This window comes from Microcaecilia unicolor, chromosome 1, assembly GCF_901765095.1.
Source record: "Microcaecilia unicolor chromosome 1, aMicUni1.1, whole genome shotgun sequence".
NCBI lineage: Eukaryota > Metazoa > Chordata > Amphibia > Gymnophiona > Siphonopidae > Microcaecilia > Microcaecilia unicolor.
This window is the reverse complement of record NC_044031.1, coordinates 111,740,567-112,273,879: the sequence shown is the minus strand read 5'-3', so window position 1 is coordinate 112,273,879 and position 533,313 is coordinate 111,740,567. Positions and strand designations below refer to the sequence as shown.

Genomic DNA, 533,313 nt, shown 5'->3' with positions numbered 1-533,313 from the left:
GGGAGTTAATCACCTGCGCCCTCCTCTGCACTCAGTGGTGCCTGCGTGGAATCTCAACCTGGTGCTAAGAGCATTGCAGAAGCCGCCTTTTGAACCCTTGTCGAGGGCATCTCTGAAAGACCTGACGTTGAAAGCAGTCTTTTTGGTGGCTATCACTTCAGCCAGAAGAGTTTCCGAGCTCCAGGCGCTCTCTTGTCGAGAGCCTTTTCTGCAGTTCACTGAGGCAGGAGTGACTATTCGCACAGTGCCTTCCTTCCTGCCCAAGATTGTTTCTCGATTCCATGTGAATCAGCAGCTCTGTCTCCCTTCCTTTCGTAGGGAGGACTACCCAGAGGAGTACTCTGCTCTTAAATATCTGGATGTGAGACGAGTCATCATCAAATACTTGGAAGTGACCAATGATTTCCGGAAGTCAGATCATCTGTTTGTCCTGTGTGCAGGTCCTCGTAAGGGTCTGCAGGCTGCTAAGCCTACAGTGGCAAGATGGGTCAAGGAAGCCATTGCAGCGGCTTATGTGGCCGCGGGGAAGGTGCCGCCTATCCAGCTGAAGGCTCACTCCACAAGAGCTCAGGCGGCCTCGATGGCAGAGGCCGGATCCGTCTCCTTGGAAGAGATATGCAAGGCGGCAACTTGGGCTTCGGCTCATACATTCTCCAAGCATTACCGTTTGACTGTGGCTGCACGGGCGGAGGCCCGGTTTGGAGCTTCAGTGTTGAGGTCAGGGATTTCAATGTCCCGCCCTGGGTGAGTACTGCTTCGGTACATCCCACCAGTCTATGGATTGATCAGCTTGATGATATGGAAGGTAAAATTATGTATAATCATACCTGATAATTTTCTTTCCATTAATCATAGCTGATCAATCCATAGCCCCTCCCAGATATCTGTATTGTTTATATTCTGGTTGCATTTCAGGTTCAAGTTTAGTCTTCAGTTACTTCAGAAAGACTTCGTGTTCAAGTTTTTTCACTTGGATTCTTCAAGAGTTAAGACGAGTTTGTGTTACAGTGAGCTGCTGCATTCCTCTCCCCTCCGTTTTCGGGGCTGGATTGAGACTTAAAATTCTGCCGGCACTCCCTCCCGCTTCGTGTGGCTGTAGGGCAGCTTTGTACCCTTCCCGCTGCGGCGGTGTTAGGGTCAGTCAGCTCCTCCCGCGGTTGCGGTTGCAGGATAAGCCAGATCCCCCCGCATCGGCGGGTGTGGTGTCCCTCCCCCGCTCCGCGGGGATGAGCTGGACGGATTCCCCTCCCCCACTTGTGTGGGGATGAGCTGGGTTAATTCCCCTCCCCCGTTTCGGCGGTGGTGAGCTGGGCAGAGTGTCCCTTCGTGGGTGTAATTCTCTAAGTGCTGAGTCCTGCGGATGGAGCTTTGATATCGACATACTGAGGAGTTTCCGGCAGCACATGACCACATATAGGGAGGCAAAAGTTTGCTCTCTATCTCCACCTGCTGGTAGATGGACACAACCCACCAGTCTATGGATTGATCAGCTATGATTAATGGAAAGAAAATTATCAGGTATGATTATACATAATTTTACCTTCTAATCCAGTATCCTGCTTCCAACAGTGGCCACAAATACCTGGCAGAATCCCAAATAGTAGCAACATTCCATGCTACCAATCTCAGAGCAAGCAGTGGCTTCCCCCCATGCCTATCTCAATAGCATACTATGGACTTTTCCTCCAGGAACTTGTCCAAACCTTTTTTAAAACCCAGATACGCTAACCATGTTACCACATCCTCTGGCAACGAGTTCCAGTGCTTAACTATTTTTTGAGTGAAAAATAATTCCTCCTATTTGTTTTAAGAGTATCACCAAGAAATCCTGGTCTTTGTACTTTTTGAAAGAGTGAAAAATCAATTCACTTTTACCCGTTCTACACCACTCATGATTTTGTAGTCGTCAGCCATCTCTTTTCCAAGCTCTTTAGCCTTTCCTCTCAGTGTTCAATATGATGGGCTATGGCGTTATATGAAGTGCTGCGTACTGTTCAATCTCCCACTGTGTGTACCGTGCTCCCACAACATAAATTTCAAATATATTTATTTAAAAAAATACAAATGCAATCACTATGAGAACTCTTGAATCAAAATTTTCTTTAATGCAGTAATCAAATAAGGAAAAATGACATACAGGTCAGATGTGCTGGATAAGAATTTTTGCCTTGCAAACTGGGAGTCGGTTCTTAACCAACTCTCTCCCTGCAAGAGAGATGCTGCTGAGTAGTAACGCTATTTATACTTTTACACAGGTTGCTTGAAGGGGATCATACAGCAGAATATAACATATGCAGTTTCAGTTCACAGAGGAGATGTGCTGCAGACTAACTCTTACAGACCTGATGAAGAGAGGAAGGGGGGAGGCAACTATTCATGGAGAAAAATGTGGTTCTAGTGAATGTTGTGAGAAGTGCAGAGCATGAGAAAAATTAAATTCACTCGGAGTGAATTATGAGTGAATTTCAGCCCCTGAAGGGAAATGGGACTTGACCACCTTTCTGAGGTTTTTACAACTACATTCAAAGCAGTTTACATATATTGAGGTACTTATTGAAACAGGCCCCCTTGAACAGTATTAAGATAAGTGTGTGTTCTATACGAATATATGAAAATACTGTTCTACTACTACTTATCATTTCTTTAGCGCTACTAGATGTATGCAGCGCTTTACACTTGAACATGAAAAGACATAAATAGAGACATTTTTCAAACAATTTTTGAGGCTTTTTATCAACCGATAAAGAAAGCAGATTGAATTTATAACCTGCAGTCATGGCATCTGAGGTCTTTCCCCCTAAATTCACATGAGATGAGTAAGATTTAGATTGTCTTTTACAAACACTGTTTAGGATAGATCTCATTTGGTAGAATTCAGTATTTGGTCTATCTACATTCAATTTTTGATTGGGGGGGGGGGGGGGGGCAACTAGCCCTGCATGCACAAAGAACAAGGCAAGCCAATAGAAAGAGGCCCAAAAGAAATAGGGAGCTGGGCATGTGCTCTGAAACAGCCTGTCACAGGGAACTATAGGATTACAAGGGTTTGTAGTTCAAGGGCACAACTTTATTTAAAGATACAGGCAATGTAATCTGTTACAGACAATGCTTACCATATATACATAAACAAACAGGCTGCCTCCATGCAAAAAGGGGCAGAACAGCCCTGCTGTACATTCATGCTTTCAGTATTTGCTAGCTTGTTTGTTTGTTTTGAAAATCTTAAATAATTTTCGTCAAATCAAATGTCCACAGGAAACAAGTTAAACATTTTTGGTCCATAAACTCAAAAGCCCATTGACACCTACACTGAACACCAGCTCCTGCAGACAATTGCAAATATATCTTTTGGGATGACTAAAGTAGCATAGCTAGTATACAAAAAGACAGGGTCCAATACTCAGATGGTGGCAGTGATTTTTAAGGTGCTCACTGCTACAGGCTGAATTTGACCCCAATAGTCAATGTCTGGCCTAATTTGGGCAGCAGCACTGAATATCTGGGTTTTGCCTGGCCATTGGAAAGAATCTGGATACCAGGAAAATTCAGCTCCAATACCAGGATAAATATCTGAATAAGTTAGGACAGCTGTTTCTGAGGTCCTACTTGCCCAGTTTGCTATCTGGTCACTGGCACTGAATATTGGTGGTGCCTCGATGACTTCTGGATCCGCCTCCCAGAATGCTCTGGACTAGCCACATAGTGCCATGTCAGTCTTCCTAGATTTTGAATGGCATTATCCAATTATGTGTTGCTGAAAATCTGATTAGCGGGAGATAATTAGGTAGTAGCCTCTCCTATCCAATCATCTTCCACGCTGAATATCAGACCCTCAGTTTCTTCCTAAGGTAGGCAGGAGAGTCCTGATTTAAGGCCAAAATATTAAACAATATCAATTCTACACAATGGACAACTTGCAGCCAATGAAGATCCTTCAGCAATAGAGTCACATGATCACACTCTTCTTTTGTAATAACATAGGGCCCAATATTCAGCTGGTGGTGATCAGCGTTTTGCTGACTGCCGCCAGTGGTAAACCCAGAAATTCAATGCCGGGCCATGTCCGGGCTTTGGAATTGAATTTCCAGGTTTGTGGAGCCTGCTAACATATAGCCAGTTAAGTCCTATATTCAGCACTTAACCGGCTAGATGTTACTGCATAAAGATTGGACTGACTTTTATGCAGTCCTATTTATGCAGTTAACCTCAGTATCCTACTTCCAACAGTGGCCAATCCAGGTCACAAGTACCTGGCAGAAACCCAATTAGTAACACTATTCCATGCTACCAATCCCAGCGCAAACAGTGGCTTCCCCATGTCCATCTCAATAACAGACTATGGACTTTTCCTCCAGGAACTTGTCCAAATCTTTTAAAACCCAGATATGCTACCCACCATTACCACATCCTCCATTAACAAGTTCCAGAGCTTAACTATTCTTTGAGTGAAAAAAATATTTCCTAGTTGTTTTAAAAGTATTTCCAAGCAGATTGCAGATTCATTAAGTGTCCCCTGGTCTTTGTACTTTTTGAATGAATGAAAAATCGATTCACCGCCACCTGATCCATACCACTCAGGATTTTATAGACCTCAATCATATACCCCCTCAGCTGTCTCATCCAAGCTGAAGAACCCTAACCTCTTTAGCCTTTCCTCATACGAGGAGTTCCATCTTTGGTCACTCTTTGAACCTTTTCTGATTCCGCTATATCTTTTTTGAGATATAGCAACCAAAATTGAATACAGTACTCAATGTGAGGTTGCACCTTGGAGAGATACAGAGGTGTTATAAAGTTCCGGTCTGCATCCCTCTCCTAATAATTCCTAGCATCCTGTTTGCTTTTTTGGCCGCTGCCACACACTGGACAGAAGATTTCAGTATATTGTCTACAGTGATACCTAGGTCTTTTTGTTGAGTGCTGACTCCTAAAGTGGACCCTATCATTAGATAACTAAGATTTGGATTATTCTTCCCAATGTGCATCACCTTGCAGTTGTCTACATTAAATTTCATCTGCCATTTGGATTCCCAGTTTCCTAAGGTCTTCCTTCAATTTTTTACAACCTGCATGTGATTTTACAACTTTGAATAGTTTTGTTTCATCTTCAAATTTAATCATCTCACTCATTGTTCTGTTTTCCAGATCATTTATAAATATGTTAAATTGCACCAGTACCAATACAGATCCTTGTGGCACTCCATTGTTCACCCTCCTCCATTGAGAAAAATGGCCATTTAACCCTACCCTCTGTTTTCTGTCCAATAATCAACTCTTAATCCACAGAAGGACATTGCCTCCTATCCCATGACTCCTGAATTTGCTCAGGAGTCTCTCATGGGGTACTTTGGCCAGTTAAGTGTTGAATATCAGTACTTAACCGGCCAAGTGCTGATGCTGTACCCAGAACACCCCCAAAATAGCTTGTTCAGCACTAACTGGTTATTTTCAATGGCATTAACCCATGGTTAGCATATCTGGGTTTAAAAAAGGTTTGGACAAGTTCCTGGAGGAAATGTCCATAGTTTGCTATTGAGACAGACATGGGGAGGGAGCTGCTTTTCCCAGGATTGGTAGCATGGAATGTTGCAAATAATTGGGTTTCTGCCAGGTACTTGTGACCTGGCTTGGCCACTGTTTAGAAACAGGACACTGGGCTAGATGGACCATTGGTCTGACCCAGTATGGCTATTCTTATATTCTTATGTATGTGCTGCTAAAAATTAGCTGTGAGCCCCAAACAGGCAATTTAACAAGCCAGGAGCCATTTCTGACTGATTAAATTGCATTGAGTATCAACCCAATAGAAAATGATGGTAGATAAAGACCATATGGCCTATCAGTTTTGCCCAGCCATACCAACTACTAAGTTCTATAATCCCTTTCTCTCAGAGATCCTCTGTGCTCGGTCCATGCTTTCTTGAACTTAGGTACAGTCCTCACCTTCACCACTTCCTCTGGGAGACCATGCCACACATCCACCACTCTTTCTATAAAGAAAGATTTCTATAGATTACTATTGAGTCTACCATCTTTCACCTTCATCTTATACACCCTTGTATCAGAGCTCCATTTTCATTGAAAGAGGCCTGATTCCTGTGCATTTATGCCATGGAGGTATTTTAAGGTCTCTATTATATCTCTTCTCTCCTTCCTTTAAATCTGTCCCATATGCTTTATGATGAAGACCACTGACCATTTTAATAGAGTCCTTCTGAATCCACTCCATCCTACTTATATCATTTTTAAAATGTGTGCGGGGGGGGGGGGGGGGTCCTCCAGAATTGTACACACAGTACTCCAAATGAAGCTGCTGGCCATTCCTCTATGCTTCCAAGGATCCTTCTGGCTTTTGCTGTTGACTTTCTTCCACCCCCAGGTCCTGCTCTTCATTCATTCACAAAAGTACTATAATATACTTATCTCATGTTTTGCAGCCCAAACACATGACCATGCATTTTTTTTGCATTAAATCTTAGCAGCCAAATGCAGGACCATTCTTCTAGCTTCATTAGATCATTCCTCAAGTTGTCCACACAGTCTATTGCAGATTTTGATATCATCCAAAACGAGGTAAACCTTTCCCAACAGCTCCCCCCCCCCCCCCCCCATCATCCAGTTTCTAACCCAGTCTGTCATTTCAGAGCTCATACTTAGACACTCATGCCCCGATGCTCAGAAGCAAACACGGATGCTAAAGGGAAAAATGAGCATGTCAAAGATTAGCACAAATAGCATGCTAAAGTAGTCAAATGCATGTTAATGAGCTCATTTCCTATTTCCTCCCAATGCTCAGAGAACAGTGCACAAAACAAAGCTGCCTTACTGCTGTAAAAAAAAAATAATGCCAGCTCAGAGCAGGCGTTAGGGGGTTTGAAGAGAGGATTTCATGATTCTTTTGCTATACAATTTGGCAGTGCCGTAGCGAGGGCAGCTGACACCTGGGGCGGTTCGCCACTGCGCACCCCCCCTGGGTGCAGTACGGCATACCCCCCCCTTGGCACGCACGCACACACCCCCCGGAGCGCATTCTTACCAAAGAGGTGTAGGAAGGGGGGGGGGGGCAGTGGGGCGGTCTGCCCCGAGTGCACGTCGCTGGGAGCTGCATTAGTTCCGCTGGTTCCCTGCTCGCTCTGCCCCGGAACAGGAAGTAACCTGTTCCGGAGCAGAGAAAGCAGTGAACCAGCGGAGCCGACACCCCCCAGCAGCGTGCACCCGGGGCAGACCGCCCCACTACCCCCCCCTTCCTACGCCACTGCAATTTGGACACAGAAGGAAGCTCATGCAAGCCCCTAAGCACCAGTAATGAAAGGCAAGTGTGCATGAGTCCGAGGAAATCTGAAAGTGAAAGCACACATTGGCGTCTGTTACCGGCGATTAAATATAAGCCTTCCAAGTTAAAAAAAAAAAAACAACAACAACAACTTGAAAAGCTTATGTAAAGGTGCAGAAAACAGATGTCAATGTATGCTTTGTTTGTGTTTGATGCATGCACATAGGAGCTGAGCTTACCGTGCTAGCTCTTCTGCACATGCACCAAGCACGTTCCCCCTCCTTGCCTTCTCTTTAATAGCATGCATATAATTTGCATATCATTTCCTTTGAGCATTGGCAAGCTAATTTCCTGCACTGTTACGGCGGTATTTTTTCAGCACTGTTGGCTTACCATGGGAGTTCACAGCATCACGGCATCAGTTAATTTATAAATGACTTATGAGGAACCATGTCAGAGGTTTTATTGAAATCTAAGTACACTGCATCTCATGTTCTCCTTTAATCCAACTTTCTGGTCACCTAGTCAAAGAAATTAAATTAATATGACAAGACCTACCTCTAGTACAACCATGCTGCCTGAGATCTTGCAATCCACTGGATCCCAGAAGCTATCATATTATCTTCATTTTAGCAGTGTTTTCAGGAATTTATTCACCACAAAGGTCACACCAACTGGCTGTAGTTCCCAACATCATCCTTCTGCATTTGTGGAGAGGAACCATGTCTGCTGTTCTCCAGTTCTCGGAGATATTCTGAACCAACTGTAATAGCTACAATTGTCTTTTTGGCAGCCCACAATACAGACCGTTACAATAATCCAATCAAGTAGTAATAAATGCATAAATTAAAGTAACCAATTCCTTTGTAGACACCACTGCCTAGAAACTGATATTGTTCAAAACTGACAATTCCCTACGAACTTTAACCATACCACAACATCTTCATCTTTTCTTGGTTTAACCTTAATCTGTTTTCCTTTATGAATTTTCAGGGGCTCCTTGTTGAGAGCTGATGCCTTGTTGAAAGGAAAGGGGACTTGATATATTGCTTTTCTGTGGTTACAATCAAAGCAGTTTTACTTATTATATATAGGTACTTATTTTGTACCTGGGGGAATAGAGAGTTAAGTGACTTGCCCAGACTCACAAGGAGCTGCAGTGGGAATCAAACCCAATTCCCCAGGTCACTGCACTAACCATTAAGTTACTCCTCCAATCCAAAGGTGGGATTTGAATCCTCAAAAACCTCATTTCTCTGCCTTGGTTCATAGGCAGCTATCCTAACCATTAGTCTACAGCTCCATGAAGAATAGATGTACACTGTTATTCTGTGGCATGTTATCCTGATTTTTTAGTTCAAAAATTTCTCTCTTTTTTTAAATATATAGGTGCCCTTTTACTAAGCAGTGCTTAGAAAATGGCCTGTGCTATCCTCAGCATGGGTCTTTCCTGAACATTAAGGCCACGTATAGTGTTGCCGAGAAATGGCCAATTTTTCTATTTCAGCAATAATGGCCAAATGCTAATTTTCCCAATAGTGTGGCTTCTATGCCTCCCTACAATGATGAAGACGCATATGTCTGAAATGGTGCAGTAACTATCAGTTCTCACTTTGGGTGTCACTAATCTGCATTCCACGCTGGGGGCAAATCCAAGAGAGCTGTATGAGATAGGAGGTGAGAGACTGATAAGCACAGTTCTAGAGAGGGATCTTGGAGATGAACTCAAGGTGGTGAAACAATGTGGCAAGGTGGTAGCCATAGCCAGAAGGATGCTAAGCTGCATAGAGAGAGGTATAGGCATTGGAACATGGGAGCCACGGGTGTCATGGCACCCCCCAAATTAATGTGCCTCACTGGAACTTGCCCCACTCCATTCCTGCTTCAGCAGTGTCATCATCCTTGTAGCTGTTGCTGCTTTTCCAGACCAGCAGCAGCAGCAGCAAAAGAAAATACCAGGGACCTACTGATCATAGTTGAACTGCCCTCCAACATAATTTCCTCTTCGGGGGCAGAGCCAGCAGCTGCAAATATATGATCAGTGTGGCCCCACATTCACTTAGACTTTCTTTTGTTCTGGAGAAGCAGCAGTAGCAGCAACAACAATGGCGTTGGTGTTGTGGGGCGGGGGAGAGAAGAGAGGATCAGTTCCGGAATGTATGGGTAAAAGGGAGGGCAGACACTGGATGGATGAGGGGGTAAGAGAGGGGGCAGACATTGGATGGAAGGGGTAGAGGGCAGGCAGATGCTGGATGGATGAGAGGGGAGCAGACACTGGGTAGAAGGGGAAGAGAGCAGGTAGAAACTTGATGGCTGAGGGGACAAAAGGAGACATCCACTAGATAGAAGGGGATAGGGGGCAGACACTGGATAAGGGGGCAGAAGCTGGATGGAAGGGGGAGAGAGTTGGCAGACACGGAATGGAACGGGAAGAGTGGGCATATGCTAGATGGAAGGAGGAGAGAGTAGGCAGACGCTGAATGGAAGATAGGAGAGGAGCAGAAGCTGGATGGAAGGGGAGAAAAAGGGCACACACTAGATGGAAGGGAGCAGAGAAAGAGGGTAGACACTAGATCAGAGAGGGGGCAGAGGGTGGGCAGACACTGGATGGGAGGAGAGAGTGGGCAGATACTGAATGGAAGGGGGAGAGAGTGGGCACACGCTGGATGAAAGGGAGCAGAGAAAGTGGGCAAGTGATGGATGGAGGGGAGAGTGGGCAGGTGCTGGATGGAAAGGAGCAGAGAAAGTGTAGACACTGGATGGGAGAGGGGGGGCAGATGCTGGATGGAGGGAGGGAGGGAGGGAGGGAGGGAGGGAGAAAGAGGATAGAGTTACCAAGAGACTGGGGAATAAGAGGAAGTGAAATAGGAAAGCCAGAGTGAGGGAAAGAAATGACAAACTGTAGGTACACACAGTAAAAAAGAGAAATTGAAGAATGTATAATAAGAAAGAACTAATTCTGGACAGAGGCAGAAAAATAAATTGAAGAATGCTGGCAAGAGAGTTAAGGAGAAGACGAGAAAAGCAGAAACCAGAGCGTGGAACCAACACAATTAGAAAAAGCAAAATCACAGGCTATATTGTAATGATGGGCTACATCTTTCAGTGACAGGAAAAAGAATCCTTGGGGAGAAATTCAGACAGTATGTTTCTAGACATTTAAGTTAGAGGGTGGGGGTGACAATAGGAAGAAAGGAAATTCAGAGAGTGACCCCCCCAGCAAAAACATGACAGCAGTGGGGAAGGTAGCGAATGATACATACCTGTAGCAGGTGTTCTCCGAGGACAGCAGGCTGATTGTTCTCATGACTGGGTTGACGTCCACGGCAGCCCCCTCCAACCGGAACAAAAACTTCGCGGACGGTCCCGCACGCAGGGCACGCCCACCGCGCATGCACAGCTGCCTTCCCGCCCGTGCGCAACCGTTCCCGCTCAGTTGAATGACAAGCAAAGGAATGAGGAAAAACGCAACTCCAAAGGGGAGGAGGGAGGGTAAGTGAGAACAATCAGCCTGCTGTCCTCGGAGAACACCTGCTACAGGTATGTATCATTCGCTTTCTCTGAGGACAAGCAGGCTGCTTGTTCTCACGACTGGGGTATCCCTAGCTCTCAGGCTCACTCAAAACAAGAACACAGGTCAATTGAACCTTGCAACGGCGAGGGCATAACAGAAATTGACCTACGAAGAACAACTAACTGAGAGTGCAGCCTGACCAGAATAAATTCGGGTCCTGGAGGGTGGAGTTGGATTCAAACCCCAAACAGATTCTGCAGCACCGACTGCCCGAACCGACTGTCGTGTCGGGTATCCTGCTGGAGGCAGTAATGTGATGTGAATGTGTGTACGTCGCAGCCTTGCAAATCTCTTCAATAGTGGCTGACTTCAAGTGGGCCACTGACGCTGCCATGGCTCTAACACTATGAGCCGTGACATGACCCTCAAGAGCCAGCCCAGCCTGGGCATAAGTGAAGGAAATGCAATCTGCTAGCCAATTGGAGATGGTGCGTTTCCCGACAGCGACCCCTTTCCTATTGGGGTCGAAAGAAACAAACAAATGGAGCGTTGAAGCGCAGCAGCCAATATCTGAGCGCCACATAAAACAATCGCTGAAAGGGTTATCGGGGATAGTGCATAGTGCAGAACTCCAAGAATACCAGTTCAGGACAGTACACAGAGCCTATTTCTCTCCCAGAAGGGCATTTCAAGCAAAAGTCATAGAATCTGACCACTGCCTAAAATGTAAGCAGGGAGGTGCTACATTGACACACTGTATGTGGCAATGCAGGCGTATTAGATCTTTCTGGGGGGGACTAAGTAACTACTTAAGTGGGGTATTAGGGTATCAAATTGATATCACCTTTGATAAAATGCTATTCGGTAACCTGGGACAGTGGGGGGTGGGGACACAAGGAGAACGACTGTTTCTAAGTAAATCTTGCATAGTGGGGAAAAAGTGTATCCTTAATCATTGGGTAATGGACATGCCTCCCTCTCATTGGTACTGGAGAAATAAACTCCATCAGCTTATGCTCTGGGTTGCGAGAGGGGCAAGACTGACACCAAGAAGGCAGGTCCGGTTTCTGAGTATTTGGCAGAAATATATAAATACGATATCTCCACGAGCACGCAGTCAAGTACTTAATGGGCTACCTTGGGGTAGACGAGGAGATTAGAATTGATAAGTTATGAGATATGGAACAGGACAAGGAGGGGAGGGGGGATGAGGGGAGGGGGGGAAAGAATGCATACGACCAGATAGCGAAGGCCTGAATGGTGGAGCTTTTAATTGACAAGCATTGTTGAAGTTAAAGGTACACTTTAGTGAAGTTGTAATATCAGGGTACAACATTGACAGAATAAGCAATTGGCTACCAGAGGAAAATGGGAGAGGGGGGGAAGGGAGGAATTGGGAAGGGTAGACTGTAATATTACATGTTATAAAAATTGATGCCTGTTAGTTAGCAATTATTGCACAACCGCATTGAGATCTGATGTTTGATCTGTGCAGAGTTTGTATGAAAATGTTTATTGTGTTGCAGCATCAATAAAAAAATGTTTAAAACCTAAGAAACAAACAATTGGGCGGACTGTCTGTGGGGCTGTGTCCGCTCCAGATAGAAGGCCAATGCTCGCTTGCAGTCCAATGTGTGCAACTGACGTTCAGCAGGGCGGGTATGTGGTCTGGGAAAGAACGTTGGCAAGACAATTGACTGGTTAAGATGGAACTCCGACACCACCTTTGGCAGAAACTTAGGGTGAGTGCGGAGGACTACTCTGTTATGATGAAATTTGGTATACGGAGTATGAGCTACCAGGGCCTGCAGCTCATTGACTCTATAAGCTGAAGTAACTGCCACCAAGAAAATGACCTTCCAGGTCAAGTACTTCGGATGGCATGAATTCAGTGGCTCAAAAGAAGGTTTCATCAGCTGGGTGAGGATGACGTTGAGATCCCATGACACTGCAGAAGGCTTGACAGGGGGCCTTGACAAAAGCAAGCCTCTCATGAATCGAACTACTAAAGGCTCTCCAGAGATGGCTTTACCCTCTACACGATGATGGTAAGCACTAATCGCACTAAGGTGGTTCCTTACTGAGTTGGTCTTGAGACCAGACTCTGATAAGTGCAGAAGGTATTCAAGCAGGTTCTGTGCAGGGCAAGAACGAGGTTCTAGGGCCTTGCTCTCACACCAGACGACAAACCTCCTCCACTTGAAAAAGTAACTCTTTTTAGTGGAATCCTTTCTAGAGGCAAGCAAGAACCGGGAGACACCCTCAGACAAGCCCAACAAAGCAAAATCTACACCCTCAACATCCAGGCTGTGAGAGCCAGAAGGTTGGGGTGCAGAAGCGCTCCGTCGTTCTGCGAAATGAGAGTCGGAAAACACTCCAATCTCCACGGTTCTTCGGAGGACAATTCCAGAAGTAGAGGGAACCAGATCTGATGGGGCCAAAAAGGCGCTATCAGAATCATGGTGCCGTGGTCTTGCTTGAACTTCAGTAAGGTCTTCCCCACCAAAGGTATGGGAGGATAAGCATACAGGAGGCCGGTCCCCCAATGGAGGAGAAAGGCATCCGACGCCAGTTTGCCGTGTGCCTGTAGCCTGGAACAGAACAGAGGCAGCTTGTGGTTGGTCTGAGAGGCGAAAAGGTCCACCGAGGGAGTGCCCCACTCTTGGAAGATCTTGCGTACCACTCTGGAATGGAGCGACCACTCGTGCGGTTGCATGACTCTGCTCAGTCTGTCGGCCAGACTGTTGTTTATGCCTGCCAGGTATGTGGCTTAGAGAAGCATGCCAAACTGGCAGGCCCAACGCCACATCCCGACGGCTTCCTGACACAGGGGGCGAGATCCGGTGCCCCTCTACTTGTTGATGTAATACATTGCAACCTGATTGTCTGTCCGAATTTGGATAATTTGGTAGGACAGCCGATCTCTGAAGGCCTTCAGTGCATTCCAGATCGCTCGGAGCTCCAGGAGGTTGATCTGAAGATCCTGTTCCTGGAGGGACCACAGTCCCTGGGTGTGAAGCCCATCGATATGAGCTCCCCACCCCAGGTGAGATGCATCCGTCGTCAGCACCTTCGTGGGCTGCGGAATTTGGAATGGACGTCCCAGGGTCAAATTGGTCCGAAGTGTCCACCAGTGCAGCGAATTGCGGCAACTGAGGGACAGGCGGATGACATCTTCTAGATTCCCGGTGGCTTGGCACCACTGGGAAGCTAGGGTCCATTGAGCAGATCTCATGTGAAGACGAGCCATGGGAGTCACATGAACTGTAGAGGCTATATGACCCAGGAGTCTCAACATCTGCCGAGCTGTGACCTGCTGAGACGCTCTGGTCTGGGAAGCGAGGGACAGGAGGTTGTGGGCCCTCGCTTCGGGAAGAAAGGCCTGAGCCATCTGTGAATTCAGCAGAGCTCCTATGAATTCCAGAGATTGGACTGGCTGGAGATGGGACTTTGGGTAATTTATCACAAACCCCAGCAGCTCCAGGAGGTGAATAGTGCACTGCATGGACCGGAGAGCTCCTGCCTCTGAGGTGTTCTTGACCAGCCAATCGTCGAGATACGGGAACACGTGCACTCCCAGCTTGCGTAGATACACCGCGACCACCACGAAGGCACTTCGTGAACACCCGTGGGGCAGAGGCGAGCCCAAAGGGCAGCACACAATACTGAAAGTGCCGTGTCCCCAGGCGGAATCTGAGATACTGCCTGTGGGCCGGCAGTATCAGGATGTGAGTGTAAGCATCCTTTAAATCCAGGGAACATAGCCAATCATCTTTCTGAATCATTGGTAGAAGGGTGCCCAGGGAAAGCATCCTGAACTTTTCTTTGACCAGGTATTTGTTCAGGCCTCTCAGGTCTAGGATGGGACACATCCCCCCTGTTTTCTTTTCCACAAGGAAGTATCTGGAATAGAATCCCTGCCCTTCCTGCCCGGGTGGTACGGGCTCGACCACATTGGCGCTGAGAAGGGCGGAGAGTTCCTCTGCAAGTACCTGCTTGTGATGAGAGCTGAAGGATTGGGCTCCCGGCGGGCAATTTGGTGGAGTGAAGGCCAAATTCAGGGTGTATCCGCACCGCACTATTTGGAGAACCCACTGGTCGGAGGTTATCAGAGGCCACCTTTGGTGAAAAACTTTCAACCTCCCTCCAACTGGCAGGTCATCCGGTACAGACACTTTGATGGCGGCTATGTTCCCATGGATCCTGTCAAAAGCCCCTCCCCGGCTTTTGCTGTGGAGGCGCAGGGGGCTGCTTAGGCGCACGCTGTTGATGGGAACGAGTGCGCTGGGACTGTCCCTGTGCCTGAGGAGGCCTTCGGGCCAGCTGGGTGTACCTACGATTGTTGTAGGCGTAGGGCGCAGCCTGCCTGGCCCGGGAAAAACGTCCACCTGCTGAGGTGGATGCTGAAGGCGCCCGGTGGGAGAGCTTGTCGAGGGCGGTTTCCCGTTGGTGTAGTTGGTCCACCAACTGCTTTTCCTTCTCGCCGAAAATGTTATCCGCCCGGCAAGGGACATCCGCCAGCCGTTGCTGGGTGCGGTTGTCCAGGTCAGAGGCACGCAGCCATGAGAGTCTGCGCATAACTATACCTTGGGCGGCAGCTCGAGATGCCACATCACAGGTGTCATAGATACCCCTGGACAGGAACTTTCTGCACGCCTTCAGCTGCCTGACCACCTCCTGAAAGGGCCTGGACTGCTCCGGAGGGAGCTTGTCAACCAGGTCCGCCAGTTGCCTCACATTGTTCCGCATGTGAATGCTCGTGTAGAGCTGGTATGACTGAATGCGGGTCACGAGCATGGAAGATTGGTAGGCCTTCCTCCCAAACGAGTCCAGAGTGCAAGACTCCCGCCCCGGGGGCGCCGAGGCGGTATCCCTCGAACTCCGTGCTCTCTTGAGAGCAGAGTCCACGACTGCCGAGTCATGAGGCAATTGAGGCCGCATCAACTCTGGGTCAGAGTGGATCCTGTATTGGGACTCCGCTTTCTTGGGGATGGTGGGGTTAGATAATGGCTTCAGCCAGTTCCGAAGCAGTGTCTCTTTGAGGACATTGTGCAACAGCACCGTGGAAGACTCTCTAGGTGGTGATGGATAGTCGAGGACCTCGAGCATCTCAGCCCTCGGCTCATCCACAGAGACCACGGGAAAGGGAATACATATAGACATATCCCTCACGAAGGAGGCAAAGGAGAGGCTCTCAGGGGGCGAGAGCTTCCTCTCTGGTGAAGGAGTGGGGTCGGAGGGAAGGCCCTCAGACTCCTCTGAGGAGAAATATCTGGGGTCCTCCTCCTCCCCCCACGAGGCCTCTTCCTCGGTGTCGGACATGTGCTCTTGCAGCTCAGACCTCAACCGGGCCCGTCTCGACTGCGAGGAACCAAGTCCCCGGTCATGGCGTCGAGCGGTGGACTCCCGCGCCGGCGGGGATGAAGCTCCCTCCATCGACGTTGACGGGGACTCCACCAGCGTGGCGGTCGACACCGGTACCGCAAGCGGCGTCGGCGTCGGGGGCCACGGCATCGGGCTAGAGCACACCGGCGCCTCCATCAACGGCGCTGGGCCCCGGTGCCGGCAGAGCCTGGTGCATCAGCCCTTCCAGAATCCCCGGAAGGATGGCTCAGAGGCACTCGTCAAGGCCCGCTGTCGAGAAAGGCAGGGGGGCCGGTGTGGGTGTCAGTGCTGGAAGCTGCTTGGGTCCAGGAGACAGTACCGAAGCACCCATGGACTGACGCAGCGACACCTCTTCAACCGAGGGGGAACGCTCCTCTCGGCACTGCCGCTTCCTCGGCGTCGAATCCTCTCTGGAGGCGCCGGAGCTGGTAGTCCCGTGCGCCATGGGCGACCGATGACGGTGCTTTTTGGTTTTCTTTCGGTGCCCGTCATCGGCAGAGATGACGAGGAGGTAGAACCCCCCCCAGCCTCAAGGGATTGGGTCTGACAGGGTTCGGTCCCGATGGCCCTGGGTAGAGGGAGTGGCCGGGGCAGACTGCCCACATGGCCGCTCACCCCCGCCAGGCCGGCGGGCCAACGGTACCTGTACTCCTGGGGTCGGTGCCATCGTCAGTGCCGATTTCGTCGACATCGGTACCAGTACCGAAGATCCGACCGTCGACACCGATGCCGTCAACATCGAGGGGCCGGCGCAAGTTCCAAAAAGATGGTCCCGAAGAACTTGCCTCACCACCTGTGTCCGCTTCCGCAAGCCGAGACATAAGGTGCACGTCTTGATATTATGCTCCAGCCCAAGGCACTGGAGGCACCAAGCGAGGGTATCGGTTTGCGAGATCTGCCGGCCGCACCGACCACACTTCTTGAATCTGCTCGGGACCTTCGAGGACATCGATGGAAAAATTGCGTCGGCGACGTCAAAGTCGTCGATGGTGGCGGTGAAAAGCACACCCGAAAAAAAAACGACCGCGCAGCCACAGGGCCGCAACGAGGCGCCCCCGCGGCTAAAGACAATGAGGGGACAAACTTCTTTTTTTTTTTTTTCAACAGAAAAAAGGAGAGAAGCGCGAACGCATACAAAAAGAGAAAAACTCGCGGATCCAGTTTCCGGGGCTGACAGAGAGAGAGACGATAACACGTCTCTCTCCAGCGCAGAATCGAAAAAAACTGAGTGGGAACGGTCGCGCATGGGCGGGAAGGCGGCCGCGCATGCGCGGTGGGCGTGCCCTGCGTGCGGGACCGCCCGCAAAGTTTTTGTTCCGGTTGGAGGGGGCTGTCGTGGACGTCAACCCAGTCGTGAGAACAAGCAGCCTGCTTGTCCTCGGAGAAAATGTTAATACAGAAAACCCATCTAAAGTCACTTAGCACATGGAAAGCAATGAACACAAAGGTTCTTAGCCTAAGTGAAAAGGTTCAAGATCTGCAAGCCCTGATGTTTGAAGAAGACTTGGATATTGTTGCTATTACAGAGACATGGTTCAATGACTCTCATGAATGGGATACTATCACACCAGGTTATAATCTTTTTTAGGAAGGATAGGGTGGGCCAAAGAGCTAGAGGAGTGGTGCTGTATGTGAAAAATAATATCAGAGCAGCTAAAATGCAGGGGACCTGGGGAAAGAAAGAAACTATATGGGTCACTCTGGAAAGAGAAAATGGAACCTGTATCCACATGGGTGTTATCTACAGACCTCCAGTACAAATGAAAAAGCTGGACAAGGGTGTGATAGATGATATCCATAAGCTTGATATGACAGGGGAAGCACTGTTGCTGGGAGATTTCAACTTGCTTGATGGGGATTGGAATATTCCGTTGGCAGAATCGGAAAGAAGTAGAGAGATTGTGGATGCGTGTCAAAGTGCCTTGTTCAGACAAATGGTGACAGAACCCATGAGGGAAGGGCGATGCAGGCTCTAGTGCTCACAAATGGAGGCAGTGCTTCCAATGTCCGGGTGGGGGCCCACCTAGTCAATAGCAACCAAACAATATGGTTTGATATAAGAGCAAAAATGAAGTGTAGCCACACAAAACTCAAAGCAATGGATTTCAGACATGCTGATTTTGGTAATATGGGGGAAGGAGAAACTGATGGCATGGGTGAAGTGAAAGCTGCTATACATATGGCAACTGATCTAACATAAGGACAGTAAGTAAAAGCAAGAGAAACAGGAAGCCTATATAGTTCTCCAAACAGGTGGCTGAAAAAATAAGGGCAAAAGAGGCTTCATTCAAGAACTACAGAAGAACATAACAGGAGGAACACGGAAGAGATTATCGGCTTAAACTCAAAGAAGCCAAGAGGGAAATATAGCTAGCGAAAGAACAGGCAGAAGAAAAAAATGGCTAAAGATATAAAGAGAGGTGACAGGACCTTTTTCAGATATATTGGGGAAAGGAGAAAAGATAGGAATGAGATTGTTAGACTGAAAGATGCTGGGAATGGCTTTGTGGAGAGTGATGAGGACAAAGCAAATGTGCTGAACAAATACTTCTCTTCCATCTCCATAGATATACCGAAGATATGTCTGGGAATGGAGTGGATATTGCACCATTCATGGAAGAAAGCATTTATAATCAGCTTGAAAATCTGGCAGTGGACAAAGCTATGGGGCCGGATGGGATACATTCCAGGATACTGAGGGAGCTCAGAGAAGTCCTGGTAGGACCTCTTAAGGATTTATTTAATAGATCCTTAGAGACGGGAGAAGTTCTCTAGACTAGAGATGAGCTGATATGGTCCCTCTTCACAAAAGCAGGGACAGAGAAGAAGTGGGAAACTACAGGCCGGTAAGCCTCACGTTGGTGATAGGAAAAATAATGGAATTGCTGCTGAAGGAAAAGGATAGTTAATTTTCTAGAAGCCAGTGGATTGCAGGATCCAAGGCAACATAGCTTTATTAAAGGAAAATCCTGCCAAATGAACCGGATTTACTTCTTTATTTAGATTTTGCTCACACCTGTTTTCAGTAGTAGCTCAAGGTGAGTTACATTCAGGACGGTACACTGGATATTTCTCTGTCCCAGGAGGGCTCACAATCTAAGTTTGTGCCTGAGGCAATGGAGGGTTAAGTGACTTGCCCAAGATCACAAGGAGCAGCAGTGGGATTTGAACCAGCCACCTCTGGATTTCAAGATCGGTGCTCTAACCACACCTCCACTCTTTGACTGGGTGACCAAAGAACTGGATAAAGGACATGTGCTAGATGTAATCTACTTGGATTTCAGCAAAGCCTTTGATACGGTCCCTCACAGAAGACTCGTGAATAAGCTGAGATGGATGAAAGTGGTGAAATGGATTGGAAACTGGTTGACCGACAGGCAACAGAGGGTGGTGGTAAATGGAATCTATTCAGAAGAAAGGAAAGTGAGCAGTGGAGTGCCTCAGGGGTTGGTGCTGGGGCTGATTCTGTTTAATATTTGTGAGAGACATTGCTAAAGGGTTAGAAGGTAAAGTTTGCCTTTTTGCAGATGACACAAAGATTGCCAATAGAGTGGATACACTGGAGGGTGTAGAAATCATGAGAAGGGATCTCCAAATGTTGAAAGAATGGTCAAGGGTCTGGCAGTTAAAATTTGATGCTAAGAAGTGCAGAGTGATGCGGTGCAAAAATCCAAAAGTGATGTACCATATAGGAGGGGAGAGATTGGTAGGCTTGGCTCAGTAGAGGGACCTTGGGGTGATGGTGTCTGAGGATCTCAAGGTAGCAGAACAATGCAACAAGGCAATGGCTGCGGCCAGAAGGATGCTAGGCTGCATACAGCAGGGTATAACCAGCAGAAGAAAGGAGGTGTTGATGCCCCTGTACAAGTCATTGATGAGGCCTCACTTGGAGTATTGTGTTCAGTTTTGTAAGGCTGGAAGCTGTTCAAAGAAAAGCAACAAAAATGGTAAGCAATTTGCATAGCAAGATGTACCAGGAGAGACTTGATGACTTGAACATGTATACCCTGGAGGAAAGGAGAACCAGGTTAATTTACAAACAAACCTCTTCCAGAAATGGGAAGGCGGTAGAACTAGAGGACATGAATTGAGGTTGAAGGAGGGGGCCGACTAAGGAATAATGTCAGGAAGCATTTTTTTCACCTAGACGGTGATGGATCCTTGGAATGCTCTCCTGCGGCAGGTATTGGAGATAAAACCCATAATGGAATTAAAAAATGCGTGGGATAAACATGCAGGAATCCTGTTTAGGAGGAATCGATCCAAAGAAGCTTAGCGGAAACTAGGTGGCAATACTGGTAATTGGGAAGCAAAGCCAGCCCTAGGCAGACTTCTACAGTCTGTGCCCTGATCATGGCCTGGATAGAAATGGATGGACTGGACTGGAGCTTTTCAAGGGCTTCGATTACATCCTCAGAAGTAAAGCAAGGACCATGCCAGCAGACCTCTATGGTCTATGCCCTGAAAATGGAATGAACAAATCAAGATCAGGTATGCACATGTTGTATCACATCATACCTTTATGAAATGATTTATCTAATCAGGCAGTCTAGGGACCGTACAGGTCTTTATCTGCCGTCATCTACTATGTTACTATGTTTTGGAAGCTGTATGTCGCCTAAAGACATTAAAAGACTTGAAGTAGTTCAGAAAAAAGCAACAAAAATGGAATGAGGTTTGCATCAAAAGATGTTTGAGAAGAGACTTGATTACCCAAATGTATGTACCCTAGAGGAAAGGTGGGATGAGGAGGTGTGATACAGACATTTACATATTTGAAAAGTATTAATATGCAAACAAATATTTTCCAGAGAGGTCGCCACCGCCACTGCTCCCTTCTCCACCCCCCCCTGAGGTCGCCGCCGCTCCCCCCTCCGTCCGCCACCGGGCCGGGCCCCCTGCATTGAAATCACAGTGTCTCTCACCTCCGTGTTAAAGTACTGCAGGCAGCAGATCACCTCCCTTCGGCCCTCCTTCCCTACTTGTGTCTCGCCCTCACGGAAGTTACGTCAGACAAGGGCGGGACACAGGGAAGGAAGGAGGCCTGAAGGGAGGCGATCTGCTGCTCTGCTGCCTGCAGCGCTTTCACAAGGAGGTGAGAGGCGCTGTGATTTCAATGCAGGGGTCCCGGCCCGGTGGCAGACGGTTGACAACGGAGAGTGGGTGAGACTGCAGCGCCAGGCCCCTCTTGGAGGCCTGGGCACAGGGAATTTTGTCACCCCTGCCCCCCCTCTTGGCGGCCCTGCATCTACTATGTTACTATGTATATCCCTGGTTAGGAAATCTTGGAGGTCATGTTTGCCACAAAGACAGAAAGAGCAGTCCTCTCTGCTATCTGCCATTAGGAAGTGCTGAAGTCATATTGGATGCTCAGATGTGAATGAATGGACACAAAATACATCATACTAGGATTCTTGGACCATTGGCTTTCTACAACTGCATTGCTACCATGTTTCTTTAGGGGTATGTGACTATTTATCTTTTTTTACATAAAAGATAAATGGCCCTTCCAATAACCATCAAACACAGACCTCCAAGGGCTGAACTATTGGGACTGAAAGCTAATGATTGTTCGGAGAGTTGTTTATGTCTATTTTAAAAAATGTGATATATTGCCAAAGTTGAAGCAATTTACAAAATAAAAATCAATAAAATTAACAGAACAGAAAAAGAACGCCATAATAATATAGGATAGAGCACAAACTCACAAGAATATAGATCAGTGATGGCAAACCTGTGCCACGCGTGCCAGAGAGGGCACGCAGAGCCCTCTCTGTTGGCACGCATGTCGTTGCCAGGGGCGGGCCTGGACGGGCCCAGGCCCAGCCACTTTTCCTCCAGGCCCGCCCACCCAACATCCCCTCGCATGTACTCCCCACCGGCGCTGATTACCTCCGTTGAAGCGGCCGCGTCTTTGAAAGCCCTTCCTGTCTCTAGCCTTCACTTCGTGAGTTCGTTCCCTCAGAGTCAGTCCCACCTTCTGACATTTCTGCGAGGGCGGGACTGACTCTGAGGGAACAAACTCATGAAGGGAAGGCTAGAGATGGGCAGGGCTTTCAAAGATGCGGCCACTTTGACTGAGGTAATAAAAAAGATTTACATGCAGGGCATGGTTGGGAGCGGGAGCGGAGGGCAGGAGAGAGGAGGGTTGCTGGACATGGATGGATGAGGGGAGGGGATGGCAATTGTTGGACGGATGGAGGGGAGGGAAGGGCAGGAGAGAGGAGGGTTGCTGGACATGGATGGATGGAGGGGAGGGCAATTGTTGGATGAGGGGAGGGGAGGGAAGGGAAGACAGGAAGGAGATGCACATGGATGGAGGGGAAGGGAGTTATTAGCATGCATGCAACAGCAAAAATTACATTAATTATTCAAAAGCATGCCAAATGCTTTTAAAGTTCTGTTATTCAGGTTAAATTGCTCTGTTGGCACTTCGCGATAAATAATTAGATTTTGGGTTGCTGTTTGGGCACTCGGTCTCTGAAAGGTTCGCCATCACTGATACAGATCCAACCAACCCATATTGTACCAGGATTCTCAAAAACTGTCCATGTTACCAAATTATGTTATCGTGCTTGCTGCTGCTATCCGTCTACAAACTCTAACAATAGTGAACAGGCATGTTGTTAAATGAGTTCTGAAGTTTTTATAAGATGTCTCTGAACGAAGAGACAATGGTAGATTATTCCATAAGTAAAAGGCTAGAAAAAAAAAAGCATTGTTTCTTGTAGATTCCTAGTGGGCTCATGCAGGGTGAAGAAGCACCAGTCTGTGATCGTAGGCAGTGTATGGGAAGGAAAGTATAGTATTGTCAAGGAGAATAGATAAATTGGGATGCCATCATGGTGAGTTTTAAAAGCTAAAACTAATATCTTGAAGCAAATACTGAACTGAATTGGGAGCAAATGTAACTGTAGAACGAGGGAAGTTACATGATTACAGTATTCAGCTCTGCAAAGAAAATGAGCAGCTGTATTGTGCAATATAAGAACATAAGAATAACCATACTGGGTCATACCAGTGGTCCATCTAGCCTAGTATCCAGTTTCCAACAGTGGCCAATCCAGGTCACAAGTACCTGACAGAATCCCAAACAGTAGCAACATTCCATGCTACCGATCCCAGGGCAAACAGTGGCTTTCTCTATTTCTATTTCAAAAGCAGACTATGGACTTTTCCTGCAGGAACTTGTCCAAACCTTTTTTAAACACAGATACATCAGACATCACATCCTCCAGCAACAAGTTCCAGAGCTTAACTATTTGTTGAATGAAACAATATTTCCTCCTATTTGTTTTAAAAGTATTTCCCTAGAGTGCCCTAGTAGTCTTTGTACTTTTTGAAAGAGTAAAAAATTGCTTCACTTTTACCTGTTCTACACCACTCAGGATTTTGTAGATCTCAATCATATCCCCCCTCAGCCTTCTCTTTTCCAAGCTGAAGAACCCTAAACTCTTTAGTCTTTCCTCATATGGGAGTTCCATTGCCTTTATCATTTTGGTCACCTTTCTTTGAACCTTGTCTAATTCCACTATATCTTTTCTGAGATATGGTGACCAGAATTGAATACAATACTCAAGGTGATATCATACCATAGAATGATAGAGAAGCATTATATTATTCTTGATCTTATTTACCATCCCTTTCCTCATAATTCCTAGCATCCTGTTTGCTTTTTTGGCCACTGCCACACATTGGGCAGAAGATTTCAGCACATTATCTTCAATGACACCTAAATCTTGGGTGCGGACTCCCAAGGTGGACCCTAGCATCAGGTAACTATGATTTGGATTATTCTGTCCAATGTGGATCACTTTGTATTTGTCCACATTAAATTTCATGTGGCCATTTGGATGCCCAGTCTTCCCAATTTTCTAAGGGCTTCCTACAATTTTTCACAGTCCGCATGTGTTCTAACAACTTTGAATAGTTTTGTGTCATCTGCAAATTTAATCACCTCGCGTGTTCTGATTTCCAGATCATTTATAAATCCCTGTGGCACTCCACTGTTCACCCTCCTACATTGAGAAAAATGGCCATTTAACTCTACCCTCTGTTTTCTGTCCAATAACCGATTCCTAATTCACAACAGAACATTGCCTCCTATCCCATGACTCTTTAATTTTCTCAGGAGTCTCTCATGAGGAACGTTGGCAAAAGCTTTCTCAAAGTCTATATATAGGACATCAACTGGCTCACCTTTATTGACAATGATTGTAGTTTTGTTAACTTCATCTGGGATATACTAGCATAGTTGGATGCTGAGGCATCAGCATATAAGCTGGGAAAGGACTATGGAAAGGCGCACGGCTTGAGTCATCATATATCACACGAAGCTCTCACATACTCTGAATATTGCTTGTCAGTTTAATTTCTTGTCACTATCTCTAGAAGACCTTATAGAGGTGGTAGAGGGGAAGAGGTGGAAAGGGGGCCAGGGCATGAGGCCTAAGGGCACAGGCTCATATCTAGTAGCCTGTTCAGAGCTCTATGCAAGGGGTAGGATACCTAACAAGCTGTATGGATCCTCATGGAATGCCTAGGGAGTATCATGTCTATGCCTTCATGGCAAGATATGCAGTTGGATGATTTTTCTGGGATAGCATGTGCACACATAGAACTGTAGTGCTCCATGTTGCTTTTAGTAGGATACATCTTAAAGCATGTGAAGGAATCACTGACACGGTAGGGCATGGACCTCCACACCTATTCTCTCTTTCATGTTGTGGCAATGGTGACACCACTTTCAGAGCATATGTGTTCAGTATGCAAGAGTGTCTATCCCATGGGCTGTTTGGGGAAAGGCCTGCTTCTCTGGCATTGCTCTGGCTCACCAGATGGCAGATGATTTCCTATTCAATCATTTTTCCAATTTTCCAAATTTATATCCCACTTTAAACCAAAGCGGGTTACAGTCAAACATACATAATTTAAAATCATGAGCCACGGTTTGGGGGGGGGGGGGGGGCTGTTGTGAGGGTGAAAACATACATATCTGCTCACTGTAATACTTATCTGTGGCAAATCTATTCTTTTTGTGTTTCTTGATATTTACCCATGTAATGGATTGTTCCCCTAATAGTTATCTCATCTTGGAAACCGCTTTTATTCTTGCGTGTCCATAGGTTGGGAATGGAGGGTAGGGTCTTCTGTGACAGTGTGCTGTGAGATTTACCTGGGACATGCATATCCATATTGGAGGTCAGGGTATATAAGTACATATGTATTTCTCTTCCAGAATTGGTCATCACCATTGTGGAAAATGTAAGCCACATTGAGCCTGCAAATGGGTGGGAAAATGTGGGATACAAATGCTACAAATAAATACATAAATAAATAAGTATTGCCATACTGGGAAAGACCAAAGGTCCATCAAGCCCAGCATCCTGTTTCCAACAGTGGCCAATCCAGGTCACAAATACCTGGCAAGATCCCAAAAAGTACAAAACATGTTATACTGCTTATCCCAGAAATAGTGGGTTTTCCCCAATTCTATTTAATAATGGTCTATGGACTTTTCCTTTAGGAAGCTGTCCAAACCTTTTTTAAACTCTGCTAAGCTAACCGGCTTTACCACATTCTCTGACAACGAATTCCAGAGTATAATTACACGTTGAGTGAAGAAAGATTTTCTCAGATTCGTTTTGTATTTACTACATTGTAGCTTCATCGCATGCCCCCTAGTTCTAGTATTTTTGGAAAGCGTAAACAGACGCTTCACATCTATCCGTTCAACTCCACACATTGTTTTATAGACCTCTATCATATCTCCCCTCAGCCGCCTTTTCTCCAAGCTGAAGAGCCCTAGCTGCTTTAGCCTTTCCTCATAGGGAAGTTGTCCCATCCCCTTTATCATTTTCGTCGCCCTTCTCTGCACCTTTTCTAATTCCACTTTATCTTTTTTGAGATGCGGCGACCAGAATTGAACACAATATTCGAGGTGCGGTCGCACCATGGAGCGATACAAAGGCATTATAACATCCTCATTTTTGTTTTATTTTTATTTTTTATTTGGTGCATTTGTATCCCACATTTTCCCATCTATTTGCAGGCTCAATGTGGCTTACAATATTCCGTTATGGCATTCGCTATTCCAGAGTAAAAGATACAATTGATGTTACATGGAGTACATGGATGACAATCTAGAATTAAGCTTACAATGTTCCGTTATGGCATTCGCCATTCCAGAGTAAAATACAATTGGTGTTACATGGAGTACATGGATAACAATATAGAATTAAGCAAACAGATATAGTGAGAAAATATTCAGAGTATAGTTGAAGTGTTGTTGTGTTATAATTAAATTATTGCTCGTTGTGATATGCCTTGTTGAATAGATAGGTCTTCAGAGATTTACGGAAATTGATTAGCTCGTAATTTGTTTTTAAGTGGCAATGCATTCCATAATTGCGTGCTCATAAAGGAAAAGCTGCACGCATGTGTTAGACTATATTTTAGTCCTTTACAGCTGGGGAAGTGTAGATTAAGGAAAGTGCGGGCTGATCTTTTAGCATTCCTGGGTGGCAAGTCAACAAGGTCTAGCATGTAGGCCGGGGCATCTCCGTGAATGATTTTATGAACTAGAGTGCAGACCTTGAATGCGATACGCTCTTTAAGTGGAAGCCAGTGTAGCTTTTCTCTTAGGGGTTTTGCACTTTCCAAATGTGAGTCTGACTGCCGTGTTCTGGGCTGTTTGAAGTTTCTTGATAATATGCTCTTTACAGCCAGCATAGAGTGCATTACAGTAGTCTAGGTGACACAGCACCATTGACTGCACCAGGTTGCGAAAAATTACCCTTGGGAAGAAAGGTTTTACTCTTTTAAGTTTCCACATTGAATGGAACATCTTCTGAGTTGTATTCTTCACTTGACTTTCAAGTGTAAGATTGCGATCAATGGTAACTCCAAGAATTTTCAGAGTGTCTGCAACGGGAAGGGAAAAGTTTGGTTTGGTTAAAGTGGTGAATTTATTTGTGTTATGTTGTGAAGTAAGTATAAGACATTGTGTTTTTTCTGCATTAAGTTTCAGTTTTCCATTCTTTTCCTAATAATACCTAACATTCTATTTGCTTTCTTAGTCGCAGCAGCACACTGAGCAGAAGGTTTCATCGTATCATCAACGACAACACCTAGATCCCTTTCTTGGTCCGTGACTCCTAACGTGGAACCTTGCATGACATAGCTATAAATTCGGGTTCCTCTTTCCCACATGCATCACTTTACACTTGCTCACATTAAACGTCATCTGCCATTTAGACAGTACAGATATATATGCAGTCATTTCCAGTGTCATATGTTGCTGCCATTACACAATGTAGTTCTGCTCATAATTTTGGGACTGTACCCACCATGTCTGCTGATGGAGATAGGCACCACATGGTTCATATGTCAGAGAGCTAAGGGCAAGAGCAAGGGCATTTGCAGGGCACTACTTGCACCAGAGAGGGAACAAATGTCTAAATTCTGTCACCCTTCCTAAGCACTGGTTCATGTGAATGAGAGCAGAGATAAGTGTGAGCTGAAGGTTAGCCTACAGAAGTGTTCTTCAATGCAAGGCTCGGGGGGGGGGGGGGGGCAGTGGCAGCCCCCAAAGACCTCTGGGGTGGCTACGATTGTCTTTCTGGCTTCTTCTGCTATTTTTGCCTCTCTACCCAGGGTCAGGACAGAAAGAGGCAAGTGTGTGGGGGGGGGGGGGGGGGGGGAGGGGGAGGAAGTACTGCATGCTTGAAGGACAAGGCATTTCTCAATAAACAAAAGGAGAATGCATTTGGAAATTCTCTTAACTTTGAGGATATCTCCAATGAAGCTTGAAAGTAGGCTGGTGGGGATGGATGTCATTGACACAAACTGGTCGGCAGTGTTGTTACCCTACATGGGAGGAGATTTGGCAGTTCTCCTTCAGTTCATTAGAATCCAAAGTGGCCCCAGCTTAAAAATGAATGAAGATCACTGGCCTATAAGGTTGGTATGACCACATTATAGAGGGCTCATATACAGCACATTTGTATTGCCTCAGGTCCCATAGGACTTTTTCCTTCAGATATGCAATGAAAAAGGGTCTGTGTTCCAGTGGGAGTGCATGCAGACAAGACAGAGAGAATAGGGAACCATGTACCAGCAAAGTGAGATATAAAATTGAAAAACAATTATTTAAGATATTAAATACATTTTTATTTTTTTTGGGGGGGGGGGGGGTGGAGTGGAAACTGAGTGAGGGAGACCACCCCAGGGAGAGGAAGAGGACAGGTATCAGGAGGTGTCAGGGCTAAAGGACACCATGAGAGGGCATGTGAAGGATGCCAGATCATCTACAGGTGAAAGTTATGAGCACAACCATTTCTCACAGTCCTCTCATCCATGACCCTCAGTCTTTGGTCCATGCCATCTAGCCTACTGGGCCACATGCTGTACTGCAGCAGCTAGTGCCCTGTTTCCTGCAGTAATTGGGATTGCAGCTGGAGTTTCACCTCCAGATGCCACAGGGGATATTGCATTGGCTGCTTAAGAAGCAGTTGATGGCAGTAACTGGATGTCAGGGACCTCTTCACTATCTGATACCATCACTATATCCTGAGCATCATCCTTCTAGGGGTAGAAGGTGGGGATGGGCAGGGAGGGGTGGTTAGGAGGGAGGGGTGGAGGAAGAAGTGGGAGTGTTAAGGGGCAGTTGGGAGGATGCAGTTCATGGGCCCTAGCTTGCTCCTGCTCATCCTGGTGTGCACCTGTATTGCCTGGTGGAGGTCAGTAGTTTTCTGCTGTGCTGTTTGTAGAAAACAAAAACAGATGTTGGATGTTTATTCATGGTGGGCAGTACAGAGATTATTGCCACATTGTCTATCCTTGATCAGCCTGCTGCTCTGGGGTTGCTCTGGCTCATCAGATGGCATACTGTCCCCTTTTCAATCATGACCCATAGGTTGTGTAGCAATGACATAGGCATGAATGGGGCTGTTGTGGTGGTGAAAAAATATGTGCTTACTGTAACATTTTGCAACCACATTAACAAGAGCTCGATTCAATGACAGAAGTTGGCATAGCAAAGTTATTCTTTCTATGCATCATCCTAGCAGGCAGGATGTAAATATAAGGACACCAACATAAGGATTTGTGGTGTTGTGGGCTGTGCTGTGTTGTGTGCTGGATAGATTTGCACAGATAACTAATGGTGGCTGGACATAGGTGAAATAGGAAAGGGCTTTGACATTGTAAAAATAGTATAAGTGGAAGGTGTGGTCCTTGGGCAATGGAATTAGATGTTATGAGATCTGTCTTGCAGAGAAATTGAGCTGTGTGATTAGGTGCTGGGTATGGGTTTCCAGAGGTGATTGCTTGGTAGAAGCAGAGTGGAGAGTGAGGGCTAGGCCTGGAATTGAGTAGGCCTCAGGAACCAAGGATCAACCTATATTTTGACAAACAGCATCAGCAAAACTAGAGAAATTTGGGGCAAGGCAGGGGATTGGTTTGCATGACTCTCCCAATGATGTTCCCCAGCCCCTGGAATGGGGAGAGAGAAACAGTGTTGTGAATATCTTAGAAGAGGTTCAGAGATTTTAGATGAGGTGGCTGGAACAGGGCACCAGTGCTGGTATGCTCATTGTCCTTTCAGCGATCATACGAGAGAAGTGAGTGCAAATTAAAGCAGGTTGGTGCTAAATGTGTTGCTAGCTGCTGAGGAAAGGGCCTCACCAGCTGTGGTAAATCATTCATGTGGCAATTCCATGATTGTGGCAGCATATGTGAGCACTTGTTATTATATCATCCTCCAGCCAGTCCCATTTATGCAGATGCAGAAACCTGGCCCTCTTCTACAATTCCTTAATCTATTGGGGGGGGGGGGGGGGAGAAGAGTGAGATACACTGTTAAATTAAAGAGGTCTGGAACCTTGGCACGGACATTCGTAAAGTGGCGGCAGACAGGGATTCGCTATCTTTACCAACTGTTGAACGAAGAAGGGCATTAAAGCCTTTCGAGGAGCTACAACTTGAGCACGGATGGCCCGCGTCTGATTTTTATGCCTACTTGCAGACCAGGCATTATGCCAGTTCCCTGGGCGCAGAAAACCTAAGTGAGGATGTGCAGGATATTTTGTCTTCAGCGCTCACGCTGGGTTCACAGAATGTGGTTCACTTACGCTATCACCACAGAAGCCTTTTAGACACAACAGAGGACATTGATTACTGAAAAATAGCCAAGAGCTGGGCACAGGAACTGGGAATTGAGTTTACAGAGGACATGCTGCAGTGCTTTGTGCTCACCATTTTACACAGGTCGCCCTTTGTACGAGATTGGGAACAACAATATAAATTTGCATTGAGGGCCTATATTGCACCAGCAAGAGCGAAAAAAGCTGGTTTCGGTTCCGGGGACTGCCTGAAATGTGGAATTGACCCAGCCACATTGGGCCATATATTCTGGACTTGCTCTCACATTCGTCAGCTTTGGGTGTCAATTCTGGCAGAGGTTAAACGATGCTAAGGGCGACAATTGTATGATAACCCATTGATTTTGTTTGATATATATAACATTACGGGACCTTCCCCACCGGGACTCTTGAGTTTTCTGCGGAAGGCCACTTTGATCGGTAAGAAAGTAATTCTGCTCAACTGGAGAGAGACATATGCACCATCCAAAGACTTGTGGAGATCAAAGATGATAGAACTATTATGAATGGAGTTATGCGGGGTGGAGAACTCCAAGGGTAAAAACGCTAACTCCTTTAAGAAATCCTGGGAGCCGTTTTTGAACACTTTACAAACAAGAACTAAAAAGAAAATCCTCCAAAGGTTACTGTGGAGTAACAGCAAACCCAGACAGCTTGTGGGCCCCAGGCATAACTGTCACTTAATTTCCTTTCACCAGCTCTACTGAGATTTTCTTCTTAGTATGCTTTGGTGTTTTGTCTGTGGGTCACTTGGCTATCACTTGCCCATAGACTTTTTGATAGCATGGAGATACTCAACCACATCTGATCTCAGCCACATCTGAAGCATAGTTCAGCTTCTCAAATCTGTCTCCCACCACCACCACCACCACCACCACCATTCATCATTGGCACTTACCTCTCTGAGGAAGAAGACTCGCTTATTGAAGCATCTAGCCAGCTTTTCCCAGGCTCTGCTCAGAGTCCATAACAGGTGTGGGGGGGGGGGGGATGGACCTAGGTCCGCCTGCCTGAAGTGCACTGCACCCACTAAAACTGCTCCAGGGATCTGCATACTGCTGTCATGGAGCTGGGTATGATATTTGAGGCTGGAATAGAGGCTGACAAAATATATTAAAATTTTTTTTTTGAGGATGGGAGGGGGTTAGTGACCACTGGGGGAGTAAGGGGAGGTCATTCCCGATTCCCTCTGGTGGTCATCTGGTCAGTTCGAGCACCTTTTTGTGGCTTGGTCATAAGAAAAACACGACCAGGTAAAGTCATCCAAGTGTTTGTCAGGGATGCCTTTTTTTTCCATTATGGGTCGAGGACACGCATGTGTTAGGCATGCCCAAGTCCAGCCTTCACTATGCCTCAGAAATGCCCCCGGGAACTTTGGCCATCCCCACGATGGAAAGCAGTTGGGGACGCCCCAAATCGGCTTTCCATTATACCAATTTCGGCGACCCTGTGAGAAGGACGCCCATCTTGCAATTTGTGTCGAAAGATGGGCATCCTTCTCTTTCGAAAATAATACTGAAAATCTATTTCACCAACCCACGTTTCTGTCAAACAAAAGATGTTCAACCCATGTTTCAAAATCACATCTTTAGCTATTTCTGGTTTTGCAATTGCGGAACGCATATTTAATGAACTGACAGTACACTAACAACTTGAGCAAAAGTCCTCTTTACTAGCGGCACAAGGATAGGCCCTCTTCAGTCTGTCCTGTATCTATCTACCATCCCTCTTACTTCCCCATATCTTCAGCCTCCTCCCGTCAAATCTACCATACTCCATCTAATCTCATATACCTCTAATAACATTCTTCTCCACAAAACACATCATTCAGATTAACCAACCACCACTCAACAAATAGCATAAAAAGTAATATAAACTCTCCAAGAAAACTTACCAAATTATAAATGGTAATAATAAAATAGCAATAACACTTTCATTAATGCCAAATAAAATGGTGCACTAAGCTATGTTGGTTTCACTAAGCGGACTGAAGTTGAAACCAACATAGCTTAGTTTGAATAAAGTGCCCGACTGGAAAGCCGGGATGAGAGACTAAACTGGAGATTGGAACAGCAATCCAAAGACTTATAATCCTGTAATAACTGCGAATGATAATGTTTTATATATATTTAAGTGGGTTTGCATTGATGGGTATTTTAGTCAGGTACTGAGTGTGACTGGTGAATGAATGGGTGTATCGTGGATTGTAGTTAGGATAAGTGCTGATTGTTAAAGGCACACTTTTTCAATAAAGATATTTTGTAAACTTTAAATGTGCTGGAGTTTGGGTGTAAATTAATGAATGTTGGTTGACTCTATTGGGTTTAGCTTGTCCCTATTTAATAGCATTGCTATATATTACAGTGCCAAAATCTATGTAGGCAAGATAATATGTCCAGCATTTATCAGAATGAATGAAGACAGATTTAACATCCTGCATCAAAAAGAGATTGCCCCGCTAGTATCCCACTGCATAGCTGCAAAACATTCATTTGATGACTTTACCTGTATTATTATAGATCAGTCACCTCCTAGTATTAGAGGTGGCAATGTAGATAAAAGACTGACGCAACGAGAACACTGTTGGATATATCGTTTAAATGCAGTGGTTCCTCAGGGTCTAAACAATATGGTAGAATGGTCAGTATTTCTTTAAATGGTTAATTGGCTGCTGTGCAGACACTAACATTGTGATAAACCCAGCGCCATTTTTTTTTATTTTTGCAGAGCAAAATGAATGGATTGTCTAACCTGCTGGTGAATATCCACGCCTGGTATTTCAATCCAACATATGAGTAAGTAGTTTTCAGTGGACTGATTCTATATTTTCTTTTTGTTTTAGAGTATGAGACCAATAGAGGACTTCCCCTGAAGAAGAGGTAGTGAAAGGGGCTCCCGTAGGAATTGTCCGATTAAAAAGATAAGTCTCTCTCAGTCGCTCTTACGCTTAATGTTTGAAAAATATAAGGATTTTTAACAGAAATACTTAGATCTGTTCAGGAAAGGAGGACTTTTTCTTTTTATTATGATTATCAAAAATTAAAAGAAAAAACGTATACAATTGATTTGGAGGTTTTTTGAGCCAATGATTGAATACAGCTGAGTAGAGAATGCTATGATATATAGTTCTTATGAATGCCGTTAAGGTTTCAGCAACAACTGAGGCTCTTTTCCTTCCATTAATGGATTACAAATTAAAGAAAAATTAAGGATAGTTTGATAAAAATTCCCTGAACAGACAAGATTGTTTTTGGTGATCACTTTTTATTGATTTAGTTTGCTCTGCAATGTAGGCACTTTTTAAGTAGGTCAATCATTCAGTGGTGCCTTTTGATGATATCATTGGGGCACCCAAAGGACAGCATGCTAGAAATGAATAAAAAAGTTTCTTGAGGGCAGCTCTAAACTATGCATAAATGACAGCTAGATTAGGAAACAATTTGGTCCCACAGCACACAGCAATTCACTCCACTGGAACCACAATGCTGGCAGATTTTAAGGCCAGTCAGTCAATCAATGGTAAAAGTCTTAATTCTTAGCATCTATTTGATGATCTACAACAATCCTTGTTCCAACCCTTCCACTTTACTTGAATTAACCATGACCATTATCCAGCTCCTCCAGTCTCAGCTCAATATGTGCCATTTGTTCAGCATGTTCTTGCAACTTACCTGTAGTTTGAAAACTTTTACCAGTAACCTCCTGCAATCTGGAGACCAAGCTCTCAATGGTTTAAGTTCAGATATCATATTTTATGAATTCTCCAGCATCTATCATTGATATTTCAGAGCCAGTCTCCTTGTCTGATATTTAGCCTTTGTTGGCCCTGATATATCTTTTTTTTCCCCAGCTCTTGATATACCACAAATGATCCCTGAGGCGACTAAACGGTTTACAATTTCTATTACAGGTACTTTGCCTTCCACCTGAACCTTTTAGCTTTAGGCATTTGCTCAGTCTATAAGGCTAATAGGGACCTTTCACTCACCTCATTTGCCATTTTAGTGACAAGATGTCCTTTATTACTGTAAAGGCCAGATAGCAAAGAACAGTGGTCTCAACGCTATAGATTGAGCGCTATCTAATCTCTCCTACATTCTACCATTGTTCAGTCCTAAAACAGGGGGTGAAGAGTCACCAACATGCACCTGAGGTACTTCTCAGTCACAGCTATGGCAATTCAAATGTGCAAGGTGCTCATATATCTATCTATTCACTCAGCAGCACATCCTACAATATAATAGCAATCCATGGAACTATATAGGTATTGTGTCAAGGACTCTCAGATCAGCTACTTCATAACACCGAGGGGAAATGAGCGCTTCTATCCCAGCAACATATATGGCAGGTTAGCAAGGCCTTGTCTGTCCTGGCAACATCAACTCACACTGTGTAGGTGGCCATGTGGCATCACGCCATCCTTGGTCCCTCAACCCATCCAGTTGCAACACAGTTCCAGGTATCCTCACATAGGAAGAGGTTATTCTATGAGGCAAATTGCATTCTAGCTCAAAATGAAGACAAAGCATATATATCGGCTTGTTGTCAACAAAAACTTGTCTGTTGGTGTTCTATTTTTTCCCCATTGTTTTAATCTGTAGTTGGAGGTTCTCATGTGCATAAGCACATAAGTAAACAAGTATTGCCATACTGGGACAGACCAAAGGTCCATCAAGCCCAGCATCCTGTTTCCAAACAGTGGCCAATGCAGGTCACAAATACCCGGCAAGATCCCAAGACAGTACAATACATTTTATGCTGCTTATTCTAGAAATAAGCAGTGTATTTTCCTCATCCATTTTAATAATGGTCTATGAACTTTTCCCTTAGGAAGCCATCCAAACCTTTTTTAAACCCCACTAAGCTAACTCCTTTTACTACATTCTCTGGCAATGAATTCCAGCTTTTAATTACACATTGCGTGAAGAAAACTTTCTCCGATTTGTTTGAAATGTACTACTTTGTAGCCTCATTGCGTGCCCCCTAGTCCTAGTATTTTTGGAAAGAGTAAACAAGCGATTCATGTCCTGCTTGTTCTAGGGAAAAACAAAGTTTCTTACCTATAATAGTTTTCTAAGGATAGCAGGATATCATAAAATTTCCCAGTTGCACTAGACTCTGCCTGCACAATAATGCTAGCATGGGAAGATCTGGAGATGCAAAGTACACTGTTCTAGAAAGCTCTTAGATTAAAAATTTTTTTTTAATTGTTCTCTGACATGGATTCGCACAGTTGGTGTCACTCATATGTGAAAACTGATATCCTGCTGTGCTCAGAGAACACTTGTTAGAAATAAGCAACTTTACTTTAAGTGTTTGGGGAAGAAAGTATGAGGGTCTGGGGACATCATAAACCATGTCACAGACCATATACTACTTATATTATGGCATTGTTCTTGCCCTGAGACATGACCCCCCCCCCCCCCCCCCCCCCAGTGTGATAGAAACAGCATGTGGTAAGACAATAAATTGATTTATTTTGAAAGTTAAATATGGGTGATATATTTATGGGACAACTCTGGCAGTAGCTGTAGTGCCACTCCAAGTACATGGTTTATAATTATAATTCAGTGTGTGGTTTTCCAATGATGAATCACCAGATTAGCACATAGTAACTGTCAAAAGGAGTGAGGGCTTGGAGTAAGGCCAGATAACCTAAATCAGTTTTAAACACTAACACGCTGAGCCAGACAGTGACGAAACAAATGCAGGCTGGTGGTTGCAAGCTCTGGGTGGTAGCAGTGGCTCAGTTAGCTGAGCGATAGGCAACTGGTTCAACAAGCAAAAATGAGGGTATCTGGTTCAGACAATAGGCAGTACAATTAAGTCATTTTATTCTGTTATTCCTCAGCAGGGGTGGACTGACAGTGATCTGGGCTCTCAGGCAAAAAGGGTCAAAAGTGATTAAATTAGATAGAAGTTAGGGCACAGTGGGCCCCCTACCGTTGTAGGCCCTCCGGCACTGCTCCTGTTCTCACTGACTTGTGTTACACCAGGCACTTGACTGTTCCTATGCCACTGATCAGCACAACCCCACTGTGGCAGCTCTAGAAAGAGTCCTGTATTAGAATACAGAGCGAGTTGACTAAAGTGCATAAGTACGTAAGTGTTGCCATACTGGGACAGACCGAAGGTCCATCAAGCCCAGTATCCTGTTTCCAGCAGTGGCCAATCCAAGTCACAATTACCCAGCAGTGGATTTTCCCAAGTCCATTTTAATAATGGCTTATGGACTTTTCTTTTAGGAAACTATCCAAACCTTTTTCAAACCCTGCTAAGCTAACTGCTTTTACCACATTCTCTGGCAACAAATTCTAGAGTTTAATTACACATTGAGTGAAGAAATATTTTCTCTGATTCGTTTTAAAGTTACTACTTTCTAGCTTCATTCTAGTATTTTTGGAAAGAGTAAACAAGCGATTCATGTCTACCTGTTTCACTTCACTCATTATTTTATAGACCTCTATCATATCTCTCCTCAGCCATCCTTTCTCCAAGCTGAAGAGCCCTAGCCATTTCAGCCTTTCCTCATAGGGAAGTCATCTCATCCCCTTTATCATCACTGTTCTCTGTACATAAGTACATATTTATTGCCATACTGGGAAAGACCAAAGGCCCATCGAGCCCAGCATCCTGTTTCCAACAGTGGCCAATCCAGGTCACAAATACCCGGCAAGATCCTCTTGCAATTTAACAACTTTGAATAAATTTGTATGGTCGGCAAATTTTATTTATTTATTTATTTTTATTTGCTACACTTGTATCCCACATTTTCCCCACCTATTTGCAGGCTCAATGTGGCTTACAAAATGTTACAATGGCATTCACATTAATAGAATAAGAATTTCAGAATATAAAGCATATAAGGTGCATAAGAATATCATAGCAATCATCTTAACGGAATAATAATTTCAGAATTATTACAAATAAAGGTGCATAGGTATATCATGTAGGATTTGACGTGGATAAACAGATAGAACATAACATAATGATATCAGGACAAGATGGAGTGGCCTAGTGGTTAGGGTGGTGGACTTTGGTCCTGAGGAACTGAGTTCAATTCCCACTTCAGGCACAGGCAGCTCCTTGTGACTCTGGGCAAGCCACTTAACCCTCCATTGCCCCATGTAAGCTGCATTGAGCCTGGGGAAAGCACGGGGTACAAATGTAACAAAAAAAAAAATAGATGTAATGAGGATGTAATAAAATAAACAAATTAGAAGATTTCCATAATAGTTGTTTTTGGAGTAATTTGAGAGTGAAAACATTATGGGGAATCTTTTTTTGTATGTCTTTGTGAATAAGTCTTCAGTAATTTTCGGGAAGGTTGTCAAGTCGTGTGTTGTTTTTATGTTGATCGGTAATTCATTCCACAGTTGTGTGCAGATGTATGAGATTACCTCACTAGTTATTCCCATATCTAGATCATTTATAAATTTGTTAAAAAGCAGCGGTCCCAGCACAGTGTCAGTCATTTGCTGTACTCTGTGTAATCCCAGGATGACCTGCAGAAAGAGCAGCTCTAGCAGCAAAGGATTGATGCATCCTGCTACCAGGAAAGAAATGTAACCTGACCAGGGACAACACAGACCAGCACCAGAACCTAGGAATTAGCCTTGGTATTTTGCCCTTTCTGTAAATTATTTCATTATTAGTTTTATATTTTAAACCCTTTCCAGGCTTATGTACGGAAATGCATTAAGAACATCATTTAGGGCAGTGGTGGGCAACCACAGTTTGAGGGCCACAACCCAGGCAGATGTTCAAGATTTGCACAATGACTATGCATGAGATCGATTTGCATGTATTGCTTCTATGTAATGCAAATCGATCTCATGCATAGTCATTATGGAAATCTTGAACACCTGACTGGGTTATGGCCCTCAAGGACCACGGTTGCCCACCCCTGATTTAGAGGGTGATTCTATAAAGAAGGCACTAAACATGCATCAAATACGTATATTAGTGACCTGAATCCCAGTATATAGGCACATAAATAACAACAGTCTGGCTACACATGTTCTTGCAGCAGCTAGGCCCAAGCATTTACACCAACTGTACAAATAGCATAAGTGCCTGCACCTAACTGCAGATGTGGGTACACATTCCCTGATAGAAAAGGTGCCCAGTAGGTGTCTTTTCATAGACTTGCCCTCTTAATGTACATTATTAACATGTTTTCCTCAAACTGCATAGTAGCATAGTAAATAATGGCAGATAAAGACCTGTCTGCCGAACAGTCACACTTATTATCAATTAATGATTAAACCAACAATGAATGTGATATAAAATACTTGATCATTGGTATTTCTGGGGCATAGACCGTAGAAGTTCGCCTGGCCCTGCCCTTAGGTTCCAACTACTGAACTTGCCATCGAAGCCCACTCCAGCCTATACAAATCAGTATTGTCAATTGTGGGGCACAGACCGTAAATGTCTGCCCGGCACTGACCTCACATTCTAAATTACTGGAGTTTGTCGATGCCCTCTCCAGCCCATCCTAAACCAGATTGGCATATAAGGGACTAGACTGTACAAGCCTGCCCAGCGCCGGCCTTAGCTCTTCTCAGCTGGAGTCACCATCTAAGCACCACTCAACATGCAAACACACTTAAAACCATTTAAGATTTCTTTTTATATACCATTAAGTTTCTAATTAGAGATCCTCTGTATTCATCCCATGTCTTTTTGAATTCTGTCACCATTTTGTTCTCCTCCACCTCTCTCGGGAGGACATTCCAGTCATCAACCACCCTCTCCGTGAAAAAGAATTACCAGCCATTAAAGGTTCATGGAGCCAGCATTAAGTTTGCACATATTCAGAAGCGCACATTGTAGCCATTAATAGCTTGCGCACCACTCAGCCCGTCACTTTAAAAGAATTGCGGTCTTTTCCGGGATTTTGTGGTTACTTTTGTGGTTTGTAAAAGATTATTCAAAAATTGTGAACCCCTTGCTAGGACTGCTGCATGAGTATCCACCCACAAATCAGAAACAAGGATGAATGAAAGTGGGAAATAAAGTATTTTGGTACCAGATGGACTTCTGAATGTGAGAATGCATTTAGGAGCATCATAAACTGTGTAATGCTCTTATACTTGCATTCATCGACCCAGGTAAGCCCTATGAACTACATATAGATGCTTACCTGGAAGGGCTAGGAGCAGTGTTGTATCAGCTGTACTCTGAAGGACTGAGGCCAGTGGGTTATGCAAGTTGGAATCTATCTAAGACTGAGAAAAACTATCCAGCACACTAGCTAGAGTTTTTAGCTCTCAAGTGGGCAGTAGTGAACAAGTTTAGAGACTACTTGTATGGAGTGGAATTCAGAGTGAAAACAGACAATAACACTTTAGAGAGAGAGAGAGAAAAGACCCCAGCCCACATCTATCCAAGCAGATTCATGGAACTTCCAAGTCACCAGATATCTGAGATAGGAAAGATTTTGTGTCAGACACTGTATCATAAAATCTTGTCTGGTCTTTGTAGTGAACACGGAACTTCACTGGAGCACAAACTTAATTTGTTTTCCATGAAGCACTGTGCAAATAGGTAAGAAAGCTTTATTGTGGACTTGCTTGTGTGGAGAATATCCATGGAATAGTCAGTATCCTCCCAGCTCTAATAGACTATGAGTTGCTTATATGCAAAGTTGAAAGTGCAAAGAAGCACTGCTCATGGGCGTACTTCATTCATCCTAAGGGTTCCCTGTCTATGAGCTATCTCCCCCTGAAAGGCTCAAAATTAATTTCCTAGCTGCATAGTTTGCAGGAGCCAGCTCACAAGAAATCCTCTCAGATCTTTCTCCAGCAGAGATTCCGGGAGACCCACAAACCATAAATTATTGTGGTGCGAACAGTTACCCTGGTCATCCACCTTGTGTTCGAGCTCCATCTCCTGCTGCAGAAGCTGCCCTTGGGTCTGTGTTAACGTCTGGGTTTGATCTTCAAGAATGCCCATTCACTGAAGGTATCAAACTCCAAACCCAGGCTGTCTAGATACTCATTTGCCTCTTCAGTTCAGTCATACAACTGCTGCAAAGCAGTCTCAACCTCAGCAGTGGTCTCTGAAGTGCAGGATGAACTGATAGTGGGACTCAGCGGGGAGTACCAGTCCGCTATCTTGGTGTCCACCTCACATTGTTTGTCCCAATCTTTCTTAAGTGATTTGGAAGCCATCACTTGGTCCAATCATCATCAAAACATTTCCAAAGCAAGCTCAAAATGATCACAGCAAGTTTGTTTGAACAAGTTAAGATGAACCACGAGAAAGTAGTAGCTTAATAACAGAAAAGAGGGGCATAGGAGGAATTTCACTAATCAGCATCCACTCATAGGCGCCTAGTAGAAGAGGCTTGGGGAGACTAAACCTTCCCCACCAGAAGCCCCTGAAACTCACGCCAAGTACCAGGCTGTCTATATCAGGGCTGCTTCAGGTGCTGGCATCTCTCTCACCCCCCCCCCCCCCATTGTAGCATCTATCCCTCTAGAATGAGGGGGGGCAGAAAAGAGGAGAGATACTGGATCTGAGGGAGGGACACACACACACACACACACACAGACTGACTAGACTGGAGAAGAGGAAGAGACATTGGAGAGGGATATAGAGGAAAGGGGAAGTGAGAGACAGAGTGACTGGACCGGAGGAAAAGAAGAGAAGGGAAAGTCACTGGAGGGAGAAGGTGGAGGGAAGTGAGAGAGACAGACAGACTAGATTGGAAGAGAGGAGGAAATATACTAGACCATCTGGGGGGGGGGGGGGTCAGGAAGGAAGAGTGGAGGAGAGATACTGGCCCCACAGATTTGGAGGAAGGGGACAGGGAGACAGAGAAGAGATGCTGGCATGGAGGGAACACAGCGACAGAGACACAGAGGAGCAATACTGGACAGAGAGGGAATAGGGACACACAGGGGTAATGTTGGACACAGGGAGGATAGAGACACAGAGGGGCAATGCAGATCATAGGGGAAGGGATATGGATACAGAGTGGAAATGCAGGACAGGTCAACCTTAAGGAGGATAGGGATGCTGAGAGAGCAGATGCTCAACATGGAGAAAAGGAGGGACAGGGACACAGAGGGAAGATGGGTGGAGGACATTGTGAGAGAAGAAATGTGAAATGGACAGGAGACCCTGAAAAGACAAGGTAAAAACAGAGAAAAGAAGAAAAGAGACATCAGGACCAAAGCAAATATTTAAAAAAAACAATCAGACAACAAAGGTAGAGAAAAGTATTCTATTTTGAATTTATTAATTGGAATGTATCAGCTTTTAGAAATGCATATCTCTGGTATTTTGCACTTGAGATTCTATTTTTCTGTTAGTGCTGTGTGCAGAGTTAGACTTTGAGGTTTCTAGTTCTGTTTTTTGCCTTCATAATTCATCTCTATTACTGATGTGTGATCCCTTGTTTCACGTTTGCGGAGGGTCTCTATGTGTTTTGTGTGTGTGACCAAAGTATGATATTCTGCTAGCATGTAGAGGGAGAGAAGTGATGCACATGAAGGGAAGGGAAAGGTAGAGGAAGAGACATGATATGCAGAAATGTCACTGACTTCCCCCCCCCACTATACCTAATTGGCCCCCCTGTTGCCTCTCCAAATATTGCTGTCTAGAGACACTACTGCTTGTTAATTCAATGCAGCAAACAAACAAGATACTAGGCATACCTAGGAAATCTTCTAAATGCTTCCGTCCTCTTCATTTTGGATCACCAGGCAAGACTCCTCTCCAGGTAGCCATCAGATTCATTGCATCTTACAAATAAATGTAGAAAATCAAAAATGACAAATTAAAACAATAAAACATACAATCCCAATAATTCATTAAAAGTATCTCTATCACTAGAGTTTTAAACCCTACAAAGTAAAAATCTAGGATAAATACTGTATATAACATGTGCAAATGACTGGCTAAGTTTGGGCCCCTTCTACTAAAGAGGGTCAGGCACTTAATACATGGTTAATGCACAAAAATAGGCTAATGAGCAACCGCGTTAAGATGTTTTATGCTACTTTGCCTGCACGTTATCATGAGGTAAATCACACATTAACAAATTTCTCAATTTTTCTCTCAGGTGTGTGGCATGGGTGGGGAATGGGTGTGGAAGCATTAGCCAGCTAGCATATTATATTTAACTAGGAAAAAAGGCCTGTTTCTGACATAGTAATATAGTAGATGACGGCAGAAAACGACCTGCACGGTCCACCCAGTCTGCCCAACAAGATAAACTCACATGTGCCATTTTTTGTGTATGCCTTACCCTGATTTGTACCTGTCTTTATCAGGGCACAGACCGTATAGGTCTGGGCCTCCCAACCACCAGCCCCTCTTCACACCACCGGCTCTGGCACAGACCGTATAAGTCTGCCCAGCACTATCCCCTCCTCCTAACGACCAGCCCCTCCTCCCACCACCGGCTCTGGCACAGACCGTATAAGTCTGCCCAGCACTAACCCCGCCCCCCCAACCACCAGCCCCGCCTCCCCTGACAGAAATGAAACGGGCGCTAGCAAGGTTTACCTCAGAGTGTGTGTGTTTTACAGAGTGTGTGAGAGTGAGTGTGTGATACAGTGAATGTGTGAGTGTGTGTGACAGAGCGAGAGTGAATGTGTGAGTGTGTGTGGCAGAGTAAGACTGTGTGCGAGAGAGCGTGCGTGTGTGTGTGTGAGAATGAGAGTGTGTGCCAGGGGCCCCCTCCCTCCCAGTTTCAGGGTCACCCCCCCCCCCGCCAAGGTCCAGTGTCCGCTCTCCCTCCCTCCCACCCACCCAGTTCCAGGGTCGTTTCCCCCCCTCTCCCCCAGTTTATGGGTCCCCCCTCCCTCCCAGTTTCTGGGTCCACCTGGCCCCCCTCCAAGTTCCAGGGTCGGCCCCCCTCCAAGTTCCAGGGTCTGCCCCCCTCCAAGTTCCAGTGTCCGCTGTCCCTCCCTCCCACCCATCCTGTTCCAGGGTCGTTTCCCCCGCTCTCCCTCCCAGTTTCTGGGTCCCCCCTCCCTCCCTCCATCCCAGTTTCGGTGTCCGTCTGGCCCCCCCTCCAAGTTAGTTCCAGCATCGTTGCCCTCCCTCTCTCCCCCCCTGTTCCAGGGTAGTTGCCCCTTCTCTTTCCCTCCCCTCCAGCCACCCACCTGCAACGTGGTGAAGCTGACTCCGTGGCTGAAGGGTTTTTTTTTCTTCATGTTCGTCACTCTGTAACCATCTGTTGGCCCCGCCCTCGTGCCTCTGATAGGTCCGCTGCCCTCGACGTCAAAACGTGATAACATCGAGGGCGGCGGACCTATCAGAGGCGCGAGGGCAGGACCAAGAGAGATGGTGACAGAGCTACGAACCTAACCCTCCTTTCACCTACCCACACCCATCCTGTTAGAATATCAATGAAATGCTTTGATGTCCCCCATGCATACCTCCTACCCACCCCACCCTCCCACCCTGTCAGACTGTCAAAGTAATGCTTGGATGTTTCACTTATATATACTATCTGCTACCACATTTGCTTATTTCCGATCTGACGAAGAAGGGCAACCTTTGAAAGCTAATCAAGAAATGTATTAAGTTATGTCCAATAAAAAAGGTATCATCTTATTTTCTTTTCCATGTTTTATTTTGTTTGATTTCTGTTGATAACCTCATCAGCTATATAAATAGACTGAGGGGCTCAGTGATGTGGCAACTGTGCAGGCAGTCCTAACTGACTGAAGTCCCCTTCTTATTCATTCTGAGCTCAAGGAAACCCACTCCATGTCAGTGAAGATAATGTCACCTATTAGTGTGTTAAATTTATCCTGCTGTCTACAGAGAACCCTCATTAAAGATAAGCAACTGTGCTTTATACTCAGTACAGTTATTGACCTTTTCACCTTCTATAACTTTTACATTCATAAAACTATATGTTTGGATTGATATTCCCAAGCTATTCCTGTGCCTAAAAATATACCCCAACCTTCAGTCAGTGGAATAGGGTGGGCAATCAGGGCCATGACCCAACTAACATATTGCCTCATACATCAGCAGGAACCAGAGAACCTGGAGTGGGATAAGGGGTTGATTTCCTTAAGTACACCTGCCCCAAACTGTTATGACTGCTAGCATTGTCTGGAGAACCAAAAATAAGAACTAACTGTCTGCAAATAGCAATGATGTGATATAATCTTATACTTGTATCAGGGAACCCTCGGAAGATACCACTTAAAAAGACAATGTCATAAAATCTTTTGCCTAGTGGCATAGCATCTCTTCATTGGGCTATCCCTTGATTCGTTTTTTTGTAAGTGCTATTGCAAACACATAAAAGTGCTCAAACTATATGTGCTCTAAATAATAAACTTATCTTATCTTTGAAGCCGTGTCCATGTCTCTTAATGCTTAATGTCTCTTAATGCTAAAATCCACTTGGGCTTCCCCTGATTGCGCAATCAGGGGAAGCCCAAGTGGATTTTAGCATTAAGAGACATTAAGCATTAAGAGACATGGACACGGCTTCAAAGATAAGATAAGTTTATTATTTAGAGCACATATAGTTTGAGCACTTTTATGTGTTTGCAATAGCACTTACAAAAAAACGAATCAAGGGATAGCCCAATGAAGAGATGCTATGCCACTAGGCAAAAGATTTTATGACATTGTCTTTTTAAGTGGTATCTTCCGAGGGTTCCCTGATACAAGTATAAGATTATATCACATCATTGCTATTTGCAGACAGTTAGTTCTTATTTTTGGTTTTGTAGTGTATTTGGTTGTGTTTACCAAAAAACATTCCATTAGGGAGATTATGTGTGGTTTCTAGCATTGTCTGGGAGCATTTTCAGATGGATCTAGGTGTTCAAATAGATATAGCGGAATTAGAAAAGGCGACCAAAATGATAAAGGGGATGGAACTCCTCTTGTATGAGAAAAGGATAAAGAGGTTAGGGCTCTTCAGCTTGGAAAAGAGTGGATGAGGGGAGATATGATTGAGGTCTACAAAATCCTGAGTGGGTGTAGAACGAGTAGAAGTAAATAGACTTTTTACTCGTTCCAAAAGTACAAAGACTAGGGAACACTCAAGGAAGTTACACGGAAATACTTTTAAAACAAATAGGAGAAAATATTTGTTCACTCAACGAATAGTTAAGCTCTGGAACTCTTTGCCAGAGGATGTGGTAACAGAGGTTAGCATATCTGGGCTTAAAAAAGGTTCGGACAAGTTCCTGGACGAAAAGTCCATAGTCTGCTATTGAAACAGACATTGGGAAGCTACTGCTTGCCCTGGTATTGGTAGCATGGAATGTTGCCACAATTTAGGTTTCTGCCAGGTACTTGTGACCTGGATTGGCCACCGATGGAAACAGGATACTGGGCTAGATGGACCATTGGTCTGACCCTACTCTTATGTTCTTATATATACTGCCTTGAGTAAAGTTTACTCAGAAGGGTGAGAAATAAATTGTAATAAAATAAATAAATTCAATGCAGTAAAGATTTGGGAAATATGAACTTTTGTTTTTATATGCAAGCTCTCCACTTTGAAGTCATTTCTGCCTTGACTGGTCAGAAACATGCATTCTGGCAACAAACTAATGGATCTGTAACTTGATTTTAGAGTTATTCTGCCCAACACAGAGCCCTGTTACAAAAAAAGATGGTTACATATCTCTGTCATATAGAAATCAACACATCATACACTTAACCGCCTGCTCACAATGAATGTATGCTTTCTGAAACAAACCTTGGCAAGCAGATGCTTGTAAATTAGATTCTTTTTTAAACCATGAGGCATATTTCAGTAATAGTGATATTCAGTAGTTATTACAGCAAACCAGCTTGTAGCTTTTTACAGCTCTGCAAGGTGCAAGCAATAACTCTCATAATCAAAATCTGAGTCACGAGTAAAAATGGTACATATCATTTTCCTCCCAAAAATGCTATAAAAAAAAAAAAAAAAAAACCAAAAACCCCAAAATAAAAAAAAAAGCTCAAGGATTTCAAAATAGCGGGTCAAATAGTATAAGACAATTTCTTCAGTTAAATGGAGTTTAGTGGAGATAATTCTGCTTCCAAATTGGTTTTGCAGCATCCAAAATTTGACAGAAAATGGATATAAATTATTCATTCCTTTCCATGCTGTATTTAACTTCAATAAGAGGATAATTTTCATTTTACATGATAAAAAAGATGAATACAGTGTTCAGTCTTTATAGTTGAAGAAAAAAATGTGTGTGTGTGTGTGTATGTGTATATATATATATATATATATATATATATATATATATATATATATATACACACACACACACACAAAATCAGACAATTGTAGTGTGAACTGGAGAGTAGTCCAGGTACAGGTTAACAATTTGTATTCCTACCAGTTACGAAGGCAACAAGTTTGTGTTGGAGGAAACTGGAAAACTGTGACATGCAATGTTCATTGTATTTACACAGTGACAGCAGGTGGAATATAGTCAGGTTCTGAGGCCGTTTCCAACTGTAATACACACGTTTGTAGGGGTCAAGTTTGGTCTTATTTAAAATGGAAAGATAACCGTTGCATCCTGAATTAGATTGTAGGTTTGAACATTAAATACAGGGCCTTTATTTCCAAGGATATTTGCACAATAAGGCTTTCACATCCATCAGCTATAAAATTCCAGTTAGCAATAACCACACTGAGATTACTCCAGGGTCAAATCTTCCAGAGTAGCAGACCAAACACAATAGACAAAGAACTTAGTTTCAAGAGTTCATGAATCTCACCAGATTCACCCACACACAGCTGAACAGCCCTCAAATTTCCCAGAACAAAGTGCTACTCCCTGTAATCCTTTTTGTAAGCCATGACAATCTGAATCCTCAGGGTCAGGCCTGCAGGTCTTACCTCAGACTCTACACAAACCCATTCTGGTTTGTCTTAGCTTTGATATATCTGAGTTGCCCAGTGACTTGAGGGCACAGTTCCAGCCTCCTGCCTCAGCCAACTGCCAGCTCAAGGCCAGACTGAACAATTTTGCTCTTACAAGTTCTGGATATAATCGATGGCTTAGGTTTATAAAAACCGAACAATGGGTAGGGGAAAACTAGATGGGTCCCCTGACCCTTGCCCACTATGAGAATCTAGGTTTCTGTGATCCTAAAAGTAGCCCTCCACTCCATACATTCACTTATTGCTATGCTGTCTGTACAACTGGATGTGCACACAAAACTTCAATGGAAATTCAGTTTTACTAATGTACAGACCCTACAAGGTTTTTGCTAGACCTAGCCAATGTCACAGTCTTTACAAAAAGAAGAATATGCTCCATTGTCTGTGACTAGAGAGCTTTTTACTTAATACATCACCATGTGCCTAAGGTAGTTATGCACAGCACAAAGCATTCTCTTAAACTGGCTTCATGCTGAATTAATTTTATGTACTGAACTGAATTATAGCACATGGAAAACTTTCTACGTCATTCAGGAGGCGGCAGCATATAGTATATATGGTTATTCCTCCATGTAAGTCTACATACATGGAGGGATAGCAGCATTTTATTTGCTTAAGCCCTGATTTCTGATTAACCACAGCACGACTGGGATCTCCTGTCAGCACACATCATGAAATTACACTGCTCAAACTGGATCCTCTACGTTTATAAAACTCTTACTTTAAGAACCTGCATTTATGTTTCAACGTTTTTATTGAAAACAACACAACTTTTGCACAATCACCATGAGATATACATAAAACCAATAAATATACTGTATCCCGTGATGCGCAATTATCACATCATCACTAGACTTTTATCGTTTTTATCCCTCCCCCTTACCGAATTTGTATTTCAACAACTTCCTTAATTTTTACAGATACTATTCAAAGCAGACATAACATCAAACTATCCCACCCTTATCTCCCATTCCCCTCCCCTCCCTTTTCTAGTACTACACCATGTGATCTTTAGTACAAAAGGACATATCATCCTCAGTCACTCATAACTTATTAAGAATAAGACTTCTACCTCTCTGTGTGAGACTACTTAGAAAAGGACCCCACACCTTAAAGAAAGTGTGCTTTGCTTACATGAACCTCTGGCCTCTTGTGCTTCCCAGCTTAATAGCTGATGTACTTGGTTGCACCAATGCCAAAATTCAGGGGATTCCGGAAAGGTCTAAGAACCTGCATTTAAACAGAGACTGGATAGTGGCCAGGACAGACATGTTAAAATCTTTCTTCCTCTACACAGCAGCCATCAGGGACAACTTAACCAATATAGGCAGTTGCCTAAGGTGGCAGTTTCTGCGGCTTGCAAAGAGGTTAGCCTTTGTGTCCCGACAGCCACACTGACTTAAAGAACCTTCAGCAGTACACCTTTATGAACCCACCCCCACTCCTGAAGAGTGGACAAACTCTACTTTACCATGTAGTCATGACCAATTATCTCAAGCTTGTTCCTGTTCAGTGAGAGGGGCTCAGATTGAGTCACGAACCAAGTACACCTGAATCAGGTGTAGGAAATATAAGCTAAATTACAGGATTTAACCAGAATGAGCCAGACACCAGTTTTGTTTAAAAGTGTAAATGTTTAGTCAAAAGTCTGAATTGCAAAAACAGGATATTCACATAAAACAATGTTTTACTATTATCAAATTTGTCTTTCAGGTAACTTTCAGTAAATAACTTTTGATAAGAAAGCAGGCACCTCAAACCTATATCCAGGCTATCAGATAAGTACAAGTAGCAATGTCTTTATTTCTTTGTCCTTCTAAATCTTTGACCTTATTTTCCTTTAGCAAGAAATTATTCTTTGTGTCAACTTGTTGTTTTGCAGGCTCCCCGGACCCACTTTGAAACCCGGGTTCACATTTTCAGGTAAGTACAACTTTAATATTTCACTCTGTTCTCTCCCCCTACTCCCAATAGTCCCACTGTATATGCATGCAGACATTTCCACTTAGCTGTGATCTGACTTGACTTAGGCTTTGATCTTTCTTGGTCATCGGGGCCCTTTCAACATCCAGCGCTGTCCACGCCACCACATGAAGCTACTAACAAACTTTAAGAACTCAAATGAGAAAAACCCTACCTTCCTGTTCTTATTAGAGGAGAACGCCTAGCACTGGGTCACATTAAATTTATATTTGGGCACTCTAATTAAATGAAATACATAAACAATTCCTTTTCTTCCAGGCCTTTAGTTGTAACTGAGCCTTCTGCAAAAGAAGGGCACCAGATTATCGGATAATGTAACTTTGCATTCACTTGCAAAAGTATTCACACCCAGTCTTAGTCTCCGACAAACTCTTAAGCACAAACCCACTGCCTGGATCTAATATAAAGAGGTTTCACACATTATTTTAAAATTTAATACATCTCTGCCTAACACACTCCTTTCTAAGTTTCAGCATTCACCCACTTTAGATCACCAGCACATTACTAAACTCTAAGCCACAGCTTAAAGCTTTAAATAATTTTTTTTCCAAAACTTGACAGGAAAAGATTTACACCATATATGGGACACACTAATTTGCCATTCCCTTCTCATTCAGAGGCCTCTCAGCACCTTTCTTCTGTACAAATCTCTTTCCACACACAGGAGAAATTCAGACCACGGGCGTAGCCAGACCTGACATTATGGGGAGACCCAGAGTTGACATGGGGAGTGGGGGCACTAGGCATGTAGGTGTGAGCAGTACATGGTATACTCCTAAATAATGCCTTAGAGTGCACATGATAATGGATTTCTAAATAAACAGTCTGTCCTGCATCAACATAAACTACATTCACACTTATGGAAACCTTGGCAACACTAACCTTTTTAAATGAAGTTGCATTATCCCATAACTTAAACTTTGCCATTATAGTAGACTTGAGTCTGGTCAACCTCTCAACATGCATCACAGTATCCTGGAAAATAATTACGGCAGTGGCACATATCCCTCAACTTTACTTTATAACAAATATAACATGCCTTATTGAGCTGTATTAATAAAGTAAGTCTTCTTGTCCCTTTCTCTGGTTCTACTGCTTTCTCTCCCTGAAATTCAGTGTTCCTTCCACCCCCTTCTCCCTTACATGAAGAATTGTGACATTGAATAAATAAGTATATGTTTTTGTTCCTAGTCATGCACCCAAAGGTCATATAATCCTTCCAAGAAAGCCAGTTAATTGTTTAACTTATTAGTGGAACATAACCACAGAGGCATGGTATGGTGGCATTTTCAATATGGTAATACTAGTGGTCACTAACCCCCTCCCATCCTCAAAAAATATTTTGTGCCAGCCTCTATGCCAGCCTCAGATGTCATACTCAGGTCCATCACAGCAGTATGCACGTCCCTGGAGCAGTTTTAGTGGGTGCAGTACACTTCAGACAGGCGGACCCAGGCCCATAACCCCCCTACGTGTTACATTTGTGGAGGAAATAGCTAGCCCTCCAAAACCCACCACAAACCCACTGTACCCACATCTAAGTGCCCCCCTTCACCAGTAAGGGCTATTGTAGTGGTGTAGGTAGTGGGTTTTGGGGGGGCTCAGCACACAAGGTAAGGGAGCTATGTACCTGGGAGCAATTTATGAAGTCCACTGCAGTGCCCCCTAGGGTACTCGGTTGGTGTCCTGGCATGTCAGGGGGACCAGTGCACTACAAATGCTGGCTCCTCCCATGACCAAATGGCTTGCATTTGGTTGTTTCTGAGATGGATGTCCTTGGTTTTGATTATCGCCGAAAATCAGAAATGACCAAATCTAGGGTCGACCAAATTTCAGGATTTGGACGTCCCTGACTGTATTATTGAAACGAAAGATAGACATCCATCTTTTTTGGAAAATACGGGTTTCCCCGCCCCTGGATTGGGACGTTTTGCGAGGACGTCTAAATCGAAACGAGGACGTCCCTTTCGAAAATGCCCCTCTAGTGTTTTTGCCTCCAACGCAATCTTTTTTTCAAAGTCCCTCTTTGCCCTCCTTATCAGCATTTTGCATTTGACTTCCCATTCCTTATGCTGTTTCTTATTATTTCCAGTCAGATCCTCCTTCCATTTTCTGAAGGATTTTCTTTAAGCTGTACTAGCTTCCTTCACCTCACTTTTTAACCATGCTGGCTGTTGTTGGGCTTTTCCAGGATGATATTTTTGAACAGCATCCATGCCTCACGAAAGGTTTTGACCTTCGCGGCTGCGTCTCTCACCGTTCTTCTCATTTTATCATAGTCTCCTTTTTGAAAGTTAATGCTAAAATTGGCAAGATAACTATTAGTGCATATGGAATAGTCATTGGGTTTCTTGAGAAGATATGTCTTAGATCATTTCTTAAATGAAAAGCTGTGTTACAGTTAGAGGTTGTGTTGTATATTGTTGTTCCAGATTGATTAGTGCATATTTTACTCATAGAATTTCCTGAAGGAGGGAATGCCCCTGTGTATGCATGCAAGGAATTATCCGAGAACAGGCTCATCACTATCTTAACACTGCCCCTAAAGGTAGGACACAGTAAGTCCCTGAGTAGTATCCAACCATCCAGTGACAAAATTCCAAGTGTTTCCTTGAAGATGCATAGACAGGACACAGTTTACAACAAGGTGGGGTCCACCATTCAGACTTTCTGTCCAGGACTGCCTTCCTGAGGAAGGGCGGGAGCTGCTTGAATTCATTTAATTTAATTTATTCATTCGTATATTCCACATTATCTAAAAGCTAGTTTCAGTTCAATGTGGCTTAAAATTACAGTATGAATTACAATTTACAATAATTGCAGAACACGTTTAGCTGAAAAGTTTCCTAAAAAGATAAGTCTTTAAAACCTCTATAGAATTGCAGAAAAATTACTAAAACCTCTTATTTCCTTAGTAATAGAATTCCAACATTTCGACCCCTGATAGCTAAATTCTGCCATATGAGTGGACTTATAGACCACATTTTTACAGTTGGGAAGATGAAAAAGCATATAATCTCTAGATCCAGCATATAGCTTGGCGCCATTCCAAACAGTATCTTAAAAATTAGAGTACCGGGTTTAAACATTAATCATGCTCTGATTAAAAGCTAGTGCAATACATGAAGCAATAGAGTTGCACTCTCATACTTTGGTAACCTAACGATCAGACGAGTTGCTGCATTCTGAGCTGTCTGGATCTTAATCACAGATTATTTTTTCCCCACATAAGACTACATCCATCTCCGATAAGACCAATGTTTGCACCAGTATCCTGAAAGACTGTTTAGGAAAATAGATTCTAATCATCTTTAGTTTTCATAGTATCCAAAATACTATCACCAGAGACACTTGATGTTCAAATGACAAATGCTCATCAAAAGCTACGGGTTTCAATCGGATATACAGTTTGATCAATCTTGAAATTTGAAACTAAAGTATGGCAATGTGAACTAGAGATAACTAAAATTTTCATTTTATCCCTATTCAGCTTAAGTTTAAAATGTATTTGTCCAAGACTCCATCACAAGCAAACCTATTTTAACTGTATCCAATATCTCTGAAATATCATTACTAAAAGGAATATATATAGTAATGTCATCTGCATATATAAAAGGATTAAATCCCCATCTTCCTAGTGAGGCCATCATAACATTGAACAGGATAGGGGAGACAGGAGAACCCTGGGATACTCTCCAAGGCCCAAGGGGATGAGAACACTGAACATCTTAACCTGATACGATCTATTCTTAGAAAACCTCTAAATCATGTAGACACAGCTCCACTAACCTCAATGTTATCTAACAAGCACAACAGTACATCATGATCCACATCATCAAATGCGCTGCACATGTCAAATTGTAACAACATTATTTTCTGTTCCTTACTGATTATTCTTCTAAATTTTGTAACAAATGTAGCTAGTACTGTCTCAGTGCTGAATAGTGGTCTGAAACCTGATTGAGATTGATGCAAAATTGAGTAATGAGCCAGATATTCCATTAGCTGTTCTGCTACCACACCTTCTATAATCTTAGTCAAGAGAGGAATCAAAGCAACTAGTCTATAGTTGGTAACCTCACTTCTCTTGGTCAAAGCATTCTTGGGAATAGGCGCGAGTATATTACCCTTGTCTACTGGAAAATAGCCATTAGACCAACAGTAGTAGTGGCAAATAAAATACAACCACCTTGAGGCCATGCTGTGCAAACCTGCAGCTGTCGATACTGTCCCCTCTGATATCACTTCTGGGGCAGAGCTGGCAGCCGTGGATTTGCACAGTGTGGCCCTGCAATGGCTGTATTTTGTTTGCCACTGCTGTTGGTCTGGGGAAGTAGCTGCAGTAGTGGTGGGGGACAGGACACTGGATGGAGAGGACATCGAATCAAATGTGAACTCCTATACATATATCCAGTACTGTCTTATAATATTTGCTTGTCAAACTACTACCATGTTCTATCATTATCACGCTACCCAAGATCCTTCTGTTATACTAAATGTATATTTTCTTATGTATCTTCACTACTCATGATGTATTGTAAGCCACATTGAGCCTGCAAAGAGGTGGGAAAATGTGGGATACAAATGCAATAAATAAATAAATAAATAAATGGAAGCTGAGAGAGAGAGAGAGAGAGAGAGAGGGGGGGGGGGGGGCAGATGCTGGATGGAAAGGAAGACAGAGAGAGGGCAGATGTTGGATGAAAAGGGGGGGAGAGAGGGCAGATGCTGGATAGAAGAGGAGGGACATGGGGAAGATACTTGACATTCCACTTTTCCATGTTACAATCAAAACGGTTTACATATTATATACACAGGTACTTTTTCTTTCCCTAGTGGGCTCAGAAAATAATTGTCTTTGTGCCTGAGGCAATAGAGGGCCCGTGCTGGATGGAAGACAGGAGAGAAAGAACAGATGCTAGATGGAAGGAAATAAAGAAAGAGGACAGATACTGAAAGGGGAGAGAGAAAGAGGGCATATGCTAGATGGGGGGAAATGAGTGAGTTAGTGAGAGACTGAGGAATAAGAGGAAAGGAAATAGAGCCAGGGTAAGGGGAAAAGGTGGCAAGTAAACACAGTAAAAAGAGGGAAACTGAAGACTGGATAGTAAGAAAGATTTAAATCTGGATGAAGACAATAAATAAATTAAAGAAAGCTGAAAGAAAAAAGGAGGATAGAAAAATGATAAATGAACAGGAAATCCTGGCAAGAAAGTTGAGAAGATGAGGCCACAAATCCTCACAAGGATCAGGGAGAGGGGAGAGCAAGAAATAAGGCTATAGCCCTCAGCATCCCCCAGACTCAGTCTATGCTCCACTAGGGTGAAGAACATCTGTACATTAAGATGAGCAGGAATTGAGAGTGATTGTATCTGATGATCTTAAGGTGGCCAAACAGGTATAAAATGTGATGGCAAAGGCCAGAAAGATGTATGGGTATATAGGGAGAGAAATGGCTAGCGGCAAAAATGAGGTGATAGTGCTTCTGTAGAAGTCTCTGGTGAGACCCCATCTAGAGTACTGTGTGTAGTTCTGCTATGCTGTGTCTTGTAGCCCGCCAACATCTTCACAGTTCAAGGCAGATAACAATAACAAGAAGCTAGAAACAATATATCTAGGAAGTAAAATGCAAATTAAAATTTAAGTAACAAATTTACCAGAAATCAATACTATCCAAAGTAGATGGTATAATTATCTAAAGTTACTACCATCTAAACATCTTCATGCTCAAAAAGAAAAGCTTTCAATTTTTTTTTATTTTTGTTACATTTGTACCCTGCGCTTTCCCACTCATGGCAGGCTCAATGTGGCTTACATGGGGCAATGGAGGGTTAAGTGACTTGCCCAGAGTCACAAGGAGCTGCCTCTGCCGGGAATTGAACTCAGTTCCTCAGGACCAAAGTCCACCACCCTAACCACCAGGCCACTCCTCCACTCCACTTTTTCTGAACAAAAAGTGATATTGGCAGTATTGTAAAAATAACAGTAAAGAATTCCACAATTTTGGCATTTGATAACTGATAGTAAATTAAAATCAGTCAAACATTTGTCTTGTTCTAACAGATGGAAACTCAGAAAACATTGATTTCTTTGTAGTTGAACTAAACAATAAAGAAATCAATTCGATCATACAAAGTGGAGCATTACCTGACAAGATTTTAAACACAGTCACGCATACTTTAAAATGTATGCTTTTCTTAAAAGACAGTCAATGTAACAATTGATAATTTTTGACCGAATCATACTGTTTCAGGCCAAACATTAGTCTAACAGCCATATTTTGCAAGGTTTGAATCTGATTAAGGGAAGTTTTTGAACAGTTGATCAAAGCAAGACTACAATAATCGAATCTAGATAGAATGAGGGACTGAACTAGAATTCTAAATAATTCTAATGAAAAAAATGTCTTCACTGATCTTAATTTCCTTAATATAACATAAGATTTCTTGAGACTAGAAGAGACTAGCTGTTCCACAGTTAATAAACTGTCTAGTTCAACACCCAATATCTTACACTGCAAATCAATGGTAAAGCTATTCTCTTCAAGAACAAAGGATGGAATCTATCTAGGATCCTCACTTTACAAATCCAAAGAAATTTAGTTCTGGAGACTGCAACTGCAAAAATATATAAACAGGAAGGAGTCTGTCCCAAAGCAGCTACTAAAATGGTCAGTGGTCATTTATTTATTGTTCACTTATATCCCACATTTTCCCACTCATGCAGGCACAATGTGGCTTACAAACATTAAATAAAATACAGAATAGGAAAACTTAGAAGAGTATACAAGGAGTATGCAGGGGGAGAAGCATCTAACAGGGTGAACTAGCAGGGTAGGAGCCAGGGAGGGTGCATCAAGCAGCGGTATAAAGTGAGGAGTAGGTCTTGGCAAAGAAGTAGGTCTTCAACAACTTCTTGAAGAGGGCGTGGTCCGCTTGAGTTTTAAGGTGTTGCGGGAGAGCATGCCAGTGCTTAGAACTCCAATAGCGGAAAGATGAGGCGAAGATCCTCTAGTACTTGACACCCTTAGTTTGGAAAGTGAAGGTGGAGGAAGGAACGTGCAGCAGGGCTGGCATTCCTGGGTGGGAGGTCGATCAAGGGGTGCATATACTCCAGGGCAAACCCATAGTCATTGTCTTAAAGAGTATATGACCTTCAGTCTTTCCCAGTATGACAATGCTTATGTTTTAAAATATGTATACTTTTGAAAGAAAGGCACGAAAGGGAACATTTACACCTTCATGGCATAAATGCACAGGAAGCAAATCTCTTTCAATTGAAAGGAAGCTCTGGAATGAGGGGGCATAGGATGAAGGTGAAAAAGGATTGACTTAGGAAGAAATGCTATACAGAAAGGGTGATGGATGTGTGAAACAGCTTACCAGCAGAGGTGGAAACAGACTATCTGAATTCAAGAAAACATGGGACAAGCACAAAGGATCTCTAAGAGCAAGGAAGGGATAGTAGATATGAAAGGACAGGCTTGATAAGCCATATGATCTAGATGTCATCATTTTTTATGTTTCTAGGGAGGTGCCTACTCCTACCCACTGCACCAGGCTCTATGTGTCTCTGTTTATTTAAAACTTGATATACCACTGTTTCCGACTCACAGATCATGGAAGGGTGCATAAAACCAAAATACCTAAAAAAAGAAATGGAAGAGAACGCCAGTAAATTGATAGGACAGGAAGCATTGCGTATGTCTAGTAGCACTATAGAAATAAGTAGTAGTAGTAAATGGTCACAACTCATTTCAATCTAAGAGAAAATAGTAAATATAATATTCATAATCCAACCTCTTGGCTGGTGCGGACATTGTCATCACGAGTGGGACATCCATCCCTGTACATATTCATATTCAGGAGGCCTAAGGCCAATTAAAATAAATGTTTTGAGAGGTTTTAAATTTAGGAAATATTTCTGATCTAATTGGGGGAGGGCAGGTACAGGTTATTCCAAAGCTTGAGGGCTAAGAAGAAAAGGGCAGAATTTATGGTAGATTCAAAACAGGCTTTTTTAAGGAGGAGTAAGAACAAGCCAGTGTACATCAATGGATCTGAGTGAGTGGCTAGTTGTGTAGGGAATAGTCAGGGAGGAGAGATAAGATGGGCTACCTAGATGGATTGATTTATGGGAGATGGTGGATACTATAAATATGTAAATACCTTAGCCATACTGGGTCAGACCAACGGTCCATCTAGCCCTATATCCTGTTTTCCAAACAGTGGCAAAGTCAGGTCACAAGTACCTGGAAGAAACCCAAATCATGGCAACACTACACACATAAATCCCAGGGCAAGCAGTTGATTGTCACGTCTGTCTCAATAGCAGACTATGGACTTTTACTCCAGGAATTTGTTCAAATCTTTTTAAAACCCAGATACTTTAACTGCTGTTACCATCTCCTCTGGCAGAGACAATTTAGTAGTTGGAACTTTCACTAAAAGTATTGGACTGGCACTAAAACCTCTTTCAGCAAAGTGCACTGTTTGTTAAAGAAAAGTATGAAGCTTTGATATCTGCCTGTTGCAGCGTTCCAGTAAAGTTCCATCTCTACTGCCGTCAACTGGAAGTGCTGTCTGTAAATCCCGGTGTTGTGGACCCTGAAGCAGCATGGCAAAACGCTGGCCACCGGTTGGTCCTGGGGGATCCTGCTGTTGTTGGCGAAGCTAGTTTGCAATCCACTTGCCATGTGCAAGTGAAAGCAGGAAGCAGGTGAAAGCTTGGCTCTTCAACCAGGACTTTAATGGAAGAAGTAACTAACTTGCTAGTCTCACTCACACAAGGAGTGACTCGAGCTGCATACACTGCAGCAGGACATGTTTATCTACTCCTACCCTGAGATAATATTTAACCATCTTTCCGTACTCATGTGCAACTTTCTTCAAATCAGTCATCTTACTTTCTAACTCTTCCTACTGTTTTACCTATCTATATGTTACATCTTTGCTTTACCCCTCACTATCAATTACAATGTCAACACAATATGTAATTAATAGAGCATTATAAGTAGTATACCATACCATACTTTCTATTGTTTGAATATTTTTACTGCTGTAATTGCCTATTGCTCATGTTTGACCTATTCTTACTGTACACCACCTTGAGTGAATTCCTTCAAAAAGGCAGTAAATAAATTCTAATAAATGTGCAGATTTTTGAAAGTTGTGAATATTTGCACTATTTTCTTTTGAACACTGTTCTGATGAAATACCTGCACATGAACGGAAAGTTTTTGCCAAGGATGGAAAGTAGATCTTTGCTGATCACATATAGCTCTATAAATTATTGGACTGGGAGCTCTTTGAGGCTTTTCCTTCCTTTTTCTTTTTGAATAGTGGAACATATTATTTTGTAAGTGTATTGTCTTTGTTTCCAAACCCCTATTTTGATTTTGTAGCTGTTCACTGAGAAAGGTCACAATAGTAGTCTCAGTGCTGTGGTGTGCAAAAGCCAATTTGGCAAGGGTGAGGTATAGATAGCTGATCAGAATGAGACAATTGATCAAACACTACACTACCATTTTGGTTAGTTTAGAAATAGGCCACTAATTTTCTGCAAGGGATGGGTCAAGGGAAGGTTTTTTCAAGAATGAGTTTGACAACTATTTTTTTTTCTAGGAGATGGGAATGAAACCAGTGAGGAGACTTTGGGAGGTCATCTGTAAACACAGAGGTAGGAGTCCATGGGAGGGTAGACTGAGCAAGCAGGTAGTAATACGCATGGACTTCAGCAGCCCCATCAACTGAGTGAGGGTTGGAATAGAGAATCAATTCCAAGTTGTCAGGAAAATAGAGTCTATAGAAGAGTCTAAAGAAAGTGAATTAGCTATTTCTGCTGAATTCTGTTGAAGCCAGAGAAATGTTGAGGAGCTGAAGGCAGCACCAGCTCCCTATATGTGGACTGAAATCAGTTCTAATCTATTTTACTTTGGCTCCATCTGCTGGCAGGGAGACATAACCTACAGTGGTGGAAATAAGTATTTGATCCCTTGCTGATTTTGTAAGTTTGCCCACTGACAAAGACATGAGCAGCCCATAATTGAAGGGTAGGTTATTGGTAACAGTGAGAGATAGCACATCACAAATTAAATCCGGAAAATCACATTGTGGAAAGTATATGAATTTATTTGCATTCTGCAGAGGGAAATAAGTATTTAATCCCTCTGGCAAACAAGACCTAATACTTGGTGGCAAAACCCTTGTTGGCAAGCACAGCGGTCAGACGTCTTCTGTAGTTGATGATGAGGTTTGCACACATGTCAGGAGGAATTTTGGTCCACTCCTCTTTGCAGATCATCTCTAAATCATTAAGAGTTCTGGGCTGTCGCTTGGCAACTCGCAGCTTCAGCTCCCTCCATAAGTTTTCAATGGGATTAAGGTCTGGTGACTGGCTAGGCCACTCCATGACCCTAATGTGCTTCTTCCTGAGCCACTCCTTTGTTGCCTTGGCTGTATGTTTTGGGTCATTGTCGTGCTGGAAGACCCAGCCACGACCCATTTTTAAGGCCCTGGCGGAGGGAAGGAGGTTGTCACTCAGAATTGTACGGTACATGGCCCCATCCATTCTCCCATTGATGCGGTGAAGTAGTCCTGTGCCCTTAGCAGAGAAACACCCCCAAAACATAACATTTCCACCTCCATGCTTGACAGTGGGGACGGTGTTCTTTGGGTCATAGGCAGCATTTCTCTTCCTCCAAACACGGCGAGTTGAGTTCATGCCAAAGAGCTCAATTTTTGTCTCATCTGACCACAGCACCTTCTCCCAATCACTCTCGGCATCATCCAGGTGTTCACTGGCAAACTTCAGACGGGCCGTCACATGTGCCTTCCGGAGCAGGGGGACCTTGCGGGCACTGCAGGATTGCAATCCGTTATGTCGTAATGTGTTACCAATGGTTTTCGTGGTGACAGTGGTCCCAGCTGCCTTGAGATCATTGACAAGTTCCCCCCTTGTAGTTGTAGGCTGATTTCTAACCTTCCTCATGATCAAGGATACCCCACGAGGTGAGATTTTGCGTGGAGCCCCAGATCTTTGTCGATTGACAGTCATTTTGTACTTCTTCCATTTTCTTACTATGGCACCAACAGTTGTCTCCTTCTCGCCCAGCGTCTTACTGACGGTTTTGTAGCCCATTCCAGCCTTGTGCAGGTGTATGATCTTGTCCCTGACATCCTTAGACAGCTCCTTGCTCTTGGCCATTTTGTAGAGGTTAGAGTCTGACTGATTCACTGAGTCTGTGGACAGGTGTCTTTCATACAGGTGACCATTGCCGACAGCTGTCTGTCATGCAGGTAACGAGTTGATTTGGAGCATCTACCTGGTCTGTAGGGGCCAGATCTCTTACTGGTTGGTGGGGGATCAAATACTTATTTCCCTCTGCAGAATGCAAATAAATTCATATACTTTCCACAATGTGATTTTCCGGATTTAATTTGTGATGTGCTATCTCTCACTGTTACCAATAACCTACCCTTCAATTATAGGCTGCTCATGTCTTTGTCAGTGGGCAAACTTACAAAATCAGCAAGGGATCAAATACTTATTTCCACCACTGTACAAATCTGGACTGATCTGGTATGTATGTTAAGGATGAATTTTTTTTGTCATATGTGTGGTTCTGAACAAGTATAGAAAAAGCACTAGTGTGGGCCTAATTTCTCATACTATCTCCCCCATTCTGCACAAAGGAATGTGTTTGACCAATAAGGTCCAAAGCAGTAGGCAACTTTCATAAGGCCCAGTAAAGACCCATAGGCTACCCAATGGTATGGTTGCCTAGTGCTGGGGGGCCTTCACTTGTGGGATCAACATTTAAGAGGCAGCAGTGCTGTACTGGGACATCAGTACAAGACACACTGTACTTCCTTAGTGTTATGGCACTGTTTCTGATCCTTCTAGTTTCATGATGTAACCAGGCAGCACCTTCTCTCCTACTGAAACAGAAGCCATGTCAGATCATCAGCATTTTATTGTGTCTGTTGGTAGGAATAAAGATCGCTGGTTCCATAAAGTATTTCCACCTCCTCACAATGTTTGGTGTTCTTGATCATGAGGTTTTGGTCATTCTCTGCTGTTTGCTTGTCATAATAATATCTGCAAAAACCTTACATTTCATGCTGTGAGACTTGGGTCCACAGAAGGAAGGCCTTGCCATATCTGGCAACTGAAAGACATGAGTAGAAGCAACATGACATTAAATGCATATTACAGACTGGAGCTTCACACACTTTTACCTTGGCAGAACAGCAGAAGATATAAAATGTGTTAAATCTTTTTCCTTTTATTTATGCATTTTTGTATCCCACTGTTATCCAAAAACAAACTAGTCCTGGATCGCACTGAGCTATGGATACTACAGAGGCAGTATTCACAACTCCAGAAGCCTCATCATGCACATGCTGACACCCAGTGGCAAGCTATAAGGCCCATGACAGCACAGTTCCAGAAGCTGCCTGGTATATGGGGACTTTGCTATAATGACTGCACTAAGTGAAATAGGAAAGGAATATAGGAGAAGAAAGAATATCATAATATGCCTCTATCAGTCCATGGAGAGCTCACTCTGAGTACTGTATGCAATTCCAGTCCCTGCATCTGAAAAAATATATAGTGGAATTAGAAAAGGTATGGAGAAGAGCAACCAAAATAAAGGCAATAGAATGACTCTCATATGAGAAAAGTAGGATTTCAACCTGGAGAAGAGCGGCTGAGGAGAAATATGATAAAGGTCTACAAAATCCTATGTAGAGTGAAATGGGTAAATGCAAATTGATAGCTTACTTTTTCAAAAACGTACAAAGATTAAGGGACACTCAATAAAGATACATAGTAATACATTAAAAAACAAACAGGAGAAAATATGCTTTCACTCAAAGCATAGTTAAGCTCTGGAACTCATTGCTGGAGCAAATGGTAAAAGCAGTGAATGTAGCTATGTTTAAAAAAAGGTTTGGACAAATTCCTGGAGGAAAAGTCCATAAACCATTATTAAGGCAGAACTAGGAAAAAAGCTACTGCTTATCCCTGAGCTACAGTAGCATGGAATCTTGCTACTTTTTGGAATTCTATCAGGTACTTGTGACCTAGATTGGCCACTGTTAGAAACACAATGCTAGGCTAGATGGACCTTTCGTCTGATCCTTTAGGCCAACTCATGTTCATACGGAAGGGGATATAAGATGGTGCAAAACCCATCACCCTTGGGTAGTTCCAAATTAATGCTCATAGTATAAAATCCCAGGATTTGTTCTATCTAAAATGAAAGCCCAAAAGAGCAGAAATAAACTGCTAAGTATATATCCTTCCCCTATTCACCTCCAAACCACACAAACACTTCATAGTTACTTTACAATTCAGATGAAACACATGCAAAGGCCCATATAAGCACATACTTGTAAGCAACAAAATGTTAAGAAGTAACAGGCAGAACACCAGGTAACGTATAATCACCATATTTATTCAATGGAAATAACGTGTGATGGAAATGTCATTATCTTGAAGAAAAATCACTTTGGTAATATTTTTGGGAAAATTAAAAGACTTCCTTGGGTGCACTAAGAACAGGATGGTTTTTCAGAGCAAGATATATGGATTCCCCATCTGTTTGACTCTTGCTGAAAATAGACTGACACCGTAATCAACCCCATATTCTTTGTATGTAAAAATACTAAGGTAAGCATTTAAAAAAGTAATTATGTTTCATCAAGGATCTAAAAATTACTAAAGCAGTTGAACCATATACAGGGTGTATTTATAAATACTTCAATACAAAAATACATTTTGCATTTTAAACTGTAAAATGTTTAAGCAAGATGGCCTATTTTATTGACAATTTCTTTTACTAAGGCACAGGACATGAAGAAAGAAATACTGTGGTACAAACTGCACAATGCAGCATATTACATTTAAAATAATATCCCATGCTCTAAAATGGAAAACCCATTCTTCTGCCCAGAATTTTCAGCTTTTTGCTTGTTTCTTCTTTTGTACAAGTTCAACCAGCAACTTGTATCTTGTCATGCACTCTTCCTGTAGAAGAAAGAAGAAAAAATAGTTCCAATTAGCAATTAGGAATGCCATCAGAAACAGAGATTGTTATCCGTTAAGAATCAGTGAACTGGCGCTGAGCTGATACAAACACTAAATTGGATTAATATTTGATCTTTTTCCTAACTCTCACATAGAAACATGACGGCAGTTAAAGGCCATAGGACCTATCCAGTCTACCCATCCTCTCAACTCTTTTTCTTTAATGGGCTTTGTTAAGGTTTTTCAAAATCTATAGATTTTATTAAATCTAAGTAGTCCTGACAAAGGAAACACAGTCGACCCTCGTTATAATGGACTCTGATTTAACTTATTTTGGAAACAATGTATCAAAGATTTACAGATTTAAATATTCATTTTTATCTTAAATCAGTTACACACAGTAGTAGTAGTAATTTACAGGTTTTTTTTCTTATGATTTTTATATTAAAACTACAGACAATTTGCAATTACGTATTCCTTCTCCTCCCTATTAGTCCCTTGAACTAAGGGTTGACTGTATATCCCTGAACCTCAGAGACAGTCTGAACTGCAATACCTGTTAATCAAAATCTGGATAGTGGTACCTTCAAAATTTTTAGTGGCTGACACTTTCACCCATTAAGAGAGTAATTCATTATAGATCACCTAAAGTTAGGCACCAGGATATTAGAGATTGTAATGGTCAGTTAACCATGTTAAATCAGGTTAAAGTGGTTAAAAGTTCGTTCCTTCTTTTATGGAAATTGAGAGCATTTCATAGAAACTTTGAATTATCCTGCTTTAGACTCATAATACAATCTTTGCTACTTTCCCTCGCTGTGTCCCGCCCTTGAGGAAATAGGAAGTTACATCAGAAGAGGGCGGGACACAGCGAGGGAAGGCCCGACGCCAGCGACGCGATTTTCTTCTTCACAGCACATGCAGGGCAGACGCGAGGCGTTGCCTGCGTCACTGCATAGATTAAAAAAAAAAGGCAGGGTGGTGGCAGGAGACGACAGAGCACCCCCCCCACCCGTTGACACCCGGGGCGGACCGTCCCCACCGCCCCTGCTACGCCACTGGCTTGGAGTCTAGTAGTCCTAAGATTTCTCTCAGTGGTTTCAGTTAAATTTAAAAGACAACTGACTTCATGTTTATCGTACAGAGCTGTCTCAGTATGGAATTCACTCCCTACCCATTAGATCATTAAAGGTGCATCTGCCTTTTAGAAAACAGCTGAAAACTTTCCTATTTAAAAAATATGGTTGCTGAGTAATTTTAGCTTTATAATTGTAAATTCCCAAATTGTCTCTGTCTTTAGTTTTTTTATTATCGGCACTGAACTGAGAAAGCTTTGTAAAACAAGATTGTTGTGTAATGTAATGTAATATTGGAAAATTTGTGTGTGTAATTGCCATTATAGAATATTAATGTAAGTCCGCATTTAGGCACATATCTTTAGGCATGAGTATTTCCACTAGCTCAACGGCTGGTTTAAATAATTGCACCTAAATGGAGTGGAGGACTGGCCTAGTGATTAGGGTGGTGGACTTTGGTCCTGGGGAACTGAGGAACCGAGTTTGATTCCCACTTCAGGCACAGGCAGCTCCTTGTGACTCTGGGCAAGTCACTTAACCCTCCATTGTCCCATGTAAGCCGCATTGAGCTTGCCCTGAGTGGGAAAACGCGGGGTACAAATGTAACAAAAAAAAATGCAGAATCATACACTTGGGCTACAAAATCCTGAGGGAAAAGTACAGTGTAGGGGGTGAAGAACTTTTGTGCACGAAAGGTGAGATCGTATGCGATGGTGAAAGCTAGAAGGATGCTTGGGTGTATAGGGAGAAGAATGGCCAATAAGAAAAAGGAGGTGATGATGTGCCTGTATAAGACTCTGGTGAGACATTTAGAATACTGTGTACAATTCTGGAGACTGCACCTTCAAAAAGATATAAACAGGATGGAGTTGGTCCTGAGGGCAGCTACTAAAATGGTCAGGGTCTTTGTCATAAAGAGTATGGGGACAAACAAAGATTTTAATATGCATACTTTGGAAGAAATGTGGAAGAGGGAAGCTATAACGTAACAATATTAACTTATATTCCGCCTATGCCTCGTGGTTCAAGGCAGATCACAAGAAGCTGGTCATATCCAGGCATCTACATTAAAAAAAGAAAAGAAATACTCCTACTTAAATATTAGACTGATTAACAAATTTCTGAAACAAGTTAAGTTTTTAAAGTTTTTCGGAACTGTAAATAATTTGTTGCAGAGAGTAGTAAGGTATGATAGAGACGTTTAAATATCTATGTGGCATAAACGCACAGGAGGTAAGTCTCTTTCAATTGAAAGGAAGCTCTGGAATGAGAGGGCATAGGATAAAGTTGAAAGGGGATAGATTCAGTGGCAAGTTCGTTGCACGGCTTCCTGGTGGGAGATGAAAAATATCTGAACTCAAGAAAGCTTGAGACAAGTACATAGGATCTCTAAGGGAGTTAAAGGGTGAGTAGATATGGTCAAATTATCATATTTTCAAACAACGGTTTATTAAAAGATCAAACATTTTTGAGTGGGATAAGACATTTTCAGATTCACTGTTTACAAATAAATGCACAATTTGTTTGAAGATACACAGCCTAGGGCTTCCCAAACAGTGAGTCGTGACTCTGAATGGGTTCAAAACCTGGGTGGGCAGGCTATCCATTGAAACGTCAGTCTGCACCTTTGAGGGTTGTGTGCTTTCTGTAGCAGTAACAATGGGGCCATAGCCACAGAAAGTTTGACAAGCAGTAGCCTAGGGCCTCATGCCACATCATAAGTTTTATATCTGCAAATGTGTCCTATATTATTCCTTAAGCAACAAAGTTTTTTCTCACCTTACTTTTTCCAGGGACACATTTTGCGATTTTGTCCCATCGTTCAGATGTTCCCTTTGGATACTGCTGTAAAGCCATTTCAAGGAGTTTTTGCTGATTTTGAGTCCAGAATTCTTCAGAAAGACGGGTTTTTGTCTTTTTTGTAATATCATCACCATTATCCTCTTCTTCCTCTTCATTTTGTTCAGTGCTACCAAAATCCTTCTGGCGTCTCCCTCTGTATTTGGTTTCCACATCCTCTTGCTCCCCCAAAGTGGTATCTAAGACTTTGGCTGATTTCCGTTTCCGATGTCTGGTTTCAGTACTTATCTCACCCTGATTTATCAAAATATTTCCCTCATCTGGGTCATGACTGCCCTCCTCTTCTCGTTGTGTGAGTATGTTATCTGACAGATTTACAGTTGCCTTTGTATTCTTCAAATTCTGAACTGTCGCTTTTAATTCAGAGAGTCTAGTAATACCTGTTGGAAAATATACATTGTGACTAGGAGACTCTAACAGTACTGATGAAGAATTATATAAGCAAATGAGGACAATTTTGTATTCACACATCACAAATGGGCTAGTTTTCAGGATAACAGAGTATATTTAAATATATCTATATATTTATATAAAACTCTCTTGATATATACATATACACATATACACACACACACATATATATATATATATATATATATATATATATATATATATATACACACACACATACACACTTTCCCCCTATAATCTTAGCGCCTAAATGTAAGCACCATTTGCATGCTAAGATTATAAAATGCTAGCACTTTTGTGCATGAATGTAACATACATGTGCGTATGTGCTTGGCATGCACACAGTGGAATTCTAAAACTTTAGCGCACAAGCTACATAGTGCATAGATACAAGGGGAATGTACAGAGTGAGGCGCATGGGCATGTCAAACATTTACAGGTATTTCTTATAAATGGATGCATTAGATCTTACCTGATAATTTTCTTTACAGTAGTCCTTTCCACTATTCCAGAACCTGTGGGACAGTTGTGTCCATCAACCAGCAGATGGAGATAGAGAACTGAAAACTGAGCTTAGACATATCTCTTGCCATCCAGTCCAGCTCTTCAGTATTTATGTGGACAAGCAGTAAGGAGAAACTCAGAATAAACACAAAAAACTAACCAAACACTAACTAGACTAGCAAACATGTGTGGACCTCTCTCATCTCTGGACAACTTGTACAGAACAAGAGATATGCAGGAAGCACCATGCAAGGCAACAGTCGTTAATTGACTTATTACTTTGCACTGACTAAACATCTCAGAAACCTTGGGCGGGCTTCTGGAATAGTGTGAAGGACTAATGGAAATAAAATTATTTGGAAAGACCTAATTTCTCCTTCAATTAGGTAGGTTCCCACTATTCCATAACCTGTGGGAACGGGTAGGGACAGCAAGACAGTCTATGGCAGCCACCGGTTCTGAACAAAAAAAACAGCACCACGGGCCTTTAAAAATGGAACACAGTTCTTTAATGAATGAGCCTTGACAAAAAGACCAGACACGGGCCGTGTTTCGGTGACTAGCACCTGCGTCAGGGGTCACAGTGATGACGTGGAAAACTTGGGGAATAACTCGAATATATTCCTCTACAATATATTATTCCTTACCCCACGTCTCATGTAGTAAAAGCTACAAAGCACCAAGGCACTTTCACTTTCTGTATCAAAAAGAAATTTGCAAAATAAATACATCTTAAACTGCATACAAAAAGTGCTGTAAGAGGATAATTGCCTAATATACAAAGGCAGAGAATTCCAGGTGAGAGCTGCCTGAGAGGTGAAAGAAGTTTCCAAAACTCACTTAGGGGTCCTTTTACCGAGGTGCGCTGAAAAACGGCTTCAATAGTGTAAGTGTGGGTTTTGGACGTGCGGCAATCCATTTTTCAGCATGTCTGTAAAAAAGGCCTTTTTTTATTTTTGCCAAAAATGGACATTAGCAAATTCAAAATTGCTGTGTGTCCATTTTGGGTCTGCAACCTTACCGCCAGCCATTGACTTTGTGGTAAAATCTCATGCAGTAACCGGGCGGTAATGACCTATGCACGTCAAATGCCACTTGCTGTGCATCCAATACACGCGTTCAAAAATAGAAATTATTTTTCAGCCATGCGTATCAGACGCGTTCCAAAATATGAAATTACTGCAAGAGCCATGCGGTAGCCTGGTGGTAACTCTAGTTTGGTGTTTGTTCGGCGCGCATGGACCCTTACGCGGCTTAGTAAAAGAGCCCCTTAGATTTCACTCCTCTAGCAATAGGAAAATTAAGGAATACATGATCTTTAGAACTGTGAGCAAATAGTAGTTCAATATGTTGAGAGTTCTATTTTTTAAATGTTGTGTGGTGACACTTCTAAACAACAAGTGGCATTTGACGTGCGTAGGTCATTACCGCCCAGTTATTGCATGAGATTTTACCACAAAGTCAATGGCTGGTGGTAAGGTTGCAGACCCAAAATGGACACAGCAATTTTGAATTTGCTAATGTCCATTTTTGGCAAAAATAAAAAAAGGCCTTTTTTACAGACATGCTGAAAAATGGATTGCCGCACGTCCAAAACCCACACTTACACTATTGAAGCCGTTTTTCAGCGCACCTCGGTAAAAGGACCCCTAAGTGAGTTTTGGAAACTTCTTTCACCTCTCAGGCAGCTCTCACCTGGAATTCTCTGCCTTTGTATATTAGGCAATTATCCTCTTACAGCACTTTTTGTATGCAGTTTAAGATGTATTTATTTTGCAAATTTCTTACTCAAGGTTTACAATTGTTATAATTGAAGTTGTGATACTGATTTTAATTTTTTCCCCAGTGTGTATCTGGTCTCTTCCTTGTAATCCACTCTGGACCTCGACGGGAAAAGTTGGAATAGAAATGTATAAGATAAGATAAACCCAGAAAACAAACAAACAAAAAAAAAAAACCACTGATACGCACATGGTCCGTTTCTCTACAGGAGACATCTTGCTTGGAAAGATACATTTTTTTGGCTGAAAAGCTCATTAAATAGGAGCCAAAATTTATTTTGATTCATCCAATGTTTATTTTCCCAAAGTTTTCATCACCATCTTTTTACAGTTAAATTTATTCTTTAAAACACACACCTGGAGTACATGTTACTGCATCCTTCATCTGCTTGGCTTTTGTTGTAACCTGTTACAGAATAAAACATGCATATATCTTTAAAAGCATATTACAATTCCAATTTGTTAATTTATTTTCTACAGAATACATTAACTACATAGTTGGAAGTAAGAGACCTATTTACTAAAACTGTAATTTCGGCTGTATTGTTGTGGCAAGAAAGTACATGCATTTCAGGCTGTGGTAAGGGGTAATTACGACTCAAGGCCACCCCTCTATGAAAAGCCTTCACCCACAGATGCCAAAAAGCACACTTCCTGCACCAAATAACCCTAAGCACACTTCTCCCCTGTGGTGGCCAACCATGGCTGTAAACTGCACCACCACCTGGTGTCTCCCTCCTCCTTTACCCACTGAAGCCCTAATTGCTCCTGTTCTGCTGCCACTATAATCTAAAATAGTTCTGACTGATATCCATGAGAATAGGCTTCACTATCACCAGTAGGTCCATTAGCCTGATGATGTTCTTGGTACAAGTTAACTACAGTGCTTTACATGTTAACATCACAAGGCTTATGACTGGTGGTAAGCTTTTAAAATTTTTTTATCATCTATTTGCTTTGCATGTATTTGCATAATGATGCAATTCGTCAATATATTTCTTAATTTGAACTTGCTTTAAACACAGAATTTGGTGTTTAACTTGTGCTAACACTGAGGCTAAGCAAATAGACCCCTTTTATCCAATATGATGGAACAGTATTTGAACCCATGAAAATTCATACAACTCTAGATCTGTGCTATTTTGTTGTCATTGTCTGCTCTACAACCACTTCCTCTTCCAATTCTTCCAAAGCAGAAAAGCAGCAGAGGAAGAAATAAATGACAACTTCAACAGTAGTCAATACAGGGCCTGTATGTGCTTAGAACTGCTCCCTATCACAAGAAGCCTTAACAAGGAAGGGGTGCGACCTGTGAATGCTCATTCACTACCAGGCCCCTGTGCTAACTACCCTTAACTTGTTTCTGGCACCTGATCCGCTCAGTTTGATCCCCCTTTGAAATCATGGACCACAGTCTGGGAACCACAGCTTTAGGATAACTGGACTACTTAATATATTACAGCACAAGGGTCATTCCATGCCAAGTGGTCTAAACCTTCCCACCATCATGTCTCCAATTTTGTTCAAATTTTATCTGTTGCGCGAGTCAGGTGTTAAACGAAGTTTCCCAAAATTTGAGGTCTCTAACTGCAATAGTTGCAGATCTAGACCCCCTTTTCTGAAAGGTTGTCAGTCCATGAGCGCGCAACATTTCCCAAATGCCATTTTGGGGGGGTCTAATAAAATCCGAACACATTTATAAGAATGGCTAAAAAATTCAAATCCTGTACAGTTTTTGATGCTAATTCCGATGAAATACATTTTACCATTATGGATGCAAAATCCAGTCAAACAAGTTGACTCAAAGTGTGCATCAAAATTGGTTGCGACTCATCGGAACATATTTGGACCAATATTCAGACCGCAACAACTTCCATGCAAAGATACGGACTTGAAATTTTGAACAAGCATTATGCTTGTGCTGGACATAATACTGCCAGATTTGCAACTAACCAGCATCTATAACCGCCCTGCAGGATCTCTTCAAAGTTGACACTGTCAGCGCAAATGGTAAAATGTACCAAAGTTTAAAGCCAATTATTAAAAAAGAAAGAGTCTGCCTGAATCAGCTTGTGAACAGTATCATCTGAAAGAGAAAATTGTGCTCTACAACACTGATATGTTTTTGTTTTGCAATGCCACCATTAAGTAGCCATTTACTCAGGCCAAAGTATGTTATATTTTGTGTGCGTGATGTATTGCGTTGGTCCATGATGGCTGAACCATTACTGGTTATCACATTGAAACCAGCATCCCCATCGCCATAGGGGCCACGCCCGATAGCCATGCAGTAACAGCCACAGGTGGGTATCTTTACTGCAAGATCCCAAGCCTGATTGTGGGTTTCTTTACTGTAGGATCCCAAGCCTGCCTTCTTCAGTTACTTCACTGCAGGTCCCCAAGCCTGCCTTCTTCAGTTACTTCATCATTCTGAAAGCATCGTTGACCTGCAAGAGAACGGTTTCAAGGAAACTATATTGCTGACCAGATGATGTCACTGATGGAGCTGGAATGACAGCAATGATAAGTTGTTCTGGGATCCAGCAAGTATCGCGTCTTACCGGCCAATAAAATGAAGTAGCGGGACCATGAGGATGCGTAAAGCTTATGAAAGCATCTTTCTGTTCAACTGACGTTTCACAAATGTTTCCAATCCACCATTTATTTTCATAAATGCAAGCAACATACTTAGGAAAAGGGATTCATGGTGAAAGCAAATGACGGAATCTTCATCAAGTTTTGCTTCTGAACGCATAAGAAGCAATTTCTGGTCACATTCTGTGAAATCCCCAAAAGGTTTGAATCCTGCCTTCTTAGAATAGAAGATTACGTGGCACTTTGAAGTACCAGCATTTTTCCCAATTGAACAGGGAGCCAAGGATTCTTCATTTTTCTTGTCTTCTGACATCTATAATTAAATGGTACAACAGATGATAAACACACTTTTAAAAAGATTTTATTAAGCTGGAATATTCACCTGAGATGGAACAAACTGATAACAGCGCACAATAAATGATTGGACAATCAACAAATAAAATACGAATGAATAATTATATCAATACTTTTAAGCGACTATTAAGACTCAATTTCCTAGAAATGAAGAAAAATTAGCACATCAAGCGTACTAAATATAACATACTTTGACCTGAGTAAATGGCTACTTAATGGTGGCATTGCAAAACAAAAAAGTGTTGTAGAGCACAATTTTCTCTTTCAGATGATACTGTTCACAAGCTGATTCAGGCAGACTCTTTTTTAATAATTGGCTTTGAACTTTCCGTAGGTGCGGTCTCCAGAACTGCACACAGTACTCCAAATGAGGTCTCACCAGAGACTTATACAATGGCACTATCACTTCCTTTTTCCTGCTGGTCATGCCTCTCTTTATGCACCCGAGCATCCTTCTGGCTTTGGCCGTCGCTTTTTCTACCTGTTTGAAAGCTTTAAGGTCGTCAGTCACAATCACCCCCAAGTCCCGCTCTTCCTTCGCACACTGAAGCACTACACCCCCTATATTGTACCGTTCCCTCGGATTTTTGCGACCCAAGTGCATGACCCTGCATTTTTTGGGATTAAACCTTAGTTGCCAAATATCGGTCTATTCCTCTAGCTTCGCTAGGTCCTTCCTCATGTCATTCATACCCTCCAGGGTGTCCACCCTGTTGCAGAGTTTAGTATCATCTGCAAATAGACAAACCTTACCAGACAGCCCTTCCGCAATATCGCTCACAAAGACGTTAAAAAGAGCCGGCCCTAGGACCGATCCCTGCGGTACTCCGACGACCTCCTTTTCTTCAGAGCAAGCTCCATTTACCAGCACCCTCTGTCTCCTACCATTCAACCAATTTTTTACCCAATCAGTTACAACGAGGCCTATTTTAGCTGGGATCATTAACATGGAAGTAGACCAAATTTTCAGTACGTAATTCTTGGACTGCTATCATCCCCTCTCCTGGGTTCAAGTGCAACAGTTAGCTACCTCTCCCTAACTTCAAACAAGGCACAGTTCCTTCCCTCCACCCACCTAGGAAAAAAGGTCTAGCCTTAAAGCCTGTTTCCTGGGCTTCCACTTTCAAATGAAAGGGTCTCTGAGCCTGTCTCTTGGGAAGAGCTAACATGGCAGAGGGGACACAGATTTTTTTTTGTCACATTTGTACCCCGCGCTTTCCCACTCATGGCAGGCTCAATGCGGCTTACATATTGTATACAGGTACTTATTTGTACCTGGGGCAATGGAGGGTTAAGTGACTTGCCCAGAGTCACAAGGAGCTGCCTGTGCCTGAAGTGGGAATCGAACTCAGTTCTTCAGTTCCCCAGGACCAAAGTCCACCACCCTAACCACTAGGCCACTCCTTCATCTAACTTCCCCTGTAAAAGTATACCACACCTAATATTTTCCCCCAATCCAACTCTATGGTAACCATGTCAAAGAAACTGATCAGTTTCATATGACAGAACCTATACTGCCTGAGATCCTGTGATTAACTGGATTCCAGAAGGTGCACTATCCTCTGTTTTAACAGTTCCATTAATTTACTTCCCTACTTATGCTTTTGCGTAGAAGAACCACATCCACCCTTCTCCAGTCCTTTGGGACCACTCCTAACTCTAGAGAAACATTGAATAGGTCAGATATTTCCCATCTGCCCCATCACTTTGCCTACTTCTAGTTTAACTAGCCCTTCAAAAATACAGCCTTCTGAAAATATTTTGAGGTCTACCTCACTTTCATTTCTATTTATGTTTGCTTTCTGAGGTACTCCTCCTGATTGTTTATCGGTAAATACAGAACAGAAATATACTTATGCAATTCAACTTTATCATCACTAGCCTTTATATATTACTAGTAAAAAAGGCCCGTTTCTGGAATGAATGAAACGGGCGCTAGCAAGGTTTTCCTGGGAGTGTGTATGTTTGAGAGAGAGAGCCAGAGTGAATGTGCAGGTGTGTGACAGAGTGAGACTGTCTGTGTGACAGTGTGTGTGAGAATGAGAGTGTGTGGCAGGGCCCCCTCCCCTGTTCCTAATGCCCCTCACCCCGTTCCCTCCCCTCCTTTTCCTCCTCCTTCCCACACTTTGGGTTCCTTAAGGCTTTCAAAAGTCTATGTACCCCCGTGGCCCTAACGCCCAGTATTCGGATACCACACCGCTTTCCTCCTCACCCCTCCCCCAAGATGTAACACTTTCACGTCCTTCATTTTTTTTTTTTTTTTTTAAGTGTCCTATCTACCCTGTGTCCAAATGCCCGGCATTCAGACTGTGTTCCTCTCGTAAATTTTCATTTCTTTCATTCATTCAGAACTTGCCCCCCCCCCCCCCCCCCCGAACACTTTCGGTTCCTTCAGTCTTTTAAAACTCTCCTATGTACCCTGTGTGCTAATGGCCAGCATTGAGATTGTTTTCCTGTCCCAAATTTGCATGTCTTTCAGTCATTCACAACTCCCCCCCCCTTCTCCAGTTTAACACTTTCATTTCCTTCAGTCTTTTAAAACTCTCCTATCTACCCTGTGTCCTAATGGCCAGCATTCAGATTGTTTTCCTTTCCCAAATGTTCATGTCTTTCAGTCGTTCAGAACTCCCCCCTCCCCCCATTTAACACTTTCAGTTCCTTCAGTCTTTTAAAACTCTATCAACCCTGTGTCCTAATGGCCAGCACTCAGATTGTTTTGCTTTGCCAAATTGTCTGTCACTGACGTCAGTGCGTGACTGCCTAGCAGACCACTTCCGGCAGGCATGGTCCCAGGCACATCCTGTTGGAGGTGAGAATTATTATATAGGATGGCCCTTCAATTGTGAATCTCACAATGCCACTTTTACATTTCCTCCTGTCATTATCTACAAAAAAAAAGTCTAGTCTCCCCCAATATACTGTAGTATTTTTTCTTCTATTTGAACTGTTGCCTTGACTACTGTACTAACTTCCCTTCATCATATATTGTCTTCCTCTTTCTGCAACTTCTTGCAGTTTCTAAAGGCTAGCCTTTTTCCTTACCTTTCAACTATGTCTCTTGAAAAGCAAACAAAAAGGTTTGTGGCTCTTAAAAAACCTCATTTCAATTTTGCCTACTGCTTTTTTTTTTTTTTAACTGTAGATGTTTCCATCATCTTTAAGAAGTTAGTTTTCCTGAAGTCTAATATCCCTGCTTTTGAATGAGCCATTTCTGCCTATCTCCTAATACTGAACTGACTTGGCATGGATGGCAGACACAGGTTTGGTTTGTTGTCCGGTAGTGCCATACGACATATCTTATTTCAAAGTGCATTACAGTGTATCGATCTGCATTGTTACAATACTGTTTCTGTGGTTAATAAGGCTCCTGACGAAGGCACACTAGCAGAAACACGGTCTTGTCGAGCCTTTTGACTACTGGTTCAAAGTACTTTGGAAGCAATAAAGACTATCATTGGATTTAGCTTTGACTTCCTCCTCTTTTGTTTCCTCACTTTTGGTTGTTGGCTTAACACCAGGACTTTCATATGCTTGATGTCAACAAATGTTTCAGCAATCCTCCTATCCAATGCCACTTCAAATGGTGCCGAAAGCACCAAGGTCAGCTTTGTAGGGGAGTGAACGTCCTACTACTACTACTACTATTATTTAGCATTTCTATAGCGCTACAAGGCGTACACAGCGCTGCACAAACATAGAAGAAAGACAGTCCCTGCTCAAAGAGCTTACAATCTAATAGACAAAAAATAAAGTAATCAAATCAATTAATGTGAACGGGAAGGAAGAGAGGAGGGTAGGTGGAGGCGAGTGGTTACAAGTGGTTATGAGTCAAAAGCAATGTTAAAGAGGTGGGCTTTCAGTCTAGATTTAAAGGTGGCCAAGGATAGGGCAAGACGTAGGGGCTCAGGAAGTTTATTCCAGGCGTAGGGTGCAGCGAGACAGAAGGCGCGAAGTCTGGAGTTGGCAGTAGTGGAGAAGGGAACAGATAAGAAGGATTTATCCATGGAGCGGAGTGCATGGGAAGGGGTGTAGGGAAGGACGAGTGTGGAGAGATACTGGGGAGCAGCAGAGTGAGTACATTTATAGGTTAGTAGAAGTTTGAACAGGATGCGAAAATGGATAGGAAGCCAGTGAAGGGTCTTGAGGAGAGGGGTAGTATGAGTAAAGCGACCCTGGCGGAAGACGAGACGGGCAGCAGAGTTTTGAACCGACTGGAGAGGGGAGAGGTGACTAAGTGGGAGGCCAGCAAGAAGCAGATTGCAGTAGTCTAAACGAGAGGTGACAAGGGTGTGGATGAGGGTTTTGGTAGAGTGCTCGGAAAGAAAGGGGCGGATTTTACGGATGTTGTAAAGAAAGAAACGACAGGTCTTGGCAATCTGCTGGATATGAGTAGAGAAAGAGAGAGAAGAGTCAAAGATGACCCCAAGGTTTCGAGCTGAGGAGACAGGGAGAATGAGAGAGCCATCAACAGAAATAGAAAACGGGGGGAGCGGGGAGGTGGGTTTGGGGGGGAAAATGAGAAGCTCGGTTTTGGTCATATTTAATTTCAGGTGGCGTTGAGACATCCAGACAGCAATGTCAGACAAGCACGCTGAAACTTTGGTTTGGATGCAAGGTGAGATATCAGGGGTAGAAAGGTAGATTTGGGAGTCATCAGCATAGAGATGATAGGAAAAGCAATGGGATGAGATTAATGAACCAAGGGAAGAAGTGTAGATAGAAAAGAGGAGGGGACCAAGAACAGAACCCTGAGGTACGCCAACAGGCAGAGGGACAGAAGTTGAAGAGGATCCACCAGAGTGAACACTAAAGGTGCGGAGGGAGAGGTAGGAAGAGAACCAGGAAAGGACAGAGCCCTGGAATCCAAGTGAGGACAGGGTATCGAGAAGTATGCTGTGATCGACAGTGTCAAAAGCAGCGGAAAGATCAAGAAGAATGAGGATGGAATAGAGACCTCTGGATTTAGCCAGTAATAGGTCATTGGAGACTTTAGTAAGCGCAGTTTCAGTTGAGTGGAGAGGGCGAAAACCAGATTGTAGTGGGTCAAGAATAGCATGTGAGGAGAGAAAATCAAGGCAGCGGCAGTGAACAGCACGCTCAAGTAATTTGGAGAGAAAAGGAAGGAGGGAGATGGGTCGGTAATTAGAGGGACAAGTAGGGTCGAGTGAAGGCTTCTTAAGGAGAGGTGTGACCACAGCATGTTTAAAGGCAGCAGGGACAGTCGCAGTGGAAAGTGAGAGGTTGAGAATGTGACAGATAAAAGGAATAAGAGCAGGAGAGATGGCATTAAGAAGGTGGGTGGGAATGGGATCAGAAGAACAGGTGGTACATTTTGAGGAAGAAAGGAGAAGTGTAGTTTCCTCAATAGTAACTTCAGGAAAGGAGGAAAGGGAATGAGGGGAAGGTCAATCTCAAAAGTTTTGGACAAGACCTCTAGAAAGTGACGCAGTGGCAACTGAGCTTGAAATTCTACACTTGTCTTTTAGATTGTGCACTTGTCTCTAGATTGTACACCTGTCTTTTAGATTGTACACTTGTCTTTTAGATTGTAAGCTCCTTGAGCAGGGACTGTCCTTCCATGTTAAATAGTACAGCGCTGCGTAACCTTAGTAGCGCTTTAGAAATGTTAAGTAGTAGTAGAAAGGCAGAACATCCCTTTATATGCAACTGCTTTGAAGACATACATTGAAGAAACACACTGATATTTCACACAGCCATTGCTTAATGTGTTAGACAAACTCTTTGGATATGCACTCAAAAGGACAATTCTCCAAGAGAAGTACAACAGATTCAGAGCCTCTTTGGTAGAGCCTGGTCACCAATGGCCAGCTCTGTGGCTTTCATGCCATGCCTTTAAAGCCAGTTCTGAAAATCCTATATCTGAACCACTCTGTGACATCCTTATGCAGATGCCACAGCCCAAATCACTGTTACCTTATTTTAGATATGTGCAGCAAGCCTACCAATGGTCTGCGATGGAGTCTACTTGAGACCAAAGATGAAGTTACTAGTTTTTCAGACAGGTGATGAAAACGTTATTGTATTTTATCATGCTCTCTTGCTTAGCTTTCCTCTCTCCAAGCTCTCCCCATCATCACTCTAATTAGATTTTATAACAATTGAAGCTTTTCCTTTGTTTTGCTGAGCCAGCCTGTAAGGTATGGTTTTTTAAAAACAATTTTTTTTTACTATGGCTGCACCCACAGTCCACTTGGTCTAATTTTTTTTCCTCTTTAGCTAGCTTGGCGTAGAGGAAAATTTAGTTGATTTGGTTTTGCTTCATTGTTTTGTTTTTGAGTTGTACAGGAGCCTCTGAATGAAAGAATGTATCCTATTGGTCTTGACGAACACAACTGAACCAAGGGGAGCCATGGGGCTGCAATTGATCAGGAACAACCACCCATGGGTCAAAAAAGGTCTTTATGCCTCTGAATGGCTGCCTCCAGATAAATTAGGGAAATAAATATTACCATAGTTTGTATTTCTGGAATTCTGGCACTTAAGAGCTTATTTCTCAATTTACATGTCTGAATGTCTAAAATAATTGACCCCATAACACCAAAAAAAAAACTGGGAAATGTTCCACAAACTAATGTGCAAACAAAATCAACACCATTGTGGAAACTAACTTTCACTTATAGTTAATAATTCAGTTTGTGAACTACACACACTCATTTTCCTATAAGTCAAAAATCAAAAAATGTGGAGGTAAAGATCTCAGAAGACTATGCAGTTATTTATATAAATTAAATCAACTTGACTGCCTAAAATGGGCTGCTTACAATCATTGGTCAGAGAACCCTCCACATGTAATATTTTTAACTAGTAAAAAAGCCCCGTTTCTGATGCAAATGAAACGGGGGCTAGCAAGGTTTTCTTCTGTGTGCATGTGGGAGTGTGTGTGTCCCTGCCCTCTGCCCTCTCTCCCTTCCCCTGTGCTGTCTGTCCCCTCTGCTCTCTGTCCCCTCCCCCCTCGGAGTCGAGTCCTTCAGTGTTAAGTTTCCTGCTGTGCTGTGTTTGTGTTACAGAGATCGTGAGGGCTTCTGCCCTCTCTCCCCTCCCCCCTCTGAGTCCTTCACTGTTAGAGAGAGAGCGATTTGATTTCGTGCTTTGCTATGTTTTCCTTCACTGTTGTGTTACAGAGAGAGCGAAGACAGGGCAGACACTCATGGGGAAACCGGATATCTCTCCCCCTTCACACTTCCGGCTGGAGGCTTCATTTAGAACGTTGGTGGTGCCTTTTATATATAGAGATATTGCACTTTACAAATTACTTATTTTGTAAAGTAAATGACCTCCATTAGGTTTTTCCCAGACTTACACACAATTTGAGAGTCCACTATTACAGAAGCTTTAACATTTTTATTACTGAAAAGCTGTTTGTATGTAGTGTGATTGGAGAAAAAAAAAAAGCCATTAGAACAGTTAATAATGCATCAATACAGGCCTGAAATGCAGCTCCTACATAAGTCTCTATGAATAGATATATAGCTATTTCACTCTGACATCCAAAAAACTATTTACTAACAAAACCCCAAAATTCTAAATACATACATGTTACAAATTAGCAAATCTATGATATTAAGCTAGATCAGCGTTTCCCAAGTCTGGTCGTGGAGTACCCTTGCCAGTCAGGTTTTCAGGATATCCACAATGAATATGCATGAAAGATTTGCATATAATGGAGGCAGTGTATGCAAATCAAGATCATGCATATCTATAGTGGATATCCTGAAAACCTGACTGGCAAGGGTACTCCAGGACTGGACTTTGAAAACACTGACCTAGATGGTCAATTAATTATTCCCTCATCTTTTCTGCAAACATATGGAACAACATATCTAATTCTAACTTATCTAACTGTATACCTCTTATATCACACTGTTCAGGCACCATGCTAATTAGAAAGGTCTGCCTAAATCTATCCACCTGTCTGTTTTGCTACCTACCTGAGCTTTTCTTTTTCCATGAATGCAAATCCCCTACCAGCCTGCTACTGCAGCTTCTATATAGGAGATTAGTAACCACAGAAGGTAGTAGAATCAGTTTACATCCTCTCAGGCAAGTGAACGAAATCAAAATCTCTCTGTCTTCAATTTAGAAAACCTGCACTTAGTAATTGCATTATAGTCTGTTGTGCATGCCAGATATATTGTCCTATATACTAGACACCTTTCTTTGTTTTTAAAATTTACCTATTTTTTATTTTTTGGCAGTTACTAAAACAGCTGAAAGGTAAAGATTTTAATTATTTTACTTTCATTAAAGGTAGAGTCTGTGTGGTTAATAGATGACCAGTGTAGAAAACTAAAAATATTCTCGAGTCTTGATGTAAAACAGGGGATGGGAAAGAGGATGGGATTAGATATACTGCCTTTCTGTGGTTTCAATCAAAGCGGTTTACATATTATATACATGTACTGATTGTGCACCTGGGGAGACTTGCACAGAGTCACAAGGAGCTGCAGTGGGACTGAAACCCAGTTCTACTGGTTCTCAGGCCATTGTACTAATCATTAAGCTACTCATCCATAATAACTTGCAATTTACTATTAAGTGTTTCCATTTCCCAAAGATTTTTGCACAGAGACTTTGTTAATTTGACAAAAAAAAAAGTTTACAACTAAATGTATAAACTGTGCATTTCAGAAAAAACAGATATGAATTTTTGTTTGTTTGTTTTTGCTTGTAAAACAAATAAAAGGTCAATTGTTTCAGTGTGCATTCAGCACAGGAATGAGAACTAAGCCTGAAGCTACAAATTCAGCATGGGAAATATAGGTCAAGGAACAGATGTGCCAAGGCTGACATGGAGTAGTATACAGGTAACCAGGTCACCAGCCATGAACTCTGATTACTGCAAATTGAACTGGTTTTCTTTCACAACCAAATATTTGATTGTCAGCTAGCTTACACAAACGACAAAGTTTTTCAGTTACACACTTAGTCTAAAATTCATGCTATATAGTCTGCAGATTCATATTTATTGTAGTTGAAGGCACATTCATTACTACTAAAATCCTTCAAATGCCCAACCACATGGAAAAAAATATGAATGGCATACACTGTTTAATTTTGGTAAATTTATATTGAATAGTTAAGCATGCAATACGAAAAGAGGTAATTTGTTGTGTGGATATTTTCCATAATTTTATAAATGTGTGCATATATAGATTGTACACATACTTTTCCTCAGTCAGGCACTGGTCAATTTTCAAAACAAATTTTGTAATTGTGAAGTTTTAAAAATTACTCAGGAAACCTGTGTACTTACTGCTTTTTACCATGCATAAATTTGCTGGTGAGACAGCCGGGGGGGGGGGGGGGGGGGGGGGGGGGGGGGGGGGGGGGGGGGAAGGGGGGAGGGGAGAGAGGCAATTATGTGCCAAATACATGCATAAATCATTAAATACTGGCATATACACATGTTACACGTGCACATACATGCACATATGCCAAAATTACACCTAAGCACTGTTGCTCCTTGTGATCTTGGGCAAGTCACAACCCTCTATTGCCTCAGGTATAAACTTAGGGCTCTGTTTACTAAGGTGAGCTAGCATTTTTAGTGCCCGCTAATGGTAGACACCCCCAATTAGCATGCGCTAAAAATGTTAGTGCGCCTACAGCTGCAGGTAAAAAGTGGGATGTTTGACCACGGAAATACAAATCCTGGAGACAATATCTTAAAAACTTCTTTATTGATGAAAAGACTCTAAAAGCTTCTTTATTTGATGAAAAGAATCGACACAACTGTTGTGTTTCGGCCTACAGGCCTGCATCAGGAGTCGCTATGTCGTAATGGGTATGAATCTGAAGTGCCTGAAACACGATTTGGTCCGTGTGGCGAACCAAACGTGATTTGATTGGCTGTATGCAAAAGTGGTCTTGAAAAAGACCTTTCGTGGTGAGCTTGTCCGTAGCGGGTCACTAGGAGCGCAGCGCAGTAGTAAACAGGACCCTTAGATTTTGAGCCCTCCAGGGAAATACCCAGTGTACCTGAATGTAACTCACCTGAAAAAGGTGTGACCAAAATCCAAACAAATAAATATTCTGTAAATATGTGTATCTCTTACATAATGCAAATTTTACAGGTAGGTGTACAGATAGGCAAAATCTGGTGCGAGTCCAGGCATGTATTTTTGCTGTTACACTAGTATCCCTTAAAGGAAAGAAGGCACCTACGTTCCTTTATAGAATGTTCTCTTACCAGGCACCTATTTATAGACTGTTATAGAATTACCCTCCCAAGGAATGCCTCTTCTCAGTTTGAGTAAAGTTATGCACAAATGTTTATGTGCATATGATAAAAGCTATTTTATAGGCAAATATTTCTGCACATAACATACTGCATTATGTGCTAGAATGGTTTTAAAAATTGCCTTCTTGGTGCTTAGCTGTTTTTCCCTGCTCTTGGATTCAAAATCAAACAGAATCTACCCCGATGAGTATATAATAGATGTAAACTGCTTTGGTTGTATCACAGAAAGGTGGTATACCAAATCCATGACCCTTTATACCAGCACTGCAGCTACACAGGATTTTCATCCCAATTTTATTTCCTCCTCTTTAGTATTCAACCATCATAACAACATAGTTAATGTATAACAGTCAGATCCAGAAAATCAACCAAGGTCTTCTGCATGGGAATGAGCAAGGCTGCCACTGTACAAACCAGGGGCGTAGCCAGCCTTCCGTGGGAGAGGGGTCCAGAGCCCGGGGGGAGGGGGCACATTTTAGCCCTCCCCCCGGCGCCGCCCCCCCACCGCCGACATTGCCGCCCCCCCCCTCCCGCCGCGAACCCGCCGCCGCTGCAGCCTACCTTTACTTTTGCTGGCGGGGGATCCCACTCCCCGCCAGCCGACGTCTTCTTCTTAGTCGCTTCCTGCTCTTCAATTTGTTTGCTGACGTCCTGCACGTTGTACGTGCAGGACGTCAGACTCAGAGAACAGAACTGGGCAACACAATAATAATGGGGGACACAATAATAATGGGGGATTTCAATTACCCGCATATAGACTGGGTTAATGTAACATCTGTACACGCAAGGGACATAAGATTTCTTGATGAAATCAAGGACAGCTTCATGGAACAGCTAGTTCAGGAGCCGACAAGAGAAGGAAAAATACTAGACTTAGTCCTTAGTGGTGCTCATGATCTAGTGCATGGGGGTAACGATACGAGGGCCGCTTGATAACAGTGATCATAATATGATCGGTTTTGATATTGGCATTGAAGGAAGTGAAACTAGGAAATCAAGTACGCTAGCGTTTAACTATAGAAAAGGTGATTACGACAAAATGAGAAAAATGGTGAAAAAAAGACTGAAAGGAGCAGCTCGCAGAGTAAAAAACTTGCATCAGGCGTGGATGCTGTTTAAAAACACCATCCTGGAGGTTCAGGACAAATATATTCCACGTATTAGAAAAAAGGGAAAAAAGACTAAACGTCAGCCGGCGTGGCTAAACAGTAAGATAAAGGAAATCATTAGAGCCAAAAAACAATCCTTCAGAAAGTGGAGAAGAGAACCAACTGAAAGTAACAGGATAGATCATAAGGAATGCCAAGCCAAATGCAAAGCGGAGATAAGGAGGGCAAAAAAGGACTTTGAGAAGAAATTAGCGTTGGAAGCAAAAATACATAGTAAAAATTTTTTTAGATACATTAAAAGCAGGAAACCGGCCAAAGAGTCAGTTGGGCCGCTGGACGAAAATGGTGTTAAAGGGGCGATCAAGGAGGACAAAGCCGTAGCGGAGAAATTAAATGAATTCTTTGCTTCGGTCTTCACCGAGGAGGATTTGGGGGGGACACCGGTGCCGGAAAGAATATTTGAAGCGGGGGAGTCGGAGAAACTAAACAAATTCTCTGTAACCTTGGAGGATGTAATGGGTCAGTTCAGCAAGCTGAAGAGTAGTAAATCACCGGGACCTGATGGTATTCATCCCAGAGTATTAATAGAACTAAAAAATGAACTTGCGGAGCTACTGTTAGAAATATGCAATCTGTCCCTAAAATCGAGTGTAATACCGGAAGACTGGAGGGTAGCCAATGTTACTCCGATTTTTAAGAAAGGTTCCAGAGGAGATCCGGGAAATTATAGACCGGTGAGTCTGACGTCGGTGCCGGGCAAGATGGTGGAGGCTATTATTAAGAATAAAATTGCAGAGCATATACAAAAACATGGACTGATGAGACAAAGTCAGCACGGATTTAGTGAAGGGAAGTCTTGCCTCACCAATCTAATGCATTTTTTTGAGGGGGTAAGCAAACATGTGGACAATGGGGAGCCGGTTGATATTGTATATCTGGATTTTCAGAAGGCGTTTGACAAAGTGCCGCACGAAAGACTCCTGAAGAAATTGCAGAGTCATGGAATCGGAGGTAGGGTATTATTATGGATTAAGAACTGGTTGAAAGATAGGAAGCAGAGAGTAGGATTGCGTGGCCAATATTCTCAGTGGAGGAGGGTAGTTAGTGGGGTCCCGCAGGGGTCTGTGCTGGGTCCGTTGCTTTTTAATGTATTTATAAATGACCTAGAGATGGGAATAACTAGTGAGGTAATTAAATTCGCCGATGACACAAAATTATTCAGGGTCGTCAAGTCGCAGGAGGAATGTGAACGATTACAGGAGGACCTTGCGAGACTGGGAGAATGGGCGTGCAAGTGGCAGATGAAGTTCAATGTTGACAAGTGCAAAGTGATGCATGTGGGTAAGAGGAACCCGAATTATAGCTACGTCTTGCAAGGTTCCGCGTTAGGAGTTACGGATCAAGAAAGGGATCTGGGTGTCGTCGTCGATGATACGCTGAAACCTTCTGCTCAGTGTGCTGCTGCGGCTAGGAAAGCGAATAGAATGTTGGGTGTTATTAGGAAGGGTATGGAGTCCAGGTGTGCGGATGTTATAATGCCGTTGTATCGCTCCATGGTGCGACCGCACCTGGAGTATTGTGTTCAGTACTGGTCTCCGTATCTCAAAAAAGATATAGTAGAATTGGAAAAGGTACAGCGAAGGGCGACGAAAATGATAGTGGGGATGGGACGACTTTCCTATGAAGAGAGGCTGAGAAGGCTAGGGCTTTTCAGCTTGGAGAAGAGACGGCTGAGGGGAGATATGATAGAAGTGTATAAAATAATGAGTGGAATGGATCGGGTGGATGTGAAGCGACTGTTCACGCTATCCAAAAATACTAGGACTAGAGGGCATGAGTTGAAGCTACAGTGTGGTAAATTTAAAACGAATCGGAGAAAATTTTTCTTCACCCAACGTGTAATTAGACTCTGGAATTCATTGCCGGAGAACGTGGTACGGGCGGTTAGCTTGACGGAGTTTAAAAAGGGGTTAGATAGATTCCTAAAGGACAAGTCCATAGACCGCTATTAAATGGACTGGAAAAATTCCTCATTTTTAGGTATAACTTGTCTGGAATGTTTTTACGTTTGGGGAGCGTGCCAGGTGCCCTTGACCTGGATTGGCCACTGTCGGTGACAGGATGCTGGGCTAGATGGACCTTTGGTCTTTCCCAGTATGGCACTACTTATGTACTTATGTACTTATGTACGTACAATTACGTGCAGGACGTCAGCAAACAAATTGAAGAGCAGGAAGGACTGAGAAGACGTCAGCTGGCGGGGAGTGGGATCCCCCGCCAGCAAAAGTAAAGGTAGGCGGCGGCGGGTTCGCCGGGAGGGGGGTCCTGGGGTGAATCTGCGGGGGCCCCGGCCCCCTCAGGCCCCACGTAGCTACGCCACTGGTACAAACAGATTGTTATATGTAGGATATTTTTGTCTCAAATTAAAAAAATAACGGCCATAGCAATGTTCACAGCCTTATACATCCTCCCAACCAATCTGTACAAAAAGTACCTCAAACAGGAGCTCTACTGAACTTTGCTACCCAGAAGGGAATACAATAAGCTGCTAGACCTTGAAATGGGGGTAGGGGAGACGGAATGCACAGGCTAACAGATAAAGAGGGTCATGTAAAGATTAAAAAAAAAAAGGACCTATGTACCAGTTTTCTATTCTGTCTCTTTAGTAGTCACCACCGTCCTCACATTAAGACTTTCTTAGCTTTACTTGGGCCACCTGATGACATCTAATCTTTTAATCTCTCTGCTCCAAATAGATATTGAGATACATAACAAGGAAGGAAAAAAAAAGGTCAAATTTGATGTTTGAATATTTTTCAGTGCACATATTGTGATTTCCAGTGCTGTCAAAAATTGCTATGAAAATAGATTGCATCTCTTTGATTTTTCTCTATGAAAACCTAGTGCTATTAAACACCTCTGCTGTCTTTCCAAATAAGGAATAAAGCCAGGCAGTATATAGATGAGTAAAGACATGACACTAAAGCTTTAAATTCATTGCCTTTGGACATACTGTATTAATGGAAAGGGCTTTTCAACTACCCAGAGCAGATAAACCATGAATTCTAATGCTGCAGACAAGGAAGGAAAATTCAACATTCATTTATTTATACAATGGCAACTAGGATTCAAAATGGCAAGGCCTATAACATTTTAAATTAAAACCTTGTTTAGCATGTGTTTCATCTGTGTAAACTTTCAGCCAAAGAATGGTTATTAACCATTTCATGGTGTCTATTTCAGTTAATTAAAATAAACTTGCAAAATGTCTGGTAAATTGAGGTTAATTGACCATATAAATTTTAAAATAAAATTTTCTTACAAGAAGTTGAATATATACATTTAAGAATAAATGGTTTTATATTTTAAATCCTAAATTACATAGAAATGCCTTCTTTAACTATGACTAAACACCCTTACAAGTGTTCTTGTTACAAACACAAACCAGTATTGTTTTTCTGTGATCAGGTTACAGTAGCTCCAGAATATAAGAACCTGAATCCCCCATACAGCTGATCAATTACAGCTGTTAATTGTGGAACAGGAGACTGGCTCATATCTGCCTCTTACTTAGTTGGTTAATGGTTTACTTCCAGCCTCTAAAAGGACTATAGCAGCTCTCAGAAGACCATGATGAACCCATTTCTATGTCTGCCTTTCACATTGCCTATCTTGTTCTGGCTTGTCATTCGCCACACAATGCAAATTTGAGTGAACTCACATCTGCCACTGATCGACCCAACTCGTGAGCAATCTTTTCCCATCGACCTGGGGTCCCTCCTGGGAACTTAACCATACTTCTTGTCAGCAGACTAAGGTCCTCTTCTGTCCATCCAGGTGCCTGCAAAACATCACAAATTATTATCTTAGTGTAAAAACAATAATGCTGTATTAAAATCGTATAGTTTACACAATAAATCTTTAAATTCAATACTTGAAACTTCACATTTATTGAGAAGGGTTCTTATTTTTCATTTTGTGATAGCAAACTGCTACATAGCTAACTGAAGGTAAGAAGCTGTTAGAAAGAGATGTTAAAATATAATTTGTTAACCCATATAGATGCAATATGAGGCGCAAACATATAGTGAATCAATTCATTGGAGATTTTTGCCATTAGCCCAAAAGGCAAGAATAGTCATGAAAATCTAAAAAACAAAATCTATAATTTAACCATAAAATGTGTATACCTTGAAAAAATGGGCAACATAATATATCCCCAACTGTTAATACCACAAGATCTACCCACATACAAGTACCTATAAACAAACAATCCAAGCCCCATATAAATCAAACTGTAGTCCTAGGAACCTGAAGCAATATATTGCTTTGTCTGTTCCTTTTCTGAATAATGTGGAAGAAGGAATTAAAAAGTTGCTTTGATAATACACTTGTGCTGGTAACAGAAAAAAACAATCTAGGTAAAATAAAATGCTTTTGTTATTATTTAAAAAGGACTTTAACATTATTTAACATGCAGCCATATCTACTATACCATCAGGCGGTAAATAAAAAGTATAATAATCACTACAGATTTTCCATTTAAGCGAAATTTTTTTTAAAGATAAATACCTCACCTAATCATCATTTCCGATAATGAACAGGCATGCATCAAGCAGTTTGCATTACAGAGTCATCAGCACAGAACAACAGTCAGGGGTGAGTGACCCCAGAGACCATCTCCACAGCTACTGCAAAGCTTCTCTCTGACACTAATCCTCCCTGTCATTCTCCCACTGTGTTCTAACCATACTGACATCCGCCTGCCGTACTGCAAGCTTAACAGGGCCCTTCCTGACTTCGTCTACTGTCTCCTCTAATCAATGGTTCAAGCGTGCTCTTTTCACCATGTCCAAATGGCAGCTTCACTCATAATCAAAGTGCACTGCCCCTGTTAAAGGGCTTCCCGAAAGGCTGTATCATTTGCATTCATTTGCAAAGCAAACTACTTTTATTCACTTTGTTCTGCTATCAAGAATGTTCCGTGAAGCAGATAAATTGGCATAAATACAACCTGCCACTTAAGAGTCAGTAAATAATAGCCAGAGAATTTTATCAATCTTTCTATTTTGCATCCAAGTATATTCTTTGTTCACCAGATCCTGAAAACCTGAAATGCGTTCATAATTATGGAGCTGATTTCAATATAAATATCTCCTGTGAAAAAAATGACCTAAAATTGTGATGTCTAAAACAGAAAAGAAATCCCCGTTTTTGATAAAGGTAGAGCTCTAACTGTATGTAGGTTTCAATTAAAAACATTTTTGAAATGTCTAGTCCTTTGGATGCTTGAGTTAAATTCTTTGAAATGCTAATAATCAACTTCTTAAATGTTAATTCACACAGTCAAAATATGGGAAAATACACTAAGGGTCTTATTCTATAAAGGTTATGCTCCTAAATTTACGCTCATAGATTTAGGAGCTTTATGCTCCAAAGTGTATGCTTAAATCTATGAGCGTAATAGGCCCTTCAGTAGAAGCATAAATTTAGAAGCATAGATTACACTCGTAATTTAGGCACGTATATTTAAGAGCGTAAATTTAAGAGCATAATCTTTACAGAATAATGCCCTAAGAATCCTGTTTACTAAGCCGCGCTATACGCGAGCTAGCGTTCTTAGCACAAGCTAAAAATTAGTGTGTGCTAATGCTAGAGACACCCATAGGAATATATGGTTGTCTCTAGCATTTTGCATGCACTAAAAACGCTAGTGCACCTTAGTAAACAAGAACTTAAGTGTGCATTTTCTTTTTATAGTTAAAATTTACCATTACAATGCAGATATACTTCTACAATTCCATAATTTAGCAAAACATCCAAAGCAGTTTATTTATTTATTTTAAACACTTTAAATCTGCCTATCCACTAAACAGTTTCCATAAAAACACATATTAAAATACAAAATAAAAATAACAAAAACAAATTTTCATTAACATACATAATAAAGTGCTGCCTTCACAAACTCTCCAACCCTATACTGCCCATCAGAAAAAATGTTTATACAAAAAGCTGTGTTTTTAACATTTTCTTAAATTGCTAAGTACTAGTACTTAAACGCAACTGGCCAGGCAAAGCATTTCACATAAGCGTTCCTGCAGTTGAAAAGGCTGATGCTCAAGTAGTAGCATAATGTACAGAAGACACCAGGGGAGAGATTCTATATACGGCACCTAAAAAACTGGTGCTGAAATCTGTGCCAACTAAATGTATTCTATAATTGGTGTCTAGATTTAGGCGATGATCATAGAATACACTTAGTTTATATTTCAGCGCCTAAATCTACGTGCATCCATTTACACCAACAAAAATGTGGGGTAAATCCCAACACGTAGCTTTAGGTGCACTGGGCTCTATTCTATAACTAGGCGTGTAAATTTTGGAACGTCCATTTCCCCGCCCATTTCACCTGCGAGTGTTAGAAGTTCAGCGCACATCATTACAGAATACACTTAGCAAGTTGTGCGCCTAAAATCTAAAGGGTGCCAATTAGTGCTCATTATTGTTTGTTAAGTGCTGTTATCAGCGCTCATTAGTTTGTTAAGCTTGTTAAGTTACGCGTATTCTTATAGAATCCATGCCGATTCTGGCGCCAATCTCTAGGCGCACTATATAGAATCCAGGGGCAAATGCAAATCCAAACGTTTAAAGAATTCAGATCTTAAAGAACACCTTACCAAAATACCAAGGCATTTTATCATGAACCACTTGGTAAATAAGAGCTAAAACTTTTTACTGCACTCTATATTCCACAGGCAACCAGTGAAGTTGTTTCAACACTCGTGTTACATGTTCAAATTTGGAGATACCAGCAACCAATCTAGCAGCTGCATTCTGTACTATTTGTAATACTTTATGCCTATACTCTAACATCCAAATAAAGGGAATTGCAGTAATCAATTTTTGACAAAACCATCGCCTGAATAACACTCCTAAAATCAACTGGGCATAACTACTACTACTACTTAGCATTTCTATAGCGCTGCCAGGGTTACGCAGCGCTGTACAAGTTTAGACAAGGGGAAGGACAGTCCCTGCTCAAGCGAGCTTACAATCTAAAGGTAATAAGCTATGTAGTCATAACACAGGTTTTAAATGAAACAGCATCCATATTTGATGAAAGACTGACCAAACCACATGCACATTTTGATCTTTCATCGTAAGTTGAGAATCAAAATCCCACCCAACTGCTTTATCTCCGTCTACACTAGTACATCAATTTCACTCAAATAGCTAAGGGCCAACAATTATCCCTCACTCTTCCTGAAATGATATATCACAGACCAACTTTCTAAACAAGTACATACATAGTTAAGAATCACACAGTGCAGACGTAAAGAGGGATGAACTTACAGCACCTGAGAACAAAAAAAAAATAAACTTATATCCTGCATTTATGAACCATAGATGTACAAACTAATTGTTTTGCTAGTAAGTGTGTGTTAATGTGAAATATCAAAAAGGGAACCGATTGAAATAAAAATGTAAAATTACAAATTTTGACTTAGAAATTGTATATATTCATATCCATCTAACTAAATAAATCTATTTATATATATATATATATATATATATATATATATATATATGTATGTAATATGCTTGAAAAGGCTAAGACCTGAAGTATGATTCTTAGTGTGTGTGTATATATATATATATATATATATATATATATATATATATATATATATATATATATATATATATATATGTAAGCAGCATATAAAAACTACTAACATACAAAGCTTATTTATTCATTTTTGAAACTATATTAACTGGCAGAACGTGCCTAGCATTTTTCTCTTTTGTAATGCAGAAAATTCTTAAATGATATAGCTGTGAATTTGCAATTCCTCAGCAGTAGTTAATTGTATCTTTAGATGCAACATAGCTTACTGTGATCCAGAAACCACAGAAGCCAGGAGGGTGGCCCTGGTGTGAATGTATTCTCCCTGCTCTAATCTGGAGCCAACTGTAGCTGTGAGAGTCAAATGAATGCACAAGCATACTGCTTTGCCACTTATAACCATGTGCATCCAATATTACTGAAACACTGGGCCAAAAATTCATCTCCGCAGTTAAGTAATGGAAGATACCACATGGTGAGGAAACAGCTGTTGTGACTGCACAAGCATTTAGATTTTGTCTGTTAAGTCCTGTTCTGAATTAACTCTCTATATACAATACAAAGGTATAACAAAGGTATTACAAATTTTAAATTAACCATTTAATATGAAAATACAAGCCACCCCCTTACAAATGTAGATAAAAAAATTCTTGCATGTGCAAATGATTGTTCTTTAAAGATGCAGATTACCGCATAATGCTGGCAATTTCAAGGCTTAACTGTACAAAAACACTCATCTACCATTAAAATGCTTTATTCTGTACTGCTAAGTTACATTCCCCTTTATCCCTTCAATACCTCATAGAACATTAAATTTAAAGTGAAAATAGTATTCATGAAAACTAAACAAATTATACAAAATGTACTATAGTTAGAACTGCCTCGCTTTACAGAAAGACAAACCTACACTTCTCATTCCTTTTTTTTTTTTACACTTGACTTAAGACATATACAAATAGCTTCTTAAATGTTGAAAATAGTTTAAACAATAAGAGGAAAAATCTAAGCAATATCTTACACTATCAGTCCCATTTTAGAAAGAATGTAGAAACTGGAACTGAAATGCCCAGGTTGGAAGCTATGTATTTCTGGTAGTATTTTAGAACAAAATCAGCCAACGTAGAGCCTGCTCTCAAATACATACAGGAATGCATGTACACGTACCAGCTATGTGTGGTGGATTTTACATACGTCAACGTCTAAAACATCAGAGGCAATTCGACAATATGCATGTTTAATTGTCGGCACTTACATAGCATGTTAGTATTTCAGAACCCAGATGTGTTAAGTGCAGATATTTAGATGTATATGTCTGCCATTTTGAAAACTTACATGTCTACAAGCTCCCAAGCCGCAGAAACAAAAGGGGTTCGAAGTTTCCACAAAAGTCCAACAAAAAAGAAAAAAGTATTTCAAATTGAATCTGTTGGTACGAGGTAGTACACTTTATTCTATTCAGAGACGACATTTCATGTGCTCCATTGTCAATCAGTATATATTTTGTGCATCCACTGATCGACCCCTGATGAAGGCTTTTTTAAAAGCCGAAACACGGACCGTGTAGGGTCCCTAATAAAGCTTTCCTGGAGCATCTCACCCCTTGTCTCGGATTGATCTCTTGAAGTTGTGTTTTTCCACTTTTTTCTTTTTTACAAGCTCCCAAGAACAGGGATCGCAGACATTCAGCACTACCAATTTTAGGGGGAAAAACTGCAGAGCTAAGGGAGTAACCTCCTCTAACCTCTCCTGTACAGTGCTGCCCATAACCAGTCTTTTTGGAACACTGGTATGTACCTAGGAGAAGCTGTAAATCCCAACACTGATCATTGTGATCAAAGACGTAACATCCCCTTCTGTCCTGTGGAATACAAGTATATATTTTTGTCTTGTCTTAGTCCCCCCAATTGATGCCCCCTTGCTCTATGCATGTAGCTCAAATTTACAAATTTAAATCTCAGTTTTGTAAAATTAGGCTTTCCACATTTATTGGGATGTGTGTTTAAATGTTGATATTTACACATGTAAATCACAAATGGGACTTCTAATGAAAGGGCCTGTATGCGTCAAAGTAAAAAAAAAAAAAAGAAAAAAAAAAAAAGAAAAAAAAAAAAAAAGAGTGCTACTTTCCCAAAAGGATTTTACGAATTTGCATTCAATAACTGAGCCCAAAAGAAATGAATACCAAAGCAATGAAAGGAGACGAATAATCTACATACTGTATATAAATCATATCATCCTGTCCTTTAGCAAACCTGTTGTATTCACATGGTATTAAAAAAAAGTGAGAAGAACATGAACTTTTCTAAATTCAATTCAATAGATGAGGCTGTTTTCTGAAACAAGTTCCATTTGCTTTAATATATGCAGCCTTCTAAGAGCCTCCCTCCATACTATTATCTGGAAGTAAAGCTTATATAAACACAACACAATGGAGAAGAATGCCTGGCTATATAAGGAGGAAGCTCAAGACATAATTGAGAGGCTGTGTTGTTCATGGCTCTTTAAAGTGATACATACAGGTTATGAGGTGGTTTTCCCTATTTAAGTGGCTAGCGGTTTGCCAGGACTGTCCTTCATATTGTCCCTTAAAAGCGGTTGTAGACTGTCTCACCACCAGAAGCCAATATTTTTATGCACCCTTATAAAACCATGTCCCCTTTATCCAAACAATAATAAGTCAGGTCAGCCCCTTTAGTACAAAGTGCAATAAACCCTTTCTTCTATAAAGCTATGTGAACTTAATAAGGGGAAAAAAATTCATTCTTCTATAAAGCTATGTGAACTTAATAAGGGGGAAAAATTCATTCTTCTATAAGAAAAATTTGGATTTACCCACAGGGGTTAAAAATCTAAGAGGAAGTTACTCATCCGTTCTAATTTTACAAATTACATTTTGTTCTTTATCATAGATGTAAACAGACGGCAAAGAAGTACATAAAGGTTGCCATACTGGGAGAGACTGAAGATCCATCAAGCCCAGCATCCTGTTTTCAACAGTGGCCAATCCAGGTCACACGTACCTGGCAAGATCACAAAACAGTTCAATACATTTTATGCTGCTTATCCTAGAAATAAGCAGTGAATTGTCCCCAAGTCCATCTTAATAATGACTTAGTTATTTATTTGTTGCATTGGTATCCCACATTTTCCCACCTATTTGCAGGCTCAATGTGGCTTACATGGTACGGTGAGGTGATCGTCTTTCCGGTATGACAAATACAGAGTGATATTATGGTATAATAAAGTGCACGTGTGACAGACACATAAGGGAATGGAAAGGAGGAAGCATTAAGTTATGTCCAGTTCGAGTATTAGTATCGTTGTGTTGCAGGATTTAGGTATTTACATTGGATCGTTAGGGTATGCTTTTTTGAACAAGATAGTCTTTAGTGATTTCTGGAAGTTTGGTAGGTCATACGTTGTTTTCACTGTAATTGGTAGTGCGTTCCAAAGTTGTGTGCTTATACAGGAGAAGCTGGATGCATAGGTTGATTTGTATTTGAGTCCTTTGCAGCTTGGGTGGTGAAGGTTTAGGTATGAGCTTGTTGATCTTCTTGTGTTTCTGGTTGGTAGGTCTATGAGGTTAAACATGTATCCCGGGGCTTCGCCGTAGATGATTTTATGAACCAGAGTGTAGATTTTGAACGTAATACACTCTTTGATTGGGAGCCAATGCAGTTTTTCTCGTAGGGGTCTGGCGCTTTCAAATTTCGTTGTCCAAATACGAGCCTGGCTGCAGTGTTTTGAGCAGTTTGGAGTTTCTTTATGATTATTTCTTTGCATCCCGCATAGATTCCATTACAGTAGTCTAGGTGGCTCAGTACCATTGATTGTACCAAGTTGCGAAATATTTCCCTTGGGAAGAAAGGTTTTACTCGTTTGAGTTTCCACATTGAGTGGAACATTTTGTTTGTTACAGATTTCGCTTGGTTTTCTAGCATGAGGTTTCGGTCTATTGTGACTCCAAGAATTTTCAGGCTGTCTGACACAGGAAGGGTGTAGTCTGGGGTGATTATGTTAGTGGGCTTGTATGTGTATTGGGATGAGAGGATGAGACAGTGTGTTTTTTCTGCGTTGAGTTTTAGTTGAAATGCATTCGCCCATGAGATCATGATGTTAAAGCGGAGTTTGATTTCATTGTTGATTTCTGTTAGATCATGTTTGTAGGGGATGTATATCGTCCGCGTAAATGTACGGGTTCAGGCCTTGGGTGGATAAGGACTTAGCTAGTGGGGTCATCATTAGGTTGAAAAGGATCGGTGATAGTAGTGATCCTTGGGGTACTCCACAGTCTGGTTTCCATGGTGGTGATATGTTCGAATTTGATTTCACTTGATATGTTCTAGTAGTTAGAAAACCCTTAATCCAACTAAGTACATTTCCACCGATTCCGAAGTATTAAGTACATAAGTATATAAGCATCGCCATGCTGGGACAGACCAAGGGTCCATCGAGCCCAGCACCCTGTCACCGACAGTGGCAAAAAGAACAAGCAATTTATCCCGCCCATCCTAGAAATACTGTATTCCCTCGCCCATTCAATAACATTCTATGGCTTTTTCCTCCAGGAAGCTGTCCAACCCTTTTTTGAAGTCCACTAAGTTAACCGCCTTAACCACCTTTTCCGGCAGCAAATTCCAGAGTTTAACTACGCGTCGAGTGAAGAAAAACGTCCTCCGATTCGCTTTAAATTTACCACACTGCAACTTCATCGCATGCCCCCTTGTCCGAGTATTTTTGGAAAGCGTAAACAGACGCTCCACATCGACCCGTTCCATTCCACTCATTTATCTTATAGACCTCTATCATATTTCCCCTCAGCTGCCTCTTCTCCAAGCTGAAGAGCCCCAGCCTCTTCAGCCTATCCTGATAGGAAAGCCGTCCCATCCCCTGTATCATCTTTGTCGCCCTTCTCTGCACCTTTTCCAATTCCACTTTGTCTTTTTTGAGGTGCGGCGATCAGAATTGAACACAACACTCGAGGTGCGGCAGAATAATAATATCCTTATTTTTGTTTTCCATCCCTTTCCTAATGATACTCAACATTCTATTTGCTTTCCTAGCCGCAGCAGCACATTGAGCAGAAGTTTTCAACTTATCATTTTTTTTTTTTGTTCAATCATTTTTATTAATTTTTAAATAACAAAAAGAAAGGAAATTAAGTACCAGAGACTTAATAATAGTTTAACAAGTTTGATTATGTACACTGACTTGTAGAAGAATTATAGACATTGTTTACATCAACTCTAGGATCCCTGATTCTGTTTCATTACAGGTATTGTATATCTATAGGAATAAGCATATTACTAAATGTTAGAGGTGGAGATAAGAAATTATATATATATATGTAATTAGTACCCATTTATATTTGCATAGATTATAATAATTAATATTAACGACGACACCTAGATCCCTTTCTCGGCCCGTGACACCCAACGCTGAACCTTGCATGATGTAGTTATAGTTTGGGTTCATCTTTCCCACATGCATCACTTTGCACTTGTTCACATTAAACGTCATCTGCCATTTAGACGCCCAATCTCCCAGTCTCGTAAGGTCCTCTTGTAGTTTTTCCACAATCTTCCCGCGATTTGACTACTTTGAATAACTTTGTGTCGACAAATTTATTTACCTCACTAGTTACCCCCATCTCTAGGTCATTTATGAATATGTTAAAAAGCAGAGGTCCCAGCACCGATCCCTGAGGGACCCCGGTAACTACCCTTCTCCATTGCGAATATTGACCTTTTAGTCCTACTCTTTGTTTCCTATCTTTCAACCAGTTTTTAATCCACAGTAAGACACTACCTCCGATCCCATGTCCCTCTAATTTCCTCTGTAGTCTTTCATGAGGGACCTTATCAAACGCCTTCTGAAAATCTAGATACACAATATCAACCGGCTCACCTTTGTCCACATGTTTGTTTACCCCTTTAAAGAAATGCAGCGATTGTTGAGGCAAGACTTCCCTTCACTAAATCCATGTTGACTTTGTCTCATTAATCCATGCTTTTGAATGTGCTCTGTAATTTTGTTTTTGATTATAGTCTCTACCATTTTGCCCGGCACCGACATCAGACTCACCGGTCTATAATTTCCCGGGTCTCCTCTGGAACCTTTTTAAAAAAATTGGCATTACATTGGCCACCCTCCAATCTTCCGGTACCACGCTCGATTTTAAGGATAAATTACAAATCAATAACAGTAGCTCCGCCTGCTCATTGGTGTGGGTTGGGCCTCTATGGGTTTCAGTGTGCTCTCTGTGTTTCAGGGTGCTGCCTGGGTCTAGGGAGTGTGACATCATCAGGGAGGGCCTTGATAAGGAAGTGGTGTTCTTTCCTTCAGAGCCTTTGCAACGGTTGTGTTTGCTTTAAGTAGGGTGGTGCAGTGTGCACTTCTGACTTTGTGTCTAGTTTCCCTGCTTGCTTTTGCTAAGGTCCAGGTTAGTGTTAGTGCAGTGTGCACTGGTGTCTGTGTGTTTAGCTTTCCTGCTTTTCCCTTGTGGTTCCCCTGCTTTTCCCTCTTGGTTTTGGAAGCACTGCGTTGTGTCTGGCTTGCTAGAGTAGGGCTTAGGAAGCACCTTGTTAGTTTTGTATCTAGCTTGCCAGAGTAGTGCTTAGGAAGCACCTTGTTAGTTTTGTGTCTAGCTTGCTAGGGTAGTGCTTAGGAAGCACCTTGTTAGTTTTGTGTCTAGCTTGCTAGGGTAGTGCTTAGGAAGCACCTTGTTAGTTTTGTGTCTAGCTTGCTAGGGTAGTGCTTAGGAAGCACCTTGCTAGTTTTGTATCTAGCTTGCTAGAGTAGTGCTTAGGAAGCTTGTTAGTTTTGTGTTTAGCTTGTTAGTATAGGGCTTAGTAAGTCCTTTTGTTAGTGTAGGCCTAGGAGTGCCCTGGTTAGTCCAGTTCCTTGGAGCACTGCTGTCTGTTTCCAGTCCTGGTCCTTGTGTCATCCGGTATCCGGTAAGTCCTGCCAGCCACTCGAACCCAAGGGCTCAACCCTTGGGGGGGGGGGGGGGGAAGTGGCCAAGTGCAGGTGAAGTTGTACGGACCAGTCCAGTGTGTTCCGGTCCAGTGTGTGTTCCAGTCTGGTGCGCTCCAGTCCAGTGTGTTCCGGTCCGATGTGTGTTCCAGTCCTGTGTCCTGCCTGTCTCTCCTCACTCGTAACTCCATCCAAGTCAATTCTGCTTCTTTCGCCTTCTTTTTATGTACCGAATACGAGATAATATATCCCCTCAAGACTGCCTTTGCCGCTTCCCAAAAAAGTACCGGGTCACTTCTATAACTGTCCTTATTGAACTCCACATATTCTCCCCTTCTTGCCTGTATGAACAGAAGAAATTTGGGATCATAATATAACTCTCTGGGGAATTTCCAACAAAAACCTGCCCCCTCTTCTCTACTCCAGTCTATAGCGACCCAGATCATGGCATGATCAGACACTTTGGTGGCACCTATCTCTGCTTGCATTAGTCGAGATGAGTTACTTTTTGACACCAATAGGTAATCTATGTGCGATTGCGTGCCATGTGCTCGGGATAAATGAGTAAAGTCTAGATCATTAGGGTGCAGCAGACGCCATGAGTCCACTAACTCCAATGCTGAGCACAACCAAGGTACTCCTCTAGAGTAGTTCACCGGACACACCCATGTGGGCCCAGTACTATCAGGGGATCTGCTACCAAATTAAAGTCTCCCCCTATTATCACTGGAGTCTGTTCAAAGGCATGTATATATTTAAGAATTTCCTGAAAGAAACATTTATCATACTGATTTGGCGCATACAGGTTTACCAGCAGTAACGGTTTATTTTTCAGAGTAATGTGTTGAATTATATACCGACCTTTGGGGTCTACCACTCCACTATTCAGCACATATTGCGTCCCTTTTCGGAATATAACAACCCCCGCCCTCTTATTTTGTGTAGGACTATCCACCATCCATCCTACCCACCACCTACATAATTTCTGATGTTCAGCCGTATTTAAATGTGTTTCTTACAACAGAACTATTTGCGCTTTTTGTCTATTCAATACCTGCAGGATCATAGCGCGTTTAATCGGTGAAGAAATGCCTCCTACATTCCACGATATTATTTTAACCATAGTGTCTCTCCATTCTGCTCATTCGATTTTTTCTTAGCTAAGCATGCATTCTCAGCGGAAGGAGTGTCCCAGCTCACCCCTCCCTTCGTTTCCATAAAAGTCAGCCAACTCCTCCCCCAACTCCCACTAAGGTCACCTTGCCCGCCCGCTTGGAATGCCTCCCCCCCCTCCCCTATCCCTCCCCAACCTCCCCTGCCCTCCCTTATCTACCATACCCCTACCTCCTCCCAATATCCCCATTGAGCTCCTATTCGAGCTCGTCACGTTTAGGCACCCCACTACCTCCCACATGATTACCAACAAGATAGTTACTAAAGTGAAGTAATATAGCTCTGCCCTCATTTCCCTTATGTTGTTATCAATAATACATATCACCGATCTCCTTTCACTGTTACATTTATATTCCATATCAAGAAAACAAATAAAAAAAAAAAAAAAAAAAAAAAACACACTTTAGGCTGATAAAGAAACACATAGGTATACATCCCCCTCTATATTCAGCCCTACATTCTAACAGCCAAGCAAGCCATACTACTAATTAAAGTCCCCCCCAGAATATCTGCCTTCGCTTAATAAGTTCTTATAACTGCTAATACTTCAACATTAACTTAACAGCGTTGCTCCGAATAGAGCGGAACACTATATTATAACCTCCCACCCTTCAAGCTTAAGCATCAACATAACATCCTGGCCAGCAACCATTCATTAACTCTGATTAATGGCTGAGCATCCCGACACATTATCCGGGTGGGCAATAAAATCTTTTAACAGCTCAACCATTCTCATCCGGTCCATCATCCCAGCTCGCTAGTCAGTTATTTTAATGGTTACCACCGCGTTACCTCTCTGCCTCTCGTTTCCACGACAGTCCATTTGAGAACCCAGCCTTTCAGCTAGTCCCCTCAAGTTGGTACTTTAGGTGGTTAAATTGTTCAATAGCGTTTAATAACTGAGTCCAGCTATTACGGTTAATCTCTAACAAAGCCCAGGCAATCCCAGTACCTTATCCGTCTCTTCCCTCCTTCATGGATCGGTTAGTAGCCCAGCTTGCCCGCTAGCCTCTCACTCCGCGTCTCTAGGTGGCAAAGTCTGAATAAAGTCTTTAGCAGTTTCCACCGTCTCCAAAGTCTTCTCTGTGCCATCTTGGAAAACTTTTAGTTTTGTTGGATATATCAACGCAAATTTTAGTTTCCGTTCATAAAGCTCAGTGCAAATGGGCACGAAAGCTTGTCTCGCAGCCACCACTTTCTGAAAGCACAGAATTCTCTTGCCTTCATGTTGCAGCTGTTGTCCGTATCGAATCGCTCTCAAAATTGCTTGGTTTTGTCCATAATGTAAGATTCTCATAATCACAGCTCTCGGTCGATCCCCTGCTGTTCTTCTCGGGTCTATCCGATGCGCTCTCTCGATCCTCAAGGGCCCTTGTACATTGTTGAGTTGTAGCGCCTTTGGGAGCCAGTGCTCCAAGTAATTCACAAAGTCAGGATCTTTAAGATGTTCGGGAAGACCAAGAGGGGCATAATCAAACGCGAATGTCCATCTCCATGGGCGTCTATGTCTGAGAACGGGTACGTGAAGGGGCGGGACAGACTGTATTTTCGAAAAAAATGGGCGCTCATCTTTTTTTTTTTTTTTTTTTTTTTTAGATAATACGGTTTGTGCCCAGCAAATGCATCAGATTTGAGCAGATTTGAGCTGTGCGGTTTTGTTTTTCAGCGATAATGGAAACCGAAGGCGCCCAGCTCAAAAACAAACAAATCCAAGGCATTTGGTCTTGGGAGGGGCCAGGATTCGTAGTGCACTGGTTCCTCTCGCATACCAGGACACCAACCGGGCACTCTAAGGGGCACTTGTAACAATTAAAAAAAAAGTTAAATACCTCCCAAGTCCATAGCTCCCATCCCTTGGGTGCTGAGCCCCTCAAATCCCCCCCCCCCCAAAACCCACTGCCCACAACTCTACACCATTACCATAGCACTTATGGCTGAAGGGGGGCACCTACATGTGGGTACAGTGGGTTTTGGGGGCGAGTTGGAGGGCTCCCATTTACCTCCACAAGAGTAACAGGTGGGGGGGGGGGATGGGCCTGGGTCCACCTGGGTGAAGTCCACTGCACCCACTAACAACTGCTCCAGGGACCTGCATACTGCTGTGATGGACCTGGGTATGGCATTTGAGGCTGGCATACAGGCTGGAAAAAAAAAGTTCTTAAAGTTCTTTTTTTTTTTGTGGGAGGGGGTTAGTGACCACTGGGGGAGCCAGGGGTGGTCATCCGGTCACTTAGGGCACTTTTTTTGGGACTTGTTCGTGAAAAAAAAAGGTCCAGAAAGTGTGACCCAAATTTGCGCTAAAAACGCCTTTTTTTTTTTGATTATCGGCCGAAGGCGCCCATCTCTCCTCGGCCAATAAACACGCCCCAGTCCCGCCTTCACCACGCCTCTGACATGCCTCCGTCAACTTTGCCCGTTTCCACGACAGATTGCAGTTGAAGACGCCCAAAATTGGCTTTCGGTTATACCGATTTGGGCGCCTTTGCGAGATGGGTGCCCATCTCCCGATTTGGGTCGAAATATGGGCACCCATCACTTTCGAAAATAAGGCTGCAATTAGTCTTAAATTGTTACGTCGCGATCTATTCTCCAGATCGTCTATTTTCTGTTCCAACTCAATCACTTTTTTGTGCATTGCCCCTATTGGCCCCGCGGCCTCCGTCATACGATCCTCAGTATCACTTATCCTCTGCTGCATATGATCTAAATCCAGGTGAAATCCATCTAGTCTTTCATGCGCTGCTTCTTCTCTATCAAACAGAGCCTGTAGTTTTTTGTCCATAGCGGCCTCCACTGCAGCTGTAACTTCTGCTGTGATTTCAGCCGTCCATGCCGAGCATACCGAGGTACATTGCTGACCTGAAGCGTCCGCCATTTTGGATTCAGCCCCCTTGCTCTTCTCCTCCTATTTTTTTTTGCGTTTTCGTTACCATTTTATAGTGCTCTGGCACTTCAAGTTCTTTTCCTCTCTCTGACACCCTTCACTAGTATTTCTCAGTTCTCCTCTGTCGAAAACACTTCACTTTAGATTTGTTTAGCGAGGTTAATGAGTAGGAAGTGTAGCAGCTCCGCTTTTCAGCGACTCATCTCCTTCATGGCACCACGTGACCCGGAAGATGATATTTTAAAATATCCACACCAGTTGTAAAACTTTTGACCTTTGCAGCTGCTTTTAGTATTTTCCTAATCATTTCTCTCATTTTAACATACCTACTTTTTGAAAGTTAAGCACTAGCGCAGTAGTTTTCCTTAATGTCCTTAAAATTTGATCATGTTATGATCTTTATTGCCAGGTAGCACCAACACTTCTACCTTTTGCACCAAGTCCTGTGTTCTACTACAAACTAGGTCTAATCCAGCTCACCTAGTTATCAGTTCCTGGACTAGTTGCATCTAGAAGGGACTGTTGAAAGCATTTTTCCCTAGAACCAACATATAGAGTAAAGGTTCCGAGTAACCTGTTCTGAAGGTGTTCTGACAGATGAGAACATCTCTCTGGGAAAGTGAACAATATTTTGCTCGGTGCTTTGATGACTTAGGATAGAAAAGAATTTGTAGGCTGATAGATAAAAACAGTTTGAATTGCAAACCTTATTAATTTGTTTAAAAAGCCTAAAAATCTATAGTTTAAAACTTAACTGTTCCAAGATTGTAAATTATCCCTGTCAACTTCTAAGCAACTTGTAGAAACAAACAAAAAGCACAATTTGAAATATCTGTATACAAATGCTAGAAGCCTAAAACAATAAGATTGGGGGGGGGGGGGGGGGGGGAAGAGAGAGAGAGAGAGAGAGAGTGTACAGTAATAAATGAATAGGTAGATGTAACAGTCATCTCAGGGACTTGGTAGAAGGAGGACAACTAATGAAACTCTTACCTGGGTACAAATTACATCACATTGATAGGGTGGATCAGATTGGAGGGAGGGGGTGGTGCCATACGTTAAAGAGAATTTGAGTTTAACAGGCCTTTGGCATAAGTTTGCTGTCTTGATTGCTGGTCATCTGTTAGTCTGGCCCCTTCCTGTCCTTCCCTGACCGTTGCTCTTCCCTTCATATATTTGTATTAGTCTTTCTTGGAGCGAATACTGAACTCTTTCCTATCATGAATTTGTAGTTCCTTTCACAACTTTGTGTTATTGGTTTTACTCTGTAAACTGCTTGGATCTGCCAGTTAGGCAAGACAGTATAAGTCTAAATAAACAATCAGGATGCAGAGAGCATTGTAGAATCCTTATGGATAGAAATTCCATGTTTGAAGGGAAAGAATACTGGTAGGGCTATACTAATGTCTGCCAAGCCAGATTGAACAGATGATGAAATGTTAACAGAAATTAAAGAAGCTAGCAGATTTGGCAACAGTATAATAGGTGATTTGAATTATCGATTCAGTCTTGGGAAAAATCCTTTTATGGCACAGAGAAAAAAAGACCTCAGCAAACAGATGCTCATAAACCAAACATGTGTTCAGTACACAAAGGGCAAGGGTACATTCAATCATGAAAGAAAAAACGGCACTTCCAAAATGAAAACTAGAACTTAAATATTCAAAAACCATTATAGAAAACTAAACTGCAGAAATCTACACTTTTCCCAATCAGATTAAAAAAAAAAAAAACAGTTTGCTTAGGTCCTCATATTAAATTATCAAATTTCAAATATGTTCCCAGTTCCAAAAACATTTGTTACCAATTATGACAATGTACATAAGAATGTGCCATACTGGGTCAGACCAATGGTCCATCTAGCCCAGTATCCTGCTTCAAGCACTGGCCAATTATCTGGCAGAAACCCAATTAGTAGCACCATTCCATGCTACCAATACCAGGGCAAGCAGTGGCTTCCCCCATGTCCATCTCAATAACAGACTATGGACATTTCCTCCAGGAATCTGTCCAAACCTTTTTTTTTTTTTTTTTTTTTTAATATATCAATTTTTTATTGATAACACTTGAACACAATACATCAAATAATTCGAACAATACATAAGAGATGTCATCAAGCTTATAGGTTTTCCTCCCTCTTCCCCCCCTCTCCATCCCCACCCTCAACTCTTTCCCTCTACCGGTTCTATTAACAGTTCAATATCCTGCTTCTCACAACAGTCCAAACCTTTTTTAAACCCAGATACACTAACCACTGTTACTATATCCTCTTGCAACGAGCTCCAGAGCTTAACTATTCTTTGAGTAAAAAAAAATATTTCTTCCTATTTGTTTTAAAAGTATTTCCATGCAATTTCATTGAGTGTGCCCTGGTTGTACTTTTTGAATGAGTGAAAAATTGATTCACCTCCACCCGCTCCACACCATTCAGGATTTTGTAGACCTCAACCATATCCACTCATCAGCAGTCTCTTTTCCCAGCTGAAGAGATGTTATGCTACTTAGCCCAGTAATAAGCAGATTTTCCCAAGCCCATCTTAACAATGGCTTATGGACTTTTCTTTTAGGAATTTGTCCAAACCTTTTTCAAGCACTGCTAAACTGCTTTTGCTACATACTATGGCAACAAATTCCAGCGTTTAATTGTACTTTGAGTGAAGCAATAGTTTCTCCAATTTGATTTAAATTTACTGCTTAGTAGCTTCATTGCATGCCCCCTAATCCTTGTATTTTTGTAAACAGTAAACCAGCGATTCACGACTACCTGTTCCACTCCACTCAGTATTTTATAGACCCTATATCTCCCCCTCAGCTGTCTCTTCTCCAAGCTGAATAGCCCCAGTCTCTTCAGCCCTTCCTCATAGGGAAGTTTTCATCACCCTTCTCTATACCTTTTCTAATTCCACTATCAGGGGAATTTTCGAAAGAGAAGGGCGCCCATCTTCCGACACAAATTGGGAGATGGGCGTCCTTCTCTCAGGGTCGCCCAAATCAGCATAATCGAAAACCGATTTTGGGCATCCTCAACTGCAGTCTGTAACGGGGATGACCAAAGTTCACGGGGGCGTGTCGGAGGCGTAGCGAAGGCAGGATTGGGGCATGCTTAACACAGGGGCATCCTCGGTGGATAATGGAAAAAAGAAGGGCGTCCCTGACAAGCATTTGGTCGACTTTACTTGGTCCATTTGTTTTCATGACCAAGCCTCAAAAAGGTGCCCAAAGTGACCAGATGATCAGCGGAGGGAATCGGGAATGACCTCCCCTTATTCCCCCAGTGGTCACCAACCCTCTCCCACCCTAAAAAAAAAAATTATTTTTTTTTTCGTCAGCCTCAAATGCCATACCCAGCTCCATCACAGCAGTACGCAGGTCCCTGGAGCAGTTTTAGTGGGTGCAGTGCACTTCAGGCAGGCGGACCCAGGCCCATCCCCCCTCTACCTGTTACACTTGTGCTGGTAAATGTGAGCCCTTCAAAACCCACCCAAAACCCACTGTACCCACATGTAGGCTTCACCCCTTAGGGCTATGGTAGTGTACAGTTTTGGGGAGTGGGTTTTGGTGGGAGGGAGTTGGGGGCTCAGCACCGAAGGTAAGGGAGCTATGCACCTGGGAGCAACTTGTGAAGTTCACTGCAGTGCCCCCTAGGGTGCCCGGTTGGTGTCCTGCAATGTGAGGGGGACCAGTGCACTACGAATGCTGGCTCCTCCCACGACTAAATGCCTTGGATATGGTCGTTTTTGAGATGGGCATCCTCGGTTTCCATTATGAAGGCATTATAACATTCTCAGTTTTGGAACATTCTATTTGCTTTCCTAGCCACCGCTGGATACCGATGAGAGTTTCAATATATCAGCAACGATGACACCTAAATCCTTTTCCTGGGTGACAACTCCTAATGTGGAACCTTGCATCATGTAACTATAGTTTGAGTTCCTCTTCCCTACATGCAACACTGTGCTTGCTCACATTAAATGTCATCTGCCATTTGGATGTCCAGTCTCCTAGTCTTATGAGCTTCTTTTGCAATTTTTCACAATTCTCCTGTGATTTAACAACTTTGAATAACTGTGTTATCAGCAAATTTAATTACCTCACTAGTTATTCCCATTTTCAGAACATTTATAAATAAGTGAAAAAGCAGTGGTGGTCCCAGCACAAGACCGCTGGAAGCCCACTATTTACCCTTCTCCATAGAGAATATTAACCATTTAACCCTACTCTGTTTTCTATCTTTTAATCAGTTCTTAAATCCATAATAGGACACTGTATCCTATCCCAAGACTTTCAAGAATCATTCATCATTCTTACTGTACACCGCCTTGAATGAATTCCTTCAAAAAGGCGGTAAATAAATCCTAATAAATAAATAAATAAATAAATTAGGTACTTTGACAAATGCCTTCTGAAAATTGAAATACACAACATCTACTGGCTCACCTTTACCTACATGTTTATTCACCCCTTCAAAAAAAAAAAAAAGTAGCAGATTGGTGAGGCAATATTTCCCTTGGCTAAAACCATGTTGGCTTGGTCCCATTAATCCAAGTTTATGTATACTCTCAGGAATTTTAACTTTTTTTTTTTTTTTTTAAATAAGATGTTAGATTTATTGGTCTATACTTTATGTCACCTCTGGAACACTTTTTATATATGGTATTATATTGGCCACACTCCAATCTTCCGGCACCATGCTTCATTTTAAAGATAAATTACTTATTACTAATAATTGCTCTGCAAGTTCATTTTTTAAAGTTCCATCAGTACTCTGCGATGTATACCATTTGATTCAGGTGATTTGCTACTCTTTAGTGTGTCAAATTGACCCATTACATCTTCCAAGTTTAGAGTTAGTTTTAGATTATATTCTGTTTGCTGGATTCTCTTCTAGGTTCTAGTTTACTATTTTTTTTCCACAAACACAAAAAATAGGAAAAAGTAAATCAGGCACCTAAATGATTGATTTTTTCCCCATTTGGCTGTTGGTTTTTGATTTACTGTATGTGTTTATAGTCTATTCAAATGATTTTTTTTTTTGTTGATTACGTATATTTTATTATTGATGCATATTATTATTTTGATGTATTTTACTACATTTGTTTAAAACATTTACCTGTCCTTGGCCCAAAATGCTTTCCAAAAGTCCCTGAATGGCCTAATACCACCGAGACTAAGCTCCACTGGACTTGTTTCATAGAAATGTACCCTGAGATGACACAAATTGTTGATGCTACGAGGCCCAATATTCTCAGTGTTGTAAATGGACATATGTCTGCTAGACCTGACTGAATTAGATCCTTGACAGCGGATATTAATTCAGTTTGCCTGCTGGTAGAGAGAAAGGTTTTTGCTCGAGTCATATCTAATAAAGCCCCTATTAACTCTAACTGAAGTGATGAATAAGTTGGACTTCAGGTGATATATAATGTAACTCAGCAACTCTTAGCACTCAAAAGCTGACATGCATTGTCTTAGTTCAATTTGCTAAAAGGTATGCTTTTGATTTTTAGAGAGCAATGACATTATAGACCCTCACCCATTTGGTTTCAGAAGAGAACATGATACTGAGACCCTTTTGACTAGATCAAGTGTTGACTTGTTTTGATCAGGGTAGATTTTTTGTTAGTTTCATTAGACATTTCAGCTGCAATTGACACAATTAATCATTAGATCTTTCTTTGTTGGTCAAGACCTATTGGCCTGAGCGATTGGGTGTTATGCTAGTTTCACTCTTTTTTGGAAGATAGAAAATTTTGTGCGATCAAAGCAGATCTGAAATTTTCTAAAGTATGCTGTATGGCATGGGTCCCTCAAGGTAGCACTCTATTGTTTTACTTAATGTGTTTCTGCTGCCTCTCTGCTGTTTGTTGAACTGCCTCGACTTACAATGTAAATTATATGCTGATGATATTCAGTTTCTTATCTCAATTGATTGTGGAGTAGATTTTGCTCTCCAGAAACTTTCTCTGAGTTTGACTACTATCCAGCAATCGATGAATGATAACCCATTGAAATTAAATATGAATAAAACACACATTCTTTTTCTGTCGAGCTATTCCTTGAATGATATTCCTGAATGTTAAAATTTTGGTGATGATTCTATTCCAATTCTTAGCAAAGCTCATAACCTCGGTGTCATTCTTGACTCTTCTTTGGGTATGAAATATAAGATTAAGAAAATCATTCAGTTTTTTGTAAATTGAGAAGGTTTCAAAGACTGAAGGATTTATTAACTGCTTCTAATTTTCAGACAGTAGTTCAGAGTTTGATAATCCCTCACTTCGATTATTGCAATGGCCTGCTAGTAGGATTGCCAAAACACACTTTGAAGGCATTACAAGTAGCACAAAATTCTGAAGCCAGAGTTTTATCAGGGTGTTCCCATTATGATTATATCATATCTCCTGTGCTACACAGCAGATTCATTGGCTGCCCACTGAACAAAGGGTCAAGTACAAAGATATATATATATATATATATATTTTTTTTTTTAAGTCAATGCATCTTTACTGAAAAATATAAAAAGAGTACAAAAACCATATATATGAGACTTATGAGATACATTCAATACAGGATGACACAGGCTACCATTTATCTTTAAATTTGGACATACAATTGTTTTTCTTAGTAATATAAGCCTCAAACTTATAAGTATTACAACCAAGTTCCACCAGTTATTAGAACATTTATTAGATAGGTGCCTCAATGAGCCCAATATTAACTTCAAAGCAATAGCTAAGAGTATCCAGTAAAGAACATTCATGGGAAGAAACTTTGTTGGAAACATATAGAACTCAGAATAATATACTTAAACTGAAGATTGGAAGAAATAGGTAAGATCTTACAGATATATGATCATAATCCAGAAAGGTTGGATACAGGAACAAATAGCATATGTTTAAGCCAAGATTTTTGTTACACCACCAGCATAAAGGGAATACATTAGGGTTGATGCAATATGCTTTGGTGGGTGCCCAGTAAGATCTGCGTGCTAGCATAAATAGAGATTGAGTAATATTAGCCAACCCGGTGGAGGAAAAGTATTAGATCAAAACATTTCCAATTCTCTTGGAATACATAATCAATATCCTCTTGGCATGCATTTTTTAAGCCTGATAAGCTGTTGGTTTTAAGAGATTTCAATAGCTTATAAAAAAGTGAAGCTGAATGTCCTAAGGCATGGAATTGTTTCCAGTAGGTAACAGGAATCTGACTGGATAAAGCATTTCGAGAGAAAACAGATTTTTGAATAGCTCAGAGCAGTTGAAGCCATTGATAAAAGTGTATAACAGGCAGAGCAAAATTGGACTGGAGATCAGTAGACGATTTCTAAGAGGAAGGATTTGGCACAAAGAGAAGCAAAATCCCATATACCTTCCTGTTGCCAAAGTGACCGTAATAATTTTTTTCTGATCAATATGTATTTGTGGGTTATACCACATACTACAGTACTGAGACTGGTCTCGGGGAATATCCAATGTTTTGTCCAAATCTCATATGACAAGAAAGGATGTCTTGATTAAAGGGTTGGAAAGTAATTTAGGCGGTAAAGACAAGCCTGGGACTTTACATAATAAAGGAGGAAGTAAGGATTCCTCTTTAAGAAGCTATCTGGGAGAAAGGAAGTTTCATGAGAGATGACCCATACTGCACCATGACATAATATTCTCATACATCTGTAAGCCATCAATGCAAGGCCCGTCTGGCAATGGCGGTCCTCACTGTCATTCTGGGTTTTTTTTTTCCTTTGCAGCTCGATGTGGGTCACAAGCCTTGCACTAAGAACACTACATTACATCTTCAACAGTTCACTTCCTCCACTGCCTATGGACCTACAGCCTCGTTTCCCGTTGGGATACCCCCCATTATGAGACATCTACATTATAAGCTAAGTACCACCGCTATTATTATCCAACACAACAGTGACTGTATTGAACATTGTGTTTTTTAACCGGTAGGAAGGGAGGGCTGTGCTATGATGGTGGGTCCCAATGTTATGTTTTAAGCTGGTTACGGCTGTGTAGCATGCATGGGCATTCTGAGCACATTCACTATTATACTACACGTGATTGTTTTAGTTAAGTTTAATGGTTAGGTTTCTAGTATTGGCTGGGCACTTCCTCCACTGGCCACTCATACTACAAGAGCAGCAGGTGGGGACATAGGCCTCTACTCCGCCTGTAAAAAAGGTAGGTCATGTATGTGTACACTGCATGCTGCACAGGTATAGCCTTCTCTTTTGCTTGGAGAATGTGGAATCCAAGCCGTAGAAAGTGGGCAGAAGGTGGAGCTGCACAGCTCGATACCTTGTCTACTGTTCAGGATCACATTGCGGCTACTGAAGAAGAAACTATCTCCTCCTTAATTGTATTGGTGATGCCTGCATTTCAAGTTTTATAGCACCAGGGGTTGATTCAGGATAGTGAGGATCCACATGATGCCAAGGCTCAGGCAAGTCTCACACTTAACGATGAAACTGGGGAGCTGGACTTAGGGGAAAATGACAAGCCACCAAGCCAAAGGCATTAAGCCCCCTCCCTCTATCTCATGTCAAGGAGTCCTCCTTTCTCCTTTCAGGCACTCTCTTTTTTCAATCTTTATTTTTTATTAAATTATCAAATATAGGGGGGGGGGGCTGCTTAGGAGTTGAGCTCCGCGAGCATTTCATCACAAATAACTTCTTACCTGGATCAGGTGTGTGTAATTTCATTGTATAAGCACTTATTCCGATATCTGAAAATGTCCCCGCAAAGACAAGCAAAGCTTGATTCATCTTTTCAAGTGGATTCAGTCTCCAAACACCAGAAATCAGATCCGCCCTCGCCCAGCAAGAGTGTGGCCATTAACAAAAGTGCGTCAGCTGCTGGAGATGTGGTTACACAGTTGGATCATATCGTGTCACTACTTACTGAAAATAACTCAGCTGTAAAAATTATTCAACATGATATATCTCAACTTAAGGATCACTTTACTCACTTTGAAAATCGCCTAGATGAAGCAGAGACTAGAATCGGTATTCTAGGTCAGCCGCATGCTGTCCCACGAGGTCCACAAAATGGCGTCAGAACTAAAGACAGCGCTGGAAGAGGCTAATAACAGGAACCGACGGAATAATATCCGCATAATGGGTGTTCCAGAATGTAGTGAGGGTCCAAATCCTGTTAAATTTATTGAACATCTTATTCCATCTATCTTTAACATCGTGTTTGAGAAACCATTTGAATTGGAAAGAGAACATCATGTTCCTTCACACAGGCCTTAGAAAATGACCAGTCCGAGACCCATTATTATTAAGATCCTCAGACTTCCACAAGTACAGATGATCTTACATGCTGCAAAAACTATTCACCCTCTTAAGTGGCAAGAAAACTGTATTGCGTTAAGTGCTGATTTTACCAAAGATACTGCTAAAGTAAAATAAGATGATACCTTTTTTATTGGACATAATACATTTCTTGATTAGCTTATGTCCAATAAAAAAGGTATCATCTTATTTTCTTTTCCATGTTTTATTTTGTTTGATTTCTATTGATAACCTTAAGAGTGGACTAACACGGCTACCACACTCCTCTACTTATGATATTGAAGGTATTGAAATAGCGAATATAAATGTCAAATTGTCAGCTTATGCAGATTATGGTTTTACTGTATATTTTATCACCTGAATCCTCTGTTTCTAAGCTATTTCAGTTAAAAGAAAAATTCAGCACTATCAGGATACACTATTAACTGGTCAAAAACTGAGGTCTTACCATTGAATGTTTTCTGTGTTCAAGTAGATTTTCCATCTCTTTATGCTGGTGCCGATTAGTTCTTAAATATCTTTTACTGCATCCATTTCAGACACTATAGATGTTAATGTTTCCAATATTAATAAAAAAGATACAAGGATCATGTAATACCTGGGCTCCTTTCCACCTCTCATGTTGGGGGCGATTAGAAAGTATTAAAATGGTATTAGCCCCTCAACTATTACACATTATTTCTATACTTCCTTATGTAAAAAAGCTTTTTTCAAAAAGTTGATAAAATCCTATCTGCATTTCTGTGGAATAATAAAACACCAAGAATAGCATTATCCAAACTGAAACTAGCTAAACAATTTGGTGGAGTAAATTTTCCCAATTTTGAACGCTATAATTATGCCTTTTTAGTACGTGCTACAGTGTGGTGGGCAGCAGGGTTTTCACTTAATTCTTACCCTACCTGGTTACCAATAGAAGTTACTATGTCCAACCCTATTCCTTTACAAAAGAGATTTGGTTCTCTGTTTAAAACCCCTCCACCACTTGGCCATCATATTTATCATAGTACCCAACTTGCAATTCTGAAATTAGATGCCATCATGAAAGTTTCAATTCAAAATTCTCTTACTCTTCCTTTATGGAATAACCCCTTTTATATGTATTGACAACCAACCCATTATTTGGTCAGTTTGGGTTAAAAAAAAAAAAAAGGCATCCATGTTTTGCAAGATTTACTTAATGACAATCAAGTAGTTTCTTTCCAATATTTGCAAAACCTATGACCCTCCCTCTTTGTAATTCTTTCAATATCTCCAATTGAAATCTTGCCTTGTATCAGCAAAGATTTCTTTTTCCACTTTACACAGTACTGTTGTTATTTTTCAGAATTTATTAGAAAAGTTAATATTGGGTAAAATTGCATCCAAGTTTTATAAAAAGGTTATTCTCTCTCAGTGTATGCCTTTAACAGTATTACAATCTTTATGGAATATTGATACTAATGTAACTTTATATGAAAAACAATGGACAATTTTCTGGATGAATGTTAATAGACCTCTTGCTTCTGCAGCCATTTCTCAGTCTTTATTTTTCCTCATGCATAAAGCGTTGTGGACTCCAGTAAGACAGCACAGGGTTGATGCTAAATCATCTAATAAATGCTGGTTGTTATGATTCTGCTAGACAGGCAGGGGAATGTTTGGGACTCGCTTCTGATTGGCATGCCAGGGGTTGAGCTGACATCTGAAGCAGCAGACGTCAGAAGCCTGATCTAGTTAAGCTTACCTCTTCCTACAGGCCATGCTTTAGCGTTTGATTCCTGTCAGCTGAAGCCTGCTCCCCTTTCTCTCAGAATGTGCTGTTCCACACTGTGCGTTTGTTGGACTTTGTCTATTCTCCTCGTAGCTTGTAGCTTCTATGTTTGCTGGGTGTTCCCAGCGTGAGCTTGATTGTTTCACTCCCCTGCACCTGAGTCTGTTCCCTGCTTGCTGGTGTAGCGTTGTCTGTGGTAAGCTTGTCCCTTGTATCGTTCCAGTTTGTTTGTTTTAGTTTCTCTTTCCTCAGTGTAACCCTTTATGTGCTGAACTTAGTATTTGCCTTTTGTAGTCCTGCCTCTGTTGGCAGTCTCCCTGTCCTTGTAATTGCTCCTGTTCGTTTAAGTTTTCCTTTGTTTGCCTTACCTTTGTCTGCCGTGTTTGCCCTGCTTCCTGCTGTTTGGTGTCCCAGAAGCAGCCTTCCCTTTAGCCTGTTTTTTTCCCTTTGCTTGCCGAGTCTGTCTCCTGATTATGGTGAGCATTGCTCCTTGTCTGATCTGTGTTTGTTAAGGCAACTTTCTCTGTTTGCTTCCCTTTACCCTTGTGCGCTGTGTGGCACAGCATTGTGTATGCCTATAAGCAGCTTCCCTTTACCCTTGTGTGCTGTGGGGCCAGCCTTGTGCATCCTTGTGTGTGGATTCCCTTTACCCTTGTGCGCTGTGTGGCAGTCTTGTGTATTCCTATAGGTGGTTTACCTTTGAATGCTGTATTGTACAGCCTAGAATATGCCTTGACTGCCGTGTGGCACAGCCTTGTGTATTCCTATAGTAGCTTCTGTCTGTCGCCCTTTCCCTGGTGTCTCTAGCTTGCGCTGTGTGCGTTGCTTGTGCTCCAGTTCCTTGGGAGACCCCTCGTTGTTCTTTCTCCCTTCCCAGTGTATGACTCTGTTCCTGTTCGGCCATGAGGCCTGCATGCTTGGACTCTGTATGAGTGGGTTCCCGTTCGGCCTGCCTGGGTGGTCTATCTCCCTTTTTCTGGTGGGTTCACGTAAAAGACATTAGAATCTTCCTGGACTTTTGTTTTGCTTTACTTTTATTTTAGCATTAATCTTATTTATACTAGAAAAGTCTAAGGTAATTATCATCATGTATCTTTTCATACTGCTACTCCCGATGGGACTATAACCAAAGCTTTGTTTAGCTGATGAACTTGCTGAAAATTCTAGTACTGACACCACTTGAACTGGATGGTTAGAAGGCATCTTTGGAAAATTGAAGGACTTCATACTCTCAGGTTTAACCACTATGGTCATTGTTGTTGCTGTACTTATACTTCTTGATTGCTGTATAATACCTTGTGTTAGGGGTTTGGTGTTACGCTTGATTAAAATTCCTTTACCCAAGAAAGATCCTATAGCGTAAGTATATGCGCTGTATGAAGAACTACAAGTTTATGAAAATGATGATATGTATACTCAACTCCAGGGTCCATATATGTTAATGCACATCCCAACCCATATGCTAACTATGCTAAGGCTTATGCAACCTGTCTAGACCCTCACCGTACCACATTCCACAGTCACCATTCTCGGGAATTGTACAGATAAAATAGCTACTGTTCCACGCCCTGTGTCTACCCACTTGCTTCCTCGCTATTCCATGGCACACAGCCTGTTTCCCCTTTTGGTAACATACCCCCACGACTTCCCTTTATTGCTGAAGTGATACTGCCTTCTCTTTATGGTGAACCCACTCTGCACTGTCCACCTCTTAATGCTCACGAGGCCATACGGCCATGATGGGTAAGACAGGGACATGGGTCCCATCCTGCCAAGGGACTCTAGGGACCTGCAACCTAAGTCCTCCCTTCGTGAGGCCTTCAAGAGGGGACATGTATATTATGAACCATTCTCTACACTTTGGTTCAGGGTATGAAAAAGACAGTAGAACTGACAGGCCAAGTCTGAAGGGACACTAACTTGAACTCCAGCAATGGAAAGAGTTGAGACACCCTTGCGGTGATGAGAATGAGGAAGGGGGGTTGAAGGTGCAAGGCCTGCAAGTATAAATTAGCATTGTGTGGCAACCTGTTGGTGCAGGTGTTTCGGAGAAATGCAGAAATGGAAAATTCCCCTGAAAGATGACTATGCTTACTAGGAACAGTAAAGCTAATTTAGACTCTCTCTTGGGTATTTTTACACACATTAGGAAATATTCTGATTTTAACATCTAGGAATTCAACATTATGAAAGCAGAAATACAAATGCATTACAGAGTCCTTTATCCTGAGCAAAACACAAATGATGCAACCAAAGTTGCTTTCCCAGTCACAAAATCCTCAGACGTGTCTAAAAGTCCAGTAATATCTAATGTGAATTCAACATGTGATTGCCTCTCTTGATTCAAACCAGATGGCAACATATAATGTATATTATTTAATGGACTTAAATTAAATGTCACCAAATAGCACACTGTGGGGACTAATCATCCAAGCAAGTAGTTAATGTCCCAAACAGTTATATCTAAAGCAGGAATTCACAGCATAACATCTAGTGCATGGGGATAATCAGACTAACTGCTTACCACAACCATATGAACAATATTGTTCCCTCGCACAGGCGAATTGGTGTGGAGCAAATCCTCATATACATCCCCTTACTTCTGTTTCTTTTTATCGATATTCTTCCATCTTTTATATATCAAAACTGTGCAAATTCACATCAATCAATATTTACATTCTTTTTAAACAATCACTTATCTGTAAAAGGCAGCGATTTAACAGTAACAGGGAACCCCCGCCGACATGGCCAAGTTTCGCATAAAGCTTTATCAAGGAAGAGGCTTTCTGATACACAGGGATATATGCAGGATGAAACGGTAATAAGTTTATTTTAAAGTAGAATAAGTGATGGTTGCTTTTGTTTTACTGTAAGCAGTAATATGCATTTGGTTTGTGTTGCAGAGAGCCTCTTCCTTGATAAAGCTTTATGCGAAACTTGGCCATGTCGGCGGGGGTTCCCTGTTACTGTTAAATCGCTGCCTTTTACAGATAAGTGATTGTTTAAAAAGAATGTAAATATTGATTGATGTGAATTTGCACAGTTTTGATATATAAAAGATGGAAGAATATCGATAAAAAGAAACAGAAGTAAGGGGATGTATATGAGGATTTGCTCCACACCAATTCGCCTGTGCGAGGGAACAATATTGTTCATATGGTTGTGGTAAGCAGTTAGTCTGATTATCCCCATGCACTAGATGTTATGCTGTGAATTCCTGCTTTAGATATAACTGTTTGGGATATTATTTAATGGAGGCATGCATATTTTCAAAGAACTTAGCCTTCCAAAGTTACATAGGTTTCTATGGAACTTTGGAAGGCTAAGTGCTTTGAAAATATGCCTCATAGTATTTTCCAGAAAGTTTAAAACATGTTTCAAGGTTTGTAAAAAAACAAACAAAAAAACCCTCCAAACTCTTAGATGACAGAAAAATTTGTGGTCAAAATGCGGATCTAGGAGCTTTCTAGAATATACAGTTAGCTTTCTTATGAATGGGATATATGGGGAGTGGGGAGGGTGTACATCTCCCACTGCTTCATTTGTACCGCCTCAAGGATCCTGTGCACGTACAATGTCACAGCTTCCTTTGGTGGGGCAGCAACATCAAGATGACCAACATCTCAGCCCTGGGCTCAATCTTTATATCCAAATGAAATGGGATGGACTTGGCCATCTCCTGTACAAAGTTAGTAAAGAAGAGCTAGCTTCTCAGGGGGATTTTTTTTTCCTTTCATGGGACAGAGAGGGACCTGAAGGGATGTCAAGAGACCCCCTCCTCTACAAGGATAGAGTTTAAAAATTCTCTGCCTTGTTTTTTTTAAAGCTTTTAGACTAAAGGCCCTTGGTTATATTGCTGCCCTTATTAACAGGTATGTTCCTTCAAGGCAGCTATGATCTTCCCAACACTATTTTGGAACTTTGTCCCTTGTCTTTGGTTAAATTGACCACTACCATGAAGGGTGCCATTTTGGTCCTGCTCTTTGGAATCAGTTATCTGACAATCTGAGGAATACAAAGCAGTGTTTCACAAGTCAGTACACCCTTGGCCAGTCAGGTTTTCATGATATCCACAATGAATATGCATGAAAGATTTGCAAACAACGGAGGCAGTGTATGCAAATCTATCTCGTGTATATTCTGAAACCTGACTGGCAAGGGGGTACAATCCAGGACTGACTTGGGAAACACTGATATAGAGGACTATTCACGGTTTCACAAAATTTTGAAGACCAAACTTTTCATGTCTTCCTTCTGTTAACTTATGATTTAGCTATTGTTCATTATTTAGCTGCCCGGTGTTTTTTTTTCTTTACCTTGCATTGTTAATTTAAATTGAACTACTTTAATGTATTGTTTGTTTTTTTTAGTGATCAGCTAATATTTTGGTGCATCCTAGAGCATTTAAATCGGACGTAGCGCAGCATGTACTGTTTTTGATGTGTAACGCTGTGAGCCCGAAGCTGGGTGTAAGTGCTTGATGTAAGCACTTGATGTATCTTTGTCCAGTAAGTTTTTACTGCTTATTTCATATAGTTTTATGTTTTGCCAGCGATGCTCATTTGGCCATACAATTTGTGTTGTCTTGTAATACTGTATCTGCCTTTTAGTCTTATGTATTAAACATTAGCATATATTTGGCTGTAATTAAATTGCTGTACTGAGGTCTATGTAGTTTCACTTCTATATTTCAGCACTACCTGCATCAGCTCTTAAGTTCATTTTGCTTTTTTGCTTTTATAGCCTGTTACAGCATTTCACTATTTTTCCTACCTTTGATTCTTTGCTATTTGTTTTCATCATGCAAATATTGCAGACTGCTCGATAAGTTTGTTCTGGTATTATTTTTAGTGTTGTCTATTTTTTTTGTTACATTTGTACCCCGCACTTTTCCCACTCGTGGCAGGCTCAATGCGGCTTACATGGGGCAATGGAGGGTTAAGTGACCTGCCCAGAGTCACAAGGAGCTGCCCGTGCCTGAAGTGGGAATCAAACTCAGTTCCTCAATTCCCCAGGCCCAAAGTCCACCACCCTAACCACTAGGCCACTCCTCCACTCTACAGTGTTTTCAGTTGTTTTCAGTAGCCATCTTTTTGGTTTTTGGACTTCAATATCTCTATTTGACAGCTATTCTCTCCACACTTTCAAATTTGGATATCAGCTGTTTTTTATAATGTTCAGAGCATTTAATTTTATGTAATGCAGCAATACTGTTCTACATATGTAACGTTGCGAGTCAGATGATGGGTGTTGCTGTTCTATAAGACTTAGTATAGCAAGTTTTTTTCTTGTTTGAAATACATACATGAATTGATCTTTTGCTAGCAATACCATACTTGAACATTTGGTTTGTGTTTCCAGGTCTTGTATACACTTTTTAATCATTCTCTTTGGTTATTCATATCATTTACATTCAATTCATATGAGTGTTTGTCATGTAAACGTATTATTTTTTGGCCATTGCTGTTTTGTTGTAGTATTTTGCTTGTGACTATTTAATGAGCAATGTGGCATAGCACTTCTATTTTCCTTATGTAAATATAGCACATGTTTTGAGAACACTGTTTTTAGAGCTTTCTTGGTTATTTTTAGTATGGATTACAATGCACTTCTGTTCAATTCTAAATATCTTCACATGTGATTTATTACGTTTTGTATTTCATACACAAATGTACATCATCTTCAGGTTTGTTGTTAATACACTCATTTTCTACTTTGGTGTATGCTACATATTCATTTATATATTCCTCATGGATTACTATATATGTTATAGTTTTTTGGATGTCTATGTCATTAGATCTGTTTCATCTTTCTGTTTTTATTCATAGATGTATACTATATTTCTCCTCCTTTCCACACTTTTGTTTATGTGCTCCATTGAGGTAGACACTAATGCCCTTGATGCCTTAGCATCACATCAGGCAAGAAGGCTCCTCATTGCCTCTTGGAGCATGGTCCATACCCGCTCCATGATGTCCGGCATCAGTAAATGGGACCCAGCCAGTACTGACACATGAGCGCTACCAACTATTGATATTGAGGCAGAGGAGACCTCCTTGATGCCTGTGTGCCCCTCCAGTGTCCAATGCAGCTCTGTGAGCCGTAGGGACCCATGCATCCAATTTCGATGGACCAGTTTTGTCTGCACCAAAACCACTTTTGAGCTGATGTTCAATCCATAATGCTTCTTGTTGAAAGCTGTGAACACAGTTTACAAGAAAGATTATGGTAAGGTCTGAAAGTGTGCATAAGTTACATTGTCCTGCCATTATCTGGTACACATTTTAAAACCACTGGGAATTTTTTGGGGCATGCTGGGGAAAACAGCCGAAGCAATATCAAATGGCTCAATAATTACAAAAAAGGAAAGACTTACCCGACCAGGGTGCACAAGGCCTATGAGGGCCTAAGGAGCCATGGAAAAATAAGGAAAAACTTAGAGCCAAAAACTGAGTCTACTGAGAGAGGGCGAACCTGGTCCCTCCTGAGGAAATAACCCCAAAATGGGCAATTTAATGAAAAAAAAACAGGCAAACTCACCTTGAAAACAAAAAAATAAGATGGTGCATGTTGAGGGGAGATCAAGCGACATCTTTTCTCCTTCACAGAAGGCTAAGGATGCCCTACTCTGGCACAGTGGCAATAGTAGGTGGGAAGATTCTGGAAATAGAATGCTGGGGAGTGTCTCCACAGCAGGCTCCATCAGATGACATCACCCAGATGTTATATGCTGCCTTGCTTATTCTTGTTCTTGGAGAACCACCGCTCCTACCCCTACCCTGCTTATTCTTGGAGAACCACTGTTCCTACCCCTGCCCTCCAGCCAGCAATGTCCCCTGGTCCAGAAGCAGCAGCAGCAGAACTGGGACAAAACCTGCCCCCTCCTCCAACTCAAATGATCTTTTGCCTGCAGGAACACTGTCCACACAGAATATTGTGCCAGATTTGAGCTCTCCTCCTCTACAGGGGCCAGTGTATGCACACACAATAATTCAAGATCTGCTTACCAAAGGCTAGGCTATTGCACACTGGAGAGACGAGGCTCAAAAAAATGGGGCAACAAAAGTAGAAGCAATGGTGGTTTTCATTACTGTCCCGGTTGTGTCCAGGTTCCTGGCTCGCAGTCACCTCGGTCTCCGGGGGGTTAGACCCGAGGAATGCTGCGAATTGATGGTTTACCTGTTTCCCATGTTCCAGGAGATATGCTGGTCCGGTCCGGATTTCCAGCCCTCCAGATTGTTTTGGGAGTTTTTTGGAACTAAGCAGTACCCGTACCTGGTGAACTCCCTTGTGGGCTGCCTTTATTAACCACCTGAGAAGGTCCCTAGTTGTCTTGCAACAGAGGTCCTCAGAGGAGTTTCCTTTGGTGTAAGTCGTTTGCAGTGCTGCTGAGTTTTTCCTGATTTAGGTTTTGACCCTGCTTGTTTACTGACTTACTCTACTGTTTGCTGCCTGTCCAGACCCGGCTTGGTTCCTGGCTTACTCTGCTGCCAGCTGCCTGCCCTGCTCCAGCTGGGTTCCTGGTTCCCTTATCCTGCTGGTCCCTGCAGTTCTGCTTTCCTGCCCTGTCCGGTAAGTCCTGCCGACCGCCCGCACTCTGGGGCTCAACCCCTGAGGAACGGTGGTTAGGTGCAGGTGAAGTTTGGGCTATTTCCGGTCCAGTAGTTGCCCGCCTGAGCTGCCTCGGCGGCAGCCTTTGCCTAATAGTTCCGGCCCGGGGTGCCGGGAAGTCTGTTCTGCCTGTCCTGTGTTTGGGTGATTCTCCTGCCGCTGCCGCTCCTCGGCAGTGACCCAAGGGCTCACTAACCCAGAAGTACCGATAGTAGCGTGACAATTACCTAGATCAAAAAAGGTGGTCCCGTTGCTAGTCACTAGCAGGACTCCATTCCCTGAAGCTACTGTTGTCATCACCTTTCACTTACTTTGCTTATGAGAGGCAAAGGAAGTGTCAGAGGAAGGAAGGAAGGAAGGAAGGAAGGAAGAAAGCAGAGTACAAAGTGAAAAGCAGGAATGAAAAAAGCAGGCAGCAGCTTTACATCCTGCCTTCATCTATCTGGTTGCTCCAAGTTTCTGAAAGCAGCAACCAAGTGACAGTAGCACTCATCCATGCCAAGGATGACTTGTTTCTGAGCTTGAGAATGGAGGAGGAATGGATACTATAGACCAGTCATTCTGCCACCATGATGTAGCTCTTGCCAATGTTCCCACTACTGATTCAATGCAGGGTCACAAAGCATTGACAGCTTCTTCAGTCAACAAAACAGTGTGAGCAAGTTCCTACTGCATTATGTTTAAATCATAAAGGATATTAAAATCAATTATGTGTATTTTTGAAATATTGAAGAATATGTTTTTTTATTTGAAAATAAAAATTGTTTCATAGAGCAAATACACACTCATGTTTAACCCATAATGGAAAAATATTGATCCAAAAATAGAATAGTATCCTCCAGAGGAAATATTACCCTCATCTTTAGCATCAGGCAAAAAAAAAAAAATGCTGTCGCTAATCCCCTTCCTTGAGATCAATACTTTCCACTATGCATCTCACTGACAGTCCATATTTGAAGTTATTACTTTATACACACATGGACAGACTTGTCTCTCACAAACAGAGTGCTATCCAATTTTAAGTGCTCATAATCCATAGCATCCAATCAAATCAATGAACAAATTAGTAGAGGCACAGCAGGTTACCACTGCAATTCATGGCAAAAGAGAACTACTACAGATAATTAGCATTATAGAAATGGCATTATGTAATATAAATACATTTATAAATAGTATGCTTCTCAATTCACCCTCAGACATCAAGCAAACTTACTTCCTAGTAAAAGGGGTTTTCCAAGGACAGCAGGATAATTCAGTTTACTAATGGGCAGAGATATGTCTTCTGTGGGTAAAACCCATTTCTGTTTTTCTTTATTTTTAATAGAAAATACACAAAATAGAAACGAAGGGGTGAACAAACATGTGGATAAAGGTGAGCCGGTTGATATTGTGTATTTGGATTTTCAGAAGGCGTTTGACAAAGTACCTCATGAAAGACTCCAGATGAAATTGGATTGTCATAGGATAGGAGGTAGTGCTCTATTGTGGATTAAAAATTGGTTAAAAGACAGAAAGTAGGGTTAAATGGTCAGTATTCTCAATGGAGAAGGGTAGTTAGTGGGGTTCCCCAGCAGTCTGTGCTGGGACCACTGCTTTTTAACATATTTATAAATGACCTAGAGATGGGAGTAATTAGTGAGGTAATTAAATTTGCTGATGACCAGGGCTTTTTTTGAGGGGGTACTGAGTACCAGCACCTTTTCCATTGTCTGCTAAAACTGACCCATGGACCCCAAGTTTTAATGAAAGAACTCAGGTTCTACACACCAATTCTGCCTTGTCATAGATTCTGTGACTGGTTGCAGGGGGCCTAGCTATTGTGGGGTGGGTCCCTCAGTGATCACCCCACCCCTGAAGGGTGGCCTGGCATTTGAGTACCGGCACCTTTTTTGCTAGAAAAAATGCACTGCTGATGACACAAAGTTATTCAAAGTCGTTAAATTGTGGGAGGATTGTGAAAAATTACAAGAGGACCTTACAAGACTGGGAGACTGGGCGTCTAAATAGCAGATGACATTTAATGTGAGCAAGTGCAAAGTGATACATGTGGGAACGAGGAACCCGAATTATAGCTACGTCATTCAAGGTTCTACATTAGGAGTCACCTACCAAGAAAGGGATCTAGGTGTCGTCGTTGATGATACGTTCAAACCTTCTGCTCAATGTGCTGCTGTGGCTAAGAAAGCAAATAGAATGTTAGGTATTATTAGGAAAGGAATGGAAAACAAAAATGAGGATGTTATAATACCTTTGTATCGCTCCACGGTGCGACCGCACCTCGAATATTGTGTTCAATTCTGGTCACCGCATCTCAAAAAAGATATAATGGAATTAGAAAAGGTGCAGAGAAGGGCAACGAAAATGATAAAGGGGATGGAACGACTTCCCTATGAGGAAAGGCTAAAGTGGCTAGGGCTCTTCAGCTTGGAGAAAAGGCGGCTGAGGGGAGATATGATAGAGGTCTATAAAATAATGAGTGGAGTTGAACGGGTATTTTATTTTTGTTACATTTGTACCCCGCACTTTCCCACTCATGGCAGGCTCAATGTGGCTTACATGGGGCAATGGAGGGTTAAGTGACTTGCTCAGTGTCACAAGGAGCTGCCTGTGCCTGAAGTGGGAATCGAACTCAGTTCCCCAGGACCAAAGTCCACCACCCTAACCACTAGGCCACTCCTAGTGGGTTACGCGTCTGTTTACGCTTTCCAAAAATACTAGGACTAGGGGGGCATGCGATGAAGCTACAATGTAGTAAATTTAAAACGAATCGGAGAAAATGTTTCTTCACTCAACATGTAATTAAACTCTGGAATTCGTTGCCAGAGAATGTGGTAAAGGTGGTTAGCTTAGCGGAGTTTTAAAAAGGTTTGGATGGCTTCCTAAAGGAAAAGTCCATAGACCATTATTAAGTGGACTTGGGGAAAATCCACTATTTCTGGGATAAGCAGTATAAAGTGTTTTGTACTTTTTAGGGATCTTGCCATGTTTTTGTGACCTGGATTGGCCACTGTTGGAAACCAGATGCTGGGGTTGATGGACTTTTGGTCTTTCCCAGTATTGGCAATACTTATGTTATGATTCTGGTCTAATACAAGTTGCCTCTGACTCCACACACTTGCTAGTTATACACTTTGCCTTGTTATTAATGAAATCAATGCTTCCTCTAGTAAATCCATCCAGATAGTCCCAGTACCCCGATCAGAATATTGCCTTATCACTTTCTGTTGGTTCCCCATTAACTGTACAAACACAAATCACATCCCTCCTCAGCAGAAGTTTAAAAATACCAAGGAACTTACTTTTCTACCTTACTGTGATCCTTTTCCCAAGAATTTCCTCCCTGCCCCTGTCTATTCAAACTAAGTTATGGGATAGTACTTTGCAATCAGTCCTGGACCATACAATCCCATTGCAGGAGCAGATCTCTCTCCAGTTAGGGTGCTCTTCTCCCTGGTATCTTCAGGGATTACAGCTTTTGAAAACTAAGTTGCACCACTTTGAACATATATGTCAACAAGTTCCACTCCATAACTGCCTCAGATAAATATAAGGCACTAGCCAAGCACTACAGAATACTATAACTAAAGCTAAGAGGGAATATTACCTTTGTTTCACAGACACTCACTTTTTATAGACTGGTTAAGCAACTTAATACCCCCTCCCCCCAATCAACTCCAAGTCTGACAGCTGATGAACTTGCCCAAGTCTTCATAATAAAGTATCAAACATTCAATTTACTCTTCCTACTTTAGACACTAGGATTTCAGAAGATCTCACTGACAGTACCTTCTCAGGTCTTCCTTTCTCTGTTTATACCAGTAGTCCTCCCTCCCCTATTAGCAATTTGTCTTTTAAGCTTCCTTCACCATTAGAAGGTGAGCAAATGTAAAAGCTAGAAACTCTTCTATATAATTATGGTATCCAGTAGCAATTTTTCTCTTAAAAAAAGATTTCTTACTTCTTTGTTTCCCCTTTTACATATCAATTACCTCTAGTCTTCAATACCACACATTAGCTTTATCATGGAAACAAACAATTATTCACCCTTCATTAAAGGATCCAAAGTCTGAATCAAAAAGCAACTAACTACAGGCCTATTTCAAACTTGCCTCATTTCTAAAATTGTCAAAAAAAATTGTGGCTGCTCAGTTCTCACCCTAAAACGAATGCCTTAAATCCAAGGCAGCATGGGTTTTGCTGAGGTCATAGTGAGCACATCCTCCTTGGCCTTACTGACTTTATTATAACTAATTTGTCTAGAGAGATAAGGAGAACATTCTTACTTCTATCCCTTTCCTGTAGCATTTCTCCTGGTAGACGACTCCATAATTCTACAAAAGCTTTCAGATCTTCATATATCTGACTCTGCACCCTCTTGGTTTTATTCTTATCTAGAACATTGCTCCTCTAAAGTATATTGATCTCAATCCTTTTCAACTCAGAATAAAATTACCTTGTGGTATGCTCCACAACTCATAAGTACGTAAGTATTGCCATACTGGGAAAGATCAAACGTCCATCAAGCCCAGCATCCTATTTCCAACAGTGGCCAATCCAGGTCACAAATACCTGGCAAGATCCCAAAAAAGTACAAAACATTTTATATTGCTTATCCCAGAAATAGTGGATTTTCCCCAAGTCCAACTTAATAACGGTCTATGGACTTTTCCTTTAGGAAGCTGTCCAAACCTTTTTAAAACTCTGCTAAACTAACCATCTTTACCACATTCAAACCTATTTGCTGGATTGGTTTTGGGCTTCTTTTAGAAAGCCATGCTAGCGATTCCCATGTGGCAGGAAGCCCACAGGAATTGAATGGGCTTTTTACAAAGCCGTGTTGCTGATTTCTCGGTGCGGCAATTGAGAGGATCAATTGCCGCACCGAGAAATCGGCAACACGGCTTTGTAAAAGAGGCCCTTTGTTTAGCAGACAACTAAAGCTGTGCTAAGAGGTGATGATACTGCCTATTTGTTCCACACAGAGAAGGAATTGACTAAGAATATTCTGACACTAGAAAGATCCCTGTAAAGAGTGTAGACATGGGCAAATAGCCATATGCAATCCAAGATTGTTAGTGGTTTAAGTAGAATTAAATATACTGCTGCATAAGATTATACCAAGTAACTGCTAATGCGACTATTTCAGACCCATGGACACCTGAATGTGGAGTTCCCCAAGGATCCCCTCTCTCACGGACCCTCTTCAACCTAACGATGATACCCCTCGCTAAGTTACTAGCCAACCAAAATCTCAATCCATACATATATGCAGACAATGTCACTATCTACATCCCGTTCAAAAATAATCTGAAGGAAATCACCAACGAGATCAACCAAAGCTTCCAAATCATGCACTCCTGGGCGGATGCATTTAAGCTAAAACTTAATGCAGAAAAAACACAATGCCTTATACTCACCTCCCAACACAACACAAGTAAATTTACTACCATTACCACACCAAACTTTCCCCTCCCCGTTTCAAATACTCTGAAAATTCTTGGAGTCACCATAGATCGAAATCTCACACTCAATAACCACATGAAAAACACAACTAAGAAAATGTTCCATTCCATGTGGAAGCTAAAACAAGTTAAACCTTTCTTCCCAAGGACCATCTTTCGCCAATTAATACAGTCATTGGTATTATGTCACCTGGACTACTGTAACGCACTGTACACTGGCTGCAAAGAACACACCATCAAAAAACTCCAAACAGCCCAAAATACCGCAGCTAGACTCATTTTTGGGAAAACAAAATATGAAAGTGCAAAACCACTAAGAAAGAAACTGAACTGGCTTCCACTTAAAGAACGTACTACATTCAAGATCTGCACGATTGTTCATAAAATCATATACGGAAATGCCCCATCGTACATGATGGACCTCATTGACCTGCCACCCAGAAATGCTAAAAGATCTGCCCAAACATTTCTTAATCTATTTATTTATTTGAATTTATTTACAGCCTTTTTGAAGGAATTCACTCAAGGCGGTGTACAGTAAGAATAAATCAAACATAAGCAATAGACAATTACAGCAGTAAAAATATTCAAACAACAATACAAAGTATGGCATAGTATACTACTTACAGTGTCAACACAATACGTAATAGAACATTTTAATTGATAGTATAGGGTATAAACAAAGATGGAACACTTCCCCAGCTGTAAAGGAGTAAAATACAAACTAACACACGCGACCAATTTTTCCTACATGAGTACACAATTGTGGAATGCGCTCCCAATTCACTTGAAATTGATCAACAAATTAAGGAACTTCCTCAAATCTCTGAAAACCTACCTCTTTAACAAGGCTTACCAGGAGATCCCATAACTAACTGTGACACAACTCCTATCTATCTCTCTATAAACGCTTGACCAGATTCTCTTGTCTTCCTTGACTTCTGTATAACATCAATTGTATCATGTACCCTGGGATGGCTATGCCATAACAGGTCTCTGTAAGCCACATTGAGTCTGCAAATAGGTGGGAAAATGTGGGATACAAGTGCAATAAATAATAAATAACCATAAATGAACCTTGCGGATTAGCATATATTATAAATACAAGTTTTATGTGTTTGGCAATAAGGCTAGGAAACTGCTTGCCAAGGTGATAATGGCCTTTATTAGCCCCAAAAGACAGAGACACTACTGTATTCTATACAACCAGGAGATAGTGGTAATCTGTAACTTGTTGTTAAAATCATCCATAGTACCTGAAGATTAAAGGGTGGCCAATGTAACGCTGATTTTCAAAAGGGTTCTGGGGTGATCCTAGAAATTACAGACCAATAAGCCTGATGTCAGTGCTGAGCAAAATAGTGGAAAACTATTCAAAAGAATAAATTATGTAATACATAGACAAACATGGTTTAATGAGATGGAGTCAACATGGATTCAGCCACGGAAGTCTTGCTAATTTGCTTCATTTCTTTGAAAGCGTAATAAACATGTGGATAAAAGGTGAGCCAGTTGATGTAGTGTATCTAGATTTTCATAAAGCTCTTGACAAAGTTCCTCATGAGAGACTCCTAAGAAAATTAAAAAATCATGGAATAGGAGGCAATGTCCTTCTGTGGATTAGGAATTGGTTATTGGATAGAAAACAGAGGATACAGTTAAATGGCCCTTTTTCTCTATGGAGGAGGGTGAATAGTGGAGTGCCACTGGGACTGGTACTATTTAACATATTGATAAATGATCTGGAAATCGGAACAAATAAGGTGATTACATTTGTGGATAACACAAACTATTTGAAGTTGTTAACATACATTTGGACTGTGAAACATATGAAGAAAGGCTAAAGAGGATAGGGCTGTTCAGCATGGAAAAGAGACGGCTGAGGGAGGATATGATTCAGGTCTACAAAATCCTGAGTGGTATAGAATGAGTAGAAGTGAATCAATCTTTTACTCTTTCAAAAAGTACAAAGACTAGGACAGAATGAAATTATATGGAAATACTTTTAAAATAAATAGAAGGAAATATTATTTTCACTCAATATTTAAGCTCTAGAACTCATTGCCAAAGGATGTGGTAACAGCAGTTAGCATATCTGGGTTAAAAAAAAAAAAGGTTTGGTTAAGTTCCTGGGGGAAAACTTCATAGTGTGCTACTGAGATAGACATGGGGAAGCCAATGCTTGCCCTAGGATCGGTAGCATGGAATGTTGCTAGTATTTGGCTTTCTACCAGGTACTTGGTGAGCTAGATTGTCCAGTACTGGAAGCAGATACTGGGCTAGATGGACCATTAGTTTGATCCAGTGTGGCTATTCTTATGTTCTTATGCTATTGGAGGTTCTCTTATGTTCTTATGCTATTGGAGGTTCCCTTATGTAGGCCATTTGAGGCCTACTATGCAAAAGTAATTGAGTAGAACGGCTTTTCCGCTGAGGCTAACCAAATGTTAGTGATGCTTACACCTAAACTGGGTAATGACCCATTAGTAGCAACATCCCATATGTCTATCTTGGGCAAATGCATTTCAACTAAAACTAAACAAAGAAAAAACACACTGTCTCATCCTCTCATCCCTACACAGTGCAGATAACCCCACAATTATCAACACCCCAGATTACACTCTCCCTATCTCAGGCAGCCTGAAAATCCTCGGCGTTACAATGGACCGCAACTTAACACTAGAGAGCCAAGTGACATCCACAACAAAGAAAATGTTCCACTCAATGTGGAAACTCAAATGCGTGAAACAATTCCTCCCGAGGGGAACATTTTGCAACCTGACACAATCAATGGTACTAAGCCATTTAGACTACTGCAATGGAATTTGTGCGGGATGCAAAGAACAAATCTTAAAGAAACTTCAGACTGCTGGAGGATCCAAGATGGCGTTGAGGGAGGACGTATGCTAGTTGAGTTCCCGTTTTACACCAGAATGCCTGAAGAAGAAGGCGCGCTCCCCAGAGAATGGGGAAGAGAAAAAGCAAAGCCATGGTGTTGTCCTCCTCGAACATGGCTGGTGTTCCCACCACTTCTCAGTCTATTTTGGAGAGATTCGGGGTCATAACGTCGGGAATATCGGTTCCTGCTTCGGGGAACAGCAAGGCTTTATTGCCGAATCTCAGTGGAGAGGGAGTGACTTTGAGTCCCACTTTTGGCACGACCCCTCCAAGACCCGGAAACAGTATTGCTTCGCTATGGAGGTCAATAATGGAAACGCCCGAAGTGGGTTAGGATTTTCACGTGACCCGAGGAGGTCCTGGCGCAGCATCGACTCGGATAATAAACCAACTGGGGGATTGGAGAGTGAGCTCTTCCCCCAAAAAATATCTGGAGCGGTTTCTGTGGAGAAATTGGACTTGGTGAAGCCAATAATGTCATAATGGACGTATTATAGGAACTGCAGCAGAATGTGAATAACTCTCTTCTTCAGATGTTTACAATTTTTTACTATGTGAGTTAAAGAATTTATATTAATACCTATCTAACAAAGTGGAAGTCCAAGATATAAAAATAGAGACTTTGATTACGGAAATGGCTTCTCTATGAAAATCAGGCAATTTGGTAATGAAGAATAGTTATCTCTCTTGTAAAAATTGGAATTTCTGGAGAACCAATTAAGGGAAAAAAACTTGAGAATGATAAATTTACCTATAATATCCTATATGTCAGCTACTGAATTCTTGAAGAAATATTTCTCTGATACTTTGCTAATACCTTCTGATAGCCACCTATTGGTGACTAAAATTATATTTCCTTTACAAATCTTCCTTATCAGAGAAAAGAGATGTAAGTTTAACCGACATTTTGGAAAATTCAGAAGTTATAGATAGAGTTATATTATTAGTGACTTTAGTCTTTGATTTAGATAGGAACGATGTTTTGAAATTGTATTTCCGATACATGGTTGATAGTTTTTTGGGTTCAAAGATGCATATATTTCCTGACACATCAAGGGAATCGCAGACTGGGAGGTGTGAAGTCTTGGCTTTTAAGCCAGGAATCATTGCCCTAGGTGGGACCTTCCTAGCGCGATTCCCTTGTAAGTGTTTTATTTCCTTATTACTTATTTGTTTGAACCTAAGAAATTAAAAGAGTTTGTGGAAACAGATGAAGAATGCTCTGCAGCAACTTCCTTCAGTTACCACTGTACCGGCTGCAATAACCGATTAACCTTCCTCCCTCAGAAAATGTGAAGTGTAAGATTAACCATTTTGAGTTTTTCTTATTTTCTTTAAGATTGTTTTCCTGATCTTGGATCTTCCAATTGTGGACAATTATGTAAATATATATTGTTGAGAGAAAATGTTTTCCTTTTTATATTAATTTCTGTATTTCCTTACATTTATGTGATAAATGTGAATGTATGTAATTAAGTAAAATGATAAATAAAATTAAAAAAAAAAACAAAAACTTCAGACTGCTCAAAACACGGCAGCTAGGCTTATCTTCGGGAAAACGCGATTTGAAAGTGCAAAACCCCTTCGCAAAAAACTACAATGGCTCCCAAAGACCGCATTGCTTTCAAAATCTGCACTCTGGTTCACAAAATTATCTACGGTGAAGCTCCGGGATACATGACAGACTTGATTGACCTACCAACTAGAAACACATCCTTGACCTACCAACTAGAAACACATCCTAATCAAAATGAACATACCTAAATCTGCACTACCCAAGCTGCAAAGGACTCAAATACAAATCAACTTACACGTCCAGTTTTTCCTACATAAGCACACAACTGTGAATATGTTACCAAAAGCCTTGAAAACTACCAACGACCACCTAAACTTCCGGGAAAACACTAAAAACTAACCTGTTTAAAAAGGCATACCCTACCGATCCAACATAAATGCCTGATCTCTGCAACATAACAAAACTAAAGAACGTAATGGACATAACACAACTCTTCCGTTGTACGACTCACTAGTGTGGCTGTGCCACATGAACTTTATCTTACCACAATATCACTTTGTATTTGTTTACACCGGAGTCTGTAACGCCTCTCGGGTACTATGTAAGCCACATTGAGCCTACAAATAGGTGGGAAAATGTGGGATATAAATGTAACAAATAATAATAATATATAACAACCCCCAGGCAGAAATGATAGTAAATGGGGCAATATGTTCTAATTTTTCAACCCAGCAGAGAACTTGACAGGGATGCTATTACCCCTTGCTGCTGTTTTTGTTGTTTTTAGAGTCTTTTCTACAGAAGTTGAGGCAAAACCCCTTGATTTCAGGAACAAACCTGAGCATGCAACAAATTAAATGCTTGGCCTTTGTGGATGATATACTTTTGTAGTCGACACACCTAGTGAGCACCCTTCCCTAAGTTTAGAGAATTTGATAGCTATAATCAGTGCTCTGGACTTAAACCATCAAAAACCAACAGTTTTCAACAGTGGCCAAGCCAGGTCACAAGTACCTGGCAGAAACCCAATCATGGCAACACTCCATGCTATCAATCCCAGGGCAAGCAGTTGCTTTCCCATGTCTGTCTCAATAGCAGACTATGATAGACTTTTCCTCCAAGAAATGTGTCCAAACCTTTTTTTAAACCCAGATACGCTAACTGCTGTTACAACATCCTCTGGCAAAGAGTTCCAGAGCTTAACTATTCATCGAGTGAAAAAATATTTCCTCCTATTTGTTTTTAAAGTATTTCTAAGTAACTTCCTTGAGCGTCCCCTAGTCTTTCTACTTTTGGAATGTATTAAAAAAGATTGATTAAATGTTACTCATTCATCACCACTCAGGATTTTGTAGACCTCAATCATATCTCCCCTCATCTGTCTCTTTTCCAAGCCGAAGAGCCCTAACCTCTTTAGCCTTTCCATCCCCATTCATCATTTGTTGCTCTTATTTGAACCTTTTCTAATTCTGCTATATCTTTGAGATACGGCGACCAGAACGCAACGCAGTACTGAGGTCGCACCATGGAGTGATAGAGAGGCATTATAGTATTTTCGGTCTTATTTACCTTCCCCTTTCCTAATAATTCCTAGCATCCTGTTTGCTTTTTGGCCGCCACCGCACTTACAGCAGAAGATTTCAATGTATTATCTACAACGACACCTAGATCTTTTTCTTGGTTGTGAACCCAAAGGTAAACCCTAGTATCAGGTAACTGTGATTCGGATTATTCTTTCCAATGTGCATCACCTTGCATTAGTCTACATTAAATTTCATCTGCCGTTTGGATGCCCAGTCTTCCAATTTCTTAAGGTCTTCTTAAGGCTAGGGCTTTTCAGCTTGGAGAAGAGACGGCTGAGGGGAGATATGATAGAAGTGTATAAAATAATGAGTGGAATGGATCGGGTGGATGTGAAGCGACTGTTCACGCTATCCAAAAATACTAGGACTAGAGGGCATGAGTTGAAGCTACAGTGTGGTAAATTTAAAACGAATCGGAGAAAATTTTTCTTCACCCAACGTGTAATTAGACTCTGGAATTCATTGCCGGAGAACGTGGTACGGGCGGTTAGCTTGACGGAGTTTAAAAAGGGGTTAGATAGATTCCTAAAGGACAAGTCCATAGACCGCTATTAAATGGACTGGAAAAATTCCTCATTTTTAGGTATAACTTGTCTGGAATGTTTTTACGTTTGGGGAGCGTGCCAGGTGCCCTTGACCTGGATTGGCCACTGTCGGTGACAGGATGCTGGGCTAGATGGACCTTTGGTCTTTCCCAGTATGGCACTACTTATGTACTTATGTACTAATATTTTACAGTCCACATGTGTTTGAACAACCTTGAACAGTTTTGCGTCATCTGCAAATTTAACCATCTCACCCATTGTTCCGATTTCCATGTCATTTATAAATATGTTAAATAGCACCGGTCCCAATACAGATCCCTGCAGCACTCCACCCTCCTCCAATGAGAGAAATGACCATTTAACCCTACCTTGTTTTCTGTCCAATAACCAATTCTTAATACACACCAGGACATTGCCTCCTATCCCATGACTCAAATATTCTCAGGAGTCTCTCATAAGGAACTTTATCAAAAGCTTTCTGAAAATCTAGATATACTACATACCGGCTCATCTTTATCCACTAGCAAGGCCAAACAATCTTACTCATTATGAGGCTAAACTGATTCCATTCTTAGAATATGCAAGAGTTGCTTAATAGCTGGATAATGCTGTCTTCCTCCCGATAGCCAGCATTTTTTTTTTAAAGATGTAATTATCATCAAAATGGATCTTCAACCATAGACAGCACCGATTCACTCAAATAAAAGAGGTTAAAACTGGATCAAATGCTGCAAATATATGTATGGAAAGGGAAGAAAGCCAGATTCAAATCTCAGTAATCAGCCTATTCTTGTTCAGGGCATCATGGCTCTTCTAGATTATCTACATAGCAAGGCTTGTCAGCTGAGGCAGGTAATTAACTGGTTGAAAATATTTTTTGTTCTACCCAACTTGTGAAAGTGCTGTAATAGCTTCCTTAAAACCTACATTTGTGCTGAAAGCTCAGATCAATAAATTACTGAGGGTAATTAAAGTAATTTGGTGGTCCATCCAGTCTGGTGATGGTACTGAAAACAGAAGCATATTGATGGGAATCAGACAGCATGGTTGCTCATAGCTAGAAACGCAAAGGTTCCAGCAGGTATATTTGGTAGAGTGTTTAAAAGGTGGGATGACAAGGGTATTACAATGATAAAACACCTAGTGGATGAGGATAGTAAAGTGCTGTCATGTGATTACCTCAAGTACTCATATTAACTGACGGAGAGAGACTATTTTGCTTATTTGTGAGCTAGTCAAATGGGGAGGGGGATCTTTTACTAAGGCATGCTAGCGTTTTTCACGCACACAAATATATCCATATATTCCTATGGATGTCACTAACATTTAGTGCACCATAAATATTAGTGCATACTAAGAATGCTAGCGTGCCTTAGTAAAAGAGGCCCTATGTTCACTGTTTCCCAGTTTGAGAGTTCACAGAGGAGGCGATAAAATAGAGGAAGCTTTTTTTTTTTTTTTTTTTTTTTAACTGGAATCAGAATGAGAACCTTGAATCTATGTCCTAAATAAAATATGCAGGAGACAACAACAATAACCCAAACTACATCTCCTACTAGGATGGCCTAGGGATTTAGGGGTGGATATAATGGTGGAAAATTTACATAAATTACTTATAGCTCCATCAGTTAAATTAACTAATGCTGGATTGAAAGAGCAGCACTATAAGGTGTTTTTTTAGAGCATATATCTTCTCCCTATTGAGTATTAAAATACGTATAGGTATATGGTTTGGAGGATGCAACCTTAGGCCACTTATGTTGGACAGGCGCACAAAACCAACATTTTGGAGAAACTCACATTTTGATGTCAGATAGTACAACTAAATTTGCCCTTGCAGCCTCAGCTTTTTTCCCCGATTGCCAATGTTTTTTTATTATTATCACCTATATTTAAAAAGGAAAGGCAATTTTTTCTATTTTATGTTTTTTTTTTGAGGGGGTGGGAAGGCCTATAAAAGTATCTTAATAGATTAGAGGATGCTGCCTGCATCCACCTATTCTTACACAATGATGTAATTTGCTTTACACAGTTATGGTCATGGGATGGTATAAAGTAAAGCACAACCATTTTTTTTAAAGTGGAAACATTACCAAGCCATATGGAAGCCAGCCTGGTTAGCTATACCACAGAGCCTATAGCTGGGTCCTTAATCTGAGATACTAGTAAAGATCTGGTGGATAGCTGGTGAAAAGTATAGTGAAGACTGAAGATAGAGTATGAATCATTATAATTTTGGATAACGTGGGATATAAGAATAAATAATTAAATAAATAAATAAACAAACAAACCCACCCTAGGTTCAGTGTAAGGAGCCCCAATGAACCTAGGGAAAAGTTACTTTTGAAAATTGGACACTAGAGAAAAGAAGGCGGAAAGAGTTAAGGGTTACTGGGAATGGTTGGAGAGGGGGAAGGGGAAAATACAAAAAATCTGATGAATAAAATATTTCATAATTGAAGGAAGAAAATTTTATCCATGCACAGTTAAGCTGTAGAATTTGTTGCTGGAGGATATGGTGTAAAAGGAGTTAACATAACTGGGTTTATAAAGAGTTGAGATCAGTTCCTGAAAGGAAGTTCATTAATCCATTTAATACCTAGATAGACTTTGAAAAGCCACAGCTAATCCCTAGCTGTAAACAACAAGGAATGGATTGTTTTTTGGAATCCTGCCAGGCACTTCTGACCTGGATTGACTGCTTTTGGAATTAGGATGCTGGGCTTGATGATCTTTGTTTTGACCCTGTATGGCATTCTAAATGTTTTTGTGAGCAAACCAGATATTTGAGAGTTAATTGCACTAGTATCAGAAGTAAACTTTATGAAGCTAATTGTACTAAACAGCTTGAGAAAATTAAAAGGGACTTTAATGCATGGAATAAGCTTTTAATTTAATGGTTTGGAACAACTACCTTGGTTACAAGTCTTGGCAGGATGTTCAATTTATTTCAGGTACTACCAATATATCTAAGAGTAGCCTGTTTACGTAAGTACATAAGTATTGCCATACTGGGAAAGACCAAACGTCCATCAAGCCCAGCATCCTGTTTCCAACAGTGGCCAATCCAGGTCACAAATACCTGGCAAGATTCCAAAAAGTACAAAACATTTTATACTGCTTATCCCAGAAATAGTGGATTTTCCCCAAGTCCATTTAATAATGGTCTATGGACTTTTCCTATAGGAAGCCGTCCAAATCTTTTTTTAAACTCCACTAAGCTAACCGCCTTTTGGAATAGAATCTTTAGATTTATATACCAAGGCAAATCTTCAAGAACAGCGAGAATAATATTTAAGGCTAAGAAGGCAGGAGGGCTGGGAGTTCAAACATACCACCACTATCAGGCCGACCAATTAAGACTTGCTACAGTGCAGGCAGTCATGGCTAAAGAGAAAAGTATGTATCAGTACCAAACATGTACTAATTGGGGATGTACATCTGAAAAGTGTACATCCTTTCTTTCCGAGCACTTGGGGTCATCTTTGACTCTTCTCTCTCCTCATATCCAGCAGATTGCCAAGACCTGTCGTTTCTTTCTTTACAACATCCGTAAAATCCGCCCCTTTCTTTCCGAGCACTCTATCAAAACCCTCATCCACACCCTTGTCACCTCTCATTTAGACTACTGCAATCTGCTTCTTGCTGGCCTCCCACTTAGTCACCTCTCCCCTCTCCAGTCGGTTCAAAACTCTGCTGCCGAACAGGAAACGACCCAAGATGGCGGCGTGAGTAGAAGCACCCGCGGGAGCTCCTGAACCCTGCTCAAAATTTGCGCAACTGAGTTTTCTCAAACCCGAAATGGGTAAGAGGAAAGGGAAGTCTAGCTTGCCTGTCTCCACGGGCAAGGTCGATCCCCCTCCGCTGTGTCAGACGACGTTACAGGAATCAGGCCTTCGAGTGCTTGGAACCGGAGGTAACACTTTGGGTGGTCCGGGAGATCTTGGAGACCGGAGCGCAGAGGGAATCTCGTTGAGCCCTCCCCAGATAACAGTCCCCCCAAGACCGGGGGTTGAGGCGAAGACGAGGGAACGCTTAGCAGAATCCGGAAGTCGGTCCCCTGCAGGCGCGGCTGGAGACCCCGTTGCTTCTTCGACGCCGATGAGAACAACAGCCCAGACAGGTTTGCTGTCTGAAGGGAAGTCCGGCGAATCCCCGTGGAACCTTGGAGGGTTGACTAAACCACCGACTGTTACACTTGACTTACTATGGGAAGCAATTCAAGGCTTGAATACCAACCTCCAGCAAATTTCAGGTATATTGAGGGGAGAGGTGACTGAACTAAAGCAAGCTCAAATAATAGTAAAATCTGAAATTGTAGAACAGAAGACCAAAATGGAGACTTTTGATAAAGATTTAGTAGCAGTGAACTCTTCAACTTTAATGTTGATAAAGAATAGCAATTTCCAGCAGCGAAAAATAGAATATCTTGAAAATCAGATAAGAGGCAATAATTTACGATTTCTTAATTTTCCTAAAGCTCCCCTCACCCCGGCTTTAGATATGCTTAAAAAATATTTTCAGAGGTATTAGGTATTCCCCCTGAGGGACTACCGCCTATTACCAGGACTCAATATATTTCCGGAGCTGGTCTGAGTAAGTTGCCTATAAAACCTCAGTCTGATGTTAATTTGACAGAATTTTTAGAGCAATCTCTGGCGGTAGTGACTGAAAGAACTACACTGCTGGTTACATTTGCTTTACAACTGGATCGGGACAATATATTTAAACTTTATTTCAGACACATGAACTCTCCTTTTCTTGGATCAAAAATACAGATATTTCCGGATTTTTGTAGAGAGACTCAAAGAAGAAGAAAGCAGTTTTTGACGTTAAAAGAGAGGGTTCTCCGATTAGGAGGATCCTTTATATTAAAGTTTCCTTGCAAATGTTATATTTCTTTGAATGCTGTTAATTACATTTTTTTTGACCCAGGGAAGTTAATTGAGTTTATTTCAACTAAAGAATAACTGCTGTGAATTCCTTGATTGCTAGCGCTTATCCTGGCTGTGATACTGAAGGTTCTATCTACTCTATATATATATATATTTTTTCCTTTACCTTTCTGTAATTTCCTAGACCTTGGGTCAATAATTGTGGACTAAATAAGAGAATGATTTTGCCTTTTTGAGATATCTAGTTAATACTTTAATGTGTGAAGTGTGTATCTATGTATTATTGCATAAATGCAAATTTAATAATTCATAAATAAAAAAAAAAAACAAAAAAAAACAAAAAAAAAAAAACTCTGCTGCCCGTCTCATCTTCCGCCAGGGTCGCTTTACTCATACTACCCCTCTCCTCAAGACCCTTCACTGGCTCCCTATCCGTTTTCGCATCCTGTTCAAACTTCTTCTACTAACCTATAAATGTACTCACTCTGCTGCTCCCCAGTATCTCTCCACACTCGTCCTTCCCTACACCCCTTCCCGTGCACTCCGCTCCATGGATAAATTCTTCTTATCTGTTCCCTTCTCCACTACTGCCAACTCCAGACTTTGCGCCTTCTGTCTCGCTGCACCCTACGCCTGGAATAAACTTCCTGAGCCCCTACGTCTTGCCCCATCCTTGGCCACCTTTAAATCTAGACTGAAAGCCCACCTCGCTTTTGACTCGTAACCACTTGTAACCACTCGCCTCCACCTACCCTCCTCTCTTCCTTCCCGTTCACATTAACTGATTTGATTACTTTATTTATTTTTTTGTCTATTAGATTGTAAGCTCTTTGAGCAGGGACTGTCTTTCTTCTATGTTTGTGCAGCGCTGCGTACGCCTTGTAGCGCTATAGAAATGCTAAATAGTAGTAGTAGTAGTAGATGCCAAAATAAATAAATAAATTTACAGAACTTCTAAGGGATTGGGGGGCGGGGGTAGGAAATGGACAAGGACTTCATCTTGAAGAATGGGACTCTAAGGGGCTCATGGATAACCTCTCATTGCTAACACCTATACAGGACAATATTTTGTTTTCCTCTGGGATATGTTAAGAAAAATTCAAACAATGGAAGGAAATATGCCTGAAATGCTGGGGACAGTTAGTAAAGATAGCACCTTTTTGCAGTTTGAAGCATTGAGGTATACCCTCAAACCATCATTAGTGTGTGTTAAGAAAATAAAATAAAAAAAGATTAGGTTGTTTACCTATATTTTTTTGTGAGTACTAGTAAACATTGTACATTAAGGGAACGTTTAATATCAACATTACATATATTCTTAATGACTCTTCCCCCAAACTGACAAAACAGACAAATATGAGAGTAAAAGCCTATTATTATTATAAGGAAAAATACTGGCAGCAAATGGAGAAAGCATTTGCAAAAGCCTACTTTGCTGTACATATATAGGAAAATAATTGAAGGGCTTATTTCCAAAACCCTCCAAGGCCAATGCAACTAATATGGACTTAACAGGTTTTGGAAATAAGCCCTTCAATTACAAAGTGTTATACAGATGGTATCTCACATTAGTTAGATTGAATAACATTTATCCTATTATTACAGAGAGACAGTGGAGAATTGTGGAAATAAAGGCACAGTGGCACATATTTGGTGGCAGTGCTTTTCAATAAGCCTTTCTGAAAGTGGTTCAATACAGAAATCAACACAGGTATAGATCTCTCTTGAGAACAGATCCAGGTGTAATGCTCTTGAGCTTACCTGTTTAAAAAGGAAAATAGAAACAAAAGCATTTTGTAACACACTTGTTCTTATTTCTTTTGTTTGGAGGTAGCTTGTTCATGACAAAGTTCATTCGTTGTTCCAGTACGCATCAGCTCTTGTGCTCCTGCTTGCCTGCAATTCTGGTATCCTGCAATAATTGGCCTAGACTTCCCTGTTCCCTGCGCCTCTCTTCTCAGTTTCAGGTTTAAAGAACTGACATTGATAATTTCTGAAAGAAGAGAATTTTTAGACAATTTGCTCAATCACCCCATCTCTGTTCTTGCTCTAACTGAAACTTGGGTAAAGGAAGCAACTCTTATCCAATCCTGTGCCTCCAATACTCTGCTTTTTATTATAATTGCACTACAAAATTCAGGGGTGGAGGTGCTCTGTTCACTAAGGTAAAATTATTTATCATACCTGATAATTTTCTTTCCATTAATCATAGCTGATCAATCCATAGACTAGTGGGTTGTGTCCATCTACCAGCAGGTGGAGATAGAGAGCAATCCTTTTGCCTCCCTATATGTGGTCATGTGCTGCCGGAAACTCCTCAGTATGTCGAAATCAAAGCTCCATCCGCAGGACTCAGCACCTAGAGAATTACACCCACAAAGGGACACTCTACCCAGCTCACCACCGCCGAAACGGGGAAGGGGAATCAACCCAGCTCATCCCCACACAAGTGGGGGAGGGGAATCCGTCCAGCTCATCCCCGCGGAGCGGGGGAGGGACACCACACCTGCCGATGCGGGGGGATCTGGCTTATCCTGCGACCGCAACCGCGGGAGGAGCTGGCTGACCCTAACACCGCCGAAGTGGGAGGGATATAATGCTACCCTACTGCCGCACGAAGCGGGAGGGAGCGCCGGCAGAATTTAGGTCTCAATCCAGCCCCGTAAAACGGAGGGGAGAGGAATTCAGCAGCTCACTGTAACACAAAATCGTCTCAACTCCAGAAGAATTCCATCGAAAAAAAAAAAACTTGAACACGAAGATCCTCCTGAACAGGAACTGAAGACTAAACTTGAACCTGAAATGCAACCAGAATATAAACAGTACAGATATCTGGGAGGGGCTATGGATTGATCAGCTATGATTAATGGAAAGAAAATTATCAGGTATGATACATAATTTTACCTTCCATTTCATCATGCTGATCAATCCATAGACTAGTGGGATGTACCGAAGCAGTACTCACCCAGGGCGGGACATAGAAATCCCTGACCGCAACACTGAAGCTCCAAACCGGGCCTCCGCCCGAGCAGCCACAGTCAAGCGGTAATGACGGGAGAAGGTATGAGCCGATGCCCAAGTTGCCGCCTTACAAATCTCTTCCAAGGAGATGGACCCGGCCTCTGCCATCGAGGCCGCCTGTGCTCTAGTGGAGTGAGCCTTGAGCTGGATAGGCGGCATCTTCCCCGCAGCCACATAAGCTGCTGCAATGGTTTCCTTGACCCATCGTGCCACTGTAGGCTTGGATGCCTGCAGACCCTTGCGAGGACCTGCGAACAGCACAAACAGATGATCCGACTTCCGGAAATCATTGGTCACTTCCAAGTATCTGATGATGACTCGTCTCACATCTAGATATTTGAGAGCAGGATACTCCTCTGGGTAGTCCTCCCTGCGAAAGGAGGGTAGGCAGAGCTGCTGATTCACATGGAAACGAGAAACAATCTTGGGCAGGAAGGAAGGCACCGTGCGAATAGACACTCCTGCCTCAGTGAACTGCAGGAAGGGTTCCCGACATGATAGCGCCTGGAGCTCGGAAACTCGTCTGGCTGAAGTGATAGCCACCAAAAAGACTGCTTTCAACGTCAGGTCTTTCAGAGATGCCCTCAACAAGGGTTCAAAAGGCGGCTTCTGCAAGGCTCTTAGCACTAGATAGAGATTCCACGCAGGCACCACCGAGCGCAGAGGAGGGCGTAGGTGATTAACTCCCTTGAGAAAGTGCACCACATCTGGCTGCGAGGCCAGGGAAGCACCCTTCAGGCGACCCCTGAAGCAAGCCAGAGTCGCTACCTGGACTTTAAGGGAACTGAGCGACAAGCCTTTCTCCAGACCTTCTTGCAGGAACGCCAACACTGACGAAATTGGAGCAGTGAAGGGAGAAAGAGAGCCTGCCTCACACCACGATGCAAAGGTACGCCAAACCCTGGCGTAAGCAGTAGAAGTAGAGCGCTTCCTCGCTCTCAGCATAGTGGCGATGACCTTGTCTGAGAAGCCCTTCTTCCTCAGATGCTGCCGCTCAATAGCCAGGCCATAAGACCAAAGGGCGAGGGATCCTCCATCACCACGGGACCCTGATGCAACAGGCCCCGCACCGCTGGCAGCCGCAGAGGGCCGTCCACCGAGAGCCTGATCAAGTCCGCATACCAGGGATGTCTGGGCCAGTCCGGACCCACCAGGATTATCCGACCCGGATGCTTTGCCACCCGGTCTAGCACCCTGCCCAACATGGGCCAGGGCGGGAACACATAGAGAAGCTCTCGTGTCGGCCACCGTTGGAGAAGAGCATTTACTCCCAGAGATCGAGGGTCCCGTCCTCTGCTGAAAAAGCGCGGCACCTGGCAATTGGCCGATGACGCCATCAGATCTATGCTCGGCTGGCCCCAGCGTTTCGTGATGTCTAAGAACGCCTGAGCCGATAGCTGCCACTCTCCGGGATCCAAGGTATGGCGACTGAGAAAGTCTGCCTTGACATTCATGACTCCCGCAATGTGGGCCGCCGACAGCTGTTCCAGGTTCGCTTCTGCCCACTGGCATAGATTAATGGCCTCCTTGGCTAGAGGGGCGCTCTTGGTACCTCCCTGGCGATTGACATAGGCCACGGCCGTGGCACTGTCCGACAGGACCCGTACTGGCTTCAGCGCCAGTACCGGGAGAAACTCCAAAAGTGCCAACCGAATTGCTCTGAGTTCCAGGAGGTTGACAGACCACTTTGCCTCTGCAGGAGACCAGAGGCCCTGTGCTGTCCTTCCCAAGCAGTGGGCTCCCCAGCCCGTCAACGAGGCTTCCGTCATGACGACAACCCACTCCAGGGTCAAAAGAGGCATTCCTGCGGACAGCTTGTCTGTCCTCAGCCACCAGCTCAGCGCCTAGCGCACCGCTGGATCCAAGGGAAGGCTCACTGCGTAAACCTCCGACACTGGAGTCCATCGCTGCAGCAGAGAGTGCTGTAGAGGTCTCATATGGGCCCTGGCCCAGGGCACTACTTCCATCGTGGCCGTCATAGAGCCCAACAGCTGCATATAGTTCCAAGCCCGAAGAGGAGAGGCTACTAGGAACTGGTCCACCTGAGCCTGAAGCTTGACAATCCGATTGTCCGGCAGGAACACTCTGCCCACTTGGGTGTCAAAACGAACTCCCAGATACTCCAGGGACTGAGTCGGGCGCAGCTGGTTTTTCTCCCAGTTGATGATCCACCCCAGGGAGCTCAAAAGAGCAATCACCCGGTCTAAAGCTCTGCCGTACTCTGCATAAGAGGGGGCTCGGATCAACCAGTCGTCCAGATAAGGATGGACTTCTACTCCTTCCTTTCGGAGGAAGGCCGCGATGACCACCATTACTTTGGAGAAGGTCCGCGGAGCAGTAGCCAACCCGAACGGGAGGGCTTTGAACTGGAAGTGTCGGCCCAGGACTGCAAAACGCAGAAAGTGTTGATGAGGAGGCCAGATGGGAATATGCAATTAAGCTTCCTTGATGTCCAAGGATGCCAGGAACTCCCCTGCCTGCACTGCCGCTATAACAGAGCGGAGAGTCTCCATCCGGAAGTGCCAAACTTCCAAGGCCCGATTGACCCCTTTGAGATCGAGGATAGGCCGCACAGAACCTCCTTTCTTTGGTACCACAAAGTAAATGGAGTAACGTCCCTTGCCAAGCTGATCTTCTGGCACCGGAACGACCGCACTCAGGTGGATCAGATTGTCCAAAGTCTGCTGCACTGCCACAGCTCTGACCGGAGACTTCCAGGGACAGTGCACAAACCCGTCTCTTAAGGGTCGGTAGAACTCTAGCTTGTAGCCGTCTCTGATGACTTCCAGCACCCAAGCGTCTGAAGTTACCCTGGTCCACTCGCCCAGAAACGAGGATAGGCGTCCCCCAATCTGCTCTGGGCCATGGACCAGGGCCCCGTCATTGGGTATGAGACTCTGGGGGAGGACCGGAGGACGCACCTCCGGGACGGCGGTCTCTGCGAAAGGAATGCTGCTTGGGGGAGAAGTTCCTCTTGAAGGAAGAGGGGGCAGAGGATCCCGACTTGCCCGGGCGATACCGACGGGCTTCCTGAAACCGTCCTTTGGAGGAACCAGGGCGGGCACCACTGGCCCGAGCCCTGACCTCCGGTAACCTCTTGTCCTTGGACGTGCCGAGATCGGTCACAATCTTGTCCAGCTTGACCCCAAAGAGCAGCTTGCCTTTAAAAGGCAACTTAGCCAGGCGAGACTTAGAGGTGTGGTCAGCAGACCAATGCTTCAGCCAAAGCCAGCGCCGAGCAGAGACTGTCTGAGCCATACCTTTAGCCGAGGCTCTCAAGACATCATACAGCAAGTCTGCCAAGCAGGCCAAGCCCGATTCCAGGGCCAGCCAATCAGCCCTCAAGGAAGGATCCGAGGGGGAAGTCCGCTGCACAATCATCAGGCACGCCCTGGCCACATAGGAGCCGCAAACTGAGGCCTGCAAACTTAAAGCAGCCGCCTCGAAGGACAACTTTAAAGCCGCCTTCAATCTTCTGTCATGGGCATCGTTTAGGGCCGTGCCACCTTCCACCGGCAACGCCGTTTTCTTAGTCACCGCAGTGATTAAGGAGTCTACGGTAGGCCAAAGAAAGGCCTCCCGTTCGCCTTCAGGCACCCGTTCGCCTTCAGGCAGAGGATAGAGGCGGGACATAGCCCTAGCCACTTTAAGGCTCGCTTCTGGAAATCCCATTGAGCCGAAATCAAGGTGTGCATGGCTTCATGCACGTGGAAGGTTCTAGGCGGGCGCTTCGTCCCCAGCATAATGGCAGAGCCAGCAGAGGGTGAGGGAGAGATGTCCTCTGGAGAGGAAATCTTCAAATTGCTGATGGCCTGCACTGACAGGTTGGGCAAATCCACTGAGCGAAAGATCCGCGCTGCAGAGGGGTCATCCGCTCCATCCGAGTGGGAATCCGTCTCCTCCAAGGAATCCCCAAAGGACCGTTGGGAGAACTCAGATACGCTGCCCTCATCTACATCAGAGGAGACAGAGTCCTCTAGGGCTTGGAAATCCACCTGAGGGCGTTTGCTTCCGGAGGCCTCAACCCCTTTATCAGACAGGGGAGCAGGGGCAGCGTTTTGCATAAGAAAGGCCTGATGCAGCAGCAAAATGAACTCAGGGGAGAAACCCCCCAGACTGTGCATTTCTGCAGCCTGGGCCATGGCCCTAGACGCACCCTCAACCGGCGCTCGCAAGAGTGGGGGAGAAACATGCTGCACATCCAAAATGGCGTCCGGCGCGAAACTCCGAGGAGCCGCGCAGGAAGAACGGCGCTTAACTTTTGCCACTCTCTTGCCGTCGCCCGAATCAAGGGCGACCATAGCATTAACGTCTCCCACCTCGAGGGCGGCCCAAGAAGAAGCCGTCCGAGCAGAGTGGCCGGCCAAAATGGGGGGGGGGGGGGGGGGGGGGCGAGCAGCGGAGGATGGGCGCTTAAGGTGGGAAAAACCGCCGCACCGGAGGAAGAACCAGGACACTGACCGGGCTCTAAACTGACGCCCACAAAAGGCGATTCAGGTTTTGAAACCCCCGCATCCCCGCTAGACGCGCACACGCGGTCCGGGGAGCGATTCTTCGCGCCCTTGCCCTCCGACGCCATAAGCCACATGGAGACCGAACGGGGAATCCCCTGCCTGCTACAAAAGGTAAAAATTACCTGCTCCTCGCTCCGAGCTGTAACGAACCGGTGTCCCAGTGAGCAGCTGCAATAAACGCTGATATAAACGTTGAAATAAACGCCCTTAAAGGACGTCCAAAAAAATTTTTTTTTTTTTTTTTAACGGAGCCAGCGGGAGGGGGGAGAAAAGGAGGGACCTGGTACCACCAGGTTTGCACTCACTCAAGAAGAGCCCTCAACCCCAGGTACTCAACAAAACCTAAGAATTAGGCTTGGAGACCTAGCCAGAGCTGCTGCTGTGTGTGACCACCACCTGCTGAGATAGAGAACATACTGAGGAGTTTCCGGCAGCACATGACCACATATAGGGAGGCAAAAGGATTGCTCTCTATCTCCACCTGCTGGTAGATGGATTGATCAGCATGATAAAATGGAACATCTATTAAGTCTAAGGAACTTAATTTTCACTCGTCAACTTTTACAGACTCATTATTGGTCCAGCTTACTACCTCCATTCACTGTCTCACTTACCATGCCTCTTCTCTCTCTTTAGTTTCTAGCAGGCAGATGATCAAAAGCCCTGCACTGTTCCAAACAGCGCTCTAAAATAGCGCTGGAACAGCGCAGGGCACTATTAGACCTATGATCAGAGATAATGCATGCAAATTTAAGCAGCGCAATTATCTCTGATTATGGGGTAGAAGTGCGGGAGAATTGTGCCCGAGTGTGCGCTCAGCACAATCCTCCCGCACTTGTTTGGCAGGTCTGGCTGGAAACCAATAAAAAGAGAAGGACGCCCATCTTTAAATCTGAAAATGGACGTCCTCAACTGCCCTGTTGCAGGGACGGTCAAATTTCAAGGGGGTGTCGGAGGTATAGCGACGGGGCAGTTGAGGACGTCCACATTTTGGACGTTTCTGCAATGGGCAGTTAAGGACATCCAAAATTGGATGTCCTTAACTGCCCACTGCAAAAACGTCCAAAATTTGGACGTCTTCAATTGCCCCGTCACAGAAATGTCCAAATTTTGGATGTCCTCAACTGCCCTCGCTGGCAGGTTTGCTGTAGGGGGGAATGGGGGCCTGCCAGCATGCAAATGCATGCTGGACAGGGCTCACCATTCCTCCCCAATGATCTGCAAACCCTAATGCCAGCTCGGAGCTGGCGTAGGGTTTTTCGCGGCCAGCGACCCAATCTTTGGCGCGCTGGAAGCTGATCATTGGGGATGAATGCGTTAAGCGCTAATTAGCATGCATTTGCAGGCTACGTGCGCTAAGAGCCCTGTTTAGCATGCATTTGCATGCTACTTGCAGTAAGAGCCCTCGAGTGCGTTGTTTCATGCGCTCGAGGTCTCTGATCATGGGGCAGTAGCAAACACCGGCGCTAATATGGCGCTAACAGCCTCTAGCACCAGCGTTTGCTTTTGATCATCTGCCTGTAGATGACTTTAGTTCCTTAATCTCCAACTTTGTTCTATACTCAGGTCCTCTTAGTATTCAGTGATTTTAAAATTCATTTTGAGAACTCAACCCTTCTAGAAAGAGACTTTTTCCTCTTCTGTTGGACCTAGGTTTTACCTTACTTTCCAAGGACCCATCAAGAAGGTCACTACCTGTACCATGTGGCAGATAGGAATCTTACATAAGTACATAAGTATTGCCACACTGGGACAGACCAAAGGTCCATCAAGCCCAGTATCCTGTTTCCAACAGTGGCAAATTCAGGTCACAAATACCTGGCAAGATCTCAGAGAAGCTCAATACATTTTATGATGCTTATCCCAGAAATAAGCAGTGGATTTTCCCAAGCCAATTTAATAATGGTCTAAGGACAAGATTATCCTCTTAATGTGTCTATCATGGACAGACCATTATTTGCTTATCATTGTCTTACAGAACTGATCTTTTGCCCAACCTCCATTTGCCTCTAGTTTTACCAGAATTAGCAGAAGTCCTATAGTAAGGTCTCTATTCTCAACACGTGTCTGGATTCTTCAGTTGATAGATTAGCTCCAAAGATCATTTCTCATCATCTATCCAACCATCAGCCTTGGTACACCCCAGAACTGAGATAAATTAAAACAGATGTGCAGAGTGGAACACTGCTGGCAAAAGAATAAGTCCCTCACTACACAATTAAACAAGTTGCAGGAAATAAAAATATAGTCAATCAGGCAGCTGAGTCATGGAGCCCTGGCAACATGGGTATATCCCTTTGCATTTAAGATGGAGGCCTCTACAAACATTTTTTGTTTTCTCTGTGGTTCCTAAGACTTTACTTTTCGACACCTGCACACAGACTCCTGATGCAGGCCCTCTTGGCCGAAACACAATGTTGTGTCAAGTAATTTTTAATAAACACTAGTTTTACTCAAGATTGGTTGTGTTCCATTCTCTGGAAACCATGGTTTTAGCCCCCACTCTTCTCCTCCTCTACAAACATCCAACATAAATATGGCAACCCTTTATGAGATTGTGTGGTCTCCCTTACTGTTGCTGGTAGTCTATCCATAATGGGATCCATGACCATATTAAAATCTACAGACAGCATCACTGCATAGTACCCTAGCCTCAAACGTCTGATAAACTCTAATAAAAAGGCATGTCCATCTATGTTGGGACAGTATGTCCATCTACGTTGGGACGGTATACACTGGCAAAAACAACCTTCTCACAACTGACTGGCTGGGTTTTGAGGTGGACCATTTCATTGGAGCAATTTTGATTCTGGAAGGTGGTAAGATTCATTGATACAGTTTAAATCTTGGGAGGCAGAATTGAAGCAGGCAAGTTTATTGGTTACAACTTTCAATTTTGACTGCAAAATGAGTTGGAACAATTTCAGTCTCTGGAAGGAGGAAACTTTTGCTGCTCATCTTTTGGGCTTGTCTTCTGTGCCAGCCCTTGTTCATCTGACTTCCCATCTCACTTTTACACACACACAAAAATTCTTGCCTTTCAGAGTTTTAACTGCTACAATGAAACTGCCCACCTTAAAACCCAGCCAATCAGGTTTGAGCACTCCCTATACAGACAATCTTGTAGTCTTCACACTACCCTAATGAAAACCATGATGGCTGAAATGTCAGTTTCACTAACTTGGATGTGGCATTATAACAACTATCATGACAGCAGCCACAGAAGCCTAAGAGAACATGATGCAATCTCACTGCAGATTATGCATGCTAAAACTAGACAGCTATTAATAGGTTTTATGTACTTAGTACACAATGAAGGCATCTGCAAGCAACACATGCTCCATTTTTCTATCCTCAAATAAATCAAGTCCAATTATTAAAGATTTCTAATACTTACATGGGAAAATTTGATATTTTCTGCAGCGCCCATTTAGAGATCAAGTAAAAACACACAGCAAATAATCCTTAGATATTTTCAGTGTGCGTTAACTCACATCATCCTTCAAACCAACAACAAAAAAGGTTTACATTGCTTTAGTTCTCCATTCTACTGATACTGTTGCCACTTACTATAGATAATAGCTCTCACTCATTCCTAATCCAGAAACTCCTCAGTTCTGCAATACAGTTCTAATCCTTTTAGTGATATAATCAGTTTGTCACAGAAAGAATAGCCTTCTCACAACTTCTGATTTACCCCTGGTGAGAAAGTAAGGTGTGAAGAATGTCAATTAGTTGAGAATGAAATGTTTCAAACACAATTTGTTTTCATTACTGGAAGAAATGGGCAAGGAAAACTGTAATAAATTATGTATTTCATGACACATTTGAATGCAAGATTCTTAACAACTGGACCACAGTTGAAGAAGGTAACTTACATTCAAATATTGTGCCAGATCAACAGGACAAGATCAACAGAATTAAAGGAAAGGATAGCATAAATATTGTAAGCCAGAGTGTGTATGACTTTTAAAAAGTTTTAAACATTTTGGCTTACGAGTTATAACTACCTTGCAATCCACAGAACTATTTGAAAACTGAACTACATCATTCCTCTTACAGTTAACAGGAATTAGATCTTTCAGGATCACAGACTCAGAAACCTCTTCTCACATTAAGTTGTCTGACCTACAGTCTAGGTGATTGTCAACAGAACAAAAAGAAAATGCTCTCCAAAGCAAAATCGGACTTTTTTTTTTAAAAGGCATTTGCTTTAGCAGCATGTTAGATTTTTTTGCACGTTATATGAGAAACAGTTGACTTCAGTTATCTTTACACATGTAGACAGTAACAGATACATGTACATACACATATAAAGTAAATCTTTCATTTTAAAAATCCCACAAAAATACAGCATTTAACAGGAAAATGGCTAGGATCAAGAATTTTCTATTTTCTTACCACCTTGAGCCCACAGTTTCCTTTTTCATTCAATGGTTCAAGTGGAATTCATAGAATTTCATCACTGTAACATTTCATGAAGGGAAGGATGCTGTTTTGAACTATTACTGAAATGAAGTATATTACATTTACCTTTCTCTCCTGATCAACTCTCTGGTCAGTTAGTCAAAGAAACTGATCGGATTCATCAGACAAGACCTACTTCTAGTAAAACTGTACTGCCAAACCCATTAGATTTCAGAAATTGAATATGCCTGTTTTAGCATAGCTTCCATTAATGCACTCACAACTGAAGTCAGACTAACCAGTCTTGTCTCTACTTTCGCTTTTGTGAAGAGGAACCACATCTGCTCATTTCTAGTCCTCCAGGACCCCTACCGACTCTAAAGAAGCATTAAAAGTTTTGGCAGCTGTCATACAATGGAGCTACCAGAACTTCCATAACGTTCTTTCAGTTCTCTTGGACATGCTCTATCCGACCCATTGCCTTTTCTACTTTCATTCCTGTTTGTGTGTTTTGAGGTCCTAGTTCTGGTCCATTACCTGTGAATGCAGAACAAATATTTGTTAAACAATTCTGCTTTAGCCTCCATCACCCTCTACATAATCCTCCCTTTCACCCTTGAGTCTCAAATGCCATTTTTTCAGTACCTCCCACCACTAACATCTAAAAACAGTTTTGAAATTTCATTTCATTGTACTGGCTTTCTATTTGCATCTGTGCTTTCTTGACTACTTTCTCAGCTATTTCAGACACTGTTGCATGTCTTCATCTTTTTGCAATCTTTTATTATATAAAGGTTAACCTCTTTTTCCTTATATTTTCAGTCACTTATTTCAAAAACCATAGCAGCTTCTTTTTCCTCTAACATTTATTTACTTTTTAACAAAATAGTTGCAGCTCTTAATGTATCTCCTTCAAATCACTGCTCTTCTATTTCCTCCAGATTTGTCCCACTATGCTAACTAAAGTATTCCCCCATTTTGACTGTTCCTATAATCTAAGAGACCCACTTTTGAATGAACCATCTCTACCCATGTCCTAATGCTGAACCACACCATCCAGTGATCACTGGATACCAGATGATCACCCACTACGACATCAGAAATACTGTCCCATTCTTGAGCACCATCACCCTGTCCCATGTGAGTTCTATTACTAGTTGCCCTAATAATTTTCCCTGTAGAAAATGCAAGATTTATCTACTTCTAGGTGACACCATAGTAGGGATGCCCCAATCAACATCTGACAAACTGAATTCTTCTCCTGCCTGTTAGAGAGGTTTGTATACCACACCAATATAAACAAATGCTTCATTCCTTCTTGCCAGATTAACCGAGTGCTTCCTGCTTATCTCGCAAGCCATGAAGTTCTATGGATCTAATATCTTTTTACAACTAGTTATGCTCCCCTCCACCTCCCTTTCTTTTCACTCTGTCCTTTCTGAATAGATTACAGCCCAGTCACAATTGCCAAATGAATCTTATTGACTTCTTTGACTGGGTGACCAAAGAACTGGATGGACGTGCGCTAGATGTAATCTACTTGGATTTCAGCAAAGCCTTTGATACGGTCCCCACAGAAGACTCGTGAATAAGCTGAAAGGGTTGAACTTAGGACCGAAAGTGGTGAACTGGATAAGGAACTGGTTGACCGACAGGTGGCAGAGGGTGGTGGTAAATGGAATCTGTTCAAAGGAAAGGAAGGTGAGCAGTGGAGTGCCTCAGGGGTCAGTGCTGGGACCTATTCTATTTAACATATTTGTGGGAGATACTGCTGAAAGGTTGGAAGGAAAGGTCTGCCTTGTTGCAGATGACAAGAAAATAGCCAAGAGAGTGGATACCTTGGAGGGAGCAGAAACAATGAGAAAGGATCTCCGAACATTAGAATAGTCGAGGGTCTGGCAGTTAAAATTTAATTTGAAACTCTAAAAACACAGCTTTACACACGCTGTGTACTACAGACAGTGGATCCAAGACCAGCTCTAAACCAAGCAGTATCAGTATTTGTTCTTTTTTTGTTTTACCTTTTTTATCTTTTTAATCTTTTTAAAGTGGAGAAAAAAGCCTTCAGTATCGCCATCCAGAACTCAACCGACTATAAGGCGTAGGCCCGGCGCACCATCATTTCGCCAAAAAACTCCACAATAGTCAATGTATACAAAAGATACTGCTGAAATGGGGATTCCCTGTTGGGTGAAGATGGACATGACAGGGACAGTCCGAGGAGAATTTAAGTTAAGTAACTGGCAGTAATCACTAATCATTTGATTGTAAAGGAATATACTGACATTAATCCTGTGGGCTGTGGATACAAGAAACATTCAGCAGTATCTTTTGTATACATTGACTATTGTGGAGTTTTTTTTTGGCGAAACGATGGTGCGCCGGGCTCACGCCTTATAGTCTGTTGAGTTCTGGCTGGCTGGGTGGCGATACTGAAGCCTTTTTTCTCCACTTTAAAAAGATAAAACGAAAAAAGAACAAATACTGATACTGCTTGGTGTAGAGCTAGTCTTGTATCCACTGTAGTACACAGTGTGTGTGAAGCTGTGTTTTAGAGTTTCAAATTGATAATAATACAAGAACATGAGTGTACCAGCAGATAAAATTTAATGCCAAGTGTAGAGTGATGCACTTGGGGTGCAGAAACCCAAAAGAGAGATACCAGATAGGAGGGGAAAGATTAGTAAGTTCAATTCAGGAGAGAGCCATTGGGGTACAAGGATCTAAAGGTGAAGAAACAATGTGACAAGACGATGGCTGTGGCCAGAAGGATGCTAGGCTGCACAGAGAGGGGTGTAACCAGCAGAAGAAAGGAGGTGTTGATGCCCCTCTACAAGTCATTGGTGAGGCCCCACTTGGAGTATTGTGTTTAGTTTTGGAGGCTGTATCTTGCTGAAGATGTAAAAAGACTGGAAGCGGTGCAAAGAAAAGCTACAAAAATGGTATGGGATTTGCTTTGCAAACCGTATGAGGAGAGATTTGCCAACCTGAACATGTATACCTTGGAGGAAAGGAGAAACAAGGGTGACATGATATAGATGTTCAAATATTTGAAAGGTATTAATTCATTAACAAACCTTTTCTGGAGATGGTAAGGCGGTAGAAATAGAGGACATGAATTGAGGTTGAAGGTGGGCAGACTCGGGAGTAATGTCAGGAAGTATTTTTTCACAGAGAGGGTGGTGGATACGTGGAATGCCCTCCCATGGGAGGTGCTAGAGATGAAAACGGTAATGGAATTCAAACATGCGTGGGATAAACACAAAGGAATCCTGTTTAGAAGGAATAGATCCACAGAATCTTAGCGGAGATTGGGTGGCGACACCGGTAATTGGGAAACAAAACCGGTGCTCGGCAGACTTCTATGGTCTACGCCCTGATCGTGACTGAACAGATATGGATGGACTTGAGTGTAAATTTTAAAGGGCTTTGACATTAGCTTCAGAACGTTTAGTACAAGAACAGTGTTGGGTAGACTTCTACGGTCTGTGCCCGGAGAACAGAAAGGACAAATCAAACTCTGGTATAAAGTATCACATACCACGTAAAATGAGTTTATCTTGTTGGGCAGACTGGATGGACCGTACAGGTCTTTATCTGCTGTCATTTACTATATTACTATGTAATTCTCTGTGCGCTGTCTCAGTGACTACCACTATATCTAAGTCTTCCTGTTCCAGCACAGCCGCCCCTAGATCCAGAAATATTTCCTCATATTACAGGTATTAGTATACACAGTGATCCAGAAGTTGCTCTTTGTTCATTCATCCCCAATGATCCTAGGTTAAAGCACCTTCATTAGGTTAGCCAGTCCTCAGCAGAAAACACTTTGTCCTCTTAATATGCAGATGGTATCTCTGCTCAACAGCAAATCATCCCATGGCCATTGAAACTGAAATGCTCTCAACATTATATACACAGCCATGCATTCATCTCCAGGGTAAAAACTTCATGGCTTCAGCCTTTACCCTTGATAGCAAGGATGGAGACCATCACCGGTTTTTACTTATCTGTTTCACCTCTTCCAGAAGCATGAAGTTACTTTTGGTGCATTCAGGTGAAAAAGAAAATTTACCTGATAAATTTCATTCCTTTAGTCCCAAAGGATCAGTCCAGACAAATGGGTTGTGATCATCTGCAAGCAGGCAGAGGTAGAGAATTCTAATCAGTTGTGCCTTATAAACTCCTGCGCTTAGCAACCAAGCCAGTATTCGATAAAACAATGAAAGAGTGACTTCCAGAGAAAAAACTCCAGCCTCTAGATAGAAAAAGAACTAAGAAATAAAGGGGAAAACTTGTACCTTAGAAATAATGGAACCAGAACAATACAATCACCCAAAATTACATAGAACATGCAACTGGACCCCCTCACAGGTACCTTTGGGCATGTTCCTTAGGGCACACCCATGCAGCCGAGTGCCACAGCTGCTCTAAGCTTTTAAAGCTGCTAGAGCAACTTCACATTTGCGAGTACCAGTCCAGTGGTGACAAACACAGATCTCCACCACTTCAGAGAGGAAGATTTGGGAGAGATACCAGGTGCCAGAAATGGTATTCAAAGCTAACGTGCCAAAGAAACGAAATGAAATCTCTGTAAACCTGGAGGATGTAATGGCACAGTTCGACAAATTGAAGAGTACCATATCTCCTGGACAGGATGGTATTCATCTCAGAGTACTGATAGAACTGAAAGATTAACTTGCAGAACTATTGTTAGTACTATGTAATTATCTTTAAAATCAAGCATGGTACCGGAAGATTGGAAGGTGGCCGATGTAATGCTGATTTTTAAAAAAGGTTCCAGAGGATATCGGGAAATTAGACTGGTGAGCCTGGTGTCTGTGCCGGGCAAAATGGTACAGATTATTATAAAGAACAAATTACAGACCGTATTCAAAAGCATGAATTAAGGAGACAAAGTCAACCTGGATTTAGAGAAGGGAAATCTTGCCTCACCAATCTATTACATTTCTTTGAAGGGGTGAACAAACATGTGGGTAAAGGTGAGCCAGTTGATATTGTGTATCTGGATTTTCAGAAGGCATTTGACAAAGTACCGCATGAATACCGAAGCAAAGAATTCATTTAATCTCTCTGCTATGGCTTTGTCTTCCCTGAGTACCATTTTTACCCCTGTGTGAGATTCTGAGGCTGAATTGATTTCATGGGAAACAGGAAGGTTAAATCATTGTGACCCATCTGCACATACGTTTACCTCCTTCTTTGGGAGTCTAGGATAGACTAGCAGGGCTCAAGATCAATATGCACAAATAAAAAATATTGCCAGTTAATATACTGGATGAGCTGGGAAGGCATATGCAGGATAGCACCCTCTTTAAATGAGCAAGGAATAGTTTGAGACACTTGAGGGACCAGATAACTATAGACCACGAGAAATTGTTCGAATTAAAATACATCCTGCTGTTAAGGTGGCTAGAGGCTAACCTGGACAGGTGGAATAAAGTCAATCTTTTGCTGTTAGGATGCATAGTAAGCATCCTAGATTTCTTTGTTTCAAATATTCCCTATCTGAATTCCCAATAAGGTATTGAAGGTAGTGCAGACATTTTTTTTTTTAATTTCATTTGCAAATGGCATTCTCCACGAGTGTCACACAGTAATGTTTCTAAAGAATAGATAACGAGGGATACAGGCACTGAATTCTATGAGATACTACGATGCTGCCCAGCTCAGAGTGGTGGTGGAATGAAATAGGGAAACTCTCAAACAATGGGTTTCTATCGAGCAATCCACAATCAAAGGGATGTTGAAATCTCTAGTATGGACTAATAGAAGTAGTATAGTATTATGACTAGTAAACTCATATATAATCCAGACGCTGCGGGTATGGAGGGGACATAAGAAATTTTTAATGGAGGGGAAAAAGATATCATGACTAAATCAGATTTAAATTAACTCTGGTTTCTCCCTGGAACAAAAGGGCCTAGTCTTTGAGCAATGGGAGAGGGATGGGACAATTATTTGAAGAGGATCAACTGTTCACTTACAGAGCACTAAGGACTAAATTTACATTACTCAGGAAGAATTCTATGCCTACCTTCAGCTGAGACATTATTTGAGCTCCAAGGGGTTAAGAGTGATTTGGAGGAGGATTTAACTTTTTTTTTTTAAACATCTGCACTGAGGTACTTTGTGAAGTAGAGGGCTAATATCTAAGATATGGTTACAGCGGTTAACACATCTGAGTTTAAAAAAAAGGTTTGGACAACTTCCTGGAAGTAAAGTCCACAGTCTGCTATTGAGATAGACACGGGGGAAGCAACTGATTGCCCTGGGATCGGAAGCATGGAATCTTGCTACTATTTGGGATTAACAGGTATTTGTGACCTGGAGTGGCCACTGTTAGAAGCAGATACTGGGCTAGATGGACTATCTGTCTGAACCATTCCGACTATTTTTATATTCTTACGATATACCTCTCACTGATGCAACAGAGGGAAAACCTATATATGCCCTGAGCTAGGAAAACTATCTAGGGATTTAACTTTCAGATTCAAAATGGAAAACCATTTGTAACAGCCATACAAAGATCCCTATTTTGACAAGCCTTGTAGAAAATAGCTTCAAACTCCTATACGGGTGGAACTTGACATCAGTGAAACTACACATAAATCATCAGACAGGTGTTGGTTTAAATATGGGGAGCAGAGTACATTTTTCCACCTGTGGTGGGACATGTCAGGGACTGCAGACTTACTGACAGAATTGCATCCAATTTACGAATACTCAAAAGGATTCTAGATACTGAAAGACTCATTTCTGCAGCTGGGAAAACCACATGGGATCAAAAACAAGACTGGATATTGATAAAGCAGTGTATTATTGCAGTGAGGAGGAAATAGCTACAGCATGGAGGAGGGAGACACTGCTTATTTGGATGAGGATTTCGACTTGGATAACCAATTACCTGTTAAGTAAGCTGACAGCCATGAAGAGGGGGAGGCTGGATACTTTTAAGAAGTCCTAGGAGAAATATGGGGCATGGTTGCAAAGAAATGTGGATTAAAATGGGGAAAAAAAGATGGATATGAAGAACATTTTACAGTTCATACTGTGGGGAGAGAGAGAGGAGAGAATTATATTGGGCTGTTGGGAATGTTCTGATAGGACAGTACTCTCTATGTAAACATCACTGGATAGGTAAAGCGAAGTTACTTACATGTAGCAGGTATTCTCCGAGGACAGCAGGCTGATTGTTCTCACATATGGGTTGGCGTCCACGGCGGCCCCAGGAACGGAGATTTTTTTCTAGTAAAATCTGAAGAGCTTTGCGATAGCCTGCAAAGTACGGGACGGACGCACTGCGCACGTGCGGCCATCTTCCCGCCCGCGCGCGTCCGTTCTCACCTCAGTTATATTAAAAGCAAATAAAGAATAAAACTCCAAAGGGGAGGTGGGCGGGTTGCTGAGAACAATCAGCCTGCTGTCCTCAGAGAATACCTTCTACAGGTAAGTAACTTCGCTTTCTCCAAGGACAAGCAGGCTGCTTGTTCTCACATATGGGGTATCCCTAGCCCCAAGGCTCACTCAAAACAACAAAGAAAGGTCAACTGGGCCTCGCAATGGCGAGGACAAAACAGAGATTGACATACGAAGAAACAGCTAATTGAGAGTGCAGCTTGGAAGAGAACAAAAATGGGCCTAGGGGGGTGGAGTTGGATTCTAGACCCCAAACAGATTCTGCAACACCGACTGCCCAAACCAACTGTCGCGTCGTGAGTCCTGCTGAAGGCAGTAATGAGATGTGAATGCGTGGACAGATGACCAAGTCGCAGCCTTGCAAATCTCTTCTATAGTGGCTGACTTCAAGTGAGACACTGACACTGCCATGGCTCTAACACTATGAGCTGTGACATGACCCTCAAGAGTCAGCCCAGCTTGGGCATAAGTGAAGGAAATGCAATCTGCTAGCCAATCTGAAATGGTGCGTTTCCCGACAGCGACTCCCTTCCTGTTGGGCGGACTGTCTGAAGGGGATTGTCCGCTCCACATAGAAGGCCAATGCTCTCTTGCAGTCCACATCTACTATGTTACTATGTATGCAACTGACGTTCAGCAGGGCGAGTATGAGGACGGGGAAAAAATGTTGGCAAGACAATTGACTGGTTCAGATGGAACTCAGACACCACCTTCAGCAGGAACTTAGGGTGAGTGCGGAGGACTACTCTGTTATGATGAAATTTAGTATAGGGCGCATGGGCTACCAAAGCTTGAAGCTCACTGACTCTACGAGCTGAAGTAACCGCCACCAAGAAAATGACCTTCCATGTCAAATACTTCAGATGGCAGGAATTCAGGGCTAAAAAGGAGGTTTCATCAGCTGGGTGAGGACGACGTTGAGATACCATGACACTGGTGGAGGTTTGACAGGGGGCTTTGACAAAAGCAAACCTCTCATGAAGCAAACAACTAAAGGCTGTCCAGACATAGGCTTACCGTCTACACGATAATGGAGAGCACTAATTGCACTAAGATGGACTCTTACGGAGTTGGTCTTGAGACCAGACTCAGACAAGTGTAGAAGGTATTCAAGCAGGGTCTGTGTAGGACAAGAAAGAGGATCTAGGGCCTTGCTGTCACACCAGACGGTAAACCTCCTCCATTTGAAAGAGTAACACCTCTTCGTGGAATCTTTCCTGGAAGCAAGCAAGACTCGGGAGACCCCCTCAGAAAGACCTAAGGAGGTGAAGTCTACGCTGTCAGCATCAAGGCCGAGAGAGCCAGAGACTGGAGGTTGGGATGCAGAAGTGCCCCTTCGTTCTGAGTGATGAGGGTTGGAAAACACTCCAATCGCCACAGTTCTTCGGAGGATAACTCCAGAAGAAGAGGGAACCAAATCTGACGTGGCCAAAAGGGCGCAATCAGAATCATGGTTCCGCGGTCTTGCTTGAGTTTCAGCAAAGTCTTCCCCACCAGAGGTATGGGAGGATATGCATACAGAAGGCCTGTTCCCTAATGTAGGAGAAAGGCATCTGATGCTAGTCTGTCGTGGGCCTGAAGCCTGGAACAGAACTGAGGGACCCTGTGATTGATCTAAATGGCAAAAAGATCCACCGAGGGGGTGCCCCACTCCTGGAAGATCTTGCATACCACATCCCAGTTGAGCGACCACTTGTGAGGTTGCATTATCCTGCTTAACCTATCGGCCAGACTGTTGTTTATGCCTGCCAGATACGTGGCTTGGAGAAACATGCCGTGACAGTGAGCCCAAAGCCACATCTGGATGGCTTCCCGACACAGGGGACGAGATGCGGTGCCACCTGCTTGTTGACATAGTACATGGCAACCTGGTTGTCTGTCTAAATTTGAATAATTTGAATTGCAGCCGATCTCTGAAAGCCTTTAGAGCGTTCCAGATCGCTCGCAACTCCAGGAGAGTGATCTGAAGACCTGATTCTTGGAGGGGCCAAGCTCTCTGAGTGTGGAGCCCATCTACATGCGCTCCCCACCCCAGAAAAGATGCATCCGTGATCAGCACTTTTTGAGACTGAGGAATTTGGAAAGGACGTCCCAGGGTCAAATTGGATCAAATTGTCCACCACTGAAGGGAACTGTGAAAATCGGTGGACAGCTGGATCACATTCTCTAGATTCCCCGCAGCTTGATACCACTGGGAAGCTAGGGTCCATTGAGCAGATCTCATGTGCAGTCGTGCCATGGGAGTCACATGAACTGTGGAGGCCATGTGGCCTAGAAGTCTCAAAATCTGCCAAGCCGTGATCTGCTGAGATGCCCTGGCCATGGAAATGAGACACAGAAGGATGTCTGCTTTCGTCTCGGGAAGATAGGCCCGAGCTGTCTGAGAATCCAGCAGAGCTCCTATGAATTCTAGTTGTTGAACTGGAAGAAGGTGGGACTTTGGGTAATTGATGACAAACCCTAGTAGCTCCAAGAGTCGAATAGTCATTTGCATGGACTGTAGAGCTCCTGCCTCCGAGGTGTTCTTCACCAGCCAATCGTCGAGATAGGGACATGCACTCCCAGTCTGCGTAGTGATGCTGCAACCACCGCTAGGCATTTTGAAAACACCCTGGGTGCGGAGGCGAGCCCAAAGGGCAGCACATTATACTGAAAGTGCTGTGTTCCCAGACGGAATCGCAGATACTTCCTGTGAGCTGGAAGTATCGGAATGTGCGTGTAAGCATCCTTTAAATCCAGAGAGCATAGTCAATTGTTTTTCTGAATCATGGGAAGAAGGGTGCCCAGGGAAACCATCCTGAGCTTTTCTCTGACCAGATATTTATTCAGGGCCCTTAGGTCTAGGATGGGATGCATCTCCCCTGTTTTCTTTTGCACCACAAGGAAGTTCCTGGAATAGAATCCCAGCCCTTCTTGCCCTGGTGAACGGGCTCCACCGCATTGGCACTGAGAAGGGCGGAGAGTTTCTCTGCAAGTACCTGCTTGTGCTGGAAGCTGAAAGACTAAGCTCCCAGTGGACAAATTTGGAGATCTGGAGATCAAATTGAGGGAGTACCCCACCCGGTCTATTTGAAGAACCCACCGGTCGGAGGTTATGAGAGGCCACCTTTGATGAAAAAAATGTTAACCTCCCTCCGACCGGCAAGTCGTCCCGCACAGGTACATTTATGGCGGCTATGCTCAGCTGGAGCCAGTCAAAAGCCCGTCCCTTGCTTTTGCTGGGGAGCTGCAGGGCCTGTCTGGGCGCACGCTGTTGACGCGAACGAGCGCGCTGGGGCTGAGCCTGAGAAGGAACCATGTCCTCGATGGCGATGTCGAGAGGTCGACTCCCATGCCGGCAGTGATGAAGCTCCCTCCATCGACGTCGAGTCAACCTGGGTGGCAGCCGAGGCTGATGCCGCAAGCGGTACCGGCGTCGGGGACCTCACCACAGACACGGAGCCAGCCGCCGCTACCATCGACGGTACCGAGGGCGCAAACACCCCCGGTACCAGAACAGACTGATGCAGCAGCCCTTCCAGGAGACCCAGAAGAATGGCTCGAATGCTCTCCTCCAGAGGTCGCTGTTGAGGAAAGATGTGGGGCCGGTACCGGAGTCGAAGTCAGAATCTGCGAAGGCCTGGGAGGCGGTTCTGGGCTGTCCGAAGATTGACGCACAGACACCTCTTGGATGGAGGGTGAGCACTCTTCCCGGCATCAGCGCTTTCCGGGTGCCGAATCCCTCGACGCCCCAGAGCTCCCGGTACCGTGTCTCGAGGGAGACCGGTGCCAATGCTTCTTCACCTTTGCTCGAAGCACGTCACCAGTACTCCTCGGTACCAACGAGGAGGACGTGGAATCCACATGCCTCCTCGGGGTGATGGGCCTGCACAGCAGGAGCCTTCGAGACAGGTGGAGACCCACTCGATGGCTCACTACTTCCAGCTACAGGGGAAGTTTGGATAGCCATTACCTGCGCTCCCGATGTCGATGCCATCCCTGGTGCCGACATCGACGCCGCCAACCTCGGTACCGATGTCGACGTTGACGCAGAGGAATCAGTCAGAGCTCCGAAAAGGCGGTCCCGAAGAGCTCTTCTCGACACCTGTGTCCGCTTTTTCAAGCTAAGACACAACTTGCAAGCGTCTGGGCGATGGTCGGGCCCAAGGCACTGAATGCACTAGGAGTGCGGGTCAGTGCCAAAGATCAACCGCTGGCACCGAGCACACTTCTTGAACCCGCTGGAAGGCTTCGATGACATCAGCGGAAAAATCACGGCGGCGAAGTCAAACAGCTCAATTGTGCCAACTGAGGGCACAAAAAAGGGAACCGCGGAAGGGTAGCCCAAAATGGCCGTGACAGAACCGAAAGGAAACTTATGAAGGACAAAAATTAAGGAAAAGAGGAGGGATTTTTTTTTCATTTTTTACTAGAAAAGAAAACAAGAAAAAGGCGATGGGAAACAAGAAAAAAGCGGCGAACAGCACGCGAAAAGGCGCCTAAGTTTTTCCTGGGACCTAAGGGAGAGACCGACAAGCAGCCACTCTCCATCGCAGAAAAGAAAAAACTGAGGCGGGAACGCGCGGGAAGATGGCCGCGCATGCGCAGTGCGTCTGTCCCGCACTTTGCTGGCTGTCGCAAAGCTCTTCAGATTTTACTAGATACTATCTCCGTTCCTATGTGAGAACAAGCAGCCTGCTTGTCCTCGGAGAAAAGGAAATTAGCTAAGAGTGTAAGAAGAGTGTACTGTGAGTCAGTGCACAGTATACTGTTTTGAAAGAATAAAGGTTGAATCAAAAAAAAAAAAAAAGGGGTGCATTGAATATCCAGTTGGACTTCAATATTGTGTTTGTGGAATAAAAATAAAATAAAAAGGGTGCATTAGGAGTGGTATGGAAAACAAAAATGAGGGAGGTTGGCACATATGAGAGGCAACTTTATTCTAAGGCTAGTAAACCAGAGACCCGAAGGTATGCCATGCTGTGGGAGAAATGTTTACATGTGCTCACCTGAAGTTGGAGAGGGCATTGGGAGAAGGAGTATGTAGGGATGAATGGGGGAGGGGGGAGGGATGGTATGAAAGTTGAGAAGTGGAATGGAATATTTGATGGAGTGTAAGGCTGTATGGTTGGGGGTGGGGGGGGGACTAATTAATAAAATACAATGCAGGTTGTACCAAAGACCTTTGGGCAGACATAGCTGTAAAATATAGATATGGATTGGTGATTTCGGATTGTACATTGAGCGGTGTTGTTTGCATTTTGTAACTACAACTTGTTATTGTGTGAATAAAAAATATATTAAAAAAAAAAAAGTAGCAAAAACATATGGAAATCCCTGATTATTGACCAGCGAGAGGAGAGGAGAGGAGAGACCAAGTTGAAGTCTATACCACCACACCCACAATGCCAATAAAATGAAAAAGCCTGCACACAGAAGGGTGAAAACTGTTGATGGAGGAAGACCAAGAACCAGCAGAGTATGCCTTAAGCTAAGACTGACCTTGACCATGCTTGATCGGAAGATAAGAAGTGTGAGGATTATGGTTGTTCTGGTGACTTAACTGGCAAGTCTGCTTCAGGGTGGATAGAAAGGAGAGCTCAAATATCTTCAAAGGACTTTCACAACTGTTTTCAACTAGGTCCTAAAGGCACTGGGATGCAGTAATTTGTCCAATGTACACATCCACCAGATTCCCCAAAAACAGAACACTAACAATTCCCCTCAAAACCCATTAGGAAACTGGGTTTGATTCCCACTGCAGCTCCTTGTGACTCTGGGCAAGTCACTTCAACTCTCTATTGCCCCAGGTGCAAATAAGACAAAACCACAGAAAGGCAGCAATCAAGTCCCATTTATTTATATATACATACACACACAATGTAGATAGATAGATAGATAGACAGACAGACAGACAGATAAGACAAATATAGATAGATATTACATACACACAATCGTTTTGCTTCCACTTCTAGATACTTTAAAGTATCAAAAAAAACCTGAAAAAGATATTCAGAGCTTATATAACCACTTATGAAAAGGCAACACTGAAAATAGTACACCAAGACTTAGAGCACCAATACATCTCATTTTGGGAAAACACAACAAACCAAACTGCTACAAATCCCTTCAAGGAAAGTATATACTAGCTGAACACTTTACTTTGGCCACACAAGCAAAGCATGGAGAGATCCTCACCTCATAAAGAGAGATCAGAACAGAAGCAACATCCTCCATATTTGCAGAGACAAAAAAAGAAGACAGAAAAAATAAAAATGATTGCTACCTTTGCTAGAAAAATATTTTATCATAGCTTTAAGTTAGTCAACACACATCAAACAGTGACGTACAGTTACAGTACAGCAGTAGACAATCTACTTTTCAAGAACTTCCGGATTTGAGTTTGACCGAGTCTGAGCCTAAGAGTATTTATCAGAAGAGCACATGTCCCTCAACAATTTGGGCTGGCTTCTGAGATACCCATGAAAGTCTTTGTATGACATATGCTCAAAGTTGTGCTACATGAACAAAATTTATCTGACAGATTCAACTTGCAGGGGAACAAAGAAGGGTTCACTAATGCCTTTCTTTCTCTTTAGCACCCCCCTTGACTAATACGCCAGAGATGGTTTCTCTCATTATGTGGGTAGGTGTGTTAGCCATAGGCACATAAAAGAAAAAGCGGACATTTCCCTAAAAATTAAAAATTCTGGAGGACACATCTGAAGAAGTCAAAAAAGAGGACAAAGGGTAACCCTAGATCCTGCTCTCTTTGGGTCACGTTTGTACTGATGGAGGTATGTATGTGAGCTGTCTGCATTAGGAATTTTGTATGCACATATGCGCAACTTGGAGGAACAGGCCAAGATGCAGGGGAAGGTGAGCAGACATGTGGAGTATATCTGATTTGGAAGGGTAGAAGAGGATTATTTGCAGTTGATCGGATTGGGCAGGGGTTGGTTTTCCTAGGCCTGATCTGTTGTTAAACTTGGGTGACAAAGGGTAGCAACCCATTTTTTCAGATGGCACTTGTCACCCCATAGCAATGTCTATGACCAAAATTGTGCTATGTACTCCATAGGCTTTACAAGCACCTTGCTCTGTCATAGTATTGTCCTTTCCTTTACTACTACGGCCCCTTATTAAATAATCCTTTATACCTCTTTTCATTTACAGTTTGTCTGCTATTTGGATCCCCATGGCTTTCAGTGGCTCACAAATTACTAAAAACTTTCTATTGCCATAAACAGTATATTTATTAAACAAAAAGATGACCTTATACTTATTGTCAAACAGCATCTCTTATTACATATTCCATTCCTTTATTAAGATTTATTAAACACCATTATGAAGAGATTCACCTAAGGCTGTGTACAACAGGTATAGCTTGACAGACAACGTCTAGTAACATCATAATAGTAAAATGACCAAATGTCAGCATAATATACAATTAGAACAATGAGGTAAACTAATTCCCTCAAATTTCCTTACAGTTTTTCAGTATTTTATTAATGTTATAATTCTAATATCCACAACAAAAATTATGATATCTTTAATATCTGAGAAACCTTAGAAAATAGTACACAGGACTAATATTTATCGCATGGGACACACCGCCTTTCACATAATAGCATAAAGCAGTAAACAAATCAAAATAAAGAAAAAAAAAGGAGAGAGAGAAGGGATTTTTATTAATAAGATTATAACAAACACAGAATGGTCTCATATCAATTTTAAACCAAATACTTTCAGCAAAACTCACTCAACCCCAAGACACAGAAGGTAAAGACAAAAACTAAACAGCTCTCAAAGCTAGGAGAAGAAAGACATTTCAAAGACAGCCATTATAAACCTATTTAAGTGACGAGTTTTCAGTGCATTTTAAAATTTCAAACAATTTCTCCTCTAATATCTGCTAGTTCATACCAAAAGAGAGGCATGTATGAAAGAGGGGACTTATCAGCTGCATCACTATAAATCACCAAGGGAGAAGGCAGTCATAGTAAACAGACATGCATTGCACCTTACTGGCCTAACAGAATTACAAAGTGATAATGAAGATACTGAGGCTTCCCCATATAAAATTTGCTGTGTATCAAAAAAGAATTTTAAATTGTATTCTAAAACAGGGAGCAAATGCTAATAAAATAAATAAATAAATAGTAACCCCATAAAATAATCTAACTGCTGTATTTTATATAATTTGCATACTTTTTAGAAGGATGCACATTCTAAGTTTCTAAAATTAAGATGTCAACATTATACTTATTTATATATACACACAAACATAGGCACTGATATCCCGTTTTGAGAAACAGAACATGAATGCAAAGCATGACAATAAGGTTCAACCAATTTGTCCATTTTTCCATTCTGCTATAATGTTGACCAGAGATTCTTAATTTTTTTTTTTTGGTTTCTACACCCCTTTAACTGATCAATGAAACCCCGAAACCCCCCTTCCAAATCCACATCTCCACTAGTGACTGACAGCTACATAATGTCCTTGTTAGCTGCTAACCGTGCTATTAAGTCACGAAAGGCCCTGTTTAATAAGCCATGCTGTAGGTACACTAACTTTTTAGTGTGCACTAAAAATTAGCACATGCTAATGATAGGGATACCCATTATATTCCTATGGGTGTCTCTAGCATTAGGGCGCGCTAAAACGTTTGCGCACCTACAGTGTGGCTTAGTAAACAGGGCCCTAAAATTGCAGTAGTATACAATTATACTACCAGTAACTGTCTTAACTATCTTCACTTTCTCTAGAAAGTTTCAATAAATTGCCTCAGATTTTATGATCCTTCTCTGTACCCGATAGGGCTACAAACACCACTAGTTAAGAATAGAGACCTGCAAGGTAATGGGGTTTGTGGGAAACCCACGGGGATGGAAGCAGTTCTGTGGGGTTCCTGCGGGGATGGAAGAAGTTCTGTGGGGTTCCCGCGGGGACAGAATCAGTTCCTGCAGGATTCCTGTGGAAGTGTAAGCTGTACCTGCGCCAACCTTTCATCTCCTTGCTTTAAACAGCATAAATGCAAAAAGTCTTCCATTAAGGAGGTGGTAGAGACACAAATGAAGACGGAATTCAAAAAGGCATGGGATGAACACAGGGGATCTCTAATTAGAAAATGGAAGTTAAAAAAACCTTAACTTAAATGGCTGCACGTGTGGGTATGTGTCGAGTGGTCTGGATGTGTCACTCTGGCTGTGATGAACTAGGGCCGATACCAAGCAGACTTGTATTATCTGTGTCTCGTATATGGCAATCTGGTTTAGGATGGGCTGGAAAGGGCTTAGACAGCATCTTCAGTGGCTGGAACATGAGGTCAATGCTGGACAGACTTTTACGGTCTCTGTCCCACAAATGAGAAGACAAATAGACTGGAATGGGCTTCGACGGCAACTCCAGCAGTTGGAACATAAGGATAGGGCCAGATAGACTTCTATGGTCTATGTCCCAGAAACACCAAAGAAAGACCATAATCAAGTATAGTGAAAGCTACATACCTGTAGAGGGTATTCTCCGAGGACAGCAGGCTGATTGTTCTCACTGATGGGTGACGCCCAACGGCAGCCCAGGACCGGAAAATCTTCCCTAGCAACAAAAGTTTGCTAGCCTCGCACTCCCGTGCGCACCGCGCATGCGCAGCCGTCTTCCTGCCTGAACGCGAGCGTGTTCGTCAGTCCAGTACATAGCTAAGACAAGGGAAGACACAACTCCGAAGGGGAGGTGGGCGGGATTGTGAGAACAATCAGCCTGCTGTCCTCGGAGAATACCCTCTACAGGTATGTAGCTTTCGCTTTCTCCGAGGACAAGCAGGCTGCTTGTTCTCACTGATGGGGTATCCCTAGCCCCCAGGCTCACTCAAAACAACAAACATGGTCAATTGGGCCTCGCAATGGTGAGGACATAACTGAGATTGACTTAACATGTTAACAACAGAGAGTGCAGCCTGGAACAAAATAAAAATGGGCCTGGGGGGAGGAGTTGAATTCTAAACTACAAACAGGTTCTGTAACACCGACTGCCCAAACCGACTGTCACGTCGGGTATCCTGCTGAAGGCAGTAATGAGATGTGAATGTGTAGACAGATGACCACGTCGCAGCCTTGCAAATCTCTTTAATAGTGGCTGACTTCAAGTGGGCCACTGACACTGCCATGGCTCTAATATTATGAGCCGTGACATGACCCTCAAGAGTCAGCCCAGCCTGGGCGTAAGTGAAGGAAATGCAATCTGCTAGCCAATTAGATATGGTGCGTTTCCCTACAGCCACACCCCTCTTGTTGGGATCAAAAGAAACAAATCAGGCGGACTGTCTGTGGGGGCTCGTCCGCTCCAGATAGAAGGCCAATGCTCTTTTGCAGTCCAATGTGTGCAGTTGACGCTCAGCAGGGCGGGTATGAGGACAGAGAAAGAATGTTGGCAAGACAACTGACTGGTTCAGATGGAACTCCGACACCACCTTTGGCAAGAACTTAGGGTGAGTGCGAAGGACTACTCTGTTATTATGAAATTTGGTATAAGGAGCATGAGCTACTAAGGCTTGAAGCTCACTGACTCTGCGAGCTGAAGTAACTGCCACCAAGAAAATGACCTTCCAGGTCAAGTACTTCAGATGGCAGGAATGCAGAGGCTCGAAAGGAGGTTTCATCAGCTGGGTGAGAACGATGTGGAGATCTCATGACACAGTAGGAGGTTTGATAGGGGGCTTTGACAAAAGGAAACCTCTCATAAAGCGAACTAAAGGCTGTCCAGATTTCGGCTTACCCTCTACACGGTAATGATTAGCACTGATAGCACTAAGATGAACCCTTACGGAGTTGGTCTTAAGACCAGACTTGGATAAGTGTAGAAGGTATTCAAGCAGGGTCTGTGTAGGACAAGAAAGAGGATCTAGGGCCTTGCTGTCATACCAGACGGTAAACCTCCTCCATAGAAAGAAGTAACTTTCTAGTGGAATCTTTCCTGGAAGCAAGGAAGACTCGGGAGACACCCTCCGAGAGACCCAAGGAGGCAAAGTCTACGCTCTCAACATCCAAGCCGTGAGGGCCAGGGACTGGAGGTTGGGATGCAGAAGCGCCCCCTCGTTCTGTGTGATGAGGGTTGGAAAACACTCCAATCGCCACAGTTCTTCGGAGGATAACTCCAGAAGAAGAGGGAACCAAATCTGACGTGGCCAAAAGGGCGCAATCAGAATCATAGTTCCGCGGTCTTGCTTGAGTTTCAGCAAAGTCTTCCCCACCAAAGGTATGGGAGGATACGCGTACAGGAGGCCCTCCCCCCAGTGAAGGAGAAAGGCATCCGACACTAGTCTGCCATGGGCCTGAAGCCTGGAACAGAACTGAGGGACCTTGTGATTGATCTGAGTGGCAAAAAGATCTATCAAGGGGGTGCCCCACGCTTGAAAGATCTTGCGCACTACTCTCGAGTTGAGAGACCACTCATGAGGTTGCATGATCCTGCTCAACCTGTCGGCCAGACTGTTGTTTACGCCTGCCAGAGATACGTGGCTTGAAGAAACATGCTGTTCCAGCGAGCCCAAAGCCACATTCTCACGGCCTCCTGACACAGGGGGCGAGAACCGGTGCCCCCCTGCTTGTTGATATAATACATGGCAACCTGATTGTCTGTCTGAATTTGAATAATTTGATTGCACAACCAATTCTTGAAAGCCTTTAGAGCATTCCAGACCGCTCATAACTCCAGGAGATTGATCTGAAAACCGGTTTCCTGGAGGAACCAACTCCCTTGGGTGTGAAGCCCATCGACATGAGCTCCCCAACCCAAAAGAGATGCATCCGCCGTCAGCACTTTTTGTGGCTGAGGAATTTGGAAGGGACGTCCCAGGGTCAAATTGGATCGAATTGTCCACCAATGCAGAGATTTGAGAAATTTTGTGGCCAGTAGGATGCCATCCTATAGATCCCCTGTGGCCTGAAACCACTGGGAAGCTAGGGTCCATTGAGCTGATCTCATGTGAAGACGGGCCATGGGAGTCACATGAACTGTGGAGGCCATGTGGCCGAGCAATCGCAACATCTGCCGAGCTGTGATCTGCTGAGATGCCCATACCCAAGAGACGAGAGCTAGAAGATTGTTGGCCCTCGGCTCGGGAAGGTAGGCATGAGCCATCTGGGAGTCCAGCAGAGCTCCTATAAATTCTAGTTTTTGAACTGGAAGAAGGTGGGACTTTGGATAATTTATCACAAACCCTAGCAGCTCCAGGAGTTGAATAGTCATCTGCATTGACTGTAGAGCTCCTGCCTCTGAGGTGTTCTTCACCAGCCAATCGTCGAGATAAGGGAACACATACACTCCCAGTCTGCGAAGAGACGCTGCTACTACAGCCAGGCATTTCGTGAACACTCTGGGCGCAGAGGCGAGACCAAAGGGTAGCACACAATACTGAAAATGCCGTGTTCCCAGACGGAATCACAGATACTGCCTGTGAGCTGGCAATATTGGGATGTGAATGTAGGCGTCCTTTTAAGTCCAGAGAGCATAGCCAATCATTTTCCTGAATCATGGGGAGTAGGGTGCCCAGGGAAAGCATCCTGAACTTTTCTCGGACCAGATATTTGTTCAGGGCCCTTAGGTCTAGGATGGGACACATCCCCCCTGTTTTCTTTTCCACAAGGAAGCACCTGGAATAGAATCCCAGCCCTTCTTGCCCCGGTGGCACGGGCTCAACCGCATTGGTGCTGAGAAGGGCGGAGAGTTCCTCTGCAAGTACCTGCTTGTGCTGGAAGCTGAAAGATTGAGCTCCCGGTGGGCAATTTGGAGGTTTTGATATCAAATTGAGGGAGTATCCCAGCCAGACTATTTGAAGAACCCACCGATCAGAGGTTACAAGAGGCCACCTTTGGTGAAAAAACTTTAACCTCCCTCCGACTGGCAGATCGCCCGGCACAGACACTTTTATCTCGGCTATGCTCTGCTGGAGCCAGTCAAAAGCCTGTCCCTTGCTTTTGCTGGGGAGCCGCAGGGGCCTGAGAAGGCGCACGCTGTTGACGTGAACGAACGCACTGGGGCTTAGCCTGAGCAGGCTGCCGGGAAGGTGGATTGTACCTGCGCCTATTATAAGTGTAGGGAGCAGTCCTCCTACCCCTGAAAAAACGTCTACCTGTAGAGGTAGATGCTGAAGGCGTCCGGTGGGAGAGCTTGTCGTATGCGGTATCCCGCTGGTGGAGCTGATCTATCACCCGTTCGACTTTCTCACCAAAAATATTATCCCCCCGGCAAGGAGCATCTGTAACACGCTTTTGGACTCTACCGTCTAGGTCAGTGGCACGCAGCCATGAGAGTCTGTGCATCACTATACCTTCAGCGGCAGCCCTGGATGCAACATGAAAAGTATCGTAAGCATCCCTGGACAGGAATTTACGACACGTCTTCAGCTGCCTACCACCTCCTGAAATGGCCTGGCCTGCTCCTGCGGGAGCTGATCAACCAAACCCGCCAACTGCCTCACATTATTCCGCAAGTGTAGAGCTGGTAAGACTGAATCTTGGACACAAGCATTGCAGAGTGATTGGATTCTTTTGGGAGGAAGGCCTTAGTTCTAGATTCACGCCCCGGGGGCCCCGAGGCGTAATCCCTAGAACTCTTGGCCTTCTTAAGGGCCAAATCCACAACTCCAGAGTCATGAGGCAACTAAGTCTTCATCAACTCCGGATCCCCGTGGATTCGGTACTGGGACTCAATCTTCTTGGGAATGTGGGGATTAGTTAATGGATGCATCCAGTTCGTCAACAATGTCTGCTTCAGGACATTATACAGAGGAACAGTGGACGATTCCTTAGGAGGGGATGGATAGTCCAGGACCTCGAACATCTCAGCCCTGGGCTTATCCACAGTCTCCACCGGGAAGGGAATGGCCGTAGACAAAAGATGAAAAGGAAAGGCTCTCCGGGGGAGAAAGCTTCCTCTGGGGTGAGGGAGTAGGGTCAGAGGGCAGACCACAGGACTCCTCGTCCGAGAAGTACCTGGTATCCGCCTCCGCTTCACATGAGCCCTCCTCTGCGGAGTCGGACATGAGTTCATGAACTTCAGTCCGAAGCCGAGCCCATCTCGACTCCGAGGACCGATGCCCATCGTGGTGTCGTCAAGAGGAAGACTCCCGCGCTGGAGGCGATGAAGCTCCCTCCATCGATGACTGCAGGGAATCAGCCTGGGTGGCACTCGTCCCCGGCACCGCAAGCGGTACTGGAGTCGGAGACTGCACCACGGGCGATGAGCCAGCCGCCGCCTCCCTCGACGGCAGCGGCGGTGCAAGCGCCGAAGGTACCGGAGATGGGCGCAACAGCTCCCCAGAGTCTCTGGGAGAATGGTTCGGAGGCTCTCGTTGAGAGTGGCTGTTGAAAAAGGCAAAGGCGCCGGTACAGGAGAAGATGCAAGAACCTGTCTGGAGTGCGGAGGCGGTACCGGGCTGTCCGGAGATGAGCGCATTGACACCTCCGGCATCGGCGCTTCTCGGGTGCCGACTCTTTGGGCGCCCCGGAGCTCTCGGCACCGTGTCGGGACGGTGACCGATACCGATGCTTCTTGGCCTTAGCTCGAAGCTCGGTACCTCCCGGTGCCGAAGAGGAGGACGATGAATCCAAACGGCTCCCTGGAGCCGGGTCCGAAGAAAGGCGGTCCCGTTGGGCCTGCGCAGCAGGAGTCCTCGAGGCAGGTGGAGACCCACTCGATGGCTCACTGTTACCAGCATGGGGTCTCTGGACAGCCATTACCTGCGTTCCGGAGAACGATGCACCCTCCGATGCCGACATTGATACCTGCGATGACCTCGGTACCGCTGGCTCCGTCGACGCCGAAGGACCAGACCGGGCTCCGAACAAGACATTCCACTGAGCCAAAAGCATCGCCTGAGTCCGCTTTTTCAACTGAAGACACTGAAGACAGGCGTCAGGTCGAGGACTCTCACCTAGGCACCAAAGACACGAAGTGTGTCTGTCAGTAAGGGAGATGGTCCGGCTGCACCGCGTGCACCTTTTGAAGCCGCTGGTAGGCTTCGATGACAAGGCTGGAAAAATCACGCCGGCGAGGTCGAATGCGATGGTGCCTGAAAAAAAAAAACACACCAAAAAAAGAGAAAGACCCGCACGGGCGGCCCAAAATGGCAGCAAAACAAAAAAGAAAGTAAACTTAAGGGGAAAAACTAAGAAAACTAAGGGTTTTTCTTGTTTTTGTTTTTTTTTTTAACATAAGAAAGAAAAGAAAGAAGAGTCAGAGACTCAAAAAAGAAATCGCCGAAAACGACGAAGAAACAAACAAATTAGCGCAAGAGGAATCCTGGGCAGAGAATCGGCAAGCAGCGTTCCCGAACCGCGGGAAAAAGAAGACTGACGAACACACTCGCATTAGGGCGGGAAGACGGCTGTGCAAGCGCGGTGCACACGGGAGCGCGAGGCTAGCAAACTTTTGTTGCTAGGGAAGATTTTCCGGTCCTGGGCTGCCGTTGGACGTCACCCATCAGTGACAACAAGCAGCCTGCTTGTCCTCGGAGAAATAATATCACACCCGTTGATTTAATCATGAAGTGATAATGAGTGTGACTATTGGGAAGATTGGCTGGACCATTCAGGCCTTTATTTGCAGTCACTTACTATGTTACTATTAATCCTCTTTGCTCCCGGGCTGATGCACAGACCTCAGCTCTGACACAGGCACGAGCATCAGATGTCACCTGACCTACTGGCGCGTGCATGTGGCGACCTCTCAGCATAGAGTGCCAGTGAATCAGAAACAAGTCTTACATGTGCACACCAGAGTGTTCCAAGTTTCAAAGTTCGTTCCTTCCTTGCCTGCAGTGCTGTGGCTCAAATTCAGAGAGAGATGGAGAGCTGACTGGAATTTTCTTTTATGTATCATTAAATTCTTGCGGGGATGGGTTTGGACGGGTTAAATTCTTGTAGGGAGGGGTAAGATTCCAGTGGGGACGAGTAAGATTCCAGCAGGGACAGGTGGGGATGGGTAAGATTTCTGTCCTTGTGCAACTCTTTAGTTAAGAACCTCTGATGAGGACAAATGATCTTTTTCCATTGAGGCACTTTGGAAAAAAGCCTCAAAATTAAAATAGACTGTTGTTGGATGAAGTGACTATGACATTGGAGGGGCCCCTCTAATGAAACAGCTTTCATGATCATGTGGTCAATCTGTTTACGCAAATTTAGAATGATTCATGTAGCTAAAATAAAGTCAAGCCACCCCATGCTCTTTCAGTACATATTTTCACCCACAAATTCTCTATCCATGTCTCCAAAATTCTCTCCCTTAAGCACTTCCACATCTGAATCTCAACCAGTGTTTGTTCCCATTCCCACCACCAGCCTTCATCATCCTGTCTCTACCTCATCCCCTTCAAGTTAGCCATTACTCTTTTTTTTTTAATCCCTGGTTTATTTTCAGTAGAAGCTTGTTTGCCTATGGAACAGTTATTCTAATTTCTTCCAGCATCATGTGACTTCAGTAAGTTTGAACTTCATGGTGTCTTGTAAAGGGTTGTGGGAGCTCAGGAAGTACATGGTTCAAATCTATAAAGCTACATGGCACAGTTAGAAGACAAACTGCTATGGATGTAGTGCCAACAGCAAGTCTTGAGTTAAGGTGGAGGAGGAGGGTGTGTATGGGGGAAGAGTCAAGGAGCTGAACTTAGGGTCAATAGAGGCAGTGGTGTGCTGGAGCGGGCTCTCATGGGTCACAAGAGCAGTCTTAAGTTTTTAAGAACTTTGGGAGCCGGTTGTTAAAGTAGCACCCCCCCCCCCCCCACAACTACCTTAACTGGCTACCAAAATGTGGGCTTGGGCCCCCTCCTGAAATCTCTTTTACTTTGCTGAGCCCTGCCAGCCAAGTAAATAAGACTGCTGCTACTTCCCGCTGCTTGTTTCCAGCTCTGAACCGCAAGCTGGGACTTCTAATGCATGCGAGAGAAAACCAAGCATGCTGCTCAGAATCAGAAACAAGCAGCGGGGTGGCAGTCCATTTATTGACTGGTGGGGCTCAGCATCCCTGCCAGCAAAGGTATGCCTAGCGTGCCTGCATGAAGGGGGGGGGGGGGAGTAGAGAAGGCATGCGTTGCCCCTGCCAGTCCACCCATGGCCCTCCCCCAAATTGCAGGACTGGCTACGTCCAGAGAACCCGTTGTTAAAAATTTACCAGCACACCCCTGAATGGAGGTCACCACTGGCCTCCATGCCTTGCAATGAACACTGATGTAGAATAACCAAGCCTCTGTTTTTACCCTCATTTTACTACTAAACTAGTATTATGCTTTCTTGAATTTCAGTATAGTGAGAAACTGTTCATATTGCTTGCCAAATAGAATAGAATTTTCATTGAGAATTCTATGTACATTGTTTTGTCCTTTTATACTTTGTATGTGGCTTGTTCCCTGCCTAGACTCTTGAGAATATAGCGGGTTATAAATAAAGTTATTATTATTATTGAGGAGCAGAAAACAGAGGGTTAAATGGCCAATTCTCTCAGTGGAGGAGGGTGAATAGTGAAATGCCTCAGGGATCTGTATTGGGACTAGTACTATTTGACATATTAATGATCTGGAAATGGGAATAACGAAGGAGGAGATTAAATTTGTAGACAACACAAAACTATTCAAATTTAAGTTGCTAAAATGCATGCAGATTGTGAAAGATTAGGCATCCACACGGCAGATGAGATTTAATGTGGACAAGTGCAAAGTGATGCACACTGGGAAGAATAATCCAAAAGGTTCCACTTTAGGAGTCAGCACCCAAGAAAAAGATGTAGGAGGTATCATCATGGACAATACACTGAAGCCTGCTATGAGTGGGAAAGTGTGGGGTACAAATGTAACAAATAAATAAATAAATCTTCTGCCCAGTGTGTGGCTGCAGCTGAAAAAAGCAAACAGGATGCCAGGAAATATTAGGAAAGGAATAGAAAATAAGACAAAGAATATTACAATGTCTCTGTATTGCTCCATGGTGTGACCACAGTATTGTGTGCAATTCTGGTCACGGTATCTTAAAGATATACCAAAATTTGAAAAGGATCAAAGAAGAAATTAAGAATGAAAAGCCTTAGAAGCCCATCAGAGACCAGAAGTTAAATCTCAAGACTGGAAAGGGTTAGTAACTTCATTGGCAGAAAAAAAATCCTCTTATACTTGAACTTATATATCCCGTTCAAACATGATCTAACAGAAATCACAAACGAAACCAAACTCAGCCTGCAAATCATGAACTCATGGGCAGATGCATTTCAACTAAAACTCAACGCAGAAAAAAAACCACACTGTCTAATCTTCTTATCCCAATACAACTCAAATAAACCCACCAATATAAACACCCCAGACTACACCCTTCCTGTTTCAGACAGCCTGAAAATTCTTGGAGTTACGATTGACCGAAACCTCACACTAGAAAGCCAAGCGAAAACTACAACAAAGAAAATGTTCCACTCAATGTGGGAACTCAAATGAGTAAAACCTTTCTTCCCAAGGAAAATATTCCGCAGCCTGCTACAATCAATGGATGGTACTAAGTCACCTAGACTACTGCAATGCAATCTACGCCAGATGCAAAGAACAAATCATCAAGAAACTCCAAACTGCCCAAAACACCGCAGCCAGACTCATATTTGGAAAAACGAGATTCGAAAGCGCCAAACCCCTATGAGAAAAACTGCATTGGTTCCCAATCAAAGAAAGAATTGCGTTCAAAATCTGCACCCTGGTTCATAAAATCATTCACGGTGAGGCCCCGGTATACATGGAAGACCTCAGACTTACCAACCAGAAACACAAAAAGGTCATCACGCACATACCTAAATCTTCACTACCCAAGCTGCAAAGGACTAAAATGTAAGCCAACCTATGCATCCAGCTTCCCCTACATAAGCACGCAACTATGGAATGCACTACCAAACGTCTTGAAAACAATGCACGATCTAACAAACTTCCGGAAATCATTAAAAATCAACTTGTTCAAAAAGGCATACCATAACGATCCAACTTAAACACCTGAACCCTGCAACACAACGAAACTTATACCACAACTGGACAAAACTTAACTTTTCCTCCTTGACTACCTAATTTACTCTGTCACTCTTGAACTTTAACGCAATACCACTCTATTTCTCATACCGGAATTGGCGATCGCCATCACGGTGTTATGTAAGCCACATTGAGCATGCAAATAAATGGGAAAATTTGGGATACAAATGCAATAAATGAATAAACTTCAAAAAGCAAACAATCATACAGTTCCAATAAATAATTGAATAAAGTCGTTAGCTTAATAAAATGATTATTGAAGTAGTCCAATTATTCATTGGAACTGTATAATTTCTGCTTTTTGAAGTTCAGTTATAAGACAGTTTCTTCTGCCAATGAAGTGACTTACTCTTTTCCAAGTCCTGAGATTTAACTTTTGGTCTCTGATGGGGTTCTGAGGCTTTTTCCCTCTTAATTTCAAAAACTTATATTTATTTCTTCTGATAATTTATTTCTCTGTGGATTTTTGTGAAATTTTTCTGTATGTAGATTTGATATTGTTTCACAGTTCCCGTGTTTGGTGTGACAGAAGCAGGGCTTTTTTTGAGGGGGTACTCAGGGGTACTGAGTACCGGCACCTTTTCCACTGTCTGCTAAAATTGACCCATGGACACCAAGTTTTAATGAAAGAGCTCAGGCTCTACACACCAATTCTGCCTTGTCATAGATTCTGTGACTGGTTGCAGGGGGCCTGGCTATTGTGAGATGGGTCCATCAGTGATCACCTCACCCCTGAAGGGTGGCCTTAGCATTTCAGTACCGGCACCTTTTTTGCTAGTAAAAACACACTGGACAGAAGAATCTCAATATGTATACTTTGGAAGAAAGAAGGGGGAGGTGAGATATGATAGAGATATTTAAATACTTATGCAGCATAAATGCACAGGAGTTGAGCCTCTTTCAGTTGAAAAGAATCTCTGGAACAAGGGGACATAGGATGAAGATGAAAGGTGACAGACTCAGAAATAACCTGAGGAAATACTTCATGGAAAGGGTGGTGAATTTGTGAGAACGGCCTTCCAATGGAAGTGGTGGTGCAGACAAAAACAGTATCTGATTTCAAGAGAGCTTGAGATAAAGTACATAGGATCTCTAAGGGAGTGATAGGGAGAACAGATGGCATGAATGGGCAGACTGGATATGCCATATGGTCTTTACCTGCCTACATTTTTCTGTGTTTTTTTTTTTCTATGACAGTTTGCTAACCTTAAATGTTTTTTTACAATATTTCCCAAAAGTTAGGGCCCTGTTTACTAAGGCGTGCACTAATGCTAGAGACACCCCTATGACGACTATAATGAGGCTTTGAAAACAGGGCCCTTAGTAAGCACAGTGGCTCACATCAGTACTTCTCATTTGAATAAAACATTTTTAAATATGGAATTTTTAGTTAGACCCCAGGGATTCACATGTCAAAAAAAAAAGCTAAATTATGACCCCCCTCCCCCCCCCCCCCCCCCCAAAAAAAAGCTATGGACCAAAAATTAAAATTATGCATAAGCAATTGCTGTAGAACAGTACTTAAATATTCTTAGAAAAAGAGGATGTGTTAAAGTATCTGTATAACAATGTTTATATCATTCAGATGAACAAAGAATACTTTAGTGTCTGAGCACCTCAAAATCCCTCACTCCCTGTTCCCCTCACATATGCAAGTAACACATTCACATATATATGCACACAGTTGCTGTGAACGTCCCACGTCTAACACAGTGCCACAACTCCCTCTCTATTGCTGCAACACAAGAATGGAAATTCGGTTGCAATTTAAGTGGTGGTGTCGAATGTTGATTTTGAATTCTGTCTCTGGTGGGTATTTTTTCCCTTGTACCCCCACCCACCTCTTTTTTTCCTTAAACTGTTACCTCCTGTACGATTCTTCCCTGCACACTGTCACCATGACAATCTGATTTTCTGTTAGCATCTTGGGCCCTGCTTTTCCATTCCATTATCAGGTACCACTTCTCTATTCCCCCAGGTACCCTTTATTCCCCCTCCTCTCCTGATCAGGTATTCACCTCAAAGTTCCAAAATTTTTATTAGGAGTTAGGTGAGGATCTTACCACATGTCAGTTTACTGGACTAGCAGATGGAGGAGCAGAGGTAGAATTGGATAGGTGCAAAGAGATGGGATGATCCCGTAGAAGTGTTCAGGGAGAAGTATGACCTCAAGTGAAGAGGCTCTGTAGACTGAACCTTAGGGTCATCTCAGTAAGAGAAGCACAAGACATGTGGGCCTCCAGAACCTCATTATAGTGAAGGTTGGTGCAGGTGATGCTACAGAGCACTATTCTTGTCAGAGACCACTGTTGGTAATACTACATGGTGTGTCCAGGAAGATCCTGTGACCACTCTGTTTTGGAAGGTAGAAGTCCAGCCATAGGCAAAAGCACAACACAGCTCATTGGCAGCCCACTTGCTGCCTGCTCCCAGCCTGGTGCCTCTCAGTCTGTTGAATACCTTCTCTTGTTCCACTCCTTCTCCACTGACCAGGCCCCTGAACTTGTGGGATTTAAGCATATGCTAAATAATTCTGTGCAAATATCACTCAAGACATTTAATTACTGATTCAAGCTGCCCTGATTGCATGCTCCCTCACCTCTCATATACATTTTACCAACTACACTTACTTGGTATATCATGAAATTAATGTACCTTTTTTTTTGGTAGCTTACTTCTGTTTTCTAACCAATCATCCATCTGTTCTTCAATCTCTTCAATGCTAACTCCCTGATCATATGATGGTACATATACATTGGCTTCTGAAACAATGTATACTGGAAATTCCAATTTTGGTTTCTTGACTTTGGGTTTTTTCTCCTCTGAAAAATGAGAAAATATGGAAAAAGGAATTAAGGGCTCACAATTTACAAATCAATTTTATAAATATGTGCTCAGTATTAAATACAACATACCACACCACTATAGATATAATTTTTTTTTGAGATGACCACTAATTTAACAGCATATACAAACAAGTATAAAAGGTATACCCCTACCGAGAGTACACACACAGGTGTGGGAGTGACACTCTTGTATGCTTGGCACTGCCTTTCCAAAACACTGCTCAGTTTCTCACCAACTGGGTTAGTAACTGGGACAATGCATTGATAAATGGAAGTAGAGCATGAGACCTACAATCTGTAATTTAGCCTGCAACAGGGAAGTCAGACAGACCATCAATCTCCATAAGGCAAAAGTTCACTTTAATAAACTTCATACAACTAAAAACAAACCACAAGGCAAAATGGCTGCTCAAAAGCAAATTAAATAGAAACACTTATGTGAAGTAGTGGAAAGCTAGAAATATTTTTAATTCTTACATCAGATATTTATAGCTCAAATGGAAATACAGGTACAGTCCTGGAATGGTTTTGCAGTCCCTCTGTATACTCCTCCCAGCATCATCCAGGATGACTCCCAGATCTTCCCAAAACTCAGCTCCTGCTACCTCACATACTATCTGAGTGCTTGCCAGGCACTGGGAAAGTTTTTTAGGGCCTCTGCTCCTCCTACCCCATACTCCCTTCTAGTTGCTGAGGAGATCTTGCAGTCCATCTGCATGTTTATTTTATTTGTTACATTTGTATCCCACATTTTCCCACCTATTTGTAGGCTCAATTTGGCTTACGTAGTATCGGAGAGGCCTTTGTAGGCTCCGGTGTGAACAAATACAGGTAATGTGGTAAGATCAAGTTCATGTGGCACAGCCACAGTAGGGAATCGGAGAACGGAAAAGTTGTGTTATGTCCATTACATTCTTTAGTTTGGTTGTGTTGAAGATTAGGCATTTAAGTTGGATCGGTAGGGTATGCCTTTTTAAACAGGTTGGTTTTTAGTGATTTCCGAAAGTTTAGGTGGTCGTACGTCGTTTTTAGTGCTTTTGGCAATGCGTTCCACAGTTGTGTGCTTATGTAGGAAAAACTAGATGTGTAAGGCTAAAGAGGATGGATGTATGGTAGACCAAGACCTGTTTACGGAGGACTGTGAGGGGCTTGCCAAACTAAAAGTAGACAGAGCGATGGGGCCTGATGGGATACACCCAAGGGTGCTTAAGGGACTCGGAGAAGTTCTGTCAGCTCCGCTAATGGACCTCTTCAATGCTTCCTTAGAAACTAGAGTGGTCCTGGTGGACTGGAGAAGGGCGGATGCACAAGAGTGGAAGTAAGGAGGCGGAGGAGGTAGGGAATTACAGACTTGTCAGTCTGACCTCGGTGGTGAGTAAGCTAATGGAAACGCTTCTAAAGAAAAGGATTCTGACATTTCTTGAACTACATGGAATGCGGGACCTGAGGCAGCATGGTTTCACTAGTGGCAGGTCGTGTCAGACGAATCCGTCTTCTTCTTCGACTGGGTGACCAAACAGTTGGATGTGGGAGGGGCGCTTGATGTGGTATACTTGGGAGGTGCCATTTGTTTCAGGTGGTCACTTAGGGAAATTTTAATTAGAAAATGGTCTGACCATGATAGGTGTGTTATTTCAATACTGTTATCCCAGAACTCTGGGATATCCACCATTTTGTAGAATACCCTTCATCTTTGATTGATTGTTTTACTGAGTGATACTGTCTATCCTATCAAATATTGTAGTTCTTTTCTGAAATTTCTGTTTTTAGCCTGTCAACTGCCCAGATCTACAAATTAGCTTGGGTGGTACAGAAAGTGCAAATAAACTATAAACTATAACTGTACTGTCAGTTCAGCCCAAAGCCACAGTGTAGCAATCTTATTAACTGGTTCTGTTTCCAGTTTAAGGACATCTTCATGGATGTTTCAGGCGGCTGCACCATCAGTTTGGTTCACAGAGAAAACGACACTACATTGTCTACTGCCACTCCTATTTGAGTATGACCTGAAGAAGGAAAGGGTGACAAGGCAAAACTTAAGTTTATTTTGTTGCATGCACCCTGGAGGTCATGTGTGCTGCTCTCTGCTTTTGCCTTTTGTTTGTGGGTACACAATAACTTGCTGCTTCAGCCTCAAAATATCACAGAAAGTTTGTATTGCTCAAAGTATTTTTTGATGGAATCTGGAGTTCTACATCACATAATGTCAGTCTGTGTATAACTCTGAAGGATAGATTTCAGAAATCTGGTGGTGATATAGAACTTAAGTTTCTTCAAATCAACACAGAAGTCAAAAGGAGGTGACTCAGAAAGAGAACAATATATGACATCGTTCAGCACAATGAGTACATTAACCTTGGTTAAGGGTACGCATTGCACTAATGTTTAGCACAGGGGGTCCAATCTTAGTCCTTGGAGGGCCACATCTAGTCGGGTTTTCAGGATTTCCTCAATATATATATATGAGATTATTTGCATGCACTGCCTCAATTGTATGCAAATAGATCTCATATATCATTGTGGAAAACCTGACCTGGAGAGGGCAGAGGTTGGCCACCCCTGGTTTATTTATTTATTTTTTTTAATTGTATTTGATATACCACCATTTGCCAAAAGGCAGTTAACAGTTAAAAGCTCAGAGAACCAAAGAGGAAAATGAGATTGGGATTGAGAGGGGAAAGGAAGGAGGGAAGAACACAGGAGTAATAAAGGTGGGGAAGAGAAGGGAGGAACGAAGAGAGCAGGAGGGGGGAGTAAGATGAAAAGTTTTGAGTTACAGTCCAGAGAAGATTGTGATAAGCCTCTGTACACCAGGAAGAGAAGTTTGCAAGTCACCCGATATGAGGCAGAGAGCCAGTGTTCTAGCTTCAGGAGGGGTGTGACATGATCAAATTTGCAGGCACTGTACAGAAGTTTAATGGTGGTGGACTGTACTAACTAAGCGCTTTAATGAGGATAAAGGTAAACCAGAAAATAAGGTGTTATGACTAGGGAAAGGAGGAGGGTGCGTATGCATGAAGGGGGTAGGAAGAGTTTCACTGAATGGATCCGCTGCATTGCAAAGAAAGAAGACAGAATAGTCTTGTTGATATGATGTTTGAAAAAGAGGTTGGGATAAAAAATGACGTAATATCTCGACGAACATTAAAGTGTGACCTTGAAAAGATGGAGGAGATGGTATGATAGAATAATGATTAGGGATAGTAGAATAAGTATTAGCACATCTGCTGAATCCCTTCTATAAAATGTCACCGCATGCCACTGCTGGAAACCCTCTCTCTCCCAACAGATCTCCCTTTTCTCTCTTACACATCAAGGGCCTCCATTCCCACTCCTACCCCCCCCCCCCCCCCAATCAGGCCCTCTACTTTCCCATCAAATCTCTACAGTATCTTTCTCCACTTCTCCATCCTATCCCTCTTCTATAATTTTTATTTAAACAGTGACGGTCACTCCAATTTAAACACAGGTAGGGAAAACACACGCAAGTAATGTTCCGCCTACTATGAAATAAAATGCAGTCCAGCACTGCTTTCCCCTCCATGGATCTCCACAAGGTCAGAAGGGTGTAGTAACTCTACAATGTAAGGTAAAAAGTGAAAAACAACCCTTTGGAGTTTTTTTGCCATTTTCTCAGTAACCGCTTGGCATTTCAACGTGAAACTTTACAGCTTTATTTTTTGTTACTATCTTCATTTATGTGCCAAGTGGAATGAGATTATCGTTAAACACAGTGAAGTTACACATTTTTTTAGCATGATCACCCTGCAATTTTCACATGTTCTAAAATGTTTGCACCGAGGTTATCGAATAACATTGCTAAAAAACAGAATATAAAAGAGCTATTTTTAATAATAGGGATTTGATATTATAACCCTGCATTTCCTCTTCTCTTGTTCCTGGTTTCCTTAAGATGGCCTCCCTCATAAAACACCACTGGAACATAATGGAAGTCCATCCTATGTTTTCAGATACTCATTATATGATTGCTTATTCTCAGAACTCTAATTTGGCAGATAAGTTATGCAAATCTGATATATGGACATTTAATATGCCATCTACTGTAGGGCACATGAAGTCTAGAAGATGTTATATTTGCCCTTTGACTGAAGGAATATTTTTTTTTAATTGGAAAGGTGGAGACCGTTGGATCAATTGTACTACTACTTGCGATTCTACAAGGGTAATTTATATGATTCATTGTCCTTGTGATCTTATATACACTGGGCAAACCTTCCAGGTTTTTAAAATCCTCTGAAGCTTGGCGGGATTCCTGCTTTCCCTGCCACAACTCAGCTAAAGCCTAAGCTTGCAGACAGCAGCGGCACAGGGGTAAACAGGAATCCCACTGAGTTTCTATCACTGGAGCCAGGTGAGGGGAAAGAAACTGGGTGAAGGCTAGTGTGGGGTATGAGGGGAGCTATATGTGAGAGAGAGAGAGAGAGAGAGAGAGAAAGAGAGAGAGACTGGGTGCGAGAGAGAACAAAAGAGACTGGTTGTTCTCAGAAATGCGTGTGTGAGATTCTCAAATAGAGAGCACGAGTTTATGTGTGCACATGTGCACCTGTGTACTGGCTCTCTGAATATTACAAAACAAAAAAAATCTGGAACCTCATTGAAGAAGGTTGAACAAGCTTGTGCTAGAAGCTCCTATTGTACAACATGATGTGAAATTTCAGGACCTTTATTATACTGTTATAGATCAACTGTGTTTGGATATGAGAGGTGGTAATATAAGGAGATGTTTGAGGCAACGTGAACACTAGATCCGGTAAAACACGGTAGAACCCTTTGGATTGAACGGAGCTATAGAGTGGCAACCTTTCTTTTAGGATGTGGACCTATAAATCTATTTTTGCCTTGGATTGGCTGTTTGTCAACTGGCGTCTTTTTATATTCTCACTGCCATCTTGTTGCTGTTTACACGTCAGTTCCACCTTCTGAAGTAGTATTTTGCAAAACAAGCAGCACTTGTTGTGGGTTCTGTTTAAATTGATGTTTTTCTCTACTATTGAGTCACTCTCTGGAGACAGTATGGACTTTGAAAATTGCAGCTTTGTCTCCTTTGAGCTTTTAAGTGTGTGGGATTGAAGAACTGGAAGCAGCATGGACACTGCGGCTCCTTTCAAGCTAAGTGCCTCCTCTGTGATTTATATTAGAGACATTGTGTACAATAATTTTTTGATGAAATTTTGGAACTGTTTGTATAAAAGATGTTTGGTTAATATTTTTTTGCAATTAGGATTTATTGCAATTGTTTTGGCAAACAAGATCAAGATTTTTGTGGACAGGGAGTTTTTCTCCAAAATAGGTGGAGTTTTTTTTATACTTTCCTTTTTTTCCTGGCTTATATAAGTGAAGTCAATGATATTATATAGTGGGACATGAGGGAAGTCACTGCTTGCCCCAGGACAGGTAGCATGGAATGGTGCTACTAATTAGGTTTTAGCCAGGCACTGGATTGGCCACTGCTGGAAGCAGGATACTGAGCTAGATGGACCATTGCTCTGACCCAGGATGGCTATTCTTATGTTCTGCCTGGGCCAACATAGAACAATCAGAATCATGGTCCCCTGTTCTTGCTTGAGTTTCAGCAAAGTCTTCCCCACAAAAGGGATGGGAGGCTACCCATACAAAACCACTCCCCCAATGGAGGAAGACATCAGACTCTAGTGGAACAGTACTGAGGGACTTTGTGGTTCAGTGGAGTAGCAAAGAGATCCACCAAGGGGGTGTCCCAGGCTCAGAAAAATCTTACAGGTAACACTCATGCTGAGTGACCACTCGTGAGGTTGCATGACCCTGCTTAGTCTGTCAGCTAGGGTGTTGGATTTGCCTGCCAGGTATATGGCCCTGAGAACTATCCTGTTCTGGACAGCCCAGTGCCACATCTGGACTGCTTCCTGACACAGAGGTTATGATCCGGTACCCCCATGCTTGCTAGTGTAATACATTGTCCATTTGAATGAGTACAATTTGGTTGAACAGTCGATCTCTGAAAGCCTTTAGAGCATTCTAGATTGCCCGTAGCTCCAGGAGGTTGAGCTGAAGATCTGATTCTGGAGTTGACCAAGCACCTAGGGTTTGAAGCCCATCTACAGGAGCTTCCACTACCCCAGGCAGGATGCATCCATTGTCAGCACCTTCTGGGGGTGAGCAATTTGGAATGGAATTCCTACAGTCAAACTTGTCTCGAATTGACCAACAGAGAAGGGACTAAACCAACTCCAGTGTCACTTAGATGACATCCGCTCAATTCTTGGAGGCCTGACACCACTGGGAAGTTGAGTCGACTGGGCTGGTCTTGGGTGAAGATGTGCCATGGGTGTGACATGCACCATGGAGGCCATGTAGCCTAACAACCTTAACACCTGCCGAGACATGGCCTGCTGGCTGGCCTGAACAGGTCATTTCCGAATGGCGAGTGCAACTAGACCATCTGACCTCAGCTCAGGGAGATAAGCTCATGCCTGCTGAGTATCTAGCAGGACTCCAATGAACTCCAATTGCTGAACCGGGAGCAGATGGGACTTGGGGTAGTTTAAAACGAACCCTAGTAGCTCCAACACCCAAATAGTCCTTCACATGGACTCCTGAGCACTGTCCTTCAAAGTGCTCTTCACTAGCCAATTGTTCAGGTAGGGAAACACATGGACTCCCAGTCTGCACAGTGACGCTGCGACTATCACTAGACACTTGGTGAAAACTCTAGAAGCTAATGCAAGGCCAAATGGCAACACATGATACTGGAAGTGACGTGTTCCCACCTGAAATTCAAGATATTTCCTGTGGCCTGGAAGTATCAGGATATGAGCATAAGCACCCTTTAAATGCCAAATAGCATAGACAATCTTTCTTCTGAATCACTGGGAGAAGTATCCAAGGAAACCATCCTGAACTTTTTTAAACCAGGAATTTGTTCAGGGCCTTTAGGTCTAGGATGGGATACATCCCCCTGTTTTCTTTGGCACAAGGAAGTACCTGGAATAGAATCCCTTCCCTTGTTCCCTTGGTGGAACAGACTTGAATGTGTGGGCCTTCAGAAGGGCAGAGAGTTCCTCTGCAAGTACCTCTTTGTGAAGAAAAATGAGATGCTCTCGGCAGGCAATTTTCTGGTCTCTGCCGCCAAGGCAAGGTGTAAACGAGATGAACTATTTGAAAAACCCACCTGTCTGAGGTTACAAGGAGCCACCTTTTTTGGAAAATATTCAGCCTCCCTCCTACTGGTAGGTCATCCGGGACAGTTACTTTTACTGCGGCTATGCTCTGCTAGAGCCAGTCAAAAACTCGTCCCTTGTTTTGACTGGGGAGCCAGCTGGGCCTTGGACACACGCTGTTGATTACCGATTGCGCTGGGTCTGAGCCTGCTAAGGCTGGTGAGAAGGAGCGTACTTACACCTCTGTGAGTAGTAGGGACCCCTCTTTGAATTGCCCAAAAACCTCCTGCATGAGGAGGATGCATAAGACTCCCAGCGGCAGAGAGTATCAATGCTGTCAGTGTACTTCGTGATGAAGTCTGCAACCTTCTCCACCTTCTCTCCAAAAAGGTTATCCCCCTGGCACATGGCATCCACCAATCTCTGCTGGACCGCAGGGTCCAAGTCAAAGACATGCAGCCATGAGAGTCTGCGCATCGCTATACTCTGGGCAGATATGCAGGACACCACATCAAAAGTATCGTAAGTGCCCCTGGCCAAGAACTTATGACACGCCTTCTACTGCCTGACCAGCTGGCAAAGAAAATCAGCCTGCTCTAATAGGATAGAGTCCGCCAAATCAGACATACTGTACACCAAGTCCTGCAAGTAAAGGTTCGTGTAGAGCTGGTAAGATTGTATGCAGGGGATGAGCTTAGGGGCCTAATACATTTTCCGCCCAAAAGAATCCAGGGTTTGAGCTTCTCTGCTTGGGGAAAGGAAAGGGGAAAGGGAATGGGACTTGATATACTGCTTTTCTGTGGTTACAAAGTGGTTTACATACTATATTCAGGTGCTTATTTTGTACCCTGAGAAATGGAGGGTTAGGTGACTTGCCCCTAGTCACGAGGAGCTGCAGTGGGAATCAAACCCAGTTCACCAGGATCAAAGCCTGCTGCACCAACTACTAGGCTACTTCTCCACCGTGGGTGTGTTGAAGCATAGTTTCTGAACTCCTGGCTCTTGAGCATGGATTCCACCATCAGGGAATGATGAGGCAACTGAGGCTTGTCAAAATCTGGAGAACTTTGGATCAGATTCATGGTATCAATCTTTTGGGGCAGGCCAGGGACAGAGGAGACTCCCAGTTCTTCACCTGAACATCTTTCAGGATCTAGTGAAGCAGGACCATCACAATCTCTCTAGGAGGACAGTCATAGTCCAGAACCTTGAACATCTCAGCCCTGGGCTCATCCTCCATCTCCAAACAAATTGGAATGGCAGCCAAAATTTCCCTTACAAAACTTGGAAAGGAAAGATACTCAGGTGGAAACTTCCTCCTTTCCTCAGGAGGGGAGGGGAAAAGATGGGATTCTATAGGACTCCTCCTCTGAGAAGCACCTAGGGTCCACATCAGACATCCATGAGTGTTCCTCATCGGTGTCAAAATACTCCTCATGAGAGGGCTGAGAAACAGCCCGTCTCAAGATCGAGGAACCACATCCTTGTCTGGAGGAGCACTGAGGTGCAGGCTCCACCCTCATTTCTGGCAAAGCTTCCTCCACTGACACTGAGGGATTACAGAAAGGGTGGCTGTCAACGTCAGTACTGCATGTAGCACTGGGGTTGGAGGTCTCACCACAGGCTGAGGGCCTTGTGGGTCAGCAGGAAGACGCATGGTTGGTGCAAGCACCCAAGGTGCCAATGCTCTCTGCTGAAGGATCCCTGCCAAATGGTCATGGAGCACAGCCTGGATTCCACCAGGGCCGCCATCTGGAAAAGCTGAGGCATTGATTGAGAAGCAGCCTGCTGAACCATCGGGGGTTGGTGCGAGTGCCTGGAGACCCACGCGTCAGCACCTCCACAATGGAGGGAGAGTGGTCGTCCCAGTGCCAACGCTTCTCGGGGACTAGATCCCTCAGTGTCCCCTGCACCATGGTTCGAGGGGGATCAATGCTGATGCTTCTTGGCCTTCGCCTGATGCTGATCATCAATGCTCCTCGGTGCCGATGAGGATGATGTTGAATCCCCACGCCTCCTTGGTGTCAGGTCCAATGCTGACCAGTCCCGGGAGCCCTACACATCTCGACGTTGAGGCAGACAGAGACCTGCTCAATGCATGACCACTCCCAGTGTCTGATAAGGGCCTAGCAGCCATAGGAACTGATGCACTCGATGTCAGTGCAAGGCTCGACATCGATGCCAACATCAAGGATTCGGACCAGGTTCCAAAAATTCTCTCTGAGCCTCTCTGGCCAGCTGGAAGGGGTATGTTCAGGCCCCAAACACTGGAGACACCAAGAATGGGTGCCCTTACCAGAGATGGCTTAAAGCCACTGGGAACTTCAATGACATGGAAGGGAAAACAGAAGGCCAAATCAAACGACTCAATGTGTCCTTCGAAAAGGGGCAAATCACCAAGAAAAGGACAAGAGCCTGACTGGAGCTCAAGCCTAAGAGGGCCTACTGAGCCCCCCCCCCCCCCCCCCAAAAAAAAAAAAAATTTAAGAAAACCTAAAAATAGGGTGGGAAAAATGAACACGGGCAAAACTTCTGCTGGGAAGGCATAAAAAGCTGTTGAAATATAACCACCACATCAGACGCAGTGAGGGAGCTGCAAAATAGAACATCTTCTCCTCAAAGTGGATGAAAGACTACTGGTCCTGTGCTCTTAAAGCAGGTGGAAAGGAACTCATGCATGCATGGTAGGGACACTGGTGTGTGTCTTAAAGCTGTATTACACTATTTCAAACATTCCATGCCGGCAACGTGGATGACGTCACCCACATACGAGAATATGGCCTGCATGTCCTCGGAAAAATGTAAGATTCTTACAGTGGCAAACTGTTCTTCCATGAAAAACAAAAAGGTAAGCATTTTAGATTGAAGCTATGAAAGTGTGCTTGAACAGTTATTTTCTATACAAATTTAGAAGTCTACCATCTATTTATATTCTCTAGTAGTCCACTCTCTGATTTTAACTTCCCCAAGGTCCACAAAAATTCCTTCTCTACTGGCACTGGCTCCTCATCCTAGTCTTATGATTTATAGTCCGTACTAATCTCACTAACAGATTCTAGGTGGATAACAAACCACAGACATCTAACCAGATATAGACACCCCCCTTAGCAAATCCAGCAATGTCCAATTGTTCCTACTATCCCAGTACAATTCTAATTGATAATGATGGCAACGCAAGAGTAGGAGCAAGAGCAAATGAACATCACCCCTGCCCTACAGGAACTAGAAATGACATTAGGTAAAGCAGGCTAAGTTTTTTCATCGAGTCACAATCTGAAATTCATAATTGTGTGGGCAGCATGAAATTTTTTTTTTGCATGCAGGAGGATTGATGCCAGTGTTTCGCCTTCACTCAGTGCCTGGCACCTGGGTCCTTCAGTGCCAATGAGGATGATGTAGAATCCAAGCGTTTCCTCTATGTTGGGTCTGAGGATGCACAGCCCCTGGGCCCACTGCCAGCTCTCGATGTCGAGGCAAGTGGAGACTTCTTTTGATGTCCAAATGTTACCAGTTTCCAATGCAGCTCCCAAGGCCATAGGGACAGATGCTCTTGATGCTGATGTACCACACTTTAAAGGCACCAAAAAAATATGTCTCTTGTACACCACTTATATGGATTTTTGGATCCTCTTCTCTAAGCACAGACAGAACAGTTAGAGGCATCATGGTCACGTTACAAGCACAATAGGCACATGTCATGTGGGTCAGTCACAGACATGGTTCTATTACACCTGAAGCAATTTTTACACCTGCTGGCAGGCTTATGGGATATCAAGGGAAAATAAAAGCCACATCAAAATCAAACGGCTCAATGGTGAAGAGAGTTAAAAACAAAGTCTCATCTGAAGACTGAGTCACAACTCGATCGGGGAGCCCAGGCCCAAAATGGCCAAAGGCCGCAGAAAAGCAAGAAAACAAAACTGCCGAAAAACCTACAGACACGGAGGGATAGGAGAGGAGTAAAACAGTAGAAAAATCCTCTTCGCCTCACAAAAAATCAGGAAGGCACAAAAAAAAAAAATCTATCTTCATATGTGCTATAAACAAAGACATATCTTCACAGCTCTGTGAAGATGACAAGACTAGCAGTCCCACATAACTTCATCTGGTGGGAAGGTACTTATGTACATGTGCGGTACGGGCCTAACAAAGGCTTCTTAAAAAGATATAAAGGCTGGGTAGTGTCCGAACCCAGGATTCACTGTGGACATCACCGATCCGCAACATTCTTCTTGTCCTTGGAGAATGAGGGCCAGAATTAGCAGTTAATGTGTGGTAACAACTGTGTTAAGTGCATGGTGCAGCTTGTGCCCATACCATACCCCTCATAGTTTATTTCCACTTTAGATGGAACCATGCATGCTAACCGTTAACATACTGTATTAACACATTAAGCTGTGTTATGTATTTAAACAGGCTTCTAAATGCAGTAAACGTTAAAGGAAAAATGCTTAGCGATGATAATTTGCAGGATTTTTATACTTTTAGTGTATAAAAACACATGATTTTAGATGTCTAATAGATTGTTTGACTAAGCAGATACATAAATACTTACTTTGAAGTGCTTCCAGTTCAGTTTGAGCAACAGCTTCTTCCTTCTCCTTTGTTTTCTTTTCGTTATATTCCATATATAGTTGTCTGGCATCCTTCAAGAGAAAGCAGAAATTAGCAGCTACATATTGTTTATTAACTTACAGCTTGCAAGATGGTAACATTGCCTAATAGTTATACATGGAGTTTTGCAAGTAGTAGAGATGTTTTAATTCCACCTTCATCTTTTACTGTAGGAGCTTGAATGCGTTATGCTATCTTCCAATATTACACTTACATAATAAAGCCATAGGATAAAAACTTTAATCATCAATGCACACTTCAACACAGCCAGAGTATTCACATACCTATATTTATTCTGTGAAGAACTACTATACTACTAACATATATCACTACTAGATATATACAGTACTGTACACAGAGCTTACAATCGATTCAAGACGAACAGGATAAATACGAGATTAGGGAGTTTGCTTTTATGATGGGAATGATTAAAACATGGGTATTAAACAGGTGAATACGGCATTAAGATTTAAAAGCAGCCACAAAAAGGTGGGTTTAAGCCAGGATTTGAAGAGGACAAAAACAGGAGACTCAGGAAATCTGTTCCAGGCATATGGCTCAGCAAGGTGGAACAATGTCTGGAGTTCGCTATGGAGAAAGGGCACACATAAAAAGTGACTTATGATTGACTTCTTGAGGAGAGATGAGAAGAGAGGTAATGAGAAGATGAAGAATGAATGCACTTGCAGGTTAGTAATAGAAGTCTGAATACTAGGATCCCCATGATACATATTGCAGGTTAGCAATCTATTAAAATTTTGTGTATTGATATTGTAATGTATTTATTTATTACATTTGTACCCCGCACTTTCCCACAAATAGCAGGTTCAATGCGGCTTACATAGTAAATAGAATTATAGAGTCTTGAAGGAGAATATTACAAGTTGTAGTAAACATAGTAATAGTAGGGTTATGAAGATATGTGAATTGAACATTGAGAGGCTAACATAGCATACTGTGCCAAACTTTGTATGGCTTTTTGACTATTTCTACTGCTGTAATTGTCTATTGCTTATGTTTGACTTATTCTTGATGTACACTGACTTGAGTGAAGGACTTTAAAAAGGCGGTAAATAAATTCTAATAAATAAAGTAAATATATATATGTATGTGGAAAACAGGAAACCAACTAAATAACTTGTGAAGGGTTATGTGAGAAAGATTGGTGAAAGACATGCAACACAATTTTGAATAGACTGAAGGGGAAAGAAATGGTTCAGTGGGAGACCTATGAGAAGTAGGTTGCAGTGATCTAAGTGAGAGGTGATTAGAATGTGAATAAGGATTCTGGGTAGAGTGTTCAGAAAGGGATGGATTTTGGTGATGTTAGGGGGAAAAAAAAAAAAAAAAAAAGACATGTTTCAGCAGTCCTTTGAATATGTTCAAAGAAAGAAGTATCAAAGATGACCCAAGGACACCAGGGAGATGAGTATTATCCACAGAAATAGAGATATGGGGAAATACGTTCTGTCTTGTTCATGTTAAGCATTAGGCAGCAATGCCAGAAAAGTAGGTAGAGCTTTGGGTTTTGATTCCTAGTGAAATTTCTGGTGTGGAGAGGTAGCATTAGGAGTCCTCAGCAACATGGTACTGCAAAAGGTTTGTACCAACTCATCATTTTTATTTCAAACCAGTGAAGTCTAGATCTACCGTGAACTGGGCGAGTACAATCCCCAAATCGAGAGCTTCTTATGGAAAATGCACAATTATACTGAGCTGCCTTGAACTTGGGAGTTACCCACTTGTATGCCTGACTCCGTCCTGCTTGTTGACAGAAAAAGCATTGTTGTAACAGATGCTTTCGTAGACAGCAGGATAAATCAGGTGCATTATCCCTTCCACCTCCCTGAGAGTTGTATTAATTCTTGAGCTATGGAACTGAAGAGATCACTGTGCATGAATGCTGAGAGGTTCACTAGCTCTGAGCTCTGTGATGGCAGTTCTGTTCCAGTGCCATCAGATAACATCACCCTCTTGTATGCCTGACTTGTTGAAAGAAAGATTTTGGGATTTACAAAAAAAAAAAAAAAAAAGTTTAAAAGATATATTGGTTAAACAAGAGAATCTTACTTTATTCCTCTGTAGCAGTCTTTCAAAAGATAAAGCATTGTGCCATGTCAGGGCCATCTAGTAGCACTTTTGGGAGTATTACTAGGCTAGTGACTCATGAAACAGAATATTCTTAGAAGTATGTCAAAGCAGTTTTTGGAAGAGTAGTGATCTCTTTCCAAGTTCTGTGTTTGAATTCATTTTGAAGTTTTTATTTTTTTTTTTAATTAGGATTTTGAAAATACACTTCAAACAAAAAGAAAATCAAAAGAATTGAAAAGAAATTATACATTATTCGTCAATACCACAGAGTTGAAGGTCACAAACACATATTTGAGTTCTTCCTCTTAAATGAGTTATCTACAAATTTTCTTCCTATTCTCACTGGAGTGCCCCAGGGCTCATGTTTGTCAGCTAAATTATTCAATATATACATATATTACCAATTTGCAAATTGAACAGATCTTAAAGTATACTACAGGTAATATGCAGATGATGTAATGTTCTTCTTTTCTTATAAAGATGATCTGCACATGGCAGTGGATAAGACTAGGCTGTATTTATCTTGGGATTTATGACTAGATGCACGATAATCAATTAGCAGTTAATTTAGGAAAGACAAATTTGTTCTTAAAAAAATCTAATCTTCCAAATAAATGTGATTTAGACCAAGTGTCAATATTAATATATACAATAGTTTTGGGGTAATATCAGATAAACTATCAATGAAAGTTTCTACAGCAACTAATTTCTACATCTTATTAAAGTTTAGGTTTGTGTAGGAAACTGATGAAAATTTTAACATCTGCTGACTTTCATACAGTGCTTCAGGTTTTGATTTTGGTAAAATTGGATTCCTCCAGTACTTTAACGCCACTGAGGTATTTAAACATCTATCATATCCCCTCTCACCTGCCTCTCTTCCAGTGTATACACGTTGAGGTGCATAAGCCTGTCCTGTCATCTTGTAACGTGAGAAGGCTAACCTTTTTTCCCTTACCTTTTCAGCTACTACATTTGAGAACCAGAGCAGCCTTCTTTTCCTCTTACTTTTATGTAATGTTCTAACAAAGGTTTGTCACCTTTAAAATAGCTCCTTTCAGTTTTGGCCAATTCTGTTCTACTTCCTTCAGTAGCTCCCATCCTCCTTGAGAAATTCCCCCACCTCGGCAATTTTTTTGACATCTAGGAACTTCAATCTTGAGTAAGCCCTCTTCTCCTTTGTTTTAATTTTGAATCACAATTATAATCATGAATGTATAACTGAATCACAATTATACATTTGGTGATCACTAGGTGCCAAATGATCTCCCACTATAACATCAGAAACAGTTTCCCCATTTATAAGCACCAGATCATTGTGGTCCATTTGAATGGAATCATTTAACAACTGAGATCAGAACAAACTATGGTAATTTTAAGAAGCAAGTGAAGAAGCTGTTTACTAAGGCATTTGGTAATAGACTGAGCTTACAGGGGCATTTTTTTTTTTAATTTTTAGAAGTCTTTATTGATAAATGTTACAAAAGTCTGGTACATAATACATTATGCAAATCGTGTTACAAGCCTTTTAAGTAAGCCAGAATGATCTCAACTATTCACGGTTATGCAACATAGAACACAACAACAATTCCTTTGTATATCAAAAGGAGAAAAAGAAAAGAATACAATATTCTTGTTATGTTGAAATAGCAAATAAAGTAATCAGACTTGTGATTTCAAAACTTCACTTTTCCAGTGTTTTCATTTATGTTACTAGTCTCTTCCTCTTAACCTCTCAACACAGGTATGCCCTTCCCACCCTCCCTCCCCATCCCTCCCACCCTTCCAGCACAACCTTAACAAAGAACTTTGGTCAAGTTATACATGAAGAAGAAAAGGGTCCCAGATCTGATGCCATCTGTCTAGTTGGTTACGCCTCTCTGCTAGAAGCCTTTCCATTTCACAGGTGTATCTCAATTTCTGGACCCATCTAGTGATAGGCGGGGTCACCGGCCGCTTCCAGTACGCGGCAATTATTACTCTTGCGGCGATTATGGCTTGTCCCACAAATTTATGCTGAGCACTGGGAAGACTCACCGCCCCCCCATGGAATAGAAAGAAAGTTGGGCTCCATGGCAATGGGCTGCCCGTCCACCGTTGTAGCCTGCTATGAATCGATCTCCAATAGGCCCTGACCTTCTTACAGGTCCACCAGATATGACCAGCTGTGCCCCTTACTCCGCAACCCCTCCAGCACAGCCCTGACAATGTGGGATAGATATGCTGTAGACGTTCAGGCGTCAAGTACCAACGGTACAATAGCTTCACAGCATTTTCCTTAAAGGGCACATGAGACGACACCCTCGTAACTGCCCGCTCCATCCTCTCCCATGTTGCCTCCTCAATTACCATACCCAGCTCCCTCTGCCAACTCTTCCTGTGGAGCGTGTAGCTCGGGGAATATCTATTAATAATGCGGTAGAGGCGAGAGATCACCCCAGCCGTAGTGGGTGGGCCGTCACAAATAAGCTCCAGCGCAGTTTGTTCCCTAGCCATGACCTCCCGAACTGCGCTTGTCTTAAGAAAGGAGGCCAGTTGAAGGTATGAGTATCTATCAGACCCCACTATCGGGAATCTTTCAAGAGCTGCAGGGTAGGACAACAGTTTCTCTCCATCGAATAGCTGACCCCACGTTCGTAGGCCCCCAGTGAACCATTTTGTGAATACTCCTTTTGTCATTCCAGGGTAAAACAATGGGTTGTAGGCTATGGGGGATAAACGGGATAGCGTTGTGCGGCGATGTAGGAACATGCTATCCCAATTGGAAAGGGTGACGTATATTGATGGGCATAGTCCTGTCTCCAGTGACCTAAATGAACCCGGAATCCACATGAGGGCCCCCAGTGACCTATCGCCCAGGGTGTATTGTTCAAGCTGTACCCACTGCCTGTCTGGGTAGTCTTGGAACCATTCCACTGCTGCTCGTGCCTGAACTGCTCTGTAGTACCAGGCCAAATTGGGTACACCCAGCCCTCCCCTCTCCCTGCCTTGATACAGAACCGTGCGTGCCATACGTGGACGCTTCCCTGCCCAAATAAAACGCATTATACGGTCCTGTAAGGATGATAAGAATCTTCGTGGCATATTGATTGGGAGAGCCTGAAATAAATATAATAGGCGTGGCAAAACGTTCATCTTTACTGCTGCTATTCGACCAAACCACGAAAGGGTAATGTCACCCCATTTACCCAAGTCTTCTATGAGAGCCTCTGCCAAACCTTTATAGTTGGCCGAGAAGAGATCAGAGAGGTCTGCTGTCAAGTTAACCCCCAGGTAACGAATGCTCTTATCTGCCCATCTAAATGCATAGGAGGTCCTCAGTGAGTCCCTGAGCTCCGTCGGGAGGGTTATGTTCAAAACCTCAGACTTGGACATATTAACTTTAAATCCCGACATGGTCGAGTATTCCTCTATCTCCCGCAGAAGCCCGGGGAAAGTGGACAGGGGGTTCGTAACAAATAACAGGACATCGTCCGCGAAAAGGGCTAGTTTATGAGTTCTCCCACCCATAGTTAGTCCTGATATGCTTGGATTATTTCTCAGCCGGGTTGCAAATGGTTCCATAACCATGGCAAATAATAGGGGGGACAAAGGGCAACCCTGTCTAGTGCCTCTATGCAAGGGTATCATCCCCGAATTACCCCCGTTCACCCGAATACAAGCTTTAGGGGAGCTATAGAATGCTTGTATCCATTTACAAAACTGTGGTCCTATTCCAAAGGTCTCCATCACCCTATACATGAATGGCCAATGCACCCGATCGAAAGCCTTTTCGGCATCCAAGCTAAGGAGGCATAGAGGTCTCTTCATTTTCTTAGCCAGATATATTAAATCAACCACTCTCCTAGTATTATCAGTAGCTTTTCTATAAGGGACAAATCCCACCTGGTCAGGATGGATAACCGCTGGGAGCAAGGGAGCCAGCCGATTGGCCAAGACTTTAGCTAGGATCTTGACATCAGCATTTAAAACAGATATAGGGCGAAAGGATCCACAATCATTATGATCTTTATTCGGTTTGGGCAACACCGCAATCCACGCTTCCAACATGGTAGCGGGCAGAGACTCTCCCTTCCCTATCAAGTTAAATAAATCGGCTAGCAGTGGGGACAATTCAATGGTATATTTCTTGTAAAATTCATTGGGGAATCCATCCAAACCTGGTGACTTGCAGGATGGTAAGTGTTGGATGGCTTTTTGTACCTCAACTGGGGTGACCGGTGCATCTAAAGCTGCTCTTTGCTGACTAGTTAAAGAAGTCAATTGACTCTCTGCCAAATATTCCGAAATAGCATTTTCAGGTGGATTGTTCTCCTGCGCATAGAGTTTCTGATAGAATTCACTAAAGCGCCTCCTTATGGCCTCAGACGTGTTAAGCAACTCCCCCTTCGAGCCCCTTATGTGAGGGACCGTTCGGTCTACTCTTTGCCTACGCAGCTTTATGGCCAGGAGTCGACCTGCCTTGTTAGTGAATTCATAAGATCTAACTTTGTTTCTGGTTTGTAACCAACTTAGCTGTTCTGAATAAATAGAATCCAGCTGGAGCCTCTGCCCGCGCAACTCTTCCAAAACAGCCTGGGAGCCTCCCAACTTGTGTTGTGCCTCCAGTTTCCTTATCTTTTCCAAGCACTGCGCCAGCTGGATCCTACGCACCCTAGCACGTCTACTAGCTATCTGTATAAAGTGACCTCTTGAGACTGCCTTCATTGCATCCCACACCACACTGAGGGGGGGGCCAGATTCCATATTTAACTCCAGATACTCTTTCAGGCCCTTCCTACACCCCTCCACCACTTCCTCCTCCAATAATAGGTCTGTGTTAAGTGTCCATCTTTGGTCTTTAACCTCTGCTTTGATAGTCGGTAAAACCACCCATACTGGGGCATGATCTGAGATTGTTATACTGCCAATTTCTGCTCTCGGGCCCCTCTCTGCTAGTGTAACATCCAGGAAAATGTAGTCGATTCGAGAGTATGACTTATGTACAGGGGAGAAAAAGGTATAGTCCTTGGTTGTCATATGACTCAGTCTCCAAACATCTAGGGTACCTAATGAGTGGACCAAGGAACCCAAAGCCAGTGAATCCCTAGATGTCGGTTGTGGTGGTCTCCCAGATCTATCCACCCCAGGATCCATAACTTCATTAAAGTCACCCCCCATAATCAGGGAACCCCTAGTGAACGTAGCGAGTATGTTTTTCACCTTAGTGTAAAAAGTTCCCTGGTGCTCATTAGGGGCATAAATAGAGGCAAGTGTGAGATCTACCTGACCCAGGACAATTTGCAGAAGCAAAAAACGCCCTCCCGGATCCCGTCTGATTTTCTTTATTTGGGCCGAGATTGTTTTATGAAACAGAACTGCCACCCCACGTTTTCTGGAATCATCGGCAGAGGAGGCAAAGAAGACGCTTGGGTATTCTGGATGAGCTAACAGTCTCTCATGTGCCCTGCGGAGATGAGTCTCCTGCAATAGTATAATATGCGGCCTAAGCAACTGCATCTCTTTGAAGAACTTCTGCCTTTTCTGAGGCATATTCAGCCCCTTGACATTATATGATAAGATTTTTAAGTCTGTATTCATACCTGTGGTGTTACACCATCTGTTCTACCCCTCACCAAGTGGGAACCCTCCACTTCATGTTTTTGTGTTATCCAGTACCAATTGTGCTCCCTTCCTATCCTAACCCTCCCCCCCCCTTTTAATGACCCTCCCCCTACCCATACCCACCCCATCCCCTCCTGTTTAACACCGACTAGAGGGATCAAGTCCCAATAGTGGGAAATGAGGAAATAACACACCTGCATCCAGGCACCCCAGCCCCCCCTCCCCCCCCGATATCCTATGTCATCACCAATGGCACGGGCACAACTCGAGCACTCGTAAACGCCCGCATGTTTGATTGGATCCTGCCCATTTGCCATCACCTTACATTCCCCCTCTTCTTAGTTTCACATAACTATGCAGCTTTATACACATTATACCTCACAGCCATGATTATTACATACTCTATGGGCTTTAAAGTTAAGGTTCAAGTATGCATATAATAGCAATAATAAACTAAGTACATTGTATTGTCAAACTTGAAACAGAGAGTATTTTACCTAACTCTCTACAACATTACCAACCCGGAAAACAGTTTCGGCTAGTTTTCTTCTGGCCAAGTTCAAGTTTCTTCCACAGCCACTTTTCTTTTTGGAATATTCCTTTTAGGAGTGGCAGGAATCCTCTGCCACTTTTGAAGCTTTGTCTTCGTGGCTGGGGCCAGAGCGCCTGGTGGTTTGGTTGTCTGTACCAGGCCTGCCCCGTGCAGGGATTTCCATGCCTCTGTCAGCGATGTAGCTCTCATCTTAACACCCTGAAGTGAGTAAATCAGGGAAAAGGGGAAGCCCCATCTATAGGCAATCTGTTCTTTGGCCAAAATGTCCAGAGCTGGCTTCATCAAACGTCTTTGTTGCAAGGTAAACTGTGATAGGTCTTGATAAACAGATATACGGGTCCCGCCATAGTCCAAGTTGGGCTTTTTCCTGGCGCAATTGAGCAGTTGTTCCTTTGTTTCATACCTATGAAACCGGGTGATAATGTCCCGTGTTCTATTTTCCTGCCGCTGGCCCAGGGATCTGTGTGCTCTGTCGATCTCAATCTTTACCCCTGCTCCATCTGCCCCCAGCAAACTGGCGCACAGTGTCTGTACAATGTGAATAACATTCTCTGTCTCTCCGCCCTCCGGGACTCCGCGGAATCTAAGGTTATTTCTCCGTCCCCTATTTTCAAGATCATCCAGTTTATAGGTTAGATCTACATATTTTTGATCTAGGGTTTGGAGATTGGTCTCAAATGTTTGTATAGACTCCGAGTGCTCTTCCAGCTTAAGTTCTGCCTCCTCAACTCTGCTCCCCAGTTCACGGAGGTCTGAGCTCAGCGACTCCATTCTATCCAAAATCTCCTCCTTCGATTTATTTATATCCGATTGTATACCGCTCAAAATCTGGCGAAGTTCGCCTGAGATCCCTTTTTTGATATGCGGTTTCCGCGATTCTGCTAGTGAGAGCGCCGAATCAGAGTCAGAAGGAGAGACCGGCGCCATTACCTCGTGGCGCTTCGCGGTTTTAGCCGGTCCGCCGCCAGCTGACTTCTCCTGCTCTTTAGCTCGCGCCGAAGACGCTTTGCTCATTCTGTTATCGATGATGAACAGCGGGGAACACTGCAAAAAGTTCCAAAAAGGTTGGTGATGGCTTTTTATAGCTTTTATATGTATCGAGGAACGGGAGCTAGAACGCTAGGCAGCCATCTGCTTCAGTGACGTCACTTCCTCCCCCTACAGGGGCATTTTTGAAACAATATCCAAGTCAGAATTTGGACATCCTGTTCATAATACCTGAAAAACATATCCATCTCACAGCCATTTTTGAACAAGAAAATACTGTGATTTCCTGTTCGAAAATACATAAGAATATTCTTGACTGTTTATTTTGGACATTTTCAGCATATTTTGCAAAATGAAACATTCAAAATATAAACACCAAAAAAGCAGGCACAAAAACTGCTGTTCGGCATCATTTGTACACAAATGTCCACAAAGCAGAAGGGCAGCCTAGTGGTCAGTGCAATGGAGTTGGACCCTGGCTGGGGTACCTCTAGGAGCAGGTTTGGGAACCACTGTTGTAGAAGTATATTTATTTATTACATTTGCATCCCACATTTTCCCACCTATTTGCAGGATTAATGTAGCTTACATAATACCGGAGAGGCGTTTGCAGACTCTGGTGTGAACAAATACAATGTGGAACCTTGCATGACGTAGCTATAATTCGGGTTTTTTTCCCCACATGCATCACCTTGCACTTGCTCACATTAAACGTCATCTGCCATTTAGCCGCCCAGCCTCGTAAAGTCCTTCTGTAATTTTTCACAATCCTGTTGCAAGTTAATGACTTTGAATAACATTGTGTCATCAGCAAATTTAATTACCTCGCTGGTTACTCCCATCTCAATCATTTATAAATATATTAAAAACCATTGTTGGTTTAATCATGAATTGATAATGAGTGTGAATGTTGGGCAGACTGGATGGTCTTTATCTGCAATCACTTACTATGTTACTATGATCTATTGTTCAATTGTTATGTGGCATAAAATTGATGTTTTAATTACCCAAAAGCGCAAGAAATTCAAAAAGTCCAGGCTTCCTTCCTTATTACGGTGAACTCCTTTGGTAACATCTGGTTTTCTGAAGGATACATTACCCTAACCTTTGTCTGAACTTTAACGCTTGGTCAGTATGTAATAAGCTTTTTTTGTTGAGGGATTTTACTGGAGACTCTCAGGTAGACTTAGCTTTTATTGTGGAAACAGATCACGGATGCTGTTAGTTCATTATCATCTGATTTACACCCAACTGGTCAAAATATTACATGCTCCAAAATTGGGAAAGAAGGGAGGGGGACTATTCTATTTCTGTGGTGAATTCTCTTAATATTCCTGATCTAGAAGTACTGAAATATCAGGTTCATGATATTTTAACTATGGGCTCACTTAGGTTGGTTTTGATTTATAGACACCCCCCCCCCCCCCCCCCCCCCCCCCCACCCACAACAGGGCTTCTTCTACTACTACTTATCACTTGGCATCTACCACTTGTACTGATTTATATAATAATGTCACTGAGTATACTGTTCAGTTTTCTAACCTCCTTGTAGCTGGATACCTAAATTTACATTTGGAGAATGTGTCAGATCAAAAACAAAGATAGAAACCTTTGAATTTGGTAAGTTCGTTAGATTCAAGCCACTCATAAGAACATGCATTATATCTACTTTATTCTAATCTATTAGTCAGGAAGCAAATGATTTCTAATAAGTGATCAGACCACTATATTGGAAATTACTCTACATATATCAAGTTGACAAGAGTATATAATCAACCTCCTTATACAATAAAAACACATTGTCCGCAAATATCCTAAAAATAGTACAGTGTGGATTACAACTTAAGAAGCTAGCCATACACTAAGAAAAAGTTTTCAGTTTCTTTCTAAAAGTTAAATGCTGAGTTTCCTTTTATAGAAAGTAGCAGAGAATTCCAATGCAAAGAAGCCTTATAAGAAAACAACAATTTAAATTTAGTTTTAGACATTATCCCATGTATTGAGAGAAAGTGCAATGATAAGATTTCCATGGACTGTAGAGTCCTACATGAAGGTCAAATAAAAATGACCTAGGTAGGAGCCATACCTCATAGAATTTAAATTATGCACATTGATATTTTGCATTATATTTGCAATCTTACATGGAGCCAATGTATCTCTCTCAACAGCGGGGTTGATCTATCAAATTTGCATGAATTACATCTAATCTGGTAGTGGTATTCTGAAGTGTTTGTAACCACTTTAGCAACTTATCTTGAGTGCCAATATAAAGAAGATTACAAAAATCAACGTGTGAGAAAATTAGTGCTTCGATAATCAGCTTATAACAATCTTTGAGAAAGTATTTCTTTATACGCCGTGACATCCTCATCTTGTAAAATATTTTACTCAAAGTATTGACCTGAGCTTCCATTGTTAAGTGTGTATCTAGAATAATACCCAATACTTTCAAAGAAGACTAAATTAAATTCTTTACCAAATATATTTAGTTTTCCCTGAGATAGCTCAGGTATAGGAACACAAAGCCACAAATTTTCATTTTATCAACAAGCTCAATATGGATAAGCAGCTGCCCAGCCTTCTACTTCAGTCAATATCACATGTACATCTTTTTCAAAATCAGTAAATTTAGTGGAAACTGGCAAAATGATCATTATGTCATCTGCAATTTTTTTTCAAATACAAAATCTTACCCAACGTTGACATCAAAATATTAAATCTCACACGTAATATAAACGTGTAGCATGAACACCCAATTTACAAGCTGAAATGTCCAAATTATAAATGGGGCAAAACAAGGGACACAGACATCCATGTAGCAGCAAAGGCACATCCATATTATAAAATGGCCATACAGACATCCATTTGCAAGAGTAGCCTAATGGTTAAAACAGGCAGCTGAGCGAAAAAGCATAGATCCAGAGGTTGCTGGTTCAAGTTCCACTGCAGCTTTTTGGTTTGTTTGTTTGTTTGCTCAATCCGAGCACTTTTCTATAACCTGGACATGGTAAGTACCAGATCCAAATACGGACATCCATCTTTTTAGACTCTGGACACCCCTCGCCCTTCTTTGATCAAAGCTGAACATCCATATTTTGGGCCCTCCCTAGTCTATACAATATGGACATCCAAAAAAACAATACAGCTTAAGCGAAATAGGCAAGGAAATCATACTTGGTCTACACATCATGCTTGCTTGGGCTAACTCATTTAAATTAAAACTCACCACTGAGAAAACTCATTGCCTTATACTCTCCTCTCTTTATATTAAGTTCAAGCCAACCACCTTAGTCACTCCTGAACTTTCCCTACCAATCTCAGAGACTCTACGACTATTAGGTGTAATTGTCGATAGAAACTTGGAGCAGCAAACAAACTCCACCACTAAGAAAGTATTCTTCTCACTTTGGAAACTGAAACGTATTAAACCATATTTCCCAAGAGATGTATTCCGCAATTTAGCTCGCTCATTAGTCTTCTTGATTACTGCTATGGTACATACGCAGGGAGCAAAGCTCTGCTTCATAACAAACTTCAAACCGCCCAGAACACAGCTGCTAGACTGATTTATGGTAAATCGAGGTTTGAAAGTTCAAGACCACTGCATGAGAAACTGCATTGGCTTCCTATCAAAGACCGGATAACTTTTAAAGTTTGCATCCTGGTGCATAAAATTCTCTACGGTGAAGCTCCAGCATATATGAATGCCCTTATCAGCTTATCACCTAGGAACTCTTCCAGATCGTCACACACGTAACTTGAATCTTCACTAATCGTCACACACGTAACTTGAATCTTCACTACCCAGCCTGCTGTAGTATCAAGTATAAAACCGCCTATGCATCCACCTTTCCTTATGTTAGCGCTCACTCATGGAATGGATTACAAAAATCTGTAAAATCTTTTCAAGATCATTTGGCCTTCAGAAAATCGCTAAAGACCCTATTATTTGGGAAAGCTTACCTGCCTAGCATCTCTAACTTTTGAACTGTTGCAGTCGCTACGACATATTGAACTCTTATTCTTTCTCCTTTTCCTCTCCTTTGCTGTTACTCGCTAATCTCTTTACTTCATTGATTTTGATGTTTGCTGAATTGATGTATGTTTTTGCAGACTGATGTAAGCCACATTGCGCCTGCCCATGGGTGGGAAAATGTGGGATATAAATGCTACAAATAAATAAATAAATAAAACAACTACCGTAGTTTTGTGGCCCTATCCAGATAGATAAGCATCAAGTGCTACTTTTCATAGGTCCTCAAATTTCTTTCCATTGTGGCATGATTGATTTTCACTAAGTTAACAAATTCAGCTCAATAGTTTTGGGACCTTTATATACAACAGGCAGTTTACTCAAACCCAATTACTTAGTTAAGCATCTGATTCTAATATGCCAATTAATTATGCCAGGGTTTTCAACCCAGTCCTCGGGGCACACCCAGCCAGTCGAGGTTTTCAGGATATTCCCCTTCAAATGGGGATATCCTAAAATCCCCAACTAGCTGGGTGTGCCTCGAGGACTGGGTTGAAAACCTCCGATGCTAAGGAAACAAGTTTCACTTGCTATTTCTCACTCTGATTCTAAATTAGTCTTTTTGTTCCTACTTTGTACATTATCACATTTAATGGAACAGAATTGTTTAATTTCTATCCTTTAATGGAGAACAATCTTTCCTTATATAATAAGCAAGGATATCAAGGTAATAACTTCTCATTACTATACTGTGGTTCACAAATGGAGCACTGTATCTATGCAAGTACTTACGTGAAAGAGCTGAGGCAATGACTTCACTGTAAGACAAAACCAGATTCCCATCTTGCATGGAAGTAAGTCACGCCATTGTGGTTTTACAAGTAACCTACAAACGACATATATTTGGTTCAATTATACTTCAGAATTTACTGCAATCTACTTAGATTTGTACGTGTCCCAAAACATGTGAAAGCAGCATAGTACCTAGCTATACTTCCTATGTAAACTTTATATGTGCAACTTATTACTGAGAAAACTATTAATTATATACTATGCTACCAGAAAACTACTCCCATTTCTTACAGTGTCTAATTGCATAAGAGATCTGTTAAGCAGACCAAGACAAATAAAGAGTTTAATAACAGGGATTTTTTTTTTAAAGAGAATATAATCGAGCACTTTACAGGAAGATAAAGGAAATCCTCAACCATACCAAGCAGGTTTACACTGTAAGCTGAAGCACAATTATCTTTCAGTCATGTAATAAAACTAGTTTTCCTTTTGGTTCTATTTCCAAAAGCAAATTATCTACTAAAGTTTCTGAACTGCACTTTTGCATAATCATTTCTACCGGTATGGGTTAAAAGGGAAAAAAAAATAGGGTTGATTCTCAAAACCTCCCTCATTGCCACTCCAATAAAACCAAACTGCAAAATTAATCTAAGTATAAGTAAAGGGAAATATTATAATAGAGCATCTATATGGAATGTCCAAATAGGCACCAATTTTATGCTTTAGTTATAAAAATCCCCCCCCCCCCCCACACACTTTATGTGAAAATAAATGCTACATATAAAACATGTTTTATATGTGGTATATAGATGGCTTATGGTGCCAGAACCAGCCCCAATGGAGCACAAATTCTCATGCATAAAAATATCCATTCATCACAATTTCACTCCTGCTTGAACTACACTCCCATGAATGCCTACATGCAACACAAAAGTGCATACTAACAGGATGGCATGTAGTTATGTTTAACAGCCATTTTTCATGTGTAAAATATGTTTTTCATATGGAAAATACTTTACAAAAATTACTCCCTAAAGGTACACAATTTTTTTTAGAATCAGGTGTATAGCCTTAATTATAAAAGGCTGTATTTTTGTTTTAATTTAAAAAGAAATCTATCATCTAACAAGATCAACAAAAAGGATTAAACACATTTTAAATGAAGTAATTTGATATGAACAATATACACATTCCTGCTGCTAATAAAGGAAAAGACAACTATGGCAAAAACAGTTTAATATGAACATTTATATTCTACTTTGCCAATTTAGTTCAAGGTATTCTACATAAAGTTAATCTAATCCATCATCCAAAAATACAACTTCAATTGTGACATAATTCAATTGCTATTCATTACAAAATTTAAAATCTCATTAACACAAATATGAACCATCCCAATAAATGTAGAAAAAAAGCCAAGTTTTTAAAGCACGTCTAAATTCCCAATAAGAAATCTTCTCCCAAAATTGGTCCACTACCTAGAATGGTCCCTATTTCTTGTGGAACCTTTCTTGGAATCAAGCAGGACACCAGAGACACTTATGCAGTTCGAGAGTCCACTCCTGCCTCTCAACATCCAAGCCATGAACTAGGGACGGAAGGTTGGAATACAAAAGAAACCTCATGTTTTGAGTGATGAGAGTTAGAAAACACTCCATTCTCTATGGATTTCTGGAGGCTAAATCCAGAAGTAGGGGTAGCTAGATCAGTTTCAGACTGTAAGAAGTGATGAGGATCACGGTTCCCTGATCCTGCTTGAGTTTCAGCAGAGGTTTTGCTATTCAAGGTGTGGGTGGATATACGAGACCACTCATGTGATTGCATTATCTGGCCGAGTCTGTCAGCCAGACAGTTGTTCTTCCCTGCCAGGTAAATGGCTGAGTACCATACCATAGCTGGATGCCCAGCACCACATCCTGGCTGCTTCCTGACATAGGAGGTATGACCCTGTGCTTCCCTGCTTGTTGACATAATACATTGTAACCTGACTATCCATTTAAATGAGGATAATTTGGCACACTAGTCAATTTCTGAAAGCCTTTAGAGAATCCCAAATGGCCCATAGTTCCAGGAGGTAGATGTGATGCTGAGCCTCCTGTTGAGGATCACTTCCCCCAGGTGTGGAGCCAATCTACATGAGTTTCCCAAGCCAGGTTGAATGCATCTGTCAAAGTCTCATGGGGTGGAAGAATCTGAAGTGGTAGTCCTATAGTCAAATTACTTTGACTTATCCACCAAGACAAAGACCTCCAGAAAAGGAGCAACAGTGATGGCATCTGCTAAGTTCTACACTTAACTGACTACAAAATCAGAAAAAACTTAAAACACTTCCCAGACTTATGAGTAAACTGTTTCAGCCCTTGTGTCAAAAAACAAAACCAATGAAAGAAGACAAAAAAGTGGAGAAAACAGAGCTCAGAATTACACTCTATACCTCTTGCAAATTTTGCCTTGGGTTAGGGCAAGATCAATCATTGGTTTAAAAAAAAAAAAAAAACACCTTTCCCAGTCTCAAAATTGTTGTTTGCACACATTTATCAAAAATCATTCATCAAACACATAGGTCATCAATGACATCAAAAAAGGATAGAGAAACAGTTAATTCAGAGGAAACAAAAAACCCTCACAAAGCCAATCATAGAACATAAGGTTGCCATACTGGGTCAGACCAAAATCCATCAAGCCCAGTAGCCTGTTTCCAACAGTGGGCAAATCAAGTCACAAGTACCTGGAAAGAACCCAGAACAGTAAAACAGATTTTAAGCTGCTTATTCTAGAATTAAGCAGTGGATTTTCCCAAGTCCATCTTAATAATGGCTTATGGACTTTTCTTTTAGGAAATTATCCAAACCTTTTTTAGACCCTCTAGCAACAAATCCCAGAGATTAATTACATGTTGAGAGAAGAAATATTTTCTCTGGTTTGTTTTAAATTTATTATTTAGTAGTTTCATTGAATGCCCTCTAGTCCTAGTATTTTCAGAAAGAGTAAACAAGCGATTCAACATCTACCCGTTCCATTCCACATTGCCCAGATGATCAAAAGCAAACGTGGGCACTAAAGGCCATTATCTCTGACTTGTGCCCGCATTTGCTTACATCCCAAGATCAGAGACGGTGCGCGCTCGCTGGCTCTGAATGCTAACAACATGCAAATGAATGCTAAACAGGTACATTATTATTCCTCCCCAATGCTCAGCGGGCAGTGCACCAAATTAGCACTCTGCTACCACAATAAACCCTACACCAGATTGGAGCAGGTGTTAGGGTTTACAGAGCATTGGGAAGGAATAGGGAGCCCTGTCCAGTATGCATCTGCATGCTAGCAGGTCCCCCCCATCCCCCCCAAAAGAAACGACCCCAAGTCCCCCCAAGACAGTGACACGGGGGCTGGAGGTCCAGTCCCTCAACCCCCCTCCCGACACAATGGCATGGGGGGGGGGGGGGGGCTGGAGGTCCAGTGGATCTCCAGCCTCCTAATCCCCCCAACACCCAAAAAAGAATCCATGGTGGCCCAAGTGTCACCCAACCCCCACTTTAGCGGAGCTCTCCCCCCATACCTCCCTTATATGGTAGAGATGCACCGAGGTACATTTGAGGATGCACCAAGAAGGGTGCCGCCATTATGAAGGTGGCGCTGGATGAGGATGGAGTGTGCTACTCCCTCCTCCATCAGAAAGGTACGGGAGGGAGAGAGGAAGGCTCTGCTAGACCGCCAGGGAAGATGGGGGTTGGGGTGGCAGCCAACTTCAGCCACCAGGGATTCATTTTTTGGGTGTTAGGACCTCCAGCCCCCCCATGCCCTCATGTTGGGGGTGGGGGGGTCAGGGGACTGGAGGTCCACCTGACCTCCAGTCCTTGTGTCACTACTTTGGGGGAGGAGGCTTGGGGAGGAGGCTAGGCCATGGGTGGCAGAGGTCTGGGGGTCCATGAACCTCCATCTCCTCGTTTAACAGGTCCGGGCTTTTGACAGTCCTGACCTGTTCAAACTAGTGCGGGAGGATTTTGCTTGACAGTATGCTCGGGTACTACTTCTACTACTTATTTCTATAACGCTACTAGACGTACGCAGCGCTGTACACTTGAACATGAAGAGACAGTCCCTGCTCGACAGAGCTTATAATCTAATTAGGACAGACAAACAGGACAAACAAGAGATAAGGGAATATTAAAGTGAGGATGAAAAAATAAGGGTTCTGAACAAGTGAATAAGGGTTAGGAGTTAAAAGCAACATCAAAAAGGTGGGCTTTTAGCTTAAATTTGAAGACGGCCAGAGATGGAGCTTGACGTACTGGCTCAGGAAGTCTGTGCCAGGCATATGGTGCAGCAAGATAAAAGGAACGGAGTCTGGAGTTAGCGGTGGAGAAGAAGGGCGCAGATAAGAGAGATTTACCCAGTGAACGGAGTTCCCGGGGGAGGAATGTAGGGAGAGATGAGAGTGGAGAGGTACTGAGGAGCTGCAGAGTGAATGCACTTATTGGTCAATAAGAGGAGTTTGAACTGTATGCGGAAACGGATAGGAAACCAGTGAAGTGAGTTGAGGAGAAGGCTAATATGAGCATAACGACACTGGCAGAATATTAGTCGTGCAGCAGAATTTTGAACAGATTGAAGAGGAGAAAGATGGCTAAGTTGTGAGAAGCAAGTTGCAATAGTCTAAGCGAGAGGTGATAAGAGTGTGGATGAGGGTTCTGGTAGTGTGCTCAGAAAGGAAAGGGCGGATTTTGGTGATATTATAGAGAAAGAAACGACAGGTTTTAGCAGTCTGCTGAATATGTGCAGAGAAAGAGAGGGAGGAGTCGAAGATGACCCCAAGTTTACGAGCTGATGAGACAGGGAGGATGAAAGTGTTATCCACAGAAATAGAGAATGGGGGAGGAGGAGAGGTTGGTTTAGGGGGAAAGATAAGAAGCTCAGTCTTGGTCATGTTTAGTTTCAGATGCCGCCGAGACATCCAGGCAGCAATGTCAGACAGGCAGGCTGATACTTTGGCCTGGATTTCGGCTGAGATTTCTGGTGTGGAGAGGTAGATCTGGGAGTCATCAGCATAAAGATAATACTGAAAACCATGGGATGAGATCAGAGTACCAAGGGAAGAAGTATAGATGGAGAAAAGAAGAGGTCCCAGGACAGATCCCTGAGGTATCTGACAGTGGGATAAAAGTAGAGGAGGATCCCCTAGAGTATACACTAAAGGTACGCTGGGAGAGGTAAGAAGAAAACCAGGAAAGAACAGAGCCCTGAAATCCAAGTGAGGACAGCGTATCAAGGAGTAGGCTGTGATCAACAGTGTCAAAAGCAGCAGACAGATCGAGAAGGATGAGGATAGAATAGAGACTTTTGGATCTGGCCAGGAACAGATCATTGGAGACTTTAGCAAGCGCTGTTTCAGTTGAATGAAGGGAGCGAAAGCCAGATTGAAGTAATGAAAGAAAGTCAAGGCAACAGCGGTGAACAGTACGTTCAAGTATCTTGGATAGGAAAGGGAGGAGGGAGATGGGGCGATAGTTGGAAGGTCAGGTAGGGTCCAATGAAGGTTTTTTAAGCAGTGATGTGAATACGGCATGTTTGAAGGCATCAGGAACAGTCGCAGTGGCAAGTGAAAGACTGAGGATATGATCGATAAAAGGGATGACAGTAGGAGAGATAAGTGTTAAGTAGATGGGTGGGAATAGGATCAGAGGAACAGGTAGTTAGTTTCGAGGAGGAGAGAAGATGTGTAGTTTCCTCTTCAGTGATTTCAGAAAAGAAAGAAAAGGAGGCAGGGGTTAGAGGGTTGAGAGAATGGACTAAGGGAAGGAGAGGTAGAAGTGACCTGGTTGAGAATTCAAGTTTAATCTTGTGAACCTTATCATGAAAGTACTCAGCCAGAGTCTGGGGGAAAAGTGAAGGGGGAGTTGGAGGTGAAGGCACTTTTAGGAGAGAGTTCAGTGTGGCAAAGAGACGTCGAGGGTTTGAACCATGAGAATTTGTCAACTGGATGTAATAGTCCTGTTTGGCAAGTAAAAGAGCAGACTGGAAGGAGGTCAGCAAGAATTTGAAATGTATGAAGTCAGCATGGGCATGGAATTTCAGCCAATGGCGTCCGGCAGAGCAGGCACAGGAACGTAGGTAGCGGATTCTAGAGGTCAGCCAAGGCTGGGGTTTGGTACATTTTACAGAACAGGGAATGGGAGGAGTAAGGGTATTCAGAGCATAGGAGAGAATAGTATTATAGGAAGACAGAGCCTCATTGACTTGGATAACATAGCACAGTCTTCCTGCACTTTTCCGCTATGATCAGAGCTAATAGTGTGCCTATATTTGCATGCTATTAGCTCTGATCATAGGGGTGGAATAGCCCACACTGTTCCAGCGCTATTTTTAGAGCACTGTTTGGAACAGTGCGGGGCTTCTGATCATCTGCTCATCTCAGCATTTTATAGACCTCTATCATATCTCCCCTGAGCTGTGTCAACTCCAAGCTGCAGCGCCCTAGCCACTTTAGCCTATCCTCATAGGAAAGTCATCCAGTACCTTTTATTATTTTTGTCACCCTTCTCTGTACCTTTCCTAATTCTGCTATATATATTTTTGAGATGTGATACCTAGAATTGCATACAGTATTTGAGGTGCGGTTGCACCATAGAGCAATACAAAGACATAACATCCTTATTTTTGTTTTTCATTCCTTTCCTAATAATTCCTAACATTCAATTTGCTTTCATAGATGCCACTACACACTGAGCAGAGGGTTTCAATGACTCATCAACGGTGACAGCTAGGACCCTTTTCCTGGGCGGTGATTCCTAATGTGGAACCTTACATCACAAATGCACTGGTATCGTACACCAGTAGCAGTTCATATACTCATCTTCTGCTTGTCCAAAGGACTGTTTCCAACACTATCCATGAAGACAAGGTTACATAAAGTCCCAACAGAGGAACAGTTTTGCTGTAGAGCTGCTCCAGGGGAACATTCAACCTCTCAACATGGACAACTTTCTCAAAATGGACAGAGTGTGTGGTCTATAGGGCTCATTTTCGAAAGAGGACGTCCATCTTTCGACATAAATCGGAAGATGGATGTCCTCACAGAAACGTCCAAATTGGTATAATCAAAAGCCGATTTTGGATGTCCCCAACTGCACTCCGTCGCAGGGACAGCTAAAATGTTCAAGAGGGCGTGTCGGAGGCATAGCAAAGGCAGGACTTGGGTGTGCCTAACACTTGGACGTCCTTGACCCATAATCGACAAAAAGAAGGAAGTCCCTGATGAGCACTTGGACGTTTTCACCCAGACCTGTTTTTTATGAGCAAGGCACAAAAAGGTGCCTGAAATGACCAGATGACCACCAAAGAGAATCGGGGATGACCTCCCGTTACTCCCCCAGTGGTCACTAACCCCCTCCCACCCTCAAAAATCATCTGTAAAAATATTTTGTGCCAGCCTCTATGCCAGCCTCAGATCCATCACAGCAGTATGCAGGTTCCTGGAGCAGTTTTAGTGGGTGAGTGCACTTCAGACAGGTGGACCCCAGCACCATCCCCCCACCCGTTACGTTTGTGGTGGTAACAGCGAGCCGTCCAAAACCCACCACAAATCCACTGTACCCACATCTAGGTGCCCCTCTTCACTCATAAGGACTATGATAGTGGTGTACAGTTGGGAGCAGTGGGTTTTGGGGGGGCTCAGCACACAAGGTAAACGGAGCTATGTTCCTGGGAGCAATTTATGAAGTCCACTGCAGTGCCCCCCAGGGTGCCCGGTTGGTGTCCTGGCATGTCAGGGGGACCAGTGCACTACAAATGCTGGCTCCTCCCAAGACCAAATGGCTTGCATTTGCTCATTTCTGAGATGGACATCCTTGGTTTTGAAAATTGCCAAAAATCAGAAACGTGCATGTCTAGGGATGACCAAATTTAAGGATTTGGACGTCCTTGATGGTATTTTCGAAACAAAATATGGACGTCTACCTTGTTTCGAAAATACGGGTTTCCCCGCCCCTGGATCGGGATGTTTTGCGAGGACGTCCAAATCAAAACTTGGACGTCCCTTTCAAAAATGCCCCTCCACGTTTCTCAAAAGACTCCAGTCCTAGCCTCTCCTCCTGGGGGAACCGAAGACAGAGTCATGGAGCTTTGGGCTCTTTTCAGAGCAGATTTGATCACCATAGAACTGTGAGAAAACTGAAGTTTCTTCAACCTGGGAACTTACTAAACTCTATACATAGAGTCAGCCTTCTTATGAATTGGCTATACAGGAGGGCAGGGGTCTCCTACTACTACATCTGTACAGACTGAAGATCATGTACATGGGCACTGTCACAGCTTCCTTTGAAAGGGGGGGGCATCAAAATCAAGGATGTCCAACAACTCAGCCCTAGGCTCCTCTTTGACATCCAACTGATATGGGATGGACTAAGCCATCTCTCATACAAAAGGTGAAGAGCTCTTCAAGGAGGGAGGGGTCTGACAGAATACCAAAGGACCACTCCTTCAAGAGAACCTCTGGTTCCTGGTCAGTCTCCCAGGAGCGTTCCGAATCAGATTCATAGAAAGTTATTATTAGTTATCCGAGTCTGTACCTATCTCAGGGTGGGAGCGCTGAGGAATGGGGGTTGTCCTAAGCCCCAAGGAAGTTTCCTTCCACAAGGGACTGGACACTAACACCATCTCAACCAGAACGAATTGACACCCTTGGCCTAGTGGTTAGGGTGGTGGACTTTGGTCCTGGGGAACTGAGGAACTGAGTTCGATTCCCACTTCAGGCAGCTCCTTGTGACTTTGGGCAAGTCACTTAACCCTCCATTGCCCCATGTAAGCCGCATTGAGCCTGCCATGAGTGGGAAAAACGCGGGGTACAAATGTAACAAAAACAAAACAATGTATTGATATTGGTGCATGGTCAACAGGCAGAGCATGGGCCTCCAGGATGGGCTGAGATTTCACTGGACAACACAGCCACCTTCAATGTCTCGGTCTTGCATCTCTTCCTGAAGTAGCACCTTGATCCGCTCCTCGAGATCATCCATCGGAAAAGGCTGGAGCCCAGCTATTGTGGTCATATTCACAGAAGGCATTCGGGCTAAAGTGGAGGCAATCCATGGAGGGGGAACAACCCTCCCAGACACTTTTGTGATATCAAGGATGTCGATGCCCTTGTACTTTTGATGCCATGCCTCAATGGGGATCGATATCAATGCTTCTTGGCCCCCGCCCAACATCAATGTCCTCAGCGTCAAAGAGGATGTTGTCAAATCTTTATGTCTCCTTAAGGCAGGGTCCAAGGATGCATGACCCTAATGGCCACTAACGATGCTCAACGGCGATGTAGGTGGAGACCTTCTCGATGTCGCTGCATCCCCAGTGTCCGTTGTAGGTCCAGGAGCCACTGGGACTGAGCCTCCAATACTGAAGTTGATGGACCAGACTTCTCCATGCGCTGTTCCTCGTGATTCAATGTTTTTTTTTGCCATCTGTGATCACAAGAAGGATTATGGTCAGGCCCCAGATATGACAGGCATATCTGTCTGCTAAAGAAATGATCCTGCCACAACGGCTGCACTTAAAACCATTGGGAATTTTCTAAGACATGTCCGCGAAGATAGCCGAAATGTGATTGTGGAAAAAGGTACCCAACTAGGGTACTTGTGGCCTAAGAGGGCCTTGTGAGAAATGAAAAAGAAAACTTTAAAGTGCTGCAAAAATAACTGGGAGACTAAAGGAAGGGTAGGAAACATGGCCCTGAATGACACATACTAGAAAAAAGCTAATTGGTGAAATTGCCTGAAAAAAAAAAAAATTTGGTTGGAAGATGCAAGCTGAGGGGAGTGTAACACATCCTCTCTGCTCTGCTGAAGAGAGAGAGAGAGAAAAAAAAAAAAAAAAGCCTGCCCTGGTCCCAAGCGATAACAACGGGAAGGAAGGCATGGGCATGTGTAGCGGAATGCTTCCAAAGGCTTCTGAGAAACATTTCCACACCGGGCTCCATTTAATAAACACATTGGAATGGGTTTTGAAGGTTAAGTACAATAGTTCGTGGAAAGAATCATCTCTTCTGATTCTTCAAATTTAATTGACTTCCAGCTGTACAATTGGAATAATGGGAATGGGACTTGATATACCGCCTTTCTATGGTTTTTGTAACTACATTCAAAGCGGTTTACATAGTATATACAGGTACTTATTTGTACCTGGGGCAATGGAAGTGGCTTGCCCAGAGTCACAAGGAGCTGCAGTGAGAATCAAACCCAGTTCCCCAGGATCAGAGTCCGCTGCACTAACCACTAGGCTAGTCCTCCACACCTAGCTCCTGATCATTAAGATTCAAATCAGTTACAGGCATATCCATATTCTGCTGTACTGTCCATTTCTACCAATATACTGCTGCACTGTCCATTTCTTTCTTATGTTTCTAATACAATAAAAATAATTTGAAATTAAAAAAAAGAAAAAAATGCTATGTAAACCGCTTTGAATGTAGTTGCAAAAACCACAGAAAGTTGGTATATCAAGTCTCATTCCCTTTCCCTTTCTGACTGCACCTATCACAGCCAAGGAGCAGCAGAGCTGAACATTGTTGAAACCAGTTGACATTTGGATCTTATATTTCATATACGCTTTCTTGGAATCAAGACTGTTATGTGTTGAACAAAATTTGCCAAATCCAAGATTGTTGGTTTTGCAATCATTTATTTACAGGTGCTTGACATACTCAGAAATTGTGCCTATTGCACTTCAATGTGGTTTACAATAAAAATACCACAAAGCAAGGGAGAGATAAAAATGCTACCATTTCAAAAGGAAAAAGGTTGAGAGGGATTAGAGGGAAGAAGGTGGGTACCCTTGGGGGGGGGGGGGGGGGGGGGGGGCTAACAGTACCATTAATTTATTGAAAGACCTGCTCAAATAACCATGTTTTTATGGCTTTCTTATATCAAGGAAAAGTTGCCTGTTGCCTAATCTGAAGGGGAAGTGAGTTTCATAGGAATGGGCCAAAATATGAAAATGCAATCTTTCAAGAAATATTCAATGGCAAATGGAATTGAGGGGGAATCGCAAGGGTGCATTTTGCAATGAATGCAATGCTTGAACAAGTCTAAATGGGAGAATAAGATATGCAGTATAACTTGGGGCCCCTGGAAAGAGGCCTCTGTATACTAAACAGTGTTTTAAATGTAATTCTGTCTGAAACTGTTAACCAAAGTTTGGACTTAAGTTAGAGTGTGATCAAAACAGTTTTCTTCTTTATGCTTGCTGCATGGTTTTGGCCAAAGTTGAAAATGGTACAGGCATGTCTCCCCGCCACCGAAGAAAAACAAGCCCCCACACCTTTAGCCCTCTCCATGGGCTTACTTTACAAACCCTGGTGGTTCAGTGCCCTCATCGGAGCAGAAGCGATCCCCAGTCGCTCCTGCTGGCTCCGTAGTCAAGAAGGCTACTAAGAAAGGATGCAACTCTTCGACAATGTCGGTCTGTGAATTTGGGTGAGTCTGTGTTACCAGTGCGGAACATATGCGTGTTGGGTATTATTTTCGATCCTTTATTGTCCATGAATGATCAAGTACTGCAGGTGGTTGTCAGCTTTTTTTTTTCAGTTTCATTTGTTAAACCTACGGCCTATGTTGCTACTGTGTGATTTTCGATCTGTGATACAAAGTTTAGTGATATCATGAATTGCTTTTTGCAATGCGTTGTACTTGGGTTTCTCAAAATCAAAGACACAAGCACTGCAGGTGATACAAAATGCTTCTGCCCAATGGGTGTGTCTAGGTTTGAGCATATATCTCCAATCCTATGCTCTTTGCACTGGTTTCCAGTTCATGCTCGGGTACAGTACAATTGGTACACCGAGCACTGTATTCTGATTATGTTCCCTGATACCTTAAAGATGTAATTCAGGAACATTGACCCGTTCAACCTTTGTGGTCTGAAAATTTGAAGTTTTTGATGAATGAGAAACTGCAAACTGTGGAATATGCTAATACAAGGACTACTGCATTTCAATAGTGGTTCTGCAAATCTGAAACAAGTTACCAGGTTAATTGAGACTGTGTAGCAGTAGGGCTCAATTCAGTAAGTTGCTGAAGACATTTGTTTGATCTTGTTGACATGGGATTGATCTTGTTACTTTTTTGAATATTGTATACTCTAGTGCCTGTTATTGTCATTTTGCTTTTTTATTATGTATGCTATTTGTGACCCACCTAGTTGTAGGCGGACAAGAAATTTTTAAAAGACTGCAGTAGGAGGTCATGGTAGTTATTTTGAGATTGGAACAGGAATAGGCAACAGTGTGCTCCAATCTCAAATTGACTACCATGACCTCCCTCAGCCATGTCCCACTTCTGATGCAACTTCCTGTTTCCGCACAGGTGGGACATGACTGAGGGAAGGCCCTGGATCTAGCCAGAAGCCACACTTCTTGAATCATTGTGCCTAGGGCAAAAGGGAAGTGTGAGATGCCACTGCAGCCAGTAAAAGTTTGATTTCTCAGACTGTTGCACAGTCCACATGGGAAGGTTCGGCAATCCAGACTGTGGTCCACCATTTGAGTAGTCCTGGTGTAGTGGATCCCTGGGCAGGCAACCCTAGCAGTAGTACCCACTAGACCAGTGTTTCTCCAACTTTAAGCCAAGCACCCCTTAAGATAAACAAATTTCAACTGAGTAACCCTTAACTTCAATCAGCAGAGATTTTAACATTGACATTTTATTATTAAACAGACATCTAGGCAACATATATAAATACAGGTCACGGCAACTGGCATTCATAAGTACATAAGTAATGCCATACTGGGAAAAGACCAAGGGTCCATCGAGCCCAGCATCCTGTCCACGACAGCGGCCAATCCAGGCCAAGGGCACCTGGCAAGCTTCCCAAACGTACAAACATTCTATACATGTTATTCCTGGAATTTTGGAGTTTTCCAAGTCCGTTTAGTAGCAGTTTATGGACTTGTCCTTTAGAAAACTGTCCAACCCCTTTTTAAACTCTGCTAAGCTAACCGCCTTCACCACTTTCTCCGGCAACAAATTCCAGAGTTTAATTACACGTTGGGTGAAGAAAACTTTTCTCCGATTTGTTTTAAATTTACTACACTGTAGTTTCATCGCATACCCCCTAGTCCTAGTATTTTTGGAAAGCGTGAACAGACGCTTCACATCCACCTGTTCCACTCCACTCATTATTTTATATACCTCTATCATGTCTCCCCTCAGCCGTCTCTTCTCCAAGCTGTATAGCTCTAGCCTCCTTAGTCTTTCTTCATAGGGAAGTCGTCCCATCCCCGCTATCATTTTAGTCGCCCTTCGCTGCACCTTTTCCAATTCTACTATATCTTTCTTGAGATGCGGAGACCAGAATTGAACACAATACTCAAGGTGCGGTCGCACCATGGAGCGATACAACGGCATTATAACATCCTCACACCTGTTTTCCATACCTTTCCTGATAATACCCAACATTCTATTCGCTTTCTTAGCCGCAGCAGCACACTGAGCAGAAGGTTTCAGTGTGTTATCGACGACAACACCCAGATCCCTTTCTTGGTCCGTAACTCCTAACGTGGAACCTTGCATGACGTAGCTATAATTCGGGTTCTTTTTCCCCCCCCATGCATCACCTTGCACTTGCTCACATTAAACATCATCTGCCATTTAGCCGCCCAGTCTCCCAGTCTCATAAGGTCCTCTTGTAATTTTTCACAATCCTGTCGCGATTTAACGACTTTGAATAACTTTGTGTCATCAGCAAATTTAATTACCTCGCTAGTTACTCCCATCTCTAAATCATTTATAAATATATTAAAAAGCAGCGGTCCTAGCACGGACCCCTGCTCCATTGTGAATACTGCCCATTTAACCCCACTCTCTGTTTCCTATCCTTCAACCAGTTTTTAATCCACAATAGGACATTTCCTCCTATCCCATGACCCTCCAATTTCCTCTGTAGCCTTTCATGAGGTACCTTGTCAAACGCCTTTTGAAAATCCAGATACACAATATCAACCGACTCCCCTTTGTCCACATGTTTGTTCACTCCTTCAAAGAATTGAAGTAAATTGGTCAGGCAAGATTTCCCCACACAAAAGCCATGCAGACTGTATATTAGTACACCCAAAACAAAACAAGACCAAGACACATTTGGCTCCTTGACAGGTAGTGTATTATTCTTAGAAATTGAGCAAAAGCTAATGAGAATTGGATGGGGCCTACTTATAAAAACAGGAGTAAAAAAAGTTCTCCACTCTTGTGAAGTACTTTTGTTTTGGGGTTTTCTTGGTTTTCTTGTTTTGTTTTTATAAATAGGACCCAATGAACCAAGGCACCTTTCTATGCAAATAACAGTCTACCCCCCCTCACTTGCTCTCAAGCCAGTCTGTCCCTCCCCTCTCTATCTCTGGAAGCTTGTTGATTTTGCTGTCTCATGAGATTACACCAGATTGCACCTCAGCACATTCGTTACTCCAAAATTTCTAAAACCCATTATTAAAACGGACTTGGGGGAAATCCACTGCTCATTTTTCTAGAATAAGCAGCATAAAATGTATTGTACTGCTTTCGGATCTTGCCAGGTACTTGTGAACTGGATTGGCCACTATAGGAAACAGTATGCTGGGCTTGATGGACCTTCAGTCTGTCCCAGTATGCCAATACTTATGTACTTATATTATGACAAACTAAAATTACATAAAAGTTTTGATATCACCTCAGTAAGGCCAACTCACAATCCCTCCACTGCAAAACACTATGCACAACCTTGTCTACAAATAGAGTCAGAAGTGTACCATGCCATAAAGTGACCAACTCCTAGGACTCAAAGAGCAGCCCTATGTGTGAAAAGACAACACTGTAAATATTACACCGGGCCCTAAAAAACTAATATACCATCTAGCAAGAAAACAGAGCATACAGTACTGCTACAAGATCTTTATACAGAATTTACATGCTAGCAGAATACCATACCCCGGTCACACATACAAACACCACATCTCGGTCACAATCGCAAGACCTTCAACAAATATGAAAAAGGTACCACAGATCAGTCAGAGATATGAAGGCAAAACACTGAACTAGAAACCTCAAGTAGATAGACTGAATGTACAGCAATACTAGAAAAATAGAAACTGAAATACAAGATATCAGAGATGTGCATTTCCAAAAACTGACATATTAATAAAGTCAGGAAAAAAAAACTTGTTTCTGTTGGTGTTATCTGAGCATTTTATTTTTCCCATTTGCTTTGGTCGCAATGTCTGGCTTTCCTCTGGTGTTTTGACATTTCTTCCCTTTCCATGTCCACCATCCATGTTCCCTCTGAGTCCCTATCTGTTCTGTCCATCCCCCCCCCCTCTCTGTCTTTGTCCCTATGCTCCCCCTATATTCAGCATCTGTCCTGTGTGTCCCTATACAGTCTGTATCCAGCATTATCCTCTGTGTCCATGTCCCTATGCTCCATGCATGCCCAGCATCTTATCTGTATCCCTTTCCCTCCCCACCCCCCCCCCCCCCCACAAATACAGTGGAGCTACTCTCCCTCTCTTCCTTGCTCAGTCTGGCATGTCGTCCTCTCCCCCATCCCCCCACCTCTGGATTCCAGCAGAAACTCCTGTAACACCTCTCCCTTCCTTCCCCCTCCACCACATCCATCAGGACCGCTCTCTTCCTCCCTCCCTCCCACATCCAGCAGCATCTCTCCCTTCCTCCCCCCAAATCCAAAAGCACCTCGCCCTTCACCCCAATCCAGTAGCTTTTTCTTTCCATTCCCCTCCCCATAGTCCGACCTCACTTGATTGCTGCCAGTAACAGCAGTGCAGCTATTTAAAACACAGAGAGCTTCGGGGCCTTTGCTAGGCTGTACCCCACCTCCTCTGATGCAACTTCCTGTTTCCATGGAGGTGAGGTGTGGCCTAGCAAAGGCCATGAAGCTGCCCATTTCAATTGTTGTGCTGCCACTAACAGCAGTAGTAGAGCACCCGAGGTCGGATTGTGGGGAGGGGGACAGAGAGGGAGGAATGCTGCTGGACCCTGGAGAGAAGGCAGGAGGGAGGCACTTGGTTCTTAGGTGTGTGCTTCCAAGCCGCCATGAAACCCCTAAAGTCTCACATACAGCTTAGTGTATGCATACCATGTGCTGGGAACCACTGAACTAGACTACTGCTAGGGGCACCATTTTGTCTGAAGGCATAGGCAAGGGCAGGAGGAACAGGGATCGCTTCTGCCTGGACAGACACTACGCCATCCGAAACTTTGCAGTAAGACCAGGACAGTTTGGGGGTGGGGGGAGAGGGGAACAGCACCATGGCTCCTTAAAGATGCAGCCGAAGAGCATTCCAGCTGCAAGTCAGATTATATAATTTACATAATAATGAGCAGCTTTAAATTATTTACATTAATTATTTTAGGGTATTTCCATTCTTCCAAGCAGTGGACCAGTCACGTTCCCTTGAAACTGAATGGATTATCCAAGGCTACAATGTGTATTTCATTACTATGCACCCCATGATGACTGCAAATGGTAATTTACGTTGCATTAGTGCCATTTAACAAGTATTAAGGCCAAATAATGCAACAGAGCCCTAACATAGCTTGAACTACACTACTTGTGCGTAGACTTAAGTGGAGAGAAGTTTTCAACTCAGGGAATTTACCCAGCTATTGCCTGGACAACTCCCTCTGAGATTTTATTTAAATTATACTTTCAGAATAAAGATGAAAAGATAACACAAAAAAATCAGTTAAGTCTACTGCGTTAGGATCCAAAAAGCTAAAAAAGAAAGATTACTATCAAACTAGCAATTCTAATTACTAAATTTTCCTATGAAAATGAAAGTAAAAAATTAAAGATATTCACAAAGAAATATTAGTGACAGAGGTGGAGAGCCAATTGAAATTACAATAGAAGCTATAAGTAGCAAAACTCATTTCATAGACATATTTGACTGTTCTTCAAATTTAGATTGAAAGCCTTTTTTCAACTGGTCAAATAAAAAAAAAAAAAAAATAAAAAAAAAAAAGAGTAGAATGATAGCAAATGACATTTACAAACATTTAGCTCTTCAAAAAATTTCAAAGCCAAAAAATTACATCTGCAAATTTGAGTTTCATAAAAAACAAAGAAACATTCTAACATAACTCAGAAACCTATTATCATGAGAAGGAAAAAAGATCAAGATACAATCATGATCAGATACGAGTACCAAACTAACAAAGTAGCTTTTCCAATTCAGATATTAGCTGTAATAACAAATCAGCAGAAAAGAAATTCTCATTATTTACCTCCCCTAACGAATTACGATTAAATTTTTACAGCATATCATAAGCAGCAAGAATGGATAGAAGGAATGCCTCCAGAACCTCTAATACAGGGGTCCTCAAATCTAGTCCTCCACAACCCAGCCTGGTTTTCAGGATTTCCACAATAAATATGTACAAGATCTATTTCATACAATGGAAGCAGTGAACACAAACAGATCTCATATTCATTGTGGAAATCCTGAAAACAAGGCTGGGTTGTGGACCTCGAGGACAGGATTTGAGGAACCCTGCTCTAATATTTCACACAAAACATTTGAACAATTGAGATATTTTCCAATATGGGAAAATTAACTTATATTAAGCTGCTCTAATGAATTTATTTTACAAGTAACCACAGTACAAGATTAAAGATTTCCTCTGCAACAGCTTTGGTCTGCTTAACCTAGTTTCTATACCTACTAAAGATTAATTAGAAATCTCAATCTGATGATCACAGTTCTGAAGTCTATTTTCAAATTTAGCTACCACCTCATGTTGGAGTTCCAATTTAGTAATGACCAAATACTTGCAAAATTCTATCTATGGATGAATCTTCCAAGTCAAATATTTCTTCAGTAACAGTCTTTGAAGTCTTCCCATCATGACCCAAAGAGAAAGCTAAAGAAGAATCTACCGTATAAGAAAATACTTAAGGCCTGCCTGGAGAAATGTTAGGATGTGTGTAAATCTGATCAGAGTGGGGAGGATTCAAGAATACCAGCCCTTGAATGTCCTCCATACCCTTGCATATGCCATGAGCATACAGCATTTCCAAGCCTGAAGCAAGGTAGCAATAATCAAATTGGAATAACCTTTTTGCCTCAAACAAACCCTTTCAATGGCCAAGCGAGGGGAACAGATCCTTCATGGGCACCAGACCTTGCTTCAGTAAGCCCTGTATCTGTGGAAGATGGAGAGAACTCACGTCCAGCAGTCAAATCGGGTCTGTGTACCATAGCATCTGTGACCAATCTAGGGCTATGAGAATTATTTTGACCCTGGTGCAATGCGATCCTTATCGATACATGGCCTACAATGGGTCAAGGAGGGAAGAAATACAGTAGATATGTCTCCGGCCAGGGCTGCGGTAGTGCATTGATCCCCAGCAAGCCTGGTTCTTTCCAATGGCTGAAGAACATAGGCACTATGGCATTCACTTTTGTTGCCATCAAGTCCAGAAGTGGAGAACCCCATCGATCTACTATTGGCTGAAACACTTGGCTGGACAGTTCCCATTTTTCTGGGTCCAAGCAGCGCCTGAGAAAAGTCCGCCTCCACATTCAAGGACCCCGTGATGTGAGCTGCCAACAAGCAAAGAAGATTTTTCTCTGCCCTACTCTTGAGGGAAGCTGCCTCCACCACCATCAGACTGCAGGTTCCACCTTGCTTGTTGACATAAGCCACTGCTGTCGTTTTGTAGTAGAAAACTCAGACCGGGCCCCCCAACAGACAGGGAGCAAAGTTGCATAATGTATTCCGAACTGCACTGAGCTCCAAACGATTTATCGACCACTGAGACTCCTGCTCCGTCCAGGTAACCTGTGTCAGAAGGAACTAGTAATGAGCTCCCAAACCCAACTTGCTGGCGTCCATTGTCACCTCCTCCCATTGTGTTATCAGAAAGGGAGCTCAGACAGACAAATTCCTGGGCAACAACCACCAATGCATACTCCATCTGGGAACCAACATCCAAAGACGATGAAGATTGTATTTCTGTGACACTGGAGGCCAGCGATTGAGAAGAGATTCCTGTAATGGCCGCATATGAGCCCTTAATCATGGCACCACTTCCATTGCTGCCATCACTGACCCCAGAACCTGGACCAAGTTGAACTTGCAGCCCATCGAGCGGTTCTCAAAGAAACTTTAGTCGGACTTACCACTGCTGGCTCTCCCCCCACCCCCCCCCCCCCCCCCCCAAGCTCAAAGTCTCCACAAGTCTTACTAGACATGAGAAAGGCTCAGGGCTGATACCCTCTCCTATGCTCGCCAGCAGATCTCTTTCCTAGCCTGTCCTATGCTGTCCAGCAAACCTCTTTCCTTCTTTTTTTTTTTTTTTTTTTTTAAGTTTGTTGTGCTGGAAGATGAAAGCTCCATAGGAAAAATGGGGAGAGGTGAAGGGAGGGAAAAAAAAAAAAATCCCAGATACGACTCTACAGACTCAAGCCACCCATAAAGCTCACCTGGGGAAAAGTTGACCAACTGGACCAGGAGCAAAGCACTCAGAACTATCTCCACCTGCTGGTTGATGGACATAATTATCTCACAGGTTCTGGAATAGTGGGATGTTACATTACAAACTGAGCCAAAGGCTCCACTACTGAATTTCTCATGAAAACAATAGGTTGCCCAGGTGGAGAATCACTAGTCTTATGTATTTTAGGTTAAAAAAAATTCTTGGTGTGACTGGATGTTGCCAACACAAAAGCATTTGAAATAGAACATTTCTCGATGAATTAAATGAGCAACATACAGAACTTTTAGCAAAAATTCAGACTTAAAGATTCCCTATGTCAGACTAAAATCAAGAAATTTAAGAGGGATGGATGAGACTATCAGAATAATTTGATTTATCCTTGGATGTATAAGGAGAGGTAAATATCAATCACCAAAAACTGTGAAAACTCTTCTAGCAAGACCGATCAGAGTAGTGATGAAGGTGGTTCATCTGCACCAGTGCATCAAGACAAACTTTAGCCAACAGGCAACCCAAAGGTCACAATCCAGGCAACAGACAAGCGGGACTTTACAAACGACAGACAAGGCTCACAAACCATAGCACAAAAATGCAGGATCGTTAGTGATCAATGATTTGTCCCACATTCTTACGTTTTTAAAGAGAAATGTTGGAGTTAGGTTTAGGTTCTGTGCCTGCCATTCCTCATGATCCATTTAAAACTGGGTTTGCTTTTTTTTTTTTAATTCATAAATTGCAATTGAAAAGATGTTTTGAGCAACACTCATCAGGACTAGATGTTTCTGTCATACTTCCGTGTCACACTGTGGGGTTGGTGAGCCCTTGGGCAACAGTCGTATTTTCACCACCCACCTAACCTTGAGGTCAGGCAGGCCCCAACTGGCAGCAGGTAACTCATTCCCTGGCTAAGGTAGCCTGAAACAGAAGACCTGCAGGTACTAGAGGCTAGAAGCAGCTGGAGCTGAAGATGTTCTGAAGCTGGAGGCTGGAAGGAGCTGGAACTGCATAGAGGACAGCACCGCAACTAGCTGCTAGAAGCTCTAGATGGCCTGTTGCAAAGGCCAAGAGGACGTGTCCTCCAGCTCCCTATAAGGGGCCCTGACCCCCAACGTAATCAAGGGGCATTCCTGGATATTGTTGCTCCTGCCCTTTAAAGAATGTCTCTGCATGCATGCACCTAGGAGTGACAGCGACAGCCAGCAAGGAAGACGTCCGAGTCATGGTGAGCCCCAGCGTACTGGAAACAGCAGTGAAAGGGCCTTAGTGCCGGGAAAGCAGGTGGAGACCTCGGAAACCGGCCCCAATGCAGAGGTGAGCTGGAATGCAGGGAGGAACAGCTATGACTGGACAGTCTGCAATCACATTGTTGCCCTCCTGGTCTAATGGACCCTCTACTGCTAACATTTCATAATTTTGTTTTGAGACATTGGAATTTTAGAATGAGATTCTATTAATATACACAAGAACTTCAATATCTCACCTGCAACATGGATTTGATAAATTTGCATGCTGATAAAGGTGGAGCAATTAAATTAGTCTGCACAACCTTGGACAGCAAGCATGTAACTCTGTTAGCGAATTGCAATAATGTGATGGAGAAAAGGTTCCATTAAGAGAAGGCTGAGTGAAGATCGCCGAGCAACATGCACGCTGAAGCGCTGCTGCTGCGAGTCACACCGACGAGGTGAGGAGTTTTAAAATTCCGACGGCGGGAGAAAGCGGGTGTGCCTGTAACGGAGGGAGGGAGGGTGCCTGTAACGGAGGGAGGAAGGGGGGTGCCTGGAACAGGGAGGGGGGCCTGTAACTATTTTTCAGACTATAAGATGCACTTTTTTTTTCCTCCAAATTTGGGAGGAAAACCTAGGTGCGTCTTATAGTCCGAAAAATACGGTACTTTACCTTAAATAAGCACGAATATATAAAAAAATATATATATAAAAATATATTTAAAAAATATTTGTATTGGAAATGACAAAGAATATAAACAGAAAACACTCATAACAGAATTTGTTTACGTTAATAAAATGTATATGATTAAAGATCTAATATCTCTTAGAAGAAAAACCAAGTTTCTAGAAAATTCAATAAGAAGCAATAATCTTATATTCTTGAACTTTTCCAAACAGACTTTGATATCCCCAAGAGACATGCTACCAAGATATATAAAGGAAAATTTGGGAGTAACTGAAAAGGCAATTCCTCCCTTTTCTCAAATATACTACTTGCCTTCAAAATTACAAACAACTCCCAATAATCCACTTGACATTTCAGAGATTCTAGAAGCCTCAGACAGTGAATTGGTAACGCCATCAACTTTGATCGTAACGGTGGCTTTAACACCGGATAAAAACTGGTTATTGAGATTATTTTTTCAGAACAGAGAGAAGAATTTCCTAGGATTGAGGATAAGTGTGTTTCCTGATGTTACCAAAGATACGCAGAAGAGACGACAAAGATTCTTAATGATGAGACCCAGGGTAACCCAAATGGGGGCAACCTTTTTACTTAGATACCCCTGCAAATACGTTATTAAACATCAATCAAATAAATATATTTTCTTCGATCCCATTCAGCTCTCAACCTTTTTAACATCTAAAGGAATTGTGACTGGAGAAAGATAATTGCTCTTTAGTAGTAATGTTTTTTCGGTATCATTATGTTACTCAGCTACAATGAATTCCTGATAAAAGATATTGTTCTTATATTGGTTAATATCCATATCTGTATATCTTGAATCCCAATATGTGGACTTGAGTATTAGTTGGTTTAAAAAAGGTCTGACATTAGAAACATTTTGTTTCCTTTCCTTATGTATGGATTGTAAACCAATTTACTTTTCTAAAACAAGTAGATTTTTGCTTGTGATTATATAGTAAATTTAATAAATTTATGTTTAAACTGTTTTATTAACAATTCTCACAATACAAAGTAATGTAGAATATGCATATAGCATTGCTTGATATACAAAACAGCATTCTTACAACATATTCAACTTCGCCAAACACTTTTCGTCCCCATTTTTCTCCCCCCTCCCCTCTTAACAATTCCTTGGCCCATGCTAACATTAGGTTTTAAGTGACTCTTTGTTCCTAATATCATACACTTGAATACTTCATTAGGTAAAATAGTGCTTATCACAAAATATCAGTAAACTAAACATCAAAGCTCTAGATCACTGCCAAGCTTTAGCCATTTACATCTCACTCAACCCCTCCAACCCCCCACCCAATACCTCCCCCCCTTGCAAGCAGAATTCCACTCTAGACTAAATTTACTACTCCAGGCTACCCATACTCTCCATTGTTCCACTATTTATCAGGCATTAACAAGCAGACTACGTCCCCTTGGACTAAGCATTTGCAGGTATGGTGTCCAAATCTGCAGAAAGCGCACTCTACGTTTAGGCGATTGTTTTGAATCCCTAGCCTCCCAAGAGGCCAGGAGATGCACCTGATTGCGCCAATGCCAGTAAGCTGGCCCTTCCGATGAGACCCAGTATTGCATAATGCATTTCCGCGCTACCAAGCTCAGCTTCCTGCATAACATTATAGCGGGGGCGCCTAATGGGGCAAACGCTCTTGGTTGATCCAACAGAAACTGCCGCTCCGTTCCTTGAACTCTGTTCCCCAATCGAATCAAAAACCCTCTTACCCTCTGCCAAAACATGCGCACCTTGGGGCATTGCCATAATGCATGATATAACGAGCTGGGACCCCCTCCGCATTTAGAACACCCCGAGTTGTCCGGCCCCAACATATGAGCCAGTTGTGTTCTAGACATATACCCCCGTAGGACCACTCTATAACCACACTCCCTCAGCCTCTCATCTGTTACCAACGCCCGTATGCCCTTCAAGGTAGCTGACACATCCCATGTTGCCAGGGAGGTCCCCAAATCTTGTTCCCATTTTCGCTTAAGATCAACATATTGCCTCTGGGACCTACGCCTAGCCAGTGCCCCATACAGTGCTGATACAGATTGTTTCTCTATCTGCAACTCCTCAAAGAAAACCCTTAGCAGCTCCCCCATCCGCCCTCTCAGGGGTACTTGGCTCAGGGACTTCACATAGTGTCGGACCTGTGCATAGGCAAATCTATTGCCCCAAGCTGATCCCACTTTATCTTGAAGAGCGTCAAATGTTATCATTTCCCCATTGTCCAATAATAGGTGTTCCAATCTTGTGATGCCCAGCCCTTGCCATCTGCCAAATGTCGGGTTATCTATCCCTGCTTCAAAAACAGGATTGCCTACGATTGGGATTTGATCTGTAACGTGTGGTTGGCCCCCCATTTGCCGCATCCACCACTGCCACGCCTCCCGAAGGGGCTGTAGTATTATACTTTTTTTAAATTTAGAAGGGAGCTGACTACGAGGTAAATGGAGCAATGCTAATATATCATAGGGAGCAAAAAAAGCTTCCTCCAAGCCCATAGGTGTGTAATACTGCGTGGCATTCACCACATCTCCTAAGTGGCGCAGCAAACACGCCTGATTATATAGGAACACATCCGGGATACCCATTCCCCCCTGTCTCCAGCTCCCTATTAACAGGTTTTGGCTAACTTTAGGCTTTTTGCCTGCCCAACAAAATCTACTAAAAAGGCGCATCATCCGCTTCAAATCAGACCGCGATAGGCGTATGGGTAAAGTTTGAAGAACGTACAACCAGCGCGGAAACAACACCATTTGTACTACATGTATCCGTCCCATTAATGACAGTGGCAGACTCATCCAAGAGTCCAATTTAGTTTTAGTATATTCCAGTAAGATTTTAACATTCAACTGATATAAATCTAATGTATTCATTGTGAGTCGGATTCCTAAATATTTAAAAGACTCTCTGGCCCATCTCAACGGAAATTCAGGAACCCAGTCCCTCTGGTTCACCTCTGGCGAAGCCAGCGCTTCTGACTTGTCTAGATTAATACGGAAACCTGAGTAGTCGCCATATTCACGAAAGGTTTCCAATAACGTGTCTAAGGATTCCCTTGGGTTTGTGAGATGTACCAAAATGTCATCCGCAAATGCTGCAATCTTAAACATGTGGGTCCCTAAGCCAACTCCCCGGATCAAAGGGTTTGCCATGATATCTCTGATAAGGGGATCTAAAACCAAAACAAAGAGAAGAGGGGACAATGGGCACCCCTGCCTCGTGCCCCTCCTAATACAGAAACTTTCCGATTCTATCCCGTTTACTCTCAGAGTGGCACATGGGTTGGCATATAAAGCATGAATTGCCTCAACAAATCTCCCTGAAAATCCATAATGTTCCATCGTATCAAAAAGAAACTTCCAGTGAACCTTATCAAAGGCCTTTTCCGCATCAAAGCTGATCAGCAACGATGCTACCTTCGCCTGCGAGCTGTGTTCTAGTGATGTCAATATTGCTCTCAAGTTTTTACTCACTGCTCTACCTCCCACAAATCCCACTTGACTTTCATGAATCAACCTTGGGAGCAGCCTCGCCAGTCTATTAGCCAAGATTTTTGCCAACAACTTGGTATCATAATTTAACAGGGAGATAGGCCAGTACGATGTCGGCTCTAGAGGGTCCCTCCCCGGTTTCAACAAAACTATTATTTGAGCCCTATTCAAGTCTGGGGGTAACCTCTGTCTCTCTATCAATTGGTTCAAAAATCTAGTAATTGCAGGTATAACTCCTCCTTCCATTAATTTATAGAATTCTCCCCTTAAACCATCAGGTCCCGGGGCTTTCAGTCGCGGGCTGCGGGCAATAACTAGACTGACTTCATCCTCAGTAATTAATTGATTGAGACTGTCCAACTCTTGTATTGTAAGCTTTGGTAAAGCCAGATTTTCTAAATACATCTGATTTAACAGACCGTCTTCCTCTGGGGAAGCGTACAGCTCTTGATAAAAGGCCCGAAAAGTTTCACATATTGCTTTGTCTGATGTGTGGAGCCCTCCCCCCCTTTGTCTCAGTGCCAAAATGTTCTTAGTCCCTACCCGGGGGTTAATTATTTTTGACATCAACTTGCCTGTTTTATTACCATGTTTATAAAGCATATATCTATAGTATAGCTGTGACTTGTGTGCCCTTTCTTGCAAAAGTACATTTAAGGCGGTTTGAAGCTCCAACACTTGTTGTTTATCACCTATCGCGTGTGTCTCCCCATATCTCTTCCGTGTCTTACAAAGTTGGTTACTTAAACGCAAGATCTTTCTATCTCGTGTCTTCCTCACAAAGTGCGTGTGACTTATCACTTCGCCTCTAAGAACCGCCTTAGCCGCTTCCCAAAACAAAACTGGGTCTTCTATGTGTTCTTGATTATGAGTACTATATTCCGCCCAGCGAGCTTGTAATCTGCCTTTAAGCATTGGATCTGAGCTGAACTCCAGGGGAAATTGCCATTTATATTCCTGTGGGGTTGTACCGCTTGGTATCCATTCTATCTTAACCCAGGCATGGTCCGACACCATGTACGGTCCTATCTCCGCTGTTGTCACTTCCCCAAACATCTGACGTGATGTCAGAATATAGTCAATTCTCGACTGAGTGGAGTGGGCCCGCGACAGGTGTGTATAGTCTTTCTCACCTGGGTGCAGCACCCGCCACACATCAACCAGGCCCAACATCTGGCTCAACTGTAAGAGGCCTCTATTATTATAACATGAAGAGGCCGTCTCCGGGGCTGATCTGTCCAGAGAGGGGTCCCAAGTTGCATTTAAATCACCCCCCAGCACTATAGCTGCGTGCGGTTGCCTAAGCAAAAAATTAATCAAAGTTTGATAAAACTTCCGATCGTATCTATTTGGAGCATAAACATTACAGATTAGCAGTTTCTGTCTCCCAACTACCACTTCCAATATAACATAGCGGCCTTCAGTATCAATCAGAAGTGGATTAATTACAGAGGCTATGCCTTTTCTAATTAGTATCGCTACTCCTCCCTTTTTACCTTGTGCATTTGCTGCTATACAATCCCCAACCCACCAGGTGCTGAGCTTGGCATGTTCAATCTGGTTCAGATGCGTCTCCTGCAAGAGTGCTATGTCTGCCTTCTGCCTATTTAATTGTTGTAAAATCTTAGAACGTTTGATTGGCGAATTAACTCCGCCTACATTCCACGTTAGTATTCTTACTATTCTTGGATTTGGAAGTGTGTGCCTATATCCATAGATGTCCACTGTTGTACTCGAGGGGGACATCCCAGCCTCTGCCCCCCCCCCCACTTGCACCTCCACTATGTCAGCTTCATTGTTATGTTCTACATCCTTTCTAGTTAAGACTTGTGCCCTACTTGCATCCCTCTTCCCTCCCCCCACCCCCTCCCCCCCCCCCAAATCCTGTATCCCTTATTCTCAGGTCCACCAATTAGGACCTCGACTTCCTTACGTCTCTCCCTCCCCCCTCCGCATTATACAATGTTACATTAAACATAACTTTCTTTGTCAAGCTGATCAGACACTTACAGGGTCTCCCCCCTGTTACCAGGGGTTCAAACCGGTTCACCCACTGGCCATGTCTGCCACATAGTGTCTTAATCAACAGCAAAAGATAAAAAAAAAAAAAAAAAAAGGCTCAACACTCAAGTCTAACTCACAAACCATAGAACCTTAACTTTCCAACTGCAGCCATCTTGCCAAGCCTTCTGCTACTATAAGTGGTCCATCTTTGTTCTTGGCTGGGAGATTACTGTATTGTCATATATTGACCAGTCAGGTCTCTGCTGACCTCTCCGTATAACATTACTCAGTGTTCTCAGAGTGTTCTCTTTTCTATGCTGTTCAACTTGCATCTGAAGATATTGTTCCCAGCTGTTGTAGAAATTCTTTAGCCGCCCCTGCCGTCTCATATGTCTTAGTAATACCGTTATGCGTGACCCGCAGTTTGGCAGGGTATTGTAGTGCAAATCTTATTTTCTTTTGGAATAGCGTTGAGCAAACCTCCGAAAACTGTCTCCTCCGTGTTGCTACCCCTGCTGAATAATCTTGGAAACATCTTACTGGGATTCCTTCATACTCCAATGCTTTTCCAGCTCTCAGCAGCTTCATCACTTCTTGTTTTTGCGCATAGTTCAAAAATCTTAGAATTACCACTCTTGGTTTATTGGTGCCAGTCATTTTCATCCCGATGCGGTGAGCCCGTTCTATCTGTATTGGCCCCGAGGCTTCTGGGAATTGTAGTTCACTGGCAAACCAGCGTGCCAAAAAAACCTCCAAGCCCCGTTCGGGTAACGCTTCTGGCAGGCCCACCACTCGGATATTATTTCTCCTGGACCTGTTTTCTAAGTCCTCAATCTTTTCCTCCATCGCCTGCAGCTTTTTTTGAGTTATATCTTGTATTGTCTCCACCTCCGTTACTCTATCCTCAATTTCACTCACACGTGCTTGAAAGCCTGCACAATCCCGAGAAAGATCTGTGAGCTGTTCTTTTACATTTTCCAGGTTAGTATTTATGGGGGAGAGCCGGCGATCCAACATATCTTCTAACACTGAGGACATTTCTGAAGTTATTTCGGCGATCCAGGCCGATGACACTGTCGGGCCCGGCGGGCTTGCGGGCCGCGCCATCTTGTCTTCTGCTCCTCTACCACGGAGCTTATCTTTATGTATATTTTTCGCTGCCATCACGCCGCCAATTAATTTAAAATGTACGTTGCCGGCCTCTCTAGCGTTTCAGGCTGCGGCGAATTTCGTTTTTAGATCGCGGTTTGTGAGCTGGTCATGCGGAGGGGGGATTGAAGCCGGAGAGATCTTTTTCCTTCAACCCCTCGCGGTCATGACGTCACCGGAAGTCCAAATTTAATAAATTAAAAAAAAAAATGTATATGTTTTCAAAAAATGTGAATAAAATGAAAAAGAGACAATTACCCTTACATATACAGATATATATAATAATAATGTCATCGTATGTTGGAAAATTAAAGTAAAAAGATAATAAAATTAGTTGCTTTATGCAAAACATCTTGAATAAGGTGAAACAAGTGATATCATAGAATTAAAAATATGCCTTGTATATACCATAAAGACACTTACTTCTTTTAAATCCATAAGAAATATATAAAAAAATATATGACAAAGGATATACATACCTATCTTGCATAGCAATATTTGTATTCATGAGTAAAAATGTATATAAATCAAAAAACAATCATGGACAAATTATGGACAAATATAAAAACATAATAAAACCAATGGTTGAGGATATTATAGACACACACTTGCCTTATATGCTTCATATATATAAAAAAAAAAGTGAGAAATGAATCGGTAATCAATCTGAAAGATCACCTAAGCTTTACTTTATCAGAAACATGCTGAATGAATAGTGTGTGATTAGTGATGGTACTGACTAGCGATAATGAAAATTTTTTCATGAGAAAAATGATTAAAAAAGGAAAAAAAAAAACTATAATCGAAAAGAAAAAAAGAAAAAAGACAAAGAAATATATAGATAGAGAGTAGAAATGAACAAGGGAAGGAGGTGGGGGAGAGAAGGGGGAGGGGGGAAACGATCTTCATCCAAATGGTGTGAATGCATTGTCTGTGAATGACTTGAGAGGTCATGGTACATGAGGTGTAAAAAAAACTGCTTTGAACTATACTGAAGAAGGTACTAACCTCAATTAATGGAGAACATCTGATGCATAGGATGTAATGAAATAATGAATAACATTGGTCTACAACAATATAAACGTTTAAACAATGAGTCTACAGAGTTTTCGGTTTTAACCAATATATATATATATATATATATATATATATATATATATATATATAAAGAGGAGCGTCTTCGATGTACATTTCTCTTAAATTATACTGTTCATGCGACTACAGAGAAAGACTATCAAAAACACAAATGCTTGTGTAGATGATGACACTTGCTGATGAATCAACCACTTGCTGGGTCAAAAATAGTTTGTCATTTTTGACCAAGATGTGAAAACTAAGAAAAAAGGACATCTACAATAAATGGTACTCTTGAAATATACTATCTGCGCGACTACAGAGCAAGTCTATCGGGAGTGCTAATGCATTTGTCAATAGTGATAATTGCTAGTGAATAAAAAGCCTGCTTGCACATAAAGGGTTATCAATTTGGATAAAGATATTTATGAAATATAAAAACTCAGCCAAAAAACTGAAAGGAGACGTCTACAATGAATGTTGCTCTTAAAATATACTGGCCACGCGACTGCGGGGAAATTGTATCGGAGATGCTGGTTTGTTCGTGGATTGTAATATTGGCTTATAAATTAAAACCATACCTTTAAAAAGGCCTTCGCGAGAAAACTCAGTAAGCGATGGACAAAATTTTGGCGTTTGCCAAAGGGGTATGTATTGACAGGCAGTCCCTTAAAAAGTTGAAAAGGCGCCAAATTTTAAGGAACTGACGTATGGAAGAAAATAAAACTGAAAGAAAAAATAAAAATGGAAATAAAATAAGAAATTACAATCGGAATATAAATATGGGCTTTAAGTTGAAATTTGCGATGTAAAGTATTCCTATATATATTTTTATAGAAAAAGAGGAGGTGTTTATGGATCGAATAACACGAATGCAATTGTGACGTAAATATAAAGCACGGATGACAGTGCAATGCTTCGTGGGAAAGAGAGAATGGATATTTAAATAATTAAATAAATAGATTAAAGTACTGACAGACGATACAGAACAGGGAAAAGTCAGGGTATGGAAAAAAAGGGAGGGCAAGAGGAAGGGGGAGGGAAGGGAAGAAGGGACTGGAGAAGGAGGAAAGGAAAAAGAAATCAAGAGGAAAATGCAAAAAGGTGGGGAAGGGGGGTGGGGAGGGGGGTTGTGTGATAGTGTGTGTGGGGGGGGCAGGGGGAGGAGGGGGTGTGTGATAGGGAGGATTAGGAAGGAGGAAAACTAAGGTGGAAGGGGAGAAAGGTGAAAACATGGAGCTGGATGAATTGATAACCAATAAAAATTGAAATGAAAAAATGAAATAAAAATCTAAAATAAAAAATAAAAGTATGAATGTATGGGAAAATATATATATAAAAAAATAATTAAAAATAATTAAAAAATGATTAAAAAATTACAAAAAAATGAAAAAATTATATAGACAAATGTATATTAGAAAAATAAAAATGAAAAAATGAAGAAGTGCAACGGCAGCGGAAATTTTATAAAGTGAACAAATAATGACAAAGTAAAAAATAAATAAAAATGCAAAAAAAAAAAAAATAATGAGAAAAAATAAAAATGTAAAGGTGTAAAAATATTATATGCCTCAAGGATTCGTTTTAGGTATACCATGTTGGGTATATTGTCTCAGTCAACGTGTTGACGGTGAGATGAATTTTAACAAAAATAATTTGAAATTATTGAAAAAACAGAAATAAAAATAAATTTAAAAAAATATTGAAAAAATGAAACAAAGTGATAAATAAAAGTTGGGAGAGCGGTAGTGTATAAACTCATGTTTGATCTCAAATGATTATATAGATACCAGGATATTTAAAAACACTGGAAAAAAATGTTAAATGTGTATTCGAAGATTTAATTCTTAATGTACAAACTTATTGTGAAAAAAAGTGTTTGAAACTGTTTGAAAGCATAACGTTTGAATTGAAAAATGTATACACTGTGGTTATCTGGTGTAACTAAATATGAGATATTAGTTCTTAGAGAAAAGGACGGAAGTCAATCTCACTGTTTAGGCCTTTAGGAATCAAGGTCTGCAAATCAAAAATCAACCTTTGTTCCTCCCGCAGTAACTGACTAAGTCGCCACCCCTCCATTTTTTGTTGATAATTCTAAAAACAAGGGATTTGATATCTGAAATCGAATGATTCGCTGAATACCAGTGATTTACGAGAGGAGCAGATTCTACTTTTCTTTTAATACAGCTTCTGTGTTCGATGATTCTTGTTTTAATTGCCCTTGTGGTTTTTCCCACGTACAACATGTTGCATGGACATAAAATAATGTAAATTACAGATGACGTAGTGCAGTCTGAGCTATGTAATAGATTATAGGATTTTTTAGTTATTGGATGTGTAAAAATTGTTGTTTCTAAACAGTGAGTGCACACACATCGTCCGCATTTGTGATGTCCCAAAAATGGAGATTTTGTTGTTATATCAGGTAATGTGGACGGTACCAAATGTTCCTTAAGATTCTTGTTGCGAGAATACGCGACCACCGGATCTTTGTTTTTGAAACATTCTAAACCTTCCAGGATATGCCAATGCTTTCGGATGGATCTCGAGATGTGTTTGGCCAAAAAAGAATATTTGAGGGTGCAGATCACATCTGGTGACTTCTTGGTTCGAGTTGATTGCAGTAAATCACACCGATCATTCTGTAGTGCTCTATTGAATCCTTCTGAAATGTGTTTGTGTGGATAACCTCTCATTGAAAATCTGTTGCTCATTATTTTTGCTTGGTAATGGAAGTCATCATAGTCCGAACATAAACGGCGTAGACGTAAGAATTGACTCAATGGAATATTGCTTTTAAGCTTTGGATTATGGTAACTGGTGTAGTGTAAGAGGGTATTACGGTCGGTCGGTTTCCTGTAGATGTTTGTTTTAAAGAAATATTGGTTTTTAGTGATCAGGAGATCTAGGAAATGGATTTCCTCAGCGCCATTCAATGGTGAATCTCAGGTTGGGGTTTCTGCCATTTAACCACTGATGAAAGGATGTAAGTGTTTTGATATCACCTTGCCAAAGAATAAAGACATCATCTATGTATCTCCGATATATTTTGATATGTTGAGAGAAAGGGTGAGAAGAAAGATGTTCTTTTTTGAAGTTTCCTACGTATAAATTTGCCAAATCCGGGACCATATTTGCGCCCATGGCGGTGCCTTTTACCTGTTGGTAATATGTATTTTCAAATCCAAAATAGTTCTTTGTGAGCGCAATGGTTGCACAAGTAAGAATCAGATGATTCGGTATCCGCTTATGGGTGTTTCTTTCCTCTAAGATTTCCTTTATGATATGAACGGCCTTTAGCTGTGGAATGTTAGTATATAAAGATTCGTTATCCATAGTGACCATGATGGTATCTTTGAGTGGACCATCATAGTCCTGTAAAATGTTGATCATATGAGTGGTGTCTTGCACATCTGATGGAATTAATGGTACAAAAGGACGTAAGAAAAAAAATCAACTAATATTGATAAGGGTTCTAAAATAGAACCATTTTCTGAAATGATGGGTCGGCCAGGTGGATTTACAAGTGATTTATGAATTTTCGAAAGTATGTAAATTGTTGGAATGACCGGTTGAATGACCTGTAGAAATAGGTTTTGTTTGTTTGGAAACCCATTTTTGAGGCAATGTCAACAAGCTCGGTGATATCTTTTTTGATTTCATCTGTTGGATCCTTTTCTAAGGGTATATAGAATTCTCTGTCTGCTAGTTGCCTGTTTACCTCTTCCACATAGTTGGTGCGATCCATAATGACTATTCCTCCGCCTTTGTCTGCGGATTTAACCACAATTTCTGTGTTATGGGCCAATTCTTTTATGGCATTGCGTTCCTATGTGGTGACGTTATAGTACCTTGGTTTTTTATTTTTCTCAATTTTACTCAAATCTTTTTCTACACATGATTGGAATGCGGTAATTAACAGATGGACAGGGCCAGGAGGAATCCAAGTGGATGGTTTCTTGACCACGGAGATTTCTTGGTATGGGCCCTCAGCTTTGGAGGCATGTATGATTTGTAGTTTGCGATTGAATTTAAAAAGGTCAACTCTCGTCTGAAATGCATTGTAACCAGTAGTCGGTACGAACGATAAACCTTTTTAAGTATGCCGAAACACGTTTGTGTCGAGTCTTTTGATTCAAAATGGCTGCCGATACTTACAAGGGCAGCCTCCAAGACTTCAGCAGAAGTCTCGAGAGTCTGCATTGGAAGCCTCGGTGGCCATTTTGAACAGCGATCCGGCAGCGGGGGAGCGTCTCAGTAGCGGGCAGGCAGGACCGGGGATCTTTCCTGCCTGCCCCGAAGAATTGGTCACACAACCTGGGTGGATGAAGGAGGGGCAGGTGAGAGAGCAGGGTCGTTGGACATGGGTGGCTGGAGGGGGGGCTCAGCGGCCTCCCACTTAGCCATCTATCCTCCCTTCAATCTGTTCAGAACTCTGCTGCACGTCTTATATTCCGCCAGAACCGATATACTCATATCACCCCTCTCCTCAGGTCACTTCACTGGCTTCCAATCAGATACCGCATTCAATTCAAGCTTCTCCTTCTTACCTACAAATGCACTCAGTCTGCTGCCCCTCACTACCTCTCTACCCTCATCTCCCCTTATGTTCCCGCCCAAAACCTCCGTTCACAGGACAAATCCCTCCTCTCACTACCCTTCTCCACCACCGCCAACTCCAGGCTCCGCTCATTCTACCTCGCCTCACCCTATGCTTGGAACAACCTTCCTGAGGCCTTACGCCAAGCCCCCTCCCTGCCCCTTTTAAGTCTTTGCTTAAAGCCCACCTCTTCAATGCTGCGTTCGGCACCTAACTCTTACCGTTCAGGAAATCCAGACTGCCCCAATTTGACTGCCCCTATCAGACTTACTGTTCACTTGTCTTTTAGATTGTAAGCTCTTTGAGCAGGGACTGTCCCTCTATGTTAAATTGTATAGCGCTGCGTAACCCTAGTAGCACTTTAGAAATGTTAAGTAGTAGTAGTAGTAGTAGTAGTAGTAGAGAGTACAGTCGCTGGACATGGGTGGCTGCAGGGGGGGGCAGGGGAGAGGAGGGATGGAGGGGGGACCCTGGCACACACTCTCATTCTCACACCCAGTCTCAATCTCTCTCTGTCACACACACACTCTCTCTCTCTCTCTCTCTCACACAGTCACTCTCACACACGCTCGCTCAAACATACACACTCCGAGGAAAACCTTGCTAGCACCCGTTTCATTTCTGACAGAAACGGGCCTTTTTTACTAGTATTCCATATTTTAAAAAGGAAATCCCATAAAATTTCCCTAACATTAATACCTGTCAAGTTGTACATTACTCTCAGTTAATATCTTATTTGGAGGACTGCTGGAAGAAGGTGGAAACATTTTGTTCATCTCTGTGGTGTTCTAAAATCTGATGCTTATAAGTGGTATTACTTACATGTACAAGTAGTAACATCTTAAGCAGTTCAAGTACTGTTCATAAGCTTTAAACCAAAGTATCAAATCACATTCTCAATCATCTTATCTTCACTTTGTGATAGAAAGTTACAAAAAAAAAAAATGTCAATTATAATTAAAAAGATAACCATCACTAAATTGCTTACAAGTTTAAGACAACTACATTTGAGAGACTGACAAGCATAGTCACACACAAAAATTCATATTTGTAGCTCATCACAGCACTACTCACTGTCATCATCAAAAGAGCAGACGGGCAGAAAAGTCTGATCTTCATCCCGCATTGATCTAGCTTATGGCCCGCTGTGTTAACTATTTAAACCCATTATTTCTCTCTCTGAATCAATAGAGAAACGAAAGTATCTTTCAGAGTGTTCCAAATGGCACACTTCCTCTAACTTGCCTCAAAACAGAAGTGCTACAATTTATTTTTTTTTTCAACTACCACTTTCATTTCCAGAAGTATATCTAATCTTGCAGTGCTTAGAATGATGGCTATTACTGAAGCACAGGTTAGGCACACATTTTCTATTCAAGGTCATTTTTTATCTGGTCTTAACAGCTTGTCCATACGTTCTTGTAACTTCTAATTTTAACACAGACCCTGGAGGTCATTGTATATTACATTACCTAAGAGGGTTGGGTAATGCAGTTCATATGCATGCATGACCTGATCAATTTCAACTGTACACAGCAAGAGCTGAATACTGAGGAGCAGATGCACTAACCCCACATAAAGAGCCCTCCCCTTAACGATTCCATAGCAAATAGAAAGGGAATGCAAATGAGCTGCTCGTTGCAGCACACTTGCATTCTCTAATCCCTCGTAAAACAGTTGGAGAATCGGCCGGTGGAGCATGCACAGAGCAGCCAAGCGTTATGCTGGCTGCAGTGGCGTAGCTAGGGTAGTTGACACCCGGGGCCGGTCATTTTTTAACACCCCCCCCCCCCGAAATCCAGTACTAGGCATACCGAGAATACAAAACACTCAGGACCTATAGAGCAATTCTACCATACCATAAGCAGTCATTTGTACGAGTCACACAAGGAAAAGGAAAGCATCTTAAACACTACAGTGAGCACTAGAACATCAATTCACCTATTGTAAAACGAAAACAGACAGATTAGTACAGATCATCGATCCTGCACAGTCAATGCCAACCGAAAGCCATGTCTTTTTCACAAATAGATACACCCTAATCCACTATAGAATAAGTAATCAAACTTTCTATTTTGACAAAAATTAAACTGAACCCCCGATGCCAGACTCTGCATACAATGCAACACCACAGAAACAGAAAATGTCCTCTAGTACTGTGCAAAATATAAAGACAGCAGATGTAAATTTGAAAAAACTAACAAATACCAATCACCACTTTACAAATTAACAAATAGAAATAAAACAAAAATAATATCATTTTATTGGACTAATACATTTAGCTTTCAGAGGCCAAAACCTCCTTCCTCAGGTCAATTCAGTATAGTACTGTTACAGTGTCCTATCCTGACCTGAGGAAGGGGGTTTTGTTCTCCGAAAGTAAAATGTATTAAAATTAGTCCAATAAAAAGATTACCTTATTTACATGTTCTATTATAAACATTTATTAACACAGCTACAATACTACTTTATCCTAAAGCAAAAAAATAAAAAAATATATTTACAGTTCGTTGTCTCTGGTTTCTGCTTTCCTCATCTTTTCACTGTCTTCCTTCTATCCAGTATCTGTCTTCGCTCTCTCTCTGCCATCCAGTGTCTGCCCTCTCTCTCTGCCCCTTCCATCCACTGTCTGCCCTCTCTCCCTTCCATCCACTTCTGCCCCTTCCATGCACCATCTGCCCCAGTCTGCCATCTCTCTCTCCCCCTTCCATCAACATCTGCCCTTTCTCTCTGCCCCTTCCATCCACCATTTGCCCCAGTCTGCCCTCTTTCTCTCTCCCCTTCCACCCACCATCTGCCCTTTCTCTCTGCCCCTTCAATCCGTCTGCCCTCCTTCTCCCATCCGTCCAGGGTCTGCCCTCCCTCACGTGCCCCCCTTCCATCCAGGATCTGTCCCCTCTCTCTCTGCCCCCTCTTTTCAGCCCCCAGTTCCAGTCCCCTTCATCCACCACATGCCTTGCATCCCCCCCTTTCAGCCCCAGACCCATTCTCCCACCTGCCCCAGGCATGGACCCATTTTCCCTCCTGCCACCTTGTCAGACCCCAGTTCCAGCTTCAGACCCCTTCTTCCATCTGAGCACCCCCACCCTCCCCAATCCCCTTCTCCCCTCCCTGAGCACCCATCTGAGCTCCCCCACCCTCCCTAATCCCCTTTAAGCACCCCTCCCAATCCCCTCCTTGATGCTCTCCCACCCTCCCTAATCCCCTTTAAGCACCCCTCTGAGCTCCCCCACCCCTCCCCAATCCCCTTCTCCCCTTTCTGAGCTCCCCACCCTCCCTAATCCCCTTTAAGCACCCTTCTGAGCTCCCCCACCCTTCCCCAATCCCCTTCTCCCCCTCTGTGAGCTCCCCCACCCTCCCTAACCCCCTTTAAGCTCCCCTCTGAGCTCCCCCACCCTTCCCCAATCCCCTTCTCCCCTCTCTGAGCTCCCCCACCCTCCCTAATCCCCTTTAAGAACCCCTCTGAGGTCCACCACCCATCCCCAATCCCCTTCTCCCCTCCTTGATGCTCTCCCACCCTCCCTAATCCCCTTTAAGCACTCCTCTGAGCGCCCCCACCCTCCCCCAATCCCCTTCTCCCCTCCTTGATGCTCTCCCACCCTCCCTAATCCCCTTTAAGCACCCCTCTGAGCGCCCCCACCCCCCCCAGCTGTTTTTTTCGAAGCGCCGGAGAGTGGCAGGCAGCGCGCCTCGCGTCTGCCCTGCTAGTAAAGAAGATCTCGCTGACGTCGTCGTCCTTCCCACACTGAGTCCCGCACGCCCTCGCGGTACTAGGAAGTTGCCTCAGAGGGGGGGCGGGACTCAATGTGGGAAGGGCGACGACGTCAGCGAGATCTTCTTTACTAGCAGGGCAGACGCGAGGCGCGCTGCCTGCCACTCTCTGGCGCTTCGAAAAAAAAAGTTTTAAAGGCGGAGCAGCAGGAGCGGAGCACCCCCACCGCCCCGCCCTTGCTACGCCACTGGCTGGCTGCTCTGCACATGCCAAGGACGTAAAAAAAACAAACAAAAAAAAGACGACTGCCGATGGATATCCTTTATGGACAGCTTTCGCCCCCGCCCCGCCCGAGGTCGCTGCCCGCTCCCCCCTCCCCCTACATTGAAAGAGCTTTCCGCAGCCCCAGCCCCATTCGAGGTCACCGCCACTCCCCCTCCCTTGAAATGACAGCTTCCCCACCATCCATTACAATGCAGTTGAGAGATAGTTTTGGGTTGAATAAACAGAACAAATGTTTTGCATAACAACTATTCAAAAAGTAACAAAAAAAATAGAAAATATTTAAATTATGTCACACTGATGGTTTTTACTAGTGATGAATATCACTAATATCCTTCATAAGTAAGAAGTCATACTGCAATAATGCAGATACTTTAGTAATTACAGAAACCTAGGTATAATGAACATTAGGTACAAAGCAAGAGGGATATTGGAAAAAGTTTAGAGAAAGCTTCATTACCACGCAGGTTTGGAAGTAGATTTCAGCTATTTTAAATAGAGAGGTGTGGTAGCCGTGTTAGTCCACTCTTAAAGGTTATCAATAGAAATCAAACAAAATAAAACATGGAAAAGAAAATAAGATACCACCTTTTTTTATTGGACACAACTTAATACATTTTTTGATTAGCTTTCGAAGGTTGCCCGTCTTCATCAGATCGGAAATAAGCAAATGTGGTAGCAGATAGTATATATAAGAGAAACATCAAAGCATTACTTTGACAGTCTGACAGAGTGGGAGGGTGGGGATATGCATGGGGACATCAAAGCATTTCATTGATATTCTAACAGGATGGGTGTTGGTAGGTGAGAGGAGGGTAACAAACAGAGAAATACAACTTTATGGTTTATAATGGGTTAGAAAACCCAGATCCTTATTGTCCAAAATTTATACAATATCTAAACTTGTGATTTTGCCCTAGAAAGCATTTTTTAAAAATTCAGAAATTAAAATAAACGTTCACAATTTAGTAAAAATAAAGAGTTATAGCAAAACCTTCATAAGCGAAATATCTTTGGATTGTAAAAGGATCAACAAACTAAGTTTAAGAGATGTTGAATTATTAAACCCAAACAAAAATAGCAACCCTACCAGTCCTACAGTTACCTAGCACACTTCACACAAAAGCAGAGAGATGCGATGATCATAAAATATAATTCAAATGAAAAATTTTAGAAAAATCAAAAACGTTATAAACTAAGAGGCCTTTTATAAGCTGCACTAGTAAATGGGTTTAGTGAGTTCTAATGCAGGTCTTTCCCTTTTCTAAACCCATTTCTATCAAGGCCATAAAATAGGCATTTTTCTATTTGTTGAAGTTCAGCCCATGTGCTAATACTAGCATCAGACAAAAAGTGAGGACGAGTTGAAGAGGAAATCTGGAAATCTTAATTGACAATTAGATAACGACCCGACACGGCCATGTTTCGGCATCAAACTAATCTCTTGTGTTGTCACTGAGTAATGAACCAAGAGAAATATGGCTATAAGACTTCCTTAAAACAGAAGAACGAAGAACTCAACTGTAAAGCGCCGTGGCAGCAATACTCCATTGACGTCATTAACGAGTACTGCTCCCACGGTGTTTTACAGTTGAGTTCGTTCTTAGCATCTCTTACAACAGTCACCTTCCAAGCACTGCAAAGCCCTATGTAGAGATGAACAAATACCATCTCCCATGATCCAATCTACTGCTACCTAGAGATCAGAGCTTTTGGAAATAATGGTTACAACTCCTCTCTTTCCAATCATCACCATATTGAGGTATTATTTTTATTATAAGATGAACTTTCCTTCCTGAATACCTACCCCATTCTTTTTTTTTTCTTACATTTGCACCCCGCGCTTTCCCACTCATAGCAGGTTCAATGCGGCTTACATATTATATACAGGTACTTATTTGTACCTGGGGCAATGGAGGGTTAAGTGACTTGCCCAGAGTCACAAGGAGCTGCCTTTGCCTGCAGTGGGAATCAAACCCAGTTCCCCAGGACCAAAGTCCACCACTCTAACAACTAGGCTACTCCTCCACTCCAGTCTCCTTTACCTTAACTATGTATTTCTTTTTCTCCGGAACTGGTAATCACCATTACGGAAATATGTAAGCCATATTGAGCCTGCAAATGGGTGGGAAAATGTGGGATACAATTGTTGTAAATAAATAATCCTCTTGAGGTAGTATCCTTGTTCCATCTGCCACACTAACCAAGTGTCCAACTGAGCTTCTCAATAAGCTAGCTCATTAGTGGGGGACCTATGGTATACTTCTTCCTGAGGAGATAATCCCATGAGGCACAAATTTATTTTCACAGATCACCACTCAATATCCTAAAATGGTGACAGAGGCCATAGCCAACCAATATAAACATATGCACCAGACTTTGTTTCAACCTGCAAAGACCAATCTGGCCCCAGAGGATCCACTTTAAGTTTGTATGTGAAGGGCTAAACAGCTACGGCCCTACCCTGCACCATAGGGGCCATTTAATTGAACTGGGCTTCTATGGTTTCTAACCAGAATGCTTTAACCAATAAGCTGACTCACTGCTAAGAAAGGTGAGATGGAGCACTCCTATTTCCAGGTCAGAGCCCAAGCCAGAGGGCTTTCTGAAACTGGAACAGGTTTTTCATTGAGCTCTTGTTTTATTTGTTTTTATTTCCTTCCTTTCAAAAACAACCTGGAGTTGTCCTTTCACCACAGTTCCTGGCAAGAACCCACCCACCTCCTGCCTGAAAGCAGAAAATTCAAGTGGCACAGACTGCAGAAGTCTGCCCAACACTGGCTTAATTTTCAACTGGAGTTGCGGTACCGACAGCAATAAGAGTGAAGCGCTGTCTTGTAAACCCCAGTGAACTGGACTCTGAAGCAGTAATACAAAACACTAGCCACCGTTGGTCCTAAAGGGATCGTGAATGAAGCGGTTCTTGATACTGCTTGATAAGTGCATTGTCCTCTAAGAAAATTCAATTGTTATATTGAGACTTGAAGTCAGACAGGATAAGATTTTCATGGAAGGTTTTTTGACAGAGATAAAGATACAATCCACGAGATGATGTACATAGCTCTTAAAATCTTGTGATTCAGAGCTTTTTGAGGCTTTTCCTTCCATCTAAAGAATCCAGTAAGAGGAAGTTTCTTTTGTGGAATATTTATATTTTTGTTAGATATCGGTGATTCCACACCCCTATTGCATTTTTGTAAGTAAAATGTGATACATATTAAGCAGGTAAGATTTGTAATAAATGTACACAAGTGCACTGTATTTTTTATTTTTTTTACATTTGTACTCCGCGCTTTCCCACTCATGGCAGGCTCAATGCGGCTTACATGGGGCAATGGAGGGTTAAGTGACTTGCCCAGAGTCACAAGGAGCTGCCTGTGCCTGAAGTGGGAATTGAACTCAGTTCCTCAGCTCCCCAGGACCAAAGTCCACCATCCTAACCACTAGGCCACTTCCCCACTCCATTAAAATCTATGTTCAAGGAGCAGAATAACAGTAATGAAAATAAAAGTTGTTTGAACTGATTCTCAAGAAGGGCACTAGCAAGAGAAATGTAGAACTATTCATTAAGTTTTGTTAGCACTGTTGGCTACTAAAACTAAAATCCACAAAAATACTTTTGACCCATTCTTCTCTGGTTCCCAAGCTTTTTTTGGTACCTCATTCATGAAAATCTATTCATCTTTATAGAATAGAAAGCAGGAATCTACCAAATGCAATACACACACTTTGTATGTCCTACCATACTTCCGCCATAAATGTGACACATAACTCAGTCACTTTAAAGTGTTATGTATTTTTACACTTCATTCCTAAATCAGATTAGCAGCACTCGGAAAATCTGATGAAAAAAAATGACGTGTATATTTTGGTGAGGGAGGAAGTGGACAATGAATTCAATAGAACAAGTGTTCTTACCTTTCATTTTTTTCTGAAGAACACTTTACTTCTTCAGCACTTTTGCCTCCAGCTCGTCTCTTTTTGTCTCTTTTTTTCCTGCTTAGCAGCTCATCCTTATAACAAAGGGGGAGGGGGGGGAGGAGGGAGAAGCACTACTAATTAAAGGCTCTTATTAAGAAGTATCTGCATAGTATTACCCAGCATTTAATGTAAACATAAACATTCAGCAACATCTATGCAAATGACTCTTCATGAACAAGTAAAAAATAATCTATGACCAGCAATAGCTGCTGTAATGGTATACAGTGTTTACAATTCCAAAAACGAGAGTGTTAAATAATTCCCACTATAAAGAAGAATCAAAAGAGTTGGGTGGGAACTAATCAAAAATATAAAAGGGCATCAGTAATTAATTAATAAAATAAAAAAAAAAAAAACGTCAAAGGACTTAACTCGGTGACAAACCCTTTAGTGATCATCCAAACCTAATTCACTCACACACCATCATGTGCTCCCAAATGTGTGTAACCATATTATAATGTGAAAAAAAAATTCTTAGGATTTTTAAACTTTTGCAAAACCAAATTATTATATAAAAGCCACATATAAAAATATAACATTTCAAATTCTTCCACCTACAGTGATGTTATTTAAATATCTCAAATACTTTGAGCTAAAGGTTCAATAGACAAGGCAAGAAAGGGGAACAATGGGCAACCCTGCCTAGTTGCTCACCAAACTGTGAAAGCCTTCTATGTAACCCCCATTTATTTTAATACAGGCCTTAGGTGATTTGTAAAGCTTATGAATCCACTTACAAAAGTGATCCTCCATGCTCACTTTCTGTAAGACATGCCAAAGGAAGACCCAGTTGACCCTATCAAAAGCCTTCTCTGCATGCAGTGCTAACATGGTCAATTTACATCAGGACAGCAGGACCCCCCCCCCCTAAATATTAAGAGTGCGCCTAACATGATTTATTTAAAAATATTTATATTCCTTATAGTCCACCGTTCCTAGCTACCTGTCACCCAGGAACAAAGCCCGACTGACCTGTATGAACCAAAAAGGCAGCACCCAGGTTAGATGCTGGGCCAAAATGTTTGCAATCAGCTTGACATCTATGTTTAATAAAGAGATGGGATGGTAATATCTGCATACTGAGGGGTCTTTCTCGGGTTTCAGTAAAACAGAGGTATAGATATGTTTCGAAAATACGAGTTTCCCATACCAAGATCGGGACGTTTTGCGAGGACGTCCATATCAAAACATGGACGTCCCTTTCCAAAATGACCCTCTTAGTAACTTACTAATTGATGACAGATAAAGACCTGAATGGTCCGTCCAGTCTCCCAACAGTCATTAGCAAGTCATGATTATACCAACAATGAATATGATATAAAATACTCAATCGTTGTCTCTCTTTGGCATTTCTGGGACATAAGCTCAAAGTTCATTGGATAATTCTTTAAAACCAGTCAAGTTTGTGATTTAGTCCCTTAGAATGAACACAATCTAGATTGAAAACCCGACGTTCTTTTGGCAGAAGTAGAGAATTAAGAACCCCACCACAAGCATGGGGTTAAACTATTTTCAAAGCGCAATTCCTCAAAATGATGTCCAAGCTGGGAACAATGATCCACTAGGAGAGCAATCTCTACTCCACTTTGTATGCAGTTAGAATGATCTGTCAGTTGAGTTTTGCCTATATATACTAGGTTGTGAGAACACCAAATTGCATATATCACACTTGTGGAAAAGGAGGCTAGAGCAATCACATATCCATGTAAGATCACTGAGGTCCCCTCAAAAGATGCAGAGCAAACACTACAATGGCCACAAGGATAGTGACCCACATGATCTCTTAGAGATGTAGGTGGTTGTAGATAAGAGGGAACTGAAATATCCCTCTTAAAAGCAAATAAAGGTGACTCAGTACATACTGAGTGTAACTGCAGAATATGCTAGTATTTTTAAATAATAGATCTTACCTTATGTACTGACGTTGAATAAGGCAACATAAACCATGCATTCTGTAGTAGACTTCACAGATAGCAAAAGTAAATATGTGTGTTCTGCCCGGTGTGCTATCTTATAGGTTCTCCTAATAATGGATAACACCGATCTAAGAACCATCGAAATAAAATCTGAGCCTGAGCTCTGTATTCTTAAACAGTTAACAGATCCTTCTTAAAATAAAAAATGACCTACTGGAATGTTTTCCTGCAATTTGCGGGGATGAAAACTAATTGAAATGTAACAGGGTGTTTCGATCAGTTGGTTTTCGAAATAGTGAAAGAAAGAAACTGTCTTCTGATAAAGTAATGATAAAATCTACTGACTTTTGAGATTCGCTCTCCAGTGATGTCATCACAGTTCCGACACTAATTTACATCTGCAGCTTTCATTTTTTAAGTGCCATTTTGTTGAAGCAACCTTCCTGAGCCTAAAGGATTTTGAAAAGTTTGGTATGCATTGTGTTCATGTCAGAAGTAAAGAACAGGTTTTTTTTTTTTTTTTTTTTAATGGTTTGAACATGTGGTTTGCTTTTATGCAAAAATATTCTTCAGTATAAAAATTTTTTATAAGACCCATTTTTGTGTCTATTGATTGGAGGAAGAATTGTTCATTGTAAGAATGCCTCTGTATATGGACTATTTTGCTCTGAATGACAGCCCAGGAAGAGGGATAGCCTCCAAAATGCTAATGTTAGTTGAGTGCTAGTGATTGGAAATATGAGCCATTGGTACAGCGCTGCGTACGTCTAGTAGCGCTATAGAAATGATAAGTAGTAGTAGTATTGGTATTAGCTGAGTGCTATTGTTTGGAAATATGAGCATTGGCATTGGGCTCTATTGAACACATCTGTTTGCAGAACTGCTTCAGATAAGTATTATTTAAATTCTTCTATCTACAGTGACGTTATTTGAAATTTATATCTTTTTTATATGTGAACTTTTACATAAAAAATTGGCTTTGCAAAAGTTTAAAAATCCTAAGAAAAAATATTTCACACATTATAGTTACAAACACATTTGGGTGCATGATGGTGTGTGAGTGAATTAGGTCTGGATATTCGTTAAAGGGCTTGTCCCTAAGTTAATTTCTTTGACCCTCTTTTTTTTTTTTTAACCAATCACTGATGCCCCCTTTATAATATTATATTAAGCTTGCACATGTTTGTATTTTTGATTAGTTCCCAACCAAGTCTTTTGATATAGTTTTTAGACACAGAATTCCACCCTCTCAATCATGGGTATCACTATTAGCAATCAGTTTTCAGCATAGAAAAAGGCATTCGATTAGTCTCCATTCTCATTCAATTCTCAACTTCCAAAATAAAAATTTGTTTTCAATTTCCTAGAAAGAATTCTTATTTTCTAAGATACTTTTTAAACTAGAAGTACTGCTTTACATTTGAACTCGTATTTAAACTTTATTGCTGCACGCTGAGAAAAACAAATTAACAGATTACCTAAACTCTTAATTTCTTAACATTTCAAATTAAAAAAAAAAAAAAAATCACTGTCCTTGATGTACTTGCTATGGAACATCAAACCAGCATTATAAACTTCAGCACTTCTCTGCACTGTTTAAGAACATTCTTATTTTCCATGTACAGAATTTGCTTTTCATATTAAAAAAAAAAAAATTATTGCAACGAGAGTTTCAGTTCAGAACAGTCCAAGATTTTAGTTTGGAATTATGTCAGAGCAGAGGTCAGTAACCTTTAAATACTCAGGGCCAGATGGCATCCCTTTCCCATGTTAAAGACGCAGGTGGTTAATAAAAGAAAGGAAAGGCAAAAGCTAACGTAAATGCAGCAGAACATGAGCAAAGTTTATTCAACATTAAACACAAGAACCATAGAAATACGAGGGCATGCGTCTGCTTCACTACAAGCACTTTGAGACAGTCTTTGTATGTATGGTCTGTTACCAGCATTCTGTGGCTAGAAATCAAACATATTCACACAAAATGAGTTATGTGATTTCGCAAAGGAAATACTGACTCAACATAAGACAACAGTTTTGAATCCTGAAGCTCTGGAATTGATTGCTAAGCAACAAGAGTGCTATACTGCCAGCAACCTGTTCACTCTGCCACCCTAGCTTCATTTTTAGAAGTTTCAAATTGACTGTGTAACCATTACAAGGCAAGTATAAAACTAAGTTACTAGAAAACCGTAAGGTAAGCAATTTCACTCCCAACAAGTGTCCTCAATGGATTCACACAAATGAGACTGCCAAAGCAAGGGGTATCTGTCTGTCTAGTGTGCATGGGCATCCATAAGTTAGAAAATGGAAAGGAGTTTTGTATGTAGTGATCTTCCTACAGCACTTTTATTGAGTCCTCGGTGAAGATACCCTCAGCATTCTGCAGGGGAAATTCTAAATAGGGGCGCCTGCCTATTCAGAGACTAACTCTAACGGTTGGTACCTTACTTTCCTTTAAATACTAGCATAAGTAGTCAAATATACAACTAAGCACAAGCACTTACAGAAGTGCTGATTTTTAAACGATCTAAGCACAAACAAGTAAATTATAGTATTCTATATTTACACGTTGTGTGGGCCCATGCATCCTGTTCAGAAGGAATGGATCCTCAGGAGCTTAGCTGAGATTGGGTGGCAGGACTGGTGGTTTGGAGGCGGGGATAGTGCTGGGCAGACTTATACGGTCTGTGCCCTGAAGAGGACAGGTACAAATCAAAGTAGGGTATACACAAAAAGTAGCGCATATGAGTTTATCTTGTTGGGCAGACTGGGTGGACCGTGCAGGTCCTTTTCTGCCGTCATCTACTATGTTACTATATACCCACCTTCCAAGTATGTACCATATTACACAGCCAGAATATTGGCATTTACATGAATTTGTGCATACATGTGTATGTGCCAGTATTTTGGTCATTTAGGTTCCAAACTGTCCTTTTAGGAAAGACTGAAACTCAGCACAAGTGAAGTGATCCACTGTATAAATCTTGAGTCTGCTTCTTGTTTGAAGAAAAAAGTTTGCATTCATTTGAAGAACTATGTTCTGTACAAACCTGGCTAATATCACAAATCATTTAAGCGTGTTAGCAAAATTAATCATACAATTCAGAACATACATGCAAATAATTTACATACATTTATGAAAACGTTTAGCAGCCCAATTACTTGCATAAAAAGGTAATTTCTTACTTGATGCAAATTAAATTATGGTGACAAAAATGTCATAAATGCAGCTAAAGCATTGTTCAAGTTAATACCATTTTCTATAGAAATTTCAATTAAAAACACAAATTTAAATCATTTGCGAGTTAGTAGCAAAAGAAACAAACTAATTAAAATACTCACCAGTTGCTTTTCTAGGTAGATTGACCAAACTACAGCATAATGACCCACTGTAAGAATAATAAACAAGAGCAGTGCTAGCTCAGCATTGCTCAACTTTCTCACTCTTCTGTAATAGAATACAGGCTGTCGCCAATCTGGTAATCCATTGGTAAGAACATCATCATATCTTCAAGAAAAACAAACACACACACTACTTAAGCAGATATTCATATGGAAATTAATACTTTGTACAACAAAAGTGAAATTTCCTTCCCTGGGATCCTGCTAGACCAGCAGAGATGGCCGAAATGAGTTATGTCCCTGTACCAGTAGACACAGAGGCAGAAAACACTGGAACGTCGGTGATATCACAGTATAAGCAGTGGTACAGTTCTGAAACTTGCCAGTAAACCATTGGCCAAGCAAATCTGCAATTCTTGAAAGCAATATAAAACAACCAGAAAACAGCCACATAAATCCCCATAAACGGACCAAGATTATAGCACAATATACTAATAATCTTGTGAACAAATTAACATCATATCACACCAAGAGTAGCAGCATGGAACAATGCCATAGTGGAACTAAAACGAAGTTCAGCAGAGTAACCTAAAAAAGCATAATAGGGCAGCAAAAAAGTTCAGCATAGTAGAACAACAAACTAATGTAGAATTTTAAAACAGCATCCTCACTCAGCAGTCAAAAACAGCCTTGCTAAGCTGAAGCTCAAGGCACTATACCGGTGCCATAGTTCAGAGCAGTATGCTAAAAACAGAACGCTTAGGCCCTCATGATCAAAAGCCTCGCGCTGTTCCAAACAGCGCCCTAAAAATAGCGCCGGGACAGCGCAGGGCTTTTCTGCATTGATGATCAAAGATAATGCATGCAAATCTAAGCAGCGCTATTATCTTTGATTATCATGTTGAAGTGCGGCAGAATTGCGCCCGAGCATGCGCTCAGCACAATCCTCCCGCACTTCTTTGACAGGTCTGGGCTGTCAAAAGCCCAAAACTGTCAAAGTGGCCTGCCGATCCCCCAACAAAGAGGCCGCCGCCGGCCAAACCAACTCCCACCCTCCCACCCAGCGATGGGGGGGGGGGGGGGCTGGAGGTCCGGTGGACCTCCGGTCCCCCCGATGACCACCCCCCCCATGTTCACGGAGGGCTGGAGATCGGGTGGTTCTCCAGCCCCCCCCCACGAACCCCCAAAGGACTTGGTTGCCGGCTTAAGAAACGCTGCCCTACCCTCCCCATCTGCGATGGGGGGGGGGGGCTGGAGGATCGGTGGGTCTCCAGCCCCCCAAACCCCCAGAAATCGTTGTGATCCATCGACGGGGGGGGGGTGGGGCCTAGAGGTCCACCGGACCTCCAGCCCACCCCAACTCCCCCCCCCCCCCCGGCGTTCTCCACAAATCCCTGGTGGTCCGTGGTAACACGTAACCCCACCCTCCTCCCTCCCTCCTGGCCCCCCTACCTTTGTTGGAGGAGGGACGCAGCCTGCATGCCTCCCTCCTCTTCCTTTCGACGCCGCTTCAAAATGGCGGCGCCCAGCCCCGCCCATTGCATCCTGGGATGCGCTGGGCGGGGCTACATACCATATAAGGGAGCGATTCCCTTACATGGTATGAAGCCCCACCCAGTGGACAGGGCTCACCATTCCTCCCCAATGATCCGCAAAATCTAACGCCAGCTCGGAGATGGCGTTGATTTTGCTGCGGCCAGCGACCCAATCTTTGGCGCGCTGGTCGCTGATCATTGGGGATGAATGCGTTAAGCGCCAATTAGCATGCATTTGCAAGCTAATTGCGCTAGAGGCCCTGTTTAGCATGCATTTGCATGCTACTTGCGCTGAGAGCCCTCGAGTGCGCTGTTTCAGGCGCTCGAGGGCTCTGATCATGGGTCGGCTGCAAACTCTGGCGCTAGTATGGCGTTAACAGCCTCTAGCGCCAGAGTTTGCTTTTGATCATGAGGGCCTAAGAGTTCCCAGCAACCAGCCTGTCTGGGAAGCTCTGTCTCCCTGGAACTGCCACCAGAAACAAAAAACCTGAAGATCTCCTGCAACTACCAGAGAATAAATACTAAAGGAAATAACTATCCAGTCTTCCCAGGTAGGTTCTGCACTGGTCTAGTAGGACTCAAAGAAAGGAAATTAGCATCATTTCAAATTATTCAAGAGTGAGGTATTAATTAAATTGAATTCTCTAGCTACTAAATCTTGTTTGTTTGACTATTGCCCTTCTTATTTGTTGAAGAATATCCCTAAGTGACAAGTTGGTTGTCCATCTTTATTAATACACTAGTAAAAGAGGCCTGTTTCAGAGCAAATGAAACGGGCGCTAGCAAGGTTTTCGTCGCCAACACCCCCTCCCTCCCTGGCCAACCCCTTCGTTGTTCTGCCATTGCTCCGCCCCCAACGTCATGACGTTTGACGCGAGGGCGGGGCCGGGAGCGATGTCCCACCCCCCTCCGCCTCCCTGCCAACCCGTTCGTTGTTCTGTCATTGCTCCACACTCAAGGGCAGGGCCTGGAGCGATTATGGTGGCTTCACCACCACGAACCTTCGAACCTTTTTGAAGTCAGGGCTTGGCTTCACTGACGTCAGTGTCCTCAGAACGTTGAGGGTGAGTTTTATTATAGTAGATTGCTTGGGGAAGGTTCGTTTCCATCCAAACTAGGAGAAGTAGATTTAACACCAATTTCTAAATCAGAGGGAGCAGATTCAACAGTTCCCTCTAATTTTCGTCCTACAGCAAGTATTCCATGGATGGCCAAGATTGCTGAATTCTCTAGTAGCAACTCAATATCATATATAGATAAATTTCAGTGATTGCATGATGGCTTCAGATCTATGCATAGCACAAAAGCTTTGTTAGTGGCATTAGTGTCGAGAGTAAAATTATTATTAAGTCAAAAAAATACCATCAGTTTTACTCCAATTTGATATTTCTGGTGCATTTGACACTGTGAACCATGGTGCATTGTTGAGTAGGTTGGGTGATCTTGGAGTCTCTGGGGTGGTTTTGAGCTGGTTTCAGAGTTTTTTGAGAAACAGGTCACCTAGTTATGGAGTTCCGCAAGGTTCGCCTTTATCCCCAATTTTGTTTAATATTTTAAAGAGTTCTTTAGGATTTTATAGAATTCTTCTTTATATTTCTTCCTATGTGAATAATATTTTTATATTAGTGCCTATCATATCTGGATTTGAAGGAGACTATAAGTTGATAAAGGACTGTATAAATAAAACATGAAATTGGGTATCTGAAAATTATTTAAAGTAATACAGATACAATGAAATTACTTTTTCCGATACATGCTGGATTTGCTAAAAACTATTACTATAGATTCAGAAGAGATACTTTCTACCTATATCTACCTGTTCAATTTTCGATCATGCTACCTTCCATGTAATACTAACTGATATCTCCCAATCTATCATCTACTAATACGACACATTGTAAGCCACATTGAGCCTGCAAAGAGGTGGGAAAATGTGGGATACAAATGCAATAAATAAATAAACCTTAAGGGGTACGTTTTCTAAGGTGAGTTATTTTTAACAACCCTGTAAATTTAAGGCAGGTTAAACGCTAATGCGCCTATACATTTCTATGGGCGCGTTAGCGTTTTAACGCGTGTACACCATTTACACGCATTAAAAATGCTAACGCGCCCATTGCGCCGCTTAGTAAACCTAGCCCTAAGTTTGAAACATCTTCTAGGTATTAGTATCGTGCTTGATATGTAACTGAATATACAAAAAAAAAAAAAAAAATCGGATAAACACCTTACGTAAAAGTGTGTTTTTTAAACTACATCAGTTGAGGGTAGTGCGTTCTTTTTTTCCAGAGCAGTTTCATGCAAGTGTACAAATGATAATTCTCTCAGATTGATTATTGCAGTATTCTGTATGCTGGTATAAAACAATTACTGCATAGATTACAATTACTGCAGAGAACTGCAGCTTGATTGATATTTGGATGTAAGAAATATGATTACATGTCACCTATTTTGAGAGAACTGGTTACCAGTGAAAGCATGGGTGGATTTTAAAGTGACTTGTTTAGTTTATAAGATTCTTTATAGGTCGTTGCCCACTTTCTCATAGTATGTTATTAATTTATCCTTCTGGTAGAACAGTTTGCTCTACCTCTTTTTTTTTTTTTTAAAGACTTTGTTTTCCCTCTATTAAAAATGTACGATATAAAAGAATACATGATAGTACATTTGCTTCTCAATTTTGTAAGATTTGAAACATTATTCCTGTTTCTATCTGAATGATTCCAAATTATTTAGTTTAGGAAGGCATTGAAATTCTATTTGTTTGATAGGTATTAAGGATTTATTTTTCTTTTTGCATATCTTTCTGTGAACCACTTTGATTTCTTGGTTGATTTAAGCAGTATAAAAGCAACAGAATGGAATGGAGCTATACCACCTCCTGGAAACTAGGTCATTCGCAAGACTCTGAAAAGGATCTCTTCACTAACTCTGGGTTACTTAGAATGGGGCCACTCATTAAGAAAACCCACTATCTGCTCAGTTCCCAACTAAGAAGGGACTCCTGCTCCCTTAAACAAGGCTACCAAAGTTTGAAGTAGGCTTATGATAATCCAATCCCAGGAATGCCCTGCACCCCAAGCCACTAAAGAGAAAAGGGGGAGGGGAGCCTTCAGGAATGGATTCCCTTCACTAATCTTCAGTCCCCTATGACCCCACCCAGGATCCTGCTGAAGACCACAGGGATCCAACCTTAAAATTGCCCTCTGGCTCCGTCCAATAAACTCAATGGAGTAAGACTGCACAGGTAGCTCATAAGTCACGGGGTATGGGTACCACATTCCTCTCAAAAGGGTACTCCAGCTCCCCAGAGCCTATCCTACCAAAGAGACCTTACCCTCACTGCAAACAACAGCTATCAATCTTCCACCTCTGCTCTACATGTGAAGGGGGACACAGAGGAGCTCAAAGCTTGGATGCCATCCTCAGAACATTATGAGGGTACTAAGGGAACTCAAGTACCCCCAACTGAGGCCAAGGTAAGCGAGAGCTCAATAATGACAACAGAGGCACGTTATGTGGCCAGCAGCTATCAGAAGTCATACCCAGGCCCCAGAAGTACTCATGAGGGCAAAAGAGGGAACATTAACTTCCCTGGGCCCCAGCTCCTACTTCCCTCTCATAGGCACCATTTAATTTCTACTGCTCTACTTTAATTTGCCCCCTCCCCACATTACCAGAGAACCAGTGTTGCTCCTGAGACTGGCAGCTCTCCCAAGCTTCTAATGCCTATGCCGAAGCAATCCAAATATGTGTCCTTTTGTATTTGCTACTACAAATGGTCTTTCATCCAGGTACTAATGCCAGAGACCCTACTTAGTTTTTTTTTTGTTTGTTTTTTTAACTCTTCTTTCACATCGTGGCATATAACCCCCTTCCTGCTATAAAAAAAAAATGAGAAAGTTGATATCACAGCACATACTTATGCCCTCTGGCCTAAGCTCCTGGGCAGATGTCTAACTGGAAAGTTAAGGCCCATAAGGCAGAACCCTAACCCAGATGGATGGGAGGGGGGAATGGGTGAAACACCCTCAACCTCAACTAGCTGAGGCTCTCCCCCCCCCCCCCCCCCCGAGACACCAACAACACTGAGCCAAGACCCTTGCAGTGTTCTCCCCAGGACGTTTTAAATGAGCATGCCACCCAGCTGATTTTTACTGACTGCCCAGGGGCTGCATTTAAAAACAGTAATTCTTATAATATTGCGCAGTACCCCTCTTTTCCCAACCAGCTACTCGAGAACACCTGGTTGGCATACATTTCTGATGAGAACGCTGCTCTAGGTTGAGGCTCGGGTCTGAAGAGCAGAATCAGCCCACCAGCCCCAACAGGATAAGGGTCCACAGACCAATCCTTTCAAGCACTCCAAAGCCAAGGACCTTACCATAGGTTCACAGCCCATAGCCTGTGGCCCATGGAGTCAGGCCCTCTTTAATCATTCTGCTGCCTCAGTTGACCCACACCATCTGCAGGAGGCAAAGAAATACTGGCGTTCCAGGGCTGTACTGCTCTCTACACTGATGTTGTTACAGAACAGTGCTGGTATGGAAGCATAACTCAATTGTCTGGACTGCTCTAGCAGGATAAGGAAAAAACGATTGCATGGTACAGAAGCAGTATCACTGCTTTATATCAGGCAGAAATAAATCTCACTTCTGCAAAATTTGAATATATTCTCAAGGTGCTAAGCTCTGCTGTTATAGCACTCCCAGTTGGGTCATACATGTATGTTATTAACACCAGAAAGCATACATTTCAAGCTTCCTTTAGCCCCTTAAAAAATGCACAATGTAACCCACAAAAGTGAAATCAGGAAACAAGTCCTGCCTGCTAACATTACATTACATTTATCATCTGTATTTAAAAACAAATGAAATTACAAAAACAGAAGAAACAATCAGGGAGTTTATTTCTTAGCAAGTTCTTTTCTGCATCATTCTAGCACATTGTTTAAAGATAAATTACACAACATTTATAAAGCAAGTCGTACAAATAGTTGCTTCAGTTTTGTACGAACACTGATTTTCAGCAAATTCAACAAACCATTTTATCAAAACACATTTCAGTCACAAACTTGCCAATATATAAAATCCACCAGAAATGTTGAAAATGGCTTTTCTTTATATAAAAAGACAGTCTGAAGACAAAAGCAACCTTCCAAAAAAAAAAAAAAAAATTCTGCTGGGTATGACATTGGAGACTACAAGGAAGCTCTATACATTACAAATGTTAAAGCCTTAAAATTATCTTCAAAGTAAAAGTTCAATTTAAAATAAAAAAGAAAAAAAAAGAAAAAAAAGCTTGTTTTACTTCATATTCAGTCAGCTATATACACTTTTAAAAAAGCAAAGCCTACTTCCAAAATGAGCTGAAAATACACATACAGCCTGTTCATCTTAAATGGAGCTCAACCCTTTCAATATTCTAATCACAGCAATTCCAGAATTAAATCTGCACTGAAAGGACTAATTTGGTGGAACACATTGACCAAAATATTTTAATTAAAAATATTCTGAGTTAGTTGCAGGCCTAATTACAGGAATAGGAATGGGGCCTATATTGTCATGCAGGTCAGTAGAACTCAGTAGTAGGTTTTTTCTCAAGTAAATTGACAGATCCAAGAATAATAGCACAGCTGCTAAACTGCCAGTCTTGACATGTAAATCAATTTAAATACAACAACTGAAGTAGCTACTTTGATAGTTATTAAATTGCTACTTTTGTGAAGTACTAAACTAAAAAAAGTGATGTCTAACAAAAAAATTAAGATGCATCTTACTTTAATAGAAGTGGCAAGAAAACATAACATCCACAATTCAAAACAGTTCAAGAACTTTAACACACAAAATAAATCATTGACTTCTAATTAAATATATCTGGGTTCCACATTCTCATGGTTTGGGGCTTAAAAGAAAAAAAAAAAAATCAGTAAACTACTACAAACGTAAAATTTGTTTACTGAAAAATAACCTATTAAGCAAATCACACTGCACTGTTAACATTTACAACAATATTGGAAAATTAATTTTAATAGCCTTATTTTCACAATATACAAATCCTATTTAGTACACAACTATGTTTAAGACAGCAGAATTGCCCATATTAATCACACTAAATAATGCCCAAGTATTTATCAGACACTGTCTGCTTCTCTGAACAGTCTCCAAGGATTAAGTCTGGGAATCAATGTTCTATTGATTTTACTATCAATGAACATTATGGCTCACGTGACTGGCCTTTTTAAGGAAAGATAGCTTCCATTATAACCCCTACACTTTCTTTTATTTTAAAGAATACATATAAGCTATTGAACACTAAAATGGTGCTGTAAATGGTGAGATACAGAAAACTTTCGAAACAAATTTTCATGCACACCAATAAAACTTATTTTGTTTAATCAATTAAATAAGTCAGGTAGGCCTGTTAACTATTGATAACAGAAAAAAAGACTCTCTAGTAGGTGCTCATAATAGCTAGCCTTAGCTTGGGCCCATAACTTACTTCACAAATTAAAAATTACCTTTAGAAACAGGTCATGTGCTACATATTTAAGGAAGTTTGAAATGTAAACATTCTGCTCACTAACCTAAGGCTGTAGTATATGTGGAATAATTAAAAAAAACACAGCATATGAATTGTCCAGTATTACCCAAACAAAATATTGTTTCTCAACTTTAACAGGAGTTTTCAGTAGATAACAGGATTGACCCAGCATACAAGTGGGCAACATGCAAGATAGCTCTCCTTATAGCTCAGAACTAATGAAAATGTCTGCTGTGCACAGGAAGACCTGACAGTGCTCAGTTTCGGCTCTTCAGTTCCTTAGCTCAAAGAAAAGTTAACTCTTGGAAGGTGAGAGTGATTGCATATCTGATCATTCTTACTGTTTATAGAAAACATTTGTTAGGGTGAGAAACATTTTTCAATCAACAAGTAGTACTTAAAATTGCATATAAGCGGGCGAGTCCCAAGCTTAGGGTTGCTTAATTTATAGTTTGTCCATTGTCCAGGAGCAGCCATGTTATATAGAAGCAAAAGTCACCCATGTTAGAGGCACAACATTGGCCAGCAAAACTTGGCCGAATGTACTGTCTGACAGAGGACTGGTCCAAAAGTGTGAAGACTGAGTTACTTCTTTTCATGTGCTGTTCAAAGCTGTATAGTGTCACTGTAGAAGCAACTGATTTCCTGAGATCCAGTAATCCTCTAGCCCAGTAGTTTTCAAACCAGTCCTTCGGACACACCCATCCAGTCAGATTTTCAGGATATCAACAATAAATATGCATAAAATTTTCAAATAAAGGAAGCAATCAATGCATGAAAATCTCTCATATGCATATTTACTTCAGATATCCTGAAAGGCCAACTGGCTGGATGTCTCTTGAGGACCGGGTTGAGAACCACTACTCTAGCCAGTAAAGTCAATTTTATTCATAACAGAATTGGGTGCAGGATGCTTAACTTCATCTGGCTACTTAGATACCAATACTGTTGTGGTCAAAGAAAATACAGTAGAGTCATTATCCAATGTAATCAGGACCGGTCTGTTGTCAGATAAGTGAAAAGTTTGATAATATGGTTGTGATGGGGGTGTTATGTCCCATCACTGAGAAAGAGGTCTCCCTGAGAAAAGCTGATATTTTCAGGCCCCAAGACCACTTGGGTCTAGTCCCCACTATTACGTTTAGGAGGGACTCCCGGAACCTTGCATGGGATAGTTGTAGTCAGGTAGAGGAGATTATGTGGGAGGTGGCAAGGGTGGGTCTAACCCTCTGGGGAATAGTCGTCTCCTGGAAGGTGGAAGAGGTTTAAAGTGGAACAGCTGAGAGTTGGAAGAGACTGGACTCATTTGCATGGACAAATTATATGAGGAACTTTGAGGGCTGACAAAAAAAAGACTTGGGAGCCGGAGAAACTATTGGGACCCTTGGTGGGTTTTCCCCGGCCAGTACCCGAGGAACTTTTGGATCTTATCTCCCTCACCCTGACAGGAAAGGCGGTGGTGAGACAGTACTCTCTGGCAGAGGGGGAGCCATGAGAGAGACCAACCTCTTCCGGGGTTGAAATCAGCTTGCACTTCGGCAAGAGGAACTGTGGATTTGATTCAGCTTGCATTTTCAGCAAGCAGAGCTGAGATTGAAATCGGCTTGCACTTTGGCGAGCAGAACTCTGGAAGCGGTATTCCTTGGCTTACACTTTCTAGTAAATGGTAAACAATGGTAATCCTTCAAACAATTCATAAACAAAGGCTGTAAAAGAAGAGTCTCAGGTCACAATGGTGCTGTTTTACTTAAAAGCAGGGTCCTGGGTCTGAAATTGACTCAGATGTGAAACTTCCCTCTGTACTATTCCGGAAAATGGAAAGACACACAATGTCGTCACTGGGGGGGGGGGGGGGGGGGGGGGGTCTGTAGGATATGCTGGATGGTTGGATTAGTGAAGGTCGGATAATGGAGACTGTACTGTATTGGCATAGATTTTTGCTCAACTCAGCTCTCAAAGTTTTTTTAGTCAAAATTAAAGAGCATTATTTCCTCATTGACGCGGAAAGGTCTGATCACTTTTGGTAAGAGTTTAGGTTAAGGATGTAGAACAATCTTGGGATGAAATTAAGCATATAGTTCATAGGTAAACAAGACTCTAGCTGAAGTAATTGCTACTAAAAAGAGTCTTCCAGGTAACAAGCTTGAGTGACAAATTCTATTGTCTCAAACAGAGGCTTCATGAGAGAAGTATGGCAATGAGATCCCATGGCACAAAGGGTTTCCAAAATAGTAGCTTAATATGAAGAAGCCCGTTCATAAATCACAAAGAATGAACACTGCAAAGCTGTAAGCCTATTGATGGGGAAATGATAGGCCGAGATGTACTCCTGATGAAGGACACCTGCAGCCCCAGTAGATAGAGATGGTACAGGTAGTAAAGCATGGTATCTGGAGGATACCAAATGATGTCATGTTCATCACAAACACCAGATGGAACATAGCTTCCACTTAATGGCTTAGATATGCTTGGAAGAAGATTTCCTCACCATGACCAAATATTTTGTATGAGTACTGTACCTCATGCAGAAATGCTGTTCAATTTCCATGCCATCAGGGCTAGCAATTCAGGACTTGGAGGCAGAAAGGAGCACTTGCTCTGAATTATCAAAAGAAATAACAGAAGCTTGCAAAATTAAAGAACTGTGGGGCCGATGCTCAAAGCTTACCGGGCTTGTAACATTCTGTTTTGACCGGTTTTAGCCAGTTTTGCACGTACATTATTGTGCCTCTAATGCTCAAAGGGTGTTGGTGCTGCTTTTACCATTTGCAAAAGCAGCAGCTGAAAACTAGAGGCAAATATACTAAAACAAGCAAGCATTCTATGCAATGCACAGAAGGGAATGCCTACCTGTATCGTTCAAAATTTTCCTGCAGGTTCGAAGTGGTATTGCATGTGAAAGGACATCATCTTGGTGGGCTGCATTTTTAAATAGTATCTGCATTTTTCATGTGCATGTATCATATGTGGGTGTGTTCCGCCCAGAACAGTAGTGCAACCTTAAAATAAAAAAGAAAAAAATGTTCTGGTTGCCATACACAAAATACAAAAATCAAAAAAAAAAAAAAAGTAACCAACAAGAATTGTCTATGAATGTACGCACATGACAGTCTATGATGCACGTCTTTAAGGCAGGGACAAAAGAGCAGTTGTTACCATCAGGTTCTGTTTTTATTTTGTCTTGTTTTGTATTTTATTTCCACTTATTCCCTGTGTAATGCAGCTCGTTCCTCCCCCCCTCGGCATGCACAGAATATAGACTTTTACCGCGAGACCATTCTGCACATGTGCTGGGTGCTTTTCGTACCAAACTGCATGCAGACTTTCCACGCATCTCATCTGCATGCAATTTCCTTTGAGCATCGATTGCTATTTGGGAGCGGCTATTAACAATGACTTTTGAGCATCAGCCCCTGTGTTTTGATAAGAGGGAACCAGTTCTGATGAGGCCAATACAGAGTCATAAGAATCATTATTTTGGGCCTCTTGAAACTTGTACAGAATTTTCATGAAAAGGATAAGAGGATAAGCATAGAAGAGTAACCAAGTCTAGTTTATGGCCTGTGCATCCCTTGCCAGCCAATCCAGGGATGGACATACTGAATAAAGAGGTAGTTTTGTAATTTCTGATTTAGGTGTCCCCCACACACCTTGTAAGATTTGATTGTCCAGAGACCACGTGTGAAACTGAAGAAATCCGAGTTGGTCTGTAATATGGTTTTGATTGCAAGAGGTGTAAGTGTCTTAAATATATTTAATTGGAAATTATTAAAGTCCCAAATTTATCCTGCCTCTTGATAAATGGAACCCATTCCTCCCTGCCTTGCTCTACTGCTTTCTTTCTAGTAGATTTCTCAATCTTCTCCATCTCTGTTCTCCCCCTCCGGCCATCAAACTTTTATACTTAATCACCTTTTACCAGTTTTTTTTCACCTCATTAACATCTTTAAGAATCTATTGACCCTTGCATTTCCACTATTGTTATCTCTCATCTCTTCCACTACCTTGCCAGAATCTACTGAAAAGTAAATGTGTTATAACACTTTCCACTTCTCTGCATTGGATATACTTCTCCCAACCCTCTCTAGCGCTGTACAGTATAACAAATCCTAACATTCTCTCAACTCCAACCTTTTACAATTCTAGCCTGCTTTGCAGAGCATTTGACTAGAATTTTATTCCCATGCCAATTTACTGAATTTGAAATTCATGTTCACATCCTTTCAAGTCTGACAGACGTCTGAAGCTCTCATCTTTTTGCCACACTTGTGTTTATCTTCAGATTACCCTTTTCCTTGTTTCACTTTAGCCATTGGCTGATTTCTATCATAAGTCTCATAGAATTCACCAGGCTCCCGTGGCCTCCATTTAATTCCACCTTCTTTCTAGGCTCCTGCCACCTTTTCTGAAATTAAAAGAGAAAGCTGCCTCTCCTCTTTTTGCTTTCTGAACTCACTACTTTCCCTTCTGTCTTTATTCTAATCCAGTTCTCTCTCCTGTCATCTCAAGCAGCCATGATAAGGGGTCGATTTACAATAGCGAGCAATTAGTGAAGCATGTTGCTGCACAGAGTTTATTGTTTCAATTCACCATTAGTGGAGTTGGTTAGATGAGGAAAGGGTCTTTTGGGCGGTGGTTTCATTTCTATGGAACCAGTTATCTCAGGAGTCAACGCAGTCAGGACTTAATGAAGCAGTTCACCTTACAGCTTTGCCTATCAGGCTCATTTTCAAGAGAGATAGACGTCCAAAAAGTGGCATAAGTCAGCATTTGGACGTTTATCTCACAGAAACTTCCAAATCAGTATTATCAAAACCTCTTTTTTGGATGTCTTTCTCTGAAGTCTGTCAGAAGGATGTTCAAATCTCAAGGGGGCGTGCCAGGGGAGTGTTCAAAGTGGGACTTGGGCATTCCTAAGCCATGGATGTCTTTCAACAATAATGGAACAAAACAAAGACGTCCAAGACTAAAACAGACATTTTGAGCTAGACTTGTTAGCTGCAGTGGGAACTTAACCCACCTCCCCAGGATCATCTGCTGCACTAACCACTAGGCTACTCTCTACTCCACACAAAAGGTGCCCCAAATGACCAGATGACCACTGGAGGGACTCGGGTATCACCTCCCCTTACTCCCCCAAATCACAAAACATTTTTCCAAATAGCATTTTGAAAAGGAAAAGATAGACTTTTTTTTAAAGAAAATGACCTTTCCTGTTCTGATTTTGGATGTTTTACAAAAAAACATCCAAATTCAGACTTGGATATCGTATCCAAAAATGCCCCTTGTGCATTTCACTTGCCCAAAGTCAAAAGGAGCAGCAGTGGGAATTGAACCCATGTTGTCAGGATCAAAGCCTGCTGCACTAACCATTAAGCCATTCCTCCTCTGTTTGGACATCTTGCATTTGGATGTCTTTTGTTCGAAAATGGACAAAAAAAGGACATCCAAATCACAGGATGCCCATAGTATTTTTGAACACAAAAGATAGACGTCTATCTTTTTTGAAAATGACCTTCTTTCCTGTTTGGAATTTGGACGTCTTTGTAAAACATCCAAATTCTGATTTAGATGTTACTTTTGAAAATTCCCCTCTATGTGTCTGTGCAATTTCAATGATGGTTTAATTTAAGGGGCTGTAAGCCCCTGAAAGCCACATGAAGTTCCTGTAAAAAAAATAAATAAATAAAATGTACCGCAGGATGCACTAAAATCAATGATCATGCAAATTACTGCAACATTAAAATCATAGCAGTAATCCGTAGCTCACTGTGAAATGTCACTCTTTCCTGTCAGTACATGAGGGGTGATTGGCTCGCATGCTGAGAGGGAGATTTTTAAAAAGTGACAGGTCAACATCAGCACCATTCTTAGAGGTCCCTCCCTGATGACTTGCCACAACCACAATCCCCTCTGCCACCTGACAATCCCTAGTGGCCTATTGTCTCCCAACATAAAAAAAGTATCTCTGGTAGTTTAGTGTACCCCCTTCCAAAAGACTTCTCATGCACCTCAAGACTGGATAGGCAAAAGAGATGCCCACTCGCTACTGCTTCTGGCAGTGCTATGATCCCAAATGGGGTCAATCTATCACACAAGGCACTGTATTGATTACAATGCCTTCTTTGGTAAAGTTACCCCTAGTGATGCATCACAATGCATGCATGACTAAGGATCAGGCACCATTTTGGATCATGGTGGCACCCGAGGCAAGAACAGGTGGGCATCGCTCCTGCCTCTTCAGACCAGTGTTTCCCAAGTCAGTCCTGGAGTACCCCCCTTGCCAGTGTATGCAACTCAATCTCATGCACATTCATTGTGATTATCCTGAAAACCTGACCAGCAAGAGGGTACTCTAGGATCAACTTGGTAAACACTGTGCTAGACTACCAAGGATACTATTTTTTTTAAATGTCAGGATTGGAGAGGGGGGAGGGGGGGAGGCATACTAGACTACCAGGGATTGTCAGGGGATGGGGGTTGGGGAGGTCAAAGGCAGGTCAAGTCAAGTGTGCACAAAGCTACTGGGCAGTCAGAATGACATGGGTCCCCAATGCCACCTCAGACCTGGTGGTATTTTTAGCATGCTACTACTGTAGAAATCAGCGTATAGCTTTACATTGATGCAGATTACTAAAAAAGCCTCTTTACCATATATTTTAACATGCTGTGCACCAATGTCTACCGTGTGAGTCAATTTCAGCACTGGGACCCTTCCTGCATCTACAACCCTTAAGGAGTGTGTAGACTGCTTGTAAACCACACACATTAGCCCTTCAGTTTTACATAAAGGTAAATCAATTTCCTGATACAACTTTGTCCCTATCAACCAGTCGTCCAAGTAGGGATGAACTAGAATGCCCTTATTCCTAAGAGTGGCTGCCGCCGCCACCATCACTTTAGTGAACGTGCAGGGAGCTGAAGCCAGACCAAATGGAAGTGCCCAAAACTGAAAGTGCTGCCCCAGGACCACAAAGTGAAGAAACCTCTGGTGAAGGGGCTGGATCGGAATGTGCAGATATGCTGCCGTCAGGTCTAACGCCATCAGAAATTCTCCCTACCAGATGGCGACAAAAATGGACCGAAGGGTCTCCATCTGGAAACTGGAAACTTTTGAGGGCCCGACTGACCACCTTGAGATCTAATATGGGCTGAAAGGACCCTTCTTTCTTTGGAACCACAAAGTAAATGGAATAACCAGATAAAGACAGTACCAAAAGTCTCTCTGCCCAAGAAGCTGCTTGTCCCCTCGTACAGTGCACCGCTAAGGAAGAGATGTCAAAGCTACTCTTCAAGAGGGCGTCTACCCTATGATCAGGGACATCCCGAAGAGCTGTACCACTGTCGACAGGGACAGTGTTACGCTTGATGACTGCCAAGACCACCGCGTCCACCATGGGAATCTTAAGGAGAGACCTATCCTCCTCCGGAACCGAATAAAGATGCACCATAGACCGGGCTAGACGAAAGGGAGAATCCGGCACATCCCACTGAGCCTGAATAATGTCCCTGATGTCCTGGTGAAAGGAAAGGTTTTCCCAGATCCTCTAATGCTCTTGACTAGCAGGTCCACCTTATGGACCTCAGGAACCAAAGGCTGCTCCTCCTCAAAATGAAGGGTGGAGGCTACCAAGGAAGTAAGCTCCTGAAGGTCCTCCTTATGGAAGACCCTCACCACTGAAGGATCTTCTCCGGAGAGCAAGAAGTCTGTGCCTGGCTCAGAAAAGAGTGGGTCTCTCAACTGATCCTCCATATCTTCCATCTCCTTAAGGCAGGCATCTAACTCTTGATCCGAAACCGGGTCCTCCTGGGATCAGGACCCCCTAGCCCTCTTTGAAGGGTTAGTCGCCTTGCCAGGATGCCCCCCCCAAAGGGGAGGCCTCAGTGCCCAATTTCTTCAATAAAAAGGCTTGGTACATTTGAAGGACAAAACTCAGGGGGAAAACCCTTCTGGGGTCCTATAGCTTGAGGCAAAACAGCAGCAGAACTCTCTGCAAGCTGAGATAAGGCAGGACCGGCCCGATCTCCAAGGGCTGCAGACCCTGCCAAGAGAGGAGCGAGGACAGACTCTGCCGCGGGAACTGAAGACGCCGAGGGAGACATGACTGAAGGAGCCGACAAAGGGAGCAGCCGCCGAATCCACAGCTGTGCAAAACTTACATACGGGGGATGAACCGACCCCCACTGCTGACTCCACACCACTGGAGTTTCTCTGTCATTGAGTGGTCTAAAAGGCCTCCCCCCTTTTTTCCCTTAAACAAAGAAGCACCGCACTACTGCGGTTACAGCAGGAGGCACTGCGCGGCTGACTGAAGCGACGACAGAGCTACCCTGTCCGTTTGCACCGAGGAGAAAAGAACAGGGTAAAGCTCTTCCCTGATGATAAGAGAAGCCAAGTCCAGCGGAAGCACAAAATGGGAGACAGGAGGGGGAGGGACCTGGTACTCCAGAGTGTAGCATCCGTAAGAAACAAAGGAACCCAGTGCACAAATTTTTTTTTTAAGACAAATAAGACAGAAAGAAAGAAACAGCAAGGAGACTAAGGGCTATTTCCACCTGCTGGAGACTGAGACTACTGAAACTAGGGTCACTTGGCCAGGGCTCTTATTGGCTCCCAGAGTCAGAAGTTCTCAGTCTCCACCTGCTCGAAGGAGTGCACAACCCCATCAGTCCAATCCTGTGCCGGTCCAGAGGGACGCTAAGGAAAAACTGGTTAAAGGATAGAAAACATAGATTTAAAGGGTTAAATAGTCAGTATTCTCAATGGAGAAGGGTAAATAGTGGGGTTCCCCAGGGGTCTGTGTTGGGACTGCTGCTTTTTAATGTACATATAAATGATCTAGATATGGGAAAAACTAGTGAGGTAATTAAATTTGCCAACGACACAAAGTTGTTAAATCACAAGAGGCTTGTGAAAAATTGCAAGACGATCTTACGAGACTAGGCATCCAAATGGCAAATGATGTTTAATGTGAGCAAGTGCAAAGTGATGCATGTGGGAAAGAGGAACCCGAACTATAGCTATGTGATGCAAGGTTCCAGGAAAAGGATCTAGGAGTCATCATTGACGATACTTTGAAACCCAATGCTCAGTGTGCTGTGGCAGCAAAGAAAGCAAATATTGTTAGGAAAGGAATGGAAAATTAAAATGAAGAAGTTATAATGCTTTTGAATTCATCCATGGTGCGACCACATCTTGAATACTGTGTGCAATTCTGGTCACTGCATCTCAAAAAGATATAGTGGAATTAGAAAAGGTACAGAGAAGGGCGACGAAAATGATAAAGGGGATGGGACAACTTCCCTATGAGGAGAGGCTGAAATGGCTAGGACTCTTCAACTTGAAAGACGGCTGAGGAGAGATATGATAAAGGTATATATCTGAGTGGAGTGGAACGGGTAGACGTGAATTACTTGTTTACGCTTTCCAAAAATACTAGGACTAGGGGGCATGCAATGAAACTACAAAGTAGTAAATTTATCAGAGAGAATATTTCTTCACTCAACATGTAATTAAACTCTGGAATTCATTGTCAGAGAATGTGATAAAAAGCAGTTAGCTTAGTGGGGTTTTAAAGGTTTGGATAGCTTCCTAAAAGAAAAGTCCATAAACCATTATTAAAATGGACTTGGGAAAATCCACTGCTTATTTCTAGGATAAGCAGCATAAAATGTATTGTACTGTTTTGGGATCTTGCCAGGTACTTGTGACCTGGATTGGCCACTGTTGGAAACAGGATACTGGGTTTGATAGACCTTTGGTCCGTCCCAGTATAGCAACACCTATGTAGGCAGCATAGCTGTCGCAAATAGTAGAAGCAGCTCTTGAAGGTTGCTTGGATTTGGGGAGTCAAGAGTAAGTGTAGAATCTAACTGTATTCTAAGGATCCAGACTTGTGATTTGAGAGGGGAGTTCATACTTCCCAAAAGAGATTTTGATGTCAGGTATGTATCCACTTGTGTTAGGGACCCTAATAAGTTAGTGAGCAGAGACTTGCATCAGAACCACAGGGCAGGGGCGTAGCTATGGGTGGGCCTGGGTGGTTGATGGGCTCTTTTTTTTTTTCTTGTGCCACAGACTGCAGTTTTTCGTCTTCATGAACATTATCTGTTGGGTGTGTTCTAACAAAAGAATGGTTGAGATTGAGAACCATCTAGATTGTGAAGGTGCTAAGCTTTAGTAAAAGGGCCACTTTATTATGCTTCTGCTACCTATGCTTTTAGAAGTAAACTCAGAAGATCCTTATCACAAAATGTATTGAAGTTCATTATGATTTTAGCTTCCAGGACAGAAAATTCCCAGAAGCGTTCCCAAGATAAATATATTTCCTGACAAAGTTCCTTAGTCAACTCCCATAGCAAAGCAAAGTTCTTTACTAAGCTACTTCAAAAAATAATGTCTAGAGGAGCACGGCAAGGATGCAGAGAGAATTGAAAAACCATGTATAGAGGAGCATGGCGAAGATGCTGTTCCCTCAACAAGTACTATTTTATGCTCACAAATCAGTAAACATGATGTGTAACTGATGGAATTACCTTCAGATTTATCCAACATTGATGAACCACCAAAACAACCAAAGTTACAGGCCTTCCCAGTTTGTACAATTAGTGGCAAGTCCCAAAATTTTTCATCTCACTGGTACGATAAATTTCACTGGCTGGAATACAGTGCAAGCCAGGATGCAGTGTTATGCCAAGCGTGCAGACATTTTTCTGATACCCAGGTTGAAGAAAAATTCACGAGAACTGGCTTTAGAAACTGGAAACACATGAATCAGAGCTACTCAAAACATAAATCCAGCAAGGAACACACTCTTGTACAAGGAAAATCTAAAGTTTACAAACAAAGTCACTTACCAGAAGGTTGAGGAAACATTTTCAATCAACTAAACCAAGATGCCATGAACTCTTCTGTAGTTGAAAGGAATTGTGAACACATCAAAGTAGTGCTTGATATTGTGATATTCTGTGCTAAACAATAAATTCCACTACACGGACACAGAGAGACCAAAGAAGCCTTAAATAAAGGAAACATTTTGGAAATGTTCAAACTCCTCATCAACTATGACAATAGTATCCGAAGTCGCCTTGAAACACTGGAAGTCCAGCATATCTGAAGCCTGATGGCCATTTGGCATCCTATCAAAAACAAATAATGTTGTGGTTGACATCATTCTGAATATCTGAGCTCATTAGAGTTGCATTCTCTAATGAGCCCAGATTTTCAGAATGAACTGTTAGAATCTGCCACTTTACTACTGTTACGCAAAATCAAATCCGAAATACATGAAACCAATAATACATACTATACGATTCTGGGCGATGAATGCAAAGATCTCTCTAAACATGAGCTTGTTGCAGTATGTGTCAGGTACCTACACAAAAGGGTAATAAAAAGGAAAAGGAAGTTGGATTTGTTGATACTTCAGACATGATAGCAAATGGGATTTCTGATAAAATCATAAGTAGAGGAGTGTGGTAGCCGTGTTAGTCCACTCTTAAGGTTATCATTAGAAATCAAACAAAATAAAACATGGAAAAGAAAATAAGATGATACCTTTTTTATTGGACATAACTTAATACATTTCTTGATTAGCTTTCGAAGGTTGCCCTTCTTCGTCAGATCGGAAATAAGCAAATGTTGGTAGATGACAGTATGTATAAGTGAAACATCAAAGCATTTCAGTGATGAAGAAGGGCAACCTTCGAAAGCTAATCAAAAAATGTATTAAGTTATGTCCAATAAAAAAGGTATCATCTTATTTTCTTTTCCCTGTTTTATTTTGTTTGATTTCTATTGATAAAATCATAAAAGTGCTTGAAGTGCTGGAATTAGATCCAGAGTTATGTGTTGGCTTCAGCTTTGATGGAGCATCTGTGAAGTCTGGAAACAAAAGAGGTGTTCATGTCATTTTGAACCACACGTTTCAGTGGGCTGTTTAAGTGCACTGTAATTCTCATCACCTCAATCCAGTTCTCTGCACAGCATCTAAAGCATGTCCCTCTGTTAGCACATTTTTGTAATTCTGAACTCCTTGCATAGTTTTATGACAGGTACATATAGCCATGCTCGTATTTTGGAAGTACAGAAACTGCATCCCGATACACAATGCCTTGAACGATCAACAACACAAGGTGGAGCTCAAAATCTGGCTCTGTGAAAAAAGTATTGATGCTTTTTGATGTTATTCTTGAAGTACTTGCTGAATTTTCAAATGCTGCTGGACAGACAAAACTAGATTCCCTATTTCTTCTACACCAGATAGAGACACACAAATTCTTATTTCTACATTTGGGAAATTATTTGAAAAAAGTGATTTTGCCACTAAAGGACTACAGAGTACCATGTTGTCTGTTACAGATTGCATTAATCTGATAGAGTGTCTAAAATAACTTTTGTTCAGTTTAGGGAGAACACAAATGACTTTGATAAAGTTCTTAAGTTAACAGAGGATCTCATAGAGAAATATGACATTGAAAAGTGGGATGTTTCTTCCTCTTGAAAGTTTGGTGATGCATTGTTTTTTTTCACTTTGGATAAATCTTCTTGTGTGCAAAGCAATGAAGATTTGAGACATCAGTAGAATGAGATTGACTGCCAGATAATTGAATAATCGTTTTTCAAGATGATGCTTATGGAAAGATGACTGCTTCTGCTGCCTGTATGCCAACATCTGAGGCCTTTAGCTGAAGACAGAGTCTACTGCCCCCATGCACGTTATATGGCATTACCATAGAGGAAGTTGAATTAACAGTGTTTGTTCAGCATCTAAAATGCAAAGTAGCAGAAGGTATAAATTATCCATCTTTAATCGACGTACTAGACAACTGCAATGTGGACATTTTCTCAAATGTTAACGCCCTTTTAAGAGTATTTATCACTCTGCCGATGTCAATCTGCACTATGGAATGACTGTTTTCAACTGTAAACAGAATCAAAATGGCATAAACAGCCTCAATGCTCACCAGTCATCTCCATAATCTGTCACTTTTATCATTTGAAAGAGAACTGTGTGATTCATTGGACTACAACAGCATTATTGATATATTCAACACCAAAAGACAGCGCCTCATTCTTTAGTGAGCATTGTTTCTCAGCTCTACAAAATAAGATATAAGCTATCAATTTGCTAGGTACTATTATATAGTTCTGGAATTGTACATTAGCACCAAATTCTAACTTACTTTATTTAAAACTTCACTAGTGCTGCCCACCAGATATTTTTATAAGCCTATATACAAAAAGGCTCTTAGCCTTCGAGAAAGCTTAGCTGACTATAGACATTGAGACATTGAGCCTGACTGTTGGGAAACTGTGGGGTACAAATGAGATAATAAATAAATAAAAGATATACCTTTTCTCAATCCCTGTTAGATATGTGCTCCTTACTTAAGTTATATTTGATTTTTTTTTCTCTCATCTCACTGTCTGCACCAAACACATATATAAAAAAATGTGCTGTGTCCCACAACATGTGGTGTATGCATTCCATATTACGCACTTACTGTTTTTGTATTATAGCACACTGCACTGTTCTTTTTAAATAGTTACTCTTCTTGAGTGCATGTAACCATACCTGTACTTTCTGCATTTGACAAGTAAGAGATGGCTTTGTTTTGTTTTTTTTAAGTGTTTGTTTTTACAAATGGACACATATTGTGTAGCATTGCCCCGACATAGCCTTCAGGCGAAACGTGGCAATGTTAAATTGTTTTCAATAAAGTGTTTTGGTTTGTTCTTCATCTGTGATTCATTCTGTCCTTTGAAATATGTTTATTATAAAGCAAAGTTGAAGGATATGTGCCAAAATGTGGCAATTTTGTCAGCATCAGGATAGAAATAAAGCAGTAGAGCCAAAGGGGAAAAGACTTCAAAGGTATTTTACAGTTTTGCTTAATCAGGCATTTACATTTGTTATAAAGCAAAGTATATGCCATTAGTGTAATTATATTGCAGGATCCTGTTATGTGTGTTGACATTTGCCATTATAGTAGACATATCTGGTTAAGTTTGACATGGCATAATGTAACTATATTTAAAAATATTGTTCCCCCCCCCCCCCCCCCATTAAGTATGCATGTGGTTTATGTTGATGCAGGGCAGCTGTTGAGCAGACTACTTAGAAATCCATCATCAAGTGCATTCTAAGGCATTATTTTGTAATATCCCAAGAAACACTACTCATATATAGTGCCCATATTAGCTCTGAGCCCACCCAAAATGTCAGGTCTGGCTACGCAACTGCCACAGGTGTACCCCGAGGTCCTAGGCAGTTCCAGACAACAGTCCCAGAATCTCTTTTGTTTGGATCATGCTATGAGCAGCTCTCAGCATCAAGCCCCAAGGTTCCAGTTAATTGAGAAGCTAGACAGACCTGGGGGCACTGTAGGAGACAGAGTACCACCATGTCAGAAGACCCCTGACCCTAGCACAATGCCTGCGATGTCAAATCCCCCCCCCCCCCCCAAACTATCCAGGCAGACTGAAGTGCAATGTCACCTTGACCCCAGGGCAGCAGCCCTATGAAAGCCAGCCTCATTCAGGGTTTTTCCCTCCCTATTTCTTTTTGATGTTGCCAAAATGTAGGCCCAAAAGTGTCTCCTCCAAAGCTCCCAAAATCAGAAGAATTCCAGCTCAACCACAAATGAGACAGCCCTACTTCAGCCATTCAAGGGGAGCCAGCTGCCTAGTTTAGAGGAGAGCTGGAGGACGCAGTGAAAGCCAAAAGAGCACCTTTCAGAATATGGAAAGCAGACCTTAATGAAGAAAACAGATGAAGAAAACAAAGATGAGAACATGTAAAATAGGTAGTAAGGCAGGACAAGAGACATAGGCGCCTGGTATAAGCAGCTTGGGAAGGCTAAGCCTCCCCAGTCCAAACTATGATTTCTCCCACCTGCTGCCTTCCTGGCATTGCTCCTATTTCTCTTTCTCCCCCAAGCTACCGGCCGGCATGCAGGAACTTTTTGTTCCTTCTCTCCAGTTACCATCCCCATGATATTAATTTATACAGCAAAGCCATGTAGCACTGTGGCTTTCTGCGGCTGCTTTCTCCAGGTCAGTCCTGCCTCTCCTCATATCAGAGGAGAGGCAGGGCTGGCCTGGAGAAAGCAGCTGCAGAAAGCCACAGTCCTGAATGGCTTTGCTGTATAAATTAATATCATGGGGATGGTAACTGGAGAGATGGTAACTTCCTCTTTTGGAGGAGGCAGGGCCAGCCCGGAAGAAGCAGCCGCAGCATGCAGAGAACCACAGTCCTGCATGGCTTTACTATAAAATTAATACTGCGGGCCCAGCAGAAATGGCAACTGAAGGGAAGAAGAAAAACTCTTGCATGCCAAAGGGTGGCAGGGAAAGAAACAGGAGCTGTGTTAAGTGGATGTAGAGACAGACAATCCGAGCAATACTGGTTAGGGAGTGGAGAGACAGATGATGGATGGCATGGTGAGAGAAAAAAAAAGTGGGGCAGCAGCAGTACTGCATGGAACGATTAGAGAAAAAGATGGGGGAAGAAAGACATGGGCAATGCTGAGAGACACACACGGAGGAGCTGCCCTATGGTGGTGAGGGGGGCAGAGAGGAAAAAGATACAGAGAGGAGCTGCCTGATGGTGGTGGGGAGGGGGAAGAGGAAGGAGATACAGAGAGGAGCTGCCTGATGGTGGTGGGGAGGGGGAAGAGGAAGGAGATACAGAGAGGAGCTGCCTGATGGTGGTGGGGAGGGGGAAGAGGAAGGAGATACAGAGAGCAGCTGCCTGATGGTGGTGGGGGGAGGGAAGATATAGATACAGAGAGGAGCTGCCAGATTGGGGAGGGGGAGAGAGAGATGACAGATAACAGGGGGGAGAGGGGAAAGAAAAGAATTACTAAAAGAATGGGGAATAAGAGGAAGGACAATAGGAGGGCCAGGGTGAAGAAAGGAAAGATAAAAAGATGTAGGTAGATGCAGTAACAAGAGGGAGACACTAGATAGTATGAATGAAGTGTGAAAGAAAGCTGAAAGGAATAGATTAATGTTGAAGCTGGATGTAGTAGAGGAGATGGAGAGAAAAAAAAAAAAAAGGACAAATGACAGGAGTCTGTTGGAAAGAATGAAAAGAAGACAGAAAACAGTAACCAGAGACTGGGGTCAACACAATTAAAAAATGTTAAGTGGCCAGCACAAAAGGTAGAAAGAATTTTTTTTTATTTTTTATTTTTTTATTTAGGAAGAAGTAATGTGGTAGCCCACTATAAAGGTTAATAAATAAGAAAAATGGAAAATAAGATGATACTTTATTAAACTAAATACATTTTTTGCCTAGTTTTCTAGACTTTGGAAGCCAAAGCCTCCTTCCTCAAGTTGAAACAGTATACTGCTGTTATTATGTCCTGTCCTGACCTAAGAACAGGGGTCTTGGACTAAAAGCTAGTCAAAAATTGAATTGTTAATACAATTAAAAAAAAAAAGTACTCTCTTATTTTCCATTGTGTTTTGTTAGTTTGTAATGCAGTGATTGGAATATGCTAGTTTTTGAAATTTACATCTGCTGCCCTTATATTTTGTACAGCAGAGGGGGCAAGTGCCACTGCTTCTCTTCCCCTGGAAATTGCATTATATGCAGAGTCAGGCTTTTGGGGGGTTCAATTTAATTTTTGTGTATATATGTCTATTTTTAGTTTGTGATTACTTATTCTGTACTTGGTGAGAGTCTGTGGGGCTTACTTTCAAAGCACTTAGCCTTACAAAGTTCCATAGGTTGTTATGTAAGTCTAAGTGCTTTGAAAATATGCCTGTATGCGTGTTTTATATCTGTGAAAGAGACGGGGTTCTCTATTAGCATTGAATATCTGTGTAGGATCAATCCATGCTAATCAGATACGTTTAGTTTTCCCAACAGCTAAATTGATGTTCTAATGCCCACTGCCTTTTCCTAGGTAAACCCATGTGGTGTGACTCCTGGAAATTAGTGCAGTCATGCTTTTTAAGATCGGAGAGACACTTGTAGGTTTTTTTTTTAATTACTTCACAATATGAAGCAACCCATCTATTTACCAGTTCAACTAATCATTAACAACAACAACTCAGAAAATATCTCCTACCAACCTTCTTACCCTCCATGCTCTTCCCAACTTCTCCTTTATCACTCCACCTCCTTACCTATTCCTATCCTCTCATACCTCTTCTATCCCATTTACTCCTTGTTCATTTGTCCTATCACATACCTCCTTTGTTGATTCTGATACTACAGATTGTATTCTCTTGTTACTATGTAAGCTGCATTGCGCCTGCGATGAGTGGGAAAGTGTGGGGTACAAATGTAATAAATAAATAAATAAATGACTGGTGCCTGGTACTGGATTTTGGATTCAGATTTAGCTCATGCTTTTTCTAGTTGTAGCTCAATTTAAGTTATATTCAGGTAAAGTATTTCCTGGGAGGGGGGGGGGGCTCTCAAGAAGTAGCAGTGGGATTTGTACACTGGTTCTCAGACTGTTGCTCTAAGCATTAGATACAGCTAATACAGATAAAACATATTCAAAACACGTTTTGTAACAACAATAAAGTCCAGTATATCTGAAGCCTGAAGGCCATTTGGCATCCTACCAAAAAAACAAATCATTTTGTGGTTGCCATTGACCACAGGTTTTCTGTTATGGTGCTGCTGAATCTCACTGTTCACGTGGTCAAGTGGAAGATGATAGACTAGTGCTAGGGCTGACTGGTCGCCAAGTGTTAAAGTGCCTGCATATATTTCAAGAATACTGCAAATATTTGTTCTATTTAATATACTGTATTGCTTTGGACATTATTTTGATTTTTTTGGTATACAATTCCCGAAGTATATTCAGTTTGCATATTAGAGGTACCGGGGGGGGGGGGGGGGGGGCAGCTGGAGTAGCTCCACCACAGCCACACAGAGGGATTCCTTCTTTGCTGTGTTCAAAAGTGCCTAAATCCCCTTCCTGCAGATATAGATATTGCCCCCACCCCAAGGATTTTAATTTGCTTTGTTCTACCTAGCCCCACCCACTTTAGCCTCCCCAAACAGCCAAGTCACCGACAGCCTATGACAACAGAGACTTTGAAAAGAAGATTATAGAGGCAAGAACTATTCCTGAAAACCTTTTCAAGTACATCCAAAGCAAAGAGCTGTGAAGGAATTGGTTGGAATACTGGACAACCAAGGGGTAAAAGGAGTGCTCAGGGAAGTGAAAGTCATAACAGAAAAGCTAAATAATTTCTTTGCATCAGTCTTTTCTAATGAAAAGGCTGGAATCATACCCACACCATAAGTACATAAGTAATGCCACACTGGAAAAAGATCAAGGGTCCATCGAGCCCAGCATCCTGTCCATGACAGCAGCCAATCCAGGCCAAGGGCACCTGGCAAGCTTCCCAAATGTACAAACATTCTATACATGTTATTCCTGGAATTGTGGATTTTTCCCAAGTCCATTTAGTAGCGGTTTATGGACTTGTCCTTTAGGAAACCGTCTAACCCCTTTTTAAACTCTGCCAAGCTAACCGCCTTCACCACGTTCTCCGACAAGGAATTCCAGAATTTAATTATGCATTGGGTGAAGAAAAATTTTCTCCGGTTTATTTTAAATTTACTACACTGTAGTTTCATTGCATGCCCCCTAATCCTAGTATTTTTGGAAAGCATGAACAGACACTTCACATTCCACTCCACTCATTATTTTATATGCCTCTATCATGTCTCCCCTCAGCCACCTCTTCTCCAAACTGAAAAGCCCTAGCCTCCTTAGTCTTTCTTCATAGGGAAGTCGTCCCATCCTTGCTATAATTTTAGTCGCCCTTCGCTGCACCTTTTCCAATTCTACTATATCTTTCTTGAGATGCGGCGACCAGAATTGAACACAATACTCAAGGTGCGGTCGCACCATGGAGTGATACAATGGCATTATAACATCCTCACACCTGTTTTCCATACCTTTCCTAATAATACCCAACATTCTATTCGCTTTTCTAGTCGCAGCAGCACACTGAGCAGAAGGTTTCGGTGTATTATCGACGACGACACCCAGATCCCTTTCTTGGTCCGTAACTCCTAACGTGGAACCTTGCATGGCGTAGCTATAATTTGGGTTATTTTTTTCCCACATGCATCACCTTGCACTTGCACACATTAAACGTCATCTGCCATTTAGCCGCCCAGTCTCCCAGTCTCGTAAGGTCCTTCTGTAATTTTTCACAATCCTGTCGCGAGTTAACGACTTTGAATAACTTTGTGTCATCAGCAAATTTAATTACCTCGCTAGTTACTCCCATCTCTAAATCATTTATAAATATATTAAAAAGCAGTGGTCCTAGCACAGATCCCCGAGGAACCCCACTAGCTACCCTTCTCTATTGTGAATACTGCCCATTTAATCCCACTCTCTGTTTCTCATCCTTCAGCCAGTTTTTAATTCACAATAGGACATTTCCTCCTATCCCATGACCCTCCAATTTCCTCTGTAGCCTTTCATGAGGTACCTTGTCAAACGCCTTTTGAAAATCCAGATACACAATATCAACCGGCTCCCCTTTGTCGACGTTTGTTTACTCCTTCAAGTAAGTTGGTCAGGCAAGATTTCCCCACACAAAAGCCGTGCTGACTTGCTCTCAGTAACCATAAATCTCTATCGGTTATGACTTGGAACAATTACGATATGCTGCTGTAAGTTTAGAAGATTTTATTTCATTTATATCCCACATTATCCCAATAGATCAGGCTCAATGTGGCTAACAAATTATTGTAATTAACAGTACAAAAAGAGATGCTGAATAGTATACATTAAGTAATAATAAAGTAAATGAGGATTATTACAATTTATTTATTAGGATTTAACTGCCTTTTTGAAAGAATTCACTCAAGGTGGTGTACAGTAAGAATAAATCAAACATAAGGAATAGAAATTACAGCAGTAACAATATTCCAAATAATACAAAGTATGGCATAGTATACTATTTACAATGTCAATACAATATGCTATAGAACATTTTAATAGACAGCGTAGGGTACAAGCAAAGATGGAACATGTAGAAACAAGGTGACTAATTTAAAGAAAGTTCCACATGAGGTCAGAGGGATGATTAAATGTTATCTTAGCTAGAGTAGGATCAAATTGATAACGTGAAGAGCAACAAATCACCAGGACTGATGAGTAAGTCTGAAAATCAGACTGGCTGGGTGTGAACATAAGAACATGTAATCCCCTGGTAAACTGGGTTTGTAGATTTCCCCAGGGGATTACTAGAGCTGGTGTAGAACTCTTCAGATTCACTTTGACACAGTTGCTCATTTTAACAACAATGATATATTATAAACATAGATATTTAAAAGATATAGTACATATGCGGAAATAGAAAAACATATAAATACCTCTTATATCAAATAAGGTCATCCACTTGATAAATCTGATGAGAAGGTATAACAGCTGTGTTGAAGAAAGGCTGCCACCACCACCATAACTTTTGAAAATGTGCGAGGTGCACTGGCGAGGCCAAAAGGCATGGCTTTGAAATGAAAATGATCTCCCAGGATCGCAAATCAGAGAAGTTTCCTGTGAGAAGACCAAATTGGGATATAAGAATAAGCCTCCTTGAGGTCCAATGAGGTGAGAAACTTGCCTGGCTGGACAGAGGCTATGACAGAACGAAGAGTCTCCATAGAGAAGTGCAGCACTCAGAGACTTGTTCACCTCTCCGAGATCCAGAACCAGGCAAAGAGAGTCTTCTTTCTTTGGGACAACAAAATAGATGAAATATTGATCTTTGCCCCTCTCTGCTGGAGGAACGGGCTGAATGGCCCCCAATCACCTTAAAGAGGCTAGGGTAGTTAGCATTGCCCGACTCTTTTCAGAGCTGCCGCAAGGGGACAGAATGAAAAGATCTACAAGTGGCTTTGAAAATTCTAGCTTGTAGCCATGGAGAATATCATCGCGAACCTATTGGTCTTCAGTAATGGTGGTCCACTCCATGTGAAAGCAGGAAAGACGCCCACATACGAGTGAACCTCAACACCATAACTGCGAGGGCTGCAAAGAGGAAGATGATCTTGAGTAAGCGGAAAAGGGCTTCTTGCCTCCTCGAAAGGAAGAGTCTGAGAAAAGCAAGGTTTTTGAGAAGAAGCACTAGCCTTCCCTGGCCGCCCGGAGATGAGGCTTAGACTTGTCCTCAGGCAGCCGCTGGACCATCTCCCAGGTATTTAACAATCTTCTCCAAATCCACACCAAACAGTAGTTTCCCCCAAAAGGGTAACTACGCCAGATGAGATTTGGATGCCACATCAGCGGCCCAATGCCTCAACCATAGTATCGCGCCGAAACGGCCATGGGTATACCCTTAACTGGTGCTTGGAGAATATCATAAAGAGCATCTGACAAATAGGACAACCCCGCCTCTAGGGTAGGGAGAAAGTCTGGAGGCAAATCCAGGATAAAGAAGCTGTGGCTCGAAAAGAAGAAGAAATTGCTATGAGAATTTAAAACACAGCTAGTTGAAAGGCAAGCTTCAAGAAAGCCTCAAGTTTGCGGTCATGAATACCCTTTAATGCAGTGCCGCTTTCAACAGGGATAGCGGTACTTTTAGTAACCACCATAAGGGCATCCACCTTAGGCAGAGCAAACTGCTCTAAATCAGACGGCAGAAGGGGATATAATTTGGACATAGCGTGAGTCACTCGGAGGTTAGAATCAGGGGTCCCACTGAGCTGCAATAAGCTCCTGCATAGCCTCATGAATATGGAAAGATATAAGAGGTCTCTTAGTACCTGACATAATAGATGGAGCAGGACCAGAGGACTGAGAAGCAGGGGAAAAAATATTTTAAGCCTCCATGGATTTTGTGATCAACAAAGGCAACTCCGCACTCAAAAACAGCCTAGCTACAGTAGGATCATCACCCCCATCTGCCTCTGTAACGTCCAAGTCAGGGCCATCAGCAGAACTAGGACAGTCAGAATACACAGATAAAACGTCCTCTGAGTCCTGAAGAGGAACATTCTCCAACTACATAGAAAGTTTCAGGCATAGGGTAAAATCATAACTTTCCAGCCAAAAGAAAATTCTGTACAACCTTTCTCCACCAGAAAGAGCGGCCATACAACCAATGTATTATCATCAAACCTGCAGACAAAGGAGGCTCTGTGGTGAACATGGACACACAAGAACACACAGAAGGACACAGATTGCTCTCAGACAACACATACTACGGAAAACTAACTGAGGAACCCATGCAGGATTATACAAAACAGTTGAAAAATCTTATCAAAACACTTCCAAAACAAGTACAGCGACATCTAAAGAAACTCAGACCAAACCATTTATCTGTGGACACATTGTACATGCTACCCAAAATCCACAAACCTGAAAACCCTAGCAGACCAATCATATCTGGCACACTTACAGAGGAAATATCTGGACTTATAGAGGGGATTCTTAAACCTTTCGTGCACAAGACACCACAGACTTTCAGAACAAATTAAAAAATATCAAGCAGTTACCATTGGGCGCCCTTCTGGTCACAATAGATGTAGAATCACTATACAGTAATATTCCCCATGCAGATGGCATAGCTGCATGTGAGAAATCCTAAAAACATCCACCAGACCACCAGAAACTATTACAAAACCAACATCCTGGGATACGGTAGCAGGTGAGGAACCTGCTGACAAAATGGCCACCTGTCATGAAATGCCTAGCCAGCCTCCTGGAATTACCCCATGGCCACTTAGAGGGTCTATCCCCAGCATAGCTGAGGTTCACCTGCACCTGCGCTTGTGCTGTACACTAGCACCCTCCTCCCACAAACTGGGTTACAATCGCTTCTGGGCAAGTTTCCCTCTCTCAGATTATCCCCAGTGATTTCTAGGTTACTGGAGACCATACTCCCAGTGGTCCCACAATTCCCAGAAAGCACTCACAGAGCCAACACACAAAACCACCAGGATTCATTATCAGTCTAGACAAGCAGAAAATTGCTTATAGTCTTAAAAATAATGAACAATGAACAGAAAAAGTGCAATAAGCAAACAATAAGTGGTAACTGAAATATGGATCAATAATAAAACTATCTAAAAATTTGTTTACTTTCTAAAAAGTACGTGGGAAGATCAGGACAGGGTATGATACATACCTGTAGCAGTTGTTCTCCGAGGACAGCAGGCTGATTGTTCTCACGACTGGGTTGACGTCCGCGGCAGCCCCCACCAACCGGAAGAAGCTTCGCGGGACGGTCGGCACGCAGGCCACGCCCACCGCGCATGCGCGGCCGCCTTCCCGCCCGTGCGCGACCGCTCCCGCCAGTTGAATGACAAGCAATAAAATATGAAACACACAACTCCAAAGGGGAGGAGGGAGGGTAGGTGAGAACAATCAGCCTGCTGTCCTCGGAGAACAACTGCTACAGGTATGTATCATACCCTTTCTCCGAGGACAAGCAGGCTGCTTGTTCTCACGACTGGGGTATCCCTAGCTCTCAGGCTCACTCAAAACAATAACCCAGGTCAATTGAACCTCGCAACGGCGAGGGTACAACAGAAATTGACCTACGAAGAACAACTAACTGAGAGTGCAGCCTGACCAGAATAAATTCGGGTCCTGGAGGGTGGAGTTGGATTTACACCCCAAACAGATTCTGCAACACCGACTGCCCGAACCGACTGTCGCGTCGGGTATCCTGCTGGAGGCAGTAATGAGATGTGAATGTGTGGACAGATGACCACGTCGCAGCCTTGCAGATCTCTTCAATAGTGGCTGACTTCAAGTGAGCCACCGACGCTGCCATGGCTCTGACACTATGAGCCGTGACATGACCCTCAAGAGTCAGCCCAGCCTGGGCGTAAGTGAAGGAAATGCAATCTGCTAGCCAATTGGAGATGGTGCGTTTCCCGACAGCGACCCCTAGCCTGTTAGGGTCGAAAGAAATAAACAATTGGGCGGACTGTCTGTTGGGCTGTGTCCGCTCCAAGTAGAAGGCCAATGCTCTCTTGCAGTCCAATGTGTGCAACTGACGTTCAGCAGGGCGGGTATGCGGCCTGGGGAAGAATGTTGGCAAGACAATTGACTGGTTAAGATGGAACTCCGACACCACCTTCGGCAGGAACTTTGGGTGAGTGCGGAGCACTACTCTGTTGTGATGAAATTTAGTATATGGAGCATGAGCTACTAGGGCTTGAAGCTCACTGACCCTACGAGCTGAAGTAACTGCCACCAAGAAAATGACCTTCCAGGTCAAGTACTTCAGATGGCAGGTATTCAGTGGCTCAAAAGGAGGTTTCATCAGCTGGGTGAGGACGACGTTGAGATCCCATGACACAGTAGGAGGCTTGATAGGGGGCTTTGACAAAAGCAAGCCTCTCATGAATCGAACGACTAAAGGCTCTCCAGAGATGGCTTTACCTTCCACACGATAATGGTAAGCACTAATCGCACTAAGGTGATTCCTTACTGAGTTGGTCTTGAGGCCAGACTCTGATAAGTGCAGAAGGTATTCAAGCAGGTTCTGTGCAGGGCAAGAACGAGGTTCTAGGGCCTTGCTCTCACACCAAACGACAAACCTCCTCCACTTGAAAAAGTAACTCTTTTTAGTGGAATCCTTCCTAGAGGCAAGCAAGACCCGGGAGACACCCTCAGACAGACCCAACGCAGCGAAGTCTACGCCCTCAACATCCAGGCCGTGAGAGCCAGGGATTGAAGGTTGGGGTGCAGCAACGCTCCGTCGTTCTGCGAAATGAGAGTCGGAAAACACTCCAATCTCCACGGTTCTTCGGAGGACAACTCCAGAAGAAGAGGGAACCAGATCTGACGGGGCCAAAAGGGCGCTATCAGAATCATGGTGCCGCGGTCTTGCTTGAGCTTCAGTAAGGTCTTCCCCACCAAAGGTATGGGAGGATAAGCATACAGGAGGCCGGTCCCCCAATGAAGGAGAAAGGCATCTGACGCTAGCCTGCCGTGTGTCTGAAGTCTGGAACAGAACAGAGGCAGCTTGTGGTTGGTCTGAGAGGCGAAAAGATCCACCGAGGGGGTGCCCCACTCTCGGAAGATCTTGCGTACCACTCTGGAATGGAGCGACCACTCGTGCGGTTGCATGACTCTGCTCAGTCTGTCGGCCAGACTGTTGTTTACGCCTGCCAGGTACGTGGCTTGGAGAAGCATGCCGAACCGACACGCCCAACGCCACATACCGACGGCTTCCTGACACAGGGGGCGAGATCCGGTGCCCCCCTGCTTGTTGACGTAATACATTGCAACCTGATTGTCTGTCCGAATTTGGATAATTTGGCAGGACAGCCGATCTCTGAAAGCCTTCAGTGCGCTCCAGATCGCTCGGAGCTCCAGGAGGTTGATCTGCAGATCCTTTTCCTGGAGGGACCACAGACCCTGGGTGTGAAGCCCATCGACATGGGCTCCCCACCCCAGGCGAGATGCATCCGTCGTCAGCACTTTCGTGGGCTGCGGAATTTGGAATGGACGTCCCAGGGTCAAATTGGTCCGTATGGTCCACCAGAGCAGAGAAGTGCGGCAACTGGTGGAGAGGCGGATGACATCCTCTAGATTCCCGGTGGCTTGGAACCACTGGGAAGCTAGGGTCCATTGAGCAGATCTCATGTGAAGACGAGCCATGGGAGTCACATGAACTGTGGAGGCCATATGACCCAGAAGTCTCAACATCTGCCGAGCTGTGATCTGCTGAGACGCTCTGGTCTGCGAAGCCAGGGCCAAGAGATTGGTGGCCCTCGCTTCGGGAAGGTAGGCCTGAGCCGTCTGGGAATTCAGCAGCGCTCCTATGAATTCCAGAGACTGAGTTGGCTGGAGATGGGACTTTGGGTAATTTATCACAAACCCCAGCAGCTCCAGAAGTTGAATAGTGCACTGCATGGACCGGAGGGCTCCGGCCTCCGAGGTGTTCTTGACCAGCCAATCGTCGAGATATGGGAACACGTGCACTCCCAGCTTGCGTAGGTAGGCCGCTACCACCACGAGGCACTTTGTAAACACTCGTGGGGCAGAGGCGAGCCCAAAGGGCAGCACACAATACTGAAAGTGCCGTGCGCCCAGGCGGAATCTGAGATACTGTCTGCGAGCTGGCAGTATCGGGATGTGAGTGTATGCGTCCTTTAAATCCAGGGAACATAGCCAATCGTTTTTCTGAATCATTGGCAGAAGGGTGCCCAAGGAAAGCATCCTGAACTTTTCCTTGACCAGGAATTTGTTCAGGCCTCTCAGGTCTAGGATGGGACGCATCCCCCCTGTTTTCTTTTCCACAAGGAAGTACCTGGAATAGAATCCCTGCCCTTCCTGCCCGGGTGGTACGGGCTCGACCGCATTGGCGCTGAGAAGGGCGGAGAGTTCCTCTGCAAGTACCTGCTTGTGATGGGAGCTGAAAGACTGAGCTCCCGGGGGACAATTTGGAGGCAGGGAGGCCAAATTCAGGGCGTATCCGTACCGCACTATTTGGAGAACCCACTGGTCGGAGGTTATGAGAGGCCACCTTTGGTGAAAGAATTTTAACCTCCCTCCGACCGGCAGGTCGTCCGGTACGGACACTTGTAGGGCGGCTATGTTCCCATGGATCCAGTCAAAAGCCCGTCCCCGGCTTTTGCTGTGGAGGCGCAGGGGGCTGCTTAGGCGCACGCTGTTGACGGGAACGAGCGCGCTGGGGCTGTCCCTGTGCCTGACGAGGCCTTCGGGCCGGCTGGTTGTACCTACGCTTCGCAAAAGAATAGGGTGCAGCCTGCCGAGCCCGGGAAAAACGCCCGCCCGCGGGGGCGGGTGCTGAAGGCGCCCGGTGGGAGAGCTTGTCGAGAGCGGTTTCCCGCTGATGCAGTTGGTCAACCATCTGCTCGACCTTCTCGCCAAAAATATTATCCCCCCGGCAAGGGACGTCAGCCAGTCTCTGCTGGGTGCGGTTGTCCAGGTCAGAGGCACGCAGCCATGAGAGCCTGCGCATCACTATACCTTGGGCCGCAGCACGAGATGCCACGTCACAGGTGTCAAAAATCCCCCTGGACAGGAACTTTCTGCACGCCTTCAGCTGCCTGACCACCTCCTGATAAGGCCTGGACTGCTCCGGCGGGAGCTTATCGACCAGGTCCGCCAGCTGTTGCACATTGGTCCGCATGTGGATGCTCATATAGAGCAGGTAAGATTGGATGCGGGTCACGAGCATGGAGGATTGGTAGGCCTTCCTCCCAAATGAGTCCAGAGTGCGAGACTCCCGCCCCGGGGGCGCCGAGGCGGTATCCCTCGAACTCCGTGCCCTCTTGAGAGCAGAATCCACGACCGCTGAGTCATGGGGCAACTGGGGCCGCATGAGCTCTGGGTCAGAGTGGATCCTGTACTGGGACTCTGCTTTCTTGGGAATGGTGGGGTTAGTTAGTGGTCGCACCCAGTTCCGAAGCAGCGTCTCCTTCAGGACATTGTGCAGCGGTACCGTGGAGGACTCTCTAGGTGGTGATGGATAGTCGAGGACCTCGAGCATCTCGGCTCTTCCACAGAGACCACGGGAAAGGGAATGCTTATAGACATATCCCGCACAAAGGAGGCAAAGGAGAGACTCTCAGGAGGTGAGAGCTTCCTCTCCGGTGACGGCGTGGGGTCCGAGGGAAGGCCCGTAGACTCCTCTGAGGAGAAATATCTCGGGTCCTCCTCTTCCCCCCACGAGTCCTCATCCTTGGTATCGGACATTAGCTCATGTAGCTGAGTCCGGTACCGGGCCCGGCTCGACGTCGAGGCACCAAGGTCTCGGTGTCGTCGAGCGGTGGACTCCCGCGCCGGCGGGGACGGAGCTCCCTCCATCGACGTCGACGGGGACTCCACCTGCGTGGCGGTCGAGACCGGCACCGCAAGCGGCGGCGGTGTCGACAGCCCCGGCGCCGGGCTAGAGCTCGCCGGCGCCACAGTCATCGGCGCCGGGGGCGCAAGCACCCCCGACGCCGGCACAGCCTGGCGCATCAGCCCTTCCAGGATCCCCGGAAGGATGGCTCTGAGGCACTCGTCCAGGCCCGCTGCCGGGAAAGGCGGTGGGGCCGGTAAGGGTGTCGGTGCCAGAAGCTGCTGGGGGCCAGGAGACGGCACCGAGGTGCCGGAACCCCGACGCGTCGGTACCTCCACCACCGACGGAGATCTCTCCTCTCTGCGATGACGCTTCGGCGTCGACTCCTCTTCAGGGTGCACCGAGGGCTCCCGGTGACGGCGCTTCTTATCTTTTTTCCGGTGCACGTCACCGGTGCCGGAGGGCATGGAGGAGGAGGAGGTCGATCCCCCTCGGTCTCGAGGTACCGGGTCCGACAGGGTTCGGTCCCGTGGCTCACGAGTTGAGGGAGTGACCGGGGCCGACTGCCCACGCGGCCTCTCAACCCCACTCTCACCGGCGGACCGGCGGGCCAACGGGACCTGTTCTCCTGGGGTCGCTGCCATCGGTGCCGATGTCTCGGGCATCGATACCGGTACCGAAGAACCGGCCTTCGATACCGATGCCGTCGAGGTCGACGTCGAGGGGCCGGCGCAAGTTCCAAAAAGACGGTCCCGCAGAACTTGCCTCGCAACCTGAGTCCGTTTCCGGAGACCGAGACACAAAGCGCACGACTTGAGATTGTGCTCCGGCCCGAGGCACTGGAGGCACCAAGCGTGGGTGTCGGTCTGCGAGATCGGCCGGCCGCAGCGACCACACTTTTTAAATCCACTCGGGACCTTCGAGGACATCGACGGAAAAATCGTGTCGGCGAAGTCAAAGTCGGCAATGGTGGCTAAAATCACACCACGAAAAAATCAACCGACCGAGCGGCCACTAGGCCGCAACGTGGCGTCCCCGCTAGAAAGCGAGGGAAAAGGGGGAGCGCGTGCTCCACACGCGCAAAAAGAAATTTCTTTTTTTTTTTTTTTTTTTAAAACAATACAAACAAAAAACAGAGGGAACCGAACGGTCCAAGCGACGATCCGCGTAAACGCGGTCGAAAATCCGGCGGCTGAACAGAGAGAGAGGCAAACGCACCACTCTCTCAGTCGCGGGAAAAAAGTAACTGGCGGGAGCGGTCGCGCACGGGCGGGAAGGCGGCCGCGCATGCGCGGTGGGCGTGGCCTGCGTGCCGACCGTCCCGCGAAGCTTCTTCCGGTTGGTGGGGGCTGCCGCGGACGTCAACCCAGTCGTGAGAACAAGCAGCCTGCTTGTCCTCGGAGAAATATAATTATTCACCAAGCCTCAACAAAGAGATCTCTCTCTCTCTTTTATCCCTGGCTAAGACTGGGGCAAAAGCCAGTATACTCCAAATGAAATTGAGCTCCTGGGCCAATTAGAGCCCAGAACAACAAGTTTGAAATTATACTGCTGACTGCCTTTCCAAAAGGCTTAAACAAAGAAAACAGCACTGATTCTATAGCAACTTCAAAACAAGCAAGCACCACCTGCTGGCCTAAATAGAGAAATACACTTCAGAATATAACCAATACACTTTACAGGCTTGAAACACACTGTTCTGTCACACCACCAAAGCATCACGGAGTGCATGAGCCATTGGTGCTGAGCCCGCCAAAACAGCCATTGAAGCGTGGCCAGATTGAATTCCTGGAGATGGAGTACTGATGGCTAAAGTAGGCAAAAGTAGCATTTCCACAGAAGTAAAGCAAAGCGTGCAGGAACCAGTAGCCGAGAGCTTACCCCCACAGAGTGCAGAAGACTTAATAGGCTCAAACAGAGAATAATAAATATACCTCACAGAAAACAACCAGTCTCTTGACCTCCAAGGCACCAAAGTCCTACAATCTTCTCACAGCACAAGTGCTCTCAAAAAGAACTGCATTGGCTGCTTTTTTTTTTTTTTTTTTTGGGGGGGGGGGAGAAGAGGCAAGAGAAAAAGAGAAGGGATGACTGAGATAGAGGTAGAAAGTGGCAACGGGGGAGCAGGGAGGGACCTGGACCACTAGGATTATACCCAAGGCACAGGATATTCTCAACCCCAAACTCAAATGAACCTATAAGCATGACAGGAGGTCAAACAGAAAGCACCACAGTGCACAGGAGCTGCTATCCTTCCTGCTGGAGACAGAGAATACTGGCTTGGTTGCTAAGCGCAGGAGCTTATGAGGCACAACTCATTACAGTTCTCTATCTACACCTGCTGGCGGATGGTCAACCCGTTTGTCTGGACTGATCCTTGGGACATAATGGAAATTTAATTACCGACTTGCTATTCCCACCTCTACTTTATAAATATGATAAAAACATCAGTCTCAGCATAGACCAACAGGGAACCTTACTAATTACCCTTCTCCATTCAGAATACTGACCTTTTAACCCTACCCTACTCTGTGTTATCTTTTAACCAGTTCTTAATCCACAATAGGACATTACCTCCTATCTTATGACTTTCTAATTTCTTCAGGAGTCTTTCAAAGAGGTACTTTATTAAATGCATTTTTTACAGATACACTTTGAGGCATATTTTCAAAGCACTTAGACTTACAAAGTTCCATAGGTTAATATGGGACTTTGTAAGTCTAAGTGCTTTGAAAATGAGCCCCATTATCAACTGGCTCACCTTTATCCACCTGTTTATTCACCTCTTCAAAGAAATGTAGATTGATGAGGCAAGATTTCCCTTGACTAAATCCATGTTATCTTTGTTTCATTGATCCATGCTTATGTTAATACTCTGTAATTTTGTTCTTTATAATAAGTCTGTATCATTTTGCCCAGCACCGACGTCAGGCTCACCAGTAATTTCCCTGACACCTCTGGAACCCTTTTTAAAAACTGGCTGTACATTGGCCACCCTCCAATCTTCTGGTACCATGCTGAATTTTAAAGATAAGTCATATTACTAACAATAGCTCTGCAAGTTCATTTTTCATCTATCAGTACTGTGGGATTATCCAAGGAATAGGTTGAGAACCTCTGCTTTAGAATGTATAGTCTTCCTAATTAAAATAGCCATACCCAGACAGAATGTTCAAAACAAAAACAAAAAAAAGGCAACAAGTGACAAAATCCCCACGTCAAACTTGTGTCAGTAGTACATTGTTTTTATTCAACAAAGTCTCTGTAATACAATAAATCATAACCTTGCTTCCTAAATCATATTTGGCTATCAGCAACATCTTTTCCCTGAGGATCTACAAGCATTTGACGAGATAACTCTTGAACAACAACCTCGGAGATCATGTAAGACTTTCCAAGTTAGTGACCTTGGATTCCTCATTTAAATTGAGTTTGGGGGGAAAAAAGTGCTATATATCTAGGTGTCTGGTTAACTGATAAAATTCAACTGGTATAGTACCTTCACTGAAAGAGGTGGATGAACTCTCAGTAACATATCTATCCTATCCAGTATTTACTTTGAATTATTAGTACCCTCAAAAAGATCCAACACTGGGGACAGGGAATTCAATCAAAAATCTGAATAGCAATACTGATGCCTGGAGCATCTCCTGTTTCTAAATGACTAAGCAGGTATTTACACCATGTCAGGCAACTGGGTGGGAAAAAGTTTCAGGCAAAAGGAGGACCATTTGGACCAAATCTTAAAGTGTCAATGTAGACACTCCACTGGCCATCATGGACAAAATAATTCATAAGACCAAGGTCAGCCACCAGAAACTGACATGATATTTTTTTCTCTTATATTTACCTATAGTACTAACAAAGAAAACTAAGAGTTGAAAGAAACAGTATATTCAAGCAGAAAGAAAGATAAAAGAGCTGTTGATTAAATGCATACAGTTGTAGTCATATTGCCTTGCACACATTTTTGTATAAAATAGGCTTATTATGCTTCTACATCTTTATATGGTGTTTCAGGGTATTCATATTATTAATTTGTCAAATTTTAAGTACAGAAAAACTACATGTATCTGACAGTCTTGTCCAAATAGAATAGTGGATTGAAATAAAGATTAAACAATGAAAAGTCTCCACAGTACCTACTTTAAAAAATACTGTGCGGTTCTCCCCCCAAAACTGTGCATTTGTTCAGTTAACAAAATTACTTTTAGCCAAATTAAATATATCCATATTTTAATGGTTCTTATGCACATTATGTAAAACTGAAGTTTAAATCAAATTGCCAGCTCTTTATTTTTATATACACTGAATCAGATTCAATTATTTCTTTTGGATATACAGTACAGCACATCAGTGTAGTAGGGTTTGTATTGACATTCTGCTGTACATCAGAGCTAGAGGCTAAAGGGTTGAACTGAGACCTTCTATTTAAAAAAAGAACTCCACACTAATTTAGCTTATCAAGAAACAATGACATATTCTTACACAAGTGTTTTTATAATTAGTTGATTAAAAGAAAAAAACAACTTACCTTTTCCGTCTTTCTTCATCCTTTAAAACTTCATAGATGGCAACCAACTGAAAAACAAAAGTTCACTAAAGAAACCCTTTTCAATTATTTACTTGTCCATACAGAATCAAAATTAACTGTTTAAGAGTTTACAATTCATTTAAAAGTCAATTTAGTGACATCAAGAAATGTATTCCACAATATTTCTTATGCAGCAACATATATTTTTGCTATGCCCTAATAGATAGGCTTTTTAAACTAATTTTAGTTCATCAAGGCCTCTATTCTTAGATGTCACAATAGAACCCTCCCCCCACCCACCCACATACAGTTCTGCCCCTATATTCATGGTAACAGGATGCATTGTTATGTATATTTAGTATGAATATTATTTGCATTCAATTGTATTGTCTCAGTATAGATAGCACTGGGGCTCATTTTCAAAGCACTTAGCCTTACAAAGTTCCATAGTAACCTTTGGAACTTTGTAAGGCTAAGTGCTTTGAAAATACGCCTCACTGTGTATTAGCGTTACTATCCCTATAGTTTGCAGTATCCTGTAATTTACTCCTTGTGAGATTTCCTTATTGGCTGTTACTTCTGAACTAGGGCCAGCCCTCCCTCTCTGCCCCTGGGGACTATGTGAGAGAGTCCCAATCTTGCTAGCATACCTTTGCGATCAGCAGCTGTTCTGGGGGCTGATCTCTCCTTAATCTACTGTGGTTCCATCAAAATTCTTCACCATTTTTCCCCAAGGCATTATTCCCAACAATTGATTCCCAATAGTCCTACACGTCCCCCTTGATTATTATTGTTTTTCCTCTCAGCTGGGGTGAGGTTCTGGCTATCTCCTTGCCTCTGAGGTGGCTGGAGATAGTCTGTTTTGCAGACGGCAACAATTCTTTCCAAGCAACTGAATTGTAAGCTGATTTTATTTGTTTGGTACGATTGCAACATTAAAGAAGAGTTGGATTAAGAAGTGAGAGCCTACTGGTAAAGTCTTTACTTGGGAATGGTTTAGCTGGCTTTTGAAGCTTTGTGACCTCACCTAGCCTACAACAGTACACACATTTACCACTTACGTATTCAAAAACAAACATTAAATTTAGAGACAGTACATGTTAAAAAAAGTAATGGCTTCCGCTAAATATTTCAACTTCTGCTCTACTCCTTAGTTTGATAGCAGGAAAGGGGTGGGTAAAACCTGTAATGCAGAATTTCTCATCTTTCTCCATGTGAATACTTGCTTTTCTATTTCAACTGTGGTTCTCGCTTTCTTTGATTTTATTTTTATTGTAAATTGCTTTGACTTGTGTGCTAAAGATGATATATCAAGTCCAAATAAATCAAATTCAGATGCACTATTTTGAAGTTTTCAGTTCTGTTATTTTAAAGATACTGTATCTAATATTGTAATTGTATCTAATATTGTAATCCTCTAAGAGCAAACTAAAGTCAATACTGAAGGGGTTCTGTTTCTCTAAGGAACATCTTCATACTGATCTGTTTACACTGGACCAGGACAATTAAAGGATTACACTCTATATACTGAAAATACAATGTAAAGTGTGATGTGGATAAAGGCCATAAAGCCACATCATCTTTTTATAGGAAACTATATAAAATTTGTTTTTGCCATGCACGTCACACATAAAGAGCAGAAGTGGCTAAAAGGAAGAAAGGACAAAGATATTACTAACTTCCTTTATTGTAAAGATGACCCAACATGGCTAGGTTTCGGCATGAACATCTGCATCAGGGATCACATAGGTTCCAAAATATGGAATATAGAATGTAAATAACATAGTATATGTCTTCTCTTTCCAGTGATCATCCAATTTAAAACATCTTAAAAAGACGTAGAAATCCCCAACTGCCATTGCCACGCTATGTTAGTGAAGATGACCTACTCAGCTGCACTGAAGCAGCCCATTTCTGCAGAGAAGTACTATTGAAGTTTCAAGAACAGCTCTTCAGCCTCAGTGTTCTAAGACTAAACAGATGCTTGCTTTTGGAATCTAGGTGATATTCCACACTCTTAACAGTTTTGCTTGTGGGTGGGGCCCAGGCAGGTAACAAATCTGATCACTTTGGTCTTTTCTTCCTGCAACCGCAGGATGATGGAGTAAACGTTTTCCTCTAAGCCAAGGCTCTGTCACAAATATAAAATGTTTAATATAGTTTTGTCCCCCCCCCCCCCACACACACAAGAATTACAAAACAGAGTGGCCAAATAGGTTGAAAAGCTCATTTCCTAATACAGGAGAACTTTGATTCGCATCCATTTGTTAGAACAGAAAAAATACTAAAGGACCTCTCCCACATAGAATACATTATTCTATGTGGGAGAGGTCATGCATGATTAGAACTTTATAGAGGAAAGGGGAAATGGGAGTTAATATACCGCCTTTCTGAGGTTTTTGCAACTACATTCAAAGCGGTTTACATATATTCAGGTACTTATTTTGTACCAGGGGCAATGGAGGGTTAAGTGACTTGCCCAGAGTCACAAGGAGCTGCAGTGGGAATCGAACTCAGTTCCCCAGGATCAAAGTTCACTGCACTAACCACTAGGCTACTCCTCTACTCCACACTCTAGGTGACATTCCACAGATTCTAAGCTCTGGAAGAGCTGTTCTGTCCCAGAGCTGTAAGATGACATCAACCATTTGTGTGGCTGATTACATCCCGATTGTCAGCAGAGAATTACACCCCCCCCCCCCCCCCACACACACACACCATTTAAAAAATAATTCTAATATATATTTAGGTGTAAGAGGAAAGCCACTCATCAATATTAGGTTTGCAACAAATTGCCATACTTACTTGTCTAAACTGGATTTCTGCATTATCTTCCTTGTTTTTGTCAGGATGCAAAGTTAAAGAAAGCTTACGATATGCCTTTCTAATGTCCACAGATGAAGCATCCTGCAAACAAGCATAAAATAATATCCATCAGACAGAAACCTAAATGGCTCTCAGTTTGGCTTCCTTCTATACTTTCACTGTTCCTTTTCTATAACAGGAATAAAAACAACTTCTTATATATCGTTGGGGCTTCTGATTCTAGGTGTTTGTAGTTTGGAATTTGAGGCAATTAGATGCTTTCCCAGAGTTCAAAACTAGCAGTTTATTAGTGTATTCATGTTAAAAAAAAATCAGTCAACTTTTAGGTGGATTCCATTCAATGACAACAGTTTTCCACTGCCAGCCCCCCTTTCAAAGTCCAAGCAAAACCATCAGCCCTTTTCCAAGACCCAGCATCTGATCCCTTTCTCCCAGCCCCAGCAGCAGCACCCACAACTGGCATTCTTCAGCATGGCAGGAGCTCGCTACTTCCTTCCGATCACTTAACCTGTCTCTCCTCTGGCTACCAGCACTTCAGGAAGTTAAAAATGCAAGATCAAGTACATCCTGTATCTCATGCCCTTGCAATGCCTGCAGTCAGAAGAGACAGGCTGAACAGTGAGAAAGAAACAGAAACCCCCCACAACTGTGAAGAGCTTGCCAGTGCAAGTGGGTCTTTGAACACACCCCCTTCTCTAACTCAGATGACATCATCCAGCAACTGTAGGATGACAGACTGCTCCTGCACAGCCCATTTTTCTGAACTTAATTTGATTACAAACAGAAATTCCAGATCCCCCATAAGCCCTAAAATAGTGTATAAATGGTCTCCCTACAATACAAAGGAAATTAAGGCTGTTATATCTTCAAGAAGTACTAATTTATTTTAAACAGCGACATCCAAAAATTAGTATTTTATAAACACAATGCTCCTAAATTAATCTATCAGCAACATTTTGACAGATTTAAACTATAGTCTGCCCATTCCTAAACATAATGGCAAACAGATTAGGCAAGGTTAGGCATACAAAAAAAAAAACACCTCAGAACAAGACAGACCATCTATTGACACTTGGCATCCAATCAATTCTCCGAAGTGAATATGCCATGTGCAGACCAGGGACTTATCTGCCTATGTGAAAGATCACCAATTTGCTTCCAGTCTTGATTCCTCTTCCAATATTGGCTGGGGAAGGAGAAGTCATCAGAAAGTTAACACCTGGCAGTCAGATTCAAGGCCCATGACTGCACAGTTCTAAAAGGTTACACAGATGCAAGATCCTACCTAGCCCAGGACTATCACCACAATGGCCAGACAAGTATGTTAGAGAGAGGTTTGAGAGGGGTACATTAAAAAAAAAAATCTCTCTCTCTCACATATATATACATATATATCCAGGTAACTGCAATGAACACTCATGATATGTCAGATCCCAGTTATAGTTCTGAGCTGTAATTAATCATGAGAAAAATACTGGGTTTAAAAAATGGTCAGGTACACATGTGGATCTTGGAGGAATATAGTGTATGAAAAAATCTTGCGTTTGATAATAGTCTTTCAGTTTTTCTGGCAGTGTCCTGTTGACTACACTCCGATATCAGTCTTTATTCGTAGTGTTTGACACTCCTCCACCTCGGTGATTGACTTTTCAGGTACATATGTGGGCATAACTCACATAGTATGAGCAGTACTGGTGATATATTTGAAAGACTAAGATCATAGGTAGTATACTATGGCTAAATCATAAAGTTCATGCCGGTTATGGGATAACTACAAACCCTTTGAAAACCCTACCCAGAGCGACGATTATGCCTATCTTTAACAAAGTAATTAAGAGTAGGTTTTTTGATCAAGAGTGTCTGAAATGTCCATATCGTAATTTTCTGATGGCGATGACTCTGCCTTGCTTTCGACCATAGAAACATATTTGGCTTTACACTTGGAACACATTTTTTGGCCCAGCTTCTCATTTGTTTTCAATTTTTTCAAATCATCGGACATGGCTAGATCGACTTTCAACAGTCCATGTTTAAACTATGTGATTTTGTTTGTCGAATGGGTTGCAGCACGACTTTTGCTTCATTTCGTACTTTTCCAAATACATTGCTTTGTGATACAGGCAGATTTGGTCTTTCATACAGGTGACCATTGCCGACAGCTGTCTGTCATGCAGGTAACGAGTTGATTTGGAGCATCTACCTGGTCTGTAGGGGCCAGATCTCTTACTGGTTGGTGGGGGATCAAATACTTATTTCCCTCTGCAGAATGCAAATAAATTCATATACTTTCCACAATGTGATTTTCCGGATTTAATTTGTGATGTGCTATCTCTCACTGTTACCAATAACCTACCCTTCAATTATGGGCTGCTCATGTCTTTGTCAGTGGGCAAACTTACAAAATCAGCAAGGGATCAAATACTTATTTCCACCACTGTAAGAGGTCGAGGGAGACGTCGGATGGGCAACCGAGGGCAGCTAAGAGCAAGAACACAAACACGGTCCCAGTTTTGGCAGGATTAAATGTAATAAATTTATCAAGCACTAGGTTAACACCAGCACAAGTATCGGTGCTATCCAAAGAATTATCATATGTGCCTACCCAGAGATTTGATTCTTTTCAATTTAGAATAGACCTTGAAAAATTTGTTTGGAGTTTACAACTAAGGATATTTTTTGAAGGTAAGAGCATTGGGTAATCGCATTCCAGAGTATACAACAAATCACAATGAATACCACCGATTCCATTGGATCCTATTGTTAGTGTGTTTAAGCAATTAGTGATAAGAGATGTACACGCATTGTATGACCAAGACCATCATTGGTCACGAGACAACATGACCAAGTTCGAAAGACAAGCGCGCTACGAGTTAAAGAAGAACACGGATATAGTGATAAAAAGAGTGGATAAAGGAGGGGCAGTAGTAGTCCTAGATAGGGCTAAATATATAGCAGAAATTGAATCACAACTAGCAGATGAAACTGCATATAACGTGTTACAGAACGATTGTACTGTCAAACTACAAATTATAATTAAAGACATCACGCAGAGTGGCTTGGAACAGGGATTTTTAACACACAAAGAACATCAATACTTGAACAACAAAAACCCTATGGTTCCGGTTATGTATGCCCTACCTAAAGTGGATAAGGACTCAACCAACCCTTCTGGTAGACCCATTATATGTCATCACGTAGGTCCCTCCTTGAGCCGTTGTCTGTATATGTGGCCACATTTTTGAAAAACTTTGTTCAAAACACCAATTCATACATTAAAGATACCACCCATTTTTTGTCCATCCTCGAAGAGACTGCATTAATGGAGACCGATATTATAATAGTAACTCTTGACATCAAATCGTTGTATACGATGATACCACAGGAAGAGATGCTTGAAGTGGTAGCAGAAACTTTAGAAAGTAGACCTAGACCGCATGAAGTCCCTCCTAACTCTTACCAAGTTAGCATTGTGCAAGAATTTTTTCAAATTTCAAGATCAATTTTTTGTTGAAATTTCAGGGGTAGCGATGGGGGCAACTTTTGCCCCCACATTGGCCAATTTGTTCATGGCCGCTTTTGAGAACAAATGATTGCCCACATCCCCGTTTCGGTCCCATATCCACCTTTGGCGAAGATACATTGATGACTTTTTCCTGCTGTGGCAGGGGAACAGCACACATTTGATGGATTTTCATGCATGGTTAAACCGATGCCATTCTAAAATACAGTTTACAATAACATTTTCAGAGCAGATTATTCATTTCTTAGATGTAGAAATAACCAGGACGGAAAAAGGATTTACATCAAGGGTATACACTAAACCCACTAACAAGAACACAGTCCTAAAGTATAGAAGTTGCCACCCGAGACACCTAAGAGACAGCTTACCTTTTTCCCAGTTTCTCCAGTTTAGGAGAATCTGCACGACTGATATAGATTTTGCACAAAAAGCTGGTAGTTTTGGCAGGGACTTGCAGCAAAGAGGGTACCCGAAGCAAGTCCTGAAGCACACGTACCGCTGAGCAAAATACAATAACAGAGACCTGCTTTTGCAAGGCAGAGAACGCGAGGACCCAGATAAATTATGACGTGTGCCATGCACTTCGTCACAGGAGCAGAAAATGTGGCCAAGATCATCAAGCAACACTGGGAGGTTATGCGGGCACATCCATTGTTCAAGGAACTTCAAGTAAGAACCGCTTTCTGACAGGCTAGGAACCTTAAAGAGATACTAAGCCCGGCAATGTTACCACCTGAATATAAGGATAAAGAACCAGTTCAGTGCGGACATTTTAAGTGCGATAAAAACAGTTGCAGGACCTTTGACTTAACAACAGAGTCAGACACTTTTTGCCATAAGGACAAAAAATACAAGTTGCGGCATTATACCACTTGCTACACAAATCGTTTATTCCATCAGATGTCCATGTGACAAAATATACATAGGGAAGCCCAGCAGATCCCTCAATGCTCGCATGATAGAGCATAGATCAAGAATTACAGCACGTAATCCAGGAGCCCCGTTAGTACAACATTGGATCAATAAGGGGCATACAGTTGAATCCCTACTTTGTCAAGTGATTGAGCATGTCACCTCTCATGTGAGAGGGGGAGATCGGAACCGAAGACTATTACAGCACGAAACTTACTGGATTTTTCATCTAGGGACGGTGGAACCCGCAGGTTTGAATACGTACGTCCACTGGGGATGCTACATGTAAATACAACCAGCTGATTAGAGGAAGTACGTAACACATCCGGTAGAGCATAAAAAATGCCGCCGCCATGTTCCCAATATCCAGTGAGCGATAAGTACCCCAAGGAGATGAGACCTTAAGCCTTGAGTTCAAGAATCAGAGGAGGAGTAAAATACTAATAGAAGTGATTGCTGATGTGTGTATATTTTTGCATTTACAGGACTGTCCCTTGACAAAGCACTCGAGCGAAACAGGCACCTGTTGGGATAGTAAGAACACCTGGGATCGCTCTACAATATGCACACAGATAAGTGTATAAAAATATAAAAAATAAGAAAACTTCCACTGAATTCACTAGAGTCACTTAATTGCACAAAAAAGTTTGACCACAGATAAGTAAAAATATATTAAAAAATTGATATGATGGTAGGGGGTTGTCTATGATTAAAGTCGTCACATAAATTGGGCATATCAGTTTGACACAAGCTTGTTGCCTTAAGTGACTGTATGAGACTTCCCCAAGACATACCTACCAAGAAAGTGATTGTATCTCTACTATCTGGTTTTTGTTGAGTTTATCCTAGAAATAAGCAGTGGATATTCCCCAAGTCTCATCTTAATAATCAATTATCATTTCCATCACCCTTCTCTGTACCTTTTCTAATTCCACTATATCTTTTTTGAGAGGCAGTGACCAGAATTGCACACAGTATTTGAGGTGCAGTCGCACCATGGAGCGATACAAAGGCATTATAACGTCCTCATTTTTGATAAAGAGGATGGATCAACTTCCCTATGAGGGAAGGCTAAAGTGGCTAGGGCTCTTTAGCTTGAAGAGATGGCTAAGGAGAGCTATGCTAGAGGTTTATAAAATACTGAGTGGAGTGGAACAGGTAGATGTGAATCGCTTCTTTACTCTTTCCAAGAATACTAGGACTAGGGGGCATGAAAAGAAGTAGTAAATTTTAAATGAATCGTAGAAATTATTTCTTCACTTAACGAGTAATTAAACTCTGGAATTTGATGCCAGAGAATGTGGTAAAAGAAGTTAGCTTAGAAGGGTTTAAAAAAGATTTGGATAATTTCCTAAGAGAAAAGTCCATAAGCCATTATTAAGATGGACTTGGGAAAATCCACGGCATATTCTGGGATAAGCAGTATAAAATCTGAATTGCTGTTCTGGGATCTTGCCAGGTACTTGTGACCTGGATTAGCCACTGTTAGAAACAGGATACTGGGCTTGATGGACCTTAGGTCTGTCCCAGTATGGCAATGCTTATGTTCTATGTACATGGTCCATGAAACAATATGAATAGCCTATCTGACTTAAAGATTTCATTACCTCCAATTACAACAAGAGAGCTCTGCATACATCCAACTTTTGAAGGATTTGGTTACTTGACTTGTCTGACAGTAAAGCTAGAAGCACAGTCACCCGATTTAGATGAAAGGAGGAAACCATCTTCAGAAGACAAGAATGATACTGATCTGATATATGGACCCACTCTGGATAAAACAGGCAGAGGCACTGTCAAACCTGAAGAAGCCTTGACCGTAGTCCACCAATACTCATTGGAAATTTTTGCTGCCTGAGGTTCAGGGCCCAGGCCCATCTCTGTGAACTGTTTCAAAAAGTCAGCCCTTCTGAGTGCTTGAAAGCCCAAAGTATGCTGAAGCAGCAGCAGCCTGCCTATTTCCACAAAACAACTCCCAGTTCTTGAGGCCAGACTTCCCAGAAACACTCCTCAAAGATGGCTGAGCCCAGTTCTCTTGAAGCCTCTATAGCTTTGCGCCCCCCAGTTCATGGACAACTTTAAAGTCTTCCCCAAATGGACATTTACTCTGGAAAAAAAAAGCAGCTTACTGAGATGTACCCTGGAGACTGAATCAGCCAACTAATTCCAAAACCACAGCCACTTCCTATGTCATCACTGCCAAAGCAGTGCCTTGGCCATAATCCACATGAATGACTGTCAAAGCAGCCACCCTGAGTTTTATGCCTATCATCTGAAAATTCTGGAAGTTGAAGAGTCCACTGGAGAAGTGTTCGAGCCACTCAGCAACACCCTTCCCTTGGACACCTAGCACCAAAGAAGCAAGCCTTTGCTTGAGGGGCTTTGACTTATCAGGGCATCTATGGGGGGAGAGGGAAAACGGGAACATCTGGCCCAAATTTTCATTGAACGATGGGTAGATTCCCCATGAAACAACTCAAACACCATGTCTGGTGCCTCCCTTTCTGTAAGAACCATCACATATATAGATTTGTGAAGTGGAAATTACTTCTCTGGATTTTTTAAAAACTTCTCCATGATGGGATCACTGTCTCCACCTCTTCGACTGAGCCTTAGGCCATCTGCCGGGAGGTCATGTGAAATCAGTGAAGCCCTCTTCCTTCCAAAATAGTTGGAGGGCAGCTGATCCATCCCCTTCTGATGGGGAGATATCCCTCCCCTTAAAGGAAAGGCTCCTCAAGGGAATTGCCTTTCCCAAACTGTCAGTCTCCATCTATGTGGTTTGATAGAGATATAATTTGGTTGCACTTATCACAGCTCCATGACACTTTTGAATCATGACATTATTGCAGAGACTTGTAGCAGAACACAGAGGATTATAGATGGAAATTCATCAATAGGTCTCCGTTAGTGCCTACTGGGTACTACAAGGGTTGGCTTTGTTGGCCATCTTGTTCAATATCTGTGGTTCCTGTGTATAATTTGCTGCATAAACTTGTAGTATCTTACTGTTTATATGCTGCTACTATATTTTCTCTCCATTATAAAGGTGATCTTGATGTGGCATTTGATGATGTATGAATGATTATTCAGACGATTCAAGACTGGATGACAGATCATGTGTAGCACAACTTCTTTGACTGCCCTTACTAGACATATGGAATTGAACGTTATTGTGATTTCAATTTGGATGCTTCCCTTTCGATGAAGCCTTTTCTGAGGGATTTATTTGCAACCTCTTTATTTTAGACTGTGATTATGCCACATTGTCACATTGATTTTAGACCAGTTTTACAGGCTTCAGTTCTAGTCCATTTGAAATATTGCAACTCCTTGCTTTTAGGGATGCCAGTTTGTTTCAAGCTTGTCAAGCCATACAGAATTCAGCTACACATTTGTTAACTGATATGATAAATAAATAAATAAATAAGTGAGCACATTGCAACAGTTCTCTTCACTGGCTTCCTGTCTGGAGAATCAAATTTCAAAATAGGTCATCTTTTTATAGGATTTTTTTTTTTCTGGAGAAGTACCATGTTACTTTATGACTACTGTTACTAACTATGTTCTATCTGGGGCCCTATGCAATGATTGGATATTCCAGCTTCCTATCTAAGCCATATTTAATGGTTAGACGTAAAACATCATTTATTCTGTCAAGTCCCTTTGCACGTTAGCAGTAGGAGATGGATATTTAGACTGGCTGAGAGACTTACTGCATTTTCAGGTAACATTTGATAGTGCTATTTTTTGTGCAAGCATTTAGTACATGAAAAGTTGCTGCTGATCACACTAATGTGATGTGCTGCGCTGCAAGCATTGTATTGTTTTGTTTCACTGTTTATATATATGTAATTTTTGTATCTTGCCTAGAGAGGTGTGCTACCAGTGCTGGCCTTCCGACAGCCACCAAACTTAAAACACAAGCTGATCAGAACAGTGGCGTAGCTAGGGTAGTTGACACCTGGGGCCGGTCATTTTTTAACACCCTCTTCCCCCACTCAGGACCTATAGAGGAATTCTACCATACCATAAGCAGGCATTTGTACGAGTCACACAAGGAAAAGGAAAGCATCTTAAACACTAAAGTGAGCACTAGAACATCAATTCACCTATTGTAAAACGAAAACAGACAGATTAGTACAGATCGTCGATCCTGCACAGTCAATGCCAACCGAAAGCCATGTCTTTTTCACAAATACAGATACACCCTAATCCACTATAGAATAAGTAATCATAAAGTTTCTATTTAGACAAAAATTAAACTGAACCCCTGATGCCAGACTCTGCATACAATGCAATACCACAGAAACAGAAAATGTCCTCTAGTACTGTGCAAAATATAAAGACAGCAGATGTAAATTTGAAAAAACAAATACCAATCACCACTTTACAAATTAACAAATAGAAATAAAACAAATATCATTTTATTGGACTAATACATTTAGCTTTCAGAGGCCAAAACCTCCTTCCTCAGGTCAATTCAGTATAGTACTGTTACAGTGTCCTATCCTGACCTGAGGAAGGGGGTTTTGTTCTCTGAAAGTAAAATGTATTAAAATTAGTCCAATAAAAAGATTACCTTATTTACATGTTCTATTATAAACATTTATTAACACAGCTACAATACTACTTTATCCTAAAGCAAAAAAATAAAAATATATATTTACAGTTTGTTGTCTCTGGTTTCTGCTTTCCTCATCTTTTCACTGTCTTCCTTCTATCCAGCATCTGTCTTCGCTCTCTCTCTGCCATCCAGTGTCTGCCCTCTTTCTCTGCCCCTTCCATCCACTGTCTGCCCTCTCTCCCTTCCATTCACTTCTGCCCCTTCCATGCACCATCTGCCCCAGTCTGCCATCTCTCTCCCCCTTCCATCAACATCTGCCCTCTCTCTCTGCCCCCTTCAATCCGTCTGCCCTCCCTCGACCGTCCATCCAGGGTCTGCCCTCCCTCACACTCCCCCCTTCTATCCCCTCTCTCTCTCTGCCCCCTCTTTTCAGCCCCCAGTTCCAGCCCCCTTATTCCATCTGCCCCTAGTTCCAGCCCCAGCCCACATTTCCCACCTGCCCCCCTTTTCAGCCCCACTATCCCACCAGTCCCCAGCCCTATTCTCCCATCAGTCCCGAGCTTCAGCCCCCAGCCACTTCTCCCTGTCTTCTTTTCAGCCCCTAGTTTCAACCCTAGCCCTCTTCTCTCACCAGTCCCAAGCTTCAGCCCCAGCCAGTTCTCCCTGTCCCCTTTAAAGCCCCTAGTCCCCACAGTTTCAGCCCCCTTCATCCACCACATGCCTTGCATCCCCCCCTTTTCAGCCCCAGACCCATTCTCCCACCTGCCCCAGGCATGGACCCATTTTCCCTCCTGCCCCCTTGTCAGACCCCAGTTCCAGCTTCAGACCCCTTCTCCCATCTGAGCACTCCCCTCCCCTTCTCCCCTCTCTGAGCACCCATCTGAGCTCCCCCACCCTCCCTAATCCCCTTTAAGCACCCCTCTGAGCTCCCTCACCCCTCCCCAATCCCCTTCTCCCCTCCTTGATGCTCTCCCACCCTCTCTAATCCCCTTTAAGCACCCCTCTGAGCTCCCCCACCCTTCCCCAATCCCCTTCTCCCCTCTCTGAGCTCCCCCAGCCTCCCTAATCCCCTTTAAGCACCCCTCTGAGCTCCCCCACCCCTCCCCAATCCCCTTCTCCCCTCTCTGAGCTCCCCACCCTCCCTAATCCCCTTTAAGCACCCCTCTGAGCTCCCCCACCCTTCCCCCCTCTCTGAGCTCCCCCACCCTCCCTAATCCCCTTTAAGCACTCCTCTGAGCTCCCCACCCTTCCCCAATCCCCCTCTCTGAGCTCCCCCACCCTCCCTAATCCCCTTCAAGCACCCCTCTGAGCTCCCCCACCCCTCCCCAATCCCCTTCTCCCCTCTGAGTCCCCCCGACCCAACAGCTGAGATCCGTTCTCCTGCTGCTCCTACCCTGTCCTGCCTTTAAAAAAAATGTTTTCGACGCGCTGGAGAGTGGCAGGCAGCGCGCCTCGCGTCTGCCCTGCTAGTAAAGAAGATCTCGTCGACGTCGTCATCCTTCCCACACTGAGTCCCGCCCGCCCCCGCGGTAATAGGAAGTTGCCTCAGAGTGGGGCGGGACTCAATGTGGGAAGGGTGACGACGTCAGCGAGATCTTCTTTACTAGCAGGGCAGACGCGAGGCACGCTGCCTGCCACTCTCCGGCGCTTCGAAAAAAAAGTTTTTAAGCCGGAGCGGAGCATCCCCCCACCCGATGACACCCGGGGCGGACTGCCCCCACCGCCCCGCCCTTGCTACGCCACTGGATCAGAAGTAAACTCCCAACACAGACGGAAAAAGAAAAGGGCACATTTCCCTGTAACATAGCCAGCTGCAAACTATGCCTAAACATTTCACAAGACCCCACAGTCATTCACAAGGGAAAAATATTCAACATAAAGGACTATTTTACATGCTCATCTTCCAATGTGGTATATATCATTCAGTGTAAAAAATGTAACGAAGGATGCTATACTGGAGAAACAGGCCAGATGCTTAAGACAAGATTCAATCTGCACAGACATCACATGAAAATAGCCGGTGACAGTCAAGCCCCCACCCCTGTGGGCCAACACTTTACAAGACCAGAACACTGAAAGGTAATTTTAAAACAATACAGGAACGTAAGACCTTTGAAATAAGAATGATTGAATATTTTGACACCCAACAAACAGGACTTAATAAGGATATGGGTTTTCTAACCCATTATAAACCATAAAGCTGTATTTCTTTATTTCTCTGTTTATTACCCTCCTCTCACCTACCAACACCCATCCTGTTAGAATATCAATGAAATGCTTTGATGTCCCCATGCATACCCCCACCCTCCCACTCTGTCAGACTGTCAAAATAATGCTTTGATGTTTCTCTTATATATACTATCTGCTAACACATTTGCTTATTTCCGGTCTGATGAAGAAGGGCAACCTTCAAAAGCTAATCAAGAAATGTATTAAGTTATGTCCAATAAAAAAGGTATCTTATTTTCTTTTCCATGTTTTATTTTGTTTGATTTCTATTTTATCTTGCCTGGAACAGTATATAGTGCAAGCTATAAATAACTTTAATACTCATTAATGAATCAACACATCATTGGACACAGGAGAAGCCATCAAAGGTTCTAAGTGATTCAATGAGAAAAATTTAGAAAGTTGGGATGGTTCATAAATATAATAATGTTAAATATATATTTACTACTTATTTGCAAGGAAAACAAAAACAAAGCTTCCAGCTATAACACTTGGATAAGTGGAGAAACTTATTTTCTGGTTGGCTTTAGAGGCAGTTGGGTACAATCTCCGTTTCGGATCATTTGAGATTTTTTTTTAATCACAAAGATTCTCATAAGAAAATCCTGAACAGAGTCCACCAATAGAGACACAATAAGTTTCAGGAATTGGCCTCTCTTCATTTAGATCTCTTAAGCTCTGATATTCAAAAGATCCATTGACTCCTGCATCTCTGGTGGAAAAAAAAACAAAAAAAATAACCCTTCCCCCGCCCCCTTTTTCATTCTCCCAGGCATTTGTCAGGCAGGGCTGGGTGGTCTGTTTCTGTTTGCTTCTCTTGTACAGTATCTTCCTCCTCTACTGATTTTCTTCTGTCCTATCTACAATATGGAGTTCCTTTGATAAATTCTTGTATTTGATTGTTTAACCTATAGCAAGATGCTGTACAAACATATTTTAGCAAAAAAAAAAAAATCAGAGATTCTTCTGAGACAGATTTTCTTTTTTTTCATATTTTTATTAAAGGTTTTTTTCAAAACATAATACACAAAAGTAAACACAAAGTCAAACAATATCAACAATCCATGGCAAATAAGCGGAAATAAAGATCAGAACAATATTACCATCTTTCCATGACAATACCTTTAGACACATAGCATAAATACATAAGGTTAATTAGTGCTATGGGGTTCCTGACAAAATAAGTCTAAGCGAGCCCAAGTCTTTAAGACAGACTTAACCCTGTGATGTTTATGGGCCAGAATTGTTTCATATTTTCTTATCAGACAGACGTAACTACACCATTCATTGTAATTTAGATTCACATTATTTTTCCAAGTTGAAACAATTAAGTGCAGAGCAACAGCTAACAGTATACTGAACAATTTCTTATCTGAATCTAGAAGAGAGATATTAGGAGAAGAGGCTCGCAAAATCACCACTTCATAAGAGATTGCTGTAGACTCAGGCAAGTGAAAAATAAGACACATTTTTGCCCAAATAAGTCGCCAGTATGCTCTAACGTTTTTACAGAAAAAGACCATACGCGCTAACGATCCATCGTTCTCCTGACAAGACCAGCATTTGAAGTTGACACTCTTAGTGATCCATGCTACTCGAGTAGGGGTCCAGTAGGCTCTGTGGAATGTAAAATATGAGGATTGGGATATCGCTGCTGACTTAGTGGGACACAAGGAATTAACCCAAAAGGTGTACCAATCAAAGTCAGACGCATCTAAACTGAAATCCTCTTCCCAAGACAGCTTTACGGGAGCAACAGTGTCAACATATAAATCCTTATGCAGACCTAATATCACAACCTTATATTCTAATAATTAATATCCCTGAACAGATTATATAGCGTCCTGAGAGCTAGCCATAGATTGTCCAGAAATGCAGCTCTTCTATTTCTACCCCAGAAGCTTACTGTATGGAAAAAATAGAAGACGTCCACCTACCTCAGCTCCATCATCTCCTAATTCATCTACAGATATGGCAGGTGTGAGCAATGAAGCAGATGGCTTCATTTGACTCCCCAAACTTGCTTCACCTATCAAACTGTACTTGAATCTGTGGATACTGGAAGTGATACCACTGAAGTTCCAAATGATGTCAAAAAAGGAGGAAGTATGCATTTTTCTAGGAATGGAGATTATCTGGGCCTAGAGTTTGTCGGCTGTCCTTCCCGACAACGCAATAATCCACTCACTCAGGAATCGTGCAAAATCCTCAGTCCTTATTACATGATGATCTAATCGGGCCATGGTGAGAAATCAAAACTTTGTTCTTTTTGCTTTACGGTGCCCCATAGGCAAAGGGAGGAAAAGAATAAGCAGCTGACAGCATAACTCATGAAGTCACCATCATGAACCACCCCTACCCTTAGGTTTTTAGCCCATATTTCCTATGCCATTTTAACATACAAATCACTAAATAGAACAAGCAAACTAACTCTGTTACCTAGATAACCTTTTAATTAGTAGAGGAAGACTTCTTCAGAAACTCTACAACAGCTGATCCAACTTATAGTAGGACCACTGATTGCTCTGCTCTGCGTGGCCAATTTTTCTACTCACGCTGGCGAGAATCCTCATCAGTCCAAATCCTCTCTCACTAGCACTAGCAATATATTTTTTTTCACATTTTTAAAAAATTTTTATACATGCCGTGCAGTGTAAAAAAGAACAAATACTTAGCTGTGGCTGTGCTGGAATGGTAGTGAATGTCCGCACCCAACAGCGAGCCCCTGTTTGTTTCGTGATAAGGTTGACAATTCAGAGAGATCAGTAGAATTGGGCCATAAACTATGCGCAAGGTGTACATTTTGTATGATAATGTTATCAGAGGACGTTTTTCAAAATCCAGTAGATGGTAAAAGTTACAAATTGCGACATGCGACCGACTGTGAAACTAATCACGTGGTCTATATTTTGATCTGTCCGTGTCGCAAAATATATGTTGGCAAAACGATCCGTATGTTGAAAAACAGGCTTAGTGATCATAAGCATAATTTAAAATATAGTGTAGTAGAAGCTCCGCTAGTGCAACATAGTGTAGAGTATTCACATAAATTTGAAGACTATAGATGTACTGTGATAGATCACATCCCCGCTCATATTCGTGGCGGGGATCATGATCGTTATCTGACACAAAGAGAACAGCGTTGGATCTATAAATTAAAATCCTTAATACCGCAAGGTCTTAACAGCAAAATTGAATGGAAGGTTTTCCTTTAAATAGCATTCAATTAGAAAGTCTTCTAACTTCTAAATAGATTGGGTGCTAGGATTGGTTGATGACAACCCGGAAGTAGTTTAAATTGCCCCAGTTCAGTACAGCAGTTACGATTGCGCTGGCTGGTGGCTTGTGGAAGGTATCTACCGGTCTCATATAGGGGGTAGAAGTAGAGAGTGCTCCTCTCTGAAGGGATAATCGCTAGTAAGGATTTTTTCTTATTACTGTAGGTGCTGTGAAAAGATGTAAAGTCTGGCCCCTTAGAAGCATTGAGCGAAACAGGGGCTTGCTGTTGGGTGCGGACATTCGCTACCATTCCAGCACAGCCACAGCTAAGTATTTGTTCTTTTTTACACTGCACAGCATATATAAAAAATTTTTAAAAATGTGAAAAAAATGTATTACTGCTAGTGCTAGTGAGAGAGGATTTGGACTGATGAGGATTCTCGCCAGCGTGAGTCGAATAATTGGCCACGCAGAACAGAGCAATCAGCGGTCCTACTATAAGTTGGATCAGCTGTTGTAGAGTTTCTGAAGTCTTTTCCTCTACTAATTAAAAGGTTATCTAGGTAACAGAGTTAGTTTGCTTGTTCTATTTAGTGATTTGTATGTTCAAACTCAGACAAGCATTATAGTTCAACAACCGAACTATGCCATTTTAAGCAAACTATGGGACCCATTGCCAGATTAGAAGACCCCCCATTATCACACTAAAAATCTACCCGATACAAAAGTAGCTGTGAAATTAAACTTAGCAGTCCCTGGGACTGATGAATCCTCCAGGCACAAATTGGAGTTGCACAGTATTACAACAGACTGAAAATCTAAAAAGTATGCTGTGTTAGCAAAGCAACTTAATCTGAGACCATGAGCCTGGTGGTTCACATCAATCAGTAAAATTCAAAAGGGAATTAACTTAAAGAAAACCAAGTACATCGTTGCCTCCAGCCTAGGTAAAGATAAAGTGTTCCATACCAACATGTCCAAAAAATTCGTATAAACTGTAAAGCCTCCACTTTGCCCTCTCCCTTGAGCAATATTGAATTGCATAACCAGGTAGACAGATCGCTTGCAGCAATTGGCCCTCCAATGTAAATAGCCAAGTTTCTGCAATATATTGAGCATAGCTATTTGCCACCCAAAAGATCTATTTAATCCACTATTACATACTTATCTAGCATTAAAATAGCAACATGGAACTGGTAGCATTTCCCCACTTGATTGCCTGTTGATCAAGCATTCAAGTGCTTGCCAACAAAGCCTTTTGTATTTAGAAAACCACCCACCGCTACACCATTCTCATCTACCATATCAATGTTACAGCAACATCTTAACTATACGCATTTCAATAGCTTCCTTGAATATCTTTTCTATTAGCCATATAACCCAACTTATTACCCCAAATTACAGAACTGGACAGGCATCTCACCCCCATTTTACTTATAAATGCCAGAACACACAACTACACACAACTCAGGGGCTTATTGAGCCTCAAGACCCTCCTAAGCTGGGTAAATATGTACAGTATGTTAAAAATTAAAAAAAAAATTTCACAAAATACCAAATGGCCCCATCAAACCCATCAGATCCAAAGCACACATTTTCCAAGAACAAACATCTAGCAAAGCCTAGAATAAATTAGAGTCCCACAGCCATTGAAACCACATTAAGGGCCACAGCAGGGCTAATTAGGCACAGGCCCAACCAATTGTGGCTCATCAACAGGCCTGCCTTTTGGTAGGATGGGATTCTCAGAGTGGTTCACTTCATCACCATGGACGTTCATCATGCATGCAACATTTCCAAGTATTCAAATATGACCAGAAAACTTGTGGCAAATTGGGGGAGGGGGGGGGGACGACGACACATAAGCGCTCGTTCGTTTGCACCTAAATATAAGCCTCGCTAAAACTTCTTACACAAACATTTTCATGAGACATATTTAGGACCAGAAGAACAGCATTTTCATCATCCAAAACACTTCAACACACAAAGCTAAATGTACTCAAAATTATATGCATCTAAAACTTGTGAGGCAAATTGAGCAAAGATATTCACATTTAAAAACATATCACAATACACAATGAATATGCATGGAAAACTTGTGCATAAAGGTGATGAAAGGTCAAAACAGTGCCAGTTTAATCAGCAGCACGCAATTATATAAAGAAGCAGTGATTAACTGCATATTCCCTGTCCCCCATTTGCTGCAAGTTTTCCATGTATATAATTTGAAAGCAATTAGCTTGAAAAGTTGATGAAGTGTTGCATGGTGGAATGTCTGCGGTGGTGAAGTACTGTGTGACGAAGTGGCAGATTAAGATGATGAAAATGCCTTTCCGTGCCTAAATATGAGCTCTGCAAAAACTGTGTGTAATAAATTTTAGTGGGATTCATATTTAGGCACAAAAGAACAGGCATGGATATGCTGCCATGCCCCTCCCCCCATTTGCTGCAAGTTTTCCATGCATATAAATTTGAATACATTTAGCTTGAATAAGTGATGAACTGTCCATATACCCTCAGTGTAGTGCTGCCCCCTCCCCCCAACAAAAGGGTTGGGGGGGTTGGAGGTGGCAGCTTCAGACTGTCCTCTTCAGTTTGCCATTAGGCCATAGCACAAGCAGCATCCAAGTGCAGCACTTCAAGAAAACGCTTCTTTGCTAATCTTTGGTACCGTTTATAATGTTGAAGACAGAATATAAAATGAAAAAAAAAAGTTAATGTGCCATCAATTCAACTTTTATAGCAATGACATCTTTGTGCCACTGAATAGCACCTGCTTTTCAGCACAGCAAAAAAAAAAAAAAAAATCCAAAAGGAATACACCTCCTACGAACACCACCAGCAAAACACAATAGAGTAGGGGTGGACCAAAGACGACCTTGCTGCCAAACAGAATTAAAAAGCAGTCTTTATTAAGCACCACAACTATGTGCTCACTCTTTTGCCCATTTGGCAGCAAGGTTGTCTTTGGTCCACCCCTACTCTGTTGTGTTTATCTGCACTTCAGTACCATGATGAAGCACCCTCCCAGCATTAGTCTACATCGTTACCTTATTCTTGGTATTGAAGTGCTTCTGGATCAAACTCTAAACTTTATGGTCTTTTTAAACCTTTTGGTCATGCCAAGGAAGGACATTTGGGATCTGGTTACCAACAAGTCCAGGCATTATATCTGCCCCAGTGAAGGTCAATACTGATCAAAAGCTTTGAACAGTGCTTGCTTCCCCCAGCTTCTGGATCCTATTCTGAGACAGAGTTTTCCAATTCTTCTGGACCTTAAATTACATTCTGCCACAGTTGAAGCAATTCTCCATTCATGGAGGTCAATATTCCATCCTCATTCTTCTTGATCTTTCCGCTGCTTTTGACACTGTCGATCACAGCATACTTCTCGATACCCTGTCCTCACTTGGATTCCAGGGCTCTGTCCTTTCCTGGTTCTCTTCCTACCTCTCCCTCCGCACCTTTAGTGTTCACTCTGGTGGATCCTCTTCTACTTCTATTCCTCTGCCTGTCGGCGTACCTCAGGGTTCTGTTCTTGGTCCCCTCCTCTTTTCTATCTACACTTCTTCCCTTGGTTCATTAATCTCATCCCATGGCTTTTCCTACCATCTCTATGCTGATGACTCCCAAATCTACCTTTCTACCCCTGATATCTCACCTTGCATCCAAACCAAAGTTTCTATTTCTGTTGATGGCGCTCTCATTCTCCCTGTCTCCTCAGCTCGAAACCTTGGGGTCATCTTTGACTCTTCTCTCTCCTTCTCTGCTCATATCCAGCAGACCGCCAAGACCTGTCGTTTCTTTCTTTACAACATCCGTAAAATCCGCCCCTTTCTTTCCGAGCACTCTACCAAAACCCTCATCCACACCCTTGTCACCTCTCGTTTAGACTACTGCAATCTGCTTTTTGCTGGCCTCCCACTTAGTCACCTCTCCCCTCTCCAGTCAGTTCAAAACTCTGCTGCCCGTCTCATCTTCCGCCAGGGTCGCTTTACTCATACTACCCCTCTCCTCAAGACCCTTCACCGGCTCCCTATCCGTTTTCGCATCCTGTTCAAATTCTTCTACTAACCTATAAATGTATTCACTCTGCTGCTCCCCAGTATCTCTCCACACTCGTCCTTCCCTACACCCCTTCCCGTGCACTCCGCTCCATGGATAAATCCTTCTTATCTGTTCCCTTCTCCACTACTGCCAACTCCAGACTTCGCGCCTTCTGTCTCGCTGCACCCTACGCCTGGAATAAACTTCCTGAGCCCCTACGTCTTGCCCCATCCTTGGCCACCTTTAAATCTAGACTGAAAGCCCACCTCTAACATTGCTTTTGACTCGTAACCACTTGTAACCACTCGCCTCCACCTACCCTCCTCTCTTCCTTCCCGTTCACATTAATTGATTTGCTTACTTTATTTATTTTTTGTCTATTAGATTGTAAGCTCTTTGAGCAGGGACTGTCTTTCTTCTATGTTTGTGCAGCGCTGCGTATGCCTTGTAGCGCTATAGAAATGCTAAATAGTAGTAGTAGTAGTAATGGAAGAGCCCAGACAGAACATATCTTTTGTCTGTCAGACAGCCCATTTTCCTATCACAGGTTCAGCATTTGTTAAAGCACAAGTCTTCTGCCAACACTGAAGAAAGCAGCATGAAATCAAAGTCAAAATATTACCATCTTTTTACAGTTTTTCACAATTTATTACAAACACTCTGAAAAAAAATCTGAAAATAGAGAAGGAGTTACTTTCACATCTTATTTGCTTAATTGAAAGAAAAACTAAGGTACTAGGTACAGGGGTGGCAAAGTACAGGGAGGACAGCAATGCATGATCACAAGCATTAAAGCTAAATCTAAGATCTAACAAATATCACCACCCACTTCTGCAGCAGATTCATCCTGATATTCAAAAGATTCTTGGTCACACTAATACATCATACGAGCATAAATGCTATTATCAGAGCACCCCAACAGTCTGTCTAGCAAGCCCAGTAGACTGTTTCCAAACAGTAGCCAATCCAAGTCACAACTACCAATCCTAAAAAGTAGACCAGATGTCATGCTGCTTACTCCAGAGATAAGCAATCTAATTTCCCCAAGAATGACTTACCGGTTATGGACTTTGTGTGTTGAGTGAAAAAAAGTTTCTCCAGTTTGTCTGAAAATGTTAATTTTAGTTCATTGTATGCCCCCCCCCCCCAGTACTTTTTGAAACAGAGTAAACAATCTATTCAAATTTCTAAATTTCAGACAAATCAGGATTTTATGGACCTCTAACATAGCTCCTTCAGCTAACGAGCCCAAACCTCTCTAGCCTTTACTCATGAGTAATGCCATCCCCTTAATCACCTTGGTTGTCTTCTCCATACCTAATTCAGCTACATCTTTTTTTGAAATGTGGCAACACAAGCGACAATATTTTATTCTTAATTCCATTGCTAACAATTCCTAACAAGTTGTTTACTTTTTTGGCAACTGCCACACACTGAACAGTGGATTATCCTAGTCCAACTTAATAATGGCTTATAGGCTTTTCTTTTAGGAACTTAGCAGGGTTTAAAAAGGTTTTGACAAGTTAACAGTTTTTACCAAATTCTCTGGCAAGGAATTCTACAGTGAGAATAAATTTTAAAACAAAGTGGAGAAAATATTTCTTAAGTAGTAGTTTCATTGTGTGCTCCCTAGTTCTTGTATTTTTGGAAAGAGTAAACAAGCAATTCATGTCCACTTGTTTCACTGCACTTTGAGGCCCCTTTCACTAAAGCTTTGTGCGTACTAACTGCTAAGAAGTCCATAGGTATGTTTACTAAGGTGCATTAGCGTTTTCAACGTGCCTGTAAATGTAAGGCGTGTTAAACGCTAACGTGTCTATACATTTCTATGGGCGAGTTAGCGTTTAACGCGCATAAACCATTTACTTGCGTTAAAAACACTAATGTGCCCATAGCACCGCTTAGTAAACATAGGAGTAAGTATTTTATAGACCTCGATCATATCTCCCCTCAGCTGGCTCTTCTCCAAGCTGAAGGGCCCTGATCTCTTTAGCCTTTCTTCACAGGGAGGTTGTCCTATCCCCTTTATCATTTATCACCCTTCTCGGTACCTTTTCTAATTCTGCTATATCTTTTTTTGAGATGCAGTGATCAAAACTGTACACAATATTTGAGGTGGTCACACCACGGAGTGATACAAAAACATAACATTCTGTTTTCTGTTCATTTTTTCCTTCCAAATCATTATTCAATTTTAACAGGTACAACTCTCCATTACATACATTAACTGTACATAGAAAAGAAAATGAGATCATATCTAGAAGGAAAGCAGGCACAAATCAAATCCAAAACAAGAGCAACATATTTGCTGTCCAGAGTAGAAAGGGATTCCAGTTCTCATTTTTTCTTATGATTTTTCAGTTCAGATGTTAATTTTCCATCTTGTAAATCATCCAAACCTTATCAAACCAATCTGTGATGGATAGTGGGGAAAACTGTCTCCATGCCCTGGCTATAACAGATCTAGCAACTAATAGTCCATTTATCATATGTCTATATATAAAAGGGAAAGTAGTTTCAATATTAATGCCCGGTAACATAAGGCTCAAAATAAAAAGGAGCAGGGATTCCTACAATTTGTTGTAAAAAGGACCAAATTAGCTTCCAAAAAAATTTTGAATTGAAGGACATTAAACATGTAAAAAAAAAAAATCCAACCTGTCCAGTTTCTCCAGCAAAGGTCAGAATCTAAGCCCCAGCATTTAAGACATTGAGGGGTGATATAATTCCAAATAAAAGTTGTACCTGTATAGTTAAAGCAGTAGAGATTGAGCATTTAAACAAAATATTCCCATAAAAAGATCCAAAAGGTTTCCCTGTCTAGATACTAGATCTCTCTGCCATTTATCCAGACAATAGTGCAAGGTTAATGGCAGCGACAAATACAAAAGGTGATATAATTTTTAGATTACCCCTTAAGATTAAAAACATATTTGGGAGGGGGGGGGAAGGTAAAGGGTAATGCAGTTTGAATCCTTCCAAAAGAGATCACAAAGAAAAATGTTATAATTGAAAATATGTACGCACAATAATGTAAAAATTATATTTCTCTGACAGAAAATTCCATTCCTGAAAACTATGACCATTCAATAACTGTGCAAAAAGTGGACAGGATTCCCAACATTCTGAATCTTGAGAGAGCCCTTTCCACGTCTCACAAATATTTGTGCCAGAAGAGGTGTATAAGGAGTAAAGTGTGGAGATACCCCACCCCTGCTAGTTTGCAAACTTGATTCCAAATTGTTACGACAGAAAAACCAGAAAGGATGCTGTTTCAATACACCCTGCCTCTTGTATTTGAGAAAAGTAGTGCATCCTGAAGAGTTGGGAGAACCCAATATGCTTTTTAACCTAACCCAGTGGATTTCAGACTTTATATTTCTCCAAAAAAGTAAAAGATCTCAATACAGCACACCAATATTTGAAATTCAAGAAATCCAACTTACTTCCTCTTTAGGCACCATCGAGGTTTCATAAGTGATTCTAGCTTTTTCCCTTCTCCATATGAAATTTAATCATATGTTTCTTGAATTCAGAAAAGAAATAAGCTAGAATCCTAATAGGAAGCCGAGTAAACAAAAATTATAGAGGAAGAACCAGCAATTTGATAGTACTATTAATTCTTCCTAATCAAGAAATAGTTTTATCTGCATAAATATTGAATTTGTTTTTTGAAAGGAGGGACCCAGAATTTAGACAAAATAAATTCTTTAAGTTATTTCATATTTGAACCCCCAAATGAGAAAATTAGGTTCTTACCTTGGTAATTTTCTTTCCTTTAGTCATAGCAGATGAAGCCATTACATATGGGTTATGTCCATCAACCAGCAGGGGAGATAGAGAGCACTCAAACTTTCACAGTGCCCTCTTGGCCAGCTAGCTCCACTGCCTCTTCAGTATTTGAAGCTTCCAAAGCAGTATGGCAAACCGCAATGGGAATCACAAGAGCTTTCCTCACAGCGAACGATGGCCCATCACAAGGGCATGAACTCATAAAGGAGGGAATGCACATCCTCCTGGAGGGAATAAACTCATCCTCCTTATTGTATAAGTGGAGGGGAACACACGCGCCTCCTGGAGGGAATCACACATCCTCCCAACACACTGGAGGGAATGAACTCATCCTCCTATTTATAGAACTGGAGGGGAACACACGCGCCTCCTGGAGAGAATCAACACATCCTCCAAAAAAAAACATGCTGGAGGGAATGAACACATCCTCCTAAATTTAAACTGAACATGAATCCTGAAGATTGTTTTCCAACTTTCTCCCAAGGAAGGAACTTCAGGAAATTAGAACAGAACCTGAAAAACAGATTCACAGCATACAGACAATCATACAGGGAGGGCTCATGGCTTCATCTGCTATGACTAAAGGAAAGAAAATTACCAAGGTAAGAACCTAATTTCCCTTCCTTGTCATCAAGCAGATGAATCCATTACGTATGGGATGTAACAAAGCAATCCCTAGATAGGGTGGGAACAAGCCACACCACGCGCTAGCACTTGTGCACCAAAACGCGCATCCCTCCTGGCAGCCACATCCAGCCTGTAATGTCGGGCAAAGGAGAGCTTAGAAGCCCATGTTGCTGCACTGCATATCTCTTGAAGAGAGAGTGCTCCAGTTTCAGCCCAAGAGGAAGAAATCGCTCTAGTAGAATGTGCCTTAAAGGCTACAGGCGGAACCCTGCCGGCTAGCAGATAAGCTGAAAAGATAGTTTCTTTGAGCCAGCAGGCAATAGTGGCTTTAGACGCTGGAGACCCTCTGCGAGAACTGGATAGCAAAACAAACAGATGATCAGAAGTCCAGAAAGAGTTAGTAACTCGCAGATACTGCAGCACAGTCCTGCGCACATCCAAAAGGTGCAGCTGCCCAAAAGATTCTGGAAACTCTTCCTCTGAAAAAGAGGGCAAGAAAATAGGCTGGTTTAAGTGAAAGGCTGAAACCACCTTAGGCATAAAGGAAGGCACGGTCCGAACCGTGACTCCGGACTCTGAAAATTGCAGAAATGGGTCTCTACAGGACAGCGCCTGGAGCTCTGACACCCTTCTCGCCGAGGTAATGGCCACCAGAAAAACGGTCTTCAGTGTCAAATCTTTCTCCGATGCTCGCCGAAGCGGCTCAAAAGGAGATGCCTGCAGGGTTTTCAAAACTAGACCCAGGTTCCAAGCTGGACAGGGTGCTCGCACGGGAGGTCGGAGCCGAAGCACCCCTCTAAGAAACCGTGCCACATCTGGGTGAGCAGCCAAAGACACGCCTTCTACCTTACCACGAAGGGAGGCCAACGCTGCCACCTGCACCCGCAGGGAATTATAGGCCAAGCCTTTTTGTACACCTTCCTGCAAAAAGTCCAGAATCGGCGAGACAGGAGCCCGCATTGGAACAATGGCTCTGGAAGCACACCAAGACTCAAACAGGCACCAAATCCTGGCATAAGCCACGGAAGTGGACCGCTTGCGGGCTTGCAGGAGAGTGGAAATAACCTTTATCCCTCAATTGCGCCCTCTCAATAGCCATGCCGTAAGACCAAAGCGGCCGCGTCCTCCATGGCTACCGGTCCCTGAGTCAACAGGTTCGGTACCAGAGGTAACGGCAGAGGAGCCTCCAGGAGCATCTGTTGGAGGTCTGCATACCAAGGTCTCCTTGGCCAATCCGGGGCGATGAGGACCACTTCTCCTGGGTGCAGCCGAATCCGCAAGAGCAGGCGCCCTATCAAGGGCCATGGGGGAAACACATAAAGTAGACCCGGAGGCCAGGGTTGAGCCAAGGCAACCAACCCCGCCGAGCGAGGATCTCTCCGTCTGCTGAAGAAGCACGGGACTTGCTCTGACCTGCAATATGAGCTGCCGACAGACACTGAAGATGCAGCTCGGCCCAGTGGCAAATCAGTTCGGCCTGCGCGGCTAGTGCTCTGCACCTTATTCCGCCTTGTCGATTTATATAGGCCACCGTTGTCGTGTTGTCCGACATCACTCTGACAGCCAATCCTTCCAGGGTCACTTGAAAGGCCAGAAGCGCCTGAAACACCGCTTTCAACTCTAGGCGGTTGATGGACCACTCCGACTCCTCGGGTGTCCATAGACCCTGGGCATGCTTCCCCTTGCAGTGTGCGCCCCAGCCCTTCAGGCTGGCATCTGTTACCACTAGGCACCAAACGGGGAGCATCAGCGGCATTCCTCGCCGCAGCATGCTGTCCGAGAGCCACCACTCCATGCTGAGACGGGCCGCAGGGAGCCAAGTAAGTCTGCATTGGTAATCCTGAGAAATAGGAGACCATCTCCGGAGTAGGGAATACTGTAGAGGTCTCAGGTGCGCTCTCGCCCAGGGTACCACTTCCATCGTGGCTGTCATCGATCCCAGCAGCTGGACAATGTCCCAAGCTCGTGGGCGGGGCATCCTCAGGAGCAGACGGACCTGATTCTGAAGCTTGCACCGCCTTAGCTCGGGTAGGAACACATAGCCCGAGACTGTGTCGAACCTGGCCCCCAAAAACTCTAGAGATTGTGAAGGGGACAGGTGACTTTTGGCCATATTGACGACCCAGCCTAGAGATTGCAGTACTGATACCACTCTGGCTGTAGCTTGTAAGCTCTCTGTTGCACAGTCTGCTCTGATGAGCCAGTCGTCTAGGTACGGGTGAACCCTGATACCTTCTCGGCTGAGAAAAGCAGCTACTACCACCATTACCTTCGAAAAGGTTCGGGGAGCTGTGGCGAGGCCAAAAGGCAAGGCCCTGAACTGGAAATGTTTTCCCAACACCGCAAACCTCAGGAACTTTGTCAAATGCCTTCTGAAAATCCAGATATACAATAATCACCGACTCACCTTTATCCATATGATTATTCACCCCTTCAAAGAAATGTAGCAGGTTGGCGAGGCAAGATTTCCCTTGATTAGATCCATACGGGTTTTCTTTCGTTAATCCATGCCTATGAATATGCTCAGTAATTTTGTTCTTTATAACAGAGGAACAATTTGCCTAGCACAGATGTCAAGCTCAGTCTAATTTCTTGGGTCACCTCTTGAACTCTTTAAAAATTGTTGCTACATTTTTTATTTATTTCCACTTGATATACTGCCACATTGCCTGTACTAAGCTTTAATGGTTTACAATGCAATTAAAAAAAAAAAAAAAAGAGGGGAGCGGAGAAATGGAGAAGAGAAAGAAAAATGACATACAACATTGCTATCTGGACCAAAAACGTGAGTAAACGGATGAGATTTGAGCAACCTCAAATGCCGAGCACACTGATTGGTTCCTGATGTGAAGTGGAAGGTCGTTCCACAGTTTTGGACCAGTAAAGTGGAAGGCAGGAGAGCACGAAGAGGTGAGATGAAATTCTTAGCCATCCTCTAATCTTCTTGTACCATGCTTGATTTTAAAGATAAATTACATACTAGTAATAACAGCTCTGCAAGTTCATTTTTTTTAGTTCAATGAGTACTCTGACATGTATATCATCTGGTCTAAGTGATTACTCCTCTGTCTGTCAAACTGCGCTATTACATCTTCCAGGTTCTGCAGATATTTGTTTCAATTCCTCTGACTCATCACCATTAAATACAATTTCTGGCACAGGTATCTCCCCCACATCTTCCTCAGTGAAGCAAAGAATTTAGTGTCTCCACTACAGCCTTGTCCTCCCTGAGTGCCCCTTAACCTATCAGTCATCTAGCAATCCAAATGATTCTTTTACCAGCTTTTTACGTCTAATATACCTAAAAAAAAGTTGTGTTATTTTGCCTTCAAGGCAATCTTCTTTTCAAAGTCTCCTTGTCCTCCTTACGCTTACTTTGTATTTGACTTGCCATTCCTTATGTTGCTTCCTATTATCTTCAGTTAGATTCTTTTTCCATTTTCTGAAGGATGCTGCTAGTAAGACTCCTTTCACCTCACTTTTTACCCATGCTGGGTATTTGGCATTCCACCTATTAAAAAAGGGGAGAAGGAAGATAATCTGGTCTGGGCTTCCAAGACGCCAAGTCTGATGAAAGTATTTGTCCTTTGCTGCTGCTCCTCTAAAGTTTATTTTCCTCATTATATCATACTTTCCTTTTTGAAAGTTAAATGCTGACATATTGGTATTTCTTGCATGTACTCACTCTTACAATGTGCTTATGATTTTTATCAACTTTGAATAATTTTCTGTTGTCCAAACATTATGGATTCCCTCATCGATTGTTCTCATGTATTAAAGAATCAGTCCCTGTACAGAGCCCCGAGAGACTATTCACCTTTCTCCACTGAGAAACCTGACTACTTAGCACTATTCTGTTTTCTATTTAACCAGTCCCCAAGTCCATAACAGGACATTGACTCAGGAGTCTCATCAAGGGCTATCAAATGCTTTCTCAAAATCCAGATACACTATCAACCAGCACACCTCTAGCCACTTAAATATTCACATCTTCAAAATAATGTAGCAGATTGGCATGGTAAGAGTCCCCTTGGCTAAACATGTTGGCTTTGTTCTATTAAACCTGGGAATGTTCCTTGCTGATGTGCAGTTTTGGATCTCCACTTGTGTTGGCAAGATTGTTGCCAAAACATAGCTTAGTGCACCAAGGGTAGATTTTGGCAGAGGGAGCTCAAAAGGCTGTATGTTGCATTGCAGATTAACTAAGTGCATACAAAAGAAAAAAAATACATATATTTAGAAGCCTTTACTGAAAAAAGGAAGAATATACTTACATAATTCAAAATTCATGAAAGGTAAAATTATATCTTACCCAATAATTTTCTTTCCATTAGTCCCTCAGATCAATCCAGAGACTTGTGGGTTATGCCCCTCCTCCAGCAGGATAGATAGAGAGAACACAGAAGTTTCCCTCTAGAGGGCATGTGCAGCCACGTTAACTTCAGTATACACAATACCAAAGCAGTATGAAAGGAACCAAACACAGTCTCCTGCCTCTGTAACAGCAGCATAATCTGGGAGAATTCTCCACACTGCAAAAGGTATAAATTATAAAATTGAACTTGAAATCCATATTAACCGAGCAACCGTTCAACCAAAACAAGAACAGCACTAACGAACTATACTGATCTTACCTGACCTCACAACGTCGAACAGAACTAGCTAAGTACACTGATCTTATCTGAAATCACGAAGTCGAACAACAGGGAGGGCCTCTGGATTGATCTGAGGGACTAATGGAAAGAAAATTATCGGGTAAGATATCATTTTACCTTCCATAGCGTCCCCAGATCAATCCAGAGACTTGTGGGATGTACCAAAGCACACTTCAACCAGGGTGGGACCGAACTACTCCGGCCGCCAATACTGATGCCCCGAAATTCGCTTCCCGACGCGCTGCCACATCAATACGATAATGCTTCGAGAACGTATGCAGAGACGACCAAGTCGCTGCCTTCGAAATGTCTTCCCACGGCACAAGCCGAGACTCTGCAAACGACGCTGCTTGGGCTCTCGTAGAATGTGCCCTTATGCTCAGCGGAGAAGACTTCCCCATCAAAAGATATGCCGAGGAAATCACCTCCTTAAGCCATCGAGCAATGGTCGCCTTAGATGCCATATTGTCCTTTTTTTGTCCTGCAAACAAAACGTAGAGCTGATCTGACTTTCGAAAAGAATTAGTCGCTTCTAGATAAGCACACAGAGCTCTTCTAACATCCAGACATCGTAGAGCTCGAAAATCATCCAGATAATCCTCACGCTTGAAAGAAGGCAACACCACCTCTTGGTTAACATGAAAACGCGTCACCACTTTAGGTAGAAAAGATGGCACTGTCCGAACCGAAACTCCCGCCTCCGAAAAACGAAGAAAGGGATCTCTGCACGAGAGCGCCTGAATCTCAGAAATCCTCCTAGCGGAAGCCATCGCCACAAGAAACACTGTCTTCAACGTGATATCCTTCAAAGATGACTTCCTGAGGGGCTCAAACGGAGGCCACTGCAACCCCAGAAGGACCAAGTTTAAATTCCACACCGGTACCACCGGCACTCGAGGAGGCCTCAAATGCCCAACTCCACGCAGAAAACGTACTACATCCGGATGGGAGGCTAAGGAATGCTTCCCCAACCGGCCCCTAAAACAGGCCAACGCCGCCACCTGCACCTTCTACGTGCTAAGCGACAACTCCTTGTCCATGCCCTGCTGTAAAAAGGCCAAGATAGACCCCAGAGAAGCTGAATGCGGAGAAACTCCAGCCGCGGAACACCAGGAAACAAAAGTCCTCCAAACTCTAGCATACGCCGTAGAAGTAGACCGCTTACGCGCATGCAGCATCGTGGCAATCACTTCTTCTGGGTAACCTTTACGTAGCAGGCGCGACCTTTCAATAGCCAGGCCGTAAGCCGAAACTGAGCGTGATCCTGCATGACTACCGGACCCTGCAACAGCAGCCCCGGCAGATGAGTCAGATGAAACGGGTCGTCGATTAGAAGGCGAATCATGTCCGCATACCACGGACGCCTGGGCCAATCTGGTGCCACTAGAATCACCGGTCCCGGATGCCGAGCTATTCTGCCCACCGTCCGACCGATCATCGGCCACGGAGGAAAGACGTAAAGAAGCTTCAACGGCCACTGCTGAAGAAGAGCGTCCAAACCTTCGGACCCGACCTCTCTGCCTCTGCTGAAAAATCGAGACACTTTGGCGTTGCAAAAGCAGGCCATCAGATCCATCACCGGCTGTCCCCACCGATCCGAGATCTGGCGAAAGGCTGACGGGGACAGTTCCCACTCTCCAGCATCCAAGCGGTTCCGGCTGAGAAAGTCGGCCTGAACATTTAAAACTCCTGCAATGTGCGCCACCGACAACTGCGGTAAGCGGGCCTCTGCCCAACGACAAAGAACTGCAGCCTCCTTCGCTAGCGGCGCACTCCTGGTCCCCCCTTGACGATTGACATACGCCACCGCCGTCGCGTTGTCGCAGAGGACCCGAACTGGCTTCTGAGAGACCAACCGTTCGAACGCCAACAGCACTAATCGAATTGCCCGAAGTTCCAGAAGATTGATCTGCAGCTTTGCTTCCGCCAATGACCAAGTCCCCTGCGTTGAATGTCCGAGACAGTGAGCCCCCCCCCCCCCCAACCTGTCAGACTGGCATCCGTCATCACTACACACCAGTCGGGCGTGTACAGAGGCATGCCCCGAAGCAAGTCTCCAACTTGAGCCACCATCGGAGAGCGAAACGAGCTTGCGGAGACCAGGGGACCCGAATCGAGTAGTCCTCGGACAGAGGAGACCAATGACTGAGAAGATGCCATTGCAGAGGACGCATGTGACTCGGAGCCCATGGTACCACCTCTATCGTCGCCGCCATGTACCCCAGTACTTGGACATAATCCCAGGCCCTTGGAGCCGGAACTTGTAGGATGGACGACATCTGCTCCACCAACTTGCACCGTCTCTGATCCGGAAGAAAAACTCTGCCCTGACTTGTATCCAACCGCACCCCCAGATACTCCAATGTCTGAGCGGGGACGAGATGACTCTTTTGAAAGTTTATCACCCAACCAAGAGACTGTAGGTCTACCACTTGCCGAGTGGCCTGAACACACTCTTCGTAAGACGGGGCCCAAATCAGCCAATCGTCGAGATAAGGGTGAACCTGTAACCCTCTGGTACGCAAACAAGCTGCAACGACCACCATGACCTTGGAGAACGTGCGAGGGGCCATGGCCAGCCTGAAAGGCATGGCCCTGAACTGGAAATGCTGTCCCAACACAGCAAACCGAAGAAACCTCTGATGAGGGGCCAAGATGGGAATATGCAAGTATGTTTCCTTCAGGTCGAGAGCCGTCAAACTCCCCCGGCTGAACCGCTACCAGCACTGAGCGAAGAGTTTCCATCCTGAAGTATCGTACCACCAGGGCTTTGTTGACAGCCTTGAGATCCAACACTGGGCGGAAGGCATCTTTTCTTTGGTACCACAAAGTAAATGGAGTAGCGACCTCGGCCGACCTCGTCCGGTGAAACCGGAACAACTGCCCCCAGACGAAGCAATTCTGCTAGGGTATTCTGTACCACCGCGGACTTTGTCGCTGACTTGCAGGGAGACTCGAGAAAACTGTCCTCTAGAGGCCGAGCAAATTCCAGTTTGTATCTGTCTCTTACAATACTCAGGACCCAGTCATCCATAGTCACCCTGGCCCATTCCTCTCCGAACTGGGACAGCCGTCCCCCTATCGGTGGAGAGGACTGGGCCAGCGCCCCATCATTGTGAACCTCTGGCTCCAGGCTGACCTCTGGGAGCTGCCGGAGGAATTCTACGTTCTTGACAAAAGGGCTGTTGCTGTTTCTGAGAAAATCGGGACTTTGCAAAGCCCCCGAATCTACCAGGCCTGTATCTCTTTGCCTCCTTAAAACGCGGTCGAAAGGGTCTCGCCTGGCTCTTAGATTTTTCCTCAGGGAGACTACCTTTGGACTCACCAAGATCCTTAACAATCTGTTCCAGTTCCTGACCAAACAGAAGTCTACCCTTAAAGGGCAACCGCGCCAAGCGGGACTTAGAAGGCAAATCAGCGGCCCAATGCTTCAGCCAGATCCACCGCCTAGCTGAGACCGCCAGAGAAACTCCCTTCGCTGAGGCCCTAAGGATATCATACAGTAGATCAGCCAAATATGCCAACCCCGACTCCAGGATAGGAAGGACCTCAATTAGCTCATCCGGGGACGCCGCCTTCTGGACCCAAGAGAGGCACGCTCTAGCCGCATACGAGCCACAAACCGAAGCTTGCAAAATCAAAGCAGCTACTTCAAAGGAAGATTTGACCGAAGCCTCTAGCTTTTTCTCTTGAGGATCCCTGAGAGCTGCCCCCCCCCCCCCCCCCCCCTCTACGGGTAAGGCAATCTTTTTAGCCACAGCTGAAATCAGGGAATCCACCACCGGCAGCCGTAAGAACTCAATCTTCTTGCCTCAACAGACGAAGCTTGCCCATAGCTCGAGCCACCCTCAGTCTAGCCTCAGGAAAATCCCATTGAGCCCTAATAAGAACCTGCATGGCCTCATGGATATAAAAAGACTTCAGAGGGGCCCTAGTGCCCGACATAATAGAGAACTCACCGCAACCGGTACCGAGGGTTCTGGAGCAGAGAGATTCAAAATCTGCAACGCCTGCACTATAAGAGAATAAAGTTCCTCTCTTCTGAAGAGTCTCGCCGCAGTGGGATCATCCCCGTCTCCCGCAGGGAGCTCTCCCTCCTCCAGGGCCTCTGGACATGACTCCCCTAACCCCTGGTCACCCTCACAATCCGAGCGGTCCGAATTACCGCCTGCTGGATCCTCCAGCTCCACACGAGACCTCTTGTTAGGCCTCTGAAGCAGTTGCGAGAACGAAGTCACTGGACCCTCTAAAATGGCCGCCGGATGGCAATTGCCCTCGGAGCGCATTAAAAATGTGTCGTGCATAAGCAGCACGAACTCCGGTGAAAAGCCCGCGAATGCTGAAGGTTCCGAAACCGAACCCGCGCTGGAATGGGCTGCCGCGCCTCCAGCTGTTCCCGATGAGGTACTCTCTTGCCCCATAGGCCCCTGAGAGAAAATGGCGCTGGCGGATGCACGCGCTGGCCCGAGCCGCACTTTTCCCGCCAAGCCTGCCTCGATATCCGAGACCTCGGCGCCTCCTTCGCGGTCCTGAACATCCACCCCGGACTTAACCAACGGCGCAGAACAAGCCTCGCAAACCCCCGACGCCGACCCACGATTCCCGCAACGTGAACATCGCTTCACCGACTCTGACGGTACTGACATTGTAAACAGAGTTAATTACTTCCCCTTCTCAGCCCTGTTCACGCTCCAGGAATGCTGAACTGAAAGCTGCTCAGCACTAGACAAATTTCAGTGCCGGAGGCAAGGCCGTTTAAAAGAGAAATCTTTTTCTTTTCTCTGTTTTTTTTTTTTTTTTAAGAGGCAGGAGACGTATAGTCATGTCCTGGTAATTCTTTAGGCTGACAGGGGGAGAAGACCTGGCACCACCAGGTGTATCCCAAACGTGCTTTAGCACCTCAACCCCACCAATAGCTCAACACACCCGAGGGAACGGGATAGGAGCTTTGGAACACAGAGCTGCACAGTATTCTTTTACCTGCTAGATAGAGAAAATACTGAAGTTAACGTGGCTGCACATGCCCTCTAGAGGGAAACTTCTGTGTTCTCTCTATCTATCCTGCTGGAGGAGGGGCATAACCCACAAGTGTCTGGATTGATCTGGGGACGCTATGGAAGCAAAATTAAAGCTTTGCAGTCTTTAAACAAAGACTGAGTCCGTCTGAGAACTAAAAATTAAGTCCAAATTGAAAAGCATTTTCCCCTGAATTCTATATATTGCGCCAAGATTTCCACGTGGAAATCAAAGCATATTCCATAACAATATCACTCCATATATAATGAGTTTATCTTGTTGGGAAGACTGGATGGTCTGTCATCATCTACTATGTTATGTTATATAATGCGCATAACTTAGTTAACAAGCTAACCAGCACTGATAATTGGATATTAACAATTATCACTAATTGGCATTAATCAGAATTTATGCACACTACCCACTAAGCGTATTCTGCAAAGCAGTGTACATAAATTCTAATATACGCTGCCGAAAAGGGGGCATGGCTATGAATGTGGAATGGGCAGGACATGGGAGTTGCGGACAACTACATGCAGGATTTATTAGAATACACCTGCTCTGCACCTAACTTAGGCACCGGTATTTACACCAAGTTTTACTCTGTGTAAATGGCCATGCCTAGAGTTAGGCACTATCATAGCCAACATCATCTCTCTATATAAAACGTACCTCCAACGTTCTACTGAAGCCTCCACAAGTCCCAACGTTCTAAATGCATGGTGGTGAAACCACAATTTGCCCATGAGCGTGTGCCCCGCCCTCGCCTCAAACATGATGACGTTGAGGCGGAGCAAATACACTCAACAAATCGCATCGCCCACCAAACGACGGAGGGAGAGCAGGAGCCAGCCAGCCAGCCTGAACATGGGACTGAAAACACACACAGGACCCCCCCCCCCCCCAAACGGACCCACAGGAGAGACAAAAACGGAACGCCAAAAGCAGAACCCTGTGAGCCACACAATGCCCCCCCCCCCCCCCCCCCCCGGCAAACTGAATCAAAAAATTCCCAGAAACTCAGTTCTCCCTCCAAGTACACGGTCCGCTCAAGCCCCACCCCCAGACGCATCACCCAAGCCCCTACCCCCCCCCCATCGCAGTTAAACACCCCCATACTATCCTCCCTCCCGTCAAACATCCTCATCTCCATCCACAAGACACCTTTGTTTCCTGCAGCACAACCATAGCTTTAAAATCATTACACTAACCTGATTGAAGCACAGTCCAGCCGGCTCCCTTTCAACTTTACCCTTCTCTATCAGCGTCCCGCCCTTGCGTAAACAGGAAATGAGGGCGGGACCACAGCTGAAATAGAAGGGGAAAGCAGAAGGGGAGCCGGCTGGACTCTGCTACACACAGCAAAAAGCAACAAACAATAAAAATAAATCATTCTAAGAAGCCCTTCAATGCTGCCACAAGCCAGCCAGCCAGCCTGAACCTGGGAGGGAGGGAGGCAGGGAGCCAGCTTGAACGTGACAAAAGAAGCAGGGAGGGAGGGCCACGACACTGAAGCTGGGCGGGGAGGAAAGAGGAGAGGGGGACGGGAAGGAAGGAGGGGAGGGAAGACAGGGGGAACGTGGAAGGAGGGCGGGAGATGGAGGGGGGCCCCTGCCGCACACTCTCACACAGACAGCCTCACTCTAGTCACACACACACTCGCACATTCACTCTGTCTCTCTCTCTCACACAGTCACTCTCACACATACTCTCTCAAACATACACACTACAATGAAAACCTTGCTAGCGCCCGTTTCATTGGTCTCCGAAACGGGCCTTCTTTACTAGTATTCTATATACTACGTCGACATTTTGGCTTATTCTATACAGTACACCTAAATTAAGGCATAGGAGATAGAATGCACTTAGGTGAATCATTTTGGTGCAGAATGTTTAGGCATGATATATAGAATCTAGTCCTATGACTGAGCACATAAGCCCAATGACAAAATACACACTAAACACACACAAAATCTTTAAAAAAATGGATAAATGCATGCTATTTATAATGTGCAACAAGAAAACCTATATTGCAAGCTATTCTTACATATATAGAATTGAATATCAAACTGAAAATCAAAACGATCCATAGAAATATACTTGGTATAAATGCAGTTTAATGTAACTTGGATATTGACTTTATAATATACACAGTAAAACACATAGCAATTTAACATTATCATCAAATAAAATAATACACCTCTTTCCTCCCGTCTGCTCCACAGCCCAGCACGTTTCCCTTTCATACCTCCTTCTTCTGGTGCAACAACAGCATTTAAAAACAGAATCAAGAATTGTGAAGTCTTTATGCTCCTGTGCCCACAAGACCCTGCTATCCCACCCCATACTGCAACCGAAGTGGTATCAGAGGGAGAGGGCAAAACAGCAGGGCCTTCATTGGCACAGGAGCACAAAGATGCTCCAGTGGTCAATGTCAAAGAAAAGGGCACCCAAAATATTTGCTGTATTATAGCATTTCATATTATATCAGGCTGCACTAGAAGCCACAAAAGCCTGATGCTCGTCACCACCGAACTAGGCTTCTTACAACTGTAGTGAATGCTTCAAGCCATTGTGAGGCAAATCAGCTAGTTCCAAGAGGACTGGTGTTTTGGATACCTTAAGGAGCTTACCAAGCCTCTCAGTTTAAAACCAGGGGCTCTCCTTGATTGCCAACGAGACAATAACTTGAAGAGTAGAAATTGAGGTTCAAATCACTTGCAATCTCTTATCAAGGACAGATAATTTATTATCTACTGCCACCAATTTAACTAGTCTCTTGTGTAAAACCACACAGCTAATAGTAGCTTTAATTGTGGATTTTCGGTCCTAGTGACCGCTGTCCAAATCTTTCAGTGTAACATCTTAGAGGTCAAAATAATCCTTGTCATCTCCACATCTACAAAAGTCACAGGTTTCAGAAGTGGACTATCAGGACTTCCTCCCCATCTCACCACCCACTGTGGAAGGTTGAAACAAAGAGGAGTTTCACATATGGAGAGAGAGAAGGGGATGGAAAGGAGTCCTTTCAGCTGAACTAATAGAAGCCCATTCTTAAGGGGAGCTCAGCAAAGCAGCCCCTCCTGAAACTACTCCAGTTATCATGTTTGTCCACAGGTGCCTGTTGGGGACTACTGGCAATTACAGTTTGTTTAGATGTAGCTTTTCTTTCCCCCATATGGATGCTAGAGTACTTACGATTTTATAACAGCTCTCCACTCAACCTCAGGATGGCAAGATTTTCAAAACACCTCCACTTCCTCTCGGTGCTCCAAGGGGATCCCAAGGGCCAAGGCGTGCCAGACCACACAGCACAGGCAGAACATTAAGCTATCCTAGGATGCTTGTCAATGTCAAAAAGGTACACAAAATAGCCAGCAAGTAAATCAGGGAAGCATCCTAGCATTCTCCTCTCAGCTCTGGTACCCCCTTCCAAGTGTCCTGTGCTTCTCCCAACCAAGTACAAGTGCAGCATTTAAAGCAGTCCTGGGGTGCTTATTATCAATGTCGGCAAAGCAAAGCCATAACACTAGCACAGATGACAGCTGGCAAGTAAACCAGGGAAGCGTCCCAGCACTTGCCTCTCATATCTCATACTTCCCAGCGTCCAGTGCTTCTCCCTTACCTAGAGGGGTTTTTGTTTTCTTTCTTAAAAATATAAATCAGTTCTGTTTTCATTATTAACCATTACCTCTGACTAGTCAGTGGTCTTCACATTTGTTTGTATTTGGTATATAGGTACATTTCTAAGAACTATAAGATTTACAGAGTCTCAGTATCCCAAAAACACACCAGGAAACTGCTTGCAACATAGAGGTGCAACACAGAAGCATGCAAGAACCCAGATGGCTAATGGAAGATTGTCAATATTGAGCAGACCTTAAATTGTTTTGAATTTAGGAGCCATGCTTAAAAGAAAAAAAAAAAACCCCAATAGCCAACCACTGAGACTTCTTTAATTAGGTCTACATTGAGGGGAATTTAGATTGTAAGCTCTGTTGAGCAGGGACTGTCTTTTCATGTTAATTTGTACAGCACTGCGTAAGTCTAGTAGCGCTATAGAAATGTTTAATAGTAGTAATAGTAACTTTGTTAATAGCAGAACATACGATGGGTAGTTTAAGTCAGGGTTTCCCAAAGTCCAGTCCTGGGGTACCCCTTACCAGTCAGGATATCAACAATGAATACGAATGAACTTGATTTGCATATACTGCCTCCATTATATGCAAATCTCTTTCATGCATAGTCATTGTGGATATTCTGAAAACCCGACTAGCATGGGATACTCCAAGACTGGACTTGGGAAACATTGGTTTAAGTGACTGAAGGGCTCATTTTCAGAACACTTAGACTTACAAAGTTCCATAGGTTATTATGCAATTTTGTAAGTTTAAATGCTTTGAAAATACGCCTCAAAATCATCAGGATTTGTTCCTCCTGCCCCAAACCACCTCCTCGGGTAGGCTACATTTGTAGAAACTTGTCGGTAAAGTGTATAAAGGCACGTATGTACTTGATTGATGCTGGTATGGAACAGTGAATGTGCTAACTATGCAAGATGACAAAAAACAAGAAAGGTCCCCTATGAAAGGAATGCCAAACAGACCTGTACAGACAGTGGCTTAAAAAGACGAGCAGAAAAATCAAAGGTTGCACCATCAAGAGTTAGATTCCATACTGAAAGATGTATTAAATATGATTGTCCAACTTCCTAGGTGAGTAGAAACTATATGATTTTAAATATACCAAATGAATTTAAAACTGATATTTGTCAATCTCATAACCCTCAACTAAAGCAAATCAGAACTGTACTATTAAAGATTCCATGCATGATATAGTCACTTGATCACTATTATCTGTTTAGCTACAGGCTGTCCAGTCTCCCAGGTAAAGCTCATTTCCTAAAGCAAGGCAAACTACAACATTACTACTTCAGTTTCACAAACTAATCAAAAGTTAAATCCATGGCTACATATTAAAAAAAAAACGGATATGATTTTCTCACAAAGTACTGAAGCTCCATCTAGAGGATCTCCTTTCCCTGTCACTCGTAACACGATATCAGCCAAAATGTCAGGCTTCTCTACCTCCCCCTTCTGCTATGCACAATGGGTTCTTGCCCAGAGCCTTTTTTTTCAGGCAGCACTAGTTCCTTCACTGCCACCAAGTGGCAAGAAACTAAAACTAAACATCAGTATTCACCATAAATGTAACTTTCAAAATTACTGTGGTCAATAACTTGGTTACTGGTTTTGCACATAATCATTCACTGCCGCAGCCAATTCCATTAGCAGATGTCTGTTGTGGAAAAAGAGGACCTGTCTATTCCTTTTTAACAGGAGGTTAAAAGGGCATAAGTGAAAGAAATATTTAACAGGTACAACATTTTTGTCCTTAAAATGTCTCACACTAACAGCATGCTCTGAGTGACACTGCTCTTCTAAACAATTCATTATGGAGAAAAAAAAAAAAAAGGAGACAAAGTCCAATTATGCATTTTTTATGCAGTACTATAAGGCAAATTTGATTTGCAATGTCAATGCATGCAATCCCTGCAATAAAATTAGAAGCCATGATTCTACTTCCTTGAGCAACTGCAGTTACTGTGTTAAGTATTAAAAAGATGCAGTTTCAAAAACCATAGGCCATTAGTGTTAAGTAGCAGCAACACTGTTTAAATACCCACTGTCTATAGTTAAGTTAGCCTTAAATTTCAGTTGGTTCTCTTGCATGTAGTTTTGAGCCACTGTGTATTTCCTTCAGTGGATCTTTATAAGTATCACATTTACCTTTATTATATTTGAAGTACTAAGTGCCTGACCACATGTTCACAATGTATTAAAAAAAAAAAAGCCAACAGTTGTCTTCGTTGGATAGCAGCCAAATCTTTAGCAGGAAAGACTATTCTGTGACCACAGATTATAGTCTAAAACAGAAATAATGTTTTAGCTGTAATGTACTCCAGGTTCACTACGGCTGTTTTATCTAGTCTTCTATCTCTGCCCATGCTCAGGACAACTAGCTTTAATCTATAAGACTGAAAATGTCAGTCAGTCACGGATACTTATCAAGGTGAAGGCTCCTGAGTAAGCTGAGAGAGCTGAATTTAGGACCCAAAGTGGTGAACTGGATTGATAATTAGTTGACCAATAGGCGACAGAGGGTGGTGGTAGACGGAATCTGCTCAGAGGAAAGGAAGGCGAGTAGTGGAGTGCCTCAGGGGTCAGTATTGGGGAAATTCTGTTTATGTATTTGTGAGAGACATTGTTAAAGAATTAGAAGGAAAAGTTTGCCTTTTTGTGGATGTCAAGAAGATAGCCAACAGAGTGGATACCTCGGAGAAGTAGGAACTCCAAAAATTTAAACAGTTGAATGTTTGGCAGTTAAAATTTAATGACAAGAAGTACAGAGTGATGCACTTGGGATGCAGAAATCCAAAGGAGATGTACAAGATAGAAGATGAGAGATTGATGAGAACAGCTCAGGAGAGGGACCTTGGGGTGATGGTGTCTAAGGATCTCAAGGTGACAAAATATGACAAGGCGATGGCCACAGCCAGAAGGATGCTGGGCTGCAACAGAAGAAAGGAGGTGTTTGGGGCCCCTGTACAAGTCATTGGTGAGGCCCCACTTGGAATGGTATGCTCAGTTTTGTAGGTCATACCTTGCTAAGGACATATAAAGACTGAAGCAGTTTGGTGTTTGCACCACAAGACATATGATGAGAACAGGGCCGCCAAGAGGGGGAGGCAGGGGGGACAAAATTCCCCGGGGGTCTCTCTCCTTCTCCCAGGCTGCCGGCGCTCAGTCCCCGGTCTCTCCAGCCCATCCTCGGCTCCGTCGACAGCCCCCCTCCATCTGCCACCAGGCCCCCCTGCATTCAAATCGGCAGTGCCTCACCTCCGAGTGAAAGTGGCAGATCTCCTCCCTTCGGGCCCTCCCTCCCTGTGTCCCACTCTCGTGGAAACAAGAAGTTACATCAGATGAGGGTGGGACACAGGGAGAGAAGGCCTGAAGGGAGGCGATCTGCCGCTTTCACACAGAGGTGAGGCGCTGCCGATTTGAATGCAGGGGGCCTGGTGACGGGCAGGTGGAGACTGGGGACTGCGGTGCCGGCGGCCTGAGTAGCGATTGGGAGGGGGGGCAGCGGTGGCCCCGGGCCCGGATGAGAGACGACCTGAAGACGTATACCCTAGAGGAAAGGAGAAACAGGGGCGATATGATAATTCCTTTCAAACATATGAATGCCTGATATACAAAAAAAGGCAGTAGAACTAGAGGATGTGCATTGAGGGTACAGAGGGGCCGATTCAGGAATAATGTCAGGAAGTACTTTTCACAGAGAGGTTAACAGATACCAGAATGCCCTCCCATGGGAGGAGATAGTGATGAAAACTGGAGCAGAATTTTAAAATGCGTAGGATAAACAATGGAACCAAACAAACTTAACAGTGATTAGATGGCAACTCCAGCAATTGGGAATCAAAGCCTGTGCTGGGCAATCTTCTACACTCTTGTGCACTCATGCTCATAAATTCTTTAGGACATACAATTGATATTCTCTCACTATTGGGGGTGGAGGAAAATCAACTCATGATCATGAATTCTTGAGAGGCAATTATTTTGTCTGATCACTATAGTCTTGAATTTATGATCTGGAATGATATTATATATATGGCCATTAAGTTTCTAGCTTCTGAAAAACTGGGTCATAGTAAAGTTGACCCTCAATTTTCAGGCAATTATTTTGGAGCAGATGAACAAATCAGCTCCCTTGAGAATTGGTGCTTGGGTCTTTTAACTTCCTGCTTTAAATCGGGTAGAACCAGTAAAACGTTATCTAATAAGCTTTTTTGTCATTTTAGGGGGGGGGGGGGGATCCGTAGGCAAACAGTGATGATCAAATCTGACTTAACTGGAGTGAAGTCACTAAGGATATCTACTGCAGCAGCTTTTAAATTTTCAAAAAGAACTATGATACAATGAAGAAAATGGTTTAAAAAAAATAAAGCTACAAGATCAGCTGCTGAAGTTAGGACTTTAAAAATCAGGCATGGACATTGTTTAAAACTACCATCTTGGAAGCCCAGACCAGATGTATTCCACATATTAATAACGGTGGAACAAGTACCAACGACAGCCATAATGGTTAAAGGAAGAAGCGAAAGAAGCTATTAAAGCCAAAAGAACATTCTGAAAAAAAATGGAAAAAGGAACCGAATGAAAACAACAAGAAGCAACATAAATGCAAAGAACAGACACAGGCGGCTAAAAGAGAATATGAAGAGAACTTGCCACAGAGGCAAAAACTCATAGTAATATTAACTTTCAGAAGTAGAAAGCCTGTGAAGGAATCTGTAGGACCATTTGATCATCAAGGAGTAAGAGGGGCACTCAGGGAGGACAAGGACATAGCAAAGAGACTGAATGAATTCTTTACTTCGGTCTTTACTAAAGATGCAAGATCTACCTCTACCAGAAATGTTTTTCAAAGCTGACTATATGGAAGAACTGAAAGATCTCATGAACCTGGAAGGTATACGGAGCCAAACTGACAAATTTTTAAAAGGAGTAGTAAAATCACCTGGACAAGATGGTACACCACTAGTGTACGGAAAGAATTCAAATATGAAATTGTTGATCTGCTATTAGTGATCTGTAACCTGTCATTAAATCCAACTATAGTTTGGAAGGTGGCCAATGTAATGCTGATTTTTAAAGAGGGTTCCAGGAGTGATCCAGGACATTGCAGACCAGTAAACCCAATGTCCGTGCCGGGCAAAACAAAGTTACTGAACATACATAAACATGGTTTAATGGTACAGTCGCAGCAAAAAGAGGAAGGCTACTGATGTTTAATGGTACAGTCAACATGAATTCAGCCAAGGGAAGTCTTGACTCGCCAATCTGCTTCATTTCTTTCAAGGCATGAACAAATGTGGATAGAAGCGAGTCAGTTGATGCAGTATATCTAGATTTTCAGAAAAGCATTTGACAAAGTCCCTCATGAAAGGCTCCTGAGAAAATTAGAGAGTCTTGGGATTGTGATAAAAGTTACATCCAGGATAGTTGGGTTAAGGCAGTTTCAGTCTGAAATACAAGTCCCAGAAGGCATTGCAGGCAAGGAGCCAGAGGGTGAAAAGAACCCGGACTGGACTTCTAGCTGCAATCGGGGAAGACATGAGTGTAAGCTGGCAGGTTGTGTAGAGTGGCTGCCACTAGGTGGAAAGAGAGTTAGGAAACCCTGTGTGCAGGAGCTCATCATTGGTCTCATTTGTCTAATGCTTAACTCAGCAGGTATGGGTGTGGTGAAGCTAATGGAAGGAGAATGATTGGTTGTGGTAGCTGAAGCCAGGGATTGATTAGACAGGTGGGAAGGAGTCTCAGGAGTTCAGTTCAGGAGAGAGAAGCAGAAGGAGAGACAGAGTGGCAGGCTGAAAACCCTTGGGCAGGGAGGTCCCTAAAGTATTTGCAGGCTGAAAACCCTTGGGCAGGGAGGCCCCTAAAGTACTGAAGCAGGCTGAAATTCCTTGGGTAGAGGGAGTCCCTAAAGTATTGAACTCTCCTGAAGGTAAAGAGGATAGAAGGCAGAAACTGCTGCTTGGTGACTGAACTGTGATAAGGAACTGTCTGTCTTGGGAATTGAACTACTGTTTATTGTGCACTAGATAAAAAGAGTCCAGACTGGAGCTGACTGTAAGCCTATATTGAATCCTGGTAGGTGCTGATAGCCTGCTGCTTAAAGGGGACTGTTGGCCACCCACTTTCAGATGGCTTATATGTGCTTAAAATTGAAGGTGAATGCTGCTGTTGGAACTGTGTATTAGAAACCTGCATGGAATAAAAGTCCTTAAGATTGAAGTTACTGGTGGACATCTATTTCTTCATTGTACCAGGAGCCTGTGGCTGGAGGAGATTGTTCTATCCTTGGCTGCACAAGAAAGGTACCTGGTTACAGGATTGAAGGCAATATTTGTTGTGGATTAGGAACTGGTTAATGGATAGAAAACAGACGGTAGGGTTAAACGGCCATTTTTCAACAAGGAGGATGGTGAATAGTGGAGTGCCCCACGAATCTGGACTAGGTCCAGTGCTATTTAACATATTTAAAAAATTTGAAATGGGGAGGAAGTGACATCATCTGGCTTGATAGCAGCTTTTCTTCCTACCTGCTCCTATGCAAATCCCTCTTTAATTGCATCCATAGGAGGTTTTTTTTCTACACAAAAGTGTATTGGACATTTGTGGAGAACACATCTCACTACGAGTAAATACCAACCTTGTTTGAGAAAAGCAACAGATAAGTCAGCTAACAAGACGCCAGGAAATCGGTGCACCGCTATGCTGTGTCGGCCCCAGAGTCAGGGTCTGATTCAGACTCCAGCGCTCTCTGTGACCGATTCCCTGCAGGGTGAAGGTCGCATTACTGGATGTCCATGGCAGCTGTGGCGTTATTTTGCTAAGACAGAGGAAGATATCAAGGCTTCATGAGTGGATATTGTGGACCGTATTGATCATTTAAGTGCTGATCTGCGTGACCTGCGTGTAAGAGCTGGAACCCAAAGTGGATGAGCATGTGGACTGTATTACTACCTCACAAAAGCAAATGTCACAGCTGTTTGATTATCATGAGGAGACACTGTATAAGCTGGACAATTTGGAACATAGATGACATTGGAAGAATTTGCATTTTAGGGGGATCCCTGAAAGTGGTGACACAGAGGACATCTTGGTCATCGTTAAATTATTGTGCACGTAGCTTTTGGGAACTGATGGTGCTGGGACATCCCTTCAATATGAAAGAGTGCACAGAGCATTAGGCAGGCCGAGAGATTCCACTCCGATATTGTGGCACATTCTTTGCATTTCACTGATAAGGATTTGATTTTGGGAAAAGCCCAATAGACTCTCAGCTGATGTATAATGAGGCTAAAGTCTCTGTTTACCAAGATCTTTCCTTCTATACTTCAGCAGAAAGTTATGAAACTTGTTCTGGATCTTTTGTCTTCTGCTCACATTAAATATCGTTGGACTTTTCTCTTTGCTTTAACTTTTGCTGTGGAGGGTAAATTACATCGGTTCGCAAACTTGGAGGTGGAAGGAAGATTTTACATGCTGCAGGTTTGATTCCTACATTGCATCTCGAAAGCACAGTGGTGCGAGAGATATTATAGCACTGGAAGCACATGGAGAATAGCCAGAAGAAGCCTCGTCAGGGCTCTACTGTGGATCCTCCTTGACTTATGTGAACTGCTTCATATAGCTTTGATGGAGATGCCTGGGAGGAGAGATTTTAGGGACCTGTTTCTGCTATGACAATATTTCCACTTTGGATTGGAGTGATTGTATTTTCTATTGTTTGTTGCTCCGGTATGGTTGTTTGGTATGATGGGGGATTCTTGATATGCATGTTTCAGGTTTCATGATTGTGGAGTAGATGGGGAGAGGTCACTGTGCAGGAAGTTTTACAGGTTATCAAAGATCTCCCAAATGGGAAAGCTCCTGGCTTGGATGGCTTCACAAATGAGTTCTTTAAGGCTTTTGGTAATAGAATTGGCGTCCATATTGACCTTATTTATTAATTCTGTTCATGAGGGTGAACCCTTACCTCTATCGATGATGGAAGCTTGTCTGGCAAAGTTGAATAAGAATCAGACAGATTGTGTGTCTTACCACCCTATTTCATTTTTGAATACCGATGTGAAAATTCTGGCTAAGGTGTTAGCTAATCATTTAGATGGGCTGCTCCCTGCCTTGATACATCCAGATCAGGTGGGTTTTGTGGCTTAATGGATAATGTGAGCAGGATGGCAGACTTGCTTCATGTATCTCAGGTTTCGGGTGTCCACATGTGCTTTCTCGGGCTGGATGCTGAGAAGGCCTTTGATAGGGTTCATGGGGCTTTCTTGATAAAGTTTTAACTAAATCTGGGGTTGGGGCTTTTTATTGCTCCTGGATTCAGACTCTTTATGCATTGCCAAAGGCTTGTGTTTGGGTTCATGGTAGGAATTCTGGTTTATTTGGAACCATTTCCCGTGGAATTTGTCATGGGTGTCCCCTCCCCCCCCCCCTTTTATTTGCTATGGGTATGGAACCCCTCACTGTGGCTATCAGGGCTAATCCGGATATTGGAGGGGTTTGTGTAGGGGATCGGAAATTTAAAAGTGTTATTTGCATATGATGTTTTATCACTTGTGTGACCCTTGATTTCTCTTACTAATTTAATGAAAGAGATTGAAACCTACTCGGCTGTTTCTGGGAATAGGTTGAATGCTATACGTCTGTGGGTTTGGCAGTTGGGTTGGTGCCTCAATTGCTGGAAATGCTAAAGTCCTCTTTCCCTTTTAAACGGGCTTCTAAGGAGATTCGATACTTGGAGGTTCAACTTACATGTAATGTTCACGATCTCTTTGAGCCTAATTATCCTGCCCTTCAGAGGGCATCGATTCAGGATTTGGAACACTGGGCACCACTGGAAATTTCCTAATTTAGGAGGGCTGTAACTATAAAAAGTAACGTTCTCCATCGTTTGTTGTATTTATTTCAGGTGCTTCCACTTTGTCTTCCTAGGTCTTTTCTATCAGGTGTCCAAGATCATCTCATTTGTTTTGTGTGGAATCATAAATGTCCTCATTTGCCTCGGGCATTTTTATATAAACGTAAGTGGAGTGGGAGGGGGTTGGGTGTTCTCAATCTATTTTGGTATTATTCTGCAGCTCAGGCTCGTTCTGTGATTGAATGGTTTCATGCTTCTGAGTATAAGTTGTGGATACATCTTGAACAGTATTTGGCGGGCCCTCGATTGTTGAAGCATCTTTATTTGGCTCCCGGGAAAGAGCAGAAGTTTACCTGGGGATCTATGGCATTCTATTTCTGCTACTTTTTTATTACTGGGCCTATTTACAACTCATTCTTCTTTGTCACATCACACCCCGATTACCCACAATCCGATGTTTCCTTAGGGGATGGGAATGAGTTCTTTAGCTCATTGGCTAAGTAGGGTCAGCTGTTTGATGAGGAGGAATTTTGTTTCTTTTGACACTTTCTGCAGACTATCAGCTCTCGCCTTCTGACAGCTGCAATTATTTAAGTGAAACTTTTTTTGAATGCTCATGAGTGCATAAGTGTTGCCATACTGGGCCAGACCAAAGGTCCTTATTCATTTGCAATCTTTGTTGATTCATTACACTCTTCATGCAGCTCCCTTTAATTTGGCAGGACATTGGATTACTACAGTTGGATTACTAAGTTGTGGTATATCTGTGATATGGAGCATTTTACTGCATTGAAGAGGAATACCTTTCCTAAGTGGGAAGCAATTAGGGCCCCTTTTTTGACTGCTTGTTCTGTTTAGAGGGGGGATTGTATTTTATCTTTGAGAGTTGTTTTCATACGGGAAATGGGGAGGGTTTCTTATTGTAAAACCTTGTTAAAATATGGAAGCCTGATGCTGTTAATTTCTCTTGCGCTATCCAAAAGTTGTTTTGTTGTTCCAATGTACTGTCATTTTCTTGTTGCATGGATTATCAATAAATTGCTTCTACAAATATTTTTTTTTAATTGAAATGGGAATGAAGTGATTAAATTTGCAGATGCCACAAAACTATTCAAAGTTGTTAAAATACATGCAGACTGTGAAAAATTACAGAAGACCTAGGAAATTGGAAGACTGAGCAACCAAATGGCAAACAAAATTTAATGTGGACAAATGCAAAAAGTGTTACATAATCGTGAAAAATAATCTAAAGAATAGCTACACTGGGTCAGCCAGACCAATAATCCATCTAGCCCAGTATTCTGTTTCCAATAGTAGCCAATACAAGTCACAAGTACCTGGCAGAAACCCAGTTAGTAGCAACATTCTATGCTACTAATCCCGGGGCAAGCAGTGGTTTCCCCCATTTCTATCTGCAATTTTTCCACAATCCACATACATTTTGACAATGTAATAGCTTAGTGTCGTCTGCAAATTTAATCACCTCACTCGTAATCATCCTGATTTCCAGATTATTTATGAATGTTAAATAGCACCAGTCCCAGTAGAGATCCCTGCAGCACTCCACTATTCATCCTCCTCCACTGAGAAAAATGGCCATGTAACCCTACCCTCTGTTTTCTGTCCAATAACCAATTTCTAAACCACAGAAGGACATTGCCTTCTATCCCACGAGTTGTTCATTTTCTCAGGAGTCTAGATAAACTACATCAACAGGCTCACCATTATTCATATATTTATTCATGCCTTCAAAGAAATGAAGCAAATTGGTGAGGCAACACTTCCCTTGACTGAACCCATGCTGACTCTGTCCCATTAAATCATGTTTGGCTACATGTTCCGTAATCTTATTCTAGTTTCCACTATCTAGCTCGGCACCGTCATGCTTACTGGTCTGTAATTTCCCAGATCATCCCTGGAACCCTTTTTTAAAAAATCAGCGTCACATCGGCCACCCTCCAATCTTCAGGTTCTATGAACCATTTTAACGACAGGTTACAGATCACTAACAGCAGATCAGCAATTTCACATTTGAGTTCTTTCAGTACGCTGGGGTGTATAACATCGATCCAGATTATTTTTTATTCTTTAACTTGTCGATTTGGCTCAGCATGTCTGCCAGGTTCACAGAAATCTTTCAGTTCCTCTGCATCACCCTTGAAAACCAGTTCCAGGACAGGTGGATCTCTCACATTTGATGAGGCCCTGGTGTTCATTTCTGGTTTGGTCAGGGATGGTATAGGATGTCAAATGCCACCTTAATAATTAAATGTTCAATGTGGACCTCAAGAATTAGTGCCTGTATAGGATTCTTAATGCCCGTCTGCGCTATTTAAAATGGGCCTTAAGTCTCTAATGTATGTTTTATCGGGAATATGGTTCCTTTAATTTTTGTTTAGTTCAGAAGGAGGAATTGGATTCTCTTGGGTAATACTGAAACATGGTTGACCAACTTAGATGTTGTACTGCTGAATCAGTTATTTCTCCTAAAATACATCATGGTTCGATCTAGACAGAATGGGTGGGCATGGATGCTAACCACTACCTTTACTCTTGAGGAAATTCTGTTGAAAATTCTGCACACTTTATTTGTAGTTTTCTTGTGTAAAATTTCCCCATTATAAGGGTTTGCCCCCCAGGCATGAAATACCCTTCCTCCCACCACCACAGCGGCTTCCCATGCACCTTCCTGCAGACCTCCACCCCATTCCCATTGCACACACACACTACACCCACTGTCTTTCCATCCCCCTTCCTGCACAAACACACACCATCCACTTTTGCAGCCTCACGTCCCATCCACATTTTTTTCCAGGCCTCCTACACCGTCCCTGGATACTCACCATTCCAGCACAGCAAGAGGAACAGCTACAAAACCACAGATGGGTTAGTTCCTGCTCTTCTGCCATCCTGGGCCTGACTGTTCCTTTAAGCCACACAGGCCTCCAACACCACTATATGGCTTAAAGGAACTACCAAGGACAAATGCGGCAAAGGAGGAAGCAGCTGAACCTACAGCTGTGCAGCTCCTCCTCTTACCGCCCTGGAGCAGTGAGTGTGCAGGAAGGGAAACAGACAGCTGGAAAGCAGAGATGGGGGTCATTACTTTTTAAAAAGTACTTAAGTAAAAAGTAAAAGTACTGGCTTATACGGTCTGTGCCCTGAAAATGACAGATACAAATCAAGGTAAGGTATACACAAAAAGTAGCACATATAAGTTTATCTTGTTGGGCAGACTGGATGGACCGTGCAGGTCTTTTTCTGCCGTCATCTACTGTCACTATGTAAGAAAATCCTATCAAAAAAAAAAAAAAAACCTCAAGTAAAAAATGTATAGCTCTTCAAAGTATGGCTGCATTTCAATTAAAATTGTAATTGCACAATTAAAGGTGTTATTTATTTCCCCCACTGCAGCTCCTTTCGACTCTTGGCAAGTCAGTTAACCCTCCATGGCCTAAAGTCACTAGCAGAGAGTTGCATAGGAACAGGATTAGTGGGAATCCCATGGTTACCACAGAAGTGGACCCAGGTCCTGCGGGGTTCCCATGGAAATGCAGGCATGCCTTCCCTTCCTTCTTCCCCCTCCCCAAACATACCTTATTTATAATGAATTATTCCTGCCATTCTAAGTAATGTGCTGTTTTGAAGTAATAGTGATTTTATAACGTGCTTAGCATATTTATGATAAAGAAGCCATATAAAAATGGCATGCTAAAGAAATATGTACTGTAACAGATGGAATTGCCCATCCTTATGCCCAGTTAGAAAATTAGTGATATAACTGACACTATATGTTTACACAGAAATACAATAAATGACAAACAGATTAGATGTGCCATGTTGGTCTTGTCTGCTCAGTAACGTGGCTAGAGTTGTACCTGCTAGTCCTTGCAAGTTACTTCCCCACTCCTCACCACCATTCCCTCCTATTTTTACATCTTCCTTTTCTTTGAAAAATGCTAATTATGCATTAATGCTTTTCAAGAACAGAAGAAAAGCCATGTTGAGCCAGACCAAGGTTCATCGAGCTCAGCATCCTACTTCCAACAGTATCTTCTCCAGATCTTACCTAGCTGAATCCAAAAAGAGTGAATCTGTTTTTCACAACTCTTTTCCAAGGATGGGCAATGGCTTTTCCTAGTCTACCTGGCTAATTTCTGGACTTTCCTCTGAGAACTAGAAAAGGCAAGACCAGACACTTTTCTTTTAAACTACACCAAGTTAGTTACCTTGACCATATCCTGTAGTAACAGATTCCACAGCTTATGCACTGCATCAAATAAAAATATGATTTTAAATCTGTTGGCCATTGATTTAACAGTTAGCCCTCCTGTGTTTGAAAATTAAAAAACGCAAAAAAAACTGTTCCACCCCACTAATTTTATAAGCTTTCATTCCTCCCCCCCCCCCCCCCTCAGTCTTTTATCCAAGCTGACGGACCCTAATAGTGTAGCCTCTTCATAAGGTAAGTTTGCCCATCTGTAAACCCTTTCTAGTTCTGCTATATTCTTTGAAAGGGGTCAACTAGAAACAGACAATCAAAATGCAGTCACACCAGGGACCTATGGAAAATATTCTGTTTTGTTCTCCATCTCTTTCCAAATAATCCTCAGCAAGCTAGTTTGTTTATTTAGTGTTTAGTAGCTGCAGCACACCTCCTCTCTCTAATAGACAAGACTGATATGTGCTGCAGTTGCTAAACAGTAAATAAGCAAAACTAGCATGCTGAAAATTAAGTCAGCCCCTCAAAATGACCGATTACGATTTATAACAAATTACTACTCTACCTACAAAAAGTTATAGGAGCATGGGATAATACATGGAAAAATAACAGGCTTTACTGTAATGATGGACTACATCTTTCTGTGACTGGAAAAAGGATCCTTGAGGAGAAATTCAGACAGTATGTTTCTAGACATTTAAATTTGAAGGCAGAGTGACAAAAGGAAACAAGGAAATTCTGAAAGTCAGCCCCAGAATAAACATGATGGAAGAGGGAAAAGATCTAAATATAGAAAACCACCTAACTCACTAAGCACATAGAAAGCAATGAGCACAAATGCTCAAGACTTGCAAGCCCTGATGTTTGAAGAAAACTTGGGTATTGTTGCTATTACAGAGATGTGGTTCAATGGATTCCCATGAATGGGATGTGACTATACCGAGCTACAATCTTTTTAGAAAGGATAGAGAGGGCCGAAGAGGTGGAGGAGTGGCGCTGTGAGAGACAATATTAGGGCAGCTTAAATGCGGGGAACCTGGAGAAAGGAAGAAGCTTTATGGATCGTCCTGGAAAGAGAAGATGGAACCTGTATCCACACAGGGGTTATCTACAGACCTCCTGCACAAACAGAGAACCTAGACAAGGATCTGATAGAAGTTATTCAAAAGATTGGTATGAAAGGGGAGGTGCTACTTTGGGAGATTTCAACTTGTCTGATGTGGATTGGAACGTCCCGTCTGCAGAATCAGAAAGAAGTAGGGAGGCTGTGGACGTCTGTCAAAGTGCCATGCTAAGACAAATGGTGACTGAACCCACGAGAGAAGGATAGATGCTGGATATAGTGCTCACGAATGGAGAAAGTGTTTCCAATATCCAGGTGGGTGCGATATAAGGGCAAAGGCGGAGTGCAGATGCACAAAACTCAAAGTACTGGATTTCAGATGTACTGATTTTGATAAAATGGGGGAATACCTGAAGGAGCTGTTGGCTTGGGAAGGCATAGGTGAAGTGGAAAATCACTGGTCAAAGCTAAAGGCTGCCATAAATATGGTAACTGATCTTTACGCAAGGAAAGTAAACAAAGACAAGAGAAACAGGAAGCCTATATGGTTCTCTAAACAAGTAGCTGAAAAAAATAAGAGGAAAAGAGGTTTTGTTCAAGAAATACAAAAGAACGCAACCAAAGGATCACAGAAAAGATTATCGGATTAAACTCAAAGAAACAAAGACGGAACTACGGCCAGTGAAAACACGAGCGGAAGAAAAAATAGCTAAAGATGTAAAGAGAAGTGACAAGACCTTTTTCAGATATATTGGAGAAAGAAGAAAAGATAGGAATGGAATTGCAAGACTGAAAGATGAGAATGGCTACGTGGAGAGTGATTAAGATAAAGCGAATGTGCCAAACAATTATTTCTCGTCTGTGTTCATGGAGGAAAATCCTGGTGAAGGACCACGGTTGGCTGCTGAGGGAATATCTGGGAATGGAGTGGATACTGCGCCATTTACAGAAGAGTTTATAAACAGCTGGAGAATCTGAAGGTGGACAAAGCCATGGGGCCGGATGGGATACATCCCAGGATACTGAGGAAGCGTCCTAGCAGGACCTCTTAAAGATTTATTTAATAGATATTTAGAGACTAGACAGGTTCCATGAGATTGGAGACGAGCAGATGTAGTCTCTCTTCACAAAAGTGGAAAACTACAGACGAGTAAGTTTCACGTCAGTGGTAGGAAAAATAATGGAGTCGCTGCTGAAAGGATAGTTAACTTTCTAAAAACCAACGGGTTACAGGATCCGAGGCAACATGGCTTTACTAAAGGAAAATCCTGCCAAATTAATCTTATTGACTTCTTTGACTGGGTGACCAAAGAACATGCGCTAGATGTAATCTACTTGGATTTCAGAAAAAGCCTTTGATATGGTCCCCTCCACAAAAACTCATGAATAAGCTGAAAGGGCTAAACTTAGGCCCAAAAGCAGTGAACTGGATAGGAAACTGGTTGACTGAGGAAAGGAAGGTGAGCAGTGGAGTTACTCAGGGGTCGGTGCCGGGGCCTATTCTGTTTAATATATTTGTTTAATATATCTGTTTAATATATTTGTAATATATTTGTGTCATCCTCAAAAAGGTTTGCCTTTTTGAGGATGACACAAAGATAGCCAATAGAGTGGATACCCTGGAGAGAGTAGAAACCATGAGAAGGGATCTCCAAATGTTCGAAAAATGGGTGCGGGTCTGGCAGTTAAAATTTAATGTCAAGAAGTGCAGAGTGATGCACTTGGGGTGCAGAAACCCAATAGAGAGATATCGAATAGGAGGGGAGAGATTAGTAAGCTCGATTCAGGAGAGAGACCTTGGGGTGTCCAAGGATCTGAAGGTTAAGAAACAATGCGACAAGGTGGCAGCCATGGCAAGAAGGATGCTAAGCTGCATAGACAGGAGTATAACCAGCAGAAGAAAGGGAGGTGTTGATGCCCCTCTACAAGTCATTGATGAGGCCCCACTTGGAGTATTGTGTTCAGTTTTAGAGGCCATATCTTACTAAAGATGTAAAAAGACTAGAAGCGGTGTAAAGAAGAGCTACAAAAATGGTATGCGATTTGCATTGCAAACCGTACGAGGAGAGACTTGCCAACCTGAACATGTATATCTTGAAGGAAAGGAGAAACAGGGGTGACATGATACAGACGTTCAAATATTTGAAAGGTATTAATCCACAAACAAACCTTTTCCAGAGACGGGAAGGTGGTAGAACTAGAGGACATGAACTGAGGTTGAAGGGGGGCAGACTCAGGAGTAAGTCAGGAGAGTCAGGAAGTATTTTTTCACAGAAAGGGTGGTGGATATATGGAATTCCCTCCCGTGGAAGGTGGTAGAGATGAAAACAGTAATGGAATTCAAATGTACGTGGGATAAACACCAGGTCTGTGCCCTGATTGTTCCTGAATAGATATAGATGGGCTGGAGTGTAAATTTTAAGGGGCTTTGATGTTAGCTTCAGAACCTTTAGTACATGAACAGTGCTGGGCAGATTTCTACGGTCTATGCCCTGAGAATGGCAAGGACAAATCAAACTCGGGTATACATATAAAGTATCACATACCATGTAAAATGAGTTTTTCTTGTTGGGCAGACTGGATGGACTGTACAGGTCTTTATCTGTCGTCATTTACTACGTTACTACATGCAAATACTTTGAAAATAAGATTAAGAATATTAGAAGTTTGACCAGCACTGGTTTTGCTTTCCAATTACCGGTGTTGCCACCCAATCTCCTCTAAGGTTCTGTGGATCCATTCCTTCTAAACAGGATTCCTTTGTGTACCTCACGCATGTTTGAATTCCATTACTATTTTCATCTCCATCACCTCATGCGGGAGGGCATTCTATGTATCCACCACCCTTTCCGTGAAAAAAATACTTCCTGACATTTATTTTAAAAAATATACATATATAACCTGCACATCTACAATCCTGAGTGGGGGACAATATACATTCATAGTAATCAAAACACATTCCATACAGTATGTATTCACAGTAAAACAATATCAGTTGACGTTGTTAGATTGTGTGTGTTCGCCAAGCTATTTATTAGCCCCAAAACCTTTTTGACACGAGCACAATCTGATCCTATTTACCACAGTATTCTGCTTTTGTCTTGTTTGTAATCTCATGGGGGTTTTTTTCACATCAATTTGTTTTCTGTTGATTTTTAACCATTTACATTGTAATTTTCTATGCAGTATTTTCAGCAAATTAAGCTCAGAGTTATACCAAGGCCGCCTATTTTTAATTGATCTAGTTTTAATTTTAAAAGGGGCCAACTTGTGCAAGGTTTTCTTGCTAAATATGCCCCAGTTCACTATAGTCTATATTATCAGGTGTGGAAGTTTCCTTAGCTTTCTGCATTACTGACCACGAAGTTTATACATCTATTTACCTATAGTTAGAAAATGTGATATTTTTTGCTTTTTATGTGGACCGTTCTCTTTCCAATACAATGTAAAAGTAATTTTACTGTGATCTGACCAGATTACTTGTGTCCAGTTTTGATTGTCTCTGAAATAGGGTAAAATTATGTATCATACCTGATAATTTTCTTTCCATTAATCATAGCTGATCAATCCATAGACTGGTGGGTTGTGTCCATCTACCAGCAGGTGGAGATAGAGAGCAAACTTTTGCCTCCCTATATGTGGTCATGTGCTGCCGGAAACTCCTCAGTATGTCGATATCAAAGCTCCATCCGCAGGACTCAGCACTTAGAGAATTACACCCACAAAGGGACACTCTGCCCAGCTCACCACCGCCGAAACGGGGGAGGGGAATTAACCCAGCTCATCCCCACACAAGTGGGGGAGGGGAATCCGTCCAGCTCATCCCCGCGGAGCGGGGGAGGGACACCACACCCGCCGATGCGGGGGGATCTGGCTTATCCTGCAACCGCAACCGCGGGAGGAGCTGACTGACCCTGACGCTGCCGAAGCGGGAGGGGTACAAAGCTGCCCTACAGCTGCACGAAGCGGGAGGGAGTGCCGGCAGAATTTAAGTCTCAATCCAGCCCCGTAAAACGGAGGGGAGAGGAATGCAGCAGCTCACTGTAACACAAACTCGTCTCAACTCTTGAAGAATCCAAGTGAAAAAACTTGAACACGAAGTCCTCCTGAAGTAACTGAAGACTAAACTTGAACCTAAAATTCAACCAGAATATAAACAGTACAGATATATGGGAGGGGCTATGGATTGATCAGCTATGATTAATGGAAAGAAAATTATCAGGTATGATACATAATTTTACCTTCCATATCATCATGCTGATCAATCCATAGACTGGTGGGATGTACCGAAGCAGTACTCACCCAGGGCGGGACATAGAAATCCCTGACCGCAACACTGAAGCTCCAAACCGGGCCTCCGCCCGAGCAGCCACAGTCAAGCGGTAATGTCTGGAGAAGGTATGGGCCGACGCCCAAGTTGCCGCCTTGCAAATCTCTACCAAGGAGACGGACCCGGCCTCTGCCATCGAGGCTGCCTGAGCTCTAGTGGAGTGGGCCTTCAACTGAATAGGCGGCACCTTCCCCGCGGCCACATAAGCCGCTGCAATGGCTTCCTTGACCCATCTTGCCACTGTAGGCTTAGCAGCCTTCAGACCCTTACGAGGACCTGCAAACAGGACAAACAGATGATCCGACTTCCGGAAATCATTGGTCACTTCCAAGTATCTGATGATGATCCGTCTCACATCCAGATATTTGAGAGCAGAATACTTTTCTGGGGAGTCCTCCCTACGAAAGGAAGGGAGACAGAGCTGCTGACTCACATGGAAGCGAGAAACAATCTTGGGTAGGAAGGAAGGCACTGTGCGAATAGTCACTCCTGCCTCAGTGAACTGCAGAAAAAGCTCTCGACAAGAGAGTGCCTGGAGCTCGGAAACTCTTCTGGCTGAAGTGATAGCCACCAAAAAGACTGCTTTCAACGTCAGGTCTTTCAGAGATGCCCTCGACAAGGGTTCAAAAGGCGGCTTTGTAAGGCTCTTAGCACCAGGTTGAGATTCCACGCAGGCACCACTGAGTGCAGAGGAGGGCGCAGGTGATTAACTCCCTTTAGGAAACGCACCACATCTGGCTGCAAAGCCAGGGAAGCACCCTTCAGGCGGCCCCTGAAGCAAGCCAGGGCCGCTACCTGGACTTTCAGGGAACTGAGCGACAGGCCTTTCTCCAGACCTTCTTGCAGGAACGCCAGCACTGAAAAAATTGGAGCAGTAAATGGAGAAAGTGAACCTGCTTCACACCACGCTGCAAAGGTACGCCAAACCCTGGCGTAAGCAGTAGAAGTAGAGCGCTTCCTCGCTCTCAGCAGAGTGGCGATGACCTTGTCTGAGAAGCCCTTCTTCCTCAGACTCTGCCGCTCAATAGCCAGGCCGTAAGACCAAAGGGGGAGGGATCCTCCAACACCACGGGACCCTGATGTAACAGGCCCTGCTCCACTGGCAGTCGCAGAGGTTCGTCCACTGAGAGCCTGATAAAGTCCGCATACCAGGGACGTCTGGGCCAATCCGGACCCACCAGGATTATCCGGCCCGGATGCTTTGCCACCCGGTCTAGCACCCTGCCCAACATGGGCCAGGGCGGGAACACATAGAGAAGCTCTTGTGTCGGCCACTGTTGGAGAAGAGCATCTACTCCCAGGGATCGAGGGTCCCGTCCTCTGCTGAAAAAGCGCGGCACTTGGCAATTGGCCGATGACGCCATCAGATCTAGGCTCGGCTGGCCCCAGCGCTTCGTGATGTCCAAGAACGCCTGACCAGATAGCTGCCACTCTCCGGGCTCCAAGGTATAGCGACTGAGAAAGTCCGCCTTGACATTCATGACTCCGGCAATGTGGGCCGCTGACAGCTGTTCCAGGTTCGCTTCCGCCCACTGGCATAGATTCATGGCCTCCTTGGCTAGAGGGGCGCTCTTGGTGCCTCCCTGGCAGTTGACATAGGCCACAGCCGTGGCATTGTCCGACAGGACCCGTACAGGCTTCAACGCCAGTACCGGGATGAACTCCAAAAGCGCCAACCGAATGGCTCTGAGTTCCAGGAGGTTGATAGACCACTTTACCTCTGCAGGAGACCAGAGCCCCTACGCTGTCCTTCCCAAGCAGTGGGCTCCCCAGCCCGACAAAGAGGCGTCCATTGACAACAATCCACTCCGGGGTCACCAGAGGCATTCCTGCAGACAACTTGTCTGTCTGCGTCCACCAGCTCATCGCCTTGTGCACTGCTGGGTCCAAGGGAAGGCGCACAGCATAATCCTCCGACATCGGAGTCCAGCGCTGCAGCAGAGAGTGTTGTAGTGGTCTCATATGAGCCCTGGCCCAGGGCACTACTTCCATCGTGGCCGTCATAGAGCCCAACAGCTGCACATAGTCCCAAGCCCGAAGAGGAGAGGCTACTAGGAACTGGTCCATCTGAGCCTGAAGCTTGACAATCCGATTGTCTGGCAGGAACACTCTGCCCACTTGGGTGTCGAATCGAACTCCCAGATACTCCAGGGACTGAGTTGGGCGCAGCTGGCTTTCCTCCCAGTTGATGATCCACCCCAGGGAGCTCAAAAGAGCAACCACCCGGTTCACAGCTTTGCCACACTCTGCATAAGAGGGGGCTCGGATCAACCAGTCGTCCAGATAAGGATGGACTTGTACTCCTTCCTTCCTCAGGAAGGCCGCGATGACCACCATTACTTTGGAGAAGGTCCGCGGAGCAGTAGCCAACCCGAACGGGAGGGCTCTGAACTGGAAGTGTCGGCCCAGTACTGCAAAACGCAGAAAGCGTTGATGAGGAGGCCAGATGGGAATATTCAAGTACGCTTCCTTGATGTCCAAGGATGCCAGGAACTCTCCTGCCTGCACTGCCGCTATAACAGAGCGGAGGGTCTCCATGCGAAAGAGCCTGATTGACCCCTTGAGGTCGAGGATAGGCCGGACAGAACCTCCTTTCTTTGGTACCACAAAGTAAATGGAGTAACGTCCCTTGCCAAGCTGATTTTCTGGCACCGGAACGACCGCACCCAGGCGGATCAGGTTGTCCAAGGTCTGCTGCACTGCCACAGCTTTGACCGGAGACTTGCAGGGAGAGAGTACAAACCCGTCTCTTAAGGGTCGGCAGAACTCTAGCTTGTAGCCGTCTCTGATGACTTCCAGCACTCAAGCGTCTGAAGTTATAGTGATCCACTCGCCCAGAAATGAGGACAGCCATCCTCCAATCTGCACTGGGGCGTGGACCAAGGCCCCGTCATTGGGTACGAGACCCTAGGGGAGGACCGGAGGGAGCACCTCCGGGACGGCGGTCTCTGCGAAAGGAATGCTGCTTGGGGGAGAAGTTCCTCTTGAAGGAAGAGGGGGCAGAGGAGCCCGACCTGCCCGGGCGGTACCGACGGGCTTCCTGAAACCGTCCTCTGGAGGTACCGGGGCGAGCACTAGCCCGAGCCCTGACCTCTGGTAACCTCTTGCCCTTAGACGTGCCGAGATCGGTCACGATTTTGTCCAGCTCGACCCCAAAGAGCAGCTTGCCTTTAAAAGGCAATCTAGCCAGGCGGGATTTAGAGGCGTGGTCAGCAGACCTATGCCTCAGCCAAAGCCACCGCCGCGCAGAGATTGTCTGAGCCATGCCTTTAGCTGAGGCCCTCAAGACATCATACAGCAAGTCTGCCAAATAGGCTAAGCCCGAATCCAGGGCCGGCCAATCAGCCCTCAAGGAAATATCCGAGGGGGAAGCCCGCTGCACCATAGTCAGGCACGCCCTGGCCACATAGGAGCCGCAAACTGAGGCCTGCAAACTTAAAGCAGCTGCCTCAAAGGACGACCTTAAGGCCGCCTCCAATCTTCTGTCTTGGGCGTCCTATAGGGCCGTGCCACCTTCCACCGGCAACGCCGTTTTCTTAGTCACCGCAGTGATTAAAGAAACCACGGTAGGCCACAGATAGGCCTCACGTTCACTTTCAGGCAAAGGATAGAGGCGGGACAAAGCCCTAACCACTTTAAGGCTCGCTTCCGGGGCATCCCACTGAGCCGAAATTAAGGTGTGCATGGCATCATGCACGTGGAAGGTTCTATGCGGGCGCTTCGTCCCCAGCATAATGGTAGAGCCAACAGGGGCTGAGGGAGAGACGTCCTCCGGAGAGGAAATCTTCAAAATGCCCATGGCCTGCATTAACAGGTTGGGCAAATCCTCTGAGCTAAAGAGCCGCGCTGCAGAGGGGTCATCCGCTCCATCCGAGCGGGGATCCGTCTCCTCCAAGGAATCCGCAAAGGACCGTTGGGAGAACTCAGATACGCTGCCCTCATCTACATCGGAGGAGACAAAGTCCTCCAAGGCCTGGGAATCAACCCGAGGGCGTTTACCTCCGGGGGCCTCAACCTCTTTACCAGACGAGGGAGCAGGGGCAGCGTTTTGCATAAGGAAGGCCTGATGCAGCAGCAAAACAAACTCGGGGGAGAAACCCCGCATACTGTGCACTTCCGCAGCCTGGGCTACAGCCCTAGACGCACCCTCAACCGGCGCTCGCAAGAGCGGGGGAGAGACATGCTGCGCATCCAAGATGGTGTCCGGCGCGACACTCCGCGAAGGAGCCGCGCGGGAAGAACGGCGCTTAACTTTAGCCGTTTTTGTGCCGTCGCCCAAATTAAGGGCGTTCATGGCATCAATGTCTCCCACCTCAAGGGCGGCCCAAGAAGAAGCCGTCCGAGCCGCGTGGCCGGCCAATATGGCGGAGGTGAGCCGCGGGGGATGGGCGTTTATGGCGGGAAAAACCGCCACACCGGAGGAAGGACCGGGACACTCATCGGTCACGAAACTGTCACCCAACAAGGGTGAATCAGACTTTAAGACCCCCGCATCCCCTCTGGAAGCGCACACGCGATCCGGGGAGCGACTCTCTGCGCCCTCGCCCTCCGACGCCATAGGCCACGTGGAGACCAATCAGGGAACCCCCTGTCCGCTATAAAAGGTAAAAATTACCTGCTGTCCGCTCCGAGCTGTAACGACCTGGTGTCCCAGTGAGTAGCTGCAATAAACGTTTAAATAAACGTCGAAATAAACGCCTTTAAGGACGTTCAAAAATTTTTTTTTTTTTTTTTCAAACGGAGCCAGCGGGAGGGGGGAGAAAAGGAGGGACCTGGCGCCACCAGGTTTGCACTTGCTCAAGAAGAGCCCTCAACCCCAGGCACTCAACAAAACCTAAAAATTAGGCTTGGAGGCCTAGCCAGAGCTGCTGCTGTGTGTGACCACCACCTGCTGAGATAGAGAACATACTGAGGAGTTTCCGGCAGCACATGACCACATATAGGGAGGCAAAAGTTTGCTCTCTATCTCCACCTGCTGGTAGATGGACACAACCCACCAGTCTATGGATTGATCAGCATGATGATATGGAATAATTGTTTTCAGAAAACCTATAGGCTAATAAATCAAGTTGATGGCCTTTAGCATGGAAACTTTTATCTTGTGGTAAAATCAAGCATTTTCAGAACCTCACCGCCCTTTTTCTTGTGGGCGTCGAGCGCATCAGACACGATATCATATGCAAGAGAACAATGTAGATCCTGCGGGCCAAGGGAGATACTATCAAACACAAGCCCGAACAGTACAAATTCAGCAATAATTAACATTTCATCTTATGTATTGACACCGATTGAAGAACAACTTTTGAACTTAGGTCTTGGCTTTGTACCTTCTGTAAACGATGATCTTTTTGCTACAAGAGTATCGCTGTTTAAATTCTTTAGGAAACGTCATCTCAAAAGATTTTTTCTTTCCCATCCCCCGAGTTTTGATGTCTCTATTGTACACCCTAAATCCACATGGATACCTACGGAAAATCTTGACCCTTCGATAATTGCATTCCAAAAATGTATTTTATATGAACTGGAATGCATAGAAAAGAATTATCATTGGAAATCACAGATGAGGAATTTATCTAATCAACAACGTGAGGCTTTAACATCGTTACAAAACCAGCAAATAGCACTAATACTCCGTGCAGACAAAGGTGGAGCAGTGACATTATGAGACCGCAATAAATATTTGAAACAAGGCTTCAAACAATTGGAGGATGGTAGGACGTATAAGAAATTGTCCACAGATCCCACCTTGGAACTTCAAAACTTGATTAAAAATCTTGTAACAGAGGGATTGGACATTTCCATAATAACTTCACGGGAGGCACGTTTTTTTGACCACAGAACACCCAAGCATCCCACGTATTTATTTTCTTCCCAAAGTGCACAAAAACATTGAGGAGCCCCCTGGTCGCCCTATTGTGGCATTATGTAATACAGTGCTGGAACCGCTATCGAAATTACTGGATGCTTTTTTAAAACCGGCTGCACTAAAGGTCAGATCATATCTTCAGGATACTACAGATTTTCTATGCTGTTTGCAGGAGGTGGAGCTATCGGAAGACTCCCTGTTTGTTACAGTAGATGTGTCACGTCCGTGGTCGTGACTCCTCTTTTGCTCACCTGATTCCCTGAAGTGCAACCTCCGGGATGGCTCCTGCCTGGCCAGCTTCCAAGATGGCTCCTGCCTGGCTAGCATCTAAGATGGCTTCCGCCTGTTCTGTTCCAGCTTCCAAGATGGCTCTTGTCTGCCCTTCCTGTGTGCTCACTTCCTATGTGTTCCAAGCCTCTCCTTGGTGTCAGTGTGTTTCCTGCTTCTGTCCTGCAGTAGGTGGCATCATCAGTGAGAGCCTTTATAAGAAGTGCTATGCTTGCATTCAGGGCCTTTGCATTGCCAAAAAGGTCATCAGGTTAGTCAGTGTACTTGCGCTGCTACATAGCCTTGCTTTGGGCTTTTGCCCTTCCTGCTCTGGGCTCTTGCCCTTCTGCTTATTGTGTCTGTGGACTGCTAGTCATTCTGGTGCTTTACTCAGTGTTTGTAGCTTCAGCCTTTGTCTGTTCCCTGTCCGTGTTTGGAGCTACTGAAGCTTCAGCCTGGGTTTATTTCTCTGTTTGTGTGTGGAGCTGCTGTAGCTTCAGCCTTTAGCCTGCTATTCCTGGTTTATTCTATTGCCTGCTACCTGCCCAAAGACTCTGCTAGTTCCTGGTTTATTCTACTGCTGCCTGCCCAAGACTCTGGTATCCCTGGTTTATTGTACTGTCTGCCGCCTGCCCAAAGACTTTGCTAGTTTCTGGTTTATTCTACTGTTTGCTTCTGCCCAGCTTGGGTGTATCTCCTGAGTCCTGCGTCTGCCTAGCTTGTATGTAATCCTGAACCCTGCTTATGCCTAGTTTGTGTGTATATCCTGTACCCTGTTTCTGCCCAGCTTGTGAGTTTATACTGAACCCTGCTTCTGCCAAGCTTGCCTGGATATCCTGAACCCCGTTTCTGCCAAGCTTGTCTACATATCCTGAACCCCGCTTCTGCCAAGCTTGTCTACATATCCTGAACCCCGCTTCTGCCAAGCTTGTCTACATATCCTGAACCCCGCTTCAGCCAAGCTTATATGTATGTCCTGACCCCTGCTTCTGTCAACCTTTTATGTACCGCCTAACTTCTGCTTCTGCCAAGCTTGTATGTATATCCGAGCCCCTGCTTCTGCCTAGCCTTTGTGTCCACCCTGTCTGCTTAGTTTGTCTTGTGTTCTTGCCTAGTGGTTGCGTAGCAGTCTTCAGTCCTAATCTAATATCTAGCCAAGCCTCCCTCGTGTATCCTACTCTGGGCCTTCAGTTCCTGCCCTGTCTTGCAAGTCCTGCCGGCCACCTGAACTCTGGGGCTCAACTCCTGAGGAATGGTGGTCAAGCGCAGATGAAGCTGTTCCTGCTCTGCCTGTTCCAGTTTGCCCGCCTCAGTTGCTACTCCAGTCCGGAGTTCCAGTCCTGCTCTTCCTTGTATCCGGTTCCAGGGTGGTCTTGCCTGCCTCTGCCGCTCCTCGGCAGTGGTCCAGGGCTCACGAATTCCGGTTCTGCCTCGAGAACCCGACAAGATGTCACTTCGCTTTATACGGTGATCCCGCAGGATGAGGCATTATTAACTATCTTCAAGGTACTTCAAGAACGTCCTATATCGCATCGGATCCCTACAGAGTTCCTAATGGAACTGGCCCATCTTGTGATTGAAAGGAATTACTTTCTTTTCCAGAAGGAATATTACCAACAAAAACAAGGCATAGTGATGGGGGCAACCCTTGCACCATCTCTTGCAACATTATATTTAGCAACGTTTGAATATCGTTATGTGTAACTCCAGTGATTTTTGTAGTATTACATTTTGGAAGCGCTATTTGAATGATATTTTTTTCATCTGGAATGGCCCCAGTCAATCTCTTGAAATATTCATGTCAGCACTTATTCATATCAACAGAACTTACGCTTCGCATTTCATTATCATCATAGTGAGTTGGAGTTTTTGGATGTATGGATATTTAGAAAAAATAATCAGATCTGCACTACGTTATTCCAAAAGCCAACCACACGGAACACTTTATTACATTTCTCGAGCTCCCACCCATACCATCTTAAAGTGAGTTTACCTACAAGCCAGTTGAGGATTAAAAGAATATGTTCGCATATGGCAACTTTCGAGACACGAGCTTCACGTATGATGCAACGGTTTTTAGAACGAGGATACCCTAGGTCTATAGTGAAAAAAGCTTTCTTAAAGGTGAAATTCTCACAGAGATTTATTATTACAATATTGTGCTAAAGAAGAAACTGATAGATTGACAGTAGTATTGCCTTATTCTCCTCTCAGCTCTAAGATCAATGAAAGTATTCATTTAAATTGGCATATGTTGCAAATTTATAGTTGTTTTTAAGAACATCCGATTTGTGCTATTAAGAGAAGTAAAACTATAGGTGAGCTCTTGTCGTACAAAAGATTGGATTACAATATGGATGGAGAAAGAATGGAACATGTTAAATGTGGGGCATGCCAATGGTGTGAAACTCCTATTGAGGGCTCAGAGTGGCAATATTCAGCTAATGTACGTCCGATTTGTTCTAGATCTTGTACAAACTGCCTCTCGAGTAACATAGTATACGCTATAATCTGCCCTTGTCAGATGTTATACATAGGCAGATCAAGCCGTCCGGTGAAGCTATGTCGCACTGAACATAAATCTAGGATAAAAAAAAAATCAAAGTTACTACAGCTCCATTGGTTCAACACTGGCTGGATCTTCAACATTTACTCACTGATATATGATGGCGAATTATAGATCAGATTAAATTGGGGTGGAAAGGAGGGAATTTTAATCAACTTTTAAATTACAAAGAACAAAGATGGATTTTCCAGCTTCATACTCTTCATCCGTCTGGATTAAATGCTGAGATTGACTGGGAATCACCACTCTTTATTTTGAGCTGACTGGGAGTCTCCACTCTTAGCTGATTGGCTGTTTTTCTGCCTATCAGGGCTCAGTGTTTTTGAGTCAGCTGTTATCTATTTAAAGCTAAAGACCACACTTAGATGCTGCGGCCATTTTGTTTCTATGCAAGAGTATGAGACATATGTTTTGGTGAGTGCTCAATGAAAGGAATTGAATATCTGATCTTTAATATATGAGGGATCAATGTAATGTTGTTATATTATATCTGAGACTTTATCTGTTTTTTGGATTTTTTTTTTTTTTTTTTTAGAGAACCTCTTCCCTGAGAAAGTTTTTTTTACGAAACCTGGCCATGTCGGTGGAGGTTCTCCTGCTACTAGATACTGTCGCCAGCTTATTAAGATAAGTGTTATGCTGTGCTATACTACATTTTTTGTAAAGAATTATAAAATACTGCATAAGATATATGCCAAAAAAAATTACAACACCAGGGTGATCTAATGACGATTTGCACCGCAACCATTTTTTTCAATATGAAGAAGGAACAAGATGTTCTAATGGTGTGAGTTGCATTAAAATCTGATGATCCCCCCAAAAATATTCTTATATAAAAAATGTCATATTGTTGTAGATTTTGTATTTGTTTCGTGCTGCAATATCAATGTTTGGGACACTTTATGTACTTTAGCTATATTTAAGTCCCCACATTTGTTTTAAAAAATTGGATTCTTTACATTTTGGCACTTATTACCACAGAAGACCCAGCGGCCATATGTGCTCTAGTGATGTCATAACTAAATAGATGAACCAAACAGGATTTTAAAACTGTATCCAGGTGGCATGATGCCAAAAAGGCAATACAGACCAATGTGGAAAATCAGCAGAGGCAGGAAATAATTTAGAAAACTTCGGCACAAGCTAAAAAATTTTAGGTACCAGGGGAAGGCATTGTTGCTCACCTGTAACAGATTAATTCCTTAGAAAAAACAAAATTGATCAGGTATCTAGGTGAGTGACATGTCACCTGGACATAACTACTTTCCCAGAACTCAGGAGTACAGTGTAAAACTCAGAGCATGTGCAACCCATCCCAGCTGGTGCAGTTCCTCAGCATAAGAATGCAACACTTGGTAAAATGGAAGGGATTTTGCGCTTTATCAAGCCAGTCAATTATGGAGCACATTACAGGAAGGCAACCACATTTTTTCCCTCCATCAACAAGTAGGATTAAGTCAGACACAAAAGAATGACTCCCAAGCTTAGAGGTGTTCATGTGTTATTACCTCAATAGTTAGGAGTAGCCCACACAAAAAAATAAACACACAAGAGTTGCTATATCAGCTTGCTGAAACTTTATTCTGGACTGATCCAAGTAGTAGTGATAGGTAAAGATAGAAAGCAGTGACTAGGTCCTTGCTTTCACAAATATCCAGCAAAGTATCAAAATCAGAGCCAATGCAGCTACAGTGGCTCTCCTGAAGTATGGAGTTTAGTGTTTAGAGGAGAACTGTTTGGTCATAACAGAATTACATGCAGGATGCCAGCCTACTTGGGGGTTCTTTTGGTAACTGGTATGCCAAGTCTGTAGGGGGGAGGGGAAACGTGGGTGAAAGGAGGTACAGCTGTGTAGATTTCCTGATGATTTCTTTTGAGGTAGTAAGTGAAGGTCCATTTACAGTCTAGAGTATGGCGAGCTCTTATGTGGATTGTTATGAAGACTTGGACAGGATGTAAAAAGCAATATTTCTTCACTGATATGGCACGTGTCCCCATCTTGAGTACAAACTTGGGATGAGTTCGAACAACCACTTTGTTAAAATAAAATTGTATGCTTTATTCATAAGCAATGAGGTACTGAAATTTTACTAGCTAAGGTTCTACCCCCACCCCTCCAATGTTGTTTCATATGAAGAAACCCCTTCATTAACTGAGAAATAAGCGCAAACTGGGAAACCAGTAATCAGATTATATGCAAAAGGAGCACCAAGATGGACACGGATAAAACTTTAAAGTATTGGAATGTTAGAGATGGTATGAAAAGGAGGATGGTGAATGACCTGTGACTATTCATAAAGCATAGAAGCATAAAGACCATGGGAATATATGGGCGTCTCTAGCGTGCCTTTGTAAACAGGGTCCCATATGTGACCATATTTAGGAAAAATGACTAAAGACAACAGAAACCAAAAACTGGAAGTTAATGAATTTTGTTAGAGCAAGAACCAAAACAGTTTGTAATCACAGAAAGGGTTTGTGCTACCTTGGGTATAGAATATTAAAGAAAAGAAACCTCAAAGCTTCAGGGTATTGCTCAAACTTTTAGCCGCATCCACCGACCTTCAAAAGGTCCACAATATTATTATCGGTTTCAATAGCGGGGGGGGGGGGGGGGGGGGGGGGGGGGGGAGTTGCAAAAAAAAACTCCATGGGAGAAAAACAGCTATTCCAAAAGAAAAAAAAAACTGCTACTCATAGTATAAACCCTGAACTGCAAACACAAAACCTTTCAACAACCAACCAACCCACATGTGCATAGTATTACAAAACAAAAACTTATCTTAAATGTGATGCTCCATTTCTACTTAAGGCGCTGTAAAAACCCTGTAAAGTCCTTGTAAAAACCCATTGCTTTTAGATCCCTGGTAAAAGTTAACAAGTTTGAAATATTAAGTAATACTCAAAGAAAATCTCATGCAAATGAGCTGCTTGCAAGTACAGCAAGCAGCAGGAAAGTGCCAGCATAAGTTTAGAACAGCCACCCGATAAGAAGAGCATGTGTAGGACAGTCACTCGCTTAGCGTCAAAACTATGCACATACCCAGAAAAGCGTGCACTATGGACGCACCTCTACAGCGTTATACTACTATACGTGGCTTTCATACACAAATATAAACAATGGACCACTTGGCATAGAACCCCACAAAAAAAAAAAAAAACTTCACACCCAGAGTTTGTTTATATACGTGTGTACAAAAGCCAAGTGTAGCTTTTTTTTTTTCAAGCCTGCAGGTGTGCCTCCACAACATGCTTTTTGGTTCCAAGACAACGTCAGTGCTGTTACGTGAAGGACACACACATACAATTATTACAAGTATTATTTAATACTGACAGCAAAATTGCTCCACCGAGAAGCCACAGTCATGATACAACAGCTCCTTACCTCCCGTAAAGATTTGCTCACTAAAGGGAGGTGTTCCTTTCTGTGCATCACTTAAAATGCTCATTTTAATACTAATCAGCTTATTGTAATACATTTGCATATTATTTTTGTTGGCTGTTACCGCAAAACGATAAAAACCATGCAGGACTCCTTTGTGCATTACTCACTGAATAACGTGCACGCTAAACTGGATTGAACCAAAGTTGGACGTTCCTAGTAGGGTAAGCTTTGCACATTGGGGCCTTAAATCACTTCAATACTTTCATGTAAGTAGATTGCACATTGGGGCCTTAAATCACTTCAATACTTTCATGTAAGTAGATTGCACATGTCAAAAACCCCAACAAAGAACCTTGTTTTGGTGAGCTGCGTCAGGAGGTACTTCTTTCTCATTGAACTTTCAATCAAAAACTGAAGCAAACAAGCTCCAAGATGGCGGACAAGATTTAAGGCATCTAGTGAATAGAATGCCTGTTCTATGGTGCTTGCCCTTTAAACATGAGGCAGATTGATTTAAGTACAAATTGACATCTCAAATCTTGGCCACTCAATTTGTAAGTCATCCAGGCAGAACAGTGTCAAAGGCTTTGCTGCAAATCGAAGTACACCACACATCTAGCACTCTCCCTCAATCCAACTCTGGTCACCCAGTCAAAGAAATTAATATTTGTCTGACAAGACTTGTCTCCAGTGAAACCATGCTGCCTCAGGTCCTGCAATCCACTGGACTTCAGAAACCTCACTATCCTGTTTTACGAGCATTTCTGTTAAATTTATTTACAAAAGATGTCACACTAACTGGCCTGTAGTTGCCAACCTCCTCCTTACTTCCACTTTTGTGAAGAGAGACCACATATGCCCTTCTCCAGTCTGTGATCACTCCCAACTCTAGAGAATATCTAGTAAATATTTGTTACAAACACTATAGAACATGCACTAGAAATGCTAGTGCTGTGACCAATACTTCTAAAGGTTTCCACAGAGGACTAGGAATTGGCAGTCGGGATGAACAAGGCAGTCCTTGATCTGTGCGATTCATGGACACACTGGGAGCGAAGAAAATGATAAAGGGGACGGGACGACTTCCCTATAAGGAAAGGCTAAAAGTGGCTAGGGCTCTTCAGCTTGGAAAAAAAAAAAAGACAGCTGAGAGATATGATATATAAAATAATGAGTGGAGTGGAATGGATAGCCTTGAATTGCTTGTTTAAGAACATAAGTATTGCCACACTGGGACAGACCAAAGGTCCATCAAACCCAGCATCCTGTTTCCAACAGTGGCCAATCCAGGTCACTAATACCTGGAAAGATCCCAAAAAAGTTCAATGCTTATCCCAGAACTAAGTAGTGGATTTCCCCAAGTCGTTTTAATAAATCATCTATGGACTTTTCCTTTAGGAAGCCATCCAAACCTTTTTTAAACCACACTAAACTAACCGCCTTTCGCACATTCTCTGGCAACGAATTCCAGAGTTTAATTACATGTTGAGTGAAGAAACCTTTTCTCCAATTCATTTTAAATTTACTACTTTGTAGATTCATCACATGCCCCCTAGTCCTAGTATTTTTAGAAAGAGTAAACAAACGATTTTGGAAAGAGTAAACAAATGATTCACGTCTACCCGCTCCACTCCACTCATACTAGGACTAGGGGGGGGCATGCAATGAAGCTACAAAGTAGTACATTTACAACAAATCAGAGAAAATATTTCTTCACTCAACGTGTAATTAAACTCCAGAATTCGTTGCCAGAGAATGTAGTAAAAGTAGTTAGCAGGGTTTAAATAAAGGTTTGGATATCTTCCTAAAAGAAAAGTCCATAAGCCATTATTAAGATGGACTTGGGGAAAATCCATTGCTTATTTCTAGCATAATACTTGCCAAGTACTTTTGACCTGGATTGACCACTCTTAGAAACAGGATGCTGGGCTTGATGGACCTTCAGTCTGATATAAGTATGGCAACACTTATGCAGGCAGGTGGACCACTAGACGCTTTAGCAGTGAAAAGCTGTTTTAGATGACAACAGAAGAGCCCTACAAGAAATATGCTTGGCCTCTGCTGAAGTTGTGAAAAGCCTTTGCTATGAGTGGGACTGAGGAATGCAAATACAGTATGGGCAGAAGCCATAACATCCTCCTATGATGATGTGATAGGACAGACTAAATAGAAAAAAAAAAGTGAATAGATAGATTGTAGAGCCTTGTCCTAGCAAGACCACTCATGCGGTTGAAGGACTAAGTCTGCTGGCCATGATTCCGGCCGACGGGAAGGTGAATTTGTTTGTATTTGGTTGCAATTTTCATATGGCAAAATCCCCAATCACCGTCTCACAGAAGTACAAATCCTGCCCTCTGCTTGTTTGATTGTTTATTTGAACTAATAGAATGGCGTCAGCTGGCCAAAAACATGAATAGCATAAATCAAGGAGTAGAGTTCAATCATGCCCCCAGTGCCAGATTTAGACTTAGTGAGGCCCTAAGCTATATAAAGCTTGAAGACCCCTTGTTAAAAAGGTCTCACAAAAGTTGCACACCAAAACAGGAACTAGGGATCTTCTTGAGACTTTTTCCTCCTCATTTACTTTTTTCCTACTGCTTACAGTTTTGATTATAAGAGAATCTCTTTTTCTGTTAGGTTTGATATTTTTTTTGTTCTCTTCCTCAAGTTAATATCACTTCCATAGTTGCCATAATTGACCCCTAAACCTGACAGTCCCAGACTCTGGGCATGCCATGAATGTAGAAAAATAAAGCAATGACTGCAGAAGATTAACAACTTCCGTCACCACCATGCTGTCCGGATAAGACAACATGAATTAACCAGTTATTGAGATATGGGTGAACGATTCCCTGGTGCCAAAGGATGTTGCCGCCGCCACCACCATCACCTTGGTAAGCGTTTTTTTGAGCCATGGCAAGAATGAAGGGCAAAGCCCTGAAAGGGATGGCGACAGCCAGTAGAAACATCTGATGTGGCAGCCATGTAGGTATAAGGAAGTTCACCTCCTTGAGACTGAGGGCAGTGAGAAGTTCTCCCGCTTGAGGCGAGGCTATGACTGGCTCTTAGTGTCTCCACTGAAAAGTGGGACACAGTGGTTTAGACCTTTGAGATCCAAGGCCGGACAAAAGGTGCCTTCCTTCTTTGGGACAATGAAGTAGACAAAAGTATCTGCCTTGACCCTGTTCGGCCTGGAGAACTGAACAATGGCTTGGAGCGCCAGCAAGGAATCTACAGTGGCCTAAACCTCGACTGCCTTGGTTGTCTTTCGACAAGGAGACTGCAAGAAGAGAGGAATGACTGGGCGTGAGAACGCCAACTTGTAACCTTCTTTAACAATATCCAGAACTCACTGGTCTGATAAGATTTTGGACCCCTCCTGAAACTCCTACAAAATGTCCTTCTACCGGAGGAAGGAGAAAAATGAACCAGCATTGCATCACTGCAAAGCTCTGGAGGCACTGGGCACTCTAGCTGACTGTAAGGAGAACTTCCTGCATGAAAGATTGGTGTGCCTGAAAGCGAGACCTCGGACCATACTGGTGATGACCAGGCCACTATTGTCTGCAGTCTTAAAATCAAGATTAAGAAGCCCTTGAAGGCCAAAGGCTTTCGGCTAATCCTCCAGCAACTGCTGTGGCTTAGTTTCCCCCAATTCTTTCAGCAAGTTAACAAGATCTTCTCCAAACAGTTACTTGCCCCGAAAGGGCAGTTTAACTAGATGTGACCGATGCTGCATCCGCCCAATGCCACAACTAGAGTTGCTGACGTGCCTTGACAGCCAAAGACATATTGCAGGCCCTAACCCACAACATATCATAAATAGCATCCACCAAATAGGCCAGGCACACTCCCAGCTGACCATTATGGCACCTGCCTTGTGTTGCCGAGTGCTGATGCCACCTCAGGCATGCTCTTGCCATGAACGAGCTGCACACTGTCACTTGAAGCCTCAGAGGCCATTTCAAAGGTTTCAGCAAGCCTTTTAGCTTCCTATTTTGTAGGTCTTTTAGGGCAATGCCCCCTTCCACCAGCAAGGTAGTCTTTTTAGTCACCACTGTAACCAGAAGTCTGCCCTGGGAAGCTGAAATTTCTCTTTCTCCTCCAGAACTAATGGTAGAGGAGAGCCATGGCTCTTCCTACTCTCAGCCCTGTGTCCGTTGAGACCCATTCTGCTGCAATCAAATCCTGAATTTATTCATTCATTTCAGTATTTATATACCGCTTAGGAAGGCCTTACAGCAGTGCTTCCCAAGTCCAGTCCTGGAGTACCGCTTGCCAGTCAGGTTGTCAAGATATCCACAATGCATATGTATGAACTTGGACTTGGGAAATGCTGCTTTAAAAAAATCTCTAAGCCCCCTCATGATTGATGAAAATGGAACTCCTGATGCTAAGGCAGAAGGCTCCTCAATGGAAAGCACTGCCAGTGCCTCAGAAGTACAGAATTGCTCTTTATAAAGGAACCTTGGTACTTTCGTATCATCCCCCTCTTCAGGAGAGCTCTCCCCTCCTTATTGATGGCTCCTCTGAATAGACCAAGGTCACATCAGATAAGGAGGGAGAAGATGAGGCTAAACCAGATCTTAGGAGCCAGAGGGGCGAGAAACTGAGGCACCTTGCAGAAACTGATTGTCCCTGTTTCAGTAAATAGGCCTGGTGCAAGAGCTATATTAAACTCCAGAGAAAACAAAGATCCTGCAGCTGTAAAATGGCAGCTGTGCTCTGCATGTGATCAGAGGCTATTCCTCACTGTCATTTGGCCCAACATAATAGGCCTGTTCCCACACTCTCCTGCATCATCGAGCTGTACATTGGTCCTGCTGCAGAACTCAAAAGACCCCAGCATATTCAAATGCTCTGCCATATCCAAAGATGGTTCCTGTGTCCTGCGGGATTCCCGGCTTGCATGCACTGCAAAGCCCCAGTGCTGGCTGGCAGGTCCCACAGCTAGAACACTGCTCAACTGCCATCGTGGGAGCCACCATTCATCCTGTCACAAGCACCACGCATGTCCCAGATGGTGAGTCAAAATACCTCCCCTGCACAAAGTATTGCAGCCCTCTAAGCAGTTCCGAGTCAAACTTTAGTCAGACTTACCACTGCCGGCTGCTCCCCTCAAGCTCAGTCTCCACAAGTCTTAACCACAGATGAGAACTGTCCCACACTCTCCAAACTTTTTTTTTTTTTAAATTAAAAAAAAAAGGGTTGTGCTGGAAAAAGGAGAGCGGTGAAGGGAAGGAAGAAGTAAATTCGCAGGGCACCAGAGACAGATCTGAAGACCTCTAAATACAACTCTGCAGACTCAGGCCACCTGAAAAGCTCAACTGGGGACCAGCTGGACCAGGAGAAAAACACTCAAAACCAGAGGCTGAAAAGTGTGTCCAACCACCTGCTGGAGTTAGAAAATACTGAGGAGCTAGACTGGACGTCAATGGAGATGTCTCCGTTCAGTTCTCTATCTCCACCTGCTGATTGATGGACAACTATCCCACAGGTTCTGGAATAGCACAAAACTGACTAATGAAGTGTGTATTTATTTGAACAAGGACAGTGGTCTGGTTTATTCTCCAAGAAAGCTTTTATTTGCAGAGAGAAATAATGATCCATTAATGCAGAGAGGAATACTTAGTTTCTAATATGGTATACTTGAGAGGTATTATTCCTGTAACTTTAGGCCCATTTTTACAATAGTTTTTCTGATGTGATCTACCATGCTCTGCAAAAGTGAGTAGGATCCAGACCATTATCTGACCACCCTGAAGGGTCAGTGGATCCCAAACAATTATCAATTGAGAACGGAAGAAAACACTAGAAATAGGAGTACACTGTGCAGAATTCTGAAGGAACAGATTATGCCATCTGTGCTGGGTCAATTAGAGCACTGTGCTGTGAAGCTGAACAACTATATGCACAGAAGTATCAGTGCAGCATGTTATCAACAGTCTGTACTGTCCATTATTCAATCCAAACCATCTGTGCAAGGAGAATGAGTCCTGATGCTCGAGTGCTTCTTGTGCTGTGCATGTCCTGCAACAAGCACAGTGAGGAAGCTGTTCCACAGCCTCAGCACTGTTTCATAAATGCTGAGTTGTCCCAGACTGAGCTCTCAATGTTGAAAATGTTACATCACACTATAGATGAAAGCATTTTAGGCATAGGAACCAGAGGAGCTATGACACTGCTGAATTAGCACTAAGTTTTGCTCCTGTGTGCCTTGTGGGCAACTGTATGGAAATGGGAGAAAGTGGAAGAGGAATGTTGGTCCAACAACATAATTAGCAAACCTCTGCTCTGATATTTTTCTCTCTCAGCCACAGAGGAATTCAAATTTCATCTTAACATCACTGGAGTTGAACCAGATGGTTCTTATGAAAGCGAAGGGATAGGGACGTGCAGAAGATCTGGATCACGTCAGATATCCAAAAAGCAGAGAAACTGAAAGAGAGTTCAGATCTTCCGTACTGTAAACAGGAACAAGCCGCAAAGTCCATGAAATGATTAAATTTTTCCCCCCTAAAGAAAAGAAGAGAAATGATAAACACATTGAAAGCAGTATCCCAGTCAGAAGTGCATGCAGTGGAGGCAGTGCATGCAAATCTCGTGAATATTCATTGTGGATATCCCAAAAACCTGACTGGCGGGGGGGGGGGGGGGGGGGGGGGTGCATCCAGGACCAGATTTGGGAACCACCGGTTTAAGCAATATGGCTCATGCCATGTCAATTCAACCAATGGCCCCCCACGTCACCATTTCAGAAATGGATAAATAATCTACCAGAATGGAGACCAATATATAAGATGGAAAACTGCTAATTTCAGATATCTTCAACCGTTTTTGAAATCGGCTTTTTATCCAATGGAGGTGGGGATGGGATTGGCACAGTTTACACACCTTTTTAAGTGTCCTACAGCTGTGAAATTTGCATCACTTATTCAGAATTGTGTACATTCAGGAACTGCAACCCATTTTGAGCTGGGACACACAGCTTTTGAGATTTGTAAAAGTGGGATTTCATTCAATCTTGCATAACAAAATGCCACTGTCAGCAAACCACTGTGCCAAGTATATTAAAGGAAAAGCTTTATTATTTTATCTCTTAGTAGCACTGGTTAAAATGAGCAATTTGTGTTAATTTTGTGCAGCTAGAAGCTATAGCTTTCCCCCCGATATGCCTCATTAAAAATTATACTCATAAGCAAGTCCACTTTCGAGGCAATTTTCATCATGTAGGACAGGTAGTACAAAGAGCTTTACATCATTTGAAATTGTAAGAAAAAGCCTCTTTCATGCCAGTTTCATTTTGCTTCTCTCAGGCTTTAAATGCTAATCTTATGAGCCAAGTGTCATCTTTAAGAACTATATTACATACACATCATGATTAACTAAAAATTCTAGTATTAGTTGCATAAGTGAACTTGTTTTTAATACATTTAGATGCAAATTTATATTTAGTCATACTTTAGCTCTTAAAAAAAAGAAAAATCAGATAAGCTTTCTGTTATAAAGTTCTCTCCCAGACCACTTTTGCACATAGAGAGACAAAAAAAAATTTTTCTCTAAGTTGCAAAGATCTGTAAATCTGTCTACAGACTTTCTTCAATAACTTCTAAATTGCCAGGCTATTTAAAAAGTTTCTAAAGGTAAACTAAAGTTATAAACATAGAATCCATGTGTCAAGAAGTTACTAGTGTCTTTGGTTTGGCCAATAGGTCAAGCCACCATTTCTAGTCAATGAAAGCTGGATAAATATGAAATTCTTACTAATGATATGCTTGGCACAGATTTATTTGACCAATGGGTAACTGGACACAGGTCACATGGTTAATTTTCAGTTAGTCTCCATATGGACTCCCCTCAACAGTGATCCGTTATACAATATTTTAGAAAACAGTGCACTAAAGTTGCATGACTAAATTCTGGACAATTTCCTAACAAATTTAATGTTAAACCCCGAGCCTATAGTGACAATATGTCTAACAAATTAGGGTCTTGCTCTGTTGGAATTTATTGCAAGGCCAGTTGCCACAAGAAAAATTACTGCAGGAAGGCTGGTCTGTTGAATCTGATAAGTAACTCAGAATGAAAAGGATCTAGCAAGAATCGGGGACTAGAAAGGAGTTTCATCTTCAGATGCTACATTATGCTACTACCACAAAAGGTTTACTTGGATAAGTATGAATTCAGGCAGAAGTCAAGAGCTGATCCATTTTCAGTTCATGATACTGCAATAAAAGGAGCTTTGCGAGCAGTAACCATGGATAAGCACATAAGCTTTGCTATACTGGGCCAGACCAAAAGGTCCATTAAGCCCAGTATCCTGTTTCCAACAGTGGCCAATTCAGGTCACATGTACCTGGCAAGATCCCAGAACAGTAACACAGATTTTATACTGCTTATCTTAGAATATGCAGTGGATTTTCCCCAAGTCTACCTTAATATATGGCTTACGGACTAGGAAAATTAGCTAAACCTTTTTTAAACCCTACTAAATTAGCCAAACCTTTTTTAAACCCTACTAAGCTAACTGCTTTTACTAAAGAAAATACAAATATGCAATAAGACAAACCAAAAGATTATACTACAAAACCAAAATAGGACCAGACTACAAAGACACGCATAAACTTTTCCAACTTGTGAACAAACTATTAGATACCACACCGGTTACCACGCCCAACATAGACACCCCATCAGCAAACAACCTTGCTAAATACTTCAACGAGAAAATTATAAAGTTATGACTCACGTTACCACTTACCACCACTGACTACGAAAAATTCACTGACTGACTGGACCCAATCCCCGATGAATATCCAACAGACCGAATCTGGACAAACTTTGCTCTACTCACCGATGAAATAGTCACCCCAGTGATCAATAGGTTCGCCAAATCCCACTGCAAACTGAACATATGTCCCAACAACCTAATAAAATCCGCCCCTCAACGTTTCATAACAGACCTCACGTCAAACCTAAACTACATGCTACAACATGGGCTCTTCCCTAAGGATAAAGGGAACATACTACTCACCCCAATACCTAAAGATTCAAAGAAAAAAAGCAAATGTTATAACTAACTACCGCCCGGTAGCATCCATCCCTCTGACAAGTCAAACTAATGGAAAGTATGGTAACCAAACAACTTACCGAATACTTAAACAAATTCTCAATAGTACACGAATCACAAGCAGGATTTCGACCCAACCACAGCACCGAAACAGTACTAATCACTCTCCTAACCAAATTCAAACAAGCAAGCAATTGCAGCCGGCAACAGTGTATTTCTCCTACAATTCGACATGTCTAGCGCGCTCGACATGGTAAACCATAAACTACTACTAAACATTCTAGAATACTTCGGGATCAATGGAAACGTACTTAGTTGGATCGAAGGCTTCCTAACCGAAGAACATACCAAGTGATATCAAACTCGAATACATCATCACCATGGAAACCAGAATGTGGAGTACCCCACAGATCACCGTTTTCACCAACCCTTTTCAACTTGATGACACCTCTAGCCAAATCACTATCCAACCAAGGCCTTAATCCCTACATCTATGCAGACGATGTCACGATCTACGTTCCGTTCAAACATGATCTATCAGAAATCACAAATGAAATCAATCACAGCCTCCAAATCATGAATTCATGGGCAGATGCATTTCAATTAAAACTCAACGCAGAAAAAAACACAATGTCTCATCCTCTCATCACAATATAACACAAACAAACCCACCACTATAAACACCCCAGACTACACCCTTCCTGTTTCAGACAGCCTGAAAATTCTCGGAGTTACAATCGATCGAAATCTCACACTAGAAAGCCATGCGAAAAAAAGAAATTGTTCCATTCAATGTGGAAACTCAAAAGAGTAAAACATTTCTTCCCAAGGGAACTATTCCGCAGCCTGGTACAATCAATGGTGCTAAGCCACCTAGATTACGGCAATGCAATCAATCTATGACGGATGCAAAGAACAAAATCACCAAGAAACTCCAAACTGCCCAAAACACAGCAGCTAGACTCATATTTGGTAAAATGAAATATGAAAGTGCTAAACCCAAGAGAAAAACTACACTGGCTCCCACTTAAAGAACGTACTGCGTTCAAAATTTGCACCCTGGTTCATAAAATCATTCACGGCGAGGCCCCAGTCTACATGTCAGACCTCAGACTTACCAACCAGAAACACAAAAAGGTTAGCACGCACATTCCTGAATCTCCACTACCCCAGTTGCAAAGGACTAAAATATAAATCAACATATGCATCCAGCTTCTCCTACAGAAGCACACAAATATGGAATGCACTACCAAACGTCATAAAAACAATGCACGACCTAACAAACTTCCGAAAATCACTAAAAAACCAACCAGTTCAAAAAGGCATACCACAATAATCCATCCTAAATGCCAGACAACGAAACGTATACCAGAACTGGATATAACCGAACTCTTTATACTTGACTGCTTCACCTATTGTCACTAATGAACTTTAACGCAATACCACTTTATTTCACACTACGGAAATGAACTCTCTATACTTAACTGCTTAACTTACTCTGTCACTTATGAATTTTAATGCAATACCACTTTGTAGTTCTCACTCCGGAAATGGCGATCGCCATTATGGCATAATGTAAGCCACATTGAGCCTGCAAATAGGTGGGAAAAATGTGGGATACAAATGCAACAAACAAACAAATAAATAAATTCTCTGGCAACGGAGTACTAGAGTTTAAATACTCATTGAGTAAAGAAATATTTTCTCTGATTCGTTTTAAATTTACTACTTAGTAGCTTGTGTGCCCCCTAGTCCTAGTATTTTTGGAAAAAAAATAAACAAGCGATTCATATCTACCTGTTCCATTCCACTCAGTATTTTATATACCACTAGCAGCCATCTCTTCTCCAAGCTGGAGAGCCCTAGCTGCTTTAGCCTTTCCTCATAGGGAAGGCGTCCCATCCTATTTACCATTTTTTGTCACCCTTCTCTATACTTTTCTAATTCCACTATCTTTTTTGAGACGCGGTGACCAAAACTGCACGCAGCATTCAAGGTGCGGCCACATCATGGAACAATACAAAAGTATTTTAACAGTCTCAATTTTGTTTTCCATTCCTTTCCTAATAATTCCTAACATTCTATTTGCTTTCTTAGCCACCACTGCACATTGAGCAGAGGGTTTCAACATATCAACGATGACACCTAGATCCTTTTCCTGGGCGGCAACTCCTAATGTGGAACCTTGCATCACATAACTATGGTTTGGGTTCCTCTTCCCTACATGCATCACTTTGCACTTGCTCACATTAAAAAAGTCATCTGCCATTTCGATGCCCAGTCTCGATGCCCCTTGCAATTTTTCACAATCCTCTTGCGATTTAACAACTTTAAATTTGCAGATGACAAAGTTATTCAATTACCTCACTAGTTATTCCCATCTCCAAATCATTTATAAATGTGTTAAAAAGCAGCAGACCCCCAGCACAGACCCCTGAAGAACCCCACTATCCACCCTTCCCAATTGCGAATACTGCCATTTAAACCAACTCTATTTTCTCTCTTTTAATCAGTGTTTAATCCACAATAGGACATTGCCTCCTATCCCATACCTTTCCAATTTCCTCAGGAGTCTTCTTTCAGGAGGTACTTTGTCAAATGCTTTTTGAAAATCCAGATGTATATCGACCGATTCACCTTTATCCACATGCTTATTCACCCTTCAAAGAAATGTTGTAGATTGGCGAGGCTAGATTTACCTTCACTAAATCCATGTTGGCTTTGGCTCATTAATCCATGCTTATGTATATGCTCTGTAAATTTTGTTCTTTATAATAATCTCTACCATTTTGCCCAGCACCGACGTCAGGCTCACCAGTCTATAATTTCCTGGATCACCTCTGGAACCCTTTTTAAAAATCAGTGTCACATTGGCCACCCGCCACTCTTCCAGTATCATGCTTGAATTTAAAGATAAATTACATATTACTAATAGAATTGAAAATGAAACTTGCAGAACTATCAGTACTTTGTGATGTATACCATCTGGTCCAGGTGATTTACTACTCTTCAATTTGTCAAATTGCTCTATTACATCTTCCATGTTTACCGAGACTTGTTTCAGTTTCTCTACTCGTCAGCACTGAATACCTTTTTTTGGCACCAGTATCTCTCCCTCATCTTACATAGTAACATAGTAGAAAAGTAGTAGAAAAGACTACTGCACGGTCCATCCAGTCTGCCCAACAAGATAAACTCATATGTGCTACTTTTTGTGTATACCTTACCTTGATTTGTATCTGTCATTTTCAGGGCACAGACCGTAGAAGTCTTACCCAGCACTAGCCCCGCCTCCCACCACCGGCTAAGCTTCTGAGGATCCATTCCTTCTGAACAGGATTCCTTTATGTTTATCCCATGCATGTTTAAATTCCGTTACCGTTTTCATCTCCACCACCTCCCGCGGAACGCCATTCCAAGTATCCACCACTCTCTCCGTGAAAAAATACTTCCTGACATTTTTCTTGAGTCTGCCCCCCCTTCAATCTCATTTCATCCTCTAGTTCTACCGCCTTCCCATCTACGGAAAAGGTTCATTTACGGATTAATACCTTTCAAATATTTGAATGTCTGTATCATATCACCCGTTTCTCCTTTCCTCCAGGATAGACATGTTCAGGTCAGCAAGTCTCTCCTCATACGTCTTGTAACGCAAATCCCATACCATTCTTGTAGCATTTCTTTGCACCGCTTCAATTCTTTTTATATCCTTAGCAAGACACAGCCTCCAAAACTGAACACAATACTCCAGGTGGGGCCTCACCAACAACTTATACAGGAGCATTAAAACCTCTTCTTCTGCTGGTCACATCTCTCTCTATACAGCCTAGCAACCTTCTAGCTATGGCCACCGCCTTGTCACACTGTTTCGTCGCCTTCAGATCCTATCACCCCAAGATCCCTCTTCCCGTCCGTACATATCAGACTCTCACCGCCTAACACATACGTCTCCTGTGGATTTCTACTCTCTAAGTGCATCACTTTGCATTTCTTCGCATTGAATTTTAATTGCTAAACCTTAGACCATTCTTTTAGCTTCCGCAGATTCTTTTTCATGTTTTCCACTCCCTCCCGGGTGTCCACTCTGTTACAAATCTTAGTATCATCCGCAAAAAGGCAAATTTTACCTTCTAACCCTTTGGCAATGTCACTCCCAAATATATTGAACAGAATCAGCCCCAGCACCATCCCTGAGCCACTCCACTACTCACCTTTCCCTCATCCGAGCGAATTCCATTAACAACCACCCTCTGGCGTCTGTCCGTCAACCAGTTCACCACGTCGGGTCCTATCTTCAGCCTGTCCAGTTTATTCAAGAGCCTCCTGTGGGAAACCGTGTCAAAAGCTTTGCTGAAATCTAAGTAGATTACGTCTATAGCATGTCCCTGATTCAATTCTCCGGTCACCCAGTCAAAGAATTCAATGAGATTCGTTTGGCACGATTTACTTTTGGTAAAACCATGTTGTCTTGGATCTTGAAATTTATTGGCTTCCAGGAAATTCACTATCCTTTCCATCAGCATCGCTTCCAAAGCAAAGAATTCATTTAATCTCTCCGCTACGGCCTTGTCTTCCCCGCTTACTCCTCTTATGCCTCAGTCATATAGCAGTCCAACAGATTCTTTTGCTGGCTTCTTGCTTCTAATACACCTTTTAAAAAGTTATTCTATGTTTTTGCCTCCAATGCAATCTTTTTTTCAAAGTCTCTCTGCCTTCCTTTTCAGCATTTTGCATTTTATTTGCCATACCTTATGCTGTTTCCTATTCATTTCAGTTGGCTCCTTCTTCCATTTTCTAAAGGATTTTCTTTTAGAAAAGCTTGGAATAGCTAGGAAACTCTTACAGCAGTAGACATCAAGAAATTTAATCTGGTCAAAACTTTGTCCCAAGTGTTTATCAGCTTCTGCAGCAAGTTATTTGGGTGCCAGTGGTACAGAATAGGAAGAAGAAACCGAGTAAATTTGAAGAGACTGGATATTACACACGAACTTAACTACTCTTGGGTGTAGTCTGATGAAACACGGAAAAGTATGAAGAGATCTTGTTGGCTACGACAAAAGAACTTTGAAAACAAAATTTGCTCAAGCACTGGAAGTTGAAAAGATTTATAACCAGAGTCAATATAAAACTGCACAAAATGTTCTGATCTGGATGAAATAACTAAACATGAATACAGTTGCCAAGTCCTCTAAAAATGGGAAGATTCAGATACTGACAGTGGTACCTTCAAGCTGGACAACAGTGCAAGCTACTAAAGAATTTGGAGTTTCAAAACATAGTTTAAAAAAAAAACTCAAAAGTTATAGTAAACTACTGGTTTCATAGCCGAGCCCAAATACAGTAAAGGTAAAGAACTGTCATCTGAAGTGTTGTCTAAAGTGGCCACATTTTACAAGAATGATATTTCTCAAATTTGCCCTGGAAAGAAAGTCTCTGAAGATGGATTATGAGCGCATCTGTAAAGCATAACGACTGCTCCTAGCCATCTTCATGAACTATACAAAATATTCAAACAGAAGACAACAGAATATACAAGATCGGAATTTCTAAACTCAGTGAATTGCAACCACCTTGGTACATTACTGTTGGTGCTAAAAAGGAGCTCATTCAGTGTGCATTTGCCAGATTCACCAAAATGTCAAACTACTGTTTGTCAGTCATCAGTGAAGCAAAGTTAGACTATAAATTGGTGATTGTCTTTAGTTGTATGTGATTATAGAATCAGTAAAAGCCTTGCAGGAAGGTGACCAAGAAAATAGATGGCTGCGGGCCTGATGGGGCAATGTCAGCCAAAAAGGCTCCCATGTAAGAAAAGCCTGACTGGTAGGGCTATTGATATCAGATAGCTGCCTACGGGTCCATGTGCTGTTGCTCAATCGAATACACTCTCCAGCACTGAATGGAGGGCGAGTTAACCTGCAGCTCCAGGCATGCAAGGTAGATGCAATGCCGAACAGGACAGAGAGGTGTAGAAAGCATTTAAACCCCCGAGGAACAGGTCACTCAGCACACTGACCAAACAGGAAAATTGAAGATATTTTTGTTAACTTATACAACTGAATGGTCCTGCATTGTCATTTTCAGGGCCAACCACAGAGATGAGTCCTGGGTACCTGTTATCACGTGCTCGACTGTATCTGGTCGTTAGTACCATCTGAACAAGGGAGATAATTAACTACACAGCTTTTACAGCAGAACACTTTAAATAACTAACTCTTACTGAACTCTTGAATTGATGCAGTTGCTCATGTCTGTTAAAATCTGTCTGCAAAGATGTTGCTGACGACGACAATTGTTCAGAATTTGGAATTTTTCCTATTATCTTTGTCATGGATAGCTTGGGAGAAGTCAAAACGAAATTAGCAAATGAAAGAGCAAGAAAAGTCCTGTTCATTTTTGTACTACCTGTCCCACATGATGAAAATTGCCTCCAAAGTGGATTCAAGAGTATGACAATTTTCAGTGAGGCATACCAGGAATTTATAGCTTCCAGCTGCACAAAATTAACACATATTGCTCATTTTAACCAGTGCTACTAACAGATATGAAAGCTTTTCCTTTAATATCTTTTGCACAGTAGTTTGTGAAAGTGACATTTTGATACATGACATTGAATAAAATCCCATTTTCACAAATAATCTCAGAGGCCATTGGGCTCATTTTCAAAGCACTTAGACTTACACGGTTCCATTGGTTATTATATACCTCTATGTCCCAGCTCAAAATGGGTTGCAGTTTCTGAATAAGTGGTGCAAATTTCACAGCTGTAGGACACTTAATGGCAGAGTTATTAAGACCTAAAAAGGTGTTCAAATTTTCAGTTGGCCGCAAACTACCATAATCCAATTCTCAGATGGCCCAATGCCATCCCCTTACTTATTCACATCATGGGTGTACAGTGCCACTCAATCTTTCCTTCCACCAGATTTTACACTGAAAAGGAGGCAGACAAATCACAAACTTAACCTGTTTAAAAAAAAAAAAATACATCAACTAAGTTGACTTTTTACATCACCTTCCATTTTACGGGCAACTTTCCTTAGTAAAGGAGTTCCTGGTTGGGAAAAGTTCAAACACTCTACAAAATCTCTGTCTTTCTTTTTAGTGAATTTTTTTTAATTATTTTGACATTTATACCCCACATTATCCCAGACATACAAGTTCAATGTGGCTTACAACAAACAGGCAAGGTTTACAATACCATAAACAAAATATCAAGAGCAGAGTAGTACAAATAAGATCTAAATAAAACCATTGATGGACAGTTAAAATCTAACACACTCCATCAATGGGTAGAAACCTCTCAAAGGGGAGTTTTCTTAAGCTACCTCCCCCACCTTCCCTAACCATTCCTTATATAGTCTATTGTGTTCCACAAGAACAAGCGACAACCTCAGGACACAGCCATGGACTGTCCCCTGGTGAATCAGGCCCATAACAAGGAAATCTACTGCACTAGTCCAACCTACATCTGCCGAAGGTAGAGAAATACTAAAGGGTTCCAGGTTGCATCAACCCTTATATCGATGAAACTAGAAGAGTTCCGTATCTCTACCTTTATCTTCTGGTAAAAGACTACAACCCATTGGTCTAGACCAGTGGCTCTCAACCAAGTCCTCAGAACACACCTAGCCAGTAAGGTTTTCAGGATACCCACAATGAATATGCATGAGACAGATCTGCATACAATGGAGGTAGTGCATGCAAATCTCTGATGTATATTCATTGTGGATATCTTAAAAATCTGACTGGCTGAGTGTGTCCCAAGGATTGAGTCGAGAACCCATGGTCTAAACTGGTCTAGCAGGATAAGGAAAATTTTCAATTTGATCTAAATGTAATATACGATATTTGTAACTTCATAGCATGTCCCTAGTCTTTGAATTAAGTGCAAACAGTTCGATTTACCCATTTCACTCAGGGTTTTATAAAACCTATCATAAAAATTCTCCCTTCAGGACTTTTGCTACAATGTCCATAATTAGAAAAGTGGAAAGATGAATCTATTAAAATAGGGGGAAATACTCAAGTGGAGTTGTAGCCAAGTGGTTAGAGTACTGGTCTTGTAATCCACAGAAACAAATACTCAGATAACTGAATGGAATCTCATGGAACCAGTTTTCACTGCACTAGGAAGCAGAAGGGAGGAAAAAAATACCAAATAAAGTTTTTTTTACCAGCCCATGTTCCAAAAATATGTTTGTTTGCTTGCTTTACATCTATGGTGAGCAGTTACAATTTTATAAAAGGCATAACAGTGACCTTTGTATGACTTGGATACAATGACAAGTATCTACCACTATATGAACAATTTTTTGAAAGCCCCGCTAGCAAGTCAGAAAATATCCAGCAGTACCATGCAACTCCTTGGCAATACTCCTGGGGGAATCATACCCACTGTGAAATGCAGAATTTAGCATAAGGACCAGGAGATAACAGCAGCTTGTATGACCTAAAGGAAGAAGCTACAACAGCCGAGGATTAAGTAGCCATATATTCAAACTCCCTCCTCTAAATCCTTCCTAGTTCCTCTACCCTTGCACTGACCAGAAGAGCAGCTACACAATGGGCCACATTCTTCTCTGCCACCTAGGCCCCAACTACCTATTTGAACTGAAGGTTCAATCAAAGTCCCAGGTAGAAGATGCAGCCTGGGTGGGAGAAAGGAGACCAGAGTACAGACTGAGGAAGTTGAAACACACTGGGAGGCCTGAAATAAGATTGTAAATAAATGCAGGTGTTGGGGGGGGGGGGGGGGGAGGACAGAAGACAAGTCAGACATGGGGTAGGGAGAATGTAGCTTTTGTGCAGAATTCTGTCAACCTAAGCTACAAACAGTATGTTATTTTTAATAATGTGCACAATTTTAAAATTTGAGCACAGCCCTCTAGAACGTATTTCCCCTACCACCCAGCTTTATGCTGCCTTTCCCCGTTATACTCCAACAGGAATTCAAGTGATTGACAGAATCAGTGTTAGCAAGTTATTAGTTTTCCTATAGTCATATCCCAGAGTGAGGAACTATAAATAGATATACATAATAGAGCTACTTGAATTGTATCCTGAAAATTAAAAGTAGAAGTGTGCACATTTGTATTGGTATGTGCTAATGGAAAGACAAGACTAGATCTTTTGCTTATATTTCTATAGTATTTAATAAAAATATAAAAACAAAGGGGGGGGAAGAGTGTGCTCTAGCCCAAGCCACCCTAAAACTAGTGGCTGCCAAGCTAAACACAGAATAAACCTCCTTTGTGACAGTGGGTTAAATTTTATATCACATATTAAATTGAGTGGGGTTTTTCCCCGTTTATATCATTGATCCAAAAAAGCAACACAAATTTCTTATTTCTTCAAAGCCACACTCTATTTTTATCTTATTCAGCTTCCTCAAAGAACTTTAAACAATATAAGTTGCTCTTTTTGTAAAACCATCAAAAAAAAAACCCAAAGCTTACCCAAAGTTCTCAAAATTGAGATTAGGTGGTTTTAGAAAGAGCCAAAGTTACTCACTTGTGGTAGGCATTCTCCAAGGAAAGCAGGACATATTCCCAATATGAGCAATGTCATCCTACAGAGCCCGGGTAGAACACTTACCAGCATCTTCTAGAAGCATTTGGAAGCTTGCCCGGTACACAAGCGTTCCTGCCCACTGTGTGGAACTAGTCAATTATAAATGCTGATAGAATATAACTCCTAGGGGAGGAAGGTGTCCTGCTGTTCTCAGAGAACACCTACTACAGGTGAGTAACTTTGCTTTCTCCAAGGACAAGACAGGATATTCCCCCATATGAAAAATCCCTAGCTACCAGGCTGTTCTAAACAAAACAGAGAGCAAGGACTGCAACAGGCTAAGGTCTAGAATTTGTATTTATTAAAATGGAACAGCCTGGAACAAAAGGAAAAATTGGGCCCGAGAGTGGAGTTGGGGGGTCTAGACCCCGAATAGATTCTGAAGGACCAATTGACACATCAGTCTTGGTTCAATTCAGTGGTAAGATGTGAATGTGTGTAGAGATGACCACATTGTAGCTTTACAAATCTTCTCTATGAAGGCTAACCTCAAATGGCCTACCAATGCAGTATTTGAAACTTAACATTCTTCCAAGCTCCTTATCAGATTTCAGAAGATACTTCAGTACTGAAGCCTTGTTAGGTTCATTACACTCAGAGGCTAGCCTAGAAAAGAAGTGAGCTTGGGTTGAAGGATTCTTTTATGCAGTTTGATGTCGTTGATCATGAGATTTTGCTGAACTTGACATTTTATGGTATATGTAGAGCTGTGTGGAGTTGATTTAAGGGTTTCTGAAATGCAGAATATCAGGTTTTTAAAAAAGGCTACAATTTCACTGCTTCTTGGATGCCTGAATGCGGAGTACCACAGGGGCCGCCCCATTCGCCAATTTTGTTTAATGTGTTAATGTCACACAGTGCTTTTTTGTAGAAAAAAAGGTGCCGGTACTCATTGGGGGGGGGGGGGGGGGGTCACCACATATGACTCCACCCCTATTATAGCCACACCCTTTATACCAGCCATGGCGCATATAAACAGACATCATTGAAAATATTATACTAGTATAGGAGAAAAAAATAACGTGATTTTTTTTTCATTATAAATAATTTCTGTAAGCTGTTACAGCTCCAATATACCCAGTGCAAAATAAGACAGCAGATGTAAATTCTCAAATTGGACATATATTCCAGACACTAAAATGAAAATAAATTTATTTTTTCTACCTTTGTTGTCTGGTGACTTTGTTTTTCTGATCATGCTGGCCCAGTATCCGATTCTGCTGCTATCTGTCCTCTTAACTCCGTTTTCAGGGCTTCCTTTCCATTTATTTCTTTACTTTCTGCCTTTCTTCTTCATTTCATGCCCTACATCCATAAGTAAAAGCTGGGTCCTCCACAGACTTGACTGTCCAGTGGATCCAGCTTCTGCCTATGTTCTTCATCCATGTGCAGTTTTTCTCCTCTCTTCCTTTTCCCTCATCTCCTTCCTCACTCTTCCCTCCCCTCCATCCAAGTCCAGCAACCCTCCTCTCCCCCTGCCCTCTCCTCCATCCACCCATGTCCAGCAACCCTCCTCTCCCCCTGCCCTCTCCTCCATCCACCCATGTCCAGCAATCCTCCTCTCCCCGTGCCCCCCTCCAGCCACCCATGCCCAGCGATTGTCCTCTCTCCCCTGCCCCCCCTCCAGCCACCCATACCCAACGATTGTCCTTTCTCCCCTGCCCCCCCTCCAGCAGCGATTGTCCTCTCCCCTGACCCCCTCCAGCCACCCAGCCAGCCCCAGTGATTCTCCTCGCTCCCCTGCCCCCCCCCCCTCCAGCCACCCAGGTTGTCATGGATTCTTCAGAGCAGGCTGGAAAGATCCCCAGTCTTTCCTGCCCGCTGCCAGCGCTGACTCTCCCGTGGCGCTACTGCATTGCTCTTCAAAATGGCTGTCGAGACTTACAAGGGCGGCCACCAAGACTTCAGCAGAAGTCTCGCGAGGGCGCCGCTGGAAGTCTCAGCGCCCATTTTTAAAGGACGGATAAAAAAAGGTGCCGGTATTCCATACGGGCGCAAAAAAAGCACTGCAACTAGCTATTCAATTAATATCAATCAGGATTTCAAAATGTACATTTATGCTGATGATGCAACTTTTCATTCCATTTGTCAGTACCATTTTAGTACGAATATCAAAAAACCTGCTCTAATTGGGTGACTGACTAAGCTGAAATTGAACAATGACAAAATTCTTTAGTATTATGTAATTCATAAGCCATACACTGAAAAACAAATTTGATAAAAAGGAGTTTCATTTCAACTGGAAGCCATGTGCACCCACTGAGGTAGTGATAAGGGCTCCCGCGGTAACCAGGCAGCACGTGGCAATGACCAATTACCACTGGGTTACCGCTGCACAAGCCATTTCTGGGAGTCTTCTTTTTCCACCGGAAATGGCACGCAGTTGGGATGGAACTGCCGCCAGCGGCCATATTGACCTAGCAGAAGTCTCGATTTAGCATTCGGCAAGCCCATGTTGGGCTTACTGATGCTTTGCAAAGGAGCCCCTCAATCTCGGCCTTCAGATTGGTTGCTCAGTCTCTAGCCCTGTCCCATATTGATTAATGTATTAAAATGTATATTAGTTTGAATAACAGCTTGATAAAAAAAAAAAAAAAAAAAACACTGCAAAGTACAGCTGTGTGCTTGATTTATAGCTGCTCATCTAGGTATGAATCAACCACTCTTGCTGAAACTTCATTGCTTCCAGTGAAGGCCTGAGTTATTTTTTAAGTTGTGCACCGACTTCTCATCCTTTATGGTTTTTCACAACTATATTTGGTGCATCTAATTTTATCATTAAGAAACTCGGCCTTAAAAGTTAATACCATTGCTTCTATAACCTCCAAATCCAAGAAAGTAAATCAACAGAACTATTTTCAATGGTATGTTTTCTTATCAGTCCCCTCAATGGTGGAATTTGCTTCCTTTCTAGATTTGTCAGATTCCTTATTACCTCTCTTTAGAAAGGCACTTTTTTTTTTTTTTTTTTAAACACCTTACCTGTTTTTGCTGGTTCTCAGATTAAGCTTTCTTTTGAGGTCTGGATTTTGAATTGTAGATGGAATTGGGGAGGGGAGGTTCCGTTTCTTCTTAAGGCCGCTTTGGTGGGGAAAAAGTGTATCTAACAATGGGTGCAGCCAGAGGGCCCCACCCACTGGCAATGGAGAAATCAATTATATATTCTTATGATGTGGAAGGCACAAGAGGCCCATTACATACTAAGCAGTCCAAGACTTTTCTGGGGATTTGGGATGCGTATGTTCAGTCTCTTCCACCACAAACTAGAAACACATTGAGAGAGCTGGCTGTCTTGGTTCATGTAGGTACCAATGACATAGAAAATGTGGGAGGGAGATTCTGGAAGCTAAATTTAGGCTCTTAGGTAGCAGCTGAAATTCAGATCCTACAGGGCAGCATTTTCAGAAATGCTCCCCGTTCCACGCACAGGGCCCATGAGACAGGCAGAGCTCCAGAGTCTCAATGCATGGATGAGACAATGGTGCAGGGAGGAGGGTTTTAGATTTGTTAGGAACTGGGCAACATTCTGGGGAAGGGGGAGCCAATTCTGAAAGGATGGGCTCCACTTAACCAGGGTGGGACAAGGATGCTGGCATCGGCATTTAAAAAGGAAATAGAGCAGCTTTTAAATTAGAAAGTGGGTGAAGGCCGTCACTCAAAAGTGTATGGTTCGGAATAAGGTATCTTTCAAAGGTATCACCTAAACAGGGAAGATAGGGCATCCCGATACCAAGGTTGCAATAGAGAGCACAGTAGACCAGGTGTCTTTAGATAAAAAGCAGATAGACTTTCAAGATTGTACATTATCACTGTCAACCGCTGAGCAAGATAAGTAGGAACGAACAGTTTGAAATGTCTATATGCAAATGCCAGAATCCTAAGAAATAAAATTGGAGAGTTAGAATATATTGTACTAAATGAAAGAAAATAGATGTAATAGGCATTTCTGAGACCCAGTGGTCACATTGGTAGAGTTAAAAGAATTGGTGGAGGGGCAGTATAGTAGGCTAAGGAGGGCCTTAAATTGAATAGACTAAAAATTCTACAGGACACGAAACACATCTTGGAATCCCTGTGGATTGAAACTTCATGTGTAAAGGGGAAAAGGATAGTGATAGTCCTGGCCAGGATGAAGAGAAACAGATATAGAAATGTTATCAGAAATTAGGGAGGCTAAAAAACTGGGGAACATGATAATAATGGGTGATTTCAATTACCACACTCAAAGAATCCGTGGAGTCAATAACAAAATTCACAAACAAATCTCCACTGTTTTATTCTGTATCTCCAGAAGAGTCATATAAGATAATATCAGCAGTTTATCCAAACAGTGGAGAAAAAAAAAAAAAAAACTTCAGACACCATGAGATTCCCATCCACATGTAAGGTAAACCTTCATATCCCGTGGGTGGCTCTCCCCAATCATTAGTCATTAAAAAAAACTCCACCTAATTATTAATTCTTTAACACAAATGACCAGAAGAACTTTTTGAGATACAGAATAGTCTATCCACTTGGAAAGCTTATACTAGCTGTGAAAGCTTCAAAAAATCTTCTCATTGAATGAGCAATACTTATCTTGGGAAATTTTCAATCCCAACAGGGGTACCTCGTTTCACCACCAAGGGCTGCTTCAGGGGAATACGTGTTCTCTCAAGATATCCATACTTTCCAAGATAATTGCCTTCCTAATTGCTGTCACAAACTTTCAAATATCTGACTTTCCACACATTGCAAAATGGTAATGGGCTTCTTTAAAAACGCCTTCATTATAGAGTGACGTGATGACATCAGCTCGGTCCTCTCCGACATCAGCTTCATAAAAAAGCCTCCCACTCAAGAGCGACATTTAACCCATGAGGCGCCACCGTGCGTACAGAATAAATCCATCTTTGTTCCCATTGTTAAGCATTTGTCTTATAGCTCCTCTTCTTTCAGTAATCTGCAGTTGCTCCAAAACAATACAGTGAATCTCTGCAAAGGAATGTCGTTTACCTGAAAAATGCATTACCAGAGGCTCTCTCAATTTCCCAACTTGAATACAGTGACAATGTTCTATCAGGTGTGTTTTCAAAGCCCTAGAAGTCTGTCCTAGGTAAAATAAATCACATGGACATCTCAGTAAGTATTTAGCATTGATGGAAATACAAGTTGTGTTTGATCGCAAACAGTAAAATCTACCCGGACTTGAGTCCATCATTACCAAACAAACCGAACAAGTGCCACAAGGTGCATGACGCTCTATACTCCTCATGCTCCTTCTATTCCAAACCTCCGCAGTACATAAAATGTCATTCAAATTATTATTCCTTTGGTAGGAAAATAGCACATGAAGTTATTAAAAACAGGGATGAATTTGGTATGGTCAAACCAATGCTGCTTTCATATTATCACTAATTCTTGAATGAAAAAAAAAAGATACTGCAGAAGAATTATTCCATGATCCCATCATTACAAAGATGTATTTTAATAGCTATACTGAACACAGTTCTGTAGCATGCTTCCAAAGAGTATACCATCTCCCCAGTCACTACTGCTGCTGATGCCTCCTCTACTAACAAGTCAGTTATGTTATAGGAGTTAACAAGGAATTTGATTTATGCCTCATCCAGAGAATAATCACCTCAATGGCTGAACCACACTGAGGGAAGAGGAAAGAGAAGCTGCATTTTTTTAAAGCTTTTTTACTTCATATCAAATAATGGCTATAGTGTGCTATATATTTGAAAGTAAAAAGTGGAATAAAATGGCAGAAAAGTTTTTAAAGTTAACCTGATTTCCATTTTAACTCACTAGTTCAATCCCAGAATGAACTAGGATAGCAGAAAGGCTGCCCTAGGACCAGAGAGCTTCTCACCCTTTAATTCCTACTCATTCTAAAAAGATAACCTCCTACCAAAAAAATAATAAAATCTACCTCATGGTAGGTTAAGTAGGTGAGGGGGTGGTTGACGGATAGATGAGGTATTAATAAAGAGGAAAAGTTGTCAGATATGCTTAACCTTCCTGAACGTAGGGGTCAAATCTGTGTCCGTAACTCAGGAATCTTAGGTGTGTGGTAGATGATTTTTTTTTTTTAACATAAGTGATATCCCACTGAAATCAATTGGAAATTTCACGTCCGAGTTTTATTTCACTTAATACTGAAACATGACTTTAAAGTGCCCAAAGTTTTAGTATATTTTTCTACATTAAAATTACTAGAACTACTTTTCTTTCTCTCTCATTTAAAGCATCTTGCACACAAAATGTTTACTACATTGAAAGTAATGATGATCAACAGGAATTTGTTAAAATGGAAGTAAGCTCTACCAAGCCTAGTGCAGCTTATTACAGTACATCAATAATTCTTGTTACAAATTTCAGGAAGACAAGGAAGAGCACCAGCGGAATGTGCAAACAAAGACTGATGGGAACCTGCAATCTGACAAAAAAAAAAAAAATTACAAAGCAGCCTGAATTTATATTACTTTACTTCAATGATATATGCACAGTGAGCAAAACTAAAACTGCAAGTATGATCATGACTTCACTGAACACTAAAAAGCAATGAAAAAACTTCAACCTGTAACAATCAAAATACAGTTTCATTAGATCTGTCAGCAGCTTTCAAGGTTATCATTCACTTATTACAGCGGTTTGGTGCTATTAGTATAGGAGGTATGTTTTCTTTTAAAGGACTGTACTTCTCGGATTTCAATATCAAACAGTCCTAGTCTTATTCTGTATCCTGTCGTGTACTACAAGGTTCCATATTTTCCTCTCTCCTCTAACCTGCTCCTGGCATCCCTAATTCAATCCTCAGGTATTAGTACTTATCTATACACCGATGACATTCTTTTGGTCGGTTATACAAACATGAGCAACCCTGATCTCTCCCCACTTCAATCATGTTTGGATAATGCTGGATTATAGTTTTTTGGGGGGTTTTTTTAAGCCATCAACTGGTATTAAACCCACAGAAAAACTATGGTTTGTTGGATTTCTGGTCACTACCTCTCCTCCAGTAGTTCCTATGCTGTTTGGTCAACCAATGGCTCAATTTAAATACCTAGGAGTCATTCTTGACTCCAAATTTAGTTTTTCCCCTCAAATTTCAGCAGTTTTGAGATCAAGATTTTGTGCTCTTCGTTGAATTAGAGGTGTTTGGAACTATTTAAAATTTTCCTTTTCTGCATACTCTATTTCATGCACTCATCAGCTCCCGCCTCAATTATTGTACTGTGGTCTATGCAGGAATTTCCAAATGTGACCTTAAAAGACTTCGGACACTCCAAAACACCCAGCATCTGTCCTTTGTAATGCTAAGCAAAGAGATAATGTTACCCCTCTTTTCAAGAGACTTATTGGCTTCCACTAGAGCCATGAATTCACTTTAAAATTCTAACCTTGGCTTTCAAAGTCTTTAGTACTGGCCTTCTAGAATACCTAGCAAGTTTGCCAATTCCCTACTCCCCTGCCTAGCTCCTTCATTCTATAAACGGCCATGGCCATAGACTTAGTCTCCCCAGTCTGCTACAAGTCTATTAAGAACCTATCAGGAAGAATGTCTTGGCACCCTCCATGTGGAACAATTTGCCTCGTCATTAAGATCAGAACTATCATTCACTAATTTTAAAACTGTGTTAAAAAAAAATACCTGTTTTCACTAGCTTTTCAGTAACTCCCCTTTCGATGAAGAGTTTCTGTGGTTTTGCAGCTTGGTTGTTAAGGTTAGAAGTAGGAGTTGGATTTTAAATTATATTTTTTATTCTGGTAGATAAGGGATGCTTATTTCTGTGTGAATGAAAACCTCTTTCCAATATTTTATGGCATTATCATCTTACTTTTATCATTTGTATTTATTTGAATTGGTCATCGCTCTGATTTGCTATGTAAAAAGAGTGATTTATCAAGCCTGAACAAAAGCAGGCATGCCTCCATAAGAAGCAGAGGGGCAGATGCAGAAAACCAAGTGCTTAACTATATCAATGGCTGAGCACACAGCTTCTAACAGGAACCTAACTCATGGAATGCAAATTACCTCCATGTTAAAAAGTGTGGGCTGTCAAACAGCATACAATGCAATAGTAGCTTGCAGCTTATTCACTGGGAAAGAGCAAAAAGTCTGCCTGTCAGTCTATAAATGGCGATTGGCTCAAAATACTAACAAGAAGGGAGACTTTTTTTTTTTTTTAAGGCCCACTGACATATGTGTTTGCCTCCAGCCCTACCCCCCCCCCCCCCCCCATAAATCCCCTAAGCCAGTGTTTCCCAAGTTGGTCCTGGAGTACCCCCTTGCCAGTCAGGTTTTCAGGATATCCACAATGAATATGCATGAAGGATTTGCATATAGTGGAGGCAGTGTATGTAAATCAATCTCACGCATATTCATTGTGGATATCCTGAAAACCTGACTGGCAAGGGGGTACTCCAGGACCAACTTGGGAAACACTGCCCTAAGCCATCTGAGATGATCCTTGACCCTCTCAAAAAGATATCCCTGGTGTCTAAAGGACCCCCAAAGAAGTTAGTTCTGTTTTTTAGTGGACCACAATCCCCCAGACCCCCCTCCCTCATTCCTGGAAGAGGCAAGAGTGATGCTCACTTGTTCCTGCCTCCACACCGCCATCTTCTAAAATGCATGCATCCTGGGTACATAAGAACATTTCTTATTTGGCATTCTGGTAAAAACGATTAACTATGGGAAATTTTTCCTTATTTGGCATAATAACCCCACACAGTGCATTGTAGGATGCACTGCCTATGCCAGCACAGAAGCAGGAACCAAGTTGACATCACACCTGCTTTTCTTCAAGGTATGTTAGGGGTTCCACTGGACAAGTGTGATAATTTCAGTCAACCCAAGGGGGGGTTACAGGTCCACTAGATACCAGTGATATGGAGGGGGGGGGGGGGGGCTATTAGCTATTCTGCCCTGATGCCGAAGAGAAAACCTTTCTACACCTCCTTAGACCTGGCATTTAAGTACCCACATGGACGGGCATAATCAAACAGGGCGCCCAAGTCTTCCTGAGGCCGTCCTAGCAGGGCGTCCTCGCGAAGGGGCGGGGAAACCTGTATTATCAAAACAAGATGGGCGTCCATCTTTCATTTCGATAATACTGTCGGGGACACTCAAATCTCAACATTTAGGTCGACCTTACAGATGGTCATCCCCAGTTTTCGCCGATAATGGAAACCGAGGATGCCCATCTCAGAAACGACCAAATCCAAACCATTTAGTCGTGGGAGGAGCCAGCACTCGTAGTGCACTGGTCCCCGATATGCCAGGACACCAACCATGCACTCTAAGGGGCACTGCAGTAGACTTCAGAAATTGCTCCCAGGTGCATAGCTCCCTTACCTTGGGTGCTGAGCCCCCCAAAATCCACTCCCCACAACTGTACACTACTACCATAGCCCTTACGGGTGAAGGGGGGCACCTACATGTGGGTACAGTGGGTTTCTGGTGGGTTTTGAAGGGCTCATATTTACCACCACAAGTGTAACAGGTGGGGGGGGGGGTGGGCCTGGGCCCAGGCCCGCCTGAAGTGCACTGCACCCACTAAAACTGCTCCAGGGACCTGCATACTGCTGTCAGGGAGCTGGGTATGACATTTGAGGCTGGCAAAAAATATTTAAAAAAAAAAAAAAAAATTTAAGAGTGGGAGGGGGTTAGTGACCACTGGGGGGAGTAAGGGGAGGTCATTCCCCGATTCCCTCCGGTGGTCATCTGGTCAGTTCAGGCACCTTTTTGAGGCTTGGTCGTAAGAAAAAAAAATGGACCAAGTTACCAAGGTGCTCGTCAGGGACGCCCTTCTTTTTTTCCCCATTACTGGTCGGGGACTCCCATGTGTTAGGCATGCCCCAGTCCCGCCTTCGCTATGCTTCCGACACGCCCCCGGGAACTTTGGTCGTCCCCACGACAAAGCAGTTGATGACGGCCAAAATCGCCTTTCGATTAGGCCAATTTGAGCAACTCTCTCACTTTCTCCGACGCCCATTTCCTGATCTGTGTCGAAAGATGGGCGCCCTTCTCTTTCGAAAAGCCCGATTATGCCAACTTTAAAGTCTTCTGCAAAAGCTCTCTACCTCCAGTGGAATAACAACCTCCATTTTTATGTGCTCTGGTCTGCTGTCTAATGCAATGTTTTGCTTCTGTGCAAAGCCTTTTTCTGCAATAGACTCCCAGAAAGTTGAATGCAGTGTGCTAACCATAGCCTTCAGTTTGAATGGGCTTTCTGTATCAGCCCAAGAAACTCTGAAAATACTGTAGCATATAGCTGTCACACAATTGTCAACGGCAAGCATTAAAACAACTTAGTTACTGCAACACAACACATACAGTGCTACAAGTTGCCTAGTTCTAGGGAGCACAGTAGAAGACTTTCGCTAGCCCTGGTTTTGAACTTGCATCCCATTGCAGTGCTGAATTTGGGGTCCCTGATTCTGCCCACTGAAGTCAGTCTTACAGGTACTGTGTACTAAGGGGGATTGTCTGAACTCCAGGGCTGGCAATCTTTCTCCTGAACTCAGCAGGTCTGAAAGTATGCTAAGTGCAAGGATAGTGTAAAGCCATGTTTTGTTTTGCATTTTATTTTTCTTTGTCTTATTCTAGCAGCCTATGCCCTGGCCATATGACATGTTTCTCAATCCAATTTGTATTAAGACTACTATAAACTACTATAAATCACTTCTATAGCGCTACCAGTCGTACGCAGCACTTTACAATTGAATATTTCTTAGTTGGAAGTATTTCACAAGAGACCATAAGCACAGCCACAGTAAAATAAGATGTGCTACTAGTGAAATAATGACCAAATTAACTTTCTGACCTGCTGGTTCACTCCTTAGGAAGTTTGGGTGAAGGATAGCCCCTCAGTAAAAATGCAAGCTAACCCCTAGAAGCACTATAACGACAATCAGTCCACAATTACACTTTGAGTAAAAGCCTATATTGTAAAACAATCCAATATGTGTGAAGTATATGTAACAATTAACTGGAACATTAAAACAGAATTTTCAGCTAGGAAAAATATTTCCAAATAATTCTTCAATCCTTAGTTGAAGACAGTAATAAAAGTTTTCCAGATAATAAAAAGCACTCACTGGAAAAGTAATGCTTTACCATGGTATTAAAACAGAGGTTCTCTTAGTGTAACTTGCAACTTACGCACAGCCTTAAATCTTACAACACTGCCGCAGAGGCCAAAAAGATGTGATTCAGGTCAAGAAAAGAAAACAATTAAAACATTTTTTTTTTTACATTAAACTACTACAACTTGACAGGAAAGAATAACGCGACAGGAGATCAGGAGCCAGCACTGGGACATGTTAGTTCGTCAACAGCACCAGGAAAGCGCACTAAAACAGTTCTGCTACTAAAACAAAAATGACCATTTTGGAGATATTGGCCAGAGTAAGAGAGTTAACAGCCACATGCTAAAATAAACCCCAGGATACTCCAGAGCACCCTCCAGCCAGCTGCCTGGAAGGCCCCAGGAAGCCGCCGCTCTTGGGATTTCACAGGAACAGGACCACAGCGAACCCTCCTCCTACCAAGGCGCACGTCACAAACTCGCCAAGGGATGGGAGACGGAGCAGGGCCGTGGGCGCCGCGCTTATTTCCATGCATGCATCTTTAATTACCTGCTCGACACCCAGGAACTCGTAAAAATTCTGCTGAACTTCCTCCACCAGATCAAAGAGCTCCAGGTCGCCGCTGTCCCAGGCGCTGAAAGGCGGTGGGAGACTCCACAGCAGTAGGAGCCAGAACATGGTGATATAGGCGCGAAAGCCACACATGCCGGCGCTGCGATGGAAGCAGGCCGAGCCCGCAGCTGCTGTCCAAAGCCAGAGAGACACACACGCTCTCTCTGACACCGACGTGGCTCCTACAATCCCACAGCAAACCGGCTCTTAAAGCAATATCATCTCTACTCCTGACACTCACATTGACATTTCCTCTTACTAGAGTAGCCAACTTTAAGGGCTTTCCCCGCCCTCTCTCCGCCGACGCCACAAGGGAGGCGTGACGTATGACGTCGCCTCTCTTTAGCCGAGGAGGTTTAATAGACAGGAGACGAAGTGAGCCTATCTAGTCTACTGTAACAGCTGAAGCCAGTAGGCGGAGCTTGCCGCTGTTTTAGTACACCCAAAAGAAAATATAGCAAAAGATTATTAGAAATAAGGGACTGCCTATGCTGGTCCATCTGTAACAAATCTAAAGCTGTTTAAATTGGATAGGCAGTGCCTTAAAAGGTGGAGGACAAAAGTTGTTGTTTTTTTAATTTATTGTAATGGAAGATTTTAAAGATTGTTTTTCAACTCTACCTTGACCAATAGTGCACTCTGGGTCTGTATTTTTGATTAGAAGTAATTCTGTTTGTGTGAAATGATTTGGAATGTGGAAGAAGATAAGAGACACAGCTCTTGGTATGTGAAGGGAGAGGTGGAGCCTGTTTTGAGTTCAGGCTGGCCACCTGGACTAAGAAACATGTGACCATTTTCCCTCATTCTCAAGCATTCTGTAATTTTCCTTTGTGTAGATCCCCTATGAGTGAGGGTTTTTTTTAAAGAGGGTGGTACAATAATATAATCACGGTGTAGGGTCTCACGCTAAACACTCACCACTTAACGAAGGTACAAAGAAAGGTGGGGAAATTCTGTATATTATACAATGTGTAATTCAAGATGTTAAGCGAATTTCCCTAGATGTTACAAAATTTTAATGATGACAGTATTGCACACTAACTTTAAATGATAATAATTTATTGCACAAGATGTTCAATTGTATTAAAATACCAATTTTTAAAGTGCAAATGGATTTTTCATTCCATGGCAAAAATATGCATTCAAGACCTGTAACAATGTTTGTTTCTTTCTAACTTTCAGAAAATGTATCAACTTTCGATCAATGAATTTTCATCTAACTGACATCCTGAACACAACAATAGTACCAATAATTATTTTCTCTATTACTCAGAAGTGACTTTAACCATGAAATTTTAACAAGAAAATTGATTCTTTGTGTCAATTGCTTTCTTTCAGGAATCAGACCTCCACCTAGATCTGAACATACACCCACACCTCCAGGTAAGTATTTAACTATGAGCGTAGAGTCTCTGAGACACTGTAGAAGGTGATGTTTTTACTTAGCTGCTTTTTGGTTGGTCTTTCTTGAACAGGGAAAATCTTTGGTCTTTCGTAGTAGTTGGTGCACTTGTTTCTCCTGCGTTGCCTCTTAACAGCCTCAGTACCTGTACTCTAGTTAATTAAAAGAAATTGAAACCCTGTCTCCCTATCCTGGGGGAATTTTTGTAAGGATTTTTGTTCTTTTCAAAACTGTGGTCAACCTATCTAGATTAAATCAATAGATAATTAATGTTCCCTATTGCAGAACATGCCTTGTTACTTTTCCCTGCCTAATGAGGAACACTCTTCTGTTTGTATAAACACCCCTTATAGGCAATCACTTCTTTTAAACTTTTGAAACAAAATCATTCAGCAAGAGACTTCCACCTCACTGAAATTCGTTTTTTTATTTCTTACACCTCACTGATGTCAGGCTCACTTTCTCACTTCCCACACCTTGTACACCAATGCCCTATTAAGCAGTGGTTCCGCCAAGGACAACAGTCTCGTCCAATCTCTTAATCAGCATAGATTCTCACTACAGTCAGGTGCACAGTGGTCACAACCCCGCTCCGCAGCAGGTCAGTGGAAACACACCAGAGTTCATGCACACTCACTGCCACTTGCCACATTCACCAGTTATCAACAGGGTTCTACACAACCTGTTGCCCACTCCAAACTCAGGCAGACCCCTCAGTACCTCCACCCATTAACACATATACACTCAAAGTGTCAGTCAAATGCACTGTGGCCACCACTTTGCTCTGTGACAGATCAGCAGAAACACAACAGTTTCCCTGCACACTCAGCGCCACTAGCCACCTTCACTTGTTACTAGCAGGTTATTTTACAGCTTATAGCCTATTTCAAACTCAGGCAAGCCTTTCCACTTTATGAACCAGCACACACCCACTCAGCAAATTTATCAGGTACACTGTGATTTTCAGTGTGATTATTAGCCTGTCTAATCACACAAATTTCTTATACATACACAGGCAGATCACCTTTCTCACAGGTCTGTCTCCCCTGTAACTTCAGCTCCTGTGCTCCACAAATTTCCACTCACTCTAATTCACCAGCAGCTCTGGTTCTCTAGCACACAGGCAGAGCCCCTTTTTCACTGGTCTGTCTCCTCCCGTGTCTTTAGTTCATCTGCTTTCATCAAGCACCCCTTTACTTAAGTTATCTCTCCTGTATAAATCAATTCTCACTCACACCCAGGCACAGCATCTTTCACACAGGTCTGTCCTTCTCTGTGTCTTCAGTTCCTCTGACCTGGTCACCTCACCAGCTCTTTCTCCCCTAGCAACAGGACTACAGCTAGGCCATCTGACCTAGCAGCACCAATCAGACGCTAGCTTGTGGAATGTTAAACAACTTTTACAGTTTGAAAACTTTTCACAATCTCCATCTTGAAATCCAATTTTTCCATTAAAGTGTATGGAGTGTAGGGAGTGGAAAACATGATAAAAGATCTGCGGAAGCTAGAAGAATGGTCTAACGTTTGGCAATTAAAATTCAATGCAAAGAAATGCAAAGTGATGCATTTAGGGAGTAGAAATCCAAGGGAGACATATGTGTTAGGCGGGGAGAGTCTGATAGGTACGGACGGGGAGAGGGATCTTGGGGTGATAGTATCTGAGGACCTGAAGGCGACGAAACAGTGTGACAAAGCAGTGGCTGTAGCTAGAAGATTGCTAGGCTGTATAGAGAGAGGTGTGACCAGCAGAAGAAAAGAGGTTTTAATACCCCTATATAAGACGTTGGTGAGGCCCCACCTGGAGTATTGTGTTCAGTTTTGGAGGCCGTATCTTGCGAAGGATGTTTAAAAAAATGGAAGCGGTGCAAAGAAAAGCTACGAGAATGGTATGGGATTTGTGTAACAAGACGCATGAGGAGAGACTTGTTGACCTGAACATGTATACCCTGGAGGAAAGGAGAAACAGGGGTTATATGATACAGACGTTCAAATATTTGAAAGGTATTAATCCGCAAATGAACCTTTTCCGGAGAGGGGAAGGCGGTAGAACGAGAGGACATGAAATGAGATTGAAGGGGGGCAGACTCAAGAAAAATGTCAGGAAGTATTTTTTCACAGAGACGGTGGTGAATACTTGGAATGCCCTCCCGTGGGAGGTGGTGGAGATGAAAACGGTAACAAAATTCAAACATGCGTGGGATAAACATAAAGGAATCCTGTTCAGAAGGAATGGATCCTCAGGAGCTTAGCCGAGATTGGGTGGCAGAGCCAGTGGTGGGAGGCGGGGCTGGTGGTTGGGAGGGGGGATAGTGCTGGGCAGATTTATACGGTCTGTGCCGGGGCTGGTGGTTGGGAGGCGGGGAAAATGCTGGGCAGACTTATACGGTCTGTGCCAGAGCTGGTGGTGGGAGGCGGGGCTGGTGGTTGGGAGGCGAGGATAGTGCTGGGCAGACTTGTACGGTCTGTGCCCTGAAGAGGACAGGTACAAATCAAGGTAGGGTATACACAAAAAGTAGCACATATGAGTTTATCTTGTTGGGCAGACTGGATGGACCATGCAGGTCTTTTTCTGCCGTCATCTACTATGTTACTATGTTAAAATATAATGTAATTTACACTACATTTTATTAAAAATTGTACCACCATCCCAGTCACATTTTCCCGAATCCACTCCATATTTTATTCCTTTAAAACCATTATCAGGCACCATTTCACATCATTTTCATCTAAAAACCCCATTAAAAATTAATTACATTTTCCAAAAATTTCCACAAATGTGAGGCGACATGTGCGCTCCCAAACGCCGTCGTCAGATTTTTAATAACCATTATTAGAGCAGCGCACAATGCTCCGCACCAAAAATATCCCCAAAAACCCCTTCAAAATTAACTTTAAAATTTTTAAAGGGTACAGTCCATCTAAACAGACCCCCATGACCATAAAAATACAATTTTTAAAACATTCAGGGAAGGCCCACCTAAAATACGCTGCAAAAACTCAAAAATTAAACCAAATTAAACTGAAATAAGGCCATAGGACCTCTTACCTGACCCCTCTAACGTCCATCCTGGGGTCGTTTGCCTTCTTTAGGGTCCCGGTCCCCTTCCTATGCTCCTCCTCGTTTTCTTCTGCCCAAAAACCAAAATTGAGGCCCAGGCTTCATTTTGCGGCCTACCGGCGTTTTAGACTCCATTGCGCATGCGCGCACACACGCAACCGACTTTTCTCTCTCCCCAGCTCCTCCGGCTCCGTGGCGGCGCGCCACTCGCAATTTTGGATGGTGCCTCTCTCCTCCTCCATCTTCAGCCCCAGGACTTGCTCCGGTCCCGAAACTGGACCCAAGCACACTGGAGCAAGCCTGGGGAAGCCTGCAGAACGCTGGGCACCGGTTGGGAACCCTCAGATGGGCCAGAAAATGTCCCGAAGACCGTCGGACCCGCAAAGGGTCAAAGAAAATCCACGGGGCACAACCCAAAAAGCCCCCAACGTGCCAACCGGACCCCGGGGCCCCGGTAAGCACCTTTAAAGGGAACACACTACATTTTTGTATTTTTTTAAATACCCCATTTACATTAGCTCTGAGCATGAGTTCTAAGCCTAATAAAAAGGGGAATTTTTGCCAGTGAAAGTGGGAGCTCATCTATGAATAATGTACATACTGTGCAGAGAACTATATTTCCTGGTCACTCTTGGCTTTCGCTGTGAACAGGGCCCCCCCCCCCCCCCCCCCCCCAGCGGATGATAAGAACCTGGATGTAGAGATTAAGGACCAGTGATGTAAGTATATTATGATGTATTATTACTTCTTTTCCTGGTCAAGAGACTCCTAGCATTGCTTGGATGTAGGGACCAGTGATGTAATGATTTTTTTCTTTTTAACTATAGATAGGTATTGTTTCTTTTCAGTTATATAGCTTAATCATTACATAAGTACATAAGTATTGCCATACTGGGACAGACCAAAGGTCCATTAAGTCCAGCATCCTGTTTCCAACAGTGGCCAATCCAGGTCAGAAATACCTGGCAAGATCCCAAAAAAGTTCAATATATTTTATTCTGCTTATCCCAGAAATAAGCAGAGGTTTTTCCCCAAGTCATTTTAATAATGGTCTGTGGACTTTTCTTTTAGAAAGCCGTCCAAACTTTTTTAAACCTAGCTAAGCTAACCGCCTTTACCACATTCTCTGGCAACGAATTCCAGAGTTTAATTATATGCTGAGTGAAGAAATATTTTCTCTGATTTGTTTTAAATTTACTAATTTGTAGCTTAATCGCATGCCCCCTAGTCCTAGTATTTTTGGAAAGAGTAAACAAGCAATTCACGTCTACGCATTCCACTCCACTCATTATTTTATAGACCTCTATCATATCTCCCCTTAGCCGTCTTTTCTCCAAGCTGAACAACCCTAGCCACTTCAGCCTTTCCTCATAGGGAAGTCATCCCATCCCCTTTATCATTTTCCTGACTCTTCTTTCCCATTTCCCTCTCTAAGTTCCCCCCAACTGCTCCTACCATACATGTACCCCATTATACCACAATATCACTTTGTATTCATTCATACCATATATTTGTTCAGACCGTAATCGGCTATACTTTGAACACTATAGAACCCCATGGTTTAAATCATGACATTGAATGGACAACGTTGATTTGAATGATGTTTCATTATCTAATTTAGAGTGTGCACGCGCCTGAAGCCCGGAAGTGTGATTGACGCTGCGGCTGTTTAAACCTATAAAACTTTTCGTTTAACGTGACAGTGGCCATATTAGAATGCCACTATGAGGAAACAGGTCTGGTATTTTTGGCTTCTGCCCCAACTAGAGGGTTTTGGAATGAAAATTAGTCTGTTTAGTCCTGATGTTTTCTTAAACTATCCTTGATTTACTTCATAGGAGACTACCTTGACACAGCGCACAGCGAAACATAGACCTATGTCAGTGGAATCGGGTCTCCAGTATGAACTCTGCTAAAGCTGAGAAAGCTAAGTACTCTATTGAAGATTAGAAATATAATTAAGAAATCTCTGCATAATTGAAAAATAGATTAAAAAAAAGAAAGATATGAACTTTGAAAATATTTGTATTAGGATCAATGAGGATTGCGGTGGTGCCGTTTGAAATCTGCTTGGCTCAGTTTGGCCAATACGGAAGTACACACGCTAATCTGACGATCCTATTGAAAGAAAATCTGCCTAATTAGACCTTTATGCATTAACTAAATATCTATTTAATGTGAAGCTGAGTATAATGAAGTAGCTGATTGATGCACTCCCTTCACCAGTTATATTAATATATGCCTAGTGAATACGTTCATAGGAATATAAGGGCATCTCAATAAGATTAATATAAAAATGTGGCATTTTCCTGTTTTGTCTATATCAATGTAAAAAAAAACAATTAAAACAAAGGATAATGTTATGCAAAGAGCTGCTACTGAACCTCAAACAAAATCAACCGAGATAAGAAAATTAGAATTTTTTTTTAAATATACACATTGTCAATTGAAAAAGCTAAGGAGAAGACAAGTGCTACAGTAAAAATATGGCAGTGGAAGGACAAGTGCTGTAATGAAATGAAAAACAATATAGGAATGTAAGTATGAAGAGGAAGATAAATGAAGAAAATCGTGGAAAAAGGAGAGGGGGGAGGATGAAGGGTAGGAGTGGAAGGTAGGGGTGGGTAGAAGGGAGGTGGGGGAAAGGAAAGGGAAAAAAAGTCCATGGAGGGGAAGATGGGAAAAGGACAAAGAAAAAAGGGGAAAAAAAATAAGAAGTAAACAAAGAAAAAGAAGAGAAAAGGAAATCAAAAGAGACAAATCCACTGAGAAACAACTATGCAAAAATCTCATGTATATCTCATAAACTACAAACTAAGGAAGAAAAAAGCAGGTAGGAAAAGGATGCAAATAGGCTTTGTGAATAACGTTTATATATCTTATAGAAAAGGTTTCAGGTTAAGTTCTGTATAATCCACAAGGACTAACAGTATTCAAATTTTGGGCTACATGTTCCAGGGAATACCTGGCTTTGGCATATCCAACCCAATCATATAAACTAAGGGGACAATATTATAACGTGATGCCTAGAGGTAGGTACCACCTTCATACATCAAAGGTGTCATTAAATTGATAGGTGCCTATGCACATTAGTCCTATTCTATTTATTTAGATTTTGCTCACACCTTTTTCAGTAGTAGCTCAAGGTGAATTACATTCAGATACACTGGGTATTTCTCTGTCCCTGGAGGGCTCACATCTAAGTTTGTACCTGAGGCAATGGAGGGTTAAGTGACTTGCCCAAGACCACAAGGAGCAGCAGCAGTGGGATTTGAACTGGCCACCTCTGGATTGCAAGACCAGTGCTCTAACCACTAGGCCACTCCTCCAACAGTGGGGCACCTACACTGAGGTGCCAATTTATAGTTGCCCCTTAGAGTATAGGTGCCCCTACTTCTGCACCTGTGTAGATTGGGCATAGAAGGTGCAATTCTATAAACTAGGCACCCATGTGCGTTATGCTTGTAAATGTTTAGAAGAATGATATACACAGTGGCTCTGGTTGCTTGGATTGATCACTTCCTTTATCACTCTGCCTCTTGCCATTCTTTGTTGCCATTGTTGACTGCTTGGCCTTGAATCCTGCATGATGACTAGGATGTTGGTCCTGTTCCAACTTCCAATGCAATATTTTACACATAACAATTTATGGAAGTTAGACTAAACATCCACTGAAAAGGATATAATGCAAAATGAAGGAATGCAATTAAGGGGGATTAAGTGATTTAAAATTTCATATTTACTTCAGTTTTTACATAACAACTGAATTGCAACAGGATTAGACTTAGATTTTTAAATCACTTGTCAGATAGTTATAAATCACAACAGCATTTTAACAAATTGCAGCAGTTGGTGAAATATGTGCTGCTGACACATTTTAACCTGTCAAACCACCGCCATATAAATGAAAATGAGACACTAACAAGTCAGAGTTGCCAAGGGGTCCCAATTTTTGAGAGGGAGATTTTAGTACACACCCCAGCCCAGCCCCACTTTGCCTTGGCTCCACTCACTCTACATGGCTCCACCCCCTAGCACACCTCAAACCCACGGCCATTTCAGAAAATATTTTATTTAATAGCCTAATACCCTTTTCAATTAGCTTTCAGAGCCAAAACCTCCTGCCTCAGGTCAGTATAATGCTGTTATGGTAACCTCTCCTGACCTGAGGAAGGAAGTGATCTCTGAAACCTAATAAAAAATGTTTTAAAATCAGTGAAGGTATCACCTTATTTTCTATTTTGTGTTTTATTTGCATTTATTAAACTTTATTAACACAGCTACCACATTACTTTATTCTAAATTAAAATAAAATTATTTTCTTTGCCTTTGTTGTCTAGCCATTTGCTTTTTCTAATTGTGTTGCTCCCAATCTCTTGATTCTGCTTTCCTTCATCTTCTCTTAACTCTCTTGCCAGGGTTTCCTGTCATTTGCCATTTTTGTCTCCTTTTTTTTTTTTTTGTTTTCTTCAATATTTTTCTGCCTCTCTCTCTGTCTGTATTTAATTAATTCTTACTATCCATTATTTAATGTCCTTCTTTTTAATTCATCTACCTATGGCTTTTCATCTGTTCCTCACCCTTGTTCTCCCCTTGCCCCTTCATCTTATTCTCCAGACTTTCACTACTCTCCCCCTTTCCATCCAGCAGCTCCCCTCTTTCTCTCCCCATCCTTCCAATGTCTCCCCTCTTTCTTTCTGCATCCTTCCATCCAGCGTCTCCTCTCTTTTTCTCCTTACTCTTCCATCCAGCGTATTCCCTCTTTCTCTCCCCATCCATCTACCCTCTCTCCTGATCCTTCCATCTAGTGTCTCTCTTTCCACCCTCCTTCTATCCAGTGTCTTTCTATCTCTCTACCCTTTTCTGTATTGTGTCCCCTCTCTCTCTCCACATCCTTCCAGTCTTTCCCATTTCTCTCTGCATCTTTTCATCCATCTCCCCTCTTTCTCTCCCTATCCTTCTATCCTGCGTCTTCCCTCTTACTCTCCCCATCCTTCTGTTTTCCCTCTCTCTCCCCATCTTTCCATCCACCTTCCTTCTTTCTCTCCTTATCCTTCCATCCAGTGTCTCTCTCTCTCTCTATCTATCCCCTTCTTTCCATCCAGTGTCTCTCTCTCTCTCTACCCTTTTCCATTCATCATGTCCCTCTCTCTCTCCCCATCCTTCAATGTCTCTCCTGTTTCTCTCCCTACCCTTCCTTCCAGCGTTTTCCCTCTTTCTGCTCTCAACCAGGACCCCCCCTTTCTCCCCATCCTTATCTCCAGCAATTTCTCTCTTTCTCCAGCCCATCTCCATGTCCCCTCCATCTCTCCCCATCTTCCCCATCTCCCCAAAAAAAAAAATTAAAGAGGAAGCACAGGGCAGCAGCAGCCTTCAGGCATGCGCTGTCGGCTCTGCCGCTGCTCTCTCCTCTCTCTGTCCTCGGAGCGGAGCAGGATGTCGATGTCAACTTCCTGCTCCAGGGGCAGAGAGAGGAGAGAGGAGCGGCAGGGCCAACAGCACATGCCTGAAGGCTGCTGCGGCCCCTTGCTTCCTTTTTAATTTTTTTTGGGGTCGCAGCCGCTGCTGCTCAACAGGAGAAGCAGTGCTCAGGAAATGAATACCGGGTGGAAGGGGGAGCTGCCGCCACGATATCTCAGCGGGAGACTTTCCCGCTTTGGTGGGAGTGCGAGAGATGACCCGCCAAAGCGGGAATCTATCACTGAATGCAGGAGACTTGGCAGGTTTGAGAAGTGGACAATCAATGCATCAGTAGCCTACAATACTCACTTTGAGGTGCTTGATGAAGTTGGTGCTTGAAAGGATATTGCCACTGACCTCATGTCATGTCATACACAGAATTTACAGTTTGCTACAAAAGTTCTCATCTGATTTATCACTTTTCAATGTTTGGTTTGTCATAAAATTCCATTACCTCACTACTAAACTATTCATTCTGGCTTATTTAAAAAGTAACTGATTCCTAAAAAAACGAACAGCAAATACTATCTATGCCATAACTCAAAAGAAAAGAAATGTCCCCAATGCAGTTTTTCATTTTATTCTATCACAGACTAGTATTCCTTTCCTATCCATCCAGTCCCAATACAGTTTCTCATTTTATCCAATCACAATGCAGTTTTTCATTTTATCCAATCACAATGCTTCCTTCAAAACCATCCAATCTCAGTACTGTTTCTGATTATATCCAATCACAATGTTTCCTTCATATCCCTCCAATCCCAGTGCTGTTTGTTTCTGTCACGGTTGTGGCCATGCCCTTATGTTCAGACCTCCTGTTTCTCTGTATCTAGCCCGTTCCAGAATCCTGTTCCAGTCAAGCCAAGTCTGTTCCAGAATCCTGTTCCTGCCAAGCCAAGCCCGTTCCAGAATCCCGTTCCTGCCAAGCCAAGCTAGTTTCAGAATCCTGTTTCGGTCAAGCCAAGCCAAGAATGTTTCAGAATCCTGTTCCAGTCAAGCCAAGCCCATTCCAGAATCCTGTTCCAGTCAAGCTAAGTTGAGCCCGTTCCAGAATCCTGTTCCGGTCAAGCCAAGCCCATTCCAGAATCCTGTTTCGGTCAAGCCAAGCCAGTTCCAGAATCCTGTTCCAGTAAAGCCTAGCCAAGTCTGTTCCAGAATCCTGTTCCAGCCAAGCTATGTCTGTTTCAGAATCCTGTTCCAGCCAAGCTGGGCCAAGTCTGTTCCAGAATCCTGTTCCAGTCAAGACAAGCTAAACCCATTCCAGAATCCTGTTCCAGCCAAGCCAAGTCCATTCCAGAATCCTGTTCTAGTCAAGCCAAGCTAAGCCTGTTCCAGAATCCTGTTCCATTCAAGCTAAGCCAAGTCCATTCCAGTATCCTGTTTGAGAATCCTGAATCCTTTTTAAGAATCCTGAATCCTGTTACTTCCTTCTGTATTGTCTTGCTTGTTGCTAGTCTTGAGTGTGCTCTGTCTATTTGCCGTGTCTGGTATCCTGTTTGTATTCAGTGCCTGGTTTGCCTCTGCTCTGCACCTCCCCAGAAGACTTGTCTGCTGCAGCCTGGCTGCAGCCCAAGGGTTCACCATCCTGGGTTCAGTGACAGATTGCAAAGGCCATGAGCCCGATGAGCCCTCTGGTGAGGGTGTTCTCTCTTGACCTTGTTTTGACTATAGTCTAGTCTTGTCTCAGTGTCTTGTTTTCTGAAATGTTCCTACCCTTGTCCAGTTCTGTTTTGGTCCAGTCCTGTAGTAGAGATATGTTCTCCTTGTTAGGTGTACAAAAAGGCTGCAGTCCTCCTGTTGGGAAGGAGACTTTCTTGATATAGTTTGTTCGCATTCTGCTATGGCTGATTATGGGGATGGTATCCCTGTAAGCTGATGTCTTCACCTCATGTTTTTTCCATGTCCGAAGAACCAGACCATGGGGTGATGGTCTAGGACCCCCCGATTTTTTTTCCTCCCCTGTTGGGCCTGAGGTCAAATGTACAACGACAGTAATCTGGTGGCTACTGTATTGATTTAGCTCAGTTCAAAGCTTTCAGCTTTGGTGCTAGTTCCAGTATTTAGTCCTGTACCACGCCTGAAGAACCAGACCATTGGGTTGTGTTCTAGGATCCCTTTTTTACTCTATATGGGCCTGTGGTTACTGGGACAGCCCTTGGAAGTTTTGTTGTTTACTGTTTTGACTTCCTCTGATGTATCAGCTTCTATTTTGAGCCCAGTTCTAGTGTTGTATTACACCTTCATTTTTGCATTCATTTAACAGTCCTGCTCTCTGTGCTCAGTCCGGGTTTGATTTCTTTGTAGTACCCGACAAAGTCCAGATCTCCTGTGGGAACCATGGGAGCCTTAAAGGGGGAGTACTGTCACAGTTGTGGCCATTCCCTTAAGTTCAGACCTACTGTTTCTCTGTATCTAGCCCATTCCAAAATCCTGTTCCAGCCAAGCCAGGCCCATTCCAGAATCCTGTTCCAGTCAAGCCAAGCCCATTCCAGAATCCTGTTCAAGCCAAGCCTAGCCAAGTCTGTTCCAGAATCCTGTTCCAGCCAAATCTGTTCCACAATCCTGTTCCACTCAAGCCAAGCTAAGCCCGTTCCAGAAACCTGTTCCAGCCAAGACAAGCCAAATCCATTCCAGAATCCTGTTCCAGTCAAGCTAAGCCAAGTCTGTTCCAGAATCCTGTTTGAGAATCCTGAATCCTGTTCCTGCCTTGTGTATTGTCTTGCTTGTTGCTTGTCTTGAGTGTGCTCTGTATATTTGTCATGTCTGGTATCCTGTTTGTATTCAGTGCCTGGTTTGCCTCTGCTCTGTGCCTCCCCAGAGGACTTGTCTGCTGCAACCTGGCTGCAGCCCAAGGGCTCACCATCCTGGGTTCCGTAACAGTTTATCATTTTATCCACTCACAATACTTCTTTCCTATTCAATCTTTCACAGTACAGTTCTCATTTTATCTAATCACAATACATTTTATTCAATCACTTGCTCCAGAGCCAAAGATATTACATCACAAGAGAATTGCACTAGTTGGGTTGTTAGTAAGTCAGTAAGCAAGCAGTGCAGAAAAACTTAAAAACACAACTGAGACTTTTTGTTGTTAACTATGGTTTACCACTTTTCGTAAGAAGCTTCAAAGTGGTGTACAAAGTTAAAACGTACAAAAAGAAATAAGGAAAAGAACTACAATGCAGTAAAGGAAAGTGAATAACATAAACAAAGAGAAAGAAGTTGTGACACAATGCTGTCATTGCAGAAAAGGGAGAGCCGGACGAGTCAGAGAAACTTACTGACTTCACGGTAAACCTGGAGGACGTAATGGGGCAGTTCAGCAAACTGAAGAGTAGCAAATCTCCTGGACTGGATGGTATTCATCCTAGAGTACTGATAGAACTGAAAAATGAGCTTGCGGAGCTACTGTTAGTGATATGCAATTTATTCTTAAAATCGAGCGTGGTACCGAAGATTGGAGGGTGGCCAATGTAACGCCGATTTTTAAATAAAGGTTCCAGGGGAGATCCAGGAAATTATAGACCGGTGAGTCTGACGTCAGTGCTGGGGAAAATGGTAGAGGCTATTATCAAAAACAAAATTACAGAGCACATCCAAGGACATGGATTACTGAGACCAAGTCAGCACGACTTTTGTGTGGGGAAATCTTGCCTGACCAATTTACTTCAATTCTTTGAAGGAGTAAACAAACGTGGACAGAGGGGAGCCAGTTGATATTGTGTATCTGGATTTTCAAAAGGCGTTTGAAAGGCTACAGAGGAAATTGGAGGGTCATGAGATAGCAGGAAATATCCTATTGTGGATTAAAAACTGGTTGAAGGATAGGAAGCAGAGAGTGGGGTTAAATGGGCAGTATTCACAATGGAGTTAGTGGGGTTCCTTAGGGGTCTGTGCTAGGACAGCTGCTTTTTAATATATTTATAAATGATTTAGAGATGGGAGTAACTAGCGAGGTAATTAAATTTGCTGATGACACAAAGTTATTCAAAGTCGTTAACTCGCGACAGGATTGTGAAAAATTACAGAAGGACCTTACGAGACTGGGAGACTGGGCAGCTAAATGGCAGATGACTTTTAATGTGAGCAAGTGCAAGGTGATGCATGTGGGGAAAAAGAACCCGAATTATAGCTACGTCATGCAAGGTTCCACGTTAGGAGTTACGGACCAAGAAAGGGATCTGGGTGTCATCGTCAATAATTGTCGTGGACAGGATGCTGGGCTTGATGGATCCTTGGTCTTTTCCCAGTGTGGCATTACTTATGTACTTAAGTAGGATATGTAAAGGCAAGTTATTATTATAATGTCACGGTCGTGCCCAGGTTTCAGGCTCTGTCATCTCGCCCCCCTGGTGGCCAGCCTGGTGGCTGCATTGGATTGTCTGTGTGCTGTTTCCCGGTCCAGACTTCTGCCCAGTCCAGTCCGGATCTTCCGGCCTGCCAGGCTTGCTTGTCTTGCTGCCATGTAATTGCTGCAGCTGAATCCCAGCTGCTGCTGGGCTTATTAGCAATTTGGAAACTCTCTGCTTGGCCTTTGCATCGCCTAAGGCCCTGGTTTGTTGGTGCTTGCTGCACTTCTGCCTAGTCCAGTTTATAGTCTGTATGCTTGCCTGATTCTAGTTTAGTCTTTGTATAGCTTCTTGTACTTTATTGCTTGTTTCCCAGTCTTGTTTCTGGTTTGTATGTCTTTGTCTAGTTCTAGGTTGTCTGTGTTTCTTGTTCAGTGGTTGCCTGGCAGCTTTCAGTTCTGTCTCTTGTCTACCAGTGTTTGTTCCCTGTTTCAGTGGCTGCTTGCAGCTTTCAGTTATGTTCCTTGTCTGTCTGAGAGTCCTAGGCTAGTATTCTGCCTAGCCTTCCTGTGTGTTCTAGTCCCTGTGTGTATCCTGCTGATATCCAGTTCCGGCCCTGTCCAGTAAGTCCTGCCGGCCACCTGCACTCAGGGGCTCAACTCCTGAGGAACTGTGGTCAAGTGCAGGTGAAGTCTAGCTGGCCCTGTCAGAGTTTTGCCTTATCCCTGTGTGGGGTGGTTTTGCCTGCCGCTGCCGCTCACAAACCTTATTCCTGCTTTTTGGAAAACGTGACAGAATGCAAAGGCCATGAGCTCGGCAAGATCACCCTTCCAGCTGGGTTTCCCGCCCAGAACTTTGGCCCCTGTTGGCAATCCGGGTTACTGCCCGGGTGCAGCTCCTGTTTCCTATGTGAAGTTCGGTTCTAGCGTTATAATTGTTCTTGATCTTTTTATGACACTGGAGGAATATCGTAGAAAAAACTCTTTTCTGACCCACTCTTGAAGAAGCGGCCTGAAGCTTCAGTGGAGAGGAAGCGTATCCGGCAGCTTGAGCTCATTGAAACCCCAGTTTCTGCCACTGATACTAGGACCCCACTCTGGGAATACCGCCGCCTACTGTCTCCAACCCAGCCCTGCGAGATACTCAGGAAGCTGCTGTTGAAAGAAAGCTTGCTATGAATCCCGAGGTCCAGGCTTATCAGCAGTCCGTCCGGAGGGATGCTCTCAGCCAAATTGCTCCGGAGTCCAAGCCAAGTTCCAGCTCCAGCCAAGTTGCTGAGTCCAAGCCAAGGTCCAGTTCCAGCCAAGCTCGGAGGCCTGTCCGAGCCTCCAATCCCAGTTCAAGTGGCGCTTCCACTCAAGCCTCGGAGTCCAGTCCGAGTGACACTTCTAACCGAGCCTCCGATTCCAGTCCGGGGGATGCTTCGAACCGGGCCTCCAATCCCAGGTCAAGTGGCGCTCCCACTCAAGCCTCGGAGTCTGGTCTGAGTCGCACTTCGAACCGAGGCTCCAAGGCGAGTCCGAGTGATGCTTCCAGTCAAACCTCTTAGTCCAGTTTGAGTGGCGCTTCTAATAGAGCCTTTGATTCCTGTTCAAGTGGCACTTCTAGCCGAGCCTTTGCCGAGTTCCAGTGCCAGCCGAGATGATGCGGAGTCCACTCCGAGTTTGAGTTCCAGCCAAGAAGATGCTGAGTCCGGATTGAGTTGCAGTTTCAGCCAGGAGGTTGAGTCCAAGCCGAGTTCCAGTTGCGGCCAAGATGCTGAGTTGCAGCCAAGTTCCAGCTCCAGCCAAGATGCTGAGTCCAGACCGAGTCACAGTTCCAGCCTAGATGCTGAGCCTAAGCCGAGTTCCAGTTCCGGCCAAGATGTTGAGTCCCAGCCGAGTTCCAGCTCCAGTCAAGATGCTGAGTCCCAGCTGAGTTCCAGCTCCAGTCAAGATGCTGAGTCCCAGCTGAGTTCCAGCTCCAGCCAACATGCTAAGTCCAGACCGAGTCACAGTTCCAGCCTAGATGCTGAGCCTAAGCCGAGTTCTAGTTCCAGCCAAGATGCTGAGTCCAAGTCAAGTTGCTCAGTCCCAGCCGAGTTCAAGCTCCAGCCCAGCTACCTCTGGTCATGTTTTGAAGCTCCTCCGCAAGTTTCACCATTGTTACCCATGGAGACCTGAATTCCCCATGCAAGTCGGGAGGGCCTTGAGGGGGAGGTACTATCACGGTCGTGGCCAGGTTTCAGGCTCTCAGTCATCTCACCCCCCTGGTGGCTGCATTGGATTGTCTGTGTGCTGTTTCCCGGTCCAGACTTCTGCCAAGTCCAGTCCGGATCTTCTGGCCTGCCAGGCTTGCTTGTCTTGTTTGAGCCTGCACAGCACCCGTAGCTGCCGTATGATTGCTGCAGCTGAATCCCAGCTGCTGCTGGGCTTATTAGCCATTTGGAAACTCTCTGTTTGGCCTTTGCATCGCCTAAGGCCCTGGTTTGTTGGTGCTTGCTGCACTTCTGCCTAGTCCAGTTTATAGTCTGTATTCTTGCCTGATTCTAGTTTAGTCTTTGTATAGCTTCTTGTACTTTATTGCTTGTTTCCCAGTCTAGTTTCTGGTTTGTATGTCTTTGTCTAGTTCTAGGTTGTCTGTGTTTCTTGTTCAGTGGCTGCCTGGCAGCTTTCAGTTCTGTCTTTTGTCTACCAGTGTTTGTTCCCTGTTTCAGTGGCTGCTTGCAGCTTTCAGGTCTGTCTGAGAGTCCTAGGCTAGTATTCTGCCTAGCCTTCTTGTGTGTTCTAGTTCCCGTGTGTATCCTGCTGATATCCAGTTCCGGCCCTGTCCAGTAAGTCCTGCTGGCCACCTGCACTCAGGGGCTCAACTCCTGAGGAACGGTGGTCAAGTGCAGGTGAAGTCTAGCTGGCCCTGTCAGAGTTTTGCCTTATCCCTGTGTGGGGTGGTTTTGCCTACCACTGCCGCTCCTCGGCAGTGGCCCAAGGGCTCACAAACCTAGTTCCTGCTTTTTTGAAAACGTGACATATAATAAATCAAAAACAGATCAGGTGAACTTTCAGAGAAGATTTAAATCATAAGTAGGAGACCTTGAGATGGAGTGGCTTAGTGAGTGAATTCCAGAGGGAAGTAGCAAGGTAAAACATTGCAGAGGTGCAGCTAGATTCAAGGTGGGCAGAGGGGGAAGGAAGAGCTGATGATCATCTGGAAAGCAGAAGGTATGGGTAGGAGTATAAGGAATTATAAATGGGGGGGGGGGGGCAGGTTGCTCAAGTTCTAGTGCTGAATGGATGTGTGAGGAGTTCGCTCCACGGGTATCTCCCTCAAACTTCAAGACATTTGATAAACTGGGTAACTTACTTAGCTCATTTTGACCTATTTCAACACCGAAAATGTTATCACAGCGGCAGAGCTAAATTGAAGCTGCGTTTGCAGTTGGATCTGTGAATAAACTTTCCAAACCAGACCTAGTTTCCTCTCCTCGCAAGTGTACTGTGGACAAAGATGTCACTAGCCCTGTGCTCTGTCACCATGCAACTACTAGAAATCCTGTGTCTACTTACAGAAAATACAACTGTGATAAAGGATTTAAAAGATGAAGTAATTTAATCACAAATTCACACATATTGAAAGCCTTATCACAGAAGTAGAAGCGAGTTAGTGACCTTGAAGATGAAATGGCTCAGAACTGCAAGCTTCATAAAGTTGTTAATGATTTACAGATTGTCCTGGAGAATTCTGGCAATAGGAATAGATGTAGCAATGGAAGACTACTAGGTATCCCTGGGGGTGCCGAAAATGATGATATTATTATGAGTTTGGTGGAAGCAATTATCCCTAAACTTCTTAATCTACCATTTTAACTAGAAAGGGTCCACCGCGTTCCAGTGTGAATGCCCGCCATTTTGAAATATCCGAGACCCATAATTTTCAAAATGATATGTTATCCACAGGTCGCTGCAATACTACAAACTGCCAAGTCTAAGCAAAAGCTAATGTGGCAGGGTAATAAAATAACTATTACTGGCAACTTTACCAAGAACTTTACCAAGATATGATACAGACGTTCAAATATTTGAAAGGTATTAATCTGCAAACAAACCTTTTCCGGAGGTGGGAAGGCAGTAGAACGAGAGGGCAGGAAATGAGATTGAAGGGGGGCAGACTCAAGAAGAATGTCAGGAAGTATTTTTTCACGGAGAGGGTGGTGGATACTTGGAATGCCCTCCCGCGGGAGGTGGTGGAGATGAAAATGGTAACAGAATTCAAACATGCGTGGGATAAACATAAAGGAATCCTGTTCAGAAGGAATGGATCCTCAGGAGCTTAGCCGAGATTGGGTGGCAGAGCCAGTGGTGGGAGGCGGGGCTGGTGGTTGGGAGGCGTGGATAGTGCTGGGCAGACTTATACGGGCTGTGCCGGGGCTGGTGGTTGGGAGGCAGGACTAGTGCTGGGCAGACTTATACGGTCTGTGCCAGAGCAGGTGGTGGGAGGCGGGACTGGTAGTTGGGAGACGAGGATAGTGCTGGGCAGACTTATACAGTCTGTGCCAGAGCTGGTGGTGGGAGGCGGGGTTGGTGGTTGGGAGGCGGGGATAGGGCTGGCCAGACTTATACGGTCTGTGCCCTGAAGAGGACAGTACAAATAAAAAAGTAGCACATATGAATTTATCTTCTTGGGCAGACTGAATGGACCATGCAGGTCTTTTTCTGCTGTCATCTACTATGTTACTATCCAGCTTATAATCGAACGAGAAAAACGCCCAAGTTCCGACCTAAATCGGGAGATGGGCGTTTATCTCACAAAAACGAATAACGCGGTATAATCAAAAGCCGAATTTGGGACGCTTTCAACTGCACTCCGTCGCGGATGCGGACAAAGTGGACGGGGGCGTGTCGAAGGCGTGTCAAAGGCGGAACTGGGGCGTGGTTATCACCCGAACAGAGATGGGCGCCCTTCGCCGATAATGGATGCGTTTGTAGCTAGAATTTAGGGCACTTTTCCTGGACCCTGTTTTTTCACGAATAAGGCCCCAAAAAGTGCCCTAAATGACCAGATGACCACTGGAGGGAATCGGGGATGACCTCCCCTGACTCCCCCAGTGGTCACTAACCCCCTCCCACCACAAAAAAATGATGTTTCACAACTTTTTATTTTCACCCACAAATGTCATACCCTCCTCCCAGGCAGCAGTATGCAGGTCCCTGGAGCAGTTGTTAGGGGGTGCAGTGGACGTCAGGCAGGTGGACCCAGGCCCATCCCCCCTACCTGTTACAATTGTGCTGCTTAATGCTTATTAGTCATCCAACCCCCCCAAACCCACTGTACCCACATGTAGGTGCCCCCCTTCACCCCTTAGGGCTATAGTAATGGTGTAGACTTGTGGGCAGTGGGTTTTGAGGGGGATTTGGGGGGCTCAACACACAATGGAAGGGTGCTATGCACCTGGGAGCTCTTTTACCTGTTTTTTTGTTTTTGTAAAAGTGCCCCCTAGGGTGCCCGGTTGGTGTCCTGGCATGTGAGGGGGACCAGTGCACTACGAATCCTGGCCCCTCCCACGAACAAATGCCTTGGATTTATTCGCTTTTGAGCTGGGCGATTTCATTTTCCATTATCGCTGAAAAGCAAAAACGCCCAGCTCACACATTGGCGAATAAAACATGGGCGTCTATTTTTTATCGATAATACGGTTCGGTCCGCCCCTTCACGGACCCGTTCTCGGAGATTAACGCCCATGGAGATAGGCGTTTCTGTTCCATTATGCCCCTCCACGTAACACAGTTGATAAGCGTAAGCGATTCCTAGCGCTGCATCCCAGACTGAAGGCATTAAATACTAATTTCAGTCTTTTTTCACCAGCCACTGTGAAGGTCACATACTGTAATAACACAAAATCATTCACTGATCCATTCACTTTGGAAAATTTTTTGGATGAGTAAGAAAATACTGGAATGGTATCTCCATAATTTTATATTCATTGCTATCTAGTTCTACAATCTATAACATGCTATACATGAGGGAGTGTCTGTATGCTTTCCTCCTCCTCGACTCCCCAGATTTCCTTTATTTGAGGGTATAGTTGTGTGGTTATAATTGTTTAATAGTTTGTGTTGTACTACCATAACTATGCGGGTAGTTTATCAATAGTAGAGGAGTGGCCTAGTGGTTAGGGTGGTGGACTTTGGTCCTGGGGAACTGAGGAACTGAGTTCAATTCCCACTTCAGGCACAGGCAGCTCCTTGTGACCCTAGGCAAGTCACTTAACCCTCCATTGCCCCATGTAAACCAGATTGAGCCTGCCATGAGTAGGAAAGCGCAGGGTACAAATGTAACAAAAAAAAAATATGGGGCACTTTTACAAAGGTGCACCAAAAAGTGGCTTGTGGTAGTGTGGGCGCGTGTATTGGACATGAGCTGGACCATTTCTCCACCGTGTCTGGAAAAAAGCTTTGGGGGGGCTGGGAAAGGACGTGCGGCAAAATTAAAACCAGCGCACATCTATTTATAGCCTGAGCCCTTAACACCACCCATTGACTTAGCGGTAATGGTTCACGCGTTACCCATGCGGTAACCATCCAGCATGCACCAACTACCGATTACCGCCGGGAATGCCTCTGCAGTAGAAAATAGAAAATTATTTTCTACCGTGTGTTTTAGGTGTGCACCAAACTCAGAATTACTGCCAGCCGTATGCTCTAGCCAGGCATTAATGCGGATTTGATGAATGTTGGATGTGCATAGGCCCTTTGTTAAAGGGTCCCTATGTGACTATACTGACTTGAAATCCTGCTACATTATTGTGCATATCATCTGGATACTCCTTTTTGGGGATGCACTTATTAATACTCTCTGCTTTTGGAACTCTTATTATTCTGCATCTTTCCTACTGGGATATTTTATAATGTTTTCAGCTCTTAATTTTTTATCTTTGAACGTCAAAGGTATATCATATCCAATTAAGAGGAAGAAGCTTCTCCTATACCTCAAAAAATTTAAACCTACTATAATATTTTTGCAGGAGACTCATTTATCAGCAGCTGAATCACAGAACTGAAACAAGATTGGGTACAAGTTTGATTTTATTTTCCAGCAGCTGGTAAGAAAAATGGAGTAATTACTTTATTGGCTAAAGGCCCAGTTTACTAAAAAGCACTAGCGTTTCAGCAGCTGGTAAGAAAAATGGAGTAATTACCTTACTGGCTAAGGGCTCTGTTTACTAAGGAGCACTAGCGTTTTTAGAGTGCGCTAACACTAGAGACACCCATAGGAATATGTTCCAAAGCCTACCTTAAAGGAGAAATTATTAAATTTAATGCTCATAAAAATAAAGTAACCAAGGAAGAATTTTCTAATTTAGAGGGAGAAATAAAAACACTTGAAGGTTTATATTTTCTTAATCCGCCATCACAGCTCTTGATTTCTATACAAAAACTATAATTGTTTGCTTAGTACTGCTGCTGGGATTATGTTATTTTCTAAGCAGTTAATTTATTACTCAGGAGCCAATAGGGCAGGAAAGATTTTGGCAGATTATTTAAAGGCAAAAAGATCTGCTACTTTCATATCAACTATTAAAGATAAACATGACAACATGTTCACTAAACAAGAAGATATTCTCAAACGCTTTGTAGACATTTACACTGAAATTTACAGATCTCAAAAAGGTCCTACTGATCAACAAATCACAGATTTCCTAAGGTCGCTACATAAACCTACCTTATCCAAATCTGACTTGGATAAATCCAGTTAATTTAACGGAGATAAACATGGCTATTGTGTCCTTAAAATCAGGAAAGGTTCCTGGTGGGGATGGATATAACACTGAATATTATAAACACTTTATCCTCTCGCCTACTTTTATTACGTCTTTACAGTCATTTTTTACGTCATAATAAAAGTTCAGGCACCTTCTCTGAAGCTAATATTGTAGTTCTTGAAAAACCTGGCAAAGACCCTATGGGGTCCTTTTACAAAGGTGTGCTGAAAAATGGCTTGCGGTAGTGTAGGTGCAGGTTTTGCGCTCGCGCGCCGATCCATGTTTTAGTGCACCTGTAAAAAAGGGCTTTTTAAAATTTTTGCTGAAAATTGCTGCATGTCCATTTTGGGTCTGAGACCTTACTGCCAGCCATTGACCTAGCGGTAAAGACTCATGCGGTAACCGGGTGGTAATGACCTACATGCGCCAAATGCCACTTGGAGCGCATCCGTTACACTCGCCCAAAAATAAAATATATTTTTCAGATGCGCGTATCGGACATACGCCAAAAATGAAATTACCGCAAGAACCACACGGTAGTCGAACGGTAACTCCATTTTGGCGTGCGTTGAGCTCATGCAGATGCTTACGTGGCTTAGTAAAAGGGCCTCCATGTTGGCTAAAAACTATAGGCCTGTTTCTTTGTTGAATTATGACTGCAAGATATATGCTTAATCTGCTAGCTGATCGTTTGTCCAAAGTTATTTCTAAACTAGTTCATCCATCTCAATCAGCTTTGGGAAAGGTAGATTGTCCTCTGATAACACCAGAATTTTTTCCACATATTATTCCTACTGCGCAAGCTCTACAAATACCAGTTTGTGTTATTTCATTAGATGTTGAAAAGGCATTGACTACATTGAATGGAAGTTTCTTTTTTCTGTATTGGCATGGTTTGGATTGGATGATAGCTTTATAGACATGGTTCAAATTTTATATTCTAGCCCCACAGCATGACTGTTTATTAATGTCTCACTAACACAATCATTTTCTTTAACAAGAGGAACCAGACAGGGCTGTCCCCTTTCCCCATTACTTTTTATTTTAGCCCTGGAACCATTACTAATTGCAGTCCATGCCTCCTCGGATATTCATGGGATCATTATAGCAAATACCCAAATCAAATTACCAGCTTATGCTGATAACGTTTTATTATATGTACCCTTCCTTTCCTGAAATTTGTTCCAAATATCTTCAAATTAATTGAATATTTTGGAAACTTATCCAGTTATACAATAAATTGGACAAAAACAACTTTTTCCACTTAATGTTTATTATATGAAGCACATTTTGACATCTGTTCCTATTTGTTTGTGGGAAAAATGGTATTAAATATTTAGGCTTGACATTTACATCCACCTTAATGGAAACATAACAACAAAATATGGATAGAGTACTTAATCTTATCAACAACCTTTGCCTTAGGTGGAATCCCCTGTTCTTATCATGATGGGGTAAATTGGAGACTGAAAATGATGATTGCTCCCCAAATATTTTATTTATTAAGTATGATACCACTACAATTTCCCAAAACATTCTTTGAGAAAATAGATAAACTCTCAACAGCCTTTATATAGAATAATAAACCCCCTCGCATAGCCCTTAAAAAAAACTAAGATCACCTAGAGGTAAGGGTGGTGTAAAATTCCCAGATTTTAAACTATATAATAAGGCGTTTATATCAAGGGCAGCATCTTGGTGGTCTTTGGATATGTTGGATAACTTGGTCCCCTTATGGTTACATATAGAACAACAAATATCCCATCCTATTCCACTAATAAATAGAATAGGTGCTACCTCTATTACGTCAGATACTGAGTATAATATTGTACATGATACCCAGTTAGTTGTTAATCAGTTAGATACATTTCAAAAACATCCTATTTTAACTACAGTCAAGGCCCCTTTATGGGGAAATCCTCACATCAAAATGAATAAATCTCCCTTTTTTCTGGCACACCAGGATACATAATGGCATTCGTAGTCTAAATGATGTGTTTGGTTCATGGTATTTTACCTTTCAGCAAATTACAGGTACTCTTGTCTTGACAGACTAATCAATTTTTTCAAATACCTTCAACTCAGGTCTGCTTTAAACTCGGGAAAAGTCGGTGATATTGCAAAATCGGACTCACATAAAATCTTTCAATTACCCTGATATTGACTGGATAAATGTTACATCAGGGAGTGCCAGGGAGATAAAATTTCTAGATGTAATAAATGACTGCTTCTTGGAGCATCTGGTCCAGGAACCAACGAGAGACGGAGCCATTTTGGATCTGGTCCTTGGTGGCATGCAGGGAATAGTGTGAGAGGCATTGGAGCCAACTCTGTGGGTGCTTGAGCACCCCCAATATTGAGAAAATTCCTTGTATGTGTCCAGGGAGGGGTTATTTTCATTGGGCTTAGCACCTCCAATAATTTTGAAAAGTTGGCTCCTATGGTGAGAGGTGGTGGTGTTGGGTCCCCTGGGAAACAGCGATCATAACATGATTAAGTTTGAGCTACTCTCTGGGATGAACCTACAAAAGATATCTACTGTAGCTGCATTTAATTTTTGAAAGGACGACTATAATAAAATGTGGAAGATGGTTAAAAAGAAACTAAAAGGATTGGCTGCAAAGGTTAGGACACTCAATCAGGCGTGGATGTTATTCAAAAATACCATCTTGGAATCCCAGTCCAGATGCATTCCACGTATTTGTAAAGGTGGAAAGAAGACAAAATGTCAGCCATTACAGCCAAAAGATTGGCCTTCAAAGAATGGAAAAAGGACCCAAATGAAGAAAATAAGAAGCAACATAAGCACCGGCAAGTCAGATGCAAAGCATTAATAAAGAATGCTACAAGAGAATATGAAGAGAAACTTGCCGCAGAGGCTAAAACTCACAGTAACAACTTTTTCAGGTACATCAGAAGCATAAAGCCTGTGAGGGAATCTGTGGGACCGTTAGATCACAAAGGAGCAAAAGGGGTGCTCAGGGAAGACAAGGCCATAGCAGAGAAACTGAATAAATTCTTTGCTTCTGTCTTTACGGAAGAAGATGTAAGAAATCTGCCTGTAAAGGAAATGATGCGGAGGAATTGAAAGAAATCTCGGTGAACCTGGAAGATGTACTGACCCAAATTACTACTACTACTACTACTACTATTTAGCATTTCTATAGCGCTACAAGACATACGCAGCGCTGCACAAACATAGAAGAAAGACAGTCCCTGCTCAAAGAGCTTACAATCTAATAGACAAAAAATAAATAAAGTAAGCAAATCAAATCAATTAATGTGAACGGGAAGGAAGAGAGGAGGGTAGGTGGAGGCGAGTGGTTACAAGTGGTTACGAGTCAAAAGCAATGTTAAAGAGGTGGGCTTTCAGTCTAGATTTAAAGGTGGCCAAGGATGGGGCAAGACGTAGGGGCTCAGGAAGTTTATTCCAGGCGTAGGGTGCAGCGAGACAGAAGGCGCGAAGTCTGGAGTTGGCAGTAGTGGAGAAGGGAACAGATAAATCCTTCTTATCTGTTCCCTTCTCCACTACTGCCAACTCCAGACTTCGCGCCTTCTGTCTCGCTGCACCCTACGCCTGGAATAAACTTCCTGAGCCCCTACGTCTTGCCCCATCCTTGGCCACCTTTAAATCTAGACTGAAAGCCCACCTCTTTAACATTGCTTTTGACTCGTAACCACTTGTAACCACTCGCCTCCACCTACCCTCCTCTCTTCCTTCCCGTTCACAATAATTGATTTGATTTGCTTACTTTATTTATTTTTTGTCTATTAGATTGTAAGCTCTTTGAGCAGGGACTGTCTTTCTTCTATGTTTGTGCAGCGCTGCCTATGCCTTGTAGAGGCCTGTCTGATATGGGTAACCCTTCAGCATAGCCCTCTGAGTCATTGAAACACGGAAGCCCCTCCACCACTACAAGGTGGTGTCCCTTCGGAGGAGAGAAAGGAGGAAAGTAAAGAAATAAATGGAAAGGAAGCCCTGGAAACGGAGTTAAGAGAAAAGATAGCAGCAGAATCAGAGACTGGGACCAATATGGATAGAAAAACAAAGTCACAGACAACAAAGGTAGAAAAAATCATTTTATTTTCATTTTAGTGTTTGGAATATGTCCAATTTGAGAATTTACATCTGCTGTCTTATTTTGCACTGGGTATACTGGAGCTGTAACAGCTTACAGAAATTATTTATAATGAAAAAAAATCATGTTATTTTTTTCTCCTATCTAATATAATAATTTGCTCCTCCAACATTCCAATATGTCTCGCTGGGATCGTAACCACCTGCTGACATCACTCCTCCAACGTTCCAATGTGTGTCACTGGGATTGTAACCACCTGCTGACGTCACTCCTCCAACGTTCTCCGTCCCCCCTCCCTCCCAGTTCCATGGGACCCTGGAACTGGGAGGGAGGGACGGGGGCCTGGAACTTGGAGGGAGGTGGAGGGGGCAGGGGAGAGATGCTGCACATGGATGGATGGAGGGGGCAGGGCACAGAGGACGTTGCCTGCATATGGATGAATGCAGGGGAGAGAGCATAATGCAGGGGAGGGAGGGGACCCTGAAACTCGGAGAGAGGCAGGGAGGGGACAACCCTGGAACTCGGAGGCAGGGAGGGAGGGAGATGACGACCCTGGAACTCGGAGGGAGGGAGGGAGGGAGGGGGACAACAACCCTGGAACTGGGAGGGAGGGGGGGCCCTGGCACACACTTTCATGCTCACACACATACACACTCTCTCTCTCACAGACACACTCGCACCCAGTCTCACTCTCTCTCTGTCACACACACATACTCGCACATTCACTCTCTCTCTCACACAGTCACTCTCACACACAGTCTCTCAAACATACACACTCCGAGGAAAACCTTGCTAGCGCCCGTTTCACTTGTGTCAGAAACGGGCCTTTTTTACTAGTACTAGTATAATATTTTCAGTGATGTCTGTTTATATGCGCCATGGCTGGTATAAGGGCTATCATAGGGTTGGAGCCATATGTGGTGACCCCACCCATAATAAGTACCGGCACCTTTTTTCTACAAAGAAAAAGCACTGGATATAATAATATTGCTCTTCAGAACATTTGGCAGACTGAACTATCTGTCTCTTTAACTGAAAATCAGTGGTCTTTATTTTGGACTAAAACAAACAAACCTCTTGCTTCTGCTCCAATCTTACAATATGGTCCCCAGTTAAACAACATAGAATTAGTCATCAATTGTCCAATCTGTGTTGGTTTTGTAATTCAGCTATAGGCACAATGAAACACTTTACTTTCATGTCCAAATCTACATATGTTTGGAATCTTATATGACAGTGGTTCCCAAACCTGGTCCTGGAGGCACCCCAGATGGTCAAGTTTTCAGGATACCCACAATGAATATACATGAGAGAGATTTGCATGCAATGTAAACTCTTTGATATATTAATTTCTATAGCTTTGATAGACATTTTACGGGAATGGAAGGATAATAGTAAACTTTCCTTCACTTTTTGGTGGAACTCTGTGGGGCCCTTTTACAAAACGGCGGTAAGCCCAATGTGGGCTTACCACTCACTAAAAAGGAAGTACCGCTGGGCTATTGCAGCAGCCCGGCCATAGTTCCCACCACAATGCGCTGTCATATCCGGCGCTACAAAAATTGTTTATTTTTGTAATCGGCAGTGTCACGCACTGCATGGTTACCACCGGGTTAGTGCAGGAGCCCTTACCGCCACCTCAATTGGTGGCAGTAAGGGCTCCCCCCAAAATGGCCACGCGACAAGTGCTTCACTTGCCGCGTGGCCATTTCCTCAAGAAAAGAAAGACCTACCTTTTACCCGCTGTGGTAAAGGGGGCCTCGGTGCATGTCCCATGTGCCAATGTCAGCATAGGCCCCCTTTTGCCGCAGCTTGGTAAAAGGGGACATGTATATCTTATTTACAAGTATGAGGCTAAAGTAGCAGAAAAACCCCAACAGAGTAGGATATTTTCTTAAAGTGTGGGAACCAGTAACTATTCTTTGTGAGAATAGAAAGATTTCATAATTCCTATGATTATATATTGTTGGAGCATATGATTGTATTGATTTGTTTTGAATTGTTTTATTTTATTAATCATCATACTTTTCTATTTCTCCTTTGCATAGTTTCGATAACATATCATGCTTATCCCCCTTTTGCTCAGCATCATTAGCATTTCAATGTGATAGCCTAATTGTTATTTTCCTTGATATTTGTGTGCTCTTAATATTGCTCCTATATTGTATCTGAATATTTTTTCATTTTTTTATAATGAAAATTTCAATAAAGATGGTTAGAACTAAAAAAAAAAAGGAATTATAAATGAAGAAAGATAGGGTGGGCTAACTGAGTGTAGTGCCATGAGTTAACGTGAGGACCTTAAATTTTATCCAATAATGCTTTGATGTTTCTCTTATATATACTATCTGCTAACACATTTGCTTATTTCCGATCTGACGAAGAAGGGCAACCTTCGAAAGCTAATCAAGAAATGTATTAAGTTATGTCCAATAAAAAAGGTATCATCTTATTTTCTTTTCCATGTTTTATTTTGTTTGATTTCTATTGATATCCAATAACGGAAAGGTTGCCAATGGTGGAAGAGGAGACATGATCTGGCATGACAAAGAATTCCAATGGCTAAATTCTGAACTGATTGGAATTGTCATAGGAGGGTCTGAGGAAGGCCAGTGTAGATGACATTATAGTAATCAAGTCTTCAGACTAATAAAGCTAGTAGAAGAGTAATCCTGTGAAGAATCATTTAGAGATGACTGTATAGAATGGAATAGTTAGAGCAAAAAAACAAAACAAAACCCAGTGTTTTAGAGTTGTCAAGAATGAGACATTTTGGGGATCTTGCCAGGTATTTGTGACCTGGATTGGCCACTGTTGGAAACAGGATGCTGGGCTCGATGGACCTTTGGTCTTTCCCAGTATGGCAATATTTATGTACTTATGAGACGGTTTCCGACAACCAGTTTGACACTGTGGCAAGCACAGATTGGAGAGAGGATTCATCAGGGGCAAAAGAGGTTAGTATAATGAACTATTTAGTTAAACTATTTATAGTTTAACTATGTGCTACTGCCCAGCATATCCAACTTTCAATTCAAAATAAGCTCTTGTGGGAAAGTACTTGTATTTTGTGAAGCCCCTCACACACGATTCATACACTGAAGTTAAGTGTAACCTTTAAAAGATAAAAATGTATTGCTAGATTTGCCACCTTGTAGTCTTAAGTTTAGAGGAATGAAGTAAACAAATGATTTTGAAACTAAACTTTGCCTACCCTTTGTGGTCACCATTGGCTTCCTGTCTCTAAAATCTTTAGGGCAGTTCATGAGACACATAAAATTGAACCCTGCTGTTTACAAGGCTCTAAAGGTTTGGTTGCACAGGACAGTGGCCAAGGAGATCAGAGAGTATGTTAACCTTGAACTTGCAGGCTTATTAACAAGAAAAGGTAATGACTCATAGCAGTTTCTGATCACTGAAGGGAAAATGAGAACTGCCTGAAAAGGATGCAATTATAAACTTGAGAGCATAATGATTTGGTTCATTATTCCCTGTTTTGTTGTACACTGAGAGTTTTAGAGTGGCCCTTCACCAAACACAGTTATTTGGTATATGTTATGGCTTTTCAGACAAAATTTGTTTATGAATTTCAGTGTATAGAATAAAATCAGATTCTGTATATTGAATGGTAAGAAAATGTAATATAGATACTGCTGTATAAGTTGCTTAATTACAGTGTGTTATATGTGGAGGTATTTCTTAAACGGAGGAAAAAAGGCTTCTGATGCTCAGTCTACTATTGCAAGATATACCTTGCTTGTGCCAAGCGGGCTTCTTCATTAGCCTTTTAAAAACCTCCTGCCTCCATTTTAAATGTATTTTCTTCTTCTTTTTTAAGATGCTGTATTATTATATACCTAATATTTATATCTTCGTTGATACTTTTTATACTACAGCATCTTAAAAAAGAAGAAGAAAATATTACTATTGAAATAAACATGAGGAAGCCACTGCTTGCCCTGGGATTGGTAGCATGGCATGTTGCTACTATTTGGGTTTCTACCAGGTACTTGTGACCTGGATTGGCCACTGTTGGAGATAGGATACTGAGCTAGATGGACTATTGGTCTGACCCAGTATGGCTATTCTTATGTTATGCTCTTATGTTAATTTGGGAGAGAAAAAAAGCTGTCCTAAATTAAATTGTTTAGCTAGACATATACCCCGGAATTCTATATATCATGGCGAGATTTCTGAATGGAAATTGAAGTGTATTCCATAACAATGCGCATAACCTAACTAGTTAACAAGCTAACTAGTGCTGATCATTGAATGTTAACAACCAATTATTAGCATTAGTTGGCATTAATTAGAATTTACATACACTACTTGTTGAGCGTATTCTATAACATGGTGCACGTAAATATGAGTCGCATAGTCATGGGCATTTCTAAAATCTATACGTGTTGTTACAGAATACACCTGTTCTGTGCCTAATTTAGATGTCAGAATTTACACAGGTTTTACTTGACATAATTGACCATGACTAAATTTAGTCACATGGACCGGCGCTTGGTGTATTCTATAAACTACATGGAAATTTAGGCTTATTCTATAAAGTATGCCTAAATTAAAGCACACCTTATAGAACATGCCTAAGCTAATTTCATTTCAGTGCCAAATTTAGGTGTGATATATAGAATCTAGCCCATAATGGCTGTCTATGTGGTACCCTACCTATCGATGTAGAGACTCTGAATATAAATATTTTTATAGACACAGCCAGTGTTTAAAAATATACGACTAGTGCCACTGAATATTGACCCAGTATACACAAAGAATGAAAACAGGGAAGTTGCTTGATAAAATGGTGCCTCCTTCCCTTTTGACGTCACATGTTCGCAGAACTGTAGCTTGATTCAAAAGTGCATCACGGTCAGTGGTGTGCTGGAGCCAGCTCGCACCGGCTCACAAGAGCCGGCTGTTAAATTTTATCGTCTTGAGAGCCGGTTGTTGTTCAGGGCGAGCCAGCTCTCCTCCCTCCTTCCCTCGAGCTACAGGGTCCCTCCCAGTGTATGGATTCTTCGGAGCAGGCAGGAAAGATCCCCAGTCTTGCCTGCCCGCTGCCAGCACTGACCCTCCCGCGACGCTACTGCATTGCTCTTTAAAAATGGCTGCCGAGACTTCCAACGGCGGCCTCGCGAGAATTCTGCTGAAGTCTTGGAGGCCACCCTTGTAAGTCTTGGTGGCCATTTTGAAGAGCGATGCAGTAGCACCGCGGGAGAGTCAGCACCGGCAGCGGGCAGGAAAGACTGGGGATCTTTCCTGCCTGCCCCGAAGAATCCACTCAACAACCAACAATCGCTGGGTATGGGTGGCTGGAGGGGGGGCAGGGGAGAGAGGACAATCGCTGGCATGGGTGGCTGGAGGGGGGGCAGGGGAGAGAGGGCAATCACTGGGTATGGGTGGCTGGAGGAGGGGCAGGGGAGAAAGGACAATCGCTGGGTATGAGTGGCTGGAGGGGGGCAGGGGAGAGAGGACAATCGCTGGCATGGGTGGCTGGAGGGGGGCAGGGAATCAAAGAGAATTGCTGGGTATGGGTGGATGGAAGGGGGCAGGGGAGAGAAGAGAATCACTGGGTATGGGTGGCTGGAGGGGAGGGGAGCGCAGTACAGGGGGAGAGGAGGGTTGCTGGACAAGGGTGGATGGAGGAGAGGGAAGGGAGAGAAGAAATGCTGGACATGGATGGAGGGGATGGAAGAGTGAGGAAGGAGATGAGGGAAAAGGAAGAGAGGAGAAAAACTGCACATGGATGAAGAAAATAGGCAGAAGCTGGATCCACTGGACAGTCAAGTCTGCGGAGGACCCAGCTTTTACTTACAGATGTAGGGCAAGAAATGAAGAAGAAAGGCGGAAAGTAAAGAAATAAATGGAAAGGAAGCCCTGGAAACGGAGTTAAGAGGACACATAGCAGCAGAATCGGATACTGGGCCAGCATGATCAGAAAAACAAAGTCACCAGACAACAAAGGTAGAAAAAAATCATTTTATTTTCATTATAGTGTTTGGAATATGTCCACTTTGAGAATCAGGTGCTCAACATTAAAAGTTTATATTTATTTACTTATTTATGGCATTTTATCCCACATTAAACATGAATTAGATTGGAACCTGGGATCATTTAATTTTTTTTTCCTGGAGTAATGCATTTCCCCCCCCCCCCCCCCCCAGGCTCTCTCCCCAGCTATAGCCAGCTCTACAATTTGGGAGGGGTCGCAGAGGTGGACGGGGGGGGGGGGGGGGGGGGGGCGCAGCAGAGGTGGGCGAGGGAGCGCAGAGGTGGACCGGGGAGAGAGCCTGTTAAACATTTACCAGCACACCACTGATCACGGTGTCTCTGTGTGGTGACCAGTGTGGTTGCCCTTCTTGCTTATCCTGTGTCACAGACTTGAGCAAGCCTCCTCAGGAAAGGAAACAATTGCCCACACTACGATGTTTGAGATCTGCTGAACCTGAGAACTGACTGGCTGGCAGATTTATTCTTTTATTGTATAAAATGTGCCACTTCATATTTATGTATTATTGTTTGATTCCATACTATTTATTTCATCCTCTTTGCTTTCCAAAACTCTGAAAAAGAAAGGTGCCCTCAGGTTCAGATTCAGGAAACTTTACCGGCATGACAGTTTATAAATATGTGCCAAACAGATCCCCACCCTTTGAGTTTTTATCTGACTATTTTAAGTACCCTTCCGGTTGGCTCTTACCTAAGAGCCTTTTTGAAACTCGTTTACTTTCTTTCTCCAGTTCTTTCTGACTGAGCAGAGCAAGCTACCTTTTTTACCCATGCTTTCATGGTTTTCCACAACCTTCAGCATTACAGATGCCTATCTTTTTTTTCACCTTGCTTATCCGGGTCTCTGTGGCACTGCACTTCCTTGATTTCAAAGCTTATCTACTTTTCCTTCATTTGACCACACTTTCTCAGAATTCTGGCACTGTGACCTATCCTCTGCATATCCTCTCTCTCTGCTGGGAGGCTCCAGGTTGCTGTACTTAGACCTCTTCTGTTCTCATAAAGCACACATCCCCTTAACTCTGTCACTCATCTATATCTACTACTACTACTTAACATTTCTAGAGCACTACTAGGGTTACGCAGCGCTGTACAAATTAACAAAGAAGGACGGTCCCTGCTCAAAGGAGCTTACAATCTAAAAGACGAAATGTCAAGTTGGGGTAGTCTAGCTTTCCTGAGTAGAGATGTAGTGGTTATGTGCTGAAGGCGACATTGAAGAGGTGGGCTTTGAGCAATGATTTGAAGATGGGCAGGGAGGGGGCCTGGCGTATAGGCTCAGGGAGTTTGTTCCAAGCATGGGGTGAGGCGAGGCAGAAAGGGCGGAGCCTGGAGTTGGCGGTGGTGGTGAAGGGTACTGAAAGGAGGGATTTGTCTTGAGAGCGGAGGTTACAGGTAGGAACGTAAGGGGAGATGAGGGTAGAGAGGTAAGGAGGGGCTGCAGATCGAGTCCATTTGTAGGTGAGTAGGAGAAGCTTGAACTGTATGCAGTACCTGATCGGAAGCCAGTGAAATGACTTGAGGAGAGGGGTGATATGAGTATATCGGTCGAGGCGGAAGATAAGATGAGCAGCAGAGTTCTGAACGGACTGAAGTGGGGATAGATGGCTAAGTGGGAGGCCAGTGAGGAGTAGGTTGCAGTAGTCAAGGCGAGAGGTAATGAGAGAGTGGATGAGAGTTCGGGTGGTGTGCTCAGACAGGAAAGGGCGAATTTTGCTAATGTTATAGAGGAAGAAGCAACAGGTCTTGGCTATCTGCTGGATATGTGCAGAGAAGGAGAGGGAGGAGTCGAAGATGACACCGAGGTTGCGGGCAGATGAGACAGGGATGATGAGGGTGTTATCAACTGAGATAGAGAGTGGAGGGAGAGGAGAAGTGTGTTTGGGTGGGAAGACGATAAGTTCAGTCTTGGCCATGTTCAGTTTCAGGTGGCGGTTGGACATCCAGGTAGCAATGTCGGAGAACCAGGAGAGGACAGAGCCCTGGAACCCGAAAGAGGACAGTATGTCAAGAAGTAAGTTGTGATTGACAGTGTCAAAAGCGGCGGATAGGTCGAGGAGGATGAGGATGGAGTAGTGACCTTTGGATTTGGCGAGGAACAGGTCATTGCAGACTTTAGATAGTGCCGTTTGTCGAGTGTAGGGGCGAAAGCCGGATTGAAGCGGATCGAGGATGGTATGAGAGGAGAGAAAATCAAGGCAACAGCTTTGAATGGCGTGTTCAAGTATCTTGGAGAGGAAGGGTAGGAGGGAAATGGGGCAGTAGTTGGAGGGACAGGTAGGGTCAAGTGATGGTTTTTTGAGGAGTGGTGTGACTACAGCATGTTTGAAGCTGTCCAGGACAGTTGCAGTGGAGAGAGAGGTTGAGGATATGACAGATGGGGGGCTGATAGTAGGAGAGATGGTGTTAAGTAAGTTGGTGGGGATGGGGTCTGAGGAACAGGTGGTGCATTTCGAGGAGGAGAGAAGATGGGCGGTTTCCTCTTCAGTGATACCAGGAAAAGAGGAGAAGGAGACCTGGGTGTGTTGGTTGAGGGAGTGGGTTATAGGATGAAAAGGAGGAGAAGGTTTGGTGGTGAATTCGAGGTTGATCTTCTGGACCTTGTCACGGAAGTAGTCAGCCAATGATTGAGGAGAGAGTGAGGGGGGCAGAGGGCACTTTGAGGAGGGAGTTGAGGGTGGCGAAGAGACGATGAGGGTTAGAGCTGAGAGAATTAGTCAAATGGGTGTAATAGTCCTGTTTGGCGAGGAATAGGGAGGACTAGAAGGAGGATAGCATGAATTTGTAGTTAATGAAATCAGTATGGGTGCGAGATTTCCTCCAGAGGCGTTCAGCCGATCGGGTGCAGGAGCGAAGGTAACGGGTGCAAGGGGTCAGCCAGGGCTGGGGATTAGTACGCCTTGTGGGACGGGAGATGGACTGTACAAGGGTGTCTAGGGGCAGAAGAGAGAGTGGCATTGTAAGTGGAGACAGCCTTGTCGAAAAACTCAGAGGACAAGATGGAAGGGAGGAGATCAGAGATACTAGAAGATAAGGTGGGGGGGTCAACAGCCTGGAGATTCCTGGAAGTAGTGGTTAGTGTTGGGCGGGACTGAGGGGGAGGGTGATGCAGTGTGAATGTGATCAGGTGATGGTCAGAGAGAGGAAGAGCTGATGCGCAGAAATTTGAGGGTGAGCAGGTAGAAGAGAAGACGAGATCAAGACAGTGGCCAGATTGGTGAGTAGGGGTGGTGGAGCTCAGTTGGAGGTTGAAGGAGGAGGTCAGAGCGAGGAACTGAGAAGCGTATGAGTCGGATGGGTTGTCAGTGTTTATGTTGAAGTCACCAAGAATGAGGGATGGGGATGAGGGCTCAAGAAAAACGGAGAGCCAGGCATCGAAGTCGGTAAGGAAGGAAGGGAGGGACTTATCAGGGGGGCGGTAAATGACTGCAACTCTGAGTGGCAGCCGGTAGAATAGACGGATGGAGTGGACTTCAAAGGATGAGAAGCAGTGAGACTGTGGTAGGAGGAGGGGTTGAAAACTGCAGGAGGGCGAAAGTAGTAGTCCGACGACGCCACCGTGGCCAACTGGGCGGGGCGAATGGGAGAAAAGATAGCCTCCGTGGCAAAGGGCCGTGACTGAGGCAGAGTCATCAGGGGTGAGCCAGATTTCAGTTAGGGTGAGCAGTTGAAGGGAATGGGAGATGATATATCATACTGTTATTTGCATGCTTCCAACCAAAAATGTATCTTTCTTTCTCTTATACCCTCAAGTCTTCACTAATCAGTACATGCTTTTTGCACTATAAAAAAAGAATACACTGTACATAGTAGTTTATGAATCAACAATTTGAAAATGGGAGACAAAAGTTTGCAAAGCCCAGCAGACCAGTCTGTGAGTAAAACCAAAAAATATATATTCTGTAGGTGAACAACCGTGGTCTCTGTTAATAAGAACCAAAATGAATAAACCCTAATTAGTATTCATCAGTCGCTTAAAATGTACATCAACAGGTAATTTTATAAATTTAGGATACCTAGTTACAGCACCATTTAAGGCATCTGTGTAAACCTTATTTTATTTATTTATTTATTTATTTATTTATTACATTTGTACCCCGCGCTTTCCCACACATTGCAGGCTCAATGCAGCTTATATAGTAAATAATTATAATTACAATCACAAAGTCTTTAAAGAGAATATTATAAGCAGTAGTAAAAGTAGTATTCTATTTCAAAGCACCTACTTTTGCACCAGTTGGTATTTATGCCACTTATTTTCATATCTGGCTACATCCACATATTTATTTATTACACAATTTATAGACTGCTATATCCTATGTTCTAAGCGGTTTACAAATATAACATTCATAAAATCATAGAAAGACAAACAATATCACCATGCAAAGAATAATAAAATAGCATTCAAATTACAAATAAAACAGGTCAGCCACCGAAAGTCTAGATTAAAAAAAAACAACCTTAAGTAATTTTCTAAACTGTAAGTAATTCTGCACCTTCCTTTATTCTACAGGCAGTTCATTCCAAATGGAGTTTTATAATTGCGATGTTCATGCTGTATTCTTATTTCTATATTCTTATGTATCTATATTATATAATCTGCTTAGAATCATTGAGATAATGCAGAATATAAGACTTTTACCTCCTTATAGAGAGGTGGCAGCGTTAAACTATGTAAGTAGCCTCTACAGTATACAAAAATACTTTGAGGGACATAATCGAATGGGGCGCCCAGGTTTTCCTGAGGACGTCCTCACAGATGGGCATCCATCTTTCGTTTTGATAATACAGTCGGGGATCCCCAAATCTCTACATTTAGGTCGACCTTAGAGATGGTCGTCCCCGGTTTTCAGCGATAATGGAAACCAAGGATGCCCATCTCAGAAACGACCAAATCCAAGCCCTTTGGTCATGGGAGGAGCCGGCATTTGTAATGCACTGGTCACCCTCACATGCCAGGACACCAACCGGGCACCCTAGGGGGCACTGCAGTGGACTTCAGAAATTGCTCCCGGGTGCATAGCTCCCTTACCTTGGGTGCTAAGTCCCCCAACCCCCCCCCCCCAAAATCCACTCCCCACAACTGTACAACACTACCATAGCCCTAAGGGGTACATGTGGGTACAATGGGTTTGTGGTAGGTTTTGAAGGGCTCACATTTACCACCACAAGTGTAACAGGTAGGGGGGATGGGCCTGGGTCCGCCTGTCTGAAGTGCACTGCACCCACTAAAACTGCTCCAGGGACCTGCATACTGCTGTCAGGGAGCTGGGTATGACATTTGAGACTGGCATAGAGGTTGGCAAAAAATATTAAGTTTTTTTTTTAGGGTGAGAAGGGGTTAGTGACCACTGCGGGAAGTAAGGGGAGGTCTTCCCCGATTCCCTCCGGTGGTCATCTGGTCAATTCGGGCACCTTTTTGAGGCTTGGTTGCAAGAAAAAATGGACCAAGTAAAGTCAGCCAAATACATGTGAGATGGTTGTCCCTATTCTGATTTGGATGTCCTTTCGCAAATGCCCCTCTTCATCTTTACTTGTAATAATTTTTAAAAATTGCCTATTGAACTATTATTTAAGAAGAAAGCTGGAAAATTGGAATGATGTATGGTGTGCAGTCCCCTTGGAACAGAAAGTAGATTTTAAGTGAAGCCTCTGCAAATACTGTAATTACAACTTTTAAAAACATTGCTAAGGAAAGAATACATACATAAATATGTCTATCAAAAGTGTCCTTATCAATCTGTTTTTCCATATGTTCCCTCTGGTCTTTCTTAAGTCAGCTGCCCTCTTATTCTCTATGCCTTCCACACTTTCACACATTCTTGTGCTAGCATGTTTGATGCCATACAAACATATGTTTGCAGAGCATCCATAAAAAAATAATAAATATCTTGGGCACACCGAGCAAAAATGGAGGACATCAATTATATTATTTTTTATTGACAGTATACAAAAAGATTCAAACCTTTTAAGGAGTATTTTTTAACCATTTTTTTTCTAGTGGGCTTAGTGCACAGTGCTATCTGTATTCTGATTCTTTAAAACTGGATCTTCACAAATACAAAGTTGTAAATGTGGTTTGATATCATTGGGGTTGCTTTTCCAAAAGGCTTAACCCCGCTGACCTGGCTACCCATCGATATTCAGTGGCACTTAATTGGGCAGTACCTCTGAATTTGGCTCTAATCAGCCATAGTGAAACTGGCCAGTTGAGGAGTGGACCAGGGGTGGAGTCAGAGTGGTCTCTGAAGTTATGTGGGCACCAATGATATTCAGTGCTACTGCCTGCATAGTTAACCGGGCAAATAGAACCATATATATAGTCCTAAATTTGCCCGGTTAACTATGTGGGTATGGCAATGAGTGTAAGTGTTAGACCTTGTGTGAGGGTTATGAGGTGGCCCTGGGAATAACTCAGCCAGACAAGGTATATAAGTGTGAAAGTAAATATTTTGTTCACCTGAGTCCTTGGACCTGTTACCTCACAGGCCCGGAACCTCAGATGCAACGGTTTCTCTAGTTTAGCAACAGTCTTGAGTAGACCTCTGGCTAGCAGGCCAAGCAGTCTGTGGCTGGTGAACTCAGCGTGAAAGTTCTAAGGTCCCCCTTCGAAGGGACACCACCTTGTAGTGGTGGAGGGGCTTCTGTGTTTCAGTGACCCAGAGGGCTATGCTGAAGGGTTACCCATATCAGACAGGCTTCTGAGGAGAAACCAGACAAAGAGTGTCCCAAACTGGGAGAGTGGTAAGATGGTGACCTGAAGTTCGTATGCCCAACGGCCCAGCTGCCCTCTGAAGTTTCGTCTTCTTTATGTTATCAATAGAAATCAAACAAAATAAAACATGGAAAAGAAAATAAGATGATACCTTTTTTATTGGACATAACTTAATACATTTCTTGATTAGCTTTCGAAGGTCGCCCTTCTTCCTCAGATCGGAAATAAGCAAATGTGCTAGCTGACAGTGTATATAAGTGAAAACATTCAAGCATTACTATGACAGTCTGACAGGGTGGGAGGATGGGGGTGGGTCGGAGGTATGCATCGGGACATCAAAGCATATCATTGATATTCTAACAGGATGGGTGTGGATAGGTGAGGGAAGGGTGATCAACAGAGACATACAGCTTTATGGTTTATAATGGGCTAGGAACCCCAGATCCTTGTTAAGTCCTTTCTGTTGGGTGTTAAAATATTCAATCATTCTGACTTCAAAGGTCTTACGTTCTTGTATGGTTTTAAAGTTACCTTTCAGGATTCTCACTATCCACACCCATCCTGTTAGAATATAAATGATATGCTTTGATGTCCCCATGCATACCTCCAACCCACCCCCATCCTCCCACCCTGTCAGACTGTCATAGTAATGCTTGAATGTTTTCACTTATATACACTGTCAGCTAGCACATTTGCTTATTTCCGATTGTCACGTCTGTGGCCGTGACCACCCTCATTCTTACCCTGTTTCTGGGAGTCAGTGGCTGTGCTGGCTTCTGCTTGTCTCTGTGTCTGTCTCTGTCTTAGTTTCTCTCTGGCTCTGTGTGCTGATTGCCTTACTGGACCTCACCTGTGTGGGCTATGCCTCTTCCAAGATGGCTGCCGACTCCTTTATGCCAGTATCCAAGATGGCTCCCGCTGTTCCTTCCTGTGGGCTGACTTCTCTGTGTGTCAAGCCTCTGTTTGGAGGCAAGGAGATTGCTGCAGCTGTGCCTCTGGTGTTGAAGGGCTTTATTAATCACTTAGAGACTGCAGCCCTTGCCTTTGCATTTCGTCTAAGGGCCCTGGTATGTAGAGTGCTCTGTACACTGCTACATTGTTTGCTCTGTGTATGCTTCTGGTGTATGACTTGTTAGCTTGGGCACAGCTTTGTTTGTTAGCCTGTGTACAGCTTTATTAGTTCTCCTGTGTTTGCTCTGTGTATGCTTCTGGTGTATGACTTGTTAGCTTGGGCACAGCTTTGTTTGTTAGCCTGTGTACAGCTTTACTAGTTCTCCTGTGTATGTTTCTAGTATATGACTGGTTAGCTTGGGCATTGCTTTCCTGTTAGCTTGTGTTCAGTTTCCTAGTCTTCTCGTGTTTTGCTTTCTGGTTTTCCCGTGTGTGTTTTCTTTTGCTTCTGGAGCTTCAGCCCTTGTTTTGGCTGTTGCCAGTACTCTTTGATACTGGAGCATCTGCCTTAGTCTTGCTCCTTGACCTGCCCAGAGACTTTGCTTTGAACCTGACTACTGCTTTGCTAGCCGCCTGCCCAGAGACTTTGCTTTGAACCTGACTACTGCTTTGCTAGCCGCCTGCCCAGAGACTTTGCTTTGAACCTGACTACTGCTTTGCTAGCCGCCTGCCCAGAGACTTTTGCTTTGAACCTGACTACTGCTTTGCTAGCCGCCTGCCCAGAGACTTTTGCTTTGAACCTGACTCCTGCTTTGCTAGCTGCCTGCCCAGAGACTTTGCTTTGAACCTGACTACTGCTTTGCTAGCTGCCCACCCTGAGACTTGCTTTGCACCTGCCTACTGCGGGAACCCAGACATTCCCTGCCTGCCTGTCTGCCTTGCTTTTGCCAAGGTGCCTGGGGGCACTTCTGTATCCTGATTCCTGCTGTTCCTGCTTGCAAGTTCCAGTTCCGGTTTTTCCTGTAAGCCCTGCCGGCTGCCTGAACCTGAGGGAAAGGTGGCTAAGCATAGGTGAAGCCAGTCCACTGGGTTCCGCTCCAGTGGGTTCCAGTCCAGCGGGCTTCACTCCTGTATGTTCCAGTCCAGTGGGTCCACTCCAGTGTGTTCCAGTCCAGTGGGCTCCATTCCAGTGCGCACCCGTCCGGTGCGTTCCAGTCCCGTGTATTCCTGTGTAGGACTCCAGTCCGGGGTTCTGGTCCAGTCTTGTTTCGTCTCTACCTTGAAGGTGATCTTGCCTGCCACTGCCGCTCCACGGTAGTGGCCCAAGGACTCACGAACCCAGTGCCCCCGGGGAAGAAGCCTGACAGTATGCCAAGGTCCTCGGGAACGCGACAGGGAACGCGACACCGATCTGAGGAAGAAGGGCAACCTTCGAAAGCTAATCAAGAAATGTATTAAGTTATGTCCAATAAAAAAGGTATCATCTTATTTTCTTTTCCATGTTTTTGTTTGATTTCTATTGATAACCTTAAGAGTGGACTAACACGGCTACCACACTCGTCTTCTTTACGTAAATTTCCTCTCTGCAATTGCAGTTACCTTAACTGAGAGGAAGGGGACAACCAGCGGTCAGCCGCCAATGGCCAGCGTTTTGTCCCCTGAGCAGCAAATGCGGGACTGCTGCTTGATGAACTGCCCACAGATGAAAGGTTTGGCGAGTCCTTTGATTAGCGCCGGCGAAGGAGCGTCGATGCTCTTGGACCTGGAAAAAACAACTCCATGGCTCCCGAATTATTCAACCACCATGCTCAAAGGAGTGGAGGAGTGAGTTAGAGGCATATGCTGAAACGGAGGACGTTTACAGCAGAACCCGAATCGGTGGAACCACTCCTAAACACCTAAGAGAAATCAACTTGGAGCTTTTGGCTCCCGTGGAGGTTACATTGAATACCATCTGGAAGGCGCTTCTGAACCTAACGGTGCCAGTAAATAATTTTGTTTCAGATATAATTTTATTAGAGAGGTACATGGACAATTTAACTGAACCCTTTGAGAGTGAAAAATTGATATAACAAATGATTCTACATGAGCAAGAAGTGGTTATGATTTTGAAAATGATAATAGACCAGAAACTTTGAATAAATAAAATGAATATTATTATAGATTATTAATATCGAGATTATTGTTTTTCCCAGAGTTCCAGGTATGGCTCCTAAAGTTTTCCTCAGAAATATTTCCGCAATTATTACTTTAAAAGGAGTGAAGTCTGTGAAAACTGGGATTACTTTAATCAGTGGGATTTGAATTAGAGACTTAAGTATATGTATTGTTAAATAACTTTTGGTTTTTAAAAGAGAAAGAATGTAATCAGATGTATTATTTCTAACTAATATTGGACAATAAGTATGTTTTCAATTAAATGATTTGACTATACACCGTATTGGCCTTGAAGAAGCCAACCAGATGATCAATGTGGAATAATGAATTAGACAAGTAATATCTGGAGATAATCTGGTTAATACCACGGTTTTTTTTTTTCTGTTTAGTTTAATTGATCTCCTTGTCTTGTTTCACTTTCCCTATTTAGTGGTCTAAGGAAGAGAATAGAATTACCTGACTGAAATAATTCCTATATATTACTTTCTCTGTATTTCCGGCAAGTTGTTTTATCGCTTGTAAACATTTAAATGGCTATAAATAAAAATAAAATAAAAAAAAGTTCTAACGTCCTCTGAGACTAAGGCCTGGCCCCAGCCTAACCTCAGCAAAGGTTGCAAATCTTAACAAGAAACAAAGTTGGCTTACCTCAGCCAGGTCACAGCAGCTAAACACATTCAGTAAAGGCATCTTTACTGAGGCCATCTTCTTTCCCTGGGCCTCTTTATCCTCAACCTGGCCCTGTCTTTTAAACTCCCAGGTATTGACTCCACCCCTCCTAGTTCCCTTCCTCCCAGGGCAGCATCAGAGCTCTTAAGGTGGCCCAGACTAGTTAGAGAGGGACTTTTCTTAAGGTTGAGAGCCCAGGAGCAGTGTTCTATAAATCCTCTCACAATTGGCTATACCCGAATAACTTCCAGGTATCACAGTTAACCTGAATATTCAATGCTGGTGCCCAGACATAGCCCAGCACTGGATATCCAGGTCTAACTTTGCTGGCAATGGTCAGCATTTTAAAAAATGCTCACCACCACTGGCTAAACATTGACCCCTCTGTTATTAGTGAAAAGGCCTTGTTACACCAACTAAATTTCACATGAATGAGGGTTAGCCATTCTGTACAGATTTAACTCAGTAACACAAGTTCTATAGGCTGCGCTCTGCTACAATTAAGGAACGTTTACAAAAATGACTTGGATGAGTGCATTGGAATCTCTACAGCACCCCCTAACAGCTACAAAGTTGGTGTTGTACCATAGAGTTCCCAATAATAAATTATCCTAGTTGCTCTGTGACATTGCCATTAATTATATCAATCTAATGTAGTGGTTCTCAGCTCAGTCCTTGGAATGAACCTAACCAGTCAATTTTTCAGCATGCCTCTAATAATTATGCATGAGATAGATTTGCATACTATGGAGTTAGTGCATGCAGATTTATCTTATGTGTATTTTTGGTAACATGACTCCACCGACAGGCTTGGGCACTCAGTAAACACAGCCACACAGGGGTTAAAGGTGAAAGGAAAATATTTATTTATATGCAGAGAATTGTGTAACTTGTTCTCTCCACAGGTCAGAGATAAATAAACATACAAAGTCACTTCTTATAGTCATAAGCTCTCTCTCCTGTGGCCTGCTCCTGTACGCTCACTGCACACGCTTCGTCAACCCTCTACCAGGCAACTATACCATCCACTCCCTCACATACACTCTCCCTCAGCTCAGCTCTCATAGGTTTAGTGCCTGCCACAACCAGGGGCATCCCTCCAAAGGGCTGAGGGTCAGAGGTGTACCTAGCGTATTTGACACCCGGGGCCGATTACCTTTTAACACCCCCTCCTCTACATGAAATTATTATTTTTACTAATAATCCACGAGTCACACAACAAGGCTATACCTAGGAAAGGCAGCATCTTAAACATTGCAGTGAGCACTAGAACATTAATACACCCATTGTAAAACCAAACAAGACATTAGTAAACATGATCTTGCCAACAGAAAACCATCTCTTTTTCACAAACATAGAACACAGATAAATCCTCACCAAGTATAGAATATGTAACCACAAACTAAAATAGAAATATGTAGACAAAAATTAAACTGAACCCACAAGAGGCCAGATTCTGCATACAATGCAACACCACAGAAACAATGATGCATGTCCCTAGTACTGTGCAAAATATAAAGACAGCAGACGTAAATTTGAAAAAAACTGAAAAATACCAATCACTTCTTTCAGAGGCCAAAACCTCCTTCCTCAGGAGGAACTGCTGTTACGGTCCTGTCCTGACCTAAGGATGGAGGTTCTGGTCTCTTAAAGTTGGTCAAAAATGTATTAAAATTAGTCCAACAAAAAGATCACCTTATTTTCATTTTCTGTTTATCACCACAGCTACAATACTACTTTATTCTAAAAACAAACAAATAAATAAATAAATACATCTTTTTTTTCTACCTTTGTTGTCTTTGGTTTCTGCTTTCCTCGTCTTCTCTTCACTCTCCCTTCCATCCAGCATCTGCTCTCTTTCTCTCTCCCTTTCATCCAGCGTCTGCCTGCTTTCTCTGCCCCTTCCATCCACTGTCTGCCCTTTTTTCCCCTTCTGTCCACTGCCTGTGTCTCCCTCTTTACATGATGCATTCCAGTATCTTCCCCCTCTCCATCTTTATTTCTCCTCTCTCTGTTCCCCATCCATATCCATCTTCTGCTGTCTATTTGACTTTTTTCTCTCCATGTCCACTGTCATTCCCTCTGATTCATGATCTCTCCTATCCATAACCTCCCCTCTGTGTCCTTGTCCCTATTCCCCCCATGTTAAGCATTTGCTCTCTGTGTTCCCATCCCTGTTCCCCCCATGTTCAGCATCTACCCTGTGTGTCCCCTTCCCATGATCCTCACCCTTCTTTCTCCCTCTCTCCTGCACTCCCACCCAAGGGCCAGTATCTCTCTCTCTCTCTCTTCTCTCCCCTGCTTCATAGTACTGTATCTCGTTCTCCCCCTCCCCAGATCCAGCTTTTTCCCAGTCTCCTCTCCCTCATAGTTCCACCTTTCTCTCCCCTCCCCCTTGCTTCCCTTTGATCTGGCATCACTCTCATTCCTTTCTCCACCCCCCTTTTTCCCATTCCCCGCCATTGCTTTCCTTCCTATCTCCACCACTCTTTTCCCTTGGGTCTGGCATCCCTCTCTCCACCACTCTTTTCCCTTGGGTCTGGCACCACATCCCATCCTCCTCTCTCCACCCCCCTTTCCCTTTGGTCTGGCTGGAATCGCTCTCTCCCTCTCTCTGTCCTCCCCCCCCTGCCACCGCCACCCCCCCCCCCCCGACTAGTGCAGTATTGCACTCCCCCTCCTCATTCCATGCCTGCTCCACTCCTGCATGCCTCCAAGCTTCCAGGCCTGCCAGCAGCCTCTCAGTAATGAAAGTGCTGCCTTCTGCCTGCCCCAGAAGCCTCCTCTATACAGCTTTCTGCGTAGGCGGGATGCTGTACAGAGAATGATTCCGGGGCTGGCCGAAGGCAGCGCTCACATTGCTGATGCTGCAGGAGGCTTCAAAGTTTAAAGACCAGCAGAGTGGAGCAAGCAAGGAGAGGGGAGAACGATACCGCACTAGTTGGGGGGGGGGGGCGAGGGGACACCCCCTGCAGCACTGCACTAGTTGGGGGGGGGGGGGGTAAAGACGTACAAAGCAACACTGCACCAGTTGGGGGAGGGGGGAAGACATCCATGGATGGCAGCACCCCCTAACGACCTGCACCTGTGGCAGACCGCCCCCACCGCCCCGCCCTCGGTATGCCACTGCTGAGGGTAATCATCCCATAGGGCATCCAGGATCCCCACAACCACTAGGAATAGGTGCTGTTGTGAGTCTGAAGGCATAATCCACATAGGCACCATTTCATTCAAAATCTGTTTGGGGGAGTGCTCCCCCCCCCCCCCCCCCCCCCCCAGCTATGCCTCTGCTGGGACCGCCTCTGGGTCAGAACCAAAACTACTATCCTGGACATGCCATGCTTCTAGTACCCCCACGTGAACAGGGCAACATAAAACACGGCAGCCACAGATTGTTTAAGTCGTCATCTCCAGAACAGCCATAGGCTGCACCACAACCATCCTCTCCAATGGTTTCCGCTGTCCCCCCATCTGGAAGGGATCATCACCTCTCAAACACACCATCTTCCAGCATACTATCCTCTTCATTCTCCATGGCCCCCTTGAACACTCTTGCATACTGTCCTTTCTCATAGCCATTCTGTATGATGGACCTTCCTTATTGAACTCATCATCTGGTTCCATGGCTGAAGGCCATCATCCAGTCAACCAATTCTCCATTCCCATGTTACTAGTCCAGGTGTGAAGTGAGTGGATATTCAGTCACCACATATATTAAGACATGGTAATCCCCCGTCTGCCTTTGTTAACTGAAGCAAGTATGGTTTCTTCTACTGATGAAGTTGGCTGTTTTAAATGTACTACTTTGTAGCTTCATTGCGTGCCCCCAGTCCTAGTATTTTTAGAAAGAGTAAACAAGCAATTCACGTTTACCTGTTCCACTCCACTCATTATTTTATAGACCTCTATCATATCTCCCCTCAGCCATCTTTTCTCTAAGCTGAAGAGCTCTAGCTGCTTCAGCCTTTCCTCATAGGGAAATTGTCCCATCCCCTTTATCATTTACCATCTCATGCCCACAACACCCCCCCCCCCAAACACCCATTCTCAAAATGTTTTTCTTTCAGTAAATATTACTTAAACATTTTTATTATATGGTTTAAATGTTTTCACGGTAGAAACAGGTCCATTTGCCCCTTGTGCCACTTTTTGCACCTTCTTTTCTTTTGAAAATGAGCCCCTAAGTCGTTTAAGTATCTGGGAGTAACATTAGATAACATAATCATTTGATCTCCATATTTTTTCTGTTGTAAAATGTTGTCTTTGTCTTACATCAATTTCGAACAGTTTGTGGTCTTTTAGATAAATCAGCTCAGCTTACAGTTCTTTGTGCTCTTCTACTATCTAGGCTTGACCAATGCAACATAGTTTGGCAGGTTGACATCAAACCTCTATCAAATGTTTACAAACAGTTCAAAACACTGCAATTAAAATTCTTTGTTATGCCCACAAATTTGATCATAATTCCCCTCTATTGCTAGAGGGATTCAAGATGGCGACCAAGCAGGATGTGCGATGAGGACGCTCCTAGAAAAACTCTCTAAAAGTTTTGTTTCCTATAATAACTATGCCGAAAAGGAAAGGAAAGCCGAGGGGACCACCTCTCCCGAAGCAAATTCCCTCCTTACCTGGGCAGCAGTCCATGTCAGCATATCTGGTTTCAACTCCAATTGCGGACGTATCCGCTAGCGGGGCAGGGAAGAGCCCTGCTCAGGAGAGTGACGTATCGCTCAGTCTGCTGGGACCTTTGACCCCAATGCCGCCGTGGACGCCCGGAGGTGTTGTGCCGAGCCCTGAAGGAAAGGAGAGCTCGAAGGAGTGGCGCTCTCCGGAGACGTCCGTGCTGCCCGTGGAGATGTTTGGGATGGCGCAGGGAGACCAACAAACACCAGAAGATCTAGTTGGGGCAATCGGTGGGAACTCGCCCGAAACAACAGCGCAGGCTAAGGCTTGCGTCTTAGCGATTTAACCGCTGATTAAGCCTCAAGTAGTGTCGTTGGAATCTATCTGGGCAGCCCTGGAATCACTTCACAAGGTCTGTACTTCATTCATTACGTTGTCACTGAATAATTCTTCTCAGATAAATTCCTTAAAAGTTCAAATGGAGGGAATTTCACTAAAGCAGACTACTCTGGAAACACAAGTTGAAAAATTGAATCTGCAACAAGCTCAGATCTCTGGGGATCGTATATTAATTCACAGAAAAATTGAAAATATGGAAAATTACTCAAGAAATCTGAACTTGCGAATATTAAACTTTCCAAGATCTCAATTTGTGGCTCCTAAAGACATGTTCGCTAAATTCTTGAAGGAAATATATAAATACTCTGAACAAACAATTCCCCCAATTCAAAAAATTTACTATTTGGATGTGAAGACTCCTCCTTTACAGGAAAAATCTGCACAGGATATACCATCTGAAATACTAGATTTGACAAACTTTCTAGAACAATCGAAGGATAATACAGAGACTAGAGCAACCCTGATAGTATCTTTCGTCTTTCTGCAAGATAAAGAATCTTTATTGAGACTTTATTTTAAAAACTTGTGTCCTGAATTTAAGGAAAGCAAAGTTTCTATATTTCCAGACATTGCTCGATGGACCCAACAAAGACAGAAAAAATTCCTGCTTATGAAACAGGAATCATTAAATATAGGAGCAGTCTTCCAATTACGTTTTCCATGTAAATGTGTTTTGATATTTAAAGAGAAGAAGTATGTGTTTTTTGAGCCAGATCAATTGAGGTCATTCCTTGATACAAAGTGAGACCAGGCTTAATCCCAGATAAATGAGTCCTATATAATTATGGATAACCACTGCTTGTTTTCTTTTTTTTTTTTTTAATTTAATAGTGTTCTAGCACCAACTTCCTTTGTATTACTATATCTTGACTCTCTCAATTTGTGGACTATAATAACCAACTGAATATTTACTTTTGCTTGTAAAATTTACCTATTAAATTAGAATATGTTTCCTAGATTGGTGTATCTTATCAAAGAGTTATTCTTTGTATATTTCATATTAAAATGATAAATAAAAAAAATAAAATAATTCCCCTCTATTGTTTCAGTCTCGCTGCTCCCTATTCAGTATCGTTTTCAGTACAAAATATTCATTCTAACTCATAAAGCACTTCATTTAGGAGTTCCGCTCTACTTACCTTCTCCCGTTCTATCCCTACAAGCTTGTTCATCATTTTCGCTCTTCTAATGTATTACTTCTCTCACTGCTACCGCTACCTTGAGCCTGATTGGAGTCTACCTGCCAAACAACATTCTTTAATCTGGCTCCATATTTACCAAATTCTTTACCAAGTCACCTAAGAACAGAACTTTCATTTTGTAAAATTTAAGCAGCACTCAAGACTTCTATTCACTCAAGCATTCCCCAAATAGTGGTTGCACTTATCCGATCAGAATTTATACCATGTAGTTTCTCTCCAGTTTCTAAGTATATGGAAATTTCTTTTCTTTGTCTTTTGGTATGGTCTTTCATTTCCTATTGAATTATGGCTTTCCTTTCCACTGCTATTCATTTCTTTTTAGAAGGGTGTTCACTACTTTGTTGTACTGTGCACTGAAGGTGGTATATAAAATGCCTAATAAACCATAAACTAGACTTAGCAATTGTAGAAGCGTACTTATTACAAATGGAAAGTTTGTCAGTGCTAACCTCCAGTCTAGCAAAGAAGAATATGTTTGTGAAGATTTGGCAGCCATTTGTCAAGTCGCTTTCACATAAATATCACGGTGAAATATTGAATGCAATTGTAATTTTAAATTCTCACTATGGGATTCAGCTATGTTGAGCTTAGGAACTGGAAGGGGTATTGATAGGTTAGGTTACCTGATTTTCTTAACTGAAGTGTATGCAAAATTGTTAGCACTGTTGGGTTTTATAGTCAGTTCATGACTGATAATAAAAAAGATTTTAAAAATGTTCATAACATGGGTATTAACTAAAATCTGTATACCACAGCCCTTCAAACAGGCACATTAGAGCTACCAGATGGTGTGTCTGGTAACAATAACATGCATGCAAATGAAGACATAATAGTCATAGTTACTATCAGCATTGGATGATACCAGGATGAGGGAAAGGGATTCAGAAGCCAATCTTCTTAGGACTAGAAGATTTCCCTGCCCGTCATCAATGGGCAGGGGCGTAGCCAGACAACAAGTTTTGGGTGGGCCTAGGCAAGAAGTGGGTGGGCACCAAGTGTTCTCCCCCCTCCCAACCACCACCCAAAAAAATATTTCAGCTGACGGGAAAGTGCTTCTTTCCACCTTGGCAGTATGCAGCAGGCATGCGCTGAAATCTGAGCATGTGCTGGTGCCAGTATCATGGAGAGTAGTGTTTTTGTTACCATCAGGGGGAAGTCTTCAGCTGGCCGAGCTTGAGATCCCCATCAGCTACCGCTAAATGTGTGCTACTGTTGGTTGGGCCTGAGCACTAAATGGGTGGGCCCCGGCCCACCCAGGCCCACCTGTGGCTACGCCACTGTCAATGGGATGGATGTAACATAGTTGGCAGAAGCTTGCTGTGATGCTACTACTAAACTTACCATTCCTCTAGCACTATTCGACATACACAGTGCTGTACATATTATATGCAGGTAGTTTTTCTGTCCCTATTGGGCTCACACTCTAAATTTTGTACCTGGGTTAATGGAGGCTTATGTGACTTGCCCAGGGTCACAAGGAGCTGCAGTGATCTCAGCCCACTGTACTAACCATTAGGCTACTCCTCCACTCCCAGTCCTTCTCCTCTTTAGCAGACAAGAAAGGAAAACCATCCGAACAAAGAGTAATAATTTTAAAAAGAAGAATGAATAGGAAGGAGACGGTTTATTGTGCAAGTGATAGATAAGAAGATGCATAGAGAGAGATAAGAATGTGTGAGGCTATTTTGGAAAGGATAATAAAGGAAGAATTATCATTACAGACTGTGATCATACTTCCTCTCCCTTCTTCAGGCTTCATAGCCAGTCTGTCCTACTATCCTGATATAATAATGAGGGCACATGACTTTCAATCCTGTATGACATGCTGGCTGTACAGTATAGAGGCATCAGCAATCGGGGAACTGTAGCTTTTGATGCCATGACTTCTTCCTGAGCACGTTTCTGCAGATTATGTCTCTGATTACTAGAAGCAGGAACGATCTGAACCACTGAGACCTAATCTGTTTGTTCTGCAGATGAATGTCAGAAGGTGAGACAAGAAATGAAAGTGACAGGAAACTTGAGAGGGAAGGAATCTGGTAAAGGGTTTACTGAGAGGTGGTGAAAATAAGGAGTTGCTATGAAAGAGAACAGTACTGGAGTGAAGAATTATTGAGAAAACAATACATCAAGAGTTGAGTGAATACTGAGAGATAAGAAGAGAGATCTAGTGTTACTGATGTGGAAAGAGAAAAGTAAATAAAGTCAGAAAAGTAAAGAGAGAGAAGATAACGTTTACAAGCATATGAAAAAGTAGGGGACCAGGAGGCTATTGAGGGATGGAAAGATAAGGAAATCCTGTTTCTGAGAAAGGGTAGAGTACAGATATGAATAGTTTTATAAATAGAAAATATATTACTGATTTGTTACTGATAAAGGGAGAGAAGGGAGGTAGGGAATTACCAAAAAATGAGAACAAAATGTAAGAATGACAAAGGATCATTGAAAGATGAAAAGGTGATAGATGATAGAAGTATGATGGGCTATCAAGAAAAGGGCAATAGGTAAGTGCTTATTGAACAAAGGATAGACAGTAATGACAGAAAGATGCATAAAGATGAAAGGAGATAAAATGAACAAGGCAAAAAATATGTGAAAGGTTATTGGAATAGAGAAAAGACAAAGAATTAGGGTGTATTGTATATACTGATAGATGAAAATACAGTAGAAGAAGGTCAGAAAGTGTTGAGTCAAATCGGAAGAATAGCATATTAGAGTGAACTGTTATGAAATAGTAAGATGTGAAAATGGGCTGCTGGGTAGTGAGAAGAGCAGGAAAGCGTAAGGATTATTAAAAACCACAGTGGTCAATTTTCTAGGCAGCTATATGGTACCATAATTTGGGAATAAATCAATCTTCTTTGCGGAGGAATGTGTCTTCCCCTCCCTAGGTTACCCAGAAAAGCAGTGATCATGGTCCCTGGGTGAAGCAAGTCATAGTAACATAGTAAATGACGGCAGATAAAGACCTGAAGGGTCCATCCAGTCTGCCCAACAAGATAAACTCATTTTACATGGTATGTAATACTTTATATGTATACCCAAGTTTGATTTGTCCCTGCCTTTCTCAGGGCACAGACCGTAAAAGTCTGCCCAGCACTGTTCCTGTACTAAAAGTTCTGAAGCTAATGTCGAAGCCCCTTAAAATTTACACTACAGCCCATCCTTATCTATTCAGTCACAATCAGGGCACAGACCATAGAAGTCCACCCTGTGCCGGTTTTACTCTCCAAATACCGGCGTCGCCACCCAGTCTTTGCTAAGATTCTGTGTTTATCCCACGCACATTTGAATTCCATTACCGTTTTCATCTCCACCACCTCACACGGGAGGGCATTCCACTTATCTACCATCCTCTCCGTGAAAAAATACTTCCTGACATTACTCTTGAGTCTGCCCCCCATAGTCTTTGTGCAACAGTGACACCTAGTGGCCAGATTTAGGACTCATGATTGCAGGGTTCTGGAAGAAGCCGTGGATGGGCATAATCGAACGGGGGCACCCATCTCTAAGGACGGTGCCACGAAGGGGCGGGGAAACCCGTATTATCAAAACAAGATGGGCATCCATCTTTCGTTTCGACAATACGGTCGGGGACGCCCAAATCTCAACATTTAGGTCGACCTTAGAGATGTTTGACCTAAATGTTGAGATCGCTGACCTTAGAGATGGGCGACCTCGGTTTTCGCCAATAATGAAAACCGAGGACGCCCATCTCAAAAAAGACCAAATCCAAGGCATTTGGTCATAGGAGGAGCCAGCATTCATACTGCACTGGTCCCCCTGACATGCCAGGACACCAATCGGGCACCCTAGAGGGCACTGCAGTGGACTTCCTAAATTGCTCCCAAGTCCATAGCTCCCTTCCCTTGTGTGCTGAGCCCCCCAAAACCCACTCCCCACAACTGTACACCACTACCATAGCCCTTATAGGTGAAGGGGGGCACCTACATGTGGTTACAGTGGGTTTGGGGGGGGGGTTGGAGGGCTCAACATTTACCACCACAAGTGTAAGAGGTGGGGGGATGGGCCTGGGTCCGCCTGCCTGAAGTGCACTGCATCCACTAAACACTGCTCCAGGGACCTGCATACTGCTGGGATGGGGCTGGGTATGACATTTAAGGCTGGCATAGAGGCTGGAAAAAAATGTTAAAAAATTTTTTTTTGGTGGGAGGGGGTTAGTGACCACTGAGGGAGTAAGGGGAGGTCATCCCCGATTCCCTCTGGTGGTCATTTGGTCAGTTTGGGCACGTTTTCGAGGCTTGGTGGTGAAAAAAATGGACCAAGTAAAGTTGGCCAAATGCTCATCAGGGATGACCTTCTTTTTTCCATTATTGGCCGAGGACGCCCATCTCTTAAGCACGCCCCCGTTTTGCCTTCGGTACGCTGCCGACACGCCCCCAGGAACATTGGTTGTCCCCGCGATGCAATGCAGTTGAGGGGGCCCAAGATCGGCTTTCGATTATGCCGATTTTGGCAACCCTGAGAGAAGGACGCCCATCTCCCAATTTGTGTCAGAAGATGGGCGCCCTTCTCTTTCGAAAATTCACCTGATAGTGTATGTTCTTTACTGAGGATGTTACCAATGATAAAATTTATTAATGAATCAAACTTTGATGAAAGTGTGTTGGTATCATCCTGCCATTCTGTTGTTTAAGTGATTGCCTGACGTGTTTTGGCATAAGGTGCCCGTGTCACGGGCATAAATCAATTTCTGTTATAAGGACAACTATCACACCTTATAAGAGGGCAGGATGTTTTCAAAATGAGTATTTTTATGCAATTTATAAAGCAATGAGTATTTGACTCTGAGTCCAGTATAAGCAGCCTTTAACATACTGAGTGCCTTCTCGGAAGTTGTGACAGTTGTCCGTACAGCAGAAACTGTTTTATGCCCCTGATGCAGGTATCTTATTCCAAACTATGTAGGGCAGTCATTTGATTATAGGACTACTACTACTACTTAACATTTCTAGAGCGCTACTAGGGTTACGCAGCGCTGTACAAAATAAACAAAAAGGTCCCTGCTCAAAGGAGCTTACAATCTGGTTAGTGGGGGGGGATAGGGTGTGTGGGAGTGGGAGAAGGGGATTAACATATATACAAAACTACAAACCTTGAAGTCATGGGCTGAGCTTAAAGAATAGTCTCCTGGGCGCACTCGTAAGGCAAAAATTGTCTGGGTGGATGTGTATGCAGTGAGAATCTCACCATGTGTTGTATTATTTGTCATCCACAATACCATAAATTGGTTCTGTACATTTGAAATGCACTATGCTGTACACGATGTGCTATGTATTTAAATCTGTGGTTAAAGTATTAATAAAGACTTCATAAAAATTAAAAAAAAAAAAAGGAGCTTACAATCTAAAGAACGAAATGTCAAGTTGGGGCAGTCTAGATTTCTTGGGTAGAGGTGTAGAGGTTAGGTGCTGAAGGCGACCTTGAAGAGGTGGGCTTTAAGCAGAGATTTGAAGATGGGCAGGGAGGGGGCCTGGCGTATGGGCTTGGGGAGTTTGTTCCATGCGTGGGGTGAGGCGAGGCAGAAAGGGTGGAGCCTGGAGTTGGCGGTGGTGGAGAAGGGTACTGAAAGGAGGGATTTGTCTTGAGAGCGGAGGTTACGGGTAGGAACGTAAGGGGAGATGAGGACAATACAAATCAAAGGTAGCTTCATTAATTTTATCATTGGCAGCTACCGGCTTTTGCATTGGTTGCCTCTTTTTTTTGGACTTATATTTGGCTGCGGCCACTCTGCTTCTTTTTTTCCTTGTTGCAATAAATACACAAAGTACATACAAAAGTTGAATGAATGAGGGCTCCTGGCACTAGTTTCCAGCCCTGGTTCCAACTGAGCTGGAAGACTGAAAGCTCAGGTAGGAAATAGAAAAAGAAACTGTTCAGGACAATGTCTTTGAGTTGTTTCATGGCCAAATGTTTGGGAAGTCCTGTTTTTGATCATCTTTTCTAAGAGCCAGGAACCTTTCATTGCAGTATTATTGCAGCTCTAGGCAAATCCTTTGACATGTTATTTCCTTTAAGGGAGGCAAACTGTTTTTTTATCTGCTTGGTTAAAATTTGGTCAGTCCTGATGACTATGATAAAATTGTATGTTTGCCTTTTTATCTCTTTTGATATCTGTTATGGTAGGGTTAATTTTATATTATAATTTTACCGCGAGACAAACACAGAAGAAAACAAACTTCCGCACTGGTCAAGCCAAAGAAAAATCTGGACTTGATGTCATTGAGACGACATTTGTTCCGTTGTGACGATGCATCCTTGAGATAAGAGTAGATTTATCCGTTTATTTCTCTCAGTTCTCTAACTGCACATGGTTAGAAGATTTCCACAGCATTCCAGAAACCATTTTAGCAACAATTCACAGGGACTCCTGAGGCAGGCCTGAGCGGCCGAAACACGACTCGTGTCGAGTCCAGATTTTATCAATAAAACCTTTGCTGTGAACTTTACTATAGTCCAGTAGAAGTTTTTTGGCATCATCTTTTCTGTCTCCTTCGCTGTGACTTTGTTCTTTATATTATGATTTTACAACACTTCTGGAATACATTTGACTTTCAATGTTTGCTTTGGTGTGTTGGTTTTCATGACATAAAAATGCATGTGTACCTATATCTGAACTGTGTCACAACACTGGAAATAAAAACAAACATATTATATGAAAATGTTACTTTAATCAGTGCTCTCCCTGTCAAAAAAACAGGCAATGCTTAAATGAATACAGGCTACGCTCACTAAACTCTAATTTTCTTCTCTTCACAGCCAGTGTAAGAGCATTGGATGCCCTAGGCAAGCCTTCAGCCTTGTGCTTTTCACCCCTAAATTAACTTGAGCCCATAGGTCCCTCCTTCCTGAGATTTTATATATAAACTCAACAAGCAGTTAAATAAAAAATCCTATTAAAATGGGCAGTATATACATATATTAATATGCAAAATAAGGGCAATTTACAGAGGTCATTTGGAAACTGTCCACCCTTGTTGAGGGTAAAAGTACATGCTGACATTTAGTGGAGCTGTCAGGACCCATCCTCAAGAAGCTGCTGCCCTAGGCAACTGGCCTGCATAATGGTTAATCTGGCTCTCTCAGTTGAACTCACTGCCACCCCCCCCCCCCCCCCCCCCCGAAACTTCCCTCTAATCTTTTTCTGCTTAACAACCAAAGAACAGGATGTGGGTATTGTCTCACCTCACATCCTGACTCAGTCTCTCTCTTTCTAAGACCATCTGATCCATGTACCCTAAACTTTATAGAAATAGCTGCTATTGATTAATTAAGTTTAACTTTCTCCTTACCTTGTATTTGATAACAGGGATGAGCAGATGGGGCTCATTTTCAAAACAGAACAACGTCCAAAAAGTGGCACAAAGCAGCAGATGGACATTTTGTTTTTGCTAAAATGTTGAAATCACTATTTTTGAAACCCATGTTTAAATGGTTTTCTGTGCAGTAGAGAATGACGCGGGGACAAAGTTTGTCCCTGTCCCCACCTCGTCCCCGTGAACTCTGTCCCCATCCCCGCCCCATTCCTGCAAACTCTGTCCCTATCCACAGAAGCCTCACTCTTTAACCACCCCTAAGATTTACTTTTGGGTTTAAAAAGCAAAATGATGTGCATGTAAGGACTGCATAAGCGAATTAAAACAAATGCCCTTAAAATGTAATACTACTGGACTGGTCTGGCAAGTAATAATGAAACAGTGATGGAATATTCATAGCAAACAATAATGAGCACTAATTTTTCTAATCATTCTACAACTCCAAGCACATTTAATTCTTTTCTCACTATACAAAACAGGGAACCACAGAAAACTGAAATAGAGATCTCCCTCAAGAAAGTCAAGTAAACACTGGTAAAAAAGAAACAGAAATGTATTTTCTCCTGGACTCTGCAAAATACAAAAATAGAAAAGACGTACATTTCACAAAGCAGGTACAACTCAGTCCTTAAAAAGTATTAAATAAAAACATTTCTTTTCTACCTTTGTTGTTCGAGCACTTTATTTTTCTAATTGGGCTGGTCCCATTCTCTTTTCCACTTTCCATGTGTCAGTCTTCTCCATGTTGGCGTTTCCATTTCTTTTTGCTCCTCTTGGCTTCTTCCTTTCCTTCTCTACATCTGTCTGGCAGTGACCTTTCATTTCATGTCCCCCCCCCCCTTATTTATGTTTATCTCCCTTTCTCTTTCACTTCTCATCTACCTACTAGCTTTTACCGTTGCTCCCTCTGTCTCTCACTTAATATCCAGTCTCCTAAACTCCTATCTTTCCCCATCTTTCACCCACTTCCTTAGCCTCCACTCACATCCCATTAGCTCTCCTCTGCCCTCCACTGGATCTCATCACCCTATCAGTCTCCACCTCCATCCTTTTCTCTCTTTCATTCCCTTGCTTCCAAGGCCCTATACCCCATCCCTTCCTTCCTCTTCCCCCTTGCAAGGTCGTGTCACTCTCCCTCCCTCCCTCCCTTCTTTCTTCCTTCCCTCCAAGGTCTGCTGTCGCTTTCCCTCCCTCTCCCCCTCCACAAAGTCTGGTGTTGCTTTCCCTCCATACCACCCCCCCCCCACACACACAAAGTCTGGTGTTGCTTTCCCTCCCCCTTCCCTACAAGGTCTTATGTAACTTTCCCTCCCTCCCTCCCCTTCCAAGTTCGGTGTCACTCTCCCAATCTTCCTGCCTCCCCCCTACAGGGTCAGTGTCACTCTCCCTCTCTCCATTCCCACAAGGTCCAGTGTTGCTCACTCTTCCACCCCCCCTCGCCGATGCCGCCGGGTCCTGTGTTGCACTCTCCCTCCCCCCTCTGCAAGCTCCAGTGTTACACCTCTACCTCTCCGCTATGCTTCCCTGCAGCCTTTCCATCTTCCGGGCTGCAGGCAGCATTAGCAATGTAAGCACTTTGCCTTCGCGCACCGGGAAGCCGTCTCTCTGCAGCGAGCAACCTGCCTACGCGGAAACAGGAAGTTGCAATAGAGAGAAGGCTTCCGGGCCATGCGAAGATACTGTGCATCAAGGAGGTGGCAGATTTTCAGTGCACGCTTGCCATCTTTCATGTGCTTTTCTGGTTCCATTGTTGCTGCTTGCAGGGGTCTGCTGTTTGGTGCACCCCTGTGGTTTGCTGCAGGTTATATGTGCTTTTGCCCTTTGATTTTTGATGTTGGTGAGTAGTAAATACTTTGGGCTGGGGCTCTGGGGAGTCTGGATAGATTCCTGAAGGAAAAGTCCATTGATTGTTATTAAATTTGGGGTTTTTGCCAGGTTCTTGGGGCCTGGATTGGCTGCTGTCGGAGACGGAGTGCTGGGCTTGATGGACCTTGGGTATTTTCCCAGCATGGCGGTGCTTATGTGCTCTGCAAAGTGACCCACTTACTGGGTGGTTTTTTTTGTGCTAGCTTTACATCTAAAATCTGTGCGTCTTTACTTAGGAAGGAGGCATGGACATCCTTTTTTGAGTCCTCCTTAGAAGTTATTACTCAGAGAACTACTTTGATAGTTTCTTTTGCTTTGGAAACGAACTGTAATGCAGTTTTGAAACTTTCCTTTAGACATTTAGAATGCTGTTTTTGTCAAGAGAGACACAGAGGAGACGTAAGGCTTTCCTGGCCTTTCAGTCCAGGATACAAGCTTTGGGTTCTAGTTTTGTGCCAAAATTTCCTTGTTTATTGGTTTATATTCTTTTTCCTTTTTTTTAGTATTGTAATGTCTTATTTCTTGTTTATCTTGCTGTGTTGAGATATATTGTTGAAAACTTTAATAAATATTATTCACAGAAAAATAAATAAAAAAAAGTTTGGATAAATTCCTAAAAGAAAAGTCCATAAGCCATTATTAAGATGGACTTGGGGAAAATCCATTGCTTATTTCTAGGATAAGCAGCATAAAATGAATTATATGGTTTGAAGATCTTGCCAGGTACTTGTAACCTGGATTGGTCACTGTTGGAAACAGGATGCTGGGCTTGATGGACCTTCAGTCTGTCCCAGTATGGCAACGCTTATGTTCTTATATTCTTATAGAAGGACATACAGCATGGTGTGCCCCCAACCAGGAGGAGGAGGAGGAAATGCAGGCTCAAAGTGAGGCCCCTGCTGCCACCCCAAGCGGTCCTCAAAAGCGGAAGCATGCGCCAAAATTCATCAAGGAAGAGCTGGAAATTCTGGTGCATCATGTCTATAATGAGTTTGGCTGCCTTTTTAAAAAGTTGCAGCTGCCTGTAGGCCAGAAAAATCAGATCTGGAGAAAGATAGCTGAGGATGTGAGTGCCATAGGTGTCCAGAGGTGCACTGTGGAGCAGTGCAAGCATCGGTGCCAAGATTTCCGTGGGGTTGTCAAAGAAAAGTCACACAAGCTGTGGAAGTATGCAAAGGGTTCGAGGGGAGTGGCCCTCGCTGTGACTTGAAGCAGACTCCCCTGGAGGAGGCTGTTTTGCCCACCATCGGTTATGAGCAGGTTTTGGGCCTGCGCGGTGGCATTGATCCATCGAAGGATCCCACTGATGCTCAGGAAGGTGAGTTGGGGGTGGTTTGGGGGGGGGGGGGGAGAGACAATAAGGTGATGATATAAAGTGTGTGATAACAACTGCCTTGTGTTTTATATGTACTACTTCTACTGCTACTACTAGTTATCATTTCTATAGTGCTTCAAGACATCTGGTGGCAGGCACTTCCAGAGGGGTGCCGTGGGCGGAGGCTCCATGCAGCATGCTGGAAGACAGAGGAGAAGACTGTGAGTTCCATGGGTCCTGTATTCTGGGGTTGGGGAAATAGGGTAGTAGTGAATTGTGGTAGGGGAAGGGGGAAACAATGGTGTGCTGGTCGTGATTAAAACTGACTTGTGTTTTGCTTGTAGGCAAATATCTGGAGTTGGGAACTTCCAGAGAGGTGCCCAGGGCAGAGGCCCTGCATACCAGACTGGAAGACAGAGAAGACGGTGAGTTCCATGGGTCTTTGTTTGCAGTGGGGCTGGTGAAATAGGGTAGTAGTAGTGAGTTGGGGGGGGGGGGGGGGAAACAATGATGTGCTGGTTGTAATTAAAACTGGCTTCTGTTTGGTTTGTAGGGTGAACATCTGGAGGTGGGAACTTCCAGAGGGGTGCCAAGGGCAAAGGCCCCATGTGTCATGCTAGAAGACAGAGAAGATGGTGAGTTCCATGGGGCCTATGTATAATGGGGCTGGTGAAATTAGGGAAGTAGTGGTGAGTTGGTGGAGGGGGGGGGGGCAGTGGCGTTGCTACTTGGGGCCAGGGGGGCCTGGGCCCCTGTAGATTTGGCCCTGGACCCCCTCTCGCCGCCAACCCGCCATCGCCATCACCTGCCTTTGCTGGCGGGGAACCCCAACCCCCGTCAGCCGAGGTCCTCTTCTTCTCGCAAAAGGCTTTCTTCTGTTTCTGACGTCCTGCACGTTGTACGTGCAGGACGTCAGAAACAGGAAGCCTTTTGCGAGAAGAAGAGGACCTCAGCTGGCGAGGGTTGGGGTCCCCTGCCAGCAAATGTAGGCGACGGTGGGTTGGCGGTGGGAGGGGGGGTCGAGAGGTTCGGCGGCAGGTGGGGGCAAAGTCGGCAATGGTGGTGGGGGGGTCGGCAGCGCCGGGGGGGGGCTAATATGTGCCCCCTCACCATAGGCTCTGGACCCCCCTCCCGCCAAAGTCTGGTTACGCCCCTGGGGGGAGGGGGGACAATGGTGTGCTGGTTGGTTGTGATTAAAACTGGCTTGTGTTTTGTTTGTAGGGGAACATCTTACAGTGGTAGCTTCCGGAGGGGTGCCAGGGGCAATGGCCCCATGTGCCAGACTGGAAGACACAGAAGATGGTGAGTTCCATGGGTTATGTGTGCAGTGGGACTGGTGAAATAGGATAGTAGTGGTATGTAAATGCTGAAGGTTTATTTTTGCATTTCTTTTGTTCCGGCTTAGGAGTGTGGCCTACTGCATCCATCCAGGAAGATGAGGATGAGGAGTGAACGGAGGAAACAGTGACCCTCAACCTTATCCCTTTAACCCCACTGAGCACTGATGTCACCGATGCACCTCAAAATCACCTTCTGATCCCCTCTCGTGCTGAGCCATGGCTTGATCGGTGCAAGCTGTGGGATAGGCAGAAGGTGTGGAACGCTGGTGTCAACAGACCACAGTCAGAGGCTGCTGGTTGTGTACAGCATTCAACAGATTCCATATGCCAGCAGATGCAGCTCATGTTTGATGCACAGTGTCGGCAGATGAACTTGGTGGGCAATGCACTATTGGAGGAGCTGCAGGAGTTCAACAAACGAGTTGAAAGCCATCTCCAGGAGCTTCAGCAGCAACAAGCCGAAAGGCATTTCCTGGAGCAGCAGAAACAGTTCCAGATGCTGTTACAGGGCCTCTGCCAGGAGCTGAGGGACCTGCGGCGCAAAGGCTTTCAGGATGACCCTGCAGACAACCCCCAAGCGGGTAGTTTTTTTTAATCCATTCCTTCATCTATCTGTCTGACGCTGGCTGTCATGTGCTATATTCGCCCTTATTTTTTTTCTCTACACAGCAAGGAATACCAGTCAGCTTCCAGCTTCCATTCTCCCCCCCCCCCCTCGTGTCCCAGCCCTGTGTCCTATGGTAACTATCTTCCCTGACCAATATATATATATATAGATATATATATATATATACACACACACACATACATACACATCTAATTGTCTACCGAGACGGTTTACCATGTATCAAGCCCTTCCTTGCTGAGATATGGTAATTTGCAAACCCTTTTTTTTGGGCACTGTGTGCTTCACAAGGAGCATTCCCCCACCACACACCCATTTGCTACCACTCTTCTATTTGGGCCCTCATAGGCAACTCCATGGCCATATCCAATGTCATTTGTCAGAGCTCCCCCCTCCAGACAGCAGGTAGGATGCTATACTTCTGTGCCTCCGCAATGCTCAACTGGCTGGTTTGTAACATGCACTCTTAATGGTTCTTTCTTTCTACTTGCAGGGCCACAGCCTGGTCCTATAGTCCTGGCTGATGGGCAGCGCAGGACATAGCAAAGATCACAGGGTTGCTTGGGAATGTCCCAGCTTATTTTCACTGCTTATATGTTCTGTAATATGATGCATGTTGTATCCTACTATTTGTTTTATAACTGTCACATAACTGTTGCTTCCTCCCATTGTTTGCACTTTTTTTCTATTGTGGTTAAATGGATGTTTAAGTTGTATTATAATGTTAGCTTTTGTATCTTGTTCCAACATAAAGACTAATTTGTAAGTTTCTACATGACTCCCCCCCCCCCCCATTTCTGTACCCACTCCTTCATGCTGCAGGTAAGATCTAATACATATGAAGATCTGAATTATGCAACCCCAGTGGCTGTTTGGTACACGCACCCCTAAAGGTTCCTTCTTTGTACTTGCAGGGTCAAAGGCAGACAGACAGCGGAGGCCATGATGAAGATCCTGTTGTTTGTGAGGAATATGTTGTCTTCATTTGCCTGGGTCCAGATGAAGATCTCCTTATTAAGGGGACAAGAGCAACCCCTTAGACTAAAAGGCTACTCCCCAATCCATAACCCACTCACCCCTTTGTGCCTCTTCTACTAGCTGTCCCCTCAACCAGAATGGCCCTGCTAGTGGCCAAACCCACCAATTATATGTCCCCCTTGCCCACTAGCCTCCCCTAAAATGTAGCAACCACTCCCTCGGGTCCCCCCTCCCACAGGCCTCCAGGACCTACCTTAGATGAAATCCCTGGTGTCTAGTGGTACAGGCAGAAATGATCTCTAGTCGGTCTTGTCCTCGCCATCACCTTCTTACAAAATGGTGCTGATGACACCTAGCAATAGTTTCATGGTATTACTGTTAGGGTGACATGTTTCATATGACGACACCAAACAATGTTGATGTTAGCAAAATGGCTTGACTTTCAGTAGTGTTGAAGCCCCATATACATGTAAGCTGTTGTATTTTGGATATGAAGTAGAAGTAGAGGATGACACAATGATTTCCAGTGGGCGCACTTGATGTCAAAACTGTCTTTATTGAACACCAACAAGGACCCGACACGGAGCTGTGTTTTGGTGGTAAGGAGTAGACCACCTGCCTCAGAGGTCAAACACTGTACATCAAAAATGCAAAACATGCAAAACATCCGATATATAATAATTTGCACCTCCAATGTTCCATGTCTGGCTGCCTGGGTTTGTAACATCTCCTGACGTCAGTCAGCATCCAGCGTTCCATTCCTCCTCACTGTCCTGCCCTCGCGTCAAGACGTAATGATGCCAGAGGGTGGAACAGTGAGAGGGAAGGGAACGCTGGAGGCGAGCTGATGTCAGGAGGGATGTTACGAACGGAAGCTAGCGCCAGCCAGCCGTAGAATGTTCAGGTACAAATCGAGAGGAGGAGAGAATCGCAGGACATTGAGGGGGGAGGGAGGAAAGTGAGGGCAGGGCAGAGGAGAACTGATGGACATGGATGGGATGGGAGGACAGTAGAGGAGAGAATCACGGGACACGGATGGGAGGGCAGGGAAGAGGAGAATTGCAGGACATGGAGGGGAAGGGAGGAAAGAATTGATGGGGAGGGCAGGGGAAAGAGAAAAAAAAGCTTACATGACAGCCTTCCTAGGGCCCGTTTCATTGTTGAGGAAACAGGCATGGTTCCACTAGTAAATATATAAATAACAAAAGATAACCAATGAGAATATAACTCTAAACACTTGAGGGACAGGAAATAAAATCAATAAAGCCACTAAATAAAAGCCATCTGGGGGGGGGGGGGGACTTATTACACCTCTCCTGGTGGGCAGGGGGCGGGGAGGGAGGACTACTATTTTTATTTTATTTATGGCATTTATATCCCACATTAGCCCAAATAGAACTCAAGTTTAATGTGGCTTATATAACAATTAGAAAAGCATGAACATGTTCAAAATATATTAACAGAAAATAAACTACATCATGTAATGTTAGACCAGTAAAACTAGAGTTAGGAACAGATGTAATTAAATACTTAGGGCCCTGTTTACTAAGGTGCACTAGCGTTTTTAACGTGCTCTAAAAATTAGCACATATTAACGTAGAGACACCCATATATTCCTATGGGTGTCTCTAGCATTAGCACAAACTAAAAACGCTAGCACGCCTACAGCGCGGCTTAGTAAACAGGGCCCTTGGTGATTTAAACTAGATAATTGAAATAAGGAGGAAAAAGGTAAGTGCTAGGATTAGCTGGGATAGACAGGAGTAGTGGGAGGTGGGATGAGGTAAAAATTAATGCCATGAGTTTATTTGAGAAGAGTGCTTATTTCCTTAAAGACTAGACTGAAGAAGTGAGTTTTCAATAGACTTCAGAATAACAAATAATCGTCGGTGCATTTGATGGTTTTAGGTAAGGCGTTCCAAATTTTAGTGCCTTGATATGAAAAATTAACAGTATATATTGATTTGTAGGTTACTTTCTTACAATTCGGGAAATGTAGGATAAGATATTCTCTAGATGATTTAGAGGCATTACATGAGGGTAATTCAATGAGGCTCGGAAGGGGCATTAATCTTTTAATATAGAAGTCAGGGAACTGTCTGATATACCACAGGTTGGTGACTAGTGGTAAATCAAGATGGGGTAAAATCCTCGGTTTTTTTTTTTTACTGCTCCTTGATAAATTCCCTCCCATCCCCTCCCTCCCCCCCCCCCCCCCCCCAGATGTTGCTTTGGGGAGAATCCCAGTTAAAGTAGAATAGGACTTTTTTTTAACCTAAGGGCCAAGAAAATGATGAACTGAACAGTGATTTAATATTTCATACTCTGAAAATATTATAAATTTCCACTTGCCATAACTATTTAAAGAGTCTAACTAAACTTTTAGTTTAGAACAAAACCTGAACTGCAGTGGAAGCACTCAGAATGAGCGATCTCAGGGGCTAGTGGCCTCCCAGCTTTACTGATCCTAACACCAAGAATATCAATGTCAATATAGGTCTTCTAAACCGCTGTTTTTCCCCAGTGGGATTCAGTGTGGTGTACAACATCAGAAAGCTGTCAAACATAAGAATTCTGAATCTTATGGGTGATAGCCCTTATGCAAGACTGTTATCCCATGAAATGTGCAACCTAGGTCTCTTCACCAAGAATTCCAACCCAGTGAGGAACCACAGTCTTGAGAAGCTACAGTAACAATGATCCACCAGTTAGAATTATATTTCCAATACATGGTGATGCACACGTCCAACAGCTGGAGTATGAGGCAATAGAAACACAAGATCTGGGCAATACTTTAATAGAAAATAAACTACAATCACATGTGGAGTTCATCTTTTTTTTAACTCAATGGGTGTTCAACTGTAAAATCTGGATGATAATATATAGCACATTGAAACTTGTTTTAAAAAGTTTACACACACTAACTACATCAATATGAGCAGTTGTTAAAGTGTTCCAGGTGGGCCTAAATATATTTTTATGTTTTTCAGGTTATCACTGCAGAATGATGGTTATGCTCAACAAACAACTCACAGCCCACACAGCCTTCATCCAAAATATTCAGGAAAATAATTTAAGGCATGCCAAAAAAATTATGATTTATAGTAGGCATGACATTCAGGAAGCAATGGTGGCTATGTCTTACAAAACTGTTGAAATGAAAACAATTTCCTCAGAGGCAGACAATCTATCTCCTGGTACTATACAGTCATGTTGTTCTAAAGACACATGAAGCAAATGTAACAAAAGGACAAAAAAAAAAAGTCTCCAATGAGATAAAAGTCAATTTGAAGCAATCCACATGGAATAAGTCGTTGGTGAGGCCCCACCTGGAGTATTGTGTTCAGTTTTGGAGGCCGTATCTTGCTAAGGATGTAAAAAGAATTGAAGCGGTGCAAAGAAAAGCTACGAGAATGGTATGGGATTTGCGTTACAAGACATATGAGGAGAGACTTGCTGAACTGAACATGCATACTCTGGAGGAAAGGAGAAACAGGGGTGATATGATACAGACGTTCAAATATTTGAAAGGTATTAATCAGCAAACGAACCTTTTCAGGAGATGCGAAGGCGGTAGAACGAGAGGACATGAAATGAGATTGAAGGGGGGCAGACTCAAGAAAAATGTCAGGAAGTATTTTTTTTTTTGAGAGAGTAGTGGATGCTTGGAATGCCCTCCCGCGGGAGGTGGTGGAAATGAAAACGGTAACGGAATTCAAACATGCGTGGGATAAGCATAAAGGAATCCTGTGCAGAAGGAATGGATCCTCAGGAGCTTAGTCGAGATTGGGAGGCGGGGCTGGTGGTTGGGAGGCAGGGGATAGTGCTGGGCAGACTTATACGGTCTGTGCCAGAGCCGGTGGTGGGAGGCGGGACTGTTGGTTGGGAGGCAGGGATAGTGCTGGGCAAACTTATACGGTCTGTGCCAGAGCGGGTGGTGGGAGGCAGGGATAGTGCTGGGCAGACTTATACGGTCTGTGCCAGAGCCGGTGGCGGGAGGCGGGGATAGTGCTGGGCAGACTTATACGGTCTGTGCCCTGAAGAGCACAGGTACAAATCAAAGTAGGGTATACACAAAAAGTAGCACATATGAGTTGTCTTGTTGGGCAGACTGGATGGACCGTGCAGTAAGAATACTGAAAGGTAATTTTAAAACAATACAGGAACGTAAGACCTTTGAAATAAGAATGATTGAATATTTTGACACCCAACAAACAGGACTTAATAAGGATCTGGGTTTTCTAACTCATTATAAAACATAAAGCTGTATTTCTCTGTTTATTTCTGTTTATTACCCTCCTCTCACCTACCAACTCCCATTCTGTTAGAATATCAATGAAATGCTTTGATGTCCCCATGCATACCCCCACCCTCCCACTCTGTCAGACATTCAAAGTAATGCTTTGATGTTTCTCTCATATATACTATCTGCTACCTCATTTGCTTATTTCCGATCTGAGGAAGAAGGGCAACCTTCGAAAGCTAATCAAGAAATGTATTAAGTTATGTCCAATAAAAAAGGTATCATCTTATTTTCTTTTCCATGTTTTATTTTGTTTGATTTCTATTGATAACCACAAGTTTACTGTAAGCTGCTGTGAACCAAGTTCTTAGAATTAAGTTATCGTATCTGGGTTTAAATAGCTAGCATATCTGGGTTTTAAAAAGATTTGGACATGTTCCTAGAGGAAAAGTCCATAGTCTGCTATTGAGACAGACAAAGGGAAGCTACTGCTTGCCCTGGGATTGGTAGCATGGAATGTTGCTGCTATTTGGGTTTCTGCCAGGTACTTGTGACCTGGCTTGGCCACTGTTGTAAATAGGATACTGGCCTTTGTATCACTCCATGGTGCAACCGCACCTCAAATACTGTGTGTGAATTAGAAAAGGTACAGAGAAAGGCATCAAAAATGATAAACGGGATGGGCTAGGGCTCTTCAGCTTGGAGAAAATATGGTTGAGGGGAGATATGATAGAGGTCTATAAAATAATGAGTGGAGTGGAACAGGTAGACGTGAAGCATCTGTTTACGCTTTCCAAAAATACTAGGACTAGGGGGCACACAATGAAGCTACAAAGTAGTAAATTTAAAACAAATCAGAGAAAATATTTCTTTACTCAAAGTGTATTTGAACTCTGAAATTTGTTGCCAGAGAATGTGGTAAAAGCAGTTAGCTTAGTGGGGTTTAAAAAGGTTTGGATGATTTCCTAAAGGAAAAGTCCATAAGCCATTATTAAGATGAACTTGGGGGGAAAATGATCCTAGGCTATATATAGAGAGGTGTAACCAGCAGAAGAAAGAAGATGTTGATGCCCCTGTACAAGTCATTGGTGAGGCCCCACCTGGAGTATTATATTCAGTTTTGGAGGCCATATTTAGCTAAAGATGTAAGAACTCTTGAAGCGGTCCAGAGGAAGGCGACAAGCATGATATGGGACTTGTGCCAAAAGATGTATGAGAAGAGACTAGAAGACCTGAATATGTATACCCTAGATGAGAAGAGGGATAGGGGAGATATGAAACAGAAGTCTAAATACTTGAAAAGTATTAATATAGAAACAAATATTTTCCAGAGAAGGAAAAGTGGTAAAACTAGAGAATATGAATTGAGGTGCAGAGGAGTAGCATAGTGGTTAGTGCAGTGGACTTTGATCCTGCGGAACTGGGTTCAATTCCCATTGCAGCTCCTTGTGACTCTGGGCAAGTCACTTAACCCTCCATTACCCCTGGTACAAATAAGTACCTGAATATACTATGTAAACCACTTTGAATGTAGTTGCAAAAACCCAAGAAAGGCAGTATATCAAGTCCCATTTTCCCTTTCCCTTCCCTAAACTTAGGAGTAATGTCAGAAAATTCTTTTTCACGGAGAAGGTGGTTGGTGCTTGGAATGCTCTTCCAAGGGAAGTGGTGGAGATAAAAAACTGTGGTGGAATTAAAAAAGGCTTAGGATGAACACAGAGGATCTCTAATTTAGAAAATGAATGATATGCAACCCTTTGAATTTTGTTTTTTTTATATGTGGTTGCATGTCAAGTGGTGCTTAGATGGCAACTCTGGCTGCATCAACTAAAGGCCAGTGTTGGGCTGGCTTATACAGTCTGAGTCCCACATATAGTGATTTGTTTAGGGTGGGCTGGAGAGAGCTTCAAAGGGAACTCCAATTATCTGGAGTGTGAGGAGAGTGCTGGGCTGACTTTTACAGCCTGTGTCCCACAAATGACAAGATGGATGCAGATATGCTGGAGTAAGATTTGACGGCAACTCCAGTAGTTAGAACATAAGGGCAGAGTTGGTCAAACTTCTACGATCTATGTCCCAAAACACCAAAGAAAGACCATGATTAAGTATATAATATCATGTTCATTGTTGGTTTAATCTTAGATTGATAATAAATGTGACTGTTGGGCAGTGGCGTTCCTGGGGGGGGGGGGGCGGTCCACCCCGGGTGCACGCCACTGGGGGGGGTGCCGCACGCGCCTGTCCGTCGTTCGTTCCATGCTCCCTCTGCCCCGAAACAGGTTACTTCCTGTTCCAGGGCAGAGGGAGCATGGAACGAACGACAGACAGGTGCGCGCGGCACCCCCCCAGCGGCGTTCACCCGGGCGGAGGTTTCCTTCGCGGGGGGGTGTCCTTTTGCCGTGGGAGGTCGCGCTGCATCTGGGGGGGCACTGCACCCGGGGGGCGAGGTGCATCAGCGATCCGCCCCTGGTGTCAGCCCCCCTAGGAACGCCACTGCTGTTGGGCAGACTGGATGGACTGTTCAGGTCTTTATCTGCCATGACTTACTATGTTACTATGTTTTGGGATCTTGCCAGGTACTTGTAACCTGGATTGGCCACTGTTGGAAACAGGATGTCTGTCCCAGTATGGCAATGTTTATGTTCTTATGTCCTTATGAGAAGAGAGATCCACAGGTTATCAGGAGAATCACTGTGGATCTTGCCCAAGCTTTGCCTGCTGGGTTTATTGCCCCATAAACTAAGTAAAGGCAAGAAAATATTCATTAAGGGGTGAATTCTATATATGGCACTGAAAAAAAAATCACTATTCTAGAAGCCATGTGTAAAGGTAGGTGCAGTTTATAGAATAGCGATTACGCCAGGGAATCACGCCTAACTTAGGCATGGCCATTTGCACCGACTGAAATGTGGTGTAAATGTACACACCTAAATTGGGCGCATATCCCCCCTTATTCTATAACAACATGCGTAAATGCTAGAAATGCCCCCGTTCCACCCATGACCCTCTCATTTTTGTGCGCCTTTTTTTATTTGTGGAAAATGTAGGCACATAAATTCCAATTAAATCTAATTAGTGCCAATAATTGCTTACTGGTGCTAATTAGCTCATTATTCAATTAAATTACTTATGCAAATTGGGCATGTGCCCAAATTTGTGCACACAATTTTTGGCGACTTTTATAGAATTAGGGCGTAAATGGGGAATTATGGTGGCATGAGGTGCCATTGCTGGAACCTGGAAACAAGTGGCGGCACCAGTGCTGGGAATGTGGAGAGAGCAACTAAGTTTGTAAAAGGATGGAGAAATTGATGGATATTAAGCATTAAAGATTCTGTAGAGTGGATTCTGATGGAGAGCTATTGGGGAAATGAATGAGAGGAAAGGGGTGGTAACCTCTAAAGTGAGAGAGTAGAGGGTGGGAGATGGTTCAGGTTAGATTGGGGGGAAGAGGGGGGAATTTCATTTGTCCTTTTGGAGCTCTTGTGGATGTTCATGGTAATTATTCTCATTTTTGTATTCTTTCCACTTAAAAACTAACTAACTTCAATAAAGATGTCAAAAAATGTTTTAAAGGTCTTAGGTGTTGTTTTAGACAGTAAACTTTCTTTCCAGTTACATTTTTTAGAGCTTACCTGGAAGAATTTTTACATGTTGTGGATGATCCTCTCAGCTAGATCTGTTTTTGATAAAAAGAATCTTACTGTATTGATGCATGCTCTACTTATTTAGTAGGTTGGATTGTTGTAATGCATGGTTTCAAGGTAAATGACAAGGCATTAGGCATTTACAAGTGATTCAAAATGTGACCATTCAGATTATTGCTGGCTTCAGAAAATATGCTCATGTAACTTCTCTGCTTAAGAAGGAGCACTAGCTCCATGTAATTTTGACTTACATAGAGTATTAAAAAAATGACAGAGAAATGATGGCTGCCCAGAGTAATAAATCTTATGGACTAAATACTCTATGCCAGGGGTGAGCAACCTACGGCCCACCATTGAATTGTATGTGACACCCATGACCATGGGAAGTATACACTGAAAACAGCCCACACAAACATCATTAACCAGAATTTGGTGTTCCTTTTAAAGTAATGACAAAAATATACAGTAACGGACCATTCTGATAATAATTTATGTTCATTCAGTCATCACGTTGAGTTTTGTTGGCAATGAATTATATGGCACATTTGGTAATTTTCTGTATGTGGCCATTAGGGAAAGTACTGACATTCATGTCACCCTCTGTTTATAAAGGTTACCCACCTCTGCTCTATCTGATTGATATTTAAAATGATTTAAGTGAGCAGGATATGTTCCTGCCCCCATACTGGTAAATCATGCACTGCATGTTGGCTGTTGATATTCAGCACCACTTAACTGAGCAGTGCCACTGAATATCGGCTCTTACCAGCCATTTTTGAAGTGGGCTAAAGAGGTGCGTTATGAGGGCAGAATCAGGGAGGAGCTGGCAGTTATGTGGGTGCTTGCAATATTCAGTGCTGGTGCCCACATAGCTAAGCGACTAAACAGGACCACATAAATATCAGTCCTAGCTTTGTTCGTTTAACTATGTGAATGGTAACACTGAATATTGACCAGCGCCTGCCAGGGGCGTAGCCATGGGCGGGCCCGGGTGGGCCTGGGCCCACCCAATTTGGGGTCAGGCCCGCCCAGCAGCAGTGTACCTGACAGCGATTCCAGTTGCAGGCTCCGCTCGTAGTCGCAGCGATTCCCACATGCTGCTTGCCGGCTGCCGCTCAACACTCTCCCTGCGTTACTAAAGCGCTAACCTGGAAGCCTCTCCTCTGCAGAGGAGAGACTTCTGGGTTAGCGCTTAGTAGCGCAAGGAGGTTGTTGAGCGGCAGCCGGCAAGCAGCATGTGGGAATCGCTGCGACTACGAGCGGAGCCTGCAACTGGAATCGCTGTCAGTTGGGTCCAGGAACACTGCTGCTGGGTGGGCCTGCAAGGAGGGTGAGGGAAGATGAAGTGAAAGTTGCTGCAGCTGCACGCGGGGGGGGGGGGGGGGGCGGATGATGGGGAAAAGATGTCGCATGGGGAGGGAAGATGGGGGACAGCAGCTGCACAGGGGAAAGGGAAGATGGAAAGAAAGATGCTGCACAGGGGGGAGGGAAGATGGAAAGATGAGGCATGGTAGGTGGGTGGGTGGGAGGGAGGGGGAGATGCACGGGGAAGAAGGGAGAGATGCAGCAAAGGCGTGGAGGGGTGAGGAAGTGAGAAGTCTTGGCTGTGTATGAGGTGGAGGGGAGGGAGACATGCTGCATAGAGAGGGGATAGGTGATGAGGGGGAGAAATGGTGAGCATAGGGGTGGAGAGGAGGGAGAAATGGTGGGCATAGGGGTGGAGGGAAGGGAGAAATGTTAGACATGATGGTAGAGGGGAGGAAGGGAGAGATGCATTGGAAGGGGAGAGAGATGTTGGATCAGAACACAAGGGAGAGGGAGAGAGGGTAGAAATATGGTAATGGGGAGTAGATTAAAGATAAAAGAGAAAGTAGGGATGGGGAGGAGTAAGATGGGGAATGGGAGAGCTAGTGGGTAAAAGAAGAAGATGGAAATTTGATAGGTAGTTGAAAAGTAAAAAGGAGACGAAGAAGGGTGAGAGAGAGGCAGAAAAGAGCTAAAAAGGAATGGTCAATATGTCAGAGGCAAGAATAGTAAGGGAACAGACAGGAGAGAGGAGAAAAGACAAATGGACTGCAGCCGCTTGTAGAAGAATTAGCAGATGACAGAGAGGAAAGCAGAAAACAGAAATTGGAACCAGCAAGATGGAAAAATAAAATGTCCAAACAACAAAGGTAGAAACAAAGCATTTTATTTTGAATGTTTTAAATGGAATATGTTAGCTTTTGGAAATGTGCATAGCAAATGTCTTTCTATTGTGTTCTGTAGAAAAGGAAATGCATCTCTGTTTTATGTCTCCAGTGTTGCAGTAATGCTATGTTTAACTTCTTAGGGTTCCCTTTCAATTTTTGTCTAAATATTTTTATTTCTAATTTGTGATCCCTTGTTCTGTATTTGGTGAGGGTCTGTTGGTGTGATAGTAATGGCAGGTGGGAGATTGGAGGGGAGGCAAAGAGGAGAGGGAATTGGGGAGGGGAGCCCTCCTTTATTTTCTGACCTGGGCCAAGTAGGTCTAACAACAGTCCTAACCCTTGCTGTATAGCTGGTGAGGATTCCCAGGCATCCCCAGCTAAGGACCTCCTCCAAAGTCGGCCAGAACTCCCTTCTACCAAGCTCTGGCAACAGCATCCTTGAGCCATCGACAGCTAAGCATGTGTGGGGTGCTGGCATCAGTGGCTTAGGGTCATTGCTGCTACCTGCCAAGCTTGGTAAAAGAGAGTTCTGGCCACCTTCAGAGAAAGTCTTCAGCTGACTGAGCTTGAGGATCCTCATTAGCTAAAGTATTTATATTTTGAGGTGGAGGTAGGGCAGAGCAGAGAAAATTTTGTGCCCACCCACTTTGGGCTCAGGCCCACCCAAAACTGGCTGTCTGGCTACGCCACTGGCACCTGCATAACTTTAGGTTTCCGGCCTGAGGTGTGCTGATCCCCCATCCCTCCCTCTCAACCTCTGGACGATTCAGATCCCTCCAAATCCCCCTCCCTCTCTTCCACCCCTCCCCTAGATGAACATCCAGATCCCCATGGTTACCCCTCCCTTCCACCTCCAGGTCCCCCCCCCCCCCCAGGATTAGAACAAGACTACCTACCTGATCTCTGGTGGTCTAGCGAGAAACGGCAGGAGCAATGCTTACTCTCTCCTGCGCATTGTGGCTGCCTCTTCCAAATGGCTGCCATGAACTCTAGAGGCAGTTTTCTGTAAAGGTTTTGATTGTCTTTTTGCAGAGTTTTGTGTTATTTCGCAAAGTGTCTGTTCCTTTTTGAAAGTAGGAACTGGGGCAAGGGCTGTCTTTAATGGCCATTGTCACTCAAAATAAAAATGCTCAGGACTAGTGGTCTCCACATCCTGTACAGCAGACTTTTCCAACCTTGCTTTTTTTAAATTAGGGGCCACAATTAATATTTTGTAACATTCGGAGGGCCAAGACACGTGTGTGTGCACACGAGTACACTCATGCCTCATGCTCTCTCTTCTCTCCCATGCCCCCCCAAACCTTCACCCAGTCTCTCGCTCATACGTACCCCCCTATCTTCTTCACTCATTCTCTCTCACTCACATGTATCTATCCCTCCTTCCTCCCTGCCTTCACAGACAGGTACCAACTTAGAAAAGAACTCTTCAAACCAGCACCAGGTGACTTCTTTCAAAATATATTAAATCTTTTTTAAATGTTGATGTACACAGAAAAGAGCAGACTGCTGAACACACAATTAATGAAAACTAGAAAAGAAATTAGTTTAAAAGAGATAACTACTCTTACAACAGCTTTAGCACTAATGTAGACTTGTCTCTCATGTGTCTCCCCCCTCCCCATCTTCACTCACTCTCTCTCTCTCTCTTCCTTCACTGTACAAAATAGGGGGGGGGGGGGAGCTGAAAAAGATGAACAATCCTCTTGTTGTTGTTTGGACTCCTCATGACTCTCCTGACCAGCTGCAAATTCCTCCAGCAGGATCCCTGCTTTCTTCCCATGACTCTTCTAACCATGATCTTAAGTCACACGGAACTGGAAGTTCAGGCTGGTTTCGTGGTATGAAGTCTCGCAAGATTTGAAATCATGGGACCAACCCAAACTTCCAGTGCCACGTGACTAAAACTTGCAGTTAGACGAGTCATGGCAAGAAAGCAGGAATCCCACCAGAGGAATCTGTGTTTCCACCAAGCTTCTGTGGGCCAAAAAAATGACGTTGGCGGGCTGGGTTGTGAACCATGGGCAATGGGTTGGACAAGCCTGCTGTAAAGTCACCACACAAACAAAAGCTCATCTGATTTAAACAGTGTCTAGCAGTGGAAGGAGTGTGTATGCTAAGGCTGCCAACTAGATCCAGATTTCCAGGACAAGGTTGATCCAGTCCTGGGTTTATCATAGTGCATGCTGGGACTTGAAGTCTTGCTTTTCATAGGGAATGCAATGGGGAAATCAGAACTACAAATCCCTGTATGCAATGGGGCATACCCAAGCCTGGATCAACCCTGTCCTGCGAATCTGAATCCAGTTGGCAGCCTTAGTGTATGCCCGGGTTCCCAAACCTGGTCCTGGAGGCACCCCAGCCAGTCAGATTTTTGAGATATCCACCATGAATATTCATGAGAGAGATTTACATACACTGCCTCCACTGTATGCAAATCTCTGTCATGAATATTCGTGGCTGATATCCCAAAAACCTGACTGGCTAGGGTGCCTCCAGGACCAGGTTTGGGAACCACTGGTATATGCTGTTCCTGAGGTGATGGTCACAATTTGAATATGTTTACTTGCAGTTAAGAAGACAGACTGCCTTCTCCAGCTGGTCATAGGACCTCTACTGTGTCCTGCTTCTTGATGTAAGTTACTGTTTCCTCGTAGCCACGATGTAGCAGAGGCAGCCTCTGTTGATCATTGCTGGCCACAGCCACTGTACCTGAGTGACAACACCGGTACCACTGCTTGAGTGACACCGACTGGCACCTATTTAACAAACGTCTGCTCCTCCTGATGTCAAAACCTGGCTATGCCTCTGCTGTGTATGTGTCAGTGTGGAGCTTTGCTGCAGCAACCCAGGCAGAGAGCAAGTGCGGAATTATTGAGGCGAGGACTTGTCCAATGGACTAATCAGATTCCCATAAGAGCAAAGTAATTTTCAGCACAAAGTCAAAGTGCTCCAAATCATGTGTATACATACGCAGACCTCACTTATTAAACTAGTATCTTCAAGTGGACCCAGTTTAACTAAAAAGTATGTGCATTTGAAATATGCTTCTTATAAGAGGGACAAGTTAAATGTAGCTATGGTTACTTTTGTGCAGTAATTTTTACAGCACCACTTGTCATATTTTAGAGTTGAAAGAATTGTACAGTTTTCATAGACATGATGAATTGGCGTGTAAAATAAACTTTGTCAAGTAGAGCACAAGATGGACTTGGCATTGCTTAGGGTTCACTTCCAGGTCTGTGTTTTTCTGATGCTGTTTTTCTAAGTAGCAGTTGTTCTTATAACAACTGAACTGTTCCTGAATCTGACTGCTGCCAAATTTAGGCATATTTTTAAAGGCTAAACAGTGGAATCAGTCACATGGATCACTAATTATAATTAGAGGTACAGATTTGTCTTAGGAGCACTGCATGGTTAACTTTTTGAAATTAATACCTAGGCAACAAAAATAACTAACAGTACAGCTCCCACCTGCTAGTATTTCAGTAGCATAATTAAATGAAATAACTATTTCTGAAGGTTAAAGGTACGGGTGGGGATGAAGGAGATTACTTACGGGGATGGTTGGGGATGGAATGGATGTTAACGGGGATGGGCAGGTATGGGTTATATTCCAGTAGTGTGCCTTGACAATTTTTGCACTTTTGTGCCGGGAGATGAAAAAGGTTGAAAATCACTATTCTAGCTATTCACTCACTCCTTCATCTGTCGACAGGCTCAAGTGAAGCTTCATTAATGCACTTGTAAGTCTATCTGGGCTGCTATCAAGTGTAAGTTTGACATCTTGTAAACCCAGTTTCATTGCTGGGTCACACCAATAGCGTCCCACAGAGAAGAACAGGAAAAGTATGTCAGGTGTTAGTGTTTGTGGTCTGCTGCATATTGCACAACCTTTGTGAAAGGAAGCATCTGCCTTAACTGGAGTGAGAACCAATGGAGGCTGATAATGCTGTCTTACTGAATCACAATTTGTGCTACTACTACTACTACTACTTATCATTTTGTGCTTTCAGCAAGGTACAACTAAACATCACATACAAAGCCAGTAAATGACATAAAACTGTAGCAGGGCTTCCCAATTGTCTCTATATTTGTCAAAAGATGAACATTCTAGTTCCTGTTCCTGATTGTGAGGCAAGTTTAAAGTAAGGTAATGGAGGGTAGGCCTAGGAGTCTGTAACTTCCAGTGGGTGTTCTCAACTTGTGTTCTGTTTGGAATATAAAAAGTCTTGTATTTAGTGGGCTGTAGGCTTTTCAGTGGAAGAAGTTGCCTGCTATTGAAGAGTGCTGAGGGAACTCTTTGGTCCCTGTTTACTAAGGAAAGCTATCATTTTTAGTGTATGCTAATGCTAGAGATGCCCATAGGAATATATGCACTAAAAATGCTAGCACAGCTTAGTAAACAGGGCCCATTGTGTTTCCAGGCTGCTGAGAAGCAATGGGAAGTTGCCATTTTTCATGGCTTGCTAGGCTTTATACAAAAGAACAAAATTGTTATAATGGGTCAGATCAAAGGTGAGATTCCATAATTCTCATCCCCAGGAATAGCCAGTGGATTTCCCTGAATCCATCTACATTAACAAGAAAATTGTCCAGGTACCAGCACTGAACAGAGGCAAGTCTATAAATGGCGCTCAAAAATCAGTGCTCCAAAAATTTAGCACTGTATATAGAATCATGCTTAGTGCTGATTTCTGTGCCAATAAAATAAACTTGTGTGCTTATTGATCAGTGCAGAATTTCAGTGCCGATATTCTATATGAATGTTTCTTTTTTTTTTTTAATGTATGTTTATTGACAGCAGGAAAAAAGGTGTACAACATGAACCAGAACTTAACAAGTGTCTAAATCCATCAACTGTTACATCAGTAAAAACTATGTAATGTATTCAACTCCAAAGAAAACATAAAGAATACTACCCTACAAAGACATTGAGGACTAGATAACAAAGACCCACAATGCATAAGAAGAAAAACAGCAAAATATTAATGTGCCACTCCCACCACTGATAATTTTCTTTTTTCCCCCCAAAGAAACAATTCCACATGTGCATTCCCAATTGTGTCCCAGCTACTGTCCCTATTAGTACCCGACAGTCATCCAAATCAATAGACTCTCACTCAGATACAACCCCACTTACACTACTCTGGACCCTCCCACCCCTACAGAGACGTGGTCAGAGCTCATCGTGTGGACCCATCTCCTGTGTGCAAAAATAGAAACTGCTCCCACAATGCAACATGTTTCATATCAATATGATGAAAAGGATAATATATAGATATCTCATACTTAGCCAGTTCCCTCATCCATGCCACCTAATACCAAAAAGAAGGCGGTACCTCTGATGTCCAATAAGTTAGGATCAGTTTTTTTTAATTAATATCAGAGCATTGTAAATGAATCTGCATTGGGGAATACTAAAACCCTGAGTTTGCAAGGAACGCTGACCACCCAACAGCAAGGTCTCATAGTCCCAAGATACTGTTCTGTGCAATGTGCTTTCAATCATCTTCAAGGTCCTAGGCCAAATTTCAAGGGTATGACATTCCAAAAAGGTGTGGCTATAAGTGCCTGCTATATGTTTACATTTGACATGCACTTCAGAGTCCCATAAACCCAATTTAGCCCCTCCCCCCCATTTCCTTCCAAGAAAATATCTATGAAGGATTTTAAACTTGGTCTCTTGCATATCTGTTGATTTAGTAAAAGTGGTAAGTGTATCAAACAACTCAAAGAACTGTTTTTCATCCAGTTCTCAGGATAAATCTCGTTGCCAGCTCTCCCGGAGTTTGGACATCCCCTGTTCTGGGAGTACCAATTTGATAAGCCTGCACCAATTGGAAAGCCTACTAAATGAGGCAGGTATAATGGGGAAGTAGTGGTCCATGCTTCCCTTGTCCCAAGCGTCCGTATGTTGCGATTTCACCATCTCCCAATAATGCCTAGCCTGCACGAATGAAAAGAAACATTGTGCTGGAACACTGCACCCATAGGAGCCAACTTTTCAAAATTATTGGGGGTGCTAAGCCCAGTGGAAATAACACTTCCTTAGCTACATACAAGGAATGTTCTCAATATTGGGGGTGCTCAAGCACCCACAGCACCCACAGAGTCGGCTCCTATTCCGCACCTAGCTTGGACCTGACCAAATAGGGATAAAGGGAGGTCATGCCAGGCCTGACATAACCGACTGATAGTGTCCAGTTAGCGTGTGATGTTTATTTGGTAGACCACAGCTGGGCTGGGGTTCAAGTAGATACCCAAGTGCCACATAGGTCTTCGGGTGGACGGGATTTCCAAAGTTTCCTGCAGGGCTCCAGTCTGTCCGCCCCCCCCCCCCCCCCCCCGCTAGCACCAAGAGCTTTGATTTATCACAGTTAACTTGGAGTCCGGATATATACCCAATGGCTCGTATAATTTGCAAAGCTGGCGCAAGATGCACTTGTGCTTGAGATAAGTACAGCAGTATATTGTCTGCAAATAGGCTTATCTTCCTCTCTTGCTCCTCCCCATCTCCAATATCCTAATTGAGGTCGATGTTTTCATCTTGATAGCCAGGGGTTCTATGGCCAGAAGGAAAAGCAGCGGTGACAGGGGACATCCCTGTCTCGCGACGTGCCCTATTAGAGTGCAAATGAGTTCGTTACACGTCCATTAAGCAAGAGACGGGCCTTGGGATCCGTGTATAATGTTCTTACCCATCCCAAAAAATTCCTCTGAATCCCATATTTCTCCAGAACCCAGAAGAGGTACTCCAATGAAATACTATCAAAAGCCTTTTCGATATCTAATCCCACTATAGCAGCCGTTCCCCCCTCCCCCTTCTCTCGATGTTCCTGCAGTACTTCCATCACTTTCATTTAGTTCATAGAAGCGTAACCACCTGGTACGAATCCCACTTGGTCTGGATGAATTAAACTCGGTAGGAAGGTGTTTAGTCTTCTGTCAGAGTCACCACCATTAGTTTGATGTCTTGATTTAAATGGGAGATAGGTCTATATGAGCTAACCTGAGCTGGATCCTTCTCCGGTTTAGGTAGTAAAATCACATATGCCAGATTTTCCTGACCTTGTCCTCTCTCTCACGCCAACCCATTATAAAAGGTACAGAGGTCACATGTTGTGCTGAGAGCGGAAGCTGTGTTTAAGCTCGAATCCAGGGTCCCCGCTCCGTTTCCCGTTATAAAACGACAGCTTTGATTTATAGTCTGGATCCTCAAGAACCTTAAGTTGTGTGTGAAGAGTGCATGAACCAGTACCTGCTACCAATGCCGGCTACGAGTTTGAAAAGTAGCAAAACCGGAGAAAGAAAAGCCGCATGGCGCAGAGACAAAGATGGCAGCTTTTGAACCCCAAATTGATCTGCTGGCCAGTCAATTCAGTAAATTAGAAACTCTGTTGACAGAAACGATGAAGAGGACAACAGAGGTAGAAAAAAGAGTCTTGGAATTGGAAGACTCGTGGGCACAACTTAATCCTGACATCTCAATCTTGAAACGCAAGCTACAGGAACAGGCTGATGAAATTGAAGACCTAGAAAATAGGTCTCGCCAAAGCAACCTCAGAATTTTGGGACTGCCCAAGAAATTACCTGACAGAAATTTAGCCCCTCTGCTGGAACAGTGGTTGACTAAAGAATTCGCACTTTCAGACACCAGTGGCCCATTCTGTTTTGAGAGAGCACACAGAATTGGTAGATTCCAGGAGGGCCAGCTGCAATCTAGGGTTGTGATTATTAAAATCCACAACTATGTGCACTAGGCTCCACTCCAGGCGAAGGAGCTCCAGCGTTTAATTAAGGGTCTTAAATCCTTTTCAGCACCGGGGGCTGATGGGCTCTTGGGAGAATTTTATAAGATTTTACAGACATCCTTATTAGGGCCCTTAGTAGATTATTATCACTGAGTTGTCCTGAAAGGAGCATTTCCACAGAATGAGAATACAGCTCTAATATCTTTACTTTTGAAGTCGGGTAAGTCATCAGAAATTCCTGAATCATACCACCCAACTTCATTATTAAACGTAGATATCAAATTGTTGGCACATTTGTTGGCCTCATGTCTAGCTAGTTTCTTACCGGATTTAGTTAGTCCGGCTCTGGTGGGGTTTGTCTCTAAACGTCACTCTGTGCTGCACATTAGGAGAGCGCTCTTATCAATTTCACACTGTAGGAACAATAACATCCCAACTATGTTGGTTAGTCTTGATGTGGCCAAAGCATTTGACCAAGTTAATTGGGTGTACTTATTCCAGGTGCTAAAATGAGTGGGCCTACCTGAATGGTTTATGCAGGCATTGCTTGAATTATATGTGAGTCCACGTGTGCAGGTAGTTGATGAGGCATATTAACAATTGGTTCAGGGGCACTGAGGAATTTTCCCTAATTGACATTGAAACAACTTTAATACCAGACATTCATTTTAGTCATATTTTGCACACAGGGAGCAGACTACAAGCTAATGTTTTTAAGTGACACCCTATGCTATATTGCCTTAGGGCAGTCTGGCGCTGGATGTGCAGAAGGCATCACTTCTCTGCTAAGATCACACCCCCTTTATCTATTTGCAATAACCCAGCCTCCCCCCCCCCCCCCCCGGGGCAGGGGAGGAGTATATTTGTACAGTGGGCAAGGAAGGGTATTCATTACTTAGCGCAGGTAATAGATGGGGAGGGACATATTAGATCTTATGATTACCTTCAGCAAAAGTATGGAATTTCTTCAGGGCATCATTTTTCATATTTGCAGCTTCAACATTATGCCTCCTCCTTGAAATGGTCTGACCTGACGGAGAATGTGATGGACGTGCTTTCCGAAGCCTATACCCTAGGCTCACAACAAGCGGTGCCACTAAAGTATCATCATCAACAACTGAAGGACACTACACCTGATTTGGACTATGCTCTTCTGGCCTCTCGCTGGTCATATGATCTTCTATGCAATTTGACTCCTGATCATTGCAGAAGCTATATCAGGCAATTTTATTCACAAGGCCTATCGATGCTACAAAAAGAAAAGCTGTACAAATTTTTATTAAGACTTTATGTATCCCCGCATTGAGCATTTGAAGCAACTTTGACCAGGAGTGGGGCATGCAGTAAATGTGGGGCCGGTACATTGGGCGACATGTTTTGGTCCTGTCCTATAATCCAGCACTTCTGGAAGGGACTGCTAGATGCTGTGGACTCATATTAGAGTTGCACTCTTGTATATGAGCCGATGTTCCTCTTTTACTGCTACACCTACACATCCCCTCCTCCGAGAGACTTTAAGGCTTTCATACAGATGGCCATCCTTTTTGGGATACATGTTATTCTTTTGACTTGGGTGTCGGACAAGGGGCCCATGATGGCAAATTGGAGATTGCAGCTGTTATACCAGATGAGGTTGGATAAGTGTGGGATTGCAAATTTGGACAGTGCACTGGGTATCCAGTTCAGAAAAATGTGGGAGCCTTTGTGGTTTACTTTGCCTTCCAGAGCCAGGAGCTACATGCTGAACTTTTAGCATGGTGTGGGTGGGGGAGAGGGTGGAGGTGGGAACTGGGGTTGGGGGGGTGGGGGTTAAAAAGCTGGATTGTGTCCTTTATAGTGGTTATTGGCTTGACTTTGAAGTTGTATGGTAGTGATTGTATTGTTCTACTGTCTGTTTGGGTCAGTTGGTGACACTAATAAAAATGATTTAAACATAAAAGGTGCATAGGGGCTTAACCACAAGGTCTGGGAGTAACCTATAATACTCAGGGCCAAAGCCATCAGGGCCCAGGGCCCTGGTGGGCGTCAGGTCCCAGATTCTGGTGGTCAGCTCTTGCTCTGTAAACGGGGCATTTATGCACTGCAAATGACCTTCAGTAACTTTTGGAAGAGAGAGACCTTCAAAAATCTGGCCCAGGTCCTGATGGAAAAAAATTCCTTTTTTCATATAAAGTCTTGTAAAACAGAACAAATTGTTCCTCAATCTGCTCTACCTTATCATATTTCTGTCCCTTGACATCCCTAATAGCCGTGATTACCTGGCAATTCTTGGGAGGGCGCACTAAATTGGCTAAGAGTTTTCCCAACTTTACACCCCATTGGTATAGTTTATATCTCTGGTAGTAAAAAGACTGCTTCGCCCGCTTATTTAAATGTTGCTCTATGCGTGTCCTAACTGCTTGATATTCTGCTTTAGTAGCAGCATCCATCTCTTTAATGTGGTGCTTTTGAAGCTGTTGGAAACTAGCAGTGAGGTTGCAAAGCTCCCTCTCCTGCTCTTTTTTTAATGTGAGACATGTAAAAGATGATATGATCCCTCAGAACTGCTTTCGATGCTTGCCAAAAACTAATAGGCCCTGTATCCGGGGTGTTGGGGTATCATTGTCAGCCTGGTACTCTAGCCATTTGGCCCTCAGATAGATGTGGAATTCAGGATCGTGATAGAGGTGCAGCGCCCCCCTCCCCTCCCCCGTGAACTGTAAGGATAATCTCACCAGTGTATGATCAGATACTGTGCTCAAATGGATTTCAGCCTCCTGCACCCCTGAAAATAGTTGTTTTTCGATGAGGATATAATCTAACCTTGTGTATACCCCATGGGGATTGGAATAGAAAGTAAACTAAGTTTCTATAGGGTGCAATAACCGCCAAATATCCAGTAATTCGAGCTGATGTATCAAAACTTTTACCCCTTTAGTGTCACAATCCCGGCTTCTCAGCCTAGAGGGCTTGCAGTCAACCAGTGGGTTGGCAGTAATATTAAAGTCACCTCCCCCTATCAAGCAATAATCTGAGTATCCCGCCAATTGAGCAACCAATGAAAAGAAAAATTTATGATTGTAGATATTTGGGGCATATATATTACAGAGCATTAAACGTACCCCCCATACTTCACCCAACATAATAATATATCTTCCTTCTTTATCCTGTATTTATTTGTAGAGGTGGAAAGGTAGTTGCTTATGTATCAGAATTGCAACCCCTCTCTGATGACCCATAAAAGCCAAGAAATAAACTTCCCCCACCCACCCCCTCTTAAATTTTATGGATTCTGCACCCGGGAGATGGATTCCTGCAGGTTAGCAATATCAGCTCAATGGGCAATTTAATACCACCAACATTTAATGTTACAAAGTTCAAATCAGCCATTATCCCATGGCAGTCTCTGCATCACACTCAAACATGTTTGGTAGAAAGATTGCCCCCGGGCCCCCCAGCCAGGCCCAGAGACAAAGAAGGGTGTGTTTATAACCTCCCGGCCAACTCTCAGCATTGTCCCTGGAGTGAGTCCCTGCCTATAGCTAAAAATCAGTCTCTGCCCACATTCATACACACTCTTTTTCCTCACCACACTCACACTATCCCCCCCCCAGACCCTCCCCCATTATTTCCAACCCTCTGCCCGACCCCATACCAAGTGCACCTGCATCTCTACCAAAGATGCCTACCTCCATATAGCCTCCCACCGTCCCATTCGAGCAGCCCCCTCCCCAGTTCTCTAACCAAGTATTATAACAACATTCCCCCAAATAACTATCGTTTCAAAATTTGATATATTAAACTTCCCTGCCCTCCCCCACCCAAGCCACATACGTCCCATGAGTAAAAAAAAGCAGACTTTAACTCTGGGTCATTCTGGTTCTAAGCTCTTCTCACATCCGAAGTCTGAATTTTCTGTTTGGATGTCCCCCCTAAAACCCATTCAACCATGTCTCTGTGAATAGTCCACAGACCCTACCAGAAGACCCAACTGTGCTCCAGGAGAGAATAGACAAGCCCAACCACAATCCCCGGATGTGTGTGCCATGCTGCTCCAGCCCCCACACCACGTCATATCTGCCTCCTCCACTGTAGCAAAGGCCCATGTGTCCACAAGGATCAGTGAAAGGCAACTCTGCTGCCTCCTTGTTCTTGGAAACAGTCATCTGAACTGTGAATGAGGAACCAACAATGAACTTATAACTCAGCCATAACCGTCTCAACAAATGAAAATGTACTTGCTGCCCTCTGTTTCGCAGGCACCACGGATGAGCTTCCCTCTCATTCCGGACTGTTAAGGGCATTCATAAAGGCCTGAGCTTCATCTACATTCTGGAGGCAGACTGATATATCTGCATGCCAAACCTTGATGTTGGCTGGGAACAACGCAAATTGTAATCCCTTACTGTGTAACTTGGTGCAGAAAGGTGCTGTCAATTTTCTCTGAGCACAGAATAGTCATTAAAGAGCAAAAGCTTCCCACCTTCGTATTCTGGGGGCCCCAATCTGTGATAAGCTCTGAACATTTCCTTTTTTTCTATCCAAGTAGCAAGCTATCGCTTTTCTGGGCCTCCCCTGGTCTTTTGATTTGGGTCCCACTCTGTGTGCACACTAACAGTAAAATGAAGTGGCAGCCAGATTCAAGCCCAGTTTGTCGGGAAACCATTTGCTAAAGATGTTATAAAGTTCCGAATCAGATATAGCTTCAGATAAGCCCACTGAATGCAAGTTATTGCATCAATTTCTGTTTTCTAGCTCCTCATATTTATCACTTAACTCCTTGGATTCCTTGCGTAGTGCCTCGACTTGCCTCTCCATAGTTATGCTCCGGTCCTCCTGCTCTGACATCTGCTGCTCAACCTCAGTTAGTCTGCGAATATGAGAGTTGAACTTCTCGCTTAGTTCTTCAACTTCAACTTTAAGTTTATTGAGATGGTTTGCCAAGGCCGCTGAGACTGAACATGTGATCTCCTGTATCCAGTCTCTAGCTGGCAACATGAAGGAAGCAACCCCCTCCGCCATCTTTGGCATCAGTGTTTTCTTTTGGTCTCGAGGTGTTCTTGGGGTTTTTATGGGCATACTGCCAGATGATTTTAAAAAATGATCACCCGTTGCTCCAAGCAAAACCTTGACTATTCAAGTAGGCCTGAATGCCGACCAGTTCACAGGAATGGATTTTTAAGCAGATTTATGAGATGCACCTCCAGAGCTCTTCACAAGGATATCCATTCAGGCAGGCTGCATCATGTGACCTGTATGAATGTTTCTGTGCGCAAATTGGCACTGATATCAACACTGATATTGGCACATAATGCATGATGACATCATCTATGCAGGGACAATAAGAAAAATGGCATTGACCAGAAGGCAGTCAAATTTCTCTGAGGCTGACATCCTACATCAATTTGATCCACCCTACCTATAATATAATTTGTACCCTGTTATGGCAGTGTCCCACTGGTTATCCTCCTTCCACCAGATCTCAGAGATGCCTATTATATTTAATATTTCATTGTGCAATATATTCTTAATCTCCCATCTTATTTCATAGGCTTCTGGAATTCGCATATAGACATTTCAAACTATTTTTGCTGTTCCTATTTACAAAAATGATAAAGGGGATGGGATGACTTCCCTATGAGGAAAGGCTAAAGTGGCTAGGGCTCTTCAGCTTGGAGAAAAGGCGGCTGAGGGGAGATATGATAGAGGTCTATAAAATAATGAGTGGAGTTGAATGGGTAGATATGAAGCGTCTGTTTGCACTTTCCAAAAATACTAGGACTAGGGGGCATGCGATGAAGCTACAATGTGGTAAATTTAAAACAATCGGAGAAATGTTTTCTTCACTCAATGTGTAATTCAACTCTGGAATTCGTTGCCAGAGAATGTGGTAAAGGCAGTTAGCTTAGCAGAGTTTTTAAAAGGTTTGGATGGCTTCCTAGAGGAAAAGTCCATAGACCATTATTAAATTGGACTTGGGGAAAATATTTCTGGGATAAGCAGCATAAAATGTTTTATACTTTTTTTAGGATCTTGCCAGGTATTTGTTACCTGGATTGGCCACTGTTGGAAACAGGATGCTGGGCTTGATGGACCTTTGGTCTGTCCAAGTATGGCAATACTATTGTACTTATGTTCTTAAGTATAATAACTTTTCATAGGCAGAGCAATAATTTGTTATAAATCATAATCAGTGTATTATTTGGAGGTCCTGGTTCTAGGGACACCCTAGCATGTGTTATATTCATGCAGAGATTTTTTTTCTCCTGGTAAAGGATCACTAAAACAGACATCATGTTCTGAGAATCAGGTGCTCAACATTCAGAGTTTCTATCTATCTATCTATCTATTTATTTACTTATTTATGGCTGCTATATCCCATATTAGACATGAATTAGGTTGAAACCTGGGAACATTTAAAATCTTTTTTTTTCCTGTGCCTAGATCAAAAGAGAAAGATGCGGTTTGTGGGAACTTGCTCCTTTTGTTTTGTGGAATGCAGTGGTATATTATAAAAATACACTTAATATTGTTTATTACTATTATTTAAAAGAAAGATATTAAATAATGAAGGCAGAGCTACCTTCATACAAAAGTCCAGTCAGTCTAAATGTGCCAACATTTCTGTGATATATTTATTTCTTCTTCAAGTCAGTTTTCAATAGCATTTTCTGTTATTACCCAAATGTGAACACAATTATAATGTTAATAAGTTTTGGATGTTACCGAATTCTATTATTCTGTTTCACTATATTTCCAATTTTGGCACAATATAAGTCATCACAAGGACAAAATATAAGAAAACCAATAGACTGCATTAGGGGCTTATAGCCCATTTAGTTATGTTTAAACAAATGTGAGATCTGCATGAAATAAAATATTTATTTTTTATATTTTGACTTATGAAAACCACTTGTCCCTGAAACATACTCAAAACAGAATAATCCATTTGTACAAAAGAGATGAGGTGAAGATGTGATTCCATGTACCCCAATGACAGGAGAGTTTAATTTTACTTCCAATTTTTATAACACCAGGCTTCCCAAGGTAGATTACAACAACAGTTAAGATGAACCCATCAGTAAACAGGATATCCTCACTGAAATTTGGCCATGTATTACTGTATTGTATAGAACAGTGTAGAGAAATGAGCACAAAATACAGCCTTTATTAGTGCTGTTTCCATCAGCTACAATATTTTTTGAAGCTGTTTTAGTGATATTCAGTTTTGATTTCATGATATTTATATCTACATATGGGATGCTGTTAAATAAGTAAAAAAAAAAAAATCTTTTGTCCTCCATCTTTTAAGGCACTAGAGTAGAGGAATAGCCTAGTGGTTAGTACAGCAGACCTTGATCCTGGGGAACTGGGTTCAATTCCCACTGCAGCTCCTTGTGATTCTAGGCAAGTCACTTAACCCTCCATTGCCCCAGTACAAATAAGTACATCTGTATACTATCAGTGGCATAATCGAAAGAGAAGGACGCCCAACTTCCGACACAAATCAGGAGATGGGCGTCCTTCTCTCAGGGTCACCCAAATCGGCATAATCGAAAGCCGATTTTGGGTGTCCTCAACAGCTTTCCATCGCGAGGATGACCAAAGTTCACAGGGGCATGTTGGCAGTGTACCGAAGGCGGAACTGGGGTGTGGTTAACAGATGGGCGTCCTCGGCCGGTAATGGAAAAAAGAAGGGCGTCCCTGACGAGCATTTGGCCGAATTTACTTGGTCCAATTTTTTTCACGACCAAGCCTCGAAAAGGTGCCCGAACTGACCACATGACCACCGGAGGGAATCAGGAATCACCTCCCCTTACTCCCCCAGTGGTCAACAACCCCCTCCCACCCAAAAAAAAACAAATTAAAAAACATTTTTTCCAGCCTCTATGCTAGCCTCAAATGTCATACCCAGCTCCATCACAGTAGTATGCAGGTCCCTGGAGCAGTTTTTAGTGGGTACTGCAGTGCACTTCAGGCAGGCAGACCCAGGCCCATCCCCCCCCTACCTGTTACACTTGTGCTGGTAAATGGGAGCCCTCCAAAACCCACTGTACCCACATCTAGGTGCCCCCCTTTACCCTTTAAGGGCTATGGTAGTGTTGTACAGTTGTGGGTAGTGGGTTTTGGGGGGCTCAGCACCCAAGGTAAGGGAGCTATGCACCTGGGAGCAATTTGTGAAGACCACTGCAATGCCCCCTAGGGTGCCCGGTTGGTGTCCTGGCATGTGAGGGGGGACCAGTGCACTACGAATGCTGGCTCCTTCCACAACCAAATGGCTTGGATTTGGTCATTTTTGAGATGGGCATCCTCAGTTTCCATTATCGGCGAAAACCGAGGTCGCCCATCTCTAAGGTCGACCATCTCTAAGGTCGACCTAAATGTTGAGATTTGGGTGTCCTTGACCGTATTATCGAAACGAAAGATGGACGCCCATCTTGTTTCGATAATACGGGTTTTCCCGCCCCTTTACGGGGGCATCCTCAGAGATGGGCACCCTTAGAGATAGGTGTTCCTGTTCGAAAATCCCTCCACATAAACCACTTTGAATGTAGTTGTGAAAACCACAGAAAGGCAGTATATCAAGTCCCATTTCCCTTTTCCTTCCCCCATCCAACTGGAAAAGTTTTTGACTTTTTACAGATGGACCATGCAGTCCATTATTTCTAATAATCTTTTACTATTGCTTTCAATAGTGTTTGCTATTGTTTTCGGTGTACTTGTGTCTACACCTATTGGCTTCAACCCATATAATGGGCTAGATAACCTCGTACCATCTCCTGTTCTCAATCTAACCTCCTTGTGTATAAATATATGTATAAATAACCCCCTCCCCCAATATTCAGTGTTATTTAACCAGCCAGAATGGCTGCTGACCAGTTAAATAGTGCTTAACTGGCTATCTGCCGATATTCAGCAAGGGATGATCGGCTATCCCCTGCTGAATAGCCCTAGTTAGTGGCTAGCACATAACCAGTTATGTTGCCCGATATAAACAGATATCCGCCGATTTTTAAAACCAGATTAGTGGCCATATTTGGCTATGTGAGAAAGGTGGGATATCTTCAGCCAGTTTAAAGATAGCATGCTAAGTCTGAATATTGACGTAGCCAGTTATCTTTAAACCAGCCAAAAACAAACTGGATATTTAATGTTGGTCACCAGAAATGTATTTATTTTATTAGGATTTATTTACCTCCTTTTTGAAGGAATTCACTCAAGGCGGTGTACAGTAAGAATAGATCAAACATGAGCAGTAAAAATATTCGAACAATACAAAGTATGGCATGGTATACTACTTGCAATGACAACACAATATGTACTAGAACATTATAATTGGCAGTGAGGGGTAAGGCAAAGTTGTAACATATAGATGAGTAAGAAAGTAGGAAGAATTAGAAAGTAAGGTGATTGATTTGAAGAAAGTTGCACGTGAGGTCAGAGAGATGGTTAAATATTATCTCAGCTGGGGTAGGCGTGGATAAACATGTCCCGCTGCAGTATGTGCAGCCCAAGTCAATCCTTGTGTGTGTGAGTGAGACTAACAAGTTAGTTACTTCTTCCATTAAAGGCTTGGTTGAAGAGCCAAGCTTTCACCTGCTTCCTGAAGTAGAGGTAGTCTTGTGTTAAGCGGAGCCTTTCAGGCAATGCATTCCAGAGTGTGGGGGCTACTCCAGAGAAGGCTCTCTTGCAGGTATCACATCATGTAATGTCTTTTGGAAAGGGTGTAGTTAGTGAAAGTCCTTGGGAGGACCTTAGTGTCCTTGGCGGTGTGTGGAGGATCATCCTATTCTTCAGATACTCAGGGACATTTCCTTTCAGGGCCTTGAAGATCAGACATAGAGTTTTAAATTTAGCCCTGTATTGTACTGGTAGCCAATGGAGTTTTTGCAAAAATGGTGTGATGTGGTCACGTCACTTGCAACCTTCTATGAGTCTTGCTGCTGCATTCTGAATCAACTGGAGCTGGTGCAGGCCCTTTGTACTCAGACCATTGTATAGTGCATTGCAGTAATCCAGTCTTGATGTTACCATGGCATGCACAACTGGGATAAGATTTACCTTCTTGATGTAAGGAGAGAGGCAGCATAGTGTCGCAAATAGTAGAAGCAGCTCTTGAAGGTTGCTTGGATTTGGGGAATCAGAGTAAGTGTTGAATCTAACTGTATTCCAAGGTTCCTGACTTGTGATTTGAGGGGGAGTTCATACTTTCCAAAAGGGATTTTGATGGCAGGTATGTATCCACTTGTATGAGGGACCCAGAGAAGCTCGGTTTTACTTGGGTTCAGGCAAAGTTTGTTGTGTTTATCCCATTCTTGAATTGATGTTAGACAAGTGATCAGTTTATTCAAGGCTGTAGGTAAGTCAGATTCAAAGGGTATGAGTAGCTGCATATCATCTGCATAGATGTAAAACTGAGTGTCCATTGACCGAATCAGCTCAGCTAGTAGCTTGAGGTAGATATTGAACAGAATAGGTGACAGAATCGATCCTTGTGGTACCCCGCAGGTCAGTGTCCATAGTGGTGATGAGTTGCTGCCAATCATTATGGATTGTTGCCTGTCTGATAGATAGGATCTGAACCAGGCAAGTACTGTTCCATTGATACCTGTTTCTGTCAGTCATGCTAGCAAGATATCATGATCCACAGTGTAAAAAGCTGCTGAGAAATCTAGCAGTACTAACATTGAGGCAAATCCCTCGTCTTGGTTTCTGTGAAGATCATCTAGCAGGGATACGAGGACCGTTTCTGTTCCATAACCAGGTCTGAATCCAGATTGACATGGATCTAGCCAGTTACTCTTTTCTAGCCATTCATTAAGTTGAACACAGACTGTTTGTTCTATGAGTTTCCCTAGAAACGGAATGTTGGATACTGGCCTGTAACTTTCAAGTTACAGAAATGGCTCAGCATTGAATATCTGGGCTCAGTGCCGACAGCGAGAGTTAGCTGGTCCGACTCCCATGGTCTGAATATCGGCCTCAATGATTTTTGCTATATGTGAGTAGTAGATTTTGTAAAACTGCATATCTGAGGGGTCTCAATTAAGGAGCTGAGCTCTGAAACTCAAACTTTCAGTATTTCAAGGTGGTTTAAACTTCTTAGAGGTAAGTAGTATTTCCCCTCAAGTATCCCTCCCAACCACAAGTCCAAGGGGTCATTTTACTAAGGCGCGCTGAAAAATGGCTTGCGGTCATGTAGGCGTGGGGTTTGGGCACTTGCCGATTCATTGTTTAGTGCGCTTGTAAAAAAGGCCTTTTCTTTTGCCAAAAATGGACATGCGGCAAAACGAAAATTGCCGTGCGTCCATTTTGGGTCTGAGACTTACCGCCAGCCATTGACCTGGCGGTAAAGGGTCATGTGGTAACTGGGTGGTAATAACCTATGCGTGGCAAACACCACTTGGTGCGTGTCCATTATGTGCGCCCAAAAATAAAAAATATTTTTCAGACATACGTATCGGACGCACCCCAAAAATGAAATTACCGTAACAGCCTTGCGGTAGTCTGGCGGTAACTCTATTTTGGCGTGCCTTGGGCATGTGTAGACACTTACGCGGCTTAGTAAAAGGGCGCCCAAATGAGCAGTTAGCCAGGGGTTATGTGTGACTCAAAATAGGTATAAACAACAATGTGGATATTATCTGTAGTATATGCAGTGCATTTTTTTATAGCGAAATAGGTGTCGGTACTCAGTTGCCAGGCCACCCTTCAGGGGTGGGGTGATCACTGAGGGACCCACCTCACAATAGCCAGGCTCCTCCCCTCACAAAAGCCAGGCCCCCTGCAACCAGTCACAGAATCTATGACAAGGCTGGGCAGACTTATACGGTCTGTGCCAGAGCCAGTGGTGGGAGGAGGGGCTGGTGGTTGGGAGGCGGGGATAGTGCTGGGCAGACTTACACGGTCTGTGCCCTGAAAAGGACAGGTACAAATCAAGGTAAGGTATACACAAAAAGTAGCACATATGAGTTTATCTTGTTGGGCAGACTGGATGGACCATGCAGGTCTTTTTCTGCCATCATCTACTATGTTACTATGTTACTATGTTGTGTGCAGAGTCTGAGCTCTTTCGTTAAAACTTGGGGACCATGGGTCAATTTTAGCAGACAATGGAAAAGGTGCCGGTACTCAGTACCCCCAAGTACCCCCTCAAAAAAAGCCCTGAGTATATGTAAAATAAGGAATACACATATAGTTCAGGACAGTAATTTTATAAGTAGGTACTTTGTGTGTTTTCAGGTGCCTATTCATGACAATTCTATAAAAACAAATAGGTGCTCCAACCATGCTAGGCCCTAACTTTGCCCCTATATACTCCTGCAGGCAAAGTTTGCACCATCTGGTCAAAGTGTATACTTCTGCAGCAGTCAGTATTTTATAAGAAGCCATTTACATGCATATGTGGTCACATCTGAATGAAAAGCGAATGCTACATACCTGTAGAAGGTATTCTCCGAGGACAGCAGGCTGATTGTTCTCACTGATGGGTGACGTCCACGGCAGCCCCTCCAATCGGAACACTTTACTAGCAAAAGCCTTTGCTAGTCCCTGTGCGCTCATGCGCACCGCGCATGCGCGGCCGTCTTCCCGCCCGAACCGGCTCGTGTTCGTCAGTCCCGTATGTAGCAAGACAAAACAAGGGAAGACACAACTCCAAAGGGGAGGCAGGCGGGTTTGTGAGAACAATCAGCCTGCTGTCCTCGGAGAATACCTTCTACAGGTATGTAGCATTCGCTTTCTCCGAGGACAAGCAGGCTGCTTGTTCTCACTGATGGGGTATCCCTAGCCCCCAGGCTCACTCAAAACAACAACCATGGTCAATTGGGCCTCGCAACGGCGAGGACATAACTGAGATTGACCTAAAAAATTTACCAACTAACTGAGAGTGCAGCCTGGAACAGAACAAACAGGGCCCTCGGGGGGTGGAGTTGGATCCTAAAGCCCAAACAGGTTCTGAAGAACTGACTGCCCGAACCGACTGTCGCGTCGGGTATCCTGCTGCAGGCAGTAATGAGATGTGAATGTGTGGACAGATGACCACGTCGCAGCTTTGCAAATTTCTTCAATAGAGGCTGACTTCAAGTGGGCTACCGACGCTGCCATGGCTCTAACATTATGAGCCGTGACATGACCCTCAAGAGCCAGCCCAGCCTGGGCGTAAGTGAAGGAAATGCAATCTGCTAGCCAATTGGATATGGTGCGTTTCCCCACAGCCACTCCCCTCCTATTGGGATCAAAAGAAACAAACAATTGGGCGGACTGTCTGTTGGGCTGTGTCCGCTCCAGATAGAAGGCCAATGCTCTCTTGCAGTCCAATGTGTGCAGCTGACGTTCAGCAGGGCAGGAATGAGGACGGGGAAAGAATGTTGGCAAGACAATTGACTGGTTCAGATGGAACTCCGACACAACCTTTGGCAAGAACTTAGGGTGAGTGCGGAGGACTACTCTGTTGTGATGAAATTTGGTGTAAGGGGCCTGGGCTACCAGGGCCTGAAGCTCACTGACTCTACGAGCTGAAGTAACTGCCACCAAGAAAATGACCTTCCAGGTCAAGTACTTCAGATGGCAGGAATTCAGTAGCTCAAAAGGAGGTTTCATCAGCTGGGTGAGAACGACATTGAGATCCCATGACACCGTAGGAGGCTTGACAGGGGGCTTTGACAAAAGCAAACCTCTCATGAAGCGAACAACTAAAGGCTGTCCTGAGATCGGCTTACCTGCCACACGGTAATGGTATGCACTGATTGCACTAAGGTGAACCCTTACAGAGTTGGTTTTGAGACCAGACTCAGACAAGTGCAGAAGGTATTCAAGCAGGGTCTGTGTAGGACAAGAGCGAGGATCTAGGGCCTTGCTGTCACACCAGACGGCAAACCTCCTCCATAGAAAGAAGTAACTCCTCTTAGTGCAATCTTTCCTGGAAGCAAGCAAGATTCGGAAGACACCCTCTGACAGACCCAAAGAGGCAAAGTCTACGCTCTCAACATCCAGGCCGTGAGAGCCAGGGACCGGAGGTTGGGATGCAGAAGTGCCCCTTCGTCCTGTGTGATGAGGGTCGGAAAAGACTCCAATCTCCACGGTTCTTCGGAGGACAACTCCAGAAGAAGGGGGAACCAGATCTGACGCGGCCAAAAAGGAGCAATCAGAATCATGGTGCCTCGGTCTTGCTTGAGTTTCAACAAAGTCTTCCCCACCAGAGGTATGGGAGGATAAGCATACAGCAGACCTTCCCCCCAGTCCAGGAGGAAGGCATCCGATGCCAGTCTGCCGTGGGCCTGAAGCCTGGAACAGAACTGAGGGACTTTGTGGTTGGCTCGAGATGCGAAGAGATCTACCAAGGGGGTGCCCCACACCTGGAAGATCTGCCGCACCACACGGGAATTGAGCGACCACTCGTGAGGTTGCATAATCCTGCTCAACCTGTCGGCCAGACTGTTGTTTACGCCTGCCAGATATGTGGCTTGGAGCACCATGCCGTGACGGCGAGCCCAGAGCCACATGCTGACGGCTTCCTGACACAGGGGGCGAGATCCGGTGCCCCCCTGCTTGTTGACGTAGTACATGGCAACCTGGTTGTCTGTCTGAATTTGGATAATTTGGTGGGACAGCCGATCTCTGAAAGCCTTCAGAGCGTTCCAGATCGCTCGCAACTCCAGAAGATTGATCTGCAGATCGCGTTCCTGGAGGGACCAGCGTCCTTGGGTGTGAAGCTCATCGACATGAGCTCCCCATCCCAGGAGAGACGCATCCGTGGTCAGCACTTTTTGTGGCTGAGGAATTTGGAAAGGACGTCCCAGAGTCAAATTGGACCAAATCGTCCACCAATACAGGGATTTGAGAAAACTCGTGGACAGGTGGATCACGTCTTCTAGATCCCCAGCAGCCTGAAACCACTGGGATGCTAGGGTCCATTGAGCAGATCTCATGTGAAGGCGGGCCATGGGAGTCACATGTACTCTGGAGGCCATATGGCCCAGCAATCTCAACATCTGCCGAGCTGTGATCTGCTGTGACGCTCGCACCCGCGAGACGAGGGACAACAAGTTGTTGGCTCTCGCCTCTGGGAGGTAGGCGCGAGCCGTCCGAGAATCCAGCAGAGCTCCTATGAATTCGAGTTTCTGCACTGGGAGAAGATGGGACTTTGGATAATTTATCACAAACCCCAGTAGCTCCAGGAGGCGAATAGTCATCTGCATGGACTGCAGGGCTCCTGCCTCGGATGTGTTCTTCACCAGCCAATCGTCGAGATATGGGAACACGTGCACCCCCAGCCTGCGAAGTGCCGCTGCTACTACAGCCAAGCACTTTGTGAACACCCTGGGCGCAGAGGCGAGCCCAAAGGGTAGCACACAGTACTGGAAGTGACGTGTGCCCAGCTGAAATCGCAGATACTGCCTGTGAGCTGGCAGTATCGGGATGTGTGTGTAGGCATCCTTTAAGTCCAGAGAGCATAGCCAATCGTTTTCCTGAATCATGGGAAGAAGGGTGCCCAGGGAAAGCATCCTGAACTTTTCTTTGACCAGATATTTGTTCAGGGCCCTTAGGTCTAGGATGGGACGCATCCCCCCTGTTTTCTTTTCCACAAGGAAGTACCTGGAATAGAATCCCAGCCCTTCTTGCCCGGATGGCACGGGCTCGACCGCATTGGCGCTGAGAAGGGCGGAGAGTTCCTCTGCAAGTACCTGCTTGTGTTGGAAGCTGTAAGATTGAGCTCCCGGTGGACAATTTGGAGGTTTTGAGGCCAAATTGAGGGTGTATCCTTGCCGGACTATTTGGAGAACCCACTGATCGGAGGTTATGAGAGGCCACCTTTGGTGAAAAGCTTTCAACCTCCCTCCGACTGGCAGGTCGCCCGGCACTGATACTTGGATGTCGGCTATGCTCTGCTGGAGCCAGTCAAAAGCTCGTCCCTTGCTTTTGCTGGGGAGCCGAGGGGCCTTGCTGAGGCGCACGCTGCTGACGAGAGCGAGCGCGCTGGGGCTTAGCCTGGGCCGCAGGCTGTCGAGAAGGAAGATTGTACCTACGCTTGCCAGAAGAGTAGGGAACAGTCTTCTTTCCCCCGAAAAATCTTCTACCTGTAGAGGTAGATGCTGAAGGCTGCCGGCGGGAGAACTTGTCGAATGCGGTGTCCCGCTGGTGGAGCTGCTCTACCACCTGTTCGACCTTCTCTCCAAAAATATTATCCGCACGGCAAGGCGAGTCCGCAATCCGCTGCTGGATTCTATTCTCCAGGTCGGAGGCACGCAGCCATGAGAGTCTGCGTATCACCACACCTTGAGCAGCGGCCCTGGACGCAACATCAAAGGTGTCATACACCCCTCTGGCCAGGAATTTTCTGCACGCCTTCAGCTGCCTGACCACCTCCTGAAAAGGCTTGGCTTGCTCAGGGGGGAGCGCATCCACCAAGCCCGCCAACTGCCGCACATTGTTCCACATGTGTATGCTCGTGTAGAGCTGGTAGGACTGAATTTTGGCCACGAGCATAGAAGAATGGTAGGCCTTCCTCCCAAAGGAGTCTAAGGTTCTAGAGTCCTTGCCCGGGGGCGCCGAAGCATGCTCCCTAGAACTCTTAGCCTTCTTTAGGGCCAAATCCACAACTCCAGAGTCATGAGGCAACTGAGTGCGCATCAGCTCTGGGTCCCCATGGATCCGGTACTGGGACTCGATCTTCTTGGGAATGTGGGGATTAGTTAGAGGCTTGGTCCAGTTCGCCAGCAATGTCTTTTTGAGGACATGATGCATGGGTACTGTGGACGCTTCCTTAGGTGGAGAAGGATAGTCCAGAAGCTCAAACATTTCAGCCCTGGGCTCGTCCTCCACAACCACCGGGAAGGGGATGGCCGTAGACATCTCCCGGACAAAGGAAGCAAAAGACAGACTCTCGGGAGGAGAAAGCTGCCTCTCAGGAGAGGGAGTGGGATCGGAAGGAAGACCTTCAGACTCCTCGTCAGAGAAATATCTGGGGTCTTCTTCCTCTTCCCACGAGGCCTCACCCTCGGTGTCAGACACAAGTTCACGGACCTGTGTCTGCAACCTCGCCCGACTCGACTCCGTGGAGCCACGTCCACGATGGGGGCGTCGAGAGGTAGACTCCCTCATCCGCATCGGCGAAGCTCCCTCCGCCGACGTAGTCGGGGAGCCTTCCTGGGAGGCGACGGCAGCCGGTACCGCACGCGGCACCAACGCCGGAGACCTCACCTCGGGCGATGGACCAGCCGGCGCCACACTCGACGGTACCGGTGGCGCAAGCACCGCCGGTACCGGAGGGGTAGGGCGCAACAGCTCTCCCAGAATCTCTGGGAGAACGGCCCGGAGGCTCTCGTTCAGAGTGGCTGCAGAGAAAGGCATGGATGTCGATGCAGGCGTCGACGTCAGAACCTGTTCCGGGCGTGGAGGCTGTTCCGGGCTGTCCAGAGTGGAGCGCATCAACACCTCCTGGACAGAGGGTGAGCGGTCCTCTCGGTGCCGATGCCTACTGGGTGCCGACTCCCTCGGCGACCCAGAGCTCTCGGTGCCGACACGGGAAGGAGACCGGTGACGATGCTTCTTCGACTTCTTGGGACGAAGCATGTCACCGGAGCTTCCCGGCACCGACGAGGAGGACGTAGAATCCAACCGTCGCTTCCTCGGGTCCGAGGCCGAAGGAGGTCTGTCTCGGGGGGGCTGTACCGCAGGAGCCCTCAGGGTAGGGGGAGACCCACCCGAAGGCTCACCGCCACCAGCAGGGGAATGGACAGCCCTCACCTGCACTCCAGACGAAGCACCACCGTCCGACGACATCAGCCGACGAGGTCCCGGTACCACCGACGTCGATGCAGCTGTCCGATGTCTCAGCGCCAATGCAGAGGGCCGATGCCTCGATGCACTGGCGGCCGAGGATGAAGCTCTGGACGCTGAAGACGTCGATGCACTCGATACCCCCGGTGCCAATGCCGACGAAGAGCCCGAGAACAAAACGTTCCACTGGGCCAATCTCGCTACCTGAGTCCGCTTTTGCAAAAGGGAACACAGACTACAGGCCTGCGGGCGGTGCCCAGCCCCCAAGCACTGAAGACACGACGCGTGCCTGTCAGTGAGCGAGATGATCCGGGCGCACTGGGTGCACTTCTTGAAGCCGCTGGAAGACTTCGATGTCATGGGCGGAAAAATCACGCCGGCGAGATCAAAAGTCGAAATGGCGGAAAAGGCACCCGAAAAACAAGGGGAAGAAAACTTCGACCCAAGGCCTAAAAGCGGCCTACCCCGACGACGAAAGAAAACTTACCGGGGCGAAAAAGCTGGAAATAGCGGGGGGAAAAAAAGACTAAAGAGTCTCTTTCCACACACAGAATGGATTTTTTTTTTTTTTTTGAAAACAACACAAAGAACGCGCGAGGTCGACTTTGCGGGGCACGACACGGTGAAAACACGACCGTACCGAGCGCGGACAAAAGAAGACTGACGAACACGAGCCGGTTCGGGCGGGAAGACGGCCGCGCATGCGCGGTGCGCATGAGCGCGCGGGGACTAGCAAAGGCCTTTGCTAGTAAAGTGTTCCGATTGGAGGGGCTGCCGTGGACGTCACCCATCAGTGAGAACAAGCAGCCTGCTTGTCCTCGGAGAAATAACTTTATAAAATTACTCCCTAAAGGACTGCACAAACTGCACCCAGAACACATCCCATTAAAATTTCTCTGTCTTGCTGCGTGTGCTGTTGTGAGTATATTCCGATTTACACATTTAAATCAGATTGTTGCACACGTAAGTGGTGCATAGTCCTTCTAAAATCACCGCCTTTCTTTCTAAGACTCACAAAGAATTGGGATGTGAAATGAGATTACCAAAGGGGATTTTCAAATAAAGATGTCCACCCATTCAGTCATTGAAAGTGGCCTTGATAATGTTCCTCCCTTAGTAAAGCAAGGAGGAACTATAAAGTGCCGTTTTACAAAGGCAGCCTGCGAAAAGATGGAAAGTGAGTTTTTCACTTCTTACACTGCATAAAAGATGATCGCTGTGAGATCCGCATGCATTGCTGCTTTAAGAAATCCTAGTGTTGAGATTCCCACTTTCATTATAAACCTTTCTGCAGCAGGTTTGCTGATAAGCTAGAAGGATCTCCCCTTTAATCAGCCACCTGTTCCTTCTCCCTCTCCATGGTCTGGTGAAAAGAACATGTTATCTGTCTCTGAAGCCTGTCTGGCTTAGACAGCCGACAGATCTTTCCCTGTAGCAGGACCCTGACTCTGGAACTCTCTCCCATGGGAGCTCAATTGCTGTCCAACCCTACCCGCCTTCAGGGTTGAGCTGACAATGCTCCCTTTCCCTCGTCACATTATAGCACTGACACTGATGCATATTATCTCTGGATTTTGAATTCTTGGCGGGGAGGGGGGGGGGGGGGAACGGGACAGAATTTGTCATTCATTAAAGAATATTCAGTTGTTTAATACACTGCAGTATAAAATGCTTAAGCAGGACTAATGTTCACATTGAGTCTGCTATGCATAGTTTAACCCCCTGAAATAAAATATAAAGAAAGAAAATGTTGACAGAAAGAAGGAAACAGAAATTAGCAACAGCAACAGTGGAAAGAGTTTGTCACAAAAGCTTTGGCATTGGTTATTTCAGCATCCAGAATTATTCTGAATTTTTTTTTTAATTCTGTTTGACTTCTGATAACTAGCCATCACATCTCATGGTGTTAAATTAAATAGCTATTCTGTCACACAGCATGCAATCTCTGACAGTTGTTATAATTAATATCTGGTCAATGTAAAATTCATTAAGTATCATCTTTGCTACTGCGGCAGCACCCAGAACACAAGAAGGTTGGTATTCTGTAATCTCCACCTCAAATAAATTCCCTTGAACTTTATATGAAAACCCTTTTGTGTCCCTGCTGCAATCAGGCATAGAATATAACTAAAAAACCAGGGTCCAATTAGAGAAGGGCAAATGAGAGAACAGAAATAGGGGAATTAATATTGTAGAAGCTCAATTACGTGTGAAAATATATATTGTTTTTTGGAGTAATCTCAGAGTAAAAACTCACCCAAGTGAGGAAACGTCAAAGCGATTTATACCTCTAAGGGTGGCTAAGCTTCTCAATCATGGATATACTCCTGTGAATTTTCGATTTTCTTAAGTGAGCAGACACCCAGTGCTCTTTAAAATTAAACTTCACACCCTATTATCCATTCTCTCATAGTCCACCTCCAATGAAAACATCCCAACACTCCAATAAGTAGTGCTACTGAGGTATATTTTCACAAGTCCTTGATGACCAAATGCCCTCTATAACTAATGTATCAAAATAATTGTTTTTTATGAGAGAAAAAAAAAAGAGAGAATCTTTCTCAAATAACTTAGCTTTAGTAGAGGTGGTCCGTTGTTGTATCCTTTTTCATTACAGCGTCCTTGATCCACACCAATACTGTTCAAACACTTGTACCGTCAAATCCACGCTACACCAATCTGATTATGTATCACCACTATTTGTAATCCAAATCCATCCTCTGCAAGTTCGACACTGCAGGGTTTTGAATTAAACATCGTCAGGAACTCCAGAGATATTATAGTGGAGAAGCTGGAAATAACGTATCCCTCCAGGCATAGAGGCAGTGATCCAACTATACTCTTTCAAATGTGCAGCCACTCACTCTTTGATGTTTAATGGTTCTTTGGTTAAGAGAATACAGTTTCATGACTTTAGGACACAACAAATTAGTGCACCTGATCAAATTAAGGTTTGAACATGTGACAAAATAATTAAGTAGGAAATTTGGGATGTGACAGCCATAATCTGTGCTTACAGTACATATGACACTGGGGCTCGGATGCTCAAAAGTCGTTGTTAAATACCGAGTGCCTCTATATCCATGGTTTAAATTACTGATTTTAAAACATCGATTGCTGCTGAAAGGAAATATTATGTAAATGAGATGGGTGGAAATTCTTCAAGCAACTTGATAGGGAAAGCGCCTAGCACATGTGCAGAACAGTTCTGCGGTAAGCGTCGATGTTCAATGCATGCCCAAGAAAGAAAAGGCAACAACCACATCATAGGCATGCGTCCAATGATGTCACATGGAATTTCCTTTTTTTTTTTTAACAGCAACTTTTTAACACTACTGTTATGTGCAGAACACACACACATATAATACCTGCACATGGCATGTTTCACACACATATGAAGACACTATTAAAAATATTCCATGACAACTTTTTAACACTACTGCTATGGGTGGAGGAGTGGCCTAGTGGTTAGGGTGGTGGACTTTGGTCCTGGGGAACTGAGGAACTGAGTTCAATTCCCACTTCAGGCAAAGGCAGCTCCTTGTGACTCTGGGCAAGTCACTTAATCCTCCATTGCCCCATGTAAGCCACATTGAGCCTGCCATGAGTGGGAAAGCGTGGGGTACAAATGTGATATAAAAATAATACATGCACATGGCATGTTTCACACACACACAATTAAAAAATAGAGGCAGACTGCTCTACCAAGAAGTCAGGCCACTTCGGGTGAAGGACTCTGGGGCAATTTGGCACCACTCCTACTAGGTGCGCTCACGCAGAAGAGTTATTTTTAAAGGGCCAGCCGCAGTTGCATTGGGATGGAGGACATCCCTTTCGGTCCAGCAGCATTTAAGGAAGTTCCTGACTCCCAACCAGAGCCTTTGTAATAAGTCTCCTAGAGTTTTCTAGTGTGTGTTGCTACCAGCCTTGTCTTCAATTCTAGCCTGTCTTCAGCTTCAGCCTTGGCTTAAGCTCCAGCCTTGTCCTCAGCTCCTGCTATGGGCCTTGTCTTCTGCTCTCGTCCCTGCTCCAGTCCTTCTCTGGCTTCCAGCCCTTGAGACTCTGGACCATTCCCTAGACTGCAGATCTGTCTGCCTCCTTGACTTAGACTCTGCCTGGCTTCTCCACTACTACTGGACTTTCGTTTGTCCTCACTCTTGCCTGCCTGATGGTGCCTTGATCTGACAGTCCTGTGCCTAGCCAGGGTGTGACTCACCTGCTGCTATTCAGGGTCTAGCTAACTCTCAGGATGGCTAGGCAGCATCAACTTGGTTGCAGCCCAAAGGCTCACCCTTCCAGTTGCATGACAGATTGAAAAAGCCATGAGCTCAGGCAAATCACCTGCTTTGCAGTTGCTCCAGCTGCCCTAGCAACTGGCTCTTCAGCATCAGCAACTGTCTGGTTCCATCCAGGAGTTGACTATTCGCATGGACCTGCTACAGTTGTCATCTTCTCCACAGACCTCAATCTCTTCTGTTCCAGATCCTGTTATGTCTTCTGCCAGCCTAGTCATGGCAGGAGCTTATGGTCCATCTGCTCCTTATGGTCCATGGCCTGACTGCTCCTCCTAGATAAGATGGGAATCCCATAACATGTAGGGGATTCATAAACCGATGTCTGATAACTTTCTAACTCAAACCAAGGGACTTCTCTTCGGATAGCCTACATCATTTCATTGTTGATAGGTCAAGTCCTTTCATGGGCTTCTCCACTCTAGGAATAGAATGGCCCAGTGTACAACAACCTCAACAACAGGGAGGCTTCATCACCAGATCCCGGGAAACCTCTTCTACTTCAGAACAGGAAAAGCATAGATGCAGAACTCTGAACTTGTGTCTCTACTATGGTGAGAGAGGACATTACGCCCTTAAATGTCTGAAATAGTCGGGAAGCTTTCAGGCCTTGCTCTGACTGAGGAAGCAGCGCTAGGTTCGTCTTCCAGGATTCCCCATACCCAATTTCTAGTTCCAGCTTTGAAGGACCTAGACCAAGAGATGAAATTCACCGAGGCTTTTATTGACTCCGGAGCAGGAGGGAACTTTATTGATGAGGCTCTCACCCAACATTATAAAATCCCCATCCAGGATTTGACCAAGGCTATTCCGGTCTCTATGGAAGCATCCAGGGGCACCTTAAGGCTAGAATTGTACCCCTACACCTGAGAACAGGGGCCTTCCACAGGGAAGCTATCATCTTCTACATCCTCCAGACATCTGTAAATCCCATTATCCAGGGTTTGCCCTGGCTTCAGAAGCATAACCCTGAAATAGACTGGAAGAACGGCGACATTAGTGCCAATACTGTTTGAACTCCATAATGCCCACCATCCCTCTAGCCACTGTAGTCATAAATATTCCAGATGTGAATGGCCAGAAAAAGCTATACAGGCCTTTGACCGCTTGAAACTAGCCTTCACCTCCAACCTGGTGCCCGACACCCAGATCCAGAAAAGCCTTTCTTTGTTGAAGTCGATGCTTCTTCCATAGGGGTTGGTGCTGTCCCTTCCCAATCTGACACCAAGGGTAAACTGTTACCTTGTGCCTTATTTTCCAAGAAGTTTTCACTTGCGGAAAAGCATTATACTACTGGAGATCAAGAATTGCTAGCCATTAAGTTGGTGTTGAAAGAGTGGTGCCACCTTCTTGAGGGAGCTAAACATCCATTCACAGTGACAACGGACCATAAGAACCTCCTCTATTTGTGGGAGGCTCAAAGACTTAACCCCACCAGGCTCGATGGTCATTATTTTTTGCTCATTTTGATTTCTGAGTAGTCTTCTGTCTGGCTGAGAAGAACGTATGAGCCAATGCCCTCTCCTGATCCTTTGAGCCTACTGATGAGAGTCCTGATTTACAGACTATCCTGGATCCAGCCAAAATCCTGGCAGCCACTTCCCTGCCTGTTCTTCCAGGCAAGATGGTAGTACCTAAACATCTTTGGGGTGCTGTACTAAAATGGGGGCATTATTCTGAGCTCGCCGGACACCCTGGAGTTCACAGGATGTTGGAACTCATATCGCGAACATATCGGTAGCCATAGATTTTAAAAGATGTGTTTAACTTTCTAACCTCCTCCCCTGTCTGCGCCTGTCACAAGCCTTCTAACTTGCGCCCATGGGGGCTACTTCAATCTCTTCCTATCCCCAAGGCTCCATGGGCCCACATAGCTATGGATTATGTGATGGATCACTCCAATTCAGAAGGATTTACTACTATCTGGGTAGTCATTGATTGATTTTCCAAGATGGATCATTTCATCCCACTGTCTGGCTTACCATCTGCACCTGTCCTGGCTTGACACTTCTTCAAAGAAGTGTTTCACTTATATGGACTACCGGAATCCACTGTTTCCAACCGGAAAGTCCAGTTCACTTCTAGGTTCTGGTGGAATTTACCTAAGGAGAAAAGGAACAGTGGGAAATAGATCAGGCATTCCAGGGACAAATCAAAGAGACTTCAAGTTCTCAATGAAACAATATTTATTGATAGGAGACTCAACATAGCACTGTGTTTCAGCCAAAGGCCTGCCTCAGGAGTCTTTTTGTTTAATCTGGAGAAAAAACACCATCCAATGATAAATGTTCCAGAGGGCATTGATAATGAGTGGTCTTAAAAAACATCTTTTTCAAGAAACCCGCAGGAAAGCATGATCATGCTTCTAAGTCTGTTTGATTTGTCCCCATAGTGCCTATTTCCCACTGTTCCTTTTCTCCTTGTATTCTTCATGGGATTTCAGCGTTCCTCCACCCTGGTGGAATATATCTTAAGACTTTACGAATTGACTTGAACTTTTCATCCGGCTATCTCCCCCAAACCAATGGTCAGACTGAGAGAGTCAATCAAATCTTAAAGACCTTCCTGTGTAGCTATGTGTTAGCTCAACAAAATGACTGGTCGCAACTGTTATCTTGGGTCAAATTCAGCTATAATAATCATGCAAGTGAAGCCTCTGGTTCTTCTCCCTTCCAGACTGTGTTTGGACAACATCCTAGGGTACCTTTGCCAGTACCTCTGACTGCCGATGTATCTGCTGTGGAGGCTACAGTTGCATCCCTCGGTAATCTATGGAAGAAGACTTGAGATCTTTTGCTCCAAGTTGCTGAGAGATATAAGAAACAAGCAGATAAGAAGAGGCATCTGACTCCCCACTTTCAGCCTGGGCATCTGGTCTGATTATCTACTCAAAATCTTTGATTTAAGTTCTCATCTTCCAAGTTTGCTCCTTGGTTTATTGGGCTGTATCTCATTATCTGCCAAGTTGGACCTGCTGTCTCCTACCAACTGAAACTACCCCCTATGCTGTGGATCTAAGATACATTCCACTTATCCCTCCTCAAACCTCTGGTACTGAAGTAGAGAGGAAACAACCCTCCAGCATCATTTATTGTGGCCACAGACCTCCAGCACCATTTATCATGGCCACATCTGGATAGTGAGTACAAGGTCCGAGACATCTTAGACTCTAGGACGGTACAAGGCAGACTCCAATACCTTGTGCTTGGGAGAGCTATGGTCCTCAAGAGAATTCCTGGGAGCCAACAACTCATTTCCATGATCCTCTACTTGTCAGGAGGTTTCATCATATGTTTCACCATGGTACTGGTACAGGGAAGAGGGTTTTAGATTTGTTAGGAACTGGGCAACATTCTGGGGAAGGGGGAGCCTATTCCGAAAGGATGCGCTCCAACTTAACCAGGGTGGGACCAGGCTGCTGGCATCGGCATTTAAAAAGGAGATAGAGCAGCTTTTAAACTAGAAACAGGGGGAAGGCTGACAGTCACTCAAAAGCGCATGGTTCGGAATAAGGTATCTTTCAAAAATATCACCAAAACAGGGAACATAGGGTATCCTGATAGTGAGGTTGCAAAAGAGACCGTAGTAGATCAGGTGTCCTTAAAGAAAAATAAAAATCAGACAAAAGATTGCAAATTAATACTGTCAAGTACTAAGCATGATATAAATAGGAACAACAAACATAGTTTGAAATGTCTATATGCGAATAAGCCTAAGAAATAAGATGGGAGAGTTAGAATATATTGTACTAAATGAAAAATTAGATATAATAGACATCTCTGAGACCTGGTGGAAGGAGGATAACCAGTGGGACACTGTCATACCGGGTTACAAATTATATCGTAGTGATAGGGTGGATCGAATTGGTGGAGGGGTAGCATTGTATATTAACGAGAGCCTTGAATCAAATAGATTGAAAATTCTGCAGGAAACAAAACACTTCTTGGAATCACTGTGGATTGAAATTCCATGTGTAAAGGGGAAAAGGATAGTGATAGGAGTGTACTACCGTCCACCTGGCCAGGAGGAACAGACGGATGCAGAAATGTTAAAGGAAATTAGGGACGCAAATAAACTGGACAACACAATAATAATGGGTGATTTCAATTACCCCGATATTGACTGGGTAAATGTAACATCAGGGCATGCTATGGAGGTAAAATTCCTTGATGAAATCAAGGACAGCTTTATGGAGCAGCTGTTACAGGAGCCGAGAAGAGAAGGAAAACTTCTAGACCTAGTCCTTAGTGGAGCGCATGATCTGGTGCGGGAGCTAATGGTGCTGGGGCCGCTTGATAACAGTGATCATAAAGTGATCGGATTTGATATTAGCTTTGAAGAAGTACACATAGCAAATCAAAAACAGCGTTTAACTTTCAAAAAGGAGACTATGATAAAATAAGAAGAACGGTGAAAATAAAACTTAGAGGAGTGGCTGCGAGGGTCAAAAATTTACATCAGGCATGGATGCTGTTCTAAAACACCATCCTGGAAGCGCAGGCCAAATATATTCTGCGCATTAAAAAAGGAGGACAGAAGAAAAAACGACAACCGGCATGGTTAAAAAGTGAGGTGAAGGAAGCTATTAGAACTAAAAGAAAATCCTTCAGAAAATGGAAGAAGGAACCGACTGAAAATATTAAGAAACAGCATAAGGAATGTAAAATCAAATGCAAAGCGCTGATAAGGAAGGCTAAGAGGGACTTCGAAAAAAGATTGTGTTAGAGGCAAAAACACATAGTAAAATTTTTTTAGCTATAATAAAAGCAGGAAGCCGGCAAAAGAATCGGTTGGACCGCTAGATGACCGAGGAGTAAAAGGGGTGATCAGGGAAGACAAAGCCGTAGCAGAGAGATTAAATTAATTCTTTGCTTTGGTCTTCACCGAGGAAGATTTGGGTGGGATACCTGTGCTAGAAATGGTATTCGAAGCTGATGAGTCGGAGAAACTTAATGAATTCTCTGTAAACCTGGAGGATGTAATGGGGCAGTTCTACAAACTGAAGAGTAGCAAATCTCCTGGACCGGACCAAGAAAGGGATTTGGGTGTCGTCGTCGATAATACACTGAAACCTTCTGCTCAGTGTGCTGCTGCGGCTAGGAAAGCGAATAGAATGTTGGGTATTATTAGGAAAGGTATGGAAAACAGGTTTGAGGATGTTATAATGCTGTTATATCGCTCCATGGTGCGACCGCACCTTGAGTATTGTGTTCAGTTCTGGTCGCCGCATCTCAAGAAAGATATAGTGGAATTGGAAAAGGTGCAGCGAAGGGCGACGAAAATGATAGCAGGGATTGGACGACTTCCCTATGAAGAAAGACTAAGGAGGCTAGGGCTTTTCAACTTGGAGAAGAGACGGCTGAGGGGAGACATGATAGAGGTATATAAAATAATGAGTGGAGTGGAACAGGTGGATGTGAAGCGTCTGTTCACGCTTTCCAAAAATACTAGGACTAGGGGGCATGCGATGAAACTACAGTATAGTAAATTTAAAACAAATCAGAGAAAATATTTCTTCACCCAACGCGTAATTAAACTCTGGAATTCGTTGCCGGAGAACGTGGTGAAGGCGGTTAGCTTGGCAGAGTTTAAAAGGGGGTTAGACGGTTTCCTAAAGGACAAGTCCATAAACCACTACTAAATGGACTTGGGAAAAATCCACAATTCCGGGAATAGCATTTATAGAATGTTTGTACGTTTGGGAAGCTTGCCAGGTGCCCTTGGCCTGGATTGGCCGCTGTCATGGACAGGATGCTGGGCTCGATGGACCCTTGGTCTTTTCCCAGTGTGGCATTACTTATGTACTTAGAGTACTGATAGAACTGAAAAATGAGCTTGCAGAGCAATTGTTAGTCATATGTAATTTATCCTTAAAATCGAGCATGGTACCGGAAGATTGGAGGGTGGCCAATGTAATGCCGATTTTTAAAAAAGGTTCCAGAGGAGATCCGGGAAATTATAGACCGGAGAGTCTGACATCGGTGCTGGGCAAAATGGTAGAGACTATTATTAAAAACAAAATTACAGAGCATATTCAAAAGCATGGATTAATGAGACATAGTCAACATGGATTTAGTGAAGGAAAATCTTGCCTCACCAATCTACTACATTTCTTTTAAGGGGTGTACAAACATGTGGATAAAGGTGAGCCGGTTGATATTGTGTATCTGGATTTTCAGAAGGCGTTTGAGAAAGTATCTTATGAAAGACTCCAGAGGCAATTGGAGAGTCATGGGATAGGAGGTAGTGTTCTATTGTGGATTACAGCTTTTTTGAGATGCAGTGACTAGAATTGAACATAATATTCGAGGTGCGGTTGCACCATGGAGCAATACAAAGGCAATATAATGTCCTCATTTTTATTTTCCATTCCTTTCCTAATAATACCTAACATTCTATTTGTTTTCTTAGCTGCCACTGCAAACTGAGCAGAGGTTTTCAACGTAGCATCAACGATGATGCCTAGATCCCTTTCCTGGTCCGTGACTCCTAATGTGGAACCTTGCATGACGTAGCTATAATTCAGGGTCCTCTTTCACACATGCATCACTTTGCACTTGCTCACATTAAAAGTCATCTGCAATCTGGATGCCCAGCCTCCCAGTCTCATAAGGTCTTTTTGTAATTTTTCACAATCCTCTTGCAATTTAACAACTTTGAATAACTTAGTCAGCAAATTTAATTGCCTCACTAGTTAATCCCATCTCTAGATCATTTATAAATATGCTAAAGAATAGCGGCCCTAGCAGAGACCCCTGCAGAACCCCACTATCTACCCTTCTCCACTGAAAATACTGGCCGTGTAACTCTACTCTCTCTTTTTAACCAGTTTTTAATCCACAATAGAACATTACCTCATATCCCATGAATCTCCAATTTCCTCTGGAGTCTTTCATGAGGTACTTTGTCAAATGCCTTTTGAAAACCAGATCACCTTTATCCACATGTTTGTTCACTCCTTCAAAGAAATGTAGTAGATTGGTGAGGCAAGATTTCCCTTCACTAAAACAATGTTGGCTTTATCTCATTAATCCATGCTTTTGAATATGCTCTGTAATTTTGTTCTTTATAATAGTCTCTACCATTTTGTCCAGCACGATGTCAGGCTCACTGGTCTATAATTTCCCAGATCACCTCTGTAACCTTTAAAAAAAATCGGCGTTATTTTGGCCGCTCTCCAATCTTCCGGTACCATGCTTTATTTTAAAGATAAATTACATAGTACTAACGATAGTTCTGCAAGTTCATTTTTCAATTCTATCATTACTCTGGGATGAATACCATCTGGCCCAGGCAATTTGCTACTCTTCAGTTTGTCAAATTGCCCCATTACAGAGATTTGATTCAGTTTCTCCAACTTGTCAGCTTTGAATACCATTTCTGGCACCTAAATCTCTCCCAAATCTTCCAAGGTAAAGAGCTGAAGCAAAAGCGAATGCTACATACCTGTAGAAGGTATTCTCCGAGGACAGCAGGCTGATTGTTCTCACTGATGGGTGACGTCCACGGCAGCCCCTCCAATCGGAATCTTCACTAGCAAAGTCCTTTGCTAGCCCTCGCTCGCCTGTGCGCACCGCGCATGCTCGGCCGTCTTCCCGCCCGAAACCGGCTTGAGCCGGCCAGTCTCATATGTAGCAAGACAAAGACAAGGGAAGACACAACTCCAAAGGGGAGGTGGGCGGGTTTGTGAGAACAATCAGCCTGCTGTCCTCGGAGAATACCTTCTACAGGTAGAAGGTATTCTCCGAGGACAGCAGGCTGATTGTTCTCACTGATGGGTGACGTCCACGGCAGCCCCTCCAATCGGAACACTTTACTAGCAAAAGCCTTTGCTAGTCCCCGTGCGCTCATGCGCACCGCGCATGCGCGGCCGTCTTCCCGCCCGAACCGGCTCGTGTTCGTCAGTCCCGTATGTAGCAAGACAAAACAAGGGAAGACACAACTCCAAAGGGGAGGCGGGCGGGTTTGTGAGAACAATCAGCCTGCTGTCCTCGGAGAATACCTTCTACAGGTATGTAGCATTCGCTTTCTCCGAGGACAAGCAGGCTGCTTGTTCTCACTGATGGGGTATCCCTAGCCCCCAGGCTCACTCAAAACAACAACCATGGTCAATTGGGCCTCGCAACGGCGAGGACATAACTGAGATTGACCTAAAAAATTTACCAACTAACTGAGAGTGCAGCCTGGAACAGAACAAACAGGGCCCTCGGGGGGTGGAGTTGGATCCTAAAGCCCAAACAGGTTCTGAAGAACTGACTGCCCGAACCGACTGTTGCGTCGGGTATCCTGCTGTAGGCAGTAATGAGATGTGAATGTGTGGACAGATGACCACGTCGCAGCTTTGCAGATCTCTTCCATGGTGGCTGACTTCAAGTGGGCTACCGACGCTGCCATGGCTCTAACATTATGAGCCGTGACATGACCCTCAAGAGCCAGCCCAGCCTGGGCGTAAGTGAAGGAAATGCAATCTGCTAGCCAATTGGATATGGTGCGTTTCCCCACAGCCACTCCCCTCCTATTGGGATCAAAAGAAACAAACAATTGGGCGGACTGTCTGTTGGGCTGTGTCCGCTCCAGGTAGAAGGCCAATGCTCTCTTGCAGTCCAATGTGTGCAGCTGACGTTCAGCAGGGCAGGAATGAGGACGGGGAAAGAATGTTGGCAAGACAATTGACTGGTTCATATGGAACTCCGACACGACCTTTGGCAAGAACTTAGGGTGAGTGCGGAGGACTACTCTGTTATGATGAAATTTGGTGTAAGGGGCCTGGGCTACCAGGGCCTGAAGCTCACTGACTCTACGAGCTGAAGTAACTGCCACCAAGAAAATGACCTTCCAGGTCAAGTACTTCAGATGGCAGGAATTCAGTGGCTCAAAGGGAGGTTTCATCAGCTGGGTGAGAACGACATTGAGATCCCATGACACTGTAGGAGGCTTGACAGGGGGCTTTGACAAAAGCAAACTTCTCATGAAGCGAACAACTAAAGGCTGTCCCGAGATCGGCTTACCTTCCACATGGTAATGGTATGCACTGATTGCACTAAGGTGAACCCTTACAGAGTTGGTCTTGAGACCAGACTCAGACAAGTGCAGAAGGTATTCAAGCAGGGTCTGTGTAGGACAAGAGCGAGGATCTAGGGCCTTGCTGTCACACCAGACGGCAAACCTCCTCCATAGAAAGAAGTAACTCCTCTTAGTGGAATCTTTCCTGGAAGCAAGCAAGATGCGGGAGACACCCTCTGACAGACCCAAAGAGGCAAAGTCTACGCTCTCAACATCCAGGCCGTGAGAGCCAGGGACCGGAGGCTGGGATGCAGAAGAGCCCCTTCGTTCCAATCTCCACGGTTCTTCGGAGGACAACTCCAGAAGAAGAGGGAACCAGATCTGACGCGGCCAAAAAGGAGCAATCAGAATCATGGTGCCTCGGTCTTGCTTGAATTTCAACAAAGTCTTCCCCACCAGAGGTATGGGAGGCTAAGCATACAGCAGGCCTTCCCCCCAATCTAGGAGGAAGGCATCTGATGCCAGTCGGCCGTGGGCCTGAAGTCTGGAACAGAACTGTGGTTGGCTCGAGATGCAAAGAGATCTACCAAGGGGGTGCCCCACACCTGGAAGATCCGGCGCACTACTCTGGGGTTGAGCGACCACTCGTGAGGATGCATAATCCTGCTCAACCTGTCGGCCAGACTGTTGTTTATGCCTGCCAGATATGTGGCTTGGAGCAACATGCCGTGACAGCGAGCCCACAGCCACATGCTGACGGCTTCCTGACACAGGGGGCGAGATCCGGTGCCCCCCTGCTTGTTGATATAATACATGACAACCTGGTTGTCTGTCTGAATTTGGATAATTTGATGGGACAGCCGATCTCTGAAAGCCTTCAGAGCGTTCCAGACCGCTCGCAACTCCAGGAGATTGATCTATAGATCGTGTTCCTGGAGGGACCAGCTTCCCTGGGTGTGGAGCCCATCGACATGAGCTCCCCACCCCAGGAGAGACGCATCTGTAGTCAGCACTTTTTGTGGCTGAGGAATTTGGAAAGGGCGTCCCAGAGTCAAATTGGACCAAATCGTCCACCAGTACAGGGATTTGAGAAAACTCGTGGACAGGTGGATCACGTCCTCTAGATCCCCAGCAGCCTGAAACCACTGGGAAGCTAGGGTCTATTGAGCACATCGCATGTGAATACGAGCCATGGGAGTCACATGAACTGTGGAGGCCATATGGCCAAGCAATCTCAACATCTGCCGAGCTGTGATCTGCTGGGACGCTCGTACCTGGGAGACGAGGGACAGCAGATTGTTGGCTCTTGTCTCCGGAAGATAGGCACGAGCCGTCCGAGAATCCAGCAGAGCTCCTATGAATTCGAGTCTCTGCACTGGGAGAAGATGGGACTTTGGGTAATTTATCACAAACCCCAGTAGCTCCAGGAGTCGAATAGTCATCTGCATGGACTGTAGAGCTCCTGCCTCGGATGTGTTCTTTACCAGCCAATCGTCGAGATAAGGGAACACGTGCACTCCCAGCCTGCGAAGCGCTGCTGCTACTACAGCCAGGCACTTCGTGAACACTCTGGGCGCAGAGGCGAGCCCAAAGGGTAGCACACAGTACTGGAAGTGACGTGTGCCCAGACGAAATCGCAGATACTGCCTGTGAGCTGGCAATATCGGGATGTGCGTGTAGGCATCCTTCAAGTCCAGAGAGCATAGCCAATCGTTTTCCTGAATAATGGGAAGAAGGGTGCCCAGGGAAAGCATCCTGAACTTTTCCTTGACCAGATATTTGTTCAGGGCCCTTAGGTCTAGGATGGGACGCATCTCCCCTGTTTTCTTTTCCACAAGGAAGTACCTGGAATAGAATCCCAGCCCTTCTTGCCCGGATGGCACGGGCTCGACCGCATTGGCGCTGAGAAGGATGGAGAGTTCCTCTGAGCTCCCGGTGGGCAATTTGGAGGCTTCGAGGTCAAATTGAGGGTGTATCCTTGCTGGACTATTTGAAGAACCCAATGGTCGGAGGTTACAAGAGGCTACCTTTGGTGAAAAACTTTCAACCTCCCCCCGACCAGCAGATCGCCCAGCATGGACACGTTGATGTCGGCTATGCTCTGCTGGAGCCAGTCAAAAGCTCGCCCCCTGCTTTTGCTGGGGAGCCGTGGGGCCTTGCTGAGGCGCACGCTGCTGACGAGAGCGAGCGCGCTGGGGCTTAGCCTGGGCCGCAGGCTGGTGAGAGGGAGGATTGTACCTACGCTTACCAGAAGAGTAGAGAACAGCCCTCCTTCCCCCATAAAAACGTCTACCTGTAGAGGTAGATGTTGAAGGCTGCCGGCGGGAGAATTTGTCGAAAGCGTTATCCCGCTGGTGGAGCTGGTCTACCACCTGTTAGACTTTTTCTCCAAAAATGCTGTCCGCTCGGCAAGGGGAGTCTGCAATCCGCTGCTGGATCCTATTCTCCAGGTTGGAGGCACGCAGCCATGAGAGTCTGCGCATCACCACACCTTGAGCAGCGGCCCTGGACGCAACATCAAAGATATCATATACCCCTCTGGCCAGGAATTTTCTGCACGCCTTCAGCTGCCTGACCACCTCCTGAAACGGCTTGGCTTGCTCAGGAGGGAGCTTGTCCACCAAGCTCGCCAACTGCCGCACATTGTTTCGCATATGGATGCTCGTGTAGAGCTGGTAGGACTGAATCTTGGCCACGAGCATAGAGGAATGATAGGCCTTCCTCCCAAAGGAGCCTAAGGTTCTGGGGTCTTTGCCCAGGGGTGCCGAAGCATGCTCTCTAGAACTCTTAGCCTTCTTTAGGGCCAAATCCACCACACCAGAGTCGTGAGGCAACTGAGTGCGCATCAGCTCTGGGTCCCCATGGATCTGATACTGGGATTCGATCTTCTTGGGTATGTGGCGATTAGTTAGTGGCTTGGTCCAGTTCGCCAGCAATGTCTTTTTTAGGACATGATGCATGGGTACTGTGGACGCTTCCTTAGGTGGAGAAGGATAGTCCAAGAGCTCAAACATTTCAGCCCTGGGCTCATCCTCCACAACCACCGGGAAGGGGATGGCCGTAGACATCTCCCGGACAAAGGCCGCGAAAGACAGACTCTCGGGAGGAGAAAGCTGCCTTTCAGGGGAGGGAGTGGGATCAGAAGGAAGGCCATCAGACTCCTCGTCAGAGAAATATCTGATGTCCTCCTCCTCCTCCCACGAGGCCTCACCATCGGTATCAGACACAAGTTCACGAACCTGTGTCTGAAGCATTGCCCGACTCGACTCCGTGGAAACACGGCCACGATAGGAGCGTCTGAGGTGGACTCCCTCGCTAGCACCGGCAAAGCTCCCTCCGCCGACGTCGTCAGGGAGTCTGCCTGGGAGGCGGCCGTAGCCGGTACCGCAAGCGGTACCGATACCGGGGACCTCACCTCGGGCAAGGGGCCAGCCGTCGCCTCACTCGACGGTACCGGAGGCGCAAGCACCCCCGGTACCGGAGGAGAAGGGCGCAACAGCTCTCCCAGAATCTCTGGAAGAACGGCCCGGAGACTCTCGTGCAGAGCGGCTGTGGAGAAAGACTGAGAAGCCGATGCAGGTGTTGATGTCAGAGTCTGTTCCGGGCGTGGAGGCGGTTCCGGGCTGTCCAAGGGGGAGCGCATCGACACCTCCTGAACAGAGGGTGAGCGGTCCTCCCGGTGCCGATGCCTACTGGGTGCCGACTTCCTCGGCGACCCAGAGCTATCGGTACCGAGACGGGAAGGAGACCGGTGACGATGCTTCTTTGACTTCTTCAAGCGAAGCATGTCACCGGAGCTTCCCGGTACCGACGAGGAGGACGTAGAATCCAACCGTCGCTTCCTCGGGGCCGAGGCCGAAGAAGGTCGATCTCGGGGGGGGGGCTGTACCGCAGGAGCCCTCAGGGCAGGGGGAGACCCACCCGAAGGCTCACCGCCACCAGCAGGGGAATGGACAGCCCTCACCTGCACTCCAGACGAAGCACCACCGTCCGACGACATCAGCAATAGCGGAGGTCCCGGTACCACCGACGTCGACGCAGCCTTCCGATGCCTCGGTACCGATGATGCAGGAGGTAGAAGCCTCGATGCAGTCGATGCCGATGCCGAAGACTTCGATGCTGTCGACGTCGATGCACTCGATGTGTCCCATGCTGTTGTCGTCGAAGAGCCCGAGAACAACGCGTTCCACTGGGCCAATCTCGCTACCTGAGTCCTCTTTTTCAAAAGAGCACAAAGACTGCAGGCCTGCGGGCGGTGCCCAGCCCCCAGACACTGAAGACACGAAGCGTGCCTATCAGTGAGCGAGATTACCCGGGCGCACTGGGTGCACTTCTTGAATCCGCTGGAAGACTTCGATGACATGGGCGGAAAAATCACGCCGGCGAAATCAAAATTTGCGATGATGACGAAAGGCACCAAAAAGAAGGGAGAAAAAACCCGTACCGAGGCCAAATAGGCCGGTCCCGAAAGCGAAAGGAAACTTACGCGGGGAAAAAGCTGGAAACACGGGAAAGGGGTAAAGACCGGATCGGTCTCCTCTTTTTTTTTTTTTTTCAGCGAAAATCGCGAAGACGCGCGAGGTCAACTTGAGGGGCACGAAACGGTGGCAAAACCCAACCGTCCCGAGAGCGGACAAAAGAAGACTGACGAACACGAGCCGGTTCGGGCGGGAAGACGGCCGCCCATGCGCGGTGCGCATCGGCACGCGAGGGCTAGCAAAGGCCTTTGCTAGTGAAGTTTCCGATTGGAGGGGGCTGCCGTGGACGTCACCCATCAGTGAGAACAAGCAGCCTGCTTGTCCTCGGAGAATGAAGTTACTAAGTAGCACATTTAGAATGAATCAGAAAAAATATTTCTTCAGTGAACAAATAATTAAGTTGTGGAATTCACTGCCAGACAATGTGGTAAAAGTGGTTAGCATAGAAGGGTTTAAAAAAGGATTGGAGAAGTTCCTGGAAGAAAAGTCCATAAATCATTATTAAGGTGGATTTGGGGGAAATGCATTGCTTATTCCCGGGATAAGCAGCACGGAATTGTTTGGGGGTTTTTTTCTTTTGGAATCCTGCCAGGTACTTGTGACTTGGATTAGTGTAAATATAAAGGAAAGAATTTATCTTGTGCCCCCTCCTTTTCTGACAGAAGGAGGGGGCGGTTGCCAGCATTGGGGAAATCCCGGAGTGGGGGGGTGCTTCAGGAGTTGGAAACAGGGGTGTGGAGCCTTATTATACAGGCTGCCAGCTCTAGGAGGAGCTGGCAACAAAGAGAGGGAGGTAGGCCAGCAACCCCTGCAAACTTGGAAGTGCTGCAGATCTCAATTCACTATTGCACTCTGGGCTGTGAGGAAAGGAAAAGACAGACAAGCTGGAGACAGGGTGAGCTGTGGCACTCTCCATTGTTGCAGAGAAGGTGGGAGGCAGGCCCAGCCGCAACACCTGGAAGAGGGCTGCAGCTGCTGTGCCAATGACAGGTGGAGGAGGAGTGAGGAGCCAATCAGGAGGAGAAGAAGGTGGGAGCCCCGAACCAGTGCAGCAATCATGAAAATTAGGGGGGGGGGGGAGAGGAGCAACCCCTGAATCCTAGACTGGCCTGGGAAAAGAAGAGTTCCAGGTAAGCCTGGGTAGAAGGGCAGAGGAAGCCAGCCCAGGCTGAGGGAGAAAGCCCGGGAGGGAGCAGGCAGGCCCAGGCATGAGAGAGCTGGGATAGGAGCAGAAAGGCAGACAAGAGGGAGAACGCCAGACAGCTGCTGGAGAGAGAGAGAGAGTTGGGCTGCACAGAAGGCAGAGGTGGAGAAAGACCCAGCAGAAGCAATGGCAAGCTCAGAAGAAAGAGAGAGAGAGAGTTGCAGGCTTGACTCCCGTGAGTGAGAGAGAGCCTACAGTGGGCCAAAGTGAAAGTGAGCCCTGGGAAAGCGGAGCAGGGCAGGACAGATAATATCTGGGCAGAACTGCTGAACCCTGGACAGTGCTGGAGAGGGGCGGGGCTGAACAGAAAGGAGCAAAGAATAGAAAAGGGGAAGAGCTGCAGACAGGCCCCCAGAGCAAGAGAAGCAGGCAAGCCTGGGAGAGAGGATAGTAGGTGCTACAGGCTGGATTCCCTGGGAAGAGAGTGAGAGAGCCCTTCTGAGCCAAGGTGAACCCCAGGAAAGTGGAGCAGTGCAGAGAAGTCCTGGACAGTGCCATAGCAGAGAGCAAGGGAAGAAAGCAGGAAAGACAGAAGTAAACCTGGGGTAGAAGAGGGAGGCCAGCAGCAGATAAGCCTGGGCAGGAAGAGGGCATGACTGAGAAAAAAGAGCGAAAAGGATGGCTTCAGGCAAACCCCAGTCTAGGAAGAGAGGTACCAACAACTGAGGCCAGCCTGGACAGTGTGAGCAGGAAGAGAGAAGAAGGCTGGTGTGTACTGGGCAGACAGCAGGACTGTGTACAGTGCAGATCTGTGCTGGGAGCAGTGCAGCAGGGCTGTGCTGGAAGCAGCACCGGGCCACAAAGAGCAGCGGTCCTGGGCAGTGCTGAAAAGAGCTAGACCAGGAAGTGAAGCTAAGGGGAAGCTGTACGATTGGAGCTAAGGGGACGCTGTATGACTGGAGCCACAAACCCATGAGAGAAGTCTGCAAGTGTGAGTGCCTGCCTGCCCTGTGAAGAAAAGCCTAACCTGAAGAGGAAGAAGCCCCACTCAGAAGAGATCCAAGCCTGAATTGAGTGTCCACACTCAAAGAAAGCCTGCATTGGAGTGTCTGCCAGCATCTGTCCTATGAAGGAGTCCATGTGAGAGCCTATCAATTTAAGTGCCTGCCCTCGGCAGAAAGCCTGCCACTGTGAGTGCCTTCAACTAAGGGGACTGCCTCTCGGAAGTTTAGTTTAACTGCCTGCAGTTCAAGTAGTGGGTATAGAATGGGTGGAAAAAGAAAACAACAAAGGGGGTATGTGCTGGGAGTGTTGGATAGGAATTCCCTTCGCTTATCCTTTTATTTAAATTCAGTTAGTTCACAAGGCTGTGTTGCCAAACAAAATACTGACTTAGGTTAGGGCACATACACTGAGGACAAGGAGTCAGGGTTTTCCCTTTTTAAGTTTTTTTGAGTCAAGATAGTGGGTACCCTGGAGTTCCTGAGCCAGTGAGCTGACACTGATACCTGAGGAGACGTGGATGCGGAGACACCTACGGTACTCACCGCATAACAGCTGCAATGCTAGTGAAGATTTAATATAACAGTAATATCATTGTGTGCACATTAATTTATTTAAATAAGAAAATTGAGATCTGAGTATACTAAATAACAGTACACACCCACTGTAAAATACCTACCTGAGGGAAGTCTGGGTATGTGTGAATCCGATGAAACCTGTAAAGGAAAATTAAGATTTGATAATACAGAATCAAGTTCCTAGTGGACAGAACTGGAATTACATTAAGGCAAAAAAGTAGCTTTGCCTTATCTTATCTGATGGCTATGGTCCTTGAAAGCTGCTGGTTGCAGAGTTACTGAGCTTTAGTAGCTGAGGTACTGAGGGGAACAAAGCAACAATTTTGTTTTGTGCAAACATTTGGTATATTTTGTGTTATTACATAAGTTAAAATGAAATTGTGGTAACGTTATTTGCAAACTTTAAAATCTTATTGCCTTTGTAATTTATTGTCAAGTATTTAGCATCTTGTCTCACTTCCTTCAATACCATCAAACTTTAAAAATTGGTACCAACCTAAAGAAATATATCTAAGTGTTTCCATTTATTGTTATTTAATAAAATAACTACAATTTTCTTGCTAAACTCAATTCAGTCAAGGGATTTATCTGGGCACCCCACCAGAAACAATAACATTTCTATCAAACTATTTGTTTATAGCAATTCTCTACTCCACTAATAGGGGGGTTGCATTAGCCACCACTGGAAAATGGATACTGGGCTTGATGGGTTTTGGTCTGTTCGAGTATGGCAATGCTTATGTACTTAAGACCACTCCCTTATACAATGACAGTCATAGGACTTCTGCTTGGTGGCTGAGGCCCCATTTGTACTAAGGGGGCTGCCAGAACAGGAGTGCTGTGGGGTCATTCCTGACCCTCAACTACTCACCAGGGAGATCCCCATTAGGTGTTAGGAGGGTGCAGGTAAGTGATTGGGATTGAGGGGGGTCTGATTTGAAAATGGAAGGTGGTGGTTTTGATGAGTGCTGTAATTTCTTAAAGGATCAGGAGTGGGATGGGTTCAAGAGTGCTGTCATTTTATAAGAAATTTTGGGTGGGAAGTTTATTTTCCACTTACCATCCTGGCCTTCTTAAGATAGTGGAATTAACTTTGCTTTGCTGTGGACAGGAGTGTACAATATTCCCAGTGGCAACAAAACAAAAATAAATTATCACAGGGTTCACTAACCTGTACTACTGAGGTACTGTTGGGTTAGTGAATCCCATGCAGGGGCGTAGCCACGGGTGGGCCTGGGTGGGCCCAGGCCCACCCATTTCCACCCAAGGCCCACCCAAAATAATGGATCACAACCGCGATCGCGATCGCAACCGCAGCTTCACGTGAGTCTTCTTTTCTCTCACTCACCCCCACCGCAAAGCATCTGGGCGCAGCGTTTCAGACCCACTCTGGAGCCTTCCCTCTGTGACCTGCTGCTGAGATGAATCTCTTTTCCCTCCCTCACCCCTGCCGTAAGCATCCGGTTTAAATTAAGGGTGGGGCCAGCAGTGATTCGCTGAGCACTCCAGAGCCTTCCCTCTGCCATGATCTGCCCTCTGGGAAACAGGAAGTTGCACTGAAGAGAGCTGATCGTGGCAGGGAAGGCTCTGGAGCAGGTCTCTTCATCAGTGATCAGCGATAGTGAGGGAGGAAAACGGAGTGAGTGGCTGTACCTCTAGGGTGGGAGAGGGACAGGCTGGGAGACAGTGGCTTCACCTGCGTGGGGGTGGGATGTGGGGGGGGGGGCTTGAGGCCATAGGGAAGGGATTGCAGAGAGGTTCTGGACCTTCAAAAGGGGGGGGGGGGGGGCTGGAGAAAAGGGAGAGAGATTCTGGACCTGCAAAAGGGGGGAGATGGCTGGCTGGAGGGAAGGAAGCCAAGTTTGGGACCTGCAAGGGGAGAGGTTGCTGCTTGGAGGGGAGGGAGAGAGTTTTGGATCTGCAAAGGGGGGTGGTGGCTAGCTGGAAGGAAGGGAAGTTCTGGACCTGCAATGGGGGGTGGGTGGCTGGCTGGCTGGAGGCAAGGGTAAAAAGGCAAGGGAGAGAGATGCTGGACCTGAAAGGGTGGGAGGAAGATGGAGGGAAGGATGAGAGGTGCTGGACCTGCAAGGGAGAGAGGCTGGGGGCTGGAGGAAAGGAAGAGAGTTGTTAGACCTGCAAGGGGGGCAGGCTGGAAGGAAGGGAGAGATGTGCTGGACCTGTGGGGAGGGGGGCTAGAAGCTGGAGGGAAGACCTGCAGGGGAGGCTTGAGGGAAGGGAGAGAGGTGCTGTACCAGGAGGAGAGATTAGAGGGAAGGGAGAGAGATGGCGGATCAAGGGGATGAAGGAAGAGGGAGACAAATTGTTTAACCCACAGTGGGAGAAAGAGCCAAAAGCTGGAAGAGAGAAGCAGAGTAGCTGGATAGGTGAGATCGGAGAGCAGAGAGAGACATTGGTGTGAGTGAGGAAGAAAGGGGAGATACAGAAACAGACGTGAGATGCTGTATTGGAATGACATATGAACACAGAGGGGTAATGCCTGACAGAGAGGGGGGAATGTGAGAATAGAGAGGCTATGCTGGACCCTTGGAGGGAGGGGTATATGGTCACAGGGGAGAGATACTAGACATAGGGGACAATAGGAACTCAAAAGGGAGATACTGGGCATGTGAGGGCATAGGGACACAAGGGGTGATGCTGGACACAGGGGTAGGGGATAGAAGGGTGGTGATGCATGCAGGAATTTGAACATAGTGTAGATACTGGACAAGGAACTATAGGGACACAGAGATGGGAGATGGATGGTGGACATAGAGAGAGAAGAAATGACAAATAGACAGGAGACCCTGGTAAGTGAATTAAGACAGAAGAAAGCAGAAACCAGAGACTAGAACCAAGCTGATTTGAAAAATAAAATAACCAGACATCAAAAGGTAGAAAAAAAATCATTTTTTTCAATTTTGTGATTAAAATGTGTCACATTTGGAACGTACATCTTGCCAGAGCTGGTGTTAGACATGGCTGGAGCCCAGGCCATACATTTGGGAGGGAACCCCAAAGCCCATCACCAGACTGCACTGCCTTCAGCTTCCATCATGCTTGTGGCTCTCTCTGGCCAGGCCGCCAGGGGACCAAGAGCAATTGCTCTAGTTGCACTCCAACACCATCCCTGGCACGTACTATGTTTATATTTTGCACAGGAGGAAATGCATTTCTTTCTGTATCTCTGGTATTGTATTACATGCAAGGTTTGGCTTTTTGGGGTTTTGGTTATATTTATGTTTATACATTTTAGTCAATTATTCTATATTTGGCATTTTTATGCCGTGTGTGTGATCGAGGTATTCTGTTAGCATGAATTTTCTATGTAGCCTTCTGTAGTAAGTTTGGTTTGTTTAGTTTTCCCAATAGATGTATTGATATTTTATGGCCCCACTGTAATATGTATGGCAATGCCTTTTTCATAGATAGGATCCTTCTTTTGGAAGTTAGTGCTGGCATTATAGATTTGCATTAGGTTATGAGTGACATTTTGTTTTAAAGATTGTTTAATTTACTATATGGCGGCTGTTGAGATTACGGTGAGTTTTATGGGGAAATGTCCTAACTCTGCTCTGTACCCATTGAGGGAGGGACAGGGGGTTCTGTGGATGCAGAATTTATTTGCCTTTAATACTAGACTATACTTTCTGGGATCATTTCTATAGCGTGTAACTGGAAAGATATGTTGAAAAGTGTTTGGTCTTGCTATACAGGCTAAGTATGTGTGTTAGGGACCTGAGGCTCAATGGAGGCGGAAGAGTGCAATCTCTTGTACTTCCCCCTGAAGCCTGCACTGCTACCCTTATTGAAGTTATTGGGAGTGGAGTAGAGCTGGAGCATGGGGTGGGGTATCAGGTGGCAATTTTTCAATTTCAAAAAAGTTGGCAACCCTGGTGACTTGTTGGCCCACCCAAAAATTGCTTTCTGGCTACGCCACTGATCCCATGGTAAATTTTCACCCAGTAAAATAGTGCAACAATGCCCTGTTTCAGTGTGGCTTAGTAAACTAAATAGGGGCTTAAATTTGTCACTAGTAGATAGGAAGGGTTGGGAAAGATTGGTGGTGGGGACAGGAGAGATTCCTGAAGAGGCTGCAGACAGTGGTATGAGTGAAATTGATATTTCACTGAGGTGGGAGGTGCTAGTTTAAGTTATCACACAGGGTGCCAGTTAGCCTAGACTATGAGTAAGAGCAGATGTATTGGCAACCACCCCTGACACAGTAGCAAAACATGGCTCAATCCAGTTGGTCTGCAATCATCAGATAAGTGCAGAGCACACTTTTTCAAATTTTAAAGGATTATTTAAGAATGTTATAAGTTTGTAAAAGTAAAATGTTCACTGGTGTATTGAACCGATGAGGATGCTAGGCTAGGCATCAGGTTATAGCCCATGTGAAACGAATCGCCACTGAGGAGTCAACCAGTGTCGTTTAAAGAGTAAAATTCTAAATTGAGGTTTTTAAAGCACCGGGATTCATGTTAGTTTATAGTTAGCCTACAGCAGGCTCCTTTTCAAGCATTTTGGCAACACTGAACACTAGTAACATTTCTTTAAAAATGTTTAATAGGAGATTAAAACCCCTCCTGCTTTGTTTATCATAATATTTATGATGCTCATTTTTTAAGCATATGGACGTCTCAAAAGGCCAAAATGGACCTCCATGTGCTTGAAATGTCCAACTTCTGATTTTGAAAAGGCAGAATAGGGATGTCCAACACTGCAGTATGTCAAAATAACAAGGAGCGGGACTAGGAAAGATCTGAATTCTGGACGTCCAACAGTGATTACCAAAAAGGAAAGAAATGTACATGTCTAAAAAGAAGGATATCCAGGTAACAGAAAGGTGCTCTGATTAAACAACGGCCCACTGGAGGGATTGGGCAAATGGTCTGGAATAGCGATCCGGGGGTTTGGGAGACACTTTTCCATCCAGGGTTCCCCTCAGCTCTCCAATTCAGGAACCATGCTGCACTCTGTGTAAACAATAACTCAATTTTTATTGAAACTTTCTGCAACAAGCAGGTGCAACTTTAATTTATCTTAAACCAGTCAATTGTTAACACTCAAATAAATTAGCTCCAACCTCCTGTTGCTCCCTTCATGGAGCCCCTCTACTACTGTCCTCCTTGGGGGGGGGGGGGGGGAGGGTATTTACAAGGCTATTTACATATTTACAGGCACCACTGTCTATGCCTATTCTGGATGCCAGTTGTCTTGCTCCTTCCCTGATTCTCTCCACATCCACATAGGCACAAACCTTTCTGGCTGTCCTCCTGCCACGAGTGCACCTCACAGGGTAAACCCGGCCTTGAGCAGGCACTTTCCTGCCCTGAATCCTACTTGCGGGCAGGACTCTGTAATCCTCCTGAAGCTCTGACTTCACCCCCCTTTCTTCTTATTGGTCTCTTGGCAAGGGCTTCCCCTCACCCTGCAGAGCCTTTTGGGGGGATTTAGCCCCAATTTCCGTCCCTCTCCTTCTGAGCTGTTGTGGCACTGGTACTCCCGGAAGATCGATTACTTTCGTCTTTTTTGTAGAACCCAGTCCTGCAGTTGGGGCATTTTAGCTGTATCAGTATAGATTTACTCTGGTAGGGACAACATGGGCAATTTAACAGGGGATTTCATATAAGACACATGCAAGTCTGAAGGCTAGTGAAGCGGTGCACCTTTGGAGGGCTCACAATTACAAAAGCAAAGAGTTAAAGTTGGATTCAAACCCAGTGGCGTACCAAGGGGGGGTGGTGGGGGCAGTCCGCCCCGGGTGCATGACGCTGGGGGGGTGCTGCACGCTTGTCTGCTCTGCTCGTTCCGTGCTCCCTCTGCCCCGTAACAGGTTACTTCCTGTTCTGGGGCAGAGGGAGCGAGGAAGCATGGAACGAGCGAAGCAGACAGGTGCGCGGCACCCCCCCCCCCCCAGCAGGTAAAAATGCACCCGGGGGGGGGGTGTCCTTTCGCCAGGGGGGAGGTGTGTCCTTTCGCCGGGGGGGGGGGGGAGGTGGCCTTTCGCCAGGGATGGGGGTGTCACGCTGCACCTGGGGGGGGGGGCACATCGGCAATCCGCCCTGGGTGTCAGCCACCCTAGGAATGCCACTGTTCAAACCTGGGTCCCTTGGTTTACAGTCCACTGCTGTAATCATTAGACTGAGCCTTTGCTCTGCATGGAAATCTGTGTGGTCATTTTCTAAGAATGCTGCTATACAGTGGTCTATGTCCCTTGTTTTCCCTGTTCTAAATTTGGACATTTCAGTTTGTAAAATGGATGTTCATGCCGGACGTTTCCAGCGCATGGATGTCCATCTCACTTATTTTCGAACAGGCTGTATGTACCATCCCAGAGCTGACCCGTTGTTTAACATTATATTGGCCCAGTTTTGCCCTTGCTAGCTTCCTCGGTGGCTGCAGAGGTCTAATTTTTGCCTTGCCACCTGTTTTGGACTGTGGCATCGGGGAGTGAGGTTCTCCGTCCTGGATCATCCTGTCGGCGGACTGGCTGCAAGCCTGATTACATCGGTGGTGCGGTTCTGGGATCCAGTGAGCGTGGTCCGGCTCCCCACGATGCAGGGAGCTTATGTGACTTTTGATCGGCTCGTCCCTGGTGTTCCTTTGACCCAGCTCTCCTCCAGCCTTTCCAGCGGCCTGCTAGCATCTCAGCTTGACCTTCTGGCCGCGATTGTCTTCTGCGCTGCTTGTTGCCGGGTGCTGGGCATCGAGGCCTGCTTCTCGTTGGGGAGACTTTCTGGGAATGGCTGCACCTTGTGTGGGTCTTGCTTCCTTTTGAGCCGCCGGATGCTGCAGGGGTCTGCTGCTTTTGAATCCTGCTGGCTGTGGTCCCTGTTCCTGTGCGGTGTTGTTGCCGGGCCCAGTGACATCTCGGGCCCCGCCGGCATTATCGGCCTCCTGCTGTTCCTCTCTCCAGGCCGCATATTGCTGCTGCTTCTGCACTTCGTCTGCGCCTACTGGGTCTTACAGCTGTTCCCAATTTTGGTTTGCCTTGCCGTGAGCTGTTCGTTCCACTCTGGTCCATCTCAGCGTCTGGATTTGCACAGTCCATTTTAGACTTTCTCATCCGTTCCCTTTTCTCTTCCTACCCTGTTCCTTTTACCTTATCTAATGTAATTGTAATTGATTCCTGTACATTGTAAGCCACTTTGAGTCTGCTTAATGTGGAAAAAAGTGGGGTATAAATGTTCATAAATAAATAAATATGAGATAGATATCTGTTTGGGAAGCTCTGACCTAGATGTCCCTATTCTGACTTGGATGTCCTTTCAAAATGTCCCTCCACGTGTTCCATATAATACAGATTCTCAGTCTCAGTCAAAAAGCCATGAAGAGACCATCCCTAGTTCATGGTTCAGTTTTTACATTTGGTCTTAACCAAAAAGGCTGACAAGTTGCAACAGTAATGAGGAAGGTAAAAATTCTTGGTGCTAGAGAATTCTGAATACTTACTTTTAGAGTTTCTAATGTGCACTACTGCATTACCATCATTATTAAGTAGGTCCCGCTGCATAAAGTGGGACCTATGGTAAAATAATGCACATTATTGGCATTAGCATGCATTAATTCAGTAGCACATTAGTAACTCTAGATCTTATTGGGATAAGATACATTTTAAAGGACCAGCAAGAAGAGGCTGAGGTACATGAGCTTTCGAGATCACAGAGGAAGCATCTTCATTCCTTTTTTTGTTAAAACCCAGCAATTATTTTAGTCAGATTCACATTTTGTTTCCTTTTTCATGCCTATTTATGCTACATGTTCTTCTAAATGAAACTAGATTGTGCATAATCAGCTGTATTGTTCAGCTCAGATTGTTTGTTAAATTTGCTACTTAATTCTGCAACTATAAAAAAAAATAGTAGTCGAAGATTCATTTTGCAAATGCACAATACTCTAGACAATAGGATGAGCGTGAATAAAGCTCTGCCAGTCCAAATTTCAAAACAGCAGGGGTTTTCTGCTGACATGTAAAGCTCTTTGCACTGCGTGACTGAGGGGAAACATTGACATCCAGTGGCCATGGAGGTGAATATTTCTGTGGTTGTGACAGGTAATTAGTCGAGTAATTCTTTCTGTCTTTAAGAAAATAGTGCCAGGTTATTGCCTAGCCATCATCCTTTGAAGAAAAGCTTGTTTTCTTTTGCCAGAGTCTGAACACACAACATTATTTTTTATCCTTCTTCTTTGAATTTCATGTTAAGCACAAAAATGAAGGTAAATAATTAAAAACAAACAAAAAAGTATAAAGGTGATACTTTTTTTTGGACTTTTAATCTGCTTATGAACTAGCTTTCACAAGCTAACATCCTCTCCCTCAGGACAGAACCACCATGGACATAAGTCTTAATTGTGGCATGTAGCTTTTTGTTTCAAAAATGGAGGCGCATAGCATTTGAGTTACTATAACATGGGTCAAATGTAATAGTATATTTTCAAAGTGGCACAAAATGAGAGAAGCCTTTATAGCCCACCTTACAACAAACACTCTATGGAGGCAAATCTACAAAGTGTATATAAGTACATAAGTAATGCCACACTGGGAAAAGACCAAGGGTCCATCAAGCCCAGCATTCTGTCCACGACAGCGGCCAATCCCGGCCAAGGGCACCTGGCAAGCTTCCCAAACGTACAAACATTCTATACATGTTATTCCTGGAATTGTGGATTTTTCCCAAGTCCATTTAGTAGTGGTTTATGGACTTGTCCTTTAGGAAACCGTCTAACCCCTTTTTAAAGTCTGCCAAGCTAACCGCCTTCATCACGTTCTCCGGCAATGAATTTCAGAGTTTAGTTATGCGTTGGATGAAGAAAAATTTTCTCCGGTTTGTTTTAAATTTACTACACTGTAGTTTCATCGCATGCCCCCTAGTCCTAGTATTTTTGGAAAGCGTGAACAGACGCTTCACATCCACCTGTTCCACTCCACTCATTATTTTATATACCTCTGTCATGTCTCCCCTCAGCCGTCTCTTCTCCAAGCTGAAAAGCCCTAGCCTCCTTAGTCTTTCTTCATAGGGAAGTCGTCCCATCCTAGTTATCATTTTAGTCGCCCTTCGCTGCACCTTTTCCAATTCTAACATATCTTTCTTGAGATGCAGCGACCAGAATTGAATACAATACTCAAGGTGCGGTCGCACCATGGAGTGATACAGTGGCATTATAACATCCTCACACCTGTTTTCCATACCTTTCCTAATAATACCCAACATTCTATTCACTTTCCTAGCCGCAGCAGCACACTGAGCAGAAGGCTTCAGTGTATTATCGACAACGACACCCAGATCCCTTCTTGGAACTACTACTACTATTAAACATTTCTATAGCGCTACTAGACTTATGCAGCGCTGTAACTCCTAACGTAACTCCTAACGTGGAACCTTGCATGACGTAGCTATAATTCGGGTTCTTTTTTCCCACATGCATCACCTTGCACTTGCTCACATTAAACGTCATCTGACATTTAGCCGCCCAGTCTTCCAGTCTCGTAAGGTCCTTCTGTAATTTTTCACAATCCTGTCGCGAGTTAACGACTTTGAATAACTTTGTGTCATCAGCAAATTTAATTACCTCACTAGTTACTCCCATCTCTAAATCATTTATAAATATATTAAAAAGCAGCGGTCCTAGCACAGACCCCTGAGGAACCCCTACCCTTCTCCATTGTGAATACTGCCCATTTAACCTCACTCTCTGTTTCCTATCCTTCAACCAGTTTTTAATCCACAATAGGAAATTTCCTCCTATCCCATGACCCTCCAGTTTCCTATGTAGCCTTTCATGAGGTACCTTGTCAAACGCCTTTTGAAAATCCAGATACACTATATCAACAATATCAATATTCTGATATATGCAATCAAACTTTCTCCATTGCAGGTGTGAACCTATGGAACCATCTGCTTGGTGATATAAGACTTTGTCCTAGTAAGCAACAACTCAAGACATTTTTGAAGACTCTTATTTTCTAAAGGCTTTTAAGGAAGACTGACTTGATCTCATCTACTTGTGCAATTCTTGCAGTATCTTCTGAATGATAGTTATTGTATTATATTGTTTTTTTCTTTTAATGAATATTTAATTGTAACCTGCTTTGATATTAAAGTGGGATATACATATGAAAATAAATAAATGTGTGTGACATGCCCATGTCCCACCCATGTACCTAACCTTATGCACTATGGGCTAGATTGAATAAATTGCACTCAAAAATTGTTGCCAAAAAACCCCAGCACTCAATGTTATTCTAAAATGGGCAATTGAAGATGAGCACTCATTATAGAATAGCACTGAGTGCTGATTTTGGTGCCCAAATTTGGGTGCTAGGACTTAGGCCTGCTGAAATCAGATGTCATTCCCAAGCGCCTAATTTGAGCACACATCCCCAGCATTCTATAACACTATGCGCAAATTGTAGGAATACCCCTAACCCGCCCATATACCTCCCGTGGTCACGCCCCCTTTTGGGTTGCACACTATGGGATGTGGGTGCACATTGTTATAGAATAACATGTAGCAAGATGTGTGTGCAAATCCAGATTGGTGCCAATTAGCTCCCAATTATTGGCACTAATTGGCTCATTCACTTTTAGTTGGGTGCACATCTTGGATTGGTGCCCAATTTTGGGTGCTATCCCCCGTGTTCTATATATCATACCTATTGTTCCATGCTGAAATCCAAGCGTATTCTATAACAACACACATAACATAATTGGCTTAACAAGCTAATTAGCATTGATAGCACTTAACAAGCAATAATGAGCACTAATTGGCAATAATTAGAATTTACACGCACAACTCACTAAGTGTATTCTGTAACGCAGAGTGCCTAAATTCTAATGTGTGCAGCCAAAAAGGGACATGGTTATGGGTGAGAAATGGGTGTTTCATGGGCTTTCCAAAATTTATGCGAACTGCTATATATACTGTAGCCCGCTACGCCTAAATCTATGCACCGGTATTTACGCCAAGTAAAACATGGCCTAAATTGATGCAAATTTGGTCATGTACAGAGGCACTCAGCGTACTCTATATACTGTGTGGAAATTTAAGCCCATTCTATAAAATTTAGGCATACTTCACTTACTATGTTACTATATGTTACAGCAGTGGTTCCCAAACCTGGTCCTGGAGACACCCTAGCCAGTCAGGTTTTTAGGATATCCACAATGGATGTGTCCTGTTCTGTTTCTGTTGGTGAGCTCTCAAGTTCCCTAAGGCCCCGCAAGGCCCCAGAGGACAGCCGAGCACCCCGAATCTTCACCCGCGGCGACCGCCGTTCACCGAGGGTTGAGCCCTCAGCTGCAGGCGGCCAGCAGGACTGCCGGAACCGCGGGGTGAGGGCTGACCTGGATGGTAATCAGACGCAGTCTTTTAAGGGAGGACTAGCAGAGGCGGCTAGCTCTCCGAGAGGGAACAGTCACTGGAGGATAGCTGGCAAGGGCGGCCAGCACGTAGCACCGACTATGGGAGAGAGCTAGCCGGACGGCTAGCAAAAGTCGCAGTCTCTGAAGAGAGGGCTAGCAGGACGGCTAGCTGAAGGCACAACACTGAAGGAAAGGCTAGCAGGACAGCTAGCTGAAACGGAACACAGTCTCTGGCGGTGGCTAGCAGGACGGCTAGCAGGAGTCACTGTCTCCGCAGGAGGGCTAGCAGGACGGCTAGCAGACGATCCACACTGAAGGAAGGCTAGCAGGACGGCTAGCTGAAGATACACACTGAAGGAAGGCTAGCAGGACGGCTAGCTGAAGATCCAACACTGAAGGAAGGCTAGCAGGACGGCTAGCTGAAGATACACACTGAAGGAAGGCTAGCAGGACGGCTAGCTGAAAATACACACTGAAGGAAGGCTAGCAGGACGGCTAGCTGAAGATCCAACACTGAAGGAACACAGTCTCTGGAAGTGGCAACACTCCGGGATCCACGGTGTCGGCTTCTGATGAACGAAACGGAAGCATTGATCCCCTTCCGTTTCGTCGTTTAAATCCCCCGCCCGCCGGCCCCTGGGATCAGCTGGAACCAATCCCTCCGGCCTAGCCGGGCAAGGGAGGCCGGGATTGGCCAGCTGACCCGGCGGGCGGGGTCTCTTTGTTCGAGCGCCAATCCGGCGCGAGGAGGCGGGGCTGGCTCGCTGGTCTGCTCCCTCGAGGGAGACGCCGGCGCCGCCATCTTGGCCGGCGCATCCCCTCCTCCGAGACCGGCACTTGCTCCAGCGGATCGCTGGTCTCGGAGCGACCCGCGGCAGCGCCGGCCCCGTCGGCGGCTGGTCTTCGCCGCTCTGGATCCCGCGGCCTCCGTCGGTCTTCGCCCCCCGCTGGGGGCTTCCCGGTAAGGGCCCGGAACGGGACAGATGTTCATGAGAGAGATTTGCATGCACTGCTTCCACTGCATGCAAATTTCTCTCATGAATATTAATTGCAGATATCCTGAAAATCTGACTGGCTGGGGTGCCTCCATGACCAGGTTTGGAAACCACTGCTTTAGAGAATATGCCTATGTGTATTTTTTTACCACACGGATTTTATTTATTTATTTATTTATTTATTTGTTGCATTTGTATCCCACATTTTCCCACCTATTTGCAGGCTCAATGTGGCTTACATTATGCCGTAGTGGCGATCGCCATTTCCGGAATGAGAAATACAAAGTGGTATTACATGAGAGTTCATAAATGACAGAGTAGATTACGCAGTCAAGTATTAAAGGTTCATTTCCGGAATGAGAAATCAAGTGGTATTGCGTTAAAGTTTAATTAGTGACAGAGTAAGTGAAGCAGTCAAGTATTGAGAGTTCGATCTTGTACATTCCTAGTATAGATTTTGTTGTCTGGCATTTAGGATGGATCATTGTGGTATGCCTTATTGAACAGGTTGGTTTTTAGTGATTTTCGGAAGTTTGTTAGGTCGTGCATTGCTTTTATGCCATTTGGTAGTGCATTCCATAGTTGCGTGCCTATGTATGAGAAGCTGGATGTGTTAGATGATTTATGTTTTAAACCTTTGCAGCTAAGGAAGTGGAGGTTCAGGAATGTGCATGCTGACCTTTTTGTGTTCCTGGATGGCAAATCTATGAGGTCTGTCATGTAGATCGGGGCTTCGCCGTGACTAATTTTATGAACCAGGGTGCAGATTTTGAATGCAATACGTTCTTTAAGTGGGAGCCAGTGTAGTTTTTGTCTTAGGGGTTTGGCACTTTCATATTTCGTTTTGCCAAATATGAGTCTGGCTGCTATATTTTGGGCAGTTTGGAGTTTCTTAATGATTTGTTCTTTGCATCCGGCATAGATTACATTGCAATAATCTAGGTGGCTTAACACCACTGATTGTACCAGGCTGCGGAATATTTCCCTTGGGAAGAAAGGTTTTAATCTTTTGAGTTTCCACATTGAATGGAACATTTTCTTTGTTGTATTTTTCGCTTGGCCTTCAAGTGTGAGATTTCAATCAATTGTAACTCCGAGAATTTTCAGGCTATCTGAAACAGGAAGGGTGTACTCTGGGGTGTGTATAGTGGTGGGTTTGTTCGTGTTGTATTGTGATGAGAGGATGAGACATTGTGTTTTTTCTGCGTTGAGTTTTAATTGAAATGCATCCGCCCATGAATTCATGATTTAGAGGCTGTGTTTGATTTCATTTGTGATTTCTGATAGATCATGTTTGAACGGGATGTAGATTGTGATATCATCTGTGTAGATGTAAGGATTAAGGCCTTGGTTGGATAGCAATTTGGCTAGAGGTGTCATCATTAAGTTGAAAAGGGTCGGTGAAAGCGGTGATCCTTGGGGTACTCCACATTCTGGTTTCCATGGTGATGATATGTTCGAGTTTGATATCACTTGGTATGTTCTTACGGTTAGGAAGCCCTTGATCCAGCTAAGTACGTTTCCATTGATCCCGAAGTATTCTAGGATGTTTAGTACATGCTGGACATGTCGAATTGTAGGAGAAGTACACTATTGCCAGTTGCAATTGCCTGTTTGAATTTGGTTAGGAGAGTGATTAGTACTGTTTTGGTGCTGTGGTTGGATCGAAATCCTGATTGTGATTCACGTAGGATTGAGAATTTGTTTAAGTAGTCGGTAAGTTGCTTGGTTACCATGCTTTCCATTAGTTTGACTACCAGAGGGATGGATGCTACCAGGCGGTAATTGGTGATGTCATTTGCTTATTTCTTTGAGTCTTTAGGTATTGGGGTGAATAGTATGTTTCCTTTGTCCTTAGGGAATAGTCCATGTTGTAACATGTAGTTTAGGTGTGACGTGAGGTCGGCTATGAAGCGTTGAGGGGCGGATTTTATTAGGTTGTTGGGACATATGTCTAGTTTGCAGTGGGATTTGGCGAACCTGTTGATTGCTTGGGCAACGATTTCATCGGTAAGTAGAGCGAAGTTTGTCCAGATTCGGTCTGCTGGATATTCCTCGCAGATTGGGTCCAGACATTCAATGAATTTTACGTGGTCGGTGGTGGTAAGTGGTAACGTGGTTCTTAGCTTTATAATTTTCTCGTTGAAGTATTTAGCAAGGTTGTCAGCTGATGGGGTGTCTGTGTTGGTTGTGGTAACCGGTGTGGTATCTAGTAGTTTGTTCATGAGTTGGAAAAGTTTAAGCGTGTCTTTGTAGTCTGGCCCTATTTTGGTTTTGTAATATGATCTTTTGGTTTGTCTTATTGTGTATTTGTATTTTCTTTGCATTTGTTTCCATGCATTAAGTGTATATTCATCTTTTATTTTGTTCCATGCTCGTTCAAGCTTCCTAACTTGTGTTTTTAGTTTTTTCAGTTCATCGTTAAACCATGGTATCGAGTTGTGTCTTCGTGAGGTTCTTGTTTGTATTTGTGCTATTTTGTCTAGTATGCTTCTGCATCTGTTGTCCTAGTCTAGGAGATAGTGTCTTAATTCCGTTTGCGCTATCCATTTGTTCTTGTAGATCTGTTGCCAGAATGTTACAGGGTCAATTTGGCCTCTCATGGTGTACGTTGTGCCTTCTGGTTTTTGGTATGAGCCTTTTTTCCTCCATTGTAGGGATAGGCTTAATTTGTGATGGTCTGACCATGTTGTGTCTGTCCATTTTGTATTTGATAGTAATATGTTTAGGTCAGAGGACAGTTTGTGTGTGATAAGGTCGAGCGTGTGTACTTTGATATGGGTTGCTTGCATATTTGGCCAATTGAGGTTACATAATTGGAGGAAATCCTTGCACTCATGTACATTGGTTGAGTTAGGATCTTCTAGGTGTAAGTTTATGTCCCTTATTATAAGTAGACTAGAGTTAGATACACAGGTATTTGACATGAAATCCATGAAGTGAGGTTGACATTCATGCCAGCTACCTGGTGGTCTATAAAACAAGACACCGTTTAGGTGGTCAAGCAAGGTTGTATGGTGGATTCTAACTGAGGCTGTTGTTGTTACGGTGAAGTGGGATCTATGGATTAGTGCTATGCCTCCTCCTCTTTTTTCTTTTCTTGTCCAGTAAGTGATTTTGTAGCCTGGGGAGCAAATCCAAGAAGACAGGAGAAGCCTCCACGAAAAGTCAAAGCAAAACAGCAAAAGTAGAGGCTGACACATGCTGACAAATGCGCAAACCAATAGGGAGATAATATCAAAAACCAGTTTAATCAGAATATTCATATCAAGGACCCGACATGGTCCGTGTTTCGGTGCCAAAGCGCCTGCCTCAGGGGTCACAATCAACTTTCTCTGAGAAGAAGCTGATAGGCTTGAATAATTCCTTTATGTATACAAGTTAATCCACAGAGAGAACAAAAGAACAGCCAACCGATCAGCAAACACCATGTGACAAGACTTGCATACTCCGCGTGTTTCCCTACTCCTCCCCTTGCTTTGGTATCAGCTGTCACTGAGGTCAGTGCGTGCATGCGTAGCAGACCACCTCCGAGGGAGGCACAGTCCCAGGAACATTCGAACGTTGGAGGTGAGAATTATTATATAGGAAGGGGGTGTATGTTTTCAGTAAATCACTAGAAAACATGAAATCGTAATATCCCTTATACTTTATTTATTTTATTTATTTATTTATTGCATTTGTACCCCACATTTTCCCACCTTTTTGCGGGTTCAGTGTGGCTTACAATACGTTATGAAAACTGGAAGTACATTTTGTTACAGCTCAGTTATGGATTACATTATGAAGCGTTATGTGAGACAAGTTTTGTAATAAGGAATATAACAATGGAAAAGATCATTGATACATTGGAAGGAAACAACGGGAAACTAAAAGGGGCGGTGCATTGGAGGGAACCAGCGGGAAACAGGAGGGGCGGTATATAATAACAGGCAGGCATTTGGTATACATTTTCTATGAGTAAGGTATGAGTGTGGTAAGTTTGCGGGAGATGAGAAGGTGAGGTAGGGGATGGGAATTCAGAGTGGCTGTAGTGATGCATTGTTGAACAGTGAGTGCGGTTTTATGTGTTTTGGTTCTTTCCGTAAATTTCCTCAAAGAGGTGGGTCTTCAGTAGTTTGCGGAAGGTTTTTTGCTCGTAGATCGTTTTCAGGTTGCGTGGCAATGAATTCCAGTACTGCGTGCTCATGTAGGAAAAGGTTGACGCGTGCAGTGTTTTGTATTTCAAGCCCTTGCAATTAGGGAAGTGGAGGTTGAGGAAAGTTCGGGATGGTCTTTTGGCGTTTCTTGGTGGTAAGTCTATTAAATCAGACATGTAGGCTGGGGCTTCACCGTGAATGATTTTGTGGACTAATGTGCATACTTTAAAAGTAATGCGTTCCTTAAGTGGGAGCCAGTGTAGTGTCTCTCGTAAGGGTTTTGCACTTTCATATTTTGGTTTTCCGAAGATGAGTCTGGCTGCTGTATTCTGGGCTGTTTGGAGTTTTCTCAGTATTTGCTCTTTGCAACCTGCGTATAGTGAGTTGCAGTAATCCAGATGGCTGAGAACGAGAGATTGCACCAGGCTACGAAAGACGGATCTTGGGAAGAATTGTCTTATTCTTTTCAGTTTCCACATGCAGTATAACATCTTTTTGGTTGTGTTGTTTGCCTGAGTTTCGAGTGTTAGGTGGCGGTCAATAGTGACTCCAAGGATTTTTAACGTTTCTGAGATTGGAAGGTTTAGTTTTGGTGTGTTTAAAGCAGTGAATTCTTTTGTGTTGTACTGGGACGTGAGTATCAGGCATTGAGTTTTTTCTGCATTTAGTTTCAAGCGAAAAGCATCTGACCAGGTGTTCATGATGTGTAGACTTAGGTTGATTTCATTGGAGATTTCTTTAATGTCTTGTTTGAAAGGGATGTATATAGTTACATCATCGGCGTAAATATATGGGTTGAGGTTGTGGTTCGATAGGAGTTTCGCCAGGGGGATCATCATTAGGTTGAAAATGGTTGGTGAGAGGGGTGATCCTTGTGGTACTCCACATTCGGGTGTCCAAGCAGCAGACGTGGTTGAATTTGATGTGACTTGATATGATCATTGAGTTAGGAACCCCTTGAACCAGTTTAGGACATTTCCTCCAATACCAAAGTATTCAAGTATGTGTAATAGGATTCCGTGGTCGACCATGTCGAAGGCACTTGACATGTCAAATTGTAGGAGGAGTATATTGTTGCCAGTTGCAATCATTTGTTTAAATTTAGTCATGAGGGTAATCAATACTGTTTCTGTGCTGTGATTCGACCGGAATCCTGATTGGGCATCATGCAGTATTGAGTGTTTGTTTAGATAATTTGTGAGTTGTTTAGTTACCATTCCTTCGGTTATTTTGGTTATTAGTGGTATGGATGCTACTGGTCTGTAGTTGGTTAATTCGCTTGCGGTTTTCTTTGTGTCTTTAGGTATTGGGGTGAGTAAAATTTTTCCTTTTTCTTTAGGGAAAAGTCCGTTTTGTAGCATAAAGTTTACGTGGTTCGTTAGGTCTATTATGAATTGTAGAGGAGCTGATTTCATAAGGTTGTTTGGGCATATGTCTAGTTTGCAGTGGGATTTGGCGTATCTTTTTAGAGTTTCCGAGATGAGATCTTCTGATATTAATTCGAATTCGATCCAGGTTCTGTCTGCTGGGTATGTTCCGGCTTCTGGGCCTAGGCAGTCTAGAAGTGTGACGTATTCGATAGGGCTGGTGGGTATTTTAAGTCGTAGTTGTATGATTTTCTCTTTGAAGTATTTCGCAAGGTTGTCAACATCTGGTATGTCTTTGCTGTTGTTTGTAACTGGTGTGGTTTCTAGAAGTTTGTTCACAAGGTAGAAGAGTTTATGTGTGTCTTTGTAGTTTGGTCCTATTATTGTTTTGTAGTGTGATCTTTTAGTCTGTCTTATGGTGTATTTGTATTTCCTCCGAAGTAGTTTCCAGGCATTTAGTGTTTGTTCATCTCTCTTTTTGTTCCATGCGCGTTCTAGTTTCCTGACTTGTGTTTTAAGTTTTTTCAGCTCTTCGGTGAACCATGGATTTGCTTTTTTCCTGTGTGATGTTCTAGTCTGGATTGGGGCGATTTTGTCTAATGTTGTTGTGCATAGATCGTCCCATTCTTGGAGGAATTGGATGGTGCTAGCACTTGTTGTCCATTTGTTCTGGTAGATCTGTTGCCAGAATGTTGTGGGGTCTATTTTTCCTCTCGTGGTGTATGTTGTTCGCTCATGTTTATTGATTGTGTTTATGTGTGTTTTTCGCCAGTAGAGAGAGACATTTGCTTTATGGTGGTCTGACCATAGTGTGGGTGTCCATCTTGTGTCAGTAAGTATGATAGTTTGGTCCGGGTCAAATTTGTGTGTTATTATGTCTAGTGTGTGTCCTTTTTTGTGTGTTGGTTGCGTGTATGGTGCGTGTAGATCCCATAGTTTTAGGAATTCTTTGCATTCTCGTGTGCTTGTTGAGGTGTCGTCTTCAAGGTGTAGGTTGATGTCTCCTATTATAAGGATGTTTGAGGCAGATACACATGTATTCGAGATGAAGTCCATGAGTTGTGTTTGGGAGTCTTGCCATTTTCCCGGTGGTCTATAGAATAGGATTGCATTAAGGTGTCCTATTAGGTTTGGATGATTAATTCTTGTCGAGGCGAGTTCAAGTTGTGGTGAGGTAGATTCACCCGTGGTTGTGATGGTGAATTCCTGTTTGTAAATTATAGCTATTCCGCCTCCTCTTTTTCCATTTCTTGTCCAGTGGGTGATTTTGTATTCTGGTGGGCATGTTTCTAGGATGGCGGGGTCTGTGGGGCTCTGGAACCAGTTTCTGTGATGAATAGAAGGTCTAACTTATCTGTGGTGATCCAGTCTAGTATATCTACTGAGTTGCTTACTGCTGATCTTGCATTGATGTATCCTAATTGGATTCAGCGGTGTGGTTCTGTGGGGTGGTTCAATGTGTTTATTTTTATTAGTTGTCTGTTTCTTTGGTGGTTGTATTTATTGTTGCTGTTGCTTTCCTCTTTTTGTTGGTGGTGTTCATTTTCAGAGATTTTTCCTTTTGGTTGGTTATAGTGTCTTTGGTTTGGTGAGTTGTTATTAGGTTGTACATAGGGTTGGTGTGTTATGGGTGGGTTGTAATGGATGTTCTTTAGAGTGGGCATTGTGTGTATGTGAGTGCTGTGTGATTTGTGAGCTATGGGGTTATTGTTGTCTTCGTTGTGGATTGTGTTTACGTGTAAGCATAAGGAGCAGAACACAACTCCCTTTAATTATCAATCACATTTGTAAGTGAATGTCACATCATGCAAAGAGAGTTTTCATAGGTTGGTGTTCATGAATTAGTTAAGAATATATGGGATTCACTGACAGTCTATTTCTAAATGTGCTCAGTGATCTATGGTGGAGTTTGTTTTTGTCTTCTGTCTGGCGAAGTGTGAGGCAGGTATCTCAGATTCATTATTTTCTTCTTTTTTTAATTCTAGTTTTTTTTTTGTTTCTAACATTTGCTTTCAGGTTGACTCTGAATTTCTCCTTTGAATGCTGACATCACCAGCACCCAGGGAGAATGCAGAGGGTAACAAGATGTGTCAGAGGATAGCCCATGTTCAGAAGCTCACAGTGAAGTATAAACCAGCTGTTAAAAAATGTAATTGGGAGAACAAAATTTTCTAGTAAAAAGTGGTGGGTTCATTGTAAATAAAATAGGATTTCAGAAAACTGTTCCCACTTATATTGTTGCTTTTGCTTAAGGGGTTTTTATTGTCAGCAGAGGATTAATCACTACTATCAAGCTAACCCCTGGCACTTGCCAGGTGGTGATCCCAGGCCACTGAGAATGATAGACTCTTGTAAGAGTAATCTAGGCTGTATTTTAGATCCAGAGGATTGAGATCAGTTTCAAAATGTTCAGTAGGGACCCAGATCCTGAACAACAATGCCATATTCCAGTATTTTCCAACTCTGCCCTGGAAGCAAACTTATCCAGTCAGTTTTTCAGGAAATCCACAATAAATATTCATGAGACAGATGCGGATGCTATAAAGGCAGTGCAGGCTAATCTAACCCTGAAAGACTGACTGATTAGGTATGCCTCCAGGACAGGGCTGGGAAACATTACCATATTCCAGTGAGGGCCTAACTCACCCTAGTCAGAATGTTGGCAATCAATAAATCTCATTCTGATCAACATTGTACGATGTACAGAAAGAGAAGGAGTCTAACCTGCATCCTGTACTTTTGTCTGAATATCCAAAACTTCTGGAGTGAAATAAAAATACTTATTAAATCTATGATCCCAATAATTGCATGTTTGTATTTACTCACTCCATTTCCAGTGGGATACAGGCTAACTTGATTCAAAAATTAATTGCGAGAGAGCAAAAGGTTATAATTGCTAAATGGAAAAATATAACCTCCTTTATCAGTAACTAATATGGGAAGGTGGGTAAGATGCAGGGTCTGTCCAACGGTATCTAATGCTAGGCAAACCTTCAGTAGTGACCCCCACACACACACACACTATACAAACCTGTTGTGTGCCCCTACCACCTGCTCCCCCTGCTCTGCATTCCCACTGCCCCCAGCATCAGCCACTTTCTGCCACCCCCACCATCTCATCATCCTCCAGACCTCTTTCTCCATCCCTAGCATCACTACCTTCCATCTTCCCATAGCATTAACCTCCTTCTGTCACCCCCACCATCTACCAATATGAGACCCCTTCTGCCATCCCCACATATCAAACCCCAGTCCCTTTCTCCCAGTCTCAAACTCTGTGTCAGCCCCAGCCCTCTTCTCCCATCCCCACCCCTTAGCATTTGTTCCCTTCTTCCCTCCCCAGCCCCTTTCCACACCCCTTCCCATTGCACCTGCCTCATCCTTAGTACCAACATCTGAGACCTATCTACTAGTCCTATTCCCAGCATCAGCCCCCTTCTCCTGCTTGTCCAGCACCTCTAACCAGAGCAGTGGGAGCTTGTTTTTTCACTCCCATAAACTGACCCCCATGCACTGACTCTGGCCACTGGCATCACATGGCTTTTGAATTCAGAAAGTACCTACTATATCATTTGTTCTCTGATTGCAAACCCCTGTGGTGCCTGCAGCCAGAGCCAGGGGAGGAAAGGTATAGTGATGGGAGTGAAACAAGCTCATACTGGTACTGGTGCTCTGGATTTAGAGGTGCTGCTGGGCAGATGCAGGGTCAGATTAAGTCCAAATGATGCCCTAAGCACAGCCCAAAAATGGTGCCTCTTGGCCCTTCAGCTGCTTAAATGAAAAGACATTAAGACTCAATAAGTGCTGAGAAATATCATTATTGTACAAAGCATAACATCATATATATTTATAATGATTAGAAAAACACTGGGATCACATGGTGCAGCCTGCCTGAGCAGACGTGGGAGAGTGGAGCTCCATCAGAGACCTCAACAAATCTAGCAAAATTCATCAATTATGTCTCTCCCACCATCCTACTTCATGAAGAATCAGACGGCATTTCACGGACCTTGCATCGCAGACCAGATTGGGACCCGAGAGGCAAGGAATTATAAAATTGATGAAGGTAACTCGAGTCAAGGCATAATCTCCGGTGGCAAAGATACTGATATAGTACAGAAAAAAGAGTGGGAAGTGGACCAATGACTCCAGGAAAACGGGAAATAAAATAAATGAGTCATTTAATAAAGTGGTTCCCTGATATTTTATTTCCCGTTTTCCTGGAGTCATTGGTCCACTTCCCACTCTTTTTTCTGTACTGCAATTTTCACGTGGGAGTTTGTGTTCATCCACTTAGGTGGATCACTCTCTCAAAGATACTGATATAAAATGTAAAAAATAAAATAAAAATGGTGGTGGAACAGGCAGCTTTTACTGTGTCGGCGGGAGATTGGATCCAGGAAATTACTCTTTCAGTATCTGCTGCTTTAGCAGATAGTCTAAACAAGATGGAATCAGCAGTCGACGAGTTAAATTAAAAATTTGACTCTAATTGCCAGAGACTGTCAGAGGTAGAACAGTGGGTCTTGGCACAAGAAGACACCAGCACGCACATGGTGCAGCAACTGGCTGAGATCTGCAAGGAGACTGCAGGTCTTCAAGAGAAGATGGAAGAAGAAGAAAATAGGCACCAGAGAAATAATTTACGCTTATTAGGGTTACCTGCGACAGTGAAAGATGCAGACTTGTACCGGATATTCAGTAAATGGCTCCCTGAAAAGCTAGGCCTAGCCATGAAGAACATGCAATATTACTGTGAGCAGGCCCATAGGATCAGGCCTAAAACATAGGAAGCCCACAGATCCCAGCTGGCCTAACCTCTTTAGCCTTTCCTTAGATGGAAGGAGTTCCATCCCCTTTATCATTTTGTTTAGGGTTACCATACGTCCGGATTTACCTGGACATGTCCTCTTTTTGAGGACATGTCCGGGCGTCCGGACGGATTTGGCCAGCCTGCCTGTTTGTCCGAATTTCTGGACAAATGGGCTGGCTGGCGGGCGCGGGACTCCTCATCCCTACTCTACTATCCCTGGCGGTCTAGAGGTACCTCTTCGTCTTCGGGGCAGGAAAGAGCCCCCTCTTTCCTGTCCGGAGCGCTGCTGCTAGCTGCCCTGCATACTGTGAGTCCGGCTCTCAGCGTTTCAAAATGGCTGCCAAGAGTTGAAGCAGCCTCGCGAGACTTCAACTCTCGGCGGCCATTTTGAAACGCCGAGAGCCAGACTCACAGGATGCAGGGCAGCTGGCAGCAGCGCTCCGGGCAGGAAAGAGGGGGCCAGGTAGCAAATCCCAACAGAACGGCGCTCATTGCTTTAGGTTTTATAGGCTACTGCTCACTTCTCGGCGCTTCCTGACAGTTCTCTTCCGCTTTGGGCAAGAAGGCGGGGATTGTTTTCTGGTCACTTTGCGACGCTTCCTCAAAGTTCCTCCCGTTTTTCCCATATATGGGGCAAGAAGGCGGTGATAGTTGCTTCCTGAAAGTTCC

General features: G+C 43.4%; 1 protein-coding gene across 1 annotated transcript; it reads right to left on the bottom strand.

The window, feature by feature from the left end:
* Positions 1-62,649: 62,649 nt before the first annotated feature.
* On the bottom strand, positions 62,650-392,019 carry DNAJC1 (DnaJ heat shock protein family (Hsp40) member C1). Its single transcript, XM_030199432.1, has 12 exons — positions 391,657-392,019; positions 294,587-294,688; positions 291,782-291,828; positions 251,404-251,569; positions 246,083-246,177; positions 204,441-204,534; positions 190,382-190,472; positions 178,479-178,645; positions 86,915-87,034; positions 69,232-69,280; positions 66,098-66,558; positions 62,650-63,242 (listed from the first exon to the last, which is right to left on the bottom strand). The coding sequence occupies exons 1-12, from the start codon at positions 391,810-391,812 to the stop codon at positions 63,174-63,176; spliced, it is 1,617 nt and encodes a 538-aa protein (XP_030055292.1). The 5' UTR covers positions 391,813-392,019; the 3' UTR covers positions 62,650-63,173.
* Positions 392,020-533,313: the final 141,294 nt, after the last annotated feature.

Coding starts and splice junctions, on each gene's coding strand:
- DNAJC1 (XM_030199432.1), bottom strand. CDS start 391,812: ATGTGTGGCTTTCGCGCCTATATCACCATGTTCTGGCTCCTACTGCTG. Junction 251,570..291,781: donor GATGAAGAAAGACGGAAAAG/GTAAGTTGTTTT, acceptor TTTTTCTTGAAG/ATATGATGATGTTCTTACCA. Junction 246,178..251,403: donor TCTACCTAGAAAAGCAACTG/GTGAGTATTTTA, acceptor CTTTGTTATAAG/GATGAGCTGCTAAGCAGGAA.